This window comes from Pelodiscus sinensis, chromosome 22, assembly GCF_052426305.1.
Source record: "Pelodiscus sinensis isolate ZL-2025 chromosome 22, ASM5242630v1, whole genome shotgun sequence".
In the NCBI taxonomy this organism is placed as follows: Eukaryota; Metazoa; Chordata; order Testudines; family Trionychidae; genus Pelodiscus; species Pelodiscus sinensis.
In genome coordinates, this window is record NC_143073.1 from 9,195,433 (window position 1) to 9,761,312 (window position 565,880).

General features: G+C 51.0%; 18 protein-coding genes across 42 annotated transcripts; 9 read left to right on the top strand and 9 right to left on the bottom strand.

Annotated features, from left to right (window-relative positions):
* The first annotated feature begins 4,272 nt into the window (after positions 1-4,272).
* SLC25A44 (solute carrier family 25 member 44) lies at positions 4,273-25,340 on the top strand. Of its 2 annotated transcripts, XM_089772642.1 has the most exons (6): positions 4,273-4,431; positions 11,536-11,655; positions 13,794-13,980; positions 14,585-15,212; positions 18,044-18,171; positions 20,133-25,340. In XM_089772642.1, the coding sequence occupies exons 4-6, from the start codon at positions 14,591-14,593 to the stop codon at positions 20,322-20,324; spliced, it is 942 nt and encodes a 313-aa protein (XP_089628768.1). In that variant the 5' UTR covers positions 4,273-4,431; positions 11,536-11,655; positions 13,794-13,980; positions 14,585-14,590; the 3' UTR covers positions 20,325-25,340. The 2 variants fall into 2 exon arrangements, with proteins under 2 accessions (XP_089628768.1, XP_075764437.1); XM_075908322.2 differs by lacking the exon at positions 13,794-13,980.
* A 3,348-nt stretch (positions 25,341-28,688) lies between these two features.
* On the top strand, positions 28,689-38,125 carry PMF1 (polyamine modulated factor 1). The gene is made up of 5 exons (XM_006113909.5): positions 28,689-28,881; positions 31,345-31,450; positions 34,106-34,206; positions 35,357-35,552; positions 37,304-38,125. Exons 1-5 carry the CDS (start codon positions 28,724-28,726, stop codon positions 37,355-37,357), a joined length of 615 nt encoding a protein of 204 aa, XP_006113971.1. The 5' UTR covers positions 28,689-28,723; the 3' UTR covers positions 37,358-38,125.
* A 6,354-nt stretch (positions 38,126-44,479) lies between these two features.
* On the top strand, positions 44,480-48,566 carry BGLAP (bone gamma-carboxyglutamate protein). Its single transcript, XM_006113910.5, has 4 exons — positions 44,480-44,632; positions 46,066-46,110; positions 46,457-46,523; positions 48,119-48,566. The coding sequence occupies exons 1-4, from the start codon at positions 44,572-44,574 to the stop codon at positions 48,246-48,248; spliced, it is 303 nt and encodes a 100-aa protein (XP_006113972.1). The 5' UTR covers positions 44,480-44,571; the 3' UTR covers positions 48,249-48,566.
* A 6,995-nt stretch (positions 48,567-55,561) lies between these two features.
* PAQR6 (progestin and adipoQ receptor family member 6) lies at positions 55,562-84,388 on the bottom strand. Of its 2 annotated transcripts, XM_006113911.5 has the most exons (8): positions 84,068-84,385; positions 73,937-74,153; positions 71,525-71,652; positions 69,593-69,798; positions 68,400-68,526; positions 63,314-63,410; positions 57,069-57,213; positions 55,562-56,472 (listed from the first exon to the last, which is right to left on the bottom strand). In XM_006113911.5, the coding sequence occupies exons 2-8, from the start codon at positions 73,985-73,987 to the stop codon at positions 56,201-56,203; spliced, it is 1,026 nt and encodes a 341-aa protein (XP_006113973.2). In that variant the 5' UTR covers positions 73,988-74,153; positions 84,068-84,385; the 3' UTR covers positions 55,562-56,200. The 2 variants fall into 2 exon arrangements, with proteins under 2 accessions (XP_006113973.2, XP_014424438.2); XM_014568952.4 differs by lacking the exon at positions 73,937-74,153 and having other exon boundaries at positions 84,068-84,388.
* Positions 84,389-93,414: 9,026 nt separating this feature from the next.
* SMG5 (SMG5 nonsense mediated mRNA decay factor) lies at positions 93,415-149,512 on the bottom strand. 4 transcript variants are annotated; one of them, XM_089772772.1, is made up of 23 exons: positions 149,327-149,512; positions 141,201-141,299; positions 139,907-140,030; positions 136,682-136,838; positions 133,914-134,003; positions 132,530-132,619; positions 129,674-129,752; positions 128,657-128,782; positions 124,847-124,915; positions 122,360-122,568; positions 120,968-121,105; positions 116,945-117,655; positions 112,498-112,530; positions 110,154-110,323; positions 108,119-108,194; positions 107,513-107,688; positions 106,195-106,353; positions 105,145-105,204; positions 103,571-103,730; positions 102,142-102,232; positions 101,026-101,100; positions 99,473-99,611; positions 93,415-98,523 (listed from the first exon to the last, which is right to left on the bottom strand). In XM_089772772.1, the coding sequence occupies exons 1-23, from the start codon at positions 149,401-149,403 to the stop codon at positions 98,440-98,442; spliced, it is 3,192 nt and encodes a 1,063-aa protein (XP_089628898.1). In that variant the 5' UTR covers positions 149,404-149,512; the 3' UTR covers positions 93,415-98,439. The 4 variants fall into 4 exon arrangements, with proteins under 4 accessions (XP_089628898.1, XP_075763547.2, XP_075763544.2 ...); XM_075907432.2 differs by having other exon boundaries at positions 112,480-112,530; XM_075907429.2 differs by having other exon boundaries at positions 112,480-112,530; positions 149,353-149,484.
* A 7,938-nt stretch (positions 149,513-157,450) lies between these two features.
* Positions 157,451-172,018, top strand: TMEM79 (transmembrane protein 79). Its single transcript, XM_075907041.2, has 4 exons — positions 157,451-157,600; positions 161,729-162,691; positions 164,575-164,788; positions 167,456-172,018. Exons 2-4 carry the CDS (start codon positions 161,866-161,868, stop codon positions 167,670-167,672), a joined length of 1,257 nt encoding a protein of 418 aa, XP_075763156.2. The 5' UTR covers positions 157,451-157,600; positions 161,729-161,865; the 3' UTR covers positions 167,673-172,018.
* Positions 172,019-175,135: 3,117 nt separating this feature from the next.
* Positions 175,136-183,152, top strand: LOC142819541 (uncharacterized). 2 transcript variants are annotated; one of them, XM_075907435.2, is made up of 3 exons: positions 175,136-175,265; positions 177,298-177,702; positions 182,705-183,152. In XM_075907435.2, exons 1-3 carry the CDS (start codon positions 175,154-175,156, stop codon positions 182,893-182,895), a joined length of 708 nt encoding a protein of 235 aa, XP_075763550.2. In that variant the 5' UTR covers positions 175,136-175,153; the 3' UTR covers positions 182,896-183,152. The 2 variants fall into 2 exon arrangements, with proteins under 2 accessions (XP_075763550.2, XP_075763551.2); XM_075907436.2 differs by lacking the exon at positions 182,705-183,152 and adding an exon at positions 178,234-178,522.
* A 1,077-nt stretch (positions 183,153-184,229) lies between these two features.
* On the bottom strand, positions 184,230-197,617 carry GLMP (glycosylated lysosomal membrane protein). The gene is made up of 6 exons (XM_075907434.2): positions 197,462-197,617; positions 192,008-192,265; positions 191,145-191,336; positions 188,858-189,076; positions 187,446-187,723; positions 184,230-185,785 (listed from the first exon to the last, which is right to left on the bottom strand). The coding sequence occupies exons 1-6, from the start codon at positions 197,552-197,554 to the stop codon at positions 185,617-185,619; spliced, it is 1,209 nt and encodes a 402-aa protein (XP_075763549.2). The 5' UTR covers positions 197,555-197,617; the 3' UTR covers positions 184,230-185,616.
* A 5,020-nt stretch (positions 197,618-202,637) lies between these two features.
* On the bottom strand, positions 202,638-223,719 carry CCT3 (chaperonin containing TCP1 subunit 3). The gene is made up of 14 exons (XM_075907036.2): positions 223,502-223,719; positions 222,232-222,293; positions 218,410-218,460; positions 218,250-218,312; positions 215,290-215,386; positions 214,044-214,161; positions 213,257-213,443; positions 211,165-211,314; positions 210,705-210,837; positions 207,997-208,078; positions 207,519-207,699; positions 205,011-205,256; positions 204,107-204,238; positions 202,638-203,022 (listed from the first exon to the last, which is right to left on the bottom strand). Exons 1-14 carry the CDS (start codon positions 223,530-223,532, stop codon positions 202,918-202,920), a joined length of 1,638 nt encoding a protein of 545 aa, XP_075763151.1. The 5' UTR covers positions 223,533-223,719; the 3' UTR covers positions 202,638-202,917.
* A 34-nt stretch (positions 223,720-223,753) lies between these two features.
* On the top strand, positions 223,754-228,508 carry TSACC (TSSK6 activating cochaperone). 3 transcript variants are annotated; one of them, XM_075907038.2, is made up of 4 exons: positions 223,754-223,865; positions 226,467-226,535; positions 227,034-227,192; positions 228,124-228,508. In XM_075907038.2, the coding sequence occupies exons 1-4, from the start codon at positions 223,826-223,828 to the stop codon at positions 228,327-228,329; spliced, it is 474 nt and encodes a 157-aa protein (XP_075763153.1). In that variant the 5' UTR covers positions 223,754-223,825; the 3' UTR covers positions 228,330-228,508. The 3 variants fall into 3 exon arrangements, with proteins under 3 accessions (XP_075763153.1, XP_089628470.1, XP_089628469.1); XM_089772344.1 differs by having other exon boundaries at positions 223,789-225,450; XM_089772343.1 differs by having other exon boundaries at positions 223,789-225,435.
* Positions 228,509-231,770: 3,262 nt separating this feature from the next.
* Positions 231,771-248,081, bottom strand: LOC102446730 (butyrophilin subfamily 1 member A1-like). 2 transcript variants are annotated; one of them, XM_006113917.5, is made up of 5 exons: positions 247,926-248,081; positions 246,334-246,535; positions 243,227-243,318; positions 234,789-235,157; positions 231,772-234,283 (listed from the first exon to the last, which is right to left on the bottom strand). In XM_006113917.5, the coding sequence occupies exons 3-5, from the start codon at positions 243,279-243,281 to the stop codon at positions 234,186-234,188; spliced, it is 522 nt and encodes a 173-aa protein (XP_006113979.1). In that variant the 5' UTR covers positions 243,282-243,318; positions 246,334-246,535; positions 247,926-248,081; the 3' UTR covers positions 231,772-234,185. The 2 variants fall into 2 exon arrangements, with proteins under 2 accessions (XP_006113980.1, XP_006113979.1); XM_006113918.5 differs by lacking the exon at positions 246,334-246,535 and having other exon boundaries at positions 231,771-234,283.
* KLHDC9 (kelch domain containing 9) lies at positions 247,001-279,333 on the top strand. Of its 5 annotated transcripts, none has more exons than XM_075906994.2 (5): positions 247,001-247,132; positions 274,604-275,152; positions 276,025-276,175; positions 276,715-276,913; positions 279,032-279,333. In XM_075906994.2, the coding sequence occupies exons 2-5, from the start codon at positions 274,647-274,649 to the stop codon at positions 279,196-279,198; spliced, it is 1,023 nt and encodes a 340-aa protein (XP_075763109.2). In that variant the 5' UTR covers positions 247,001-247,132; positions 274,604-274,646; the 3' UTR covers positions 279,199-279,333. The 5 variants fall into 5 exon arrangements, with proteins under 5 accessions (XP_075763109.2, XP_089628736.1, XP_089628737.1 ...); XM_089772610.1 differs by lacking the exon at positions 247,001-247,132 and adding an exon at positions 272,656-272,778; XM_089772611.1 differs by lacking the exon at positions 247,001-247,132 and adding an exon at positions 272,807-272,826.
* Positions 252,829-269,093, bottom strand: LOC102447139 (V-type proton ATPase catalytic subunit A-like). Its single transcript, XM_075906990.2, has 14 exons — positions 268,969-269,093; positions 266,375-266,503; positions 265,297-265,511; positions 262,594-262,731; positions 261,747-261,898; positions 259,963-260,125; positions 258,804-258,912; positions 258,287-258,409; positions 257,410-257,524; positions 256,029-256,092; positions 255,725-255,928; positions 255,533-255,627; positions 254,299-254,470; positions 252,829-253,008 (listed from the first exon to the last, which is right to left on the bottom strand). Exons 1-14 carry the CDS (start codon positions 269,048-269,050, stop codon positions 252,916-252,918), a joined length of 1,854 nt encoding a protein of 617 aa, XP_075763105.2. The 5' UTR covers positions 269,051-269,093; the 3' UTR covers positions 252,829-252,915.
* A 5,171-nt stretch (positions 279,334-284,504) lies between the features above and the next one.
* On the bottom strand, positions 284,505-287,580 carry PFDN2 (prefoldin subunit 2). Its single transcript, XM_075907769.2, has 4 exons — positions 287,427-287,580; positions 286,917-287,005; positions 285,726-285,849; positions 284,505-284,840 (listed from the first exon to the last, which is right to left on the bottom strand). The coding sequence occupies exons 1-4, from the start codon at positions 287,517-287,519 to the stop codon at positions 284,661-284,663; spliced, it is 486 nt and encodes a 161-aa protein (XP_075763884.1). The 5' UTR covers positions 287,520-287,580; the 3' UTR covers positions 284,505-284,660.
* A 28-nt stretch (positions 287,581-287,608) lies between these two features.
* NIT1 (nitrilase 1) lies at positions 287,609-296,536 on the top strand. 2 transcript variants are annotated; one of them, XM_075907765.2, is made up of 7 exons: positions 287,609-287,764; positions 289,455-289,559; positions 289,806-290,081; positions 290,946-291,049; positions 292,817-292,950; positions 294,243-294,368; positions 295,838-296,536. In XM_075907765.2, coding segments are annotated over exons 1-7 (1,026 nt in total). In that variant the 5' UTR covers positions 287,609-287,762; the 3' UTR covers positions 296,117-296,536. The 2 variants fall into 2 exon arrangements, with proteins under 2 accessions (XP_075763880.2, XP_006113985.2); XM_006113923.5 differs by lacking the exon at positions 287,609-287,764 and adding an exon at positions 288,106-289,087.
* Positions 296,537-298,261: 1,725 nt separating this feature from the next.
* On the bottom strand, positions 298,262-340,075 carry DEDD (death effector domain containing). Of its 5 annotated transcripts, none has more exons than XM_075907768.2 (6): positions 339,967-340,075; positions 338,457-338,523; positions 319,450-319,848; positions 306,106-306,213; positions 303,156-303,302; positions 298,262-301,418 (listed from the first exon to the last, which is right to left on the bottom strand). In XM_075907768.2, exons 3-6 carry the CDS (start codon positions 319,772-319,774, stop codon positions 301,042-301,044), a joined length of 957 nt encoding a protein of 318 aa, XP_075763883.1. In that variant the 5' UTR covers positions 319,775-319,848; positions 338,457-338,523; positions 339,967-340,075; the 3' UTR covers positions 298,262-301,041. The 5 variants fall into 5 exon arrangements, with proteins under 5 accessions (XP_075763883.1, XP_075763881.1, XP_025035912.1 ...); XM_075907766.2 differs by having other exon boundaries at positions 338,208-338,523; positions 339,967-340,073; XM_025180127.3 differs by lacking the exon at positions 338,457-338,523 and having other exon boundaries at positions 339,967-340,065.
* A 7,342-nt stretch (positions 340,076-347,417) lies between these two features.
* On the top strand, positions 347,418-374,092 carry GABPB2 (GA binding protein transcription factor subunit beta 2). Of its 5 annotated transcripts, XM_075908425.2 has the most exons (10): positions 347,420-347,592; positions 348,578-348,655; positions 349,994-350,133; positions 351,672-351,839; positions 357,203-357,397; positions 358,387-358,537; positions 363,549-363,662; positions 365,074-365,259; positions 367,460-367,596; positions 369,036-374,092. In XM_075908425.2, exons 3-10 carry the CDS (start codon positions 350,026-350,028, stop codon positions 369,321-369,323), a joined length of 1,347 nt encoding a protein of 448 aa, XP_075764540.1. In that variant the 5' UTR covers positions 347,420-347,592; positions 348,578-348,655; positions 349,994-350,025; the 3' UTR covers positions 369,324-374,092. The 5 variants fall into 5 exon arrangements, with proteins under 5 accessions (XP_075764541.1, XP_075764540.1, XP_075764539.1 ...); XM_075908424.2 differs by lacking the exon at positions 348,578-348,655; XM_089772524.1 differs by lacking the exon at positions 348,578-348,655 and having other exon boundaries at positions 368,994-369,050.
* A 50,083-nt stretch (positions 374,093-424,175) lies between these two features.
* SEMA6C (semaphorin 6C) lies at positions 424,176-534,384 on the bottom strand. Of its 3 annotated transcripts, XM_075908166.2 has the most exons (20): positions 534,180-534,384; positions 499,500-499,577; positions 468,080-468,282; positions 467,496-467,610; positions 465,492-465,549; positions 462,880-462,936; positions 462,099-462,200; positions 461,368-461,458; positions 460,244-460,366; positions 459,648-459,736; positions 458,732-458,949; positions 455,866-455,997; positions 455,242-455,397; positions 454,225-454,398; positions 453,036-453,173; positions 447,582-447,659; positions 444,410-444,465; positions 443,451-443,501; positions 440,882-441,031; positions 424,176-428,504 (listed from the first exon to the last, which is right to left on the bottom strand). In XM_075908166.2, exons 3-20 carry the CDS (start codon positions 468,195-468,197, stop codon positions 427,243-427,245), a joined length of 3,168 nt encoding a protein of 1,055 aa, XP_075764281.2. In that variant the 5' UTR covers positions 468,198-468,282; positions 499,500-499,577; positions 534,180-534,384; the 3' UTR covers positions 424,176-427,242. The 3 variants fall into 3 exon arrangements, with proteins under 3 accessions (XP_075764281.2, XP_075764282.2, XP_075764283.2); XM_075908167.2 differs by lacking the exon at positions 499,500-499,577; XM_075908168.2 differs by lacking the exon at positions 440,882-441,031 and having other exon boundaries at positions 534,180-534,383.
* Between the last annotated feature and the right edge of the window lie 31,496 nt (positions 534,385-565,880).

The following is a 565,880-nucleotide window of genomic DNA, read 5'->3' on the forward strand; positions in this document are numbered from 1 at the left end:
CTGTGTACTCTTGCCTTAATCTTTGTATTCATGCCCGTCAGTGTGAAAGAAGCTATTTGCATGTATGTGCAACCACACTTAAGTTGCAGCCCTCGGCATTTGCTGTGAGTATTACTGTGGCCCCCAGGGCTTCCAAAGTTAAGAAGCCATACCGTAGCCCATCCCAGCAACACTCAGGGGTCTAGCGGGGGCCTGGCGCCAGCAGCAGGGGTCATCTTCCTGTGCTCAGCAGCAGCGGTGGGCCCTGGAGAAGCAAAGCAACACAACCGCAGTCCACTCCACTCCCCCAGCTGCTGGCTGCGCTGCTCTGCTTCCCACTGGTGGGGGGAAGGGCATCCTACCCTACCCCTGACAGATGTGGCCACGAGCCTTGGGGAATGGAGACACGTTCCTCCACTTCCCCCTGCCGCTGCCAGCGAGTGGCCCCTGCAGCAAACACCAAGCCACCCCATTAGTCCTCTGGACTCCCGGGCTGTGTCTAGACTGGCAAGTTTTTCTGCAAAATCATTTGATTTTGCGGAAAAACTTGCCAGCTGTCTACACTGGCCGCTTGACTTTCCGGAGAAGCACTGACCATCTCCTGTAAAACCATCAGTGCTTTTCCGGAAATACTATGCTGCTCCCGTTCCAGCAAAAGTCTTTTTCCGAAAGACTTTTGCGCAAAAGGGCCAGTGTAGACAGCACAGTACTGTTTTCCGCAAAAAAGCCCCGATCGCGAAAATGGCGATCGGGGCTTTTTTGCGGAAAGCCGCGTCTAGATTGGCCACAGACGCTTTTCCGCAAAAAGTGCTTTTGCGGAAAAGCATCCTGCCAATCTAGACGCGATTTTTCCGAAAATGCTTTTAATGGAAAACTTTTCTGTTAAAAGCATTTTCGGAAAATCATGCCAGTGTAGACGTAGCCCAAAGACTTTGGCCCCTCGCTCCACCTCCTCGGGGCCCCCTCACACATCGTCCCTGGCTGGTTCCAATAATCTGGATTAAGATCATGACTGTTACTGCCAAGCAACTTTATGAATTTAAGCTCCCATGTTTGCCCTTTGAAGGTGTTGTGCAGGTTTCCTTTGAGGCTGAGGGCTAGAAGGTCCAACATGTGGCGATCTTTCTGTGAAAAGCCTTCTCATATGGGTGATAAGGGCTGTGTCTACATTGATGCGATCTTGCGCAAAACTTGCTGCCTGTCTACACTCGCCACGTGTTCTTGCGCAAGAAAACGGACTTTCTAATGTATAAAATCAGGGCCGCTTGCGCCAGAACTCTGATGCTCCCACTCAGGAATAAGTCCTCTTGTGCAAGAGCTCTCCCACAAGAGGCCAGCGTAGACAGACAACATGAATTCCTTGTGCAAGAAAGCCCGATGGTTAAAATGGCCATCAGAGCCAGCGTCTACACTGGCATGGATGCTCTTGCGCAAAAGCACGTGCCAGTGTGGATGCTCTCTTCTGGAAGAGTTTTTGCACAAGAACTCTTCCGCAAAAGAGTTCTTGTGCAAAATCATGCCAGTGTAGACGTAGCCAAGGTGTTTTGGTCCGTTCTAACTTTTCTGAGTGAGTTCATATGAGAGCATAGCGGTTGTCTAGTTTCACCCACACTGTTGTTTTTGGGGCACTTAGTGCTCTGGGTGAGGCATACCACTTGTTGTGAGAGGCACGTAGGTGTAGACCCCTGAATAGTGAAAGGTATGGATGGGTAGGGTTGCCAGGTGTCTGGTATTTTCACCTCCTGTCCAGTAAAAAAATTCAGAAAATACCAGGCACCTAAAATGTCCGGTATTTTCTGATTTTTTTTCCTCCCTGCCAGGAGTCAAAAATACCGGACACCTGGCAACCCCACGACACACTCAGCAACTGTGCCCAGCCCCCGGACCTCCTGCTTACCTGGTTCCGCAGGGAAGCTCCCTTCTGGCTCCACCAAGAGGTGGATTTTTTTTTGTGGGGCTGGAGTGTGTTCGGTATTTTTGTTGAAACCATCTGGCAACCCTAGGTATGGGGTGGGTTTTATAGGTCTTTGTAGCTGTGGTAATATGTCTGCAGGCTTTGCCGGTAGTTACAACATGGTCTGGTACTGTTGGGAGGTGGTTGGTGCTACTCTGCGGGGAGCTTGCTTCTGATGCTGAGAGATTTGGGGTGATCTTAACAGATCCTGTGACCACCTCAAAGACCATACAAAAAATCTTATCTACTGCCAGGCCTCAGCTACCATAGAATAGGCTCTGAGGAAAAAGTCTAGCACTTACCACTAGGGATGTTAAAATGTGGGTAATTGGCTGGACATGTAACTGTTGAAAATGTCAGCAGTTATGCGGTTACATGCACCTGCAACACGGGGAAGCAGCCAGCTCCCCAGGAGCCAGTGTGTGCATCAGGAGCTGGTTTTTAAGCCTGCTCCCTGCCTATAGCAGCTCCCAATACCTTTAAAGCCAGCTCTCCGCATGTACTAGTTCCCGCCTGCTGCTCCATGCTGCTGCCTCTGTTTCAGAGGCAGCAACATAGGGTGGCAGTCGGTTCACTGGGAGTTGGTGTGTGCCAGGAACCAGCTTTTTAAGCCGACTCTTGGCAAGCACTGCTTCCTGCCTCCCTGCTCCTACGGAGCCAACTTGGGAGCTCTGTGTAACCATTTGGATAGCTGATAAGCTTGTGCTTATCGGTTACCTGTTTTAACGGCTATACTCTTCCCTACTAACCACTGCCTTCACAAAACAAGACCACTCCACCATATCTGTCAATTACCCCATGGAAATGGTTGACCATCCTGCTTTTCAACAGTTTGTTCTTCACCCAGTACTCAGGCAAAACCAGACGTGGTTTGATCTGATAGCGGTGGGGACAGGGCTTCTCCACCTTTCTCTTTCTGAAACCCTCCAAGAAGTGCTATAAAAACTCCACACCCCACATGTGGCACAACAACTAGTTTTCTGCATATAAAAGCCAAGGCTGGCATTAGGGGGTAACAAGCAGTGCACCAGCCTGGGGCCCCACACTATAGGCCCCCCCACAAAAATAAGTTGCTCAGACTTTGGCTTCACACTTGGGTAAAAGGGGTCAGGACCAGATGCTGGGCCTTCAGCTTTTTTCCCTGAACCCCAGTGATTAGTACAGGCCCTGCGCTTGATGGACCCTCCCAAAAAAATTGTTTCCAGGCCCCCCATAGGGCTCCAGACTTCTGGCAGAGAACCTCTAGGGGATGCCATTTTGAACAGCATTCCACTCTGCCCCTGCCAGCATGACCTTGCATGCAATGTGAGGCTGGTGTTGGCAAAGCAATACACTTAAAAATGGCTCACACAGCCCCTGGCACAGCATGATCTTGCATGCACCCTGTGTCCGTGGTTGCACCAGCAGAGATGAGGCAGTGTGCTCTTAAAAATGTCCTCTTCTCCTTCAGCAGGCTCTTTAAAAGGGCAGCATCCTCTATGCAGCGTGATCTTGCAGGCACTGGAGGTCCTGGGTCATGCCTGCAGGCCCAGGCCATTCTTGGAACCAGTATGCTGGCAATGCATGAGCAGCCCTCGGAATAGGGCTATTAGCCAGGATGGGTAGGAATGGTGTCCCTAGATGTCTCTGTTTCTCTGGAGGTGGGTGATGACAGGGATCACGTGAGGATTACCTGTTGTGTTCCCTCCCTCTCGGGCATCTGGTATTGGTGACTGTTGGCAGACAGGATACAGGGCTGGATGGACCATTGGTCTGACCTATGTTCTTAATCAATTAAACATTGTTTAACCAGTTAACCAATTAAATGGGGGGGGGGGGGAGACAGGAACTGCCCCCTGCTGTGGACAGAGGCTGCTCCAGCAGGGCTGGAGCCCCTGTTCAGGTGCACCATTAAGTGTGAGGCTTACCAGTCAGCCATTAACATCCCTAAGAGCAACACAGAAAAAAAACCCTAAAGATTCCCATCACTTCCACCCCTACTTCAAACATCAAACCCTGACACCCCATGGGGAGCTGCACCCTGGAAGAAATATTTTACACCCCCTTTTCTAGCCTTCAAACACCCACCCAACCTTGCCAAGTCACCCCCCTCCCCGCCCCTTCTCGCTTTCTCCCCTTCCAGCGCCTGCAGCAACTTGCAAGATGCATGCAGCGCTCAGAACTCAGACTGGGGAAGGGAACAGCAAGAAACGCGCATGCTCCTTGCACGGCTTAGCCTCGCGAGCGGCCATGTTGGATTGGGGCAAGGGAGAGCGGACGCCATCTTTGTTGAAGGCCAGGAATCACGCGCAGCGAACCGTGCCGGGCGCGGCTTCTGCCCGCACCCAAGATGGCGGGGGAGGGGGCGGGCCGCTGATTGGTCGAGCGGGGGGCTGCGCGCAGTCGCGCCTCCCTCCGCTGATTTCCGGAGGGGGGGTGAGGCGCGTGCCGGCTGCTGCTGGCCCGGGTCTCGGGGGCGCCATGGGGACGGAGCAGGGGCCGGGGGGCGCCCGCCCTAGGTGAGTGAGACGCGGCTGCGCGGGGCGGGGGATGGCTGAGGGCCTGGGGAGGCAGTTGGGGGGGGTCTGGGGGCAGTTGGGGGAGGGGCAGTGGAGGCTTTGGGACAGCCCCCCCGGGGGGGGCCAGCTGGGGGCGGGGCAGGGTGTGATAATGGGGGGGGGGGGAAGCAAAGGTTCCTGTCAGCTGAGGCTTGGGCGGCCCCCCAGGAGATTCAGGGGCCCGCCCATCTGATTAGCAACGCGCCCACAGCTGGCAGCAGGTGTTTCTGCGGGGGAGTGCACAGAACAAAATGTATTCCTCACATGTGAAAAAATTAGAGGGAACACAGCGGGGGAGAGGTCGTGGGAGGCTGTGGGGCAGTGCCCGATTGAGGGATGGGTAGTGGCAGGGGGGGATGTTGAGCTGGAGGAGGGTCCAGATAGATGGGTATTTGGGGAGATACGCGGAGGCATTTTGAAGGGAGGGTGGAGGATTTCAGGGGGGAAGTAGGGAGAACACTGGAGGAGGGCAGGGCCCGGGTTGGTGGAGGTCATGCATGGAGAGAGAGGCAGTTGGGATATCTTGGGGTGCCGCACTCAGTTTGAGGTGTTGGGGAGGGGCAATTGGGCATAAGGGTTGCAGGTGAGGCTGTGATGTGAAATGGTGGGAGAGTCAAAAATGAGTGGTGTTTGTTTGAGAAGCTGGGACAGATACTTCCCTAAACAGGACTAAGTGGGTAGTTGAGTCGACTTCTCGCATTCCACTCCTTTGCTGCCTCTGTATCAGAGGCAGCAAGGGGGTGGGAGAAGAAGGAGCAGATTCTGGGAAGAGCTGGCTTAAAAGCCAGTTCCCCCCAGCACCATCTCTGTGGTAGTGCCTGCCCCCCGCTCGCTGCTGTCTCTGTTAGAGGCAGCAGTGTGGAGGTGGGGGCTAGGAGAGGCTACTCCTGAAACAGCCATTGCCCGTGGCGGACCTGGGCTTGCAGCAGGCAGAGCCTACTCCGGCAGCAGCCCTGTCCACAGTGGCCTGGGCTGGCCACAGGCAGAGGTTGCTCTGGCTGGGCAGTTAGCCCAGTTCCGTCCCGGCTCTTGCTGGATTCCAGAATCAAACCGCACTGCGGCTCTGCAATTTAAAAGGCAGTAGGTGCCAGGCAGCCTGTCCCCCGGCTCCTGCTGCCTTTTAAATTGCAGAACTGCAGCGGGGTTTGGTCCTGGATCTGGTGCACAAGCTGGGACTGAGCTAGACTGCCTTCCCCTATCAACTAATTTAGTAGTCGATAAAAATTCTGTCAACTACTCGATTAATAAATTAACCTCATTTTAACATCCCTAGTCCTGTTCTCCACTCAAGTCACTTCTTCCAACACTTTAAAGTGTCCACTAACTCCTGGATGTGTCAGTTTTTGTGTGCCTATTTTTCAAAGGTGCTGGGAATGGGAATTATACAGTGCCTGCCCCGGCACTACCAGTGACCCCCTGAACTCATCTGCATATTCCACTAAAAAGGGAAAATTCACAATCTGTACCTAGATCAGAAGAGCACCTTCAGTGCTTTCAATAGTCAGCAGGTCACCTCAATCAGCTCTCCACTTCACCAGAGTTGTAGGCTGTTGCCTCTTCTGACAACAGCCAGAGAATACCCAAATTTGCATGCCCCAAATTGAGACAATTGAAAGCAATGCATGTGCTTGAAAGTATTGGGCATAACCTTCCTGTGACTTTCACTCTTATGTCAAAAGAGGATGATATGCAGAGGCACTGTTTGTAAAATGTATATTTATGAACCTTGGATAAAAATGGTATTAAGTTGTGAAGTATTTATTAAAAATTAGTAATGCCAACCCACCTAACCAGCCCAGGTTCCCTCTGCTTTTGTACAGAGATAAGAATTAAAATGAGGAGACTCTTAGTGGCTTTGCTTTCAGGACTGTTTGACTTCCTGCTTTCTAGCTTTAGATTGAGGGAGTCCAGAGGTAACATAGATCTTGAGAAGGCATTTGCTCAGCCTACTTCTGGATGACTCCCAGGATGTCAGGCTAAGGCATTAGTATGCTGACTGGAAGATCTTTCCTGGTTTGGAGCAATAGAGGGCCTGTCTTCATTGGCCAAAGAATCACATTTAAACACAGTTGCAGCAAAAAAATGTATAACATAGATTGGCATTAAAGAGGTACAAATTGTGCTGATCAGTTGTGTTTGAGACTAGGTTGAGCACTGGTTCCAGTCATTGCTTGGCCTCCTTTGACATGGGCTACCAAAGCCTTGTTAAGCACAAATTTTGCTGCAGCTGCATCCAGGCCTTCAGTTCAGAATGAATTTTCTGAAGGACTGGGACTATTAGAAGATGTCCTTTGGGGCTCTAAGGAAATTGTGGACTTGGTTTAGGTTTCCCTCTGAGTAATACTCTGCACTTCTTCATTTTTCAGCTGAAGATTTCATAGCACTTTAATTCTTCACACACTCTGTTGATAGATAGGTAATGCCCCCATTTTAGAGCTGTGGGATACTGAGGCATAGAAAGGGGAGTAAGAATAGCCCAATAATCACACACGCAGGCAGTGGCAGAGCCTGCAACTGGAATCTAGCAGTCCTCCTTCCTAATCATTTTCCTTAACCAACAGGCAAAATATCAAGAAATTAGTTTCCTTCTGTTCTCAGTGACAAGTCACTCAATTCTGCATATTAATATAGACTTATAGGTAGTTTTGGACTTCTGGCTTCCCACGTTTCATGGACTCTTGAGATAGCAGAGAGCAAGCTAACAGACTCCTTACCTCTGAGGTTGGGGAGCCATTAATTATGGTAGTGGCTAGGGGCCATCCGAGGAATGGGCCTCTTTGTACGAGGCACTGTAAAATATGTACAGTCGACAGTCCCTGCTCCCAAGAGCTTACAATCTAAATAGGCAAAACAAAGGGTAGAAGAAGGGTACAGAAGGTACAAGCATAATAGGGTGTGATCTAGAAATGTCATATTAGCTACATGCTGTTTGGAGGGGGAGAAGTGATTGAGAGTTGTTGGGTTTTTAACTTGTGGGTTTTAGGCATGAGTTGGCTGATTTGGAATTTAGCAGGTTTTTAAAATCTTTGTTTTCTTTTGCTGAGGGTGATGTTTAAAAAGTTGGAAAGGAATGCCTCATGGCCAAAACAAGTCCAATGAGATCATCGCTTTGACCAAGGCCTTAGGTTTAAATTCTGGAAGCATAAGAAGAGGAATCCTGGCCTCACTGAAGTCAAAGGCAAAACTGCCATTGATTTCACGGGGGCAAGGAATTTACCCAGTATATTTAATCAAAACATTCCACGCACTCCTCTCCCCTCTCAGCTTCCCTGGGATGTTCCCTCTAATCTTTTCCATCCATGTGCACCTAGGCATGTGTGAATGTGCACTACCAACAGACACACACAACCCAGCTATGGGCATTCTGCTAATCAGTTGGGTGGCATTTGAATTTCTCCTGAGTGGCCACACAAGAGCCCAGTTTATAGGGAACCCTGCTCCCCTCCCCTTTAGAGATTAATCCACTGCTTCCATCACTTGCAAACTATGGGATTAAAGCTACATTGTGTCTGTTAGATTTAGGTTTCAAAGGAAGGTGGTTATTAACAAGACGCACAGGAAAGTACAATCTCTCCCGCAAGGAGCTGATGGCCTCAATAATAAAATCAACACAATATAGAACCTAAAACCAATGCTAACATTTCCTTGAATTTGCAAAACTCCAGTGAGGACAGTTCCCTATGGGTGGAGGGAAGGCATTACAGGGTGTAGAGCCCTGCAAATCTGTGGATATCTGCTTTATAGCCATGGTTATTTGCATCCGTGGATGCAGATATCCTCTGCTCATTTTTATAGATATGGATGCGGATACAAATTTTGCATGTAGAACCCTGCAAATTTGTGGGTATCTGCTTTATATCCACAGGTATCCACATCCATGGATGTCAGTACAGATATCCGCAGCTCATTTTTGCAGGTGCGGATACAAATTTTGTATCAGCACAAAGCTCTACCAATCCAAACCTTGCGGTCCCTGCCGCAGCTTCAGAGCCAAACAAATGAAACTAATGAGATCCAAAAGTGAAAGTGATCAGTGTGTCTTTATCCACCATGAGCGTATTCTGAGATGTAAACTAGATCTCACCTAGCTGCATGGATTTAATAGTCAACGGTGCTACTAATAACACAAAGTCAACATGATTTTTTTTACCTGTTACTTCTAAATGCCTGTCTGAGCTGCCGAGCAGTCTGGGTTGAAGATTTGGACTACGTTTGAAAGTTCCAAAGTTATAAACTCTACTGTGTGGGCAGTTATTGTGGTAGGAAGGTGCCATATACTGATTTAGTTTATTCCCCTTCTCCACACTACAGAGGGTTGTACTGCTTTAGCTATACCAGTATAGTTGAAGTGGTGCAATTTTTATGTATGGATGAACTCTTGGCTTTCTTAACATTCCATTTGTCTCTTGGTTGGCAGTAGCAGTGAGCATTTTATTTTTGTACCAGGAAAAATAGGATACTTTTTTAAATTAGGATTGTTGGTTTGCCAATCCTGGGGGAATTTGTAATTTTACTGTGGCTCCATATGCAACAAATACTGAATTCCTCCAGAACTAGTTTGCAAAGACTATTTGATATTTTCAACCTCATTCTCCAGTCTGAGCCTCAGTAGAAGTTGTGACAAGCTATAATAATGCTGACATTCTGTAAACATTTTGTTTGGAGCAAATGTGTTTTCTAAAAAGTCATTTAAAGGACTTTTGAAGGAATATAATCACCTTAATATCCTCTATTTCCTTGCAAGGGAATTATCAATTAGAAATTCCCTTGATAAAGCAATTTATTTATCAGAGTCCTGATTACTCGACCTTTGTTGATGGAGCCTGACATTTGGGGCCTTATTTTTATTTATGTTAAAATCTCTTTTTATCACTCTGACAGTATAAAACGGCTTTAAAGTAAGTATGAATTACAGTTACATCCACTTTAAGACACCCTTTCACTGCTGGAGTTGTGTGAAGAAGCCTTAGTGAACATGAGAATCAGGCCCTTTGTCATAACTATTTACTGTCAATTACACCAACATTCCATCTGGCCTTCTTTGGGTTTCCCTGGTTGGTTGCAAACATCCGGTCCCTGGAATTATCACTTCTGTCTTGATGTGTGCTAGAGGCCCTGTCTACACAGGGAAATTGACCAGAATAGCTATTATTTTCAAAGACAAAACAAAACTGGGAAAAGGAACTCTACTATAATAAGTGTGTCCACATAAGGAGCTGTTGCTTTTTAAATTCAACCTAATTATATATGGAATAACTTTCAAGTGTAGACAAGCCCTTTGAAGCAAGTTGTATAAGTTGTTTCTAAAGCTGAATGGCTCTGCGCTTTATATTACATAATCAGGATGTCGTCCTCTGATAGGTAACTTTTCTTCACCAAACCCAGGAAGGAGTGTTAGATCTGAAATGAGGAATGTTCGGTTTAACAATAATCTGGCTCCAGTTGGATATTAAAACTTTTATTTTGGCTTTTTTTTGAAGAGTGGGGGGTAATGTTTAGTGACATGCACTGTCTGGTGGGAGTTTCCAGACTGAGATTTGCAAAGTCTATGGTAGGTTGGGGCAATCTTTGCTGGGGGAGGGATGCACAGTGTATATTTGACCAGTACAAGAAAGCTTTCTTGGTAACATTTGTTGGCTCAGCTTGAGTGGTTAAAGCAGAGGTGATAGTGGTAGAAGATGGGAGTTGTTCAGGGAACAGGGGATCTGCTCTGTTCCTCTCTTCACTGAGGGCTGCTGCCTGTTCTTCGGTGCTATATCTTTCTGCTTCTTCAATGCTGATTTTAAAGGGGGTTTTCAGTTTGCAGGAATTGCATGGACTGAAACTAAATAAGGGAACCAGCAGGAACCTCCGTTTCAAGTAAACAGTCTTCCTAGTGCAAAATCTGGGGGGCCTATTGGCTACTCTTCAAATCTCTTGTACAGATTGTGAGCTTTTCGAACACCCAGATCAGTTCAGGGTCACTGGTCTGTAGAGGTGGGACCCCACCCTCCTATCCTGAGGGGGTGGGACCCCACCCTCCTATCCTGAGCTCACTTCCACATTCTAAACTGCTTGGCCCAAGCCTAGAGCCCCCTCCTGCATCCTAACTCCTCATCCCCAGCTCAACCTAGTCAGAGCCTTCACCCCCTCCCACACCCATCCTCTTGCCTCAACCTGCTGCCCCCCTCCTGCTCACTGGACTCCTCGTTTTGGCCCCAGCCAAACGTAGGGGGCCCCACAAAATCTAATAGCCCAAGGCCCCCAGAAGAGTTAATCTGGCCCTGAGGGTTGGGTGAGGAGACTTAGGTTAAATAGGGTTGGCTGACTTGAAGGGGCAACATTGAATTGTGAGTAGCCTCTTACTGTGTCCTGCTGCTGGAGAGCATGGTAGTCTGTCATGAATGTCCATGTAGCCCCCCGGTGAGTCATTGTGTTGTACTGAAACTCAGTGCAGTCTCTTGTCTCCCAGATCCTGCAAGTACCTGGAGGCATCACAGGTGTTTCAGGATTATTGCACTAGAGAAGATTATCTAGTATCGAAAGTGAACTTTGCTCACCTTGAATAGTAAGAGAGAGGTAGCTGTGTTAGTCTGATCTTGCTAAAACAAAAGGAATAATGTGTTCACTTTTTTCATTGTATTCCTCTGGTATATATGGTCATGCCAATTCTCTTCCAGAATATGATCTGAGGAAGTGGTCTGGCCCACGAAAGCTCATCACCTATTAAACCATCTTGTTAGTCTTTAAAGTTTTTCCTTTTGTTTTTGCTCACCTTCGTCTGCAACTTCTTGACTGGGGGCTTCTTGAAGCATGATCTTTGCTAACTTTCTTTTCAGGTGCTCAGTATTCACCTTAGAGGCTCTGAATAATTCTGTGCTTGTTTACATCTGTCCTCTCTTCCTCCTCCTTTGAATCCTTTTTCTTACCTTTACCTCTTGACTTGCATTTCCAGTCAGCTGGGCACAACCATTGGTGAGGAGGAGGGGGACAAAGAGAGTGCATGGAAAAACACAGTTGTTGTTCATGCAGTGATTCTAGGATCTTGTTTAGAGATTTCAGAACATATCACCCTTTACTTTGTAGGCAGCCTAGGGCCTGAAGGGTTGGATCGTGAAAGCCAGTAACACCAGTGAACTCAGAATGACAGAAGAGAAGTTGCCCTGGTTGCCAAAGAATTTTCCTGCTCTGCATGTTCAATAAGAGGTAATATTTAATGTTTAGTCTTTTTCAGTGACAGATCTCAAAGCATCTCACAAAGGTCAGTAAGTGTTATTTTACAGGGGGAAACTTAGGCACATGAGGATGCTGTGACATACCTCAGATTTCAGAATATCATAACGGAGCTGGAATAGAATCTGGGGTTTTCCCAGCCAGTGCCCCATCAATTGGATCATACCCATGCCACTACATAGGAAAATAAAATCCAGATAGTGATGCGTTCTCCCTTATTCTGGAGAGCAGGATGGGGTTTAATCATGATTTAAATGAACAAGTAGGAAACCTTGATTTAAGTCAAGTTTTCCATTTGTGCATTTGACTTATTTTCCCAATTGTTGATTTTCATTGGTTGGTAATCATTTAAATATATTGACTGCAGCAAAACATAGCCTTTGCACGATAGCTGGCTCTTTTTGCTAATCAGCAGGATGCACCATACCCTATGTGCATTTATTTAAACAGTTATATGGCTTAACATACTCTTGTTGAGACTCTTAATTTTTTACATTTGTATTACTCTAGAAAATGGTGAGTGCTGCATTTTTTACTTGTGATATGAAATGAGCTCCATTTGGAAATTCAAATTCAACTAAAATGTACAAAAACACTTTACTTTTTTTATTAAATTAAACTACCCTAAATGCACTGGATACATAAGGGATAAAAGGTTATTAAAACATTTCTTGCCTTTTGAAATTAAGTGTGACATAGTGGGAGTGCTGTCTGCTCTGTAACCCCGAGTTCCCCTACGCTGTGATGTGTGATTCCCACTGACTCACACACACATGTATTGTCTCAGACACCTAGTCCCAGCCTGAGTAGATAACAAGGCTCTTCCCAGGGGGAGAGACAAAGGAAGAGAGGTGGAGACGGCCACCTGGCTGGGGGGCAGGGCCTGGGAGCTGGGCAGTCTTGGCTAGGAAAACAAGAAGAGAAGAGATTAAGCTGAGTACTGAGGGTTTAGGGGCTTGTGGACCCCTACCCCAAGGGTTCTAAGGCTGCCTGGCCCTGACTCCTGTAACCACATCACGTCTATGCTGTGCTGTATCCTGGAGAAGCAATAAGCCCTCTCTATTCTACTGGCTGGGAGTCTCATCTTGCTGTGGACGGGGGTGCAGGATTGGGGGGTACCTGACACGCTGCCACACTGAGGCCTGGTATACACTACAGGGTTAGGCTGACGTAAGGCAGCATATGTTGGTCTAGCTCTGTAAGGGCGCGTCTACACTACAATATTGCACCTACTGATATAACACCCACTACACAACCTAATAACTCCACCTCCACGAGAGGTGCAGCATTTAGGCTGACGTAATTAAGGTGATGTAGTGTCTGTGTAAACACTGCATTGCTTTCTCACATGGGGAGTGACAGTTTGAGCTGTCAAAGACAGCAACAGGTGTTAAGTGTGGGACTGGCAGGCCAGAGTCCCTTTGCCCCATGTGAGCCTGACAGGTGCAGTGGTGTGGCTAGTACGTTGCTCCATATTGTCAGTTAAATCAATGGAAGTGGTCCTAATGAGGACAAACCACTGCTAAGAGAGGGATATACTGTGTACACGAAAAACCACAGTAATTACTGAAGTGGTTGTATGTCGGCCTAAGTTAGTTTTGTAGTGTAGACTTGCCCTGAGTTATTAAAGAAAGGAACTATCAGCTGTAGTTGGTGCATTGAACTGATCATTTATGGTCAGTGTCCTACAAGGTTTTAGAACTAGTAGATCTTGTCCACTCGCACCTAGTTTTTATCTGTAGAATGGAAGAGAACAAATGCTGCTTGTTCAACTCCAGATTGGTTGAATAAATTGAAGTAAAGAAATTATCTTCTCTGCTTCTTCTAAATATGTTAAAAACTGGTTTGGCGCTTCATGCTCTGGTTCCAGGTATTTAGCCAGTGACTTGCAGCAATTTGATGGCTTAATTTTCTTTAAAACTTGTCAGCAAATATGCTCCACTTAGCTTTTTTTCTATTTCATGTATTATTTTAATAGATGGCAATGAATTTAGGCTTGACTCTAGGTTGTCATTATAGCACATTTAATTTGGAATAGATTTATTTTAAAAAATCTGTATTTAATTTAAATCAAAACATTTTAAAATACATTTTTATCCACTGTACTGAAGACCTAGCATGATGCGGGCAGCTGATTCACTTTCTGCTGGTGGTATGCTGGAGTAGTTAATCTCAGAAAATGGCAGCTGAAGGAAATACATTCCTATTAACTGGGGAAGGATAACTATGGGCAGACTCAGCAACACCTGTGGCAAATCCTGTTGAGCGACCATCTCTGCATAAGCTTGAATAAGCCAGGTGTGTCCTTATGCACAAAGTTCCCATAACCACCTTCTGATAATTTGTGTTCATCTGTAATAGCAAAATCTTGCCTTCACATTGACTGTTAAGATACCTCATAGGCTGTTAACAGTCAATGAGAAATCAAGATTTTGCTCCTTACAGATGAACCCAAATCAGGGCAAGATCTTCAAACTTACCCTGAGTGTCTGAGAGGCTAAGCCACCTGTTTCACTCATGTCCCACTGAGATCATTCTTTATAATAATGACTGGCTTATAAATGGGCTCAGTCCAGCCCTTGGCTTGCAGGAAGGTTACTGCAGGGCTGAGCCCAATGGAGAAGGAAGACTTACTCCAAAAAGTCTATATATTGGAATAAATTGCCAAGGGAGGTTGTGGAATCTCCCTCTCTGGAGATATTTAAGAACAGGTTAGATAGACATCTGTCAGGGATGGTGTAGACGGAGCTTGGTCCTGCCTTGAGGGCGGGCGGCTGGACTCGATGACCTCTCGAGGTCCCTTCCAGTCCTATTATTCTATGATTCTATAAGTCCCGTACTCCCCTTCACCTTCCAAAGAATCGCACTGATGATCACTCATTTTACTTCCCCTGCATTCCAGGGAATTATGGAGGACAAACGCAACATCCCGATCATTGAGTGGGAGCATCTGGACAAGAAGAAGTTCTATGTGTTTGGCGTCTGCATGACTATGATGATCCGGGTGAGCGTTTACCCCTTCACGCTCATCCGAACGCGTTTGCAAGTCCAGAAAGGCAAGAGTCTCTACAATGGGACCTTTGATGCCTTTGTGAAGATACTGCGGTCAGAAGGGGCAGCTGGACTATACCGGGGCTTCTTGGTCAACACCTTCACCCTGATTTCAGGCCAGTGCTACGTGACCACCTACGAGCTCACCCGCAAGTACGTGTCCAAGTACAACAACAGCAACGTCGTCAAGTCACTGGTGGCTGGCGGCTCGGCCTCCCTGGTGGCCCAGAGCATCACGGTGCCAATAGACGTCGTCTCCCAGCACCTCATGATGCAGCGTGACGGTGAGACCATGGGCAGGTTCAGAGTGCAGTACCAAGACTGCAAACGTAATGTGGTCTTTGGCCAGACCAAGGATATCATCACGCAGATTTTCAAGGCTGATGGACTAAGAGGCTTCTACAGGGGATATGTGGCCTCACTGCTCACCTATATTCCCAACAGTGCGGTATGGTGGCCTTTCTACCACTTCTATGCAGGTAGGTGAAACCTGGGGACAGCCACGATAACAGACAGAAGAGAGGGAATGCAACAGAGAAAAGAGCATCTGGGGGAAGCTGCCCAAGCTCCGAACAAGTCACGGTAATTAAGGGCCTTAGGAACGATGGAGTAGAAGTGCCGAGATGTCAGTGCTCCCCGATTTTCAATATTTTTTTAACATGTAAAGGTGAAATTACTAATTCAGGGTTGTCTATTGATTTTGCAAGCTCAAGTGCGCACACACTCATTAAACGAATGTCTGTCTCTGTCTGTCTCTCTCTCTCTCACTGCTACTGAGGTCCAACAAACATAGGCAGTAGTGTCACAGCCATTGGCAATACTTTTCTCCACCCTGTGATATTTGAGACTTGGGCAGGAGGCAAGCTGTAGCAGTTGTCCTTTGGAGTTGGGGTGCTGGATTCACCACCTGACTCACAGGCTGCGTTGCAGTCTAACTGCCTGAGTGGATCCTGCTGAACTTCATTAATGCTCGTAAGGTCTTTAGAGCGTGCCAGCAGGGACTGCCTGGGGTGGTAGAGCGTAACATGCAGCCTGTGGCTTAGGTGGGGAATCTAACACCCCAAGCCCCACAATGACAATCACTGCAGTTTGCTTCCTGTCAGACCCTCCCCATGCAGACTGTGGAGGAGGCAGAGGAGAGGGAATGCAACAGAGAAAGGAGAGGAGAAGGGAGCATCTGGGGGAAGCTGCCCAAGCCCAGAACAAGCCAAGGTAATTAATGGCCCTGGGCAGCATAGGAGGGCAGCTTCCCTTCAGCCAATCCACCCCTTCTCGCTGTCTGGGGATGATTTTTTTCATAAATACCCCTACGCATCTCGGAGCATGGCTGGCACCTCTGTAAATGAGATCACCGCCACACCAAAGAGATTCATACTGGTGCTCCTGAACTGCCATGGGGTGGGAACAGTGTTTCCCACAGGGCACGTTAGCAGAGAGTGGGTCAAGGAAGCATGACTGTCCACGAGAACATTGAGCAGCCATTATCTCTCGGGTCAGCTGGCTTATAGCCATTTGATCACTTTCCTCAGTTAGTGCAGTGTGAAGCATTGATAGACCTCCACACCGGAATGGGGTAGCATGGTCTAACCCAGTGGTTCTCAGCTAGGGGCCTGGGCCCCTGGGGGGCAGTGCACCAGTTTCAGGGGGCCTGCTAAAATCAGCTGGAGAGCGGGCTCTGTGTTAGACTTGCTAGGACCCAGGGCAAAAAGCTGTAACATGAGCTCCACCACCTGGACCTGAAGCCGAAGTCTGAGCAACTAACCTTCACAGGGCCCCCTGTGGCATGGGGCCCTGAGCAGTTGCCCTGCTTGCATCCCCCTTAATACTGATCCTGGCTTTTAATCTACTGGGTATGCAGAAAACCATTGTTGTGGCACAAGTGGGCTTTGGAGTTTTTATAACTTGTTGGGGGGGGCCTCGGAAAGAAAAAGGTTGAGGACCGCTGGTCTAAACACAGGATTGGGAGCCAGGAATGTGAGTATTAATCCCAGCTCATCTACACTGTGTGGGGCCTTGGGCAAGTCACTTGGCACATCTGCCAGGACTTGCCCCTCAGATAGTGGCGTGTGGAGGAGCTGATGGTCACACGATATTTTGAAAATTAAAGCTGCTGCATACATAAGACTCCTGCTTTCCCAAGTGTGAAATCCAGTTGTCTTTAGGCAGCAAAAAGGCTTCTAGAGTGTGAAATCCCTGGGCAGAACCAGGGTGGAGCTACAAGTAAGTTCAGCTGCAATTGTGCATCTAAACAAGATATGTTTGTGTTTGATTGGTTTTAAACCTAGTGCCAAGCCTAGTGTTACTTCAGTGGCTCTCATCCTTTCCAGACTACCATACTCATTTCAGGAGTCTGTCTTGTCTTGTGTGCCCCTAAGTTTCACCTCACTTAACTCACTTACAAAATCAGGCATGTTATAAAGAGGGTAGTGATTGATTATTGCCCATGTCTACTGATGGTAGGACAAGTAATGGGCTAAATCTTCAGCAAGAGAGATTTATATTGGATATTACAAAAACCTTTCTAACTATAGGTTGGAACCTCTCTAGTCCAGCACCCTCAGGACCTGATAGCTGCCAAACCAGATAATTTGCCAAACCATTGGAGGCCAATATTGTCTAGCAGCCTTACTAGCACTTCCACTGTTTATTGGGCTCTTAGAAGATAGGGGTAAATTAGAGCTAAATAACAGCACAGAACACTGCGAGCCAGGACTGGTGGCTGTAAACTTTATAGGACTGCGGAAGACTTGGCGAAGCCCATGATCAGTGGACATCTGGCTAACTAAAGTCATGCCAGACCATGGATGTTGCTGGACCAGAGAGTGCCAGACTCGAGAGGTTCAGCCTGTATCAGGGAAGTTATCTGGAACAGACTTCCAAGGGAGGTTGTGGAATCTCCATCATTAGTGGTTTCTAAGAAGTGGTTGGGCAAACACCTGTCAGAGATGGTTTATGTGGTCCTGTCTTAATGCAGGGGACTGGATTTGAGGACCTCTCAAGGTCCCTTCCAGCTCTACATTTCCATGATCCTATGATTGATTACCTCTTTCCTGCAGCAACATCCCTCACATTGCAGTGTGTGTATTTAAAAACTACCCAGGATGTTGTTTAACGTACTAAAAAGTAAAAGAATGAAGAAAGGTATGGCACCCACACCTGCTGCTTTAGAGAACGTGTCATTCTCTGCTTGGAGGGATGTTGCAAGAAGTAGTGTTATGAGTGAATACTGGGAGTTCTGGCTGGAAGGAAGTACAGGGTATGTACATGTATACACATGCATCTGTAACTTTACTCTCCCTCCTGTTCGCAGAACAGCTCTCTCGTCTGACACCTAGAGACTGTCCACACCTCCTTCTCCAAGCTATCTCTGGGCCTCTAGCAGCTGCAACGGCATCCACTCTCACCAACCCCATGGACGTTATCAGGGCTCGTGTGCAGGTAAGAACTCAGCCTAAAGGTAGTGATGGTGAAGTGTCTGGAGGACTGGACTTGGAATCACAAAGCAAAAGTTTTGTCCCAGCTTTGCCACTGATCTGTGCAGCTGTGACCAAAAATGCATTGACTATTCGATTAGTGAATTACACACTACTTAACATCCTTATTCTGCACCCAACCTCCATCCTAGACCTTGCATCTCCTCCATTAATATCAGGGAAGAGTGCAGCCCTCGACTACTTTCCAAAATCTGAGTGCCCCCCCCCCTCCCCCCCGTCAAAAATTATTGCCCACCCCTGCTATGGACTGTCTTCTCGGTGAATCTGTAGCACAGTTCTGAGGGGGAAGATCTGTCCCCAATGGTCATAGAGTCTTTGTTATAACTCTGCTACAGTTTAAATTCAGTTATACCAGCCTGCTTCTCCAGTGTATTTTATTTGGTTATTTCCTAACCTAATGGGCACAAAAATACCCACCCAATTTTAGTCCCATGCTGCTTCTGTGAAACTGTGTTCATGTTGGTCAAAGCTCATACTTTGTTTTTCCTCTTCACTTCTCCTGATCTCCCACCTCTGCTCTGCAGGCTGTAACAACATCAGTATGAGCTGATGCGAGGCAGGGAGCAGAGAGCCAGCCAGAATAACTTAACCCTACAGTGTACATTTTCATCCCCAAATTATATACATGTAGCAGTGCTGAAAGGCAGCTACTTCTGGGTTAGAGATGTAAGAGACTAGTTGACTATCCAATAAGCATATGCGGGCTCTCGTACATTTCAAAAGCCGGGTGTGAGGGCCTGCTTGAGTCCCCTGCTGGCATGGTCCTCCCCGTGCGTGTTTTGCTTTTGAAATGTGCAAGAGCCCCTTCTGGGGCTCTTATACATTTCAGAAGCGGGGCGCATGGGGCCAGCGGGGGACTGCTTGAGTCCCATGCTCACCCCCTGCGCCCCATGGTGTGTCCGCCTTCGAACTGTAGCAAGAACCAGCAGAGCTGTTGCTACACTTCAAAGGCGGAGGTGCCCTTATCGACTATTCAAACAGTCGATGCAAATTGCATCAACTATTCAATTAGCTTATTAATCTAAATTTAACATCCTTACTTTGGGGAGCACCCAGCAGGAAGTGAAATGGTGTTGCAAGACAAACTCGGGGCTTGTGGGGTCTGTTATGTAAATGCATAGGGGGATGGAACAAACATTAACGCAAGTGCTCAAACGCCACTACGGGCAGGTTGTTCCATCACTGCCTTGTCACCAGATGGGCTGGTCCTTTAAGGGAAGTGGATTTAGTTGCACATAAGACACATTAGCTGCGCCGCAGATTGTGATGTAAAATCCAAGGATCCCAGTTGGTTGGAAGAGCTGCAGAGAGGCTCCTGTAGGATTCCTTGGGCTAGGGAAAGGACCTAGAAGGTAGCTTGCTATATTAGCCAGGTGCAAGATGTGACTCAGGATCTCACTGTATAGGCAGCAGCAGCCCTTCTAGGCATGGGCCTTAGGAGGGTTCATGTGGCAATATCTGATTTAACTGTGCAATGAACTGTTTGAGTAAATGGATTATTTGGAAAGGGAATGAAATCCTGATGCCAGTGAAACTCCCACCAGTATGTGAGCGGGTTACGTGGGAGTGAGGAAACTGAGGCAGAGTGTGACTGTGGGTTTACCCAGTTAGAGCCTCCTTTTGGGTTTCTTGCATCTTTCTTTGAAGTAGCTGGTTCTGGCAACTGTCCAATCAAGGACACCAGACTGGAGGGACTTCAAGTCTGGTCATTGATGCTCTAGTTTCTGTGATTTCCCCTCAAATTAAAACCAGAAAGCAGTTCAGTGGTGGGCCTCTTGAAGGATCTCGGCAGAATAATCCCTTGTGCAACCCTCATGCAGTTGTTTTGTCTTCCACTGCCCAGGCTACCTGCTGGTGCTGCCTCTCTGAGCAATTGCCTCTCCTGTTTCATTCTTGACTTTGCAGGTAGAAGGCAAGAACTCCATCATTCTCACTTTCAAGCAACTAATGGCAGAGGAAGGTCCCTGGGGCCTCACTAAAGGCCTTTCCGCCCGCATCATATCGGCCACCCCTTCCACCATTGTCATAGTGGTGGGGTACGAAACTCTGAAGAAGTTGAGCCTCCGCCCGGAGCTTGTGGACTCTAGACATTGGTAGCAAACAGTGAATGAGAGAGTTTCTTATAAACCCTATGGACTCAAACGGTGCTTAAAAGCTCACCGAAAGAGGGGATCTCCCTCGATTACAGGATTGTGTGGTTTCCCAGCAAAGGAAAAAGTCAAGAGCAGCTGCTGTCACTTCCTCAGATCTGATTGCAACACAACTTTCTACTGCTGTCTGTCTGGGGGGGGAACCACGGCAAAGCTTTTGACTGACAAGTCATTCAAAGACAACCAAGTGTGTGAGTGAAACCTAACATTTTCCTGATCTCTTTCAAATTAAAGACTGTCAGTTTAAGCAAAAAGAGAAAAAAAAAGTTTCATTCTTGAAATGAATTTTAATCTTTTAATTTTGCCAAATTTCCATATGGGGAGAAATATACAAACTCGAGCAGGGCCTCCTGGTGGAAAGTCTGCTTATTGCAGGGGTATTGTGGGAGGTGAAAAATATATATATTATATATGTATATAGTAAAAACTTTTCTCAAACATCTTTTTATGTTTAAAACTTGAGGGAAGAGAATAACAAATACCTAGATCAGTTTTAAGACCTTGCCTACCACTTTCTGAATAACTCTGTGCATAATTTTTGTATATGCTTGCAAACTATTTCATTTCCTCACATAACTTCCAAATGTCCAAGCTGGTGTTTTGATGCACATGAGAGTTAAGTAGCATTTGAGGTGTTTGCTTCTTTTAGCTAATGGCAATTATGCTTCCTAATCCAGGTTTTAATCATCTTTCTTATTTATTTTTTTAAAATTTCATGGTGATGTGGGGATGAGAGGACAATTTATTGAGGGACTGACTAGTTACTCTGTGGCCTTGGCAAATGTGAGTGTAAATATTCTACAGCCAATGGAAATGTCTGCTGTTCCCCATCCTTAATTTCTCTAAGCACAAACAAATCCAGAGATTGATGGAAATGCCCAATTGCTCCGTTAGGGGCACATTGAACTGGATGTGACTGAGAAGCAGGAACTGAACTTGCTTTAGTGAGCATAGGCTGTGAGAAGGAAAATTGCTTCTTCCTTTCCGTCCAGCGCATGCATACCCGATAGGTGTGCACCTATTAACTACTGAGTAACAGTTCAGTACTACAAAATAGATCAAAATTCTGCCTCTGTGGGAGAGGAAAGGGATTTTCATCTATTTTGTTTTAGAGAAAAGCTTATTCCAAACTCTGGCTTGTCTCTTATCAGACTTAAGGTTCTGAATCAAGTTGTGAGCGAGAGCCTGTACTCAGGGAGTCCGATTCTTTTCTTAGTCACATTACCCTAGACATGCATCCTGTGATGGAGAGCAGAATCTGGTCCTCAAGCTTTTTCCTAGCTTGTCAGAGGTTGGGGGGTTGGTAAGATAAAGCAGATAACCCCCTGCTTTCAAATAACTGGTACTTATACCTCAGACTGGTATTTGGCTGCTGTTTTCCTCTCTCACTGCCTTAGTGCTGACCCTGTTCTAGCCCTCAGTAGAGCACAGGGCTCCCCAGATCCACAGACTTGAGGAGCTCTTGGTTTCCACTGTGGATGGAGTCAGGCCCTGAGGTTCATCATTAAGGCACAGACTTCCTGTGTGACACTGGGCAAATTGTTCAGTCACTGTACTTCAGTTTCCATTCTCTGACATGGAGAAAATAGTACCCTTCACATGGAGTGTTATGAGGATAACCCACAGGCATGAGATGCTAACACATCAAGGTGCTGGATATCACATCAGGAACTAGACAGAGGTGAGAAGGGCTGCAGGCCACCAGCTGGTACATCTGACCCTGACTCTGTTCTCCGTCAAGCTATATGCATGAACACAAGGTGTGTAGGACTCCCATCTTCAACACACTATGGTCCAAAGTCCGGTATCAAATCCCGTTCCCTTAAAAGGAAAGATTGTGGAAAAGGACAATATCAATCGAACCACACAGACTTGCAGGATGGAAAAAAGTGGATCCTAAAACTGTAAATATGGACAAAATTGTATTCAAATTATCTGGGATCATGAGTTATCTGTTCCTGGGAATGCAGCAAGAGGAGCACATTGGTTTCTGTATGTTACATAAACCATACAGATGAAACCTCATAAATGGTTATGGAGGTGAGGTGCCAAACATAGTACTGTGGGCTTTAACACTGTAAGAAAACTGAAATTGTATCCCATAATAAATTAGCCCTCTTTCATTTGAAAACAGGTGGCTTTCTTGACTAAGGCAGGTAATTTATGATCTCTAGTGGGTAACTGTTTCAAATACTCTGGAGTCATGATGCTCTTTTTAACTGGCATTTGTTTTATTAACTGAACCGAGTGACCTCTCTTACACAGCAGACATTGGGTTACAGTTGCCAGAAACGGATCCTAAACAAGTTGAAAAGCACTGACCAAATTGGTCAAAATCTCCTCTCCGAAGTCCAGACAGGCAGCTGTCACTGAAGTCTGTGGATTTGAGGGCAAAATGTGGCTATAATGGACTAAATGTTACACAATACAATGTTTTAAAAATAGTTGTCTTCAAACAGCACATAGAAGCTGGTAATGCCACTAAAAGTTGCTTCAGCAATTGAAAAAAGCTGGGCTCGTCAAATGAGCCATATCACACTTGAGCCAGTGTGACGAACCCACTCTTAAGCTGCGTATTTAACAAACAGCTCTCTGGGCTTGTTTTCTCTGTTTTTGATTAAAGGTATTTGTGTTTGAAATCTCATTCCATAATTGTATGTTTTGCAGTGAAGGTTGTTATGCTGTCTTTCAAGATCTGACATGGTTCGATTTAGGGATGTAAGGTTTAAATGGTTAACTGATAAGCTTATCGGTTTCCATAATGGTTGCACACCAATTTCTGACCTCATTCATAGGGAGCTGGCTGCTGCCCCCACACTGCTGGCTCTGTATCAGTACTTGCAGCGTGAGTCAGCAGCTGGCTCACCAGGAGTGGGGTTGGGAGCTGGTGTGCTAGTAAGCTAGTTCCTGGTGCACACTGGCTCCAACTGCCGGCCCTGTTCCTAGGAAGCCAGCTTTCACCCCATGCTGCGGGCTCTGCAATATGAAACTACAGCGCAGTCAGCTTCCCAGGAGCCAAGCCAGCACCCAGGAGCTGGCTCCTGATGCGCACTGGCTGCTAGCCTTGCTCCCAGGACGCCAGCTACACTGTGGGCTCTACAGTATAAGCTTTATACTGCAGAGCCTGCAGCGTGTAACTAACTGTGTAATCGTTAAGATTTTTAACGGTTACATGATTACATTATTAACCGTTTAACATCCCTAGTTTGATTTTGGGGTGTCTGTATAGTATCAGTTATCTTGATCTGCAGAAGGACCCTGTGAGGACCCTTTCTCTAAAAACATCAATATCTGACAATTTCTAACAGGTGAGAGGATAGCTTTTTGTGGGAGGAGAAGAGATTGTGCCTCTAAAGGGCATAGTCAAATTTAAAAAATTTTAGAGACTCCATCTTGAAATGTAGTCAACTTAAAAAGAATTGAAAGTAGGCTCAAGTTCTATACTTGCCTGAGAATCCCTCTGCCAATTTTGTGATTTCACAACCAGGGATGTTAAAAGGGTTAACCTGTTAAAAGATAGCACTTAACCGGTTAACTCTTAACCTAGGTCCTGCCGCCCAGTTGTACAGCAGCCAGAATCTCATTTGGCCCTGCGATGGTTATGGCTGCTCTGGCCTGGCATGGCTGGCCACTGCTAGAGTTAATTGGCCAAGGGCTGGTTAACTGGTAAGCATACCAGTAAGGCTCATACCAGTTAACATCCCTGTTCACAGCAATTTCTTATTTACAAATCTGCCTCCACACAGCAATAGGAGAAATTATCACTGATAAAGTGATTATAGTTGCACAGTGAAAATGATTCTGTGCAGAGTGTCAAATTTAAGCACCATGCAAGGTTAAACCTTGTAGAAAAACAGACAGAGGCACGTGTAATACTTGAAACTGACTAGATAGCAAGTAAAGCGTCCCTTTGTATTGATATATAGTTCAGCTAGTCTGGATTTAACTTTTACAAATGTGTGTTTTGGGTTTTTTTCCTGCACAAAAATGTAGGCAATCTGTTTTCCTTCTGTTTTTCTGCAGGAACCTGGCATCTCTAGCAATCTGTTTTGTCCTGTTTGGATGATTATTCTTCCCCACATAGCTCAGATTTAATTGATCACTCATTAAACCATCAAGCCTTAAATATATCCAATCAGTCCTTCAGATCTGAATCAGGCAGAGGTTTCCACTGGGGATGTCACAAGAGAATTATAGTATATTGTGCTAATCAGCCTGTACTGGCTATAACTCTTTATCTTTTCTGGCAGATGAAGCATTTCAATCCCTTTGTGGTTCTGTTCATTTGGGTTAGTTTTTTTCTGCTCAAGGGCATTTATCAACTGTGGAGTGACTATGCTAATCTCTACTGTGTCAACTTGTGGTAGTACAGTATTTCCAATGAATTTTGCTCACATTTTATGATCTTGTCAATTTATTCTTGATGCCCTTACTCCCAACCTTTCTGATGTGCTGCGGGTTTCTATGTACAGTAGTGGTCACCCTGTCTGTAAACTGATGAGTGGATAGAATTGTTTCCTGATGAAATCCATGCATGTCTTTATCCTAAGTGCAAGCCCCTCTAGATAATGGAGTATTTTGAAGTCTTGCCGCGCTCTCAGGCCCAATCTTATTTTTTATTAAATATGGTGATATCAGCTGAACTTTCCCATACCCGCATACCAGTCTGCAAGAAGAAATCTGGGAATGGAACATTGTAGGGCTTCCATTGTTTTGGAGGAACTGTTGGGCTGGAATAAAGAAGTGTCCCAACGCAATACAATCTTTGAATGAGTTTGGGAGTTTGAAAGCCATGATGCTGGAATTTGACTGCCTACGTCTGTTGCAATGGGAGTATAGAATGATACAACTCGATGCCTGTTCTAAAATCAGATACTGGGTGAATGTATTGTGTACATTTAACAGGTTTCACTGTTGCACTGTAATATGTCTTTGTGTAATTCATTAAAGCTTTTATTATTTATTTGATTCTCATTATGTATCTATCTTGGTTTAAGTAATTTCCATATTGCAGAGTTTGCAAGTTAACTTTTTTCTACCCTCTGAAGGTTCTGATAATTACCTATTTTGTTTAACATTTCATTGACTGAAGCCCTAGATTTTGTTACATTTCTCTCTAGAACATCTAAGGTGGGATAGTCAAAGTGAAACTTGAGATGCAGCCTGATTCTCCTCAATTTACACCAGTATAAACTAGGAATGTAAATGACTAGTCGACTGTCTGATAAGCAAATGCCCTAGGTTCCATGCAGCACTGCCACTTTGAAACACCACAGGGAGCATAGGGCCAGCGGGGGACTCTACTGGTCTTGTGCTTCCTCACAGCACTTTTGCTGTTGCTACACTTCGAAGGCAGAGCCGATTAATCTAAATTTAACATCCCTAATATAAACCTGTTAATTCCCTTTACTTCAATGGAGTTACACTTGACTTACATGTGTGCAAAAGAATGAAGGCTCAGGGAGTTTGTTAAACACTTAATTCAGTAGGTTGTGCCCACAAAAGCTGCTGATACTAGCTACATTTTTCTGTTAGTCTCTAAGGTGCTATTTGTTGTTTAAGGTTTTTTTTTCCAGTAGCACCTAAGACTCAATCAGATAGGGACCTGTCATAACATGGTTTGTACAGCATCTAGCACAATGAGGTCCTATCTCAAAGAGCTCCCACTGGATGTGGAGGCTGAAGGGGTAGTGTCAGACTAATAACACAGACAGGCTGCTCTTGCTGACAGGAAATGCAAAAGAGAAGGCTCTTGTACCCCCGGCTGAACTCTTGTGAGGTAAGAGGAAGCTAATGTTAGAGATGCTTCCATTCATACTTTCACCAGGGGCCAATATGTCAGCGGGGCCAAGTCCCAGGGATCTGCTATAGAAGAACTATATATAGTATGTGTTTGCATGGAGAGGGGGAAGGACTGGATGGTGGTGGTAGAAGATCAAAACTGAATTAAAAGGTTTCCCTTTTTTTATACTCCCAAGCGTTCATTGTTTTAACAGTTCCAATAACTACTCAATTTCAAGATCTTTGTGAGACCATCATCAAGTATATTCCCCAGCTCATCTGATGAATTGGATCTTACCCACAGAAGCTCATGATCCTATATATTTTTATGTCTCTAAAGTGCCACAGGACCACTTTTTTAACTATATTATTCTAACTAATGAGTGCATCTGGGCAAGAAGCTTGGCTGCTTTTGTAATTGTTTCCAGGTCTTGGTTTCCTTCTGTAAGTGTATTTGTAATGGTATTCTCCCCACCTCGTTTCTCTCCCAGAAGAGTGCAGAAAAAGGTAAGTTTATTGCACAGCATGTTACAAATGTGAATCAAGTCATGTAATGTGCCCTTGAGATGGCAGAGAAGGGAAACTGGCACACAGAAGAGACTTTCCTAATACCACTAAGCACATGTGCTCAAACCTCTTGTTAGGTCCCTATAACCTGAGATTACTTTTAAACCACAGTACAAATCAACAATGGAAAATTAGACACCACCCTCTACAGAAAACTCACTGACTCATACAGTTACCTACATGCTTCCAGCTCCCATCCAGCACACACCATAGGAGCCATCATCTATAGCCAAGCCCTTTGATACAACCGCATCTGCTCTAATCCCACTGACAGAGACCAGAAGCTTCAGGATCTCTACCAAGCATTTATAAACCTCAACTACCCACCCGGAGAAATAAAAAAGCAAATTGAAAGAGCCAGACGAATACCTAGAAACCATCTACTTCAAGACAGACCCAAGAAAACCAACAATAGAACACCACTTGTCATCACCTACAACCCCCAACTTAAACCTGTCCAACACATTATCAATAAACTACAGCCTATGCTGGAACAGGATACCATACTCCAAGAGGCTCTGGGAGACAGACCCATAGTCTCCTATAGACAACCACCTAACCTCAAGATGATTCTTACCAACAACCACAGGACATACCACACTAATACCAACCCTGGTATCTTCCCTTGCAACAAACCCCGTTGCCAGCTTTGTCCATATATTCATTCTGCTGATACCATTATTGGACCTAACCAAGTGAGTTATAAGATCAAGAACACATATTCCTGCGCATCCAGAAATATAATTTATGCTATCATGTGCCGAAAGTGTCCGTCTGCTATGTACATTGGACAAACATCTCAGACACTTCGCCAAAGGATTAATGCCCACAAAACAGATATCAGACAAGATCACAAAGAAAAAACAGTTTCTTGCCATTTTAACCAGAAAGGACACTCTCTCAATGACTTAACCATCTGCATTCTGCTACAAAGACCTTTTACATCTGCACTTGAAAGGGAATCCTCTGAACTGTCATTCATGTTAAAATTCGACACACTCCGAAAAGGAATGAACAAACTCAAACTAGCTTCCCCAATTATCACCTCTAATACCATTAGCTCACAAACATCCCACTCTCCCCATGTCTAATATCATCAATTCACAGACACTTACCTTCCTTCCTTCCCCCCACATCCCCCTCCTGTTCTGAAATGTGATTTGTCCTTTTCATATGTGTTCATTTTTTTAATTGTATCCTTTAGTATATATGGTTGTGACTATTTTCTTCCACTATTTGATCTGAGGAAGTGGGTCTGGCCCATGAAAGCTCATCATCTAATAAACCATCTTGTTAGTCTTTAAAGTGCTACATTGTCCTGCATTTTAAACCCTGGGCCACTTACACTATTAGATTTTTGGTTGTTTTTTTTTAAGAGTTATGGACACCTCTAGTCAGCTTGGAGTCTCTTGATAAGGGCTGTACAGACACAGAGCACAAAGCTGATTCCTGCCCCAAACAGCTTTCAGGCTGCTAGTGCTTTGTTTCCGAGTTTCCATAGCTGCAGAATGCACAGCTGTCCCCTTGGCCAGCTTTCCTCCACGTTCAGAAGAGGGGAAACTTTCCGTGACGATCACAAGCTGGTTTTGATCACCTGGCCTGAGGAAAAAACAAGGGAATAGCAACCTCGAACGAAAATTAGAAAATTGAAAGAGTTGGCACCAGTGCAGAGCCAGCTTGGACCTCCTGCCCCCTCTTCCCATCTTAGAATGGAGGATCGTGTGGCTTTACCGTGGGGCCCCAGCTGTACCGCTCTGCAGGGCGGGAAGCCAGCAAACCCGGGGCATTGCCCGCTGGAGCAGGAGCTGGCTGAGGACCTAGGCAGGGCTGCAGCTGGAAAAGGACAAAGGGAACCAGGCCACGTGTTGCCACGGGGCGGGGCTTTCTGCCATGATTGACACAAGACTTCACCACTAGGAGCAGAGCGGCCGCTTCAGCCAATAAGGAGACGCGAGGGCGGGGCTATCCGAGCGCTTGAAGACTTTTTGGCGGTTCAAGATGGCGGCGGCTGGTAGCGAAGGGTCGGCGCTGGCGGACGGTGAGGTGGCCGCCGGCGGTGCTGCTTCCCTGCCGGCCCAAGAGGAGGATCCGGGCCGCGGGCAGCTCTTCAACACCGTGGTGGACGCTTTCCTGGAGAAGCTGGTGGCCGCCGGCAGGTGAGGGAACGACATCTCGCGAGAACGTGAAGGGGGGGTGAAATCTCGCGAGAGGTGAGGAAGGGCTGGGGAGTGTCGCGAGACTTGGGAAGCAATCGCGCGAGACTTGTGGAGAGGGCTGCAGTTAGCCAGAGTCTGGCTCCTCTCCCATGTGCTGTGGCTGAGCCCTGGAGGCCCTAGTAATGGGCACTGCTAAAGCTGGCTGCCCAGCCTTGCGTGAGAAGGGCACATCTTGCCTGCAGGCTAGCTCAGTAGCCCCCTCCAGGCAGTCACCTCAATTCACCTGCTCTCCCCTTTATCTAGGATAGGGATGTAAAGGGTTAACCGGTAATGGAGATGCTGGCCAGTTCTAATTAACTAGTAGGGGCTGGCGCATGTCCCCACCCACCCTGGGCAGGAGGCTGCTCCAGCTCAATAGGGCCCACCGCAGGCAGGGTCTGCTCCAGTCGGCTAGAGAAACCCTTGTCCCTGGTGAATCTGGCCCGGGCCCTCTGCTGAAGGTTACACATTGGCTTCCCCGGAGCTGGCTGCTGCGAAGTCTCCCCAGGAGCAAGACCGGCAGCCCTTGCTGGCCAGTGGCCCCGCTCCCAGGGAGACTTCACTATAGTCTTTGCCAGCTTCGCTCCTGGTAGCCCACCTTTGCTGTGGGCTGTTCAGTATAAAGCTTCTATATAAGCGCAGAGCCCGCAACATGTGTAACCATGTATCCACTAGAATATTAGCAGTTACACAGTTACGTTTGTAAACAAGTTTTTACATCCTTATTCTAGGACCTGGTGATTCCCACTTTCCCCCTCTCCCTCCACCTGATCCAATAAGGAGCATAGGAACATCAGAGCAATTTTTTTTTAAAGTCCGATATCACACACTAATTGTTCTAAGGTCTGGGATATCGTGATGCTTGTGGGTAGACTGCTGCTGTGAATGTAATTATGTGGGGAAAGGCAAACAAGCAAACCCTGGTAATGTTCAGGCAGCTGACTTGTATAGAGGCCCCCCCCCCCCCTTCAGATCTTAAGGCATAGCCAAGTGAGTACTCGCTCAGTTGTTCCACTCTCTTCCTGTGCCTCTTGAACAATTCATGGGCCAGGTGCTTAGTAGGAATGTAAAAAATCATTTAAAAAGATAATCATGCAACCACTAAAAATCTTAGCAGTTACACACACTGTGGGCTCTGCAGTATACCTTTCATACTGCAGAGCCTGTAGTGCCGGGTGACAGCCAGCTCCCCAGGAGTTATAGTGCAGAGCCCACAGTGAAGCTGGCTCCCTGGGAGTGAGGTTGGCAGCTGGTGTGGAAGCCAGCATATAACCGTAAGGGAAACTAATAAGCTGATGTTTATCCGTTAACCATTTAAATGATTGCAATTTTACATTCCTAGCGCCCAGTTGGGGGAAAACTCATCACTTGTCTAGATTCACCCATCCCAAACACAGGGTTAGCAGTAAGTGCAGATCAACACATAGGCTGTGTCTAGACTGGCCAGTTTTTCCGGAAAATCAGCCACTTTTCTGGAAAAACTTGCCAGCTGGCTACACTAGCCGCTTGAATTTCTGCAAAAGCACTGACTTCCTACTGTAAGAAATCAGTGCTTCTTGCGGAAATACTATGCTGCTCCCGTTTGGGCAAAAGTCCTTTTGCGCAAAACTTTTGCGTAAAAGGGCCAGTGTAGACAGCTCAGATTTGTTTTCCACAAAAAAGCCCCGATCACGAAAATGGCGATCGGGGCTTTTTTGCGGAAAAGCGCATGTAGATTGTCACGGACGCTTTTCCGCAAAAAGTGCTTTTGTGGAAAAGTGTCCATGCCAATCTAGACGCTCCTTTCCGAAAATGCTTTTAATGGAAAACTTTTCTGTTAAAAGCATTTCCGGAAAATCATGCTAGTCTAGACGTAGCCCTATGGTTTCATCCTGTTTTCCCCTAATCTCCCACCAGATGCTGCATGGATTCAGCTGCTCTTGCAGCATTTCTGCTTGTAAAGGAGATAAAACTGACTCCTAGTCTAGATCTCTTTGTACATAAAAGGATTCTAAAGTGCTTTCCTGATTTCAGTTGCTATATACCATCAGCACAGCTTGACAAAAGGAAAGGAAGAAAAACCTCTCTGATTTAGCCAAATATTGCCTTTAGTTATACCACTGTGTTTCTGCTGATTTCAGAGGAGTTGTGTAGATATCACTAAATACAGAATTTGGCCATTTACAGGTGACTGTATGTAGAAATTTTGTTCTGTTCTTTTGAACTAAACCAATCCTTTGTGATTTGGTGCTCTTTTGTTAGACCAACTAGTATACATGTTAATTATGGCCATTTTTACAGGATATTTTTACTTCCATTTCATTCTCTTCTGATATAAACATGAGTCTTCAATGAGGCTTTTACAGTCTTGTAACTTTGTAATTTCCAGTGTATGATATTTTAAACCACTTGTCTGGCTTGCATTTCTTTTTCTTCTTTGCACAGTTATCAGAGGTTTGCAAACTGCTACCATCGCTTCTATAAACTCCAGCCTGAAATGACCAGAAGTATTTATGATCAGTTTATATCCCAATTGCAAACTTCTATTCGGGTAAGAACAAGCAAAACAGATCTTTGCTTTTATATCTATCTCCTTTCCTTTCTTTTGATGATTTAGTCTCCTTCAAACAAAAGATACAGTTCTACCCAATAGGAAATGAAAACAAGCTTATTTCTATTTAAAGTTGAACTGTAGATATTTAGCTGAGAATTAAAGACTTGTTTGTAACATCCCAAAAAGCGTATGAGGAATAATAACACTTTGGACATTGCAGCATCTTTCATCCAAAGACCTTGAAACATTTTCGAAATATTACTGCATTAAGCCTCATCTCAGCCCTATGAGACAAGTTACATTACGCATTTTACAGATAGGTAAACTTTTATAGACAAGGCACAGAGCAGCTGAGTGACAGATTTCAGCTCTGACTCCCAATCTCTTGTCCCAGTGCTAGATGGTGCTCCTGACTAATGTTCCCTCTAATTTTTTCCATCCACGTGCAGAATAAATTTGGTTATGTGTACTGAGGCATATGCACATAGGCACCACCAGTAGAAACACAGGCTGCCGACTGTGGACGCTCTGCTAATCAGGTGGACGGTACCTGAATCATTCCTGGGTGGCCATCTTACACGCAACACTGCTCCTGACACTGCAGTGCTCTGTGCTTCAACACAATGTGCTATGATTATTTATCCCCTGAGATGCTAAGCAAGTTTGCCCCAACAAACCCTTCCCTGTCCCCCATTTTTATATGTCTTCCCCCGTGAAAAACTCCAGTTCCTGTCTGTGCTGGCGAGTGAAATTGTCCTAATCCCTGTCAGTTTCATGACTGTCTGCAAAGTTCTGAATAGCTCCCCTGGAAACTGACAAGATTAGGACAGTTTTGATTCTGCTGCTTGGAAAAGCTGTGAGCAGCAGGAAATGCACTGGAGTGGACTACAGACTGGGGAGACACTGTATAGTTGCACTTGTTTCCTGTTTTGAAGGACATCTGAGCATCCACAAGGGCTAGAATGGGGGTCTCAAGCGCCCAGCTCGCGGATCATCCCTGCCACAGGGACTGTGGGAGAGCGCAACCGCGGGCCTGCTGCTCTGCTCCAGTCCCCTCTCCCCCAGTGATCTCTGAAGCCACGTCCACAGAGTCAGGATGCCATGGAGGGAAAGAGTGGGGCTTTGACAGGAAGGGGCGTGTCTTGGGCCCAGTAACAAAGGCAGGCCATGAACCCCTGCCTGCTAGGCTGTGGCATGCCAGGCCACTCCCCCAGCTGCTAATGAGCCCCACCCACTGTGGTTCCCCACACAGTGGCAAAGTGACCTGGCAAGCAACTGGGGCAGCTTCACCCTGACCCCGGTTCCAGTTCTGGCAGGGCCGCGTGATGGGCAGCTGCAGCGCTTGGCCGGGGCCAAGTGCTGCGTGGAGCCCGGCTGCCACATAACTACACATGGCGCTCGGCCCCAGTTGAGTGCCGCGGCAGCCAGGCCCCTGCCGTGGCTCCACACTGCGCGTGGCCCCAGACAGTCGCCGCTGCGCACAGCAGGGGCCGGGTTGCTGCAGTGCTCAGCAGGGGCCCGGCACACACCGGGCTCTGCACAGCCCTCCTGCCCTGCAGGAAAGCACTTTGCGCTCAGCTGGTGGCTGGGAGGCAACAGCAGAGCTAAATGAGGGGGGTGGGGCAGACATGGAGGCTCTAATGGCAGGGCTAGTGCTGGGGGGCTCTGGAGCTGGGGAGGCTTTTGGGGGAGCAGGGCTGACATTGAAAGGGCACCCTGACATCCAAAATAGGGAGCTGGTTCTGGGGGTGGAGCTAGTAGTGAAGGAGCTAGCGGGGGCAGGGCTGGCACCTGGGACAGAGCTAATATTGGGGACTGGGGCCGGCATGGAGGGACCTGGGGGGATTGGGTGCAGTGGGGTCCAGGGTCAGTGGCTGGTGGGGGTAATAGAGGGGTGAGGGGCTCTAGGGGTTGGGGCTGGCACTGGAGGCTCTGAGGTCTGCGGCTTTTTATACTGCGGACTGGCAAACCTATTCTCAAACTTTTGGCAGACCAATAACATTTTATTTGAATATTCATTATTTGCATAATAAATATGCAAATAAAATGTTACTGGCCTGCCAAAAGTTCGTGACTGGGTTTGCTGTTCCCCGGTATAGAAAAGGTTGGGAACCACTGTAGTAACGGACAGGTTCCCTCCCCCGGTCCACCCGGAGTTTCAGGCCAAATTGTGCGATCGCACCATCCAGGGATGGCCTGCAGGCCAGGAATTTGAGACCTCTGGGCTACAATTTAAAGAAGAATGAAAGTTTGGATTCTGCAGAAACTGATGCTATTGATCCTTCCACTGTCCTGGAAGAGCTCCCTGCTTTTCAGGGATGAATGGAATTAAATTCAAGCCCTAGATCTAATAATACTGAAAGAATTAAATAACACATTCACATGTAATACAGCTCCCTATAAAGTGGGAAGAACAGTTACAGAGCAGCAGAAGGGGGGATAGATAAAGGCAGGAGACTGGGGCGGAAAGAGGTTTCCAGGTGAGACCTGAAAGGAAAAGGAGTCAGTGAAGCAGATTGTTACAGGCCGGCTGTTCCAGACAACAGGAGCGCCTGCGAAAATGGTTCCACAGTGGGACAGGCAGAAAGATGCCTGTGCATTGTACTTCCCTTTTGTTATTGTTCTTCAATCCCTGCTGACTTTCCTCTACAGGAGGAGATTCATGAGATAAAGGAAGAAGGGAATCTTGAGGAACTCTTTACCTCCATGGATAAAATTGTGGAGGGAGCAAAGAAGCGAGAGGAGCCTGCATGGTAAGCAGCGCTTTACTCGGCATGTTGGATGGGGTTTATTGGTGACTTCTTAAAGAGGTAACATTGAGAATTGTGCAGCACTGAAACCCTGTAGAAGTTAAGGGGTGCGTAGTTCCAGCGATGACTCTAGACAGCACTGAATTTCACCCAAATGGAATCCTTTTAAATCATACAGCTGTATCCTGACAAGAACCTGATTCCCAAAAGGCCCCTTCCAGTTAATCAAATCTATAACTTGGTCATCTGGTTGGACCTCTGTTTGTGTCAGAATCACATGTTCTCGACCATGTTCCTAGAGTTGAAGGGGAAGTAAATTCTTGCGCTGAATGTTACTCTGAACTGTGGCTTCTTGGGGTGTCCTGATCTGTTGAAACACACACGGTGGCTGTGTCTAGACTGGCAAGTTTTTCCACAAAATCAAATGATTTTGCGGAAAAACTTGCCAGCTGTCTACACTGGCCGTTTGAATTTCCGCAAGAACACTGACGATCTCATGTAAGATCGTCAGTGTTCTTGTGGAAATACTGTGCTGCTCCCGTTCGGGCAAAAGCCCTCTTGTGCAAATGATTTGCGCAAGAGGGCCACTGTAAACAGCACAGTACTTTTTTCCACAAAAAAGCCCCGATCGGGAAAATGGCGATCGGGGCTTTTTTGCGGAAAACCGCGTCTAGATTGGCCATGGATGCTTTTCTGCAAAAAGTGCTTTTGCGGAAAAGCATCCTGCCAATCTAGACGTGCTTTTCTGAAAATGCTTTTAACGGAAAACTTTTCTGTTTTTGGAAAATCATGCCAGTGTAGACGTAGCCGGTATGTAATCCTTGGGACTCCTGGGCATTGGAAGTGCTAGGAGTCGCAGCGTGTTGTCTTTTTGCCAATGTTTGTAGCTTTTTGTATTGGTGGGGGTGTTAATCCAATCTCGTGCTTCAGGGCATCATCTGATTGCACGAGTGTCAGGAAGGATTCCTTCCCTCGCCCTCCCATCACGGCATAGTGACGCATGCCCATTTGAAACATGTAGCGTTGGCACTGCCAGAGATAGGAGGCTGGACTTGAGGGCCTGATCAGTGACATGTTCCAGTTCAAGCCCGTAAGCGTAGCACTATGGAATGTCGGCACCTCCCAGTTCACACAACACCCGTGTCCTTTCCAGGCGCCCCAGTGGGATCCCGGAGGAAGACATTCGTAGCGCCATGGTGCCGTACCTCCTGAAGCACCAGTCATACCTGCGTAAAGCCCTGAAAGAAAAGGAAGAGGAGAACAGGAAACTGGCAGAGTCTGTATTGGCCGGCCGGGAGAGAATCTCAGAGCTGCAGCAGCAGATACAAAGTCGCAAACAAGCATGGCTGGTAAAATCTTCATTCCAAAGCCAACACACTGAGTGAGAGTCCCTGTCCCACCAGTTTGAACAGTCACTGTGGGATGGAAAGTGCCAAGAATGCTAGCTGCAGCTGAACGGCACTTAACTTATGTGCACAAATCCGAGGGCCCCAGCTTAGTTCCATTGTGCTGCCTCTTTTGCTGCTTTGATTAATTGCATGTCCGCTAATTGCCTAATTCTGTAAATTGCCAACATCCCATGCTGAGGGCTCAATGGCTAATCACGCCTCTGCCATGAAGAGCCAGGAAACCCACGAGATTTTGCTTATTCGTGGAACTTCTTTCCTAATTTACCAATCGAGTAGTCGATAAATTTTTTATCTATTGCCAAAGGTGGGCAATCATTTTTGATGGGTGGCCATGGCAAGATTTTAGGTAAGTGGTCAAGAGCCACACCTTTCCATGGAGAAAGTGCGGGGCATGGGACAGAGGTTGGGTACAGAAGGAAGCTTGAGGTAGGGGACTGGGCTGCAGGAGAGAGTTGGGTCTGAGAGGGAGTATGGTTGAAAGGGGGGGTTGTGACCTGGGGCAGAGGATTGGGGTGCAGGGTCCAGGATAAAGATGTTAAATTTAGATTAATCAACTCATTGAATAGTTGATACAATTTGCATCGACTATTCAGTTAGTCGATAAGGGCACCTCCACCTTTGAAGTGAAGTAAGAGGCCTGCCAGCTCTTGCTACATTTCAAAGGTGGCAGCACCATGCGGCGCATGGGACCAGCGGGGGCAGGGAGAGGGCTCAAGCGGTCCCCCGCTGGCCCCGTACTCCCCATGCACTTTGCTTTTGAAATGTACAAGAGCCCCCGCTGAGCCCCTAAGTTCCCCCCTCTCCCGACGATGCTGGGGAGAACCAGCTTTTAAGCCAGCTCCCCACAGCATCGGCTCCTGCTCCCCACTTGCTGCCTCTCTCTGATAGAAGCAGCAAGGGGGACAGGAAAGCGACTAGTCAAGCTGACTGATAAGCATATGCTTATCGGATAGTTGACTAGTCACTTACAGGCCTCATCCAGGGGAGGCTATGAGTGTAGGAGTGGATTAGGGATGTTAAAATGAGGTTAAATTACTAAATGAGTAGTCAATAAAATTCGTATCAATTAGTCGATAGGGGAAGGCAACCCAGCTCAGTCACAGCTCGCACCAGGTCCAGGACCAAATCCTGCTGCAGCTCCACAATTTAAAAGGCAGTAGGAGCCAGGCAGCCTGACCCCTTCCCCCCCGTTTACTACTGTGTTTTAAATTGCAGAGCTGCAGTTGGGTGTGATCCTGGACCCAGCATGAGCCAGGACTGACCTGGGCTGCCTGCACATCCCACTCCTACTATGTTTTAATGCAGAGCTGCAGCGTGCCTAACTGGGAGCTAAATATTCCCTGGAAAATCATCCCTAAATGCTTAACTCTGCTTGTGTGCATTTACAGTGGGGTGTGGATTAGACCCACATCTGTGCTCATAAGTGGAGTGTTTTGCCTAGGACAGGCAGTTCCTTCCCGTTTGGGGCCTTGTTTTACTTGCTGCTCCTGGATCAATGCTTATGAACAATGAACGAGCTGTATTCTGCACATGCTGTTAACAGTGTTATGTTGTCCTGTCTCCAAGGGTGGAAACGATGCTCTCTTTTGCATGAGGGCTGCATTTGTTTCCTGAACAGTAGGATTCGTGGAGGAGAAAGACTTCATCGTCTTTTTTTTTTTTCTTTTTTCTTCCTCCTCTTCTCCTCTCAGGCAATTACTAAAGAACAGAGAGAACTAATCATGACATTCCAGGAGCCCGAATGAGGAGGCAGGGGAAGATTTTGCACGAGTTTCACAAAGGGGTTTTATGTTCATCGATGAAGCTCTGCCGATCTTTTGGGAAGCGGGATTCTCTGTGCATTGCATAACCCACTCATATCATGCTGAAATCTTGACTTGTGCCGAGCCTTTGCATTCATTTGTCAGAATGGAGTGAACTGTTTTCAACACTGTGAAGATCAGACATTCTGAAACAGTCACGGGAAATAATGGATCAAAATATGCTGAAATGAGCAAGTGCACCAGGATTTTAGCCCCCGTTTTCCCCATTAAACTCCACTGGAAGGGAGGATCTCAAACAGGTCTCGAAAGTGATAGCCGATCTGTGCATTTGCCCTGTGTTCTTGTAAGAGCTTTATGAAACGGAATTCTCGCTTTCCAAATGTTAATGAATGGAGGGTTTTTAATACTGAGCACTCTTGTGACTGCTCATGAGATTTCAGGTGTATAATAGAGTCCATTCTAGGTACCTTACCCAGCAAGTTAAACACAGCTACATTTGAAGGAAAGAGACAAATATCAAAACTTTGGTTCATGTGATTTGGTTCATGTGATTTCTATCAGGCTAGATGTTGAGGCGAGTGCTCAAAGCATTGATAGAGGTGTTCCCAGGAGATAGGTTTTGGATGACTTGTACATAGGTATTTAGAATGATATTTTGACATAGTAAAACTTTTTTGTAGCCTTAGCACTTTTATTTTTTTTACAAGCACTTTCCAATAAGCAGAATAAACTCCTATGTAGTAGTTGTCACCCTGTATCGTATGGTTAATTTCCATCTGTCGTCTCTGCAGAAATTTAACTGGAACGCTTTGCCACAAGGTGTATTGGGAGTCTTGTCTTCCAGGAGCCTAGATGGAAAGACCTGATTCTGTCGTGCTATAGTTACACCTGTGCAATTGGGGGTGAAATGCATTGTTCGGACTTAGTGCAGGGTGAGCGTAAAACACAAAGCTCATGCGCTTCCCTGTTCGACAGGGAAACAGAGGCACATAAAGAGAAGGCGACTTGCCCCGCAGTGCACAGGTCTCTGGACAATGGGAGTAGAAGCCAGTTGTGTTGGCACCCAGCACCTGCTTGGGATCACTGCACTGTGGTATTCGAGAGCAATGCGGATTAAAACACAGGACTGGATTCGGGGCATCTGAGCTCAGTTCTTGTCTCTGCTGCATCGCTCTGGCATGACCAGGGCCTCCTTACCCATATTCATGGGGCACCACTGGGTCTTAATGCCCCCCTCCCATCTCTTTAGACTGGGAGCTCCTCAAAGCAGGGCTTGTATTGTATTGTGTGCTAGCTTCCTTGGGCAGTGGGCTCTAGATGCTAGTTGGGATCCTTATGTGCAAATACTGTTGTTTCGAATGGACACACGACTGGCAAGTCCCAGCAGCCATCAGGCTGCCTCCTATCTGTGGGTTATGACCCTATCTAGTAAAGCTTTTTCCTGACTGATGTTTCTGGGGCCTTCCCAATTTGCACTCTTAACTCAAAGCCCAGCAAGTAAAACACAGCTACGTTGAAATGACGTCCGCAAAGGGCCGCTGAGCCCGCTCCAGTACCAAAATAATCCTGGAAACAGGCAATGGGTTTACTGTACCCAAATGTTAGTTCCTGCAGGAGTGAGGCCCAGTAGCAGTGACTGCCCAAATTAGGTTTGTTTTTCCGCAAACAAAGCTTGTCTTGCTGCATTATAATCTAAATAGACCAGGCCTTGGTTTGGACATGGTGCACTTGGCCCAAGCCCTCTGTGGTTTATGGCTTTGTATGACAGCCTCTGGCTGCCTTAAGCTGCCCGCAGCATCTCTCCCCCGCCCTAAAGTCCCAGGTCTTCCTCCAGCCAGAGCTGGGGTTGGAAGTGGTTAGGATGTGGAAGTGAACGCTGGCCTGAGAAACAGATGAATCCGAACAAGCCACTTTCCATGCCAAGCCAGCCATGAACTCCATGCCCTCTTGCTGCAGTTGTGCCTAGGCTGAGAACGGGGGCAGAGTGGGTTTAAACAGCCCTGCACATTAGCTCAAGAGGAGTAAATGGTGAAGATGAAGGATAAAGAGTTCCTGCTTTACTGCAGCACATCACCCTGGTTAAAACATGTCCAGCCAGCTCAGTACATCCCAGGCCCATCAACAAAGAGCTTAAAGTGAAACCCATCAGCCAAATATGGCCCTGGGAGGATTGGCCCAGCCTTGTTTTCCCACAATCCCTTGTGCCTTTTTCTACACACACCCTGCTTCACTTTCCTTGTCCACGTGCCCTGAGCCATTCCAGGCACTTTCCCTGATGTTCCCTGAGAGTCGGCAACGCTTACCTTTAGGTGGGATTTTTCAAAAGCCCTGACTGGGCTTTGGCCTGGTCTGTGCTTCAAAACTAGCTTGACCCAGTTTCGTGCGCAGGGCTGTGAAAAATGTTGCCCCCTGTGTGATGTGGTGATGTCAGCCTGACGCTGGGCACAGACAGGGTTCGGTTGCTGGAAGAATTCTCCTAGGCAACGTCCACACTGGCCAGTCTTGCACAAGAATGTATGCAAATGAGGCAGGGCGATGAATATGGCCGTGCCTCATTTGCAAACTTAATGAGCTGCCATTTTAGCGCAAGGGGCTTATTTTCAGGCAGAATGGCTCTTGTGAAAGGGGGGTTTTGCGCAAGAAGGAGCAGTGTAGACGGACCCTTCTTGCGCAAAAGCCCCTTGCACAGAAATGGCGGCATATTAAGTATGTAAATGAAGTGCGGCGATATTCAGCACCATGCCTCATTTGCATATGTTCTTACACAAGATTGGCCAGTGTAGACGTAGCTCTGGAGTCCTCACTGCTGCTTCTCCAAGAGGGGCATTGACTATGGGGGCAGCTAACCCCCTTCCATGGATGTACAGGTTGCACCTCTGCAAACCAGCACTCTCTGGTCCAGCAGCATCTCTGATCTGGCAGGACCATGGATGCTCCTGGACCAGAAAGCCCAGCAGAACCAAAGGCAGGAGGCCCAGCCAGGGCGCAGGGCAACAGGGTCAGCAGCCCAACTGGGGGCAGTGCAGGGCTGAGACCAGAATTCCTGGCAATGCGGGGCCAGGGAGTGAACAGCAACAGCTAGGCGAGCACCCCAGCCAAACTGGGGAGGGGGCAGGGGGAAGAGGCAGGTTGCCTGCTGGGACAAGAGCTTGCCAGTAGCAGGCAGTGGGCTTGGGGGCCAGTGACGGGGCCTCCCCTAGTCTGGCAAATTCAGGACTGGTCAGATTCCAACAGTGCCGGATCAGGGAGGTCCAACCTGTAGGAAACGTCTATGGCTCTGACGCTGAGCTATGCCCCTGAGCATCCATAGTGTAGATATACCTCCACGTCCCGTTGAAAGGCAGGGGCAACCTTGTGTCCATGCGCGGAGCCGTGCAGTGAATCCTCCAGTGAGCTGAGTGCAGAATGCCAGTGGGCCCCAGTGCCAAGTCAGCCGTAGGGGGCCAAGGCAGCTTGAGAGTATCATTCCCATTTTACAGCTTGGGAAACTGAGGCATGGAGCAGGGCAGTGATCCGCCCAGGCTAATGGCAGAACTCCAGCGAGATGCTAGGTCGCCTAGACCCAGTCCGGATGCTACGGGCTGGGTGCCTTTCTGAAGGAGGTGAAATGCACCCGAAACAGCAACAGCCTCCCCGCTCCCCCCCTCCCGCCAGAACACAGCCAAATGCAGGGGGTGACGTAAAAGGGAGCAGAGATGACGGAAGGCAAAAGATACAAGTGGAGAGGCAGAAGTGGACACTGCTTAGAGAACCCTGGATACCCCCACTCGAGGCAACATCAAGGCAGCTCGTGGGTGCTGGTGAATGGTGAGCGAGGATGACACAGGGCCCCTCCTGCCTTTTCCGGGTCTCACACGGGCTATGCTAGCCAGTAGCAGGTAGCAGCCGCTGGCCGAAAGGTGCGGGCAGGGGCTGTCTGCAAAGGAGCTGCAGCAAGGCAAGTGTTCATCCGACCCACGTGCGCCAACCCGGCATAAACAGGCCGTGCTGTCACCCTGGGTCACCCCCTCCTGGGCCTGGCTACTGAGGCTCAGCCGTGCTGCTCGGAGCACCCTGGCTCCTGCCTGGTGCACGTGGCAGAGAGCACCGTGCGTGTAGCAGCCTGGAACGGCCTCAGCTGGTTGGGCGAGCGAGGGTTGACCGGCACCGTGTTTCCTCTCCAGGGTTTGGAGGCCATCCCGGGGCTGGAGCGCAGGAAATCAGCCTAAATGACAGGATGCGCCGGGGGAAGGAATGTGCACAAATTGCAAAGCAAAAAAAATTACATCTTAAGAGGCCTCTCCATGGACACAGAGGAAACCCCCGATGGGCCGCGGCAGAAAACTTCCGCCGCTCCGCAGCAATTACAGGCCGCAAGCACGTCACCCCGTGCACCGCTGCTGCCCAGCCTGCCCCGGCAGCTTCAGGGCATTTGGGGGGGGGGGGTTGCTCCCAATTTGCACCAGTGCAGAAGGCAGCGGGGCCTCAGGTTTTCTAATGGTGGCACTGAACACCCCCCCCCCCCCAGCTGGTAATGGGGACATGGGTGCATCTGGGCCCAGCCCCTCTGGCTGCCTAAGTGGCTGACCCCACCTGCAACCCGTCTATTTAGAGACCGTGCTGCGTCTCACTGCTGACTCCCCTTGGAGCCCGGCCCTGTGCCCGGCACAGCGGGCGATACGGCGGCAGTGCAAATGCAGCACGGGGGGGACAGTGGCCCAGCACTGCAGTTGTTCCGGCGTGGCGGGGGGATCCGGAGGGACCGTGAAGGGGTGACATACACTTGCTCTGGCCCCACAGAGGGCAGGGGGCTTCGGCTGCTGGGCTAGCCCGTCCCTACACTGCCCCCCCTCTCGCTCCACTCCCCTGGCGCCATCCTCCCTCTTCCACGCCTGCGTTATAGGCCTGAGCAGCTGCAAGGCACCCAGGTGGTGCTGGCTGGCTGGCCTGGCACACGCCTCAGCCCTGTGCTGGCACCTGGGCTCCCCAGGCAGCAGGTGTCTAGGAAAGGCAGCCGCAGACGGGAAAGCAGCTGAGCAAGTCAGGAAGGAAATGCTAAAGGCAGCAGCTGCGTGGCTAGTGAGAGGCACCTAGAATTAGGCTCCTAAACCAGAGGAACTGCTTAGATCGCCCACAGCCCAGCACTCAGCCGCTCTCCTGCTCATACCCTCTTGCCCTGCATGTGCCTGTGGCCACCCTGCCGGCTTGTGTGCCCAGGCTGTGCTGCCCGCTGTAGGCTCTGCCAGAGCACAACTACAAGGTTGGGCTCCACTGGCTAGCTAGCTTTCCCCTGCTCGTTGCAGCCTGCCAGAGCACTGGCTTAGCCACTGCACCGATTTGTGACTGCAGATCAGCAGCAGCTCTTTGGGGGATGAGAACCATGGGCCCTTTAATCTTTTCCAGCCACGTATGGATTTTTTCCATACATGTGCAGAATAAATTTTATGTGCCACCCAGGCATGTGCGGATGTGCACCACCAGTAGCAACAACAAAAACCGCATTGTGGGCACTCAGCTAAAGTGCCCAGCTTACAGGGAACACTGGCTGTGGGGATCTAAATGCCTGTGGAGAACCGCACAACTACAACTAAACAAAACACTACACTCGCCCTACAGCTTAGTGGTAGCACTTAAAGTGCGTTACACAGTAGATCAGTATTAGCAACCCCATTTTACAGGTCAGAACACTGAGGCAGGGGCTCATCGCAGCCTTTTCCCCCACCCCCCAGTTTGCTGGCATCCCAGCGTGATGCTCTAGCCACTAGGTAACACTGCCCATACACTTGGGGCGGGAACATGGTGTACAGCCCAGGTGTTAAGTTCCTTGTGGGAATGCTACACACCCCACAGCAGTGTGACAAAAATCCTGAGCCTGGCTTAAAAGGGAATAACTTTGCGGTTCAGCCTTTTGATGGCAGACGTCTGGGGCCCAGCGAGCCTTCGTGTCACCGTGTCAAACTGTTCTTCAGAGCCCTATGGGTGAGAAACAGCTTGGGCTTGGTGTCTGGGTTAGGCAGCGCTGTATTCAGCGCTTAAACTGGTGACACCAGACACTGGCCCTTTAAGCTCAACACCAAATATTGTGTGTGTGGTGACTTAAAAAAAAGAAACAGCAGCAACTGGCAGCACTTGGTTAGCATTGTTCTATCACCCCCCCGCCCCTCGACCTGCGCTCTGCCCCCGGCGGAAGCATCTGTGAAAGGGTGAGATTTGCTCCCAGTAATGTGTGCCAGAGCTAGTTGCTGGGTGTTCCTGGCTGCTAGTCTTCTGCGCAGCCCACTGGCTGGGGGCTTGGTTAGCAGCAATGAAGCACTTGCAAGCCGTCACCTCTTCACAAAGAGCGCTTTTCTCCAAGCTGTTGGCTGGGCCTCTGAGTTAAGTAGCTGTTAGCAGACGACACAGGCCTCCCACTTCATCTGCAGTGAGCAGAGCATGTAGGGTGGGACAAGGGGTGACAAACCAGCTTCCTCCTCCGCTACGCTTGGGCTGGCCTGGAAATGAACACGCCCCACAGTATAGCTTAGAGCACCCTGGGGGCTGCGCCAAGTGATGGATGCTGGGGCGGGGGGGGGGGGAGTGGTCACAAACAGATCACAATTCATCATGGGGGCAAGGTGGAAATGGCTGAGAACCAATCACAGCAGCTGGGGCTGGCAGTGGTCTGTCCATCATGCCTGCCCCCCCCCCCCCTCGCCTCTGCTGCAGCCCCTATGCTGGGGTAATAGGCGGAGTCGGGGGGGAGCACATTCTCATCATCAGGCTCCTAATGCTCCCTCCCCTGGCACCAAACAGGGCCGGTTGGGCGCTAGCTCCGAGCAGCACAGCCCCAGCCCATCTGTGTGTTTGACACTGCGCCCGAGCCACTGCTGGGTCCTTCCCCTGCACCCTCCCCCTTCCGCCCATGGGCCCCTTGGCCCTGAGAATGCAGCGTTGTTTGTCACCCCAGGGGCCTAGGTTCGCCTGAAACCACAATTGCCATCTGGGTTTGGCAGCCTCCTGCCCAGCTGGATGGGCTGCAAATAGCTCTGGCAGCCGTGCCAGGCCCCTCCCTGCCTGTGGTGGAAGCTGGAGGGGTGGAATGAGGGTGGGGGGGGTGGCCCTTTATTCAGCCAGATGTGGGTGAGCAGCAGCATATAAATATTGGCCAGCGAGCCTGGGGCTACAACAGGCATCGGCTGAGCATCCTGCAAGAGAGACCAGAGCCATCGGCCGTCGCCATGAAGACCCTCACCCTGGTGACCTTGCTGGCACTGGCAACCCTGTGCCTTTGCCGTGGCGGTAAGACAGGGCAAGGGGTGGCTAGATGCGGGCACCAGTGGCCTTCCAGTGATTGATGCTACTGGCGCATTTGTCCCTCAAGCTGCTTTGAAAAACTTGGCCCTCCTGCTCCCTGACACAGGTGCAACTGCAGGCTGTTGGGTGGCAGGAGCAAGAGCTGCTCCCAGCGCGTTTGCCCCCAGGAAGCAGGCTCCATTCCCCAGGCTTTAGTGAGTAGGAGAAATAGGAAAAGTGGTTTGGAGACTGGAGCAGGGAGACAGAGCTCCTGGGGGCTCAGCAGGGTCGTCCTGGGGCTGCAGGGGGCGCTACACAGACCGATTACACTGGTGCCCCTGTGCCCGATGCAGCCGCGCAGATGAAGATTTTTTTGGAGATGTGATTTTATAATCCCCAGCAACGCACCCCTGAAATATCGGAACGCAAACGTTAAACGCAGGGCTGCCCATTCACACGTCAGTTCAGAAACTGTACCCAGGCCGGCAAATGCCCGAAATGGCTTCTTTGCCCCGTGAATGGCTCTTTCACAGGTTCTGCTTCGCAATAGCTCTGGCCGTTCTTTGTCACTTTGCAGTGAACTGGCTCCTCTCCGGGGGCTGCAGAGCCACAGTCCAGGGTGAGGACGAGGCGGGTGGGTGGACATAAAGACCTGGGGGGGTGCCCCAAATGTTTGGGTGCCCCACACAGCTGTGTATTCTGCGTATGGGTAAGGACAGGCTTGGTTCATTGGAAAGCAGGCTCCTGGGTTCTGTGTCCAGTCCGAGTGGGGAGAGGGAGGTGGGACTCGTGGGTTCTAGGCCTCGCTCTGTCACTGACTAGCGGTGGGACTGCAAGCAAGTCCTTCTCCCTCGCTCAGGTGGGGCCCAGCAGCTGGAAAAATGGCTCAGCAAAGCCGTTCAAGTTCACGGTCATGTTATACCCCCATGCTCCATGCTTCTAGGGCTTGCGGTATGGCTGAGAGCTAAGTGCCTCTTCCCAGTGCTATGGCAGAGGCAAGGAGTGTGGCCTAGTGGTTAGAATAGGGGGGAGGGCGGGTGCTGAGCCTTAGCCTGCTGGCAGCTCATTTGCAGTGTAACAATAGCACAAATCACCGCCCTGCCTTCTGCCTCAGTTTCCCCATTTGTGCTATGGGAATAACCAGGTGGCTGTGGCTCACATGGGGATGGGAGCGAGTGAGCAGCATTCATGTCTAGCAGGGGCTGAGTGTGCTTTGTGATAGATTTGCAAAGTGCCATGAACTGAAGGGGTGTGATCTTAAGGCGCTGGCGAGAGGCTCGCTCCAAACTCTGGCCTCCAGCCCTTTCCCCACCACCGCGATCTGTTCCCTTTAGATGAGCCATCGTGTGCTCCACGCCCAGCTGCACACAGTCCTGCTCCCGGCCTCCACGGAAGGGAGGGATATTGTTTATGACCCTTTCTCTCTCCACACCTTGCAGGTTCAGATCATTCCAACAGTGCGAACGACTCGCCCAGCTCTGAAGGTGAGACCCAAGCCAGGCATTTCAGGAACCTTCCAAAAGTGCTCACAGCCACCTGGCCCCCCAGCCAGCTCCCTGCTCTCAGCAGTGGGCCCAGGGCTCAGACACCTGGGTTCCTTTCCCCGCTCAGGGAAGGGGCGCAGGGTCCAGTGGTTAGAGCAAGTGGGACAAGGGCTCAAGACGCCTGGGTTCTATTTCTGGCCCTCACCTACGGAGGGTTTGCCCTGTTCTACACAGCCGCTCTGTGTTGAAGATTTCCGCCACAGCCCTGCAGGGCAGCCACAGAGCCAAGCCCCCTGACCTTCCCGAGCCATTCTCCTCACACCCCCTTTCTCTCCCGCCCGCGCAGCGTTCGTCTCCAAGCAGGACAGCGCCGAGGTGGTGAAGAGACACAAACGGAACTACGTCTACAGCAGGTAATGCCCTGCCCGCACCCCACAGCCAGCATTGGGGGCCCCTGCCAAAGTGTGGGACAGGCTCAGCCCAGCTGATGCTCTCACCAGGCCTCCGTTACCATAGGAACCTTATAATAGTTCCCTGATTCCGCCTCCCTGGGGCCCTGTTCTCAGGGTCAGCCCCCTACAGCGGAGATCCGCCACTCTAATCTGGTGGGCTGCCCTGTGAGATCTAGGGGGCCTAGCGGGGTGTCCTGCTCCCTTCCAGCACCAAACACCAACTCCCAGCAGCCCTGGATCCCCCAGCTGCAAGGGGCTCAAGGCATTTTGTTCCCTACTCCACGGCACTCAGCCCTAAATTCCTTTCAGGAGCTGGGATTGAGTGACTTGCCCAAGGTCACACAGAGAGTCCATAGCAGGGAACTGAACCCATCTTGCCCAGGGGCCAGGCTAGTGTGCTATCCACGGGGCCAGCCTTCCTATACTTGGGGCCTGTCTATTATCGGCCCAGGCCCCACAGGAGTATGCCCAACAGCCACTTTCCAGCAGGAGCTCCTGTCCTATAGCTAATACAATAAACCAGACTCCAGCCCTGGCTGTTTTGGGAATGTAAAAAGTTCCAGGGTGATTTTTGCCAGGGCCCAGGAGGTCCACCCACACCCTGGTAACACCAAGACATTGCTCGGCTTCCAAGCCATCTGAATTAGAACTGGCTAAATGAATTCTTTAGTTCCTGCCCTGCTCTGTGTCAAAACCTTGCTGCTGCATTCACCCCAGAGCTGGCTGCATGGCAGCCCTAGAGAACTCCAGCCTGTGTACCATTCCAGAGGGCTGCTTCAGGGTGGAACACGGCAGCTGTTGGCCAGCCCCAGGATTAATGTGCCCAGGACTGATATGCAGCCACTTCTGGGTTGAAGTGTTTCACAGGGCCCTCAATGAAATATTTGAAAGCAAATGTTAAACTCGGCTGTGTTCCACCCCAGAGGTGGGTGCATTCCAAAGGCAGGTGCACTGCTCCTTGCCTGTAAGTGGATGGTACATTGGTCCCTGTGATGTAGTGAGGATTTTGTCCACTCTTGTAGTTCTGTGTTCACTTTGTATTCATTGGTTGCTTTGTTGGGCTGTATGTGATACTGTCCTGTGCTGTTCTGTAATGACCGTGTGTGTGTGTGTGTGTGTGTGTGTGCGCGCGCCTCAGTTTCCCTGGGCACTGCAGCACTATCTGGAGGAGAGGGAGCTTGGTCATGACTCACTGGGAAAGATACCCCCCCCCCAAAAAAAGGGAGCAAAGCAGGAGGCAGGGCTGCTTGCGGGGGCTGAGAGCAGGAGCTGTGAGTCTAAGTTAGTTTTCAGCTGGCTGAGGCAGAAGGGAGCCTGGCTGGCTAGAGGGACACCCCTTTCCCCAAGATGGATTGGACTGATGGCTCCTGTAACAAGAAATCTGGGCTACGCTGTGTCCCAGCGACCCAATAAACCGTCTGTTCTACCTGCTGGCTGAGGGTCCCGCATGGCTGCGGATGGGGGTGCAGGGCCTGGTGACGCCCCCACACTCTGACAGCCCCTAAAGCACCGGCAGACCTTGCGACCGCCCTTTCACCCACCTCGCTCACCCGCAGGTTCTACGACATCATCCACGACCCTCTGGAGGGCAAGCGGGAGGTCTGTGAGCTCAACCCCGACTGCGACGAGCTGGCCGACCACATCGGCTTCCAAGAGGCTTACAGGCGATTCTATGGGCCCGTCTAGAGCTTTCTGGCCCCAAGACCCACCCGAGCCCCTCTCAGTGCACGGGGGAGAGAGAAAGGGCAACTGACGCCACAGCAGGCCGGGGAACGGAGCCACCTGCTGCCCCAGGCTGATTTTTGTAACTGCGTGTTTAACGCACAAGCTTCATGGTCCCAACCTTCCCAGCCAGCCCCGCTCCTCGTCCTGAGCCTGGAGCACTTGTGCTTGTATCTATAATGCCTCCCTGGCTGCTTCCTTTGCGGGCCCAGCCTGCGTGCTGGTTGTATGCTATGGACTGTTTTTTTAGTGACCCGTGAGAAAATAAACTTAAGGAAGGTGCTTCTGTCTCGTTGATTGGGCTGAACAAAGGGAGAAGGGACGGGCCAGAAGATTGGGGGGCTAGTGTGGGATTTAGGAGCCCAGTGTTCAACTGGCAGCTCTGTGGGACCCCAGGGAAAGTCTGCCTCACTGCCTCAGTTTCCCCTGTCTTTAAAACAAGCTCAGAACCATAATACCGCTCTACCTCGCAGGAGTAACACTGCTTCAGTGAAGCTCTTGTGCTATTACATTTATTTGGGCATCAGCTTGCATGGGCTAGAGCCCGGTTCCTGCGATGCATCTGACTGAGGCTATGTCTAGACTGCAGGCTTCTTTTGGAAGAAGCTTTTCCAGAAGAGATCTTCCGAAAAAAACGTCTTCTGAAAGAGCGCGTCCATACTGCGAAAACGCATCGAAAAAGCAATCTTTTTCAGAGTTCTTTCGGGAAAAAGGCTTCTTCCTCATAGAAAGAGGTTTACCAATGTCGGAAAAATCCCTCCATTCTTTCAATTTTTTTCGAAAGAACGTGATTGCTTACGTGGACTTAAGTGACTTAAGTGACATTTTTTTTTGGAAAAAACTCTGCAGTGTAGACATACCCAAAGAGGGCTCCAGCCCATGAAAACTGATGCCCAAGTAAATTGGTTAGTCTATAAGGTGCCACAGGACTCCTTGTTGTTTTTGCTGAAACAGACGAAGCTGGTGACTCCTCTGAGACTCAAGCTCTTGGAAGGGAGCCATTGAAAAGACCTTTGCGAGTTTCCCTTAACATACACGGGAGTCCCCCAGGATCCGGATCAGAGCCCCATTGGGTGAGGCCCTGTCTGAACGCACCATAAGGACCATCCCCACCCTGAAGCCTTTGGGAGCGAAGTGCCAAATCCAAAGGGAACATGTGGCAGCCACCTCTGGGCTCAGCTAGAGCCAGGGGAGGAACAAAGGGCAGCCCAGCTGATGGGGAACCAGCCCTTGCCAGACTGTGGCCACAGCAGACAATTCCACCGGCCCGGAGCGGACGTTTAACTCTGTGCAGCCTCCTGCTTTGCTCTTCGCACTCTTCTGAGATTGGCTGGCTCCCATCCCCTCCTACACTTTACTCTGCCCCCTCCCCTTTGGTTCTTTGCTTTGGGCACAGAGGTGGGTCTATTCCCCCCCCCCCCAGCTCCCTGGAAGCAGGGTTCTAGGCTCCAGCCCTCCCCTCCCCCCCCCCCCCGTGGAGTCAACCCCCGGGGTTCTTGGGGGAGTCGGCCATTTCATAAAACTGGGGGCGCAGTCCGGTTCCCAGCCCCTCCCAATCAGTAACCTGTGCTCCCTGCCAGAGTCCTGGCTTCCCGAATCCTCTGGCTTAGGGGAGAGGAGGGACAGACACGCCCTAGATGTCACCACTGATTTCAGGGCACTGCCGGCTGGAAAAGGTGAGATTCAGCCTTGCTCCCAGAGCTCACAGCTTCGAAGCCAGGGTTGGGGGCCACGGAGGAAATTGCCCCGTTCTTCCTCCTTGGAGGCAACCAACCCCCTGAGGCTCCTCTCCCGAGCGCTAGCCCGTCCGAGAAGAAAACACCACCACAACCGGCTTTGTTCCAGCGTTTATTCCAGTTTGGATTTAAAGCTGTTTATGCCACACGCACAGACATGGCGTTAAAAACCCAGCCCCCCCAAGCGGCCCCAGCGCAGTCGATTGCTTTCAATCCACAGGGCCATCGGACACCGAGACAGGCAGGTTTGGTGCCTGTCCAAGTGCAGTAACAGTCCATCCCCGACCCACGGCTGAGCAGCAGCAGCGCAAAGTGCTAATTGAGGAAAGCAGCCTCAACCGCCAGCTGCCAGTCTGGCCCCCCTACTCCAGTGCCACACCACCACCCAGTAAGTGCTTTCAAATTTCATTCAGAGCTAGATCCCTTCAGCCCCTAGGAGCAGGGCAGACAGCTCCCTACATTCCCTGCATGGAGGTGACGTCCAGGAACTGGGTTGGATCCCTTTAAATAGCACGTGAGCCTTCTAGTTCAGAAGTCACCGGCACCTAGCAGGTGCAGTGAGGCCTGGTTTGTTTGCACAGTGATCCTGGCGGCGTGTCCTAGGGTTTCAACATCAGAGAACACACAGAGAACACCCACAGCAGGCTGGCCTCCCAGGAAGGGCTGCGAGAGGGCTCACAAAATAGTCATCCCCTCCCTGGACGCTACCCCCAACAGGCACTGGCAAAGCTGGTCCTGATATTTACATCTCTGGATCCAATCACATCAGCTGGCTTCTGCCCTCTGAACGGGACCTATGACTTAGGATTAGCTGCACATGACATGCCCAGAAAGCACATGAAGTGTAAATCCAAATTAAGTCAATGGGAGCAGGTGTATGCTAGACACCGGCTCAAATATTTTCCTTCCAAAGATGGATCTTGATTCTAGCTTCCTTCCCCAGAGCACTAGACCAGGCCAAATGCCCCCCGTCGCTGCCTACAATAAATAGAAGGAGATAATTCAAAATGCCGTGGGATCGAGCGAGTTCTCACTTTCGGTGCATTAGAAACCAGCAAGGCAGTTGCTCTGGGAAACAGACTCAGAGGACGACTGCCCTGGGGTTGTCTATTCCCCAGCCCCTCTAGAATGCATGAATCACAAAGCCCTTTATAAAGTAGGCCAACAGTTATTGGAGCTATTGTATTGGTGGGGAAACTGAGGCACACAATAGCATGCCTTCTCTTGGGTCACATGCTGAGCCTCATAAAGAGCCCAGGCCTTCTGATTCCCTGTCCAGAGCTTTCTCCCCTAGGCCACGCTGCCAGGCTGTTCTCTAATCCTGAGTTTGGCAATGTCCCATTGAACCCAGATCAACCTTCGTGAGGCGCCATTGGTCCTACCCCAGAGAAAACCATCCCTCCAGCCACGCTCCTGGGTAGGGGTGAATATTCCTTAGCTATGGAGGCTTCAGAGGATCAGGGTCTCTCCTGAGGCCTAGCTAGAGTATGATCAGCACATATGAGTCCAGAAGGGCCTTTCACTCTGTAGGTACAAAGCAAGGTAACTTCATGCCCAAAGTCCCACAGCAAGTCAGCAGCAGCAGCAGCACCATCAAGGGACCAGAGAAGACCCCTCCCAAGGTTCCAGCTCTAACCACTAGATCTTATTCTCCCCCGGAGCTGAAACGATAATCACCTGGCTGAGAGACAGACACACCCCCACCCAGAGTTCTCCGGCTCCAATCCCCAGAGCCCACTTTGTGGGAGGGACAGCTGCCCTGTCGTGCCAACCCTGAAGGGCCCCTAAACGGAAGCCCCTTCCATGAGGAAGAACCGACAACGTGCAGAAGTCACGGTGAGGCTGTGTCTGCTGCTGGCTGGATTCTAGCTGGGGAGAAAATCAAATCTGACAAGTGAGTGCGTGTCTTGGGATTAGGGAAGTAAAATCCTGTTTCATCAGCTAAGCTGCGAAACATCAGGGCTAACCAGTTAACCGATCACGCAGGGCAATGCTTACCAGGCAACCGGTTCACTGATTAAGCAGGGGGGGCGCTTACCAGGTAACCAGTTAGCCAATTAAGCAAGCTGATGCTTACCAGGTAGCCTGTTAACCAGTTAAGCAGGGTGACACCTACCAGATAACTGGTTAACCTTTCACATCCCTGCTTGGGATCCATTCTACCCAGGGTGACACTAAACACCAGGAATATAGTAGAATCCCAGGCAGCCCCTTGCAACACACAGGACCTTTCATGCTGTAAATCTCCCCCTGCTCCATGCAGACAGCCAGGTTCTCGGGCAGAACACAGGAGGAGCAGAGGGGGACCTGGGTTCTTCAAGAGGCAGCCGTGAATTGCTCCCACCATCGATAATGCCCCGGCTCCAAACTGCAGACTTTACCCCATGCCTAGCTGGTGCGGATCAGCAGCCGTCCACTGATTTCAATGGCGCAACGACGCTCGTTTACTCCACCGAGGATTTAGTCCAGCCGCTCGGTAAGTGGAGGCTGGGCCAGCACGGACGGCACCAGCCTGGATTGGGAGGGGAGGGGCCGCATGTCGGCGAAACAGGCCATCGTTCCTGGCACGCTGGCCTGGAGGCACCACCCAAGGGCTGGCAGGGGGCTGGACGACAAGACCAGACAGAAGCCGGGTCTAGGGCAGCAGGAGGTGGGAGCCAGGTGCCAATGGATCAGTACCTGCAGGGGAGCCTTGCAAAAGTTAGGAAGAGGGGGGAAGCAGCCAAGCGCAAGCCAACCCAGGAGGGGAAGGAACAAGGCAGCACACACACAGGCCACTAGGTGGCGGCCTAAGACTCAGGGAGTCTGCAGGAGGCCTCTCGGCTAAGCCATTTGGGCTGGTCCTGAGAGATGCTACCTGGTCCGCCTTTTAGACAGACACATCTCCGCATGCACCCCCACCCCTGCCTCTGCCTGCTGGAGTCCTGGGCCAAACTCACCATGATTCCAGGGGTGCAGGATCGGACCCCCCGACAGAGGAAGGGGTGCCCGGCCCGGCCAATGCCGGCTCCGCTGAAGTTGGTGGGAGTTTGGGTCACCGATTTCCCAAGGGGCCAGGATCTCTCCTGCATGCGGCAGAGCCCGCAGCAGCCGCCGGGCTCTTGAGAGGCTGCACCAAGGATCGCCAGCGACTGCAGCGCAGTGGCTTGCACCAGCACCCGAATTTAGAGCAGAGACTGGGGGAGGGGCTGGAAGCACCCACCAATGCCCCCTCGGTTGGGGGAACAGAGTCCGGGAGAGTCCTCAACGAAGCCAAGCCCTCGAGGGTTTGTTCTCTTCGCCTGCCCGAGATCTTCCCGCCTGCCTGGTTAACTAGCCTTTGATATTAGCGCCTGGAAAAAGAACATAAGCACCGTGCAAGTGTGTTAATGCTGCTTAGGTCTGAGTCTACTGTGTGCCCTGCAGCCCCCTGGCCCGAGTGAAACACGCCTCCGATCCAGGAGCGCCCCTCACTCCCGCCAGGGCCTGAGAGCTGTGGAAAAGAATCAGGCTTCTTATATTTGGCTATTGCATTTGCTGCCTCATCTAGCTCCTTCTCAGCACCTACTGGGAACCACTGAAAACTACTCCCCTCACTACCCTGCCTTCGCCACCTCTCTAGCTGCCTAGAGCAGCCGCCGCTGAGGCAGACGCCTAGCGCCCTGTCGACTCCACAAAAACCGTCACCCCGCCTGAGCCAAGGCCGGGTCATTTGCTTTTCGCCAACTCAAACCGCTACCTCTTCTCCCCTTTACCTCTCCACGTGGTTTGGCCTTGTCACTAAGGCCCTCTACGCAAGCCATAAGCCCTCTAGAATATCTCAGCTACGTCCCTCCGGCCCGATGGCTGTTGAGGACTCTCCGGGACAGGTTCCTCCCAGTTGCCAGCCCTAGACACGTGGGGATCTGCAGGCAGACTGCTCTTGCTTCAGTGCTTGTTTATTCCCAGGACTCATGCTGCAAAGCGGACCTCGCGGAGAGCCCTGATTTCCCGGGGCCGGATTCTGGGGTCCTGCAGGGCCAGGTGGAGGTGCGATGCTCACGGCAGGGCAGACAGACCAGCACCAGCTCACTTCTGCCCAGCTGGGCTGAGCAATCGCACCGCCCGGCTCGCTGCGTGGTGTGGAGCAAGGGAACGGGCGGCAGATTCTGGCCGGTGCTGAACGCTCAGCGAAGCACAAACCCTCTACTGGCGTCACCTAGAATCATAGAGTCCCAGGGCTGGCAGAGACCTTAGGAGTCAGAGTCCAGCCTCCTGCCCAAAGCAGGACCAACCCCACTAAATCAACCCAGCCAGGGCTTGGTCAAGCTGGGACATAAAAACCTCTAGGGATGGAGATTCCACCCCCTCCCTAGGGAGCCCATCCCAGTGCTTCCCCACCGTGCATGGGGATTAAAACTGTCTCCTTGGACGGGCCACTGAAGAGCAGTGGAGGGAGATGGTATCGTCAGTGCTGGCAGGAAACTTTAAAATCCACCATAAACATTTAGCGGTGCAGGAAACATCCCTGCGGAGCAGTGTCTCTCTCCCCCACCGACACACACTCACTCAGAGGCAGGTTTCCCATAATCTCGATGGATGCCACCCTGCTGCTCCCAGAACTAACTATGCTGCAACAGACAAGTCTTCTGCCCCAGCCGGGTCCCCCCCCACGACCAGGACTGCCAACCCTTCAGGATCGCATGATGAATTGTGCCCTGGGATGAAACCCCCAGGAACACGTCCGACCAAAACGGGTGACCCTGCTCCTGAGGGTGCAGAAGAGCCCTGGTCCCCACAGGAGGCTCTCCGGGGGTGGGTGGCACCAGACAGGAACATATGAGCTGATGCCCTGGGGCACCGGTCCCATAGACCTCGGAGGGGAGGTCTGGCACATGACACAGGGCCCTCTCCACAAATACGGCCCCGAGCCACAGCACCGGCCTGTTTTACCTCATGTCTGTGGCCGGTGCCATCAGCTGGCACATTGGCACCAAGCGCTTCCCCTTGGGGATGCAGGACTGGGCAGGTACAACCTGGCAGAGCTACTGGGAGGTGGTGCTGGGTGGTTAGTGGCAGAGCAGTTAGTGACACGGAGCTAGTTAGATAAACTCAGCAGAGCCCAAAACGCAGGCCCAGGGGGAAAGCCCGGCTACGAAATTCACAACCCCACTCCCCAGGCAAAGGGAGGAGCCGAATCAGCTGGCTGTTGTGGTGGAGCTCAGCCCGGCCTGTCCCGGCCACTGGCAGGAGCCTGTGCCAACACTGGAGCCTTGGGCATGGACCTTTGGTTAAAGAACAGGTAGGGGGGTTCTAGCAGGTCAGGGAGGGCCCCTGCTTTGCCTCTCATCCAAGCATCTCCAGGGGCGTCGGGTGAGCGGCATTAGCCCTGTTGACAGCTGGAAAAACTGAGGCACGGAGCCGCTTGTCCTAAGTCACACACGGCGTCAGTGCAAGGGTTGGGGACTGAAGCCAGGCCTCTGGCTCTGTCCCCGGGGACCAGGCTCCCTTCCCAGAACTGGAACGAGAACCCAGGCATCCTGGCGCTAGCCACGAAACCACGTTCGCAAGAGAACCCAGGAGTCCGGCTCCAGCCACCTGCGCCTTTCCTCTTGTCCCTGGCCGGCAAGGAGTCAAGCTGCCCCATTCCGGTTCGGATTTCAAGCCAGCCCGGGGCTGGGAGGAGGCCGCCGCCTCAGCCTTGAGGTTTGATTCAGGGCTAACGGGATGGGATCACGACCAGTTCCTTAAGGCAAGTCCAGGCCCGGCCCTAGGGCAAGGCGAGCAAGACAGATGCCTTGGGACCTGCGCTTTCGGGGCCACGCGCTGCTGAGTAGTTACCAGCCATCGGCCGGGCCCAGGGCCCCGCTCCCGGCGTCCTGCCGTGGGCCCCGTAAACCCTTTGGCCGGACCTGGGCAAGTCCAGAGGCCACCTCTCACTGAGGTGTTGGGGCCACAAGCGGCAGCCATGTCGGGGCCCCTCCTAGGAAGACGGCTTGGGGCCACTCCACTCTGCACTTACAGGGCATCAGAGCAAGGGGTCAGGAGTCCAGACGCCTGGGTTCTTCTTCCAGTTCTCAGGGAGTACGGACTATCCTGAGGTATGAGAGGTGGAGCCTGCCTGGTGCTGAGAGAGCCAGACTAGGGGCTCTTCTCCCTTCATTCTCTGCTGAGCTCAGACCCCCGGCCGCCTGGCCCGCTGTCTCTGGGGGCGAGCGGGCGTCATTGCTCCTTGGCATGGCCTGCTTCGGGCACGGTGCTCTGCAGGATGGAGGAGCCGCCCGGCCAGCGCAGCAGAGCCACGGTGAAGCCCCCGATGATGAGTAGGTTCCCCAGCAGGGCCAAGCTCACAGTGCCGAAGGTGGTGGAGAAGGCGGGCGCCGGGGCCTGGCTGCTCAGCCAGGCCTGCCGCGAGCGCACGTCCGACAGGATGGCCTCCAGCTGGAAGTGGGTGCCCACCACCGCGCAGATGTGGAACAGCTGGTGGCTGTGCCCTGCCAAGAGATTGGGGGGGGGGCATCACTCGCTGTGGTGGGTACCACTGGGGTAGTGAGGGACAGGGAGGGTGGGGGAAGGGACCTGGTTGTGAGGAGACTGAGGTGAAAGCCTAGAACGGGGCTGGTGGGGAGGCTCGGACCCAGGTTGGCGGGATGGGAAGAGGGTGATGCTGAGAGAACACCCCTCTCCTTTCCCCAGCTGGCCCCAGGCTCTACAGAGCCTTCCTGCACCTCTCCTGGCCCCCTCCTCAATTCCTTGGGGTTCACCCTGGCAGTCACAAAGTGACAGGGAAGCTGGTGGATGGAGCCACGCTAGAGCTAGACAGTGGGGGAAAGGGGCCTGGATGTGCAGGGTCCAGGGTAGCCAGGGGATGGGGGGGCGCATGGTCAGGCACCTGGCCCTCCATGGGGGGCAGGTCACAGGCCTCCTGGGGTCCCCAAGGAGCAGTCCCCCCTGAATGGGGGAACTGAAGCCACAGAAGGGGTGAAGCCATCACTGCTGCTGGCCCTGGTCGCTTGGCCTTGCGACAGGGTGTCGAGACACATGGACCAGGCTCCCACAAAGCCGGTGGGGATACAGGGCCCTCCCTTACCAATATAGTCGAAGCGCCCAGGCGCCAGCCGTTCCGGCAGGTGGGAGGCAAAGAGGAAGCCGGTGAGCAAGGCGAAGAAGAGATGGTAGAAGTAACCCGCTATGGAGTCGTTCCAGGTACAGTCGTCCCCGAAGCAGAACAGGAGCTGCAGGGCAAACGGGGACGAGAGCGGGGAGGAGAAGTGGTTGCAGGGAAGAGAGGTGAGAGCGGAGGTGTCAAGACTCCTAGGTTCTATTCCAGGCTCTGGCCATGTGACCTAATGGTTAGAGCACAGACCGAGGAGACAGGATTCCTGAGCTATGTCTGCACTGCATGCTTATTTCGACATAACTCATGTTATAATTTCGAAATAACGGGCTTCTTACTCTGACTTCTGTAACCCTCATTTCACGAGGAGTAAAGGGAGTCGAAAGACTCCCTTCGACTTCCTCCTGTGTGGACAGCACCAAAAGCTACTTCAGCTACACAACTAACATAGCTGAAGTTGCGTATCTTAACTCGACTTTTGCCCACAGTGTAGACTATCCTCTGCTCTCGTACTGAGTCAGTTGAGCAAGTAACTTCCCCAGCTCTCGGCGCCTCAGTTTCCCCTTCTGACAAAGCAGGGCAGGAACCCTGGCATGCCTCAGTGAGAAGCCAGGAGGATGAATTAATGAGAGGCACTAAGCCCAGTGAGAGCTAAGTGTCTGATAAAAACAGCCTGACCCTGCAAAATGTTCCCCTTCCTCTATATCATGACACGTCATTTATAGAAGAACTAGAGGATTTACCCAGTGTGGCTCGGGTCCTTAACTAAAATATTGTTTGGTTTTCTTCATTTAAATCAGGGGTGAGGAACTTTTTTGGGGTTGGGGGCCACAGATCCACAGAAAAATTAGTTTGGGGCCACACACAAGTGAGACGCAAAAAGCCCCCCCCTTCCAAAACCCCAAAACCACAAACTCTCACTGATGTGGCCCTGAATGAGTAGGAGAAAGACACTCACCACATTCCCCTCCAATGCCAGAGCCTGGGGGGCCCAGGCCAGCAGCCAGCCCCATGGGGGAACAGTGGGGAGGCTGGAGTGGGCTCCCCAATGCAGGAGAGAGCCCTGAACCTCGGGGACCAGATCCAGGCAAGCCGAAGGCCACATCCAGCCCCAGGGCCTTAAGTTTCCCGTCCCTGATTTAAATCATTGCTCTGGGATGGGGCTAGGGATGAGGGGATCAGTAAGCAGGCTGCCCTGGGAAGAAAGGACTACCCCAGCCCTCTGTCACTGCAGCAGCGTGGGGCCAGGTGAGAAGTGCCTCTCCATGGCTGCTGTAGTGAGCACAGCCAGGGGAGGGGTGCATGTCCCCCGGCTGGGGCACAGACAGACACACAGACAGACACACAAACAGCTACACTTTCTAAAATATATAATAGATAGCTGTCCCATTCTCCACCCTTACCCCCAGTTGCCCCGATGGGGTTATAGCTGTCCAGGTCCCTGTCTTTGGCCCCTTGCTGCCCCCCTGTGGTCACTCTACAATATAACTGTTCCTCCTATCAGACCCCTCCCTTTCCAATTTATGAGACACAATCCCATTCCAGGCACATCCCATTGTCTTGGCACAGCCAAACCCTGAACCCTGTTTTAAGTTATAAGAGGAAGCTGCCTACCAAATTTGGAGGTCCTCCCTTTTACTGCTTAGGAGGTAACAGACTCTCAGACAGAGGGACAGAGACACCAATATGTAGTATATGCTGCCGAGAGGCCCCAGCAGTGATCGGGGCCAGCCACAGCATGTGTCTACAGAAAGAGTTTGCGGTGAACTAGACAAGAGAGGGAGGGGGAAACTGAGACACACAGAGAGGGATTGACTTGTCTAAGGTGAGCCAGCATGTTTAGTAGGAGGGCGGGGACAAGAACTGAGGTCTCCTGCCGCCAAATCTGAAGGCTCTATCCACTAGGCCACCCTGCCTACCTTACAACACAAACAATTTCCCAAAGCAGGGTCTAACTCTTTAGGCCCACTCCTGCAACGGCATCCCCTGACCCCAGCATGGGTCTGCCTAGGAAATGCAGCCCCCCTGCATGGGTCAGCCACCATTTGGACATACCCATCCCGACAAGGGCTTTAGACTCCTAATCCTACAATTCTAGGATCAGCTGCAAGGATCGAGCTGGGCATAAAGGAGCATGCACCAACAAGACCCAACTCTGCTTGCTGGTGCTGTAGCAGGCTCAGCCACTTTGGCATCCAACCCCAGCAAGGGGGCAAAGCACCACAGTAGCTACTTCTTCCCTACAAGCACTACCGTTGCACCCCTATAGCACAGACATTTGCCCCAGCCATGTGTAGAGCTGACAGATCCTGGTTGTGGGCAGGCAGGATTGAACCAGCAACCTTAGGGACTAAAGCCAGGTGCCTCTACCACATGAGCTAAATGCTAACAGGCACTCAGCTATGGCTGTAGAACAAACTTCACTCTGCCTTGTCAATGTCTCCATACCTCTGGAGGAAAGGGGGTTTTCCCCATCACTGTACAGGCAGTCCCCGAGTTACGCGGATCCGACTTATGTCGGATCCGCAGTTACGAACAGGGCCCTCCCTCTCCCTGGTCTACAGCAGACCAGGGAGAGGAAGCAAAGCAGCGGAACACGCGGGCAGCGGACAGGGCTGTCTGCTGCCTGCGTGCTCCGAGGCTTTGCTCTGCTTTGCTCCCCGTCCCCCTGGTCTGCAGACCAGGGGGACGAGGAGCAAAGCAGAGCAAAGCCGCGGAGCACGCGGTCAGCTGACAGCTCAGACGCGTCTGGGCTGTCCGCTGCCCGCGTGTTCCGCCGCTTTGCTCCCCGTCCCCCTGGTCTGCAGACCAGGGGGACGGGGAGCAAAGCAGAGCAAAGCCATGGAGCCCGAGATCAGCAGGACAGCCACGGCGCGTCTGGGCTGTCCCGCTGCCCCCGTGCTCCACGGCTTTGCTCCGGACGCCTGTGGTACAGCAGCTGGGGCGCTGCTGGGTTGGTCTAGTAGCGCCGAGGAGCGGCGGCGCTACGGGACCAACCCAGCAGCACCCCAGCTGCTCTGCCCCAGGCGTCCCCAAGTCAGCCGCTGCTGAAACTGACCAGTGGCTGACTACAGGAAGCCCCTGCCCCGGGCTTCCTGGAATCAGCTGCTGATCAGTTTCAGCAGCAGCTGACTTGGGGATGCCTGGGGTTCTTAAGTTGAATCTGTATGTAAGTCAGAACTGGCGTCCAGATTCAGCCGCTGTTGAAACTGATCAGTTTCAGCAGCGGCTGAATCTGGACGCCAGTTCCGACTTACATACAGATTCAACTTAAGAACAAACCTACAGTCCCTATCTTGTACGTAACCCGGGGACTGCCTGTACTTCACCCAGCCCCTTGAGTGGTGGTAGATGTGGAGGGCAGATTTGTTCCAGCAACCTAGCAGTGTAGGCAGGATGGTCTAGTGCAGGGCTACTCAACACACAGCCCGTAGTGCGGTCTGGGTTTACACGGGGCTCAGCACACAGCCCGCGGATGGGATCCTTTGAACATGGCCTCCCCTGGGAACACGCGAGGCATCTCCCATGTGGGATGAGCATTGAAAGACACAAGCGGACGGGCTGGCTGGAACCTCAGGGGAGGTTTAGATTGGACATTAGGAAAAAATTCCTAACTGTCAGGGTGGTCAAATATTGGAATAAATTGCCAACGGAGGTGGTGGAATCTCCCTCTCTGGAGATATTTAAGAACAGGTTAGATAGACATCTGTCAGGGATGGTGTAGACGGAGCTTGGTCCTGCCTTGAGGGCGGGGGGCTGGACTCGATGACCTCTCGAGGTCCCTTCCAGTCCTATTATTCTATGATTCTATGATTCTATGAGATGGGTACAGGGTGTCGGCTTTTCTAGCCCCCAGGGAGGAGGTGCCGGGAGCGCCAGGGCATTGTGGGAAGTGCTGGCTGCTTAGACTTGTGGGCAGAGCCTGAGAGGTGCTGATTGGCTCACACTGGCCACGTTTGGGTCCGGCACCGCTGCTTAAGGCTTAATCTTTGTATTCATGCCCATCAGTGTGAAAGAAGCTATTTGCATATATATTTGCATGTACATGCAACCACACTTAACTTGCAGTCCTCGGCTTCCAAAGTTGAGTAGCCCGGCTCTAGCGGACAGAGCTTTGAGGTTTGGAGTCTGGCAGGGGGAGGGCATTTCTGCACCCCTGAGCCACACAGCTCGGCTGACCGAAGTTGCAGGTATAGAGCAGGCCCAGGTGCAGTTACAGCTGCAGACAGTGGAGCAGGAGGGTCTCGATTCCCCACCCCAAATCCTGCAGCTTCAAGAGCCACCTCTCTGGTGGTTCTATTCCGCGCCCTCTGCAGCCCTGCTAGCGCCAGGAGCAAACGAAAAGCCAGAGCTTTTCTGGTAAGGCTGAGTCACATCCTGCCATGCGGCAGAAAACACGCCAGGGAAGCATTCCCATTACCCACACTGTTGCTGTTTGCACAGCAGGCCGTAACACAGCAAGGGGGATTAAAGAGACACCCGCTTTAAAAAAAAACACAAATGTGTTCTGTGAACATGCCCTCTCTGTGGTAGCTCACACCCGTAGCTGGTCAGACCCACTTTCCTAAGTCCCTGAGTCCCTGCCTGGCTCTTCTGCAGGCTCCCAGGGGCAAATTGTAGGGCCCCCAATGCAAGACACCTCAAAGGGACCGATTTACAGTCCTTCAGTCTTAGAAACTCAGCCAGTGTTCACTGTCAGCTGTGTGCTTGTGCAGCCACTCAGGAGAGACTCCAGTGTTACCCAGCTGATTAGCAGAGAGCCCACAGCTAGGTTTGTGTTTCGCCTGGTGGTGCACATCATCAACACATGCCTCGGTGCATGTAATAAAATTTATTCTGCACATGGATGGAAAAGATTAGAGGGATCCTTGCTCAAGACCTTTCTAGGTGTCTCATGGTGAACATTCATTTATGATTAGTATGGAGGTAGCATCTAGGGACCCCAGTCCTGTACCCGGACCCCATGGGACTAGGTGCTGTATAGATGTAGAACAAAAAGACACCTTTGCTCCAAAGAGCAAAGAAAGCAAATCAAACCCCTTTTGGAAAATTTGGCCTTCATCCCTCTCTCTCAGTTTTCCCATCTGTACAACGGGGAGAAGAGGGTTTCCTTTCTGCCACCCTGCATCTATTTAGCATCTGCTCTATGGGGTAGTGGCTTTGTCAGCTGAGGTCTCTTGTCACATTACTGGATTTTGAGGGGAGCAGCCAGATCACTGCTGCATCCATGGGGGGGTGTTGGCCCCAAAAGTGGCACAAAGGAGGGCCATGCAAGGTGTCAAAGAGAAGCCTGCTGTAGCCAAATAGAGAGCAGGAAGGAGGGATAAATAGGCCATGTGGCTGACTCCGTCTTGGTACTCAGCTCAGCACTTCATCCCAGAGGCAGCAGTGCAGGGATCGAAGAGCTGGAAAGAACTGTGGACCCATCCTGACCTAGGATGCGCAACAAGGACTTTTAAGCCAGCAGCTATAACATCTCTGCTAGAGCCTGCATTGAGAACTGGGAGATTCGATGCATGTAATGTATGATACTTTAGCAACGTCACTCTCCTGCTTTTCTTTCTTGTAGCAATAAACCTTTAGATGTTAGATGCTAAAGGATTGGCTCAGCATGATTTGTGGGTAAGGTACAGAGGGTAAATTGACCAGGGATCTGTGGCTGGTTTCTTGGAACCGGACAGAACTTGTTCGGGGTAGGTGAGATTGGGTTCTAAGACCCCTCACCTGTGTATGAGGCCCGGGACCATCTGGGGCACGGATATTACTGGGGTGTCGGAGGGGTTTTGCTCGTGAGGCTTCAGGCAGGCAGCTGAAGTGGCTCTGTGGGACTGGTTTGTGGCCTGTTTGGAAAGGTCACCAGTCTGGGGGCTGTCAGGAGCCCCAAATTTGAGCAATTTGCCCTGAGCGGATGCTCTCAGCTGTGCCCAGACCCGGCCCAGTCCGTCACAAGCCCCTTTTGGAAAAATTTGGCCTTCATCCCCCTCACTCAGTTTTCCCATCTGTACAATGGGGAGAAGAGTGCTTCCTTTCTGCTACCCCGCATCTATTTAGTGTCTGCTCTATGGGGTAGTGGTTTTGTCAGCTGAGGTCTCTAGACACCATGGGTATTCAGTAATGTATTGTGCTTCAGGACCTTGCATCAAGATATCTCAATAAATTTCCCTACAGAGCCTAGGACAGGAGAGCCCCACCCCAAATTGCTCCTGAAATGGACTTACCCTATAAAACAGCGGGATATTGTCATAGACAAAGGGATACACAAAGGCCGTTGTCCGTAGAATCTTGCTCAGCCGGGGACACTCCAATTCTGGGAAACTGGGAATCACACAGGGAGAGGTCAGGATTAAGAACTGCACAGTCACTAAGGGCTGCCTATGAGCCTCATTACATTTAGGTCTGGAAGAGATGTTGAAACCAAATCAAATCTCCCCTGTTTTACCAGTGCCGTGGTGTGTTAGCAGATTATTACAGCAACGCTCACAAGCCAGGTACTGCAAAGGAACCTTCACACATGGAAGCTGGAGATTGATTCTTCAAAGGAGACTAAGGTCTTGTCTACACAGAGTAATTAACAAGTGCAAAATACATTATTCTGCCATAGCTCCAATGCAAACACTCTAGTCTAACATAAAAGATTTTATTCTGGAATAATTACTCTCTTTTGAAAGCTCACTAATTATTCTGTAACAAATGTATTTTTTATTCCAGATTACTGCATGGACACTTAGAACTATTCTGAACTAGCTACTACCTACTATCTTATTCTGCGCTAGCTATTCTGATTAGGATCCCCTAAGGGTCTCAGACACAAAACTCTTTCAAGTGCCTAAATCTATTAGTCCCCTTTGAAAATCCAAGTCTGAATGATTAAGAGCAGAGAACAGGATGAAATTCATTGTTAGACTGAAATGTTAATTTACTGTTTGCAATTCGCTCAGCGTGGAAAATACACAACCTGGTCAGTTTCATCTTAGTATTCCTAGTGAATTTCACACCAGGGCGCATTTACAATCCAGGCAGGGGTGGATTTTTTGTTTTTAGTCAATTTCCCTTTCCTGATCTCACACACAAGAAGGCCACCAGGAGCTGACACTGCAGCTATATAGGTGGAAATTTATCATCACTTTTAAGGTTTTGTAAAAAGCGGATGAGTGTTTGTCCTGGGTTTTAAACCCTCCCCCCCCAAACACACACAACACCCTAAGGAAGGGAGTCAAAGACAACAGGAGCCCATCCTGTCCATTGTCATTAGTCTAATCCTTTCAGATAATCAAATCCAGAAGGTTGCTTGATTGCTTCTCTCTCCCCTTCCCAGAATTAAGGGGAGTGAACTCGGCTCAGAGAATGTTGTGAAAATAAGTCTCAATTGTTGCCCAGTCTGGCTGTATTCTTGCATAACACAGCGCTTGGACACTATTTCTATTTCAAGTTAGGGTGGAAACTATGCTGCTAAAAAAAAAAAAGAAGAAATTGCCATTCTATGCTGGAAAGCTACACTCAAAACCCCTTTCTCAGCAGATCTGTGTGCGTGCGGTGCTGGCTCGGCTGACTTTCAGTAGAAAAAATAAATTTACACTGTGTTGCACGCCTGCTGTAACCCTGAAGAGCGGCAGTGCCCCTGCAGAGCCCGCTGGATTGTGTGCCTTTTTGTGTAGTGGCAGAATTGCTTACTAGTTCCAGTCACCTACACAAACCCTCTAGAGGAAAGAGAGTTGGAGGAGGTGGTCCTGATGGCGCATTAGGTTGGTTGTTCATCCTCTTATATAGAGGACAGACCTGTTTGTTACTATTCTGCCCTCTGTCATCCATCGATACAGAACAGGACAACTTTATGCCCTCTATTTTTCTCGAGACCCAGCTGGTGCGGCGCTCCAGCAAGAAACCGGGCTGGGCTCCCGGGATTCTCCTGCAAGCTGCTTTGCGAAGCAGCAGGTAGCCAGGCAGGTTGTGCTGGCTGGGGGTGTGCATGCTCCCCTCCCCATCTGAGACTGCCCCAGCCACCCCCCTGGCAGGAGCCCTTTTGGCAAGATGGGAGAGGGCTGAGCTGTGCATACTGGGTCTTTTTCCTCTTCCCCTGACAGGGAGGGAAGGGAAAGTGCTCAGCTTAGGCCTTCCTTTTGCTCCTGGCTGTGGAGAGGAGGGCAGAGGAGGATGCAACAGGCTGTGAACTTTCCCCTTATTCCCTCAGAGTCAGAGAAAGAAGAGGAGCAGGGACCCCGGTATGTGCAGCTGCAGCCCTCCCCCAAAATGCCACCCTGGCCTCCCCACTCTCGCCCCTCTACCTCCAAGCCTGGGGCCCTCCACTCCCAGCCCTAACTCCTGAACCCCCCACATTCCTCTGCCCTGGGCCCCCTATGCACTAAGTGCAGCTGTCCTCTCTTTTTGAGCTACCTCCCTGGCCACCCGACGGCACATGGCTGTGCCAGGTCTTTGTGATCACTGACAATGCCCTTCCTCAGACCCAGGCCGAGTTTTGCCAGGCTGGAAGCTGAAACCACTTTTCTTTCACCGCTGAATAAAAACAGATTTGACCTGGAGGAAGTGAGAGGCAGGAAAGGCCAGCTGCACGCAGGCCCATCGGTGCAACCTCCCCATCTCAGACTAGAACCTCCCTTTGGTACTAAAAACGCTTCATTGTTCGGCTGCGGGACGGAAGCCCGGTGACTCCGCAGGAGCAGTGGCTGCTCTGCTCAGTTTCAAGAGCAGACCAGCGTCAAGGAAAGATTAAGAAGAGAGCTTGAGGTGGGTGGGAAAGCCAGTGAACTTCACCCTGCACGAATCCACAACACGTCCCTCCAGCTGCACGAAGCAGAAGGGATAGTGACCGCCAGGGGCGGCCCATGAGTATAGGCAGACTCGGCGGTCGCCTAGGGCGACCCAATGGTGATGTCACAGGGTGCCCAATGATGTCGTCACGGGGCGCCCGATGATGATGTCACGGGGCGCCCAATGATGACGTCACGGCCATTGATGGCCATGTAGGCAGGGGTGCCGATCACGCATTCCGCCTGGGGTGTCAGCTGCCGCAGCCGGCCTTGGACCGCTCCTGTTGACTGCACAACAAGCCTGCTGGTCAAACGGGAGCAGGTTTTACTCGGGAGGTCACATTCCTGGGCCTACTACTAAATGACAACCAAAACCTACAAATGGTCTGGTAGCACTTGACAGACTAACAAAACATGCAGAAGGTATCATGAGCTTCCATGGGCCCACTTCTCCAGATGACCGGAGTTATGAGTAGGGGATATGAAAACTCAAAATAAATAGGAGAGGGGAAGGAGAGGGGGGAGAAAAAGAAAAAAAGGAAAAGGGGGTGGGGTGAGACAAGGCATCATTAAGTATCTGGAGAATGGGTACTTAAACCTAAGCAGATCAAAGTAAATAGATAGATGCTAAGACCACAGCCCCGGGGCTCATGGCAGGTAGCGCTTCTGGGGCGGAGCGAAACAAGAGTATTGTACTGCGCCCCCTGCTGCTTCCCATGGGTGGCTCTCCCAGTTCGTTGCACATCCCTCCGGCCAACGTTTTCAGACCTTGCCCCCGATCTCTGGGTGCCCTTCTTGAGATGCCCGGCGAGGTCAGCTGGGTGCCCGAGGCATGGGCCTTCCCAAACTGCCTCTCCTGGCCCCACCCATACCCAGCCCTGTGCCTTGCTCTCCAGAGCTCCAGGGCCAGGGCAGGCTGGGGACACACCACTTGCTGGCTCTCCAGGGCCAGGGGAGGTTGGGGGGGGGTGATACCCTGTGGCCGGGAGGGGCAAGAGCCAACAGCCACATTGGGGACGTAGGGGGGAAGGCTGGCCAGAGGCCAGCAGGCTACGGGGGTGGGCGGGGCTGAAGGGGGCTTGCTTCCCCAAGCCCTGGGGTCACCCACCACCCATGTGCCCAGGGATTCTGGAAATTAAGCCAATTTGAATTTATGACACCAGTTTTTGAAAATCTTAGCCATTAAATGCGTAGCCCCAGCCCTCCGGGTATGTAGGGTTATGTATCCATCTGGGTGCTCCTACACCGCCTTACAGCGGGGAAAGTAACTTACAATTTCTTAAAGGTCCTGTCCTACTGCAACCGGGGTCCCTGCCGGCTCTTTTAACAGCTCAGCCAGCTCTTGCTGGAGCCGCACACTTTCACCTCTGGAAAGGGCAGTTGCCCCCGGGTGCCACGCTAAGGGGGGGCGCCTATTTAGTCCCCCTCCGCTCTCCCTGTCATCCTTTGGCTCGCCTGCTCCTCCTCCGCTCTTCACCACTGGCTGGAGTCTCCTCCCTGCCTCTCCGCCCCCAGCCCAACCCTCCTCCATCTCCACCGGCGGGTTAGTGCGTGGTGGGGCCCGGCCCCAAACTGGAGGTTGTGGGGGAAGATGTGGTACAAGCTCTCCCCACTCCTCCCAGGGTCAGGCTGAGCCGTGCACAGGTTTCAGGCCCTGCAGTGCAGCTGCGGGGACAGGGGAGGGGGGACGCAAATGTTTCCTTTGCCCCCAGACACATAACCCCCTCGCTACGCTGCTGCTTTCAGCTGCTATGGCTACTAGATGACAAGTCTCACGCTACCGGGGTACAGGTTCCCTTTCAAGACTGAATGGTTAGGATTCTACAAAGCGATTTGTCTGATCGCTAGTTGAAGTAAAGACCCTTGCTTCCAACACCACAGATGATATGATGGGTTATGGATTCTACCCGCCGCCTGAAGACTCTTGAGTCAAATCAGCCACGGCAGAAGTCCCAGGATCCAGTGACAAAGGGCCCTGTTTAAGGCTCAAAGAGCGTTCTTCTCACCAAGGCTGAGTAACAGATGTTACCTCACCAACCACATCTGGCAATGGACAGAGCCAAACATTTCAGACAGGTGCCAAGTGCCCAGTGGATATTTATGAACGAACACACCCACCGCAGAGGAAGTTTTTTCCCAGCCCCTTGTCAGCTAGAGGTTGGCTTATGCCTTGAAAGGTTGAAATGTTTGTCTGTTTGTATTATAAGTAACATAACCATGGATTGTTCTCTTGGCTTCAGTGGCATCTTGTGGCAAGGAGTTCCACAGGCTAACTCTGCACGGCATTCAAATCAACTTGTGAAATTATGCACGAGCCTGCTCGGTGCAGCCCCTGCTGAAATCAACCAAGGTTGCATGGATGTTGAGCACTGGAATAACTTGCCTCACGAACTAATAGGACAGATCTGCAGACTGGCTGGGGTGTTAGTGTATTATGTATAAAGAAACAGATGCAAGGGGGCTTTGCAAAGCAGAGAAATGGAGAACGCCCTGATATTTTGCATAATATGTTCTTGATACTGCATAGATCCTTACATACCGGGAGTAACAAGACAGACTGGTGCAGATAAATGAGTTAAAAGCAGCCATTGGTACAAAGTAATGGTGTAAAGTGCCGTTAACCCAGCGGTCTGGCATCGCATAGGCTCCATATGTGAAAGCACAGCCTATAACACAAACACACTACATTACGGGATGGCATTGATATAGACTCCAGGTCACATTTAGTTGCTTACTGGCAGGAAAACCGGCAAACTCATAAAACCACTTTTGGGAACTGAATAGAGGCTGGGTGGAGTTTTTCAACTAAACCATCATAATTTGGCAAAAAATCAATCAATCAATGTAGATTCTGTGACACCAAAAGGACCCAACCAATTTGTGCCAGTTTTGTCAAATTGTTAAGGTTGGGAAAGAGTCCAACAATCAAGGTTTAATTTCCACATTTTCTGAAACGAAACATTTCAATTTAGAATGGCTTCTTTCAAAGTTTTCCATTTTTAGGAAAGGGTTTTTTTTTTCCATTTAAAATTGCTCCAACACAGCCCAAAACGTTCCATGGAATGAAATGCTTCATTCAACCCCAAATGGAACCTTTGGGATTTTCTGGTTCACGGGGACCGTTCTGTTTTCCATTTAATTTTTTTTTTCAGAATTGCCAATGAACCCAAAACAATTTCGGTTTGTTATTTGTCATGCTTCAGACTTGAGGATTTGGGCAAAAACTAGTCCAGAAAGAACTCACGCTCCAAACTGAAATTGACCAGTGGCTCTGGAGGGAAACGGGCGAGCCTTTAGGGATGAACACGGACAAGATACACTGGAAATGACCCGAGGGAGCAGATTTCTAGCCCTCAGGGGGCTGTTTGAGACCAAAGGGGCCTGAAAGGGACTCTCTTTGGTGGAGAGCCTTATTTGGCATGGGGGTGACTTACTAACCAGGGGCAGGCCTCCTGTGGGCGGAGTTGGGGTCAACTGATATCTCTAGGGCTATGCCAATTTACAGCAGCCAATGGGGAGCTGCCTGGTTGACCCAGAAGGAGAATGGTGTTCCCAAAGGCCCAGCTGTTAACCAGAGCCGCACCTGCCCCAGGCACACAGATCCAGTTGGGGAAGGTGTCCAGATTCCAGCACTGAATTCTGTGACAAGCGCCTCCCTAGGTACATCCTCGGAGACCCTCTGCCTCATGTCTGACTCGCTGCCCTCTTGCCACATGGGCGCTCAGGACTTACCCAGGCTGTAGAGACTCAGGGCTCCGTAGTCAAAGAAGTAACAGATGTGGCGGGCGTGGGCAGACATGGTGCTGAAGGTGTGGGCACAGCTGGAGGTGAAGGGGTACACGCAGACCAGCAACAGGTAGACCAGGAAAGGCCAGTGGTAGGCGTCGCTGCAGAAATCCAGGGAGGAGGAGAGCACCAGGAACCGCCACACGAAATACCTGAGAGGGCACAACTGAGGAGCGCGCAGCCAAGGGACTAGAGCACCCCCAGCAGGGTCCTCGCAAAATCAGATCTCGCCGACTCCCCACATCCTCCGAGGTTCGGGAGTTCTAGACCCAGCGTTGCGTTTCAGTTCGCACCGAGGCAGAGAGGGGTGCGCAGAACTGAACTCAGGATTTCTGACTCCCCGTACCCCTGCCCTAGATACCCATCCCCAGTTCCCACCCCCATTCTTCTGAGAGCTGGGAACGGACCCCAGGAGTCAGGCCCGCTATCCTGCTCTACTCACCAGACTCCCTCATAGGACAGCTGTGCAGTACCCAGACACATAAGAACAGCCACACTGGGTCTGACCATCCAGCCCAGTATCCTGCCTTCTCACAGTGGCCGATGCCAGCTGACTTGGGCTCACAGGGCTCAGACTGCAGGATTGTTTCATTGCAATGTGCACTTCTAAGCTCAGGCTGAAGGACCGGCTTTAGGATGGGAAGGAGGGTCCCAGACTGTTCCCTGTGAGCTGTGCGCTTGGGCAGCCACCCGGGAGAGAGGCCAATGCTGCCCAGATGATTAGTAGAGCAGCCATAGCTGGCAGCAGGTGTCTCTACGGGTGGTGCACGTCCACACATGCCTTGGTGTGATCAGAACAAAATTTATTCCGCACATGGATGGGAAAAAATTAAAGGGAACATTGGTCCCACACCCCAGGCTTCAGCCCAAACCAGGAAGTCTACTTCACAGTGAAACAGCCCCAAAGTCCCACGAACTTGAGTCAGCTGGCCTGGGCTAGCCCTGGGCTTTGCTTTGCTTTGTCAAACGGAGCCCCAGAGAAATGACTCCTAGTTCCCTGGTCCGGCCACTAGCCCACCCTGCTCCCATTGATGGAACAAAGTTCCTTCAAGAGTTAACACCTACTTGGGGACCCTGTGGTAGTGGCTTCCTATTGTTTTTTGGGTAAAGGGCAGTAGGCACAGCAGGAAACGTTGGGGCCCACAGTCAACTGGTGTGAAGATGGTGATCAGTTCCCTAAGGGGATGACCTGCGTTGGTAGCCTGAACTAGACTCTGAACTAGACTCTGACCTAGGCGGTCCCTTCAGTCCCGTCTCCTAGGTAATGTTGCAAGAGGCGGGGCAAGCTTTGGGTTGGTATCTAGGCCATAGCTTGGCAACCCCCCCCCCCAAACCAAGGGTGATGCCGCAGCAGTGAAAGGTGGGTACTAGGTGGGTGGCAAAATAGTTTTTCTGCCCCCGTCAAAGTCCAAGGCATCAGTGGATTTTCCCATTCAGAAATGGTACAAAAAAATTTAAAAAAAATTTCAAAAAAACTTCAGGTCGATAGGAATGCCTTGTTTTGAAGATTTTGGGGGGGGTGGTTTTGATGAGGAGGGGGTTGATTATCATCACTGGCTTTATATTTCTTAACTGTAGGGGTAGGGTTGGGTCGCTCCAGATTTTGAGTTTGGAAGGTCCTGAAACAAAACTGTCTAACGTCCTCAAAAAAAAGTGTGTGGAGGGGAAGTGGATGTGCAAATAACGTCCATTGAAATGGACCAGGAAGAGTTGCGACCTCTGGGCCTTTTCCGACAGAGGTGTTTAGCTGAAAGATTCCCCATCAGCTCTCATAGGTTCCCTATCTCCACTGAACATGCCCATGCCCCCAACCAGGGTGGGCATTGCCCCACTACTGAACAGACGCTTTCACACAGCGCTGCCCGGTCAGTCACTTACCAGGTGGGAAGGAAGTGTGTCCAGATATTTACAGTCTCATTGGTCATCTGGAAGGAGCTCAGGATGCAGTCCAAGGCTGAGCTCTTGGGGTGGCGGTAGCCCGATATGATGCCATCCTCCCAGAAGATCTGCCAGGGGAGAAAAGCCACATGGGTCATTAGTTCATCCCGGGATGTGTGAAATCAGCATTGGAACAGCCCCCTGTAAGAGCTCCACATGCTTTTCACAGGGGGTCAGCACCATTTCTGTTCTTCCTCCATTGTACAGATTGAGGAAACTGAAGGACAGAATGGGGAAACTGAGGCACAGAAAGGGGGCAGGGATTTGGCCAATGTCACCCAGTGGATCAGTGGCAGAGCTGGGGGAGAACTCAGGTCTGCCACCCCCCACCCCCGGCAGAAATCTGCCTCCCCTGCCCCCCTTACTCTGCTCTTGGTGAAGTCCAGAGGCAACTCCCCCCCCAATCACACACACACACACACACACACACACACACACACACACACACACAAGCTCCTGTGCTGGGAGTGGCAGGGAGCCCCCCTTTGGAGGAGAGCAGCGGGGCGACCCGTGATGCAGCCTCCGGCGCTGGAATCGCTGCCTGGGAGGGGCAGGGCTGGGTTTCTGGGAACAGAGCCTGACTTATGCTCTCTGCTCAGAAAGTTCAGCCGGGGACAGGGAGCCTGGCCTGCCACCCACCCTGCCTCTTCCATTCACAGACATTTCACTCACTACATTTCATGCAGGGGTTGGGGGGAGGTGCTAACCCAAGTGCCTGCCAGAGACCATCCCAAAGCATAGTGGGCCAGATCCACCACCAGCATCAATCAGTCCAGTGGAGTGACACCCATTTACACCAGCCAGGCATCTGGCCCCAACAGCTCCATTTTCACCATTGGGGATAAGACTCTGAATACGGAAGACACAATGAATCCGAACAAACAGACTAATAGCAGAAAGATGGCAAACCCCATATGGTTCAAATCAGCAAGGTATGTCTACACTACAAAGTTAATTCGAACTAACAGACGTTAGTTCGAATTAACTTTCATAGGCGCTACACAGGCAAACCGCTAGTTCGAACTTAATTCGAACTAGTGGAGCACTTAATTCGAACTAGGTAAACCTCATTCTACGAGGACTAAGCCTAGTTCGAATTAAGTAGTTCGAATTAAGGGCTGTGTAGCCACTTAATTCGAACTAGTGGGAGGCTAGCCCTGCCCAGCTTTCCCTGGTGGCCACTCTGGGCACCACCAGGGAAACTCATATGCCCCCCTCCCGGCCCCGGAGCCCTTAAAGGGTCACGGGCTGGCTACGGTGCCCATGCCAGGTGCAAGCCTGCCAGCACCCAGCCAGCAGACCCTGCACCTGGCACAGCACGAGCCAGCCACCCGCTGCCACCCAGCCCTCCTCCTCTTCCCGGGACCAGGCTGGTGGCTCCCAGGAGCCTGCCCAGGGCTGCAAGAGGCGGGCGCCTGCCTGGTCTAGTGCGGACATCGTGGACCTCATCCACGACCTCTGCACTAGGCACAGGAAAGTGGACGTCTAGGGCAGGATAGCTGCCAGCCTGACCACCCAGGAGCAGGTGTGCATGAAAATCAAAGTGGTCCACTAAGACCCCCGACCCTGAGCCCTGAGCTTAGAACGGCCGTACTGGGTCAGACCAAAGGTCCATCTAGCCCAGTAGCCTGTCTGCCGACAGCAGCCAACACCAGCTACCCCGGAGGGGATGGAACGAAGACAATGACCAAGCCATTTGTCTCGTGCCATCCATCTCCAGCCTTCCCAAACAGAGGCCAGGGACACCATTTTTATCCCCTGGCTAATAGCACTCCATGGACCCAGCCTCCATGAATTTATCTAACTTCTCTTTAAACTGTGTTATAGTTCTAGCCTTTACAGCCTCCTGCAGCAAGGAGTTCCACAGGTTGACTATTTGCTTTCTGAAGAAGAACTTTCTGTTATTAGTTTGAAGCCTGCTACAACATTTGCGTGTCCTTGGTGGTATTTGCAACTCATCCCTACTTCCTGGAGCCTGGATTTCATTTAACCTGCCTTCCCCATATCACGTATAAAGATGCTAAATAAAACTAATCCGGGTCCCTGCACTTACACTCCCCCCAACTCGATAGTAGATATCGGTACATGCCGTACTGTATGCACCAATTACATGTAGCCTCCCAAAGTTCTGTCCGTGTTGTACTATTTAGCCACTAGATGGCTCCACATGCCATAGAGAGCTCCGAGGGTGGGGGAAAGAGGGGTAGGTGAAGTGCCTGGTCAACAAAGGAGACAACGCTGGGACTTGTTCTGTGTAGAAGGTTGCCTGTTTTGGATCTAGTTCCTGCTTAAAGACTGACTGAGACTGCACAGATCAGGACATGGGATTAGGGTGACGTAGGAAATACTCACACGAGGTACTTGGTGAACTCTGAATATCTGAGGCAACTTTATCGTCAGCATTTTCAATCCGAGCAGGAGAAAACAATAAATATTAAAGGTGCAGGTTGATGGATGTTCAGAAGAGCAAAAATGAAGCCCACAGAGCCTCAAATTCTCCTAGCTGTCTTCATTCCTCCTCTCTAGCCCCTTGCTAGAGATGTCTATGCAAGGGTCAAACATTTGTGTCCTGGAAAGACATTGCAAATAAAGGGGAGAGAAATCAAAATACGTATCATTGCACAGCGACACAGAAGGAACATACAGCCTGCCTGCACCTGGAATTGTAGACTAAGGCTCAGCATGTCCTAGGCCCTCTCCTAACACAAAGGAAGTGGTATCCCCCGCTCTGTAGAGTTTATGGTCTGAAAGACCTCATAGGCTGGAAAGAAATCGAGATGCCTGGACATTGTTATTGCTTGTATTTCGCAGAATTGCCAAAGCAAAAGGCATGAAATGGAACAAAGATTTGGGGTCTGTTTGATCGGTCAGCTGGTTTCCGAGCATTTAGCCCAGGGGTTTTCAAACTTTTTTCTCATGACCCTGTTGGGAAAAAAATCTCTGATGCCGCGACCCAACATAATTTGACTGGAGTGTGGGCTCCGGGATGGGACTTTGGGGCGTAGAAGGGGGCTCTGGCTTTGGAGTGGGTCAGGACTGGGGCAGGAGGAGCTTAACGTGAGCAGCTCCTGGGCAGTGGGGGTCTAAGGCAGCTTCCTGCCTGTCCTGGCACCGCAGACCATGCTGCCCCCAGCAGCAGCCAGTTCCCAGCCAATGGAAATGTGGAGCTAGTGCTCAGGGCAGGGGCAGTGCATGAAGCCCTGTGTGCTTCCCCCACCCCACCTAGGAGCTGGGCCTGCTGCCGGCCACTTCTGGGGCACAGCCCAGTCTGCGGTGCCAGGACAGGCAGGGAACTGCCTTAACACCCCCACTGCTCACCTGACCCCCCTGCAGCAACGAGACCCAGGGCCTGACAGTGACCTGTCATTTGAAAACCGCTGGTCTAGAGTTCTCTCGCTTCATGACTTTAAGCTCTTCTTTTAGGGCTCTGGCCATCCCAGGGGCTCTCATGGTGAATTTCTGGGTGGCTTGAGTGTGGCCACCAGCTCTTGCCAATGGCCGCTCTGACAAATCCATCCCTGCCTCCGGGAGCTCTGCAGCCAGAATGAGGATCCAGAGATCCCCAGCTGTCTGTGGAGTCCCAGGCTGAGCAGGACAGCTGCCCAGGGGAATGCGTCGGTGCCCCCACTGACACAAGCTGCCTCAGGTCTGGTGCCATGGGCGCCACGTGTTCTCCAGGGGCGCTCCTCAGAATCCTGAGGAGGCTGCTCAGTGCAGGATCCCTGCTGGCAGCACAAACACCAGATGACAACAGCTATTCAGATGCACCAGCTGAGCCTGCAGGGAGGGGCTGCTACCCACCCCCCACGCTTTGGAGACTGTCATTGGCTGCACCTGAGAAACGCTGCTCAGGCCATGTGCCCTCTGTTATAGGAACCAGAGCTCGCAGGGCTGGTACACATCTCTGCTCCTTTTGCCCAGCTACTCCGAGTGGTGGCTGGCAGCAGTCAGGCGTGCCCGATGGGTTCCTGACAGGTCACCTGCTCCATCAATGATGATAAACTTTCAGCTGTGGGCATGTGCGCACTTCCCCGTCTACTGTATTAGCCACGTGCAATTAGTCAGCACAACAGTCTCTGATTGAGCCCCCGGAGACCACAAATCAGACAAGGATCAAAAGCACCCAGCCAGGTTTATTGCCAAGCAAAGTACAGAAATAGTTGTCAGCGAACAGACTTACCACTATGCATATGTACTCCATGACAACGGACTAGCTACACTGCAGCGTTTTTCTGGAAAAGCAGCCGTTTTTCCAGAAAAACGATACTTGCGTCCACACAGTCTTTGAGTTCTTTCGACAGAAAGCCAAAAGAACGCAGGGGGTTTTCTGACAGCGGGAAACCTAATTCTATGAGGAAGAAGCTTTTTTCCAAAAAAGTTTTTTCGGAAAAAGGTGTGTGTGGACCCAGAAGAGGGAGTTCTTCCGAAAGAAGAGGCCTCCAAGAAACAACACAGGTTCCCTGGTGGCCACTCATCCAGACTAATCACAACTTAAATGCGAGATAGTGTCCAATCAATGTGGATGCTCCCTTTCAAAAAAAGCACATCGCTTTTTCCTCGCACTTTTGCTGTGTGGACGCTCTCTTTCGAAATAAGCTTTTCCGGAAGATCTCTTCCAGAAACGCTTCTTCTGAAAGAAGCTTGCCGTCTAGACATAGCCTCAGTCAATAATGATGGTTCCAGCATCACCCCCTTGGCTGGACAAAGGCCATTCTCTGGGGTTCAAGTTACACCTCGCTCCTGACATATCAGGTTGCCACCTTTTGACATTGCGTTGATCCACCCGTTACCTTGTACATGGGGGTTTGATCACTGTCTAGCATGCTGTCAGTTTAGACCCTGTCCTGGGGCCAGTCTGTTCCTGTTATCTGAGGGGTGCGTAGTGGTACCCAGATGTTTCTGAACCAGGTGTTCTGTGACCATCCCTCTGGAATGTGCTTCTGGCCTGTGCCAAGTATCTCTAAGGTCTGAGTGTTTCTGTAATATCAGCCCTGTTCTTTCCAACCCCTGTGGGCTGGACCTGCCTCTTGCTCGCAGCTTAACTCTGCTCTATAGCAAAGTCTTGACCTCTGTGTCTGGGCCTCATACCTGGCCTGTGATACGTGGGCTTATGTTTCAGGCCCTCATCTTACTACAGTGGCAGGTGTTTGACCAAAGAAGGGAGCTGGGGTTGAGACGAGAACCCAACCCCCCTGCTCTCAGCATTGGCAGCGTGGTCCAGTGGCTAGAGCACTGGCTCTGGGAAGCAGTGTTTCCTAGTGGTTAAAGCAGCAGAGTAGGAGTGAAGCGGGGGGGGAGAACCTCAGGCCCAGGGGCCAGATGCAGCCCCCGGTGGCTCAGGGCACCCCCAGCATTGGGGAACCTGTGCTGGCACTCCAGCCCTCCTGCCGCTCTCCCCCTGGGGCTGTCACACACAAAATCTACTAGACTGGGCAAGGGGCATGTAGAAAGTGTCTCTCTCCTCAGTCAGGGGCCACAATGAGGGTTTTTTCCCCCCATTTCTCACTTGTGCACGCGGCCTCCGACTGATTTTTCTGTGGGTCAGTGGCTCCCGCCCAAAAAAAAGGCTCCCCGCCCTTGGAGTAAAGGCTCCGGGGGCTCTTTTCCTAGTGCTCTCTGGTGGACTCGCCACCCAGCCTGGGACAGGTGCCTGGGGTGCAGACTTACATTTAGGCATCCCCCTGTTCACGCTGCAAGGTCTAAGGGAGCTAGGAATGGATGTCTCAGGAGCCTGTGTCCCATACACTTTCCATGAGGCTTCTGCTCCTCACCCAGTTAGGTGAGCAGAGCAATGCCTAAAAAAACATAGCTGGGCCGTAGCCTCTCTGTGCTTCATTCCCATCTGTAGAAGGACCCCCCACTATAGAAAGGATGTGGACGCATTGGAGAGGGGCCAGCGGAGGGCAACCAAAATGATTAGGGGGCTGGAGCACATGGCCTACGAGGAGAGACTGAGGGATTTGGGTTTGTTTAGTCTGCAGAAGGGAAGAGTGAGGGGGGATTTGATAGCAGCCTTCAGCTACCTGAAGGGAGGTTCCAAAGAGGCTGGAGAGAGGCTGTTCTCAGTGGTGGCAGATGGCAGAACAAGGAGCAATGGTCTCACGTTGCAGTGGGGGAGGTCTAGGTTGGATATTAGGAAAAACTATTTCACTAGGAGGGTGGGGAAGCACTGGGATGGGTTCCCTAGGGAGGGGGTGGAATCTCCAGCCCTAGAGGTTTTTAAGTCCCGGCTTGACAAAGCCCTGGCTGGGTTGATTGAGTTGGGCTTGGTCCTGGCTTGGGCAGGGGGCTGGACTTGCTGATCTCCTGAGGTCTCTTCCAGCTCTAGGATTCTATGAAAGGAGGAGGAGGATTCTTATTGGTATTCCAAGTGCATTTAGAGAGCCCTATTCATGGACCAGGAGGAGCTAGCTGGCTGTGTTCGGCCCAGATGCAGAACACAGCTAGCCTTAGAGGCTATAGGAAGTACCCAGCAAGGAACAGGTAGGGACACAGAGAGGGTTAGCAGGACCCTCTTATCTTTTGCCTGCCTTTCTATTGAGGCGGACAGATATGGGGGGCCAGGACTGTCTCGCTGCGTGCAGCTCCTGGCACGATGGGGCCCTGATCTCCGCTGGGGCCACTAGATGCTACTGGTCATCACAGATTACAAACAGCATGCAGAGTGGAAAGAGACAGCATCCTGTTGCCTCAGAGGTCACTGTCCACCGGACACGTCACGATGAAGGGAGCTCAAAGAGCCTCCAGAATCGATAGAGGCTAGAAACCAGCATGGGCGGGTTTAGCTCATGGTCCCCTGACTCTCCCAGGAGCAGCCTGGCCCTATCCACAACAGAAAAAAAAAACCCCACCCCACACACACACACACACACACCACACCATCTCTCTCTCGCTCACACACACACCCCCCGCTTTGCTGGAAATCAATCCCCCTTTGTCAGTTTCGCACAAGGCTTCCATTGAATCCCAGTCATCTGCTTGACGTGACTCTCAAAAGGGCAGGGGCCGGAGGGAGCAGAGGCAGACGCCCAAGGTGAACGTTCGCTGCATCAGGTTTGAACAGAGGGAGAAAATGAGGAAGATCGGATTTGCCAGAACCATGGCCTGGAACAGGATGGTTCACGTCATGTTTCCCTTCTCCTGCTCTTCCCCTGCACCGGGGACTTCAAATATAAGCACCCGCCTACTGGCACAGGGTCCAGGTCTAGCTCTAGCTCAGTATTCAGGGCTTTGGTGGTGCAAAGTTGCTAGGGTGAGGATCTGAAATGACAGGTGACATTTCCTTCCCCCCGACTAAGTGTGCCAGTCTGTATCAACTGTGGCTGCTGTGTCCTTTGAGACCCCTTCTGGGCAGTGCTGCATGTCGCTCTGAATAGCGTTACCCCCAGCTGAGAGTTTTTTTGGAGGGGGGTGGAAGCGGAGCCAGAGGTGAAAGATTTAACATCTTGAAGATTTTTTCTGAACATTATCGTTTGTATCGAGGCAGGGCCTAAAAGCGCTGTGCAAACACAGACCAAAAAAGGCAACCCCTACCCCAAAGAGCTTCCAATCGAAGTCAGAAAGACAAGGGCTGGAGAGGGACGAGTACCAGGAGCAAGGGATCGGCTCGCCACAGCCTAACCGTTGTCAAGTTTCCTGTAGGCATCCCCACCAAGGAGAGTTTTCACATTCCAAGTGTAGTTTAAATAAAACATCATGGACTTCCTCATTCCTGGGGCTGGCTTGGCCCTGCCCAGAGGCCCGGTCAGATGAGAGAGAAGGGTAAGGAATCTTTTAATCCAGTTCCTCTAGGCAGGGGCCTATGCAACTCCCTCTTCATCTTTGACTGGACCCCTCTCACCCCACATCAGTCTCCTGGCTCACTTCCTTCCCTACCTCAGGGTGGGCTGGGAAGCTAAGACCCCGCAGGTGCCTAGTATAAGATTCCTGCTTGGCAGCTGCATCGGCCTGAGTTTAAGACTCGTGGTGCCTAACAAATTAGTTCTCTACTAGTTATTTTGCAGGTTGGACAGACATCTAATAGGGATGATCCAGATCAGTGTTTTTCAACTTTATTAAAAAAAAAGTACCCCTTTAAAAAAAAAGTAAGTACCCCCAGTACCTACAGTTTTCAGAGACACACAATTTTTTTTCTTCTATTGCAACACATTTGTTTAAACAACTTCATCGTAGCCAGGCGGGCGATGACATTTTTGGGTGTAAAAAGTACAAAAACAATAAAACGCTGTAAAACTTAAAACACAAATTCAGTTTGCTCCAAGTTTCAGTTGTGTGGACGTACCCCCCAGACTCCTCTTGAATACCCCTAAGGGTACTTGCACCACTGGTTGAGAAACACTGCTCTAGATCAGGGCTATTCAACTTTGGAAGCCCAGGGGGCCACAATGATACTGCACATGCTGAGGGCCGCAACTTAAGTGTGGTTGCATATACATGCAAATATAAATGCAAATAGCTTTTCGCACTGATGGGCATGAATACCAAGATTAAGGCAAGACTACACAGCACGCAGGCCCCATTTAAGTCAGTTCTGCTGATATTAAGAAAATGCAATATTGACCCGATTTCCACCTCTAGGACAGCACTTTTAATGAGCAATGACAGTCCAGGAATTTAACTACTAAAATGCATTTCAACAGAAGACCATTCTATTGACTCGTTTTTGGTTTTGGCTTCCACCCGTGGGCTGCATGTTGAGCCCTGTGTAAACCCAAACTGCACTGCAGGCTGCAAACCAACGGGCCGTGGCAACATGAGGCCCACAGGCCGCGTGTTGAGTAGCCCTGATCTAGATGCTGCTTGGTCCTGCTCTGAGGACAAAAGATTGGATTTGATGACCTCTCAAGGTCCCCTCCAGTTCTAGTGTTCTAGGATTCTGTGACTCTTATTTAAGGGTGATGTGCACAGATGCTGTGGTGAGGAGGGCCAGAGAAGACCCCGGACAGACAGCAGTGTGTGTAGGGCACTGGGGCTGACAGGGAGGAAAGCTCCTGTACTGGACAGAGGATGCAGTGATGGCAAAGTCCTTTCCCTCAGATCACCCCTCTGTTAAACAGGACACGCCCCCAACTCCCAGAAGGCAGGGGAGCAAAATTCACTAGCCTTTAAAAAGCATGTGGGAATTCTCAGCCAGTAGGTTTCACAGGTGGAAATGCGATTTCTGACAAGCACCAGACAAACTCTACCATGCAGAGGACATGCACAAGCTGCTTGAGAGAGATGCAATATGCTGCCTATGCTGGTAATTGTGACTCCTGCCACTGTAGGAAGTAACTTGAGCACCTCACACATTTAATCAGTTTATCCTGACAAAAGGATGCATCAGCCCCATTTTACAGATGGGGAAAACCAAGGCAAAGAAAGATTAAAGGCTTGTCTTCATTTATCCGGAGATAAATTTCCCAGGGTTTGATTTAGTGGGTCTAGAAAGCACCCGCTAACTTGACCTTCTGTGGTGGGGATGCTGCAGAAATTCGACCTCAGGTATATCCACCCCAGCTACTCTATTCTCGTAGCTGGAATTGCGTATCTTAGACCTCAGTGGGGTCGTTGGGTTAATTTGTATCTGCAAAAACAACAGAGGCACCTTACAGAGGAATGAATCAGGATCTTAACTGATTGCAAAGGCAATTTCCACTCTCTGGATATCCATATTTCCACTTCAACTGCTGTGAATAAGCATCTTCTGCCCTGGCCTGATTAGACTCATTTCCACAAGTACTCTCTTTTGTTGTCATTATGTGTGTGTGTGTGTGTGTGTGTGTACACACACACACACACACACACACACACACACACACACACACACACACACACACACACACACACACACACACACACACACACGGTACGTCTAGACTACAGGCTTCTGTCGACAAACAGCGTCTAGACTACATCCAGTTCTGTCGACAAAGCAAGCCACTTTGCTGACATGAGAGCGTAGACACAAAGGACAGTGTAGATGCAATAACGCCTTCTGTCTACAGAACTCTGTCAAGAAAAGGCGTTATTCCTCGTAGAATGAGGTTTACAGCCGTTGACAAAACTGCTGAGTTCTGTCGACAGAACTCGGCCGTAGTGTAGACGCAGGTATAGTTTTGTCAACAAAACCCCACTTTTGTCGACAAAACCCTGTAGTCTAGACACACCCATATACACAGGGCTCGACAGATATGCTTATCCACTAGCCTGTGGCGAGTAGATTTCAGCCGGTCGCCCCATTCACTGGCGGTCCGCACATGCACAATGCGGGTTTCACACATGCGCGGTGCGGGGCTGGCGAGTGCTTTTTGCTGTGATCGTCGAGCCCTGCATATACACACATACACACGCACACACATATATACGTACATATATACATACACATACACCCTGGCCTCTGCAAACTCCACTCTAATCCATCTGATGAAGTGCACTGCACTGTAGATCAAAATAAGATATGCAATTTGAGCTATGTAAATTGCAGATCTTATTTCAATGTTATTTCAAAATTTGGCGCTATCTACACAGCACTTATTTCGAAAAAAATCGCTATTCTGAAACGTCCCTCGCTCCTTATGGAATGAGGTTTACAAGGACGTCGGAAGAGCATGCCAGTTATATTTCGAAATAGTGGGCATGCTCAAAAGACGCGGAATAGCTATTTTGGGATACCCAGCCCTGCCTGCCGTCCAAGGAGGAAAAAAGCCAGGGGGAAGATTTCCAAAAATGCATTGAGAAATGATGCCTTGTAAAACAGCCTCTCTGCAGCAGGTGCTGCTAAGCCCTCCACAACTTTCCATCTTCAAAGCACAACTCCTTTGCTTTTGCCCAGGATAGGAGCCCAGGGCGCCAGGAGCTGCACAAACACAAAACTAAGACAGTCCCTGCCCCCCAAACACTCATCCCCTGGTCCCCATTGTGCTGGGTGTATTAGAAGCGCGCACGCGCACACGCACACGCACGCGCACGCACGCGCACACACACGACCACCTGAGTAGCCAGGGCACAGGGTGGGAGAAGGGAAGTGCAGGTTTCCCTGTTTTAGAGATGGAGAGGACTGGCCCAGCATGACTTGTACAAGGTAACACAAGAACTGGGGCTTGCAGCAAGGGCTGGAGGGAGACTTGGATTTGGGTTCCCGACCCTCCCTCCTGAGGGCAGAAGTCCCTCTGCCGGTTTAACCCTTCGCCTCCCTGCTGGGAACGAGCTGGGCTGGACTGAGAGTGTGACCCAATGCCACCATCAGCTCCCTGACAAAGTTAGGTGCCTTCAGGATGGCTCTCAAGCTGCAGCCCTGTCATGAACCACCCTGGGGCAGGCCCGCTGCCAAAGCACGTGGGTGCCGTGAAGGACAGCCCCGGGATGAGGGTGTTAGCCTGGGACGAAGGCTGCCTGGGTTCAATTCCCTGCTGTGTCACACACTCCTTAGGTGGACTTGGGCAAGTCACTTAACCCCTGCACCTCAGCTCCTGTCAGTGCAATCTTGCCATGAGCCTGGATACCGCACTGCAGGGGACTTTGCTGCTAGCCCCATCCAGTGACCACTTCCTTGTCTCCTCCCCCTCCCTGGTGGCCCACGGCTCCCAGGATCTGGCCTTCCCGCCAGCTCACTTAAACATTCCTTCCCCAGCTGGGGTAACAAAAGGTCCCGTAAATCTCTAAGCTAGATGCTGCAGTCCCCCACCCTGGAACGGCCCAGAAGTTCTGCTTCTTCGCTCCTACTCTCAGGGCCTGCGGTGTTTCTCCTACACGGCTTCCTCCCTGCACGTTTCCCCACCACGGCCTCCTCTTCCTGGAGACACTAGTAGCTCTCCATGGAGATCTCCCAGCTTTCAGGGCCTTTGCACGCTCCTTTTCCAGCGCCTCCTTGACTGAGTGCACAGCTGTGTTTATGGAGTGCTCCTGATTCTGCTCCCCTCCGCAGACACCGGGGGGGGGGGGGGGGGGCAGGGGAAGGAGGCATTATAACTCAGCCTCCTTCGCCTCTCCCGAAGATCACTCGGGAAGGTGAGGGAGAGCAGCTAGCTCCCAGGCCAGGCTGAGCCCTGCTTGCCATAAAGGTCCAGCCAGCCCATTGCATGGGGTTTGTCACACTGCCCCGCTTACCCAGAGGGTAGTGAGGATAAATCAATTCAAGGCCTTGAGGCTCTCCGATGCTACAATAACGGGGGCCCAATAAGGACTGTAACTTGACTTCAGAGTAACTATGCCAATTTACACCAGCAAGGATCTGATCCGGTTCCCCAGATGGAGAAACTGAGGCACTTAGTTTGGGGGCCGGGGGGAGGGGGGGAGAGACCTACAGCAAATCAGAAACAGAACTCAGGAATCCTGCCTCCCTGTCCTCCAACGTCCCATTTGGAGACAATCCCCAAGCAACAGGCTGCTGTTCCCTCCGCGGTGCACAGCGTATTGACTCAGGAAGGGGGGGGGATCCAATAGCTGCTGACAGGTAACAGGGAGGGAGAAACCCAAAGCTGGAGAGCAGAAGAAAGGCCAAACCTGGTCTGGAGATGGTGGAACAGGGATCCTTCAGCAGTTGCTACCGCTTCATGGTGTCCGCTTAGCGCTCCGAGCTAGCTCCATTGTATGGGGCCCTCCTGGCTAGTCCACTGTTGTGTTTTTCCCGTTTCGTTTTTTTTTTTTTTTTTAAACCACATTCCTTGGCAGAAGCGATGGAAAGCAGCCAAGGGCTCCCTCCGCTGACAGCTCCTGCCTATTGGCGGAGAGGGAAGAAAGGGCCTCTTTGCAGACGCGGAGATCAGGAGACAGCGAAATCAATAAAAAGGAGCTTTTGTGCTGGAAATATCCCATTACCCCCCCACCCCACCCCTTTACGTTTGAGTCTTTAAAGACACACTGCAGAGACACCCCCCCGCAAAGCAATCCATGTGCTCTCTCTTCTTGAGATACTTCCCATAGCTAAGAGTTTTAGCCTCAAGCATATACACTCACAATCCCTAGGGGCTTTCTGGGCTCTCCCCTACGCTACTTCTCATGTGCTACCTCCCATCCCATCCCCGCAGGGCGTGGTCCATCCACAGGACATTCTTGTAAAGATTGTCACCCCAGCTGTGCACACCCTGCTCAGAACTATTGCGGGAGGCTGAGCGGAAGGCAAATGCGAAAAAGAGGAACCGTGTTTCGAGCTCTTTGGCAACATCACGGTGCCCAGATGGTCCATAATGCTTACTCAGAACGATTTCTAACATGCAGATAGGGCTGGGACATTAATCATGTTCTCTTGAGCACGCTTCCCCTCTACTTGTAAAGGATTATTGTACCATTAACCGACCTTCCCTGAACACTTCACAGGAGGAGTTTGGGCTGGATCCTCATTGAGAGGTCTGTGCCATAGCAGGCTAGAAATGTGTCAATCAAAGGTGAGCTACATGGCTATAAGCAACCTGTGGGACTCTAGCAGTGGCGTAAGGCTTTTATTAATCCTCCACAAACTATGCTGAAAGCTGCCTGTAGTAGAAAGGGGCACCATGAAGCCAAGCTGGCCTGGGCACAGGGCTGACAGCAGCGGAAGGAAGGTGGAGATGGAGTTCAAGTGGGGGAGAGGCGGCAGGGTCCAGGGGCATCTCTCATCCTTAGCTGGAAGAAAGTGACCTGCAAAGAGACTGATGTGCAGAGAGGATTGCAAATGGGGAGGAGTTGCCAGCCCCAGTGAGGACAGAGAAATAATAGAGACACGTGGGTGCAATTATTAGTGACCCACACTTAGACTAACCAGTTCGTCTACACAATGAGTTACTGCGTTGCACATCGAAGTGTGAATCTACCTACAGAGTACCAGATTGCTACCTAGTAACATCCAGGGCGGGTGGGGGTGTCACTGTTACCGTGCAGGTAAAGTCCCTGAGCGCAGCCCGGCAGATGGCTGCTTCTGATGCTGCACTCTGGGACTTTCACTTGGGGTCAGCAGTGTCCATGTGCGACAAAGCTGGTGCACCACAGATTCACACGCTGGCTTGCCGGGCGTTATCCTGCCCTGAAGAGAAGCCTCTAGGCCCGTGGTCCGGGCGCTAGCGGGGGGGGGGGGGGCGCTCGGTGGGGGGGAGCGCCGGCCCCGGGTGCGTGGCACGGGGGGGGCGCGCCGGCCCCGGGTGCACGGCGCTTGAGGGTGGGAGCCCCGCCCCCGGGCGCGTGGCTATGGGAGAGGCCCTGACCCCGGGCATGCGGCTGGGGGGGGCCGCCCCCGGGCGCGCACATGTCCCCGCCCCCTGGCGCCCGGCCGGCAAATGGCCACGCCCCCTGGCACCCGACAACCTGAAAAGGTTGGGGACCACTGCTCTAGGCTCTACAGTCGCTACTGAAAACAAGATATTTGTCACTTGTGAAAATGTCTCTCTCCCCAGTCCCTGTTTCAGCAAAGTAGTTGGACATTAAGTGTACCTGTAAGAACATAAGAACGGCCATACTGGGTCAGACCAAAGGTCCATCCAGCCCAATATCCTGTCTGCCGACCGTGGCCAATCCCAGGTGCCCCAGAGGGAGGGAACACAACAGGTAATCCTCACGTGATCCCACTTCCAGAGAAACAGAGGCTAGGGACAACATTCCTACCTATCCTGGCTAATAGTAATCTCCATGAATCTATCTAGCTCTTTTTTGAACCCTGTTAAAGTCCTAGCCTTCACCGCATCCTCTGGCAAGGAGTTCCACAGGTTGACCATGTGCTGAGTGAAGATCAACTTTGTTTTGCTTCTTTTAAACCTGCTGCCTATGAATTTCATTTGGTGATCCCTAGTTCCTATATTGTGGGAATAAATAACTTCTCCTTATTCACTTTTTCCATTCCAGTCATGATTTTATAGACCTCTATCCTATCCCCCCATAGTCTCCTCTTGTCTAATCTAAAAAGCCCAAGTCTTTTTAATCTCTCTTCATATGGGACCCATTCCAAACCCCTAATTATTTTTCTTGCCCTTTTCTGAACCTTTTTGAATGCCAATATAATGCCTGTAAGACCCTCCCTGTTCATCAGCCCATTTAGGCATATTTCTTGTGCCTCACTCACCGGCCTGCTTGATCCATAAGGGATCCTACATTCCGTTCTGATCAACATGGGGATTAGAATGACAGGACCGGAACCAGACCAGAACATCAGGGAAACAAGGAAGGAATACTCCCTGGATTAGCTGCAAACCAGGCTCGATAAGGAGCTGTCAAAAGAAAGGGAAGTGTTACAGTTTTTTGTTTAAAATACAGTGCCACTGTTTGCCAAAGGCACCCAGGGCTCAAAAGCAGATAGTCTAAGAAACTGTAGAGGATTCAGAAGAGAGCTGCAAAAATGATTAAACTTCTGGAAAACCTGCCTTACACTGAAAGACTTACAGGAGTTCAGTCTATTCATGTTCTTGACGAGACGGCTAAGAGGGGACTTGAACACAGTCTGTAAGTACCTCCACAAAGGCAGAAGATACCACATCACAGAGGGCTCTTTAGCAAACAAAGGTACCACAAGATCCAATGGCCAGCATCTAAAGCTAGAAACAAAGAGTGCAAGTGTTTAGTGCTGAGTGCAATTAACCCTTAGAAGTCTCCCAAGAGTTGTGCATGGATTCTCTGTCACTTGGAGGCTTTCTATAGCACTAGCTCTAGCTCACCCACAAGATATGGGCTGGGTGCAGGAATCATTATATGCCATACAGGAGCTCAGACTAGATGATTCACAATGGTCCTTCCTTGCCTTCAGCATCTATGCGCTTCAGCTGTGACCTGCAGAACTAGCTCCTTGTTCACATCCTACAACTCACAACATCTGAGCCAAATCCTGCCAGACTGGGTCAGACCAAAGGTCCATCTAGCCCGGTATCCTGTCTTCTGACAGTGGCCAATGACAGGTGCCTCAGAAGGAATGAACATGGAATCATCAAGTGATCTTCTTCACACAGCATGTAGTCAACCTGTAGAACTCCTTGCCAGAGGAGGCTGTGAAGGCTAGGACTATAATAGAGTTTAAAGAGAAGCTAGATAATTTCATGGCGGTTAGGTCCATAAAAGGCTATTAGCCAGGGGATAAAATGGTGTCCTTGGCCTCTGTTTGTCAGAGGCTGGAGAGGGATGGCAGGAGACAAATCGCTTGATCATTGTCTTCGGTCCACCCTCTCTGGGGCACCTGGTGCTGGCCACTGTCGGCAGACAGGATACTGGGCTAGATGGACCTTTGGTCTGACCCAATACAGCCGTTCTTATGTTCTCCCTCCCGTCGCCCATTCCCAGCTTCTGTCAGAGGCTAGGGACACCATTCCTACCCATTCTGGCTAATAAGCATTGACGGACCCAACCTCCATGAATTTATCTACTAGCTCTTTTTTGAACCCTGTAAAAGTCCAGGTCTTCATAACATCCTCTGGCAAGGAGTTCCACAGGTTGACTGTGCATTGCATGAAGCCACCCAATCAAGCAGAGGGCAGCCACGGGGCGCATTAGCATTCAGTTCTTGTGCATGACAAATTGAAACCAAAAGGCGGCGAGCTTTTTAAAACTAAACCCGCTCCACTCTGATCCTTTGAGCTCCCTAAGCCAACCGTGGGATGTTACACAAGACATTTCAAACAGGCCTCTTGTCACGTTAAACATACTGTTATCAGGAGCCTTCAGTTCCTTTGTTTAGGGACCCAAGAGGTACAGTGTGGGCAGAGCTAAGATTCATGTTAAATGTGTCCACAAAAAATCCTCAAATTCAATTATTTATATTCAAGCCACGCTTATTTTGATAGGTGCTATACCTTGCCTGGAAGAGCTTACAGTCTCAATAGATCCAAGACAAACGAAGGCTGGGAAGGAAAACTGAGGCACAGAGGGAAAGGGATTTGTCCAAGGACACCTAGCAGGTCAGTAGTAAAGCAGGATGAGGAACCCAGATCTCCTAACCAAGAGGATGCTCTTTCCACCAGACCACAGCACTATCCTCTGTTAAACTCTCTGCACCCTGGTGCCTACACTCGATAATAGTTTGGTTGCCGATGCATCAACACTACCGTTGATATACACTGTTGTCATGATCTTGGTAACTAATTGACCATTCATTATCAGTGGGAAATAGGTCAATGGAGGAATGATAGGAGTTACTATAGAGAACTTTCTGGGTGTCTGGCTGGTGAGTCTTGCCCACATGCGCAGGGTTTAGCTAATCGCCATATTTGGGGTCGGGAAGGAATTTTCCTCCAGGGTAGATTGGCAGAGGCCCTGGAGGTTTTTCGCCTTCCTCTGTAGCATGGGGCACAGATCACAGCTGAAGGACTCTCTGCATCTTGGAGCATTCAAAGTATTTGAAGGCTTCAATATCTGAGACATAGGTGAGAGGATTATTCTAAGAGGGGTGGGTGAGATTCTGTGGCCTGCACTGTGCAGGGGGTCAGACTAGATGATCATAATGGTCCCTTCTGACCTTAAAGTCTATGAGTCTCTTGACATGCAAGCTCTTTGGGACAGGGACTGGCTGTTACAAGCATACAGCACCTAGCATTGGGGCCCCTACCCCACAATTTGCGAGGCATAACCACTATACAAATAGCCACAGGGCTTTTGGAAGGCAGCCTACCACAAAGGAGGGGCAGAATCAAGGACTGAAAGCTAAGCAGCCCATCACCCCGGTGAGCCAACAATCAGACCAAGAAACTGTAGCTGCAAGGAGTATTCTGAGGGCAGTGAAATCCTAAATCCACTGCTCTCCATGGGCCAGGGCCAGGGCGGCCCATAAAACCATGGCTTCCCTTCCCCTGCCTTTCCATGCGCACAGCCCAAGAGGTGCTCAGATTCTCTGGCCGCGAGTGCCGTAGACGACTTGCTAGAATTCGATTCTGGGGAAGGAGAGGAGCATAATACGTCCATGGCCCAGAGGGGACTCCTGATCGATATCACCAGCCAAGTTACTCCAGGGAGACGGGTGGGAAGCTGTCCAGGGTACAGCAAACAAAACCCCTATTGCTGCTTTGCAGCAGGATCTGGGTCAGTCGAACAGGAGCTCGCTGTCTGTATGGAACTAAGACCTGGGTGGGGGTGGAGGGTGTTTCCCAGGAAGCTGGGTAGTTAGTGCATCTGGAGCACCAGCCTTTGGCCTGGGGAAGGCCAGGCATTGTCTCCATGTGATTGGTCCAAGCCGACACACGGACCTTTTAAAACGCTGAGGATGCCGGAGCCATCCCCGACTGCCCCCTTTTTGTGTAGCGCTTGGCACACGTCATTGAGACGCAGGGCACGTGTGTGTTCTCTTTAAAAAGAAGCTGGCCAGCCTATTGTTCTGGGAGGAAATGGAAGGCCTGGTTCTCCTTCACACGAACGCCCCTTTACACCAGTGGCAGCATAAAGGAGCCTTAAAGGAAGCAGCATTTACTTCTGTGGCCACTTCAGTGGGCCCTGCCAGAGCACTGTAAAGTGGGGGGGGGGGGGTGTCTTACTGTGAAGGCCTTAAGGCAGCTGTGGAAGACTAGGCTGAGATTTTTCTCCCCCGCCCCCACAGCATCTTGTGGTTTCGGGAACCCAGCCTGACACACACCTTACTTTCAGCTGACAATCAGGCCTCTTCCAGAGGTGTCAGGCTCTCTCAGCTGCACACTGAAGGTCTGTCGCTATTACTTCCTTGAGAACGAATGGCCTGGAGAAACAGGACTTTTGCTACTGTTACAACTGTGTAAAGACACCCCTCCTCCCCTGCCCAGGCGAACAGGACCCTATTGTGTCAGACACTGCTCAGGCATGGTGAGAGCGCGGCTCTGTGGTGATCTAACCAGACTAAACAAAGGCAGTACCATTATCCCCATTTCACAGATGGGAAAACAGAGGCAGCATGCTACGGATGGGCTTATCAAAGAAAAACAGATCCCACCCCATCTGTGGCAGACTTGGGAACAGAGCCCACTCTGCCAATGCCCAGCCGTGTGCTTTACCCACAAATGCAAGTTGTGCTCCTAAAAGAGACAATTCCACATCCGCTTTGAACCTCCCACTTTTTGACCTGGCTTGGTATCAAGGCAGCGAGCTCTGGTGGAAAGGCTACATTCCAGGTCAGCGGCGGGCAGCCTGCTGCATGGGGCCCGTTGGTTTGGTGTAGCCCACGAGACGTTTTGTTTACCGTTAACTCACACACAGGGTTGTCAGGTTCCACTGGTTTTGGGTCCTTGGCATTTTCCTACCGGCAAAGCGAGGGCACGTGAGGTGAGGTGTGACCTGACCTGATGGCACACGTCGACTGCTCCCTCTGCAGCCAATCACAGCGCGGTTACGGTTCCATCAGCCCATCCTGCACATTCTAGGTACGCAAGCGCAGTCAGCAAAAATACCCTATTCCAGGAGACTGCCGTGGTGACAACAATCCTGTGGCCCGCTGAGATGGAGGGCCACTCACATGGCTTACTCACTAGCCTAGGTAGCCCCGACAGGTCCAGCTGCACTGTAAAATATAGGCATGGTGCAAACCCCCCCCCCCCCCCGCCCCGAGGAAAGATCCAATCTTCTGGGGCAGAACTGATCCATTTACTGGTCTGGGTCAGCGGGCAGCCATGCTGACCTCTTACACAGGCTAGGCATACTAGGAATTTCTTGTTCCTGGGTCAGGACAGGTGACAAACAGTCAGGCAACCGGTTTCAACGCCAAGGCCCTGGGTCCGGGCGGGGCAGCAAACAAGCAAGAGTCTATAACAATTTAAGGCTCAGGCTTGTCTGCAGGCTGAGTCAGGGGGTCAGCTCTCCTAGCTTTCGCAGAGAGCCAACAAGCGCTGAGGTTTTCCCGGAACAGGGGAAACCTGCCACCCCCTAGTGAAGGGGTGGCCAGGGAGGGACACAGGCCCGCCCACTGCACTGCATTCCAGCCCAGCGCCCTAGCAGTGGCAACAGAGGCAGCCACTCGGTCGGCAGGGATCCAGGCCTCAATGCACTGACCAGGTCTGTGGGGCTCCAGGCCACAACCCGCTGCCCACCCAACCTCCATCTCATCAGGCAGTGCGGGGTAGGCTTTCCCTGGGCCGTTTCCTAATTCCCCCTGTGGGCCTATCTGGCGTGACTGCTACTTCTCAGGGTCCTCCAGGAATGCCGGCGTTAGCAGGGTGTCGGGGTGTGAGACCCTCCCTGGTCCTGGCAAGGCAGGTCTGGCATGGGCTCTGGTCCTCTCCTTCCCTCCTCGGTGCTTGGTGGGGTTCGGAGTGGCCTCAGTCCGTTATTTTCTAAAAAAAAGATGTCATGTAGATCGTGATGTAATGTCAACTGTGTCCAGTATTTTTGTTGAAACCATCTGGCAACCCTAAAAACCAACACTGAAAAATGGAGTCTAGCCACCTGCCTGCCTGCGGCAGCCAGAGCAAGCAGAAGCTGAGGAATGACATCCCACCTGAATGCAGAGAAACTGCCCCTGCCAACACACTACCCTGGAGAACCATACCAGATGACACCACCAGGACTTGGCTGAGGTTTCAGAGCAACAACCTATGATGATGGCAAGTGCTGATTTGAGGGAAACGTTTGTCACGACCCTTGGCCATTACTGTAAAAGTCCTAAGTGAAGTGACTCTTAGCCCAGGTGTGAGGAGATAGATGGGGACAGAAAACTTGATCTTGAAGGGTCAGACCATGCAGGGAGTGGAAGAGCAAGATATTCTTTGTTTTAGATAATAAAACTTTTAACATCTCGTGACCTTCCTTCCTGATGACGACGCCCTAGGTCGGGGTGGGGAACTTGAGGCCCAGGGGCTGGATGTAGCCCCCAGGTTGCATGGATTCAGCCCCCAGTTTGGAATCTCCCCACCCAGCCCACTCCCTCCTATTCAAACCCTACACCCCAAGCCTACTTCCCGGCAGTCCCCTCCCACACACTGAACACCCCTCAGTTTTGGTCCCACTCGAGAGCCAAAATCTACTAGCCTGGGCTCTCTTAGGCTCTGGTCTGTAAGGGGAATGTGGGGAGTGTCTTTCTGCTTCTGCCCTGGACCACTTTTCAAAATTTTGGAGTAGCTCCCCCATTAAAAATTATTACCCACCCCCACCTTAGATCCTTTGCTTTATTTCAGCCCTTTACTTGTCACTCAAGCTGGCTGAAATTTTTTTCCCTCTTCCCTGCAAGCAAACGAAAAATGTTAATTATACTGCTAAACTAAATGGTCACTTCAAACCAATTTGTTTCCTCAACATTTGAAAAATTTGAGAGTCTGAGTGGAGAGGTTTTTTCTCCTTTTGCCACTCTGGTACTTTTCTGAAGTTGGAGACGTTTTTGAAAAGTGAGAATAAAAAAAAGATCAAAGAAAAATTTGAGAATTCTTCAGTTTTCAAAAAATTGAGATGTGCAAATGAAAGCCATCAAGGGTGTTTTCCAATGCTCTGGCAACCTTAATCACTGGGTGATCAACTTAATGGCCTGTAAACAGTCTTGTTTTGTCTCTTAAGTTTGAGCAAGTGTTCCATGGCTTTCATTTGCGCACATTTAAAAGTATAAACCATTCCATAGCCCATATTTCTAACTTTACATACAAGAGTGACACATACATCAAAATAAGATACACAGATGCAACAGATAGTGATATTGCTAGGTTACGAGGTATTCTGTCCCAAGTATCTTTGAATTATGCATATTCGTATCCGTCAGACAACTTCATAAAACATGGGGAGAGGGGGCGCGTCACAACATGAAAGGAGCCATTTAATGAAAGGCAATTGCCTTCCTAGGCAGAACTTGTGCCCCGAACTTCCATCTGCATCTCTGAAGTCAGCATGAAAAAGACATTGAAGTGGTTAGAGAAATGTCCAATTTAGACTAGCAGGCACAGATACACGAGAAAAGTACAGCTCCCGCCAGATACAGACTCAACCAATCAGAGATAGGAGGAGGGAAATAATAAACGGAGCCAGCAGGAGGTACAAACATCTTGTACTTTATTAAGCCAGTCAATGTGTTCCAACCACGGTCAGACGCATGCCATGAAACCAGAGGTCAAAAGGCCCTGCAATGCCCTGTGCCCTGCACCCTCTTCAAGTTTATATTATCAAACAACTGACTAACGTGTGGCACTGTTCCCCTAAGACACACATCGCGTGGACTGTTAATCCAGAATGTGTGTCTATTCCTCTCTGGTTAATATGCACTGAACAGCGAATCCACAGGCTAGGAGTCATTTGTGCTACAAAATGACTGGAGGGGAAGCAACTCTGGCACCAACCCAACAACACTGCTCTCAACGTGGGTTTTAATGTTTGCAGAAGCAGAGGAAGGACTGGGTGCCACAAGTCATCCCTCTACTAATTCCCTGCTCATCCTTGCAGACCTCTTAATTTCATCCTCAGCTGGTATCACACTGTATTCCACCCCCCCCACCCTTTAAGCAGACACCTTGCTAGATGTCAAGAATGAAAAGCGGAGTCGTGTCAAAGGGCATTCAAACAATCACGTGACCAAAGTGGAGGAACAGACCAGAGTTGTTTGGCACAGCCTACCCATACAGTACACTGCCCAACACATACCGAACAGTTGTTTTTCACCCATAGCTACACGTATAGATGGCTGCTGGCAAAACAAACCTGCCACCTGCATGAGAAATTAGGGACGCCGCTAGCCCCCAGAAACCGACAGTCTCGGGGCATGAGGCTGTCATGCTGAAGCTTCTGGGAACCCAACTCAAGGGAGATAAAAAGAAAACCAAAGCCCAGAAATACACAAAATGATTCAATTTAAGCCAATGTTTTAACCCCATAAAGCATTTTTTCTTTTTACCAGCATAGTAGGCATTATGCTTCGAGCTAACATCTCTCCCCAGGGGCTAGCTTGGACCTGGTCTAAGAAGCTTTTCGTAGCTACCAAGATAGCACCATTTGTGTTAGCAGAAGATGAGCTGGCTTTGCAAGTCTCGAATGCTGCATTAGAGATAGCTTGGGAAGTCAGTTTACAGCTACCTTTCAGGGTGGCTCTATTAAACGCTGCGGCAGACTTCTGCAAGACCCAAACCACAATGTTAAGAGCTTCCAGGCACTAGCACTATGGGCCATCAACTCGCATTCTCCCACTGGAGAAATGCTTGGGTTTAATAACGGCCATTGCAGTTCATTAGAAGTGGCCACCTCTGATTAAGAGCTAGCCTGGGATTGAGCATTCCTGGACCAAGTCCCCTGCTGGACTAAGTCAGCACAGCTCCAATTATGCATTTAGTCATGGCTGCATATTTTTGACAGACCTGCGCCAGCTGATGCTAGTTGGGAATCTGGTCCATTGTAAGCTGCAGAATCGGGTCTTAAAAGCATCCTCCCTTGCACCTCTCCTGAAAATAATCAAGTAGTATCTCCAATCATAGGCCATGGCTAGAAAAATATTTTATAAGAAGAAACAATGTGCCATCTTCCTTGATGCTTTGCTCTATGGCTGTGCTTTTTCACAAACTCAAGATACTGTTCTCCGTCCCTTTTCCAGTTTAGATTAAATCCAGCAAGGGAACAGAACATGTGTTGCTTGCATTTAATCATGGTGGCACGGCCACATGTTTTGGAGGATAAAAGCATGCATGGGGAACTTCAAGGCGCATCTTTGAACAGTGACCCTCTCTGCTTGAAGCTTCCTATCGCAACAGAAAGAAGGTGTAAAACATGCACGGAGACAGCAGAAGGGTCTACATGTTCGTCTACACCACTAAGGGGGCAACCAGAACTCCTCATGACAGAGGACAGCCAAAGATCTTCCCCATCTCCCATAATGTACTTGCAATAAGACCAAAAATACCCTTGAGAAAGGCAGGGCATCAAGACAGGGATGTTGACAAAATACAGATACGCTCTCCCCCTTTAAAAAAAAAATCATGCTTGGATTTCTCTTTCCGGATACACGCAGAGGGATCTCTTTGTAGCTCAGCAACGTTTATTGTTACCAAATAAATGTGAGGTTAAAAAACACCTTCCAAAAAGGACATTTGAAAATGCCTTGCCTGCCCTAATGCAACTATCAAAACAACCCCCCTCAACTGACTGCGCAAGTGGTCGTTCCATTTCAAATGGCAGGCAGCAGCGGCATCCGCTTCGACGTCTCTTCTGTGTCGTGGCTCTTCCCTAGCCGCCTCCAAATTGCATGGTCACAATAGTGCAGTGCTGGGCAGCTGCTCCCCACCCCCGCTCTGTACATGATCCCTGAGTCACAAAGATCGGCTCCAGGGTTCTAGTCCCCATTTTAGGTTGCACCGATGACTTGGAAATTGTAACTGCCATGCCAGCGGAGTCTGTCGGCAAGGGACCGGGTTTCAGTTTCTGCTTCATTTGCACTGCTCCCTCCCCATCTTGTCCACGGCCATTGAAATACGCTCCATCTGCACAGCTTCCCTCCCACCAAGCTTTGGACTTTAATTGCAGAATGATTCCAGTATCTTTTCAAAACCAAAACAGCCTGTTGCAGACTACATACCGAGAAGGAAGAAAAAAAATAAGTATTTCCTAGGACTAAAGAGGTGACCCGCTGTGGCAACGCTTCTCGTAGTGCAAGATCTTGCTTCCACTACGATGTTCTCATTGCAGCAGGTTCCAGTTTGCGTCCTACCGAAAGGAGCTGAGCAGAACACCCAAATACTAGCGAGAAGTCTGATCCACGAGGCAGGGTTCAAGCTGCCCTAGACTCATGGGTCAGCGGGGAGTGTAATTTAGTGCACTGGCCAGCACCATGTCAAAAAAGGGACAAGCAGGCAGAGGGTGATTCTGTTCGCCTGTTCACTACACTGCTCTGGCTCGTACAACTCAGCCGGGAAGGTTTTTGTGAAAGCAGCATACCCAGGGTGGGTTTTTTTTTTACGTTCTGCATCTCCATTAAATAACAACACAAGCTAAACAGAAACTGATCCAATAAAAGAAAATAGTGGCATTCGTGTGGGAAAGAATAAAAGTCATGCACCAAACTCCACCTGGAGATATGCTACAGCTGAAATCTGTAAACATAGGAAGTCATCAGAATTGAATGGAAGTCCCCGCACAGCATTTTTGCATAAGCTGTCTTCTTGGCATGGCCTAGTAACGCACCAGAAGTTTCAGGTGAAGTCATAAAACTTGTTAGTAACGCTGACCCTGTACTCTCTCTGCTTTCCAAAGGAATTTTTAAAAAAATCACCGTAACTGAGCAACCAAGTTGCTGGCTGCAAATGATCTCAACTGCATGGCGGATGAATTCTGTAGGATTCATATTGTCCGAACCAAAAACAGGATATTTGGCAATCCTGGTATAATTTGTTATGCTGGGAAATCTTCAGGGTTTGGAAATGGTCATTTTTTTAAATGGTCCATTCAAAGTATGTAACCTGTTATAGCAGCTTTTTGGCAGGCCACATTAAAACAGCCTGACAGAGACCAGTGGGTTAAACTCATTATTTGCATAGTTGCTGCTGATTCAAGTAGATGGGGACATCTGGTCTTAAAAGACACAGATCAATTGCAAAGAGATGCTGTAACTGCTACCCAGTGCTTAGTGATCTTTATATAGAGATATGCTTTTCAGTCACAGGTATTAATGTCACCAGAAGTCAGATAGAAGATGTTAGAGATGGTGCAGGAGAGGTTTGTAAATCTGCCTCACAGGAAACAAACGGAGCAAATTCCAGCATCTGTCCAGCTATTTTCTTCCCGTCCTTTATGGATGTTGCCGTACACAGAACAGTCCACGGGCGAGTTCTGGCTGACTTTGGCTTGCACTGGTCACTGCATTTCCCCCTCCTGCTCCTAGGGACCACACAAGCTCTGCAAACTTCTCCTGATTTACACGGAAGAAGGTATTACTGAGAACAACTGCAGAGATAGTGAAAATCCTGTCCTCTCCAACGGCCCACTCAAAACACAAGAAGAGGAATTAGGGATCCTTTGGAGATGTTTTTAGGTCTGATTTGTCTCCTGAGTCTCAGTAGACTCAGGCCAAATCAAAAACCCTTGCCACTGTCTAAGCATCCAATGCAGCTCCATTCTGACTCCCAGCAACTAGCCTGGATCGCATTCACCTTTATCCTTCCCCTGCACAAATGACCCCTGCTGGCGACGGGGGTCATTTAGGAGAAGGAAAGAAACCTTTCCTCCTCTTCTCTCAATCAACCCAAGACAGATCTATCATGGCTCACAACACACGCAACAAGAACAAAAGCAAGGAATGCACACCAAACCCCTAGCAAAATACGGAAGGCTTCCAGCTGGTGCTTCTCTCTACAGAAAACAATCACTTTTGCATTCTCCCCAGTGTGGAAAGAGGAGGAGAGGAATAAATAAATTTGTTCCTAAAACTTCATGGAAAGGTTTTTTTTGGGGGGGAGGGTTGGTTTTTTGCTTTAAAAATATCATCATTGCCTTTTTTCTTTAATTTCTTTAACATTTGAAAAGGATCCAGACCCTCAAAGGCTTTTAAATATATATGCTAAAAATTAAAAGACAAAAGATGGAAAAATTAATTTAAAAAGGTGTTCGTGTTCCTATCACCAGATTCCCAACAAAGAGCACTCTTTGGATCTTTGTCCTCGGTCCTGGAGGCTAGCCTCTTCTGATACTCCACTTCCACTGCGGCAGTTTTGGCTTGTTTACATAAAGTACCTACGCGGAGCTGCCTGCCAATTGGGGGTGACCAAGCAGGCTTTGTGGGGATGAACGACTGCCCGTCTCTCGCCCATCCCTGCCGACCGGGAGAAGGGCAGATCTCTTCTTGGCCTCGCTGAGATGTCTCTCTTCTCAGAGCCGCTGGCGCTGCTGGGAATGTACAGTCGTCTGCTCAGGGTGTGGGTGGTGGGTGTTTTTGTGTGCCTGCCGGAACTGGATTTGTTTGTCATGGTTGCTGCTGCTGCTTCGCGTCTTAAATCTCGCCTGTGTTTTGTTTCCTTCGTTCAGACACTGCGCGTTCTGAGAGGGGGAGAGAAAGGTACACCAACCCGATGCCCTTCTAACTGTCAGCCCATCTCCTTCCACTGCTTGTAGAACTCCAGCACATGTTTTATTTCTACACTGGCACTGGCAGCTGCCTGGATAGCAGACTGGAGACAAAAAACAAGACAATCGCAGGCTCAGGTTATTTTTTTCTCCATTGCCAAGACTGGGTGATCCAATTTATCTAGGCACTTGTCTGACCACCCTTCACCCTGGTATGGGCCGAAAGCATCACCCCCTGAACTGGATCACAGTCCTTCCACTGACTGCAATGGCAACTGAACCAGATCTTAACAAGAGCACCATATGCTTCAATGTATTAGTTGCAACATCCTTGTGGGACAGAGAAATATTATCCTTTGGGACACCGAGTCCCAGAGCAATGGGGAAGAAGTCCCTCTAAGCTATACAATTTGAGTTATGTTCAGAGGCAACTGCTCAGGGGAGAGCTAGGGAGGCTGGGGGCACCAGCCATGGGACAACCCCATGTCAGGGAAGGGCCAGGACAACCCCCCTTGGCCCCAGGTCCTGCCTCTTCCCACCCTTGCTCCGAGGTGGCCCTGGGGACTAACAGGGCCAACACCAGGGGTTTCCCGCACAGGCAGTGCTGGGATAAGTGGAACAAGGAGGCCTCATCAGCTTTGCTCCCTGGAGCCACAATGCTCCGCTTCCCAATGGGGAGTGATGGGAGTTGAGCATCTAGGCAGCTTTGAGAATCTTAGCAAAAGTGCCTGGGTAGAACCAAAAGGCCTGATTCTTATTCACCCTAAGGCCACTTTACACTGCTTGGACATCATAAAGGGGCTTAGAATGGTATAAGTAACAGTTATGCCCATTCCAAAGACCCCTTTTGACCTATCGGCATAGCTCCAATACAAGTGAGAACAAGGGACAAGGTTTATAACACAGCCTTGTGAAATAAAGTGCACTTACTAGCCCAGGGAAACACACTTGTGGTAAAGATGCAGATGATGAAATAGATATTTTTCCTTACCTGGGGTCAGGAAAGGTTGTGCCAGGGGTTATAACACAGTTACCCTATTCTGGAGCACTCACCTGCATGGGTACAGAGAATTTGCTTGGATCCTCCGGCTGAAAGCCAGTTATAATGGTAACCATTCCCGTGGTGTCATCCTCTCCATTCCCTTGGGACACTGTCAATTGTTTGCAGCTGTCCAATATTTTATAGAGGTTCCTGTCACATTCATGTTAAAAAAAAAATCAAATCACTATTGTGTCTGTGCAAACAATGATTGATTTCGCTTACCCACAGCAGTATAAATATATACAGCTTTAGGGCATGCTTCAGCCTCACCACAGTGCAGTCTCTCAATCCCACTATCTGCATTTAAGTAGCACTGAAAGGCCCCAACTGACTTACCATCTACATCGAAAGGCAAAGTGCAGGAGGGAAAACTGAGGCAGGGATAAGGGAAGTGTCACAGACGGGAATAGATCCCAGAAGATCCCTGAGCAGTGTTCCCTCTAAATTTTCCCACCTATGTGTGAAATGAATTTTGTTATGTGCACCAATATGGTGGGTCACACATCACCTCCTTACTGATGCACGTAACAAAGTTCTTGTGGGGGGAGTAGGGCTGAGGGGCTCGGAGTGTGGGAGGGGGCTCAGGACAGAGGCAGAAGGCTGGGGTTCCAGGCTCTGAGGTGGGGCCACAGGGTGAAGGACTCAGGGCTGCAGCCGAGCATGAAGGGTTTGGGGTGCAGGCTATCCTGGAGAAAGAGGACATGCCCCAGCTCTCTCCCCATGCAGCAGCACCTGGGTGTGGCGGGTGCCTCTCTTCAAAGTGACAACTCTGGGGTTGAGGACATGGGAAAAGCGCCTCTCCCTTGGCCACAGCAGGTGCAGGCCAGGACTGGGTTGGGGTTGGGGAACCTCTCCTACTTCATGCCTGACCCAGGCTGGATTGGGGCCAGTGGAGCCACACCTCTCCCGTGACTGTAGCAGGTCCAACCCAGGCTGGGTTGAGGCCAGGGGAAGGGCGCTTTTCCCATTGCTGTGGCAGGTCTGGGCCGGGTCTGGAGGAGAGGAATCTCTCCCCGACGCAGACCCGAGTGCGTGCATAGCACTTACTAGGCTGCTGCAAGGCAATGTGGCCTTGCAATTTAGAGGGAATTAGGTACCGAGTGTCGCATGAGTATGGGTTGCTAGATTTGATCCTATTCTTCAGATTGCTATGAACCCTCCAGGAACATAAGAATATAAGAACAGCCATACTGGGTCAAACCAAAGGTCCATCCAGCCCAGTATCTGGTCTGCCAACAGTGGCCAATGCCAGGTGCCCCAGAGGAAGAGAACCAAACAGATAATGATCAAGCGATCTCTCTCCTGCCATCCATCTCCACCCTCTGACAAACAGTGGCTGGGGACACCATTCCTTACCCATCCTGGCTAACACTCTCCAGTGGATAAGATACTGACTCTCACAGCCCCTTTGTCTTGCACATCAGATAAAAATCCGAAGAGGAGGATCAAATCTAGCAACCCAAATTTATGCAACTAGTCCCAGAGATGGCATTGAATCCCCGAGCCCACATATGTAATGAGAAAATAAAACAACTCCACAAGTTGTGCTAAGCGGTCACCTTACCAGGCATCTAAATCCTGTCTTTTCAGTTTATGCCTCTCAAAGCTTTTCCCAACATCTTTCTGGCAACGAATGTACCTGAGGAAAGAGGAGATTTACTGAGTCCACATGGAGGTTACTAAAAGGGCAAATGTCAGTATTTTACGGCAAAGGAAGTTATATGGTTATCCCTATACTGATTGGCTCAGTATTGCTGGATGTCTGCCATGTGCTGCCCAGTCTCCTAACTTGCTTAGAAATTTCTCACAGCTTTCTTTAGTCTCAACTAACCTAAATAACATCATGACTCTTCACATGCAGATACTGCTTGCCCATGACCAGATCACTGGCATGGAAAGTCCTAACACATATTTCTGGGTCATGACACCAGTTAACCTTATGACATGTTACAAGGTGATCATTATTCCTAATCTTTGTTTTCTGTTGCTCAGCCAATTTCTAATCTCTAACAGTACTTTGTCAAAATTTATAAGAAGAGGCTACTAAAGAATCATCAGATGAGAGGCAAAGACTTTCCAAAGATCAACTAGATTATAACATGCAGTTTTCCTTTATCCACTGCCTTGATTCAATGGATACTAGTAGACTGGAGAAGAACAATTTCCAGCATCATCCCTAGTGCATTTTTTTAAAAAGACGGGATTGGACGGTGACATATACTGGACCTTTGATATAAAACCTTATTTTAATGAAAGTCTGCAGATTCTATTAATAGCTTAGTCACTTCATTCTCAAGGGAACATGATTACATTCTACATGCTTAACACAGTGTGAAATTCTGTTGGAAAAAATCATTCTCCAATTCCCATCTAAAAAAAGCTTCGTATCAATCATTAGCAACTGCTGGTATGCGATGTTGAAGTGGCTGCATTTCATTTTGAAGTAAAGTGGTCCCTACAGGTATACAGAGATTGTCAAAGAGGGTTTTAGAATCCAGCCATGAATCACGTTAAATTATTGTACTATTTGTTGCTCGGGCCTTCTGTGTATTGCCCTGGTGAACCTTTAACTGTGCCCGTTCTGCTTTTGTTCTGTGTCCATTCTGTATAAACATTTCTCTGAAGGACTTTTTCCTACATTAAAAAAAGTTTACTTTAAGCAATGGGTAAAGGGCATTACCTGTTTCCTTTTTTAAATTCTGCCTCTAAATATCGGATGCTGTCGCGTGCGCCTGCATTCTCCTTTTTCAGGAAGTCTAAACCATCAATCACTAGTAAAAAAAACAGAAGTGAGAAAGTTAGTTTTATGGGTTAAGCCCATGTGAGGCATGAATTCTAGGAGCTGTGGAATTGCCTCTGGCACATGGCTATAACTTATGCTGCTGCTAAACACAAACTCATCAGCTGTTGATCTGGACCATTCTCTAATTATTAGCTGATGATCTATATTAGAGTTCAGACTGAACTGCAGATGTCCAAATAAGGACACAGGCAAACCTATATGTAGCTGCTACTCCAACAAGAAGCCTTTTTTAGTAAAACAAATTGAATCAGTGCTGGAAATAAGCACTGAATTCATAGCCCTGCGAGTAGGATCCTTTATGCACAAAACAGGGCAGGGCAAACTCCTCTACAATGCCCCAACCTTCCTCCACCCTGACCTGATGCGGTCACCTTCTAAGAGTAAACAGGAAGATCAGTTTTGATGAAACATTCAGTTTTTGAGCTCTGTGAGATTACAAAGATGCCAATGGATGCCGGCTGTGGCCAATAGTTTGAGAAACTGACACATTTATAAAGTGCTGCAAACATAAATGGAGCTAAGCAAAACAGGGAGAGAGCATGCACGAACTAGCAAGAGTGCGCGTGTCCCTGCCCATATGAGCTTGCAATCTACAGGAAAACCAACATGGGATTGAAGTTCTGCCACAGGGGAAGAAACCAATAACAGGAGAACTGTTTAAGGAGAGGGTCTGAAGGAGGAGAGGAGGTATATGGCAGATAAGAAAAAGATTGCTCTAAGTGTACAAGGTATTACAAAGTGATGCACAAATCAGGGGAAGGGGGGAAATATGTAGAATTTATATAAATTTTCATCCTCAAAGCCCTTCACAAGGGTTAGGGGAATGGGAACTTGCCCACTAAAAAAAATGGACCAAGACCATCACCTCATTTCACACAAGTCACTAACACAGCCACCAGAATTCAAGCAAGGGACATAGTAATGTGGGCTGAGACCGAGATAACTTGTCGGTCATACGACTGAATCGAGTGTGTCAGCAAAGCCAACCATTCTCCAAAGCTTTGCGACTCGGGGACCCGCTTTGCTTACACTTTCCAAGAGTCACTAGCCTCCTTGTATATTTTATACAAGAACACCGGACAAGTTTTGCAGGAGAAATCCAGACACCACAGTTCCCTCTCACTCTGACCTCCTGGAGGCTGTCGAGTTGGGTCTGATTTCCAACAGAGCTCAGCAAGTGACCTCTCCCTGCTCTCAGCTGTGAGATAGGGAGGACTCTCCATTGTTCTCAAAGGGCTCACCGTGGCCTTGAAAGCCTCTTCAAAACCACACACAATCAAAGGCGCAAGCAAGAGTCGCGCTGTACCTGTGCGAGGGATGATGATGATGAACCTCCCGCTGGTAGCTAACTGCCGGATGATGTTGAGGTGCTGGCAGAGAGCTTGGGTGTCTGGGACAAGATAAGGAGACATGGCAGACTGAGCTTTGGGCTGTTGGAGACTCCCCTCCAGCTGAGAAACCTCCAACTGAAAGAGGAGAGCAGCAATACGACGTTAGGAATTCATGCAGAAATAGAAAGAGTGAAGTCATCCTGCTGTGCGCAGCCGAGCTCCTCCACCTTCCTACTCGCGTGGCACAAGATGTGTTCCCCAGGCCAGCAGGCAGTGAAAGCTCTCCCAAGGCTGGTGGTAAATCCTCCCACAACCTCAAATCAGACTGCACATTAACCTTCATGAATTTATCTAGTTCTCTTTTAAACCCTATTATAGTCCTAGCCTTCATAACCGCCTCAGGCAAGAAGTTCCACAGGTTGACTATGCGCTGTGTGAAGAAGAACTTCCTTTGTTTTAAACCTGCTGCCCATTACTTTCGTTCGGTGGCCCTTAGTTCTTATATTATAGGAACAAGTAAATAACTTTTCCTTATTCACTTTCTCCACACCACTCATGATTTTATATACCTCTATCATATCCTCCCTTAGTCTCTTTTCCAAACTGATAAGTCCTAGTCTCTTTAATCTCTCCTCATACGGGACCTGTTCCAAACCCCTAATCGTTTACTTGCCCTTCTCTGAACCTTTTCTAATGCCAGTATACCTTTTTTGAGATGAGGAGACCACATCTGTATGTAGTATTCAAGATGTGGGCGTACCTTATATAAGGGCAATAAGATATTCTCAGTCTTATTCTCTATCCCTTTTTTAATGATTCCTATCATCCTGTTTGCTTTTTTGACTGCCGCTGCACACTGCATGGACGTCTTCAGAGAACTATCCACGATGACTGCAAGATCTCTTTCCTGATTAGTTGTAGCTAAATTAGCCTCCATCATATTGTACGTATAGTTGGGGTTATTTTTTTCCAATGTGCATTACTTTACATTTATCCACATTAAATTTCATTTGCCATTTTGTTGCCCAATCACTTATCCTATACAGAAAGAATATACAACATGTACAGCATTCATCTGGTACATTTTTATGGCGTTCCCCAAATCTGTACTGTCAGGAGTACATAATGATAATACTTTGTGTTTATAGAGTGCCTTGCATCTAAATATCTTTTACAACTCACTGATATCTTAAGAAGGACCCTTGGAAGGTGACGGAATCTGAGAGCTTGGCCAACGGCACAGAGAAATCAGTAGCAGAGCCGGAAATAGGACCCAGGAGTCCTGACTAATAGTACCCCCATTCTAACCACAATGCCTCAATCAGACAGTATTGTTTTAAGAGGTAGAGCTTTACAGTTTTTATTACATTATGCCAAAATAGAGAGTCTGAACAGTTTTGTTTTTAAGAAGAGAAATGGATAACTATCACCCCAAAAATAATCTCTCTCTAAGTATACCAAACAGAAATGTGCAAACCCACATTCATTACTGTGTTGGACATTAAGCTAACAGGCCCTGGTTTTTTCGTTCAGAGCTGGGATCTCATACCTGCAGTCGGAGCTGAGCCATGTCTCTCATTAACCTGTTCCGACGAGCTTCTTCTGCAGCCTGGTAGTAAAAATAAGAATTAAAAATAAATTAGCAGGAAAAGTGAGGGCTAATGATTAGCATGTACTTCCAGAAAGGTACTGAGAAAGGGGAACTCAATTGCTCAAAGGGAGCAATTTACTAAATTGTTAAGGGAGGAAAACTACACCTCCAGCTTAAATCCAATTCAAGACAACAACAACAGTTGTTACTATCTGATGGTGGCTTGTGTGAAATGAGCGGGAGGGTCTCCATAGCACAGAAGTCACCCTCATGATTGGCTCACCTTGTTAGCTGTCTCAGCAGATAGGAGCTGAAGAATGGATTCCTAAAACTCTCCAGGAGAGAGCAGATGCAAATTTTGTTGGGGCACCATAGAAAATAGCTGGGTTCTGCCAATTCTTGGGCTGTGTCTATTCTGTACAGCAAACTTTTGATTCTCCAGGGCTGCAAACCTGGGATGCGGTTTTCCCCAGGCCCAAAGACGACATGATTTGCCATGAAGTGGGGTGGCTCCCTCAAGCCAATTCCCTGCATTAAGCTGTGTGATAATACTTGTGGCACTTTCATCTGCATGCGAGATTATTTTTGACTTTTCATTCAGAACTCGGTGGGGGCAGATTATCCTCTTACAAAACAGCAAGACTCAGCAGTAACAGACTTTTGTCCCTACGTGCACTTTACTCCTTGTAAGCAGCTTCCACAAGAGGAATGTAGCCAATCTCTCCTCTCACTGGGCACTGAAAGTGTGTCAATTACGAGCCATTACCAAGCTTGTTAAGAAATAAAATGCTAGGCAGAGGAGCCAATCGGCAACATTAGCCGAAGTGTTTTGCTGAAAGCACCACCACCAAGGAAATCAGGATCACAGAGCTCTAACCACTACACTGTGGTTTCAGGCTCTGTTGTGAATGACACTAGAAGAGTTGGTTCCTATGCCTGAAATTGCACCTGGAATGCCTGCATATCTTAAGTCAGAACATCAGCTCCTCCAATACACTTCCAACTCACCATGCGGAACTGGGCTTGGGCCTGATGCAACAAGTTGTCCTGCTCAGACTGAGCGATGCTAATGAAGATCCCAACCTCCGAATTAAACTGCAGGATGCTGCCTTGCAAGTGGGTGATGAAGTGGCCAAAGCTGCGGATGCAGCAAATACGAATCACGGACTGCAAGGAACGAGACGGTTTGACATGAGATGGACCACACCCCACGAGTGGCAGCCTGTGCTAGCTGAGAAGCTGGAATCTAAACTTTTAGAAAAAGGTGGAAATGACTTAAAAATATATATACAAAGTGCAAAAAAAAAATCTGTGAACGTTCCTGAAGATGCAGGACGTAATAATCCTTGGGGGAAAATAAACCGAGTGAGGGGTGCAGGAAAAGTCAGCCAGAGTGCTTTGAAATGTTTGCAGCCTGAGTTTTCAACCAACAGAATACAGCAGAGAAGAATGACACTTGGCTTTTCAGAGCACCTTGCGCTGACTAGTTCTCTCTGTTGGCTCCAGTTTTGGAATGTGAGGAGCAGTCTGACTGAAGAGGGGTACAGACTAATTTTAGGTGACATGCCAACAGGGCAGCTAAGTGGGCTTTGGTAAAATGAGGGGCAGTACTTGGCTTTTTTAAAAATCTTGTTTCAGAGTTTCCCCAGAGAGAACCAAAATCAAGAAGGGTGTCAATTACGAGCCATTACCAAGATATGTAGGAATTCCTCCCCAGGATTCCAGATCAAAGGCCATAACCTTTCCTTAAAAATTAGTTAGCAATTTGGACAAATGTTAATGTAGTCCAAGTCACTAGACAGGTCAGAGATTGCCACAAAAATTAGCTGGATCACTACTTTCCTGTTTCTCTCCCTAAATGTCTCATCCTCCCCTATGAAGTAACAATAACCTTTGCCTTTTTAACTCTGCAGCTGGGCTGACAGTTAAAACCCTTCTGTGCAGGAGTATGGCACAAAGCCAATTCTTGTGCAACTGCCAGTTGTCTCACTGACAAAGGGCTCTAGGAAGCAGCCTGCAGATTTTGCAAGATTCATCTCAGATGGGGCATCGATAACATTAATTTATCCACACAAAGAGGGCAAGGGGTTAAGCATAGCACAGAAGCCAACAGGTCACAGCTGTGTTTCTTTGAGGAGGAAGGGAAGTTTCCAAACTTTGCCTCAGGGTAGAGCTAAAAGCAACATGAATCATCCTGAGGTTCACAAATGTATTTCAGTTTGGGGCACACTCTCTCCCATTCATCCTGTGTTTCCCAAGGTATTGGAAAATTTCTATCAAGGCAAATTTAGCCAGTACCAAGAATGTAGGGTGCGCCTATCCTCACCTCCTCCACGGCTGAGAGCATGGGTCTGTCCTGTTCAAAGTTAAACCTCTTGTGTGCATTTTTCAGAGGGGGCAAGTTACGGAGAGCCACGTCTTCTGGAAGCAGCAAGTTGGTGCTCAGGTCTGGGAGCTCACAGCCAATCATTAAGTCCTTGATTTCGTTACCAAGAGCCAGCCCTAGATTGTTGGAGAGGAAGACAGTAAGATGTGACGGATCATCGCTGATGCTAGGACAGCGACAATCAGAAGTCTTACGCTGTGCTTTATGTTCTCCAGAGCTCAAGCATGTGGTCACATGAGAATGTCCACAGCATTCTATCGGTTTTAGTCAGTCAGTGTGTGTTATAGACAAGTACACTGCTTCAGGACCATTTGACTCCACACACACTAGCTAACCAAGCCATGAGATGGAACTAACTTGAGTCATGATTAAACACAACAGAGGCTAACTTACAGGCCTTACTTGCATACCACCATCCCTGTAAACCGAGTGGTGTTAGTGGCTGTCACCCTGCAGGATAATGCCTATAAGCCCCACTGAGCAGAGAACCTTATTGTTAATTTGCAGGGCTGGGAGAGGATGATAAGGAATGGGCTCCGGCAATACCTGGTTCCTGCAGTTCTCCAGCAGAAGGCAGAAGGTTCAGAAGCACAGACAGTCTGTTCCATAGACTCTGGGAGCTCTGAGAAAAACAAAAAACAAAAAAAGGTTGTAAAAGATATCATCACACAAATCTTCAACTCAAGAGAGGCGTAAATAATTAGAAGAATGCGATGCACTTTTATTGCACCTTTTGGACACTTCAAAGCACTGTGCAAATAATTAAGACTCAACATCCTGTGTGACAGAGCTTAGAGGGGGAAACCAAAGCAGAGAGGCGAGGATGACTTGTTCAAAGACACAAGACACTAGCCAAGTCGAGAAGAGAATCCCTGGGCTATGGACACCCAATCTCCTGTCCTAACTAGCATTTGCCTCTATATCCATCCTCTCATTTTTTTGGTGAGTTGCTGAAGCAGAAACTAGACTCTACAGCAATGGCAGATGCTCCTTATCTAGATGTGGGTTTGTTTTAGGCCAGGTCTATTTAATAATTTCCTGTTCCCTCATCACCAAAACTTATTTGTACAGCACAAGCTTCCAATACAGTAGTTATAACAATGGGTGGAAACCAATTTGTTTGTGAATACATTTCATCGCAAGAAATCCCAAAGAGTTTTGCAAACTTAATACACTGATTTACAAACCATGCTCAGGGCTCATTACTCCCATCACTGAGAGGCTGTTACATCTGAGGTGCAACTTGGGATCTGTTTAATAAGACATGTTAACATCACAACTAGGGATGTTAAATATCGATTAATTGATTAGTTGAGTAACCTGATGAATTCTTATCTGTTAGTTGACTACAGTAATTCCTCATTTAACACTACAGAAATGTTTCAGAAAATGATCGTGTTAAGTGAAAACGTGTTATGCGGGGTCAATTTTCCCATTGAAAATAATGGAAAAGGTGGGAGTTGTGTTTCAAGCACTGATGTCTGTTGGAACTGGGACATAAGGTTGGGGGAGAAAGGGGATTGGGTTACAGCTGGGAGGGGAGGTGTTTGGCTCTGGGGAAAGGAAGGGGAGGGGGATTGGGTTGGGAGTATGCCCCTGTGATGGATCTGCCAGGACCCGCACTGTGTCCAGTGAAGGGGGATCACCGGGGAACGGCATGGCAAGCAGTGAACCCTCCGTCGCTTTGCAGGGAGGCAGGGGAAGCCCCACGCAGCCGCTGGCGATGGGCTGGCTGGGGAAACCCAGCTGCCGGCCTGCAAGCGAGGGCAGAGGAGAGGGAGCAAGGCGTCCGACGAGGAGGAGTCAGCGGGGAATGGCGCGGCAAGCGGCAAACCCTCTGCCGCGTTGCAGGGAGGTGGGGGAAGCCCCATGCAGCCGCCAGCAATGGGCTGGCTGGGGAAATCGTGTTATTCCGGGGACGATCATGTAATTCAAAAAACGTTTCAAAAAAAATTGTGCTATCGCAAAAACGTGTTAAGCGGGCACATGTTAAATGAGGAATTGGTGTATTCTATGGTCCCTGGGGACGGGGTCAGTAGCAGCGTGGGGTGCCAGGCGGGGGCTAGTCCGCTAGGGGAGCCAGTTTAAAAACCAGCTCCTCTTGTGAAACAGCAGTTTGTCACCCTGTGCTGCTGCATCTGATAAAGAGGAGGCAGAACAAGGTGGCAGCAGCCCCTGTTTGGGGGTGGGGTCTGAGCTCCCGGACCCAGCGCAAACCAGAACTGAGCTGGGCTACCCCGCCTGGCTCCTAATACACTTTAAATGCAGAATCACAGCAGGGGTAGGACCGGGACCCTGCGTGAGCCAGAACTGAGCTGGGTGCTGACCAACCCTATTAAAAAATTTACTGGTTTGGGTGGGGGGAGAGAAATGCGTGTAGCCTATAGCATTAACCTATAAGCTTTTGCTTATCGGTTAATCGACTATACTATTACATCCCTAATCAGAACAATAATTTATGCCAGCAAGTGAAACAAAGTATCCACCTGAAACTAGAGAGGCTTGTCACAATATAACCACCCCAAGCAGCATTTCGGAAATGCTGACATTTACAGGGTACATTAAAACAAAACCCCCACACCTGGGCACACATGATGATGAGGTCAGTGTTGGTTCTCAACCAGTCCAGGAACACCTTGACCGTCGGAAGCAGGCCCTCATTGGTTATGATCTCTAGTTTCTCTTGCAGGGATCTCTCATTCTTACAGGATTTATTACTGGAGATGCTCTCTTCAGAGTCAGACAAGTCATCTGAAACAAGACAGAAAAGAGCAAGGATTCCATGTGCTAAATATCAAGTGGCTGCCTTCTGGTAAAAAAAAAAAAAAAAAAACTATCGGAGTCACTATTGGAGTGGGAAGGACAAGATGCTTCAAAACTCCCCACTTCCTCTGCACACCCCCACAACAGCAGTTTGCTGATTGGCATTATCATCTCTTGGAAGGCAGCAGGAATGTTAAATTTTGATTAACTAATCAAATAATCGATTGGATTTCCATCGACTAGTTGATTAGTCGATAAGGACTAGCGTGTTCTGCCTTTGAAATGTTCAAGAGCCCCAGCAGGGGCTCTTGTGCATTTCAAAGATTGAAACTCAGCGTGGAGCCCGGGGTCAGCGGGGAGTTCCCCACGGGTCCCAGGCTCCTTGCCCTGCTCCCTCTTTGAATGTACAAGAGCCCCAGCAGGGACTCTTGTACATTTCAAAGTTGGAATGCCACTGCTGTGCCCCTACCCCCTCTCATGGAGCTGAAGCTGGGGGGAACTAGCTTAAGCTGGCTCCCTCCTGCACTCCCTCCTCCTTGCTGCCTCTTTGTGACAGAGGCAGCAAGGCGGTAAGCAATTAGTCGCTTACATCCCTAGAAGGCAACATGTTCAAGACCCGCTAGGGTGATGCATCCCGGTTAACCAGCCACATCTCTAAATCGGATTCAATTCTCTCTCAATGAAAGTCCACCTGTTTTGGAACTGATACTCATTCATTTGAATACTTAAGTGAGCATCTCCATCCTTATCTGGAGCTATTTTCAGTACAATTATTTAACACTTCCTGCTTTATAAGCTCCATTTATGCTGCATGAATACTGGTCCTGGTTTAAAGAAAGCCGTGGAATGACTGGCTTGCTTTAACAGCAAATTTATAAACGGAGGCAATTTTCGAGACAAACCCACCACACTTAAGGATACATGGCAAAAGCCAGGAATGATCTGCATGTTGGGGTCGGAGGAGTTTTTGTATCCCACAGAAAGACAGTTGTACTGTCAACAGAAATAAACATCTTGTTAAAACTTGTCCAATAGAGGTAAAGAAAGGAAATAAAAACTTAAGCAGAGAACCAATGAGAGTTCAATAAACCCAAAGCCACACTGGTCTTGCTAAAGAGCTCCCTCAGCTGCAAATTTCATTCAGTTATGATTTGACCTAGCATATGAAATACATCTCCTCCTCTACAATAAGACCTTACATTCTTTATTTCCCTATCCATTATCAAGACTTATGAAATGTTACATGTCCTCCTTTGGTTGGCAGAAAAGTGCTGATATAGCTGCATGACTGCTAATCAGAATGAAAATTCTCTGCAGCTGCACCACCGAAACCAAGTAAAGCAGGAAGCAAGTCACCCCCGATACCTTTAACATGCAGTTTAAGTTTAAGAGATCCAGAATCAGCTCTTTGGAGCAGCACTAGCTGCACCTGGTACTTTAGATGCAGCAAGGGATGGATGGGCCAAGGCTATTTAAATGCTTGAGGCTCATCAGTAAAAATCCATCACATTCTGCAACTCCTTATATGTGAGCATCTCAAAGTTAAACAGAGGCTCTTACTCAAAGAAGCAGATACAGGTCCATGTTTAATTAGTGGCCCCAGATCGTAAAGCAAATCAGCTGATTAAAGAAAGAACAGAACCCATGTGTCTCAACTTCCAATCCCTCACTCTAACCACTAGACCAGAGGCTCTCAAACTGTGGTCTGCAAGCCCTATTCAGGTGGTCCAAGGAGAGCTCCCTGTAAGATGCATGCCTGGGCAGCCGCACATGAGACAACGGAGGGCAGCCCTACTAATTAACGGTTCACAGGCTTGGCTCCAGGCACCTAATCAGTGGAGAAGATGCACATATATGGAGAGGTGGCGGGAATAGGGGTAGGTGGGAAGGGGTACAAGGTGAGAAAAAGGAGTGGGGAGAATTTGGGAGGTGCAGGGCCGCAGCAGCCAGAGACAGAAGGCGATTTTCCTCAGCTCTAGTTCTGCAGCTGCCTGCGAGAGACAGCCCTCCTTCCCAGCCCCAGCTCTGGGACAGTGGAGCAACCCCTACTGATATTAAAATGAGTTGTGTGCTTATATGTCAAACAAATATAGTTAATGAAGGTTTTTTTTAACATAGTGCAACAGTTAGCTAAGGGTACAAACATTTCGAAAGATCATTACGTGGTCTGCTGAGATCCGCAATTTTCATGTGGTCTGTAGGGGGAAAAAAATTTGAGAACCACTGCATTAGACAAACAAGGTTCCTCATTAATACAGCAATAGTCTTTCCTCCACCCATCAGTACCCACAGCTAGTGACCAATTTCTCAGGCAGCCAATGCTGACATTGTCAGAAGCCATTTGGCATTCTTCAGCATTGTTTGAAAGGCACAATCAGTCAGGAGAGGTGTGACTTTATATATGTGCTCAATTGAGCCAGAGAAATTCAAAGGAAGATGCCACACAGGTTTATTCAACCTTGTCGACGAGAATTTAAATGTACAAAATGTCATGAATTCAAAACACACACTCCCACAGCAATATCACCTGTGGGTTCCCACTGCACAGCAAAAGCAAAACTTCAACAGAATAATTGTAAACAGCAAAGTGGCAAAATTTGCGGATGATACCAAACTGCTCAAGATAGTTAAGACCAAAGCAGACTGTGAAGAACTTCAAGAAGGTCTCACCGAACTCAGTGACTGGGCAACAAAATGGCAAATGAAATTTAATGCTGATAAATGTAAAGTAATGCACATTGGAAAAAATAATCCCAATTATACATACACTATGATGGGGACTAATTTAGCTACAACTACTCAAGAGAGGGATCTTGGAGTTACTGTGGCTAGCTCTCTGAAAACATCCACTCAGTGTGTAGCTGCAGTCCAAAAAGCAAATAGAATGTTAGGAATCATGAAAAACGGGATAGAGAATAAGGTACGCACACATCTTGAATACTGCATACAAATGTGGTCTCCTCATCTCAAAAAAGATATAGTGACATTGGAAAAGGTTCAGAAAAGGGCAACAAATATGATCAGGAGTTTGGAATGGGCCCCATATGAAGAGATATTAAAAAGACTGGGACTTTTCAGTTTGGAGAAGAGGAGACTAAGGAGGGATATGATAGAGGTCTATAAAATCATGGCCAGTAAATGAATAAGGAAAAGTTATTTACTTATTCCCACAATATAAGAACTAGGGGTCACCAAATGAAATTAATAGGCAGCAGGTTTAAAACAAACAGAAGGAAGTTTTTCTTCACTCAGCACACAGTCAACTTGTGAAACTCCTTGCCACAGGATGTGATGAAGGCTGGGACTTATAACAGGTTTCAAAAAAAGAGTTAGATAGATTCATGGAGGTTAGGTCCATTAATGGCTATTAGCCAGGATGGGTCAGAATGGTGTCCCTATTTGTTTGGAAATGGAAGTCAGGAGAGGGATCACAACATGATTACCTGTTGTGTTCCCTTCCTCTGGGGCATCTGGTATTGGCCACTGTCAGCAGACAGGATACTGGGAAAGATGGACCTTTGGTCTGACCCAGTATGGCCATTTCTATGTTCCAATTATTTGTCTCTTTTCCTAGATGCACTACACTTCACTTCCTTTCAAGCTGATGAAGTATTGTGGAGTGATGTTAAATGGTTATCTTGTTTCACACCAGCTGCAGTTGCCATATCTCTGTATGTAATGCCTGTGAAGTACTTTGGGATCTCTGATAAGAACTTTTAGAATGCAATACAAAACATTAAAGAAACACCTGGAGTGAGGGGAAAGGGTTGCTAGAACCAGATGTTTGGAATTTGCTGATGTATGGGATTTTTAAATTTTTAACAAGAACGTTACATCAAACCCATCCATCATCATTCTTTGCAGTGATTGTGAATAAAACTAGGGATAGATAATAATAGCGCTTTACAACAGGTTACAGATTATATATTCCATTCAACCAAAGTCTCTTTCATGAATCTTAAATCACTTTATAACAAAAGACTTTCGCTTGTGGGCTTTTTACTGGCCAGAAGAAATTTCTGATAAGGACCTGAAACTCTAGCCCCACTTCAGGGACACCCCTCCCCCAGTCCTTTTTCAATCAGGATCTAAAGGCAGCTCCTTCTGAGGTGGATTAATGCCAATCTGAGGATTTGTCTAGACCTGGATTTAATGCTATGGCATTAGACCATGTTAGCTCACTTGATCTATTGCCTTCCAAATCTCCAGATTTGGCATGCTAAAATACAACTTGCTTTGTCTTGACTAGAGTTTATGATTACCTCGTTAGCGCAAGCTAGCTACCAAAATCTAACATTATACCTTTATAGTCTAGCCTCAGCAAAGCCTGAGTCCTCGTCAGAGTTGCATGCCTATAGACACTGGGATTTGAGTAGGATGCAAAATGCTTCCTTCCTCCGTACTATGAGGGAAGCTGGAAGGAGTGATTAACAAACTAGACCAGATTGGCCCAAGTAGTTCATCCGAAATACAGAAAATCTACTTGTATTATCTCTTTTTACAGCTGTTCTTTCCCAAGTTACTTTGTTGACTAATACATGTGGCTGAATAGCTTTATGAAATCTGCAGTGCATCTGAAGTTAAAATCTGGCTCTACAAACCTAAAGAGTGATGTGATGCTATGGCTGTATGGAGAGCATAGAAATTGCCCCAACCAACTCCACATCTCTGCTCCTTGCATGTCACACAGTCAAATCTGCTGACTTTTACTGTTACAAACAAGTTGTCACTTCTGTGAACTCTGCAGAGCTCACCCAGCCAGTGTAGCTAGAAGAGAGTCACCTGGGTTCTATCTGCCTCATTCCTCATCAAATTCCCATCACAGAATTTTTATGATTTAATAAGCAGTAAAACAGCCAAAAATTTAAATTCAGCTAAACTCTGCAGCACTAGCAACTGAACAGACCTTTAGCTTTAAGAGTGGAATGAATTTAATCAGGAAGCATTGACAAGAAATACAGAACCCAAGACTAATTTTACAGACATACTGATGACTTGATATCTGCATTTAAACATTAATGGAAGTTTCCCCATTACCCTGCACCTTGTGCAGTCATTTACACTAGCGCAAATCAAGTACAAAACACCTGTAAATCACAATGGTAGGATACTGTACATATTTTGCACTGGTGAAAATGACTACACAGTGCATGGTAAAAGAATGTGACTTAGTCTGTTTCTCACAGTACCACAAAAGTAAGAAAGGACAGAGACTTAGTGAAGCAGAATTGTTCTTTTTTGAACAGGTTATAACATTTCCAAAATTTTGAAAGTTGAGCCCCCTTCTAAGAAAAGGGAATGGACCACAACTCTTTTGCTAAACCTGGCCCATGCTACAAAGTTATGCCAGCATACTTAGGTCATCTAGCAGTGTGAAAAAAACCAGTCCCTAGCCAACATAGCTGTGCCAGAAAAACTCCTATGTAGCACCAACTTTACCGACAAAAGAGTGCTTCTGCTGGCTTAGCTAACATCGTGTAGGGAAGTGGAAAAGTTATTCCTACCAGTTTATGCTGCGTCTACACAGAGGGACTATACCACATAAGCTCTGCAGCCTAGATATAGCCTTAATTTGTATATAATTCTCCACCCTGCAATTTAATACTCTGCACCAGGGAAATGCTGGTACAGATCTTCATAATGACCTTTCCTCTCCTTTCTCACATGTTTTGAAGAGCAGCAAGGTGTTTAAATGTCAGCTCTGTTAACTGAGTTCCACTGATACTCCTCAGGCAGTCCTTTGCATCCCACAGAGAATGGAGCCCCACATTTCAGAAGACTCATTGGCTTATAATGTCCCTCTATATTAATAGATAAAGCCTCTAAACATCCAGCTGGAAATATTATTGTGCCTATTGCATAGATGTTTACAAATAATATCAAATTAGTTCGGTAAAGTTCTCACTAAATTGTTCTATATTAACAGGTTAATCATCTTTTACTGTGTCACACAGAAATACTATGCAACACTGGCCCGATGCACTGCCCTCTCATAGTAAAATATGGAACTGGCCTTCCACACATTAAGGGTTGGCAAACAGCTAACCTTTCCACCACTTAAACCCCACTCTGCTTAAAACAGGGCTCAAGCGACACTTCAGTGTGTCATGCTGACCAGCAACGTCTCTGTGTTCTCTCCTTCTAGCCTTCTGTTGTCTCTACTTATCTTAAGGCCACATTTCTACTTGCCTCACTGGAGAGCCATCTTCTGGCATTCGACTTAGTAGATCTGGTTACCCACTATATTGAATGCTGAGGGTGGCATACTGCCTCCCACTGTGAAGATGGCACCAAGCGTGGCTTAGGGTAAACCGACTCCACCTACATTTTACATAGCTGGAGTTGAGTACCTTAAGCTGACCTACCAGGTCTAGTGTAGACCTGGCCTTAGATTGTAAGCCTCTTGGAGAAGGGATTGTCTTAGTCTGTAGCACCTAGCACAACGAGGTCACAATTGACAACCAGGGCTCCCGAGTGGCATGGTAGTACGCAATAAAAAGTGATGGATTTCACTTGAGAAGACTGCTATTGCTCAATCATTTTTTACCTGCATATGTGTAATCTCACATGCCAGTAAAGATACCATGTTTAACCAAGTATAATCCTTACCTTGTTCGGGGAAGCCAGGTTTCTCCACATCCCCATTGACACAAGGCTTGCTGTCCACTACCTCCTTCATGGGAGCTGGTTCATGAGTTGGTTTCAAAAGGACATTGCTGAAGGTGGGAGCCAAGCGAAAGCAGCGTTTGGTCTGGAACAGCTGTGTGGACATGGCCTGGAGGTTACTGGCTATGCTAGCTTCATTAGTGCCCATGGACCCTGGCCCATTAACTGCAGCGTCTGAATTCTCAGTCTTGGAGACACTTAGGTTTTTAGAGTCCACCAACCCGCTCCCCTCCATGCCATTTTTTAAGGCCTCTTTGGCCCCGTTTTTCATGCTTTTGGTTCGGCCACCTCCCTCTTCCCCTGGCTCGTCTTCCATATCCTCCAAGTCTGAACGGGATTCCTGGCTGTTCATGTCCGAGTCTGTCTCCACATCAAAGGCCGTCTCCACCTCCTCATCGCTCTTCTCCGAGCCGCTCTCCGAGCCGTCACTGCCCTTAGTGAAGTCCTGGCTGGAGTCAGAGTCGAAGCCCTCACTTAGGTCACTCTCATCCACTTTCTGGGGATGGCGCCGGCGGCGCAAGCAGGAGAGACGAGAGTATTTTTTGCCCTTCTGGCTGTCTTTCTTCCTCTGCTCATCGGTGGGCCGGTGGTTGGCTAAGTCAGCATCTGCTTCCTTGTCAATGGAGTTCACGGGTTCCCGAGTCTCTTGGTCATCTGCAAGAGACACCCAAACCAAATCCACTTAGAACTGTTTGACATCCAACCCAAGCAGATGGCCAGCCCCAAGCCCGAGGTTGCATCCCATGTCTCACTCATACAGCACCTTTTACCAGAGGATGTTTCATGGCAGCCTTGAGAAATCATCCCACTTTACAAATGGGTCAACATAAGCACCAGCAAGTGAGGCGAAGTGACCCCCACACCCTGACCAACCCTCAGTTACACAGAAACATACAAGCTCAAATACAGACAATTCCTTTACCTCCTAACTGCAACCCCAGTTCCATTCGCTAGCAAAAGTTTATTATAGCAAAAACAGGGTAGAACAGCTTATGACACTAGTTTAAATCCTGTCCAAGTCCCACCTACCAAATAAAAGCCATTTCTATTTGATGGTTGGTAGACAGGCAGCTAGTGTGAAATTAATGGAAAGATCGAGTTAGGGAACCCATATTATACAACCCACAATCAACACCCTTGTGTAAATAAACTCAGCAGAAAGAATAAGATCAGAATGGGCCTTTAACATTGAGTCTGTCAAGGCCAACGCTAGGGTACACAGGCTTAGGTCTAAAGAAGTTTAAATTCAAATTGTCCAAGCTGTACCTGATCGGTCATTTACATGGCTTCGATTGCCATCCCAGTACAAAATTCATTTAAATATAAAACTTTCTCCCCAGCCCAACCCTCCAATGAAAGCTCACATTGGTAACTAACTACACAGAAAAATTTACCTCTTAATAGTCCTCATCAAGAGAGGAATACACACATTTTAGTAGAAGCATGAAAAACATTCACTGACTGATCAAAAATGCCATCTTCTGCCAAGAATTCAGTCATCTGACTAATTTTTCTTAGATGCAACCCATTTAAAATAATCTTGATTTAAAAACAAGCCTGTATTTTACTTTTCAGTTAATCATGTTCCGTGCATTTATATTCAGATTGCTGACAAAGGGGCAAGATAACCACATGCATGCCAGAAGGTTTGAAATTAAAACCCAACTGCTACTCTCAGTAATCTTGGATTGAATGGTCTAATCCACCTTCCTCATTAGACTGATAGCACATAAGATACTTAACTCACCTTGTTTTGTTTAAAACAAGGACTGGGGAGGACCTGCATCAATTTTATAAACACAATAGTTTATTAAACAACACTGCAGGACAGTGATATGTGGGAATTTTCTTAGAGAGGTAGTTAAAGTACAGGTTGAAACATTCAATGGAGGAAGGAAAGAAAGCAGGCGGGCTGAAGTTAAATTCCTCTTCTGCAGAAATGAATGAGCTACATAAACTACATTCTAAAAATACATCTATTACTGTTCAGGTTAGTCTGTACATTATTCTGGATATGTTTGGTGTGTTTAGTGAAACTGTTTCAGGCAAGTGATTAAGACCCCAGCACAGTAATATTTAGCAAAATTAACCGAGAAATGATTCAACCATGCGCAGCCCTGCGGCCCCTTGCAGACTAATATATTCAACCATGAGCTTTCATGGATAAAACACACTTCATCGGATTGGTTTTACTCATGAAGGCTCATGATCTAATATATGTTAGTCTGTAAGGGTATGTCTACACTACCCCGCTAGTTCGAACTAGCGGGGGTAATGTAGTCATCCGCAGTTGCAAATGAAGCCCGGGATTTGAATTTCCCTGGCTTCATTTGCATGAAGCCGGCCGGCGCCATTTTTAAATGCCAGCTAGGTCGGACCCTGTGCCACGCAGTTACACGCGGCACGGACTAGCTAGTTCGGATTAGAAGCCTGTAGCCGCGCGGCACGGGGTCCGACCTAGCCGGCATTTAAAAATGCCGCCGGCCAGCTTCATGCAAATGAAGCCCGAGAAATTCAAATCCCGGGCTTCATTTGCAAGTGCGGATGACTACATTACCCCCCGCTAGTTCGTACTAGCGGGGTAGTGTAGACATACCCTTAGGTACCAGAGGGCTATTTGCTGTTTTTAAAGTTACAGACTAACATAGGTACCCCTCTGAGACTACAGATGATGAGTTAAGTTATCCTCATCGTTAATTAGTGGTCATTACAGCATCCTAATTATCCCTGGTCATATACTGAAGAATCAGCCCTGTGAATCTCCAAGTACATCACTTGGGTCAAAAAAAATCTTAATTTCCATTTTTCTAAAGATTGTGACAGGGCAGAATTTACAAATTCAGCTTGCACCAAAGCTGAATTGACTTGAAAGAAAATAAAAAGCCTGATCAATAGGCAATATTGCAGACCAAAGACCTCTGGTTTATCCTACAACAATAGAAATGCAGGGCTGAAAGGGACCTCAAGAGTCATCAAATTTAGCCCCATGCACCAAAGCAGGACTAAATAACCCTAGAATGTCCCTGACAGTTGTTTGTCCCACTTGTTCCTTAAAATTTCCAATGATGGGGATGCCATAAATTCTCTGGAAAGCCTATTCCAATGCTTTATTATCCCTGCATTCAGAAAGTTTTCCCTATCATCTAACCTAAATCCCCCTTGCTGAAGCCTATTATTTCTTGCCCTACTTTCTGTGGCCATGCAGGAGAACAAACTAGAGACACAGAATGTTTATTTCAGACAAGAGAGAAGGTGACTCTTGCATGAACTGTAAGATCATGAAATGAGAGAGTGTAAAGGTGTGCTAGATGAACAGAGGATGAAAGATTGGAAGGGGCCTCCTAGATTGTCGAATCCAGTCCTCTTCTATAGCAAGCAACCTCATCATATAAACCCACTCACACTTATCAAAAAAGGCAGCAAGAATTGCACAGATAAGCAAAGCCAATGAAGAGTTCTAAAAGCCATGCAGGACTCTTTTGAACTATACCCTGAACCTGAAATGAATGAGAAGCAGATGGAAACATTACAAGACAGGAAGGATGTGCACTTCGGTCACATCTGGGAAACTGAAAATGCGGTTCAATAATTCAGCAAATGTCTGAGTGTTCTCTCCCCACATACACACTTCCCCATAGGCCACCTCAGAATTCAAAGGGTCTTCCTTATTTTTCACTGCTGCAAGAATCTCTGTCAGCTTCTTATGGACATGTAGTCATTCCAGAACAGGGTACTCCACAACAAAAGAAGGAAGTTCCTTTCCCTCGAGCCTGAGCATACTACTTGTACCTGGTACTTCCAGCCTGGCACTGACGGATCAAAGTATTTTAAACTCAGCTCTGTAAATCCATAGCTGTGCACTGCACTACACAGTTCATGCTGAACACACTCTGGAAAGGGGCATGGTGGCCACATATGGGTAAGCAGGTGAGTGCTGTGTTTGAGCTAACATCTTCCTCCTCTTACCTGTGCCATCGTTCTGGAAGGCTGGAACTGGATTCTCCCCTTCTTCCAGTTCTGCTTGCAGGCGAATATTGACGTGGTTTATCAGATGAGAAAAGAGAGCCAGTGTGAAAGCAATGGCTGCACTGTACTGCTTTGAACCTGCAACGAGACCGCAGAGTAAGGTGAAGTGAATAGACCACCCAAGCTTTGCAGCAAAATGCATGTCAGTTCAGATACATTTACGATTTACTGTGTAACTGCATGGGGGATAGCCATCCTGACAAACGGTATAAATATCCAGGGGTTACCAATTCCTGAAAAAACTGCAATTCATAAGTCAGACCGAGGTGGTATCCTACTATTTCACTTCTGACTTTAAGAAGAAATAATAGGTTATATGTGCAGATCTTCCTCCAGTGGTGGCAAGCAGGAGAACCAGCTGGTATGTGAAGGCCGTAAACACTTAGAAGGGAGAGTAGTTACACACCATAAACAATTCCTCTTCCTTCTTGGTGCTGACATGCTTCCACTACCAGACTGTTATCCTTCATCTAAATTTTCCCAAAGGAAGTGGTGGAAGCATCATTAAAACATTTCACGTTGAAATGGACATTAGAGAATACACTGCAGGGAGCAATCCTGACCTGACCTGGAAGACAGGTTTAGATCCAATATCAGAAGTCTTTTCCATCACTGAGGGTGTGTCTAGACAACAGTGGACTTTTGTCGACAAAACTATACCTGTGTCTACACTACTGCCGAGTTCTGTCGACATGTCGACAGAACTCGGCGGTTTTGTCAACGGCGGTAAACCTCATTCTACGAGGAATAACGCCTTTTGTCAACAGAGTTCTGTAAACAGAAGGCGTTATTGCAGCTACACTGTCCTTTGCATCTACACTGTCATGTCGACAAAGTGGCTTGCTTCGTTGACAGAACTGGATGTAGTCTAGATGCTCTTTGTCGACAGAAGCTTTGTCAACAGTATCTGTCGACAAAGCCTCTGTCGACAAAAGCCTGTAGTCTAGACGTACCCTAACTCTAAAATTAACCTATGTACAGTGGGTCCCTTTATTTTTCTATGGTGGCCCCCTTTATCCATAATGAAATCTGTCCATGCTCTCCCACGGCTGGGAGCCAGCAGTCACGGGCCATCTTTGAGGGCTGGAACAGAACTGGGACTGGGATGGAGTGGAGCTCATGGCAGAGTGGGGCTAGATGGCTCCTCCTGGAGCCTTGTCCTGCAGAGTTTGGGGATTACTGACTTATTCTATGGCAAAGCATGATCAGAACAGTCATGATCATGATCAGAATCATCTCCTCCACCATTTACGTTATTCAAGACTGTCCTCTCACCTCTCAATTTAATGAGCTGCAGCACTACCAGTGTGTTTGGTTAAAGCACTGACTTACCTGCCCTTTTGAGGCTGTGAACACTCATTAGGCAGATGATCACCATGCGGAAGATGAGGAGGTCAGGAAGGAAGGAGTAGCCACTCTCGTATTCCTCTTCATCTTCACTAGCTGAGCTCAGGTTAGGAGGAGAAGGCAGGTAGAACAAGCAAAGGTTGAAATCCTCCAGCACCAACTGGCAAAGAGATGTTAGCTCAGAGTCCACAGAGCTTAACATGGGGGAAAACAAAGAGATTTACTCTTCAAATGCCCTGTAGCAAGTTAAGTCTCAAGCACTTAGCAACTGGAATGTTCATATGGATACTGAACTAAAACCGGTAGAAACTCAGTCATCACTTAAGTCTTTTAAAACAAGACTGAACAAGGTAGTGGAGAATACACTGAAGAAAAAAATCATGCAGTGGATGATGGGGAAAGACTAGATTATCTGAGCAATCTTTCCTGCTCTACAGATTGTATACTAAAGTAATATACTACACAGCTATCGGAGTGTCTCCTACTCTGCCAGGATGGATCAATTACTCACTCATGGGCTGATGGTAGCGCCTCCATAGCTGGGCAGTGAGAAACCAGCCACAAGTGAGCTTTCATCCCATGTAGTAATGGTCAGGATATTAAGCAGGAAGCTAGCTAATTCTTCATTGATTTAATATAGTGACCTAATCATCTATGGAAAATCAGCAGGTTTCTCCAAGTATTGAGATCAACCTGCAGCCGAAATGATTCTTTACACTCCTATAGCTCTTGGAATAAGCCACAAAAATTCCCCATGAGATGGATAAATAATCACTAGGTGACTTCCTTCACACAGGTATATACCCCAGGTCTGAAGACACTACATGGCACTCCACATCAACATACACAGTACAATTTGTTGTTAAGATGGGTAAACATTTCAGAATCAGCCATTTCTAGTGTGTGTAGTTAAAACATCACACTGCAACAACCTAAATCGAGGATCTTAACCATTTTCCTTCTGTGACACTCCCACACATACCTGTTCTCATCTACAACCTCACATGCACCCCAGAATCATCTACAGCTCTTTGCTGCTTCAGAGGAATCACCCTGGGAATCAGTACAGTGGATTACAAAATGTTCCCAGCTACTAGAGAGAAGCCAGCTGCAAAAAGTCCAGCAAACCCAATTCAACAGAATAGCAGACCCGGGCAATTAGAAGAGTTCTATTTTCACTCACACCCTGAAATGCAGAGACCACCAGATTGTGCCTTACATGGAGTAACACTGAAGAGTAAATCCAGGGTCAACCAACACAAATCAGTTCCTTAAAATGGGAAAGAGACTAAATTGGGGTGGGCAAAAGGGCCTCCACATGCTGATCCGGCCTGTGGAGGTCCTGCCACTTCCCCACTCCCCAGCCAATCAGGACACGCAGTATTTGAAGCGTTCATTCAGCGCTACCTGAAGTCTCCGGGTTGAGAGAGAAAATCCGAGAGCAGCCATGCAACGGTACAAAACTTTCCACTTATTCCAACAGGTTATGTTGTTCTTTCCTCTGAACAAGGTTAGATTACAGGTGTTTGAGTTTAATGAACTGTTCTGCATAAGTGCACTTTGCATCCATGTCATTCTGTCACTGCTTTGATCGGAGCACAGATCTGAAGACTGGGAAAAGCATTCAGACACAGAGGGGCATTGCAACACGAAGATGAGACTGAGGGACAGGGAAGTCAGAACTCCTGAGTTCGACATTTGCTCAGCCATTGACTGTGTGACCATCACTAAATTATTTAGTCCCTCTGTGTGGAGTTTCTCAGTAGCAATCATACAACCCCTCTGTGCAGGAAGAGAATAAAACTTTACTGACATTTGAGATTCTTCAATGAAAATCTCAGCACAGGCATCACTAATATATGCTGTTGGGCATTTGCGGTGAGGATACAGAGCAAGCCTAATTCCATTTCTAATATTTGCAGATGCAAGTCACCTACAGAGGATATAAGTTGTGTAATAACAGTCACAGAGCGTGGGGAGCCACCGGGCCCTGCATCCCCAACCGCAGCCAGACGTGACTCTCAGACAGCATATAGAACAGAAGGTTTATTCATTCATCGGGGTACAGCGTAGCGCGGTCTTGTTAGCCCAGAAACCAGGAGCAATCAGTACAATCCATGTCTAGCTCCCTGCATGAGCTAGACTTCCTGCATCCAAAGCCAGCCAAGACTCGCTCACATACCCAGCAACTGGTCCCAGCCCTGCAGGCAGCCCCACCTGCTCTCTCCAGCTTCCAGTCCAAAAGACGTCACCTGGTCATACATCTCACCTACGCTCAGTTTACAAGAGAGCCTGAGCTATTGTGTACGTGCTGAGCTGGAGCAGCCTGTGGCGAGGCAGTGCGCGCGCGCGCACACACACACACACACACACACACACACACACACAAAACAGAGCAGCACAAGACAGTAGGAATCATACAACAACGTGAACAGAGTGAGTATAATCCCCACTATGTCACAGTAACCTTACCTGCTTTTTGGCTGCAAAAGGCTCTGCAAGTACATAAAGCTCACCAGTAACCTTTTAATGTCTTTGCATCTACAGATTAAAGAGAAATATGGTGAAGTAAGTATCGAAATACAACTGCAAGAGGATAACAATGTTCTTATTCATGTATGTAAATCAGTTTCCTGAGGGGTAGATACTTTCTTCATTGTCTTCCACCTTCACTATAGCGGCATTTATGTGTGGTCAAGCTAGATTTTGCCATCAGAGACTCCTGCGCTGAGAAAGGAGCATGGATATTCTGTCCAGTTCAGAACTTGTGATCATGTTTAAACTTTGGAAAGAAGAAATATACACAGGAGTTTGGACTGAAAAGATGGGGGGTAAGCACTGGAGGGAATTAAGAGTTATGAGGTTGCTCAGTCAGAGAGAGAACAAGATCTTAAGCTGTAAAGGCAGAAGATGTCAGTATTCTCATTGATCAGCAATTTTGGCTGGCAAATATGCATATTCTCTACAGGCAGTCCCCGGGTTACGTACAAGATAGGGACTGTAGGTTTGTTCTTAAGTTGAATCTGTATGTAAGTCGGAACTGGCATCCAGATTCAGCCGCTGCTGAAACTGATCAGTTTCAATAGCGGCTAAATCTGGACGCCAGTTCTGACTTACATACAGATTCAACTTAAGAACCCCAGGCATCCCCAAGTCAGCTGCTGCTGAAACTGATCAGCGGCTGATTCCAGGAAGCCTGGGGCAGGGGCTTCCTGTAGTCAGCCACTGGTCAGTTTCAGCAGCGGCTGACTTTGGGGACGCCTGGGGCAGAGCAGCTAGGTTGCTGCTGGGTTGGTCCAGTAGCACCGCCGCTCCTCGGCGCTACTGGACCAACCCAGCAGCACCCAAGCTGCTCTGCCCCAGGCGTCCTGCTCTGCCCCAGGCGTGGCTGAAACGGACCAGCAGTGGCTGAATCAGGACGCCTGGGGCAGAGCAGCTGGGGTGCTGCTGGGTTGGTCCAGTAGCGCCCAGAGCGGCGCTACGGGACCAACCGGCAGCGCCCCAGCTGCTGTACCACAGGCGTCCGGAGCAAAGCTGCAGAGCACGGGGGCAGCGGGACAGCCCAGACGCGCCGTGGCTGTCCTGCTGCCCTCGGGCTCCGCGGCTTTGCTCTGCTTTGCTCCCCGTCTCCCTGCTCTGCTTTGCTCCCCTGCTCCCTGGACGGGGAGCAAAGCAGAGCAAAGCCGCGGAGCCCGAGGGCAGCAGGACAGCCCAGACGCGTCTGGGCTGTCCGCTGCCCGCGTGTTCCGCCGCTTTGCTCCCCCTCCCCCTGGTCTGCAGACCAGGGAGACGGCGAGCAAAGCAGAGCAAAGCCGCGGAGCACGCGGGCAGCGGACAGCCCAGACGTGTCTGGGCTGTCCGCATGCTCCGCCGCTTTGCTTCCTCTCCCTGGTCTGCTGGAGACCAGGGAGACGGGCCCCGTTCGTAACTGCGGATCCGACATAAGTCGGATCCGTGTAACTCGGGGACTGCCTGTAATTGTTATCCGCACGTTTACAAAATCTGTTCTCTCAATAAAAAGGGGGTCAGGAACCACTTCACATAACCAATTATCTGTCAGGTTTTGGAGATGTATAGTGGAACAAATACCACCTCTACTATCTGATATTTATTGGACTCGGGCACTAGCACATCTGCAAGCAGGTGATGGACATGAAGAAAGAAACAAGTATAGATAATATCTGAGGAGAGCATTAAGAATAGAACCAGACCTTTCACAGAAAATTTGAATGCATTAAAAACCAAAGCCAGATAAATGGAAACAAGAAAGTGTTACTCACACTACTAACGTCCCATTAAATGTAGGGATATCAACAAGTAATCAGTTAAGTGTGTATTTGACAAGCCAGGGCTTATCGGTTAATCTTATCAATTACAAGCACACACACCCTTGCTGACTCTGTATCAGAGGCAGTGAAGGTGGGGGGAAGGTGAGAGCCAATGAAACAGCAGCACAAAGGGTGAGGGGAACAGGCAAGAGCCAGTACATGTGGGAAGCCGGCTTTCAAGCCAGCTCCTCACTCACGTATTGGCTCACACAAGCTGCTCCCACTCGCCTACGCTGCTGCCTCTATCAGAGACAGCAGTGAGGGCAGGGTGGTAGGCAGGACCAATACACATGGGGAGCTGGCTTTTAAGCTGGCTCCGCCCTACCCCTCACTCCCTGCTACCTCCCAAGGAGGTAGTGGGGGGAGAGGGGTAAGGCAGGACCTAGTGCTCATGGGGGAGCTACCTGTCCCCTCCCCGTGCTGCTGCTGCCTCTATCAGAGGCAGCAATGCAGAGGGAAGAGGGACTTAGGGGAGGCTGCAGCAAAAAAGGCTGTCCACAGGGAGCTTGAATCCCCTGCAGAGAGGGGCTTCTGTAACCCCATGCTGCTGCCTCTGTATCACAGACAGCACCGCAGAACAGCAGGCAGGAGCCAGTCTGCGCAGAGAGCTGGCTTTTAAATTGGCTCCCCTCACAGACTGGTTCCCGTGTGCCATCCCACACTGCTGCCTCTGATAAATTTTGATGCAGTTGCATGACTATTCAATTAATCGCTAACTAACATCCCTAATTAAATGCACCAAGAATATTGGTCTATTACTGTGGCATCCAACCTGTTCTGAAGCAGTAGCCACTATGTGACTAGTAGCTAGTGTGTTGGACACCACAGGTCTACTAGATGAGTGATAACTATGTGGACTTCTGCCAATGCAGCAGTAAACACAACTAGCAAAGACATATTTAAAACAAAGTAAACTGCTGCATTGCTGACACAAGGCATTAATGAAAAACAGTGGATTATGGTAGGTTGCTGAATTAGATTCCAAGGGCTCTGCGACAAGGAATCTGCTCCACACTGGCCCTTTAAGGGTTAAAACCCAGCCCTGGGAAAGGGCTGGGGCAGCCGAGCTGTGGGGCCAACAGCTGTGGCAGTTATTAGCCAATTAGGGCCCAGCTGAGGGCACTATAAATAAAGGCTCCTGGATGGGTGGAGACAGCCACACTCTTGCTCTGACTGTGGAGCAGAAGGGACCTGGTTGCTGGGGAAGTGGGAGGCTTCTGAGACAGGGTAGTGCTGGGAAGAGGCAGACAGAGCTGGGGAGCTTTGGCCTGGCCTCACTCCCAGTCTGCAGGCCTGAGAGTACTTCCTTGTCTCAGAAGCCTCCCACTTCCCCAGCAGCCAGGTCCCTTCTGCTCCACAGTCAGAGCAAGTGTGTGGCTGTCTCCACCCATCCAGGATCCTTTATTTATAGTGCCCTCAGCTGGGCCCTAATTGGCTAATAATTGCCACAGCTGTTGGCCCCATAGCTTCCAAGGAGAGTTCCACACCCCCTTGCCAATGATGAGTGGCCATTTCAGACTGCAGTTTGCCCCTGAGGTACAGGGCTAGATGAAGACTGGGAGTGGGTCACTGAGGCAAGATGGGCATAAGGAGTTGGGGGGTCCCAGAGGGGGAGGACCCCAGAGCGCAGGGGCACTATGGCAGAGCAGTACCCAGAGGGAGGATCCCACAATCTGGGAGGAATGAGAGTCCTAACACAGAAGTAACACCAGCCAGAAGGGGGCACTCTAGCACCAAGAAGCTAATTCCCAGAGTGACCAGAAGGAGGCATCTGGTTGATGAGACACACCATGTTACAGGCTCTCCACTACTTCATGTCAGAGGTCCCATACTGCTTTTTATTTCATAAAGTGAAATTCAGTGCTTGTGTCAGAAGAACAATCCTGGAGACTGAAATCCATAAGCTGCATATAGAGTACTTTCCAATACTTCCCTCCTCTCTACCAGTTCTTACCGTTTTTTGCTTGGAGACAGCTTCCTGGTTTCACACTTCTTCAGCTGATGATACATTTTGGCTGCCTTGTCATATAGCCGCTTCAGGTTACCATAGGCACCTTCAAAGGATACTTCAGACTGGATACTAAGATGCCAACATTTTACAAACAATAGGTTACTTTTCTGCTGGGAGCATCACCACTTACTTTCTGTGGCTTTGACTGGGCTGTGCCACAAAACTTGGTGCTCGATTTTTAAAGATAATTTGGCACATAAACATGTAGATAGGTCCAGAGTGAGATTTTAAAGGATTTCAGTAGGCACAGTGAAGTAGTGTACTCCCCCTTAACGGGACACGGTTAGGGTTAGACACAGCCTGGATGTACTCAAGACCTGTCCCACACTAGGACAGAGCTATTTAAACAGGAAGCTGAGTAAGAGAGAAGAAACAGAGGCCATGCACACTGCAGTGAGTAGGTGGTTTTCTCTCAGACTCCAGGAAACTGGCCTCGCTAGCAGCTTTGTTCTGTGGACTTTAAATTCAAGAGCTGAGGCACAGCCCTGAGGTGAAAACCTTAGGAATTGTTTATTGTAATTACTCAGGCCCTGAAGCCTTACTAAAAAGGGAAGTGATATTTGATTAGTGTGTGTTGTGTCTCCTTGGCCTGGGGAAATTGAAGTGAGGCACACAGAGCTGCACCAGGCTGCAAGGACTTGCCCAGCCCTTTGCAAGTATCTGTGTGCTTCTGAAAAATCATACTAGGATCCTGTCTTCATCTTTAAGTGCCTAAATATCATTTAATATCTGGTCCTTCATGCTTTTATTTGATCTATGGCCCTGTGATCCAGTATATCTTGTCAGGGAGGCAGCCTTCACAACCTCTCTCCACCAGCATTCCCACTACTAACGGAAGTGCCAGAAAAAGGAGTAACACATGACGGAACAAGGAGAAAATAATTTGGCTCAATGACTGGAAGGGCAAAGGGGATGAATCAGCTCCCTCCATCCTCAGTGTGTTTTGTAGCAGTTACTCACCAGCGTAAGTAGCAGTAGGTAGCTTCCACGTTGTAATATTTACTCCCTGCCAGTGTCCCCAGCTGGTTAAAGGGCATCCCTGTCATGAAAATTAAAAGGAGAGTGAACTAGTCTGTGTTATTTCAAACAACCCCCATGTAAGAAGATCCTTTACACCTCACTACATTTCTGTTCATGGTAGAAGGTGCAGAGGCAGCAGGCACAAAGGACATTAACACAGTCATGAAGCGGTGGCTTTGGCTACTTGCTTCCTTCACCTTTTACCACTCTGCTTCCTGCTACCTTAACATCTTCCTGTCCCTTCTCTACTTGGCTCCCCTTTTTCCTTCAAGCAAGCCCTCCTCCTCATCCATAATTCTCATGTCCCCTTCTCTCCTAAACTACTGTGCTATCTGTTTGATTTGGATTGCTAGAACGTATTGTAACAGCTTCATGTAAACTTAGTGCGGTATATAAATTTTGATCAATAAATGCCAGTTATTCATACTTTGCGGGGGCGGGGGGGTCAGCCCTAGCAACAGCTCAAAGAGGAAAAAGCCTTGCACTGTGCTTTTGTAGCTGTATCCTTTGTGAAATTGCCTCTAAGGACCACTGAAAAGCTTTAGCATCTACCAAACACAGCCATCCACTTAACAATACCTCTGAGGCTCATTATACAATGTGCTCCATGATCTGTTACTGTTTCTGAGTGCAATTCAAGGGGTTACACCTCAGCATCTCTGTAGCTCAGGTCCATACAGAACATCTCTACTTCAGATGTAGGTATCGGTTAATTGAATAATTGACTTGCCTGCATAAATTCTAAGCTGTTAGTCAACTATTCTATTATCCCCAGGGGTGGGACTAGCAGCCAGTGCATTCTAGCCCCACTCCTGGGGAGCCCTGTGACACCCTGCACTGCTGCCTCTCTAACAGACGCAGTAGTGCAGGGTGCCAGGCACGAGCCAGTCTGCGAGGGGAGCCAGTTTAAAAGCCAGCCCCAGGGTGCTAGCAATCCATGTGTGCAGGGGGTCCAAGCTATCCGCGGACAGAGGCTGCTGGGACCTCTCCCCCAGACCCTTGGGGACAGAGGCTCCTGCTGCAGAGCAGCCCCTGTCTTCAGCCAGCACCAGCACTGCCACAATCAGAGGCTGTTTCAGAGAAACCTCCCTTGCCCTCCCTGCCATGCTGCTGCCTCTGATAGAGGCAGCGGCGTGGGGAAGGGGGTGGGGAGGAGGCAGGCAGCACTGTGGAGCCAGTGCTGGGGGAAGCCAGCTTTTAAGCCAGCTTCTGCTTTCCCCTTCCCCCTTGCTGCCTCTGATACAGAGGCAGAAAGGGAGGGCGGGGAAAATGTGAACCGTAAACTAGTCAACTAGATTAACCGATAAGCCTAGGCTTATCAGTTAAAAAACCAGTTGACTACTTGTTCACATCCCTAATATGAAGCCCACAACTGAGATCAGCTGAGGCTTTTAATTAAGACTCCCTGCATTTCCATATCTGTGCAGTGCTTGAAAGGCGTACTCAGGTCAACTCTCCACTGCCACTGGCTGTCAATCCTAGGACGCAACTTCAGCTTTATGAATTATGTAGCTAAGTCGACATATCTAGATCTACACTGAGGTATGTCAACAGCTGACACTCTCCCACTGACTCCCCTTACTCTTGTCATTCTGGTACAGTACTGGAGTTGACGGGAGAGCGCCTGGTGATCAATTTATTGCATCTAGTATCATATCTATCTAAATCAACCTCCATTGATCACTGCCCATCGATCTGTCAGGCAGTGAAGATATGCCCTTAGAGGCCCTCAACTTTTATTTTCAAACTCAGACTGTCAGACCTGCTACACCTTTCAGGATATTCTGCAAGACCACTCTCTTCAGGGTAGCTCCAGCAGTTGGTATGTTCAGGAGGGTTTGAATCACTGATCAACCTTGTATCAATATTTTCTGTATTAATGAATTTCTACTTTGTGCATATGCTTAGAGAGCATGACAGGAGTATTACATACATTTTAATTGCAACTATTTAAAAAGACATTAGAGAAGAAATCTATTCAATAAGTTCCTGTACTTCTAGTGTACCTATTGTTAGAGAAACTCAAGAATGCTTTATATGTATTAACAGGGCTCGACAAACAGAGGTGAAATCCACTCGCCAGCTCCGCACCGCGCATGTGCCAGATCGACACTGCACATGCGCGCACCACTGGTGAATGGGGTGACCGGCTGAAATCTACTCGCCACAGGCGAGTAGATAAACGGATTTGTCAAGCCCTGTGTATTAACCTTGTAAAGTTGCAAAACTTCCCCATTTTACAGGCCTGAAAACCGAGGCATAAAGTGTTAAGAGACTTGCCCATAAGACCATAGTGGTGCACCTGGAATAAAACCCAGGAGTCCAACTCTCAGTCTCCCACCACATTACAAGCAGTAACTCTGTACAAATGTAAATCCAAAAAGGAGGTTGGGGGCTATATCTGTGGTATTAGCAATAGTGCACTGCAAAAGCAGCAACACGCTGCTGGATCTTAGTTCAGTTGGGTATGACACCATCACTTCTGTATAAATTAGAACTTTTATACATGATGTGGCTAGAGAATGGAAGTTACTCAATAAATCAACATCATCCTGGGAGTTAAAGCAGAGGAGCTCTTCTCTCCTTGGTTTGCCAGCAAGAGAGAGTCTCACAAAGGAGGAATTATTGTAACTGGGTAACAAAACAAATCTCTCAAAAGCAAATACCATAAGGGTCACCAAAACATCGCAATTACTCTAACAGTGTTTTCTTCCAGTCATTTTCACAAGAGGTTTAAGGCTTTGCAAGCGATGTTATTGCTCTGAAAGGCTCCAAAATTCATGGCAATTCACTTACCAATTTGTGGCGCAACAGAAAGGGCTTGATAGTAAAACCTCTCAGCCAACAGTTCCGTGTCCACACCTGCCAGCTCATTCTGATAGCGAGCTAAAAAGAAACACACATCATGTGCAATAGAAAGCACAGGCTGAGGCCTGGTGTTGCCCAGTGCAAAAAGGGAACAATGTTGTGATGCCTGGAGTACCTTTCCCAGACATGAAAAGGAGCTCTGCGTTGCTCAAAAGCTTGTCAATCTTGACAACAGAAGTCGGTCCAATTACCTCATTCACCGTGTCTAAGTTATTCATGCACGTTCACATGCATATTCATTCTTTCACATGCACGCTTTGTTATTCAAGCAACAAGTTAAATCATGTCACATCCTCACTGCTTGTGGTTATGACTGTGAGGTATAGACACAAGCCCATTACAGAATGGACCAATATGTGATCATGTTTCGTACTAGCTACTGAAAAGCCACCGCTTTGTCATTATTACCCTGCCCTGGAATCAATTCAGAATTCTACATGCTGGGCCAAATTCTCATGTACACTCAGGCCTCTTTGAACTACCTGGGACTCTGAAAGGGACTTAAAGTGCACATGGTAAGTTATGCCCACTATGAAGACTTCGTTACAGTGCCAGAGCATTGCAAATGAAAGCCAGACCATGTTCTTATTCAGCAAAGAATTCAGACCCAGAACATCACTAGAACAGCACCTCTCCATTCTGTAACAGATTTGTTATCTGAGCAGGTTTCACTGTCAGTGATAAATGTGTGTAAGGCTTGTCTACTAGGGATGTAAAAGGTTAACCATTAAGGGATGGATCCACTCCCCATCTTCCCCAGATACATGGTGGCTCCCTGGGTGCAGAGCCTGAAGCGAAGGCTTCCTGGGAACGAGGTTGGCAGCAGCCCTTGTGCTCTCAGGGAGGTGGCTTCGCTGCAGGCTCGGCAGTATTTAGGCTTTATACTGCAGAGCCCGCAGCCATGTAACTGCTAGACTTTTTAGCTGTTATATTTTTAAATGCATTTTTACATCCCTCTAATGTTCATGGTGCCATAGCTATACCAGACAACCCCCTACTGCAGGAGCAGCCTATAATGGTGGAATGGGCTGTTCCATCGCTATAGAAATACCATCTCCCTGAGCGAAGGTAGATAGGCTGATGGAAGAATTCTTCCATCCACTGGGATTAGGTCAGCACAGATATAGGTTTCAAAATCATAGATTCTCCCCCTGCTCCAGAGCAACACTAAATTCTAAGTGTACAACAGGCCTGAGACAAACCAGTGTCTGCAAGAAGTTATCACTGGTGACGAACAATCATAGTATCAGTGCTATGCATGCAACAGTCTTTATACTTTAAAGGTCGCCCTGCAAGAAAACACTGCTCTTACCTAAATCTCCCAGATAAACCAGACATCTGTGACACGCCATCTGTGCCCACTCCATTTCTTTCCCCGATGCAGACACAGGTTTCTTGCATCCTACATGAGAAATATGAAATCATAACACACCCGTGGGTGAAGGCTGTTGGAAAGAGACAGCGGGAACCTACGCTTCTTCATGAGACATGTGACAGTTAAGCGCATGCAAATAAGAACGCACACACTGAGACTGGAATGCTGGCCTTTGTCTGTGGTACATTACAGATCAGTGCAGGTTTGTTCCAGGCTACCAGATTGTGCAAGACTCATGCAGACAACATTATTTTGTTTTAAGGCTACCTCACTACCCATAAGGTCATGTATGTTTCACGGGGATCCTTAATAGTGCTATCTCACTCATCTATACTGATGTGAGGTCCAAAACTTTTACCACCAAGCCACTAGAAACTGGATAAGTGTGGAGAGACTGTTAAAGAACAGGGAGAGAAGATGAGGTGATAGACGGGGATAGATGATGAGATGATAGACAACAGGAGGGAGGGGAGAGGAGAGAGAAATAAAATGGGTGAAAGGGATAAAGAACAAAATATTAGTGTGGTATGTCCTGTGGTTGTGGGTAAGAATCATCTTGAGGTTAGGTGGTTGTCTATAGGAGACTATGGGTCTGTCTCCCAGAGCCTCTTGGAGTATGGTATCCTGTTCCAGTATAGGCTGTAGTTTATTGATAATGTATTGGACAGGTTACCCTAACCTCAAGATGATTCTTACCAACAACCACAGGACATACCACACTAATACCAACCCTGATACCTTCCCTTGCAACAAACCCCGTTGCCAGCTTTGTCCACATATTCATTCTGCTGATACCATTATTGGACCTAACCAAGTGAGTTATAAGATCAAGAACACATATTTCTGCGCATCCAGAAATATAATCTATGCCATCATGTGCCGAAAGTGTCCGTCTGCTATGTACATTGGACAAACATCTCAGACACTTCGCCAAAGGATTAATGCCCACAAAACAGATATCAGACAAGATCACAAAGAAAAAACAGTTTCTTGCCATTTTAACCAGAAAGGATACTCTCTCAATGACTTAACCATCTGCATTCTGCTACAAAGACCTTTTACATCTGCACTTGAAAGGGAATCCTCTGAACTGTCATTCATGTTAAAATTCGACACTCTCCAAAAAGGAATGAACAAACACTTGAACTATCTTACCCATTATCTTACCAATTAGAGGTGATAATTGGGGAAGCTAATACCATTAACTCACAAACATCCCACTCTCCCCACCTCTAATATCATCAATTCACAGACACTTACCTTCCTTCCTTCCCCCCCCCTCCCTGCATCCCCCTCCTGTTCTGAAATGTGATTTGTCCTTTTCATATGTGTTCACTTTTTTTTAATTGTATCCTTTGGTATATATGGTTGTGACTATTTTCTTCCACTATTTGATCTGAGGCAGCATCTGAGTCTCTCCTAGGCAGCCACCCAAGCACAGCACTTACCAGGAACACCGGGAACATGTCTCATCAGTTCAGATTTTTTTTAAAACAATATATTAGTACCTTCTCACCAGTCAGTGACCAGTGAGGAATGTTTTCTGATTAGTTATGGGCATCACATAATTGATAGTTTACCAATGTGCACTGACTAAAGTTGTGCCTATAAACTGATGGTGAACCTACAAAATGTTTTTGCCATCTAAGTTTGTAATTCTCATTTGTGCCATTCAGCCTCCTCCCACTTCCCCCATTTTCAGTTGTCTGCCCTTCTGCACCACACTTCCCGCTCCACCATTTTTATGATGCTGCCATGTTTGCAATGTCCACATGCTATTGTATTTTAATTATAAGCATCTGCAGCACCCTGAGAAACTTAGACAGGACCCATGCAAATGCAATCATTTATCAAAGACTACACATCCAGCTAGAATTTAAAAGAAGATGCATTAGTTCTGCAGTACCATGACAAAGTTTCTCATAGCAACAGTTGCTAAGGACATCTGCCTTTTAAACTGATGTTTCAAAGCCAACTGCCATACAATCATCTTTCACCAGCTAAGAATTGGACACAAACAAGTAAAATATTTCATTGCTAGATATAGGCAGATATTTCTAATTCCAAACTCTCTTTTTTTGCCCCTTAACAAGTCCTTTTCTTAATATCTCATTATTCCCCATTCTCATATAATAATTGAAAAATCAACCTAAATTTCAGCTCCATGTCTGCAATTGTAACTACATGGATAGGCCTTTGAAGTCAGTGGAGTGCAGAGGTTTGCCAGATTCAGCTGGAGAATCAAGGATCTTAATACATACATGTGAAACAAAGCACACAAATGCAACACATACAGAAGGAAAAAAAAGAGGCAAAAATTATACCTCCAGTGAAAATTATACCTCTTTGAGAAAGCCTTTTATTTTCTATAGATTACTTTCCACAATTTCACTCATTCTTAATAGCCAGAGGTAAGTGCTTTTTTCAAAATCGTGCTGTAAGATCTGACATACTGAATATTAACACTTGCTAGAGGATTTTCGCAGAGCAGTTTGACAGTAAGAAAGAATATTTTCCACTCCTTGTTTCATTACCAAAAGTTTTTAACTTGAAAACAAAAGCTGAGCAGACACTCTGTTTTGGACAGATAAACTAATCAGAAAAGAATAATTGTTCTGTATTTTGAAACAGAAACAATTGCAAAGGGGAACCAGCTGCTTATGTCTCTTGCATCAACCAAGAGCCAATACACATCAGGTACTGACCTATGAGTGGGTCTGTTACATGAGTCCAGTCAATACAGCACTGCAGCTCCAGTTGATAGTGAGACTGAATGTAGAGAAGAAGGTGTTGGTAAAATCCTATGCCAGCAATTAGGTGAGTCCGGTATGCACACTCCAGGGTGCTGCGGCTGTGAATGTGCTGCCGAAAACAAAAATAGATAGCCAGTTGAGCGGCTGTTAATGCAGTACAGGTAAAACTCTGAATGGCAACCTAAGTTGCACTTGGTAAGAAGTAGTGGGTGACTCATCTTTTGACATCCTCTTTAAAGTTCAATTCACTCTCCTGCTCAACAATCTAACCTGTACTGTTAATATCAAGTATTTGACAAGTGTAAGTGTCAAGAAAGGTGACATTATTTAGGCACTGTACAGAGGCTGAGGGAACAGACCAGATCTAATTGATGTTTCACATCTCTAACCTCATTGCACTGATTACATTATCACCATGCCTTTAGGAAGCAACACCCTCATGTATATTTAACAACGACCAAAGATGGGTTTCTGGTTATGCAAAATAACCTTTTTTTCCAGCTGTACTAAATCAAAATTTCCCTGACCAGCCACACTCAACAGGATAAATTGAGTCTACCTCTAAGAACAGGTCTATACTGAAAAAAGGTGTGCTCTCATCTTGGATTAATATAGCAGCGAAGACAGCAAATCATCTTGTAATTCAGGTTAGCAGCCTGAGTTACGGCTCATGGAGTTGGCCTCAAGCTGCTAAAGCAGAGAGGCTGCATCTTCACTGCTATTTTAACCCGATTTATGAACACACACATTTTTCTGGCAGTGCAGACAATCTCATTGGCATCACACCTAATATCAGCAGCTTCAATTGTTCTTCTCTCCTTGGTTCACCTAACTTACTATTGTGGGTCAGCAGAACGGAAGTGCTGAAGGACTTATGCCTCCAGCACAGGAGTGGGCAATAATTTTTGATGGGGGGCCCATTCCAAGAATTTTGAAAGTGGTCAAGGGCCGCAATCTTCCATGATATTAATGGAGGAGGCACGGGGTCAGGGATGGAGGTTGGGTGCAGAAGGCAGCTGTCACCTGGGACACTGGCCTGTGATGCAGGGAGTTGGATTATGACCTAGGGGGCAGGGATTTGGGATATAGAAGGGGATGCAAAGGTTTGGGTTGTGACATAGGGCAAGAGGAGACTGATCTGGGGCAGGGCATAGAGGTGCCGGATCTGGGAGTGGATATGGGTATAGAAGGGGGCAGAGGATTTGGGTATGTGGAGTAGGGGGGCGGAGTGTTGGGAAACAGAGGGGCTGGGGTGCCAGAGGCAGGCTCTAGCCAGGAGACTTACCAGTCAGCAGCTCGTTCCAGAATCAGCGTCCCTGCCTGCCCCGCCCCCGCCCAGGCTGCAGCCATGTGCTTTGTGAATAACTGCAAGCTGCTTGTGCTTCATGGCTGCCTGTTACTGAAACAGGTAGCTCCCATTGGCCAATTTCTGGCCAAAAGCCAGCCAATGGGATTGTGCTGGGGGCGGGAGCAGCTCTAACAGCTTTCTCCCCTCCCCTCCAGGCTCTGTTTTTAAAGTGAAGCCACCCTGCAGCCACGTTTCTGAGCTGCGTGCGGGTGGGGATAGGCAAGCGGGGAGTCTGCCTGGGGCTTCCTGCAACATGCACGGGTGGGATCTGGTGGCTTGACGGGCTGGATCTGGCCTGCAGGCTATATTTTGCCCAGGCCTGCTCTAACAGACCACCGCATATGCATTTCATGCTCTCTAAATCTTGAGCAAACATATATTTATTTATGCACACAACTCAATATGAAATGATTTTTTCCACAATATTTTCACTAATAGTTCTCTGTACATAGTGAGGTGCCAAAACAAACCATGACTTTCATTCTGTGGCTCTACCAATGACATTTCACTAGACAGCAAAGATGATCACATAACAGTCAGCAAATCTGGATTTTATTCCCAGCACCAGAGCCATGCTGTCCATAGAATAATTCAGGGCAGTTGCCCAAGGCCCTGCATTTTGGGGGGCCCCCGTGGGGCACAGGGCAGTCTGTGGAGTTACCAGCACTGTGCTGCCAGTGCCAGAGTCCCTGGTAATCTCCCAGGTCACACTGCTCAGAGGAGGGGGCTTGAGGAAAGGAGTGCAATGGGGGCAGAGCAAGGGGATGTCCCAGGCCCCACACCACGCTAGGTATGGCCCTGCCCAGCAATGCCAAAGGCTCACTACACTAACCTGGGTAAGTCACAACACCTCTATGCTTTGCTTTCCAAACCGTTGTTTGGAGGGGGGGGGGGGGGGGGACCACAAGCATATCCCTTGTGATCTGAACTGTGATATCTGAGCATTTGTTTGCAATACTTCCCTCTAGTTCGGAGGTCCTACAGCCATATTCCTTAACACAGTATCAGTAAAGAACTTGGCGAACCCCATATGGTAAGCCCCAGGAGAACACTGCTCGCTAAAGCAGAACTGATTTAGATTAGGGATGTTAAAAAGCAGGTAATTAGGTAAATGTCAGCGGTTACATGGTTACACTCACCTGCAGCCAGCACCCCAGAAGCCAGTGCATGCTAGGAACCAGATTTTCAGCCCATTCACAGGATGGCAGCCTGTGCACACCAGGAGCCAGCTTTTAAGCCGGCTGCTGTCCTACTCCCAGTGAGCCAGCTACCATCCTGTGCAGTGGGCTTTGATACAGAGTCAGCAGCATGGGGTGGCAGCTGGCTCCACAGGAATGGGGTGAGAGCCTGTTTGTAACCGGTCACTGTAACCATTCACCATTAACTGTGTTAATGGTTCTCTTATTACATCCCTAATTTAGAGGAGACCAGTATAAAGTTCCTTTTACATTCCTTTGATAAGATCACCAGGATAACGTGCAAAGCACTATGGAAGTAATTTGACTTTCTAGATTCTCTCTAGCATAAAACTAATCAGCACTTCTCCACATTCTCCTGCAAATTAACTGTGACACCTGCTTCCCATGGAGATATTATTCCTGTTTTGGAGATAAGGAAATGGAAAACAACTTGATTTGGAGAAGCTCTCTGCACCTACACAGCCATATTGATTTGCTCAAGTTTAGAAAGCAAGTCTGTGACAGAGCTACAATTAAGATGTAGGAGCTTCTGTCTCCCAATATTGTGTTCAAGCCATATTTCCAAAGAATTGAAACCATTAACACATCACACAGCAGAAGTAGTTCTGGCTCTGAGGCACAGACACCTACCTTTTTATTTGTTTTAATGAGCTGGATAACTTCATAGTAAACCTTTCTCCACAGCAGTTCCTCTGCTTTTCTCCCATAATCCACTGGATGCAGGAACATCAGCTTCACACACAGCTCTCGCAACCTGAGACAGAGAGCACAAAGCAGACTATTCAATTTAGTGGCAGTAGCCACTTACATCACCACAACCACAGGAGCAGGGACAAAGGAAAGCTTGGATGTCATTACAGGGGCAGCATGGCCACCTAGTGGCCATGCACTCTGAGTGGCTTACTCCAGATTGACAGCAGCATGCCCAGACTCCAGGGAGAGCAGGGGGGTAGTCACTCCCTCTGCTGATGACCTGTCTAACTGAAGCATAGATCTGGGTTGTCAGTCATTTCAGGGAGCTAAGTGCACCACTCCTGTGTAAGCAGGGAGCCATTCTTCTGCACAAGTAATAAGGCTGCTTGTGGCCTGCCAATTCATTGGGAAGTCTAACTCTATTCCCAATGTACACACCACATCAAGACCAGAAAGGCAAGACTTTCCCAAGCTCTGCCCCTCCAGCCACCCCACAAGCCCAGCATGATGTGGCAGACACTCCTGCCTTCCAAGTCTTTTGAGAGTGGATGAGGGACATAAATATACTTTATTTATTAAGCAGTGATGCATTCTGAGATACTCATGAAGCTTACAAGCTAAAATTAGAGATAATTATGCGAAAGAGAGTGAATGAACACATACAATTAGTCTAAGATTTTTACCAGCTATTTATCAGCATCCAACCTGCAAGGCACTTTTACAGAGAAGTAAACACTAAAGCAAGCCACATAATAAATGTCCACAGCAGGGGAACTAAAAGTGCTGTCAGAATAGCATTTACATAGTATGAAAACTACATTAAGCACCAGCCCCAATAAGCAATCACTTTTAATTATCCCTATATGGCTTTCAGTACATTTTTTTTTCAACCATGAGATAAAAAATCCTCTCTACTAGTCAAGTTTGGGGATTTTCCGCCATATATGTATGAAATTCCTTCATACACAGGTATTTTAAGGTACTGTAATTATAAAAAAGATCATTAACCACAGTGGAGAAGACTTATCTGTTTTGTGGTAACATGTCATGAACCAAGACAACCATGTGTTAGGTGCTGTACAAATGGAACACACAAAGAGCAAGTGGGTACTTTGCTTGACAGATGCACTAATTCAGTATCATGTGAAACTGCTTGAAACAAAGCAGCGTGTAACTTGGCACATTAGATTTTTCCTACCACAAATTAAAATACAGCATCTCCCCAACTTACTTGTTCCTCAAGCTGATGTTCTCTGGCTTGAATACTTCTTGATAAGCTGCCTTGTTACCGAGTATGAGATCCAGTCTATGAACTGCCTCCACCACCGCTCTGCCAGACAATACAGAAAAATGAGCGTCAGGATAATAATTCACATGTGAGGGCCTTATATGAGATCTACCCAGGATGGCTTCAGGCAAGAAAGAACCATTAACAAACCGTACCATGCCACATCACACCAACTGACGTGCTATTTTTGAATAGTTCTATTATCCTTAACAGCTTATGGAAAAAAGAAAGGTCTTATGTAACCAATGAAGTATATGCTAGAATTCATCTGCTTAGCTACTGGGTACCACTGCCTGAGCAGGCAAATATAACATATTTTTGCACTGGCAGACTTCAATGAGACAGACTTCTATGGAGACACTACTGTGAACTTTTAGCTTCAGCAGTTAACAAAAAACCAATACTGTCAAAATGGATTGGTTTTCAGTGATTAAAGAAGGGGGTTGAGCATCAACAGTCCTGTATTTTTTGTTCTTTTATTGACTTGCTGTGTGACCTTGGACATGTCACTTCTTCACCTTCATTATGCCTCACTTTCCCCATCATTGTTGTAGCGATTCATTAATTAATATGTGCAAAGAACTTTGAGCTCCTTGAAAGAAACGTGCTTCCTAAGAACCAGGTATTATAAGAACACCTGAATTAAAAACAAAATGTTTTCTCAAAAGCCATTGCAACACTGAACAAGCAATATCAAGTGCACCATCAATGCAAAAACTGCATTCATGAGTCACCATTTGAAACTCCTGAGTCCCTGGGAGAATAATCCAAACCTGTGTAAAATACCAAGTGTGTGAGGATTCAAAGATATGAACCAAGCTGACCGGCCAATTTGATTCCATTCAGCTGCACCATACTCAAGACAGAGAATCTGGTAAGTATAAACAGCAACCACTATTACAGGTAGAAAACACATTGACTAATACCTAAAAGAGGAGTTCAAGAAAGCAAAATTTAGCAATGACCAATCAAATGCATTCTACTACTTGGGTCATCTTCATAACTCCTGCCTGTCAAACCGATAGCTTTGCTGCCACTGTATCAGCTCAACAGCCTACCCACCTCCAGGCATTTCAGTCATACCTCATGGCCTCTTTTTAAAATACAGCTTCCACCTCCCCTTTTCTCTATCCCACCAACAATCTCCAGGCAATCAACCATACAGGGTACTTATTCTTTGCCACCCATAAATCTCTTTGTCATTGCTTATCCATTCAGAACATACGTTAACATATCTGTTGCTATAACTGCCATGCATTGAGAGATACTTGTTTGCACAAGAAATTGAAGATAAACTACTGTAAAGAAGGGATAAGAAAGGTCAAATAAGGGCTACACAAATTCTTTCATATCTTTTGAACAAATTAGTCTTTATATGAGATGGAATTTCCATTGACTACTCGATTAGTTGATAAGGGGGGGAAACTGCAGAGCAGTAGTGGGGTTAGCTCCCAGCCCCGGGGACTAATCCCACTGCGGATCTGCCTTTTAAATGCATTAAGAGCCTAGCAGCTTTTAATACATTTAAAAAGCAGAGGTGCAGCATCTAGGACTGGACACGAACCGGGAATCAGATGATTTCTGGCTTGTACCCGGTCCCCCGTCTATGACTGTCTACCCTGCCCCCCAATGGAGATGCTGCTGAGGGGAACCAGCTTTTAAGCCAGATCCCCACTGCACCAGCTCCTGCTTCCCCTCCCCCTTATCCTCTCTGACAGAGGCAGCAAGGGGGGGAAGCGAATAGTAGAGTCACTACTTGACTAATCGTTTACATCCCTATACCATCCCCCACAAAAAATCCACTGCTAGCATAAAACAAATCTCCCCATTAAAACCCTTGACCTTCTCTTGAGAAATATGCACAGATGGACTCCAGACAATTTGTGTAGAGGACTTGCACATGCAAAAATAGATTCTGATGGGGAGGCTGAAACTAAAAACTGTTTCCTTTAAAACTACTGAAGTCAGTGCAGGCAAGTTTCACATATCACTCCTTCCTAGCAAATCAAGTCTCCTTTACAAATGCACAAGATGAAATGTAATCTGGCAAAAAAACTTTTCAGGATCCCAGAAAAACAAAAATCCCCATCTCACATGATACCCCATAAAGACTAATTTGTTCAATTGAGATTAAGGATCTTTAACTTAAATATCTCTACAGTGTTTTCAATTTGGGAGTAAGGGTGGAGGCAGAGACTGAGGCTATTCTGTCCTTATAAGGGATCATTGTTTGCAAAGCAATGGATTGGGAGATGAAAACCCAGCTCCTGTATGAAAAAAATAGTTCCATTAAGGTAACAATTTCTTCTTTATATTTTATCTTGTCTTATATTTCTTCATGAGAATCACATATAGAATAGTATGCTAGAAATACCATACCATCTTCCACATAAGAATCTCGCAGCACCATAAAAGCATCAATCCAACCTCTTAATAGCCCTGTGAGGTAAACAGGTTACATACACATTTATAGGGAGAGAAACAGAAGTGAAGAAGCTAAGCAATTTACCAAAAATCAAGCAAGTCAACAGCAGAGTCAGAAATAGAAGCTAGGAATTCTAGTTCTTGGTCCTGTGCTTTAACCACAAGCAGTAAGCTAGGGAATAAAAAATTAATAACTATAAACATTATCCTTTAACTGTCATCCTACAATTTCTGCCCTACCATTTACCTCACTCTAGACTTTACTACCAGAGCACTACAGGAGAATCCAGGACTAATTTGATCAAATCGGAGCACAGATAGGTTGAACCACTCTAGTCCAGCACTCTCTGGTCTGGCAACATCAGTGGTCTGACAGAATTTTAGTTAGTTAGATGTCCGCTTATCATGGATGTGGCCAAGTCCCATAAAGTTTGTTTACAGCCCTGACTCTCAATGTTCTGTGCTATTATTTAGCTCTAATTTATCCCAAATGTCTTTTAAGAGGCCAGTAAGTAGTGAAAGTGTTGATAATGCTGCTAGACAATATTGACCTGCTGTGGATCGGCAAATTCTCTGGTTCAGTACCAGTCTGGTCCCAATGGTGCCGGACCAGGGAGATTCAACCTGTACTAGTGTTAACAAAACTCAGAACTGCTGATTCATTTTCCCTCCACCTACAGTGAAGAGGGAAGCCTTTGAAAGACTTCTTTCCTTCCAACAGTGGGCCAAAATATGTAATTTTTACTTCTGTCTAAGCTATTGTTTAAAAAAACCACATCATTTCATGATGTACCAGTCAAATATGAAAAAAACTGCACTGCCTCCAGCCCAGCCTCGCTCAGTCATAACACCACTTCTCAAGAGGAAAATTTATGTCACTCAGACTGCATGGGTCAGAAACTAAGTGCAGTGAACACCTGTTTACAAGTAGCTGATCAAACCCTGAAAATGGGATAGTAACTTGTGTACGAAGCGATGCAGCATGTGCCTTGCTTTAAAAGACGTACAGATGAACTGTATTTGATGATCAAACACCAACTCATTTATTAAACTCAGATTGCTTTATGGGTCTTTCTTATTAACACAAAACTCTGAATCTTTCATTGTTGACAGCTCAGTGGAGCTCACAGGCCAGTACAGAATTGTATTCTTGGATATGTACCTGAAAGGGGATCACAAAGTCTTGTGTAAGCTTCTACTTAGCTAAGCAACACCATGAATACAACACCATGGATACTGCTCAACGATATATATACATGAAGTTAGAATAAATTCAATGAGGGAGCAATTTGCCAGAGCACTAGGCAATATTGCCCCTACTGAGTAAAGAAAACCAAGCAGACTGTTATTTAGAGCTCAATAATATGGCTGGGAAAATGGGATCAAATGGTCAAATCTTGCTTGCATGCACCAGGGTTAAACAGACGGCCAAATTTGAAATCAGGAAAGGTTTTCTTCCAGGGAGCACTTAGTTGGGGACTTCTGGGTATTTCCGCCTTCCTTTAGACAGGGTTGGGAATCATTCATTAGGGTGTAACCCACATGCTCAACTTCTGGAAATTGCAGTGGACAGGCACTAGTGGACACTGGCCCTTCCAGCTGTTTTCTGTGTCTATGGACAAACTAACACTATCTGCAACCTCAGAGCCAAAAAAGGTTAAAAGGGAGCAAGATTTCTTTTCTGTAAGATACACACACCACATTGATAAGAACATAACTCGTCCGCCCATGTCCTAATTAGGGATGTAAAATCCCAATTAATCAGTTAAACCAGGGGTGGGGAACCTAAGGCCCGGGGACCACCTGGATCTGGCCCCCAAGGCTCAGAGCTTCCTCCCCCCCCCAGCACTGGGGAGCCCATGATGGTGGGCTAGCTCTCCCTGCCCTCCCACCACAGAAAATCTACTAGCCTGCCCTCCCTCCCACCCCTCAGGCTTTGGTGGGGAGTGTCTCTCTCCTTAGTCAGGGGCCACATCAGTGAGGGTTTGTGGGGGTTTTGTTTATTGTTTTGCTTCTCACTTGTGTGAGACTCCTGATTTTTCTGTGGATCAGCAGCCCACAAACCCCAAACAGGTTCCCCACCCCAGAGTTAAACCTTAGGTTCAACAGGTTAACCGATTAAACAGGATCCCACATGGAGGGGCCAGCAGCAGGAACCAGCAGCCCCAAGCACACCCGGGGGGGCTTCTGGTAGGGGCTTCCCATGCTTGGTGATGCCAGCACTGGCCTCTTCGCATGACCTGCTCCCGGTCACCCCATGTGGGAGGTGATGTCAACTGGGGATGTGAACAAGTAACATCAGGGACTGAGTTACATTTTGGGGTTACCAAACTGATGCCATGCCTCACTGCATATTTTAACACCTGCTGAGCTTGATCCTTGCTTTCAGCTAACAGATCAGAACCAGACAGGAAGCAGACCAGATGACAGTCTGTTAAAGAACCAAATACAGCATCTCATGCCAAGCAGCATGGAAACAATCCAATGATGATTTCTCTTAAGTCTAGATGGGGAAACTGATCTAACACGGTCTTTCCTTGCCACTAACATTTTGGAATTGGGCAAGATGGCAGAGTGGGTTACTCACATCTTATTTATTTAAAACATTAGAGACTGGGATAACCCTGTGGAAGTCAGATGTGTCCACAAGGATAACTGCAGTTATTCAGTTTTATTCCAGTTTGTATTAGTGCTGAATTATATAATGTAACACAATCTAAAATTGTAGATTACACAAAGTTAATGCAGAGTTGAATGGCTAGTGCTTTCTTGGAACCTGATCAAATAAGTTTTGCTGTCTCAAATTAAATCACAGGTTGTAAACTAATTCATAATTTAATCCAATGGACAGCTATTTAGGAGGCTCAGAACTGGACTAGCTCAGGAATTACCTATACTGGAAGAGCCAAATGGGAAAGCTTGCCTGTCCCTTCCTACAGCATATTCCTCAATTTCACACAGAAGTCTTGCACTGAAGGAAGGACGGTCTTGTGGTTGAAGAACTAGCCTGGGACTAAAGAGATCTGAGTTCAGTGACCCACCCTGTCACAAATTTGTTGTGTGACATTGGGCATGACACCTCAACAACAATCACAGCCACAAAGGTATATTTTACAGTCATTATTAGGACCTCCGAGATGAGTCAAAGATACAAGTCATTACTAGAATCAAAAATTTCCAGAGATGCTTGTTATAGCCCATTTCTTCGGCTAGCACATGGAATATGATTAGCACAGTACATCTTCCTGGAAAGCAAGTTACAGATACTCTTCACACAAGCCTACATTTGAACAGAGAAGTGACACTAGGCTCTGTAGGAGCCATGTTAGTAAACTTACTAGCAATGTAAGAGATCCCATGCCCAGTACAGATATTAAAAATTCTTTAACAAAATTATGCTGCAGGTTTCTGCCTAATATAACTGGTCCTCTTTTGTAATAAGTAGATCTTTTTAAAGCCCAAGCACATAGTTATCTCAGCTGTAAAAATACAATGAGCACTTACATATGCATTCAAATTCTGCCCTGAGACTTTATATATAAAACTTATTTCCTATTGCTTTGAATACCAGAATGATGTGTTAGTATGGAATAGAGTATTTTACATTCTGCCTGCTAATACTAAAATCCTAATACATTTTAGCTTTGTAGGTATCTCCTGTGTGACACAGCAGCCAACAATATGGGCTACTAAAACTACTGTTTTTCACTACACTGTGTGTAACGAAATATGTGTAATTTAGCTTGAAGATAAAAGGCACGCAACTGTATAACAATCATCACAGCCACTGATTGGGCAAGGCATTCTAATAACCAACCACTCAAAACTTTGGACTTTTATACAAGGATCTCAACATGCTTTACAAAGGTAGGCGTTGTTATCTCAGTTTTACAGGGGAAAGAAAAAAAATTACCCCGATTGGAAAACTAACAGAGAGGGGCAATGACTTGGCTGTGCACATGCAGCAAGTAGAAACTAGGAATCCTGATTCTCAGGCCTAGTTTACACTTAAAATTTAGGTTGATGTAGGTATGGTCCTAGGATGTGTGAAAAAACCACACTCCTTAGTCACATAGCTATGCCAACCTAACCCCCCAGCATAGATGCAGCTAGGTTAACAGAATACTCCCCATAATCACTTGGGGAAAGCAGGGGGAGGTGGGGTATTCCTATAGCAATGGGAAAAACACCTGTTAGCATAGGCTGCATCTAAACTATGGAGTCATGCCAGCGTAGCTACAGCACTGCAGCTATGCCAATATGGTCCCCATATTGTAGACATACCCCCGTTCCCTAAATGAAATGTCTCTAGGCACCGAAACCAGAAGACTATGGCAGTCCTTCGCTTCAGATGATAGGAAGACTGTCATCCTTGCTGTACTACCTGGCAACTGTTGCTTGTTTCCATGCATAAAACAAAGCTTTAAATGATAATGGAATTTCAAGAACTATTTTTCTGTGAGGACTTGAGATCATCAAAGGCAGACTCATGATTTGTATTGCAATAACACCCAAAGGCCTCGACCCAGATTGGGGTGCTGCACAAACACCTAGAGGGCCAGGATCTCTTAAGAGTGAGCAATAAGGCCTAGCCCCTCCAAGCCTGCCAGTCCCACTGGAGCCTCTGAACCTGGAGGTTAACAATGCAACTATACCAGAGAGGGGCTGAGTGCCCAGCTCTTCACCACACCCTTCCCTTACCCCATATAAGCAATGGCACAAATGGGAAGGGGGAGAGGACAACCCCTCTGTCTCCTGCCTCAACTCCCATCCATGCTATCCTGTATCCACCTGCCACCCATTCCCAAGGCTTCCCTCCCCTCCTCTCCCTGTATCTCCTCCACCCCATCTCCTCCACCCCAACCGCCCCCCCACAGATTCCCTCCATCCTTCACCCTATCCCCAATTCTTCCCTCTCCCAGTATTTCACTTTCCACCCAGCCCCCAGCAACCCTCCACCCTGAGCTGTGTTCTCCCCCAGGCCTTCCTCTCCCCATGTGTCCCTTCCCATCCCCCCACCCTCAGCCCCACATCCCCCCAACCCTTCTTATCTCTCACTCCCCATTTCCCCCTCCATCTTCCCTTCATCCCCCGCCCCCACCTCCAGTACTCCCCAGCTCCTTTCCTCCCCACATTTTCCTAACCCATCTCCTCTGCTTTCTGGATCTCCCCCTCCCCATTTCCCCAGTCGCCTTCTCCCCACATCCCTCACCTGCACCCCCAGCTCCCCTCCACAACCTCCCCGCCCTGTAACTCTCCCTTCCCATCCCTCACCCCAACCCCCTCCTCCCCACATCCTCACCTCCCCTCCCCCCCCCCCTCCCCCCCACCAGCCCCCCTCCTCCCCACGCCCCCCCTCCCCTCCCACCGCCCCCCCCCCACCAGCCCCCCCTCCCCACATCCCACCTCACCTCACCTCCCCCTCCCCCCCACCACCCCCCCCTCCCCTCCCCACATCCCACCTCCCCCTCCCCTCCCCCCACCAGCCCCCTCCTCCCCACATCCCACCTCCCCTCCCCCCGCCAGCCCCCCTCCTCCCCACATCCCACCTCCCCTCCCCCCGCCCCCCCCAGCCCCCTCCTCCCCACATCCCACATCCCCTCCCCCCCCCGCCCCCCACCAGCCCCCTCGCGGCCCCGCCTCACCGGTACAGCCGCTTGGTGTGCAGCACCTTGGCTTCGGGCTCGCCGCTCTCGCCGGGGGTCCCGCTGCCCTGGCTCATGGCGGCTGGCTCCCTCCCGCCTCAGCGGCTCCCGCTCCCCGCCTCCTCCGCCGCCGCCCCCCCGCGCGGCCGCCGCAGCCACCTCCGGCCCCGCTCGGCCGCCATCGCTCCGCGGCTGCCCGCCCCCTCCGCCTGAAGTCACGCGAGATTTCGCCCGCCACTCTCAGTCTCTCTCGGGAGTGGGATTGCCGCCCCCGCCTCCAGGCCGGCGGGCAACATGGCGTCCGCTCCGGCTTCATCCCGCGAGATTTCGCGATCCATTCCTCCTCTCCTCCCGCGAGAGCGGTCGCCCTCCGCTGCCAGGACTTGGTGATGGCAACATGGCCGCCTCCTGGCTTCAACTGACATTCAAATAAACTTTATTGACAACATCTGGGGTCACCAAACCCAAGGAGAAAAGGGGGGGGGAAGGGCTCAGCTGCACAGTGGGGATGGGGCCTCAGACTGGGGGGGATTCCAGGGCAGATGCGGACTGGGTCTAGTTCTCCCACTTTAACCGGTTTATATGAACACCAATGGAGGGAGTCACTCCTAATTTGCACTGGTGGAAGCCAAAACTGGACTTAAGAAGCCAGCAGCTGGGCATTGATTAAACTCTCAGTCCAACTAATAATGCTAGTGGATCAGGCACTGGACTGGGAGCAGGGTTGCCAACCGTCAGTAAAATTACAGACAGTCCGAAAAAAATTAGCTGAAATTGGACATGTCCGTAAAGACCGTAAAAAAATTTAGGTGTCTGTAAATTTCGTAAAAGCGCAATACATGTTTTTTAAAAAAGCAATTAACTTTTTTCTGTGCTGCTTCAGCCATTTTACTGCGGAGCAGCGGAAATTGGACGTTTTAGTTGTTTAGTTATCAGTGTTCAGATGTATGATCACAAAATGGAAAACTTTGTGGACCATGACTAACTAAATGAAAGTGAGTTAAATAGCATATTGTTCTTGTGATGTATGAATGACAACGATTACTTTGCACTTTTGGCCGTTTATGTCATCTTAATATAGTATAAAAATTATGTCCATACAAAAATGTGTTTGTCTGTAAATTTTTCCCATTTTGTCCATAAATGAAATTTTTGTGGGTTGGCAATCCTGACTGGGAGTCTGGAAATCTTGGTTCTGTTTCAATGGGCCCCACTTTTACATTGAGGGTATAGTCTATAATTAGTTTGTAAAGGGTTAAGAAATGATTAATAGGTATATTAATAAAGTGTTTAGAGTCTACAAGGTTGATTGGTTGAAATCTGGTCCTCCCTAACGTTGCCAAAAAATACCGAACATACGTGCTAAAAATTTGTTGATCAAAAAAACCAACCATAAATACATAAATACCAAACATGTGCTAAAAATTTGTCAAGCAAAACAAACAAACAAAAAACCCCACCACAACTATGCTTAACTGAATGGGGACTTTATTATAAACAATGAAGTTTACATCAGATATTTTGATTACACGAACCTCCCAGCACGCAACCAGCTGAGGGCTCCCTCCTGGCAACCCTATTGCCAGGCTGAGCTAGCCTCTCAGAGCCTTTATTCAGCTGTGGAGGGGAATAAAGGAGAATTCAAGCCTGGCCCAAATTCTAGCCATGACAAGAAATGGATTATATGCCTGAAAATCTGTGAACAGAAAGTGGAAGGAGCTGTACTCTGCCCCCACTCCCAGGCCAGAATGTCTGGCTGGGCTCTGAGCAGAGGGCAGACTGTCTGATGAAAAGGGGTGAAGTATTTTACACTTCCCAAAGAGGATGGGGCAGCAGAGGAGGAAATTAATTACCTGCTCCCACTGGGAGCCCTCAGCTGGTTGCGTGCGGAAGCCTGGCAGGGGCGGAAGGAGTAGCTGGGGAGGGTATTTTCTGATTTTTTTTTTTACTGGACAGAGAGCGCAAAAAACAGACTGTCCGGTTCAATACCGGATCCCTGGCACCCCTAGTCCTCCCCTCCCCTCTCCTCTCCCCCCTCCAGCTGAAATCTGGTCTTTTGTGTACTTTTATCCTTTTCTAGACAGATTTTACAGGGAAGATCAGTGTTTCTCAAACTGGGGGTCCTGAGCCAAAAGGGAATCATGGGGCAGTCGCAATATTATTATAGGGGGTTCATGCTATTGCTGCCCTTAGTTCTGCACTTTCTTGAGAGCTGAGTGGTTGGAGAGACGAAGTGTGGAGGAGTCACAGGGCCCCACGCCTCCATCCACAGTCTGACGTAGTTCTTAGCCAGCAAGAAAAGAAGGCAAGCAACCCTAGCAACAGTAGTTGCAATACGGCAACATGCCTGCAATATCCTTATAACCCCTCCACAGCATCCTTTTGAGTCAGGACTGCTACAGTCCATAACAACATGAAATTTCAGAGTTAAATATCTGAAAACATTCAATTTATTATTTTTAAAATATTATAATATAATAGATCAAAATGGACCATGAATTTGGTAGGGCCCTACTTGTGAAGTATTTTGGTTGGCTTGGTATAGAAGACAAGGGGGCAGATTTGTAGAGGCATTTAAGAGCCAAAAGATGGAGCCTAAAGCACTTAGGATGCTAGATTTTGAATATTCTAGTAGATGCTTATCTCCATCTCTAAGGGTCTAGATTCCTTTATAAATCTGGCCTAGGGGCTTTCTGTTCCTACCTCTGGCACTGACTTGCTGCGTGACCTTGAACAAATCAATTCCATTCTCCAGGCCTGCTTTATCTCCCAGACTTTGTTGCTCTTGTCTGTTTAGACCGGTGGTTCTCTATCAGGGGTATGCAGTAGTCTTATAGGGGTACATCAACTCAGCTAGATCCAGGGTTTTCAAACTCTGGGTCGAGGCTTGTAAGGGCAAGCTGCTAGCTGGCTGTGGGATACTTTGTTTACCTGCACCTCTGCAGGTACAGGCGATTGCAGCTCCCATTGGTCTTGGATCACCGTTCCCAACCATTGGAAGCTGTAGGAAGCGGTACAGACTGGGACACCGCTTTCTGCAGCTCCCATTGGCCTGGAGTGCCAATCCATGGCCGGCCAATGGCAGCTGTGATTGCCTATAGCAGGTAAACAAATCGTCTCATAGCTAGTGGCTTGCCCTTACAAGCCACAACACAGAGTTTGAAATCCCCTAATCTAGATATTTGGCTATTTTTACAACACACTATGTAAAAAGCACTAATGAATGCTGTACAAATTATAATGTCACGCAGACAATGACTTGTTTATACTACTCTACATATTCTTCACTGAAATAGGGAGGGATAGCTCAGTGGTTTGAGTATTGGCCTCTGAAACCAAAGGTTGTAAATTCAATTCTTGAGGTGGCTATTTAGGAATCTGGGGCAACTCTGTCAGGGATGGTACTTGGCCCTGCCGTGTATGTAGGGGACTGGACTTGATGACCTCTCTAGGTCCCTTCTGGCTTTATAAGATAGGTATATCTCCATATAATTTACATTCCAACTGATGGATGATAAATATTATAATTAGATGGTAAAAAGGAAAAAATCAGATTTTTTTCAGTAACCATGCATGGTGACACTTAAATGTTCATGTCTAATTTTGTAAGCAAGTAGTTTTTAAGCAAGCTGAAACTTTGGGGTACATTGATGAATCACACTCCTGAAAGGGATATAGTAATCTGGGAAGGTTTAGAGCTACTGGTTTAGACTGTACTCCCTTTGGAGCAGGGACTATCCCTTACTACGTGTGTGCACGCAGCTTAGCACAACAGGGTCCTGATTTCAGTGGAGGTCCCCAGAGTAACTATAATCTACTATATATTTGAGAGAGATTGTACATCTGTCCATCCATCTGTCTGTGAGTCCATTTGAAGACCTCCTCCTAAACGGTAAGAGCTAGGACCAACAAATTTGGTAAGCACCTTCCTCTGAACAAAACTTAAAGCAAGATCAGGGTTTGATTTTGCCAGGACACTGGGATGTGCCTAGAATGCAATTGCTCATGAAATGGAAATCGCCATTTTCGCGATCGGGGCTTTTTTGCTCAAAACAAATCTGAGCTGTCTACACTGGCCCTTTTGCACAAAAGCTTTGCGCAAAAGGACTTTTGCCCGAACGGGAGCAGCCTAGTATTTCCACAAGAAGCACTGATTTCAAATAGTAGGAAGCCAGTGTTCTTGCGGAAATTCAAGCGGCCAGTGTAGACAGCTGGCAAGTTTTTCCTTCGGAGGAAAACCAAAAAGATTAGGGGGCTGGAGCACATGACCTATGAGGAGAGACTGAGGGATTTGGGTTTGTTTAGAGTGCAGAAGACTTACAATTTACAGTGGGGGAGCTCTTGGTTGGATATTAGGAAAAACTATTTCACTAGGAGGGTGGTGAAGTACTGGAATGAGTTACCTAGGGAGGGGGTGGAATCTCCATCCCTAGAGGTTTTTAAGTCTCGGCTTGGCAAAGCCCTGGCTGGGATGATTGAGTTGGGATTGGTCCTGGCTTGGGCAGAGGGCTGGACTTGATGACCTCCTGAGGTGTCTTTCAGCTCTAGGATTCTATGTGCTTCTCACCTGACCCCAAGCTGCTGTACTGAGAGAGGACTGGGATTATCCTCTCTCCTGAGTGAAGACTGCATGCTGAACCCCTCATCCCCCACCCCAGAGCTTTAAATGAAGAAAAGAGTTAAGGACTCGAGCAACGTCAGGTAGATCTTCTAGTTCATAATATAATCAGTCCCTAGGAAATCCACTTTGTATTGTAAGCCACACAAGCCTTCTAAAGTTCAGGGTAGATCAGTGCTAGGAGATGGGACCCAAGGGAGCAGAATTCAAACATATGTTTAAAATATGTTAACAGGCTGAATCAATGGGCATTCCACGTCCTAAGTAAAGTTCAGTTATCCACCCATTGGGCAGTGCTGTGATGGGATGGAGTGAAAGAAGCTAAATTTGGAATTTCTTTTCTGGAGTATTTAATTGCATACATTAATTTTGATCATTAGATCCTAAACATAATCTGATGATGGGTTTTGGGGGGTGGCTAGGATAAACAGTAGCCACGTTAGGTCTATTCCCCCATTTCATTTCACTAAATTGCTCCACATCAAAACAAACCTTGGTGTGCTTGCTTGGCGAAGTGGCTGTGGATGTGTATTATCTGTTTCTCTCTGCCGCCAAGATCCTTGTGAGTTGTTCCAACTGAACAGAAATATTGAGAGCCCCTGGCTGGCTTCCTACGCTACGCAGATTAAGCACCCAAACTACTGTCCAATCCAGGAGTTGGTACATAGCGCAAACTAAATATTGATCTAAGATTCTGACACCGGGGTCAGCATTTATCCTGATGTCACATGTGCCTACATGCACACAGAGTTTATATTACACAACACACACCACACTTCTATATGCATACAGGCAGATCCACACGCGACAGCTCTAATGCCTGTAGCTATCACATTCACACATTTTGCTTTCAGCCTATACGGATACACACAACATACGACACACTTTTATCCACATAGAAAACCCCACACACAGAAACCACATTTACACACCTATGCCTATTACATACACAACATATATACTTATATGTTCCCTATCCTTACACATATATGCACCAATACACACAGACACCACGTGGCACACACACACACGGCAAATGCACCAAACAGATAATACACACACAACGCATGTATATGCACACACACATCAAAGACACATGTTAAATAATAAATAAATAATAATAATATATACTTTTATAAAAGGAGAAGCATCCGTCATACTCTCTGTCACAGAGAACATTTGAGAAGACTTGACAAGTTTCTAGGGGAAGGCAGGACCCTAGCCAAAACTCCACCCCCTTTGCTGAGGCCCCGCCCCCACCATGGAGAGGGGAACATAAGAACATGAGAACGGCTGTACTCGGTCACACCAAAGGTCCATCTAGCCCAGTAGCCTGTCTGCCGACAGTGGCCAGCACCAGGTGCCCCAGAGAGGGTGGACCGAAGACAATGATCAAGCGATTTGTCTCCTGCCATCCCTCTCCAGCCTCTGACAAACAGAGGCCAAGGACACCATTTTATCCCCTGGCTAATAGCCTTTAATGGACCTAACCTCCATGAAATTATCTAGCTTCTCTTTAAATTCTATTATAGTCCTAGCCTTCACAGCCTCCTCTGGCAAGGAGTTCCACAGGTTGACTACACGCTGTGTGAAGAGGAACTTTCTTTTATTAGTTTTAAACCTGCTACCCATTAATTTCATTTGGTGTCCTTTAGTTCTTCTATTTAGGGAACTAATAAATAACTTTTCTTTATCGGCCCTCTCCACACCACTCATGATTTTATAGACCTCTATCATATCCCCTCTCAGTCTCCTCTTTTCTAAACTGAAAAGTCCCAGTCTCTTTAACCTCTCCTCATATGGGACCCGTTCCAAACCCCTAATCATTTTAGTTGCCCTTTTCTGAACCCTTTCCAAGGCCAAAATACCTTTTTTGAGGTGAGGAGACCACATCTGTACACAGTATTCAAGATGTGGGCGTACCATAGTTTTATACAGGGGCAGTAAGATATTCTGGGTCTTATTTTCTATCCCTTTCTTAATAATTCCTAGCATCCTACTTGCCTTTTTGATGGCCGCAGCACACTGTGTAGAAGTTTTCAGAGAACTGTCCACAATAACTCCAAGATCTCTTTCCTGATTTGTCGTAGCCAAATTAGTCCCCACATACTGTACGTATAGTTGGGGTTATTTTTCCCGATGTGCATTACTTTACACTTATCCACATTAAATTTCATTTGCCATTTTGTTGCCCAATCACTCAGTTTGGTGAGATCTTCTTGGAGTCCCTCACAGTCTGCTTCTGTCTTGACTATCCTAAACAGTTTGGTATCATCTGCAAACTTTACTACCTCACTGCTTACCCCTTTCTCCAGGTCATTTATGAATAAGTTGAAAAGGATTGGTCCCAGGACTGACCCTTGGGGGACACCACTAGTTACCCCTCTCCAATCTGAAAATTTACCATTTATTCCTACCCTTTGTTTCCTGTCTTTTAACCAGTTCTCAATCCAAGAAAGGACCTTCCCTCTTATCCCATGGCCATGTAATTTACACAAGAGCCTTTGGTGAGGGACCTTGTCAAAGGCTTTCTGAAAATCTAAGGATACTATATCTACTGGATCCCCCTTGTCCGCATGTTTGTCAACCCCTTCAAAGAACTGTAATAGATTAGTAAGTCAGGATTTCCCTTTACAGAAACCATGTTGACTTTTGTCCAACAAATTATGTTCTTCTACATGCTTCACAATTTTATTCTTTACTATTGTTTCGACTAATTTGCCCGGTACTGACGTTAGACTTACCGGTCTGTAATTGCCAGGATCACCTCTAGAGCCCTTTTTAAATATTGGTGTCACATTGGCTACCTTCCAGTCATTAGGTACGGAAACCGATGTAAGGGATAGGTTACAAACCACAGATAACAGCTCAGCAATTTCCCATTTGAGTTCTTTTAGAACCCTTGGATGAATGCCATCCGGTCCCGGAGATTTGTTAACATTAAGTGTTTCTATTAAGTTTTTCTCTTCCCGGGAGAAGGAGGAGCAGCGCACAGAGCGCACACAGGCCCCCCACCACCACGGGGAGGGGAAGAGTGCAAGCACGTGCCCTAGCATCCCAGGAGCAGTGGGGAGGGAAGAGGCTGCACAGCCCCATCTATCCCCGTCCCCGGGAGCAGCAGGAAGGGAGGAGGCAACGTGGCTCCAGCATCCCCGGCCCTGGAGCAGTGGGAAAGGAGGGGGCCGCATTGCCCAAGCCAGATCAAGCCTCCCCACCCCCATGAACAGCGGGGGAGGGGGAAGGCCACGTGTATGTCTACCGTCGCAACGGGACGGGTAATAAAATAATAATAATAATAATACACTACTACTGCATGACTCAGACACGTATTACACAAACAAGCCTGCACAAGACATGGCTGCAGCACAGAGACATGCATACACAACACACAGGCACCACACAAACATGCACCCACCCCACATGCACAACACATGCCCACAACCTGTGGGAACAGCCTTTTCTGCCGACGGATTCAGCAGGTTGGGTGAGGCAAATCTGCCTCTGCCCCTTTAATTGTAGCCACACCTTGGCTGGCTAAACAGGTTTGAAGTCCAGGAAAAGGAAAGAAGCCTCAAACAGCGATCAAACCCCAGGACAGCCATCCGCAAAACAGCTCCGTTTCCACATGGCCCGGCTCAGCCCAGCCTGCTCTCCAAGTAAGCAGCCAAGCAGGGAAACCAGCTCTCTGCTTTGCTTTGCTATGCTCATTTTCTCTTGCAGTCTGGTGGAGTGGAAGGGTTGTTCTGAAGAGGGGTACAGGGAGTTCTCTGGGGGTGGCGGGGTGTATGTGTGTGTGAGTGAGAGAGAGAGAAAGAGAGAGAGAGTGTCAGACTACTGCTCGGTGCCTCGGTTTCCCCATCTGCAATGTGGGGACAGTGCGCCTGCCCTCTTTCGTACGGAGATCTCTGAATGAAATGTGCTATGGAAGAAGCTAGGGACTATTCCTGGGTGTGCAAGATACAAGGCTGTCCCTACTGATAGGCAAAACACGCACCACAAAATTTGGGCCCCCAGTTTCATGGTGTCCTCTGCAGCCGCATGCTGTGTATGGGCTCCAGCCACCTCCAGCCCCAACCCCCAGCGGCAGCAAGCAAGGCTCAGCACCCAGGCCCCACTCACCAGGCGGCAGCAAGCAGCTCTCACGGGCTGGGGGACTCGGAGCAGGGGGCAGCCGCACAGTGGGCGGCTGGAGAGACGAGGCGCTTCCCCCGTGAACGTGCTGCTTCTCTTTGGCCAAATGCGCGTCCACCCGCTGCTCCTCTGGAGTCTCCTGGCCTGCGCCTCCCTCCCGGCCCTGCTCCCGCTTGTCAGCTCCACCATCACTACAGTAAATGGCGTCCGGTCCGGGAGAGGTGGCAACTCCTTTCCCCTCCCAGGAGGGGTACCAGTACTGGGATGTATCGAGCACCAGTACGGACAGCCCTGGCAAGAAACGTGTCAATACTTTACTTGTGGCTTCTTTGACACCCTCTCCTTCCACCGCTAACGCTGTGGCAGAAGGCATCGCAAGTGGCTCTTAATCTCCCCCGTATTGAGCCCCACATGGACACGCTCCTATGTCTCTTGAAAAGCAGCAGGGCTAGATCCTCCGCGGGGGTAGCTCCCAGACACTGGCTGGGAATCTGGCTCCCCAGGGATCCCTGACGGGTGCACAGAGTTCAACATTGGGGTGAATAAACTAGCTCTCCTCCTTGGCAGATCTCAGCCAATCCAGGAGGGGCTGCCAACATTTCCCGGCTTTGCCCCCATGCGTAACACGACAGGGGCCGTGTCGCCTCCCAGTGCCTATTCTCTGCCAGCCTGGGGGACATCATTTCAAGAAAGATGTGGAGAAATTGGAAAGGGTACAGAGAAGAGCGACAAGAATGATTAAAGGTCTAGAGAACATGACCTATGAAGCCAGGCTTCATGAACTGGGCTTGTTTAGTTTGGAAAAAAGAAGATTAAGGGGGGACATGATAGCGGTTTTCAAATATCTAAAAGGGTGTCACAAGGAGGAAGGAGAAAATTTGTTCCTCTTGGTTTCTGAGGACAGGACAAGGAGTAATGGGCTTAAAGTGCAGCAGGGGAGGTTTAGATTGGACATTAGGAAAAAATTCCTAACTGTCAGGGTGGTCAAATATTGGAATAAATTGCCAAGGGAGGTGGTGGAATCTCCCTCTCTGGAGATATTTAAGAACAGGTTAGATAGACATCTGTCAGGGATGGTGTAGACAGAGCTTGGTCCTGCCTTGAGGGCGGGGGGCTGGACTCGATGACCTCTCGAGGTCCCTTCCAGTCCTATGATTCTATGATTGTCTCCTCTCCTATGGGCTAGCCTACTTCAATCTCCTTTCAGTTGCTGGGATTGGTGTGCGGGTGGTATCGGTGGCCCGTGAGATACAGGTCAGACGAGAAGATCTGGTAGGGGTCCCTTCTGGCCTGCACCTCTCTGACTCAGTGGTATTTTAATTATTGGTCTGCTGCCTGCAGTTGAGAGGGGCCTGCCTCCCAGCTCTTGCAAATCAGCATTCAAGCCACTCCCTCTAAGGCTGGAGAGATTTGCACGGTGTGTGTGCAGCTCAGGGACGCACTAAACATTTTTGCTCCTCCTCAGTTTAATAAATGTCCCTCCAGGTAAGCTCATGGCTCTCGGCAAGTATTTACCTGCCTGATGAAGCAAAGGGCCCTGTTAAACTGGATGGGCTTTGCCAGAACTTCTGAAAATCAAGCCCTTCTCTTTTAACTACCATCCAGGTTCCAGAGCCCCAAAATTTGCATCTCTATTCCCAACATTCAGGGATCTTTATGTTCAACCAATAAGGGGCCAGAGCATAAATGCAGATTCCAATTCAGAAGTGTTTTGGATCCAAGATTTAGGTTCCAAGAAGGTATGTTAAAGATTAGTCGACTAATCGACTAGCCAATAAGCATTTGCTTATCGGATAGTCTTTTGACTAGTCGACTAATTGATTTCTCTGTCCCCCTTGCTGCTTCTATGAGATAGAGGCAGAAAAGCAGAGGGGAGGAAGGGGTACTTCAAAGTGGCAAGTGTTTCACCCCAAGGCAGTGTTTCAAAGGAGCAGCAGCTGCACAGATGATCTGTGGATCAGCTCTGCGGCGGCGGCCACTTTAAAATGCCATTTCTGGCATTTCAAAGGGGCAGCTGTTGTGGAGCCCAGGTCCAGCTGGGCACTCCCAGCTGACTCCAGGCTCCCCGCTGCATTTCCCCACAACCCAGGATTAGCTGGGGAGATCCCGGGTTCTGGAGAAATTCCGTGCAGAGCCCGGGATCAGCTGGACAGTCCCCAGTTGACCCTGGGTTCCACTGCCCCTTTGAAACGCAGGGAGGTGGCATTTCAAAGGGGCAGTGGAGCCCAGGGTTAACTGGGGATTCCCCAGCTGATCCCAGGCTCCGCGCAGCACTTCCGCAGAACCTTGCACTTCCCACGTCCCCCGCTGACCCCGGGATCCATGGCTTTGAAATACACAAGAGCCCTCGCAGGCCGCAGGGGACCCTTGTGCATTTCAAAGCAGGCACCTGCGTACAGCCCGAAGTCAGCAGTACTTCCTGCTGGCCCCAGGTTGTACGTAGAGTTCCACTTTCCTCCTTTGAAATGTACAAGAGCCCCAGTGGGGGCTCTTGTACATTTCAAAGGAGGAATGCAGAAGTGCCTTTCGACTAGTCAATGGAAATTCCATCGACTAGTCGACTAGTCAATTAACCACATTTTAACATCCTTAGTTCCAAGATCTACTGGAGGCAGGGGCACAGAGTTCTGATCCAAAATCTGTGACAAGTTTGGAGTGGGTGTTTTTGAAAATACATCTCATTATATCCCTAGAAATAGCCATTCAGGGTTTGTGCACACATGGCGTTGTTCTGGAATAGCTATTGAGCCTTACGTTCACACCTTACCTTAATCTGAATTAACTTTCAAGTTGTGTGTGCCATTCTAGATTGAGGCATGCCCAGAGTTTACAGAAGTGGTGGGTTGTGGGATATTGCTCAAGATATATCTATTATTTAGTCTTTTCCTAGAGTCCTATAAAAAGTGACCCTGGATTTTTTTTCAGCAGCTGTTTCATTCCCTGGGTTTAATCATCCTAATGAACACATTATAATAGCATTTAATTGATCCCAGTTATGCCAGTATAATTCCAGAGCAATTGCACAGATTTCAGTTGGAAGCTAGGGGAACACATGCCTGGGAGCCAGGACTCATGGGCTCTCTTTTAACTTTGGAGGAAATGTAACTTGGTTGGTTATGGACTGGGTTCTGTGCCCAGCTCTGCCTCCAGTTTGCTGTGTGACTTTATGTGTGTTGCCCCACTTACCTTGGGGTGCGTCCACACTACACCCGGAGCTCAAAATAAGATACGCAAGTTGCATAGCTCGTTGTGAGTTAATTTTGAAATAGAGCACTACTCCGAATCGTCCCTTACTCCTCGTGGAACGCGGTCTACAGGGACGTCAGAATAGCAAGCCAGTTATATTTTGAAATAACGGGCTTGCTCAAAAGACGTGGAATAGCTAGTTCGGGATACTTCTGGTGGAAATAACTTCGCAGTGTAGACGTAGCTTTGGTTTCCTTAGCTTATAAACAACGAGTAGTCCTGTGGCACCTTAGAGAGTAACAAAAAATATATATGGTATCATGAGCTTTTGTGGGCAAAACGTACTTCTTCAGATCTTGGAAGAGTTAATGATGGAGCTTGGGAGGAATGTTGGCTGCTTGGGAAGGACAGCCGACAGGCAGTCTTTTCTTGATATCTCATTGTGTATGTTCTTTGTCCCTCCTTAGGTAGAGAACAGCGGCTACAGCCATGACAAAGGGACAGGGGTAAATAGGGGATACGTTCTATTGCAGGTACCACTCTGCAAAATCAGCCTCCTTCAGGAAGGGTCTGCCCCCAACTGGAACATACTGGAAGACCCAAAATGGCTGCTGCAGGCCCCATGGCTTGCACAGAGAACATGGCTCTGGTGGAGCTGACAAAGGAGGCTCTGGAGTTCCCGGTGCAGCAGGTGACCTGTGGTGGCTTCCAAGACAAGAAGCCAGAAGACCCCGATGCTACGCTGCTATGGGACCAGTCCCGGCACTCGTCCATGAGCGAGGGGGCTACGGAGCTTACGGCCCCACTTCGCAAGGCAGATGAGAAGAGGCTGAGTCCTGAGGGGAGCTATGTGGGCTTGGAGTTGGGGCCTACTGGAGAAGAGGAGGTTTTCCCTGGCACTTTCCCTCTGGAGGAGGAGAAGGAGGAGGAGGAGGAGGAGGAAGAGGAAGGCAACAGTATGCCTGAAGTGGCTGCCCATGTTTTCATCCCTATCGATCTCCACTGTATTGAGAAGCCAGCCATATGCCAGGACTCAGCAGGGAGCAGCGACTGGAAGAAGCAGCAGCAGCTGCTGGAGGAGGAAGAGGCCATCATGCGCTGTGAGAAGCAAAATGGCCACCCCGAGAAGCTGGCCTGTCTCACTCGAGGCCCCCTGGGCTACTCCGCACACTATGACGAGCCAGCGGGCTATGACGGCGGCCAGGCCAAGCCAGTTCCCGAGAGGCTGCAGTGCCTCCGGTGCCAGGACTGCAGCTCCGCCAACCTCAAGGCTGTGGCCTCAATGATCGGGGCCATGATCATCTTCCCCTGCTTTGTGTACGGGGCCTATATCTTCCTGCCCTTCGATGCCCCCATGATGCCAACCATGAGTGCCCGGCTGGTCTATACCCTTCGCTGCGGAGTGTTCGCCACCTTCCCCATCATCCTAGGTGAGCAGAGACTGGCGAGGTGTTCCCCTCTCCTCCTGGCCTCACAGCGCCTCAGGCGGGTGGTTCTGGCTCTGAGAGGCAGAGCAGCTGGCTGGGGAGAGGGCAACTCACTGCCCTGACCTGTGGGGAGCTGCAAGGCCCTCTACACCCCGGAAGAGCTGGCTTGTGGTTCTCCCAGGTCAGGAGTGACTGACAGCCATTCCCATCCGATGGCTGCCTAGTGGCTGACATGAAACAAGTTGGGTGGGTCTCAGCTCAGGGTGTAGTGACCACATCCCAAAACATGACCATCACTAACTGATTCCCTGGTCGGCAGACTCAGCTGAGAGGCCAAGAACTGCCTAGGCCCGTGTTTCTCAACCAGTGGTACGAGTACCCTTCGGAGTATTCGAGAGAAGGGGTACATCAACAAAACTGAAATTTGGAGAAAACTGAATTTTTGTTTTAAGTTTTACAGTGCTTTATTATTTTTGTACTTTTTACACCCAAAAATTTCATTGTCCGCCCGGCAATTTTTTAAGTTGTTTAAAAAAATGTGTTGCAATGGTAGAAAAAAATGATGTGTGTCTGAAAACTGTAGGTACTGGGGGTACTTACAATTTTTTTAAAGGGGTTCTTTATAAAAAAAAGGTTGAGAAACACTGGCCTAGGCCATGGAGGATCAGAGCCCCAGCACCAATGTTCCCTCTATTTTTATCCATCCATGTGTGGAATAAATTTTGTTACATGCGCCGAGGCATTTGTGGTTATGCACTACCGGTAGAAACACATGCTTTCAGCTGTGGGCACTCTGCTAATCAGCTGGGCGGCATTTGAATCTCTACTGGGTGGCCACCCAAGCACACAGATTACAGGGAACATGCCCAGCACTCCTTCCATGTATGTCTGCTGGGAGAGGGAGGAAGGATGATGGGGAAAGATTATTTGCTGATTCCCTATTCTGTTCATTCCCTCTGGGGCACCTGATATTGGCCAGTGTCGGAAGACAGGATCCTGGGCTAGATGGACCTTTGGTCTAATCCAGTATGGCCGTTCTTATGAGCCAATGATTAAATTGCTAACTGGCAATCCAGGTTCCATTCCCTGTTGACTTGGACAAGTCACTGATTTCTGTTGTGCCTCAGTTTCCCAGCTACACAGTGGGGATACCAGCACTGCCCTCCCTCACGGTGGGAGGGTGGTGAAAATAAATACATCAAAGACAGCCAGGCACCCGTTGCTAGTCCAACACTAAGGCCAGGTCTAGATTTAAAATTTAGGTCTAGCGACATCACTTACATGGGGAGGTGGGGGTGGGGGGCAGGTTTCACATTCCTGAGTGATGTAGCTATGCTGATCTAATGCCCAGGCTAGATGCTGCTAAGTTGACAGAAGGATTCTTCCATAAACTTAGTTCCTGCCTCTCGGAAAGGTGAACTAACTTCCATCGACATCTACATTATGCAGCTACCATCACATGGCTGTAGCACTATTTCACCTAGAGATGGGATGGGAAACCTTTTTTGGGCCGCTGATTCACAGAAAAATCAGATGGGGGCTGCACACGTTCCCCACGTTCCCCTCGCACACCAGAGCCTAGTGGGGCCCAGGTTAGTAGGTTTTGTATCACCAGACCTGCTGGGAGATAGCTGGGTGAAAGGGACAGGAGTATCGGCACAGGCTCCCCAGCGCTGGAGGGAGTCCCGAGCTTAGGGGTCCAGATCCAGGCAAGCCAAGGGTTAAATCTGGCCCCCGAGCCTTAGGCTCTCCACCCCTGGCCTAGAGGGTACATGTAGCCTTGTGCTTTGTGTCATTATGCCCCCAGCCCTGGATTCCACCCATTGCACCTGGTGTTCCACCGCTCCCCCCCCTCACCCTCAGTTTTCTCTCTCCAATCCCGCCAGGTCTGATCGTGTACGGGATCTCTCGCCTCTGCTTCTCCTCGGTGCAGCCCTTCGGAGAGCTGCGCCGGGAGGTGGAAATCCACCGGCGCTACGTCTCCCAGTCCATCTACCTCTTCATCCTCTACTTCTTCAACATCGCCGTGCTGGCCACCTACCTGCCACAGGAAGCCCTGAAGCTCATCCCATTGCTCACGGGACTGTTCGCCATCTCCCGGTAAGCTCCCTGGGGGCGTAAGACCCTTCGCTCGGCGACGTTTAAATGAACCACGCACCAAGAGCTGAGAACAAGGGGTGTAAACCCAGAGCAGAGCTAGCATCATGACAAGGTGGCAGGTTCTTTGGTCCTATTAATTTAGTGCTGGTGGAACATATTGGCATGCCTGGAGCGGGGACAGGAGAGTCTGGGTCCAGTCAAAGTTTAGCTGGGACTCAGGGATTAATACCACTTGTCTGGCACCTTTAAAACCACCAGCTGTCCAGCACAGTGATTTTAATTCTCCTCCAAAGATGATGCTTCCAGCAGCACAGCGCCCCCTAGTGCTGGGGGATTGGAACCCATACTGACTCAGAGGGGAGTGCGCCCCCTGCTGGATCTCCCCCTTGCTCATTGAAGGTCACACCATGCTAAGAAATAGGGTCGGCACAGCGCCTCCGAGTGCTGGGGGGATTGGCACCCATGCTGACTCAGAGGGGAGTGCGCCCCCTGCTGGGTCGCCCCTGCTCCATGCAGGATAGCACCAAGCTAAAGAAAAGGAGTCAGTACGGCACCCCATAGCTTCATGCCTGGATACTGGAATCACTGTAGGGAGAGGGTGGGATCAATATCAGTGCTTAATTGGTGCCCTGGCACCTCTTCATTGCAAATTAAGCACTGACGCAAAAGAGAATTTCCCTGAGTGCAGGACAGCATCCCCTACTGCAGGGCCACTCAACTTTGGAAGCCCACAATGATACTCACAGCATATTCCAAGGGATGCAACTTCAGTGTGGTTGCATATACATGCAAATATATATGCAAATATATGCAAACAGCTTCTTTCACACTGACGGGCATGTATACAAAGATTAAGGCAAGACTACACAACACACAGGCCCCATTTAAGTCAGTTCTGCTGATATTAATAAAATGCAATATTGACCCGATTTCCACCCCTACGACAGCACCTTTAGGGTACGTCTAAACTACATGCCTCCGTCGACGGAGGCATGTAGATTAGACAGATCGGCAGAGGGAAATGAAGCCACGATTAAAATAATCGCAGCTTCATTTAAATTTAAATGGCTGCCCCGCTCTGCCGATCAGCTGTTTGTCGGCAGATCGGGGCAGTCTGGATGCGCCGCGTCGACAAAGAAGCCTTTCTTGATCGGCACAGGTATGCCTCGTGAAACCAGGTTTACCTGTGCCGATCAAGAAAGGCTTCTTTGTCGACGCGGCGCGTCCAGACTGCCCCGATCTGCCGACAAACAGCTGATTGGCAGAGCGGGGCAGCCATTTAAATTTAAATGAAGCCGCGATTATTTTAATCGCGGCTTCATTTCCCTCTGCCGATCTGTCTAATCTACATGCCTCCGTCGACAGAGGCATGTAGTTTAGACGTACCCTTAATGTGCAACGATAGTCCAGGAATTTAACTACTAAAACACATCTCAATAGAAGACCATTGTATTGACTCGCTGTGTGGCGCATGTTCCCAGTGGAGGCCATGTTCAAAGGATACCACCTGTGGGGTGCGTGTTGAGCCCCGCATTAACCCAAAATGCACCACAGGCCACAAACAAACAGGCCACATGTGGCCCATGGGCCACGTGTTGAGTAGCCCTGTCCTAGTGCCACGCTGGTGTATGGATGGATGCAAAGGGAAGAACACCCCTTAGCTCAGGGTGGGCAAAATTAGGTCCATGGGCTAGATTTGGTGCATCAAACGTTTTTCCCCAGCCTGCCATGACCGCCCAAGCCGGGGTCAGGGAAAAATGTCCCACTTCTCCCGGAAGTGCCACGGCTGGAGGCTGCTGGCAAGCGTGTCTCTGTGCACCCCTGAGGAGGAGGGGGCCAGTGTGTCTCTGCATGCTGCCCCCGAGTCCAGTCCCATCCTCACAGCTCCCATTGGCGCTGCGGGGGCAGTACTTGCAGGGGCAGGCAGTGTGCATAGACCCACTGCCCCCCTTCCTCTAAGGGGTGCACAGAGACATGCTTGCCAGCAGCAACCGGCAGCTTTGGGCAGCATGAGGCCACCAGGGCATGCAGGCAGCCTGCCTGCTTGAGTGCCCTGCTGTGCTGCCAGCCGAGAGACACCTAAGCATCTCCCAGCCAGAGTGTGCATTTGGGCACCCCCCCCCCAACACATCCTCTGCCCCAGGTCAGAACCCCTTCCTGCACCAAAGCTCCCTCCCAATCCTACACCTCCTCCAACACCCCTGCCTCAGGTCAGAACCCCCTCCTGTGCTCAAGTTCCCTCCCAGATCCTGTACCTCTCTACTCCACTCCCCCCCCCCGCACTCCAATCCCTACCCAGAGCTCCCGCCTGCTCCCAAATTCCATCCCCTCCATTAATATAATAGAAAAGTGCAGCCTGGGACCACTTGCGAAAATTCTTGGAATGACCCTCCTGCAAAACTAATTGCCTGCCCTTGCCCTAGTGAATAGGCCACAAAATTCCCTGCAGCACCCTGGGTTTCCATCCTGCCAGCTGGGAGTCTGGGCAGCTGAGGGGTGGCTGCCCATAAATTGCACAAAGCCGAGTCTCAGAGCGTTATACCAGCCACGTGACTGCAATGGGCACCCAATTCCTGCAGTATCCACCAGCCCTGCCATCATGCGGCTTGCTCCAGTCCTTGAGAAACTGACTCCCCCCCGCAACCCCATGCCTCTTCTCTTCCCCAGGCTACTGTACTGGCTGGCCTATGCCATGGGTCGCTCTTTCCGTGGTTTTGGCTTCGGCCTGACCTTCCTGCCCCTGCTGACCATGCTCCTGTGGAACCTCTACAGCATGTTCATTGTGGCGCCCGAGAACATGTTTGCCACAGCCAACGGCAGGCAGGACGCCCCGTCGGAGCAGCAGAACCAGGCTGCGGCGCCCAAGCCGAGATACTGGGGGTAAAGGACGGGACAAGGAGCTCTGGTGCTCGGAAGCAGGGAGGTGGGTGTGTTGGCGATGAACAGAGCCGGATGGGGAGCTTGGCTGGGGCACCCACATTTCAGTGCCCCCATGCCCATTGCTGCAGTGCCCAAGGGTCAGTTTCCAGAAGCGCTGGGCAACCCCAGCTCCCGCGCCACCTGGTGCAGACTCTGAATCCAGCTCTAAGCACTGAAGTGAGTGGCCAAATACAGGCATAAGCCCCCCATCCATGCCCAAAAAACACAGGCCCTAGAGTGCCCCCCGCTGGAATCAATCAGACAATTGAATTCCGTCAGCTAACCTGCTCAGCTGGCTTCAAAGGATTCGTTCCCTCTTCCCTTGAACTTGATCCAGACCTCAACTAGCTGTTTATATTCAAATTGTCCTTTCTTCTGACGGCAATGAGGCAGGTGCTCTTGGATAATTAGATCACGGAGCAACGGCCGTCGCAAAGGAGCCTGCAAATTTCAACGAGAAGAAAGTTCCTTGCTAATAAAAGATGACTTAACATTTTCATGGATAACCCTCCAGGTTGGAAGATCTGGCACGTAGTTCGGTCTGAGCCAGGCTAACAAACATGGGGTATGTATATGTATGTAGGTACAGTGCAGTTGTATCAATACAGCTGCCCTTGCACAACTGCAATACACCTGATGAAGATGCTCTGTGCTGATATGAGAGAGCGCTCGGTTAGGGTAACCCCCCCTCCCCTCATGAGTGGCAGAAGCTATGTGGGCAGGAGATACTCTATCGGCGGGGGGGAGGCCTAGGTCAGTGGCACCATGGGTGTGTCTGTACTACACAGCTTTTAGCAATACGGCCGTGTGCACAGACCACAGATGTTCCTGGACCAGAGACGCTCAACCTGTCCAGGCCTCCCAGCTAGCTTGTAAGTCTGCTATGAAAAGCAATATGAAAACCTTACACATATCACTTTGAAATAGCATTAAATATATACATATAAAAATAGGGTGTTTTTACTTTACTTTCGAAAAGGGTCACCAGTACAAAAAGTTTGAGAGCCGCTGCTATAGAGGTACATGGCTTGAGCCCCTAAGGTTCCCCGGTTCAGTCTCACCTGCCGATGCTTCTTTACGCTTGTAAACAGGAATGTGTGCAGAGCAGGGGCACCTAGGTCTCACTGACATGTGCTCTTTCAGATGGTGTATTTATTCTGGCAGGTGCAGCTGTCTCTGAGGCTAACAGCTGCAGTTGCAGGTGGGGGTGTATTTTCCTTTTGGTTGTGAAACGCTACTGGGGAAACAGTGGGTGGAGGACACAGGGGACATGAGGAATCTGGGCAAGTGGAAGAACAAGTTTTATGAGTGGGCAGGGCAGGATGGATTGGTATCGGCTCACTTTATTTTACTCAGCTCTTGGCTGCAATGGGCTTTATTTAATAAAGGCTTTGGCAACCATCATGCTGGGCCTATTCCCTCCTCCCAGACTGTACCCTGGGAATAGGGTGAGCTGTTTGTTGCCCCCGGCGGCGTCACAGAACTTCCCCAGGGGTGTGTGAAAATTGAATCTATCCATGTTTTGTTTGTATATTGGTTCTTTTAATCCGTACAGCAATAGGGCCAAATTAGCCATTGGAACAGCTAACCTGTGGAGGTGGTGAAGGCTCTATCACGTCAAGTCTCTAAATCAGGACTCGATAGCTAAAACCGAGATACTCTAGCTCAGGGGTAGGGAACCTAAGGCCCAGGGCGTGATGTGGCCCTCGGCTTGCCTGGATGCAGCCCCTGAAGCACTGGGCTTCCCCCCAACATTGGGGAGCCCGCACTGGCGCTCCAGCCTTCCCATCGCCCCTCTGTGGGGCTGAAGCACACAAAATCTACTAGCCTGGGCCTCCCCTAGGCTCTGGTGTGGGAGGGGAAAGTGGGGAGAGTCTTTCTGCTTCTCCGTCGGGGGCCATGTCAGTGAGGGTTTGTTTGTCTTTTTTTTCTCTCACTTGTGTATCTAGCTCAGGGGTGGGCAATAATTTTTGGCCGGGGGCCGCTTCGGAAATTTTGGAAGTGGCCCCGGGCTGCACAGGAAGGGGCGGGACATCAAGCGGAAGGGGCAGGGCCAAGATACTTCCGGGTTCTGCACCCCCCAGACAATGATTGGTCTGGGGGTGAGGGAGGGCCTTTGCTCCACCCACGTTCCCCGTAGGTGCCCATGCCCCTGGCGTGGGAGGAGACTTCCCGTGCTCCCCTGCCCCTAGGCCAAATAGAGCCTGGAGGGGCGGGGAATACGCAAAGCCACCTCTGCTGTCCACCCACCCTGCGAGCAGCACGTGGCATTTCAAAGCGCCACATGCTCCTGGCAGGGCAGGAGGAGGCTTCGCATGCTCCCTCGCCCCCAGGCTCAGCTCTGGCCCACGGAGGTCCTTTTGCCCACCCCTGGTCTAGCTCAACCAGAAGCCACGTACTCACTGTAGAAATCACCTAATGACATTTTCAGCCCTATGTTATACAGGAGGTCAGGGAGGCAGTATGGGCTAGTGGACTGCACTCAGACTTAGGAGAGCTGAGTCCTATTTCTGCCTCTGCCAACCGGCTTGTCAGGTGATGTTGGGCCAGTGACTTCCCCACTCCCTGACTCAGTTTCCCCATCTGTAAGATGATGGATGACAGGAGAGAGCTCACGTGATGATTACCTGTTGTGTTCCCTCCCTCTGGGGCACCTGGCACTAGCCACTGTCAGCCCTCCCTCTGGGGCTAAATTGACCTTTGGGCTGACCCAGTATGGCCATTCTTATGAGGCTCATGATCCCGACCTTGTTTGTAAAGCATCTGGTGGTGGCATGATGAACAGAGCCATAGAAGAGCTAGGGATTGTAATTAATGTAGTTCTGGCCTTAAAAGTCTATGACTCTGAAATTCTGGTACCTCCCAGGCAGTCAGGCCTTCATTTGCCATCCTCCTCCTTCCCAAAATTGTTTGCAGAGAGCAGCATAGAGGTGGGGCATAAAGCAAAGGAGGCACGGATTACAGAGTTTTGCAGCATGCGGCCCCTGACTAAGCACAGCACCTCTGGACACTCCCTTGTGCCAGCTACACTTGCTTCTGTCAGGAGTGATGGACCCAGCTGCTGCTGCCAGCTAGGAAACAGGAAGGTTGAAGGGTTGTTTTGTTTTCTACCTTCCAGTTTTACTCTTCCCATCATGTAACGTTTATTGTTTCTAAATAGTTTTTTTCTTTAATCTGATGGTTTTTGAATTGTTTTGGGGAGAGGGTGATGGAGGTTTGGGGTTTTTTTTTTTCCTTTAATTTTTGGTAACCACTTTTGCTAAATACAGTGCAAGGTGTATATCAGATCAACATTCTAGCACTCAGCGTTTGATCCTGATTTTATTATTTTTGAGTACAAAGCACATGAATAAAACCTTTTCCATGGGTTTCCCATCCCTCTCGGCTTTCCTGTTTAGGCTAGTTGTGGTGTAGCAAAGAACATTACCTAAGATTTTCAAGAACGCCTAGTGATTTTGGCTGTTCTAGGATGTTAAATTTTGATTAATTAACTAATCGAATAGTTGATGGAATTTCCATTGACTAGTCAATTGGTCGATAAGGACTAGCACGGCCTTCTGCCTTTGAAATGTACAAGAGCTCCTGCGGGGGCTCTTGTACATTTCAAAGCGAAAGCGCCCACATGGAACCTGGGGCCAGCGGGAGACTGTCCCCTGCTGGCCCCAGGTTCCATGTGGGCGCTTTCGCTTTGAAATGTACAAGAGCCCCAGCAGGGACTTTTGTACATTTCAAAGGTGGAATACTGCTGCTGCGCTCCTGTCCCCTCCCACGGAACTGGAGTGGGGGGGAACTGGCTTTTTAGCTGGTTCCCCTCAGTGCCCCTTCCTCTTCTCCCCCCCTTTCTGCCTCTTTCTAATAGAGGCAGCAAGGGGCGGGGATGCAACTAGTCGACTATTGTGTCGACTGTCTGATAAGCTTTTGCTCATCAGATAGTCGACTAGTTGATTAGTCGCTTGCATCCCTAGGCTGTTCCCCTTGAAACACCAGGTAGGAGTTATGCTCATAGTGCATATATACAGAAGATAGAAACATAAAGTAGTCTTGGTGGAAAGATTTAATGCAACACTATTTTATGGCATAGAATTCAGAACAATAACACACAAGACCCCCAAAGAGAGAGACACAAAGCAGGCTGCTCCTTAAGGCAGAGAGGAATAGCTCACCCATGCTTTAAGCTGGTTCTTCACTAGCTTCTCTTTTGCTGAAGAACCCCCTTGCCTGCAAGCAAACCTAGGAAAACCCTTTCACTTAAGCGACAGTTTGTCATTTCAGCAATACATCACAAAAGGGATTTAATTTTCTGAGGGTACATGCCCAGCACTGGTCTTAAAAAACCCAGTAGGCTTAGGTGGTATTTGGTAAGAGATGGGGTTGGATAAAAAATTATCATCTGAATGGCTATTGGAGGCCTGGATTAAATGCATGGGGAAGTATATTAGGTGGATGTTTCTTGGAAGAGTGAATAGCTTGGAGAAATTGGGTAGTAATCAGAGAAGCAGAGGGAGTGGCTGTTCTCATGGCCATAGAGCAGAGGGGTGAAGTGGCTCCACAGAGAGTTTTGAAAGCCAGAAAATCTCATTCCAAACTAGAACAGGAGATGGACAGGAAACCCAGGCACATCAATGGAGGAAGGTGATGGAACAGCCCAACTTCCTGCAGGGAGGGTGCATGCCCAGCACACCATGATGAAGGCTATTAGAGATGGGATTGCAATGGGTGAGACAAGAACTGATTGTGCCAGGAACGAGGCTTTGGGCAGAGGCTGGGTTCTGGTACACTCCAGACTCAACAGGCAGCAGAGGAGGGGGGGAGAGGCGTGGAAAGAGGCCAGAAGTGTAGTGTTGGAAATGAACTCCCAGTATATCTGGAGCTGGGAGGAGATAAGGAAGGTGACAGTGGAGTCAGAGATCTAGGACAAAGTGCAAGTAGGAATAAGAGATCCTCCGGAATAGGGCTTTATTCCGGAGGATCGCGCCAGTCTGGACGCTTTTCTCCGGCTTCTCTCCAAGCCGGAAAAAAGCGGCGGCCATGAAAATGAAAATGCCGCAGGGGATATTTAAATCCCCCGCGCATTTGCCTCTTCCAAAGTTCTACATTTGCTTGCCTATTCCGTAATAGGCGGCCAGTGTAGACACAGCCCAGAGAACTAGGACTCAGGTGACAGAGGTTCAATTCCGATCTCTACTACAGCCTTCCAGTGTGACCTGGGGTAAGTCAGTTCCCCCCGTAGGCCTCAGTTTCCCCAGCCTTTGTCTTTTTAGGCTGTGAGCTTCTCAAGGCCAGGGCTCCCTCTCACTACATGTCTGTACAGTTTCCAGTACAGTGCAGCCACGCTCTCACTTGTGAACCTTCGGCACGACTACGGCATACAAAAGACTGGACATAAAAGTAGCCATGCTTCTACAAAAGAACTTCAAAACCTGATTACAAAGGGAGACCGCTGAATTGCATTTCATTTGCAAATTTAATATGATCAAATTAGGACTGAATAAAGATCTTTCTGGTTAACGCACTGCAAAGGCAAGTTCTCCTCTTTTTATGTTCACATCTCTCCGTCAGCTACTGTGAATGAGCTACTTCCACTCTGACTTGATGAGCCTCATTAACACTGGTCCTACACTTGAAAAGTAACTTCTTCACTTCCTCTGGGGCACCAGCATTGGCCACTGTTGGCAGACAGGACTCTGGGCTGGATGGACCTTTGGTCTGACCCAGAATGTTCATTCTTATGTTCTTTCTTTTGCTGAACTTCTTTCATTTGCTCTCTCTTTCTCTCTCTCCTCTCTCTATAGATATATATTCCTGCCTCTATAATTTCCACTCCAATTCATCTGATGAAGTGGGTTTTACCCAGGAAATCTTATGCCCTAATAAATCTGTTAATCTCTAAAATGCCACAGGACTCCTCATTGCTTATACAAAATAATGACCCCCCCAGTTTATACCCTCTTGGATACCCCTAACCAAGCTGCATGCTCTGTGTTTGCCCATTCACCCTTGCCAGCTGTTCTCCCATCTCCCGGGGTTAAAAGCTTAGACAGTAATTCTGAGCGAGCCCAAACAATTGCAAAATTCCAGCTGAACTGGCCGAGGCCTGTTTTTGACACAGTGACTCTTGATCTGTGAAGCAGCTGTGCTATTGTTCCCATAACTGGTTAGCCCTAGGCAAACCAACCCTTAGCACAGCAACAAGGAAGAAACTGTGTGTGTGTGTGTGTGTGTGTGTGTGTGTGTGTGCATGCACATGCAAGGGCCCTGGAACTTGCTCTCTGCTGGTGGGGAAGCTAATTATGGAAAGTCCCATTTTTCCACCCTTGGTTGGGTGTGGGAGGACTGCACAGAAAACTCAGGCTTCCTTGTCCCTTTGTTTCTGGATCCAGTTTGGTCACAGCCCAAGATGGTGGGAATCACACAGCACAGGGCAATGCTATTGTCTTCATTGTACAGATGGGGAAACGGAAGCAGAGAGAGATTAAGTGACTCACCCAGGGTCACAGAACAGGAAGTCGGTAGCAGAACGAGCTCTCTCAACTCCTAGACCAGGATATTAATCACAAGCCCCTCCTTCCTCATCACAGCCTCTACTCCAAAGGGCTGGCTATTTCCCCATCATGTCTCTTATTGACTCATCTGGCTTAGCACCAGCATGGGCCAGAGCTAGGAAATAAGGAAGAAACTGGGAGAGCAAGAAGGGAAAGGCCCCTCATTTTAGCTTTGTATTAAAGGTACCATCTCCACCTAACACTGTGCAGTGGATTTTCAGGGGTGATCTATTATTTATGCAGCACCCTCCAGGTTGGTGGTGCTGTCCAAGCACTGGAGAAAGCCAGGGGCCAGATTCTGAGCCCAGGACTTGTGTACACTGGAAACTCTGCAGCGGTGCTGCTGCAGCACATCAGTGTAAATGCTACCAACTCTATGCCAAAAGCAGAGGACCCTTGTCCTGTTCTCCACAGATGCAGTAGCTGGTGGGTGGAAAATTTCTTCTTGCATCCAACTAGCACTGTCCACATGGGATATGCCAGCTTACCTACGCCATTCACAGTTGTGGATTTCTCACCCACCCCAGTTAAACTGACTTAATTTCTAGTGTAGACCAGACCTTTACAAGCCACTATAAAGCGAGACCTCAAGGGAATGACTTTAGATTTACACCAGGATCACAGATCAGAATTCGGCCATTGATTAAAGTGGAGTGACTCCCGCTTCACCCCGTCATAATTGAGATCAGTATGGCCCTGGCACCACTGAATGACTCTAGATTTACACCAGTGGCCCCGACTCTATTGGTTAAGTGGAGTCAATCCGGATCGACACCAGCCAGAGTCTGGCCTGCGGGTGTGAACGCACCTTCGCCCCGGCCCTTGCAAGCCCAGCTGAACCTCACCCCACCAGCCCGGCCCCAGCGCCGGCTCCGCCCGCCCGCAGTCCCCGCCCCACCGGGCCATGGCCGCGGAGCGAGGGCCCGGCCGCAAGAAGCCGTGTCCGCTCCGCAGGGTCCTGCCGCCCGGGCCCTGCAGGAAGGCGGCCAGGCCGGCCCCGAACCCCGGCCCCTGCGGTAAGGAGCCCCCGCGCCAGCCGCCAGCGGGGGGGGGCTCGCCCCCTCCAAGGACCCCGCCCCCGCTAGCCCCTCCCCCGCCAGCGCCAGGACCCCGGACCTCCCACTCCCCCGCCTGCTCCAATCACCCTGGATCTCCCACTCCCCCCCACCTTCTCCAGCCCCTCCCACTCCCCCTTGTCCAGTGACCCAGGTCCCTCCCACTCCCCCGCCAACCCCAGCCCCTCCTACTGCCCCCCCCCGCCTGCTCCAATCACCCTGGATCTCCCACTCCCCCCCCCCCACCTTCTCCAGCCCCTCCCACTCCCCCTTGTCCAGTGACCCAGGTCCCTCCCACTCCCCCTCCCCCGCCAACCCCAGCCCCTCCTACTGCCCCCCCCCCGCCTGCTCCAATCACCCTGGATCTCCCACTCCCCTCCACCCCCCACGGCTTCTCCAGCCCCTCCCACTCCCCCTTGCTCCAGTGACCCAGGTCCCTCCCCCACCAACCCCAGCCCCTCCTACTGCCCCCCCCCCCCGCCTGCTCCAATCACCCTGGATCTCCCACTCCCCTCCACCACCACCCCACGGCTTCTCCTGCCTCTCCCACTCCCCCCACCTGCTCCAATGATCCTAGTCTCTCCCACTCCCCTCCTCCCCCACCTCAGCTCCCCTGCCTACTCCAATGACCCTGGTTTCTACTTCCTCCCCCCCCCATGCTCCAATGACCATGGTCTCTCCCACTCCCCGCCCCCCACATGCTCCAATGACCCTGGCCCCTCCCCGTTAGCCCCAGCAACCCCACTCCCCCCACACCAGCCCCAATAACCCCAGTCCCTCCCACTCGCCTGCTGCCTGCCCACCAGCTCCAGAGACCCTGGTCCTTCCCCTGCCAGCTCCAGCGACCTCATCCCAGCAACCCTAGTTCTAGCCCTACCAGCCCAGTGGCCCCAGGCTCAGTTCCACCCCTGCTAGCCCAGGGAGCCTGTTCCTACCCCCAGAAGCACCAGGGACACTGGTCCCACCTCCACCAGCCCCAGAGACCCGAGTCCCACCCCAGCAACCTGAGTCTTACTTCCAGCACCAGGAGCCACGGTCCCACCCCTGCAACCTTAGTCTCAGCTGTGCCCTGGTGCCATTCTTAGAGACTGCTCCCCACCGCCCTGAGAGCAAGAGGGGACCTCTGTCCCATGCCTTCCCTCCCAGAAGACCAGCCCTAGGGAATCTTTGTCCCCTGCCTGCCCACCAGAGGGGACCCATCTACCAGTGCCTGGGACCCTTATGTTATCCCTTCCAGCTCTTTAATGAGTTCGTGTCCCTTTGACCCTAGTCTTGGGCCTGAAAAAAAACTTGCTGAAACCAGCTGGGTGTGGGCATCTCCCAATTAATGGCTCCCCCTCTGATTTGTTAAGGATCCTTGGTATTCTCTGTCTCCCTCCTTGTTCTGTTTCCTGCTTGTTTCCCCTTCCCCCAGCAGTTTCCTTTGGGTCTCTCTCTCCAACAGGGCTGTCCTTACCCATACACAGAATACGCAGTTGCATAGGGCACCTGAAAACATGGGGCACTACTGGGTCTTAAAGTCCACCCACCCGGATCTTCCTATCCCTTTTCTGTGGCTCTGCTTCCTCCCAGAGTGAGAGGGGACTTAACTTAAAAGTGACAAAGCTTGCCAGAGCTATTAGCAGACCATTGAACCTATGAAAGAGCCCTTAAGTGGAGGTGCCTGCCCCAGGTATATCCTCTCAGGTTCTGAATTGACTGTGTTAGTTGACAAGAGCAGAGTTTAAAATTTGCTTTAAAAATATTTCATTATTCTTTTACTGACGATTATAAAATCATACTCCTCCCAGGCTGCCCTCAGGCATAGGGGCACTATGTAATAGTACTGCATAAGGCTCCATAAACCCTAAGGACACCCTGCACACCACACTGGTATACAGAATAATAGTAAGCAGGTAAACTGAGGTATACACAATGCTTATAAAACCAATACAGCTCTCTGCCTCATTTTACGCGCATGACAAAGCTGGTCTTTCACTCTCCATCTCCTTAGATATCAGGCTAGACCCATCCCAGCAGCTGGTGGGGTGCTGGGCCTCCATTAACTTGGTCTCCAGTGCCACCACCTCCCAGCTGCCCCCCCAAGAAAGCATGGAGTCATCCCAAGAGGATATTGCAGAAGCCAGGCCAACTGTCACCAGCCTGGAGCAGATCCTGCCCCTGGGAGTGCCTTCAGCCGAGACCTTTAGCTGCGACTCAGCACCCTGCCCTCAGCCATCCCTCGAGCACCAGGCAAGCCAGCTGGGGTTGCTGTCTGGGGAGTACCTGCAGATGTGTTTCAGCAGCATGGAAGAGCCACCTTTGCACAGCAACCTGGCCCCCCCCGCCTTTCTACCTACCTCAGATGTTCCTTTGCCACCAGCCAGTGAGCCCCCATCTCCTGGAGCCTCCTGCATGGGTGAGTCATATCATGCCAGTTTGGATATCCTAGGCTCTGCTTCCCGTACAGTCAGCCCCACCTTGCAGTGCAAGAAGCCTAACTCTTGGTTAGGGTTAATCCTGAAGGCTGCTGTCTGGGGCTGCAGATAGCTTGAAGCACTAGCTGTAGGGAAGATGGAGCTGCTCCCATAATATGTCATTATTGACTCTGAAACCTACTGACCACTGCCTTACACATTGTCCTTGGTAGCTGTTCCACTGCTGATTGTTTCAGCAGGAAGAATCAGCTAGCAGGCCTAGTGGGAGGAACCTGACTACAGCACAACCACTCTTCCTCTCCCTCCTGACAGTGTTAGAGGGAGACAATGTGGCTGGAACTCAACAGAGCTATGTTCTGTTCCCCACTTTTCTACTGAGGGCCTAGGTGATTGTTAGTGCCCGTTTCACAGATGGGGTTAAAGAGCCTGACTCTCTTCCAGCTGCAGGGCTGGAAAATGCGTTATAGAAGCAGCGGATGGTTACTCACCACACCGGCTTGCATTTCTTTCAGAAACCAATACAGAAGTGGATCCCGAGACTGGAGAGTGGGCACTAGCCTAACCCCATTCAGCCCACCCCCTTTTCCGAGGACTGATCTCTTCCCGTGGCTGGCCACACCTCAAACCCACTTCTCTCCTCCCCGCTGCCACGTTCTTCCGAGCTGGAGTCTCCCAGTTATACGCCTTATCGTGATGGGGGACATCAACTGCTTTGCCATTAGCAGGCTCTAGGGGGCAGCATTTAGAATGGGGGAGAATAAACCCAACACCAAAAAAAAAAAAAAAAAAAAAAAAACACAAGGCCAAGGGGTACCTAGCTAGAGGCCCTTAGGCCCCAAATGTTTGGGGGGCGGGGAAGCCTGGCTGCAAATATTTGAAGCTCAGGACCATGTTGTGCTTTAAAAAAAGAATACAAGATCATCCTGCAACCCTCCGGCTTCATGCCTAAGCCCTTTTTGCCTTCCAAGCGGCTGGCTACTGGCCCATCCTCTATTCTAGCAAAATCAACAGCGCCTTACCACCTGCTTTCGATAGGACCTGGCTCTGGTGTCTTGTAGAGCACCAGTGAAATGCAGCCACCTCTGGGCCGGAACACAGCAGTGCCACAGAACCGGTTATAGTCCATGTGCCTTCCACAGGAGCGAGTTAGAGAAGACCGTTGGTTTGGCCAGAAGCAGGGGAGAATTCAGGTTAATTTTTTTTTAATTGTGATTTTGCGTGTTTGATGCTCCTCAGGGCCCTCCCCCGTGAGAAAAGTTCAAGTAGCCCCCTCTGAGAATGGAACCCCTTTCAAGGGGGCTCAGACTGGGTGCTATCCTTTAGGATCTTTGCTTCCACTGTGCCGATCTTCCCCTTTGCCTTTCCCTCCCTGCAGCAGCTTCTGCTGCTCATAGCCTTGTGGGCTTCACCCTCCCATACACCCCAGATCAAGCACTGTTCAGTTGCTCACTAAGACCTTAAGACTGTCTGGCTGTTCATTCTACATCCGTCAACAGTGATCACCACATGCCACCAAAGCTTCTGGCAGCCACATGATTGCTGCTCGACCACAGCCTCTTCTAAGCATTACCCTTAGCCAACCGCTCCACTGGTGCCAGGCTACAGCTGCGTCCACATCCCATGGAAATGGGAAACCAAGATGCTCAGTTGCCTTGCTCCTCATCACACCTGCTCACATGAGCACCCAGCAAACCCCACCCCGCGGCCCTGTTCACTCTTGCAAAGCCCATGCTTTGCAGTCTACCCTCAGGTAGATGCATCTGGCTACCAGCCAATGGTTGGGAGGTGCTAGAGAAAAGCCTACGGGGGATAGAAGGCACCTGCTGCAGCCTTAAAGCATGGAAAGAAAATTTTAGTACAATAATCATGCCAAGTTTTTTTTTTTTTTTAAAAGGCTGGTTTTAACTTGTGCTGGTCTTGTAAAAAGAGCTTCTGATTTTATTTTTTTTAATATACACTTGAAAAATATCATTGCTTGTCCTTTAAAACGCTGCTCTCAGCACCTACCTGGTAAAAGTTAGGGGCCAAAATACAGTTCCATGTAGTTCCTTGCTTGCAAGCATGTTCAGTATGCCCAAGGATGAGCGGGTAGCCCATGCTTACAGGCTGGCAAGCCAGTGTTGCATATAAAGAGTTACCCCTTTCCAAAAGCTATTTTACAGTTAGAAGAGACAATGGGCACCAACCATAGCAGTTGAGGGTGGAGTTTTTTGCCATTAGACCCTACCATGAGTTTTTTTTTCTTTCATGCATTGCTTGCAACAGCTGCCACATTCTTGTCAAGGGTGAATGGTTCTCCCCAAGGAGGTGGTAATGATGGAAGTGGGTCAATCCAACACCCAATGCCATCGACAGAAAAGTTCCTCTGGACTGCAGAGGGCTTTGGATGGAGGCCTGAGAGAAAGCAAGCCGGGGAGGGAGTGCTGTTGTATTTTGTCAGTGAGGAAAAAAAAACCCAATAAAGTGTCTTGTACTTTTGTAAGTGGCAGAGCTTTGTTCAGTCACTGTAGACCACCTGGATGTTCATGAATAAAAAGGAAGAGAGTGGATTTAAAGACATTAACCAGGCTTGCAAGGAAGTTTAGTTCCAGGCCAAATTGGGGGGAAAACTCAGTCTCAAAACTTGACATGACCATAAAAATGGCCAGTCTGGGTCAGACCCATGGATCCTGTCTGGAGAGTTCTAATTGTTCTGGGTTGATAGCAAGCTCTCTGCCAGCCTGAGAGATTGCACCAAGTGATGGGAGGTGTAGCTCTGGGGCTCCCATGGAGTTAGTTCACTGATCGACTACATTTCCCCATGAAGCACATGTAGTCTCATACTGCTCAGAGCATCATGAGAGATGTAAGTCCAGGCTTGGACTCCTTAGAACATGGAAGGGGCACCACATAGCTCAGATAGACATAACTAGTGTTTAAATTGTACTGCTAAGACTGGCGGTTTTGGAAACCCCCCTCCTCCCCCTTCTTGACAGGAAAATGTTTCTTCCCACCCATCTTCCAAACACCCTGAAAAAAAAATTCCAAACTGCATCATGCTCCTGGTCTGACTTGCAGAAAAACAGCCAGAAGAGGCAGATGAAACCATGACCAGCAGGGAGTTTCTACCCAACTCCTTCAAGCTTCCAGCCCTGAAGCAGGAGGCTGGGGTTGCTTTAGCCTAGTAGAGTCAGATACAGAAGTGTGACAAGTTCAGCTCCCAAGCCCTTTCCACTTAAGGAGGAACAATCAGTTTCACACACAAAATGGGAAGTGACTGGCTAGGAAGGAGTCCTGCAGAAAGGGACCTGAGGGTTATAGTGGACCTCAAGCTAAAATGAAACAATGTCACCCTTCTCCCGCCCCAACAGTTTGTTGTAAGGAAGACTGAGAAGTAATTCTTCTGCTCTACTCTGCACGGATTAGTAGAGCCCTGGGCGATACAAAAAATTGTATCCACATACATATCCATAAAAATGAGTTGCTAGGGTTGCCAGATACTTTCATTAAAAATATCAAACATGGCAGGAAAAAAATTGGTTGAACAAAAAAAGTCACTGTACCTTTAAATCCCCACACTCGCCCTCCCCTCCACCACCACACACAAGCCACACGGAAGGAGTCCCGAGCAGCCTTCCATCAGAGAAAAAAAAAAGTCCAGTATTTTCTATGCCTGGTATTTTTTTTTTTTTAAAGTGGACAGAGGCTACAAATACTGCACACATGGCAACCCTAAAAGTTGCCGATACAAAGTGGAGTTGCAGGGCTCTACTGATTAAGCCTCAATTGTAGTGGGGTCAGTGCTCAGTGTCACATTCAGGAAAGATGTGGACAAGTTGGAAAAGGTGCAGAAACCAGCAACAAAAAAAATTAAAGGTCTAGAAAAAAAAATTACCTGAAAGAGTTGGTTTAGGAAAAGAGAAGACAGACGGGACATGATAGCAGCTTTCAAATACCTAAAAGGGGGTTAAAGGTTGGTGAGAAATTTTCCTCCCTCCTCCTCAAGGACAGGACAAGAAGCAATGGGCTGAAATTGCAGCAAGGGAGGTTTAGGTTGGACATTAGGAAAAACTTCCTAACGGCCAAGGTGGTTAAGCACTGGCATAGAGTGCCTGGGGAGGTTGTGGAATCTCCCTCATTGGAGATATTTAAGAGCAGGTTAGACAGACACCTATCAGAGATGGTCTGGTGTGGTCCTGCTGCGAGGGCAGGGGACTGGACTTGCTGACCTCTGGAGGTTCCTTCCAGTTCTAGAATTCTATGATTAACCCTCTGTACAAGTGTGTGGAATTTGATTTGTAACACACACACACTGGAGCCGAGCACCACATGATCCTGTCTCTAAGAATCATCCTACTGGAGTTCTGGAGCAGAATGTCCCACAGGCTGGCCACTCCCTGTCTATAGGGTCGTGCAAGCCCAGCCAGGCTCCCTCTGTGAAAGCCTGGCTCCTGGGAGTAGCCAGAAGGAAGGATTTCATCAGTAGAGCACATCTGTACCTCATTGTCACAGCCATGCTCGAGGCCTGCTAGGTGACCATGAGCAAATCATTCCCCCCCCCCCCCCCCCGTGCCTCAGTTTCCCCTATCAGTACGGGGAGGATAATTATACTGACTTTTTGATGAAAAGTGATACATAGCACTAGAAGTTATTGCTGTTATTCAGAGACAGAACAGCCACTTGTCCCATTAAAGACCTTAATTAGCTTTTGAGGATGGGAGGAGAGATGCAAATTCTCTGACTAGAGTCATCTCTGCTCCCCTTTACGCTCCTAGACCTGTAATACATCCCAGGCAGTCACCTGCCAAAGACAGTTGGGGGCAGGGAGCCAAAACTAATCCCTTGTCATAAAGGCAAGAATAGTTGAGATTAGAAATTGGGCTGAAGCAGAAAATCCCCTTCAACCACCCAAGAGCAACAAAGAGTTTGAATTCAAACATGAGGGCTCTACTTCTACTGTAGGACTTTGCCTAAGCAGACAGCTAACTCACCTGTTTCTCCAAGGTAAACAACACTCCAGGACAGCTGGCAAACCCATGCCTTGTATGGGATCCAGAAGTCATCTGCATCATCAGGTGAAACTCCAGTTCCCACAGACTCAGAGCCAGCTTCTAGGTCAGGCTTTGGTTGAGTATCTGATCTTCAGCATCCTGCTGTCATTTGAGAGGAAGCAGGCTTGCATGTTGTGCTGTTAGCAACACCCATGTTGTCGGACCATGATGCATGCCAATTGAACCCAGGCAGAAAAAAAATCAGAATCCTAGAACTGGAAGGGACCTCGAGAGGTCCTCAAGTCCAATCCCAGGTCCTCACAGCAGGACCAAGCACCATCTAGATCATCTCTGATACGCGTCTATCTAACCTGCTCTTAAATATCTCCAGTGTTGATGATGCTACTCAACTACCTTGCACTTTAAGCTATTTGGCAGCCATTAAAAGTTGATCTCCAATACCTTGGCAGGTCTCATAGGAATTATGTCTTCAGCTGGGGAAATGCAGCCAGTTCAAGGCAAAGGGGTGGGATGGGGACACTGTAGCACAGAAACAGTAAAGCATCATCCAAAATGAAGAGCAACATGTGGTTCCAGGCTGGAGGGAGAAATCCAAGTTCCAGGAGATTTGGAATTTATATGGAACACTAACTTTAAACTGCCACCCTTGGATGTACCCTCCCAAAACCCTAACCCCCCCCAAAAAAACCCCCACACTCTACAAGACCATGAGCAATTCATTTCACCTCTGCTTCTCCAGCACCACCCTGGGACATCAAGTTGATCACAGCTGTTCTCTGTAGATCTGCCATGTAGGCATCCTGGCAGGTTTGCTTGGGAGATCATCTATGCTTAGCTTTTAACTGTGATCAAGAAGCCCTCACTGGTAGAACTAGTTGAAAAATTAGAACTAGCCACAGATTGGGTCAATACCAGACAGCCTGGTATGTTCACCTCCTGGCTGGTAAAAAATTCAGAAAGTACTGGACACCTAAAATGTCTGGTATTTTCTGATTCCCCCCCCCCCCCTTTACAGGAGGTAAAAATACCAGATGCTTACCTTTTTTTTTTTGCTCAACAACTTTGCCCTCCCCCCCCCCCCCACAACCTCAACAGAATGTTTTCCCTGGTGGGGGTTTTTTCTTGGTAGGGGAAGGAAGGGGGAAGAAGAGGGTGTCCGGTATTGGTTAAACCCTAGCCACAGAGTTGAGGCCTAATCCAGCAGTAGAGAAGAGAAACTAGGATTGTATTTCCCAGCCAACAGTCAAATTAGCAAAGACTTATTCCCTTTCACTATGCTCCCCATTATCCCAGGTGGAGATTCCTGCAATGAAGCTAGAACCCCTTTTGACCACCATGTCTTGCTGCCCAAAGTGGTCCGTTTTGACTAAGCAGGACACAAGAGCATTTATTTCCATCTGTGGAGCAGGGACAGTCTACTCCTGTGTTCACCCAGCAGCTAGCCCAGACCCACTCGAATGTTCAAGTTCACTCCCAGCCTGGCCCTATGTACATACAAAGCCACCCAGAGGCACTGAAGTCTTAAAAATAGACTTTAATTGGTCCAAAAAGGCAGATCAAAGATGAAAGCCTCAAGAAAAACATGTGATGGCCCCACAAACACTGAGTTGAATACAGCCCAGCAAAGGGGCTTGGGAGATTTCAAGTAACATATTGAGACCGGGCTCCTCAGAGCAAACTTGGCAGCGTGTGAGTATGGGTGCAGCAGCAATGGGACCTGGACCTTGCAAATGGAGGGGAGCCCCTGAGCAATCAGAATTAGACCTTTCAGGCCAAGATTTTCCCAAAAGGGACTGATCATTTTTGAGGTGCCCAACATAAGGCATCCTTTAAAAAAAAAGGGGGGGGGGCCCATTTTGCAGGCAGGGCCGAGCACTGACCAAAATAAAGATCTGAGTTGCCTTACAAGGGGTTACGTTGGACCCCTCACATTGAGCTGCTGACGTTGGCGGGGAGGGGAGGGGGATATCATTTTGGAAAAACGTGTGCGCTAGGAGGAAAGGGATTGTAAGCCATCTCAGGGAATTTGCAGGCAGCGGATCGCCTCCCCAGTGAGCATGCAGCTGCCCGTTAGAATCATGTGACACCATCTTCTCCCTTAAAGGAATTGGTGATTTTACCACCACTCAAGTGGACTGTGTGTGTGGAGTGGGTATGAAATCAGCTCATTGGCCTCGTGATTTATACCACAAAGGCACGTGACCCACCCTTTGTGGGGGAAGAGGACTCATGGTTTCTCCTTTTTAGAAGGCTGAAGATCATGGCTCCCCCTGGTGAACGCCTCCAGCCCCCTCTTCCGCCACCATCCCTCCCTAGCTGGTTTAAAAACCAAGCAAAGGGATTAAAGCCTGATGCTAGGGAGCACCTTGCAAAATGCTCTCTGGGAAGGCTTTGCATTTGTGAACACCAGGCCAGGCATGCTGATGTGGGGGAGCGAAGGGAGAGCCAGACCTAATGCCTTTGCCGCCCCCTCCCATTTAAGGGAGACCGTTCACTGGCTGGATTCCAGCCCTGGAATGTACTGGAGCGCCCCTGTGGAGAACCTCCATGCCAGAAACTGCTTCTAAAAGACTTCCAGTGGGATTTGGAACGGGGGGGGGGGTTGGGGGGAAGGGGGGGGAGAGTCCATCCGCAGGGCATCAGACGGCTGGACCATTACGAACACAGGACAGGTCTCTTCCCATGCCACCCAGCCAAGTTCCTAAGGGCCAGGATCAAGGGTACAGAGGTAGCCTTGCAGATCATTGCACGATTCCCCTGTGAGCCTGGGGCAATGCAGGGTCAGGGCCACTGAGAAAGAGAGGACACGTAACTGTAGCTCTTCATAAATAAGCTCCCAGGAGCCTCGGGTGAGTCCAGGATATGAACTGCGAGGGCGTCCCCTGTGAGTCCTGCCCACGTCGGTCAGTTGATGGGCTCGTACTCGGAATAACGCTTCCTCCGTGTGAAAAGCAGCACCAGGACCCCAGCCAGCAGCAGCACCACAGGGGTGCCCAGGGCCACAGCCATGATGGCGATCACCAGGGGAGAGAAGGTGTCTTCCGGGGGCGTGCCGAAGCCGAGCAAGGCAGACCTGGGGGATGCAAGTAGTAAACGAATCATAGGATCCTAGAACTAGAAGGGACCTCAAGAGGTCAAGTCCCATCCCTTGCACTCACAGCAGGACCAAGCACCATCTAGATCATCCCTGACTGGTTTCGGTCTAACCTGCTCTGAAATATCTCCAGTGATGGATGTTCCACAACCTCCCTAAGCAATTTATTCCAGTGTCTAACCAGCCTGACAGTTAGGAAATGCCCCATCCCCCCCCCCCAAATATCCAACCTCAACCATCATTTTGCTCCCTCTTCCTTGTAACACCCTTTTAGATACTTGAAAACTGCCATCATATCCCCTCTGTCTCCTTTTCTAAACTAAAGAAGCCCAATTTTGTGTCTTCCCTCATATCTCATGTTCTCTAGACCTTTCATCATTTTTGTTGCTTGTCCCTGAACGTTCTCCAATTTCTCCACATCTTTCTTGAAATTGGTGCCCAGAACTGGACACAATACTCCAACTGAGGCTTAATCAGTGCAGATGAGGAGGTGTTGTGTCTTGCCCACAACACTCCTGTTAATTCATCGCAGAATCATGCTTGCTTACTTTGCAACAGAGTCACACCGTTGACTCATGTTTAACTTGTGGTCAACTATGACCCCTAGATCCCTTTCTGTAGTACTCCTTTCTGGATAGTCACTTCCCATTCTATGTGGGTGAAACGGATTGTTCCTTCTTAAGTGGAGTACGGTTCCATTTGTCTTTATTCATCCTGTTTACCTCAGACCATTTCTCTAATCTGTCCAGATTTTTGAATTTTGACCCTATCCTCCAAAGCCATCGCAACCCTTCCCGGCTTGGCATCATCTGCAACTTAATAATCATTCTCTATGCCATCATCTCATCATTGATGAAGATATTAAACAGAACTGGTCCCAAAACAGATGCTGCAGAACCCCACTTGTTATGCCCTTCCAGCATGACTGAACAGTTAATTGTTCACTACTCTGGGAATGGTTATCCAGCCAGTTATGCACTCTCCTTATAGTAACCCCATCTAGGCTGCATTTCCCTAGTTTATTGATAAGAGGGTCATGCAAGACTGTGTCAAATGCCTTATTAAAGTCTAGGTATAGCATGTCCACCGCTTCTCCCTTATCCACAAGGTTTCAAGAGGCTAGCCACCAACATTCAAACAGCCAATCCCATGGCCTCCTTCCTCCCCGCAATGGGCACAGAGGGTAACTTCGGGGCTGGAACACTGAACTTGGGAGACACGAGTTCGAATCCTGACTCTGCCGTGCAGGCCAGTCACTTTCCCTCTGTGCAGAGATGGGCAGGGGGTAGGGTTTGAAGTAGGCCATGGCAGACTAGCAGGGCAAGGAGAGATGGGGCTCGGTGACTAGCACCTTGCACATTACGGGGTAGTGGGTAGAAGATGGCACTGATGGGCATGTTCCCTGTAAGTTGAGCACTTGGGTTGCCAACCAGGAGAGCTTCAAATACTGCCCAGCTGATTGGCAGTGCGCCCACAGTCGGCAGCATGAGTTTCTACTGGTGGTGCACATGCCTCAGTGCACATAAAATGTATTCCACACATGGATGGAAAACAGAGGGAATACCGCTGATGGTGGCAGGGAAGGGGGAGAAGATTCCATTCAGACAAGCAGGGGGAGTAGAAGGAAGATACCACTCACCAGCTCAGGTAGCCCTTCTCCATGTAGACCTCCCCGTCCTCACCCCCGAAGGAAATATTGATGGCGGCGATGCTGTGGCTGTGCTCCAGCGCCTCCCCGAAGTAGGCGTGTGCTATGCTGGGCCCAGCCAGCGTCCGGTTGGCCGTCTGCAGGGGCTGGTAGTGGCAGTGGATGGCGTTCTCCCGGCTTGCATCCCTGGAACCATACGCCGTCGTCTTCCACTGGAAGAAGCTGGAGCCGATGCTGTCGTTGTGGGGCTCAGACACCAGCTGGGCCATCTGCCCCCCATCAAGAGAGAAAGCAACTCGTTCAGAGGGCAGGCAAAGCCAGGGCATGACAACCAAGTGCTCTCCCATTGGAGCTTTCCAGGGCAGGGAGCTGGGAGCTTGGAGGTGATTAGGAGGAGGGGTTAAAAAAGTTACTCTTTATCCTATCAGGCGTTAAAGAGAACAATGGGTAGCAAGGGAGGTTTAGGTTGGACATTAGGAAAAAACTTCCTAACTGTCAGGGTGGTTAAACACTGGGATAAATTGCCCATGGAGGTTGTGGAATCTCCATCCTTGGAGGTATTTAAGGACAGGTTAGATAGACACTTGTCAGGGATGGTCTGGTGCTTGGTCCCGGAGGGGAGGACTACCGGGGTCTATCCTCAGCCCTGGGAGGGAGCTGTACCTAGTGGTTAGAGCAGGGGTGCAGAGAGCCAGGGTTCCTTCCAGTGCCACCGGAGAACTACAGAGAGCATGTTCAGCTAGCTCCGGGCCAGGACTCCTGGGTTCCTTTCCCAGCTCTGGCACAGACTTGCAAGCACTTTCTTTTGACTGGATTTACCCCACACAAGCAGGCGCTTAAGGGGAGTTTCAGGACAGCACAAACAGGAGCCATAAACCAACCCCATGGGAACGAATGCTAGGCAAAAGGCCCTTCGCCAACCCTCATCTTTGAAGCTTAAGATTTAGAGCCATCTGGAAAGTCTCCTTGGAAGACAAAATCCCAACACAAAACAAGCAGCATGCCTTGGCAATTTTTATTTTCCAGTCAACCTGGACTTAACATTTGCATGGCCTCCCCTGTCAATATAAACCTCTACCCATCGCTAGCAGCATGCAGTGCCAAGAGCTCGCGTCCCTACCACTGGAGCGCACGGAGGAACTCCACTCGCTGGCACTAGTAATAGACTTATCCTCAGTATATGCACCAGCCATTACAATGGGACAATCCCCCTCCTCCGGCAATATTCATTCCTGTTCCAGCGTTCTCCACCCCCCTTCTAATCTATATTGGCTTGCATGTGGTGCCTATCACCGTGGTAATATCGGCTCACACGTGGTGCCCATCACTGTGGTATCTGAGCACCTAATCAGTTCCGGCCTAGGCTGCTTGATGTCTCCCCTCCCCGTAACCATAGATCTCACCTCAAAGATGGTGGGCGTGTACTCATCATCGATGGACTGCACTGAATTCAGCCTCTTGTGCCGGCCTCTCTCCTCCACTGTGACCACCTCCAGCAGGAAGCGAGAGCTGTTGCCACGTGGGGCCACCCTGTCCATGATGAACTCCACCTTGGAGCTGTTGGCGGTGTGCAGGAGGCGAGGGAGGGGGCTGTCCCGGCTGCTCTGCTCATAGGCAGTCACCTGGAGGTGGACACATTGGAGAGGAATAGCACAGTCCAAGACTCAGGACTCCCATGGGCTAGTCCCAGTGCTGCCTCTGCTCTGCTGAGTGATCTTGGACAAGTCACCCCCTGTGCCTCAGTTTCCCCCTCACATCTTCCCTGGTCTGTTCAGGCTGGGACTGCATCATGTCAGTGCAGAGGGGTTCAATTTCAGTGCTATTGTAATACAAGTGGTACAGCAAGAATACGACAACAGGTTCCCTCCGCCCCATGACACACCTTGCAATTACATGCGCCCTACAGCAGTAGCTGAAGTGTAGTATTTTAAGAATACAAGTATGGGATCACTATAGAATACCCATCACTATAGAATGATTTGCTCATAAAGGTCTGTGCACTTCCATTTCACCCTGACTGCCAGCCCTCATATTTAGCAGGAACATCATGCCTTTATCTTTGGACAGTTTTATATTTGCCTATAAGGTCTTGCTTCTTATCAACACTACAAATTAAGTTGTGCCTCTTGTCTGCATCGCTAACTAAGCTGGGAGAGATTTTGTTATTTCTTTTGTGACGATACAGTCCTTTCTAAAAGGAAACCCTGTCTGAATGTGTCTGTAAAATTGTTTGGGGGTGAATGGAAGGTGTGTCCCTAGTGAAGGCTAACTGTGAAAACCATCGCAAATGCCCAGATGGTCAAGTAGTAAGAAACTTGAAGACAACCAAGCAGCAGCCATGGTGCCTAATGCTAGCAACAAGTTAGCAGAGGTGAGCAGCTTTGGAGACAGGCAGACACCCTCTCTCCCCCCGAAAGTGAGGAAACTAACAAGAGAATGCTGGAAAGCCTGAAAATAACCAAAGGATAACTGTGAAAGACTCCAAGGTTAACACTACTGAAGGATGAATAATTGCAGCCTGGCACTGCAAAAATCCATAGACTCAAATGGGAACTTCCAAGTATAAAAATGGGGTGCTTTTGCCTTGGCTTCCTGGGCTTAGTCCTGCAGAGTCATGACTGGCAGAGCCCAGCTCCTCGCTTCTGTTCAACCTAATTGACTTGAGCCATGACAGACAAGTAAACTACAAGACCCTCTCTGCAGGAGGCGAGTGAATGCACACAGTGCTTCTCGTGTTGTACTGCCAATAAACATGGCGGATTGCCCTCTCCCCGAAAGAGACCCCATGTGCCTCTTGTAAGTAACATTGACAGGGACGAACCCAATGAAATGAAACTGCCGTGCTGACATTGAACACCACCATACATACCTAAGGGCCTGAAGGATTCGTGGTCTCCTGCAGTCCTTAAGTCAAAGCAGGACATCCTTCCTTGGGAGACACCCTAGCTCCCCCCGGGAAATATGGGCTGGATGCAGGGACTGCTGGACAAGATTCTCCCGCCTGCATTATACAGGAGGATCATCTGGGGAATGGTCCCTTCTTTTCTCTCCTCCATCTAGGAGCTTCCTCCCAACAGTCTGGGGCTGAGAGAAGGTCAGAGACACTAGGCCCAGTGAAGAACGTTCCCCAAGGGATGGGCCTGTATCCCATTATAGCGCAGGAGGCTGGGAGTCAGGATTGCTGGTTCCTACTCCCAGAGGGATAGAATGGGAGATGGCTTCTGGCAGCCAGGAAGCAGGTCCCAAGGCAGCCTTGCCTAGCCATAGCCTCCTTCCTGAGTGCAGAGTCCTGAGTTCCCCCCGCCCCCTCCTCCCCAAGCCAGGAAGAGGGGAGGGTGCGTGTATGAATGTATGTATGGGGGTGGAGGGAATGCAAGCAGGGCTGGGGAGACGCTCAGAGACCCAGCACAGGGCAGGGAGATGGTCCTACAGCAACAGAGGAGAGGCAGCTGAGAGCAAGGCAATGGGTTGGGGAGGGCAGATGGAGGGTAAGAGAGTGGGGGCCATGTGACATGCCCAGTAGCACCAGGGTTAGACTCAAGAAAGCCCAGGAAGGGTGGGGGAGAATCTGTGTCTTCTGGGAATAGATGAGATACCAGTTTCAATGGACATTAGGTCACCCTCACCCCCAGGATGGCTAGCAGCAATGGACCCGTCCCCTAGGAAGGAAAGGAAGCAGGACAGCCTCACCTGGAAGGAGATGGTGCCATTGCGGAAGGCACCCCCAGGGTCAGAGGTCTTCACCCCCTGGAACTTGGCGGTGAGGGCTGTCTGGTTCAGGCTGCCATTCCAGGAGAAGTCGGCCAGGTCGTAGGGAGGATAGAAGGTCTCACCCTGCCCCGTGGACAGGGCTGAAGCGTTGGCCCCGTTGTACTCGAACACCTGGTGGAGAGGGGGAGCAGAGCTGTGATTCTCATGGAAAAAGACTTTCAACCCCCACATGCACAAGTCACCCCAATCCCTTGGCAATGCAGGACACCATGCTGGTCTCACCTATTTCACCTGGCCGCTGGGGAAGGCACCCACCATTGCAAACCCTTCCCCCACCTTTCAGCCCACCTGCATGCTCCCTGTAGCTTGACTTTCCCTACCACTCCCCAGAAGGAGCTGCCCGCACCAGAAATTTAAAGGGACAGCACGCAGGAAGAGAGGCAGCAGCTTCCCCAGCTTGCAAGCATCCACCAGAAGTGGTGGGCTCCAATGTTCCCTCTAATCTTTGCCATCCATGTGGTGATTTTTTCCCCTCCATGTGTGGAATAAATTTTGTTCTGTGCACTGGGACAGGTACAGATGTGCACCACCAAAACAGAGCTAGCCGTGGATGCTCTGGGAACACTGGTGGGTGCCCCCCAAGAAGCAGGTGGGGGAAGCACGCTGGAGAAGGTGGTACAGGGAAGCCCTGTATTGGGCACGAACAGGGGGAATCTGGCTGCCCCACACGTCAGAGCTGGATGTCACCTTCTAAGATCAGCTGAGCTGAGAGCTACCCAGGGGGCAGCTCCATCAGGCAGCACCTGCTGCTGCAACCCAGCTTCCCCACGAGTGCCCCTTACCTTGGTGAAGACGACAGCTGTCGAGTAGACGACGCTGCCAGGCGGCTCGACCCAGATGGCCCCAGCGGGGGAGGTAGAGTTGAGCTTGGTCCAGTTGACGTGCAGGGTGCTGCTCTCATTCTGGGTGTAGAGCAGCAGCACGGTGGGCGCCCCAATGCTGCTCCACACGTAGTGCAGGGTGTCGTTCCGGCCCACGGCCCGCACGTGCAGGAGGCTGAGGGAGGAGCCGTTCCTGCCGGGGTTGTACTCCAGGGTCACCTGGGCAGCGGGAGGCAGAAGAGGGGCAGGGCATGAGTAACACACCCAAACCATCGCCAGGCTCATTGGACTCCGCTCAGCACCTGCCCTTCTGGCAACAGCAGAACAAGGTTAGAGGGGGATTGTCCGCCTTGGACTCCATAGGGCCCAAGTGGATCAGGAACATATGGGCTGTCATAGGATGCGTTAGTAAAGACAGTCTAGCCCAGACAAACCTGCCTGGGTCCCCTCTAGGGATGTGAAGGTTTAACACGTTTACCCTTAATGGGTCAGACTTATTGGTTAACCTTAACTGGTGGGACTGAAGCTTCCCCACCTGTCAGAGACGGGCTGCTCCGGTGCAGCTTCTGCCTGCAGCAGCCCGGGCACCCCACAGGCAGAGGCTGCTCCGATAGGGATGCCAGAGCAGCCCCTGCCTGTGGAGCATCCTGGTTTGCTGCAGGCAGGGGCTGCTCCTGCATTTCAGCCAGTGCAGCCCCTGCCTGCAGTGGTGGGGGCCACAGGGGGCGGGATGTTCCAGCCCACCAGCAAGGAGGGGGCTTCTAGCCAGGCAGGAGCAGCATTGCCTCTAATCAGTTAACTAGTTAGCTAATTAAACAGGATTTTATATCCCTAGTCCCCACTATCACATCACCTGGGCACAAGAAAACCTTCACTGTCTTCAGTCTCACACACCTCCTGTAAGGCAAAGTAAAGTCTCTACCCTTATACAGGTGGGGGAAAACCAGGACCCAGGGAGACTAGCCCCCCTAACTACTAGACCAGAGAGGGCTTCACTCCCTCACCTACTACAGGAATGAGGTACAACTCCACAGTAACATGTACAACTGTATTTTGAACATTATGGACCAATGGTCTCATCTTTTCCATCCATGTGCAGAATAAATGTTACGTCCACCAAGGCATGTGTGAATGTGCACCACCAGGAGAAACAAACCTAGCTGTGGGCGCGCTGCTAATCCGCTGGGCCACATTTGAATCTGAGAGGCCGCACAAAACACACAGCTTCCAGGGAACACTGCCATGGACCCTAAAGGTAGGGAAGGAGGCTTCTCCTAACCCCTAGATGTTGTCAAACCTGATGGGATATCTGGCATGCAAGGCTCCAGAGGCTGAGACAGAGGAGAACCCACTGAATCATCCTGAGCATCTAGACAGAGCTCCCATAATTGGAGCAGCCCCCAGTTTTGTTGCATGTTTCACTCAAGCCAAAGTATCTGACCGCACATAGCAGAATTTCAATAGCCAACGGAAGGGAGACAAACATTTCCAGTTTCTTTCTGATGCAGGCCAAGTGGAAGAATCGAGGGGTTCTCTATTGGTCTTGCTTCAACACTCTCATTACTAGGGATCAAACAAAAAACAGGACTATGTAGCACTTTAAAGACTAACAAGATAGTTTATTAGGTGATGAGCTGTCGTGATCCGGACCCACTTCCTCAGATCAAGTTGTGGAAGAAAATTGGCATGACTATATATACCAAAGGGATACAATAAAAAAAAGTGAACACACACAAAAAGGACAAATCAAATTTCAGAATAGAGGGGGGGATAAGAGGAGGAGGTAAACGTCTGTGAGCTAATGATATTAGAGGTGATAATTGGGGAAGCTATCTTAGTAATGGGTAAGGTAATTAGCATCTTTGTTGAGACCCCAATGTAAACTGTCAAATTTAAGCATGAATGACAGTTCAGAGGTTTCTCTTTCAAGTCTGGTGTGAAAATGTCTTTGAAGCAGGATGCAGGTAGTCAAGTCATTGAGACAATGCCCTTTCTGGTTGAAATGGCAAGAAACTGTTTTTTCTTTGTGATACTGTCTGATATCTGTTTTGTGTGCATTGAATCTTTGGTGAAGCGTCTGAGACATTTGTCCAATGTACATAGCAGACGGACACTGTCAGCACATGATAGCATAAATTATATTTCTGGATGAGCAGGAACATGTGTTCTTGATCTTATAACCGAATTGGTTAAGTCCAATCATGGTGTCAGCAGAGTAAATATGTGGACAAAGCTGGCAACAGGGTTTGTTGCAAGGGAAGGTACCAGGGTTGGTATTAGCGTGGTATGTCCTGTGGTTCTTGGTAAGAATCATCTTGAGGTTAGGTGGTTGTCTAAGGAGACTATGGGTAGGGATGTGAAAGTGTAACTGATAAGCATCATCTTAATGGGCAGAGGGCTGTTCCAGCCCTGTGGGGCCTGCTGTGCACAGAGTTGCTCTGGGTGTCCAGAGCAGCCCCTGTCCACAGTGGGCCTGGGGGGGGGGGGGTTAGGGACACAGTCGGGGCCTGCAGGGGGCGGGAGTGGTTAAATGGTTAATCTTCATGTTTAAGCAGTTAACCAATTACACAGGATTTTACCTCCCTGCTGATTACACAGGGCAGAGAGGAAGAGGAGAAACCCATCATAAAACCTTGTTGAAACACACACAAATGGGGGGTGTGTGTGTGTCACTGTCCTTATCCCAGGATAGCTAAAGCCAAACAACCCCTCAAGTGTGAGGGCAGCATGCATGCCAGTACACGTGATTCCATACAGCTAGTCCCACATGGGAAGGGGGAATAAGTAGAGCCCTGCAAATTGCCAGATATCCGCATTATATCTGCAGATGTGGATGCAGATATCCAGGGATCATTTTTGCAGATGCACATGGTGGTGGGTGACCTCATGACTTGGACAGGCAAGACCCCACTCCCAGGCCTCCTCCTGCACTGACCTGCCGGCCCCTGTCCAGCCTCCCTGTCCCCTGTAATGTGGCTGCTGGCCCTTGCCCCTGGGCAGCACCCCCCCGCCCCCCCCAACTTCTCCTTGGAGCTCCAGCCAGCAGGCATGGCACAGGCCTGGGCGGGGCCAGATGAGGCAGCTTGGGAAGGTAGTGCAGATGCAGACACCAAGTTTGTATCCGCACAGGGCTCTCGAAATGTGTCACACTAATACCAGGCACTGGTATGGCAGTAACTGCAGCCATGCTGGGAGGGCTGAACTGGTATATTGGTTAAAAAAATGAAATAAGTTAAAATAAATCACACCCTTAACCAACAGAGTTATACCAGGACTAACACAATGATTCACAGACGCTTAGAAATGTAGAGGGAAGGGCTCTCAAGCCATGATCTAATTCATCCCTACCGCACCCCCACAGCAGGACTAAGTAGGACAAATCGAGGTTTCCCTTCTCACACTAAAAAAGGAAAGTCCCAAGGAGACCAGGACTTTTGCAGAAGCCCCTAGTTGCTAGCCTGGACTGCAGGCTGAGAAAGACACTAGCTCAGCATTTCCATTTCCTGCTTTGAAAGGGCAGACCGCTTTCTACAAGGAAGAGTCTTCCCCCCCCCCCCCACCCCCATGACTTGGCCAGCCTTGGAGAGCAGACGGCTGTTGACAACCGGCAGGAAAGGGCTGAGCGCCTCCTCCCTTGTGACGGCCAGCGGTGGTTATTCATGAACCACACAGGGGCACGAATATGCCCCAAGAACAGACAACTTCCAGGCCCCAACACAGACCAAACACCTGCAGGACAAGCTCCTCCCAGACTCCCACATATTGAGGTGCTGGGAGGCAGGGTTAAGAGACAAGGGAGGGCAATGACTTCCCAGATGGCCCGTCTGGCTCTGCCCACAATCCACCCCCCCCCCCCCCACACACACACTTTCAGTGGGTCTCCCCCACAGCTGTCTGGGATTCAGCCGCACTGAGGCTGGGGTTGTGCTGCTAGCTCTCTGAAAGATGAGGAGATCGGGGTTGAGCACCACCCACCCTCCCTCTCCCCTGTGTTCCAGGTAGGGCCAGGTAAGGCTGGGGCAGTGCATGGCCTGCTCCCAGACTGGGAGGTAGGGAAGGCTGGGGCAGTGTACTGCCCACTGGGGAAGAGCTGGCCTGCCCCTACAGTGGGAGTGGCCATGGCTGCCAGGGGTCCCTGGGAGGCAAGAGCAGAGCCTCAGGCAAAAGGGATCAGGCTGGGGGGGGGGGGGGGGGGGGGGGGGCGCTTGCCTTCCTCAGCCCTAGACTCACCCGCTTCCCATATGTGCCCGGGGCCATTCATCCCTTGCCCTCTCTCTGCAGGTCTCCCAGAAACAACAGTGGGGCCAGTTATGGGAAACGGCTCCTGTGAGACAGGCTAGAGCAAATCCCACCCGTCTGAAGCCAGGCTGCTCGCAGGACCATCCATTATTGCCATTAGCAGGATTCTGAGCCACCCAGTCCCTCCTGCCGGGCCCAAGGCTCCCTCTAATCTTTCCCAGCCTTGTGTGGAATAAATGCGTATGTACCCCCAGGCATGCGCAAACGTGCACCACCCAGAGAAACAAAACCTAATGGTGGGTGCTTTGCTAATCAGCTGGGCAGCACTGGGATGTCTCCTCAGCAGCCACAGGAGCACCCAGCTTCCAAGGAAGGCTGCCTGGCACCAGTTCCCAGAGAGGGCCCAGGGAACACTGGACCCCTCAGTGCCCAAGAGGGAGTATCTGAGCCCAGGCTGAGAGGAGATTCTGTTACACACACGCTTACTTCCAACCTGCTTTTTGGAGGCTACCACGTCAGGTCTCTGGCTTACTTCACAGAGGGGCTTGTCTCAGGCCCAGATGTAGGGAAGGTTCATTAGTAGCAGCAAAGCCAGGGTAAGAATCCTGCTCCCTTAGAGAGCCAGTACACACTCTCCACCCACCTTCGTCCCAAATCAGAGCAGCCAGTTCTTATGCAGACATGGGAAACCTTCGGAAAACCCTCATTTCTGGCCCCACCCCAGAGCCTAGAGGAGCCCACAAAAATCTACTAGCCCAGCCCTCCTCCTCTGTTTCTCAGACGGAATACTACGACAGTGACGGTCCCCCCCCCCCCCTTTTCACTTTTGAGCAGCCCCCGACTGATTTTTCTATGGGCCCGAGGCCCCCGACCCCAAAAAGGTTCCCCGCCCCTTTTAGGCTGCAGCTAATGTGAAAACCAAGATGCAACCGGAAGGGCTGAAGGGCGGAGCGAGGACACCCTGCAGAGAAACAGCTGAGCCAGGGAGCTGGGGAGAACCCCCCCCACACACACACAAAGAGCCCCAAACAAACCCAGATCCGCTTCGCCCCTCGCCAGCCCAGCCCCGGCACCGCCCGGTCTCTTTGCAGAGTCCCACTGGGCAGCCAGAACAGCTGATGCTGCAGCTCCAGGAGCAAAGCATCGGTCCCTGCTGCTCGGTCCCCACCTACCTACCTTCCTTCCATCGCCTCCAGCCGCCCCCCGCAGGCAAGCGACGCTGCCCAGCAGCCAGAGCCCCGGGAGCAGGAGGCTACTTGCCCCCAGCATAATTGTTACTCTGTTGCAACTCTCTGCTCACGTGCGCCTGCCCGGCTCGTCTCTCCTTAAAGGGGAAGGGGCGGTCGGCTGTTAAAGGAGAGGACGGCTCTTAAAGGAGCCGCTGCCTGAAAAGTGTGGCGGGAAGGGGGAGGGGAAAAAATGTGTGTGTGTGTGTGGGGGGGGGGGGGGGGGGGTAGTCCACTCATATATTGTTCATGGTTTGGTGTTTGTTCAACATCTGCCTTCCCAAAGCGCTAGGGCCCCGATCCTGCCCTCAGTCCATGCACTCGGTGCCACCCAAAACCTAGGCGTGCCTGCCAGCGGTTTCCCTACAGCCCCCATGGGGTGTATACCCCCCCTGAATTTCCCCAACCCCCCCCCCCCAGTTTTGTGAACTATGGTGCCATACAGCCCACCTTCACCCTCACGGTCTCACCCCTCATCAGCCCGGACACCCCCCCTCCGTAAATTCGCCCACCCAACTAGTAGGGTCCCAGAAGGATCCAGGCCCCGAGTGCTGGAGTCAGAATGATTTGTGTGCAGATGGCAGGGGGACTTTACACTCAAACCTGGGCTTAGTCAGGCCCACCAATGAGGGGGAAGGGAGGGGAGCAATCCCCGCCAGGGGCCTGGCAATTTTAAAGAGCCTGAAGCTCCATTTGCCGCTACCACTACTTCATATGTACTAAGGCCATGCCCCTTCCAGGATTGCAAAGCTGCCCCCCCCCCCGCCCCACTTTACCCAGGGGCCTGGCCCCGCTGTCGGCTCCCCTGTTAGTGGCATAGTGTAGACATACTCTCTATAACTGCAGGAATCACACCCCCCGCAGCTGAAATGCAGCCATCTCTGGCATGGAATAGCACCGCTGTACACGGTACAGCTGACAAAAGAAAAACACCCTGCCCTGCTGTGCTACCCTGCATATGTTCTGTTGAGATATCCATGGCAGAAATGCAGTAGTGCAGCACAAATAGAGCGAGCTGTGAAGCAGTTAATACCGCCTTTATTGGAGGGAAGGGAGATCTATTTTCTCTATTCATTTCCCACATTTCTCTTCCAATAATATTGCATTACTGTGACCTATTATGATCTATTATTGGCATTGCAATGGCACTAAGAGCTTCAGCCAGGGAGCGAATCTCCATGGTGCTAGGTGCTGTTGGAACCCAGAAGAAAAAGATGGTCCCTGCCCTAAAAAGTTTCCACTATGGCTACATCTACACTGGCATGATTTTGCGCAAAAACTCTTCCAGAAGAGAGCGTCTACACTGGCATGTGCTTTTGCGCAAGAGCATCCATGCCAGTGTAGACACTCTCTTGCGCAAGAAAGCTCTGATGGCGATTTTAACCATAGGGCTTTCTTGCGCAAGAAATTCATGTTGCCTGTCTACACTGGCCTCTTGCGCAAGAACAGTTGCAAAAGAGGGCTTCTTCCTGAGCGGGAGCATCATAGTTCTCACGCCAGAAGCCCTGATTTCATATATTAGAACGTCAGTGCTCTTGCACAAGAACTCGAGGACACTGTACACAGGCAGCAAGTTTTTGCACAAAAGCAGCCGCTTTTGCACAAGATTGCAGCAATGTAGACACAGCCTATAAGTAGGCTGAGGGAAGAGAACCCAGGTAAATACAGTGATACAGGGAAGCACAAGGGAACAAGGAGAGAAGATCACAATGGTCAGACCCTACCAGCCAACACCAAACATCTAGGCTATGTCTACACTCGCAGCTTCTTGCACAAGAAATATGCAAATGAGGCTTAGCGTGGAAAATCACCGAGCCTCTTTTACATACCTAATGAACCGACATTTTTTAAGAAGAGTCTCTTGTGCCAGAAGGAGCTGTCTACACTGCTGCTTCTTGCACAAGAAAAACCCTCTTGTGCAATGCTGCTACGCCGATTATTTTCAGGAATAACTGCATTGCACAAGAGGGTTTTTCTTGCACAAGAAGGGGCAGTGTAGACAGCTCCTTCTGGCGCAAGAGCCTCTTCTGCAAAAATGGCAGCTCATTAGGTATGCAAGCGAGGCTCGGCGATATTCCACGCTAAGCCTCATTTGTATATTTCTCGTGCAAGAAGCCGCGAGTGTAGACATAGCCCTATAGTATGGTTTCTCTATGGGTGGGCGAGGACTATTCTGTTCAGCTTCATGCACTGGCAATACCATTTTGTTTACACACAGAAGTGGACCCGTTGTAACCAAACCTGATGCAAACTAAACTGCTATTTGTGAGCTGTAAACTGACTCAAGTGTCCCCCCATGGGATTTGCATTGCTTTAGCCAAATAGTTTAAAATTATAGTCAAATGGGTGCAACATAATTATGTTTGCTCTGTTACATAGACGTTTTCATACCACATTCATCATCACCCTAGTATCTGAGTGTTTTCCCTTAGTGCACTAAGCACCATGTGTAGGTAAAACCTAAGTTCCAGTTGCAGGAACTTGGGCCCAGAGCCTCAAAGGTCACTGAAAAGATCTGGACGACCTTGAAAACCAGGCTAATAGAAGTGAAATGAAATTTAATAGTGCAAAGGGCAAAGAAACTAACTAACACTAACACGATTTTTTGCTACAAGCTGGGGACTTATCAGGTGGAAGTGACAAAGGCAGAGCACCACCTAGATGTTTTGGTTGATCATAGGATGACTATGAGCTGCCAATGAGAGGTGCCTGTGAAAAATGCAAATGCAGTCCTTGGCTGCATCAAGCGAGGAGGTAATTCCAGTAGGGACAGGGAAGTGTGTATGCCATTATTCAAGACACTAGTGAGAACTCAACTGGAATAGTGTGCACAATTCTGGTCTCCTATGTTGGAGAAAGATAAATTCAGTCTGGAACAGGTGCAGAGAAGGGTTATGTGGATGGTCAGAGGAACAGAAAAACTAGTTTAGGAGACTTAAAGAGCTTGGCTAGTTTAGCCTGATCAAATGAGGGCTGGGGGGGGAGGGAAAGAGACATTTGCTCTTTATACATCCTTCGGGAGGATAAACACCCTGGAGAGAAAGGAGTTATTGAATTTAAGACCCAAGTTGACACAAGAACAAATGGATATAAATTAGCCATCAACAAGTTGAGGCTTGAAATTAGACAACGGTTTTTAACCATCAGAGTTCTAAAGTTTTGGAACAACAGGAGTAAATAACCCTAACTGGCTTCAAGACCGAGCTTGGTAAGTTTACAGAGGGATGGGTGAGGCGGCAGCCTACAATGCCACATGGCCGATTTGTGACTAGTATCTCCAACCGCCATCAATGGGGCACTAGGTGGGGAGGGCTCTGGGTTAGTACAGAGAATTCTTTGTACCGGGATATGCAGCTGGTGGGTCTTGCTCATGTGCTCAGGGTAAGGAAGGAATTTAGCCATGGGTCAGATTGGCAGAGACGGTGGTGGGTTTTGTTTTGGGGTTTTTTGCCTTCTTCAGCATGGTGCACAAGTTACTTGCAGGTTTAAACTAGTGTAAATGGTGGATCCTATGAATCATGATCTGAGGTCTCAGCCAAAGCTTAGGGTGTCTGTTACAAGAGTAGATGGGTGAGGTTCTGTGGCCTGCACTGAACATGGATGGTCCCATCTGGCCTTAACAGTCAAGAAAGATAGATTGATCTAGCCCAGTGGTCACCAATCAGTAGACTGGGATCTACTGGTAGATTTTGGAGCCTCTGACAGGGGATCCTAACTGCTTTGGTCAAGAGATTATCAGGCCCAGCCCTTCAGCTGCCCTTCCCCCCAACTACTGCACATTTGCCCTTTGCCTTGGAGCAGTCCCTGCAGGAGCCTCTGCTCCAGGTACAGGGCAGGAGAGGGAGAGGAGGGGGCACAGTCATGGTGCCCTCTCTCCTACTCTATATCCTACCTCCACAGAGCACAGCAGGACTTGGGATGGAGTTTGCTGGCTGCTTTTGGGAGTGGTGCAGGGCCAGGACAGGGGTGAGCCTGCCTTAGCCCCACTGCATCACCAACCAGAAGCCACCTGAGGGACGCAGGGCCCAGCTGGTGCCCACATCCCAAAACCCTACCCCAGTCACGAACATCCTCCTGCACCCCAAGCCCCTGCCCTAGCCCCCCTGCATCCAAATGTCCTCCCAGAGCCTGCACCTTGAACTCCCTGCCCCACACGCCGAATCCTTTATCCAAGATCAGAGCCAGCATCCCCACCCTCTACCCCAAAGTGAGGGAGGGTGGGAGAGGAATGATGGAGTGAGCACAGGTGGGGCCTCGGAGAAGGGGCACAAAGGAGGCAGGGCCAAGGTATTTGGATTTGAGGTAGATCTTGGATTGCACTTAAATTCAAAAAGTGATCTTGTGCTTAAAAAATAACGCACTAAATATGATAATCTAAAGAACCACACACCTCAAAACAGATTGTATGCCCTTCAATTGACTAACACTGGCCACCCAAATCCTAAGATTTTACATTGTATTTAGTGCCAGTGAAAGATGCCAGCTTGATCAGATTAGTGGGTAGGGCCCAGCAAGTGACAAGCCTACCCTTCAGTGGAAAAATGGGACATAGGACTTAACCAAATATGGTGGAGCTGACAGCCTGGGAGATTTGCCCATTCTCAGGTGGTCCTGAGGACCTCAAGTTTCCTGCCCTCCTCCACTGAACTTCAGCCCTGGAGAACATATTCAATCCGCATGGTCTCTGATTTGCCCACAGGAGCCGTGGTCATTGGTGGTTTTGAAAGACACAATGCCCTAGGTGCTGCTTGTTAATACCATATGTAATAGTTTCTCTTTCAGGCACCTTTTGTGGTGTAGACAGCAAGAGACAATAGCTGTTAAAGCCCCTTAACTCTGAGCCACCAAAGTCTCTCTTCCTCCCTCCCATAAGGGATTTAGCTCTTCATCAGTGGCATGGTTTCAAGTCATGGATGTGAGTTAATGGACACATGAGAAACGAATAGCACAGTGAGATGCTGCAGTGGACCAGCAGATGAGGAAGGATTTCAAGATAAGGGATGAGATACTGGATTTCTGAAGGAGGGCTGCTGGGATCAGCTGTCCCCACTGTAGAAATGGCTAACAAAGTACCCCCTCTCCCAGCTCCAAGCTAGTGAGTCACAGCAGATACAGACACAAGGGACTGAACAGGAATGGCGTGTTTTATTGTTGAAGCAAATAGCAGAGAAGGTATAGTATATACTTAAATTAAGTGTCAGTGTCTCCAAACAAGAGGGAGCACAGACAAGAGGGGCCCATGCCCCACAGTCTTGTCCCTTCCCTCCTACCCACTGACTTCAGACAAACTAATTCTCAATACTTGGGCTGTGTCCAGGCCCAGTCTCAGGCAGAGGAGATGCAGCAGTCATCCTGTTAGGCTGTTGCCATACTGCAGTTGAAGGCTCACGGTTCCTCAAACTCCTCTTACTCCTGGGCTGCATCTGGAGCTCCAGTTGATCTGCTTTGATCATCACCCTTTTTCTTATGCCCTGAAACAATGTCATCAATACGGAGAAGGAGGACAGCAGTCTGGGGAGAAAAATCCAGGGCAGGGTCAGGAAGAGAGGTACTGCACTTTGGGCACCTTGCTGAACTAGCCAGCTTTTGCTCAGGACTTGCACACACCACTTTCCCACCAATGTAACTCATCTGATTTTTAAACCAATTTGAAGTGGTGCTTAGACCACGCCTCACTCCAGGAGGGGACCCCAGTGAGTGCTGCTCTGAATGACTAAAGCCAGCTTTTAAATCTCAGCAGCAGCTTTGCTTTCCACTCTTGGTGGCTTGTACATTTGTACCACAGAAGAACAAAAGCTAACCCAAGCACACTCACTTCATCCTGTGGAGTCCCAAAGTTCTTCACACCTTAATACAATGCAGCCACCTCTGCGGTGGAACATGGGAGCTGCTTTAACAGAGCATGGCAACATGGCATGGTGGGAAGTATTGAAAATACTGAATCTTGGCATAGAAACTAGGCGGTAGGGATGTAAAATACTGTTTTATTGACCTAACCAGATATGTTTAACCAGTTAACAGATTAAGGAGGGCGAGGGGGTGGGAGTTCCCACTTCAGCTGGTAGCCCCCGCACCAGGCTAGAATGCCCCCCCCCCACGTCCAGCAGGGGCTGCTCCAGCCAGGATGCTGGAGCAGCCTTGGTCCGCAGTGGGCCCCTGTGGAAATGGAGCAGGCCAAACAGTTAACCTCTCACATCTAGGAGGAAGGCATTTAGACACACTGGAACTTAGCAGGGAGACCAAGCTGACAGCAAAAATATTTAAAATTTTCTGGTGATGTGCAGGAATGGAGAGGGCATCTGGCTTAACCTACCACCAGCTGACCACGCTGCAGTACACAGTCCCCACAGTGCCACCAAATGGATTCCAGGTGTATCTACATCTCTAACTGGGATTTCTCCAACTCTTTCTATCGCCAGCAGTGGATACTCAGCCATAGATAGCAGGGAGTACAATACCTTAAAATATGGAGTACATACCTTAAAATATGGAGACACCCTGGCATTTTCTTCCCTTCCTGCACATGATTTCCTGCGCTAGACACCGAAGCACAGAGGATCAACTACACACACTCACTTTTCAGTTGCTTCCTTACCTCCACAGCTGTCTTGTAGGTCTGTAATTTGACAGCTAAAGGTTCCCAGATTCCCAAGTCTTTCATGTCCACTAAGGCTCCAGTCTCACCATTTACGCCCCAGGTCTGACTGCCTTCTTGAGTGTGTTTCGCCTATAATAAATTAGTAACAAGATTTCAAACCAACCCATCTTTCTGAAAAAAATATGAAAGATTGATCCAGTCAGTCTTCTATGCAAATAGCAAGGATTCATTAAAATTAAGTATAGACTTTGTAGGTATGAAAAGGACTTTAGACCCAAGTGCACAGACAGAAGTCATCAATTAAAACCAAAATTTACTCACCAATTTTATTAATAAGACCTGAGACCAAGTATAAAAAAAGATAAATTAGATCTAAATATTCTATGCTAATTTACTTGCAGGTTGTTATGTGACGGTACAAACATTGCACAGGAATGCAAAATAGCCTTCCATTGATTTTACAAAGGTATCTGGAGATAGTGTCTGTATGTATTAGGTTTGGTAAAAATCTATTGAAATCTAAATCTAGGTTCCCAATAATCTGACATGCAGGTCTGCCAATGGGGGAAAGGTGTGTGTGTGGGGGGGAGGGGCGGGGGGGGGCGGGCAGGCAAAGGGCACAGTTGCTGCCTTCCCTCACACCGTGCCATCTGACTGAGGCCCCACCTCTTCTGGGATCGCAGAACTATCCCCGCCACATTGACCAGGGCCCATGCAGGCCGTCAGCTCCCCTGCTTACACGCTACCACTATCAAATAATCTGTCATGCTATTTCTACTCACACAGCTAGCTAGGATTTCCCATCTGAAAATATATTTTATATCTGCAAAAAGGGAGTCGACAGGAAGCAGCTCTTTGGAGAAGTTTTTTCTGCTACTTGTCTCATGGATTATATCCTTACTCTTAGTGAGGTCAGCACACGGATAGTGCTGGCTCCGCAGTTTTGAATCAGTGTTCTGGGAATGACTTCCAGAGCCTGGGCAGCTGCACGGTAGGGCCACTGCTCCACTCCGGTCATGACTTTAGACTTTTCTGTCAAAGTGTGAGAAACAGCCATCTCTGTAGCGCCCCCTCCTGGCACCAGCTGAGGATCTACCAGGACATTACGACACACCTGCATGGCATCCTGGAGGTTGCGTTCCACCTCCTACAAAAAAGAAAAAAGGCAAAAAGTGATGATAGATGTGAAGGTTGTACTTTCAATAAGCCAACAAGCTCTACAAGCAAGAGCAACAGCACCACAGCAGAGGCTACAGAGCACAGCCAGGACCATAAAATAAAGCCACTAGTAAAATGTGCACCAATATGACATGATTACTGTTTACAGGAACACTTAATATTGCTGCAAGTTCTCATCCAAGACAGCAGGGTTTACCGGTTTAAAACTGGGATTAGGCACCAAAAGATCTGTGTTCTACTTCCAAATCTCGGGGTCACCAAGTTAGTTCACGGTGTCTTAGATAAATCAGGAGACAATTATGCACCCCTTTTTACTTATCTTTGCCAGATTTGGGGTCAGGAATTTTTACCCAGCTAAGACTGGCATGAACCTCAGGGGGCAGAGGTGGCTTCTTCCTTCACCGCATAGGGAGTGGTTGGGATTATCCAGGCATACTTCACCAATGCAAGTCACTGCTACTGCACTGGCATTGGTGGCAACTTGTTCTCTTCTTGAGCACCGAAATGCTTTAATCTTACAGTTTTGGGTTCAATATTGGGTGAAATTCAATGGCTTGTGATAAGCGAGACTAGAGAATGTAAATCAGTGAGGGGCAACCTAAACTAGTGAGTGGGCTGCATGAGTGGCCCTCCTCCATCTCAGTGGACCACAAGTATGTCATAACCAAGTCTCCCAGGCTAGGGTAGTTTGCTAACTGCGCTTGGGTACCTAGAATGGTGTGAGGGGGTGCCAAATGAACCATAGCAGCTCTTTGACACTGTGCATCCAATCAATGTTGTATGCAAATCACCATGCATCTCATTTCACATGCCCTGGCTTTACATGCATGTCATTTTAGTAATACTGGTAGAAAAAAAACTACACAGATGAAAACCAAAAGAATCCGACAACACTACGGCTTGGGCAATAGTAAACCAAATGTCTCGCAGGACACACAGAATCCCAATAGGCCAACCATTGATCTAAATGGTTCCTTCTGGCCTTAAAACCTATTCAATTATTTTTACGTAAGAGTAGATTTGAAAAGTATTATGTTGATAAAGCTAACATTAGTGATATTTAAAAAGCCACACAGATGTCCACTGGTCAATTATTTATTCGGTGGAATACAGACTTTTCTCTCTTTCTATGCAGTATTTAAGGCTGGATCCGTTGGACCATCAATTCTGTTTTTCCACACCATTTCACAATTCAGAGACATTTGCTAGCAGTAAAACTTGTCACACAAGATGGCTCTGCATGGCAGTGCAATGCTGCTGGCAATGAGAAAGATGCCACTATGATGGAATTAGCGAGCTTTTCTGATAGTGCTTATGCTGCCTCTTATTGCCCAGGGTACAATTTGTACATCAAACAAATCTCCTCCTGGCATCAAGGGAAGGTATATCTTGTAGCAGCAGCTGACTTGGGGATGCCTGGGGTTCTTAAGTTGAATCTGTATGTAAGTGGGAACTGGCATCCAGATTCAGCCTGTTGAAACTGATCAGCGGCTGATTCCAGGAAGCCCGGGGCAGAGCAACTCTGCCTCGGGCTTCCTGTAGTCAGCCGCTGGTCAGTTTCAGCAGCGGTTGAATCCGGACGCCAGTTCCCACTTACATACAGATTCAACTTAAGAACAAACCTACAGTCCCTATCTTGTACGTAACCCGGGGACTGCCTGTAATTGGTACTGGTCACAAGTTGAAAGCACATTCTAAAAGAATGGCACCACCAGCTCATAAAAAAAAAAAGACCTTAATATCCACACGCCTCACAGATACCAACCTAGGTTCAGGAAAGGGTTTAAACTGACAGCATGATGGATAGAAATGATTAAATCGAACCACAAGGTGCAGGTTTAACTACAGGGTGATGAGTGGTACCTAAGTAGCATCAGAGGGTGATAACCAGACACATCAGGAGTGATGTGTAACTTGTTTGTACCCGTATATAAAGTGGTGTCTTGGAGGGGCAGTAGGATCTCCCACTGAGTTGTGTCCATTGTTATGTGTACCTATGCTTAGTGGTTTGGTAGAGTCTACTGACAACTGTACTTCGCTTAATAAATGTGACCGAGCCCGCCTTTGATCCTTATCTCATTTATGGTCTTTGGGGGCTTTGAGTCTGCTGTGTTGACTAATTGATCAGACACGCACACAGCCAAGCAGTTATCATGACTGACTGAGCAGTAGACCTGTCAGGATGCCATGCCAATAAATCCTGACTACTACACATCCTATTGTAACTTACCGCTAGGATTTCCTTGCTGGCTCCACGCAGAATGATAGTGCAGGCCTTGGGGTCTTTGCAATCTGTGATGAAGGTGAAATACTCATCTCCTATTTTCTTAACTTCAAAAAGCCTTGCTCCAGTCCCCACATCCTCGTCACGCAGCTCGTCTGTGCGACTCACAATGCGAGCACCACAGGCCCTGCCACACAGGAACAAAACAGAAACCTTTGTTGTGGTTCAGCTGGCAGTCAAGCAGAGAGGTCCCATACGATCTACGGCCCACTCTGGTGAGTGCTATACAAATGAGTAGCACAGAGACTGTCCATGTACCTAATTGCCCAAACTAGCACGTAAGGTGAAGTGCAACAAGTGAGAGTGGTGGGGTGGGAGAGAGAACAAAGTAACAATAAAAGCAACTGTACCGTGCACGTGTGTAGATACTACTCAATATGTGTAAGGTCTGGGCAACCTGGCTTAACAATTAAGGTCTGTTCACCTTGCAATTCTGTTGTTGTCTGTCTTCCTCACCCTGCGAATAGCTGTAATGTTCGCTCTCATCAGGTAGTGCTGGGCCAAATCTGAAACCAAGTTTGCACAGAAGTTATTTTATTTCGAAGAGCCATCACAAAGACTGAGTTTCCACAGTTGCTGTTACACAGGTTTGTTTTAAGATTTATCACCACTCTGGAAACCTACACCAGGAAAGATTATGGAAAGAAAAGATGACAGTGCTCACCACACTGGCAAAGAAAATATTCTAGAGCTGTCTGGGTACAATTATATTAGACATTCCAGAACCAGCTCCTCTATATTCTGCTGGGCTTTTGTTCCCAATAATATTGAATACATTACAAACCACACCTCTGTGACATAGTAGACTCACATACAATATAACAAAGCAAACAGAGTGAATACAATCCCCACTGTCTTGTCGTAACTGTGTGTGCGCCTCAGGAGGGGGAAGTCTGGCCACGATTCACTGAGGAAGTACGTTCAGCTTGTCACATATCCAATAGCTCCGGCTGTCTTGTGACCTGAGCCTAGTGAGATTCAGGCAGGTTACAGCTTTGCCTCAGGAAGCTGGACAAAAGGAGGCGGCGGGGAGGCCTGCAGGAGAAGATCGGTTGCTGGGTGTGTGGGTAAGTGAACCTGGCTTAAAATGCAAGGAGGGGGCTTGGAACAGGGGCCAGGGACCCTTCTCCCCAAGATGGATAGTACTGACTTCCTGGTTCCTGTGTTAATAACAAGTCTGTGCTATGTTGTATCCATATCAACAAATAAACCTTCTGTTTTACTTGCTGGCTGAGAGTCACATCTGGCTGCGGATGGGGGTGCAAGGCCCAGTGACTTCCCCATACTTGATGACAGCCTCAAACCCTGGGAAAAAGCTGGACATCCATAGAAGTTCACTGGAATCATAGGGGTCAGCCACCAGCTTAAAATCAATCATACAGACTCTGCATTCTACCGGATAAGTATAGTAAACAATGGCAACTAGTGGAATCGCAAACTTCCTAGCAAGCATGTGTGCGGAGAGAGGGGATGGACAGCAGTTACCTTAAGCAAGCTATATATCCAGAAAAATTAACAAGTTGGAGATTTATCTTTTATCCTCTCACCCTGGCCCTCTACAGAATCTTTAGCTCTACATGTATCTAAGCACCTGTGTTAATATTTGCTTTCTGAAAGACAATATTCAGAACCTGTTACCACTCTCAACATGATCTTTTAGTGTTAACAAGTGAGAAACAACTACAGTTATATTAGTCTGCCATTACACTTAATTATTTATATCAGCATTTCCCAAATTGTGGGTTGAGACCCCCTGGGGGCTCGTGAGCAACTTACAAGGGGGTCGTAGCTGGATCAGTTTTTTTTCTTGTATTTATGTCTCCCCGGCATTTCCAGACAGTCCGGTCAATTTTCCCCTGCCGCATCTCGTGGGGGCGAGGGAGTGAGGAGCGCCACAGAGTTTAGTGAAGAGGGGGCAATTGCCGGGCACCACGCTAGGGGGGCACCAGGCTGGGTGGGAGCGGAACGCAGCTGCTCTGGCCCACATGACCAGCAGAGACCAGAGGCTGGCCACGTGATGCCTCCCCTACAAGCTGCGAGCTGAGGCAGCTGGGCTGAGCAGCAGAAGCTGCCACTTTAAAAGATTGCTCCTCCATGCCTGGCTCTGCGCATGCGGAGGGTGGGGGGGGGAGAGAGGGATGATTTGATTGGAGCAGGGCTCCCGACGCTGAGGATGCCTGCCTCAGGGGGAGGGGAGAGTGCATTGGGATGGGCGGTGCTAGGGGGCCTGGGTCTGAGGCGGGGGGGGGGGGGGGGGGAGAAATGAACTGGGATGGGGGGGTTAGCATATTTAAGTGACATATTCAACAAGCTGAACACTCTTAATACCTCACTGCAAGGTGCTAATAATATTATTGAAAGCATTTATTAGGAAAGTTGAACTGTGGCAGAGCAAAATGGAAAATTCAAATTTAGACGTTTCCTACTTTAAAACAATTTATTGAACGCAATAAAACATATTAGTGAAAACGTGAATTTTCTTTATTTTAAATCACCTTTCTTCTTTAAAATTTCACTTTAAGAACTATTTCTCAGATATGGATATTGAAAAATTTGATTGGATAAGGAACCCAATCGATGCTAAACGAATAGCTGGTACACTCGCTACTACTGAGGAGGAGCAAATAATTGCTCTCTCTTCTGACACTGCTTTAAAAATAAAATTCTCAATGTTTCTCTCTGAATTTTGGATCAGTGTACAAAATGAGTACAAAGAATTAAGCGAGAAGGCTATGAACATACTGATCCCGTTAACATCTTATTTGTGCGAGTCAGGGTTTTCTGCAGCTGCTGCTATAAAAACAAATATCGATCAAAAGTAAATGTGGAACGAGAACTGAGAGTGGCTATCCTGACAATGAAACCCAGATTTAAAAAATTATGCAACATTAAACAAGCTCATCCTTCACATTAAAACGATTCCAAATTTGATATTTTTCATCTATTTCCAATAACAATTTAGTTGTCTAAAGTTATTGGCATATTTATTTCTTGTCCAATCCTAATCCCAATAAAATGATTAGCTTTACTTGTAGAGCAGTGAGGGTGGGGAGGGGGGTCACACAAATTCATTTAGCATTTTAAGGGGGTCACGGTATCACAAAGTTTAAGAACCCCTGATATATACAGTACCTGAGATTCCTTTCTCTGTGATGATGAGATCTGGTTTGATCCTGATCAAGTCCTCACAGATCTGTTGAATATACTCTTCCTCCATTTGCAAGATGCGTGCAAAGTCTTCCTCACGGGTAATTTCAATATCAGTCTGCACAGAAAGAGGTTGTAAGAGAGAGATAACTGGTTCTAAGACAGACTGAACAGAAATGATGTGAATCAGCCATTGATCAGATGAATAAGCCTGGGTGTCCTTCCATTATTGTAGCACAACAGCATTTAACTATTTATTAGAAACACTTCCCTGTCTTATGTATAATTTATTCATACTTGGCTGTATAAACACTTCTAGCTGCAACAAATCCTTAAAAAGCAAAAGGAAACATTCAAAACCCCTTGCCCATTAGGGCACTGTTGGCTCTTTACACTAGCTTCACACAAAAGAACTGCAGACATCTTCACACAAGACCTGCCTTACCTGGCTCTCTCCTTTCTTGTACTCCAGCGAACAGTCCAGCAGCACAATGCGTGGATTCTTGATATAGCGACGCATCCTTGGGTGAGTTACGTCTTTGTTTACCATGATTCCACGCAAGACACAAGAGTCTTCGATTATACCACCTGGTATCTGACAGACACATGTGAAGCACAGGTGAGAGTTACTGACGGAAATGAAAAGACAAGTAATTCTCTGATGGACAGGAAAACTAATACATATTTGGCAGACTTTACTCTCTAACACGAAATCATTTTTAAAGTTTCAGCAAACAAACCAGTTTATACTTAAAAATGGGGTAGCTGCCTCAAGAAAACCAGCAAGGTTCTTAAGCTAGCTGGGATGAGACTCCCAAAACCATTTATTCACTCAACAGGTGACTACAATTTACAGAAGCACCTACAGAAGTTAGGCACCTGCTTCCCATTATTCTCTATGGAATAGAGATGTAAGCGACTAATCGCTTCCTTCCCTTCCCCCCGCCTTGCTGCTTCTATCACAAGGAGGCAGCGGGGTGGGGAAGGAGGAGAGGATTCTGGGAGGGAGCTGGCTTAAAAGCTGGTTCCCCTCACCTCCAGCTCTGTGGAACCTGGTTCCCCTCACCTCCAGCTCTGTGGAACCTGGGTCCAGTTGGGTTGGAACTCTGCATGGCACCCAGGGCCAGTGGGGAATCCCCTGCTCACCCCGGGCTCCACACGGTGTTTCAAAGCAGAAGCGCTTGCATGGAGCCCGGGGTCGGCGGGACTCCCCGCTGGCCCCGGGCTCCATGCAGTGTTTCAATTTTTGAAATGCATAAGAGCCCTTACTGGGGCTCATGTACATTTCAAAGGCGGAACGAGCTAATTCTTATTGACTAACTGAATAGCTGATGGAAATCCCATCGACTATTCAATTAGTTAACTGAAATTTAACATCACTACTAAGAAGTTAGGCAACACACTTGTTCAGATGCTTTCATAAATCCCACCAGGAGCTTAACTATTGGTGTAAATCTAGCTTCAGTTGTCCTCAAGTTTTAGCTCTTTCTTCACAATTTCTTTTGCACTCATTGACACAATGTTTTATTATCCCTTTTACAACTCCACAGCATTCTTGCAACATGTAACTTCTAGTTTTGATTGATGTCCTTTTTTCACTGTATGGTACAACAGGCTAAGTAGTTACACTTGAATACTAATTTTAGCCATCCTCTTTTTTAAGAACTGAATTCCAAAATAGGACTTCCCTTTCCAATAGCACCTTCCAAACACATTCACATCATTCAGATTTGAAAACGGAGGCACAAAGTAGGGATGTGACCTATGCCAGGCCACACAATTTAGTGGTACAGTCAGAAGTAGATTGGAGTCCCAACACTAACCACAAGAGATCAATTTTCTTCTCCACAAGACTCAATACTGGTTCCAATGCTTTACTTAAGAATTACTTTATAAGAGCATATGCCTATAAGCTTATTAGTAGAATGGAAAGCTCTCAGAAGCCTATTCCATTAAAATGGTTCTCTGTGCTTTAAAAAAAAATCAAATGAATGGGCTTAAAACTCTACCTAGTTTCTGTACTGAAAACCAAATGTACACTCTGTCTCAAATACTTATGACTTATCCAGGTTATGGTAACCATGGTAGGGTAACCACACTGCAAGATGGCCTAAACTATAAATGCCTGAGAAGACACTGAAGGGACTATTTACATTCTAGTGCTTGTTATACTTTCTTAGAAGTCTGAAAATCAGATATTCCCCTCTCGCATCAATATTACTCTTAATTTGCCAAACAGTTTCTAAGACCTTAAAATTAATTCCTTCCCAGACTAGCATCAAAGGTGATAGCACAAAGTATAATATTTTCAAGGATTGAGTTCCACTTGACTCAGAAAAAGCAGAATACAAAACCTTTTCCACAAGGTTCAATATTATTTAGTATTTAGAATGATCATAATGTCTATTAGCCTCAGTAATAAACAGGGCCGCATTATGCTGGGTGAGGTACAGACAGAACATACATTGTAGCTTCAGAAAGTTGCTCTGCCATTAACAGGAGCTACAGAAACAAGCGAGTGTCCAAAGCATACCAACCTTTTCTACTTTTGCATAATTCTTGATGTCAATTTCCTTTCTGCCATTTTCTTCAAACTCCACAGTCTTGACAGCATCAAGAGCAATGCCACAGGCCAAGTCAGACCAGTGGCTTATCGCCTTGGTGTTTATAGCACTCTTTATTATCTTCAGCAATATCTCTCTGTTGCTCACATCAACTGGAGTGCTAGAGCAAAGAAAACACAGCACATTATTCACAGTACGGAGAAAAAAATTATTCAATAATCCAGTCCAGCTCTCTGAAATTGCAGAACTATTCCCTATAGAAAGTGATTCTACCCATGCTGGAAGATATTCTTAAGCACGTCTGATCTTTAACTAAGAAGATTACTGTGGGTCTGTTCACAGACAATAGTCTGAAGGTACCTCAATTCAAATATCTGTTCAATGAACTATGATGACTAACAGACAGCTACATAGAAATACACTTCTTACAACATCCTTCCTCCTAAATACAGTCATGAGAACCAGGTTTACTTTATTGCCGTTGACGCTTGCTGAGCTCATGGTAACTTGTGTAGCTATACTTGTGTGCTTCTAGACCTCTCAATTACATTTTGCTGCGTTGAATAACCAGAATTTCATATTTAACCAGAGAACTAACTTCATAAGTCTCCTAGTCTTTTAAGGACTCCAAATCCAAAAAAAGACTAACAGATTTATTAGGGCATAAGCTTTTGAGAGTAAAACCCATTTTATCAGATGAACTGAAGTGGAAGTTAAAAGAAGCAGGGGTATATATCCAAATCCAAAGACCACTGCTCACCTGATTTTGTTCAGACTGCTGATCATATCATCCAGAGCTTTACGGTAAGCACCAATGATCACGGTTGGATGCATCTGCTGTTCTAGGAAGTGTTCAGCAACAGCCAACATCTCTCCAGCTAAACAAAAACACAAAGACAAGTTAGAACTGTTGGCACATCAAAAGTACACCTAAAGCACCTGCTACCTAGTCTAGGAGCCTTGTAATCACAAACACTTTTCTCGCTCCTATATTTAATCACGATCATTTGTTTAAACTAGAACGTAACCTCTTGAGAGTGGGGAATTGTTTGCCAGTACATGACCAGTGGTAGTGAGTCTCAAAGCCCAGGTCAACTGACTCAGGCTTGTGCTCTGGGATGAAAAAGAGCAATGCAGACATTTAGGTTCAGGAACCTGACCTCTGAAATCTGGTGGGAGGGAACGGTTTCAGAGCCTGGGACTCCAGCCCGAGCATCTACACTGCTATTTTTAGCACTGCAGTCTGATCCCAACTCAGTTAACCTGGTCTCAGACTCACTGTCACATTTCCCTTGCCCACCTCCTCTCTCCCCCACCACCCTGTGTAGACATACCTTTATTTGCATGTTAAAAGCCTAGCTCTTTTTTGCTGATAAAAACAAACCCAACATATTTACACTTTCCCTAGCATAAAACTATTAACAAGTGCTCTGAGCATGCTCCCTGCATCCCCATGAGCAGGGCTCGACAAATAACGTAATCTTCTCGCCCGTGGCAAGTAGATTACAACCCAGAAGAGCTGGCGCAGAGCGATCTGCGCATGCGCAGAACACAGAATCGCGCGAAACCGCGCAGCTGGCGAACAGGGCTCGCCGCCGCTTGGCAAGCCCTGCCCATGAGCAAATATGGGATGTGGACTATGTAATAGGAGTTTCTCAGAAACCCAACCTGCAAAAGAGTCAAGAAAATTTTAAATGGCTGAAATGCTTGGAGGCATATTGTGGGGAAGTAGGTGCCTCTAAGATAGCAACTCTACAGTGCCAAATGCTTAGCCATTAACCATTCACCCAGTCACAGGGCAAGATGCCCAAAGTTTCCACTTTGCTTGCCAAAGACAGAAATTACGAAGCCTAGAAAAAGGGGTCATAATCTGAGTCAGCCTTTGTTAATATCTTACAAATAGAAGAGCATCTTTGTGAATGTTAAAAAGAATATCACTGTGCAATGCTATTAACCAAAACACAATAGTAGTTGCAACCATTCCCTGATTGAAAGCATGCGCTCACCAAGGATAATTACAGATGTGGTCCCATCTCCAACCTCTTCATCCTGAGTACGGCTGATCTCGATCATGGATTTTGCAGCCGGGTGCTGGACTTGAATCTGCATGGAAGAAAACAAAATGGGAATCCTTGGTTTGGAATGCAAGGTACTTGTTGGCATTTAGAGGAAATGCAAAATTTAAAGTCAGTTGTGAGCATGGAAAAGGGTTTCACCCCATCTTGGCAAAGAATTTTCTCATTACAGAGGCAGTAGATGAAATGTTATTTACGTCACATCTCCAGCAGATTTCTAGGTATTAGGAATATTCATTGCTATTTTTCCACAAAGCACTTGTTAAATATCAAGATCAGTGTCTCTCTTGCTGAATGCCTCGGCTGGTGAAAGCTAGTGATGCATGCAATACACAATTATAACAATAATTAAAGTGGACATTACAATAACCTTGTAAAACCATTATGAAAATGTATTGCCCCAAGTGCAACATATCCTTATGTATAGCAAGGATAATTAAATCAATCAGGGATATTTTATTCATCCCAAGCAAGTAATTGACTTACCCTACAATACAAATTCTCCTTTTCAATTAAAACAGAGGTGTCATTTGTAAAACTTTCAGTTATCAGGATTTAATAGCAATTATACACACCAGGCCAGGGACCTTGCCTCTAACACAGGGGTGTCCAAACTTTTTTCAAAGAGGGCCAGATTTGATGAAGTGAACATGCGTGAGGGCCGACCATTTTGCTTGACATTCTCTGAACCATTAAAATTAAATGCAAATTAACTATTTTATGCAAAGTTTATTGCAAACGGCATACTTTTCATTTCGTCACATGGATGACAAATATAAACAGGTGTTAAATCACTCTGCCTTTCATATCTGAAGGCCAGATGAAAAAAAAAATCCCGGAAGCTGAAATATATGTCAGGAACATTGTAAAGTACATTACATATTATTGGTAATAAAGGTTGTCTGTCAACTTTTAAGTTAAAAAAATATGAACAGGAACATAACACCAAGTATACATGTTGTGTCCAAATATATTTATAACTGATTTAGACCAACTGACATTAACTGAGATTTTACAATGTATTCATCTCAATACATATGGATTCGTTGGGGGCCATAAAAGATAGATATTGCCAAATTACCTGTGGGGCCGTATTAAACCAGAACACGGGTCGCAATTGGCCCGCGGGCCGGACTTTGGACATGCCTGCTCTAACATGTCAGTAACACACCTCCCGCTGTCAGCACTACATAAGTTACTGTCATAATGGCACAAAGATAAAATTCAGAAGAAAAACCTACTCTCAGGGCATATGTGCATTTAAGAGAATTTAATCCCAACCAGGCAATTGTAATGTCTGTCACATGAGACTCTTCATCACGCCAAGAGAAGAAAGTGAATTCAGTATGAACCTTATTATTCTCAAATTCATTGGGCATAATTGATCTCAGAGCTCCATTTGCAATAATCTTCCATGTTTTGTGTTACTTCAAGCTTTTAGTTCCACAGCCTGAGGTGAAGGAAAGTCTTTGTACAGCTACAGCAGATTTCACTTTAGCAACTTTCTAGTGTATGGCTCCCCAGCAGTCACTCCCCAGCAGTCACTAAGAAAAATGAGCACTGAGACATGCCTTCATTGGCAGTAGCGCCAAAAACCTGCCTGTTGCCAGTGCTTAGCATATCCCTGCACTTCCTTCCAGGGCTGAAGCCCTGCAAAGCTGCTTTTTAGGGCTGCAGCCAGGGAAGGAAGCACTGGGGCTGCACGGTACCTAATGTTGGAACAGCAGGCAGCCTGGAGAGTGCACAGAGAGGTACCAGACAGCCTCAAAAGGTCCCAGTGTCCTCATTCCTTATAGAAAGCTCAGATTCTGGACAGCAGGCTCCCTTTCCACTGCTGACTGCACAGAGCCTATCATGGGGCCCAGGCTTTGCACATTCAAGGAATTCTATCCCTGGCTGCAGTTCAGCAAATATGGCAGCAGCTAGGCTTGCCATATGGAGGTGGGAATGCCAAGAGCCTGCATGGCAAAAAAAAGTTGCCAATAAATAGCAAGCCTGTTGCCAATATCTACACTAGTTAACCCTGTAGTCATTTAGACAGTGTTGGTTCTAGATTAAATACATCCATTACAGGAAAGTGGTCACGGAAGAGGTTACTAGCAGAATCTACTGTATTAGGATTGTACAGGGTTGGGGACTTGGTTTAGGATTTTTGTTTTGTATGCCACAAACATATTTTAGTATAAACATTTCTTAGCTCTACTGAAACAACCCTCCTTAGCCAACCACAATAAAAACAGAAACAGTGCAATGGGATCTGATTTTCAGATATTAACATTGATTGTCTTTGTAATTTAAAGCAACCAAATATTTCAATTGCAAAGCAACAAAAGCTCCAAAGATAAGTCTGTAAGTTATACATGTATATGCATTTTATCATGTGTATATCCCCTGAAATACTTTTATGTACCAAGAACAAGGCTATAAATAATTCTATTAAGAGAAAATTAGTAGCAACAAGAACTCAACGAATTAATTTGTCCATCTTTTGTCTGGAGTAAGGATGTTAAGAAACAGGTAACTGACTAATCGTGTAGTCGATACAATTTGCACAGGTAGCCCAACTCCTAATACATTTAAACTGCAAAGCCGCAGTGGGGGAAGGTCCGGGACCGACCATGAGCCAGGACTGCTCAGTCCCAGCTCTCGCTAAGTCCTGGACCACTCCGCCTTTGCCCTTCCCCGCCGCTTCCATCACCTGTGGAGACAGTGCTGGGGGAACTGGCTTTTAAGTAGTGACTCAACTACCTGGAGGGAGAGTGTGCTATTTAAGTATTATGTAAGGACTAGGTATTTTTTTCAGTGATTTAGACAACTCTAGAACATGTACATTGGCATTTTAATGTTAAATCATTGAATATCTACTGAAGAGGTATGAAAACTGGACTCACTTCTCTAAGAATTGCATTGCCATCATTGGTCATCACAATTCCACCCATTGGGTCCAGAAGCATCTACATGAGAGAAGAGAAGCAGTATTTATATTGATTTTTAAGATACACAGCATTTCTAAGCACAGTCCAGTGCACAGACTACAACAAAAGCTCTTACTTTCATCATAGCTCTTGGTCCCAAACATGTTCGAATAATGTCAGCAATGGTCTAAAATGAAAGAGAATGAGATAATACATTAGTTTTGAACAGCTTCTGTATGTTCTTCCCTCCCCATTTTTAAGCAAAGCTCATGGAGGGGGGAGGGGGGAATATATCATGTAATAAGCTACTAAGCTGAATTTCATAGTTTTTATGCCAAAAAGAGACCCATGTTAATATTTAGAGTGTGGAGTAGAGAAAAAAATAATCCTAGTCTGTACTATCTCAGTTCATTAACGATTTATTACTGGGCCTCTTTGCCACTATGTATGATCTTTGTGTGTTAGCTCAATGACAATATATTCCAACTAACAGCATCAAGAGTTAAACATAAGCAGGCAAGGTTTGAAACTCCAATTTCTAATATAGCTATAATAGTACTAGTTAGGCAACTGATGTATACTTAGTAAAGAAAGCATATATACAGATGGCAGACACTTTAGTTTCAAGCCAGCTAGTGTGTGGGATAAAACTGCTGCCCTGCTCATGTATGATTTAATATTGTGATATTAACTGCTGAAAAATATAAGCAATACTAAAGGTAGGAAGGCAATCCCTATAGGCAGTGCTCGCCAAGCGGCAGCAAGCCCCACTCACGAACCGCACAGAATCATGTGCTGCGCGGCCGTGCCAAGCAAAAATCTACTCGCCACAGGCAAGAAGACTGCTCTAACTGTCAAGCCCTGCCTATAGGTATGCGAATACATAAACTGTCCATTGTGAAAAGTATATATACACACCTTCCCGTGAAGCATCCAGATTAAGCCAGTGTCAGGGATAAGATATTGAATAAGATGGACCCATGGACCAGTCTAGTAATGCACTGGCTATGAAGGTTGCTTCTTTATGCATTGTCTCATGAAATGTTACAATATAAACATGCAATTAATCAGTACTGAGGTAGCTACATTCCAGTATTTAAGATTTTGTTTGTACTGAGCACCTTTTATACACCAGTTTCCAGCACTAAACATTTTACAAAGAAATAGACAGGACTTAGATAGCTGTGTATTGCCTAGCTCTGTGGTTACCAACCCATCGATTTTGATCAACTGGTCGACTGGGAGGTATTCAGGCTCCCGCCCCCCCCCCCACCTCCAATGACAATGGAGGTAGCACCAGCTTCCTTCGGAGTGAAAGGAAGTCCAGCTGCTGTGCGCCACTTCTGTGGTTTCAGGAAGGGCGCTGGCTGCTCCCCCTCTCCCAAACAGCAGGTGCGGTACCTGAAAGGCCAGGTCTGTGGCGTGCTGGGACACCCGGGGGGAGGGAGGGGGTTAGGAGTCCCTGGAGAGGTGCATGCCAGGAGTCCCCAGAGGTGGCACGTGCCGGGGACTTCCTGCACAGGGGGTGAGGGGTAGGAGCTCCTGATGGAGGTGCATGCCGGGGCTTCCCTCCTCTGCAGCGGGGAGGGGCTAGGAGTTCCTGAAGGAGGCGAGCGTTGGGGACTCCCTGTCCCCTGCTCCCACTGGCACCCTTCCCCAGTACCATGTCCCCTGCTCTCACCAGCACAATTGGGGCCAAATTAGTGAGGCTTGTGGGGGGTTTGGATGAGTTTTTTTTTGCGGGTCACTGACCCGCGACTCAAAACAGGTTCCCCACCCTTCTCATAAAGACAATGCTAAAACTTTTTGTGTTTGACATAATATTTTATTTAAAAATGAAGCCTGGCCAACAAACCTCATTTGGCTTCAGCATCGTAACAAACCTCATTTGGCTTCAGCATCGTAACACTCCTGTACCAACCCCACTGACCCCAAATCAGAGCCTATCATACACTGGGACCCCCCTGTCCTGAGCCTCTTACATCCCCAAACTCCTACACCCCCACATCCTCAGTCTTCTGCCACAAGACTTCTGCACCCTCCACACACCGCAGATCTGTGCCCTGAGTCCATAATACTCCTAACCTCCCTGCCCTGAGCTCCTCACACACTCCAACCCAAACTGCACCCTTATATCCACAACCCTGTGGCTTGCTCAGCACCCCAACACTCCCCAGCCTGGAGTCCCCTCCCCAAGCCAGCATCCTCTTCCCCACCTCCTCCAGCATCCAAATTCCCTCCCAGAGCTTGCACCTCTCACCCTTTCCCACACCCAAATCCCTCACTCCCACCCCAGAGCCCACACATCCTGTCTCAACCCAGTGAGGGTACGGCTAGACTACAAGAGTTTTTCCAGGATGCCAGAGGTATCCCGGAAAAACTCTTCTGCATCCAGGGTCGCGTTTGTTTTTCCACTTTATTTAGCAGAAGAGCAAACATGCACGAGAGAAAAGGGGTTTTTATGACATTTGGCCCAATGTAGACAGGCCAAATGTTTGAAAACCGTCTTCCTACAGAAGAATTGAAAAAAAAAAAAAGCAGCAGTGTAGCCATACCCTGAGAGTGTATAAGGGCTGGGGATAACAAGTGATGGACAGGAGGAGAACAGAGAGGGCGGGGCTTCAAGAAAGGGGTGGGGTTTGGGGGGGGAAGGATGGGGCAGTAGATCTTGGCTTGTTTGACATTTAAAAAATTATCTTGAGTGTAAAAAGGTTTGAGACCACTGGCCTAAATGTCATGTAACAGGTTACAAATTCCTATGCACACTGTGCCTGTTGAAAGAATTAGGTGTGTAGTTTCTGCTTTTAATCTTCATTTAAATAACACTGAAGAATTTAACTGATTCAGACCTAGTCTAATGTTTCAATTATTGCTTTACACTCTTAAATATGAGGCTACCCAGTCTGATTCTAAGCTGTCTCCTTTTAATATGCTGGGATCAGCACTGAGGGTTTCATTTACACATTAGTGCTTCAAAATTCCAAATGGACTTGAATAATCTCGTCTAACTACACAGAAAATGCAGACCTTGTAATTAACACAAATGACAATTATTTTAGAGTTCTTTGGATGCAGCAAGAGTATGATTTAACCAGGCATGACAATATAACATGAAGGCTAAGATAACAGTCACTTCTACTCGGACATCAGACACAACACAGTAAAACCTATGTTATCCGGTACATCCGGGGATTAGGTGGTGCGGGGGCCGGGATGTGGCCTGCTAGGGAGAGGAGGGCCACGAGCCACTGGCGGGGGGGGAGGGGGGGGGAAGGGGGAGGAAGGATGCAGCCTGATTGGAGGGGGGGGAGTGGAATTGGCGGGGGTGAGCTGCAGGTGATGCCGGGCTGCCAGGAGGAGAGGGTGGAGGGCAGGCAGCCACAAGCCGTGGGGCTGCCAGGATGCGGCCGGTATTAGGCGGTCAGAGCAGCCATTCGTTCCTCCTCCAGGTACAGGCTGCATGCACGTCTGGCAGGGGGAGTGTCTGAGGAGCGGCCCAGCTTAAAGCACCAGTTTCTTTTTTTTTTTTTTTTTTTGCTTTTAACAAGTTGTTCCCTGGCTCAGAAATGTGGAGGTTTCTAAAGTTTTCCGGCTAGTTAAGTGCTGGATAGCACAGGTTTTACTGTATTTGGACGTAATCATCTGCTCAAGACATTACTCCAAGCTACTTGCTAAACAAGATGTCAAGGTTCAGACATAAGTAAAGTTTTGGATTAACGTTTAATTTTTCTTTTCTTTTTTTGTAGTCACTAAAACAAAAAGTTATATTCAATTGCAGCTGTTGTTTAAGTACAGCAATAGAGTGATCAGCATTTCTTCATGTGAAATTTGTAAAAAAATACCAAGTGAATAATAGTGATGTCAAGGGAGCTGCTGAAAATGTTTCAAGTTCATGATTCTGTGTTTGTCACCTTTTGATTACTAGTTTGCTAACATACTTCATAACATAAAACAGTACCTTGGCAGCATTGACGTTTCCAAGCTGGACCTTCCTTCCAGACTCACGTTTTGTATTCTGACCTATGACATGCAGAAAACAAAAAATAGCAACAGCATGAATACAACTGAAATCTGATCTTGTGAACTCTTAATGGGAAATCTAGTGTTGAGGAAACAATACTGACAACATATCAAGGATGCAATTCTATTTATGTGTACGTGAATTACGGCCAATTCTAAATGAATCCAGCCATTTAAATAAGAGTATCCAAGAGGTACAGACACCAGAATAAAATTATACCAACTTGCTTTCTTAATTTTACCCACATAGAACCAATAAGATTGAAAGTTCAAATGAGTCAATATTCTGGATAATCTACTATAACATTGTTGCACAGTAACTTAATGTGTTTCTTTTGGTGGTGCACATAAGGACATGCTTTCGTACTCAAAATGTATTCCACACAGATGAAAAAAATTAGAAAAATAGAGGAATAGCACATAAGATGAGAAAGGCTGGAAAACAAGAAGGGGAACCTAAATGGGTGGAAGTTATAGAGGATGACCCCCAAGGCTGCAGCAGAAATGTGGGTGTTTACACAATATACTGGAGAAACGACAGACATGCAAATGGAAAGAACTCTAGCAGAACCCAAGAAGAGTGGATCTTAGCGGGCGGCACCAATATCAGGGAAGAACAGCGGAAACCTGAAAAAAAAGGCAGAAGGACCAGAGGACTCTCGGTACCAGGTGATGGGGGGGGGGGGGGAGGTAGAGAGCTATATGGAGAGGATGACTCAGGAAACAAGGGGGATGGTGGGGATTAGGGATGTTAATGGTTAATAGTTGGGTGCTGGAGCAACCCCACCCATCCCCCGTTTAACCAGTTAAACATTTAACAACCTTGCATCCTTAGTGGGGATGGATAAAATGGGGGAGGGGGAGCCGAGGGGAGACGAAGGGGGGGGGCTGTGGAGCCTACAGCAGGGGTACGAAAAAAATCTCACGGGGGGGGGGGGGACACTAATGAGGAAGAGAGTGGGGGAGGGGCGTGGAGCAGGGGAGGGGCGCAGGGACCTATAGCGCAGTGGGGGAGGGGTTACAGGAGACCCAGCCGACACGACCCATGGGTTAGGGGGTGGGGGGGAGGTGCAGAGAGCGGGGGAGGAGGTTTCCGGGGGGGGGGGTTGAGGGAAGGTTTTCTGCCCCCCCCCACGAATGGGGGAGGGGCGGGAGCTACACTAGGGGGCCCCCAGCAAGGTGCGCGCTGCCCCCCCCCCCTCACTCACTGAGCACGATCACGGGGCGTTGGCTCATCATCCTGGCGGCGGCGTCTGGGAGCTGAGAAGCCGGCGCGGAACCTTCTGGAGACAGACACGCTCCTACCAGCACTGCCGCTTCACCGCGCCTCGACACCCTACCCCGCCCGTCGCCGCGGCCCGCCAATCGCCGCCCGAGCCAAACGCCCGGCACCCAATAGCGAGGCGGAATTCCGCCAATAGGCCTCGCCCCCTGCTTCTGCACAAGCTCGGTTGAGACGTACCGCCTCAGCGCGTGCGGCTTCAACTGGGAACTACCACCGTTAGGAAGGGGGTGGACAGGGAACACTGCGCATGCGCTCCCAAACTGCGCCTGCGCAGCGCTTCGGCAGAGGTAAAGCCCACATATGCAGAGAGCCGGGCGGTCGTGGTGAGGAAAGTGAGGCGCATGCGCACAAGCGAACAGCAGTTGGCTGGACAAGGAAAGCGAACCTGCTCCGCGCTGTGTCCGTCACGTTCGGGTTTCGGCCACAGAGGCGAGCGGGGAGGAGAGCAGAGCCCTATCGAGAGCTGGCTTTCCCCAGAAGACCCGGGAGTCATAGTCCTTTCCGCCGAGGCATGCTGGGAATTGTAGTCTTCCCCGGGGGGGGGGGGAGGCTCACTCACACTGGGCATCATGGGAGTTGCGGTTTTACTCCTGGGCATGCTGGGAATTGTAGTTTTACGTTTTGTCACGCTCCTAGTTTTTTTTCTGAGGCACGATGGGAGTTGTAGGCCTAACCTGGGGCTTCCTTTCACTGGTGTTTCATGGGAGTTGTAGTTTCACAACGAGCCATATGCCCCAGCTGCGTGAGATAGCGCTAGGGCTATCCGGCTATGCACAACATTGAGCACAGATGTGTATTACCTTTGGGAGCTGTGCTGGGTGCCACTGACTCACTATCCTGCCCAACTTCTCTCCACACACAGTGGAGTCAGGATAGTAATAGAAATGTAGCCGTGTTAGTCTGGTGTAGCTGAAGCAAAATACAGGACTATGTAGCACTTTAAAGACGAACAAGATGGTTTATTAGATGATGAGCTTTCGTGGGCCAGACCCACTTCCTCAGATCAAATAGCCAGGACTTACAGTGCAAAAACACCCATTGCCTCTTGTGGCGTAGTGGGGGTGCTGTCTGCTCTGTAACCCGGTGTCCCCTTGCACTGTGATGTGAGATTCTCACTGACTCTCCCAAATGTGTATTAACCCAGACACTTGGGCTACGTCTACACTGGCATGATCTTGTGCAAGAACTCTTCCAGAACAGCGCGTCTACACTGGCATGTGCTTTTGCGCAAGAGCATCCATGCCAGTGTAGACGTTCTCTTGCGCAAGAAAGCTCTGATGGCCATTTTAACCATAGGGCTTTCTTGCACAAGTAATTCATGTTGCCTGTCTACACTGGCCTCTTGTGCAAGAACAGTTGCACAAGAGGGCTTATTCCTGAGCAGGAGCATCATAGTACTTGTGCAAAAAGCACTGATTTCATACATTAGAACGCCAGTGTTCTTGCGCAAGAACTCGCAGCCAGTGTAGACAGGCAGCAAGTTTTGGCGCAAAAGCAGCCACTTTTGCACAAGATCGCACCAATGTAGACACAGACCTAGGCTTGGCCTCCCAGGGAGAGAGACAAAGGGAGGAAGGCGGAGACCAACACTTGGCTGGGGGGGCAGGGCCTGGGAGGGAGGCAGTGGCTGTCTGGGAAGCATGGAGAGAAGAGGCTAAGCTGGGGCCTAGGGGCGATGGACCCCTAACCCTAGTGTCTGAGGCATCGTGGCCCTGGCCCCTGTAGCCACATCACATATGTGCTGTGCTGTATCCTGAAGGAACAATAAACCTCTCTCTATTCTTCCACTGGCGGAGTCTGTTCTTGCTGCTGCAGGATTTGGAGGAACCCTGACTGTGCCATCACACCTCTCTAAAAGCAAGTTCCTCACTTGTAAATGCCCTTTTCTTTGTCTTTCAGTATTATCTCTTCTGTTAACATTACAGAGAACTATGTGCATTGATACATGTTGTGATAGGCCACTGTGAATTGAAAAACAATAAGGAGTCCTGTACCACTTTAAAGACTAACAGATTATTTGGACATAATCTTTTGTGGGTAAAAACCACTTTGTCAGACGCATCTGACAAAGTGGTTTTTACCCATGAAAGCTTATGCCTTGTTAAATTTGTTAGTATTTAAAGAGCCACAGGTCACCTCATTGTTTTTGGAGATACAGACTCACACAGCTACTCCTCTGATACTTGTGCATAGAAAGAGAATGAATTGTGTGCCAGAGGCTGTGCATTGCTATAATCTAAAGAAGATTCTCCTTTTAGCCTCCTGAAATATGGATATGGTGTAAATCAACCATATAACTCAGGGCTAATCAACATGCAGCCCGTGGCTCGTTTGTGTGTGGCCGGCGGAGCAGTTTGGGCTCAACACATGGATGGGAGCCAAAACAAAAAAAGTATTCAATATAATGGTCTTCTCTAGATATGCATTTTAGTAGTTAAATTCCTGGACTATCATTGCTCATTAAAAGTGCTGTCATATGGGTGGAAATCCGGTAAATATTGCATTTTATTAATATCAGCAGAACTGACTTAAATGGGGCCTGCAGGTTGTATCGTCTTGCCTTACTCTTTGTATTCATGCCCATCAGTGTGACAAGCTATTTGCATATATTTGTATATACACGTGTATATGCAACCACACTTAAGTTGCGGCCCTCAGCATGTGCTATGAGTATCACTGTAAAGTTCCAAGTGGTCATAAACTTTATTGCAATATAAAATGACTTTATCTATTCTAATTGTTCATTCTTTTAGTCACCACTGTTTACAAAAAAAAAAAAGTGTCTGGCTATCGCACACAGCAAAGAAGAAAGTTGTATTCTAGTCTGTGTCTTTCCAACCTCCTTCCTTTATGTTCCCCTGGATAATAGCATTCTTTCCTTTCCATAGGTACAAGCTCTGTTCCTCCTCAGATGGAGCCAGAAACAGATGCTCAGGAAGAAAAACAACATTTGAAAAGTACATTGATTGCATTTCTACTTCACACACATACTTGGTTGATTTCTACAAAGCAGCATTAACAACTGAGGCCTGATTTTCCATTGCCCTGCCTTTTTTGTTGTCATTTTCACCAGTGTGAAGTTGCTGTAAAGTGCTAATGGAGCAGAATGGTGGAGTTCTGCACTTGTGTAAATGACTACACAAGGAATAAACCCATATCATGCTATGCCTATTAGCCTAGTGGATGGGCAGTGGATGAGTCCTCTAGTGGGACTCAGGGGAGCTGGCTTCCATGTCTGGTTCTGCCACCAACTTGCTGTGTGACCATGGGCAACTCATTTTGCATCTGTGTGCCTCAGCATTCCCATCTGTAAAATGGGGATAATGATACTGACCTTCTTTGTAAAATGCTTGGGTAGCTACTGATGAAAAATGCTCTAGAAGAGCTAAGGATTATTATTCAAACGTGAAAAACATCTTGGTAATGCAAAGCCTTTTTTTTTTTTTTTTTCATAGGAGAGGACAACTTTCAAGGCCCTTCCTCTTCTTTTAAGAAGCTATGTCCTGCCAAACCCTCCCCCAGCTTTCTTGAGCTTCCATTTTCCCAACGGAGGCCCAGCCCAGGTTTCCCCTATGCCCAGGCTGCAAAGCTATGGAAAGGACAGAAACAATTCTGTAAGTGTTGGAATCACCCCAGGTTTGGGAAAGGAGTGTTCTCTAGGGCTGCATCTAGACTGGCAAGATTTTGCGCAAAATCTTGCCGTCTGTCTACACTGGCCGCAAGTATTTGCACAAGAACGCTGACCTTGTACTGTACAAAATCAGTGCTTCTTGCGCAAATACTCTGATGCTCCCTCTTGCGCAAGTATCCTTGCACAAGAGGGCCAGTGCAGACAGCAAGTTAATTTCTTGCGCAAGAAAGCCCGATGGCTAAAATGGCCATCGAAGCTTTCTTGCGCAAGAGAGCGTCTACATTGGCATGGATGCTTTTGCACAAAAGATGTGCTTTGCGCAAAAGCATCCATGCCAGTGTAGACGCTCTCTTGTGCAAATACTTTTAACGGAAAAACTTTTCCGTTAAAAGTATTTGCGCAAAATCATGCCAGTCTAGACACAGCGTAGCAGTTAGAAGCAGGGGACTAGAATTAGGGTGGTTAAGCACTGGAATAAATTGCCTAGGGAGGTTATAGAATCTCCATAATTGGATATTTTTAAGAGCAGGTTAGACACACGTGTCAAGGATGATCAAAATGGTGTTGGTCCTGCCGTGTGTGCAGGGGACTGGACGTGGTTACCTCTTGAGGTTCCTTCCAGTTCTATGATTCTATGACTTTTGGAGTCTATCCTGGCTCTGGGCACAACCAAGACCCTTAGGATATATTCCCAAGTCTGTGTGAGCTTGGGCTGTGTGAATCATTTCCCTGCTTGGTGCCTCAGTTTCCCCATTTGTAAAATGGGGATAATACTCATGCACCGGACTATGGCAAACCACAGTGAGGTTTTGGGATGTCACACTCTGTAAAAAGACATTTTAACAGAATTAAAACTCACTTAGAATTTGAGGAAGGGAACAACAAACCTGGCACTCTGTCTCTTTCTTCTCCAGCCCCTGACCATCAGCCGCAGGAATGTTACGGCCTCCTGGAGTGCATGCACAACAATATCCAGATCCAAACCCAGATTGCTCAGGCACAGTTGCACATCCTTGAAGGCTTGCAGGAATCCATGAGCTTGCTTCTGGCTAGCGATGAGAAGGGGAAGGAACAAAGAGACCAGGAGCTCCTGCAGAGCTCGGCCTCCTCCCCCACCTAAGCCATCCATTGGTTGGTAGCTGGCTCTTTTTCCCATGATGTCATCTCTGCGGCCACGTCTCCTTTGTGTTCATTCTGACGCTGGCTTGCAAGCGTATAGCCGCGGGATTGGTGTTTGTCTTATCATGAGAATTGATAGGGCTATTGCTAGAGGTGCTGTGCTTGGAAGTAAAACTATTGTAAATACTTTCCGTGTGAGTTTTCCTTCGAAGGTGCACAGCCCTTGTGGGAGCAGTGTGGGAAGGGCTAGCAGTGTGCTTATGGAGAGACACAACCTCAGGTCTGTCTTGTGCTTTTTCTGCCCATGATGTAAGGTAGGGGTTAAGGTGACTTGAAGCCCCTTTATGCTCCCTATGCTCTGGGTTTTCACATCACCTCTGCTGTAAGTTAGAGCAGCCTCAGGGCTGCTCTAGCTGTTGCTCTGCTCACCACATCACTCGCAGTATGTTCCAGCCAGGCCTCAACACTGGAGATGGGGAGCAGAGTGGATACAGAACCCTTACATGAGCTCCGCACCAGCTGGGAGGCCCCTGCACAGGGACGATGCTAAGGGAGCTGGTTCTACTCATTTTAAGATCCCTCTCCACTGCCAGAGCAGCACAAAAGGACCTGAGCATGGCTCAGTCAGGCTCTGGTCTTTCCCCAACCGAGGCTTCCCCTTTAGAAGCCAGTTGTGATACTGTGCTCTGTTACAAGCAAAATCTGCTTTGGCCTTGATTATGTGTCTGCTGCATGGATGCAAGAGGGCTGGCTTTCCAGTGACCTGCTTCTTGGATAGTCATTCACACCTGTGCAGTGGAGGTGTAAAACCACCAAGACAGTGTTTCTCACCTGCTTGGCATGAGTGTGAATGAATACATGCCGTGCTGCAATACCAAGTGAGGCCCCAACTCTGTGCAAACATCTAGCCTCCACATTGCAGCTGGATAGCTCCTTTCATTTGGAGATCCCAATGTTAAAGGGAAGATGCCTCGTCACTTACCTTCCAGGGGACTTAAGTATCACAGACGGAGACCATGAGCCATGGCTGTGGTACCTGTTCTTCAGAGGTGTTGAGTGGGCCCCCTCAGCTCCTACCACTGGGGAAGTAAGCAGCCAGCTGCTCCAGTGAGCAGGCACAACCACTTCACCTTTTCAAGCTAGATCAACAGCTGTTAGCAATGCTGACAGGTCCCCACCATATCCTGTAAGATCAGGTGCAAATTAAAGACCCACACCCTGGACTTACTGCCTGGCCAATTCTATTTTGTTTCAGTATAAAAATATAAAGTAGCAGTTCCCTTCCCTTAAGGCAGCACCATTCCAAACAGGAGGAGCATTGGGTTTCTATGTTTCCCATGTAAAGCTTGAGTGTGAGCTAGGTTAGTTTTGTGAGAGAGTTCTCCAGGTGAAGGAGGAGTGATTATGGGACCTAGGGGTAAGTGGCTGTTTGCAGTGTGTGTGTGAGTGTTTGTGGGTTACTTGCCGGTTGCCTGAAAGATACTGTGTGCTGAGCTTGTGTTTGTCTGTTTGGAGATCCATGTGCTGAGGCAGTGTCTCTCAACCTTTTTTTTTTTTAATAAAGTACCCCTTTTTGAAAAAAAAATTATAGGTACCCCCAGTACCTACAGTTTTCAAACACAATTTTTTTCCTACTGTTGCAACACATTTGTTTAAACAACTTAATCGTAGCTGGGCGGGTGATACATTTTTGGGTGTAAAAAGTAAAAAAATAATAAAACACTGTAAAACTTAAAATAAATTCAGTTTTCTCTAAATTACGGTTGTGCTGATATACCCCCCAGACTTCTCTCGAGTACCCTGAAGGGTACTAGTACCACTGGTTGAGAAACACTGTGCTCAGGCCAGTGGTTGGAAGCTGTGAGCCTCTTAATAAGGATTTGAAATCTAGAACCCTCTGTTCATTGGGCAAGCCTTAACCAGGGGGTGGGACTATCAGGAAGGGGAGGCCAGGTCTCTATAAAACCTTCAGAGGGGGTAGCCGAGTTAGTCTGTAACTAGAAAAACTTAAAAAACAACAAATAGTCTAGTAGTACATTAAAGACTAACAAAACATGTCAATAGTATCATGAGCTTTCGTGGGCGTAACCCACTTCTTCAGACAGCTGACATGCTGCCACTCGAAAACTGGAGACATCATGGTGCCCAGTGGAGGTCCCAAGCCCTGGATGGGGCCCAACACTGCAATGGGGCAGAGCAGACGTGTCCAGGTATCAATGCTCTGGGGGCGACCCACGAAGGGACTTTAACATGGAACTGAGATATTTAAAAAATGCACGTTTAAAAACTGCGCCACGCCCTGACCTCAGCAACAGAAGAGCTTTATGGATTTCAGAACCTGAGAGAGGGTCTGGCTGGCAGGCCTGGCTTGAGCGGGAGTAGCTGGAGGCTCAGGGCTTTAGAAAATCAGGTCTCTTGTTTAGGTCTCTTTTGGGATCAAGATTTTCATACTGATTTGGGGGACCCAACTCAAAACACCTGAGGGCCCTCCCCCGGCCAGCCCCACTCCCCCGATCTCCCCAGGCCAGCCCCGCTGCCCCGACCCCCCCCCCCCCCCCCGACCAGCTCTGCTTCCCGCCGACTGCCCCTCCCCCGATCTCCTCTGGCCAGCCCTGCTCCTCCTGGCCCCACCCCTCGCCACCAGCTTTGCTTCCCGCCTGCGGTCCCTCCCCCAATCTCCCCTGGCCAGCCCCGCTACCCCTGCCCCCCCCACACCAGCTCTGCTTCCCGGCCCCCCCCTTCCTCTCGGCCAGCCCCGCACCCCTCCCGGCCGGTTCCTTCCCCCCCCCCCCCGATTGAAGTATGTCTGGGAGGGGTTTTTTTAGACTACCTGGTAACCGTAGCGTGGGGGACAGAGCAGGTGCCCGAGCCGTTGTGCGCGTGGGGCAAGTCCCAGACAGTGGTGGGGGCGACAGGCAGCATTCACTGGACCTAGGGTGGGCGGGGCTGCCCCTGCAGGGCAGCGGGTTATTTTTTTATTTTACAGGTTGAAATTGGGCCCGATTGAGTCCAAAAGTACCTTAAAACCTTCTCCTGGAGGACAGGTTATCCCATGGAAAGTTTGGTTGTGGTAGGTCTTTCGGGGTATGTCTAGACCACATGGCTCTGTTGATGGAGCCATGTAGATTTGTTTACTGGGCACAGGGAAATGAAGCGGCGATTTAAATAATCGCCGCTTCATTTAAATTTAAATGGCTGCCGCGCCGAGCCAATCACCTGTTTGTCAGCTCAGCACGCTAGTCTGGACGCTCCGCGGTCGACATCAAAGGCATTTGTTGACCTCCCCGGTATGCCTCGTGAGATGAGGTTTACCGGGGAGGTCGACAAATGCCTTTGATGTTGACCGCCAAACGTCCAGACTAGTGCACTGAGCTGACAAACAGCTGATCGGCTCAGCCATTTAAATTTAAATGAAGCTGCGATTATTTAAATCGCCGCTTCATTTCCCTATGCCGGGTAGCCTAATCTACATGGCTCCATTGACGGAGCCATGTAGTCTAGACATACCCATAGTGTCCAAGTTATTCGAGCACAAACATTCTCCTTTATATATTAGATCAGATACAGTGCTCCTGTCAGCTCCCTGCTAAGTGCTCTGCCAAAAAAGTAGCAACTTCCAGTTTTAGTAGCCCCTGAAGAGAGATGATGTGTGTGTCGGGGGGGAGGGGAGGATGGAAGGGGTTGCTCCCCCCCCCATTTGGTGCTTGGCTTGTCCTGAGCATGCTCAGTAACACTGCTGAAACCTTTCTCCTCAGTCTCTCACTCTCTTCTCTCCGCCCCCATCATGGCATGCAGAGGTCGTTCACCCTCCCCCCCCCAATCTGAAATGGCGCCCCAACCCACATCCTTGCTTTGGGCTGTTCTTTCATTTCGTTTCCTGCTCTGGCTGACTCTGTTTGTTTGTCCAGTGTGTCTCACTCCCTGGCTGTGATACAGGGTTGCCAGATGGTTTCAACAAAAATATTGGACACACGTGCCATTACATCACAATCTACGTTACAGCTCATTTAGAAAATATCAGACCTTTCTATTGTCTCATTTATATTTTCTTAATTTGTTTCCCGAACAGAAAGCTCAAATACTGGACTATCCAGTTCAATACGGGACACCTGGTAACCCAACTGTGACTTGGCTATGGAGCCAAGTCACTCATGTCTACCCTGCTGTCCATTCCCTGGAACAGGAGTGGGGAACCTAAGGCCCAGGGACTAGATGCAGCCCCCGCTTGCCTGGATCTAGCCCTCGGGGCTCCCCTGCAACACTGGGGAGCCCATGCTGGCGCTCCAACTCCCCATTGCCCCCATGGGGCTGGAGCACACAAAATCTACTAGCCTGGCTCCCCTAGGCTGTGGTGTGTGAGGGGAATGTGGGGAGCATCTTTCTCCTTCTCAGTAGGGAGCCACGTCAGTGAGGGTTTGGGGATCTGGTAAGTTTGTTTGTTTTTTGCTTCTTACTTGTGTGTGTTTCCCCCACTGATTTTCTGTGGGTCAGAAAGAGGTTCCCCACCTCTGCTCTGGAGGGACCAAGCAGAGAGACTGAGCTGGTCCCTTTAGATCCCAGGATTCAGAAGACTGACAGTGGAGTGAGCAGGTTCTCTAGCTCCCACGGGGGACAGAGCAGAAGGCAGGGAGGGTGAGTTTACTCAGCCCCCTTAGGATCAGAATGGGGGAAAGAGGAGAACTAGGGAATCGGTCTCGCCTCCTGGCACGGAGCAGAGAGGAAGCACCTGGTCCCCCTGCTTTACAGATGCACAATTCAGGGGGATGTGCAGCTCAGCTGCCCTGTGGCACAGACAGCAGCCCCCCAAAGCAGCGAAGTGACAACCTGTCCTGCTTCACCTCGTGGCATCTGGTGGTCCTGAGAATGTCTCTGAGGGCAGCAGGAGGAAAGGCCCAGGTTTTCCCTTCACCCATCACAATGCCAGGAAACTGCAGACAAGCCGCTGCCTTGGCACAAACCCCCATCCCTGGTGCACTTTCTTCCAAACTCCCTGCCCTGAGGGTAAGGAATTGGAAGCAGTCCACCCAGAGGTCGCTGCACAAAGCTGATAAAGCCAGCTGCACAAAGGCACCTAAGAGGATTAGCAAGTGGCATGGGGTCGGTAAATCTCAGGGTGGGCCCTTGAACGGCTTGGCTGTGGAGCCAAGGATTGTGGGAAGGCTGCAGGAGTCGAGTTTGCTGCGTGTTTACCAGGGAGAAACAGTTTTGTGGGACACATTCTCCATTTCAGGCTTGAGGAGAAGCTGCAGTGGAAACATCACTTTCCGAGCCCTTTGGTGCTTCGTGACCCCGGATGCTGCTTGTCCAGTTTTGCCTGGTAAACTCATTGAGAGATGGAGTCATTTGTGAAAAGCCCTTCAAGCCGGGACAGACGCCCTGTGTGCTGGTAAGGCAGCGGTAGCAGCATGTGCGGGCTGCCTTGCGAGGAGAAATGCAAGACCCCAAGGCCTGGTCTAAAATAGAAAATCAGGTCAGAATAATTACACCACCCAGGGATGTGAGTAACATGGGTGAGCCAATATAAGTCCCCGACCAGACATCGCAGGGGCAACTTCTTCCATCGATCTACCCACCGTCTCTTGGGGAGGTAGATTAACAACAGTGATGGGAAAAGCCCTGCCGTTGGCACAGGTTACGTCTAGACTAAAGCACAGCCATGCCAGAACCGTGTTTGAGTGTAGACAAGCTCTCAGTGTCCCAAATGTCTGTGTTTCACATGCCAGCCTGTCTTGGAGGACCCCGTGCCATCTGCAGGGCTGGGATGTGAGTGAGGCTGGCATGTCCGAGGAGGCGGCTGTCCCCTTTGATCACATGGAGGCTTCCTTTCCCAGTCGGGGTCTAGCCCCCGTCCCTGCGCTCACACACACAGGGTAACTGCTGTGGCAAGGGCAAGCACCAAGCCGGGGTAGCAGGTGGCTGCAAGCCCGCAGTCCAGGATCCTCTGCTGGTTATGTTCTGCAAAGAAGAAGGAAGGAAAAGGGGTGAGCCACTCAAGGCTTCCCAAACTGATCTGCTGGGAAGGCCCCAAACCCAGGCCCTAAGCAAGCAAAGCCCCTGCTTAGCAGATATCAAATGCCAACCCCCTTGCTCGTAGCCGCTGGGGCTTTCCTGCTAGAGACCCTGGCAGAGGTTCTGCTGGCATGTGCAGATGTCAGTGCCTGTAGAGCGGCGGCCTCTGGGGGGCTGCGCTACCTGCATTGCCGTGCCATGTTACGCTGGCATCGCACTTCGCCTGGCCACCCCTGGAGACTGGTCTGATGGGAGGGCACGCTACTGGCATGTCATCAGCCCAAAGACCCAGGCATCATGGTACCACAGCATAGCATAGCTCTACCACGAGCAGGAACGGGGAGGCATGGGAACCGAGGAGGAGAGGCTCTGAGATTCCCTTCCCCCCAAGGCTGAGAACCCAGAGGGCCCGGAGGCCTCTCCACCTAACATGCCCCTCCTTGGTACTTACCACTGACCAAGAGCTGCACCTCCACCGACACGCAGTCAAAGCCAAGGCTCACCCAGCACGAGAAGTTCCCTTGGTCAGACATTGTGACTCCGGCAAGGTGCAGGGTGGCGTCGCCGTGGGCCAGCCCCGTGGCGTTAACCCATGTCCTGCCCTGGAAGCGTGGCTGGTAGCTTGAGGAGCGCTCGACCCCATCTCTGGTCTGATAGAGGTTGACAGCCGTGCTCTCGGTCTCACCCCTATAGTTCCACTGGACCTTCGGGGCCTTTCTGGGGTCGTAGACTAGGAAGAGGCAGCTCATGGAGACATTCTCCCCCGCCTGGGCCAGCAGCTGGGTGTGGGAGGTGTTCGCACACGGCTCAGCCGGGCAGGCTAGGGAAGAGCAAAGCACAGTCATAGAATCATAGAATCATAGGACTGGAAGGGACCTCGAGAGGTCATCGAGTCCAACCCCCCACCCTCAAGGCAGGACTAAGCTCCGTCTACACCATCCCTGACAGATGTCTATCTAACCTGTTCTTAAATAGCTCCAGAGAGGGAGATTCCACCACCTCCCTTGGCAATTTATTCCAATATTTGACCACCCTGACAGTTAGGAATTTTTTCCTAATGTCCAATCTAAACCTCCCCTGCTGCTCTTTAAGCCCATTACTCCTTGTCCTGTCCTCAGTAACCAAGAGGAACAAATTTTCTCCTTCCTCCTTGTGACACCCTTTTAGTCACAGCCTTGGGGAGCAGGAGTCTGGCCTGACGTTATCAGAACCCAGCAGAATCTGGTCCTGAATGGAGCCTCTGACTACAACTGAGCCAGGCCTATGGCCTTGTCACCACCACAACTACACCATCCCAGCGAGCCAGGCCTTGTCACCATCACCACCACACACCACCAGAACTACACCATCCTAGAAAGCCAGGCCTTGTCACCATCACCACCACACACCACCAGAACTACACCATCCCAGCGAGCCAGGCCTTGTCACCATCACCACCACACACCACCAGAACTACACCATCCCAGCGAGCCAGGCCTTGTCACCATCACCACCACACACCACCAGAACTACTCCGTTCCAGAGAAACAGACCTTGTCACCACCACCGCCACACCGCCAGAACTACTCCGTCCCAGAAAGCCAGTCCTATCATCCACCCTACCTCCATATCAGAGAACTACACCATGCCTACAAGTCAATCCTATTGCCCAAACACAACTACACTGTCCCAGCAAACCAAGCCTAGAGCCTTCTCACCACTGCCATACATCAGAACTACATCCTACCAGCAAGCCAACCCCATGGCCTTGTCACCCCAGGCCCGTGCGCAGAGGGGTGCAAAGGGTACGAATGCACTCCTCCATGGTTCCCCCCTGGGGTCAATTCCAGCCGGGAGAAGGCAGGAGCGGTGTGCTCCCGCAGCCTCTCTCCCCTTGCTCCAGCCAGCTGAATTCCTCCCTTCCCCCTGATCTCCTCCAGGAGCAAGTTTCCTGCTAGGAGCCAACATTAGTGAGCGTATGAAATGTGCCTGGCCCAGTAGGCTGTGGATATTGTCAGCTGGATCAAGCCCAGAAGGTTTTATTTTCAAAAATGTTCTCTGGCCCTACCACGCGTGCTATCAAGAAGGCTTCCACCCTCAACTATGTTGTTTAGAAGAACACAGGCTTCCCAGGAAAACCATTTCTTATCCAATTTCTTAGGGGACGACTACACAGCAGCACTATTTTGGAATAACTGACACGTTTACACCGCAAGTCATTATTTGAAATAATGTTGAGCTGGAGAACTTCTTACTCCAACTCTTGTAACCCTCTTTGTACTAGAAGTAAGGGAAGTCAAAGGAAGAGTGTTTTTCCTTTGACTTCCTGCTGTGTAGACCACGCCAAAAGCTGAGTTAAGCTATTTCGACTTCAGCTACACAATTGACGTGAAGTTTGAAATGACATAAAGGTGAAGCTGCATAGCTTAATTTGTTTTTTGCCCTGCTGTGTAGACATATCCTTAGAGACTGGAGAGGAGAGAAGAGATTTCATTATAATCTCTCTGAGTATATATACACTGCGGCGCTATTTTTGGATACTTCCGGTATCCCAAAATAGCTATTTTGTGTCTTGACAGTGCGCCCATTATTTCGAAATATCTTTTGAAATAACAGGTATGCTATTCCTACGTCCCTGTAAACCTTGTTCAATGAAGATTAAGAGGCATTTCAGGATAGCGGTTTATTTCAAAATTTGGCGCTGTGCAGACAGCACCAAATTACGAAATAAGCTATTTCAAAATACACTCGAAATAAGCTACACAATTTGCATAGCTCAAATTGCGTAGCTTCTTTCAAGCTAAGGGTGCAGTGTAGACTCATCTCCCCATCCCCCATAGAACTTTAATTCTTTTCAATAGCTAAGCCAAACCCGTGTTTTCTATGCTGTAAAAGTTATTGGTGGTATTGTTTTAATTTCCAGCTTTAACCAGCGCTAAACTGCAGTAGCAGCAGCATGTGCATCAGGACGCCTGGTAGAAAGCCATGCTCTCGGTGAAACACACTTGATTCTCCTTTTTTCATTTGTTGTCTAGCTTACTCTTGTGTTATAAGGCTTTTATGCCCACTGACTAGGTCATGTGCCAGTTTCAAAACAGACCCAGATTTATGAGGCCGTTCCTCAAACTGTGGGTGGTCTCTTTAGTTCTTGTAAGAATCCAGCTGTTGAGATATTTAGCTGAAGGAGAGCAAAAAATGTGAGTCCACCAGGGGCTGATGACCCTCCACAGACCCTACTGCGTGTAAATATATAAATATGGTTGGCGTCAGGCGGTCCATTTATTGGTTTGAAGGGGATGTACGTGGATGCGAACAAGGTCAGAATATTTTGCCTGTATTCTGTATAGTGTACGGAGCTGTCTTGGGATGAAAAGTTTGGTACAAATAGAAGCTATTAAAGTATATCATTGTTGCTGTCTTACACTCTGTAATGAGGACCATCATACACAAAAGCCTGGAATTTGCTTCCAGCAACTCCCTTCAGGCCTATATACAGCGGGGTGTATATGTGTGTGAAGGGTGGGAATGCAACCTCCTATAGTCCCCCCAAGCATGCTCTGGCTGGCTGAGGGAAGGCAGGAATGACACACGGCTGAGCCTCCCTCCCCCATCCCTCTCCCCACCTCAGGAGCGAGGCCTGGGTCCACCTTTACATAAAAAGCACCCCCCCACACACAGAAATTCCTGTGTATGGGCCTGTGCCACCACCGCGAGCCAGCCAGCCTGGGGCATCTCCCCTGCCCCGCACCAGAAGAACCCATGAAGAAGACACAGATGAAGGGACCGCGGGACCAGCAATGATGCCAGCAGCACAGAGCCTAGTGAAGCACACCCGTGTCGCCCAAAGGAGCCCTCAATCACACATGCAGCCGAAGAGTCTCTCCAACCACCACAGACAGGCAGCCTCCCCGCCCCCTGCCCCGGTGGGATGTGGCAGCTGCTCATCAGTGCACAGCGACAGCGAGCACAATGAAGCAGAGAGACCCGGGTCCAAATGGACAGGGGGAGGCGGAGCTGGGAATCAGTCAGGGCGCTGGCGTGAAGAGCTCAGCCTGTCAGAAAGGTGTGAGGGCAGGGCCCGATTAACTGTTCTGGGGGCCCGAGGCTAGTAGGTTTCTTAGATTTTGTGGGGCCCCCGAGGCTTTGGGTGGGGCCAGAAATAAGGGGTTCAGTGTCCAGAAAGGGGCTACCTGGGAGCAGGGTGGGAATGTGGGGACCCCCGCAGCGGGGTCTAGGCAGGACGTGCAGTGTAGGAGCCGGCTGGGGGTAGGGGTGTAGGCTGTAGGCAGAAAATGGAGTGTGGAAGTGGACTGGGGATGGAGGTGGGGGGTCTAGGCAGGAAGTAGGGTACAGGAGTGGGTTGGGGTGGGGGTGGGGGTGCAGGGTTTGGGTAGGAGGTAGGAGCAGGGTGAGGGTTTAGGGTCTGGATGGGAGGTAGGCAGCAGGCTGGGAGTGGCCACAGTTCTTAGCCCCAGGACCCTGGCCTGCAGCCCCTAAAGCCCCTTTCAAAACCCGCCCTGTGTGAGAGGATCCTGGCCAGGGCCCACGTTCCTTGTCTCTTCCTTGGAAAACGAACATATGGAAAACAGCTGCTACAGGAAACCACTGACAAACACGGCCGCAGCTCGAATCTGGGGACGGAGTCTCGGGACAGGACAGAGTGTTTGTAAACTCCAAGCGCCTTCTCTCCCTGGCTTTGGGGTATACACTTAGGGTCAGTGGTGGGGCAGAAGCAGCTGGAGCAAGGAATTGGGAAGCTGTGGCTTAGGCCAAACACGGGGGAGAGGAGGGACAATGATCTAAGAATCCCGCAGCTGCTTGCCCCCAGGACACCACGGGGAAGCGACTTCTGGTCCCTGGGGAGCTGGCTGGGCCTGGATCCCATAGCTCTGTCCTGCAGCTGGAGCAGCAGAGAAAGGGCTTGCCCTGCACAGCCTCCCCACCCCACAGCTGCCTTCACCTCTCCCCTCCTAACTTCTCCCTCTTCCCAGTAGCAGCCCCTGGAGACACCTTGTCCCAATCCCATCCCCCACCCCCAGCATGGGTGCAGGAAGTAGAGGTGTGGGTGGTGCTGCAGCACCTCCAGGTTTTGTGTCCTGGCCACTAGGCCCACTGCCATCTGAAGGCTGTGCTGGCAGCCTTGGGTTCCACTTGGCCACTAGCCCCAGGGGCTCCACTGCTGGACCCACAGTCCCAGCCGCCAACTCTGCACGCAGGGTCCCTGCTGCCGGTCCCAGCTCTAGGGAACAGTGCGGGGCACTGAGAGGGCTAAGGGGAGGCGGCAAAAATTGTTTCAGAGCCACTGCTCCCCAGCTCTCCTAAGCCCTGGCTGCATCCACAGGGGATGGGGTGGGGGGGCAGTGCTTGTGCTGGGGTGGGCAGGACCAGAACAGGACAGGGGAGGGGCTGTGCCAGAGCAGCTGTGGGGTGGCCTGCAGTGGGGGGGAGGGGCTGTGCCAAAGTAGGTTGAGAGGGCACTGCCAGTCTGGGGGGCTGGACCACAACAGACTGAGGGTGTAGTGCCTGTCTGGGGGGGCTGGACCAGAGCAGGCTGGGGGGGCTTTGCCTGTTTGTGGGGGCTGGACCAGAGCAGGCTGTGGGGGGCAGTGCCTGTCCTGGCGGCGTCACCACTGCCATGCACCCTATCCTGATCCCTTTCCCCCACACTTTTAAATTGCATTATAATGCAGTGTTTCTCAACCAGAGGTATGAGAACCCTTAGGGGTACTTGAGAAAAGTCTGAGGAGTAAGGGAAGTCGAAGGAAGAGTGTTCGTCTTTCAACTTCCTGCTGTGTAGACAGCACCAAAAGCCAAATGAAGCTACTTCGACTTCAGCTACACAATTGCCGTAGCTGAAGCTGCGTAGCTTAATTCAACTTTTGCCCTGCCATGTAGATGTGCCCTTAGAGACTAACAAAAATATATAAATAGTATCATGAGCTTTCATGGTCACCACCCACTTCAAACAGCATCTGAAGAAGGATGCAAAGAAGGACAAATTCCAGCCTAAATGCACAAGATGAGGAAAAAGTCAGAGCTCCAGAGATACACATCGAGCCAGAGGCATGTGGTGTCGTAAATGCATGAAATATGCACATTGTACAACTGTTTGCCTCCCCAAAGCAGTCAGGGAGTTAACTCATATTACAGACCATGGAGAGCCAGTGTTTTGAGGATCAATAACTTGTGATTAGAACCTGCCTGGAGAGTGAAACTCAATATTCCTGGAAAGACTATTGTCTGTAAAATTGATGCAGGAGCTGACTTCACAATTATCTCAGAAGGATCCTACAGCTACCTTCAACCCAACACCTGACACAGCTCTGACTAGCCCTTCTAAGGTGCAAGGGCCAGTTCATTGTGAAAACCATCTATGAAGAAAACAGCTGCTCGCTCAGAGTGGATGTGATCAAAGGCCCACAGACCTACAGCCTTCTCAGCTGCAGCTTGGCAGTCATGATGGGCCCAGTGAGAAAGCTAGAACTTGATGGAGGACTGGATGATATTAGACTTTTGAAAAAAGATCCAGCACCAATCCAGAGACAATGCTGACCCACAGAGTGTACAAGCATCCCTGCCTGATTTATGCTAGTTCAGGGGACATTACTTGGTAGGGTCGACAGATGGTTTAACCAAAAATACTAAACACTCCGCCGCCACCCCCCCCCCCAAAAAAAAACCCCAGCGGGGAATAAATTCTGTTGAGAAAAAAAAAAGAGGGAGACCAAAGTTGTTGAGGAAAAAAAAACGGACCCCAAGAGTTATTAAGCAAAAAAAAACCACATGGCCCCTTTAAGAAATGCTTTTGAGGCTTTTTGGCCCTAACATTTTAGGTGTCCAGTATTTTCTGATTTATTTTACTGGACATGAGGCAAAAATACCAGACTGTCCGGGTGAATACCGGACACCTGGCAACCCTATTACCTGATAATGGTGGACTATTTTTCCAGGCATACAGAAATAAGGTGCTTGACAGACAGAACATATTGCAGTGTTATTGACAAACGGTGGTACACTTTTGCTCACGCTGGTATTCCAGAGCACCTAGCAACAGACAAACAGACCACAATTCACTGCAGCAGAATTGTCGTTTTTCCGAACAAAACATACTTTTGATCCTATTACTACACATTACCCATAAACGACTGGAATGGCTGAGAGAGCTGGACAGACGGCCAAGAAACACCCACAGCAGGAAGACCCAGTCCTTGCTTTTTGGAGTGATCAGCACCAATAGCATCTACTGGTTATAATCCAGCACCACTCCTTATGGGAAAACAATTCAAAACTACTGCCCCAACTTTAGAAAAAAAATCAAGTGGCCAGACATGAAAGGAAGAGCTGTATCAGATAACAAGGCTAAAAGAGCTGATGAACCCTTATATTGCAGATGTCACTCAGAGAACAGCCAGGCCTCAGACATGGTGACAGCACTCAGGTCAAATTGGATGGAGAAAAAAAATGGACGACTCCAGCTGCTATCAAGAAAAAGAATTCAGCACCCAGATCATCTGTGGCTGAGAGGATGGTGAAGGGTTCAATGGAAACCATCGACACCTACACTTTGTTCCTCTGGGGCAGTGGTTTTCATTTTAGGTCTGGTTGCTGCGGAGGGGGGAGAGGGGGGAGGGTCAGGTGATCAGTGGGGGAGCTAAGGCAGCTCCCTGCCTGTCCTGGCATTGGAAGCAGCCAAGAGCAGGCCCGGCTCCTAGGTGGGGTGGGGGAAGAGCGCACAGGGCTCCATGCACTGCCCCTGCCCTGAGCACTAGCTGCGCACTCCCATTGGCTGGGAACCTGCCGCTGGCTGCTTCTGGGGGTCTGTGGTACCAGGAGAGGCAGAAAGCTGCCTTAGCACCCCCACTAGCCACTGACCAGGAGCTGCTCAAGGTAAGCCCCTCCTGCCCCGGCTTGACTCCCCCCAAAGCTGGAGCCCCCTTCTATGCCCCAAAACTTCTCCTCAGCCCCACCTGGAGCCAGCACCCTAATCACAAATTATGCTTGGTCGCGGCACCAATGATTTTCTTCAACTGAGTCATGAGAAAAACATCTTGAAAAAACCACTAATCCGGAGAAACAATCAAAAGAGCAGCCTCTGCAGAGAGGAGATGCAGAGCAAGAAGATGACCCAAGGATTACAAACCAAGCACAGTCAGGCGTAACGAGCAGACAGCTGGACAACCATGCTGTTACACATTCACGTCGCGTAATTAGGAAACCCGGTGCCATTCGGAAACACTCAGCAGCCTGATTGACCTTCAGAGACTGCGTGGTGTAGAATTTAAAGGCGGAGCAAAAAAATTAAACTGTATTGTTCAGCCATTACGTGGGGCTGTGTGTAAAACACTTCATTTAAACTAGTCTCAGCTATACGTGGCAGACAGGGCCGGATTAAGAGGGGTGGGCTAGCCGGGCAGCTGCCCGGGGTGCCAACCTATGGGGGGTGCCTGATGAGGGGCACTGTGTGCCGGGGACACGCATGCGCCGTGCGCCTGGGGGTGGAGCGAAACGCGCCTGTTGCCCGGGGTGCAGGAATGGCTCGAGCCAGCCCTGGTGGCAGAGCATTAGAAGATCTTATGCTGAGCCCAAGCAGCGTGAATAAGGGAGCACTCTGACCAGCCCAGATGTGATATTGAAAAACGGGCCAGGGCTGGTTTGGGACAACAGCAAAAAAAAATGTTGTGTTTAAAAATGTAACCAACTCTAATATTAAGCTGCCTCCCAGGGAGGTTGCAAGTTGATCAGGTACCATAATGATGGGGACAGCTCACAGAATAGAATATCAAGGCTTGATTATTGACTGCCTGCAGCATGCTCTGAGATCCTTGGGTGCTGGGGAACCGGACTTATATGGAACCCCATCCCAACCCAACCCGGACAGAGCAGCCATGTGGTGACACCCCCAGTATTTACCTAGCTGCTGGAGAACTGTGATGAGGAATCCCAGGTGCAGCAGAACACGCCCCATCTCCACCAGCTCTTATAGTAGCCAGGCTGCCCCTGACCTGAGAGAGGGAGAAGAAAGGCAGAGGGGGTCACCACGCGCAAACAGGAGGGAAACCCAGCAAAACCCCGAGCAAACAGCACCTGGGAGTAGTCCTGTTCTGGAGCGGTGAGCACCTTTCTCCAACATCAAACTTTAGTTCTAGGGACTGGTCAAAGCTCAGACCCTGCCCAGTGAGGGAAATTCCCCCAATGTTCTGACCAATGTTCCCTTTAATTGTGTCCATTCGTGTGTGGAATCAATTTTGTTATGTGCACCAAAGTATGTGCAGATGTGCACCATCAATAGAAACACATGCGGCCGGCTGTGGGAGGTTGTGGGCACTCTGCTAATCACTTGAATCTCTCCTGGGTGCCTGCTCAAGCGCTCAGTTTACAGGGAGCACTGGTTCAAACATATCTGGATCCTTCGGAGAACCTGGAAATAGCAATGTGAGTTTTCCCCATGCAGCCCATCATCAGCCCCTTGGTGCCCCATCCCATCCCCAGGCACTCTCTTATAGGGCAATCATTAGTCCTCTCCAGCCCCACATTCCCTCCCCTCTCAACCCAGCAGAGGCCGACTGGTGCAAATTCTCCTTGCTTCTTTCCTAACTAATAAAACAAGATGGTTTATTCTGGTTACTGTGGTCCCAGTGTGGCTGTCCAGAGAAACTACATCCAGCTGCGTCTGTCTTGATCATTTATCAGCGTCTTTATCCTCCCAGAACAGGCTGCATAGCATTTGTGGACGCTTGAAAAGTTATTCTTGGTATCAGGAAATGTTGGTAAAAAGGCTGATTTCATCCACAAACCAATGTAAAACTATTCCCAGCAACAGTCACTGACATTGGCAGAGAAGCAAAGTAAGAAGGGTACTTGAGACCGTAGTGGATAGTTAGGATAAATCGTGACGTTTGCTGGCACTACTGGAGTTGGCCCCCAGGCCGTGGTCCATATAACATGGTAATTTTAGGAATAGGGAAATGCTGAGGTGTGGACACTAGGGGTGTGTCTAGACTACATGCCTTCGTCGACGGAGGCATGTAGATTAGCCAGATCGGCAGAGGGAAATGAAGCCGCGATTAAAATAATCGCGGCTTCATTTAAATTTGAATGGCTGCCCCGCTCTGCTGATCAGCTGTTTGTCGGCAGATCGGGGCAGTCTGGACGCGACGCGCCGACAAAGAAGCCTTTCTTGATCGGCACAGGTATGCCTCGTGAAACCAGGTTTACCTGTGCCGATCAAGAAAGGCTTCTTTGTCGGCGCGTCGCGTCCAGACTGCCCCGATCTGCCGACAAACAGCTGATCGGCAGAGCGGGGCAGCCATTTAAATTTAAATGAAGCCGCGATTATTTTAATTGCGGCTTCATTTCCCTCTGCCGATCTGGCTAATCTACATGCCTCCATTGACGGAGGCATGTAGTTTAGACGTACCCTAAGGGTGTGTCTAGACTACAGGGTTTTGTCGACAAAAGTGGCCTTTTGTCAACAAAACTATACCTGCGTCTACACTACTGCCGAGTTCTGTCGACATGACTTCGACAGAACGTGGCAGTTTTGTCGACGGCGGTACACCTCATTCTACGAGGAATAACGCCTTTTGTTGACAGAGTTCTGTCGACAGAAGGCGTTATTGCATCTACACTGTCCTTTGTGTCTACGCTCTCATGTCGACAAAGCGGCTTGCTTGGTCAACAGAACTGGATGTAGTCTAGATGCTCTTTGTCGACAGAAGCTTTGTCAGTATCTGTACAGACAAAAGCCTGTAGTCTAGACGTACCCTAAGATTTCAAATCGCTGCAGTTTCCTACAACTGTGACCGTCTACATCGATAAGCCTCTAAAAATGCTTACAAATAACCATCAAGGTTCTCCATCAAAATGATCAAAGAACAAAAATCGAATTCTGCCAAGCCCCTATCGCAATCTCTCTAATCCAGGACATGAGTTATCCTCAAGGATGACTACAAAGCACCTGGTTCAAATCCAGTCACAGGGAGACGATCTAAAGAAAGTTACCCCCTCCATTAAAAGGCAGCTACCTGCTTGGAGCTGCCCCTGTGCTTCAATCTGGGTCAACATTTTAAGAACGCAAAACTGATAGCACGAAACCACAGGCTTATTTGTTTGGAGTCTTCTGGGAACCCATATGACTACAACTGCACTGCATGTGTTCCCAGGGATCACTGCGGGGTGGGGGGCTTGAAAAATTAGTGAAGAAAGGCTTTGTATTTTTAAAATGAAAATTATGCCAGACTAAAGGATGTGTCACAGGAAATGCATTGAGAAATGGAATTGCTGCTCCTGGTGGGGACACACTGAGATATTGCAGAGATAGATAGATAGATAGATAGATAGATAGATAGATAGATAGATAGATAGATAGATAGATAGATAGATAGAAAGATAGATAGATAGATAGATAGATAGATAGATAGATAGAAAGAAAGAATTGGGCTAGCTAGCTAGAGTGTATAGGGATAGATAGATAGATAGATAGATAGATAGATAGATAGATAGATAGATAGATAGATAGATAGATAGATAGATAGATAGATAGATAGAAAGAATACGGATGATAGATAGATAGATAGATAGATAGATAGATAGATAGATAGATAGATAGATAGATAGATAGATAGAATTGGGTTAAATAGGCTACAAACCTCTTTTGAAAGAGAGCGTCTAGACTGCAACCACTTCTTTCGAAAAAGTGAGCCACTTTTTCGAAAGAGAGCACCCAGACAGTCTGGATGCTCTCTTTCAAAAAAGCCCTGTTTGCATTCAAGAACGCCTTTTTTCGAAAGAGCACTTTAGAAAAAAGGCATTCTTCCTCGTAAAATGAGGTTTACCGCGGTCGAGAAAACTGCCGCGTTCTTTCGACTAAATTTCGAAAGAACGCAGCAGCAGTCTAGACGCTGGTGAAGTTTTTTTGAAAAAAGGTTCCTTTTTTTTCGAAAACCCCCTGTAGTCTAGACACACCCATAGATAGACAGACAGACAGATACATACATACATGTACAGACTGATCTCACCTGCAGGATTTTGTCCTCTGTCTCTCACCGATGAGTGATCTCCACTGAGCAATGTAAGTTTCTTTCCTTTCACTCCAGCTCACATGGCCCACTTACCTCCCTGCCTCTCCTGGTGTGCAAGTCTAGGAGAGGCGATAGCTGGGGCAGGGTACGTGGAGCCACGGGAGAATGTGGATGGACTTTACCCAATGTAGGACCAGACCTAAGGGAGTCAGGAGAGCGAGTGGGGATTGTTGAGGGGAGGAAGCTCGGAGACCCACATTCCTGCATCCAGCACAATGACGCAGGGAGCCTGAAGCGGCTGGGAGGGCAGCCCCCGAGCATGTGACTCCCACGTGTTCGGCACCCAAGAATAATTCCATGGCTGACGGATCAAGCAGAGCTCAAGGCTCCCTGCCCGCCGGCCTCGTGTCACCTTGGTGCGAAGTTCGGCGCGCCGGAAGAAGGAATCCGAGCGGAATCTGCTTTGCTTTCATCTGGGTCTGCAGCAAGGCTATAACCAATTAGTCAGTTTCATGGTCCGCTGGCTCGGGTCGCCTCGCAGCCGGCCTCGGGGCAGAATGCTCTGGATTTGCTCTCCCACGGAGCAGCTGGAGTTTGCTAGTAACCCTGAGCAGGCGTGGGTGTCAGCCGGTGGAAGAGCGTCTTCTGCTCAACAGACGCCTCCAAGCCGCATGCTGAGACCGGGGCTAGAGTGAAGCTGATTGCAGGGGCCCAGAGAAAGAGGAGACACGAGTCCAGCTCTGATCTGAAAGGCAGCCTCCCTACACGGCATTGACTGTTCACAACCACCGGGCTGGTGAGAGCAATTCCAGGCATCTTTGGGGAAACTCACATGAGACTGCCAGCGGGGGCAGCCAGCGCCCTAGCGGTATGCCAGGAAGCCCCCACCAAAGCAGCTGTGCTAGCCAGGGCTGCACCTTGGGTGGGCTGGAATTTAGTAAAATCCCAGGGGCTGGGGGACGTTCGGGCACTTGGAATTCTCGGGCCCCCTTGAAAATGCCAGCCTGAAGAACTGGGGCACTGCAGGGTAAGAGCCGGTCCCGCCCCACTGGGGATCGGTGGGCCCAGGGGTGTGACGGAGTCAAGGGGCAGGAAGGAGGCATGTGGGTGCAAACATCTTTCCGCTTGGTGCCCGCGTCTCCCTGCTCCCTCCCATCTTCAGCATTGAGTCTGTGCTAGTCACACGGTGCAGTGGGTGCCCACCTGCACCCACACACGACCCGGTGCGTGCAAGTCTCCCCTGCACCGTACAGTGCAATGCAAGGGCCGTCTCCGCCTTACGGCGTGTGGTGTCATGCCCACTGCGCCCCGGCACCATGCAGCATGTGGTGCCGTTCACAAGAGCCAGCCAGGTTCCCAGCAGCTCTGATTGGCCCCTCCCATCTGGCCCTCCAGGTGCCACAAAGGCTGTATCTGAATGAGATGGACCCGTTTCAGGCTGCCAATGGCTAGGCAGCCTTGTGCCTGCGGGCACAGCCTTTCCCCCACCGTGTGGCTCTTCCCTGGACCCCTCCCCCCCGCCTGCGTGGCACAGCCCCCTTTCGCTCCCCCATTCTCTCTGCCATGCAGCGTTGCCCCCGGACACTCACGTGCCATGTGGCATGTCTCTCAACGCTCCCCTGGCACATGGCATGGCCCAGCACGTAGGCCAGAGGCAGAGGTGAGGGCTCTGAGCGCCGGCTCCACGCAGGGTCCCGTGTCTCTGCAAATCTCTGGCTTGGGCGAGAAAGCAATTGCTTAACCGCAGCTGTGTCTGGGCGTTTCCATGGCTCGCTGCCCCGCTCTGGAGGAAGGAAGCTGCTCCTGCGAAGGCAGCCAGGGCTCCTGCAGCCCAGAGGGACCTCCAGGGACGCAGCACAAACCGCGCGGCCCCGTCAGGGCCCTGGCCCGCTGCCTGGCGCAGGGGTGAGACAGGCGCAGGGCAGCCGCAGCTCCAAACGCTGATGTCTCTTGCGGGGACCAGTCACTGGGGCAAACCCAGACTCAGGGCTGGATTAAGGGGGGGGCTAGCCGGGCAGCTGCCCGGGGCACCTGATTGAAGAGGCAAGGGGTGCTGCGTGCCCGGGGACGGGGCCGTACATACGCCGCATGCCCAGGTGTACAGCGCCCCTTACCCCTTCAATCAGGCACCCCCCCATAGGTTGGCGCCCGGGGGCAGGGCCACACATGCACTGCGCACCCGGGGGCGCGGCGCCCCTTACCACGTGCCCGGGGGCGGGGCCGCGCATGCACCGTGCGCCCGCTGCCCGGGGCGCTGCCCAGCCTAGGCTGGTGCGGTGGGGCTGCTTGGCAGCTGTCAGTGTGATGAGTTTGGTGGGTCTCAGTCAATGGACAAGTGCCTCTCTCACAAGAAGTACGCCCTGCCCCCTCCCCAGTGGGCACTAGCTGGCAGAGAGACCAAGGCCTGAGCAGGATTGACGCCAGGCTGTCACCAGGGCACATCCAGGCTGGCCTGGCCTCTTTCCATACAGGTAGCTACTCCACCCTCCCCACACCTCTGCATAAGGTCTGCCTGGGGGAGGGTGGGCCAGAGCAGGCTTGGGGGCCAGTGCCTGTCCAGGGGTAGGGGCTGAGCGGGAGCAGGCTGTGGGGGTAGTGCCTGGCTTGAGGGGCTGGGCCGGAGCAGGCTGTGGGAGTAGTGCCTGGCTTGAGGGGCTGGGCGGGGCAGCACCTGCCTTGGGGTGGGGAAGGGGCTAGGCTGAAGCAGGCTGTGAGGGGCAGCACCTGCCTTGTGGGGGCTAGGCTGAAGCAGGCTGTGAGGGGCAGCACCTGTCCTGGGAGGGCTGGGCTGAAGCAGGCTGGGGAGCTGTGCCTGTTTTGGGGAGGGGGCTGGGTTAGAGTGGGATGGAGGGTAGTGCCTGGCATGGGGGGTTGGGCTGGAGAAGGCTGGGGGAACAATGCCTGTTGTGGGGAGCTGGACCAGAGCAGGCTGGGGGGCAGTGCCTGTCCAGGGGTAGGGGCTGAGCCGGAGCAGGCTGTGGGGGTAGTGCCTGGCTTGAGGGGCTGGGCCGGAGCAGGCTGTGGGAGTAGTGCCTGGCTTGAGGGGCTGGGCGAGGCAGCACCTGCCTTGGGGTGGGGAAGGGGCTAGGCTGAAGCAGGCTGTGAGGGGCAGCACCTGTCCTGGGAGGGCTGGGCTGAAGCAGGCTGGGGAGCTGTGCCTGTTTTGGGGAGGGGGCTGGGTTAGAGTGGGGTGGGGGGGAGTGCCTGGCATGGGGGGTTGGGCTGGAGAAGGCTGGGGGAACAATGCCTGTTGTGGGGAGCTGGACCAGAGCAGGCTGGGGGGCAGTGCCTGTCCTGGGGGGCCTGGTCCGGAGCAGGCTGGGAAGGAGCTGTGCCTGTCTTGGGGGGGGAAGGGAGAGGGGCTGGGCTAGTAGTCCCAGGTGTAGGGGGCTGGAGAAAACTGGGGGGGCAATACCTGTTGTGGGGGGCTGAGCTAGAGCAGGCTGAGGGGGAGCCATGCCTCTCTGGCGGGCCTGGGCCGGAGCAAGTGGGGTTGGGAGGGAATTCCTATCCTAGGGGGTGTGACATTAATAGCAGCGCAAGGGCATTCTGGGGTAGAGTCTAGATCAGCAGGCAGCTGTATCACCCCAGTCCTGCATCTTGGGGTGCCCCATAAAGCTGTGCTGCGGTAGCAGCTCTGGGGTGCTCACAGCCAGCCTGCCAGCAGGAAGGCTGTAGTAGAAAGAGCCGAGACATGAGGCTTGTATGGGAGGCTGGTCCTGCACCCCAACCGCCTGCCCCAATCTGGTAAAAGTGAGTGAGGGTGGGGAAGAGTAAGGGAGGGATAGAGGAAGGGGTGGAGCCTCAGAGAAGGGGCGGGGCATGGGTGTGGCTTCAGGGAAGGGGCAGGGCAGGAGTGTTTGGTTTCGTGGGATTAGAAAGTTGGCAACCCTGGGTCAAGCCTTCCCGACATAAAATAAAGTGAGCAAAAGTCAGACTGCGAGCAGACGTCACGTTGGCCCAACACAGTTAGGGTGCATCTAGACTGGCTGCTTGAATTTGCACAAGAGCACTGACTTTGTAATGCACAAAATCAGTGCTTCTTGCGCAAATACTTTCACGCTCCCGCTCGAGAAAAAGCCCTCTTGCGCAAGAATACTTGCCAGTGTAGACAGAGAAGAACTGTTTTGCGCAAAAAAGCCCCGATGGCTAAAATGGCGATCGGGGCTTTCTTGCGCAAAACCGCGTCTAGACTGGCCACGGATGCTTTTGCGCAAAAGCATCCATGCCAATCTAGACGCGCTTTTGCGGAAATACTTTTAACGGAAAAACTTTTCCGTTAAAAGTATTTCTACAAAATCATGCCAGTCTAGACGCAGCCTTAGATCAGGGCACGGGAATATATATCAGTCCGCAGGCTAGATTTGGTCCACTAGGGTTAGCTCCTGACAGGCCCCCACACTGTTTTATTTACCTGCAGTGCCTCTGCAGGTCCGGCCTTGGATCACTGTTCCCCTTCAACGGGAGCTGGATGGTGAACTGCCACCATTTCATTGTTAACCTCTGGTTTAGGAGATGATTTTGGCTCCTCCTCCTGGATTGGTTTGATCTCTCTTCCTCCTTCGAAGAACAGAGCTGGGTAGGCATCAGCAGGTGCCTCTTTCTTATGTTAACAATGTTGAAGTTGTGTTTCTTCTACCCCGTTTGCTGGGGGCTGAAATCGTTTGAGCCTGATGGGCAGAAGTCACAGCCAAGACGTGGGTGTCAGCGGCTGGTGACTGACAGCCAGCAGGGTTGCAGTGGACAGCTGTGATGAGCAGCCAGAAGGGTGGCATTGGAGAGACGCAATGAGAAACCGGTAGAGCAGTGGGGGCACAGCAAGTGGCCAGCAGGGATGGGAGGTGACGTTTTACATTTTACTTCACCTTAGGCCCCTCATAACCTTAGTCAGGCCCTATCTATGCTATGTACTTGTTGACTAATTAGCCTTCTGGTTTACTCACTGGCTGAGAGTAACAGCCAGCTATGGAGTTGGAGTGCAGGGGCCCTGCCTGAGTGGACTCTCCGTGGGCAGCCCACGGTGTGGAAGAGGAGGTTGAATGCTCCAAGCTCAGACCCAGAGAGGCCGGAGTGACAGTGTTTGCTCAGAGAGAGGCAGCCTGTGACCCCACAGTCCTGCCTGGCACCATTCTGAGCAGTTCCAGAGCATCAGCAAGGTGACTCCGCCACACCGCGGGCAGGTATATTTGTTGGGTGTGCGCCTGCGTTCACGTGTGTGCCGGTTGGCGTGCATGCCCGTGTGCGTGTGAGTGCGCACGTGCATGCGTGTTTCTCAGGCCGCACACCTTCTGCAGGGCCTGCACAAGAAGCTCAGACACAAAACTGCCGGCTCCTCCCACGACAGCCCGTTTTCTGTGACAAAAGAGCCATCGGTCCCCTCCCACACTGCTCCTGCACCCAGGATCCAGAGGAATCTGGGGGGGGAAAGTGGGAGCAGAAAGAGCCCAGCAGTTCAGCGCAGCTCTGCTCCCCCACCCCTCCCATGAGCAATGAGTCACTCCCCATCCCTGCCCCACAGTGTCTGGTGGAAGAGCAGGGGTAGAGGAGGGGGGAGGGGAAGGTGGGGAGCGCTGAGGGAATCAGTCAGACCATTGAGGTGCTCGGTGCCATCAGGGTCAGAATGCTCCACTTGGTGCATGGGGGGGAAGCTGGAGCAATGACCTGTCACTTATCGGGCAGGGGGAGCCAGTCAAAGCTCGGGCACAGGCCTGTCCATTTTTAAAGCCAATGTCTCTTGGCTTGGGACCGAGCTCATGGGGTTTGGGGCTGACTCACAATTTCTGACCATGCCAGGGGCCTGCCCGCATGGCTAACGAGCCAGCAGAGACTCTAGGCCACGATCGGTCTGCTTTTCTCCCAGCATCCTCCTCTTTCAGAGAGCTTGGGCCAGGACCAGATGCTCCCTTTTCCAGGTGGAGAAACTGAGGCACGGAACCGGGCGGGGACCTGCCCACAGTCGCACAGTGGCAGAAACAGCACAGAACCCAGGAGTCCTGGCTCCCAGCCCCCTGTGCTAATCAGTAGGGGTGCGTCTGCCCCAGAGCCCTACTTCGGCTGAACCAATTCCAGGTGACCCCATGACACTGCCTCCTGTCTGGGGTGGCCGGGCTGCTCACACGCCCCCTGCTGCTGCCCCACGGCGAGATGCAGCGAGTTACAGACTGCAGTGCAACGTGTCCAATTTCTAGGCGAACGCGCTGGGCTCTTGGCCGGTCCCGAAGATTCCCAGGGCACTAGGACAGAATCCTGCCCTGCTTCTGGGAACATCCTTCCTGGAACTCTCACACTCATCATTAGCAACAACCCTACTGTCTGCACAGCCCATATCTGCTGGGCCCGGCCCCTTCCCTCCCCCAACGGAGCACTAGCCTTCGCAAAGGAAACGGAGGCCCCACGGGTAGCGATCAGGGTGACCCACGCCAGGAAATGGGTTACAGGAGGGTGCCATCCATCACAGCCGACTCACGACAAGGGAATTTGGGAGCAAACGAGCCATTTTAACAGGGTTTTATAAAAACAGACGTTACTGATCAAGACCCAAATCGCCAGCCAACCAGCCAAGAGCCCAGCTCCCGCCCCTCAGTCCTCCAGGCCGCGGAAAGCGTTCTGCATTTCCTCATTCAGCTGCACGTAATCCGCCTTAATCTTCGCTTCCCCGTCCTTCCCCGGGTCCTTGGAAAGGAGAGACGAGTGAGCGAGCGTCAGTTGTTAGAAAGACCCCTTGCCTCAGACCAGAGGGGAAGGCCAGGGAAGGCGCAAAGGGTGCAGCACCTGAGTCTCCGTTTACTATCAGCCTTTCAGATTATGTGTGTTACCGTAGCAGTGCAGGGGCCTCTGAAGAGCAGGATCCTGTTGGGCTAGTACAAATTTAGGGACAACTTTTGCCAAACTGGTCTCTGATTTAGGGAGCCTAACATGCCGAGGTGGCAGGTTCGGGGAACTTTTGGTGGGGCCCAGAATGGGTCCAAGTCCTGCCCCCTCTTCTTTGTATGGGGTGGGGGGACAAAGGGTTTACGGTGGAGGAGGCATCTCGGGGCTGGGGCAGTGGATTGTGGTGTGGGCTCTGGGTGAGGATGAGGGATTGGGGTGTGGGAGTGGCTCCAGGCTAGGGTGGGGGTGAATGGTTGGGGGGTGGGGCTGGGGCCATAACAAAAGGGAGGGGCCAAAGGGAATCCCTTCCCATATGGGAGCATGGCTAAGGTCCCAGATGGCATCTCTGTCCTGCATGTGACAGTCTGGTCACAAGGCAGTGGGCTGAGTGATGCCAGCAAGTCTGCAGGGGAGCGAGAGGGCGGTTCCTCGAGATGCTTGGTAGGAAGTAATCTGGTGTCACAGAAGGGCCTCTCAATGCTCCAATGGCAAGGGGACAGCTAGCTAGAGAAACTGCAGGCGGAAGGAAGGAGTTGCATGGAAGTGTGGGTGGGTGGAAGAGTAGGATGGATGGATGGTCAGTGGCTGGATGGATGGTGGAAGGATGGATGGATAATCGGTGGAGAGATGGATGATAGTGGCTAGATGGACAATGGGTGGCTAGATGGATGGAGGGGGGGCAGATGGATGGATAGATGAAGTGTAGGTGGATTGATGGATAATCAGTGGAGGGATGGATGGATGATATAGTAGTTAGATGGATAATGGGTGGCTAGATGGATGGAGGGTGGGCAGGTGGGTAGATGAAGAGATGGTAGGCGGGTTGGTGGCTAGATGGATGGAGGGTTGGTGGGTGGATGGATGGGGTGGGTGGGTGGACAGAGGGATGGAGGGTAGGGCGGTGGGTAAGTGGCTAGATAGATAGAGAGTGGATGGATGGATGGAGGTGGACGGCTGGACAAATGGATTTGAAAGCCATGCCGCACCTGCCATTCTGGAGCAGTTTAATTAGCTAATACATGTCAGCCCCAGGGCCGACTGCCCCTGCCATAACATACACTAGCGCAGAGCTACAGCTGTGCGGCCTCTCACCTTGAACTTCATGGAGCTCAGCTTGTACATGATGTCCCCAAGGTTCTCGCGGATCACGGCCCAGGTGATCCTGTTCTCGGAGTGGGCTGTGGTCTCCACTGCGTGCTGGGCCAGGTCGTGGAAGGCGATCATGTTCTGCAGCATCCCCACCGTCTTGTAGAAGGGACAGAACCTGCCGCGACAGAGACAGAGACAGCCCTGGGGTGTCAGGGAGTCTCTGGGGCAGCCCCTATGGACACAACACTGGAGCTGCTCCCTGGAGTCCCCTACAGCAAGGCCCTCCTGGAGCAGCAGCAGCTCGGGGCAGGAACGGGAGGGGGCGGGGGTCCATCAACAACAGAGTGTGCTCGGAGTGGGGAGGGAGCTAGAGAGGAGCTAGATCCCCATGTGCCCTGAGCGTCCAAAATTCCCTCTGCCAGGCTGGGCTCCAAGGCTACCATCACTGGGCCATACTCAGCACCAGTTCTTCCTACCAGGCAGAGCCCTCCCTGATCAACGTCAGCCCACCACCGCCCCTTTCATCGCCCCAGTGGCCTTTGGCCCCAATCCCTGCTTTGCCCTCACTCCTGTTTCCCATGCCAGAGGAGATCCACCCAGTGGAAGCCAGCAGGGAATTGTCTCCCCTATGCTAAACCCGGCTGACTTTGGGGTGCGGCCCATCAACGCCCAGCAGTCATTTAGGACAGGAAGAGAAGAATGCCTTCTTCAGCCAGAACCGCTGAGCCACTGGGGTAGGGAGAAGAGAGCGAACTCTGGACATAACCAATGCCCAGGTGTGGCTGTGACTGCTGGAGGGAATGGCGGGACAGAGAGATGAGGTGGAGGGATGGAGAGCAATTTGGGTGTATGGGGATGGATAGAGCATGATAGGGATGTATGGGCATGGATGGAGAGCGGCCGGGGCTGGGGGGCTGGCTGGGGTCCATGGCTGTAGGGCAAACAGAGCTGGGATTGTGGGGCCCTCAGGGGGCCATGGCTGTGGGTCCAGGGCTGTGGGGCAGGCGGGGTCCAGGGCTGTGGGGCAGGCCGGGGCTGTGGCTATGGGGCAGGCCGGGGACCATGGCTGTGGGGCAGGCTGGGGGCCATGGGCTGTGGGTCCAAGGCTGTGGGGCAGGCCGGGGCTGTGGCTGTGGGGCAGGCCGGGGGCTGTGGGTCCAGGGCTGTGGGGCAGGCCGGGGGCCATGGGCTGTGGGTCCAGGGCTGTGGGGCAGGCCGGGGCTGGGGCAGCTGGCACCTGTCATAGGAGGAGTAGCCATTCTGCTGCAAGAAGTCGTCCTTGATGAGCTTGGCCACTTCCAGCGTGATCTTGTCAGACTCAGCCAGGGAGGCCTGTGGGAGAAGGGGGGGGGTCGGTTAGCCCTTCTCTCCACCTCCACCCCTCCCTCCTTCCTTCCCCTCCCCATCCCCCCCATCCCCACCTCCTCACCTTGCCCACGAGCTGCACGATCTCGGCCAGGTCCTCCTCCTCCTGCAGGATCTCCTTAGCCTTGGTGCGCAGGGCGGTGAACTCGGGGTGATGGCGCTCGTAGTGCTCGTCCAGCGCCCTCATGTACTTGCTGTAGCTGATGAGCCAGTTCACCGAGGGGAAGTGCTTCCGCTGGGCCAGCTTCTTGTCCAGCCCCCAGAAGACCTGGGCAGGGCGGGAGAGACACGCTGGTTAGTGAGAACAGGGTCAGGACTGGGGGAGGGGGTGATTCCCAAGGGCGGTCAAAGGCCCCAGGGAGACTCACCTGGACGATCCCCAGGGTCGCAGAGGTCACAGGGTCGGAGAAGTCCCCTCCCGGGGGAGACACACTGGGGTAACACAGAGAGGAACTTAGTCAGAGCAACCTGCCTCTCTGTCCGCTAGTCCACAGCTGGATCCTGCTGGGGCTTAGCTTCCTACCCCCCACCCAGTGGGGCTAAGGTACCACAGCAATGAACGTGGGGCAGACACTGTGTGGATGGAGGGATGGATGCTAGGGTGGATGGGTGCAGGGATAGGTAAATGGATAGCTGAACAGATGGATGGATAGGTGTATGTGTAGCCCTTACAGATGGACGGAGGTAAGGATGGGTGGATAGATGCTGGAGTGAGCAGATGCAGGATAGATGGCTGGATGGATGCGGGTGTGTGTGAATGGGGGGGATCACAGAATCCTGGGGTTGGAAGAGACCTCAGGAGTCATCGAGTCCAGCCCCCTGCCCAAAGCAGGACCAATCCCAACTAAATCATCCCAGCCAGGGCTTCATCAAGCCAGGACTTAAAAACCTCTAGGGATGGAGATTCCACCCCCTCCCTAGGGAAACCATCCCAGTGCTTCCCCACCCTCCTAGGGAAATGGTTTTCCCTAATATCCAACCTAGACCTCCCCCACTGTAACGTGAGACCATTGCTCCTTGTTCTGCCATCTGTCTCCACTGAGAACAGCCTCTCTCCAGACTCTCTGGAACCTCCCTTCAGGTAGTTGAAGGCTGCTCTCAAATCCCCCCTCACTCTTCTCTTCTGCAGACTAAATAATCCCAAACCCCTCAGCCTCTCCTCGTAGGAAATGTGCTCCAGCCCCCTAATTATTTTGGTTGCCCTCTGCTGGACCCTCTCCAATGTGTCCACATCCTTTCTATAGTGGGGGGCCCAGAACTGGACACAATACTCCAGATGTGGCCTCACCAGTGCCGAATAAAGGGGAATAATCACTTCTCTGGATCAGCTGGCAATGCTCCTCCTAATGCACCCTAATGTGTCATTAGGGCACACTGGATGGATGGATGGATGGATGGATGGATGGATGCAAGAAAGGGTAGGGAAATGGATGGACAGGTGAATGGATGGATGCAGAGATGGGTAGATAGATTCTGGTGGAGGTGGGTGCAGAGATAGATAAATGGATAGACAGGTGGATGGATGGATGGATGGATGGATGTAGAGATAGGTGGCAAAATACAGAAGTGGCTGGATAGAGCGTTGGGGGTCAGGGAGGGGATGTCGGGAACTTGGAGGTTGTGGAGGTATCAGGGTGCATCAGGGTGTCAGGGGCCTTTCCCCATGTTGACTTCGACTCCCCCACCTCATCAGTGTCACGACATCACAGCCGGGTGGCCAGACACTCAGGGAAGGGAGGAAGGACTCACGCGCCGACGATGCTGACGCTCCCCTCCCGCTCCGGGGTGCCCAGGCACTTCACTCGTCCCGCCCTCTCATAGAAGGAGGCCAGGCGGGCGCCGAGGTAGGCAGGGTACCCGCTGTCTGGAAAGCAAAGCCACAGGGTAACTGGGGATGCCTGAAGCAGGGCGGGTCTCAGCTGCAGCAGGGGGAACCTTCTGGACCAGGCTGGGTCAGAGGGGTAGGAGATTGGAGATCACAAGCTAATGGGGGGCTGGCAACGTGGCTGGAGTCCCTCTCATAGGGGAAGCAGAGGGGGCTCTGTCTCAGGACCGCCTAGCTCCTTGCAGTGCATTTAGTCCCCTACCTCGCTGATCCCCACATTGGGGCTGGGAACCCCTCTGCCCATCATGGCCTAAGCCCTCTCGGACAGGACCCCTGGGGGTGCCCTGGGGACAGGACAACACTAATCTGGAGATGCCCCTGGGGATGGTACCAACTGGGCCAGCAAGAGGGGGGTGACCATGGAAAAGGAAGAGAAACAATCAGGGGCTGCTTGGGATGTCCCTGGGGATGACACCAATCGGGGCAGCAAGAGGGGGGTGGCCATAGAAAAGGGACAGAACCAATCGGGGCTGGATAGGGGGATGGGACTGCACCAATCGAGGCAGAGGGGTGCAGAGGGAAGACATGTCAGAACACCCAGCAATGGAGCAGGCCCCATCCCCAGCGCTGGGAACCAGCTGCCGCAGGGAGCATGGCTGGATCTGGGGGGATGCACACTTGCTGGGCCCCATTTTGCTTTCCCAGAGGGGTTCAGAATTGAGGTTAATCATGCCCCGCCCCCAATGGACCCCCAGCGGCCCTCCATGCAGGGCCCTGGCCGCACAGCAGGCAGAGCATCACCTGCAGGCATCTCCGCCAGCCGGCCGGAGATCTCGCGCAGCGCCTCGGCCCAGCGGGAGGTGGAGTCGGCCATCATGCTGACGTGGTAGCCCATGTCGCGGAAATACTCAGAAAGCGTGATCCCTATGGGATGCCAGCATCAGCAACACAAATCCCACAGATCCCTGCCAGAGCCCCACAGCTCTGCCAGTGCCCCTCACTCCCGACCCACAGCCCCCTGCTGTCCAACCCTGCTCCCTCCCAGCTCTGCCAGTGCCCCTCAGTCCCGACCCACAGCCCCCTGCTGTCCAACCCTGCTCCCTCCCAGCTCTGCCAGTGCCCCTCATTCCCGACCCGTAGCCCCTGCTACCCCAGCCCTGGCAGACTGTGAGTCGGACTGAATTCTGTGATGCTTTGTCCCACAAAGCTGGGGCCTGGGAGGCTGAACCTTTCCCCCGCTTTCCATGCATCAGGGAGTCCCTCCTGCGGGCACCATGTTGGGGGATACATGACAGATAGCAAGGGCACAGGTGCTCACCTGTGTAGATGGAGGCCTCCCGAGCAGCCACGGGCATGTTGGATGTGTTGGCCACCAGGGCGGTGCGCTTCATGATGGTCTCTGTCTTCCCGTCCACCTCCATGGTGAGCTGGGGGCAAAGTGCAGCAGAGTCAGTGCTCGGGACAGGCCCCAAAGGTCTCCCAACCAGCACTAGCCCTGTACACGCCCACTGAACCAGCCAGGAGTCCCCCTTTGGGACTGGCCAGCCCACCACTTCTGGCCCAGCCAGGAGGGTCCCAGCATGGCTTGTGCCCACCCGGCCAGGGGGTATAGGAACATAGGCCTGCCTGCCATACATAATTAAACATGGACAGACCCATCTCTTAGGAGATAGGAGCAGGGAAGGAAAATGCTTAGCAGGCTGGAAACAGCATGTTTGTGCTAACAGTCAGGGTGCAGAGAAGACAAGACGTCTGAGCTAGTTAAGACAAGAGGGAGAACACCTGAGGAACCATTTATTACCGAAAAGATAACAATGGACAAGACAAGTGTCAGATGGAGAGGAGAGTGACGTGGAGGTCAAGCTTGGACAGAGGCTGCAGCACAGGGATTGGCTCCCACACAGTGAGCAAGCCAGGCCCCAAAAGTTCAGTAAAGGCTCCAGACTGGAGAGGTCTGGTGTGTCTGTGACTCTGGCTGTGTGGGGCGCCCTTCCCTGGGATTAGCCCGAGTGACGAGACTGCAGCCAGACTGAAGTCCTGGAGATCCAAGTGGAAGAGGTCTCAGGAGACCCCAAGAGAGGGTTCCAGCTGGGACCAGTCCAACACTACCCCTACCGGACTGGCTAGGAGTCCCAGTGAGGAGCAGCTCCGACATGCCCAAGGGGAGCTGCAGATGTTGGTGGCAGAAGGCACATGGCTCCTGAGCCCAGGTTTGACTGGAGAAACGCAGACAACACAGGATCCCAGCAAGCCCACAGCACCCCCAGCTCATGAGCTGCCCCCAGTACAAGGGAGTTTCCCCCTCACACCCTCCGCCATGGTCCAGGGCTCCCACCTCTCCATTGCCCAGGGCTCCCTCCTCCCCCCATCATCCATGGATCACACCCCCTCATCAATGAGATGCCTCCCATGGCCCGTGGCTCCCACCCCCAGCTGGGTGTACCCCCCCCCCCCCGCGGGCTCCCACTCTCGCTCACCTCGGGGAAATCCCGCAGCACCTCCGACATCTCGTTGCCGCGCTCGCCACACCCCACGTAGATGATGACGTCGCTGTTGGAGTACTTGGACAGCGACTGGGAAATCACCGTCTTGCCGCAGCCAAAGGCCCCCGGGATGGCTGTGGTCCCGCCCTGGACACACCTGTGGAGCAAGGGCGCCCTGAGCCAACAGCACGGGAAGCAGCCTGGGGCACTGTCCCCCTCCCCTTCCACGGCTCCCCTGTTCCCACCATTCCCTGGGTCACTCAGAGCAGCCACACGGTGGCAGGGTGTGTGACAGGGCGCCCCCTGCTGGCCGGTGACTTAACCTCTACCCCTCACTCCTGCAGCCCACACGGCCAGGGCTGGCCCTACCGTGAGGTGAACTGAGGCAGTCGCCTCAGGTGCCAGACTGGGGGAGGGGAGTGCCACTAGGACCCAGAGTGTAGAAAATTGTGTCTGCTGCTGGTGCAGAGGTATTCTCTCTGCTCTAGATGCAGAGATGGTGGAGTGCTGTGCTGGAGGAAGGAGGGCACAAGAGACCTTTCCAAGTTTTGGCCCAAGCGAGGGGGCATGGGGGCGTCCTTTGAGCTCCCCGCCTCAGGTGCCAAAATGTTGTGGGCCGGCCCTGCACACAGCACAGGCTTGTTGTGCTCTGGGTGCTTGTAGACTGGGGCTCAGTCCCTGCTGACAGCCACTTGTGGGTCCCAGCTGCTACACCAACAGGGGGGAGGGCAAGATGGGGCAGCAAATATACTAAGCACCAAAGGGAGCAGGGAGCTATAGATGCCAGAGTAAAGCTCCTAGCAACCAGCCTTCCATCACTACCCTGGAGAGAGTGACACTGGTTGGGGGGCCTGTCAGGGATAAAGCCGCCTGCTCGCCCCCAGGGGGTCTCCAGCTGCAGCAGTGTCACCAGCACTGGGGCAAAGCGTGTGTGAAATGCTCCGTGTTTTGCGCTGTGTAAAGGCCAAGAGCGGGGGCAGGAGGAATTGCGGGGGGGAGGGGGGGCACAGGGCTGAAAGCAGGAGCAATGAGGGGGAGAGAAGGAAGAGGCAGGCTTGCCACGCCAGCAGTGCCGGCAAGAGGAGACATTGGCATCCCTCCAAAAGACTCAACCGCGGCTGGAAAGTGATCAGTATTCCCTCGGACTTCCCATGGCACAGGGAGGGGGGAGCTGCCGGCCCAGGAGCCGGAGCTGAGGCATCAGAGAAAACCAAAGCTGCGTAAATACATCGCACACTTGGATCTATGACTGAGGGTCCAACGCCCCAGTTGACTGAGGCAGGGCTGGGAGTTCCCCTCATAGCCAGCCCTCCTACCCCACACCCCACAGCACCCCCTGCTGGGAGAGGCAGGGGCTGGGAGTAGCCAGGAGCTCCCCACCCCGGCCAGTCCTCCTGCCCCACTCCCCCACCACGCACCCTGCTGGGAGAGGGCAGGGGTTGGGAGTAGCCAGGAGCTCCCCCCACAGCCAGTCCTCCTGCCCCACTCTGCACAGCGCCTCCTGTTGGGAGAGGCAGGAGCTGGGAGTAGCTCCTTTCATGGCCAATGTTCTTGCCCCATTCCCCACAGCATCCCCTGCTGTTGGACACTGTAAGACACCCACTTCTCACTGCTCTCCCTTGTCTTTGCCTCTGGCGCCAGGGGACATGGAGGGAAAGCCACAGTCTCACCATCTCCCTGGGGTCTTCCCCTCCACCACCCTGAGCATCGTGTGAGCTCCCCAGCACTGTCCCTCCCGCCAGCAGCAGGCTGAGCGTGGGGCAAGGGGCGTCTCTTACGGAAACAGGGCATCCAGGACCCTCTGGCCGGTCAGCAGCGGGTAGTTGGCAGGGAGTTTCTCCATCACAGGCCGGATCTGCCGCACAGGCCACACCTGCACCATGGTGAGCTGCTCTGCCACACCCTCGAAGTCCAGCTCCAGCACCACATCCTGGGGGCAGGGCAGACATGGCTGAGCAGGGCCCGGAGCCAGCCACCCCGAGGAGGGGGAAAGCCAACCCTGGGCTGAGTCTCAGCTACATCATCCCTGCACTGGGCGGGAAGGGGCTTAGGGGCTTTAATTATCTTTGTGCTCCCCATATTCTGGGCCCTCCCCAGCCCCTGATGTCTCAGTGTGCCCACTCTGGGCCTCGGTTTCCCCATCTCTAAACCTGCAGAGGTGAGGGATATTAGACTCTCCAGTGTAAGAGAACTGCTTGTCCCAGGGCTACAACTGATTGCAGGGAGGAGCCAGTTCCTGGGAGAGGAATATGAAGGGCTCATTAAATAAAGGGGATTGTGGCTTATTAATAAGCAAACAGGAAGTGATCATCTGATGGCAACGTTTGAGACACAGGAAGAGCAACTCAGTTGCTGGACTAACCAAAAAACATTTTTTTCTAAAAATAAAATCAAAATGCAACAGGCTTAAGATGAGCCCGAGCCAGACTCCTAGGTCCAAATCCGCCCGACATGGACTCAGAGCCAAACTGCACTGCTCAGACCAACTGGATCAGACCTGCATGCCCAGCTTCGAATGCTTCTTGTGGTATAAACAGCAGGAAACAGGCATTGCTCTAGACCAATCACTGTCTTTGAGCCCAACTGAGTGCTTCCCACACAACCCACCCCCGGTAGTCACATTACCGAGACATCATAGTGCCCTGGAGGGGCAATATAGGTCACAGTGCCATGGCTCCGGGGCGGCACCATGATCTTGTGCTTGATGAGGGAGTTCTCGGTCACCAGGCCATAGATGTCCCCACCAGTCACATGGCTCCCGACCTGAAAAGGGGGAAGAGAAGCGTGAGATACAGGACCACATCTCATGGAAGGCTGCAGGGCTAAGGCAGCCCGGTCACCACAGAATTATAGAATAGAATCATAGGACTAGAAGGGACCTCCAGAGGTCATTAAGTCCAGTCCCCTGCCCTCTTGGCAGGACCAAGCACTGTCTGGATCATCCCTGACAGGTGTCTGTCTAACCTGCTCTTAAATATCTCCAATGATGGAGAGTCCACAACTTCCCTAGGCAATTTATTCCAGTGTTTAACCACCCCAACAGTTACGGAACTTTTTCCTAATATCCAGCCTAAACCTCCCCTGCTGCAATTTAAGCCCATTGCTTCTTGTCCTGTTATCAGAGACCAAGGAGAACAATTTTTCTCCCTCTTCCTTGTAACACCCTTTTAGATACTTGAAAGCTGCTCTCATGTCCCCGCTCAGTCCTCTCTTTTCCAAACTAAACAAACCCAGTTCTTTCTGTCTTCCCTCATAGGTCATGTTTTCTAGACCTTTCATCGTTTTTGTTGTTCTTTTCTGGACCCTCTCCAATTTCTCCACATTTTTTACTGAAACATGGCATCCACAACTAGACATAATATCCCATTTGGGGATAATCAATGCAGAGCAGAATTACATCTCGAATCTTGCTTACAACACTCCTGCTATAACACATCCCACAATGACGTTTGGGGGGGTTTTTCCCTGTAGGATTACACTGATGATTCATCCTTAGCTTGTGATCCACAGCTCCCTTTCTGCAGTTCTCCTTCCTTCTATTTTATGTGTGTGCAAATGATTGGAGTACAGATTGAACCTCTCTAGTCCAGCACCTTCAGGATTTGACCGGTGCCGAACCAGAGAATTTGACCAGGTGTTTAAGTCTCGTCTTGACAAAGCCCTGGCCGGGTTGATTTAGATGGGATTGGTCCTGCCTAGAGCAGGGGGCTGGACTTGATGACCTTCTGAGGTCTCTTCCAGTTCTATGATTAAAAGAAAAAAAAGACCATGGGAGGTCAATATCGTCTTACAGCATTATCAACACTTTCCCTGCTTACTGGGATGTTAGAAGACATTTGGGGTAAATTAGAGCTAAATAACAGCACAGAACATTGAGACTTAGGTCTGGTGTGTCTGTAAACAAATATTATGGGACTGGAGGAAACTTGGCCACACCCATGATAAGTGGACATCCGGCTAACTAAAATCATGCTGGGCCATGGATTTTCCCAAACCTGAGACTGTCAGACTACAGAGGGTCAACCTATATTTTGCATTTGCCCTTATTGAATTTCAACCTATTTACTTCATATCATTTCTCCAGTTTGTCCACATCATTTTTAATTTTAACCCTGTCCTCCAAAGCACTTGGAAGCATTCCTATCTTGGCATAATCCATACACTTTATAAGTGTACTCTCTATGCCAACATCTAAATCATTGATGAAGATATTGAACAGAACCAGCCCAGAACTGATCCCTTTGGAACCTCACTCAATATGCCCTTCCAGTTTGACTGTGAACCATTGCTACCTACTCTCTGGAAACAGTTATGCACCCTTTTTATAGTTAGTAACTCCATCTAGGAGTTTGTTTATGAGAAGATCTTGGGAGACAGAATCAAATGCCTTACTAAAGTCAAGATATACCACTTCTAACTCTTCCCCCTACCCACAAAGCTTGTCACCTCTAATCTTTTCCATTCATGTGTGGATTTTTTCCATCCATGTGCAGAATAAATTTTTATGTGCACAGAGGCATGTGCTATGGGCACTACTAGTAGAAACAAAACACCGCACTGTGGGCGCTCTGCTAATCAGCTGGACGGCATTTGAGTCTCTCCTGAGTGCACAACTTACAGGGAACACTGCTTATTACCCTGTAATTACCCAGGGAATGTTTGACATGCTTTGTTCATGTAGACATATGACTAGCAGGGGGTGCTCTGTGGCACTGACCCTCTCTGTTCTCCAAGGGCTGCCTGCCTCATATGGGGAACATTCCTCCCCAATCAGAAGTAGTTGGGGAGGAATGATCCACAGTTGTCTGGGCTCCTGGGTCCTGGCTTATCCTCAGGGATACACCTGCCCCGCATTCCCTTCCCCAGAGGAGGTCTCTGGTTGAGGTGTCCCCAATGTATCCCTGTTGTGATGACCTGAGAGATGGAAAGGAGCAGCAGGAACAGACAAATAGGTCCAGGAACAAAAGTTCTGGTTTCCTCATGTCCCTCGGGGCCAAGGAGTTTAGGAAATGCAGGGGCCAAATTTCAAGTTTTTCAGTTTGCACAAGGGGACGCTATCCGCAGCAGCACTAGGGGGTGCTGTGCACCTGGAGGTGCTAGCGTGAGGCTGCGACCCCAGGGCACATTCCTGGATAGCTGGTCCTCTTGCTCTACTGGGGCATTTCCGGGTATGCTGCATCTGCCGTCAGAGCTGGGCACAGCCCATGCCTGGTGATACAGTGACCCCTGCAGGTGGTGCCCTCCAGATGCCCAGGAACTGGCTCGGCGAAGGCAAAATTGCTGACAAAGTCTCCCCACGTCAGGTGCTGCCCCGTGCCGGGCCCCTACCCGGACGCTCTGGCTTGGAATGAAGTCCCACTTGATGTCCTTGGACAGCGCGGGGATGTTGATACCGCGGGGGATGTAGATGCTCTGGGTCAGCTCCGTGATGTCCTTCAGGGGGCGCTGGATACCGTCAAAGATGGAGCCCATGATGCCCGGGCCCAGCTCCACGGAGAGCGGCTTCCCCGTCCGCAGCACTGGGTCCCCCACGCAGACCCCCGCTGTCACCAGCGTTCAGGAACATGCACAGGGATGGGGGGGAGGGACTAGTTGGCTCGGTCCCTCCACAATGGATAAATAGAGGAGGCTGCAACTAGATGGGCATGGCCAGGTGATCAAAGGGCACAAGGTGCAGGCCTGGAAGGGGCACAGCCTGGGGGGTGTTTCAAGGGACATGGCCGCATAGGGGGGCAGGAGGCACACCCTGGCAGGGAGAATTTGGGGCGGGGGATGGCCTGGTTGGGTAGGGAAGAAGATGCAGCCTGGCCAGAGCAGTAGGAGGCACGGCCTGCCAGAGGGAGTTCAAGGGAAGTGGCCTGGCGAGGGTGTTTAGAGGACATGACCTAGGAGGGTTCAGGGGGTATAACCTGGTGGGGGGACAGGGAGAAAGGCTTTGTGGGAGGCTTCACAGGACATGACCCATAGGGGAATGGAGGGGCATGGCCTGGAGAGTGGTTCAGGGGAGCGTAGCCTGGCCAGGGATTTCAGGGGGTGTGACCTGGCAGGGGGTTCAGGGGACGTGGCCTGGTAGAAGTTCAGGGGTGTGGCCTGGCAGAAGTCATGGGGGCATGGTCAGGCAGGGGTCAGGGGCGTGGCTTTGTGGGGTTGGGGCGTGGCCTGGCAGAGGTCATGGGGGCATGGTCAGGCAGGGGTCAGGGGCATGGCTTTGTGGGGTTGGGGCGTGGCCTTGTGGGGTCAGGGGCGTGGCCTGGCAGAGGTCATGGGGGCATGGTCAGGCAGGAGTCAGGGGCGTGGCTTTGTGGGGTCAGGGTCGTGGCCTGGCAGAGGTCATGGGGGCATGGTCAGGCAGGGGTTGGGGCGTGGCCTTGCGGGATCAGGGGGTGTGGCCTGGCAGCAAGGATACAGGTCTCTTCATACACCTGGATGGTGGCCAGGTCTCCCTCGAGGCGGATGATCTCGCCCACTAGCTCTGTGTGCCCCACACGCACCAGCTCGTACATGGCGGCCCCGGCCATGCTGCTGGCAGTGACCACTGGCGGGAAGAGATGGGGGGTTAGACCCAGGGGATGGAACCCGGGCTGAGCTAGGGGAGGGGAGATGCCCTGAGCCAGGGGGCCCGCATGGCTCCTAGCACCCAGAGCTCACCTGCCCCCACACTTGTATCCCCTACCCTACCTCCTCTGCTCTCACCTGCTCCACCCCTTTCTCTCCCCCTGTATTCCCTTGCTCCCACCCTTGCCCCTGCTCTGTTCCTCTCCCTGATTCCTCCCTATCCACCTGCCACACCCCCTCCCCCAACTCTTCCATGTCCCTCCCGCCCACACTCCCTCCCCACGCCGCTGCATACGGTCTCTTCTGCTCCTACCCCATCTCAACTCCTTCTGTGACCTCTACCCCTTCCGCCCCACTCCTTCCCTGGCCCCCTGCTCATATCCCCTGCCCCTGCCCCAGGGGCAGGAAATCAAGGCCCTTTAAGTCATTGTTCTGATCACTCTTAAAAATCTCTTAGGATGTTTTCAATCATTTCTTTTGGGGGACTGGATGGGGGGGCGGGTCCATCTGGCCAGTGGGAAGGAACGTTGGGGCTGCTGCAGCTTCCGCCTGAAATGCAGGATGGACTGAGTTATCAATGCTGGGGGCTCAGGGCAGGGGAGGTGCTAATTGCCACAGCTGGAGGGGCATCTGACCTGAATGTTACCAACTACCACAGGCTAAAACCAAACTAGCAAGGCTCCTGATCCCTCCCAACCCTTAGAAGCCCTGGGTTCTATCCCCAGTTCTACCACTGGCCTGCCAGGTGACCTGTGTGGTCATGGCCTTGCCACATGTCTCAGTTTCCCCATGTGTACGTTGGGGCTACAGCTACTGACCTCCTCTGTAAAGCCCTTGAAGATCTACTGATGAAGAACAGGGTATTATTAGCACTTGTCCAATGACACTACAGCTACGTCTAGACTGGCATGATTTTCCGGAAACGCTTTTAACGGAAAAATTTTCCGTTAAAAGCATTTTTGGAAAAGAGCATCTAGATTGGCACGGACGCTTTTCCGCAAAAGCACTTTTTGCGGAAAAGCGTCCGTGCCAATCTAGACACGCTTTTCCGTAAAAAAGCCCCGATGGCCATTTTCGCGATCGGGGCTTTTTTGCGGAAAACAAATCTGAGCTGTCTACACTGGCCCTTTTGCGCAAAAGGGACTTTTGCCCGAATGGGAGCAGCCTAGTATTTCCGCAAAAAGCACTGATTTCTAACAGTAGGAAGTCAGTGCTTTTGCGGAAATTCAAGCAGCCAGTGTAGACAGCTGGCAAGTTTTTCCGGAAAAGCGGCTGATTTTCCAGAAAAACTGGCCAGTCTAGACACAGCCGGACTTGTGTACTTAAAATTAAGCCCAAGGATAAATGTCTATAGCAGCTGCAGCTGGATTTTTACTAACACTTTTCGGTGAGTGGCATCAAATCTCTATCGCTTCCAACCACAATTGCTTCTTCCAGGGCTGTGCATAGCGATGAGGACTCTCACCACAGAGCTACTGGGAGCCTTTTTAGATGCATAGGCTGTCGGCCGGAAGGCCGAGCTGGCTGTGACCGTAGCAGGGGCTGTGGGGCTATCCAGGGTGGGGGAATGTGTGCTGTTGTGGTCAAATTGTGACAAACTTCTTGGCCTGGAGGGGAAGTGGGGGGAGTGAATGATCCCTGTGAAACCTCACCAACTTCTGGGAAAGTATTTCAAGCAGGCCCGTATGCAGGAATTCTTTGGGGAGTGCTTTTTTGGTAAATGTGGACTGCAAGGGTGTGAACGCATCCCCCTATGGTCCAAGTAAGCATGCTCCGGCCAGCTGGGGGAAGGCTGGGGCTGATTTCCCACCCCTTTCCCTCAGGAGCGAGACCCAGCCCCACCTCCCAGTTTTGCTCCTGGGGGAGAGGGGGGAAATCAGCCCCAGCATTCCCTTGGCCGGCTGAAGTCTGGGGTGGGGGAGGCTCAAGCATTGCACGGCCCCAGTGCACTGCCCCAGCCTTCCCCCAGCTGGCCAGAGCATGGAGAAGGGAGGCTGGGGCAATGCACCAGAAGCAGCCCCATGGAGGACCATGGGGGAGGGGTGCTTTTGCCCTTTGCACGCACCCCTGCATACGGGCCTGTCAAGGAACAGGATGAAAATATCCCCCTTGGCAATGGACACTGGGGAGAAAGCCAAGCATCAGCCACTGGGAAGTAAATAGCTGGATGCAATTTTAAACCAGCCATTTAAATTCTGTGATATTAATAATAAATGCTTCCATTGTATCTTAAAAAGGGGAAAAAATCCAGATTTCTTTGCTCTGCCCTTGTTTTGTGGCCAGATGTGCTTCTTCCCCAGCGTGGCTAGGAAATGAGCTCTGGCCAGGCTTGGTGGCCGGCATCCCAGACCCTGGGGTAGATTGTCCTCAGATTGTCCCAGCAGGGCCCGGATTCCTAGCACCCAAAGTCTGCCTGCTCCTGGGAAGTGCACCACTCTCACCTACCTGGCCCGGAGACACCGTGGACAAACCCCAGCGTGCTCTCCTTCTCCTCATCCTCTAGCGTAGGCAGGCTGGAGAACTCCATGGCTCCCGGGTTCAGCGGCGGCTGAGTTTCCAAAGAGAGACACATTTAAATCAAACTAGGGGGTTGCTCTGCTGGTGCCCTGCAGACCCAGCTGGCTGCTCGCACTGTTCTACAGGGAATTGGTGCCTGTCAAGTTCTCTCTTGCTTGAGATTTAGGCCAGCCATGCCTCCCATCAAATGCCTCTTCCCCCCTCTACCCCCAAGACAGGGCTGCTGGTAGGCGCAGGAGTGTGTGACCTGGGCTTCCCCATGGAGCTCACAACTGAAACACGCCAAGTGCCAACACTCAGTGGGTCCCAGGGGTCTCTCTGGCATGGAGGAGGGGAGCCTGAAGTGCCCCTTGAGTCCGTGGCCTGAGAGAAGTTCAGAAGAAAGGGCCTAGCTTACTGCAGGCTCTGGATATGCCCGGGGCTGTCAGCAATGACCGTGGGCGTCAGCCAGCCAGGCTGGGAAACTCCATAGTAATCATGAAAATGTAGACTCTGTGCTGGGGAGGGGAGTGAGGCTTAGAGTGATGACAAATGGGGCCTGGAACTGTGCTCTGGGGAAACAAACTCCCTGAGCAGGGGTGGGGAATCTCTCCGAGAGAGGATTTCCTGTGTCCTACTGCCAGAGTCTGGGTCACAGCAAGACTGGCCTGGGCATGTTTGCTAGTCCTCTTTGTGCTAACTCACACTCCCCTCCTCCCAAAGCTGGCGGCAGAACCCAGGGGTCCTGAATCCCAGCCCACTGCTCCAACCACTAGACACCACTCCCCTCACAGATACAGAGATAGAAGCCTGGAGTCCTGATTCCCAGTCGACTACTCTTAAAGGGCTGGGTTGCAAGTGGTGTTGCAGATGAGAGAATTATTCCTACCTGCTCGTCTCAGGCGCTGTCTGTCCTCTGCCCCGTGGCTGGCAGGCTGTGAGCAGTCACCCGGGCTGTGCCCTGCCTTCACATAGGTTTACACAGCAGCAAGGCAGAGAGGACAGGGCCAGGGCTGGCTCCCTCCTGCTTTGAAACCAGTTCTCACCTGAGCAGGTTCCAGGGAGCTAGGAAGAGCTTGGAGGTCACTGGAAGGGGAGTCAGGAAACAGAGCGCTCAGAGCCAGCATCAAACAGCCAGCAGAGCTGTGTATAGTAAACAGTCTCTGTAGGTGGCTCCATGTCCCGCTGCCCTCCCTTTCTGTCCCCATCCAGCGGCTCCCCACAGCCATTGTCTAGCTGCCCCCATCCCCCTGCATCCATCGCCCTATCTCCCACCCACCGTCCGTCCCTAAGCTCACCCCAGGCTGCACAGCTGAGCAGCCATCCCGCAAGGTGCTCGCCCTGGGACTGTCCTACCCCTGTGTGGGTCATCCCCGCAGCCTCATTGCTTGTGCTATTGAGAGCTAGGCTGGGCCAACCCCTGGAGCCTGGACCAGGGGACTCAATCTTACATCAGACAAGGGGACAGGGTATAAGAACTCTAACCATTGCTCAGGCCCTTTGCAAAATCCTCCTCTACATGGGGATGCAGCTGCTTCTGGGATGGAGTGCAATGGGGGGCACGCAGGATGCTGCACTGTTGACGGGAAGGGGCAATGGCAGCAAGGAGACCATGGCGAGCTCTTCCTCCCCCAAAAAGAGTCTTTAATGTTCTGCCAGGGCACCTACTTCTGACATGGTTTCAGCTCTGTTCATGTACAAGCCAGGGTGGTGCAGACCAGCGAAATGGGACAGTCAGGCAGTAAAGCACTTCATACACCTCAGAGCATAGAGCCTCACGAGCTCCCCGAGACGTGGGTTTGTTACACCCATTTTACAGTTGGGGAAACCAAGGCACGGGGCAAGAAAAAAAAACCTGACGCAAAGTTAGGGAGCGAGAGGAAGCCAGAAGTCCTGATTCCTGCATCTTAACTACTGGACCTCAAAGTTGAGAGCAGAACCCAGGAGTCCTAGCTCCTGGCATCCTGCTCTAACCACTAGCCCCCACAGTAGCCAAGAATTCCAGCTTTAATCACCCAGCCCTCACACACTATCACATGGATGGGAACTGAACTTGGATTCCTGACTCCCCACCTACTTACTTTAACCACCAGATCCCCCCTCAGGGGCTACTGGTGCTTGCAGAGGAGGGGTTGCAGGGAGGGCCAGACAGCGGGATATATGGGGGCACCCCATTAAGCAATTAACATTTTGGTGGGGACTTCCAGGGGCAGTGCACCTCCCAAGTGCTACCATGAATCACCTATGGCAGGTACCAGGCTGCTGCAATCTGCTACTCTAGCAGTTTTTGACACTGAGGGGTTCTTTTTGGCTGATCTGTCCCGACCTCTAACTTGGGGGAGCAAATTCTATGCATGGGGACATTCCCACTCTAATGTGCTACCTCCCATGGTTCTGTGTCCTCTACCTTTCCCCCTCTCCCTGTCCAGGGGCAGCAAGCGGTGGTGGATGGGGCCCTTCCCATGACCATTGTGAAATTTCTGCACACAACCAAAGACAGGTGGTTTGGCCATGTTGAAAAGCATTCAACAGAGTTCCACCGCAGGGCTATTGCATGTAAAGCCCTGAAGGAAGACCTCACTTTTTCTTATTAGTCTCTTTCCATTGGACCGTAGGCCCCCGAGTTTCTACAGTAAACACCCAATTTATGCACACAAAACACTGGCGGTGTGGAAAGCGCTGTAAACAGTGTTACCTCACCCATCTTGTCTCGTCAACATCCTGGTACTAACGGAGTTGCAGGTACTCTACAGAGACAGCATTTGAAATATTTTTGAATTCCTGCCGCGAAACACTAGCCATTCCACAGACAGAGGTGGAAGTGAGTGGGTGCTCATGATCGCAGCTCCAGCAAGAGCTGGCTGAGCTGCGGCAAAAGCCAGCAAGGAGCTATTTTAAGAGCTGGCAGAGACCTGTAAGACAGTACCTGTAAGAAATGTTAAGTTACTTTCACCATTGCTCGCTTTGAACGGATGCTCTGGTTTCTCATACAGACTCCGGCTGCCCCGTCACTGGTAGGTGCATTGTTCAAGGTTTTCAACTCAACATTTGCACCCCTGTCCAAAACCATGTCCTCTGCGAGAACATCTGGGGAACTGTCTTCTGAGTCTCCTTCATGCCCCGGAGGAGGAAAAGAGGCCTTCTTTGGCCCCCACTTTGGAGCAGCTGCCCCATGTCCCCTAGTGCCCATCGCTCCTGCAGACAGACCCCACAGGGCGCATGAGGCTCTGCTGACAGCTTCTTGGGGAGCTCAGCTCCCCTGTCTCAGCTCCGCCTGCCCTTGGTGCTGTTCTAGTCACCCGTGGCTGTTTTTCGGGGCATTTCCTTTGCCACCAACGAGCGGGACAGGAGCCCTCCCTTGAGAATCACTTGACAATTATTTCACCCGCCCCTGAAGTGTAAACCTCAGTTCCACAGCTGGCTGGGGCTCCCTGAAGGGCCCAGGGTCCCCAGGCACCGGGGTGCACCCCCCTGCCCGCTGTCCCACGGGGGGGGGGGACTCCTGGGCCCTGCTGCCCCCCTCCCCGGGCCAGGGCTGGGGGGGGGGGGTTGTAAAAGGTGTTTAGGCGCCCAGGGGGGTTTCCAAAGCGCCTGGCCGCAGGGCTCTGCCCCGGGGCCCGGCGCGCCCCGCCCGGCTCCCCCGCAGCCTCAGAGCCCCGGCGAGGGCGGAGCCGCAGAGCGCGCCGGGCCGCGGCCGGTTGCTAGGGCCGGGCTGCGCGGGGGCGGCCTGGGAAAGCGGCGCCGGCTCCTTCACGCCTTGTATGGGGGAAGGGGGGGGGGTGCACGGGCGGGGGGTGGAGCGATGTCGTGAGTGCAGGGCAGTGGGGTGCGGGTGTGTTTGGGGGGTGCATGGGGCGGGCGGGGAGGTGTCTGTGCTGGGGGGGTGCATGGGGCGGGCGGGGAGGTGTCTGTGCTGGGGGGGTGCATGGGGCGGGCGGGGAGGTGTCTGTGCTGGGGGGTGCATGGGGCGGGCGGGGAGGTGTCTGTGCTGGGGGGGTGCATGGGGCGGGCGGGGAGGTGTCTGTGCTGGGGGGTGCATGGGGCGGGCGGGGAGGTGTCTGTGCTGGGGGGTGCATGGGGCGGGCGGGGAGGTGTCTGTGCTGGGGGGGTGCATGGGGCGGGCGGGGAGGTGTCTGTGTCTGGGGGGGGGTGCATGGGGCGGGCGGGGAGGTGTCTGTGCTGGGGGGGTGCATGGGGCGGGCGGGGAGGTGTCTGTGCTGGGGGGTGCATGGGGCGGGCGGGGAGGTGTCTGTGCTGGGGGGTGCATGGGGCGGGCGGGGAGGTGTCTGTGCTGGGGGGGTGCATGCAGGCAGTGTGAGGAGAGAGGAGGGGGGTGAGATGGGTTGAATGCGTGGGGGACGGGGTGGAGAGGTGGGGATGCATGGGGGTGGAGTGGGGAAGGTGTAGGGGGATGGGGAGGTGTGGGGGGGAGGGTGCATGCAGGTGCAGGGTGGGATGGGGAGGTGTGGGGGTGGGGAGGGTGTATGCAGGTGTAGGGGGGATGGGGAGGTGTGGGGGTGGGGAGAGTGCATGCAGGTGTAGGGTGGGATGGGGAGGTGTGGTGGTGGGGAGGGTGCATGCAGGTGTAGGGTGGGATGGGGAGGGTGGTGGGGGGGGGGTGCATGCAGGTGTAGGGGGGATGGGGAGGTGTGGGGGGGATGGGGAGGGTGCGTTCAGGTTTGTGGGGGGATGGGGAGGTGTGTGGGGTGGGGAGGGTGCATGTAGGTGTAGGGGGGGTGGGGAGGGTGCATGTAGATGTAGGGGTGGGATGGGGAGGTGTGGGGATGGGTGCATAGGGATGGGGAGGTTGTGTGCAGATGGTATGGGGAGGTGTGGGGGTAGGTGAGGGGTGCATGCAGGTGTAGGGGTGGGATGGGGGGTGTGAGGTTGGGTGTATGTGGGTGGGGAGAGTGCTTGCAAGTGGAGGGGTGGGGATGGGGGTGGATGCAGGTGTAGGGGTGGGATGGGGAGGTGTGGGTACATGGGGGTGAGAGGTGTGTGTCTGTGTGGGTAGTGGGTGGAATGGGGAGGTATGCGTTCGAATGTATGGGGGTGAGGAGAGGTGCATGGGATGGGGAGCGGAGGGGTGCATGTTAGTACATATGAGAGTGGGATGATGCATATGGGTGTCTGTCAGGGTGGAGCTGTGACTGTAGAGGTGGGTGTGATCTGTGTTAAAGTTCTCCAAAATTGTCCTTCCAAGAGACGAGCGCTATGTTAGGGATCTCATAGGTACTCACAGGGCAAAATCCATCCATGCCAGAGAGAGAGTTTAAAATCTGCCTCCCAGTTCCTACAGCGTGAGGGAGCCTTTATCTAAGATAGTGCCAAGATGGGTGAGAGAGAATCGCCATGAACTCTTAGCAAAGCAGTGCCTGTGACACACAGTTACACATTGTGATTCCATCCAGCAGAGGGCGATGTTGATCTCATTCAATAGACAACACAGGACAGTATTGACAGCTCTGCTGTAGAGATGGGAGGTGATTTGCTGGACATCACCCAGCAGGCAAGGGAAGAGTTGGGAACAGGACCAGTAGTCCAGACTCCCTGGCATACTAACTCCACCCTGCTTCCCTTACAGGTGAACGGCACATGCTTTGTCTTTGAGGGTGGGAGTCAGCAAGATGGCCACAGGCAGCAGCTGGTCTTGGAAGCCTGTTGTACGAGACGCTCTGTTCGCACGCGCCTACCACTCGTGCAGCGTGGTGCGAGGGAAGCTGCTGCTCTTTGGGGGATTGAAGTCTGGCCAGCCCAAGGAGGCCCCTCTGGGAGACGTGGTAGCCTTTGACCCCACACTATTGACAGCCGAGACGGTGGCGCCTGATGGCGGGTACCAGCGCAGCCACCACGACACAGTGGTGCTGGCCGACCGCTGGCTGTGCGTGGTGGGGGGTTGGGATGGTGCCCGCAGGGTTTCGGCTGTGTGCTGCTTGGACACTGAACGGGGACAGTGGGAGCGCTGGGCTGAGGGGCCCTCCAACGACCCCCCCGTGGGGCTCAGCAGCCACACCTGCACCAAGATCTCCGAGTACGAGCTGCGGGTGGTGGGCAGGGAGGGGGGGCTCCGTACACAGCGGCGCTTCGCCAGCATCTACACCCTGCGTGTCAACCCTGCCACCAAGACATACTGGTAGGTCTCTGCCTCCCTGAGAGGCTGTGGGGCCCACACTTCTCTGGGAGAAAGCAGCAGGGTCCTTGGGATTGGTTGGGGTTCATTCAAAAGCCAGAGGCCAACAGGGTCCCACCCACCAGTGAAGGTTCTTGAGGTTCAGAGTCCTCCAAGCATGGATGTTCTAGTCACTCTGCACAGGAGGCCAGGAAGTGGGGCATCCAGCTAGGCCTAGCCAGGCAGCTCCAAGCCATTGGGATCCCTCACTTGGGCCTGGCTTGTGGGTCCCCTCAGCCAGACTGCGCTGTCTTCCCCTGGCTGCCAGCTCTCCCTCCCACCCCCCCGGTTAATGTAGTGTGCACCCTGCCCGTGCTGTCCTGTCCTTTCCTTGCTCTCATTCCTCTCTGAGGAGCCCTGTGAACACCCTGTCTTCCTGCTTTTCCATCTCCTCCCCTGGATACTCTTCCTCTGGCTCAGGGGGCACGAGAGACATCCACGTTGACATTGGGCAGCTAGGCTGAGGTGCCCCCCCCTTGCAGGGTGGCAAGTGAATAAAACTGGGCAGTGGGCTCAGACCTGGATGCCCCCATTACAGGAATTCACCTAATGGCATGTGGTCCCTACAGCCCTGGGCTGTTCAGTTGAGATCCAGACTGTAGGGGAGGGAGCCATGGGTCTGTGCCCAGCACTGGAGAGGCCTGTGCCCATTGGGTGTGAGATCTGGATGATCATTTCCTGATGCCCAGGAGAGTTGGGATGCAGGGTTTTGGTTTAGCCCAGTGTGGGTTCCGCCCCTTTAGGGGTGCTCAGGTCCAAGGGCTCTGTATACTGGGGCATGGTGAATGGGCTGGGTGGCCCTTGCCAAGCACGCATAATGTCTCTCCGTGCTCTAGGTACAAGGAGGAGGAGTCACGCACAGCTTCACGGTCTGGACACTCGGCCATGCTGCTCTGCAACGCAGGTGGCTACCAGCTGGTGGTGTTTGGGGGCCGTGACTCCTCAGAGTGCGAAGTGGCCGGGCACTGGGGCAAGGGAAAAATCCACGTGAGTGTCTGAGGTGCTGGACTGTCCCGGAATGAGCCTTTCACTCCTGCCCAGCCTCCCACAGTGATCCCTGCTGGGAGAGGCTGGGACTGGAGTAGCTGGTTACTCCCCCACAGCCAGTGCTCCTGTCCCAGTCCCCATAGCACCCCCTGCTGGGAGAGGGTGGGACTGGAGTAGCTGGTTACTCCCCCACAGCCAGTGCTCCTGTCCCAGTCCCCATAGCACCCCCTGCTGGGAGAGGCTGGGACTAGAGTAGCTGGGAATTCCCCCACTGCAAATGCTCCTGCCCCTCTCCCCACAGTGCCCCCTGCTGGGAGAGGCTGGGACTGGAGTAGCTGGGAGCTCCCCCACAGCCAGTGCTCCTGTCCCATGTCCCAGAACGCCCCCTGCTGGAAAAGGCTGGGACTGGAGTAGCTGGGAATTCCCCCACTGCCAGTGCTCCTATCCCTCTCCCCACAGCGCCCCCTGCTGGGAGACACAGGGGGTTGGAGCAGATTAACACAAATCCACAAATTGACCTTCCTGTTCCTTTCTCCTAGGTAGAGTCCATTCATGCCCCAATGCTGACAGAACAGCTCTCCCGTCTGGTTAGCTCAGAGCATGGCTCGCAGCAGGCTCCAAAAGGCCTGAGGCACCAATCCTGCACGGTGGTGGGTCCCTTCGCGGTGGTCTTCGGTGGGGAGACTCTAACGAGGGGGCGAGACACTGTCTGTAATGATCTCTACATTTACGATACAAGTAAGAAAGGGGAATACGGGTGTGTGTGTGTACTGCCCTCTACAGGGTGGCATCAGAACTGCTGAGTCCATGTGTCATAGCCCCTGTACTCACAATGGAACAGCTCCTACAGGAGTGGTTGATGCCTCTCCCCTTAGGGTGTGTAGGGAGCCTGGGGGCTGAGCAGTGGCTTTATGATTCAGCAGGCTAGTTGTCAGGCACCTAGGATAGCCAATGGGAGTTCCTGGTAAGTGGGGTGCTTCTTAAGAGCCTGGACCCCTCTTTGGAAGTCGGCGCCTCTGGTTCCTTGTGGCAAAGGGATGCGGGAGACCCCTCCTTTACATCTATTAGCCCAAAAGTCAGACAATGTGGGAGGCGACAGTTCACATCCCCCCTCCAGCCAATACGGGGAAGGGATGGGAAGAGGAGCCTCGCACCTCTCAGGTGTGCACCCCAAGCCACTGAGCTATGGGCTGTACTGATGGGGGGCTTCCACCACCTCTCATGTCAGAGTTGTTTCCTTGTAAGCTGGACCACAGAAAAAGTACAGGCATGGGAATTACTGTAGCCTGCGGGCTTACGCTCACCCAGGATGTCAGGAATCCAGTCCCCTGCTGCATTGACCACGCTAGTTATCTGAAGTGCAACAGCTCCACCTCGGAACATCCTAGAGCCTGGTGGTTAGGGGACTCAGAATGCCCCAGTCAGCTCCCTTCCTCTTATTGGGGGAGAAGGGACTTGAACTAGGAGCTATTCATGCTCCAGGAGACCAGCCTAATCACTGGGCTAAGAGCTATAAGGGGCAGGGAGGGAGGTGTCTCGCTCTTTCAATGCCCCTCAGCTCCTGGGGTAGGCGGCCTCTGAGCATACCTCAGATCAGACCCTGCGTGTGAGGTGGGTGGGACAATACCTGTCTTCTCGGGTTTGTGACTCTCTGAGGAGCTCAGCTGGGAGATGGGCATCCAGACACCTATGGGCAGGGATAGGCGGGCAAGAATGCAAGTACCAAGAGAAATTTTGCCTGCAAACATTTTGGTACCAAGTATAGTTGCCTATGGGGCCAGCAGGGGCTTAGTGAATCACAGAGGGGCCTTAAACTGGGATTTAGACTCCTAAGCCTAGAGTCTTAGGCAGTGTTCCCTATAAGCTGAACACTTGGGCAGCTGCCCAGGAGAGATGCAGATGCCACCCAGTTGATTGGCAGAGCACCTTCCGCTGTCTACAGCTAGTAGCATGTGTTTCTATTGGTGGTGCACATCTGGTGGACATAATAAAATTTATTTGGTGCACATAATAACATTTATTTCACATATGGATGGAAAAAAATTAGAAGGAACATTGGTCTTGGGTGTTTACATACTTTTGTGAATCTCAAGGTCATCATCTTTCTATGCCATCTCTGTACAATGGGAATAAGTGCCCTGCCTGGCCTCCCGGCGGTGTTGTGAGGATAAATACATAAAAAATTAGGGGTCTTTCAGACATACAGCGACGGGGCCGGATAAGGATCTCCAAAAGCTAGAGTTGAGCCAGATGTGCCTTCAAAACACAGAGGTTACGTCTAGACTGGCAAGATTTTCTGCAAAAGCAGCTGCTTTTGCGGAAAAACTTGCCAGCTGTCTACACTGGCCACTTGAATTTCCGCAAGAACACTGACGATCTCATGTAAGAAATCAGTGCTTCTTGCAGAAATACTAGGCTGCTCCCGTTCGGGCAAAAGTCCTTTTGCGCAAAAGGGCCAGTGTAGACAGCACCTGCGCAGTACATTTACATTAGATTTCCTCATTTGAGGAGCAACTACTCACAGAGCAACAGCACAGGTGAGTAGCTGCGAGGAATGGTGGGAATTTTTTTTAAAGTAGCAGTATAAGGATTGGGGATAGCAAGTGATGGAGAGGAGGAGAAGAGAGAGGGCGGGGCTTCAAGGAAGGGGCGGGGCAGTAGAGTTTGGCTTGGTCTGTCTTTTAAAAAGTGACCTTGGGTGTAAAAAGGTTGGAGACCACTGCATTACACCATAGCTCTGACCTGGCGAGCAGCTTGGGAACTGACGCAGCCAGAGGGGTGGAAATAACCGGGCAGGCTGAGGCAGCATCAACTCTGGCCCAGCGGCCGCTATTCCCTTCCCCTTGTGTTTTCCAGGACGCTCACCTCCGAGCTGGTTCCGTTTCCCCTGCGCGGATCGGGGCCAGAAGAGAGTTGGGCACCGCACGTGCCTTTGGAACGACAAGCTCTATCTTGTGGGGGGCTTTGGCCCAGATGGGAAGACCCCCTGCCCTGAGATCTGTGTCTTAGAGACTCCCCAGTGAGGAAAAGGAGAGAGAGGAGGACGTCCCTCTCCTCTCTGGCGCCCTCCCCATCTGTCCCTGGCAATAGCCTGCCCCCTGCAATCGACTGAGAGCCAGCTCTGTATAGGTGAAATAAAAATGCCTCTTGTTAATCCAGCTGCGTGCTGGCCCCAGGGATTTACTCAAACACAGAGAGATATTGGGGAGAAAAGAACCTCCCCTCCCCTCCTGTGCCTGCTGGTCTCTAGGAACAAACACACCGTCAGCTCTCTGCAGCTGCCAGCGCAGGCCAGGTGGGACAGTGCTGATATGTCTCAGGGCAAAAGTACGTGGGGGAAGGGAAGAAACTTGGTCTTGGTGATCCAGTGAGATTGGGGGAAGGGCAGGAAGCTGTTCTCTCCCCACATGGATCACTGTTACCACCTTCCATACACTCGATAATTCATCAGCGCAAGCAACTGGCTGTCCTGTGTCCAGGACTCCAGAGGCATAACAAGGGGGTTATGTGCTGGGGGCAAAGGCAAAATTTGCATCCCTCCCACCACCACCGCGTGGCAAGGCCCCGAACCTGGCACACAACTGAGCCCAACCTTGGGAGGAGCTTGTACCACATCTTTCCCCGCCTCCTCCAGTTTGAGGCTGGGCCCTTACACGCACTAACCTGCGGATGGAGACAGAGGAGGGTCAGGCTGCAGGCAGACTCCAGCTGCTGGCAGCGGGTGGAGGAGGAGCAGGTGAGCTGAGGGATGACGGGGGAGTGGAGGGGGACTAAATTGGCACCCCCCTAGCGTGGCACCCACGGGCAACTGCCCCCCTGCTCTTCCTTGTTATGCCACTTCAGGACTCCCTGAAGTCAGGTGTGTGGAAAGAAAGCTGTTCCCAGCCCTCCCCTAGTCCCGGTGTGAAATGACTAGGGGGGAGAATAGGCGAGTGCCCAAACCACCAGTGCCTGGGAAGAAGGCTGTGCTCTCCAGCAAATGGCCTGGTTTTGCAGCAGGTTCAAGCCGTGCTGTCAGCAGATCACTTGGTATGGCCAGCCAAGGCCTCCACTCGTACCAGGAGAAAGATGCTTGGCCTCCCTACAGCTATCACAGCGTCACCAGCAGAAATGTTCTCACACTTGTCGGCTATGTGAGTGTTCGTAAATTACAATCCTCTGCTGGGACAGCCCCTGGCCAAAGGAACTTGCATTCATCAGCTCTTAAAAAGAACTTGAGCCTGTGTGTGCTTCCCAATTCAGAGTGACAAGGGGCATCATGCCCTCTTGGATGCTTCTGCCAGCCACATGGTCCTGCAGATGTACCCGCCCTACAGTCGGACCACAGCTGCCTACCACACTCTTCGTGGGGGAGAGGGCATGCTCAGCAAAGCACCAGGGACTGAGCCAATGGAGAGGACAAGTCTGCAAAGGGCAGCTTACATTTCTTCTGCTGAGATTGTGGAGAACAAGGTCTGTCTGGGCCCCTCTCACCCCCGAGGGTTCTGGAGTCAAGCCCCAAAACACTGGGCTAAATTGCAGCACCTACTGGGGTCTCATGGATGGACTCTCTAGGGTTACAGCTCCAAAGGCCTGGCCTGGAATTGAGAGGGATTAGTTCACATTGTGTCCCGGCTGCTTCCACCCAGGAGAACATGGAGAGCGTGTCCCACTCCTTGCTTTGCGCCAGCCTCCATTCCCCACCCCGTATTGCTGTTTCCACAGGTGGGCCTGGAGTGGTCAACCACGAATGCCACGCCCCCTGCTACTACAAACTGAGTTTTGCCCTGGAAAAGCAATGGCCCACTGACCACTAGTGCTTGACTAGGCTGGGAAGGTAGGAACAGAAAGATGGAGCCGTTGCTATAAAGGGCACAGTACCACACATCTGTCAGCTCAGGAGAATACATAGCAGCCGTGGCTCTATTGAACCAAAAACTTCACCATAGCTAACTTTGTTTTGATGCCTGGCAGGGCTGGATGGCTTGTGGAGAGGCTGCAGTGACTCAGCCTAGAGCATACCAGCTCCAAGTTCCCAAAGCTGGATGCGTCCCAGCTCCCCCCATTCTTGGGCTAATGCAGATGGATTTTCACCATGAAGTTGCCAGTCCCAGGAGCTCTGGAGCCTTCAGTGCAGCCAGAGGCAGCCAGGGTGCAGGGCGGGCACTGGCACATGCCTCCCTTCAACCTCCTCTCGGGGGCTACTGCCAAATTGTTCAAGTCCCCTCCAAAAGCCTGTTGAAGTCCACGTCCAAGTGTGTTTGATTCTTGGCAAGAACCTCTCAAAGTTGCTGAGGAGTCTAGGGAGAAGCAGAGGAACATCCTGCAGAAGTTTACTGACTCTGGCTCTAAAATCAGGCCAAGACTAAAATGCATGAGGTTGGGTGGCATCCCAACAAAGGAAAAACAAAAGTGGGTGCGAACCGCCAGTACACTTTGCCTTCAAGAGCCGAGTGCAGCATGCTTGAAACTTTGACCAGCTCCCAGCTTGTTTGTCCTACCGGCTGTCCTGTTTCTAGGTGCCTCCTGGGGTTCAGGATGTCAAACTCTTCAGTTGCCTTCCTTAGTCAGTGGCCACAGCAAGTCCAGGTTGACACAGTTAAATCATCCCCAGGAAGCACCAGGCCACAGCTAATTTTCCTGCTTAGTAACTGCACTTTTTGGCTACACATTTCATATGATCCACACGCTCAAGTTTTTGGCTGGGGAGATCTTCCTATCTTCCAATTGTGTTTTATGGAACTGAACAGGGATTATATTGAAGTGAGATGTTCCAAACCGCAATGTCCTCCGAGTCCAGAAGAGCTGTAAAAGCAATATCCTTTTACACAGTGATGCATGGGAAGCTGCTCTGTGCTAATTTACAAACCCCACATGTTGGCCTGTTAGCGTGGGAATCAATTGGTTTAGTTTAACAAGGGCTTAGCTGTAGGGAATAACCAGCAAAGTGGCGAGAACTGTTCCTGCTGAGCCATTTCTCGGCAAACACCTGAGAAGTCAAGAGAGCCGTGCCAGGCTGGGAAGAGGTCTGGGAACCCGGACAGCCAAACAGCCAGAGTTTGGAAGCCATCAGAGTCATAAGCTATGTCTACACTGCGGGCTTCTTGCACAAGAACTTTTTGCACAAGAGTTCTTGTGTAAAAAGTTCTTGCGCAAGAGCGCGTCCACACTGCCATGTGTTTGACACACTCTTGCACAAGAAAGCTCTACGGGCCATTTTAGTTCCCTGTCCACACATGCCTTCTTGTGAAAGAGCTCTTGCGCAAAAAGGCTTATTCCTTGTGGGGAGAGGAATAACTCTTGCACAAAAAGCCCTGTGTTCTTACGATGTACTGTACTTTTTCTTGTGCAAGAACGGGCTTGTAGTGTGGACGCTCCGCAAGTTTTTGCGCAAAAACTCTGGGCTACGTCTAGACTGGCATGATTTTCCGGAAATGCTTTTAACGGAAAAGTTTTCTGTTAAAAGCATTTGCAGAAAAGAGCATCTCGATTGGCATGGATGCTTTTCCGCAAAAGCACTTTTTGTAGAAAAGCGTCCGTGGCCAATCTAGACGCGCTTTTGCGCAAAAATGCCCCGATCGCCATTTTCGCCATCGGGGCTTTTTTGCAGAAAACAAATCTGAGCTGTCTACACTGGCCCTTTTGCGCAAAAGTTTTGCGCAAAAGGGACTTTTGCCCGAACGGGAGCAGCATAGTATTTCCGCAAAAAGCACTGATTTCTTACAGTAAGAAGTCAGTGCTTTTGCGGAAATTCAAGCAGCCAGTGTAGACGGCTGGCAAGTTTTTCCAGAAAAGTGGCTGATTTTCCGGAAAAACTGGCCAGTCTAGACACAGCCCTTCAGTGTAGACATAGCCATAGATTTTAAGGCCAGATCAGCCAGACTGAGCTCCCATCTAGCACAGGCCTTTAAGCACAACACCCCCACAACAAGCCAACACCCAGAATTAGGCTATTGCACGTGTGCATATAAGGGACAAGGTCATCATTGGGGGAATTATGCAGCCTCACACAGACCCCCATGGCATGTGTGAAGTCAAGCCTGGCTTGAGGAGGGTAAGACAGACCTGGATATGGACCAGGATATGGTTTGACAGACCTGGATATGGTTTGAAATCCATTCCCCCAGAACACTTTGTTCCAGCTGTTAAAATAAACAACCCTGAGGGTTAAGAAGTTGCTCAATCACTGTATTCATCACTAGGCCCCCACTGTCCAAAGGGAGAACCAAATCCAGGGGGGTGGGGGGAGAGCACAGTTGAGCCACAGAGTGCTGTAGCCAGGGATCCAAGCTAGGTGTCAGACAGTTAAGAGGATCCCACTGCAGGAGAGCTGAAGTCCTGACACCTGAGGGTGGGAGCACTCAGTGGGGGGTCAGAGGTCAGAGGTCAGAGCACAGCTCTGCCAATGCCAAGCAAGAACCTCCACTGATGTCAATGCCACAGCAAGAGCTACCTAGGAGAGGAAATCAGCTTCATCAGCGAGCATCAGATGCATCCAGCAGGGACCTTGCAGCCAGGGCTAGATTCAGACCTTGGGAAGATGCTGCCAAGCCAAGCCCATTGGGTCTCGTGGGGTTTTAAGAACAGAGGACGGCCAATGCCACGGCTCTCGGCCTTGATTCATTTTTCGTGCGGTCAGTTCCTGGCCAGGCTCCTGGGAGCAGGATGCAGACTTGCTTGCTCACACTAAGAATCAGCTGCAGGTAGCAGCAGAACAACAGGCTACAACAACCTGGGAGCCACAGCGCGTCCCAGGGTGGACAGCAGCCCCTGTGAATCAACACAACTTTTCACAACCCTCCCCCGATTTTCCATACAGCAGTGGATGGAGAATTCTCCAGCAGCCCTCAATGAAAGCCAGGGAGAGGATTCCCACGGAACAGAGCAAGGGAGGCAGCCACCTGACAACCCTTCCTCCCCATGGCCAGTGCTGTGGCCAGGCAGTGCAGCTGCCTCCACTAGTTTGCAGGGGACTGAGGAGACTCCTTTGTCACTTGCTGCCAGCTGGGGCTCTGAAAGCTGGAATGAGAGGGTCGGCTGGCTGGAGAGCCTAGCAGTGGGCTACAGACCCATGTTCTTTGTACGCAGCAGCTCAGATCCAACCACAGCATGGCTGCAAGGGAGGCCTGCTTTCTGGGGTATGACAGAGACACCCCAGGGCAGTTCTAGGGAGCAGGCATCCATGTGAAAACCCTCGCCTGGCATCTGGCTCCCTTCCCAGCACTATTGGGGGAAAACTCTACAGACTGGCCGCCCCTCCCTTACTGCCAGTGCCCTGCTCAGTGGGCAGAGGGCACTAACCTCTAGGGGGCCAGTCCAGCCCCTCCCCCAGCCCTACATTCACCCAAGCTCATGACAGAAAAATGTTTACTTAACAAAAAATATTACAAGAGCGACACCAAATGATAAAGTTAAGCCTCAGAGGTTTGGGGGGGGGAGGGGAGGGGAGGGGAGGGTGAGAGCACAAAGTCCTTTGGGAAAGGGCTCAGACACAACAGTGTCCTTACTAGGAAACCAGGACACCAGCGGAGCTGGTCTTGGCTCCTGCCCTGTCAGAGCTCTCCTTGGGCGGCTGTTTCTGATCATCCTCCCCCATCAGGCGGATGTTGTGCTTCTCCCGGAACTCGTTCAGCTCCTGGCCCTTCGTCTGCAGCTGCTGGGTCAGGTTCTCGATGATTTTGTTGATCTGCAAGTTTGGAAGTTGGGTGGAGGGTGGGAATAGTGCAATGTCAAGGCACAGTGCAGGGTGGGCACTAGCATGCACCTCCCTTCACCCTCCTGTGGGGATCTATTTGCAATTCCAGGCTGAGAAGTGCCATCCACTTCTCTTCATGCATGACAGCGTCATTCAACCCCAGGTCAATGTGCATGACCACAAAGCTGTACCCCCTTCCCCCCCACACACCCTCTGGGGACAGGAGTGGGACATCGCAGGGGAGCATATGGCAGTAGGTGGTCAATTAGTGATGGGACAGCAGCTGGGCTCACTGTGAGGCAGACTCAGCTGCTGTGAGGCCCTGCCCCAGCTCCCTGAAGGGTGAAGGGAAGCAAACATCACCCTGCCACACAGCAACGATTTAAATTAGGAAATGAGAAGAGCCCGGACTCCTGGGTTCTATTCCTCTCTTGGTTACAGATGCACTGCGACAACCCAGCCTGAGAAAAATATGCAACCCTCAATGTCCCCACTCACTGTGTTACACCCTGCGTGGGAAGGGACTAATTGCTCTTAGGGACAAGGTATGGTTTGGTAGGATCTTTCTGGGACCCAGAGTGAGGGTTTCCACAGGGACCCAACTCCCCTTGAAATCCAGCGAGGCAGATATCCTTCCAGCTCCCAAGCAGAGCCCCAGAGAGAGAGGTCCAGCACCTTCCCCATTCCTGGACACAATGCACCGCCCACCCCTGCACTAACCACATCATGGCCCCTCTAGCAAACTAGAGAAGAGACTCCCTCACCAAGAGAAAGGGCACATAGCCAGCATGCATGACATCCCCACCCCCATGCCAGTGAGGCACAGAGCAGTCTGTGCCCTCCCCAGACCCTGCCCATGCCTAGCACCCATGTTACCTGCTCTTTGTTGCTCTCCAGGGCAGGGAGGACCTCCTTGACAGTGCGCTCCACCAGCACCCCACCCACCATGCGGTAGCACCTGCGGGTGGGGTCCACCTCTTGCAACGTGTCAATGACCAGGCTGTAGAAAAGGCAGATGCTGCTGAGGGCCCTCCCAGCACCACAGAGACCGTACAGGCAGGGCTGCAGATCCACAGGGCCCAGCCAGTCGCTATAGCAGGGAAGGGGAACCTCCAGCCAGTGGGTTTGCTTTGACCCAGCCCACAAAGCTCAGAGCTCCCCCAGCAGATCAGCCTGCAGGCTCCGCCTGATAGGCAGGGAGGAAGCAGCTCTGGGAACAGCAACATAGGAAAGTTCTGCCTCTGTGCTCACTTAAAGATCTACTCCTGTGGCTCCCACTGGCCAGGAATAATGGCTAATGGGGGGGCTGGGGGACAGTGCCTACAAGCCCTGGGTCACCTGCGCCCCAGACCCTCAGAGCTGGGCCTACCCCTCCCATACCCAGCCTCCTGCCCTGACCCCACCACCTCATCCCACTCCCCAGCAGCCCCCTCCCCAACACAATGAACCCCTCATTGTTTAACTCACTCCAGAGCCTAAGCCCCCACAAAATCTACTAGCCCCAGGACCTCAGAGGAGTTAATCCAGCTCTGGGGGTAAGTCCTGAGCCTCGGTACTCCACTCCGCCATGACGCTGGAGTTTGTGGGGAATGCGTCTTTTCCCCCTCTCACTCGGAGAGCAGGCCAGTGAAGGCTGAGGCTGAGCTTTTTGGTTTGGTTGTTTGCTCCTTATTTGTGGGTGGCCCTGAATGATTTTTCTGTGGGCCAGTGGCCCCCCCCACTGGACCCTGCACTATAGTCTGAGGCCCAGCCTACCTGATACCCAGAGCCCTGTGTGCAGAGTCGCAATGGGATCAGGGCTCCAAGCAAGCCCTGAACACCAAGGGCAGAGCCCGACATCCCCCTGACGATGGCAGGTAAAGTCCAGGGGGCCAGTGACCATTTCCAGCACTGGGCGGGTTCCTCCCCCGCTGAGCAGCGCAGGGGGCACATGGGCTGGGCCCTGCGCTGCACTGGGGGGCGGGGCTGAGAGAAGGCGTCAGGTGACGCTGCAGCAGGCACGTGGCTGGCTGGTGAGGGAGCAGCTAAACGCGCACGGGGGAAGGGGGGGGCCGATCCTGCCCCCACCTGTGCTCGTTCAGCTCCAGCTCCAGCTCCGACGCCTTCGAGGCCAAGCTCCGCTGCTCCTGCCGCAGCCGGTTGAATCCAGCCACCACCTGGGGGGGGGGAGAAGGTCAGTCACGGGGGGGGGGGGGAGCGCTCAGTGAAACCCCCCCCCAAGAGATGGACTCGCCTGGCCCATACACCACCCCCATGGGGTGCGATGGGCCTGCCCGACATACACCCCCCCCTCCTCACCTGGTGCGATGGGCCCGCCCGACATACACCCCCCCCCCCCCTCACCTGGTGCGATGGGCCCGCCCGACATACACCCCCCCTCCTCACCTGGTGCGATGGGCCCGCCCGACATACACCCCCCCTCCTCACCTGGTGCGATGGGCCCGCCCGACATACACCCCCCCTCCTCACCTGGTGCGATGGGCCCGCCCGACATACACCCCCCCTCCTCACCTGGTGCGATGGGCCCGCCCCACACACACTTCCCCCCTCTTAGGGTGCGATGGACCCGCCCGGTACCTGCTCCGCCGCCAGGGCTTTGCCGGTGGATGGAGCCGTCGCTGCGGGCTTGCTCTTGCCGCTGTCCGCCATCTTCCCGCCCGTTCTGCGCATGCTCCGTACGCCCCAACTTCCGGCAGGGTCACGTCTTCTACCGGCCGGGAAAAGGCCCCCTCGGGCGCCATGTTTGTTTGGGGCACGCGCCCTGACGCTGTGCCTGAGGCGCCATCTTTGTGAAGGGCTCTGCCGGACTTCGCTCCGCCCGCTCCCTTCCCCGCCCCCTGCAGGATTCCGGCGGGACCGGCCCTGCAGCTGCGCCCCAGGAGCCGAGTCGCCCCCTTCCCCGCTGCCTGCTCCATGTAACAGCCCGGCTCGCTATGGGGCGGGGCTGGGGGCGCCGGCCGCCTCGGGGGGGCGGGGCCGGCCGCCTCAGGAGTTTGGGGGGGCGGGGCTGGCCGCTTTAGGAGTTTGGGGGGGGGCGGGGAGGGGCGGGGCTGGCTGGGGAGGGGGGGGGCGGGGGGGGCGGGTGGGGGAGGGGGGGGGGCGGGGAGGGGCGGGGCTGGGTGAGGGGCGGGGCTGGCTGTTTTGGGAGTTTGGGGGGGGCGGGTGAGGGGCGGGGCTGGCTGTTTTGGGAGGGGAGGAGCCGAGGGGGGCTGCCTGAGGAGGGTTGGGGGGCACATCTCTGAATCGGGGGTGGGGCCGCCCCCCCCTCCCAGGGACTGGCCAGTTTAGAGCAGGCTGGATATTGCCAGTGGGAGGGGCTGGGGACGAGGAGCAGAGGGGGCAAGGTTCTGGGGTGGACCCAAGATTTCTGGGAGCCCCTGGTAGGGGATGAGGCCTGGGCGCCTCCTTGTTTTGTGTGTGTGGCGCTGACCATTTCCACGCTTCATCCATTCCCTTAGCAGGCTGGAGTTGCTCCTCTGCTTTCCCCATTTTATTTCCATCCGTCCGGAGACTCTGAGACTTAGGGGCAACAAAACATAGCCAGGAATAGGTCCCAGGACTGGCAGCTGCCCGGATAACTGCAGCGCTAGTGTAAATCACTGGAGCCCAACGAGTGAGAGTTCAAAGAGGAACGGACTTTGAGTCAAACTATTTCAAACTCTTGATTTGTGTTGACACCTTTTAAACTTCAACAGCATATTAACATTTGGGCTGAAGGAAGCTTTAAAGATACAACACTCTTGTTCTTGGATCATGATGTCTTCTGTTCGCCCTAGATTCCCATGCTTTGCTCAAGCCAGACTTGACCTTCTTCCTGCTATTGTGGAGATAAACCATGAGCAGCAAGAAACTGTTTTTTTGTCTCTGGCTGCCTGAGTCCTCTTCTTAGTGTCATATTTCTGGGCTGTTCAGCCCAAGAATCCCATCTGATCAGATGAAGCAAAATGCAGGACAATGTAGCACTTTAAAGACTAACAAGATGGTTTATTAGATGATGAGCTTTCGTGGGCCAGACCCACTTCCTCAGATCAAAAAACCTGGTCAGATGTTTAGGGAAAGCAACTGTGAAAGGAACATGAATCTGGATGACGAAATATTGGTATTTTGGGAAGCTTTTCAAGGAGTGCACCAAGCAGTAAGCGCAGGGCCAGCCAGGCTGGTGTGTTGTTGTAGGGATGTTCACAACCACTGGGCTGACCAGGCTGCTGTGTTCATCAGCACAATGCTGGTGAGCTGAGGTAGGATTGTTCATGAGTACCTGACTGTCTGTGCTGATGTGTTGTGGCAGGGCTGTTTGTGAGCATTGCATTGGCGTTGCTCATTTGTTGTGGTGGGATTGTTTGTGAGCCCTGGGCTAGTTTGTTGTGGTAAGATTGTGAGCACTGGGCCCATCTGGCTGGGGTGTTGTGGTAGGGTTGTTCGTGAACGCTGAGCTATTCCTATTTCCCATTATTATTTTCTATTGTGAGGGAGACATTAATCTTCTTTTAAAGCCCCCTCCACATCCCACCCATCACTCCTAGGCTGCCACCTGCAGGCAACATCAGGGCCTCCTGCTGCAGTGGTTGAACAGTCATTAAACCCCCCTCCCTGTGCATCCTCCAGGCTGAGAGCAGTGATCCAGGCCCCCCTATGCCTGCTGCACCACACCTGTCGCCAGGTTCCCTGGAGGCAGCTGCCAAAGATCCCCGCCCGCGCAGCCAGCTGCAGGTATGATGAGCATGGTTGTGGGGAGGTAGATGTCTGGGGGGGGGGGGGGGGGTTGGAGGAAGCTGATGCCTGAATCTCTGAGGCCTTTACATGAGCATCCTGTCCAAGGCCATCTCCTGTCTAGTAACACAGCATCCCCACAGGGACCATATAAACTGGGCTGGGGCTCAGGAGCTGCAGCTACCTGCCTCTCTTGCTCCTTCCCTGATCAGTCTGTTCCACTCTCCTCTTGTTCCTGGTCCCCAGCCCAGCCCTGCTGTCCTGTGCCCCCTGGCAACCTGGCATCATGGCTGCTACTGCGCTTAAGCCCCTCATTGCGGTGTGCCAGCTCACCTCCACGCCTGACAAGGAGCAGAACTTCACCAGCTGCTCGCGGCTCGTCCGAGAGGCAGCGCAACGTGGGGCTTGCATTGTCTTCCTCCCTGAGGCCTTCGACTTCATTGGCAGCAGCAAGCAAGAGACCTTGAGCCTGGCTGAGAGCCTGGAGGGAGATCTGATTATGAGATACGCCGGCCTGGCCAGGTACGGCTCTGGATAAATGAAGAGCAGCCCAGTTGGTGCTGGGTGATCTTTCAGGGCCAGGGCAGGTTTGGACCAGCTTGTCTGTTTATCAGGACTTATCCTGGCCTTGTTCAAATGGCTGTGATGGGGGCTCCCGCCCCATCCCTGGGGAGCTGGCCCACAGTTGTATGCTGCTCTACAGCCAAACTGTGAGCCTACAATTCATGTCACCCTGTTCCCACCGCTCTCCCCGTGTGCCATTTTGTCTAGAGCTTGCTCCCCTGCCCATGTCACTTTTGACTCTTTCACACCTGATTGTCCTGAATTCTCTTTGCTCTTAGCAAGGGGCTTGGCGTGGGAGCTGGGTGGGGGCAGGAATGATCTACCTTACGGGGTTGCCAGATCTCTGAAAGGTTGGGCCTTTATGGGGGAGAGGTTGGATGTGAGGTTGGTGGGACTGATGGGCGTTGTGGTCCCTTCCCAGGCAGGGTGGGTGGGGGTTGAGGAGAGGCAGCAAAGCAATGTAAGGTTCACCGCAGGCCTCTCAGCATCTCTTGAAATGACTGTGCATAACAGCCCTTCTTGTTGGGACATGCTGTGGAGCCCATTAGCTCTGGGTTGCCAGTCCAGGCATTGTCCCCAGTGGGTCCCTGCTGGGCAGGTCTCAGTCCTGTTCCTACTGGACAGATTTGGCTGGCACTCCCGGCCACCCGTCGACATAAGGGCCAGGCGTCGAGTGGGCTGTGGAACCAGTGCTGTCCGCGCAAGCAGGGAAATGTGGGAGGGAAGCTTGCCCTGGGGTATGCGACTCTTGGTCTCCAGGGCCATTACAGGTTGGGGAGTGAGGGCCAAGCTCCTTTGTAATGTGGTGTCTCTCCCTGACAGGGAGTGTGGGGTGTGGCTGTCTCTGGGTGGTTTCCATGAGAGAGGTGAGGACTGGGCCAGCACCCAGAGGGTTTATAACTGCCACCTGCTCCTGGATGCCACAGGTGAGAGCGTCCGGTTCCATGCCAGCCCTCCCTGCTGAGCAATCTCCTGACACTGCCCCTGTGCTCCGAGCCCCTGCGATAAAGGGGCCACCACTCTCTACCCATCGTCAGTGTGACACGTCTGGGTCACAGCCACGGGGGCCAATCGCAGGTCAGACTCTCAGAAACTGGCCAGATGCTCCCACGCTGGCCATAGAGTCTATAATTTAACTAGAGCTGCCACTAATGTGTACTCCTGCCTCGCTGTCCTAGCTTAATGTGGAGCCAACAGACAGACTGGGCTTCTGTGAGGAAAGGTCGTTACTACTGAAAATCACAGGACATTAGGTTCTTCCAGCCTGAGGGGGCCAGTTGCTGACAGGTCAATGCTTGCTAAAGAATGCTGGAGCCAATCTTTAGTCAACGAATTAACAATGGATACATTAAGAAAACAGAATGGGAGTTACTGAGAGGCCAAAGCAAATAAAAGTTGGATCACAGTCTGTTGTCCAAAACAGTAACAGGATGTTAAATCTGCTAGTTGCATATAATAAACTTAAAAACAACTAACAGTCTGGTAGCACTTTTAAAGACAAACTTACAAATGCCCAGACTAACTTGGCTACCCCCTGAAGCAGTTGTATATCAGTCTCTCTGGGTTGGCCAAATAGCTGCGGGGACCTCAGGCCGCTTGTTTGGAATTTCCCTTGTTAAAATTCAGCTGTGCAGTGATGTGGTTAGCCAGGCCCTTTGGTCTCCCTCTTTATATCTTGACTCTTTTTGCTGGAAAAATCCTGCTTGTGTCATGGGTCGGGCAGTTCCGTGGCGTGCTCTGCCAATGGTCCTGACAAGCACATTTTGCTGGCACTTCCTGTGCACAGGCCCTTGTTTGCAGTTCTTGTGTTACTTCTGCAGATCCAACTTGCGGGAGTTTCTCAGACTCCCAGCATGTTGGAGTTACAAACAGACAGCAGAATATCAGAACGCCACGCATGGTGTTGATTCACACATTCTAACAAAATAATACTACTCAGCGGCTTGCAACCTTTCCAGTGCTACTTCACTAGACGCACTTTTAAAACAACGAGGAGTCCTGGGACACCTTAAAGACGCACAGATTTATCTGGGCATAAGCTTTCATGGGTAAAAACCACTTTGAAGTGGCTTTTACCCACGGAAGCTAGTGCCCAAATAAATCTGTTCGTCTTTAAGATGCGACAGGACTCCTGGTTGTTTTTGTAGCTACAGACTGACCCCGCTCCCCCTCTGAGACCAGATATACCTGGCACAAGATTGATCACACTTCTGTAAAAGAGTCCATATTAGTGTAGGCTGTAGATAGCATCACACCCATGTTGGCAGCTGGGGGCCAGAGCATGGACCAGACCCACCCAGTCATCCAAGCTGGCAAGGAGACAGCATGGGAGCCAGGACTCCTGGGTTCCCTCCCTGGGCCTAGGAGTGGTGTGGGATCCAGTGGGTGGAACGGAGGTGGGAGGGCTGGGAGTCAGGCTTCTTGGCTCTATCCCTGGCTCTGGGGGTGGGGTGGGAGGTCCAGTGGGTTAGTGCAATGGTGGGGCTGGGCGTGAGGACTCAAATTCTGTCCTCAACTGTGCTGGTTGTTTGTGGGGATGACCCTTCCCCATCTCCGAGGGGCATTGGGGGGAGTTAGTGGTGGGTTGCGAAGCACTCGCAGAGCACGGGGCATTGGCCCTTTCCCCTGCTAGTGATTCCCCAGGGGCAGCGGAGGCCTATGCTGCCTGCCACTTCCTCCACCCTCATCCCCAGGGCACGTCGTGGCCACGTACAGGAAGATCCACCTTTGCGACGTGGAGCTGCAGGGGCGAGTGTCTATGAAGGAGAGCAACTTCACCAACCCTGGGCCCGAGATTGTGCCACCTGTGAGCACCCCTGCTGGGAAGGTAGGGCCCCCAGCATGGCTGGGCTGGGCGAGTTCCGCTCTGAGGCTTTCTGGCCAGGCCCTGCGCTCTCGATCTGGAGTAGCTGAGGGCAAAGCTGGGCCCTTCCTTTGCTCCCACAGCCACAGAGCCTGAGCCCTGATGGCAGCAGCTACCTAGACAGGGCCAGGCCGCACCAGCAGTGGCCCCCAGCATGTCCCATTCATCGGGGCAGCTCTGGCTAGGCCTGGACTGGAGATGGGTTTCCTGTCTGGCACACATTTTCCATTGGGAACTGTGTTCAAAGCATCGGAGGGGAAGTGCGGTTGGACACTGCAGCTGAGAGCGCCTTGGGCTGAGCCAGGAGCCCCAGTAACCTGGGCTGGCTCCCATGAGTCCCTGGCACATCTGGAGCAGATTGGGGAAGGGGAGGCATCTCACTGGGCTGAATATTTGGTTGACGTCATCCTGTTTGATGCAGGAAGCCTCTTCCTTATCTCCAGGCAAGTTCCCTGATTTCACTAATGCATGGGGCAACATGCCCAACCCTTCCCCCAACAATCATCGCTCCCTTCTGGACGGATGTAGAACTTCCCATGATGCACCCTGGTGGTAGCATAGCTTTATGCCTGGCTCCCAATGGCCCCTGGAGCATGAGGACCGCTGACCACAGGATTCTGATTCCTGCTAGAATCAGTGCTGGAGCCATCCTGGCTCCCATTCCCTGACCAAAGTTTGCTGCAATAAAATCCTGCAGCAGTGAGTTCCGTTGGTCAGCTAGAGGGTACATTCTCACAGCTTTCCATATCTGACCTAGACAATGCACCTAATGCCCATAGGTCCTTGGATAAATGAGAGCTCAGCTGGCCTTCTCTCCAGTGAAGTAGCCCTAGTCACTTGGCTCTGTCCTTCCATTGCTCCCTGCCCTCCTTGTACCAGGCCTTTCTTGCAGGGAGGTGGCCAAGGCTGAACATGCTGAGTGATCAGGAGAGCACCTGGTGGCCTCTGGGTTTCCTTTAGTGCTGATGTATAATGATGTACACATTGAGCTGATGTATAATGCGGAGCTGCCCATGTGTCCTTGTCAGGAGGGTTCAGAACCTATGACCCAGGGGGTGGGGAGAGAGGATGTGGCCTGGGGAGCAACACGCACAATCACACCCTCAGACTGTACAACAGCTGCACTGAAGCGGGGACAGACAGGCCAGAGCTGCCCTGGGGGTGAATTCTGGTCCTTAAGGCAGATGCGGCCTTTGTCTGGTTTGGGTCCATCACAAGCAGCACCCAGGGGGATCTCTGCGTCGTTCCTCCCCCAGGTCGGCCTTGCCATCTGCTATGATCTGCGATTCCCGGAAATCTCTCTGGCGCTAACACAGAAGGGGGCAGAGATTCTTACCTACCCATCAGCCTTCACGGTGACCACAGGCTCTGCCCACTGGGAGGTGAGTTGAGCTGTGACTATCTGTTGTGTGGTCGCATGGGCCATGCAGAGCCCACAGCATGAGATCACAGCATGCTCAGTGAGTTAGAGCCGCTCCTGACCATTATAAGCAGGAGGTGACTCCTTTAGAGGCCTGCAGGTTTTGTACTGGCAACCTGGAGTTCAGTCCCCACCAATACCTGCTTCTTCCCCTACCCAGCCCTGACCTCTCCATTCTCCTCTCCTCCTGCTCCTTTCCCTCTTCTTGTTCTTAATCTATCTCCTGCCCTGTCCATCTCCCATCCTGCATCCCTTCCGCTCCCCTTGCCTCACCCCACCAAATTCCAATCTCTCTTCCTGCACACTGCCGGGTTGCCAGGCCCCTTCTCTCAGTTCTGATGCCAGACAGGCTCCCAGCACCGGGACACGCAGTTGCAGGGGAAGTCCTACTCGGCTCCTGCAGCCTTAGGCTGAGACATACTCAGTCAACTGGCCTGTGTCTACAGTGGCCACTTATTCTGGAAAAGCAGCCGCTTTTCCGGAATAACTTGCCAGCTGTCTACACTGGCCGCTTGCTTTTCCGGAAAAGCACTGACGATCTACTGTAAAATCATCAGTGCTTTTCCGGAAAAACTATGCTGCTCCCGTTCGGGCAAAAGTCCTTTTCTGGAAAACTGTTCCGGAAAAGGGCCAGTGTAGACAGCACAGATTTCTTTTCCGCAAAAAAGCCCCAATCGCGAAAATGACGATCGGGGCTTTTTTGCGGAAAAGCACATCTAGATTGGCCACGGACGCTTTTCTGGAAAAAGTGCTTTTCCGGAAAAGCGTCCTGCCAATGTAGACGCGCTTTTTCTGGAAATACTTATAACGGAAAACTGTTCCGTTTTAAGCATTTCCGGGAAAGGGTGCCAGTGTAGACATAGCCCTGGTGTGTAGGAGCTGGGGAAAGGGAGCTGGAGCATGCTCAGTGCAGAGAGAACTTTGCTGCCAACTCTGTCTGTATTGAGCACATGCAAACACATTTTTCTGAGATCACTTCATGGTGAGGGCTGGGCGACCCTCCCCCATTTACCAAGTCCCTGCTAAAGCTTCGAGCACTAGACTGTCTCCGCAAAAGCCTGGTGAGAATGGGTTTAACTTGGGCCAAGCCATGTATTTTTGCCCCTAATGCTGTCTCAGAACTGGCTGAACTGTTTTAGCTGCTACCTTCCAAAAGCCTTCACCCCGAGGCCGGCTCCCCGCCTGGGGAATCAGCCCTTCAGGTTTGACAAAGTGAAAACAGGGCCTCAGAATGGAAAGCGTCCGGCAACCTGAATTCTAGCCTGTGCTTCCAGCTGGGGCTGAGCTGAGCCCCACTAATGATACGGGAGAAATCTGGGCTTGCAGCCTTTGCCGTTTTCTCCAGCATGCAGCTCGCACAGGAGCTAGCCGGTGGGGTTGGCTCATTTGGAGCCCACTGGGGAATACCACTGCCCCATCTGCCCACTGCAGGTGCTGCTGCGCGCCCGTGCCATCGAGACTCAGTGCTACGTGGTGGCGGCGGCTCAGACCGGGAAGAACCACGAACGCCGCACCTCCTACGGCCACGCCATGGTGGTGGACCCCTGGGGCAGCGTGATCGCCCAGTGCCAGGAGGGACCAGGCCTGTGCTATGCGGAGATCGACCTGGCCTACCTGCACTGCATCCGCCAGGAGATGCCAGTCTGCACCCACCGCCGGACCGATCTGTATGGCAGGGTCACCGTGCTGAGGGAGCCCCCACTTCCTTGAGGCGCTGCCAGCCTAGCTGTGCTCCATACGCAGGGAGCAGAGACTCCTCCCAGCATCACTCCACCCTGGGCAGACCCAGTGACTCATTTAGTGACGAGATGGGTTGCTGAGGCTGCTGGAGGTCTCTCCCCACGTGTGCCCGCTGAGGGGCAGCGTGGAACTGCAGCACCATCTCCTCCTGCCCTAGGGAAGAAGAAAGGTTTCCCAAGAGTGAAAGGAGCAGCTGTGGGCCCCCAGGCAGCTGCCGCCTCACCGAAGCATTCGCAGGGGGGCTCCAGTAGCTGAGCAGCTTGGGGTGGGGGAACCCCTGCAGCTGCTGGTTAAACCCCAGCTCAGAGCAGCAACGCGGTTCTGGAGGAGGCTGGAGCTGAGCTGCTGTCACATCTGTTCCACCTCAGTAAATGCTAGAGCTGTAAACTACCTGCTGCCTTGTTACTACCTCCCTGCCCTATGGTCTCCTGCCAGAGTGAGGGGTGTGTGTGAATTTCCCAGGTATGGGGTGGGGGAAGGATGCAGGACAACTGATGCTCTCCACCCCGCACAGTCCCCCTCTGCTTTGTGTTTAGAAGTGTCTGGGTAGGAAGCTAAGAGGGGAAGGGGTCACACTCAAGGGGATGGGCCTGGTTTTCTCCATGCTTCTGCCTCCATGAGGCCTGGGCTGCTTCACCTTTTGAGTCCGCAGGGTCCAGGAGCAAGGAACCGCTCACTAGTTATAGCCCCACAAAGCTGCTCCAAGACCGTAGGCAGGTCCCTTTCCCCTCTCGCCCAGGCCCCTACCGCTCTGCAGAATCTTCAGGGGGAAAAGCTCCATGTCAGCATGAGACCAGCAGCCTGGTGAAGGGTTGAGAGCAACTCTCAGCAATGGAAGTAACAGCTGAGCCAAAGCCCTGGACACCAGTCCCACAGTGGGGCAAGGCAGGGGAACTGGGTCATCTTCCCGCTGTACCTCTCACTTGTAGGCTCAGTATCTCCCCACCTCCACAGGCAGGGAAAACTTGCCCTGCCCAAGCAGCATCTCCCATCCCTTCTTGGAAGCCCTGCCTTGCACCTGAACTACTGTCCCTCTTGTGTTACTTTCTCCTCCCATCCCACTGGCCTATGGAGAGCAAGGCCCAAAGACCACCCAGTTAGCAGGAAGCAGACTCCCAGCCCCAGGAAAGGGACGGTCTCTCCAGTAGTTAGAGCAGGGAGCCTGGCTTCTATTCCCAGCTGGTAGAGACTTCCCCCACCTCTTCTACACGAGCACAGGGTCTGCTGTCTGTTCCGGCCCCCGACATGAGACCTTAGGGAGGGCACTGCGCTCTGGCCCTCAGGTTTGTGTTGGTAGAACAGGGAATCCGTTGGTCTTCCTCCCAGGAGGAGCATAGGGGTTCAGTCAAATGCAGCAGGTCCAGCCCTAACTTACCTCAGGTGCATTAGCTGAGCCAGTGCAATAAATCAATCAGTGCCTGCCCCTCCCCCCATGGCAGCTACAGGCTGATAGAGCCTGCAGCAGCTCCGGCTTCACACAATTCCTATTTTTTAATTGAATGTAAAGACAGATAACTACAGTCAGCCCCGAGTTATTTACTCAGAGCAGAAGCATCTTGGAGCAGGGTTCTGGACCAGCATTCTGCTGTGAACATTGCTAATGAACAGATACTGGAGGTTCCTGAGGTAAGGAGGGCAGCTCTCACCTAGGGCAGTTTTTCCCAGCTGGAGCTGGCTGCAGACTCAGGCAGACATCCCTGCCTCGGGCTTTCTGGTTCTGGGGCGGAATTCGTCAGCAAAGAGGAGGATTCTTTAGCCATGCAACCCCCAGAAAGAACCCTGATGGCTCCTGGCACCTTTTCCCCAGCACAGTGTCTTTAACTGCAGTGCAGATGTGACAATATGGAGGATCACACCTTCACAAAACCCAAAAGCAGGCCCGAGCTGAGGCCAGCTGGATACAGTTAACAATGCTCTGAGCCTTGGCAGAGCCTGGCCAGTTAGGATTTTGAAAACAAGATGAAAAAATGCTACAGGTCCCCCCTGAAGGAAACGGGAGGAGGCCAGATAGCGCACACCAAAACAAAACATCCCAACCAGCTGGAAAGGAACAGAAGTGACCCCCCTCAGCAGGTGGGTCTGGACCTGCATACAAAGCAGTTAAGGAGGCAGACGCGATGCAGTAGATGTTTATTTCAAGAAAACTGAAAGCTACATGGGGATTATGACGTATATTGGAAATTTAAAAAATACAGAAGAGTCACAGAAATTACACAGTTTGTGCCAGAATTGTCTTAAACAATAGGGGAAGTGTGTGTGGGAAGAGTCTACGCACTCAACTGCAACAGCCTGTGGATAGAAAAATGCATCAAACACGCACACCAAACAGTCCCACCGAGGCATGAGGTTTGCAGCCCATGTGGCTGTCACATGCCGACATCACTGGATGGGGCTTGGCAAGCACAACGTGCCATGCCCGTGCAGGGAGGCACCGCTCTGTCACCAACATCCCTTTACCCACACACAGTGAGTGGGCTTCCAACGGTCTGTCAAGGCACAGACCCTCAAAAGTACAGGGGTGCCTCTCTCCCCTGGAGAGTCGGCAACAACCTACCTCTGAGCATCTGGGTCTGAGCCCCTCTGCTGGGGCCCTGGAGGCCTGCAGTTGGCTGAGGCAGGGCATACATGGGTGGTATCTTGCAGCTCAGCAGCAATGTGGCAGGGTGGGGGAAAAAATCAACTCCAGAAAATTAACCCTCAGACCCATTTGTTCCCTCCATAACTCAACAGAAAAGTAAATGGAGCTGCACTGGACGAGGCTCCTAAATCTTTGGGTGCTTAAGTAACAAGGAAAAAAAAACCCAGAGGAGGGAGGGAGTTTACCAATCACACTGTAAGCATTGCTCCTAGAAGATCGTTACTCAATGACCGGTGCCAAATCCACTCAACCGCCAGGTGCCAAGTCTGGCCCCAGGCCCACTGGATCCAAGAGGCCCGGGAGATGGTGTTACCAAGTGGGCATGTGACTGGCTAGGTCTGTCTGGCTCCAAGTTCTGGGCTCAGCAGGAGGGGAGGGAGTAACAAATGTAAGACATAACCAGTTATCCCCACCTTTACAATGTGCAGCTTAGCTAGTGACCACCCCCAGCCAGCTCAGTGGCCTCCGGTGTCCCGCATGTGATGGGGGGAGATGCTCTGAGACTAAGTGAGTGGAGCTGAGGCGCTAGGCGCTGTGCAGAGGAAGAACGATGGCTCTGGGGCCAGCAAGCTGTGGTTGTAACTAGACTGGGCCTAATGCCGCGCACGGCCTCCTGCCTGCACCTTCTGGCAGCAGATCCTTCCTCCTGGGACATCCCTTGCTGGCAAGACAGCCTAGGCCCGGTGCCAAGGAGCTGACCAGCCAGCACAGCCCTGATTGGATTTCATCCCCCACCTCTAGGTTCCCAGCTGGAGCCTGTCAAACCAAGCAGGGAACAAATTCAAATCATAAACCTTCCACTGTGGGGCCGGATCAAACAGGAGCCACCATCCTCCCACTTGGGAGCAGACCCTGTGCCAAAGCCTTACTCTACAGCCTGTGCTAATGCACCCCTCCCTGCGACAGCCCCAGGGCCCCACCAGCCCCACTGCTGCTGGGCCCAGTAGCAAGAGGGGGAGAGACTTTGGGACACCATCTGTGACATGGGCCAGTGCGGGGTTCTCACCATCCCCACCCATAGGCTGGGACAAGGCCCCTCAACACCCCAAAAGCCCAGTCCTGCCCCCACATGTTCCCCACCCTCCAGGCAAAGGGAGTGGGAATGCACATCCCTAGGTGGGCCCGCAAGCATCTCATGGGAGGGGGGAAGCAGCCATGGAGCAGCTCCATGTACCAGACAGCAGCAGGGTAGGCAGGCCCTTGCTCAGGTCTCCCTCTGGTGTCAGAGGCAGATGCTGGCTTGGCAGAGATGGGGTAACAGGCATGCAGGCTGGGCACTGAGCGAAGGGAACACTTAGCTCCCGCCTCTGGAGGCAGATTAACAGCACAGGCTACGCTGGTGCAAATGTTACTTCTGAAACAAGCCCCCTTCCTCCTCCCAGGCCTAGTGCAGATGATGCCACAGAGCCGCGCCAGGGGCTGGGACAGCGATCACCTTCGCTCAGCCTGTCAGTTCTGTCCCCACCCTCACAAACTCCTTCGGCAGCTGTTTAGATTACAACCAGCCTGAGTGAATCTCTCCATCACACATCTGACCTGGCAGCCAGCGCATGGGGGGCACGCAGTGCCCCATCCCTCCCAGCATCCCACGCTGGAGAGGGTTCCAAACTGGCTAAAGGGGACACCTGCAAGGTGCCCAGCTGAGAACCACCCAAGTGGACTGGTGGAAACAGGCTCCCACTAACGGAAGGCCAGTGCCACAGGGTGGGTTTGGGGTAAAAAAGGAGGCTGCCCCGCACCCCGTTTGCTGTTCATTCCACACACACCAGCTCCCACTGCACTCGATCATTTTTATTAAAGTGAATAATCAGGAGTCCCACCGCCCCATGTCCCTCCTGCACACGGGCAGGGCCCCAGTGCCCCAAGACAGTTTTGCACTTTTTTAGAAAATCAGACCGTATAAAAGAAAAACCAGCACAAGAGAAAATGGAGTGGAGGGGGACAGGACAGAACACGGAAGCACCCAGCACTCCTGTCGGCAGCTCTTCCTCCGGCCAAGCTCCCGGGCAAAGCGGGAGTCGCTCTCTGGACTGCTCTAGGTATTGTGGACTCTCAGCTGGGCTGGGGCCACCAGAGAGCTGGCTAAGTGGTAGCACAGCCCTCCTCCTGCTCAGACCAGCCCTACAGTTACACAGCACTTTGCAGGAGTCTGCTGAGGGAGGCGGAGGGTCAGTGGGTTTTTTAAATGATTTTTTTCCTTTAAAAAAAATGAAACAATTGGCTCTGAAAGAACAGCCAAGGCCGAGCCCAGGGAAGGTCAAGGGGCCGTGTGCAGCATCAAGTTCCGCAGGAGTTTCTGGCGCCCGACCTCGTAATCCTCCTCGTCCACATTGACCAGCAGCTTGATGGCCTCGTGGCCCACGGCTTGCTTGAGCGAGTCCGTGATGAAGACGCCCTTGAGGGCCTCCAGCAAAGAGCCGTTTATGTAGTCGCGCCAGAAGGCGTCGAGGTAGGTGAGCTCTGAGAATTTTATGTCACAGATGATAGAGCCCAGGTCCCGGGATTTTAAGATGGTGTTGGCCTGGTTGAAGCGCTCAAACTGCCGCTCCAGGGGGTCCTGCTTGTTGGAGAAGACGTTGCCCTGGAGTGCCGTCTCGTGCTGGCAGTACTCGGCTCGGACTCGCAGGCGGATATCTGGGGGCGGAAGGGTGGGACAGGACAGTTAGCACCTTTGCCGACAGAGCCCAGCGCTCGGTCCTAGGTACAGGAGGATCAGCGCCTCGGGGGAAGATGTAGCAGGTGGCTTAAGGTGGGGAGTTGGAATCACAGGTCCTGGCTGTCGGACCCTGTCTCACCTCTCCTGTGTGCCTAGATGTCACAGCAACAAGCGTGAAAACTAAGATCCCATTAACTGTTACAAATATCAGACAGCCGGTCTGTTTCCAGCCCACAGCAGCGCATCCTACCCGGCCAGTAGCAACATCCCCACGGACTAGGAGCTGCCGGATGAGCCCTTCTCTTGGAGTTCCTCAGGGGAGCTGAGCTGAGCTCTTCTGAAAACCCAGCCCCGAAGTCTCAGACTCCCAGCTACAGACACAGCAGAGCCAGTCTCCTGCAAGGCCCAAACCCCTCCGCCTATTCCTAGCAGCTGTGCAATCCAAACCTGTGCCCCTGCGCCACTGGCATACACCCGTGCATGCCAATCCCCACCGAGACTGCTCAGACATGCTCACTCCACACAAACCAGGCCAGCCTGCCAGAGCCAGCTCTGGGCTCAGGCTCTGTCCGACTGCGAGCACACGGAGCGGGCCAGGCCATGGTTGAGTACACGGATAGTAGACCCACCATTCGGTTCCCCTGGCTTGTGTCGCTAGCCCTGTCCTAGAAGGCGAAGCCAGGCCCCGGGCCCTGCCTTCCAGCCTCCCTGGTTTGGTGAGCCAGGCACATGGCTGGGAATGACCTGCCTCAGTCTGGCTAACGGTGCAGGAGGTGGCAGCAGGAGGGGGGGGGTGGAGTCTGTGCCTGCTGCGCATGCCGAAGAAGCAGTCACCCCTCGGCAGAAGCAAGGGCACCTGGGCTGCTCTTGGCTTTGCAGGGAGCACTGGTGGCACAAAAATGGGCTCAGGCTGTTTAAATCAGAGTGACGATAGTGTTGTTAATTTCTTCTGATGCAGCCGTTGCGAGAGGGGGGCCATGGCACAAGACCAGCTCACCCCGCTCTTCACACAAGGAGCAGAATTGCATTTAATCGGCTAGTCAAAAAATCCCCAACATCCCCCCAGCCCCCGACAACTCCCCTCTGCCCCGTCAACAAAACCAGAACAAAGTTTTTGACCTGTTCTAGATCCCATGTGGCTAAGCCAGAACCCCTGACCTGAAGCAAAGCACCATTTTGTCAGGCTGTTCTAATGCCTGCCTGCAGCTTTTGCATGCTGCTGGATATTCAAAATGCTCCAAAAATGTTTAAAGATCTCAGCAGTGTTCAGTGCTGCCACCAGCCCCCACCCCTCACAGAACTGAATGTAATCCAGTAGAGGTATGCAAAGTCAAAGAGAAAACTCTGGTTCCTGGCCCGGCCCACCAATGCATCTTGCCAGGTGCAGCTGGAATCCAGAGCTTTTTGCCCGACAGACAAGACGACCATATGAAATAAAATCAGTTCTTGGAAGGAAGAAGAATGAGCTTCTCAAAGCCCCCCCAGTGCATAACCCACAAGCCCACGATGGCCACAAAGAGGCGATGGCCAGAGAGGGTCAGACCAACGGTCCAGTTAGCCCAGCGTCCTGCCTCCGCCAGTGTCTGGTGCCAGAGATTCTTTGGCAGTTGGAGGTTTAGGGACACCCAGACGTGGGGCTGTGTCCCCGACCATCTCCGCCAACTGCCATCGATGGATCGATCCTCCATCAACTTAGGCTCTTCACAAGCGCTTACCACAAGTCTGTTTCTCTTTAGGATCCGGCGTCATTGACTTCCTCCTCTTATGCTGGCTGCTGAGCAGGGCTCTCCCACGGCCAGGCCTCTTGGAACATATCTGAGGGCCAGCAGAGGAGCGGCAGACCACAGGGTGATGCGGAGGCACTAACGCAGAGAAAAAGGAGCTGGGGGTTAGAAAGACAAGGGCAGACAGAGCCCAGGATCACAGCCCTACTCTGAGGGGGAACAATGTCATACAAAGTAAGGACAGATGAAGCCTCTTAGCTCCCACGTACTCCTCCCCCAGCCACTGCAGAGCACTTGCCTGTGGGACATTTAATAGATCTCCAGCGACTGCAGCCTCTCCTTTGGGAACCTGTGCAACATCCTAGCCGATCTGGAAGTTCCTCAGCTGCCTCTGCCCTTCGCAGCACCCTAAATTATTTCTCCTCCTCCTGGCTGTGCACATCCTCTAAAGATCAGTCGATGTATGTCCCAGCACCACCCACGGCTTTAAGTCCATCTCCCCTTCACCGCCCCCACCCAGCCAACCCCTCCGCCTCCCAGCTGATTTCTGCTGCTCTTCTTGGAACTCTCCCCAGCCTCTCGCCATCTTTCTTGAAACAAGTTGTACTTCCCTTTTCTGGTTCAATATTACAATGCAAACCCCGTCTAATTTACTGTCCACGATCACTTTTAACCGCAACTTAAATGCAGCCACCTCTTGGGTGGGGCATGGTAGCTCAGGACACTGCCCACCAGAGCATTCTTCCCTTCTGGTCTCACGTGATCTCCAGTTCAAACTGCAGGAGGAATTTAAGGAAGCAGAACACTGGCCAGATTATCTCCAGCTCTTACCAACCCCCACCACTGAATATTTAACATCACTGTCCCACTCCTGCAGTGTCCGCAAGCTCCAACAAGATCACAGCCCAGGCTGGGACTATTGCAGATGCAGATATTAGCGAGTGCAACAGGGCAGGGAAAATGTTTCCTGCTAATCAAGGGAAGTGGCACCTGCCACAGCAACCTGGTGTTCTGTAACAAAAAGACACAGGATTTCAAAAAGACAGGCCTGGGTGTCTGAAGCTAAGACTTCACTCACTGAATTCAATACATGGTGGTTGTTGCAGTTAAACCCCTTTGAGGTGTTTGGGCAGGGTATACTCAGAGATCTACATTTGAACATTTCAGCCTCACAGCTTCAAGTTAGACACCTGCTAAACAGGATGCTACACATTTTAGGCAACATTTGATCATTTTAACCTAACCTCCAGGAGGGAATGATGCTCCTTAAATTCAGCTTTATGTCCACTGGGATTTTATTCATCACTGAGCAGCCTTAGTCTGTGTTATAATCTCTGCACAGACCCTTTAAACTTTGCTGCGTTGCCATGGAACTGGCTTTGAAGTGTCACAAACACCCTCTAGTGACAGGCTCCAGTACAGCAGCAAGCAAGTGCATTTTGGATACAACCGATCTACAAGGAGTCGGTTTATCATTCTTATGATGGATTAAAGCGTATTTTGTTTTAAAATCTGTAGTAAGTGGAACATACCTCTGGAAGGCAGGGAGGACTTGTGTGTATGATCTTTTCAAAAGTGTTTTGCCCTTAATGTTCATTTAATCAAAACCCCAAGCATGGTTGCTGAGCAAGGCCAAAAGCAGAATCATAATTACTAGACAAGAGGTCAGAAGAAAAAGCTTGATTTTCAGAGTCCAAGTGGAGTTTGCAAGACTAGCAGTTAGAAATCCCTCCCCCTCCCACACACAACTTGTTAACTTAGCCCATTTGTTCGGGAATCAAAGGGTTGAAATAGAGCCTTTTCGGAGAGAATCAATATCTTTTGATTTTAGAAGTTGAGATTCACTTGTAATATTTTTCCACCCTGAACTGTGCTGGGATATGCAGGGCTAGGTCAGAGCAGACGTTTTTCCAGTGCCTCTAGCAGCCTGCTGAAGAAAACACTCCATTTTAGGGATGTTAATTATAGTTTAAATTGTAGCCGGTTAAACTCTAAGTTTAACCAGTTAACCTTGGAGCAGCCCGCCCTCCCCCGCTGGGCTGCTCCAGCCCTGCCAGGCTGCAGGTTAACCATAAGCATCACCCGGTAAAGGTGATGCTTAGTGGGTAACCAGCTACCCTTTCCATCCCTACTCCACTTGCCATGGAAAGGGGGCTTTATAACCTCACTTGAAAAGTTGGTGAATTTTTTAGCTGAGTGTGCTTTGCAAGCCAAAAAGGCTCAGGTAAGTTACTTCCCACCCTGAACAAACCAACTCACCGCTGTAATTTCAAGGATTTGTAACAGCAGGTGACATTTCTGAACTAGAAATTACTGGCTGGAACTTTTCCAGGAAACGAATGTTTGGGACAACCTGGGACCCCCGTTTGGGATCCCCAGACTCCAGCTTGCTGCAAGTACTGCGGCTAAATAGACCTTTCCCTTTCCAGGCCTGTCATTAGACAGTCTCAGTTGGCTTTACCAGCCTTTATAAATTCACAGAATTTAAAACCCAAAGGCCCTGCATCTTTGCTGCGCCTCAGGGCAGCTGCCTCAATTGTCCTATGGACAGGTCCAAGGGCAGCTTGGGGAATTACCTGGGAGAGGGGTCCTGGCATGGGGTGGCAGTGGGGGGGGGGGGGGGGTCAAGATTACAATCACCTAATCCAACCTCTGCATAACACAGATAAGAGAATGTCCTCCAGCAATTCCTGCCCCAAACTACTGGTTAAACTAGAGCATCTCTAAACAGGGTCTAATATGCATCAGCTCCAATATGGTAAGAATTTAGTGGCATGGAAGGAAAGGAATGCAGACAAGGAGGTCAAGGCAAAATAGGACTATTCTAATAATCCACACTTAACCTACAACACAGCGATGCATAAGCCTTAGGAGATCCCAACTGCTTGTGACCAAGGATTCCAGCAAAACCTGGTATTAGGCAGCAGTCCTGACGTCTTACCTGATTTGTGGGGGTGGGCGAGACCATGTTCTGTGTCGCTGTGAGCTCGGGGCATCACGTAACGAATGGATGTCTCTTCCAAGTACTTGTCTACAAGGTCTGGACACACTAGAAGAGAGGACATTTTTTTAAAGGAAGGCAGAGGAGACCAGCACTGCTATAGCAGATACTAACAGGAAGGATGTGAAAATCTTGATGTCTACCTGCCAAAGGCCAACATGAAAGGTTTTTAAGGGTGAAGGAGGGGTTCACACAAAGGTCTGGGGCAAGAGCTCCAGGGTAGGGAATGCCTTCCCAAGATGCTTCAGAGTGAATCTGTATCATTCTTGTCACTTTCACTGTTGCCCACTGAGCTCTGTGGAGCAGCACTGGAACTGTTAGTTTCACTTTGCTGCTTGAGAAATCTATAAGCAGCCATGGAGACAGTATCCCTGCTAGCAGTCTCCGCAAGATGTGGCTACTTCACATTAAAATGATTTTCTTTCCAATGGCAACAACTAGATTTTTTTTAAATTAGAGTCTAAATAATTTGATGGCTCGGATCCCAAGGGCAAGATTTTTCTAGCCCTGACTCTGATGATCTGACATTTATTCACAATCTTAATTTAGTGTCACTTTGCAAATACATGCAGGACATTACCTAACACAAAAAGCAGCACAACTCATTTTAAAATTTAACAGCACATCAAGAACTGTGTGTAAAATATTAAAGAAGAACGGAGATCAGATTTCTTTTGGCTGCACACATTTTAAAGCCCAGTACTCAAAATGAGAGCATACCAATGACTGTTACACAGAACTTATAGAAACACTTCTGTTTGGATTTGCCATTACTTGCATCGCCTCAACCCATTAGAAGCTAGAGGCCTAAGGATCGGTCAGACTGGACTGGTCACACACGTGGACGCACAATCCTTTGTTAGAAAGTTAACCACCGTGCAGTGTCTGAGTAAAATCATGACCATAAGATACATAGATGACCTAAACATGGTTCAAGGCTTCAACTAGTGACGCTCTCGTACTCCGACTTTATGGTCAGAAGAGACATCTGGATCACCTAGTTGGATCTTCTGCACATTGCAAGCCACAGACTCTTATCCCCTTCTGTAACAGACCCCTAACCGCTGGCTGAGTTACTGAAGTCCTCTAATCATGGTTTAAAGCAGGGGTCGGCGACCTTTTCAAACGGAAGAACCAAACTACATCAAAATTCAGAACAAGTGGTCAGCAAAGAGCCACATAAGAATGCATTGGCATGACTGAAAATAGACAACTTATTATTGAGAATTGACATAATCAGGGCTCGACAAAGTATTGAATCTACTCGCCTGTGGCGAGTAGATTTCAGCCGGGCGCCCCGTTCATTTGCGGTGTGCGTATGCGCAATGCAGGTCTCGTGCATGCACAGTGCGGGGCTGGCGAGCGACTTTCGCCGCTGTTCATCAAGCCCTGGACATAATGATTAAAAATAGCGTAAATGAAACATTATCCTCACAGACCTTATTTAATGGGACTTCTGCTGCTGCATCTTTTCACATGTTTCTTTGAAGTTTACAACAGAACTGGTCAAATCCCAGCTTCATGCTTGCATTCAGGCAGTCTTCTATCAATCTTATGGCAGGGGTTCAGGGCGTGGGGGTATGAGGGACTCAGGCCAGGGGGGAGGAATGTACAAGGGGCTCAGGGCACAGGTTTGGGATGTGTGGGTGGTGCAGGAGTGTTATGGCAGAGGGCTGGGGATGTGGGAGTATGAGGGGCTCAGGGCAAGGGCTTCAGGTGCATGATGAGCTCAGGACTGAGGTGTGTGGGGGCGTTATGAATTGGGGGCTTGTTGGCCAGGCTTCATTTTTAAATAAAGTAAAATACGTCCAACACAAAAAGTTTCAACACTGTCTTTATTTATAGCAGGGGTGGGGAACCTTTTTTGGGTTGGGGGCCACTGTCCCACAGAAAAATCAGTTGGGGACCACACAAGTGAGAACCAAAGAAACAACCCCTCCAAAACCCTCCAGCCCTCATGGATGTGGCCCGCAGTTGAGACACCTCGCTCCCCTGGTACTCCAGTGCCATGTGGGGGGGAAAGGCAGGGAGGACTGATTATCTTATGAGGCCTCAGGCCAGGTTAACTCTTCTGGGGTTCCAGGATTAGTGGATTTTGTGCCCCCCCCCCCCCCCCGCAGGCTCTGGGGTGGGGCCAAAAATGAGGGGTACAGTGTGCAGGACACAGCTGCCAGTGAGTGGGATAAGGATGGGGGTGCAGAAACTGGGTGGGAGGCAGAGTGCAGGAGCAAGCTGGGGGTAGGTTTCTAGCCGGAGGGAGGGAGCAGGAACAGCTCAGCCTGCTGGTCTGCAGGGTTGAGTATCTCTTGGGCAGGATCAGCTGGCAGCGCTGGAAGAAGTGCACATGCTGCCCCTTTAGGAAATCCAGCCACTCCTCATCCCCAATCCCAGATCCTCCATCAGCATTTCAGGCATCCCCCCCTCCCCCCACAGCGCCTGCACGCTCAGTGAACACCACCACAACATCCAGTGCAGCCAGGAGCACTCCTGGTGATCACCAGGCCGGAGCCACGCTGCTCCCATGTCCTACCTCCCCAGAGCACGGGGGAGGGCAGAGGGGATAAGGAAGCATTCACATTGCTGTAAGGAGGGGAGGAGCAGCACACATGCACAGAGCCTCGGGGCTCCCCTCATTCCCAGAAAGCCAGGACTGGCTCCAATCTTGCGGGGGGGCTTGATGCTGGATCACCAGCCCGAGTTCCACATTGTGGGGTGGGAGTGAGGGGGGGCTGAGCGTGAGCCGCGAGACCCATATATGGCTCGCAAGCCATAGGTTGCCGACCCCTGCTTTAAAGACTAAGTTATAAAGATTCCATTATTTACAGTGTTTAAACCTGCAAGTGACCAGTGCCCCGTGCTCAGAGGAACCGACACCCCTCTCTCCCCCCCGCAAGATCTCTGTCAATTTGACCCAGGGGAAAATTCCTTTCCAACTCCACATCGGGTCATCAGATAGACTCTGAGCATGTGGGCAAGGCCTGCCAGGCAGATACTTGGGGGAAAAAATCTCCATTGTAACTCTGGGCACCGGGGATTTCTGAAACTGATGAGCTGCCTGCCATCATAGGCAGTCCAGTCAGACCAGCCCCTTCAGACACTTAGCAAGCTGAGTCTTAAAGCCAGTTAGGTTTTGGCTCCTGCTGCTCCCTTGGAAAGCGGTTCCTGAACTTTACTCCTCGGCTCCCATTTTTTAGTCTAAACTTGTTGATGATCAGTTTATAGTGACTTGTTCATGTGTCCACATTGGTGCTTCACTCCCTCCCTGATATTTATCCCTCGGATGTATTTAAAGAGCAATCGCATCTCCTCTCAGCCTTCTTTTGGTTAAGCTAAAGGAGCGAAGGCATTTGAGTCACCTCTCATAAGGTAGGTTTTCCATTCCTCACAGCAATCTCAGAGCCCTTCTCTGCACCTGCTCCACTTTGAATTCATCTTTCTTCCATGCAGGAGACCAGAACTGCGCACAGTATTCCAGATGAAGTCTCACCAGTGCCTTGTAGAATGATATTAACACTTCCCTGTCGGTACCGGAAATCACTTGCTTGATGCCTCCTAGGACAGTGTTAATTTTTTTCATAGTTGCATCACAATGATCAAAGGAGGACCATGAACAGTCCATACACCCAGGCCTCTCTCCTCCTCTGTTGCTTCCCACTGATAAATCTCCAATGTATAGCAAAATTCTTGGTGTTAATCTCTTAAGTGCATGACCTCACTCTTGGCGAGGTTGCCGAGATCTTGTACGAAATTCAGACCTCCTCTATATTGGCAATATCTCACCACATTGTGTCACCCACAAATGTTATTAGCACACACTCGCTTTTTGTGCCAAGATTGGTAATAAAAATGGTAAACAAAATTGGTCCCAAGACCAAACTCTGAGGAACTCCACTAGTAACCTCCCACCAGCCTGACAGCTCACTTTTCAGAAAGACCCATTGTGGTCACACCCTAACACATTTCTTATTTGTTTTTCCAAGCTCCTATTAATCCCTACCTTCTTCAAATTAACTAACAATTTCCCCCATGGAACTGTATCAAATGCCTCACTGAAATCCAGACAAATCTGCTCTCCTGCATTTCCTTTGTCTAAATAAATCAGTTAATGTCTCAAAGAAGATCAGGTTGCTCTGGCACCATCTGCCTTTTATAAAACCTTGCTGTGTTTTACTCCAATTATCTTCATTACAACTGAGGTCAAACAAACAGACCTGTAGTTTCTTGGAACACTTCCCCGTTTTTAAAAATAGGGACTACGTTAGCAATTCTCCAGTCATAGGGTATGACTCCGGGATTTACAGATTAACAATCCTTGCTATTGGGCTTGCTATTTCATGTGTCAGTTCCTTTAATACCCAGGCCTCCCGATTTAGTCCCATTAAGCCAGGGATGGGCAATAATTTTTCATGGGGGGCCACTCCAAGAAATCGGAAAGTGGTTGAGGGCTGCACTCTTCCATGATATTAATGAAAGAGGTGCGGGGTCTGGGATGGAGGTTAGGTGCAGAAGGGAGCTTGGGATAAGGGAGGAAGTTTGGGTGAAGGAGGCAGTTATGACCTGGGGCACTGGACTGGGATACTGGGGGTTGGATTGTGAGCTAGGGCAGGAGTGAACTATGACCTAGGGCAGGGGTTCTGGATATGGGTATGTGGAGTAGGGGGTAGCGAGTTAGGGAAGGGTGGGGCTGGGATGCCAGAGGCAGGCTCTGGCCAGGAGACTTAACAGCCAGCAGCCCTTTCCTGAATCAGCCTCCCTCCTTGCCTGCCCTGCCCCTGCCCCAGCTGCAGCCATGTGCTCTGTGTATAACTACAAGCCCCTTGTGCTTTGTGGTGCCTCTTACTGAAACAGGCAGCTCCTGTTGGGGATTGTGCTGGGGGCGGGAAAAGCTCCTAAAGCTTTGTGAAACCACCCTGCAGCCACATTTCTGAGCAGCATGTAGGTGGGGTGAGAGAAGCGAGAAGCCTTTCTGGGGCTCCCTGCAGCATCTGCGGGCCGGATCTGATGACTTGGTGGGCCAGATCCAGCCCACAGGCCGTATTTTGCCCAGGCCTGCATTAAGCAGTTTGAGTTCAACTTCTACCGCAGATGTGGTAATTTTTACCTCCCTATCCTTGTTACCATTAGCCACCTGCCACTACCTCTAAGCTCTTCATTAGTCTCATTTAAAATTATGCAAAGTATTTGTTTAGATGGTGGGCCATGCCAAGATCACCTTTAATCTCCAGCTCATCCTGAGTGTTTAGTGATCCCACTTCTTTCCTTGTTTTCTCATTTGGCGATAGAACCTTTTGTTAATGGCTTTAATCCCCTTGGCAAGGTCCAGCTCTGCTTGGCTTTTGGCAGGTCCCACTGTATCCCTAACACTTTCTGACCTCCTAGAAGCAGCTTTCCTCCCTGATCTCTCCCATCTTCTATTTCTTGTAAATTTCCTTTTTGCTCTTAAAAGCCTGTCTGAGATTCTTGCTCATCCAGCTTGGTCTGCAACCCTTCCCTTTGAATTTTTACCCTCACACTTTGGATCCAGACTTCAGATAGAATTACTTTAACTCAAAGTTGCAGAAGCTAAGCCTGCTCCATATTCAGATTCCTGAATTCTTCAATGCATTTCCTAAATTCCCTTTTAAAAATAAATTAGCTCATTTAAAATCAAGGATCCTTGTTGCAGATCTATTTTTATTTATCCCTCCATTTAGTTTAAGCTGAATTAATTCGTGATCACTTGAATCAGGATTGTCCTTTACAACCAGTTCTTCTGAGTTCTTCACTGCTCACCAATACCAAAATGGCATCACTTCTAGTTTGTTCACCAACTATTTGATGAAGAAATCTGTCAACGATCACATCCAAGAAAATCTGGGCCCTAGTATTATTAGTAGTAGCGCCTGTCCTCTAACCTACAGCTGGGAAGTTAAAGTCTCCCATAATCACACAATTTCCAGGAGTATTAATTTCAGTAAAAACATCAGAGGTCTCTATCCAGATCCATATCAGAACCTGGTGGTCTGTAACGGTGTTTCTCAAACAGTGGAACGAGTACCCTTAAGAGTACGAGAGAGAAGTCTGGGGGGGGTATGTCAACAACTGAAATTTGGAGAAAACTGAATTTTTGTTTTAAGTTTTACAGTGTTTTATTGTTTTAGTACTTTTTACATCCAAAAATTTCATCACCCGCCCGGCTGCGATTAAATTGTTTAAACAAATGTGTTGCAATGGTAGAAAAAAACCTGTGTGTGTCTGAAAACTGTAGGTACTGGGGGGTACTTATAATTTTTTTTTTAAGGGGCTACTTTATGGAAAAAAAAGGTTGAGAAACACTGGTCTGTAACATGCCCCAACCACTAGATCAGGGGAACCTTTAGAACCTTTCTTCCCCAAATTGATCTTGAATCAAACATACTGTCTTCTCCACTCCATCACTTCTAATTTATTTATAGTTTACCTCAGCATTAACATACAGCGCTACTCCATCACCTTTGCCTTTATTTTGGTCTTTCCTGAACAGTGCACAACCTCTGATAGATGTACTCCAGTCACTACCACTATTCCATCATCTTTTGTTTATCCATGTACATCTGGTTTCACTTCCTGCACCAGTCGTTCTAGTTCCTCCATTTGATCACCAAGCTCCTTGCACTAGTTTACAAACATCTTAGCTGTTGCTGCTTGGCTTCACCCACCTTTCCTACTCAACTGGGTACAGTCATTTCACTACCAGCACTGTCCGCCTGACTGGTAACAGCATGGTCTTTCCTCTTCAGGTCCATTCTCTTACATCAGTGGAGAAAGGACCAGCAGTGGGTATCCCCACTTCCTTGATTTTCCTCCTCCCCAATGTTAAAGTCAAGCATGGAGATTACATGAGCATCTCTCAACGGTCCCCCACCCCTCAAGTTCCTGCTTTATAGCTCTTTTAATGAGTTATGACAACCTCCATCCCAGAAGTCAGTTGCCCTCCCTACTCAGGTGGAGTCCCTGAGAACTGTCCTCAGTTGATAAATGCCTCCCAGTGGTCAAACATCCCAAAGTCTTCCTTATGGCACCACTACATGAAGCATCTTTTGATCACCATAGCAGTCCTCTCACTGAAGTCTCACTCAGGTTCCATAGTCTCATACTCTCAAGGAATCACTGTTCAAAACTTTTCTTGCTTCATGGCAAGACACAGTTATCCTTCATTTGCAGGCATGCTTGACTGTATTGCTCAGAAGGCAGTATGTATAGAACAGTGTCTCTCAAACTGTGCTCCGCGGAGTCCCAGGGCTCTGCGAGACATCTCCAGGGGCTCCGTGAGGTTGACAAAATGGAAACATCGATAGGTACAACACATACAATCAGTGGACCGCTGGGGCTCCGCATAAATTTTTGCGCATGTAAAGGGCCCCAGAGCCCCAAAAAATTGAGAACTGCTAGTACAGAATACAGAAGTGTTCCCTGTAAGCTGTGTGCTTGTGCAGCTGCTCAGGGGGGATTCAAATGCTGCCTAGCTGATTAGCAGAGTGCCCACAGCTAGGCTTTTTGTTTCTAGTGGTAGGCACATTTGCACGTCTTGGTGCACATAAAAAAGGTTATTCTGCACATGGATGAAGATTAGAGGGAACACTGGAATACAGTAGTCCATATTCCTGGGTGTCCAGCTGAATGAACCTTTCATCCCTGTTTTATGCTCCCTACATTTGATGTCCACATTTTTTTATTAATTTCCAAGTTTACTTTAGCTTGGGCTGAAGGTGGAGCTGGGGGAGTACCACTGCCAGAAACAGATATCTGGGGGCAGAACCAGACTGGGGGCAGCACAGGACTGGAAATACAGCATTTCCTCCCTGCTTCCCATGGGGCACTGGCCTGGGCCCTCCTGAGAGCCCCCATGAACATTCCTCCATGCTCCACAGTTTGGGGATCACTGATCTAGGCATTAGATTCAAGCTAGTTCTAAAATTTCTGTTAAAGGAAACTGGCAGGAAATTGCCATTATGCAAGATCAAAGTACAATCATTGAGTATAGTGAAAACACTCTGAACACTAGATTAAAAATTGATGAAAAATATCTATCTTAAAATAGAAATGAAATGAACTCATTTAATTTTAAAAAGTTATGACAACCTTTGTCAAGGCCTAAACTTACTATAATATAATACAATAATTTAAATTAATTTAAAATGGTATTCAAACAGTACACATACTGCCAAAGTTTTAAAGAAAATCAACTCCATGAACTCGTGGAAATCACAGATTCAACAACTGGACTTCTGGCTAAGTCTCTGGAAACAGTTTGTTGAAGTGCTAAACCAGCTTGTGTCAGCAGCAGCAGCTTCTTCTCTCTTTCATTTCAGTTTATTCAACCAGTTCAGCTTAATAATTAGTTCTTTTGAAGTTGAGAAACTGATTGGAAGTTTTAATAAAAAGCTTGTCTTCTTCCAATCTATAAATAAAAATGGAGGTGTGACAGGATAAGATCTATTAATTCTAAAATACTGCAGGACATGGCACCCAAAAACAATCTGTTCAATTCACTAAGCATAACTATTTCCTTTGTTTAATAAATCAGTTTTAAATGATAAATGTTTTGATATACCTTTTCTTACGTATGAAGTACAAGATAATTTTATTGAAATGCTGTTTTTTTATAAATGCTGGTTTTGTGCATTTTTAATTCCATGCCAATTTTCATCCAAATGCAGCTTAACACAATCATCAGTTAAAAAAAAAAAATCTAGTAAATAAAAAAAATCATTTATGATTTTCTAATAAAAATTAAAAATCTGAATAAGTTAAACAAACTTATTTAATAATCACACAATCAGAGAATACTAGAACTGGAAGGGATCTCAAGAGGTCATCAAGTCCAGTCCATAGCACTAATGGTAGGATTAAGCACCATCTATCTCAGGGGTAGACAAGAGAGCCTCTGCAGGCCAGATCTGGCCCGCCAAGCAGGTCAATCCAGCCCACGGCCGCTTTGCTGTTCCCCTGCCCCCAGGCCAATCGAGACCTGGGAATGGGAGAGCATGTGAACAGCTCTAGGCACAGAGCGCCCCTTGCAGGGCAGGGGCTGAGAGACTTCACATGCTGCGGTGCTTAGAGTGAACCACTAGCTGTTCAGAACAGCTAGCAGTTCTTTCTAGATGCTGGGGGCAAAGACTTCACACCCTTCCCCCGCTCCCAGGCCAATCAGGGTTTGTGGATGGGGGAATATGAGAAGTGTCCTGGCTCCATCCCTTCTACCCATGGCTCTGTCCCTTCTGGGATGGCCCAGAACCACTTGGCCCCGTCCCTTCTGGGATGGCCCAGAGCCACTTCAAAAATTTGTGAAGTGGCCTCCCTTCTAAAATTATTGCCCACCCCGATCTAGATCATCTCTGACAGATGTTTGTGTAACCTGCTCTTAAAAATCTCCAATAATGGGGATTCTACCACCCCTCTTGGCAATTTATTTCTCTCACCCAATTCCTGCTGTCCTGGAGCATAAATGTATATAGATACTGTGTGTCACACTGGTTAACAAAAAAGTAATACATTATTATCCCAAGAGAGTTGAAGTACAAGTACAAATCTAGATTGATTTCAATAATTTTCAATCCACCATGCAATAGACACAGTGATTAAAACTGAAATATAAGAAATGCTGTTTGTACAAATGTAAAAGGTTGAGAACTTGTGTAAATTCAGAAGAGACAGACCATCAGTTTAGATTTTTTTTTTAAACAAAAATGATTCACTGGATTTTTACCTACTACTGTACCATGTAACACCAAAGACTCCAATACGCCTTAAAAAAACCAAAACAAACAAAAAAACAGGTGTGGCTGAGACTCCACAGGTTTGTTTGCTCAGATCTAGAAGGGAGAGTCACTGTACTTAGGTGGTTATTGAAATGTTTAGAGCCATGCGTGGATACAAAATTTGTATCTGCATCCATACCTGCAAAAATGAGCTGTGGATATCAGCATCTGCAGACAAAGCTGATATTCACAGATTTGCAGCGCTCTAGAAATGTTCATTACATGCCACAGTCAAATAAATCTCTCAGATCAGAGCTTTGCAGAGCACACAATGTATGAAAGCAGGTTAAGGCACAGGGCAAGGGAAAAAGCAGAAGGATCATTAAACCTGCCCAAATGGATTTTTTTTGTGGGATGAAGGAAAGAGGAAGGATTGAGAGAGTCCTAGCACCCCACTATCTCTGACACTGGAAAAAGCCAAATGTGTTTTTGAAGCCTCACTCCAAGAGAGAGAAAGCCCCCTGAACCCTATTCTATTTCAAAAGCTCACCCTGATTTACTTACAACGTGCACATTCCCTGGGGCTTAGCAAGGGGAGGGTATAACCAGGACATGTGTTAACATTTCACAATGTTTCCCCTCCCACAATGTAGTGAATATCAAGTCGTCCTCAAGGACAGCAGATACATAGTACACTGGAGGTTGTAACACCCTATTATGAATTGAGTGTAAGAGAAGTCAAAACAAATCAAGAAAGCTCCCAAGCATGTGCTTTCCCCTTCAATTCCTATCCTCACCTTGCACACAAGCATCAAAACCAAATGAACTGAACTTATTCTATTTTTCCCAGACGACTTTCACAAATGGCCCAGCATCAAGTGAGAGATTTCAATCTAAACAAGTATTTTCTCAGAAACCTCTGTAAATAAATGAATAAAGGTGGTTTCGTTTGGCTTTGTTTTAAAACAATGATCCTGGAACTGATGACTACATGGCAAATATGCAGCCCTAATTCTATCAAAGTACTAACATATTTAGTGTTTTGTAGGAACACGGAGACCAGGCTGCAGCTCTCTGCTAGTAGTGATAATGGGAAGACTCTGCTACATGTGGGAACTATAACAAGACTATCATACTTTTGGATTATTTTGCTTAAGAGTGACCATTTGTACAATCTCAGGGTGAAAAGGATCTATCACTGAAATCCTGCATGGTATTGATACTGGTAAGCAAAGAAATGGAGGAAAGAGGAGGCATCACTCAGTTCCCCCACATTCTTTGTCTGAGCATCTCGTACCTGAACTAGGGATGTAATAGTGTAGTCGATTAACCAATAAGCAAAAGCTTATCGGTTAATGCTATAGACTACATGCATTCGCCCCCACACCAGTACATTTCTTAGCAGGCTGGCCAGCAGGCCGGCTCAGTCCTGATAACTACCCCAGCTGCGGCTCTGCATTTAAAGCATATTAGGAGCCGGGCGGACAGGCAGCCCGGCTTGTGCCGGGTCTGGGAGCTCAGACCTCTCTAGACAGGGGCTGCTGCAACCCGCACTGCTGCCTCTTTATCAGAGGCAGCACTACAGGGCAACAGGCACAGCTGGTCCTAAAGGGGAGCTGCTGTTTAAATTGGCTCCCCTTGTGGACCAGCTCCCACCTAGCACCCTGCCTTGCTGCCTCTGATACAGAAGCAGCAGCGCGGAGTGGCAGGGGTCTCCTCAGAGGTGGGGGCCGGAGCATACTGGCTGCTGCCTCTGCCCCTGGGGACTATAGAATAGTCCAGGGCTACTCAACTTTGGAAGGCCACAATGACACTCACAGCACTCGTGACGAAGGCCGCAACTTAAGTGTGATTACATAGACATACATATATAAATGCAAATAGCTTCTTTCACACTGACGGGCATGAATACAAAGATTAAGGCAAGACTACACAACATGCAGGCCCCATTTAAATCAGTTCTGGTGATATTAATAAAATGCAATACATACCTGATTTCCACCCATATGACAGCACTTTTAATGAGCAATGACAGTCCAGGAATTTAACTACTAAAACTCATATCAACAGAAGACCATTATATTCAGGGCTTGACAAACCCCGGTGAGAGCTACTCGCCAGCCCTGCACTGCGCATGTGCCAGACCAGCACTGTGCACGCGCGAAGCGCAGTTGAATGGGGCGCATGGAGCAACCGGCTGAAATCTACTTGCCACAGGTGTTGAGCCCTGCATAAACCCAAACTGCACTGCAGGCCACAAACAAACAGGCCACAAGATGCATGCAGCCCACAGGCCACATGTTGAGTAGCCCTGGAATAGTCGACTAACCGACAAGAATTCATGAGGTTACTCAACTATTCAATTACCCGATATTTAACATCCCTAACCTGGAACCTAATCCCCTCCAAATCTCAAAAGTCCTGCATCATCCCCATTATGCTTCTAGGCTTGTGGGGGACCAGTGGGGATTCCTTTCAGGAAACTTTATTGCTGCTTCTCATTGATATACTCAACAGAATACAGCTGAATCTCAGCATTATGAGAAGCTCTGGAATGGAAGCGGTTTGTAACACTGAACAAAACATTATGGTAGCATTTTCAAAAGTTGATAACTGAACATTGACTTAATACAGCTTTGAAACTTGATTATGCAGAAGAAAAAAGCTGCTTTTAACCATCTTAATTTAAATGAAATAAGTATGTTTTCTTACCTTGTCAAATCATGTTTTTAAAAGTTTTCCTTTTTTAATAGCTCACATTTTACACAGTACTGTACTAGGGATGTTATATTTAGATTAACTGGCTAATCGAATAGTTGATGCAATTTGCATCGACTAGTCGATTAGGACACCTCAGCCCTTGAAGTGTAGCAACAGCCCCAGGGCTGCTGCTACACTTCAAAGGCAAAAGCGCTGCAGGGAGCAGAGGGCCAGCTCCACATGGAGCCTGAGGTAGTGGTGGAGTCCCCAGCTGACCCTGGGCTGCATGTGGAGTTTCAAAGTGGCAGCACCATGTGGAGACCAGGGTCTGGCCCCGGGCTCCATGCAGTATTTCAAAGCAGCAGCGCTGTGTGGAGACCAGGGTCTTTCTGATAGGGGCAGCAAGGGTGGGTAAGCAACTAGTCGACTAGTGTGTATTTGCTTATCCGATAGTTGACTAGTTGTTCGCATCCCTATACTGTACTCCATTTGCTTTTTTAGGGTGGGGGGGGGGGGGGGGGGGGGGGGAAGAGAGGTGTCTGCTGCTGCCTGATTGCATACTTCTGGTTCCAAATGAGGTATGTTGTTGACTGGTCAGTTCCTTACTCTGATGTTCATAACTGTATGTTCTATGGTATTGTATTTACCCCGCCTTCTGATGGGACATGCTTTCTTTACAGCCCTCAGAACTCAACCAAGTTGTTCCACACAGCAGCACAGACCCTTGCCCATGGGGTTACTAGACAGACAAGATTTTATCATCTCACTTCTCAGCAACACAAAGCAGGACCAGCTATCCTTAAACTGCCAACAGAGTTCTAAAGCTCTCAACAAAGCAGCCCAGGACACAGAGCAGATGACTTACCAGCCCTTCTCCTCTTCAGTGTGACATAGGGCAAGAGGTCATGGCGCGTGATAATCCTCAGTAGCTGCAGCACCTGGCGGAAGTTGGTCTCATCACAGCGGCCCTGCCTTTCTAGGGCCAACAGGAAGTCCCGGCCGCTGCGGATCATCCCCCTCTCATAGTCATCAATCACATCCACAAAGAGAAAGGACAACACACGTACGTCCCGGTGGGTCAGGTGAGTGCCCACAATGTCAAACATGCGGTGCAAACTATAGAGTCCGTGCTCCCTGTCCCCCGTCTCCTCCGGCCAGGCTTGTGCTCGACTCCGTTTCAAGGTGTCCATCCTGCACGGTGGCTGATCCCGCCACGTGCCACCCAATTCCACAGAACTGGAGAACTGTTCCTAGGACTGCAAACCTGAAAGATAAAGAGGGCCAACAGGCTTTAATCAAGAATTTGGCTGGTTTGTTCCCTACTCGGAAGATATTAAATACAAATTCTTGTCTGAATTCCTGCATCAACAGCAGTTTGTGCTCAGATCCTCCTTATGCAGGGTCATAATATTCATACTAATACTTCCCACCTCTCTCCATATAGAGCTTTTCACCTAAAAGTCCCTATGGTTGTCAGTCAGGATTACACTTCTCCCCGCCACCCCCAATCTGGAAAGTGGGCTTACTTAGGCTCAGAGTGTGTGCAAGAGCCAAAAAAAAAAAAAAAAAAAAAGTCTGTCAGAGCTGGAAACAAAAACCAGGAGTCCTGATCACCAGGCTTATATCTGATCTCCTCTGCCAATTCCTGCTACTATAAAGATGCTGGAAATCACTCCCTCTTGTGGTTCACTAGAGACCAGTCTACTGGCCTTTGGGACATAATGCAAAAGACCGTGTTTAACTGGCTTTTTACTGGGTACAGTATTATGAAAGAGGCAGGGGAGCAGCTTTCCATGACGTATCTAACAGGCACTGACACTGCTCCCATGGTATCTGAAAAATCATCATGAAAGTATGTATAGACCAATAAAAAGTGCTATATCAGTTTTCATCTAAGGATCTTTAAACATTAATTAAGCTTCACAAGTTCCCTCCTGAAAATAGTGCAGTCTCTCTTTTGCAAAAGAATTTGGCACACAGAGGGATTAAGTGATTTGCCCAAGGCCATCCAATGGTTAAGTGGCAAATCCAGGATCCCTAACACGCAGTTTCCCACTCTCAATGCAAGCATTTCATTTATGGAGCTTAAGGTGGTTTAACTTTTTCTCCTCCCACTCACACCATGGGGTTCAGTTCTGCTTGGTAATTTGTCTTCCTGTCACCTGCACACATGTCTACAGCTTAAATTAAGAGAAGAAACTTTGTGCAAAACACATGGCACAGACTCAATCCAACCCCAGAAGGGTGGATCATTTATTGTATGCAAGTCTTTCATCTGTCATCTGACTGCCCTGCCTGGAGTGCCCACCTGTGACAGGTTGTAGCATGACAGGCTCACCTGCCTCAGCTGCCTTCCTTCAGAGTCCCCAGAGACAATCCAAAGCCTCTTAGTGCCAATAGCCCATATGCATTTCATTTATTACAAGAGAAACACACACACCCCCATGCACATAAGTCACATCATCACACCTCAGACAAAGTATCAAGTTCAGCTTTAGCAGCCCTCAGCACACCCCGGCTCTGTGGCAGAAACCTCTCGCCACATCCTGGCTCTCTGTTTGTTCCCTCCTGCCCGAGTACCAAACTAGCTGCCCTAACCCTTCCAACTGGAGAGCACTTCTGTTCTTCCCAGTGGGAACCTCCACAACCTCTTTTCTGGGAAGCCCTCAAGCCAGGGAAGCTTCCTTCACTAGACCAGCCCTCTCACCGCTCCTCTGCTTCCAGCTCTCTGGCCCTTTGAGTAAGCCCTTCCATTACTATCTTGCCTTCAGGCCTCCCCGGACCCTCCACTCCTCCCAGCTTAGAGCCAGCAACTTTCTATAGTGCTTCCTCAGCTCTGAGTTGGAGATGCCAGTCAGCAAACCTCCTCTTGTGCCTTCAGCCTTACCCCTCCTGCTTCCTACTAGTACTCCTCCAGTCCCCTGTCAGTTCTCACCTAGCCTCCTAACCAAACCAGTCTGCTCTGACTCACTTGGACTCCCCTTCCTGATAAGCCCCCAGGTGCTGCCCAGCTCTCTTCATTAGCCAAAAGGGAACACGTGTCATGGCACAGAGGAGCTGGACCTACTTCACCTTTAGGAGCAGTCTTCTTTAACTAATAAGATCCCAAATACTTTCTGGCAAGCACACATACAAGCTATGGTGCCTGAAGTAGATAGTGCAGAACACAAAAAGGAATCCAAGCAAGTAATCGAGTGAACAGTTTGCTGGAATGGACAAAGCTATGACAGTAGTGCATCCAGCTCTTGAGCTAGAATCTGCCTAATGGCCCGGCCCCATCCAAGGCATATGAACAGGATTTTTATGATAAAGGCATCAAATATAAACACATTATTAAGAGTAATCATTGGTATCACAATGAAACAGCAAGCCCAGTGTATTAACTATTATGCAAGAACCAGTTCAGTTACTAAGCAGGCCCAAACCTGTTTCACTTTTAAAATCAGATGGGAACAGTCAAACTGGCTTGTGACCCCTCCTTGCTTCACTGATCTATAGACTAGCCTATGTTACCTGTCTACGTATTCAGTTACGTACACTCACCTGTCTACGTATTCAGTTACGTACACTCACCTGCCCCAAAAGGCTGGGAACTATTGGCCTAGCAGTCAAAACCTTGCCATGCCAAATGCCTACATCTGATGCCCAAACATTATTCCTATGGTGACGGGCTATCAACATAGAGCAGTCCATTTGGCGGGTATCCGCATCCCTAGTTCACATCTTAATAGTTCTCACACCCATGGCTGATTAAAAGTGGCACTGACTTTTTCCAACAAGGGTATCAAGCCCACTATAGGGATGTGAAAGTGTGTACACTTTTAACCGTCTATAGGAGCTGGGACGTGCGGGGAGCCGGGTTAAAGCCAGCTCTTGCGCACCGGCGCCTGTCTTCTCCCCTTCTCCCCACACTGCTGCCTATGTATCAGAGGCACCAGTGTAGTGGGGCAGGTGGCCCTGTACATGCTGGCATCTGCATGTCTCCCCGCGCTGCTGCCTCTTTTAGAGGAACAATGCAGGGGGGTAGGCAACTCTGTGGGAGCTGACTCCCCCCAGATTATAAACGTCTAACTGCTGAAAGTTTCAGTGGTTACATGTTTGCCTGAATAAATACATTTTAATATCCCTAGCTCCCATCCTGGGAGCAGGTCAGGAGAGGGAATTCTCAGTTTTGAGAGCAAGAAGCCTACACATGCTCTGAAAGTGAGTTATGCTTTCATTTATAATCAGCTTCACTTCCAGGTTTTCAGTACAATAAAAGGTAAGTTAAAAACACCTCTTTGTTTATTTGATTTGTTTTCAAACACAAAATTTGAAGTTTTAGGACAAATTTGAATTCAAAAGTTCTCTCAAGCCAAGACAGCTATAGCTGTGAATTTCTAAACTCAAGTTTTAAAAAATAAACTTAATATTCCCTTTATAAAACTTTTATACTGAATATGAAGTTTGCATATCATCAGCATGGATATTTATAGGCAAAGGGAGCCGCTTGGGAAAAGCTTTGTACGCCTTATTTTGGGTCATACACAGTGCAATCTCTATCCTCCGTTGAACTGGGATTTTGAGAGGCAGCTATATGATTTAGTTTTGCTTACACCCTTTTAGAGATCATCCTCCTCCTCTATAGTAGTTAAGTTACATGGGAAACCCCCTCCACATATCTGAATTTTTTTAATAGACAATACTAGATTGGAAGCAGGCACTGCACAGCACAAAGCACATTGTGGGAACACAAATATAATGTCATAAGAAACTGACAAGAGAATATTTTAAAGACGTGGAAGAAAGCGTGTATCTATGACTTCTGGTTTTTGACATTTATTCATGTAATTTTGAGGGGTTTTTTAAACCAATTTTTGAGTGCCATGTAGCTGTCCAAAAAGCAGGGGCTTTCAGAGAGAGAGGTGTGTGTGTGTGTGTGCGCGCGCGAAACAAACAGCATTATGTTACAAGTGCACACTAGTAGGGTCTAGGGAGATTAATTCAGGTTGAATGTCTTAGCACATTTTAGAAATCACAGCCCTGTGGTCCACATTACAGATCTATGTCGATAAGCCCTTAGAGATGAGCCAAGGAGCAGGAACATAATATATATAAACAAACTGCACTAGGAAAGAGGTGAAGTCAACATGAATTGAGTAACCATTAGGGATCTAAAAGAGTAGCTGAATGGTCGACCACCTACCCAATAAGCCTAGGCTTATCAGGTAGTCGAGTCGAGTCGACTACTCACATTTTCCCCTGCTTGCTGCCTCTATATCAGAGGCAGCAAGGGGTGGGGGGGGAGCAGGAGCCAGTGCTGGGGGGAGTGGGCTTAAAAGCTGATTCCCTTCAGCACTGTCTCCAGGGTGCAGGGAGGGAGGGGGAGGGGGAGCAAAGGAAGGCAGAGGCGCAGCGGCACTGCAGTTCTTCCTTTTAAGTGTAAAAAGAGCCGGGCAGGCAGAGGCACAGCACGGGACCCGATGCAAGCTTGCGCCAGGTCCCAGACCTACTTCTGCTGCAGCTCTGCAGTTTAAATGTAGTAGGAGCCTGCACACCCGACTCCTACTATGTATAAACTGCAGAGCTGCAGCAGCCCTGTTTCAATTAATTACATACTCGATACAATTTGACATTTAACTCCTGCCCCAAGCTCTGCCTCCACACACCCATTGGTTGATTTCTGGTTTGTCTCAGAAAAATGGATGGAGCTCATTTTGGTCTTGTTTTGAAATTGGGATTTGCTTCATTTTGGGGGGGGGGGGGGGGGGGGCTTGTTTTGCTTTTTTTGTGAGAGTTGGCTACTCGCCTCCACTTAGCAGCAGGTCTGGCTCCTGACCATTTCCAGGGCACAGTGAGGTCTGTAGTGCGAAGACAGGCAGGAAGCGGTAGCACCCCTGCTGGTCACCTTGTCTCCCTACAGCTAGGTGACCCAGTGCCTGATTTCCTGTGACCCTGTACTGGGTCGTGACCCATACTTTGAAAATGACTGGATTATTACAGCATGAAGAACCATAGGATGTGCCCTTAAGTCCTAGTGACACTCATGTGTGAGTTCTGCACCTACGAGGACTAGTTTGAGCAGGGTTTTGGTTGCTCACGCATGCCCTACGCCTGAGTGGACATTTAACTCAATACTTATCATTAGTAAACATTTCTGGTGTTAATTGGATAAATACTGCAACTGTTTGTATGTGGGGGGAAAGGGTGTTTTATTGGTAAAAATCTAAAATCAGAAGTCCTATTTGTTTATTTTTGAAATGCAGCTTCTCTTGAAGGAGATGTGCTTTTACAAGGTACACACTGGGCTTAGATGTATCAACGGTTAAAAGTAAAGATCAAAGAAAGGGAAAAAAATGTTGTTTCCAAGTTTTAACCAAGAGAGTGTAAATGTGTTTCCAATTAAAATCTTAGAAACAATACCTCCTCTCCATCCCCCCTCTCACTGCTCTCAGCTCCTGTCTCTCAGGACCCATCTACAGCAAGAAAGTGACCATGGTGAAGCACAGCTGCATAAAAGTTGGGGACCAGTGACTTTATATACTTTACCTGTCAAAAACATGTAACACAGAGGAGCCCCTCTGACTTTTCATGCTGTTTGGGAATTATTCTCTTCCAGGGCTGCTATGAAATCTTCAAACTCTAATTCAAAGTGCCTGTATGCACACACTTTCCAAATAAAGTTAACTCATTTCTACACCACAATTTTAGGGTTTTCCATTCTTCCGGCCAAAGTTACAGGCATCTCTAACGTCATCTCTAACGTCAGAAATTTCTACAGGGATGTCCTCATTGCAAAATTAACTCCAGTGATCAGCACTCAGGAGTAGGGCATGCGTGAGCAACCAAAACCCTGCTCAAACTAGTCCTCGTGGGTGCAGAACTCACACATGAGTGTCACTAGGACTTAAGGGCACATCCTATGGTTCTTCATGCTGTAATAATCCAGTCATTTTCAAAGTATGGGTCACGACCCAGTACAGGGTCACAGGAAATCAGGCACTGGGTCACCTAGCTGTAGGGAGACAAGGTGACCAGCAGGGGTGCTACCGCTTCCTGCCTGTCTTCGCACTGCAGACCTCACTGTGCCCTGGAAATGGTCAGGAGCCAGACCTGCTGCTAAGTGGAGGCGAGTAGCCAACTCTCACAAAAAAAGCAAAACAAGCCGCCCCCCCCCCCCCCAAAATGAAGCAAATCCCTATTTCAAAACAAGACCAAAATGAGCTCCATCCATTTTGCTGAGACAAACCAGAAATCAACCAATGGGTGTGTGGAGGCAGAGCTTGGGGCAGGAGCAGCATGTGGAGATGGACCTGCTGCTGGCCACTTCCAGGGTGTAGTGTGGTCCAATGTCCCAGGACAGATAGGAAGCCTGCCTTATCATTCCACTGTATCACTGACAGGGAGCCGCTGGACGTAAGCCCAACAATCTCCTGTCCCAGACCTGAGCCCTTCCACAAACCCCTCCTACACTCTACGTACCTCATCCCTGGCTCCCCTGTAACTCACCTTCATAACCCAGCCTAGAGTCCCCACCTACATACTGAACCCCTCTGTCCCACCCCCCAGCCTGTACCCCAAACTCCTCAACTCTGGCCCCACCCCAGAGCCCACCCCCACACAAAGCCTTCATCCCCACATTTTCAACCACTCATCCCTGAGGCCCCACCCTGGAGCCTGACTCTAGTCGAAAGATATAATTATGCTGGATCATGGGTATCAACAATTTTTTTCAGTGGGGTTGGGAGAAAAAAGTTTGAAAACTACTGCAATAAGCTGAGCTCCTCTGTGATTCTTTTCCAGTGAATCTGTCTGTCCCCATGGGCCCACAGGAGGAAACTGTGGCAAAGCATTGTAGGATTGTCAGCACTCAAATGATTTAGCCTGCATCCTCACTGCAAAGTGGGCAGGTTGCCAGTCCAATAGAAAGCAGCACACAGTTTGAGCCTAAACTTCCAGCCAGCCCAGCCTGTGAAAGCACCACTCTCAGACAAGAGGCTTTTGCATGTGGGCAGGAGAGAGGTTAGGGACAAAACCCAAGTAAGAGCCTGAATTAGCTCTGCAGAGAAGACATTCCCTAAGAGAGGTGTGTCTGAGGTTGGGACTGAATGTAAAAAAAAGCCGTAAATGAGCCAAAGGAAAGACATCCCCCTCAAATGAGTGGCAGGCAGAAGACAGAGAACCAAAAGTGGTGAAATACCAAGTGATGTTCAGTTTCTCAACTTTGGAAGATCCAGCAGCCAGGAGGAAGGAGTTTCATTTAATCAAACCACTTTTGTTTCCCTCTAAGAATGCAGGTTTTGTATTGTCTATGTCCAAGGTTTCCTCCTGTTTTTTCCTGTAACATTTCAAGCCAAGTTTCTGAGCAAGGCTGACCATAAAGATTCCCTCAGTCCTTTCACAAGAGTCAGGATGTTAGAGTCCCCCTTACTTGGCAGTGGGGGTAGAGAAAACCTGCAGAATCCTGGAAATTCTCCTCTCTCCACTGCAACCTGCTCCCCTGACTAAGTGGATGGCTCCCAGAAAACCACCTCTTCCCCCCATCACACATACACACACACACAGTAGCTGGTCATTGAAGCGGCTCACATAGGGTGTCTCTACACTGCACCGTAGTGCGAAATAAGATACACAATTTGAGCTATACAAATTGTATATCATATTTCGATTATATTTCAAAATAGCTTATGTCGTACTTTGGCATTGTCTACACAGTGCCAAATTTCAGAATAACCCGCTATTCCAAAACGTCCCTTATGCCTTGTGGAATAAAGTTTACAGGGACGTCGGAATAGCGAGCACGTTATATTTTAAAATAATGGGCTTGCTGTGAAGACATGGGATAGCTATTTCACAATACTCTGGTATTCCAAAATAGCTTTGAAGTGTAGATGCATCCATACAGGGCTGCAGGCAGCAGCTGATCAGATCATGCTTCCCTTTCCATTCCCCAATCTCTATTCCTGTGGTACCTGACTAATACGGTGCAAGAAAACAAGGTCCAGACACAGAGTCAGTGGACAATCACCCTGAGCAGCACTTAGACTGCGAGGGTGGGATGGGGGGTAGTGATGTTAAATTTTGATCAATCAACTAATCGAGCAGTCGATGGAATTTCCATTGACTACTTGATTAGTCAATAAAGAGGGGGGGTGCTATATCCCACTGCGCCTCTCCCTCTAAAATGTTCAGGAGCTGCCTGTGGCTCTTGTGTATTTCCAAGGGAGAGAGGCAGCAAACCAGCACAAGCAAGGAGCAAAGCAGTCCTGGCTGGTGCTGGTTCCCCTCTGTGCCTCTTCCTTTGAAATGTACAAGAGCCACGGGCAGCTCTTGTACATTCCAAAGGGAGAGGAGCAGCAGTGGGACCAGTGTGAGCGGGACCGTTTTGATCCCCGCTTGCATCGTTTCCCCACTACCTCGTGGAGAAGGTGCTCGGGGGAGGGGGGTGGTGACTGGCTTTTGAGCTGGCTGTTCCCAGTACCAGCTCATGCTCCCCATCTTGCTGCCTCTTTCTGATAAGAGTCAGCAAGGGACGGGGGGAGAGAGTGGGAATCGACTAGTCGCTTACATCCCGGGGGGTGGGAGAGGCTCCACCAAAATGAGGGTGGGCACTGCTGAGATACTCCATGTTACTTCGCAAAATAATGTAAGCATGGATGGCGAGGCAGGAATCTTTTGAGTTCTATTCTTATCTCTCAGTGACACAAGTCTGGCCTTGGGCAAGTGACTGAGGATAACAATACTGACCTACTTCACAGGCTGCTGTGAGGATTAAATGAATGTGCAGAGTTTTGAAGATATAAAAGCTGTAAGTGCAAAGTGTCATTCACTTCCTGCTCTGAAGTGCAGTCCCATTCCACCCCAGAAATGAGTGCATTTCAGCAGTAGGCAAAGCAATCTCTAAATCTCTCTTCCCTAGCTCACAGGACACCATGAAGTGTGAAATATTAATGAGACTACAACGGATAGTGATTTTTAAAAACAAGAGCAGGCAAAATGAGCAACCAATGTTATATTTAGAGGTCAACAACATATTCCAACCTTAAAGTGCTATATTGTCCTGCATTTTGCTTCAACTACCCCAGACTAACACGGCTACATTTCTATCACTTGTCTATATAAGTTTTGTACTAGTAAAACCATTTTGGTTAGGGGTTTGATTTTTTTAAAACCAAATCAATATAAAGATACTTTATACTAGGGATGTAAAAATATGGTTAAAAGTCAGCCTGCAGTTGAAGCCTCCCCGGGACCCAAACCCGCTCCTGAGGAGGAGGCTTTGCTTCCATAGTGAAGCTGCCTCCCCGGAAGTGGAAACAGTAGGGGCTGCTGCTGGCCCCACTCCTGTGGAGGTTTCGCTGTGGGCTCTGCAGCCAGCTCCCCAGGAACGGAGCTGGCAGCCCCTGCCAGCCCCACTCCCAGGAAGCCAGCATATAACCCATGGCAGGTGGGAGGGTGCCAGGCACGCCACAGACAGGAGTTGCTCTATTGGGCCCCATGGGGCAGGAGCAGCACCCTGCACACAGCGGGCAGAGAGCTACTCCAGCCCCTACCAGTTAACCAGAGCCATTAAGAGTGAAGCTTACTGGTTAACCTTTTACATCCCTACTTTATACTAGTATTACTTATTCCCCTGGCCACACAGGGATTGCTATGCTAGTAAAAGCATCTTTATACCAAGGTAACTGCAGTCACTGTAGAGGGTTGTATTGCTTTAACTAGAGCCATTTAAGAACCATGCTATTCACATATGTACCCTCTCCACATGCTGGATATGGATAAAGTTTTCTTTCTGCTGCATTCAGGCAAGCCAACCCTTTGCTTGTTTTGTAACAACTTCCCTTCATGACCAAGTGGCTTAACTATAGTAGTTCCCTCTCTGCTGTCTACAGCTAGTGCAGAAGTCAGAAGTATCCAGTTTGCAGGAGCTGCAATCAATCACCCCCCCATCCCAAATTCTTTAGCTTGGCTGTCTATTAAACAACTAGCCCGTCATAAGATTGTATTTTCAGGTCTCTCCTGAACCTCCGGTATCTCGCTCCATCTCTCTCTCTCTCCTCCTCCTCCCTCTCTCTCTCTCTCTCTCAACTCTCCTCTGCCTTCTGCCTTTCTCTCAGCTCTCCTCCGCCTTCTGTCTCTCTCTTTCTCTTCTCTCCCCTTCCCGCCTCTCACTCTGTGTTTCTCTTCTCCTCCTGCTGAGTCTCTCTCTCTCGTGTGCTGTCCTCTGCCTCCTCCGTTCTCCTCCGCGTCCTCTGTGTCTGCTCCGCTTTCCTCCTTTTGAATCCGGAGCTCTTTCCTGATGTCAGAGACACATGCTCGTCCAGGCCCCACCCCCTGGCTGTTCCCTCTGGGTGGTGCTGTTGCATCCCGCCATGGCGCTCGGCAACAGTGCTCCCCAGAGGCAACACGTAACGCTACAGCATTATAGAGTCACAGACATTGGGCTACTATATATATACATATATCATATCAGGCAGCCGGGATCCACACACACTCGCTTTACAACCTTGAAATGTCATTTAGGATTTGATCCCAACCCAACTGAAACCGCTGGAGTTTCTCCACCGACTTCAGTGGGTGTAGGCTCTGTGACTCAGCTTCCTCCATCTACAGAAAAAGGAGCATGATGCTTCCCTTCCTCGTAGTTGTGAGTGTTTGTGAGATGCTTTGAGATCTCTAGAGAGATAACACCAAAGTAGTGTCATTCAGCAAGACTGCCTGGATGCTTATATAGTAATGATTTCCTCCTTCTGCCCACGCTCCACTGCTAGCAGCAATAGCAGGAAAGACTAGAGTTGCAACACTATAATCATTTTACATATGGGAACAGCCCATGCTACCAAAGTTCTATCCCAACGCATCTGTTATACATAATTTGCACTCCTCGGCCTTTCAAACACATAGGTCAGTTAAAGGGACTCTGGCAAGAAAATACCTTACCTTCCATGCTTTAAAAACATTTTTCAAAAAACAAGTCTAATCTGCTTTTCCCCATTTATGCCGTTTATTATGGACACTTCCGTTTCACTTTGTTTCTACTCAAATTTCACTTCCTGGTTCCCATCCTCTAGGCCTCATGCTTAATCTGGGAATCCAATACTGCAGGGCATGGTTTGAATGCCAAATATATAAGTACATATGCATACACACAATTGATTTAAATACGTATTTTTGTTTTCAAGCAGTCATTTTTTTTTAACGTTAGGATTTATAAAACCTGCACTTCCGTATAAACCCTTAATCTGGAATTCTAAGTGTGGGACTTAGGTATGTCAGTATATAGTCAAGTAAATGATTAACCAATAAGCCTGGTCTTATCCATTAAGCCTATTGATTACACACACTCCCGCCTCCCCCCCCCCAACTTTGCTGCCTCTCTATCAGAGGCAGCAAGGAGGGTAGGGGGAGCCAGTGCCCATGAGGAGCTGGCTTTAAGCAGGCTCCCCATAAGCACTGGATCTGCTTGCCCTCCTCGCCCCTCCCCCAATAGAGAGGCAGCAGTACGGAGGGTGAGGGTGGCAGGCTGAAACCAAAACACGCAGGGAGCCGGCTTTCAAGCCAACTCCCTGCACGTATTGGCCCCCATGGACCCTCCTGCCTCCTACGACCTTTTAAGCCAGCTCTCCCCAACACCAGCTCCACGATGCCGCCTGCTCCTCTCCCCACACACACACACTGTTGCCTCTATGAGAAGCAGCAGCCCAGGGGAGTGTGGGGGGAGACAGGGAAGGCTGCCACGAAGCAGCCCCTGTCCTTGTGGGGTACGAGCTCCCCAGGACAGAGGCTTCTCCACATCTAACATCTAAAGAAACATCTAACAAAGTGCAACGTTAAAAAAATAAGCATAAGGAAAATTCTATGCCATACGTTCTGGAAAGAAACGAGAATTCAGCACAAAATTCCAGTTTTTTGAAGTTCCAGCAGGCAGCCTGTCATTGCTAGAATACCCCAGAACAACATTAAGTCCATTTTATTCAGGTTGAATTAACCAGGGGCTTTCACTGAGGAGATGATAGAAGACATTACACTTCCCTTACAACCTTGTTCTCCTCCAATTTCAAAGTTGTCCAACCAGGAGAACCCAGACTGTTTGGCTGTAAAGTTTCATTTAAAAAAAAAAAAAAGTATAATCCTTTGATCTTTTAGAGCAGCTCTTTAATTAGTGCATGTATGGGGAAGCAAATCTCTCACCATAGGGAGGGAAAGGAAACTTGTATATTCAACAGTTCTTAAACTGAGCTTACAATAAGCAAGTGGTATGATTGGCTCAAAAAATGGATCCAGTTCCTCAGCTGGTGTAACTGGAATAGATTTCTGCCAATATAAACCAGGTGAAGATACACTCCATTGTTTATGTCCACATCAAACATGGTTAAATGGATGCTGTCAACTGTAAAGGCAGCCAGTTTCAAAAGTTTAATTACAAAGTAGTTATGTGTGTTACACCTGTCACAACTCTTCCAGCAAATTTCAGGGATAAAAAAACCAAACCAAAAGAAAAAAAACCCATGTTTCTCTCTCTCCTATTGCGTGAAAGATCTACAAAAACAGGGGAAGCAGACTATAAAAACTGCTGTAAAACACAAAGCAAAACAGCAAAAATAAATTTCCTCTTCTCTTCGGCTCTGACAAAAGTGGGTAAAAATTCTATACCAAAGTGTGATTCTCAATTGATAGTAACCCTTTAATATACTGTTGACATGCTTGATTGTTTTCTAGTAAACAGTTCATAGCACTTATTTTGCAAGAACACTGGCAGGGAGCCTGTGCCACTGGCTTGGCTGTTCCCCCATCCTCTGAGCTCTTCATGCTGTAGGACCACATTGTTCACTGGTTGCTGGCTCTGTGCACGACATATCCTCTGGACACTCTATTTGTAAGCTCCTATCTGAGCCACATGCCTATTTTATGAAGAAAGCGGATGTACAGCTACAACTCAACTGTGTTCATTGTACATATGTAAGACAAGCCTGATATGGCTTGACTACAAAACACCTCTGCACCTGCATGCTGCGTATAAAGTAACTAACCACTCTAGCATCACAGCCTGGCTAGCTATTACTGAGTTCACAAACATTACATACACTCAAGTGAAGGTGTTTGAGGAGTTATTTGTTTTGTTTCACACTACTCTGAGATACAGGTATGATAAATTTAATCTCAACATAAAAAAAATCCACCGAAATCCCTTTTGTTCTACAACAGATCAGCTCAAATTATATTATACAAGGTTATTACCACACACACATTCTTGGAGTGTTTTCTTTTTAAAGTACTGGTACTTGCTTTTTAAAATTAAGACAACGGCCAAAAATTTATTCCATGAAGTAACAGATCTACACTATCCTTCATGCTTAAAATTGCACACATACAATATATTAAAAGCTATGCCGCTGTCATCCTTAAACTAAGATTTTGCATAAAATTCAGAAACTCCAAGGTTAGTATTACAAAAGCAACTTTAATTTTACCTCTTTCAGAGTAAATTGTATTTTAAGGTCTCAGTCCTTCAGACTTATGCACATGTTTACCTTTACTGTTCAGCTGCAGCAGTTCCATTTATCTCCAATGAAACAACTGCCAGCACACAAGGTTAAACACATGGTAAAGAATTTGCAGGATTGGGGCTCTAAACACTAGTTCTGCAAAAAGTTAAGCATGTGAACGGTCATGTTGAAATCATACATCCAGATAACCACATACTTAAGTTTTTGAAAACAGTTTTACACTTACATATTACTAGGGGGCTGTGCCCACTGCTCGCTACACTACCACTGTCTCTGGCCACTTTTGCAGCCAAGCGAGCCTGATGACATCATTCTGTTGCGTGGGAGAATTTTGTGTATATATATATATATATATATAAAAAAGAGAGAGAGAGAGAGAGAGACTTGAAACAAGAGTACATGAAAAAAGCTGGGCTGGTGGCGGGGGAGTGGGATGGACAGGAACCTAGCCCCAGGGCTGAAAGTAGCAGGGCCAGCAGCCAGGAGCACAGCCCCAGTCAGGGCTGGCAAGGTGGGTAGTGCAGCCATGGCTGGTGAGGTGCAGGGGGCGCAGCCCCGCTTGGGGCTGGAGGCAGCAGGGCTGGCAGCCAGGAGCGCAGTCCTGGCCGGGGCTTGCAGCAGGGAGCACAGCCCTGACTAGGGCTGGAGTCAACAGGGCCAGCACCTGGGCGAGCAGCCCAGCACAGCGATGTAGGAGGTGCCGCCTGGCTGGGACCGGAGGCAGTGGGGCGGCCCCTGTCCAGGGCTGCTGCATGTGGGGGAAAGGGAGCTAGGTGCAGCAGGGCAGGCAACACTGAGCACAGCCCAGCTGGGAGTAGAATCCTACACCCAGGTAGGGAGCCTTGACCTTCCCTTGTCTGGAAAATTCTGTGGTTTGGGACCACTCAGGTCCTGAGGGTGCTGGACAACGGAAGTTTAACCTGTACTTCCCCCCGCCATAAGCTCCATGATCAAAAATCCTCTTCCTCTTGATTCCATGTTTGAATCAGCATCTCTTTCCAGAGTTTCAATTGAAAATTGATTTATAGCATGGGAATATTTGTCTGGGTTTGTTGGGTGATTGGTCAACAGCTCACAATTTTTATGTCCCTGGTCCCATCCCATATCACTGAGAGCCAGTATAAGTAAAGACACAGTACAGCATTCCTGAATTTTCTAAAGCACAACTTTTTGGGGGGGGGGGTGCACTAACTTCAGGCCTTCTATAGTTATTATAAATCTGAAAAAAGTAGTATAGCTTGTTTTCTTTTTCATCATACCAGAGCCTTAGAATGTCTATTTACAACATATTTAGGGTTGACAAAATTCAGGTTTTTTTAATTCTGACAATATTTTTATTTGTAAGACTTTCATTTTTAACTATTTTAATTTTTGCAGTTGCAAGAAATTAAGAGGAGCTGGGTTAGTGCATCAAAGACAACTGGCCTGCAGGGAGCTTTCGGGGTGACAGTGAGGCCTGAGACACCAACCACAAGCTATAGTCCTGGCCCAATGGAGCGGAGACCCCTGGTCGGGGCCAGGAAGAGAAGGACAAGGACAAGCCCCCCTCCCACCCCACAAGAGACCACCCACTGCTGAACATCCAGCCATGAGTAAACAAGTGTGCAGACCCATGACAGGGAACTGCAGAGGGCTCCCTGTACTGCCCTAGGGCTAGGAACACAAGATCTCTACAGACTTAGGTACTGGGCAGACCATGCTTGCTAGCTCTTGTTGATGGATTTTTTTTTTCATAAATTTCTGTATCAGGTGAAATTGACATTTACCAACAATTAATTATTTAAACTGAATCCTGCCAAGCCTAAACAATATTTAACACATGGCTCCCAACTGGCCATGTGGCATAATGTTTCAGTCTTGCACATGAAACAAATAACATCATGATTGTCAGGCCTGCAGTCAAGTTCTTGGGTATTCTTTTCTGCTAAGTAGACTGGAATACATAAGTGTGTGTATAACAAGCTTAGCAAGTCTTCTGAGAACTGGATACCCCCAATGTGTCCTACATCATCTGAAAAGACACAAACAATTGTCTACCTGTGGTATTAGGTAAGGGAAGAGGAGATGACTGCCTGATTTTTGCCAGAGTGCAAACAGATGCAACTGTGAAACATGGTAGGTATAGACAGGCAAAAACAACGGACACAAAAATTCAATAAAGAACCAGACATGTATAGAGATAATGAGATCAGGCACATTAGATAGGATTATTTTTAAATATTGGGGGTATAAACACTCTTCAGGGCATAAGCCAATAACTAATGCAATTTTCAAAGATACATGTATTATTCTGTATTTGTCTACTATGGAGTTTCCTTCCTCTCGTCATTGCCAGAAATAGGATCCTGGACTGCAGGAGCCATGGATCAGATACAGAAAGCTCCATACTGTACACAACAGAAATGCCACAGAACAGTTGCAGTGAACTGGACAGAGCACAATCCACACTAGAAAAATGTATAACAGTTTTTAGTATGTGTGTTACACAGCTAACAGCTGAAATGATATGGGGTTCTAAAGCTGTATTGCAGACAGGACATGAGTATTTAACATCAGCTGATCCTACTCAGTGGCTAGTTATTTTAAAAGCCTGTTACATTTGTGCTATACACCTGCCAAATACAGTTACAAGTTTTCTAGCACAGCTGGGAACTGTTTACATGTCATGAGTAACTTGTTAAAATCATTGTGATTCAATCTGTCCTATAGACAGGGGTTAAGGCTCTTAGAGAAAGAACTGCTGTAGCCAAAGTTTTTAAACATGGTTTTCATTGTTTGACAAACTGATACCACTTTTGGAGTGAACCATGTTTTAAAGGAAGCCTATCAGTGTCTTCTTCAGTGGAGACACAGCTTTCAATATGACATGTAAATTCCATGGCTGACTTCAGGAGTGAACCATGTTTTAAAGGAAGCCTATCAGTGTCTTCTTCAGTGGAGACACAGCTTTCAATATGACATGTAAATTCCATGGCTGACTTCAGTGCCAAATAGCTTGGAATATTGTCCACACTGTTGATCAGGATACAAAACCATGGCTATCATGACACCCTTATCTATCCATATTATGAATGTGAATGGGTACCCAGTTACCATCACCCTTAACAAGTGATGTTTACCAAGTAACGGTAACCAGTGCCCAGGAGCTGCCCCTCCAGCCCGTGCAAGGCCGCTGGCTCCCAGTCTGCACATGGCCACCAGAAGCAGCTGGGCTGGAACAGCCCCTGTCCACAATGAAGGGGCTGCTCCAGCCTGGCCACAGTGGGCTCTCTCCCAGCCAGTTCCTCCTTTTAATCAGTTAACCAATTAAACGGGATTTTACATCTCTAACCCAAGTTACAACAAAAATGGTCATGGTCACACAACAGGGCTTTTTCCCCCTACAGCACAACCACATATCCACACTACCACACACTGCCTACCACTGTTTGTATCAGTGCATCCTGGGAAAACTAGGCCATTGTTTTTTCACATATTTATACTACTAATCAGCACAGTAACCAAGTGATCTCCCATAATGTCTTAGCAAGAGATGAGTGCCAGGACGACATACACGCAAAGCAGCAAGACATACAGAAATGCACTGAGATACCCTTCCCCAGCTTTCTGAGTGGTAGGAAGTAAAAACCAGCCAACTCAGATGCACAGGCACAGTTAGGGAACCCATCTACAAAGCAAATAAACTTTGCCAGAAAATTAGAGAAACACAGCCATGCAGTAGCCCAGGCTGCTGGCAAGGGTGTAACAGCTTCCAGTGTTATAAAGTGTAATATTATCCATGTTGGGCACAGGCACAAGCTAAGTTTACAGCCAAACAGATGTTAAGTTACAAACTCAGTTAAAAGTTAGAGTGTAGACAGGGCCTAAGGAGCCACAGACAGTAAAACTGACAAAATGCATTAGTTTAAATGAATGGAATTCAAAGCTGGATTTAGCCAAATGTCAGGCTCAAACCAGGTTTGGACTAAGGATGTAAACTGTTATTTAAAAAGTTAACTGGTTAAACCACTATATTTAACCAGTTAACTGTAGAACAAAGTCCTCCCACCCGCAGTGTGACATGATGGTCCCAGCCACGGGCCTGCTCCAGCCCGGCCGGGTCACTGATTAACTAGTTACCAGGAAGCATCACCCTGTACATCTCTAGTTTGGACCCCGATTTTAAGGCTAAATGAAAACTCAACTAAGAATCCAGAGTACAAGTGTTCTGAACAGAGCTTCGGCTATTTATACACTGCTGAGCTCTCACACAGCACTTTCCTAAACCACCCACCCTCAAAGGAGGTCAGTATTATTCTCTCCATTTTACAGATTGGGAACCTAAGGCACAAAAAGGTGAAGCAGCTTGCCCAGTCACACAGCATGTCAGTGACAGAGCCAGGAATTGGACCCATGTTTCCCAACTCCCAGCTCAGTACTTAAGTCTAGCCAACCTTATCCAAACACCTGTTTATATAAGCAAAGAGGTCAGAGATGTCTGATATATTAAGTCACTTCTCATCCACCCTTCCTTCCTATTCCCCTCCTGGACTGAATTTCCTGCCATGTATTTTTGTCTAAACTAGAGCAATGTTTCCCAAACTTTTGGAAGAACCCCACCATCAAAAAAATGAAACTAACAGAACCCTGCCACGTGTTGTTAAAGGTGTACACACCTTAAGGTACAAGTCTTCTTCCACACAGCTGTGCATACAGCTTCAGACAACCCCAAGGGGGCATATCACCACACTTAAGCAAATGCTTATTTAGAGCACTTTCCATGACTTGAAACATTTAAAACTAAACTGGGATGTCTAGCATTCTCCTTTATTCTATTATTCTAGAAGGCTGGCAAGAAAGAAGACAACTGGACTGAGCCCTAGGAATCTAGTATCAGGTCTTGTTTTGAGAACCATACTCATCCCCTCTCCCTTAAACCACACATTCAGTTTTAAATGATGGGGTTAATGCTTGTACAGTGGGAAAAACATTTACACATCAGATGGGCAATTGGAGGCTAAGTTAGTCACACATTAAAAGCCAGGACAAAGCACAATTTCGCCACTATAATAGACCCTTCCACGAAGATAAACTGAAGTGGATGAATCACTAGCATATTACAAAATAATATATAAATACAGACAATATAGAGACCAACCTTAATTTGAAGCTCTTCTTGTCTTGTTTATATCCGCTCTACTGCACTGATTCGCATACGGGGGCTGAACAAGAATTTTTTAAAGAGTCTTCTATTCCTCCCTTTTACTTTACTTTTTAAATAAACAAAATACCCAACACAAGAGCCTAAACTCTTTATGAATGGTTTTACAATATGGCTCTCAAGTCAGGGAAGCCTAACTACTAAAGTTAGATTACCAGAATGTGATATTAAATCGGGTAGACTTGCCTGAAGAATTTTCCTAGTAATTCTGATGCTGAAAGATCTCCCATCTATCTTGCTCCAGAAAAATTCACTAAGAAAATAGAAGGGAAAGAGGAGAAAATCCAAAATCTATTATGCACCCTCCAGTTCCTTTCTTTTAAAATAATCATTTTTCTGAAGATTTGATTCTACATTAGAAGTTTTGTTTCTATACTCTTTTAAATATAGAGATGATGTCTTTTTAAAAAGTTTTTCTACTTTCCTCTGCCCCCAATTTAATTTCTTGTAATTTTAACTAACTAAATTTCTGGGACATTTAAGTTAGAGACTCTACCACAACAACAAAAAAGTCATTAGAAACTGTGAAATGCTTTAAAATTCAGCCTGTACTTTCTTCTTTATTCTTAATTGTGATTGTTACTTTTAGTGCTTATCTTTCCCCACATCACACTCTTCCTGTAATACTACTTTACCCCAAAGAACAGATCCCTCTCCAAAAGCAGGAGATTTAGAAACTGAGGGTTAAATTTTCAGAAAGCTGGTTTGCCACACAGCTGTTCAACTTTAAGGCTCTTCCCCAGTTGTACAGCTGAATCTTCCTACATTATTTTTAAATATTAAAAAATTAAAAATCTGACTCCCCCCAAAATTAAGATTAAGCTCCCAAAATACAACTAACCCACCAAAACAGGGTTATTACACAGCTTGCTTTTTACTCGCAATAGCCTCTTTCCTTTTTTAAAAAAATTAATATTTGTTATAACTACTTAGCAGTTCCCACATTTCAATATGCAGCTCTAGTCCTGCTTTCCTGCTCCCAACCCCTTTTCCTCCCCCCTCCTAGGCCAAGAAAATTTGGTTTAATATTAAGATAGAAAAGGCATATTTTTTAAAGTGTCTTGTTTTAATTTCCTGCAACTCTCTCCCAGGGCCTATCCCCCTCCTCTCCCACACCTCGATATACACATTTAATCCTGAACAGCCACCAACCCCCCAAAATCAGGAAAAGTGGGTTTATTAGAAGCTGGGAAATGTGTATGTTTTAAACTGGTTTATTCCCCCTCCCGAAAAAGCCTCCCTGAGACTCTGCACCTGCCTGTCACGCTTCTCTCTCCACCTCTATTGCCCCTTTCCCATTCCTTCCCCCCCAAAATAAAGATCCCAGGGAAAGAGGGCTGATGGGAAGGCAGAAATGAATGGCTCGCTCCTCCCCAGCAGGGACCAACGCAGGGGCCCTCCTAGCTGCCTGTCTCTACTCTCACTCCCCCGGGCCCCAGGGAGGGGGCTCAGTGGGAGCTGGCACGGGAAGGGAGGGGGCTAAGGCAAGTGCTTCCCCCCAGGATCAGCTACAGGCTGCCCCTCCCCCCAGAGAACAGGACACCCAGGGACCGGGGGGTGGCAGGAGCTGGGGGGGGAGCGCGGACCTTTGCCGGGGCTGGTTTCCCCCCGCTCCTCCTTCCCCCTCCCCCCGTCCCCAGGGGCGGCTGCTGCCAGGCTGGGGGGGGCTGCCCCGGGCTCCCTAGGCCTCTCTCACTCTCTCCTCAGGATCAGGGCGGCCATATTGGATCCGTCAGCTTCTCTCGTCTGAGGGAGGCGGCCGCTGCTGCTAGAGCAGGAGCAACATCCGGGAAACCGCGGCAGCTCCTCCTGGGTGGGAGGGGGGAGGAAGAGGTAATGGTGTAACCTACATCCGGTGTCCCTCTCTCTTCCTTCACCGCCATAGGAAAGAATGGGGGAAGGGCCGCCATCTTTGTGGAGGGCAGGCTGGCGGCTCCATCCGGGATATTTCTTGGGTGGCTTCAAAACTATCGGGAAGTATGGGGAGGCGGCCGCCATGTTGGTAGAGGGCAGACGGGCAGGCACAGCCGGGTTCTGACTTCACAGCTACTGAAGAGAAGGGTCGAGTGCCACCATCTTTGTGAAGGGCATACGAGCACGTGGGAAATTCGAGTCCTCTGTTGAAGCAACTGCGTGTAGGACCGAGCTGATGAGTGTGGGGGAGGGTTGTGTGTTTATTAAACAGGCTGTAGTACAGAACACCAGTAAAAACTGGACACAAAAACCAGGTTCAAAAATATGCCAGTAATTATTTCAGTGCAGTGATTTCCCTGATGGAGGTTTATCCCCCTTGCTATTTAAAATGCCCATGTTACCATTAGGAATATTCTTATTAATTGCCTTTTGCAAAGAGGGTTGGGGGTGATCTGATAGGTGATCTGAGTTCTGCTCTTAGGTCAGCGACTGGTCTTGGTCATGTCACTTACTCTATACCTCAGTGTCCCCATCTGTAATATGGGGATAATTACTAGTACAATTATTTATTTGTATTGTGAGAGTGGCTGGAGTCCCCAAGCAGGGATAAGGGTCCTACTACACTGACCTCAGAGTTACATGAATACAGACAAGACAAGATGATCCCTGCTTTAAAGAACTGGCAATCTATTTCCCTGATCTTGTAAAGACATGATCTTAAGCTATATAATTTAATTAAGCTGTACAAACATTAGGCATTATTATCATTAGGTACTGAAAGCAGTCCTGCTAATCAGGCAAACATAAACCATCCCTTACAGGTTGGAAAAACCCCTGTTGAGGAAGATCTAATTTTCTAGGTCCTGGTTCAGTGCAGTGAGCTGGACTTGAGGGCTTGGTGAGGACTCTTCCCAGCAGTATAGGTCTATGTTCTACAGCTAAGCACATGGCTAAGTCTGTAGGCTCATGTCCCAGAGGTAAATGATAAATAATACTTACATTGATTTTCTTTTGAAAGCACTTTGAGATCTACATTTGAGAAGTGCTAGAGAAGAGCTAAGAATTACTATGTGGATTCACATGCATTTTTAAAATGCATATGTAAATATTGCTATGGTCAAACATTTGTTGCTTACTATGCTTCTTTGGTCATTGATCCTGCAACACAGACTCAGCTGCATATATATGGCTCCATCTGGGCCTAAATCTGTACTAGTCAGTTCGAGCAGGATCTAGGAGCCAAACTGTCATTCATCTGCTGTGAGAATGTGCCATCTCCTCAGAAGTAAGAAAGGGAAAAGTAGAAGAAAATGTAACCAGGGTTAGTACATACCAATTGGAAAGGGAGAAGAAGCAGCAGGCAGCAACCTGGTGGCAAATCACCATTTTAAGGCTGCTAATGCATAGCTTTGTCTAATTTAAAGGGCTATCCCCACCCCAAAAAGCATGCTGGGAAGGGGGAAGTTCCTCTGGTTTTTAGGGATGAGGAAGCTACAAAGAAAGGTGCTTAGGACCTATTTCTGTGGGTTATGTGTTATATTGTACTAGAAGATTCACCGGCATTGCTTGGTTCCTTAACACAGTTAATTTTGGGCAGTTTGGAAAATAAAATGAAAATGTACATGCTTCATTTAAATCATTGCTCTGGGGTGGGGCTGAAGATGAGGGCTTCAGTATGCAAGCTGCCCCAGGGAGAAAGAACCCCAACCCCCTCTCACCACAGTAGCTTGGGGCCAGGTGGAAAGTGCCGTTTCATGGCTGCCACAAGTCCAGTGAGCACAGCTGGGGTAGGGTGCATGGCCCCCAGCTGTGACAGATACAGGTTAGGTTGGGTGAGGGCCACAGAAGGACCACCTGTTCCCCGGCAGCGGCAGCTCTGATTTGAATGCCATGACTGAGAGGGAGGCAGCCCCAGCATGGAGCTACCATGGTCAGGAGAAAGTCACAGCCCCCCACCAGCCCAGAACAAATCTGCTGTGACAGCTCTAACTTGGGGCTGGCAGGCAGAGGTGGCCCTCTGTGCACCTGCCCTGACCTCTCTTTCAACATTCGCTCAGTTATGTCAGTTTTGAGGACTGTACTTGATTTGGTGATTTTTTTCCTTTTTGTTTGGTTTTATGAGAAGTTATCTGCTGCAGCTCCAGCGGGCACAGCTGGGGGACAGGTGCATGTCTCCCAACTGGAGCAGGTCCAGATTTGTCTGTTCCCTGTGCTCCCCAGCCAGAGTGAGAATGCAGCAAACTATGCACTTTCCCCTCGCTCCCTGATAAAGGGGAACAGCCAGCAATGTTCTCATATGAATGGCGGGGGAAAGCTTCTGCCCACCTCACCCTTCTCAATTTGGGAGTGGAAGGCTTGGGGTTGGAGCAATCCTGGAGGGAGGTGGGGTGCGATCCTAGCCAGCCCCTTTCAGCTGCCTGGTGATTCTGTCTCTTTTCTGTATAGTTTTATAAGAAGTAAACCCATTCCAGGCACATCCCAATTTCCTGGCACAACCAAACACTGACCTTGCTTTAAGTTAGAATAAAAAGAAGCTGCATACCGAATTTGTCCAAGAGCTGAAATTACAATGTTTCTGTCCAGCCTGAAAAATCTGAAAATTATTAAGAGCCTAATGTGCAGAAGATACAGCAAAGAGGTGGACAGCAGTGAATAGTGTCTGTGTTATCCTCTGCTTATCACCCACGTAGGCTAGGAGGTGAACTCTGCAAATGCACCTCTGAACTCTGGATCTGTATTGACCAAGGGCAGCAACTGTGAGTGAGGTGCAGAGATAGGTAGGGCATGTGAAGGGGACTTTTGGGTTGCTGGACTTGAGAACTTGAGGGGAAAGTACACTGCCCCCTACCTACTTGGGCTCTTTTACTCTGAGATGTATGAAGAGTGTCATATTTAAGACAGAGGCTGTGTCTAGACTGGCAAGCTGTTACACTGGCCGCTTGAATTTCCGCAAGAACACTGACTTCCTACTGTCTGAAATCAGTGCTTCTTGCGGAAAAACTATGCTGCTCCCGTTCGCGAAAATGGCGATCGGGGCTTTTTTGCGCAAAAGCGCGTCTAGATTGGCCATGGACACTTTTCCGCAAAAAGTGCTTTTGCGGAAAAGCGTCTGTGCCAATCTAGATGCTCTTTTCCGAAATGCTTTTAACGGAAAACTTTTCCGTTAAAAGCATTTCCGGAAAATCATGCCAGTCTAGACGTAGCCCAGATGTGGCTTTGCCAGTGCCGAATAAAGGGGAATAATCACTTCTCTAGATCTGCTGGCAATGCTCCTCCTAATGCACCTTAATATGCCATTAAAACACTGTTGATTCATATCCAGCTTCTCATCCACTGTAATCCCCAGGTCCTTTTCTGCTGAATTGCTACCTAACCAGAAAAAAAAAACAACAACAAATGGTCTGGTAGCACTTTATAGACTAACAAAATATGTAGATGGGATCATGAGCTTTCATGGGCACAGCCCACTTCTTCAGAAGACTGGAGTTTTGAGTTTAGCCAGTCGCTCTTTGCATTCGTGTACAACCACCTACATCTAGGCTCTATATAAGAACATCAGAATGGCTATTCTGAGTCAGAGCAATGGTTCATCTAGCCCAGTATCCTGTCTTTCAACAGTGGCCAATGCTAGATGCTACAGAACGAATGAACAGAAGAGATAATCATCAATTGATCCATTCCTTGTCACCCATTCCCAGTTTACGGCAAATGGAGGCTAGGGCAGTGGTCTCCAACCTTTTTAAGAACAAGATAACTTTTTGAATTTAAGTGCAATTCAAGATCTATCTCAAACCCAAATACCCTTGCCCCGCCTCCTTTGTGCCCTTTCTCTGAGGCCCCGCCTCTGCTCACTCCATAATCCCTCCCTCCCCCATCCTCCCTCACTTTCACCAGTCTGAGGCAGAGGGTTGGGCTGCAGGCTCTGGTCTTGGATTAAGGGATTTGGAGTGTGAGAGGGGCTCTGAGCTGAGCTCAGGGTAGGCAGTTGGGGTGCTGGAGGGGATTCTAAGTGCAGGCTCTGGGATGGCATTTGGATGCACGGGTGCTCATGGCTAGGGCAGAGGCTTGGGGTACAGGAGGGGGGGTTCATGCCTGGGGTAGGGTTTCAGGATGTGGACTCCAGCAGGGCACTGCTTACCTCAGGTGGCTCCTGGGTGATAGTGCTGTGGGGCTAAGGTAGGCTCACCCCAGTCCTGGCCCTGCACCACTCCCAAAAGCTCCATCCCAAGTCCTGTTGGTGGCCTGCAGGAAGGTTTGCATTGGGTGGGCCCCAGGTCAAAAAGTTTGAGAACCACTATGATAAGGGATGGGAGAGATCTGTGTTGCTGGGGAATTGGTGGGTGGGAATAGTGGCAGTGTGGCATGACCGAGGAAATGGTGACCTTCTCCCACAAGGAGCAGCCCGGCCCAGCCCTTCTGTCTGAAAGATCCACCCGCACTTACCTGGCGCTGGCCTCGTTGAGCAGGTACAGCAGCAGGAGGCAGGGGTGGCCGAGGGAGGAGCCTGCGTTGCCCACCGTGATCCCAGAAGGTAATTTCTATAAAACCTTTATTACGGTATAAATTTTTAGTATAACAAAATCATTTTACCAATCACTTTCCGCTCAAATTTTTCATTAATCTCTCTTATGCACACTCATTTCATGACTATAGAATCAAAGAATCACAGAATACTAGAACTAAAAGGGGCCTCGAGAGATCATCAAGTCCAGTACCTGCCCTCACGGCAGGACCAAGCAATGTCTTGATCATCTCTGATAGATGTCTGTCTAACCAGCACTTAAATATCTCCAGTCAGGGGCAGCCCGTCAATGTAGGCGGCCTAGGGGGTCGCCTAGGGCGCCAAGATAAAGGGCCGTTGAAGGCTTTGGAGGCAGGGGCGACGATCGTGCACCAATTGTGCATTTCGCTTAGGGCGCCAGTTGCCGGCAGCTCTGCTAGGGCCGCTCCTGTCTCCAGTGATTAGGGTTGTCAGGTATCCGGTTTTGAACTGGGCAGTCCAGTATTTGAGCTGTCTGTTTGGGAAACAAATTGAAAAAATATAAATGAGAAAATATAAACGTCTGGTATTTTCTAAATAAGATGTAATGTAGATTGCGATGTAATGTCAAGTGTGTCCGGTATTTTTGTTGAAACCATCTGGCAACCCTACCAGTGATGGCGATTCAACAATCTCCTTAGGCAATTTATTCCAGTGTTTAGCCACCCTGATAGGAAGTTTTTCCTAATGTCCAACCTAAATCTCCCTTGCTGCAGTTTAAGCCCATTGCTTCTTGTCTTATTTTGAACTCCTTTGTATTTTAAAAATTGTGGTCCACGTTTATAAAAAAAAAAACAGCACTCCTCCACCAGAGAAATTGTTGCATATGGGCCTGGCTCCAGCCTTGCCATGGAGTAGCGGGGGGGTGGAGGGCCAGTGTGGGCTCCCTAATGCTGAGCTGAGGCCATGATCCTCCAGAGGCCAGATCCTGGCAAGCAGAGGGCAGCATCCTGCCACCAGGCCCAAGGTTCCCCACCCCTGGTTTAACAAATCCTCATAAAATGTCTTGGATTTCAGGCTGCAGCATTTTTCTGCCTGCCGTACCCACAATGGGTCATGTACGACTTTTTAGGTTGGGATCAGGAGTCATCTCCACTTGGTGGCTATGTCTACACTCGCGTCTTCTTGTGCGAGTAATATGCAAATGAGGCTAAGCATTGAATATCGCCGAGCCTCATTTGCATAACTAATGAGCCACCATTTTTGCAGAAGAGGTTCTTGCGCAAGACGGAGCTGTCTACACTGCCCCTTCTTGCGCAAGAAAAACCCTCTTGTGCAAGGCCGTTACACCTATTACTTGAGAGGAAGAACGGCATTGCACAAGAGGGTTTTTCTTGCGCAAGAAGGGGCAGTGTAGACATCTCCGTCTTGTGCAAGAACCTCTTCCGCAAAATGGCGGCTAATTAGTTATGCAAATGAGGCTTGGCGATATTCAATGCTTAGCCTCATTTGCATATTACTCGCGCAAGAAGACGCAAGTGTAGACATAGCTGGTGTCAAGTATCAGAAGGGTAGCCGTGTTAGTCTGAATCTCCAAAGCTTTCGTGGGCAGGCATCTGATGAAGTGGGTCTTTGCCCACGGAAGCTTATGCTCCAATACTTCGGTTAGTCTATAAGGTGCCACAGGACCCCTCGCTGCATCTCCACTTGGGGAGCACCAGCCCTGATTATTGGGGGGGGGGGGACAGTGGTATGGGTACCACTCGTACCCCTTTACAACTAGATGTCACCAGGGCTGGTTTCAATGCATTTTCCCACCTGGGGACCAGGAAGGCATGAAGGGGGCAGGTGGTTTGTGCACTTGTGGGTCTCATGGGCTACGTCTAGACTGGCATGATTTTCCGGAAATGCTTTTAACGGAAAAGTTTTCCTTTAAAAGCATTTTTGGAACAGAGCGTCTAGATTGGCATGGACGCTTTTCCGCAAAAGCTTCTTTGCAGAAAACAAATCTGAGCTGTCTACACTGGCCCTCTTGCGCAAACGTTTTGCGCAAAAGGACTTTTGCCTGAACAGGAGCCGCATAGTATTTCCGCAAAAGCACTGACAATCTTACGTGCGTTTACCGAAATTCAAGCGGCCAGTGTAGACAGCTGGCAAGTTTTTCCAGAAAAGTGGCTGATTTTCCAGAAAAACTGGCCAGTCTAGACACAGCCATGAGGTGCATTCAAAGTGGGGGGGGACTCATAGCGTGGGGGGTCCACCCTAAACTTATAAAGGATCCCTCAGAAGGGCGGGGACCCATGGGTGCCGGGAGGGGGGGGGGGGGGGCGCCCCGCACCCGCACACTTTCATCCTTGGCGCTCGTTGCCGCCGAGCGCTCGGTCACAACTACAAGGGCAGCTGTTCGCGCGCTCTCTTTTGTATTAACCCCGTGATATCCCTCCGCCCGGAAAAAAAAATAATCCTGGCGCGGGGGCGGGGGAGTTTCCTCCTGCCCGAGACCGTGAATCGGTAACGAGCGCTCGAGATACCCCGGGCTGCCATTGCTGCCGCAGTGGGCGGCCCCGGAGAGGGCTTATTGAAGGGTCTAGTGGGCTGAGGGGAGCTGGGGGCCCGTAGTGGAGGGATACAGCGGTGACTCGACCGGGGAAATCCCCACTCCTACGTCTAGTAACTGCCCCGCCCCCTATAACGGTCCGTGTGACCAGCAAGGAGGCCGAGTCTTTGGGACGCCCCCCCCCCCCCCCATGGCGTATCCCTCCGCGTGGGGGGAGGGGGCTCCTTCCACTTCCGGGTCCGCCATTTTGTCTCCCTCCCTCCTGAGTAGTGGGGGGGCAGTTAAAGCCGCCAACGCCAGCGACCACCCCTCCCCCACTCGGGCCGGTGGGGCGTCCACGCTGGCGCCGTTGGGGGCCCCGCTTTGCTGGGGTAAGTGTGTAGGGGGTCAGTTTGGGGAGGAGGCCTGGGGGGGGGAATCCCTGGAGGATGTGGGGATACGTTGCCTGGCCGGGGGGGGGGGGGGGAATGACAAGGTCTCCCCTCCTCTTGAGAGGCTGGGGCAAAGGGCTGAAGCCTGAACTGGAGGGGGGGCTCCTCACTTGGGGGGGAGGGCAAAGTGGGGGGAATCCCTGTGGGGGGATCCCAATTCCGTGGGGCTGAGGGGAGGGCAGGGACAGGGTGTCTCGGAGCCTTAGTGGTGGGGGCAGAGCCCCCAGGGTTGCAGGACCCAGAATTAATGGGAAAAGGTCTGGGAGTTGACCCCTGCATCCTGCTCCCTTAAAGGCAAAAGGTTTCTTGCTTTAATTGAGACACGTGTTGCTGCTGGTGGGGAGGGAAGTGGACTTAGGTGCTGGAATCAGGGCTGGTGCAGCAGCATCTCCCCGCTTGAAGTGGTTTGCAATCTGCCAATGAGCAGGGTTTATAGTTCGGTTCCCTGGCTCTCCGCTTCCCTGGATATGGGCGGGTTGGGACCTGAGTGTCACAAACACATCCCTACATCAGTGACCACTAGAAATACATTTCAAAAGTTTCAGGCATCCGATCCTACAAATAGGGTGGGAGGCTCCCGAGGGATGATCGTGTCCGTGTTTAACAATGAATATAGGATAGTTAAAGTGCTATGAAAGAAATTGCAGGGTTAGTAGTTAAGAAAATTAAATCCCAACCCACAACATTAAGTCCCAATAGTGCAAATATTTACACCAAGATTAACTTTATGTACATTGAATTCAGTGGAGCTGTACATGTGCGTCAAGTGTAGATGTGTTTGCAGTATTTGTGCTTAAAATACTGTTGAAGGAGTAAAAACAATGAGAAGTCCTGTAGAGCATTAAAGACTGACAAAGTGGTGAAAGCGTATGCCCAAATAAATCTATTAGTCTTTAAGTTGCTACAGGACAACTTGTTTTTGCAGATACAGACTAACATGGTTACACTTCTGATACTTGTTAAAGGATCATTGAACATAAAAGCTGTACTCCTAAGAATCAGGGTAAGTAAAGCTAAGGTCATGATGATCCTGCAAACACTTGCCAATATTTACACATATACATAATCGCCTCAAAGTCAGTGTTTATGTACAGGGAGGTCCTGATCCTATAATGAGCTGGGCACATTATGCCAGTTTTGTGGTATATGGTGCTCATTGTAGGAGCTGGCTACAGTTAAAATGTATGCAAGCATCTGTGGGAATTGGGTCAGATCTAAAAGGTTCAGCAACAAATGTAGAATGCTTTAAGATGAAGCAAAGCTTGTTTAAAGTGGCCCTTTTAAGGTGTCATCATGCAAGCTGTCTGAACAATTAGAAATAGAGCGGGATTTTTTTCTTCTTTCAAGTTTGTTTCCATGAACCTTAAGTCTTTATGATAGAGCTGAAATTGTCACACTGCAGTCTTCTGTGTATAATAATTTGCATATAATAATTATTTAGTAAGCTTTAAAATACTGTCTTGTAAAAATCCTATTTTACATGGGGAAATGTTTGTTTATATTGGACATGTTACTTGAGGTGAATTAGTTTTTTAAAAGATTGTTTTACTGATATTTGCTTGGTCACTTACAGTATATTTGGACATGTTGAATTGTTCAGTGCAATGGAATAACTTTTTTCATAAAGCTTTTCTCCCTGTTAAAGACCTGATGCACTGATTAACTTTGCAGTTCAGTACTGATATACATAGACATTCACTTGTAGCCAATTGAAGAGCCTCACAGGTAAATTAATACTTAGGCTTCAAGTCAATTCTTCATAGGAATGAAATGCCACTATCAGTATCAGACAAGAATTTCAGATCTTCTTATTACCATTTTATATAGCTTTAAAGTGTAGAAGACTTAGCGCAGGACTAGAACCCAAGAGTTCCTATTTCCAGGTCTAAAATAGACTCCATTTATGAATTTGGACAAGTCACTTTAGTGACTGCCAGCTGTAAAATGAGGACAGGGATACCAGCCCCCTAACTCTTTGGGTTGGGGTATTTGTGAAGATGAAGTAATTTAACTTTGCAAAATACAATAAGTACGAAGTATGGCTGCTGTTTCTGTTGTAGACTTGGAATCAGGTCCATACTAAACTCCAAAATCAATGGGTTTCACTTGAGCCATTGATTTGTTTCAGCTGATCTAGTAGCAGGATTATGGTGGCAATTTGCTTGCATTCTCATCATGTTGTAAGTACTGAATGTTAAGATACTTATTTATTTTCATAAATACTTGAACTCATTGGCTGAATCAGGCATTGATTTCCAGGGTGCATCTATCTATGTTCTAGCTTGGGTGATAATATTTTAGTCATATTGAACATTTAATTTTTTTTCTGTTTTAAATGCAGCTTTCTGAAAATATTTGTTCCCATGTATAAAGATGTCGTTAGTGGACCTTGGGAAGAGGTTGCTAGAAGCAGCTCGCAAAGGGGAAGATGATGAAGTTAGAACATTAATGGCAAATGGTGCTCCTTTCACCACTGACTGGGTAATTTTTTTTTAATAGAAAAGGCTAATTTCTCTGTAAAGGTAATTGCTCCAACTACAATATAGAACAGATACTTTGAGGGTATCCTAAAGAGTAGGTTGATAGCCTTAGAGTCCTAACTTAGCTCATGGTTACCCTCCCTTTGTAACTACAGTAAAACTCCAGTGGTCCGGCACTCCTGATAGTCTGGCACCATCTGGAACCCGGAAGTGCTCCGGGCAGCCGGACAATTGGAGCTGCTCTGTCCCCGGCTTCCCCGATTCAGCTGCTGCTGAAACTGACCAGAGGCTGACTCCTGGAAGCTGGGGGTAAAGCAGCTCTTCCCCGGAGTCAGCCGCTGGTCAGTTTCAGCAGCGGCTGACTCCAGGAAGCCTGGGGCAGAGCAGCTGGGGTGCTGCCGGGTTGGTCCCGCAGCACCGAGGGGCGCATCCCCCGCACTCCACCCCAGACCCCGCATAGCCCCCCCTTCCGATAGTCCATCATATCTGATAATCCGGCACCCCCTGGGTCCTAAAGGTGCCAGATTATCGGACGTTTATGTGGCAAGGACCTGACTGATTAACTGTGACTTTTCATTGAAGCAGCAAGAATTCCAAATCATACCCATTTTTGTAAGAATTTATGCATGCTTAGGCCCTGATCCTGAAAGTTGTCAATACTGGCTGAGCCTGTTCTTGCGGTAGGTCTGTGAATAACTTTACTATCGTTAAGTAGCCTCACTGGGGTAAATGGGACTAGTTATGGGTAGCGAAGTTAATTGTGATTGTAAATAGTCACAAAATGGGGCTGAACAATGACATTCATGCTGCAGGTAAGTTGCCAGCATAGCCACTTTGAGTGCCACAGTTATAGAATGTTGAATTTTTACCTAGTGTGGGTTTAAAAAAAAATCCTTCTTTAAAATGATTAACTTGTAAAGTACATTTAAATCTTCATCTTAAAAATTGTAAGAGGGAATTAGAGCAGTAAGACACTAATATTGATTCTAAAGCCTTTTTTATTTTTGTGGATATATTTAAAATGTTTCATCTAAAGTAATTGTATATCAGATTTTGTTTGACAGAACTTTAGTTCAGCGTTCAATATATTTTAAGCCTTTGCCTTAGTGCAGATGATCAGAATTAATTTTGTTTGCTATCTATGCACAGAATATCATCCCAATTATTAATTTATACACTTGGTGCTTGTTGCAGGGTCAATTGCTGGTTGGCTTGATCCCTTGTGGCAGAGCATACCACAGCCATCTCTCTGGATTGGGTGACTCCTGCCAGGAGCTGCTCTCCAGGTCCCATGGTGATCTATCCTTTTACACTCAGCCCTTTACCACTTCTTGACACTCAGCCCCTATGGCCAGGTCACTTGGTTTTGCCCCTTGCTCCTGGGCACTTAGGGGTTTGTCCTTTCCCTTCTGTGAGAGATGTGGTAGGGATGTAATTTATAGTTCCTTAAAATTGCTGAACACGTTAATGGAAATAAATAGGTGCTTCCACATCTATGTTGAACAGAACTTTTTAAAAAAAACCATTTTTAATATACAGCTTGGGACATCACCTCTTCACCTCGCGGCCCAGTATGGCCATTATTCAACAGCAGAAGTGCTGCTTCGAGCAGGTGTTAGCAGAGATGCTCGAACCAAAGTGGACAGGACCCCTTTGCATATGGCTGCAGCCGATGGACATACACATATTGTAGAACTGCTAATTAGGGTAAGTGATATGTCACACATAAAACAGTCTTCAGAATATTAATCTGATCAGTAACGTTGTAATGTCACTGTTCAGGCATTATTCTGTCAGCGGTTCCTAACCTTTTTTTATACTTCAGAGAGGCAAACTCAATCAAAAACTGTTGGCGAGCTGGCACTGAAATATTTGCATAATCATTATGGTAATTAATTCATTTGCATATTCATGATGGTAATTTTAGCCCATGGTAAAGCAGGCAATTCAAAGGAGGGGAGACATGATGGTTAACAAGAATTTGAAAAAACTGCTGCAGACAAACATTTAAAAAAACAATAAAATAGTTGCTAATACTTGTTAAAGAGTATTCTCCAGTCCAAACCTTTTGCCTCAATTGCACTAGAATTAGAGGCAGAACTAACAAGTCTGACTGTGCTGACACATTCTGCATGTTCATATTTTCCTATGCACTTAATAATGCATAATTATAACGTGTGTACCTTCTGGCTGGGAGCAGCTGGAGGCCCGGGGAAAGTTCCTGCTTAGTAGGGAGGGAGAAGAACGGGGTCGCAAGAGCAGCTGCCCTGCACTCGGTGGTTGGCCCTGCCAGCCGTGACAGCTGCCATGCACATGGTGCTTGGCCCTGCCGGTGGGTTGCATAGTGGTCGCTGGAGCTGGAACTGGGGCCACGGTGAGGCTGCCCCAGTAGGGAGAGCCTCACCATGGTTCTAGCTCCAGCCGCAGCACACCCAGCTACCAGCTGCCCCACTTACCTTGCTGCTGCGTGTGGAAGTGCACAGGAAGGGAATTCCCTAGGAACCCCAGGGGTCAGAACTAAATAAAAGCTGGGGGCATTGCGTGGCAATGTGCTGCAGCCCATCAGATGGGTCCACGGCCTGCCACTGGTCCACAGACCGGGGGTTGGGAACCGCTGCTCTATGTGAAGAAGTTAGATTAATGCCAATTCAATATTTTTATTTGTACAGGTTGAACCTCTCTAGTCTAGCACTCCCTGGTCTGGCAACATTTGTGGTTGGCATAATTTTAGTTAGTTGGATGTCTGTTTATCATGCATGTGGCCAAATTTCCTATGGTCCTGTAAAGTTTGTTTGAAAGCCAGGACTGGTGGCTGTAATGGTCCGTACTGCTGTTTAGCTCTAATTTATCCCTAAATGTTTTCAAAGAGCCCAGTAAGCAGTGGAAGCGTTGGTAATGCTGCTAGACAATATTGATCTGTGGTTTGGCACTGGTCAGGTCCCAAGGGTGCTGGACTAGAAAGGTTCAACTGGTAGGATGAAATACAAAACTTCTTTCCCCTCTAACTATAATTTTAAAAACTTTTCTAAAGAAAACCTCAGAATTATTCAATGAAATCACTGCTTAATGTAATGATAAATACAGGGGATGTAAAACAAGTTCCCAAACTTTTTTTTTTCTTTTTTGCTGGGCCCCCTTTGAAAATATTTCAGGCTGTGACAACACCTTTCCCCTCCTTCCTGCATGCCACCCATAACACTCCACATCTCTGGTGCTATTGGCCGTGGCACCTTCAGAACTGGGTGAGCAGCCAGAAGCCACCACTCTTTGGCCACCCATCTCTGAAGGCAGTGCCACAGAATATACGGTAGCAGTTCTGCAATCTTATACAATAGTCTTGCAGCCCCCAGTTAGGTTGGAACCCCAGTTTGAGAAATGCTGATTGAAAACTTAGTGTAATGCCTGTGCAGTAGAGCAGGAAGCACGTACTTCAGGATAAGGTAAAGCAACACTTTGATTAAAGAATCATATTGTCTGAATTGATTTACCTATTGTAACAAATAAAAAAATATAAAAAAAGCTTTTTAAAAAGACAGTCTTTCTAAAAGTACACCAAAAGACTAAAAATAATAAAAAGGTGCATCAAAAAGTCAAAAAAAGTTTTAGCTAGCAATTTAGGAAAAAGATTGAATGGCTAAGTATGATTCAAGCTACAGTAAAACTCCAATTGTCCGGGATCCGGCACTCCCAATAGTCTGGCATCAACTGGAACCCAGAGGTGCTCCAGTCAGCCGCTCTCGCAGCTGGGCCGCTGCGTTCACAGCCCCACGCCATTCTGCTCATGGTCCCCAGCTCTCACAGCCTCCAGCCTGCACTTGCTAGCAGCCGGCTGCTGAGCACCAGCAGTTGTCTTGGGACCCGGACATAAGGTTGGGGGAGAAGGAGGACTGAGTTTCAGCAAGGAGGGGAGGTGTTTGGCTCTGGCGAAGGGGAGGGGAGGGAAAGAAAGGGGTATTGCGTTGGGAGTATGCCCTCTTATAGTACCTCCTGGTATTCCAGCATATCCGATAATACGGCACCACCTAGGTCCCAAAGGTGCCAGATTATCGGAAGTCTACTGTAGTTGCTAACTGTTAGCCATTCAATCTTCTTCCCAAATTGCTAGCTTAACTTTATTTTTGACTTTTTGGTGCACTTTTTTTTTTAAAGTCTTTGGTGTGCTTTTATAAAGATTGTCTTTTTAAAGTTTTTTTAATATTTGTTTTTATTTTTATATTTTTGGTCTTAAATCTAGTGTGTTTCAAGTAATAAAAACTGCCAGGTTCGTTTTGATATGCTTATATATTTTGAGCTAAACTTTTTTTCAAAAAATTTTTTGCTCTAGGTATTTACATTTGTAATGAAAAACAGTTGTGTGTAAGACAAGGATAAAGTACCATGAATTAGCAAATATAACGCGCAGGTTATACATGTGTTTACAACCCCTTCCCCCCGCAGGTTATACATGTCCGCATCTTATACAAGCTGATTTTTACTCAGATTAAAAGAAGACTAACATGATAAAATCAGCATCTTCTATTTAATAAGAATTTAATTTAATAAGAGCAGCGATGTTTCTCAATTTCCATTTCTTCTTTTTTCCACTCCCGAATAGACTTTTCGTTGACGAAAATTTTCTCCCCACTGCTCTATTGCCATTTTCTTTTGCATATGTCAGAACAGATCATTTAAAATCGGATGTATATGATTTGCGCATAGGCATCCTTACAAATATCTTGTTATAAACTGAAGGGGTTTTAAAACGGTGTGGTTTGTAGGCCTTATATACCGGTAATAGCGTAGTACTTATTGCTCAGCGGCCTCAGCTGCGGTTCATTACCTGCGGGTTATGTACCTCCACAGGTAATCTAAGATTTTTTTTTACACGTGAAAGAAAAACCACGGGTAATGCACAAGTGCGTGTTATGCATGGACTCGAGTTATATTCGCTAATTTAATTGAGGAGATTGATCAATTATTTCGTTGGTGAAAAGGAGGAAGGCTTTGAAGACGCTGTAATTCTTGTAAGGCATCTTTATGGCAAACATTGTTGCCCATTAATTTGTTTGGATCGATTTTTGTCAATCTCTATGCCTTCTAAAGAACGTACTCAACTGAGCACCACAAATGGTTGAGCTGACGCAAAGTATTGAGAGCCAAGGTTTACAACTGCTCTATCCACTGTGTTCCTTTGTAGTTTGTGGATGGTGACAGCATAAGTGTGGATGATTGGAAGCATTCACAGCTCCACCAAGCCGTATCCAAAATTTGTTTGAAATTGACATGTGATTGGCTCGTTGATGTGTTTTCTTACATTTGCATTTCAACTTTGGTGATAGCAGTTTTGTAAGTTTGGTTGTAGGGCCATATTATATTGGTGATGGTGCCAGTTTGTACCGAAGCATAACTTCAGCACCCAGATGTATTTCAATTCTCTTTGGAATGCCTGCCATTTGATTAATCTTTGTTGGATAGCTTGATAAAGGTTAGGCACTCATCTTCTCTGCTCAGTAAGGATATCTTGCGCTGTGATTGTGAACATTTGGAGGTTTGCATTGTCTAAACTGGACGAAACTTGATTATTGTGGTCATCTACCATTTTACAAGTTGGCATGATTCTCAAAGCTTTTCCGAGTGAAAAGTCCCCTTGTTTTCTTTCCTCACATTTATGTAGTAAAATATTTAGTTGTTCTCATGTGAGGTTTTTCCTCTTGAAGATTATTTAAAATTTCAATAAATGTCGTATCCCTTCCCTGTCACATGTTTTCAGTCAATTCATAAAAGATACAGAGGTGCCAGAGATGCACAGCAGGTCTCATTGAACCAGGTTGTTTATAAATGGGACTGCCTGATACTGGTGGAGGTTGAAGGAGATCACTGAAGAGCAAGATGTTCAAGCCTCCAGCTGCTCCCAAGGTTGCTGGATTTGAGCCCACCACCCTGTGTGCCCCAGGCAAATGCTCTGTCCCCTAAGGCACTCCAGAACCCACCCCACCTCCCTGCCTTCAGAGGATCCCTTATCCTGCCTTCCTAATGTGGGAGCCAGCTCCATCCTCTAGGATGTGGGGGGAGCAGAGCTTGATCTGCGGAGGGGGGGACAGGGCTCAAGCCCACCACACTGCACTCCCCAGGCAAATGCCCTAGCCCCTAAGCCACTCGGCAGAAGCCCTTCCAACCCTTGCAATACAAATACAATGCACACCCATATGTTTGTGTGTGTGTGTGTGTGTGTGTGTGTGTGTGTGTGTGTGTGTGTGAGTTGAAAATCCCATGATAGACAGACAAAATGGTGGCCATTTAATAGAAAGATTGTCTAATAATAACCTAGGATAAGTGTATTTATAAGAGATGAATATCAATGCAAATCTCTAAAGTGGTACGTGCCTGGATATGCACGTATTTGATATCATGCTAGGTGGAGTCCATGAAGGACTTAGATGTTACAATGCTGAGCATGATGGTGGCACTGAACTTTAGGTGCCTAGAAACCTCACAGGAACAACACTGTGATCCACAAAGTCAGGCTAGGCGTCTGTATTGCCTGTAACAAATGTGGGAGAGAGGTGTTAGAATTGAATCCACAAAAGCCAGCTCCATGCTAAAGTACCAATTGGAGATGCTGATGAGGGGCGTGTGCACTCTTCTCTGAGACAGGTGCCTAACTTTATGCTGCAGGGAGGGACCTCTCCAGCAATCTCTGAATGGGAACCTGTCATTTTTCTGCCTCTTAAGCACCGCTGAGCATACCTACTGAATCAAGCTGTGTGTGTGACTTAGGCAGCCAAACATCTGTCTTCCCCATTAGGCTGCTCTGCACATGCCTAGAGGCAGAAACATAGGTGCCCAGGGAACTTTTACTCTGACAAATGCAGGTGCTGAGTGAGTTTTGGCACCGGTAGGGTTTGGCAGGAGTTTTGTGGATTCCAGTGGAGCCAAAACTGGGACTTAGCTACCTAAGTACAGGATTTAGGTGACTTTGTGCATTTCATCCCTTTGTGTTTAACTAGTTTCCCTGTTTCTTTGGAATCAGGGAGAGACCATGCTCTGGAAAAAATACAGTTAGATTAAACTAATGCTTTTATTTCTCTCAGAATGGTGCTGATGTAAATGCCAAGGATATGTTGAAGATGACTGCCTTACACTGGGCAACAGAACACAACCATCGAGACGTTGTAGAATTGCTTATAAAGTATGGAGCTGATGTTCATGCTTTCAGCAAGTTTGATAAATCAGCCTTTGATATAGCCTTGGACAAGAACAATGCAGAGACTCTGGTAATGCTGCAGGTGGGTTAATTACAGAAAAAGTACATCATCTGCCTACAGCATTTCCCAATGCAATGAGAATGAACATTTTCTATTGAAACTTTCTTGTTGGCATGCCTGAATCAAAGAGTAACTTGTGTAAAATATTGCAGTGGCTATTAGTGTCTTCATCACTAAAGAAGTAAATTTGAAGAACATCGCAAATTTCTGAACTTCATTGGGTTTCTTTGCAGACAGACTCTCTGTAGAAACTTCAGATCTGAACTCATTGAATTAACTTTGTTGTTGGAATTTTTGTAGAAACATGCCTCTGGGAAAAGGGAGTTAAAGATGCAGATTATTTTAATTTTATTACAAGGTTGACTAATTATTGTTTGGAAAAAGCTATTTAGATAGTGGCCTTGATTCTCTGTTGTCCTGTAACTTGTGTATTGATTTACTCTAGGGACGTTAGCGAGTATTTGACTACCCGATAAGCATAAGCTTATCCAGTAGTCGAGTAGAGTATTGACTACTTGCTCTCCCCCCGCCCCTTGGTGCCTCTGTGAGAAGCAGCAAGGGGGAGGAGGGAACAGGAGCTGGTGATGTGGGGAGCTGGCTTAAAAAGCTGGTTCTCCTAGCACTGCCACATGTGCCTCTCTCGCTCCAGCAGCAGCCCCTGTTCCTGGCGGACTGCAAACAGAGGCTGCTAGACTCGGCATGAGCCCGGCAGCTCTTACTACATTTAAAATGCAGAGTTGCAGTGCAAGTGGCTCCTGGAGTTGGCACATGCTGGGACTTCTCAGTCCAGGCTTGAGGTGGCTCCTGGAGCTATCGTCTTGACTACATGATTAGCCAGATAACCACAGTTTAACGTCCTTAATTTACCCCAGTGTAAAATGTTACTTTTTGACCACAGAAGGTGCATAGCAGTAGAGAATCAGGCCCCAAAAATGCTGTATGGTAGCTAAGTATGATTTCTCTTATTGGAGATGAGAGAAAAATGTGTCTAATTGCATTTTCTTCTTAAGGAGGCAATGCAGAATCAGGTAAACACGAATCCAGAGAGATCAAATCCTGTCACAAATACAGTGACTGTTGCCTCACCATTTATCCTTGCATCAGGGGAAGTTCTCAATCTTGCTAGTTTTGTTTCTTCAGCAAACACCAAACCAACCTCAGGTAAGAGTCTGTGAACATGTAGGAGAAAAATGTTTCTTCAAAATATTTCTGGTTTAAGGTTTTTAGAGAGGTGCGTACCTCAGTTCAGTCTTCTGAATTGTAGAAGGCAGAAGTTCCAAGTTGGTAGAGAGAGATTTTTAAAACCTCATGCAATGCACCAGAATACCTGCCCTGTCAAATATATATGCTTTATCTGAAAAGATAATGAGCTAGAATTTCATGTGGCATAAAAAGGGTTGTTCCACTGAGTAAGTGGAGAGCTTTGCTATTTTCACTATTTCACTATTATTTATAAGCAATAAAATAAAACCTTCATAACTTGGGAAATGTAAAGGATTCAAGTTACAATGCACTGACCATTCCATTGGTAAAATAATTTGAGTAGGTACCTAATTTCTACGTACCCATTTGGTACCTATGTCCTAAATTTGTGAAGGACTCATTTAGTGTTCTGTTTTATTATTTATTAACTGGAAGAGCACAGTGAGTTATCTTGTGTATCTGAATGTCAAATCAGGAAGCAGATGGAAAATCACTGTAGTGAATGTATCTTGGGTGTGCAGGTTTCTCAAACTTATTTTTTCTTAGCAAATAGGATAGAGATGATAAAAACGAGAGAGCAAGTTATTACCATAAATTTTGTCTGGGGAAAAAAAAATCATTTAAGGCTGACCATAAATTCTTTCCTTATGTGAGACTTTATAACATATTGTGTTTGTTGTATTTGGGAAGTCCAAACTACTGTTTTTTTTCAGTCTTAAGGAGGCTTCTAAATACAAGGTTTATGAAGCAAGTTGAGGGCCTGACCCTGCAAACACTTCTGCATGTGAGTAATTTTTTAAATTAATGGGACTGTTCACATGCATGAGTGTTTGCTGTAGTTGACTGGAGCAGTGTTACAAATGTGGATGTTTCCTATTTTCAGTTCTAAGATCTCAGTGCTGCAATCGGATTGATAAAAGCAGCACCCTAAACCTGTGTGTGTCCCCACTGACTTCAGTGAGACTCTGAACTTACTTTGAGTAGGAACTTTCCATGTGATTTTTTTTTTTCTATAATAAACTGATAAATTCTGCAATTAACCCTCTCTCCAAACTTGAGGATCAACAGGAATATTTCTGTTCAGTACTTACATGGATAATGACACAACTTTCCTTAAAACTTCTTAAAACATGGCATTGCTGCAAATATCTGGTTAATGTTAAAAATATGAAAAGTCCTGCATGTTTTTTCCCATTTTGTTCTTTTTGGGTGCCAAACTGAAAAACTTTATTTCCATTAATAGTCCCTCCTGGTCTATTTTGGGGATAATGGTTTGCTGACCCCCGTGTTATTGGTTTTTCCCTTATTTGCCCACAAGAGGGCATTAGAGACTGTATTTCAGACATAGCAAGTAGTATAACTTTTTTTTATCAGTGAAGACACTTTTTGTACCACTTCTTGCTTGCAGATGATTAATGTTTATTTAAAATTAGAAACTCCTTAATGAGGACAAATGTCTGTACTTGACTGAAGAAATTTTGTTCAGAAGTAACAAAGTTGTATGTTTATGAAAATGGCATATTGAATATACCAATTTTGTCTCGGGGGGGGGGGGGGGAACCATGGTAAGTCTGCAACTAAATACAGTGAGCAGTCCTGTGGCTTGTTAGAGACTAACAAATATGTTAGGTCATGAACTTTCATGGATAAAACCACTTCATCAGATGAATTGGAGTGGAAATTACAGAATCCAGGGTATATACAGCTGCAAAAGCAGTTACCTGTCAACTGTAGGATCAGTGTTAATGAAGCTAATTAAGTTAGGCTGGATTTGTCCCCTGTGTAGCATTTGATATGCAAATGTAAATTTCAAAGGTAGGGGAAATTGCCTGTATAGTGCATTAATCAGTTAATATCTTTATTCAAATCCCAAGGTGGCAGTATCAAACTTGTAAATGAACTCCAATTCAGCTGTCTCCCTCTATACTTGAATAATAAAATTCCTTTGTAGAAGAATGGCTACTTTTAAATCCATTATTGCATGTCCAAGCAGGTTAAAATACTAATTTTGGTATCACTTAGGTTTCTTTTTTCTTGTTCTGTTAGTACTGTCTTCAAGTGAAATGGACTGCTGTGGTCAGTTGAGGAACGAAGCTTCTTGCACTGGAATTGGGATGATTTTTGTTCCTTGCACAGAGCAAAATCTGCAGTCCAAACATCTTGATATGCTGACTCTCTCATAGTCTACACCATTTTCTTTGTTGCATTTTAACTGACTGGTGTAATTTGTGAAGCTGGTTTTCAAACAATATGTTGAAATTGCTAAATAGTTATAATAGACTGATTTAGCTTTCAAGTAAAAGCTTTGATTGTTGATTTGTAACAAACAAAACATATATTTTCTAAAAAGCAGTGCTGAATGGAGTCCGTACTTAGGCAAAATTTAATACTAAAAGAATTTGGGTTGTATAGTTAGCTTATTCCGACTAGGGATGTGAAGGACTAGCTGACTAGTCGACTATTCAGTAAGCAAATGCTTATCGGATAGTTGACTAGTTGCTCTTCCCCCCCTTGTTCTGAGGCAGCAATGTGGGGGAAGAAGGAGGTGCCAGATGCCGGGCTCCACGCAGCACTGCCCCTTTGAAATGCCGCATGCAGCCCAGGGCCAGCTGGGGTGACCTACTTGAAAGGTGGAAGCGCTCTATCAACTAATTGAATAGTCAATGCAAAATGCATCAACTATTTGATTAGTCAGTCGATACTTAACATCCTTAATGCCTACAGACTTTTAAAAATATTATTTTGCCGTTTGCAATGCTGTAATTGAAATTAATGTAATACTGCAAAATCAGGTTTTGCACATACAGCTTTTGCATAATGGTAATTATATTCAGCCTGTGTAATCAGACTTCATCTCTTCTGTGCTGGTAAGGCCCTGTATTTTGATCATGTGTGGTTTTAAACATATTAGAACATAAGCATGGCCAGACCAAAGATTCATCTAGCCCATTCTCCTGTCTTCCAACAGTGGCCTATGCCAGATGCCCCAGCGGCAGGGAATCATCAAATAATCCATCTTCTGTCACCCATTCCCAGCCTCTGACAGAGGCGAGGGACACCATTCCTACCCATTCTGGCTAATAGCTATGGACCTAACCTCCATTAATTTTCTAGTTTTTTCTTGAACCCTGTTAATGTCCTGGTCTTCAAAACCTCTTCTGGTAAGGAATTCCACAGGCCAACCATGTGCGGTGTGAAGAAAAACTTCCTTTTATTTCTTTTAAACCTGCTACCTATTAATTTACTTTGGTAACCCCTAGTTCTTATGTTATGGGAACACGTAAGTAACTTTTCCTTATTCACTTTTTCCACACCAGTCATGATTTTATAGACCTCTATCATATCCCCCCTTAGTCTTCTCTTTTCTAGGCTGTAAAGTTCCAGTCTTTTTAAATTTCTCTTCATATGGCACCTGTTCCAAACCCCTAATAATTTTTGTTGACCTTTTCTGAAGCTTTTCCAATGCCAGTATATCTTTTTTTGAGATGAGGCGACCACATCTGTACGCAGTATTCAAAATCTGGGCATACCATGATTTTATATAGAGGCAATAAGATGTTTTATATCTTATTCACTATCCCTTTTTGAATGATTCCTAACATTGTTTGTGCTTTTGACTGCCATTGCACACTGAGTGGATGTTTTCAGAGAACTATCCACAATGACTCCAAGATCTCTCTTGATTAGTTATAGCTAAATAAGTCCTCATATTGTATGAATAATTCAGATTATTTTTTCCAATGTGCATTACTTTACATTTATCAGCATTAAATTTCATTTGCCATTTTGTTCCTCAATCACTTAGTTTGGTGAGATCTTTTTGAAGCTCTTCAGTCTGCTTTGATCTTAATTGTCTTGAGCGGTTTAGTATCACCTACAAATTTTGCCACCTCACTGTTTACCTCTTTCCCCAGATCATTTATAAATAGACTGAGTAGGATTGGTCCCAGTACTGACTCTTGGGGGACACCACTAGTTACCGCTCTCCATTTTGAAAACTTACCATTTATTCCTACCCTTTGTTTCCTGTCTTTAACCAGTTATCAATCCATGAAAGGATCTTCCCTCTTATCCCATGATAACTTACTTTACTTAAGAGCCTTTGGTGAGGGACCTTGTCAAAGGCTTTCTGAAAATCTAAGTACACTATATCTTCCGGATCCTTGTCCACATGTTTGTTGACCCCGTCAAAGAACTGTAAAAGATTAGTAAGGCATGGTTTCCCTTTACAGAAACCATGTTGACATTTTCCCATCAAATTATGTTCATCTGTGTGTCTGACAATTTTATTCTTTACTGTGGTTTCAACTAATTTGCCCGGTACTGACGTTAGACTTACCGGTCTGTAATTGTCAGGATCATTTCTAGAGCCCTTTTAAAATATTGGCATCACATTAGCTATCTTCCAGTCATTAGGTACAAAAGCTGATTTAAAGAATAGGTTACAAACTACAGTTAATAGTTCCTCAATTTCACATTTGAGTTCTTTCAGATCTCCTGGGTGAATGCCATCTGGTCCCTGTGACTGTCACATGGGACATTGTTCACATCTGTTGAGAATGAAAGCTATATGTGGCGCCAAAATCTGGTTTTGGTAGTCCAGTGGATTACCATCTGGCCTCTTTGTAGGTGGTCTTTGTGACAATGCCCGAGTAAGACCTCTTAGCTTGCATCAGTTTATTTAGTTCCTTTGCATTGCTTCTAATTACATTTATTTTTAAATTCAGTAAAATGAACATTAAATATAAGATACTTATTTCAGACAGCTTTTAAGAACAGTACATGGGACTGTTTTAGAGCTTAAAGTAGTCTGTTCAGTATAAATTATAGGCTGGAAAAATTGCTCCAGTAGGGCAATAGTTTTTTGGCAACCCTTCTTTGCTTGAACAGCTTTTAATAAAGTTATGATAATATGGTATCATACTTATACTTCATATCTCCTTCCCTTGCTTTCATTTCCCCAAAACAGGTGATTCCCATGTATCTACAGTGCAGTTTTCAAACTCAACAACCTCTGTGCTTGCCACACTTGCAGCCCTCGCTGAAGCATCTGCTCCCCTTTCCAATTCAAATAGAACTACAGGTAGGTAAAATGAATCTGGCATTGACATCAATGTATTTAATCCCTAGTGCATAATTTGCAAGGAATCGTAAGGAAATTAGGTTACTTAAATCCTTTTTACAAACTATACTTGAATTCATTCAGCATAACTCAAGAGAGTTGCTAAATTATATGATATTTGGCAGTAGTTAAAAGACTGATGGATTAATCTGTTATCCTAGTTCATACATATTTCTATAGACTATAGTTGCTGCTTTGAATGAAGTACCAAAGTGTGTGGTTTTTTATATACTATCCACTCTATCCTGTTTTGAGCTGGATACTGTTATAATTGTTCTGCCGAACTGTCTGTTATAAACAGAAAAGAACACAGCCTGTATCTCTGTCAGAAGCTCTTTATTAAACAAATGTGGTATTTTTTTATTCCAGTTTTATGGAACAGATTGTTTGAAATGTTTTTATTGCAGGCTTGATATTTGTTATGTTCCTCCTGATTTTACAAACATCATGTTTTTACAAATAAAGTATTTGGATGTCTTGAGACATTGATAACATTTGGGTTCTTTTATGCATACCATAGAAGTTTAATTTTCTGAACATCGGTATTACAAACAGCCAGTTACATGAGCCACTTTTTTCCTGACAGTGGGAGGTGGAGAAGAGTCACATAGTAAAAGTGGTGTTTATGTTCCAATGCTATCATTATATGGGAAATTGCTTTGCAGTGGTTTTGAAATACAAGAAGAAAATAATTCATGACACCAAACTGCAACATATGCACTATACCTGCTTTAATTGAGATGTTCATAAAATTTAACTTCCTTATTTTATGAACTCCACAATCCCCAATTGGTTTGTAAATGGGGTTCTGCAGTACTTTATTCTGAAATACTGAGTTTTATGGTTGTAATTCTCAGCCTGTTTACCATTGTCGTCCACATCTACAGCTCTGTATTATGTGGGCTATATCCACAAAATATATATACCACCTACATGGGCCACAGCTGTGTGCTGATTGAGTCTTTGGTTGAGCACCATTGCTTTATTGTATATTTACAATGTGCAGAGTAGAAACCAACAGTTGATGTTAAAATGATCAAGTCGTCCATCTTTTTAAATATAGCCTTACGTAATCTTTTTTAACCTTTAAACACTTTTCCCCAAGAGATGGAGTACTTTTTATTATATTAGTTTTATTTGTATTTGTGAATGCTGGTGCTTTAAATTCATCTAAGTATTTGAAGATAATTATTTTTTACCATTGAAAAGCTGCTGTGGTTGTATTGGTATTGTGTTCACTTTAGAATTCAACATTTTCAGATGCTTCAGTGTTTGGAGTTCTTGTGCAGTAAACATGGCCTTATTTACGCCAAGCCTAATAGCTTTTTCTTAAAAAAATATAACTTGGGAGTTTTTGCTCTGCTTTTTCCAGCTAACACAGAAGAAATAGTGGAAGCAAATTGTGTAGATTCTGCCATACAACAGGTGGTTGGCAGTGGAGGTCAACGAGTCATTACGATAGTAACAGATGGCGTTCCACTGGGCAGTCTCCAGACAACCATTCCTACTAGTGGTATCAGTCAGCCGTTTATAGTGACCATGCAAGATGGACAGCAAGGTAAGAAGCTGCTCAGCTTAGAACACAGTAAGCCAGTTTTAGACCTTCCTAAAGAAGAATTTAAAAAAGGTATGGCAGATGCATAAACATAGATTCAGGTCTGTGAATCTAGGAAACTAGGCATGGTGGAAAGTAAAGGAAAAATGAAGCCACTGCTTGTAGTGTGCTGTTATAAACGTCTACCTTCTGAGTAAGCTCTATAAACCTCAATTCTCCTCTTGATTCTTTTATGACTGAGGCTAGTTACAAAATCCTTCTGATTGTACACAGATACATACTAGGGATGTTAAATATCAGTTAATTGAATAGTCGATTAACCTCATGAATTTTTACCAGTTAGTCAACTACTCTATGGGGAGTCCCTGTCTGTGGGGAAGGGTCTGAGCTCCCAGACCCGGCACAAACCGGAACTGAGCCGGTCTGCCTGCCTGCCTGGATCCTAATACTCTTTAAATACAGAGCCGCAGTGTGGGTAGGTCCAGGACCCAGTGCAAGCCAGGACTGAGCTGGGCTGCTGGCCAGCCTGCTAAAAAATTTACTGGCAAGGGGTAGGGGGGAAATGTGTGTAGTCTACAGCATTAACCTATAAGCTTTTGCTTATTGGTTAATCGACTACACTATTACATTCCTAATACAGACAGTGCTACATTTTTATACTAATATTAATAGTTGAATTAAAATGAGTGAAACAAGTATAATGATAAATATTTGCCATTGTTAAATTCTGTTAGGCTGTCTGGTGCTTTCCTACCAGGTTTGTCTCCTACTGTTGTCTCCTACTATATAAATGTTTATATCCTCTCCATTCTGGACTTAAGTGACTCAACCAATTATGCTTCTATCAAGGTCCCTTGGGTGATTATTTCAGAGTCTAAATAGAATTAGGTGTTAAGACATTTTACTTGATTGTCAGGTTAAATATATCTTTTCAACCCATTACCTGAGACCATTCTATTTGGTTAGTTTCACAAACCAAATGTGCATGATATTTGGTAAAACAAGTCAAAAATCCCAAGCACTTGCATGCTGATTTTTTTTTTAACTTATCTGAGGAATGTAATATATAGGCTATGTATATTAGCTGTGATCCAGTTAACTTGCTATATTGGGTTGGGGAATATTTTTTGAGTCAGGGACTGCTGACACACAGAAAAATCAGTCAGGGGCTGCACACAAGTGAGAAGTGGGGGGGGAACAATAAACCCTCACTGTAGCTCCTGAATGAGAAGACGACACTCCCCACATTCCCCTTGAGCACCAGAGCCTACGGGTGCCCAGCCTAGTAGATTTTTGTGTGCTTCAGCCCCACGGGAGGCAGCAGGGGCCAGCACAGGTACCACAATGTTGGGAGGATGGTTCCTGAGCCTTGGGGGCCAGATCCAGTCAAGTTGAGGGCTGCATCTGGCCCCCGGGCCTGAGGTTCCCCATCCCAGTGCTATATGGATGCTTGGGTATTTGATACCTCATATTATCCTTTTTTGCTAATGAGTAATGCATAGCTTTATAGTTAGAGCCCTGCATGGATACAATATTTGTATCCAATTCAGCAAAAATGAGCTGCAGACATCCACACATTTGCAGGGTTCTAGATACAAAATCTGTATCCATATCTGCAAAAAAACACTGTAGATATAAGTGGATATCCATTAATTTACAGGGCTCTATTTATAATGGTCTCATGCAACACACATGCAAATGTATAGGTTGTTTAGAGATGGGCCTATTAATCATAATTAATTACTTATTTTAATTTCACTTCTGTTTGCAAACAGTCTATTAACGGAAAGCAGTTTTTCTCAGATTTACTATTCAGAATTATTTTCCAGATATTTTCACACAATTATTGATCTGTAGCTTCTTCTGTCAGTGTTCCTAATTAGAACTCTTTTTTGATAGAACACAATAGTCCATATATGTTTCTGATTGGATGAAATGTTACATATCCGGTTCCATGTACAAAAACTTGTTTTATAATGTATTTGTCCTCTGGAATATTCATGAAACATAATCCATGACTTGATAAGAAGCTGTGCATCCCATCAGTGGATTTTAGGAATTTCTGATTGTTTTCCACCACTTCTGTGCAGAATATTACTCTGAAATCAACGTGTGAGGAAAATATCTGTCTGTGTGGATTTCTGTAACAAAAGTAACTGTAATCCATATTCATTTCCTTCATTTAATATTCCTTGACTTGTAGTTCTAACTGTACCTGCTGGTCAGGTTGCAGAAGAGACAGTTATTGAAGAAGAAGATGGTGATATAGAAGAGGAAGAACCTCCACCAGCGAAGAAGCAAAAAGTTGACCAAAATTTAAATGATTTGGAGGAAAACAAGGTAAAAGTTCCTGTGTGTAATTTTCATAGAAAATGGGTGCAGTCTAAACTATCAGTGTCCACTGAACGGAGAGTGGTGAGTTTCAGGTATATTTAAATAACTCGCTATAGATGATGTGGCCTTAAATGATCATGTCTTTATAGTCAGACTTTTCAGAAATGCCAATGTTTCTCATTCTTTCTGCTCAATCTACATGATCAGTAACTAACACGCAATACCTTAATACCGCTTACCTCTTATGCAGTGTTCTTCAGTAGATCTCAGATGCTTTACAGAGAACATGAGTATCATTGTCACCATTTACAGAGGGAGAATCAAAGGCACAGAAGGGAGAAATGACTGCCTATTGTCACCCAGCAGGCCAATGGCAGAGCAGAGAATAAGAACTCAAGTCTTCTCATGCCGGTACTCTGCCCACTGAACCCAAGAGGCAGGAGAGTTAGCAGTTGAGTTTCTGGTGGTAGAAAGAAGATTCTCTTTCAAATGGCTCTGTGTAATTTTCTAAAACTACAGTAATAACAGACCCATTATGGGACTGACCTCTCCACATTCCAACTGCTGTTTTTAAACAAACTCAGATAACTTATCCAGCACGTTTCGTTTGGAAGGATATATGCTTTTGCATGCACCTTTTGATTTTTAGGGGCGACCAGGTGCTGTGAAGTTTTTTTTTTTAGTCTATTTCTCCAACCCTCTCTCCAGTTGCCAACACTGTTGCTTTTGCATCTGGACTATTAAAAAAATGGCAACACTCCAAATCTATTTTTATGGAGTCACTTATAGAGAACTGCCCCCATCTTACCTTGCTAAAAAGACCAGCAGTCAATTTCTGCATTAACATACATGCTGAGCAACTTCATTTTGCTTAAAACATAGATAAATCTCAAAGCCCTGGTCTATGGTACAAGTTCAAATTTACAAGCAGTGCACCACGGAATTCAAAATGTGTACTCCTGCTTTTCACGAGTAATGCTAATTCTAAAATAGTAATTTTGAAATAACATTCGTTTGGATGCTTTGGTGCCACTAATTCAAACTAGTTGGTCTCAAGGAGGCCTCCTGCAGCTCCCCAGAGTGCATCTTGGAGCTCTAAGTCCAAGGTAGCGTGTTCACATTAACAGAGACTGCCTCAGACTAATTTCAATGCTTCCCTGTAGTGAGGAGACACTCTCGTTCAAATTTGTTAAATTGTGAGTTCTTAAGTCTAATTTGGTAATTTCGATATAGTTTCCTAGTGTAGACATGGCCTAACAGAGCTGGGTTGTATCAATGAGTAGAGGCAAAAGGCTTCGTAGCCCTATGCCCTGAGGCATCTGTTATGTCTCGATGTGCTTGATCTGTCCTTTTTTTAACCTGCATCTAGTTATTGTCTATAACTGCTTGCATCCAAAATACAGGAACTCATTTGGGCATTAGTCAGAGACTATCTTGTCTTGTAGGACGATAACGAAAGGGAAATGTTACAGCAGCAGTTGCATGAAGCGAACCGAAAGGCGCAAGAATATCGCAGCCAGCTAATGCAGAAAGAACAAGAAGCAGAGCAATACCGGCTAAAGCTTGAAGCCATGGCAAGACAGCAGCCCAATGGTGCTGAGCTTACAGTGGTCGAAGAGGTTGCTGAGGTGGATGCAGTTGTGATATCGTCAGAGGAAACGGAAAGGTCTGCAGCCTCAGTAGTGGAAACAGCGCAGCCTACTGACATTGTTGTGGAAACTGTGACATTGTAACATGGGGATTATCAACTCCGTTTTTAAAAGAAAAAAAAACCCTTATTTTAAAGGAGGTGCTGTTGACAAGCAACATTGTGAGCTAAGGGGTTTATTGAAGACCCTCCATGCAACTGGAATATTGAAGAACTGAACTGCTTGTGTGGTCCCATTCAGAGAGATGAAATCTCTTCTGCAACTCATAACATTAATTTTCTTTGAACACAAACCCAAAGGTGCTTTTATAGTTTGGTGTTGAGAGAGAGAGAGAGAGAGAGAGGTATATTTTTTAAAGAATCTTAATACATTTAGCCAGCAAGTGGCCTACAAACCTATTTTATGACATAGGCCTATGATGTGGGAAGAAAAAGGGTGGGTGGGGAAAGAAGTACCTCATTGCCAAAGTAGCTGGTAGTAGCACTCAGCTGCCCTGAATTTACTGCACTGAAAACACATTTTATGCAATGACATATTTGCACCCTGTTTGTAGTCATCAGATTGGAAACCACAATTTGGAATCTCAAACAAATAATTTGTTTGGGGATACAAACTTTTCATTAAAGCTGGCTTTTATTGGAAAGCGAACGTTGCTGAGATGAAAACACTATCGACGGCATCTTCCAAAACCCTTTGAGAGAAGGCAGAAGAAAATGGCTTGGTCTTTGCAGATGAGACATTTCTTTCAAAATGAATCCAAAATACAATACTCCTTCAAGAACAAACCACAGACTAAGATTGCATAAGCTTTAAGATTCAAGCAATTTGAAGTATCAGGGAATATTAAAACTGCCTTTTAGGTCTCTCTTTTTCCAAAAGGAAGAAAAGAGCTATCTACATTTTGAACCCTTTAGTACCTAACATGATACCAGGTAAAAATTAGACCCTTCAGGTTTTTGAAACTTGGTCAGGTTTTTTAGCATTTTTGTGCTAATACAGTAGCATCAACTCTGCTTACATATGCAAAATAAAATATAAAGTTGTTTTATAGACAGTCGGGGAGGTTAATATGTTTGTCTCTGTTTGGGAAGTGGGTAGGCATCTCACATCATTACTAATCAAAATTGTCTATTTAAAATATGCTAAAATGGTTTGGTTTTTTTAAACAAGTGACTGAACTTACTATTAAACGTTTATGGGTATCTTTCTTTACTATTGCTTGCAGACCCATAGAGTAAAGAAGTTATATGTGTTGCCTGTTGCAGGCTGGGGGATTGTATTTTAAAATGAGTGAAATGTATCACATGCAGAACTGTCTTTTCAGTTACAGGACAGATGCAAAATTATTGGAAGTGCTGTGAGTAGCTGTGGGAAGTATTATTTGTCTTAATTAATGATGATGAGTAAAACAAATTTAAATTGAAAAACTTAATAGAATGTAGCCTGACCAGTTTCCTGTAGAGTTTTAAAAAGTTTAAATCACTTCTAGCTTAAACTGACATGCTGCAGAAACTCTTACTGCTTTCTTGACAAGTTTGAAAAATCTGCCTTCCTTTTCTAAGGCAAGTATCATTAAATTCATGGTTTCAGTTTGCATAATGTAGTGTCTCCTACATACTTCCATGCTTATGTTATGCTATTGTGAGGACTGGCAGTATTCATGGTAGTTATTTAATTTCATGGTTGCAAAGGTCTGCCTTATGGTGTTTCTCTTATTTCCTATGGTGTGTCCCGATAATATGGTTTTGTGTAGATACAGGTACCTCTTTCATGACATTTCTTTTAAAACAGACATACCCATGTTAGAACATCTGAGATGAGTGACATAGAGAGATGCTTTGATCCGCAAAGTTACTAACTTCTGGAGTCCTGAACTGTAATCCTGGGCATGGTCACAGATAAAGATGTGTAGGCTTCTGTGTAGAGAAGACTGATTCACATCAGGAAAACATGGCCTATGTTAGACTGCTCAAGAATTATTTCAAATTGGTAGCAGTGATGTTGCAGGTCATATCCTGGGAGGAGCCATGTTAAGCCTATTTGAATCAGGTTTTGCTTTGTGCAGTGCTGCTGTTCTTTCATACTCATGAGCATGAGATAAGTGTACGTTTCTTTAAAATGTAACCTCAGCCTATCTTAACAGCTCGAATTCTTAAGTCTAAAGTATTTACGTCCATGTGCACCCAAACATTTGATCTGTTTTTCTGCTAAAAATGAATTGCCTCTGCTCGTTCAACAAATGTGAGATGCTTCAGTCTCAAACATGAATTATGTTTGACTATGCATTATGGCCTAAAAGCTCTATCTGTACATATAGTGCTAGAGTCTTCCATTACACCCTCATTGGATTGAATGTTTGAAATAGAGCAGAATTTGGTAAACATCCACACTGCAGAATACATTAGCTGTTGTGATCCCTCCTTCTGGGGCATCTGGTATTGGCCACTGTCAGCAGACAGGACACTGGGCTAGATGGACCTTTGGTCTGACCCAGTATGGCTGTTCTTACATGTGTAAGTTGTATTTATTCTGTACATATGCTTACAGTGCAAAGCTTCTAGGTAGTGCAGATAGTATATTGTGCCTTTAGAAATGAAGGAAGAAAAAATATCCATTATAATGCTGGATTAATATAAAACTCAAATAGTCTAATTTGGTAGTTTTGATAGAAAAAGAATTATGACTTCTGAACAGAGATGTTGCCTGCATTAGTAGAAAAAGCATTGTTTAGTTTTCATTTGAAAGAAAGAATTGTAGAAATTAGATCTTTTCAGCTCTGTTTGGTTGAGTCCATATCCCTCTCAATATAAGACTACTATGTTTTCTGAGGTTTTGCTCAGTCTAATGCTAAATGGCACAAAATGGGGGTATCTACCTGTTGTGGAATAATTTCCTTGTTAATTTTCCATTGTCAGGGAGTGTTTCTTACTGTCTGGGCTTTTAGTTTATTTTGTGGAGTTCCCCATCCTCCCCCAAAGTGATTATTGGTTGCTGGATCATCTCTCTCTGATCAAATCTTGGCATCTGATTATGCACAGTTTCCATAGAAGCCAACGAGAGAGACTTTGGCTTTTTGTTTTGTAGATGATACGTGTCATGTAAATTTTCCTCTCTTTAGGACTTGTGGATAAAATGTGAAGGGACCCAGACATTTAGAATCAAGCGTACCGCTTTGGACAGCAACTTCAGAAAGCCAAAGAAGGGTAAAAATCTCTTTGATGAAGCCAATCACTGCTAAAATATCATTCTGTGACACTTGGCAATGCTCAGATTCCTTCATTGGGCACTGTACAAACACACAGAATGTAATCCCTACCCTAACTAGGGATCTAAGAAAGGACAAACCAAGTAAAGGTTGGTCAGCGATATTAAATCCAGTTAAAATATTTGTTAAAATTAATGTAAATGAAATTAGATCCTTTTTGGAATGTTGCATTTCATCATACTTCAAAGCTTCTCCCTGGGACGTGTGATAAATGCAACAAATAAGAATCAAAAAGCAAGACTGAGCAAAAGAGGTGAACCCTCTCATAGCTGGATTGGGGATAGGAAATAAACTAGTTTGTAAAATGGAGGGAGGGAAATTGGAGGATGTGAGCCAAAGTCAGGGTTTGTTGAAGGGTTACACGTGTAATCTGATGGACACTTGCTGTTTGCAGAACATACAAGTCAGTGTATTCTGCCACAGTACAGAAAGATATGACAGCATCAATGTCCATGTTAGAACACAGCACACAGTGAATTCAGTGCCATTTTGACTTGTAATTTATATCCATTTTTAGGCCATAACCCTTATAAGGAGGCTGGTTGTACCATTAGTGCAGCTACACCAAAAGTAGGAAGTGTCCCATAGTCATTTAATTTAATATAGTGGGCCAGAGTCGCCCATGCTATAACCCCCGTAAATGAGTGGAGTTACCTAGATGAAGTTGGCTGTATTTTCATCACTTACTTTAGTGCAATTAAAACTTAACAGTCCATAAATTTCAGAAACATTTCCTGTTTTTTTTCTTTGAAATATTGTGCAATGTAAAGATATGCCCTAGCAATCCAGTCCAAGCTGAAATTGTGTATGTGGTGTGGATTATTTTCTTATTTTAAAACAGCTGGCTACATTTTAACAGTATTTTATTGGTTGTTTTCACCAACAGCTTTAGGAAAGACTTATGAAACTACTTTTTGTATTGTAAAAACTGCCATGGGACTTACTGGTTTTATGTATCAAAATGCATTTATTTATAAGCAGTGTAAACTATTTATAAAAGACTTTATATCTTTTCAAAAAAATGTTTTGAGGAAGGCTTTAATAATGAAAATATGGAGAAACAGGACTCTTAATTATTTTACACTTTCACTATATGTCAATAAGAGAACTAGTGTTTTCTCTGAATTGGAAAATACATTCTTTCCTTTGCTTTGTTTTCTGTACATATTACAATAGTCTGTTCTGAGTTGAAATTCTTTTATACACTGTGAAATTGCATCAGAAGGGGTAATACAGAGATAAATTGATTTAGCAAAATGCTTATAGGTTTAAGGGGCACTACCAAGTTGAAAATTACATTTGCCTCAAAATTGTGCCTACTATTGTTTCTTGTAAGATCCAAGATTACAATCACTGAAAAGCTAGCAAAAAAGATCTGCATTTGACAGCACTTTGTGTATAGTAATTTTCAGTGTTTCTCATGTGTCTTACTTTTGCTTAAAAGACCCATCTGTTGGGAAATGGAATGCCTGCTCCCCAACATGCATGTGTACACACGTGCGTGCATGCTCTTGCTCTCAAAAAGGTTCCTAATGTACTGTTTAAAAGTTCTGGAATTTTAAGTGAGTCTTTTTTTTTTTTTTTTAAGCACACAGTATTCTGTTCATGTTTTGTGGTGTGAAAAATTCACCATCACTATGTGTTACAAGTTTTCACACCCCATGCTTGAACTAAGACTACAGCACATTATAGAAGCGCAGCATTCAAAAAGACAATTTCAAACTTGTGCATGCCTTTATCCATGGCATTTATATGATGATCACTGGCCTTTGAACAAAGAGGCACTGATATATTCTGGTTAGCACAAGGTGGGGTCAGGCTACATAGATTTTTTTTTTGTATGGGCTATTCCTAAATAAGTGGAAAAAATGTACAGATTTGTCTTGGGCCCAGATCCTGCCAACATGTATGCATATAAGTAACGTTATGCATCTGAATAGTCCCTTTGTAATTATGCCTGGGTGTTCACAGGATCAGGGCCTGTATTAGCTCATCTCCTCCAAATCCTACGGATTTTTAATTGAGCAATAAAGGATTACACAAAGTTTAAAAAGCTAAAATAAGACTTTCATCTTAGCTTGTGTGGGCAGAAAGGGAGCTGTCTGTATAAAGCACTTTAAAAAAAACCCATAATCCTCCTACACATCCTGCCTGAATTTCCAGTTTACAAGTTTGGTCTTATTTTTATTTTTAATTTTTGAGTGGGAGAGGCAGGAGAAATTTGGGTTCAAAAGAACATTATTCAAAAGTGTAATTTTAACTTACTTGGCTTCTCCCCTTACGTATTAAGACATTTTTAGGTGACTAAACAGTACCCTAATAGAGAAGTAGTCCAGAATGGAAACAAAACATTGAGCAATTTAATGGAGCTATACCCACAGTACTTACTCAGATAAAACTCATTGTAATCCATGAGATTTGCCCGAGTTCTGACTGAAGTGATCAGGTTTCCACCTGCAATTGATTCTAATTCATATCTATTTAACATGTTTCTCATATGAGATTAACATAATCTGGTTGTAAGCGGGATAGAAAATTGTATTGTGGCTTTGTGTCTATTTCTATACTTTTGTAATATCAAATAATGATCAGTTGTTCCATTATTAAACAGTGAATTAAACATTGCAAAACTTCACCAAAGTAGAGAAGAATGTTGTGCACCCAAAAATCTCTTAAGTACTCCAGCTACAGGTTTAGAGGAGTAATACATGCCGTTCTGGTTCTGTGTGTGAACACATTTTTTATCGTAGACCAGTGTTCTTGCAGAGAGTTCTACCAGAATAGTTATTCCCCTGTAGTTATGCTGGGAAATGTCTCCATCTAGACAAAAGCCTCTACATTACATTAACATTTCAGTAAAAGACCTGCAGTGTGACCATGGCTAGTCCCTTATCAGCTGACTTAGGCTCAAACTGTAGAGCTAAAAATCACTGAGCATGTGGTCTGGCTTCCACCTGACCCCCAAAATTGAATTTTTTTGGCTTGAAGCAGGTGCTACGAGCTCTTCAGTTGACTCAGGCTCTGAAACTTGGTGCTGTGGGATTTTTATTGCAGTATAGATGCACCCTCTGTCACTCAACAATGACCTCTTGGAGTTTTCCTTTGCTCTGCCACGGTTTAAAGAACCTGCACAAGCTGACCAATTTCCCTGCTTTATCTTGAGGCTTGCAGTTCTCTAGCAAGAACATCTCAGACTCTGCAGTCTTGCCACATCAGATCAGAATTTTAACATTCTAGGAGTTGTGTGTGTATATTTGCTATCAGGAATGGCAGAATCCTGTTTGCCACTTCATTACAAAAACTCCATTACAAATCTGATTAGCACTGTGATTAAGCATTTAAGTGCCCAGAATTGTAAAAGATTCTTAATAGCTTTATGTACAGGATGCCTTTAGAAAACTTAAGTATTCTTTTTACATTTAGGTTAATGTTTTCAAATGTTAAATTGTAATGTGTATATCTATACATTTTTGTACTGTTTCCTAATAAAATGTCAGTCATATATATATTTGCCTTTGTGTCTTATACTCAACATAGGTCACTAATATTGTATCCACATTTGACATTTTATTCAGTATTTTGTTACTGGTATTAAAAGTCCCTTAAAATTCTCTTCCCCCAAGAATTGTATTTGCTACTCAAAGTTTAGAAACTGTTTAGTGTTGCTGTGTGCTGTCAAATCATGTTCCAGCCCAGAGGTGGCTGCTTTACTAATTACTAAAATGCAATCACAGGTCTCCACATTGACTGAAGATCATCTTATCTGAAGAAGCAGGTTTTGACCACAAAGGTGCCACTGAACTACTCACTTTTAAAAAGTTGTGTTTACCTCTGGAATGTAATCTATCCTTTATAGCTTTGTCTGTACCAGATGACTGGAAGAGAGCTAATGTGACACCAGCTTTAAAAACAAAACAAAAAGGCTCCAGAGGTGATCCCAACAATTACAGGCCTGTAATCTTAATCAGTACCAGGCACACTGGTTGAAACTATAGTAAAGCACAGACTTATTGGGTACAAGGACAATCTGGTGGGGAAGAGTGAATAAAATTTCTGTAAAGAAAAATCAGGCATAAGCTATCTTAAAATTCTCTGAGGGCCCAAGAAATGTTGAACAAGGGTGATTTCCCCCACAGGTTTGTACTAGAACCAGCATTATTCAGCATTCATAAATGTAGAGAAAGGGGTAAACAGTGATGTAAAACTTGCAGTTGACACAAAACTGCTGAGGGTAGTAATCTCCAAAGCAGACTATGAAGTGTTACAGAGGGATCTCATAAAATTGGGTGACTTTTGAATAAGAAAATAGCTGATGAAATTCAATGTTGAGAAATGAAAAGTAATGTGCATTGGAAAACATAAACCCAACTCTACATATAAAATGATTGGGTCTAAATTAGCTGTTACCATTCAAGAAATAACTTAGTCACTGTGGAGAGTTCTAGGAAAGCATCCACTCAATTAATTGTCATCAAAAAAGCAAACAATGTTGGGAATCACTAGGAATGGGATAAATAAGATGACAGAAATAACATATTGCCCCTATATAAATCCATGGTCTCTCACTCACCTAAAATAAAAATTGGAATGGGAAAATGTACAGAAGAGGGAAACCTAAATTATTAGGGGGCATGGAACAGCTTCTGTATGAAGAAAGATTAATATGATTGAGGCTTTTCAGCTTAGAAAGGAGACAACTGAGGGATATGACATAAATCCATAAAATCATAATTAGCATGGAGAAAATAAAGAAGCATTATTTACTTTGTCTCAGAAAATAAGAACTAGAAGTTACCCAATCAAATTAATAGGTGGTAGGTTCAATACAAGCCAAAGGAAGTATATCTTCATATGATGCACATTCAACCTGTGGAATGCTTTGTCAGAGAATGTTGTGAAGGTCATACCTATAAAAAGGTTCAACAAAACTAGGTAAGTTCCTGGAGGATAGGTCCATCACTGGCTATTAACTGGGATTGGCCGGGATAGTCTGAAATGTCTGTAAGCTGGGAATGGGTGACCATGGATGGATTGCTTGATGATCACTAGGTCTGTTCATTCCTTCTGGACCACTTGGCATTGGCCACTGTCAGAGAATAGCGTATTGGTATAGGATGAACCATTGGTTTGACCCACTATGCCTATTCTTACTACCAACAAAGGAGAGCCCTAACCAGCAAGGTTTGTATTTGGTGTAGCGAAAGGACTGATTTACCCCAGCTGACAAATTAGCAGTGAAAGTGTGTGGGAGAAAACCAGTAAACAGAAGCATGTGAATGAAAAATGGGAGATGGTGTTTAAAAAGCTTGTTAGATGAGGGCACAGGGTCCTGTGGGGATGGTGCCCTCTTTGTGCCCCTCCTCACTAGCTGCCTATGATGGTGGGGATTCCTAAAAATGAGACTGTACATTTCCATTGTATCCTTGGGAGCATCCATTTGTGATACAAACTCAGTGGGTGCCCATTGGGCTCAGTCACTTCCTCCTTCCAACATCAGTTTTCATCACTATAAAAATCTACCTTGGGGAAGAACATAATCCCCAACAATCACTTTCCCCCAGAGCAGCGGGTTCCCAACCTTTTCCGGATGGGGACCCATTTTGACAATTTGGGAAGACTTGGTGACCTAAGGCAATTCAAAAAAATGTGTGAATGGATCCTTAAAAGCTACCCGGGGAGACACCTGGTGACCCATAGGTTGGGAAACCCTGCCCCAGGGGCATCTGGCCTTGACAGCCAAAACCAATTAGAACAATGGTTTTCAAACCACCGGTCATGACCCAGGACTGGACTGTGGAATATCAGGCACTGGGTCTCGTAGGGGCAGGGGGATCAAGTGGCTAGTGGGGGTGCTAAGGCAGCTACCTGACTGTCCTGGTACCGCAGACTGTGCTGTGTCCCAGAAGCTGTCAGCAGCAGGCCCAGCTCCTTAGGCTGGGCAGGGAAGGGGGAAGAGCACACGAGGCTCCATGCACTGCCCTTGCCCTAAGCACTAGCTGCACTCCCATTGGTTGGGAACCTGCTGCTGGCTGCTTTGGGGGCACAGCATGGTCTGCAGAAAGCCTGTCTAAGCCCCACTGCCACACAGCTGACTGGGAGCTGCTCAAGCTAAGCCCATCTTGCCCTGACCCCACAGCCAGATCCCCCTTCTACACCCCAAAGCTCCCATCCTCAGCCCCACCCCGGAGCCCACACTCTAGTCAGATTGTTGGGTCACAGCATCAACAATTTTCTTCAACTGGGTCATGAGAAAAGTTTGAAAACCAGTGAATTATACTGTCTGCCCCGTCACCTAAACTGCTCTGTCTTTTCCCTCCTAGGACCTTGTCCTATGTGCCAAACCGGCTTGTCCCTGACGCTTCTAGAATTAGCCAAGCCCCGGCCAGGCCTGCTCCCTTCGGGGGTCTCTTCAGGCTGAACAGAGGCTGCCCTTCTCTCTCCTAGCAGGCCTGATTTCTAGTCCCATGCTGCTTTTCAGCATGCAAGCCCTGCACTTCTTCCCTTCCTCCGGGGAATTGCATACCCCAAGCCAGGTGCAGTTGAGCTCCAACCCCTTAGGTGGCCATCTCCCCCCAGACAGGCTGAGACTGCAAACCTTGCTGCAGGGGTCTCCAGCATCCTCTTAGCAACACAGCCCTCCAGCTGTGCCATGCTCCCTATTGCCCCCTTCCAGGGGACCTGCAATCTCTGTCCCTCCAGTCTCTCAGTGGCAATTGTGGTCCATTATCTGTCCAGCCAATGGGAGCTGTGAGGACTGTTCTGGAGGCAGGGGCAGTACGTCAAGTCTCTCCCCCACACATGGCACAGAGCAGCCAGCTGCTTTGAGAGGCCTGGGAGGGGGGCAAAGTTCCCACTGGGCTGCTGGTCAGAAACTGCGGAGGTGTCTCCCAGCCAGAGCCTGCATCCCACTCTCTCCCCCACCTCAACTCTGCCCCAGATCACCATGCCGGGATGGGTATTTCATCACATGCTTGAGTATGACTAGGTTCTCCAATATTTCTAAAATATTAAGGACTTCCCCTGCCACAAACCAAGTCAGAGCCACTATTGGTAAGTGTCCCAAAAACAGTTTCAGCCACCCTGCATCAGCCACATCCTGCATCTTAGCTGTTTGTGTTTAAAGTAAACTCTGTTACTCCCTCACCTGCACAGGCAGAGCCAGTGGATGGTTCAGGTCCAATGTCCTGGGCCCTGTGTTTTGGGGTCCCTGCAGGGCCCAGAGAAATCCAGGGGATTAGCAGGGGTCAGGCCTGTCCCCACATTCACCCACAGCAGAGAGAAGCTGAGCAACCCAGCCTCATGGCTTGCGGAGGAGGCTTGGGGAAAAAGGGGAGGGAGGGACCCCACTCACCAGCAGCAGGAAGCAGAGCAAAACAGCTGGGATAGGGTTGCCAACTTCCTAATTCCAGAAAACCAAGCACTTGCTCCATTCATGGCTGAGGCCCTGTCCTTCCTCTCTCGCTCTTGGCCAAGCAGGTGCGGTAGACGTTTCACACGTTTCCAGAATTCAGGCTACGTCTAGAGTGCAGGCTTCTTGCGCAAGAAGCTTTTTGCAGAAGAGATCTTCCGCAAAAACTTCTTGCGCAAGAGCGCACCCACACTGCAAAAGCGCATCGGAAAAGGGTTGCTCTTTTGTGCAAGAGAGCATCCAGAGTGCATGGATGCTCTCATGCAAGAAAGCTGTGATTGCCATTAACAGAATGACCACTACGGCACCTGTTTTCCATCCACACACTCCTTTTTGTGCAAGAGCTCAATGCATCATGTTTGCTTTTTTCGCAACAGCATCACACTGCTGACTCATATTCAGCTTGTGGTCCACTATAACCCCTAGATCCCTTTCTGCCATGCTCCTTCTCAGACAGTCGCTTCCCATTCTGTATGTGTGAAACTGATTGTTCCTTCCTAAGTGGAGCACTTTGCATTTGTCTTTATTAAACTTCATCTTGTTTACCTCAGACCATTTCTCCAATTTATCCAGGTCATTTTGAATTATGACCCTATCCTCCAGATTAGTTGCAACCTCTCCCAGCTTGGTAGCATCTGCAAATTTAATAAGCGTACTTTCTATGCCAATATCTAAATTGTTGATGAAGATATTGAACAGAGCCGGTCCCAAAACAGATCCCTGCAGAACCCCACTTGTTATACCTTTCCAGCAGGATTGTGAACCATTAATAACTACTCTCGGAGTATGGTTATCCAGCCAGTTATACACCCACCTTTGATAGATTCTAGCAGCAAGATGAAATGAGCACATAAGCCAATAACCTATGAAAGATTACATAACATCTCTGCCCATCGACAATTAAACATCTCATCAATAATACAGGTAGTTATTCCTAACAAGCTAAATAAGCCAACATAAACAAACAGACATTTCAATGGCAACTTTGTCTGTTTGGAGTTATGATGCGTCTACTGCGGGATGATACTGCCTCGCGTTGGTGCGGTCCTTGGGTCAGAGGCCTATTATCTAGGATTAAAGCAAAACATGTTAGCAAGGTTGTTTGGTATCATTTGGTATAGCCCCCCTGGAATGTGGTTGCCTGGGCAACCAGGGTCATGTTAATGGCCTGTGCTGTGTGTTCCAAGGCCTGTCTCAAATTTTAGGATTGAATAGGGGTTCTTAACAAAATACCATGGACTGCCTCAGTTTACCCTACAGGGAGAGAAGCTGGTGCCTCACTGGCTTAGTGGCCATGATGAATTGGAGCACCTGTACCATCTGGGTCCCAGGGAACATGAAGAAACTGCCCATCAGCATCTCCTGCTTAACCCTGTAGAGGGGGACCAATGGAAGTATGTTGAAACTTCCCTGCCACCATTCAGGGGTCTGTGCCCTTACACTGAGCCCCCCTCCCCTTGCATCACAAGGTCCACACCCTCTTGGCCCTGGTCTCTGCCTGCCCCCAGCTGCTTCCCCACAACTCCCCATTCCCTGCCCCAAGGGGTCCCCATCAGATACCATAAAAACTCCCTGCACCCGCTAAAGGGTTCCCATCCCTTTGCCCATCGACCTCCCACCAGGACACACCCCAAGTCTCTGCTGACCTCCAGTCCCCAATTTCTCCCCCGGAACTCCATCCCAGGATCTGTGCATCCAAGGCCCCCTCCATCAGCCCACATTCCCAGCTGAGCCTCCCCACCCCATGCCCGGTCCCTACCCAGACACCCACGAGCTCCCACAGCCCAGATACCCACCCCACAAGTCTCTGCTGACCTCCAGATCTCCCCCCCCCCCATTTTTATCCCTCAGGCTCTACTCACTCTAGGTCTCCTCCACAGCCCTAATTCTTCAGCTGAGCCCCATCACCTCCCCCAGCGACCCTCCAGCTCCCCCTCATCCCATCACCCCTCTAGCCCCTCGTCCATCCTCTTCCCACTGCCGAGCACCCGGCTGCCCCAGGGGTCTCCCAGCCTTTGCCCCTCCCCATCTCCCCATGGCCCCTGCGTGCACTCACATCACTTTCTCCAGCCTCGCATGGCCGGTGGATTTAAATGCCAGGGGGCGGGGCAGGGGGAGGGGCAGACCGGGAGCTGCCGCCCATGCCCCCCTTGTGTGATGAAGCCCAGGGCACCTCTCCCCCACCAACGCCCTCCCTCCACGATGGGGGGCGGGGCACAACTGTGGGGCAGGGCGAGAGTGAGTAGCGCTGTGGAAGGGCTGGGGCAGGTGACTGGTAATGGGGGGATCCTATGGGGCAGGTGGCGTTGGGGCAGATGACTGGCAATGAGGGGATCCTATGGGGCAAGAGGGAGGTGGGGTTGAGGCAGGTGACTGGCAATGAGGGGTCCTGGGGGGAGGTGGGGCTGGGGCAGGTGACTGGCAATGGGAGGGATTCTATGGGGCAGGCAGGGCTGGGACTGGGGCCGGGGCAGGTGACTGACAATGGGAGGGATTCTATGGGGCAGGCAGGGCTGGGACTGGGGCCGGGGCAGGTGACTGACAATGGGAGGGATTCTATGGGGCAGGCAGGGCTGGGGCTGGGGCCGGGGCAGGTGACTGGCAATGGGAGGGATTCTATGGGGCAGGCAGGGCTGGGGCCGGGGCCGGGGCAGGTGACTGGCAATGGGAGGGATTCTATGGGGCAGGCAGGGCTGGGGCTGGGGCCGGGGCAGGTGACTGGCAATGGGTGCATCCCATGTCAGTACAACGGGGCTCATACGCTACTGCTCCCAAAGGGAGGCCGCAACCCTGGTTCACGGCAGGGCAGCTCTCTCCCCCCCATTCATCATTGCCCCATTTCAGAGCAGTTAATGAGACCCCTGTGGGGCTGGACCCAGAGCCTCAAAGGTATTTATTGAGCCTCAGAGATGTGGGCTGGGAGGGACCTCAGAGGGCAGCCACACTGAGGGAGTACCGAGTATCTCTAGCCCAGCCTGACAGGGGTAGTTAGGAGAACGTGAAGTAAATAGGACAGAGACTAATAAATTATAATAATCTTGCTTGTGACCTTGTGTTTAGCTTAAACAGTCTGAATAAGCGGGCAAGAGAATGTGAGTGAAAGCACCAAGCTGCAGCCCCCTTCTCTCCCAGCTGGTAGCCTTGAAGATCAGGGGTCACTATAATAACCGAGCAGCCAGAAGGGAGGGAAGGTGCAAGGAGGAGACATCAAGTCTGCAAAAAAGTCACCATGGCCAAGAAATAACCCTGCTCCTTCCCCCTCCCACCAAGTACATCCCCACATCCCATTGTCCCCAGACCTTCCACAACTGAACATGGCCAGAACCCAAAGGACCACGTCCCTTCCCCAGCTTAGGGAAAATAAACAACTGACTGAGGCTATGTCTACACTGCAGCATTTTTGCGCAAAAACTCGTGGCGTGTCCACACTACGAGCGCGTTTTTGCACAAGAAAATACACAGCACGTTGTAAGAAGAGAGGGCTTTTTGCACAAGAGTTATTCCTCTTTCTAAGAGGAATAAGCCTTTTTGCGCAAGAGCTCTTGCGCAAAAAGGTGTGTGTGGATGGCAAACGGGTTTCTTGGGCAAAAACAGCCTATTGGAAAAATCACCGGTGCTCTTGCGCAAAAGCGCATCGCTTTTACAATGCGCTTTTGTAGTGTGGATGTGCATCTGTGACGTAGTGGGGGTACCTGGCTGGTTTCTATGCTGCTGGCTCTGGGGTAACCCCCACTGGCTGCCGTGGGTACCGCGGCCCAGAAGGACAGGCCATGAGTCACTATGCAAAGAGGGGCTCTTAACCTGTCTGACCAGCCACCCCCCAGGGAGAGAGACAAAGGAAGGTGGATGCTGCCCTGGCTGGGGGGCAGGGCTGGAGGAGAGTGAGTTAGTTTCTGTCTGGGAGCATGGAGGAAGCAGCCTCAGCAAAGGCTGGGGGTTTAGAAGCCGAGACCCCTGCCCCATATCAAGGGGGGCTGAGGCATCCTAGGCCTGCCCTGTAACCTGATGACATCTGTGCTGTGCTGTATACTGGAGAAGCAATAAACCACCTCTATTCTACTGGCTGGCGGAGTCTGTTCGTGCCATTTCGGGGGTGCAGGAGACGGGGGACCCCCAACGCGCCGTCACAGCATCTCTTCCGCAAAAAGGTTCTTGTGCAAGAAGCCTGCAGTGCAGACGTAGCCTGAGGGTGGGGGAGAGTGAGTGATTGAGGGAGGGGGATGGGGGCAGACAGGCCCTCAAAGAAGGAGCAGGACACGGGTGTCTGGCTTTCTGCAGTCAGAATGCTGGTACCTCTGTCCTCAACAGCCTAGACAAAGAGCGGGGAACAGGAGCTTTGGCAGCAGGTTAACAAACCTGGACTGTGGGGGCTGGAAGCAGGGGAGTGAAATGAGTTACAAAATCGAGGCTGCCTTGTAGAGAACACCCCCTCGTTGATACCAAGGGTCTGTGCTGAGCTGAACCGTGGCAGCGTGCCATGTGGAAAGAGGCAGTCTCTTGAGACAGTTTCTGGAGCACCTTAAGGCTGCAAATCTAAATATATTAACAAGTTTGTAACATGATGTGGATTTCAGCGTGGGTCTGGGTGATTTGACTTGCGTGTTAGACCAAGGGCCAAAGTCTGTTCTGTGTCAAGCCACTCATTTTAGAGGAATTGCTCCAGATTTGCACCCGGGTAACGGAGCAGCTTTTCTGCGACTGATCAATAACTGCTGCATCCACACACCGTGCCAGGAAAAGGCTTCACAGACAGAGGCCGTCTGGCTGCTCGCGTGTTTTATGTTAAGCAATAGACTTCTGTGCATCTCGTTTTTCATGCACTATTGGCTAAATGTCTGCTGATTCCTAACGAACGGATCCATGTTGCAGGCAAATAAATCCTCTCGCTGGTGTTTTAAATGGCGGTTTTGATCCGACGGGGATGATTTGTTCAGTTCAGGAGAGGTGACACCCTGGGGAACTGCCTGTCATTGGAATGCCCAGAGTATTGGATTTGTCTGGTTTCAGAGAGGCTGTGCGCTCAATGAGAGAACAAGGAAGAGTCTTTAAAATTCCAGGTGTATCGCCTCTCTTGCAGTGAAGCATTGACTAACAACCAGCATTGTACTGGTCATTATGATGCATTTTGCTCCTGCTGCAGCCTTGATATATAGTAGCTTAGCAGTTGTTCGACTGAAAAATCATAATTTTTCTGGAGAAACCATTGAAGATTAACAGATGGCTGTCGGAAGAGAAAAAGGGCAGGGTGGCTTATGTAGGCCCTCCTTCTCCAGTACAAATAGTAAACAGGTTAGATTATAAGGAAACCAGTGTGTGCTCAGAACCCTAAAATATCCATGGTTGGATTCCAGTACAGACACTGTCAAGCAAAAAGGCTTTGGGCTTCCTGCTACAGTCTGTGGCTGCGTCTAGACTGGCAAGTTTTTCCGCAAAAGCAGCTGCTTTTGCAGAAAAACTTGCCAGCTGTCTACACTGGCCGCTTGAATTTGCGCAAGAACACTGACGATCTGATATAAGATTGTCAGTGTTCTTCCGCAAATACAATGACTCAGGTTCGGGAAAAAGCCCTCTTGCACAAATGTATCTGCACAAGAGGGCCAGTGTAGACAGCTCAGGACTGTTTTGCCCAAAAAAGCCCCGATGGTGAAAATGGCGATCGGGGCTTTCTTGTGCAAAACCGCGTCTAGATTGGCACGGACGCTTTCCCACAAAAAGTGCTTCTGCACAAAAGCGTCTGTGCCAATCTAGATGCTCTGTTCCGCAAATGCTTTTAACGGAAAAACTTTTCTGTTAAAAGCATGTGCAGAAAATCATGCCAGTCTAGACGTAGCCTGTCTGTCTATCTCTCCTGCCCGGCTGATTCATGCTGCGAGGGGAGGAGCACAGGTAGCCTGGAGCCTCACCACTGAAAATGGGAGAGAAAATTAAGAGAAGCACTATGGTAAAGCTGCGGTTTTCAAACTTTTTTTCCCCCGTGACCCAGTTGAAGAAAATTGTTGATGCCGCAAATTTGAGTGCAGGCTCTGGGATGGGGCTGAGGATGAGAGCATTGGGGTGTAGGAGGGGGGCTCTGGCTTTGGAAAGGGTCAGGGATGGGGCAGGAGTGGTTAAGCTTGAGCAGCTCCCGGTCAGCAGTGCAGTGTGGGGGGAGGAGGGCTAAGGCAGCTTCCTGCCTTTCCTGGCACCGCAGACCATGCTGCCCCCCAAAGCAGCCAACAGCAGGTTCCAAGCAAACGGGAGTGCAGAGCTAATGCTCAGGGCAGGGGCAGTGCACGGAGCCCTGTGTACTCTCCCCGCACCTAGGAGCCAGGCCTGCCGCTCTTGGTCACAGCCCAGTCTGCGGTGCCAGGACAGGCAGGGAGCTGCCTTAGCACCCCCACTGCTCACCTGATCCCCCTGCAGCAAGGAGACCCAGGGCCCGATATTCTACCCCTCCCCCTAGTCCTGGGTGGTGACCTGTGGTTTGAAACCCACTGGCATAAGTCATTTCCCACCTCTCCATTGGCGTCAGCGCAGCTCTAGGAGGAGAAAGCATTAAGGAGCCCCCTTGCCCGCCACCCACACTGGCACTGGGGTTTAACGGTCAGGGAGTGCCACTGCAACCGGATCCACTCATCCCTCAAAAGGGAGAGGCAAGTAGCACGCCTGTGCCATCAGTGTGAGTGTGTGTGTGCAGGAGCGGCCTGATGCCGGCTGCGGCAGATGGCACTCCAGGCAGAACACGCGATCGGTGCCCCCCCCGTCAATGGACTGACAACATCGGCGGGCGCCGCCCTAGGCGGAGGCTGAGTCTGCCTATAGCCATGGGCCGCCCCTCTGTGTGTGTGTGTGTGTGTGTGTGTGTGTGTGTGTGCGCGCATCGACCCACATCCCTCGCCCCCCATGCAAGCCCATAATCATGCACTACACAGCTATGAATCACGCTCTACTGCGGTCGCCCTTTGTCTTGCGGGGGTGGGCAGCAGAGAAACAATTATCCACTGTTCCAAAGATGACCAGGCTCCTCCGGACAGAGATAAATGTTGCCAGTTTTTAAATGCACTCGCCTGTGCTTTTCCAAGTAGGAAGGCCTTGGCTCGCTCAGGTGGCTGGTAATTTGAGAGGGGAGCCTTTCGCCTCGGAGGCGTGGGTTTGTATCGCCACACCGCAGCAGCGTCTCCAACCCATGAGTCGGGCCCTCCCAAATCATCTCCGTGGATCTAAAAGACGGAGATTTTAAATGAAGTGGGGTGGGTTCCTTGTCTTTGCCTTGAGGTTTTTCGAGCAGTTTGGACTCCCACTTTCTAGCATTGCCTGGGTCCCTCAGGGCAGGTGGCTGACAGTGTGGGGGGTGCAGGAGTCAGGGCAAGGCCTTGGGAATGGGAGCGGGGGTTCAGGGCAGGAGGCTGGGGGCATGGGAGGGTGCAGAAGTCATGGCAGGGGGTCAGGAGGAGCTCAGGGCAGGGGTTGAGGGTGTGGCCACTAGCTTCTCCCTGGGAGCAGCCCAAGGCAGTGGGAACTGCACTCCCCGCCTGCTGGCTTGTTCCCTGCGGGCCAGCGGGGGCTCTCTCCCTCTCCCCACATCCCAGCCTGGGCTAGAAGGGCTCTCTCTCCCCCTTGGCCTCTCCTAGGGTGGGGAATGTGGGTGGTAGGAGCTGTGTCCCGGGCAGAGGGGCTCCACTTAGTTGATCTGCTGGCAGGTAAGATGGAAGAGCCTCAGCTGTGCTGGCCACTCCATTGCTGATGAGGCTGCCTCTAGTGGACACTCTCATATTGTGTCTCTCCAAACAGCAGCCCCTCCCTTTGCATGTTATGGAAAACAGTCCTTTTCTCGGGGCTTCCAGTTGTCCTGGCACAACCAAACACTGGCCTTGCTTTAAATTAGATGAAGAGGAAGCTGCCGACCAAATTTGGCGGTTCTAGCTTTTACCATTTAGGAGGAGTTCTTGAACAAATGGACACACAGATAGACTCACTCTCTCTCTCTCTCTCTCTCTCTCTCTCGATATATATACACTAGCCAATTAGCCCATCATAAGACGGGATTTTCAGGTCTCTCCTCCACGTCGGTCTTCTCTCCTCAGCCTCCGGTCTCTTGCTCCGTCTCTCTCTCTCTCCTCCTCCTGCTGCCTCCCCCTCTCTCTCTCAGCTCTCCTCCTCCTCCTGCCTCTCACTCTCTCTCCGCTCTCCTCTGTCTCCATCTGGGATGCACGCTCATCCAGGCCCCACCTCTGGGCGTGTATGTTACTGCCCAGTCCCCCTTTGCTTCCCGCCATGGCGCTCGGCTGACTTCTGTGCCGCTCAGCCGGGCCACCACGCGGGAGCAAGCAGCACAAACAACCGCTTGCGCTGCTTGCTCCCACGCGGAGGCTTGGCTGAACAGCGCAGAAGTCAGCTAAGAGCCATGGCGGGAGAAAACAGTGCCGCCCAGAGGGAACAGCCAGCGTTTCAGCGTTACAGAGTCTCAGACATTGGGCTACTATATATATATGACTAGACAATTAGCCCGTCATAATTGTCCCGTCATTTTCAGGTCTCTCCTCCACGTCGGTCTTCTCTCCTGAGCCTCCGGTCTCTCGCTCTGTCGGTCTGTCTGTCTCTCTCCTTCTTCTACTGCCTCCCCGTCTCTCTCTCTCTCAGCTCTCCTCCCCTCCTGCCTCTCACTCGGGGGGACCACAGAGCCCAAATGGCCTGGCGCCGCTGTCACACCACACGTCACCACCCTGCTCCCCTTCGCCTCCCATCGTGGCGCTCTGCCATCTTCTGCGCCGCTCAGCCGGGCCGCGGTGGGAGAGCCCAAACTGCCGCTTGCTCCCCCGTGGCGGCCCGGCTGAGTGGCGCAGAAGTCAGCCAAGCGCCACGGCAAGAGGTGAAGGGGGTGCGAAGGTGACGTACATGGCTGGGCCCTGCCCCCCTGGCCGTGTATATCACCGTCCCGCCCCCCCTTCACTTCCCGCCGTGGCATCTGGCTGACTTCTGCACTCCTCAGCCGGGCTGCCGCGGGGGAGCAAGCAGTGCAAGCAGCCGTATGGGCCCCAAGTTCCCCATGCAGCAGCCGAGGGCTTGCGCCGCTTGCTCCCCCACGGCAGCCCGGCTGAGCGGTGCAGAAGTCAGCCGAGTGCCATGGTGGGAGATGAAGGACGTGACTCAGGCAACAGCGCTGCCCAGAGGGAACAGCCAGCATTTCAGCAACAGCGCCGCCCAGAGGGAACAGCCAGCATTTCAGCAACAGCGCTGCCCAGAGGGAACAGCCAGCATTTCGCGTAACAGTGCCGCCCAGAGGGAACAGCCAGCATTTCAGCAACAGCGCCGCCCAGAGGGAACAGCCAGCATTTCAGCAACAGCGCTGCCCAGAGGGAACAGCCAGCATTTCAGCAACAGCGCCGCCCAGAGGGAACAGCCAGCATTTCAGCAACAGCGCCGCCCAGAGGGAACAGCCAGCATTTCGCGTAACAGCGCCGCCCAGAGGGAACAGCCAGCATTTCGTGTAACAGCGCCGCCCAGAGGGAACAGCCAGGATTTCAGTGCCATTTCCTGTGTCTAAAGAGATGTTTATTTCCCAGGGCATACTAAGATTCACAATGTACGAGGACTGCAAATGTTGCTCCGTAATAGGCTGAAAAGCAGTTGGGGAAATGATTGATTCAAGGGGGAAAAGATCACACACAAGTATTCAGTGACTGCTTCTTAGAGCTGTGCGCCTTCTGGAAACGCAGTCTTGCTTGCATTGCATCATCCCCAACCAACATATGTATATATAGCTCTTCTATACAACTGAGCGTTCAAGTTATGAACGTCCCCTCTCCTTTTCTCCTACCCTCCTTGGGACATAGTGTAAACCCAGAATTGGGACCCAAGAGATTTAGGTTCAAAATCCAGCTCTCTCTCACTGCATGATATTGAGCTCATAGTTTTCAATCTGGCTCGCTGCTTCCCTATCCATGAAATAACACATCACCTTGGTAAAGGGCTTTGGAAATCCTCATCAGAAAGGACCTGAAATGTTTTATTTAGAAGCTAGAAAACTCAGGGCAGAATAACCAGAACGTGTTTGATAAATCATACTGTTTCAGGGGGTTTTAATCATCTAGATTTGACTTTTCATTTCAGATTTTTTTTTTAAAAGAAGAGTTAAACCATCAAGACAAAGAACGCTTTGTCAGATCGTTCTAGGTTTTTAATTGTAGTTGATAAACATGAAAAAAAAACAACCCTCACCTTAAACAATTTTTTACCATGAATAGTCGGAAGAGCAAAGGCAGAATGAAACGTGGGGCTGGGAAGAGGAAAACCAAGCCTTGTGCAGCATACACCCAGCCTGTGGACAACACAAAAGGTATTGCCTTTGAGAGTACTTTGTGGACCATTTGGGAGTTCATCAGAATGTTACAGTGTGAAGATGAGAGTGCTGGTCATTCATGAAGGGAGCTATGTTTAAATTCAGAGATGCCCAGAGACTTGTGACGAGATGTCGGTCTCTAGAGCTAGACCTTGAGAATCTCAGTAGGTTCTTGGGTAAGCACATTTGGAAACTGCTGTCTGGTTTGACTTGTTGATTCCTATCCCCTGTCATCATCCCCGTCCATGTGATTCCTGCCCAAAGACAGAGATAGGATAGAAAGTGCCTGTTGCATCATGCAAGCAAGGTACTAACAATCTTCAACAGGACTTTATTTACCAAAAGTGAAACCTCTTTACAAAACTGCTGCATCTCTCTGCAGCTCTCACTCAGCCCGCCCCCTGTTAATCTTCTCTCCCCTCTTTCCTGTTTCCTGTGCTTCCAGACTCCCAACAGCCAAAAGTCTCAGTTCTAATCATTACAAGCAGTATTACATCTAAAACACCACATTCCCTCCTCCCTTAAGAAGTGCTCTCAATTATAAAATGAACATTGTTGTTCTAACCACAGCAACAAATATGGGACAAGCTACTATACTGTTGGCAGAAATATGACACTGAAAACACTGTAAATACTACATAACATAGTCTCTAGTCCAGACAGGTGGTCATCTGGGTCTGACGGACCATCTCTCAAACCCCGTTTCTAATGCAATGTCTTGTTGTGTTGGTACTACGGGGAAGTCATCCAACAAGGACTGGGTGTTGGCATCATCTCTTGGTGCACAGGCAGGTGCAAGATAAAAAGCATTCCATACATGCCCATCAGAAAGTCAATAGGTACAAGGTCCCCTCTTCTCAATGATTTTAAGAGGAGATGTGAATTTATGGTCCCCTTTGCGTAGAATTCCAGGTTTTCTTACTCTAATGAAGGAACCACACTCAAACTTCGGTTTCTTAGCACCCCACCGTTTGTCTGTGAAAGCCTTATACTTTTCTTGGTTCTGTTCAACTGTTTTTCTCACATCATCCTCTTTCGGTGCATCAGGTCTTGACTTTAGCAATCCAGCAATGTTCAGTTTAGTATTCATCTGTTTTCCATGCAGTAACTCTGTGGGTGATCTTTGCGTTGTGGCATGTCGTGTAGCCCTGTAAGCTTGCAAAAAATCGTAGTGAAGGTTATCCACGATTGCCCTTCCTGTTTAGCAGTTTGCAAACTCTCTTTCAAGCTTCTGTTAAACCTTTCGAATTTCGCATTGGCTTGAGAGTAATACATGGATGATCTTCTATGTAAAATGTTCCTCTCTGCTAAAAAAGTTTCAAATTCCAGGGAAGTAAATTGACTACCATTATCCAAAACCAGTGCTTTGGGGTTACCTTCCCTGCTAAAAACTGTAGAGAGGAACTTAATTACCATAGCAGAAGAGATTTGTGATGTAAATGCTACTTCAGGCCATTTACTGAAATAGTCTATTAAAGGGATGGTATAATGACAGTCAATTGGAGCAGTATCAAAGGGTCCTTATGATGTCAATTGCAACTTTTTCCCATACAGAATCAGGAAGAGGAACAGGCTGTAATGGTGGAGTACATGTCACTGCTGTCTTATCATGCATTTGGCAAGTGCCACAGGATTTTATGATTGCTTCAGTTTGGGAGTCCATCCCTGGCCACCAATACAGATCCCATAGTCGTTGTTTGGTTTGGATAATTCCTTGATGAGTATCGTGTGCCAGGTGTATGAGTTTTGATTGTAATTCTTCTGGCATAAGTAGCAGGTGTGTACCTTGTAGCACACAACCATCAAGCAAAGAAAGTTCATCCTGGACTCTAAAATAAAGCAGCAAAACTGAGTCAAGGTTTTTAGGGTTACTGGGCCATCTCTTTGTCAGAAATGTCCATAGCTTTTGTTGAATTGGACATGCTAAATAAGCAGCTTGGAAGTGCTCTCTTATAACTGCAGTGAGAGTGCTTGTAATAAGCGCAACTGCTTCATCCTCATCCTCCAGTGAACCATCTGGGGAAGACAAAGGCAGGCGAGAAAGGCAATCAGCTATCACATTTTGGTTTCCAGGCTTATATTCCTGTTCATAATTGAAAGACAGTAGTCTTGCAGACTATCTAGAAATACAGCTTCCTGCTCTTCCTAGTCCTTTTGTGGTTAGCAATGTTGTCAAAGGGTTGTGGTCTGTGCGCAACTTGAATGTGTGGCCCCATAGGTAAGTTCTCAATTTTTCAGTAGCCCGGACACAGCGCTTCTTTTTCAACTGTAGAATAATTTCTCTCGGCCTCATTCAGTGTCCTTGAAGCAAATGCAACAATATTCTCTTTCGTGGGCAAAGACCCACTTCGTCAGATGCATGTAGTGGAAATTTCCAGAGGCACGTATAAATATGCAGGCCAGAATCAGGCTGGAGATAACGAGGTGGATCCAATCAAGGAGGATGAGGCCCACTTCTAGTAGCTGATCTGGAGGTGTGAATTCCAAAAGAGGAGAAGCTGCTTTTGTAGTTAGCAAGCCATTCACAGTCTTCGTTTAATCCAGAGTTGATTGTGTCAAACTTGAAGATGAACTGTAGCTCAGCAGTTTCTCTTTGAAGTCTGGTCCTGAAGTTTTTTTGCTGCAGGATGGCTACCTTTAGATCTGCAATTGTGTGTCCAGGAAGATTGAAATGTTCCCCTACAGGTTTTTGTACGTTGCCATTCCTAATATCTGATTTGTGTCCATTGATTCTTTCTCTAAGGTGCCACAGGACTCCTCGCCGCTTTTGCAGATTCAGACTAACACGGCTACCCCTCTGATATTCTTTGTTGTCCTCATGAAGTTGTGTGAGGACAGCCCCAAGTCCATAATCAGAAGCATCGGTAGTCACAATTGTGGGCAATGCAGGACTGAATAGTGCAGTACTGGACTATGTACAATCAAGTCTTTCACAGTTTCCAAACTAGCTTGTGTATCCGTTGTACACACCAAGGTTGAACTTCTCCATAGTAATTCTCATAATGGTTCAATGACAGAAGCATAATTGGGAATACATTTTGCATACCAGGAGGTAAGACCCAACAAGGTATGTAAGGTTTGAAAATCTTTTGGAGAAGGAGCCTTTGAAATTGCTAGGATATGATCTGGATCAGGTTTTAGTCTAGCCGGTGAAATTGTTTGCCCCAGACAGGAGAGTTCTGTTTGTCTAAATTTGCATTTAGACAAGTTGAGCTTGAGGCCTGCTGTGCTGATGCAGTTTAGTACAGACTGCAGGTTATTCTCATGCTCCTCAGAAGTATTTCCAAACACAGTAATATCATCCAGATAGCACTGAACTCCATGTTGATTCTTCAGAATCAATGACATCATTTTTGGAAGGCACTTGGGGCAGATGCAAGACCGTATGGAACACGTTTAAAACGAAATAGTCCCTCATGTGTAATAAACGCTGTGAGGTCTCTTCTGTCTTCATGCAACATAACTTGGTGGTATGTGCTCTGCAAATCAAGAGTAGAAAACATCTTTGCTCCACGGAGTTCTGCAAATACTTCTTCTATGTGAGGTGGCTGTCAATCAAAATAGCTTTATTTCGCTCCCTTAAGTCCACACAAAGGTGAGTGCCTCCATCTTCTTCTGTGTCACCACTATAGGTGAAACCCATTCCAAGGAGTCAATCTCTTCAATAATGTCCTTTTGTACAAGTTTTTTAAGTTCCTCTGAAACAGCTTCCCTGACTGAAAATGGTAAGCGCCGTAACTTCTGTCGTACAGGCATCACATTATCTCGCATTTTAACTTTGAGCACAAACCCAGAAGCACAGCCAAGTTTCTCCTCAACCTGGTCTTGGGTCTCAGCTGAAACTGGTGTGCGTACTGCAAGAGTGGTTTGCTGAGGAAGATCAATTCGTCCATTAAGTACCCTGAGGTTTAAAGCAGCCAATAAATACAAATACTGTAGATGGAATCAGGTAGTATAGATACTGCTGAGCCAATGTCCAACATTAGCTGAATAGGATGTGATTTGCCTGAAGATGTGGCAGAAACATTTACAGTGAACCTTGTCTGTTCTGGAATATGCGGCATACCTTAGCAAAATGCCCAATCTTTTTGCAGTGATTGCATTGAGCTATTTTTGCAGGACATTTTGTGCAGCTTGCAAGGTATTGTGGGGATCCACAGTGAAAGCATGCTTTTGCAGTGCTTTGAATTTGCTGATTCTGTGTTTTTTCCATTAGCTTTCTCCTTGTAAATGTTTGTCTGCAGTGACAGTGGACTTTTCTGCAAAGGAGTCACAGCCTGGACTGTATGCTCCTGTATCCATGCTCATTATTTTGGCTTCTGCTATAGCTGACTCAATCTGGGTAGCAATGGTTATTGCTTTTTCCAGTGTAAGTTGTGGTTCTAGAAGCAAGTGTTCTCTTACACGAAGCATGGTTGTTTTCTCAATGAGCTGGTCTCTAATCATCTCATCTGCCATAGTCCCAAAGTCACACGTTACAATCAGACTCCTCAAAGAAGCAATATACTACACTATAGTCTCCCCTGGTTTCTGCTCACGTTGGCGAAATCTGTAGTGATTAGCTACTACATTCACTTTTGGCACAAAAAAGTTCTTTAATGCAGTGAGTGCAGTCTCATATTTATCATGGGCAAGGGGAAAAGTGTAAAATATACGCTGCCCTTTTGCTCCAAGGCAGTGGATTAGCAGAGCACGCTTTCTTACTTCAGAAATCTCTGTAGCACCGATTGCAAGCAGATAAGTCTCAAACCAATGAATCCAGGCAGTAAAAGCAAGTGGAGGCTCACCTAGGCTTTGCAGAAAGGGTGCAGGTGGGTTCAGAGGCAAAAGATCCATCCTCATTGCCAAAATGTTGTATCATGCAAGCAAGGTACTAACTAACAACAGGACTTTATTTACCAAAAGTGAAACTTCTTTACAAAACTGCTGCATCCCCCTGTAGCTCTCACTCAGTCCCTCTCCCTGCTAATCTTCTCTCCCCTCCTTCCTGTTTCCTGTGCTTCCAGACTCCCAACAGCCAATGCTCTCAGTTCTATTACAAGCAGTATTACATCTAAAACACCACAGTGCCTTAATTGGATTAGGTGCGAAACCACCAGCAATCATCTCACAAGTACACGCATCAGCGTGATTTCTTACTCCCCCATGCAGATTTTCTCCCCTTTTAGGCCACAGGAGTGTGGGCCGTTCCCAGGTTCCTATCTAGCCTTGCGTGGGCCAGTGCATAGGGTTGCCAGATATCTTCACAAAAACTCCTGAACAGGCAGGGAAAAATTGGTTGAGCAAAAAAAAAAAAAAGAGGTCGCCGTGCCTTTAAATTACCGCACTCCTCACTCCCTCCGTCCAGTATTCTCTGTTGTTTTTTCACCAAACGGAAGGCCAAAATACTGAACTGTCCGGGTGAAAACCGGACACCTGGCAACCCTACCAGCGAGACGCTACAGGTGTGCCAACGGTGTCCGTCGCTCCGCCTCAGAGCTGCACGATCGATTGCAGCTGGCAATGGGAAGGAGAGACAAACGAGGACGCAATGTTCTGTATAACCCGGAGGGGGGCTAGAGCTCTCCGCTCGCTGGCCTGATGGACAGACAAAACTTCCCTTTCACTCTGCTGGGACGTGACTGGAGGCTGCAGGAACGGTCAGCGGGCGAATGGTCCAGGCCTGTGGTTGCATCCTTCCAGCAAAGGACACATGTCAAAGAACTTGCTTTGACCTCAGGCCAACCTTCACCAAGGCATGTTCTTGTCTTCTTGTCTTGGAAGGGAGAGTCTTGGCAAGCTATGCAGGCTGGTCCTTTGTTAACATAACCCCCGGCTACCCCAGGCCTGTACTCAGGTGAGGCGGTAAACAAAAGTCTCTTTCTCCACGTAGTCTGTCCAGGTGGAGGCGGGCATGCTCTGGTACGGGTCCAGCAGGATCCGGAAGCAGCGGATGATCAAGAGGCCCAGGAAGACAAAGAGGAAGAAGATGAAGACAAAGGCTGCCTTCTGCTCCAAGGTCAGGGACGGGATGGGTAGGGCAGCCCCCGGCACGGAGAGGGGGGTGCTGAGGACGTTCTCCGCCATGGTGAGGAGCGACGGGCCCGGCAAGTCGATGCTGGCTCCTTACTCGGCCTGCAATCAGAAAGCACCTTCTCCCGGTTAGATCCCCAAGGCAACACCGAAGCCACCCCATCCCCAGCCAGAGTCGTCTGGTCCCTCAGGGCTTTGCTCAGCCTGGTTTCGAGCATCCTAAGCAATAGGGCTCTCACCTTTTCCCCCCCTCCCTCCCTAGGGAGGGGATTGGCTCTGTACCCCTCAGGATCACTGCAGTGCAGGGAGCCTAAATCGGGCCTCATGGCTCTTCTGCTACCCCCAAGCCAGACAGCTGGGGCAGAGGAGTGGCTGGGGGAGGGAACGGGGCATGGGAGGGTTTCCATGCTTCCTCCACCCTCCTAGGGCAGAACCGTGTCCTCACCCATACTCACAATACGCAGTGGCACATAGGGCACCCAAAAATGTGGGCACCGCTGGGTCTTAATGTCCACCCACCTGCCTCTTCCTATCCCTGTTCTGTGGCGCTGCTTCCTCCAGAGAGGCGCTAGTTCACAGGGGGTATGTCTAGACTGCCTCTCTCTGTTGGCAGAGGGATGCAGATTAGGCAAGTCGACACTGCAAATGAGGCAGGGATTTAAATATCCCGCGCCTAATTTGCATTAAAATGGCCGTCACGTTTTGCCGACTCAGCACTTTGTCCGCAAAAAGCGGCAGTTTAGAGGGGGATCTGTCGAGAAAGAAAGACTTTTTCGACAGATCCCTTATGCCTCCTACAAGGAGGTTTACAGGATCTGTCGAAAAAGGCTTTCTTTCTCAACAGATCCCCCTCTAGATTGCCGCTATTTGCCGACAAAGTGCTGAGTTGGCAAAATCTGACGGCCATTTTTATGCAAATTAGGCACAGGATATTTAAATCCCTGCCTCATTTGCAATGTCGACCTGCCTAATCTGCATCCCTCTGCCGATAGCGGGATGCAGTCTAGATCAGTGGTCTGCAACCTTTTAAAGCATGAGATCACTTTTTGAATCCAAGTGCATTCCGAGATCTACCTCAAACCCAAATACCCTGGCCCCGCCTCCTTTGTGCCCCTTCTCTGAGGCTCCTCCCCCTGCTCATTCCATCTTCCTCCCCTCCCCTATACTCCCCAACTTTCATCAGGCAGGGCCAGCGGGTTGGGGTGCAGGCTCTGGTCTTAGGTTAAGGGATTTGGAGTGTGAGGGGCTCTGAGCTGAGCTTAGAGCAGGCAGTTGGGGTGCTGGAGGGGTTTCTAGGTGCAGGCGCTGGGATGGCATTTGGATGCAGGAGTGCTCAAGGCTAGGGTTGGGGCTTGGAGTGCAGGAGGGAGTTCATGACTGGGGTAGGGTTTCAGGATTTGGGCTCCGACTTGGCCCTGCAGACATCAGGTGGCTCTTGGGTGGTGGTGCCGTGGGGCTAAGGCAGGCTCACCCCTGCCCTGGCCCTGCACCACTCCCAAAGGCATCCAGCAAACTCCTGTTTGTGCCCCCACTCTGCTCTATGGAAATAGTATAGAGGGTGGGCGAGGGGGCACTTGACATCAGCACCCCTCCTCTCCCTCCCCTATCCTGCACAGCAAGCAGGAGGCTCCTGGGGGTGGCAGCGCCAAGGCAAAGAGCAGGAGCTGTGCAACAATGGGGGGGAGGGGCAGCTGATGTGCCAGCACTTTATAGCCTCTTGGCCAAACCTCTCAAGATCACCTGTCAGAGGCTCCAAGATCTACCAGTCGATCCCGATCGACAGGTTGGTGACCACTGGTCTAGACATACCCTTAGAAGGGAAAGTGGCTGCCTGAGCTATTTGCAGAATCTGTGAAAGAGCCATTCGAGCGGTACTGAAGCCATGTGACAAGCATTTGCCAATCCCAGGTGCGAGTTACAGCCCAGGAAAGCTTTTGCCATCATAAAATGGTTAGTCTTTTAAGGTGCCACCAGATTCTTTCTTGCTTTTGCTGAAACAAAGCAACCCGGCTACCTCTAAAACCTGAATTTACTGTTAGTCAGTCAACAGGACCTTAGTTTAATTTTTTTTTAAACTATTTCATTAGTGTGTTGCTGAAGGTTATAAAATCACATCTCTAAAACAGCGTCCCCTAGGGTTGCCATTGGGCATAGGGCATCAGTTTAATAGTCCTGCCTAGGACCCTATAAGGACGGCCTTGCAGTGGGGGTAACTTAGCGCTGCCTACATATTCCCTCAATTATAATCCCCAGCTCTTATCTGACACAAAGCCCTTTGTGTGAAAGGTCAGTATCATTATCCCTATGTTGCATGTAGGGAAACTGAGGCACGGAGCATTAAAGTGGCTTACAGCAGAGCCAGAAATAAACAGAGGTCTCCTGATTCCTTGCCAGTGTTCTCCACTAGGTTACACTGGTTTAAAACTAATAAAAGAAAGTTCTTCTTCACACAACGTGTAGTCAACCTGTGGGACTCCTTGCCAGAGGAGGCTGTGAAGGCTAGGACTATAATAGAGTTTAAAGAGAAGCTAGATAATTTCATGGAGGTTAGGTCCATAAAAGGCTATTAGCCAGGGGATAAAATGGTGTCCTTGGCCTCTGTTTGTCAGAGACTGGAGAGGGATGACAGGAGACAAATCACTTGATTATTGTCTTTGGTCCACCCTCTCTGGGGCATCTGGTGCTGGCCGCTGTCGGCAGACAGGATACTGGGCTAGATGGACCTTTGGTCCGACCCAGTATGGCCGTTCTTATGTTATGTTATGTTACTGCCTCCTTTGTGGCAGCCTGGGCTAGGGAGAGCACAAAGGTCTCAGAGGAGCTCTTTGGCCTGCTGCTGTTAATTTCTGAGGCCTTTTGGAACAGCAGGGAAGTTCTAAAAGTGCTACTGGGTAGGCCAGTTGGTTTGCTTGGCAAAACAATGAAAACGTTTATGTCAGGATTGAAGAGATACCATTAATACCATTCAGCCTGGCTTTATGGGAAACCAGTCATGCCAAACAACCCTGATTTCCCACTCTGAGGAGCAACCTGGCTGCTACAGGTAACTGCGTAGAGGTAACCGACTTTTGACTCAGCACAGCACCACGTCCCGGTTACGCAGTGAGCTCTATACAATAGCCCCAGAACAAAAGTTTGATGGATTAAGAACATGGTGACTAACGGATCTCGAAGGAGTTGTCAATGGGGATGCTGGGGGTGTCATTTCCAGCTGGAAGAAACATCCCTGCACTAGGTCTGCTGGGGTTAAAAATAGCAGCGGTGCAAGCAGTGTGTGGAGCTAATTGTTCTGAGGACCATCCCATGCGAGACACCAGTGGTTATGTACTCAGACGGAGCTGCTGTTGGCACCGCCTGGGCCTACCCTGCTGTTTTCAGCGAGCCAGCTTAGAAACAGCAGGCGTACGTACATCTATCCAGCTGCTGTGTGGCTGGACCTCATGTCTCATTGCCTCTCCATTTGCTCTATCTTGGTAACGTAAGAACAGCCACACTGGGTGAGACCAATGGTCCATCTGATCCAGTCCATCATCTCTCAGGGTGGCTGGTGCTAGAGGCTTGAATGGGAATGAACAGAACAAGGCAATTAGCAAGTGATTCATCTCCTGTTGTCCAGACCCGGCTTCGGGCACTCGGCGTTTTAGGGACAATCAGTGCACGGGGTTGTGTTGTGTCTCTGATCCTCTTGGCTCAGAGCCATTAATGCACCTATCGCCCATGGACTCATCTCAATCTTTGTAGAGCCCGGTGGTTCTTTTGGCTGTCACAGCATCCCCCGGCCAAAACTGGCCCAGGTGGACTTTGTGTTGTGTGAAGAAGGGTTTCCTTATGTTTGTTTTAATCCTGCTGCTTATTTATTTCATCGGGTGATTGCTGGTTCTTGCGTGACGGGAAAGGGTGAATTTGTTTATTTGCTTTCTCTGTGCCAGTCATGATTTTAAAGACCATACCCTAGCCCTTCCCCTTAGGCCAGGTGTACACTAACGGGGAAGGTCGAATTACGATATGCAACTCCAGCAATCTGAATTACGTAGCTGGAGTCGACCTCCCTTAATTTGAGTTTCCCCACAATGGGAGGCCGATGGGAGCATTTGCTGACCGGGGGTGCTCCCTGAGTTTGATTTAGAGGGTCTTTACTAGACCCACTAAATTGAACTCCAGAAGATCAATTGCAGTAGTGTCAATCTTCCCTCTAGTGAAGACATGGCCTTAATCTTCTATTTTCTAAGCCAAACAGGGCAATCCTTTACATCTCTCCTAATATAGAAGCTGTTCCAGTCCCATAACCCTTTTGGTTGCTCTTTTCTGTACTTTTTTCAATTCTCATCTATATTGTTCTGAGATGGGGATGACCAGAACCGTACGCAGTGTTCAATGTGTGGGTGTACCATGAATTTATCTAGCAGTGCTCAAGGTTAGAACTGGTGGGAAATGTTTTGTCTAACCTGTTTTAAGACAATAAGATCCCATTTGCATTGAAATCAAAACCTTTCCAAAAAGGCATTGATTTTGATTACATTTAGTTTACGTTGAAAAAAGAAGCATTTGCTAGCACTGAAACACCCTGTTTTGACACATGTAGATGGGGACATTTTGATTTTTTCAGTTTGAAATGACTTTTCACAACGAAATGCATTGTTCTCTATGTAATAAATCATTTAAAACAAATTCTGAAGGGTTGACAGCAGAAGAAAACATTTCCATCTCATTGGAATGACATATTCCAAAGGACCTAAAATGAAAGCATGTCCACATTTTGTTCCATTGACATTTTTTTAAATGGTTTCGATTTCGTTGCCTTTCGGAGCAGAGGTATTTTCAAAAATTGCAGAATTTCCTGTGAAATGGAAAATCTGGTTCCTGCTCTGAGGTCACGCTTGTGGGACCCTGCTGCAAAATGTAACGAGGGCAGGCAGTGGGGGAAGGGTGGCCCATGGGAAGGAGGCTCGTTAATGAAAGGTGGGATAATATGCTGGGCTTTATGTTCTAGAAGTCCACCTGTGAATATGGCTTAGGTGTGAGGGGTCGGGGACTCACGGCTGAGGGAACACGGGCTGCGGAAGTTCACACTCAAGATGCATTACGAGCATTGGACTGGGGTAGGAGACCTGGACGAGAGAAGCGCAAGACTAAGAGGCATTGGCAGAATTTGGGCAGTAACCCAGCTCTGGGATAACGTGACAGGTTGCATGTGGGGATTGATGGGTACCAGCAGAGCTGTGTGTGGGGAGAGCCCATGGCTGGGACAGCAGAGGGCTGTGGGTCAGGAGTGGGTCAGGGGAGAGGCTGCAAGGCCAAACTGAGGAGCAGGGATCCCCCACGCCCTTCACAGCTTATAACCCCTCCCTCAAATTTGAAAGTGCATTTAAACGTGTATCTCCCCTAGGGGCAGAAGCACCAGCCCTAATTCTAAACACCAGCCTTGTACAGGGGCTTGATCGAGTCCACCCCAGGGCTGCTGCAGCACCGTGTCTTTAACAGGGGAGGCACCCTCCGGTGGGAGTCAGCCATGGAGAGTGTTTGTGAACGTGCCTCTGCGTGGGTGTGTCTACGTGTGTCCTGAGCGCGTCTCCACCTGCATGTCATTGTGTGCCCACTGTGCGCGCTGCGGGTGTGGCTCTGCCTGCGTGGACGTCTGCATGGATGTGTGTGTCTGTGTCTAGAGGCACAGCAAACATGGGGCCGCCGGGATGAGCTGGGCTGGCTGGGCTGTGTGTGCAGAGCAACCTACAGGCAACTTGAACTCTTAGCCTGCAGCACTGTTGACAGCCCAGTGAGGATGCTGTGCCCAGACCCTAGCCTGTGCCCAGTTCCTCAAATGATGAACCCCCCACCCCAAGGAGCTGCCAATACCCCCCTTTCCACCATTTGGGGCCAGACAGCTCTCTGTTTGCTGGGGCACATCTGGGGCAACACCAGGGACTCCTTTATAGTCCCCGTGCATTTACCCTGAGTGTAACAGAGCAGAATCCGGCCCCCATGGACTAGTGAGGAACTGTCCTAGACTGAGCAGAATCCTGTGCTGCACAGGGACAGCCAGCACAAGCACCTTGCCGGTGGGGCAGGAAGGCAACAGGGTGCTCAGCACCAGCCCAGGGCAGCAGAACAGCCAGCACAGTCAATCCCCTGGCCAGCCCACCCCAGCATGTAAGACAACACAAGCTGATGACAAGGGCTCAGTGCGTGGCAAGGGGCCATGGGGCTTGTGGGAAAGCTCTGGAGAGGTTGCGTTCAGCTGTGAGCACAGAGCTAAGGACCCAGGGCTCCCTGCTTCTCCCCATCCAGCCTGCCCTGGCCGGCCCTAGGTGACTTGTGCATGTGTACACACACACACACACACACACACACACACACACACACACACACACACACACACACACACACCTCTTCCTGTCAGTTCAGAATATAGGCAAATATACACACGCAGAGAGAACTTGGCCTAGTCTGCTCCTAGGGACTTGTGCGCTTGTGTGCACTCACATACACCCCTCCCCATCTCCTACAGGATATAGACACACAAACAGCCTAATGCGTGCGTGCGCACGCGTGCACGCGTGTGCACACACACAGGCTTGGTCTGCCCTGGTGACCTGTATGCATGTGTGCGCATGCACACACACACACTTCTCTCCATCTATACAGGCTACAGACACATACACAGCCTGGCCCAATCTGCCCCTAGTGACTTGCGTGTGCGCACACATAAACACACACATACAGAGAACCTGGCATGACCTGCCCCTGGTGACTTGTGCACACATGTGCATGCGCACGCACACACACCCACACCCACAAACAGAAGCCTGCCCTGAATTGCCTCAGTAATTGCCACACACCCACACGCATCCCCATCTGTTCTGGATGCAGACACACATGTCACCTACACACACACCCCCAATCTGTGTGAGGGGATACCAAGCTGTCCTCTGCCCCTACAGCATGCCCTAGAACTTGGGAGGATCAATGACTGTGTCCCACCCCCGAGCATCTCTGGGCTTGAGTGTCGCCAAGATCAAGCATCTGTTCCCCTCTCCATCCCGCCCCCTGCGCAAGAACCGAGTGGGGCTGGGGTTCAGGGGAGAGCCACACGCCCCCCAGAAGAAACAGTCGTGAGCACTGCTGGGCTGGTACTTACGGCTGGTGCGCCAGGCTCTGGCCCAGGGCTCTGCAGTAGTAGTGACGCCTGCTGGGCTGCAGAGGGGCAGTGCTGGGCGGCTGGGCAGTTCCCGCTCCTACTAGCTGGTGCCCGAGCTGAGAGTGCTGTACGGAGACGCCTCTGGCGGCTCGGTGCGGGAGGGCTTTGCTTCATGGATTCACAGATTCCAAGGCCGGAAGGGACCACTGTGATAGTCTGACCTGAGCTCCTGGATCACACAGGGCCCCACAACTGAACCTTTCCCTTGGCAGAGCCCTGACCCCAAGTCCCCTGGATCTCCCCGCCCTGCCCCTCTGCCCATGCCTGAGAGACTGTGGCTTGGGCGCCTCTGATCGCACGCACCCGGCGATGCCTGGCATGCTTTGAAGAGAAGCCTGGGATGCTTTGACGCAGTTGCCCATGGCAACCAGTAGCCATAGCGACGCTGGAGAGAACTCGTTCACAACTAATTCAGTGATGCTCAAGACTGGGCGCTGCGTGGCATCCCCGCCCATGAGCTGTGCCCAGCAGCCGGGGTGGGAGGGGTGGGGCTGGTCCTGGTGGTGCCGTAGACTGCGCCCAGAGTTGCCAACCACCAGGAAGGTGGGTGCCAAGCGGCTGACCATGCAGGCGGCTCCAGCAGTCACTCTGCAAGGGCCCAGGGCACTCCCGGCTCTGCCAGCCACTGCGCAGGGCTTCACGGGACCTCCCAGCATTGTGTGGGCTGGGAACACGTGGCACAAGGCAGAGCGTCTGGGGAGGGGACATTTGCACAACAGGCACACGGAATCCCAGCCCCTTGGCTCACCGACTGGCCAGCACTGCCCCCCCGTCCCCCAGCACCCCATCACACACGCACCGACAGCCCCCCACGTCTCACATAGCTCCCCGCCTCACACACACATTGACAACCCCCCCACATCTCACATAGCTCCCCGCCTCACACACACATTGACAACCCCCCACATCTCACATAGCTCCCCACCTCACACACATTGACAACCTACACACACACACACAGCCCCCCCATCACACACATGCACCAACAGCTCCCCACTTCTCACATAGCTCTCCGCCTCACACACACACATGGTCACCCCACCTCACACATACACTGACACCCTACACACACAAACACACAGAGACCCCCTCCTCACACATGGTCTACACACACACAAACCCCCACACAGGCCCCCCCACCTCACACATACACTGACAGCCAACACACATACAGAGACCCCCCCACACATGTCCCCAACCTCACATGCACAGACCCTCTCCCATGCAGGTCCCCAAACTCACACATACACTGACAGCCTATACACACAAAGACCCACCTCACACACACACTGACAGCTCCCACAGACCACCTTTCTCACACCACACACCCTTACCTCACATATACACAATGACAACCCCCCCCCCCAAAGACTCTCTCTTCAGACATATACTGACAATCTACACACACGGAGACGCCCTACCTCACATGCACACACTGACCAACCCCTTCACACACATACACACTGACAACCTCACACAGAGACCCCCCCACTTCACACACACTGACAACCCCAATACACAGACACCCACCTCACACACACATTGACAACCCCAATACACAGACACCCACCTCACACACACACTTACAACCCCACAGACCATCTCACACACACACACACACATACACTGCTCAACCCGGGTATGTCTACACTACAAAGTTAATTCGAACTAACGGACGTTAGTTCGAATTAACTTTGATAGGCGCTACACTAGCGCTCTGCTAGTTCGAACTTAATTCGAACTAGCGGAGCGCTTAGTTCAAACTAGGTAAACCTCATTCCACGAGGCCTAAGCCTAGTTCGAACTTACTAGTTCGAATTAAGGGGTGTGTAGCCCCTTAATTTGAACTAGTGGGAGGCTAGCCCTCCCCAGCTTTCCCTGGTGGCCACTCTGGCCAACACTAGGGAAACTCTTATGCCCCCCTCCCGGCCCCGGAGCCCTTAAAGGGGCACGGGCTGGCTACGGTGCCCATGCCAGGTGCAAGCCTGCCAGCACCCAGCCAGCAGACCCTGCACCTGGCACGGCTCGAGCTGCTGTTTATCCATTTCAAATACTTCCCCTTCCTGCCCCCGTTTCTCAGCTCATCCGCTGGGCATTGGGGGCTGTTTAAATCCCAGCTCTGTTTGTCGTACCCTGGGTGCTCCAGGCTTTGCTCCCTTGGGTGCCTGAAGCCAAGGGGTCTCACCGGGAAGTGCAGCAGGTCTGCACCTGGAGACTTTTCATTCCTAGATCTCAAAGCTCTTGCTAAAAGATGGGGAAACTGAGTCACAACATGGGGCGGGAGACTTGCTAGAGGTCAGCCAGCAGCTCAGAGAAAGAAGAGGGGATTGGAGCTTTGTAAACCATGGTATTGCTCAGCCCCAATACAAGCAGCAAAGGGGCAGACCCCTTACTCCACAGAGGACCCCAATCCTTAGGGAGAGGCTGGGATGAGCAGGTCTATGGTGGACACATTAAATCGGGTGTTAGTTTGCAGCTGAGTGTGAGATGAGCTTCTGACCGCTCCAGAGATGCCTTTGCATGGCAGAGCCCTTGTGAGAGAGGGATGCAGAGCTCTCTGGTGAGCTGGGTAGCACAAAGGCAGGCTCTTTAGCGACTCTGAACGTTTTCTCTGTGGTGCTTCTGCCCTGCGAAGAACTATGCGTGCACGGGAAGGGCTGGGCTGCACCTGCCACCTGCAGCCATGACATTGTCACCACGGAAAGGCAAAGCAGCTTTGCGGAGACAGTCGGATTTGACTGGGGAACTCACATGGGACAGCCCAGGCAGGAGGGAGCGCGACACGTGTCTCCACCAATGTTCCTTTCATCCGTGTGCAGAATAAATGTTGTTGTGTGCGCCAACGCATGTGCGGATGTGCACCACCAGTAGAAACACAGGCTGCCGGCTATGGGCGCTCTGCTAATCAGCTGGGCGGCACCTGAATCTCTCCTGGGCGGCCGCCCAAGCGCTTAGCTGACAGAGATGGAACCTGGCCGGTGCCTGCCCTGGAAGAATTAGAAGACAGACTTGGTTGTCCTGAACTGTGACAATATACTGTGAGCTCGTCAGGTCAAGGGCCTGGTCGTGTCTTTCTGGGAAGCAGTTAGCATGCAGCTGCCATTAATCAGCATTAAGGCCTGAGGGGATTTTCCATTGCGCTCAGGGTTCGTCACCGCGTCCCATCCAAATTCCATTGGATCATCCATTCCATCTCCCACAGACCTTCCCCTCCCCCGCCGTGATCAGCTCCTTTTCACTTCCTGTCCCAAAGTGTTACTGCACGCTGTTACATACCGACCACATCCCACCACAGAGGTGGCTGCATTGCAGTGGAGATGCCCTCCAAACCCCCCATGATACATAGTTTGCCTGTCATCTCAGAAAGGCTGAATTTCCACGGGGCAATGGGAATTTCAACGGGACACAAATCACGAATAAATGCAAGGTTTATTAGATATTACAGGTGATATAAAAAGAAAACAAGAGAAGGCTTAAAACAGCCCTTTGGCTTGCTGAGGACTCCGACTCAGCAAAGGATGGACTTTGGGCAGGGCCGGCCCGAGCCATTTGTGTGCTCTGGGTCCCGGGAGCGTGGCGCCACCCCTGGGAGTGCGACACATGCTCGACCCTGCCCCTGGGTGCCCAGTGCATGTGCGGCCCCGCCCCCGGGCGCATGACACATGCGTGGTGCCGCCCCGAGTGCGCGGAGCATGTGCGGAGCCGCCCACGCCCGGCCTGGCAGCCCCGCGCGGTGCCCCTGGTCAGTCCATAGCTTAGAATCATAGAATCATAGAATCCTAGAACTGGAAGGGACCTCGAGAGGTCATCGAGTCCAGTCCCCTGCCCTCATGGCAGGACCAAATACTGTCTAGAAAGACCATCCCTGATAGACATTTATCTAACCTACTCTTAAATATCTTCAGAGATGGAGATTCCACAACCTCCCTGGGCAATTTATTCCAGTGTTTGACCACCCTGACAGTTAGGAACTTTTTCCTAATGTCCAACCTAAACCTCCCTTGCTGCAATTTAGCCCATTGCTTCTTGTTCTATCCCCAGAGGCCAAGATGAACAAGTTTTCTCCCTCCTCTTTATGACACCCTTTTAGATATCTGAAAATTGCTACCATGTCCCCCCTCAATCTTCTCTTTTCTAAATTAAACAAACCCAATTCCTTGAGCCTTCCCTCATAGGTCATGTTCTCTAGACCTTTAATCATTCTCGTTGCTCTTCTCTGGACCCTCTCCAATTTTCCACATCTTTCTTGAAATGTGGTGCCCAGAACTGGACACAATACTCCAACTGAGGCCTAACCAGCGCAGAGTAGAGCGGAAGAATGACTTCTCGTGTCTTACTCACAACACACCTGTTAATGCATCCCAGAATCATGTTTGCTTTCTTTGCAACAGCATCACACTGCTGACTCATATTCAACTTGTGGTCCACTATAACTCCAGGGACAGGTCCAAAAGGCACCTCTGTACAGTTCCAGGTCCTTTGGGAATTCCAAAGGGTGGTGGCAACATTAAACGACATGTAGCCTGTACACAAAATTCTAGAAGCAGCAACTAACTATGTACAGAGGGGGAAAAAAAGGTTCCCACAGAGAGGCTTGTTTACCGGACGCTTATCTAAGCTATGCGGTGAGCTCACCCACCCTGGCTGCGGCCTATCTCTCTAATGAGTGAGCTAGCTGGGAATTTCCCTTGCTAACAGGAAGCCAGGGCCCGTTTTCTAGTTTGCAGACATGAGAACTGGGAAGATTCACTAACTCCTTGAAATACAATGGTCTTTTGGCTTTCCAACCACCACCGGTGGGTACAGGAAAAAGAGATTCAAATAATTCTTCCTTTTCAGACAACCAAATTGACCATCTTTGGGGCAGCTGAGAAAAACGCTCTGATGGCCGGTCTATGCTAAGTGAGGGTTAGAGAGATGGGAAGGTAGGGGAGGGAAATTCACTAGAGCTGGCTGCAGAAATGATTTCTGAATAGCAGGGAGGCTCCCAGCCTTTGGGGCAGGGGGCTAAGCCTTTTAGTTCTGGGTTTATACAGCGCCTGGAACACTGGGGTCTTGAGCCAGGACGGGGGAAGGTGCTACACAAGCATTGCTGGTAAAAACAACACTCATGAAATGAAAAGCTAACAGCTGGTCTAGCACCAGGATTCAAACTCTTGGTCATCAGAGCTAAGGAAACAAAGCTCTATTGATTGAACCGGATCTACCCTGGGAGTCCTGTCATTTGAGAAGGTCAAGACTGGGCTGATCAGATCCCTTGGGTATGTTCTGGATGGAGCACTCCCATGCATCCTGGCTGAAGGCGACTGATGAAGTAGGACCTACAGAAACGGACCTTTTCCCAGCACTAATTTGGAGCAGCACCATGGTCCAGCAGAGAGTCCACAGGCTGGGAGTCTATTCCTGGCTCTGCCTGTGACTAACCTATTTCTCCTCGCACCCTCTATCTGTGTAACATGGGAGCCTGTCAGGCCAGGGTCCGTCTTTCTGTGTCTGTGCCATGCCTGGCATGATGAAGTCCTGAGGGCTTCAGAGGCTACCTGGTGAGAAGGATCAGACATCAGCAAGTCCAAGTGCCTCTGAGTGTGTGCTTAGCTCGTTTGGCCACGAGGGGGGCCTCTTGCCCCATGAGAGTCTCTCTCAAGCTAGAAACAGTAAATGCGGTGGATCATAGGCTGGGTTTGAAGCGTCCACCGGTGACATGGGAACGGTGAACTCCCCAGAGTCCCCCCAGGGCCATGGATAGCCCATGCCAAGCTAACAGGGCGGGACCAATCACCAGGGCGAGATTAATACTAATCAGAGCCCCAGAGGCCCATATAGTCCCACAATAAGGAGACAAAGGGCACAAGGGGAAACTGAGGCACAGAGTAGTGATTCACTAGAGATGCCCTGGCTCCCAGTCAGCTGCCCTTTGAGCTAATGCCTGCTCACTGCACCTGGCTGCTGAGCATTTCCATCTCTACTCTCAGCCCGTAGCGCCTAGGGGCGTGTAATAATAACTAATCAGATCCCATTGAGATGGGGCTCTCAGACCCCGAGCCAGCCTGGCAGGTCACAGAGATCGGCTGGTTGCCTGGGCTATTCCCAGAGGTCGCCGCAAGGGGATGGGATATCCAACCCCACTGTGAATACACACATCTGGTATGTCTGCCAGAGGGTCTCTTCTTCCCCCACGTTAGCAGCCTATGGAAGAGTTGGGAGCCACCGTCATGTTTCCTCATTACGTGTATTTCTTAACACCCAGCAGGGAGCATAATACACCCCATTGCTAGTATGAATTGTGTATTATGGGAGCACCCGGGTGGAGCAGGGGCCCGTTTCACTAGGCGCTGTGCAGACAGAGAGCAAAGCAACAGTCGCAGCCCTGGAGAGCTTGCAGTAATTGTTACCATATTTACATGCACGCATGCACACACAAATAGAAATGTGCACACACACACACAGGCACTCACAAATGCGCATGCACTCATACAGATGTGCATACACACATGTATGCGCCCATAAGCAAACAAATGAGCATAGGCAAATGAACCCATGCAGAAATGTGCGTGCACACACAAATATAAATGCATACACACAAATGTGTGTGCACATGTAACCCACACACCTACTGGGTGTGGTTCACTGTCCTGCGGAGTGTCACTTAGACCACTTACAGAGAGAAAGAATGAGTCTACGCTACAGCCATTGCTGAGAACCCGCTGGCTTTATTGCTCAAGCTGTAGAAACTCATGTCCTGAGGTCCTAGGTTCAGGTCTGTTATACACACACACACACACACAAATATAAATGCACACACACAAATATGCACATCTGTATGCACACACAACTATGAATGCATGCTTACATAAATGTACACATACATAAATACACACACACGCAAATGCAGGCATGCACATGCATACAAATGCTTTCACAAACACATGTGCACACACATATACCTCCTTCACCAAGCAACAGCTCCCCAGCTCTGCCCTCCCTCTAGGGGGGCTGGAATAAGGTACACGGTGGGGAGGTTGCTCAACGTCATCGAGCCAAATTGCAACCCCCTGTATATATCACCACTGTTGTAAGATGAGGGTCTGAAACATAAGCCCATGTAGCACAGGCCTGGCTTGAGGCCTAGCTAACAATGGACAAAACTTGGCTAATATAAAGCAAAGCTAAGATGGGAGCAAGAGGCAGGCCCTGCCCACAGAACTTGGCACGGACAGGCTGAGCGCGCAAAACACTAATTGGTAATAGGCCCCGGTGTAGGGCAGTAATTGGGACTGGCCATAAATTGAAAGCACATTCCAAAAGGACGGCACCATCAGCTCGTTAAAGAAAGACCTTGGTACCCACACACTTCCCAGATACGGGCCCAGGTGTAGGAAAGACTCTAAAATGACAGCATGATGGATAGAGATGAACCATGAGGTACAAGGTGATGGGTGGAATCTAAGCAGCATCAGAGGGTGGTGGCAACCAGACACGTCAGGAGTGCCATGTCCCTTGTATTGGTCTATAAAGTGGTGTCCTGGGGGAAGGGGGACAGTCTGTGTCTGACTGACTGGGGGGCAGTCGACCTCCCACAGATTGAGTCAGTCCATTGTTACGGGGTACATGCACATAGTGGTTCGGCAGAGTCTACCGACAACTATTTCTGTACTTTGCTTAACAATAAACCTGGCCGGGCGCCTTCGATCCTTATCTGATTTGTGGCCTTTGGGAGCTCTCTCGGGGTCTGCTGTATTAACAAATTGCGCGAGTCAACACAGCTCACACCACTGAGCACGCACGCAGCCTTCTGGTTCTCATCACTGACGGAGCAGAAAACCTGTCAGGACACGCCAGCAAACCCTGACCTTATCACATCAGTGACCTGACGACAACCACGCAGAGCCAGGGGCTTCCGCAGCATCCCCAGGTCCAGCACCTTCCCAGAGCCCCGGCACCTGCCGTCCTTGGCAGTGGAATGATGGAGGTGACAGGAAACAAGCAGCGAAATGTTCCCCACTGACGCAGAGAGAGTTACACAGTGCAGGATCGATGGATCAATCACTAAACCAGTGGTTGGTGACTGCGCCTGCAGGGGACGTGCCACATGCAGGGAAAAATCCATCCATCCTTGCAACTGGGCAATGACTCCAGGGAGTCAGACACGCCTGCCCGTGCTAAGCCAAGATCAGCCATTAGGGGAGGCTGTCGGCACAAGGACATTGCTCCTTTTAAAGCAGCTCTGATTCTAAGGGCCCTGGATCCCATTCGGAAACTCCAGCGGCACAGCCCCCAGCCTCTGGTTGCTGCTCCTGCATAACCCCATTGTGCCCCGACACACATGTGACTTTGCATGCGGGCCCTGCCCATGGCCACGTTGGGGTCTTGCTGTGTAGCATGGAAGGGAGGGCTACGTCGGCAGCGCGATGGAGGCAGCATCAGATCCAGGGAGCAGACTCCTGCCTTGGGCCCCTGTCTTTGTTCGGGGGCTGTGCAGGGCGCCTGCTGCCAGATCAGGGGAGTCAGAGTAGAGTCTGACATAAAGTCACTGGGGTGGGGGTGTGACTAACAGCTGGCCTTGAGCCAGCTGGAGTGTGTAATGCATGGGACTCGCCACCAGGGGGTGCTAGCAAGACACCAAAGTTTGGGTGCTTTGCCCCCAAACCATTAAACAACAAAAATGGGGACTTGGTCTAGGACCGTGGTCACCAACCAGTAGATCGCGAGCTACCAGTAGATCTCAGGGGCTCTAAGAGTAGCTCTTGAGCCCTCTTTGAACTGCGCACCTGCGCAGTACGTTTACATTAGATTTCCTCATGTAATGTAGGCGGGGCTTCAAGGAAGGGGCGGGGCAGTAGATCTTCGCCTGTTCTGAGACTTAAAAAGTGATCTTGGGTGTAAAAAGGTTGGAGACCACTGGTCTAGGAGGAGGATAAATAAGGCTTTCCAGCACCTTCCCCCACACCGCTCCATGACCATACCTCCTTCCCCCTGTGGCATTGGTTCCCTATCTTGTCATTCTGATAGGAAGATGCCAATGAGTCACAGTTATTGTGGGCTAGGGCTCCGTCTAAAACGCAACACTATTTTGGGATCCCGGAGTATCCCGAAATAGCCACCCCTCGTCTTGACAGCGCACCTATTATTTTGGGCTCGCTATTCCGACATCCCTGTAAACCTCACTTCACATTTCGGAATAGCGCTTTATTTTGAAATTTGGTGTGGTGCAGACCGTGCCAAATTTGACAAAATAAGCTATTTCGGAATAGGATTGAAATTAGACATGCAATTTGTGTACCTCAAATTGCATATCTTATTTCGAGCTACGGTGCAGCATAGACTCACCCGAGGATGGCTGGGCTCAAAAACCTGCCTCTGGCCTGTTGAGTGAGCTTGGGCAAGTCATGGCCTGGCTCTGTGCCTCAGTTTACCCAGTTGTAAAATGACAATACCCACCTGAGGGGTACAGGACTTTGAGAGCTATGGGGGAGCAGCACTACCTAAGGGGTAGAGAGGAAGATGATGATAGTGCCCACAGCCAAATCACACCGCTGCTACGGGGAACGATCAAAGCACAGAACACCGTGAGCACGGCTAGATAGCTCCCCTCCCAGGCTATTTAAAGGAACACTATCCTATTCCCCTGCAGTCTCAGCCAAGCACAGTATTTGCCACTGCCTGGTATTGCTGGGACAGCTACGGAACAGCTGCCACATTCTGCCCCAGAAGTGGCTGCATTTTGGTGGCAGGTGGGCAGGGGGAGTCACTTCATTGGGTCTATAGTGAGGGGGGGACCATGCACCAGTGTCTGAAACTGTCCAACACCCTGATGAGGGACACCAGCTGGGAGAGGCGGGCAGGTAGCACTTGTTCTCGGCCACCCAAGGAGTTGTCACCAATTAACCCTGAAAGTGCCTCTGAAGCTTACAGGGTGTGTGTGTGTGTGTGTGTGTGTGTGTGTGTGTGTGTGTGTGTGTGTGTGTGTGTGTGTGTGTGTGTGTGTGTGTGTGTGTGTGTGTGTGTGTGTGTGAGAATGATGACAGTAGCCCTGCCAGTTTGTAGCCCAGTGAAGTCGCTTAAAGCTCCTTGTCTTGGTGCAACTGGCCTGACAGCCGCCCCTGTAAAAACATGTCCAGCTCCACCCTCACCCCTGCCCTCTGCATCCCAGCTCTGCCCCCTGCTTCCCAGCGCCACCCTGCCCCCTGCATCCCAGCTCCCTTCTGCCTCCTACATCCTAGCTCTGCCTCCTGCATCCCACCCAGCTCTAAACCTGCCCCCTGTATCCCAGCTCCCAGCAACAGGGTGGCCCCCAGGTCTGAGCCAACCCGCAGGTGTATTCAGTGCATGGGGCACATGTGTCTGCTCACAGACTGCTGGGGGGCCCAGGGTTGTACCAGCTTCCCCCCACCCCCGCGCCCTGTTTCTCCCAGCTCAGCTCTGACAATAGCTCTCAGCCTGGCCACCAGTGCCTGGCTCCCGGTCATTGTTCCTCGCCTCGATGCATTGTTTGGAGCAGTTCCTTCCCCAGCTGGGCGATAAATGGGCCGTGTAGTCCTCAATAGCCTCATTCACAGCAGAGCTTCCTGCAGGCAGGTGTTGGCGTGGGGGGCGGGGAGGGGGAGATGTGGCATGTGCTAGACTACAGGATGTAGCATGGGGGTTGCACAATGGGGACTCCATGCCATCCCGTCCAGGTCAGGGAGTTCACCTGGCCAGGCCGTTTTCCCCTGCATCTGCATCTGCAGCCATAGCTCTTGCAGGCTGGATGTCTCTATCTGCAGGCAGTGTCTGGGCCAGCTGCCCCAGGACCCCCATAGCGAGGCCTCGGTGTCCCATTGAATCCTTGGCCTCTCTGCTGGGGCTGGTAGAGGGACCAGCTGGAATGATGGCTCGGTTCCATTGGCCTGTGTGCCCTGGGCTGAGACCCAGCAACAGGCTTGTGAAAAGTCCAGTTCTCCACTGCCCCGCACAGTGTGCAGCCCGCCACTGGCTCTGGTGGTCTTTCCCACGGGGCTCAAGTCAATGACCACACAAAGGGCAAGAGCTGGGCAGTTGGGCTCCGCAGCAGAGAGCTGGCCCCAATGACTTTGAACTGAATCCAGCCCGGATTGGAAAAGTGGCGGCATAAAGCGCCACGCCTCCTTCCAGGGATCCCAGGCCGTGGGAAACACCCGGGGTTTCTCCCGACAAGAATTTCACTGCCGTCAGTTCTTAAAAATGCAAAGGAAATGTATCACCGACCCAGCCCTCTGGAGAAAAATATTCGATGTGTTATGGTGGTGCCCACTAGGATCCGGCCTCCATTGTGCCATGCGCTGCTCAGACCCAGCGAGGCTACGTCTACACTACGACTGCAAGTTTTCTTGGCAAAAAATATGCTAATGGGGGACTCATTTGCATGAGTCACGCTCTCATTTGCATATTTTCTGCCGGTCCTTTTTTGCATTAGAGGTTTTTGTGTAAAAACAAGTAGTGTGGACATTTTCGTTTTGCGCAAAACCTCCTTTTCCCGCAAGATCCTTATGCCCCAAAAAGGAGATATTCCAATCTTGCAGAAAAAGGGGTTTTTGCGCAAAAAGAAAATGTCCACACTGCTTGTTTTTGCGCAAAAGTCCCTAGCGCAAAAACAGATTGGCAGAAAATATGCAAATGAGATTGAGAGTCATGCAAATGAGTCCCTCATTAGCATATTTTTTGCCGAGAAAACTTGTAGTTGTAGTGTAGACGTAGCCCGAGAGACAAAGCACCGAGGTGCAAAGCCTGAAAGGTGCCAACATATCTCTGATGCTCTGGGCCTCATGGTGTAAATAAACTAACGGGTGGGAGGGGGACCTGAGGTCAGAGAAGGTACGTGCTCAAAGTCACCTAACAGGCCATTGGCTGAGCCAGCTGGGACACAGGAAAAAAAATCGCCTTGCAAGATTTTCCCACTGGAAAACCCCAGTTTATTGTGGGACATCCAGAAAAGGCGCATTTCACAATGACAGTTGGATACAAAGGGACACATTCCTGGTTTTATTTTAGCTTTGAAATGGGAAATGGGAAAATGTGCGTTTCCATTTTGGTTTAGGGCCTTGCGGGTTTTACGCCCCTCTCGCTCATCGCCACTGGAGAAAGGTTGGGCCACGTTAGACGATGAAGTTGCACTCGTTTGGGGGGCAGGCCTCTCGAGAGGGATTCCTTCTGGCCTTGGAATCTTCTGGAGTTTTTCTTCTTCCTCAAACTTAATTTCAGTTTTAAAAAATGACAAAGCGTAAAGACGTGTGTCCTATCTGACTCCAACCTCCCTTGCCTCTTCCACTGGAGAAGGAAGCAAAAGCGGATGAAGAAACGCTCAAGCTCACCCAAGTGAAAAAACCTAACATTTGTCCACGTCCAAAGAGCAAAGAGAAATGCCATTTGCACATCAAACAAAACCGTGCTGGGTTTGGCAACGTTGGGTCAACATAACACCGCTCAGTTGACTTTCCTTTTCTCAGAAAATTGAAAATGTGAATTCAAATGGACATTTGGGTGGGGAAGATCTTGATTTTGACAGAATCACGTTTCCATTGAAATGTTGCTCAGCCAAGTTCAGGAGCCAGGTATCCTGTGACCTAGTCCCATTTTCCAAAGCACCTAAGACCCCTTTTCGAAAGAAACAAAGGCCAAGCTCGTCTAAGGTATTTAGGTGTTTATCTCCTGTATATTAAGGGCTTGTCTATACTTACCCCGAGATCGACTCTCTGGAGATCGATTTGCTGGGATTTGATTTAGCAGGTCTAATAAGGCATCCTGTCGACTCCAGTTTTCCATGGGGTTGTGAGGAGTAAGGGAAGTCAATGGGAAAAACTCTCCTGTTGACCTCCCGCTGTGGTAAGTCAAGCTAAGGCCAGGTCTACACTAGACCTGGAAGGTCGGCTGAAGGTACACATCTCCAGCTATGCAGAACACGTAGTTGGAGTCGGTTGACCTGAAGCTAAGCTTGGTGGTGTCCCCACAGTGGGAAATTGATGGGAGCAAATAATCCCATCAGCTTCTCTTATTCCTCGCGACTGCCAGGAGTCCCAATGCCAGCTGGAGCTGCCCTCAGTGTTTGATTTAGCGGGTCTTAATTAGACTCACTAAATCAAACACCAGAAGGTCGATCTCTGGCGTGGTGAGTGAAGATGTGCCCTAAGCTACGTCGACTCCAGCTATGCTATTCTCGTAGCTGGAGTTGCGTACCTTACTTCGACTTTCTTGTACAGCTTAGACCTTGCTTTAGATGCTCAACACCCAACGAAATTGTTGGGAATCAGGAATTGACAGACCTTTCGCCTTAGATACTTTTGAAAATGAATCTTGGGCCTATTGGGCATTTTTATCTTACTGAACAGGAGACTCTACAATAACAAACTGATGTTTATCTAGCGCTAGCTCTGCTGACGGGGAGTTTCTTGGTTTGAGGCTGTTCCCTTGCAGGTCCCTTTGAATCCCATGCCAGAATTTGAATCCATTTCGGTTATTTGAAGTGCCATTAACAGCAGCATTACGCAAGGAGCACTTAAACTGCCTTTGGAAAAAAACTCCGCTTCAAATATTTAAGAAGGAGCAGTGAGTCCCGGATTATTTATGAACTGGGGACGCTCCCAGGCCAACCCTCCGGAGCCCACTTGTTCCACTTGCCGTCCTCAGCTGTGACAGCTGGGCCTCCCGCTGCAGAATATTAATCAGTGGCGCTGGAAGAGGCGAAGGCCACGCACGGGGAGCCTCCGCGCTCCTTGGAAAGGGAACTCCAGCAAGGGAGCCGCACGCATGCTGCGGCTGGCCCTAGCCTGCGCCCTCCCATAATGCTCAGGACCCCTAACAAACCAGCACGTACAGCCCCTGCACCAACTGACCCTCCCGTTACAAGCCTCTGCCGCCGTTGCACCACTGAGCAACCCTACAATAACAAACCAGCCCCGTCGCTGATGCCCGGCCGCAGGAAAACAAGCCGGCATGTGCAGGCTGAGGGGTGAGCCTACAAAAACAGACAACCCCCTGCTGAGGCGCAACCCTACACTAGCAAGCCCGCCTGTGCTGCGTAGCTGTCTGCTTGCCCAACAGTTCCTCAGTTAGGACAGGCCAGCTTGAGAGCAGCTCGGCAAGAGGTGCTGGGCTAGATCGCAGTGGGTGTAAATCAGCTTGGCTCTGCAGCGGGGCTGTATTGATTTCCACCAGTTGAGGATCTAGTCCTCTGCTCTGGCCCCGGCCGCAGGAAAGGAGAGGGAAGTTGGCCAGCCTGGCTGAGTTCCTGGCCTTATTTGGCGGCAACCCGTCCAGCAGAGACACCTGCTTTCGATTGTCGCCGCCTGGCTCATCGCCAGCGAGTCGCACGGCTGGGTATATCCATTCCTCGTATTGTTTTAATCTAAGCCATTTCCAAATCCAAGCAGGGCTGGGGGGGGGGGGGGGGGGGAGGGTTATAAATAGCACTCATTGGCAGCGCTGGTGAGAAAACAAACCAGAGCAGATCTGAGGAGGGTTAAGGGGGGAACTGATTGGGGGGTGGGGAAGGAAAATACAACCACGTGCAGCCAGGTTTCACTCTCCACGCCCCACCCCGGGTGCTGCCCAGGCTACGCTCTGCCCTGGGTTACAGGGGGCAGGGTCAGCATTTAGAATCGGGCCACACTGCCAGTTTGCTGGCTCGGCCCCCAGCCGCTCGCCCTGAGGACAGCATGGAGAGGGGATGTCTGTCCCCTGAGCTCCCATGGGCCTAGTCTGGTCCCAGAGGCCACGCTGAGCTGCTGGAATACATGGTGATGCAGCAGAGACTGGGTGAGGCACAGTGGCGGTGTGGCTGCCTGGACACCTGGGTTCTATCCTGCTCAGCCAAGGGCCTGCTGCGTGACTCCGGGCTCAGTTTCCGGGTTCTTTGGGGCAGGGACTACATGTGGTGTCAGTTCAGAGCTCCAGGTGCTGCCTCTAAATACGACACACGTAGGAAAAAAACCTGGATGATCAGAGGAGAAGAATGTTTCACTTCCTTGCACTGTGGGGGCCCTGTGCATTTGTCTAGTCAGTTTCACCAGCATGATCAATTGTCTCCCCCTCCCCCCACCCCGTGCATCTTGGCACGGATAGTGTGTGAAAGGTGCAACTTTGTGTTGCACGATGTGCCCATGTGTGATGATGTGGGGAGTTGGGGGTGTGATGATGCATGTTTTGGAGGTGTGATTGTGGGTGACTGTGATTATGTGTTGGGAGGTGTGTGAGTGGGATGGGCTTGAGGGAGTGGCTGTAGATCTGTTCTGAATATGTGTCAGAGTGTGTGTGTGTGTGTGTGTGTGTGTGTGTGTGTGTGTGTGTGTAATTGTGTATCAGTGGTGAATATGTGTTGGGGTGTGTGGACTGTGAGTGTGATTATGTATTCAGGAAGATGAGTCACCTCTCACCTGTGGCCATGTGAGGGTGCCCAGTTATACCAGCTGCTGTGTTGTGTCATTCTATCTGAGGCCATAAGAGAGGTTGGGGGGGATGGCTATAGATCAAAGCAGGACTCCTGGGTTCTATTCCTGACTCTTACATGTCAGGTGAATCATTTACCCATGTTATGCCTCAGTTTCTCTTTTCCAAAAAAAGGGAGACTTCCCTCTCTCAGGTTTGTACTAGTGTATTATGCAGGGAGTCAGATTCCCAGCCTTAAAATCCATGAAATTATATCACAGAGAAGACTGGACTGATCAGTTGAGCTCCACACCCAGTGGGGAGTAGAAAACAGGTTCGGAACATTTCTTCCTGACCTCCTGCTGGCGATCAGCTTATGCTCTGAACTTTGAAGATGGATAATGAGAGGTTTGCTTGTAATGCATTATTGAGGTATTAAAGGACTCTGTCAGAGAGTGTGATCCCTGGTAAACAAACAAGACAGTGCTGGAAAGTGAGCTGCACAGAAGCTGCCTTGTGTCTGTAGTTTGTATAATAGAGACAGCCTGTTCTGAGAAGCTGCAAATTCACTAGCTATGGGGTTCTTAACCTTTTTCTTTTAGAGGCCTTCCTAAACATTTCTTACAGGTACTGTTCTATTGCAACTCAGGCTCCTGCCAGATCTTTAAATAGCTCCCTGCTGGTTTTTGTTACGGCACAGCCAGTTCTTGCGGGAGCTGTGCACCAGGGCGCATCCGCTTATTTTCACCTCTGTTTTCTGCCAGGGCCAGTATCAAGAGTAGCAAGCAAACAGTTGCTGAAGCTTTGGCTTCAGCCATGGGGCGACTCTCCTGAAGTCACTTGTGTCAAGGTTGTCAGGGCAGGGACGGCCTCTCCCCAGAACGCTAATGCCCTGATCACAGTAGGGTCCTGTAGCTTCTGCTTTCACACAAAGAGCAAAGTGACGGGAGCCATATGCAACGTGGCCCTGTTTGCGAGTGGGTGCTGGGCAGGGCCATCTTGGGAAGCCGGATCCCACAAACTTGAGAACCAGCCAGAGCTGGGATGGGAATTAAAACGTCAGTGCACGGAGTGACAAGACGGGAACAGAATCATGGCATTCTTGGATTTCCAAAATATTATGTTTCTAGCCCTCGTGGATGCAAAAAAACCCTGCTCCAAGTGTAACCAACATCTGCCTGAGTCTGCAGGCAGCCTGACCCCAGTGTTGAGAGGTGTGACCCTCCCTGTGTGCTCTCTCTGAAACCTGCTGCTGTACCGCCCCCTCCCTGGACAGTGGGGCCTTGGCCTGTGTGCAGACCCTTCCCCCCTTCTGGGCAGGCAGCAGAGACTAGAGACAGACCCTTTCTGTTGTGTGTGTTTGTAGGTATATGCTGGCCCAGTTGCTCCTTCTCTATAGAAACCATCAACAGCCTGCTGGAACATTAAATTGCTGGGGCAAATGAGGTTCGGTACGTCCGGCTGGCTGCATCTAATTCACTGCCTGAACAAATTGCTTCCACTAGGGCTTAGTAATTTTCAGCTAACTCGTATCGCCAAGCCCAGCCAATTATTTATGCGGTGCCTCGCTCACACACAAGCACACACGCTTCTGGTTTTTAAAACGTCTCTGTTCTTGGAATTAATTTCAGGTGAGATCTCTGGGGCACCATCCTTCTTGGGCAAAGTGCAGCGTATCGGCTCATACTGGGACCAGCAAATCACTCAGGCCCCCTGCTGGGGAAAACAAGGTTGGAAAGCCCAGCACGCTGCCTCTTCTGTAAACAGCGGCATCAAGACGGGGAAAGGATCCCAGCCTCAGCTTGGGTTGGGAAGTTGGAATCACCGCCCTGCACCCCATTCTGGCAGGCGGGGGTCACAATGGGGGCTTACACAATCACGGTCCCCACGCTCCAAAGAGGGAAACTGAGGCATGGCTAGCCTACGGTCACATGGCAATTTTTCAGCAAGGTCAAGCTTAGGACTCAGCTGGCCTGGCTCCTGGTCCTAGGCTTAGCCTGGCCTGATGGAGGAAAACTGCCCAGCAAGCTAACTGCCACTCCTCCCGTCTGTACAGTGGGGAATGTCTCCCTTCCCTGCCACAGCCCACTCAGCTGTCCAACCAAAGCTCCTCTGATCAGCTGTCCCCATGGCATTGACAGGCCAGCTGGTCTTGCCCAGCTAGCACCCGCCAGAGACCAGGCTGAGACCTGGCATCCTCGTTTCACGCATAGCTTTTAGACCGAACCTAGTGCGGCAGGCCTCAGAACAACCACCCACCACGGTGCCTTTGTGCTGCCAAGGCAGGGAGACGGGATGGAGGCTGACTTCCTGGTCAGCCTTGGAAAAGCATCAAGGCCTGTTCCGTTCTGCCCCTGACAAGCTGAGTGGCCTTGGCAGGCTGGGGTCACAATGGGGGCTTACACAATCATGGTCCCCACTCTCCAGAGAGGGAAACTGAGGTACGGCATGGCTGGCCTACGGTCACATGGTTATTTTTCATGTCTCTGCGCAGTGCCTCAGTTTCCCCTCCGGGCCCTATCTGTTGGGTCTAGTTAGCTTGTGGTTTCTTTGGAGCAGAGATGATCTGTCTGCACTACATCGGGCACAACCAGGCCCCAGGCTCAGCTGGGGCCAGTAGGAGCGCACCTCATGCAGCTATGAGTGAAGGGTGTGAACCCCCAAGGAGTGGGCTGGGTGCCATGGGGAGCTGAGGGTGACCCCAGGGTGGTGCTAGCAGGATGGGGTGACATTAATCACAGGGAAAATGTAGTTGAACAGCAGGGAAATCTTCCTGTCCTCGCTTACTGCAAGGTCGCCTCCTGCGATTGTAGGGGGAGCCCCATTAGCTGGGTTGCTGGTGAGGCTGGGAATAAAATCCAGATGATGAGGAACACACCTGCTCCGGTCAAAGGGGGATGGAACAGACGGTGCCTGATGAGGGCTCTTCTGCATCTTAATTCCTTTCGTTTATTCAGCTGGTCCTGCCCGGCACCTGCTCTGGGGCTGCATCTGGGAATGCAGAGATAGGGACAGATTGCCTTATGGCGGCCTGGCTGTGGGGTACACCAGCAGAAGGCATGGCCCTGGGTCTCCGATATCAGGGGCTTGGGGAGGGGTCGGTAGACAGGCCATGACCTTGAGCTGCCGTTAAGCCTTCAGAAAATGCCTATGAGCTGAGGCAGGAGAGAGCTGGAAGGGGGATGGGGTTTTTCCATTGGTGCTGCACCTTGCTCCTTATGCTTGCTCAGCCCAGATGCCTGACCATGCTCTGCTGTCTCCTCCCCAGCTGGTTGCCCCAGCCCAACCCTTCCCCTCCTCCCAGCCATGTGGCTCAGGGCCCGTGGAAAAAGGCTGAAAAGTTTTCCAGACGGAGGCGTTTGCAGCCGTCCCTCCTGGCTGGATGGGCAGAGCTGGAGGTGTCTGTCGCCCAAACACATCGCTTGTGTGTGGCTCGGACAGAAGCCAATCAGAATTTGGGGTGTGTGTGTGATGGGGTGACACCCTAGATGCCCTGTCTTCACACCCATGCTACTGCAAGGTTATTTGTCCCAAACAGACCTTGCGAGGTACCATGTGAAACCGCTAATGCACTGCTCAGTGCTGTGATTGTAAAATCTGCACCAGCGCTAGAGGGAAGGCTAGACATCCTCTCCTTGCCAGACTTTGTTTGAAACCAGACTGTCTAGCTCAGGTGTGGGCCAAAGACTATGGAGTTGCTTGTCTGGGACAATGGTGGGGCACTGTCATAAAAGGCAAACAAAGCCACCACGCTAATGAGGTAACGAATCAACTACCCCTAGCGGGGTGGAGAGCATGAAATCTTCACTGTGTCTTTCTGCCCAGAAGGAGAAAAGGAAATTCATTGGTGACCGCACGGCAGTGGTTAACTGGAGGGTAAAAGGCAGAGGGGTCAGGACCGTAAACGACACGCAGGTCAATGAAGGGACTGCAGATACTATTAGGCTATGTTTACACTGGCGTGATCTTGCGCCAGAGCTATGCAAATGAGGCTAAGCGTGGAATATCGCCGAGCCTCATTTGCATATCTAATGAGCCACCATTTTTGCAGAAGAGGCTCTTACGCAAGAAGGAGCTGTCTACACTGCCCCTTCTTGCACAAGAAAAACCCTCTTGCGCAATGCTGCTATTCCTGAAAATAATCAGCCGAACAGCATTGTGCAAGAGGGGTTTTCTTGCGCAAGGGGCAGTGTAGACAGTTCCTTCTTGCGAAAGAGCCTCTTCCGCAAAAATGGCGGCTCATCAGATATGCAAATGAGGCTTGGTGATATTCCACACTTAGCCTCATTTGCATAGCTCTGGCACAAGATTTGGAAAAGAGCTCAAGGAAGGAAGCCGTACTGGGCAAGGACCTGCAGCAGCTGGTTGATGGCTGCCTCACCATTAGCCCCAATCTAGCTCACCCTCCAACCATGTGCAGGGTGGCCCAGCCAGGCCCTGATCCCAACCCTGCCATATGTGGTAGCCCGGCCCTGTCCCAGCCCAGCTCCAGCCGTAGCCATGGCGACCGGGCCTTGATTCTACTGCAGCCATGGCTGCCTGGCCCTGATCCAGCCCTGATCGTGCTGCAGCTGTAGTGGCCTGACTCTGATCCTACCATTCCCCCAGCCCAGGTGCTGCTGCAAGGCCAGAGAGCTGGGTGTGTGTGTGTGTGTGTGTGTGAATTCTCTTGCCTCACAGTAGCCTCTTCCTTCACCTCCAATGTCTCCCAAACCCAGCCCCACCACATAGCCTGTACCCCCAGCTGGAGTCCTCATACCCTTTCACCCCAACCCTCTGCCCAAGCCCTGAGCCCTTCATCTCTGGACTCACCCCAAAGCCTGCACCCCGAGCTAAAGCCCTCACACCCTAAATCTCTGCTCCAGCTCTGAGCCCTCCCCCTTCTTGGTCTCACCCCGACCACGTGAATTTTGTTATTTGCACCCCTAAGAAGGTGGCTTGTCACCCATCCCCTACCTGTCGCACGCCACCTCCACACTGGTGCACATCACAAAGTTCATTCTACACAGGGGTGGGAAAAATTAGAGGGAACTTGCAAAGAGCTGAGTCATGCATGGACAGGTGACTTGCTCATGTGACTTCTAACTCCATTTTGGGATATACTTTTACACAACGGGATTCCCGCCACATGGCCGAGGATATATAAAGGGCCCTGGTAATTCCTCCATTTTGTCTTCAATCCTGTTTCTCCCATCTGGAGGATCTATGCTATAAACTGAAGCTTGAAACAAAGGACTGAATGACCTATCCAAACAGAGACTTGATTTATGGCAGCAAATTATTCCATCATTGCTACAAGCCTGCACCAAGAACTTGGCAGTTGGTGTATGTAATTTGATTCCTTTAACGATTTTAACGTTCACCTTTCTTTCTTTCTTTCTTTCTTTCTTTCTTTCTTGTAGATTTTAGATTCTAAAGGATTGGGTCATCAGTGTGCGTTTTGGGTAAGATTCTAAGTTAGAAATTGAATGTGGAAAACCCTTTTTATTTGGTGAGATCTGTTTTCATAACCTCTCATCTGAATGAGTGGTACTGGTGGTGCCGGAGGAAAACTGGAGGAGTGTCTAAGCTTATATGACTTCTTGCTGGCCAGTGTGGCAAACAGAAAGTGCTTCTGGGTACATCTACACAGCAGTGTAATTTAACATATTGCACATCTACACAGCAAGCCCATTATTTCGAAATAAATTCAAAATAATGGGTTTCTTACTCCGACTTTTGTAAACTTCACTGTATGAGGAGTAAGGGAAGTTGGGGGAAGAGAGCTCTATTTCGAAATAAGTGCTGGGTAGACGCGCCCAAATTTGAAATGAGCTATTTTGACTTAAGCTACGCAATTAGCGTAGCTCAAGTTGTGTAGCTTATTTCGAGTTTAGCCCTGCTGTGTAGACGTACCCTGAGTGACTGATTTGGTGACTTATAATAGAGAGCCCCCAGTCTTGGGCTGTAAGTAGCCCTGTCTCTGTCAGTTCAGGGCAAATGGCTTATTTTCAGCAGTGCCCCCCAGTATCCCCATACTACAGTGGCTCAGAACCGGCATTTAGCTCAGGTAGAAGGGCCAGCTGAGCTTGTCAGCCTTTGTACCTGGCTCCCCTGACTTAGCTGTGGTGTAGACGGGACCTCCCCCATCCCCTTAACAGGGACAGCCCAGACTTTAGTTCTCCAGCAGGTTCAGTTCTCTTTACACTTGGGTGAACTGGTGAACTGGGTTGGCTCTGGGTGCCCTGTCAGGAAGATGTAGCCTTTGCTTCACACCTAGCTCCACTCCCAGTGCCAAGGAAGACGGACCCTGCTCCCTTTGCCCCAACATGCTTTGATTTAAAATCCCTGGCTGGCTTCTGAGCTCCATGTGAATCAGGCGTGACTCCATTAGGCTGAGTCTCATTCACACCAGCATAACACTCCTTAGGCCCTGCAGGTTGGCTAAACACTGCAGAGGGGAGGGGGACTGGTTAAACGGGTTTCACTCTGATTCAGGGAAGAGGGCGGCTCCTTTCTGTTTAAATTAACCCGACTCTCTACAGACACCAGCCAAAATCAGAGCATGCACATGGCTTGGATTTCAGTTCCTATTCCCGATGAATGCTGGGCTGATCCGATCGCCCTCCAGCCTGGTACCTTGTGCAGGGCCCAGTTTCCAAGAGTCCTGTGCTCCCACTTTTCTCAGTGGAGGAAGGGGAGGATTCACCACTGTTCTCTAGGCGTTAGCTGTTGCTTCTCTATAGGCGGGGGAAGGGATGATCCATTGTTCTCAATAGTCGTTTGTGTGCGTGTGTGACTTTCCATTGTTCTCAGTGGGGGAGGGGAGGATTTGCCATTGTTCTCCAGCTGAGGGCCAGGAGTTGGCTTTTGTTCTCTATGGGCAATGGGGAAGGGACAATCCATTGTTCTGAATAGCAGTGTGTGTGTGAGTCTCCTTTGTTCTCAGTGGGGGAGGGGTGTCTCTGCTGCTCTTAGCTGGGGGAAGGGGTATCTGTTGTTCTTGGTCGGGGAGGGGTGGCTGATGCTCTTGGGGAGTGTAAGGGATGGCTGTTGTCTCAGTGGGGGAGCTAGGTGAGACCCTCATCCCAATGTGTGTGTGTGTGTGTGTGTGTGTGTGTGTGGTTCAGATGGATCAACCCACTGCCCAGTGGCGGGTGGGGGGAGTCAGATGGATCAGACCTGTACCCCAGTGGAGAATCCCCCCCCCCGCCATGCCTGTCCTGATGCACCGACTCCGACTGGTGCTCTCTGCTGGTGCCGCTCCTTGTTTCCTAACACTCCAGTGTAAAGCCCATGTGGTGGTAACTGACCCTGTCTCCCCACATCCCAAAAACGACCCAGGCTCTAGGCAATGATGAGATTATATAATTCAGGCATCAACGCAGGCTGTGTCTGTCCCGACACCGCATGTACATGGCTGCAGCACCATTGGCTTGTGCACAGTTCACTCTCCTACACGGTAGGATAAATTGGACTTCTCTTCTGCGAAGTTACGTTGAAATATATATATCTATTTATAGCTATGTACAGTATCTATACATATATTTCACAAGGCTCGAAGGGCCAGCTGTCCGAGGCTTCCCAGCCCTCTGAGATCCCACTGAGTCGTTGGCTTGGCCAGGATCCCTCTGATGTCGCCCCTTCCCCCCAAAATTGATTTTTTTTTTTGCACTGCGATGGGCGGTCCCAGGTTGGTGCTTTCACTTGCCTCGGAGGGTTCTGAAGTCGGCCTGACCGCAGAGACGGGACGCAGACAGCCTCGTTGCCACGTGAACCACGCTGGGGGTCAAACCCCTGGGAGCCGAGGCTACAACGCGGCCTTTTGTTTTAAATTAAAAAGCCGTTCAGTCTTAATAATAAATAAGACCAGAGAGAGGCAGGCTGGTGGGGGGAGGGAGGGGCGGGGTGTAAGGAGTGGGTGCTACAAGGAAGAAACTGAGGAGTGATCTCGTCCTCTTCCCCTTCCCGCCCGGCTGGTTATTGGAGTCGTTGGGAAGCAAAGTGCAGCTGGGGCATGGAGGGCTGGCGAGCTCGGTTTCCATGCCCCCTGGCACAGAGAAACCACACGCAGCAGGTGCCCTGCAACGGCACAGAAGCGTTCGTGTCTCGTGGGGCCCCACCGGCCCTGCCTCCCCGCCAGTCCCAGGAGGCTGAGCGGGAAAGGAGGCGGCCGGTTGACAGCGGGGATGTGGTGGCAGCCGGATACCTGGGGGGCACATTCTTCTCCTGGAACGGTGCCCGCCACATGTTCCTGAAGCCCCTTTGCTTGGGCGTTAGCAGGTGATGGGGGTGGGGGGTGTGTGTGTGCCAAATGCATTTTAAAAAATGCTCTTTTCAATGCAAAACTACAAATCCACTGGTCTCCGCTGCCCCACCCTGGTGCTGCAGGCGGGGGCTCCGGGGAAGCTGGCAAGGCTGGCAGCCACGCCCCCTCTAATGCTGGCAAGGTCAGTAGTTGAATTGGGTGGAGGGCTTGATGGGGGACGAGGGCATGAAGAGCGGCTTGGGGGGCACGTCGGGCTTCATGGAGGCCGATCGCTTGATGCCGCCGGTCCTGGGCAGCGAGCTCTGGTCGGCGTAGCTGGGCTGCCGCACGAGGAAGGCGCCGGGCCCTTCGAGGGGCACCTGGGTGCCCGTGGAGTGCATGCGGGTCAGGAGTGCGGGGGGCGGGGGCTGCCGGACCACCTGGCTCAAGCTATGCTGCCGGGAGATCAGCCCCCCGCCCATCGCGAGGTTCATGAGCTTCTGCGCTGAGGACAGCGAATGCCTCTGCGACGGGTGCCGGGACGGCTGCTGCTTCTCCAGGCAGGACTGCGGCGTGACGTCGGGGGGGACATCCAGCCTCCGAGGCAGGCTGTCCCTGGGGAGGGTGGAAGAGCTGTAGTAGGGGGCACTCTCCGTGTCCGGGATCTTGGGCTGCACCCTGTTGGCGAAGGATACGGCGGTGTGGGGGCTGATGGCTGGCTGGTGGCCGGGCACCCCGCTCAGCAACTTCTTCGGAGAGCCGCTAGCCTCGTGGAGGTGCTTCAGCAGCTCCTCCAAGGTGGTCACCTCCACCCCCTTGGGCAGATAGCACTGGGAATGGCGCACCAGCACCCGCTCTGCATTGGGGATCTTCTTCTCCTCCGGGTAGCCAGCCAGTGGTTGGTCATAGCCCTGCAGGCTGCTAGGCAGCACCATGGCACCGGGGAACTGGAAGACCTGGGCCCCAGAGATGGGGCCATGGAATACATGGCCTTTGCCTTGTGACTCCTTGGCGTTGTTGCAGTTCTGGTTTTTCTCCCATTGGTTCCTGATGGCCTTCATGTTTTTCATGGGGAGCTCCGGGGTGGACTCCGGCGTGGGCAGCCCAGACAGCTCGGGGTGCTCCTTCACTCCGGCCTTGGCCGTCCCGTTGTGTGGCTCCTTCTCACTGGGCAGCAGGGTGGTGTAAAGTTTTGGAGAGGATGCTTCCGTCAGCCCGTCCTTAGACTGGCTGTCCAGTAGCCCGTTCATCTTAGCCAAGCTCCGCAGGGAGAGGGGACGCTGGATTGTGTTCTCGGGGTCCTTGCTGACGTGCTTGGCCTTCTGGAACATGTGACTGCAGTAGCAGGAGACAAACAAGCCGGAAAAGAAGGCCCCCAGGACAAATGCCACAAAGACGCAGCCGATGAGGAAGGTGAAATGGACAGTCTTGGAGCTGTCTTTGCCTTCCGATTCCTGGCGCACGCCTAGAAACACACAACACAACACACACACGCACAAAAAGTGAGAATGAACAGGGAGGTTACTCTATCAATCCCTCGACATTCCTCTCAGGAATTGGCTGGGGCAGGAACATCCTTTTCATAGGCCATGTATAGACTACACTGATCTATTGGAAAAAGGTACGCAAATTGCGCTCTGCAATTTGCGTACCTTTTCCCAATTGTTTTTTTGGAAGAGGCTTTTCCGAAATTTGGCCCTTCTACACTGGGCCAAATTTCGGAAAAGCCTCCTCTTTCGGAAGAGCCCTTCTTCTTCTTGGAAGGAGGAAGACAGGGCTTCTGAAAGAGAGTGTCTGCACTTCCGCAAAAAAAAATGGAAAACCCCTGTAGTGTAGACATAGCCATAGACAGTAGCTGAGCAAAATACCCTTCTCTACCCGGCACCCATTTTGGAGGTGATGGAAACTTTAACTCCTGGCTTTTCTCTCTTGTTTTCTGTTTACAGTGAAATACGGAAAAGCCAAGGAAATCTCCAAAGCTTTGCTCCTGCTTAGCAGTTGCTGGGACTGCAGAAAGGAGAGCCCATGGCAATGACATGGAATGGAGAATGGTACTTGGGAAATGGAACTAGATGGCCAGTCAATGAAGGGGGCAATATGGAAGATTCCTACCTGAACTAACTCCTTTGGTTTTACCCGGGGTGAAATGTGGCCCAGTGGCTGCTGTCCCACATGAAAGCTAGGACGTGGGCACACTGGAGAGAGTCCAGCAGAGGGCAATGAAAATGTTTAGGGGGCTGGGGCACATGACTTATGAGAGGCTGAGGGATTTGGGCTTATTTAGTCTGCAGAAGAGTGAGGGGGGATTTGAGAGCAGCCTCCAACTACCTGAAGAGGGTTCCAAAGAGGATGGAGAGAGGCTGTTCTCAGTGGTGGCAGATGGCAGAACAAGGAGAAACGGTCTCAAGTTGCGGGGCGGGGGGGGGGGCTCTGGGTTGGAAATTAGGAAAAACTATTTCACTAGGAGGATGGTGATGCACTGGAATGAGTTGCCTAGGGTGGGGGTGGACTCTCCATCCTTGGAGGTTAGACTCATAGAACATTAGAACAGGAAGGAACCTCAAGAGGTCATAAATTCCAGTCCCCTCACAGCAGGACCAAGCACCATCTATGTCATCCCAGATAGATGTCTATATAATCTGCTCTTAAATATCTCCAGTGATGGAAATTCCACAACCGCCTCAGCTTGACCAAGCCTTGGCTGGGATGATTTAGTTGAAATTGGTCCTTCATGGAGCAGGGGGTTGGACTAGATGCCTTTTGAGGTCTCTTCCCACCCATATCTTCTATGATTCTATTAAAGCTGTGTCCACTCTTTGCAACCAGTGAGAACCTCCAAAGAAGCTCAGGGCGGGACAGGGAGAGGTTATTTCTAGCAATGGGCAAGCCAAGGCCAAGTGAAGGCCCCATTCAGGTGCAACTTCTTTAAAGTCAACAGTCTCAGAGATGTACAGAAGAAGAGATTCAGGCTGTGGGGTCACAGGAGCATCTGAAGGTGGTAGATTCAGAGGTGTTAAAAGCAGAAGGGATCATGAGGTTGCCAGATGGTTTCAGAAGAAATAAAAAAAAAAAAAAAAAAAAGGACCCCGAGAGTTGTTAAGTAAAAAAAAAAAATTGCGTGGCCCCTTTAAGAAATGTGTGGTGAGGCTTTTTGGCCCTAACAGTCTGCCACTGGCCACCCACCATCTTGCCTCCCTGTGCCAGGCCGGACAGCTCCCCTGCGGAACCCAGAAAGCACTATGGTTGCCAGCCTACCTCTGAATTGAGCCGGACAGCCCAGGATTTTCACCTCCTGGCCATTAAAAAAATCAGAAAATACTGGACATTTTAGGTGTCCGGTATTTTCTTAAATTTTTTTACCGGACAGGAGGTGAAAATACTGAACTGTCCGGGTAAATACCGGACACCTGGCAACCCTAAGGTCAAGCCACCTGGCCTCCTTTAGGACCACCGGCCAGATAATTTCACCCAGCTACCCCAGGATTAGCCAAAAACTTGCGCTTGACTAACGTTTTGGATGTTGAGCCACGTCTTGGGGGTTGCTCTGGGAATCTCTCTGGCTCACAGACAATTGCGATGGAAATCTTGGGAGAATGTGAGGGAGGTTGGACAACCCCGGCCTCTGGACAGGGCAGAAATGGTGCTGAGAGAAGCTGCAAAAGAGCAGCTGGGGGGAGCAGGAAGAGGTTCTGCTGGAGGTTGGAGTGGCAGGTCCTCACCGGTTGGACTCGTAGCTTTCCCTAACTGGAGCAACGGGGCAGTTTCCTTTGGGAAAATCCCTTGAAATTCAACCATCCCGTTAGAAGGCAGCTGCAGCTGTCTCCGCTCTTTATTCTTTTCCTCCCCTTTGCAAGCCGCAGAGGCATTACCCTAATGGCACCGTATGGAGGGAGCTGATTAATTTCAAAGCTGCGTGCTCCAAACGGAATGGAGCAGCGGAGCCCACGGCAGCCAGAAGGCAGGCGGCTGTGGAGAGCAATGAGCAGCCTAAAGCAGAGAGAGGCAGGTAAAGCAATCAGGCTGCCTGACGGCTAATTGTGAAAGCTCGCAGCAGAGAGCGCGAGGCGAAGAGAAAGGGAGAAAGACAAAGGCCAGACAGAGGAATGGAAACCAGAGAAATGAGAGAGCAGGAAATAAGGCCACGGAGAGTGGGAAAGACACTCCCCCACCCCGCTCACTCTATCAGACCATCAAGGGGGTCACCACTCGGCCTCAAGAGTACGAGGCCAAGAGAGTAAGGGACAGAAAAAGAGAAAAGAGATTTAGCTAGACAGTCGGAGGGATGTGTGGGGATGGATAGATAGATAGATTAGACAGACAGGTTGTAGTATAGGGATGGATGGATAGGATGCAGTTTAGGGAGGGATGGACAGAGTGTAGTAGGGTGTAGTACAGGGAGGGACAGATAGATAGCTAAGAACATTGCACGGGGAAGAATACACAGCTAATGCTCCCGTTTGGAAACACCCCAAGTTCTGCACCTGATCCATCACTTGCTGTAGTGAGTGGGAGTTTGGCTGCTGGCTTCCAAGGCTTTGGGTTGAGCCGCTCTGTGTAACTTGCCCGGAGCCCCGGCTCTTTGCTGATTGAGCTAACTGGGGTGGTGAAGGGAGATGGGCATGTGGGGCAGCAGGCCCCTGCAGGGTTTGACTGGGGGAGCAGCCACTGGGTCCTGGAGTCAGGAAGGAACGTTCCCTGGGGGCAGGTTTTCCCAGCGCTGCCGGATCCTTGTAGCATCCTCGGATGCAGCTGGTACCAGGCCCCGTGTGAGAGGAGACTGTAGCTAGACAGAGCTCTCTTCTGACCCATTCCGGAGGTTCCCATGGGACGGCCGTAGGGGACCGGGCTGGTGCTGAGGAGATGGCATGGGGTCGTGGGGGTCAGTGGCAGGGCGGTGCTGTTTTGCAGTGATCTCAGAGGCCACACGAGCAATACGGGTCTCTCTGAGACGGCGCAGGACACGACGAGAACCGCACAGGCCAGGCTGACGGCACAGAAGTCGCAAGCACCCTCCCCCCACTGGGGTTAGCCACCAGGGACTAATCAGACAGCGTGCAGTTAGTAATTAATTTGCGCCCTTGGGGGAACGGAAGCCACCAGGGATCTGCTCAGCCGGCCGTGGCAGTAAGCGTGTGGGTGACAGTGACAAGCAACGTGTTCCATGCAGCAGCAGTGGTGGTGCTGGGGGATCATGCCTACCTACGTGACACAGGATCGAGGGGTACCACCCCCAGTAGTCACACTCACCCAGCAGCTGCTCAGCCAACCAAGGACACAAAGAGCCCTGATCCATCTTTCTGTCTCCTAAAAAGTGCCTCCTTTGCTCCCTGGCTCTGCCTGCCAGACCACATCCCCTCTGGAGCCATCAGTGGAACCCAGGAGTCCGGACCCCCACACCAACTATGAAGCCTCCAAAAGCCAGGAAAGGAACCCAGGGGTCCTGGTTTTTATTCGCTTCCTTCCAGTGCCACGAAGAGAACGCCGAGGTCCCGACTGCCAATTCCCTACTCCTCGGAGCCCGAAATAGAACCCAGGTGTCCTGACTTTATGGCTTCTCCTCCCACGCTCTAGCAGAGTTCAGATGAACTGGGGGGGATTGCGATGCGGAGACATGTGGCCGTCTGCAATCTCCCACCGCCAGACAATTGGCATTTTATGTTATCCACAGGGGTCAGGAAAAAAGGCACCGACTTCCCATTCATGCCTTGAATTTTTCACACACGGCGCAAGCAATGAAAGAGACAGGAGGGGGCTGATTATTGTGACCGGGTACAAAACCCTCTTACTCTGTCAAAGAAAAAAAAAAAAAAAAACCCAATTTCTTTCCATAAAAAAAAGGGGGGGGGAGGGTAATATGGTATCCATGGAAACGGGCCATTTCTTTCTAGTTGGGCCGGGGGAGTTGGGCATCAGGGGGTTTTATCCAAGCAGCCAGGATGGAACGGAGACTAGAACTGGGTCAGTCCAGCATCTGCCAAAGGCAAATGTCACCCCAGAGTGAAGCCATAAAACGGCTGTCGCACCCGACCTTTGGGGAATTAAAACACCCAGCCCAGCCCCTGTTGAAATCAACCCTTCCACTGGACTGAGGCCGTAAATCTTAAAAATCCTAGAGGGGGGGGGGGGGGGGCTGGATTTCTTCTTCTTTTTAAGCTCCACCGAGCAGGAATTTGCTCCCCGGCTGGCAAAAAACACCAAAGCACAAATCACAGGTTGGAACTTACCCACATTCTGCCCCCTTGCCACAGACTTTTAACTCACTGCTACCTAGCTCTGATTCCAATGCTTTTTGTTCTGGAGGATTTTGTTTAGGTTGCTTGGTGGGCCCTCCCCCCCAGGCACTTAAAGCGGGGGAGACACAAGGGGTCGCAGTTGTTAACAGAGCCGGGCTGCTGTGGGGCACCCGCTAAGCGCTCCCACCACAGAGGCTGTCCCCAGACAATGACAGCTCGCCTCCACTCTTTCCTCCGCTCTCCCTCCCATTCCCGCTGCAGGCTGCTCACTTTACAAAAGCCGAGCCCTGCCAGGCCTTTAAAGAAAAGGCAGCATATGCCTTTAACCCGCTGCATTTCCTTGTGGGGAGCGAGGGGCAGGCCTGCGGACGCAGGGACCCTCTTCAGTTTTGTGTTTCAAATGGGAACTCGACCAGTGATCCCGGAAATCCACGTCTGTGCAGAACAAATCTGGTCTTCAGCCAAAGGTCAAGGGAATTCGTGCTTTCAAATCCCCTCCAAGGCTGATTCTCCCCTTTGGCTGTTTGGAACTCCAGCCCCGCAGCTGGGCGAGCACCATTTACGAGCAAAAGTTGCTTTTTTAGAAGTGTTGCCTCTCTGCAGCCCACTGGGACCGGTAAACCCCCTCGCCATAGAAGGAGCCAGATCTTCAGCTGATGTAAATGCTCCACTAGACCCGACAGCATGGACAGCCGGTAATGCAGGCAAGGGAAGACACGGCATTCCAAAACTGCCTACATGTCCCGGCTGGATAGGAGGACTAGAGCTGTGGTGTAGCAGCCCTGACTTCCCCAGCTGCCAAGGAGGGCTGGGGCCATGGTGCAGCAGTCCGGTTTCCTCGCATCAGCCTGGGGAGGGCTGGTGCTGGAGTCGGGCAGCAGCACTGCAGCCCGGGCCCTCCAGGCGGCCAGGAAGGATTGGGCTGGGGGTGGGCGGGGCTTGGCTCCAGGGGCGGGGCCTTAGCTGGAAGGGGCGGGGCTGGGGCTGGGGCTTGCCTTCCCCAGATGGGTCTTCACCTGGCACCCAGGGTCCACAGCACTACATAATCAGAGGCCCAGGCCCATCAATGCTAATGGAGTGACACCCATTCACACTAGGGATGTAAAAAAAGGAATACAAATATTCACCATGTAACACGGTTAACCGCTCCCGGGGCTCCCAGCTGCTGAGGCTCCCAGGCCCAGAGTTTAACCGTCAACGATAACCCAAAAGCTGATGCTCATCAGTTAACTGGTTAAACTCTTACCTCCCTAATTCACACCCTGACCCGCTGCCATGTCCAGCCTAGGGAGAGGGGTGGGGGAATTCTCTGATTACCTTAGACACGCCTGGCTTTCCATGACTGCGGTATGGGGTGCCCCGGCTTGGCCCTGGAACCTGCCATTTCCAGCTGATTTATTTCCCAGGCAGGTCCTTTTGCTTGCATGTGGGAGCGCTGCCGCGAACCCTGTCCCAGTGCAGCTAACGGGAGAGCAGGAACGGAGTCACTGGAGCCATGTGGCTGTGCAGGGATATGTGGAGAGCCAGTGGAGCTGGCATCTCAGAATAGGACATTACAATCCCCACATTGGCGCCAGGCTAATGTCTAAGCTCACGGTTCCTTGAACCCTCCAACAAACTCCACGTTGCAGTGAGGAGTAGGGGAGGGGGGCAGGTAAAGGCTCTGGGCACCGGCATTTATCAGAAGGGCGATGGCAGAACTCGGCTCCTGTCTCTTTCCTTGGAGCAGAGCAGTGAGTGATCCTGGGCAATGAAAGCAAAGGGGTGGAAAGTGCTGCAGATGGAAAGTCGCTGGCTTATCCGTGGGTAGGGGCTGGCACAGGCTGCAGGCAGCTGGGCCACTGAATGCTGGGGTCCCCTGCAGTGTCCCCTGTAAGCGGAGCGCTTGGGTGGCCACCTAGGAGAGATTCAGGTGCCACCCAGCAGATCAGCAGAGCGCCCACAGCTGGCGGCCTGTGTTTCTACTGGTGGTGCACTTCTGCACATGCCTTGGTGCACAGAACAAAACTGATTCCACCCATGGATAGAAAAAATTAGAGGGAACATTGGTCCCCTCCAGGGATTGTCGGCTCTGCAGGGCTGGGGAGGCTGGTGCCTGAAGGGGAGACATCCAAAGCAAAGAGTCTGGTGGATGCAAGGGAGGATGCTGATACGAGCATCCCAGGGAGCTGCAATATTGTAGCTGAGGATAAACCCTTGAGGTTGTGATGGCCCTTGAGGCACGTTCAGCTGGTGTCAGGGGGTTAATTTCCCTCTGCAGGCCGAACCCTAAGCTGCATAGTTACCTTCTACCCTCCCCCTGCATGTTCTCTTCTCCATCCCAGCTTGGTCTGCGTGGCTGTTAAACAACGGCTGTGTTCCACCGCAGAAGTGGCCGCCTGTTGGTAATGAGGGACTGAGCCTTGCATAAACAGCTGCTGTGTTCCACCCCAGAGGTGGCTGCATGTTCGTGGTGTGTGAATGAGCCCTCCATAAACAGCTACTGCGTTCCACCCCAGAGGTGGCTGCATGTTCGTGGTGTGTGAATGAGCCCTCCATAAACAGCTGCTGCGTTCCACCCCAGAGGTGGCTGCATGTTTGTGGTGCGTGAATGAGCCCTCCATAAACAGCTGCTGCGTTCCACCCCAGAGGTGGCTGCACGCTTGGGAGGGCTGAAGAGACGAGCTCTGTGGAAGTCACTCTCAAAGGCTTTGAGAGGTTTTGGTTATTAATAACACTGAGCTCTGCTCAGTCTCCCAGGAATGGCACCAAACACCCTACTCCTTTTGCTGCGGAAGGCCCTTGGGTGGGGGACATGCCCTGTGCTGGAGAAGGCTCACCAAGAGCTGCTCTTCACCAGGCTTTGGGAGCTGGGACAGCAATTGGTCCTGGACTGACTCCTCGTTAGATGGCCACATCAGCGACATTACACTGGAGCGCCCCCTTCAGAGACCCCTCCCAGCTGATTTAACGGGAGGGAGCCGACACCATGCCCCCACAGAACTCCCCCCACTGCTGTAGCCCTGCCAGGCCCTGCTCCCAGGAGTTCAGCGCCTGCAAGGGAGCGAGGTACCGGGGCGAAGGGTGTCACAGTCAGTTCTCCACTCGGCCAAGGGTATACCCCTAGCATGGATTTTCCTCCCTTGATGGCCGGGGAAGCTAAGGAGCAGAGGGAGGCAGAGCCCAAGCTACACAGAGTCAGGGCTCGTTCACATGGTAACGCTATCCCGGTGTCAGGCCCAGCGATGGTGCTGCACTGTAGTGTGGACACTTCCTACAGCAGCAGACGGGGTATCCCCGTTGCTATAGGAACACAGCCTCACAGAGTGGCAGCAGCTAGCCGACTGACACATCTTTCCATCAAACTAGCTGTGTCTAGGCCGGGCACAGCCAAGAAGCTGAGGGCTGTGAATTTTTCACACCCTTGAAGGATCAGGTCTATCGGCCTGCATTTTACGTGTAAACCAGGTATGAATTCAAACTGCACTAGCCATACTGGTATAACCCCGGTGAGATGCCTTATCCCAATATGAGGGGCATAAATGATATATGCAAAATCTAAAAGAGATACAGGATTCTCACAGTGGTAATATTGGTATTTCTCTAGTGGTTTAAATTTTTCTCTTCTACTAGTATAAGACAAGCCGTTCACAGCAAGTGGGAAGAGAATCCAGGTGTCCTGGCACTCTGCCCCCTGCTCTAATCATTAGACCACACTCCCTCCCCAGAACCAAGACTAGATGCCAGGAGTCCCAATTCCCGTGCCAATCACTAGAGACCACTGCCTCCCTGCAAGCTGGGAATAGACCTCAGAACTCCTGACTAGTGTTCCCTTTATTTTTTTCCATCCACATGCAGAACACATTTTGCTATGTGCACCAAGGCATATGCAGATGTGCACCACCAGGAGAAACTCCTGCTGCCAGCAGCTGTGGGCACTCTGCTAATCAGCAGGGTTGCATTTGAATCTCTCCTGGGTGGCTGCCCAAGCGCTCAGCTGATAAGAAACACTACTCCCAACTAGCATTTCTCTACTCCAACCACTAGGGCACACTCCCTTCCCAGAGCCAACATACCCTGCATCCCAGGCCTGTGCACTAACCATTAGACTACAACCCCACCACAGACTTTCATTATTGCTGAAGAAACCCAGCCCGTGCAAGAGAATGTGTTTGTCCCCAGGCAGCATATATGAGGTGTGTGTGATGAACTGGGGTTTTTTTTTGGGGGGGGGGGTCCCCTTGAAGTCACTCCCTCTGATCCTTCAGTCCCCTGCCGGGTTAGTGGCACCACTCAGGACTCAGAGCTGCCAGCAATCTCTGGCCCTTCTCCCTGCTCATCCCGGGGCCAGTGCTGGCTGGGTAAAGCCAGACAAATCTTTCATCTGCGGGAGGGATCATCTGGCTGCTTTTCGGGGCCCATTTGAGCATCGCTCGGTGTCTAGCCGCTCACTCCCGAGTGCTCGCTGCAATTTGAGGGCTATTTTCTCGCCTTCTCTCCTGCCAGGAGCTGCGCCGTCTCACTGCCTGGTTTTGTTTCAATAGCATGTGGGGCGGCGGGGGTGTGTGTTTTTTTTTAAAAGCACATGTTAGTTCCAATGCTCCAGCCGGCTTGGCTCTCACAAGCTGCTTCGGCTCTGGCCTTTCGTGCGTCTCCCAGGGGAAAGGCGCCCGTCTCTCCCCTCGCCAAAGAGCTGGGCATGAGTTCTGCGTGGGGCAGATGGGGTGGACTGGCAGCGCCGAAGCCTGTCACAGCACAAGCCGCAGGGTGTGGGGGGGAGAGGGAGTGGATCCACCTCCTTCAAGTCAGGACTCTTAGCGTCTGCGTTGGGTTAGTGGTTAGAGCAGTCGGGACGCCCAGGAGCTGAGGGACGGGGGAGACGCAGCCCAATGCCTAGAGGAGGGTGGGGGACTGGATTGGACTGGAGAGGGGCTGCCCGTTTTCACCAGCTGCGGATCTGTCTCCAGCAGGCAGGACACCAGGGTAGATGGGTGTGCAGCACGGGCACTGCACAGATTTCCTATTCTAACCACGCCCCCAATCCGGTGCCCAGAACAGAACTCAGGAGTCCTGACTCATGCTGGGCCTGGCTCCGCCATCGATTCCCTCTGGGACCCTGGGCCAGACATGGCTTCTCTTTGGAGTGTGGTTTTCCCATCTGTAAAACCAGGATAATGACACCGGCTATCAGGGCCGGCTCACAACATTTTGGCATCTGATGTGGGGAGCTCAAATGACACCCCCATTCCTCCTCGCTTGGGCCAAAACTTTGAAAGGTCTTGATTCTCTGGGTCCTCGTGGCGCCCCGCCCCTCCCAGTCTGGCACCTGAGGCAGCCGCCTCAGTTCACCTCATGGTAAGGCCAGCTCTGCCGGCTGTGCTGCGTCTGGCCCGTGGAGGAGATGAGTTAAGGACGAGCCTCGTTTCCTTTCCTCAAACTTTTGCACATACCCCCCCCCCCATGCCCTTCTGTGCATCTGCTTTGCAAACACAGCCCCCCTGTACACGTCTCTCGTAGCTAAGAACATAACATAAGAACGGCCGTACTGGGTCAGACCAAAGGTCCATCTAGCCCAGTATCCTGTCTGCCGACAATGGCCAATGCCAGGTGCCCCAGAGGGGGTGGACCGAAGACAATGATCAAGCGATTTGTCTCCTGCCATCCTTCTCCAGCCTCTGACAAACAGAGGCCAGGGGCACCACTCCTTACCCCTTGGCGAATAGCCTTTTATGGACCTAATCTCCATGAACTTATCTAGCTCTTTTTTAAACTCTGTTATAGTCCTAGTCTTCACAGCCTCCTCTGGCAAGGAGTTCCACAGGTGGACTGTGCGCAGTGTGAAGAAGAACTTTCATTTATTAGTTTTAAATCGGCTACCCATTAATTTCATTTGGTGGCCTCTAGTTCTTATTTTATGGGAACAAGTAAATAACTTTTTTTTATTCACCCTCTCCACACTACTCATGATTCTTCTATAGACCTCTCTCATATCTCCCCTCAGTCTCCTCTATTCTAAACTGTAAAGTCCCAGTCTCTTTAGCCTCTCCTCATATGGGACCCGCTACATGCACACAACCCCCTTTCATGTGCCTCACACATACAAAGACCCCTGTGCATGCCTCCCATAGGCACACATACAGAAGGTGCATCTATGCTGCACCCAGAGCTCAAAATAAGCTACGCAATTTGAGCTACACAAATTGCATAGCTTATTTTGAGTCAATTTTGAAATAGCTTATTTTGTCATTTGGCGTTGTCTGCACAGCACCAAATTTCGAAATAACCCGCTGTTCTGAAACTCTCCTTACTCCTCGTGGAATGAAGTTTACAGGGATGTCGGAATAGCGAGCCCGTTATATTTTGAAATAATGGGCTTGCTGTGAAGACGCAGGAGAGCTATGTCGGGATACTGCCGGTATTCTGAAATAGTGCTGCAGTGTAGTCGTAGCCAAAGCGCCCTGTGCACATACCTCACACAAAGCCCCCTCTGCACATACCCCACACACACATGCAGCCCCTGTGCACACACCTCACAATCACAGCACCCTGTACACCCTCCTTTTCCCCCCGTAGTCACATGAACAAAGACTGCTGTGCATGCACCTCACATACACAGAGCCCCCTGCGTGCACGCACACCTACGGTCTCCTGTGAACACAAGTTTCTCTCTCTCGCATGCAGAGCACTGCAGCCAAGTGAAATTTCTCTCCCATCCCACGACAACATTCAGGATTTCAGAACTACCCCTACTTGGCCTGGGGCCAAACCCGGGCCCTTTGCTATTCTCCACAAAAACCCAGCCAGCGAGAGCCAGGGGTGTCCCCTGGGATACAAGACACCTAAGTTCACAGCTGGGACTTGACTGTAGATCTCCGCAGGCCAAGTGACGGTGGTGTGGTGGGTAGTTCACTCTCTCTTTAGATCAGTGTTTCTTAAACTTTTTAAGACCAAGGAACACCAAACAATAATTAATTTTTTTATGAGGAACACCAAGGATTTTTTTTGTTGAACAGGGGGAAAAAAAAAAAAGGTTGGGGGAGAGGAGGGGGAGTTATTGAGAAAAAAAAAGTCACCTGCCCCTTTAAGGGCAGCCATTTTGAACTCTGTTGTTCTCCGCGGCACACCTCCAACTGCCTTGTATGCCTCCGAACACAGTTTAAGAAACACTGCTTTAGATATTTCTCTCTCCTGGCAAGTGAAATCCCTGCCTGGCCCAGAGAACACACTGTACAAACGTGCAAAAGGCTTCCGTTGCCAATGAAAAACCTGCTGCGTCACCTAATCTCTACCGCAGTCCAGCATCGCCCCCACTGTTCACCACCCCCTCTGCAGTAGTCAGTTCCAGGACACTGGCCTAGATGGGCCCTAGGTCTGGCCCCACATCTCTCTGATCTGCACACCCCTCTCCAATCCTGTCCCTCTCCTTGCTCAGCAGGGAAGCTGCCCTGGTGCTCGCCCCCAACCATATGCCACAGAAAAGAGAGAGAACTGGTTATTCTCCGCTAGAAAACCGGTGCCATGCTCCCGCGGGTTAACCCTCGCTCTGAGGAACGGCAGCACAGGCTCTGTTAATGGTGTCGGTGCCAGCCTGTCGTGCAGCTCCACGTAGTGCAGGCAGATGGCCTCTTACCCTGGGTGTTTACAGCCGCGCGTAAAGTGGAGCGCGGGTCCCCAGCGCCAGGGGCGGGGCGGGCGTCTTGGGCCATGCCCACTTGGGAACGGCCTGTGGGCACCAGGAAGGGCGCGGCACTTGTGGTGGGGCCAGCGGGTCGGACTTGCCCTGTGTTACCGGCGACAAAGAAAAACGTCAGGGGATGCAATGGGCTAATGACGGCAACACGAACCTCCTCCCCTGTGGGATCCGGGCAGAGTCCTCCCACAACCTGCTGGGGGCTGGATCACCTCCCTCCACCTACTCCATTTCCACCATTGACTCCCAGCTCCTGCACCAGGGGCCAAAGGCCCAGAGCACACGGGGCAGGCCAACACCCCCTGCAGAATGGTACAGTGCTCCCTCCCAGATCCAACCCAGTGGAGGCTGCATCAGGAGCCCTGCAGACCAATGCTGGCTCTACACAGAGCTTGCCCCACACCCTGCCCCCTGCCCATGGACCTGGGCCCCGCCTTTGGAAGAGCCCCTCGAGGGAGCGGGAAGGAGTTCACATGCTGGGCTTCATTTAGTCCTGGCCCCACCGATCACTGCAGGGTGGGTCTAGGTGCAGAAGAAGCCCTGCCTGTGATACAGCCCAGCAGGCTCCATCCAGCGCCCTCCGTGCCCGAACATTTCAAATCTTGGGCCCAGAGTCTCAACGGTGCCTAATTCCCTTTGGATTTGAACCTAGGGAAGTTCTTGACCCAGGCACATCCGCCCCCTTGGGGCTTTAGAAGAGGGGCTGCTGCAAAGGTGAAGGGGCATGACACCGCCCTAATGGCATCACAGGGATTGACCAGTCAGGAATGCCCAGAGGTGCCATTGCCTGGGCAAGCTCCTAAAACAAGGGAATGAATCCAGCTGCTATTTGTGCCCCCTACTGGCTGCTCGAGAACAGCGACTATGCACGTTTCTGCCGGCTCCGGCTTTCTCGCCGAGACCCAGCCCTGCTGAGGACAGGTCAGGTACTGGGTGCCTGGGGGCTACGAGGAACTCTGCTACCGCCCACAGAACCAAGTCCTAGGCTGCTGGATTAACAGCACGACCTTAGGGGTGAGGGCCGTCATCGTGGGGCCTGACTCGAGCCATGTGGCACGGATGGTGAGGGATCTGTGGGGCTCCCAACCTCTCTCCAGAGCCATGGTGATTGTTGGCTCTGTCACTACCCTGACAGGGAGGGACACGGGATGTTCTGAGTGATGACGGGCAGAGATGGCGGGAGGGGTGAGGAGAGGTGACTGGGTTAGCAACAGTAGCTATGGGACACGGTTAGTGCCAATGTGAATGGGGATGGGCGGGTGACGCAAGCGCCGGCACCTACGGAGGGCACCCTCTGCTCTCTCTCCAAGAGCTCAGCTCATGGGAGTGGAGACTTCCCTCCTTGGCACCCCGACTGCTCCCCATACCAACTCTCACTGACTGGTGAGATCTTTGTCTGGACGTGGTTGGGCCTTGTGGGAGCCATCTTCGGACACCAGGCTTCATCAGGCCCTGACTCCCAAAACAGTGGACACCAGGCCTTTTCTTGAGGGAGCCTATTGCTGTCCTAGCAGGATGGGGGCAATTCTTGGAAGGCTTTACCCTTACCTCACAGGAAGCAATGGTGATACTGTAGACAAGGGGATCCTGGACACTGGCACAATGCTAACACTCTGGGAGGGTCAAGGGATTGCCAACATGGCGCCCTCATGGAGCAATCCAACATGGCGTCACTAAGGGGCATCCCAACATGGCATCCCAACGAGGTGTCCCAACATGGCCTCACCATGAGGTGTCCCAACATGGTGTTCCAACATGGGCTCACCATGAGGTGTCCCAACATGGCGTCCCAACATGGCCTCCCCATGAGGTGTCCCAATATGGTGTCGCAACATGGCCTCCCCATGAGGTGTCCCAATATGGTGTCGCAACATGGCCTCCCCATGTGTCCCAACATGGCCTCCTCATGTGTCCCAACATGGCGTCCCAACATGGCCTCCCCATGAGGTGTCCCAATATGGTGTCGCAACATGGCCTCCTCATGTGTCCCAACATGGCGTCCCAACATGGCCTTCCCATGAGGTGTCCCAACATGGCGTTGCAACGGTGTTGCAACATGGCATCGCCATGAGGTCTCCCAACACCATGAGGACGTCCCAGTGAGGTGTCCTAATGTGACTTCCCAACATCTCCCCACGGTATCCCAGTGAGTCCTTGGTGCGGGGGCGGGGCATGTCAGTATGGCATCCTAACATGGCATCTGCATGGGCTGTCTCACTGTCCTGTCCCCACAGGCAGTCCCAATAGAGTGTCTCAGCTTGGTGAGCCCATGGTATGTCCCAGTGGAACTGGGACAAGCCCGCTGTGTTGCCAAGGGTGTAACCCACCCTCAAACTCTGCCCAGCTCCTGGGTGGGGGTGACAGCAGAACCGTGACAGGCCGTAAACCATGTAGAGCTCCTCCATCCCTGGGGCTTTGAGGGGAGACATCATAGAGGGTTGGGGGTGAGGGATTTTGGGAACAGCAGGATTGGAAGGGGTGAAAGCGAGAGGGGGAGCAGGCCACTGACCATACGATGAGTCGCTGGCACCGTTGCGATCCCCTGTGGAGGTCACGACATCTACGGAAAGGAGAAGAGAGAAGGAGCTAAGCTCTCAGCGATGAACAAAGCGGGGAGGGGGGCAGGAATGGGGAGATGACAGCGCAGCTGGGGGGGATATCAGGGTGCAAAACTACAGGGCAAAGAAGGAGGGTTCAGGGATTCACCCAGACAAGGCAGCCTCTGGTCTACTCACTCCCTGCGCTGACCTGGCACTAGGCTTGCAAGCCAAGGGGCTGGTGGGTTCAGCGGTTACAGATTTCACTGCCCCCATGGTCGCAATGCTGGGGCACCACCAGGTCAGACCCAGAGCCTGGGAGGCGACTCTAGATCCCTTGACCTTGGGCTGGACTGGAACCTGCAGCCTAGGAAGGCAAGTTCTGATAGCCCAGTCCTTGTGCCCCACAGCCAGACAGTGCCCCAGATCAGTGCCAGCATCCTAGGAAAGGCCCCATTCCCTGCCTCCTGGATCCCTCCAGGACCTCAGGATGGACACATGAGCATTTTCCCCTACAATCCAGCTCCTAATTTTGCATCTCTCCCCAACCGGCAGCCCCCAGCCCCCACCAGCCCCACACCTGAGCCCTCACAGGGGGGCAAACCGGATGGGAAATTTCCTTTCTGCAAGTGAGAGGCTCGGTGATGAAGAAACCACGACCGTGGCTGCCTTCCCCTCCTCCTCTTTCTTCTCATGATGTCTAGGCTCCCACGCAACAGCTATTCACCCGCTGCCAGGCTGTCAGAGCCAGGCCTCAAGGGGCATGGGGCCACGTTTCTTCTGCTGGGCCAGAAGTGCTTTATGGGCAGCCCGGGAGACTGAGTCATCCCGTTTCTCCTCCGCGGAGACCCCCAGCGCTTCCTGCCCGTGCAGCTGCCGGGGGGAGGGAAGCGGGGGGAAATCCGAGGGAGGTGGCCCTGACCCCACTTACCTTGACAATTTCCCAGCTGCTTGGCCGCGTTCTCAACATCTTGTTCGAATCCGGCCCTGGAAGGAAACCAAGGGAGAGTGCGGTGAAGGAGCCTGTCGCCTCCATTAAGCCCCTTGCTCTGTAACGGGGGCGCCAGAGAAACAATGCGGCGTTCACATGAGAGGCGGCAGCCTCCCTCACCGGGAGCCGCCTCCCCGCCGTGCGGCGACCCCGCTCTGTGCTGGACGCGCACGGGGCTACGTATGCCGGAATGTCTTCCCTGGGCTGGCTGGCTGATGGATGTCGGAGGGTGGGAACGGTGTGGGGGACGGACGAGCAGGGAAGGCCGCAGGGAGTGACGAGCCCAGGAGGTCTGGACCGCAGGAGGCCGATCATCTGGGCTCCGAGGCAAATGATGTAGCAGCATCGCGTGGCAGAGCCGAGCTGCTTCCGGGGCCACCTCTTCCCCCACCAGCCTGGCATTAAGCTTCCACTTCCCAAGCAACATCCAGCCAGAGGCTGTGATGGGCTAGGCAAGTCATGAGGCCCCCATAAAGCACCCTGTATGGAACACACAGCGTCTCCACGGAAGTGTGAAGTAGTGGTTAGAGCGGGGGGGGGACTTGGCATCAGGACACTTAGATTCTGTTCCTGGTTTAGGGAGGGGAGTGGCGCCTAGGTGTTAGAGGAAGGAGAACTTGGAGTCAAGACCCCTACATTCGATTCTCTTTCATTCCTGACTGTCTAGGCCTCAGTTTCCCCATCTGTGAGATGGGGATACTGCCCCAGACCTACCTCGTTAGGGGAAAGCGGTGGGGCTTACAGTACATGGGAGGTGGGTCTGAGAGCATGATCTGCAGCAGGCCAGCATGGCGCAGATAGTGATCCAAGGGAGAATTCGCCCTCCGACCTACCTACTGCCTTTCGGGGAGGGAAGTGAATGGCAGGGATGGAGCATTTCAAGTGTAGACAAACCCTGAGTCCGGCTCCACTGGCTCTAAAACCATCTAACCCCTTAGGCGCGCCATGACCTCAGGCACTGACCCGCAGCCTCGATCTCTGCCCTTCCCTCTCTACCAAATGGCTCAGATCTTTTCCAGAGCCGAGCGGACAATCCCCTTTCGAGACTCTGCAAGGTGCTGCTGTTCCGCCAGGGACGGACGCTCCGACTCTGACCGATGTTGCAAAAGAGAGGAGCCATCTGAGAACATGCAAGCAATGACCAGAGGAGGGGCAGTCCCTGCTCCATCTGGGGCACAGCTGAACTTTTTGCCGCGGAGCCTGCTGCTTCCGGCAGATTCTGGCTCTTCCCCCAGGCGAGGGAGCACGACTCGCCCCCTGCTCCAAAACCCACTTCGTGGCAGCCTGCCCCAGCACCCTTCAGCTTCTGTGCAATTCCAGTTCCTAGAAAATGTTCCAACCTGCTTTTCCCCTATCTCCTCTCCCACCGGTGTCGCCTGGGCTGGATTTGGGGGAGGAGGGGGTTCCTTTCTAACACCCCAATCTGCCAGGATGCCCAAGACAAGCTGAGGACCCTGCTGTCTGGGGGCCAGAGGAGTCGCCGGGGCTATTGGGTGGGTGAGGCCGGCTGTGTAGCCAGGGAGCAATCTCTGCTCTGTGCTTTCTCAAGGCTGGAGCCTTCCGTGCGCCCTCCACTAGGCCCCTCTGCTATGCACTTTCAAAGAGCAACATAATGGGGAGCCCTGGGGGGCGAGTGCCACTGTGTCTCCATCTCTGTGCCGCAGTTCCCGCTCCGTGTTCCCGGGCCTAATCAAACCCAGAACCCATCATCTCCCTGGCAGCTACTTCCCAGCACAAGATCCTAATTCGGTGCAGCTGGGAGGCCCGGCGGCAATGCTGGTAAGCACCATACACGCCGGGAGCTGGGTGTGTGTGTGTGTGTGTGTGTGTGTGGAGGGGGGGGTAAGTATTCGTGCTGCCGGCCTAACGAGGTTAATTACAGATTTCATGCCCCAAGGTTTTCTCATGGTCTTGGCGCACGGACCTTCTCCGGCAGGAGGTGCTTTTGGGGCTGGAGTGGGGGTGGAGCTGGGAATTGAAGGGAACAGCTGATGCAGGACAGGGACCGGGGGAACACGGACACACGTGCATTGCTTCCGGATGGCCCCATGGCTAGCTTGGTCATGGCACCGCAGAACGCCTATACGCCAGCATCCCGAACACGACTCTGTCGCCCTCTACTGGCCAGCCCGGCAACTGCTCCTTTGTGTGGAGAAAGGAGCCCGGTTCAGGCCCACTGACAAGGGGGGGGAAGGGAGGGAGGAAGCAACTGCCCCAGGACCCAGCAAGTCTACAGGGCCTGGGGCTCCCGGCTGCTGTGACTGCAGCAGCGGCAGTGCGCAGAGGCCCGGCTGGGACGCTCTGTGCGGCTCTGAGGGCTAGGACTGGTGTGGCACACTTCGTGCGGTTCTAAGGGCTGGGGAGTGTAGCGTGCTCCGTGTGGCTCTCAGGGTGGGGGGGGGGGCGTGTGGCGCGCTCCACGTGGTTCTAAGGGCTGGGGAGGGAGGGCGGTGTAGCGTGCTCCGTGTGGCTCAAAGGGTGGGGTGAAGGGTGATGTGGCATGCTGTGAAAGGCCACTGTATTGATTTGCAATGAAGGCACTCTGGGGATGCAATGTGTATCTGGTTTGGAGACATGGGTGGAGGATGAAGGTAGGGCTCAGAGAGGCAAACCCCCATCCCCATCCTGACCCTCTCTGCTGGGACCCTGCCCCCCATAGGAGCCAAGCCACCTCTTCGCCCCCCGACCACAAGGAGGTGGGGCAGCGCCCTGCATGCATGGCCCCCACCACTATAGGGAGAGGGGAGGAGGTGCGCGCTCTGGCCCCAGAGCACAGAGAGGGTGAGCGCTCGGGGGTGGCAACGCTCTACCCCCAGTACGCCTACAGTAAGTGTCCTGGGCCAGAGCGTGGGCGGGGCCAGGCGTCCCCTGCCTAGCATACCGGCTGCCCTTGCTCCAAGAGTGGTTGAGTTGGCTGAGGGGTGGTGCAGCTAGCCTGGGATATACGGTAACTTCTTCCATACCCCAGCTGAGTTAGATCAGGGCACGTTGGAAACCTGCATCCGCTCACTTCAACATTCAACATCCGTCACTTATGCTCTGCACAGACGCTGACTGGGGACAGCAGACCCCCGGGAAATCCCCCTCCCAATCTTTAACCAGATCTGCTTACCTGATCTCTTGTCCAAAAGCCACGCACGCTCCGGTCCAGAGCCAAACACAGTACGGATCACGGGAGGCCAAGCAGCTCCTGTAATGGATTGGGAAGTAGCTCAGGCATAGAATCGCAGAAACAGGCCACCTGATCCAGTCCCCTGCACTTAGGTGGGACTCAATATTATCTAGACCAAGGGTGGGCAATAAGGCAGAGGCAGTTCAGGCCACAGCTGCTTTATTTACCTGTGCGTCCACAAGTATGGCCACTTGCAGCTCCCATTGGCCGCAGATCACCATTCCCGGCCAATGGGAGTTGCAGGAAGTGGCGCAGACCAGGACACTGCTTCCCACAGTTCCCATTGACCTGGAACGGTAACCCACGGCCAAAGGGAGCTGCGATCGCTGGTACCTACGGAGGCACAGGTCAATACAGCAGCAGCGGCTCACCAGGGGCCTAACCTGGCAAACCACATCTGGCCCGAGGGCTGGTTATTGCCCACCCCGAACTAGACTAGGGGTCTGCAACCTATGGCTCTCGAGCCAAACATGACTCAGTATGGAACCAAATATGGCTCTTCTGCCATTCTTAAAATGCAGGCAACTTCTTACATGAACAAGAAAAATCAATTCAAAATTTTAAAAACGCGTCATTACTCCTGTAGCTTGAATGCGGCGCACGGACCGCGATTTGACCAGTGATGATGTAAATTCCAAGAAATGTGCGAAAAGATGCAGCAGCAGAAGTGCCATTCGATAAAGTCCATGGGTACAATGTTTCATTGACGCTATTATTAATCATCACGTCAATTCTCAATAATATTAAGCTGTCTATTTCCACTCGTGCCAATGGGCATTCCCATACGGCTCTTTGCTGACCACTTGTTCTGAATTTGGATGTAGTTTGGCTCTTTGGTTTGAAAAAGTTGCCAACCCCTCTAGTCCAACCCTGACAGGTGTTTGTCTAACTTGCTGTGAAAAATCTCCAGCATGCAGATCCCAAAACCTCCCTAGGTCATTTGTTGCAGTGCTTAACTAGCCTGACAGTCAGGGCATTTTTCCTAATGCCTGTTCTAAATCTCCCTTGCTGCAATTTAAAACCATTACTTCTTCTCCTACCCTCAGGAGTTAAGGAGAATAATGTATCACCCTCCTCTTTATCACAGCCTGTTAAGGACTTCCAGGCTGTTATCATGTCCCCTCCCTGCTCTCTTCTCCACACTAAACAAACGCCATGTTTTTAATCTTCTCTCTCAGATCAGGTTTTCTAAACCTTAAATATTTTTTTTGTTGCTCTCTCTGGACTTTCTCCAATTTGTCCACATCATTCCTGCAACGTGGCACCCAGAACTGGACACGATATCCCAGGCGAGACCTTATCAGCACCAAGTAGAGTGGAAGAATTATTTCTCATGTCTTGCTTACAACGGTCCTGCTAATACATCCCAGAATGATCTTCACTTTTTGTGCAAGGGTATGACACTGTTGACTCATATTGAGTTTGCAATCTACTACTGTATAACCCCAGATCTCCCTCCTGGGCAGTCCTTTCCCATTTTCTATGCGTGCCACTGATTGTTCCCCCCAAAGTGGAGTACTGCCTTTGCTTTTGTTCTTATTGAATTGCGTCCTATTTAATTCAAGCCTTCTCCAGCATGCCCAGATCATTTTGAATTTTTAATCCCGTCCCACAAAGCGCTTGCAACTCCCCCCAGCTCAGTGTCATCTGCAAACTTCGGAAGTGTGCTCACTGGGCCATTATTCAAATCAAATATGAAGATAGTGCCTGGAACCAGACCCCCAAGAGAGCCTGTCCGGACGTCACTCAAGATGTCATACCAGCTAGATTGTGACCATTACTCTCGGAGGACATTTTTCCAGAAAGCTGTGCACCCATCTAACTTCCGCTCTAGCCAGGGGTGCCAGATCACCCCTCGGCCCCAGGCTCCACCCTACTCAACCTCTTCCCTTAAGACCAGGGGTGGGCAAGATATGGATCCACCCTGCCAAGCCGTTTGATTGGGCCCACGGCCCTGAAGCTGTTCAAAATGGCCGATGGCTTTCTCCCCCTTCCCTCCCCCGCCAGGGGGGTGTGGTGCCTAGAGGAAGCTGCCAGCTGTTTTGAACAGCTGGGAGTGGAGCCTGGGGGCTTGGGAGTGTGCAAAGTTTCCCCTCCCCTGCCACCGGGGAAGCAGTGGTTCCCTCTAGGTGCTGCAAGACCCTGGCAGGGGGCGAGAGAGTTTGCGTGTCCCCCTTCCCCCAGGTCCTGCTCCCAGCTGCGATGATTGGCCTGAGGGTGGGGGGAGCACTCAAACTCTCTCGCCTCCTCTACGGGGCATACGGCCCTGAACGGCACATGGAGAAACCTGGGGCTGCTGCCGGAAGGAGCCTGCCTTGGAGAGCCTGTTGGGCTGCTGGCTGGGAGCCGCCTAAGGTAAGTGACTCCTGGCCAGAGCCTGCCTCCAGCACCCCACCCCATTGCCACTCCCCAAATCTGTGCCCCAGGTCACCGCACCCTCCTTCTCCAGGTCACCATCCGAATCTTCTGCACACACATCCCGCCCCAGGTCACAATTCCCTCCCAGACCCTGCTACACTCCTCCCCCAGGTCAAAATTCACTCCTGTACCCCTTCTCCTTCCTGGACTCTGCACCCCAATCCCTCGCTCCTGGTCACAACCCCCTCATTCACCCAAACTCCCTCGCAGACCCCACATCCTCTCCTGCACCCAGTCCCCAACCTTCGCTCCCTTCTGCACCCAGCCTCCGTCCCAGATCCCACAACCCCTCCATAGGAAAGTGCAGCCCTTGGCCATTTTCCAAAATCTTAGAGTGGCCCCCCCATCAAAAATTGTTGCCTAAGACCCTGTCCTTGCCCTGCTTTCCCCATCCCTGCCCTGCCCCCCCACCTCTTCCCCCAAGATCCCACCCACCTCTTCCCAAGGGAAGTTGGATGCACCCAATGGAAGTTAAATGCACATTTACCTGCCTCCAGCTATGTCTAGACTATAGGCTTCTTTCAGAAGCAGCTTTTCCGGAAGAGATCTTCTGAAAAAACTTCTTCCAAAAGAGAGCGTCCACCCAGAAAAAGCGCATTGAAAAAGCAATCTGCTTTTTCTAAAGACAGCGTCCGCACTGAACGGACCCTATCTTGCATTTCAGCTGTGATTACTATGGGCGGAGTGGCCACCAGGGCACCTGTGCTTTTCCTCTTTCCTCGTCTTGCGAAAGAACTCCCTTTTCCCCATCCACACACGCCTTTTTGCGAAAAAGTTCTTTCGGAAAAAGGCTTCCTCCTCGTAGAAAGAGATTTACCAATGTCGGAAAGCCCCTCTGTTCTTTCGATTTTTTTCTGAAAGAACGCAATTGCAGTGTGGACGTAAGTGAAATTTTTTCAGAAAAACGGCCGTTTTCCCAAAAAAACTCTGCAGAGTAGACATGCCCTCCAAAACAGCTGGCATGGGCCACTGTCAGGAAAGCAGACACGATGGCCCATTGATATATTCTGGGCTAGTGAATCCAATGGGCCTGATTCTGCTTTCACTTGCGGCCTGATCCAAGGCCAGCGAAGTCAGTGGGGGAATGTTCATTGGCTTTCCTGGGCATCAGCTCAGACCTGGCTTGATGCCCATGTCAATAATGATGGGCAGCCCTCCCGAGGACGGTCAGTTTGGGTTTGTCTAGACTTCATGCCTCTGCCTACAGAAGCATGTAAAATAGGTTACCCGACATAGTCAACGAAGCGGGGATTTAAATATCCCCGGCTTCATTAAAATAAAAATGGCCGCCGCGCTGTGCCGGATCAGCTGATTGTCGGCCCAGCGCGGCAATCAAGACGCGGATTGGTCGACAGGGGAAGCCTTTGTCGACTGATCCTGTAACCCTCGTTTCACGAGGCATAAGGGAGCAGTCGACAAAGGCTTCCCCTGTCGACCGATCCGCGTCTTGATTGCTGCACTGTGCCGACAATCAGCTGATCCGGCACAGCGCGGCAGCCATTTTTATTTTAATGACGCCGGGGATTTCTAAATCCCCGCTTCGCTGACTATGTCGGGTAGCCTATTTTACATGCCTCTGCCGACAGAGGCATGAAGTCTAGACATACCCTTTCAGAAAACGCGGCACAGAGAGAGGAACTGAACCATCCGAAATCCCACAAATAACTGGGGGAGCTGAGAATGGAATCCAGAAGTCCTGGCTCGCTGTCCTGCCCACTCTAACCACTAGACCCCACTCTCCTCTCAGAGCTGGGAGTAGAACCCAGGGGTCCTAACTCCCACCCCCATCCTGGTCCACCACGAGACAGGTCCCTGCGCGTCTAACGCCAGCACAGTTCTACTCCATGTGCTGTGTCCCCATGGAGGGGGGCTGCCCCGGGCTATGCCGGGGGCTTTTTATAGGTGGTTTCAATTGCCAGATAAAGGACACAGAAAGGTCAGCAAGGGATTGCAGGGGGCTCTGGGTTTCCTGGAACTGGCTGGGGTTGGACACCCACACCTGTCGGGGCTGGGACACGGGCCAGGCAGAGGCACTGGGGGAGCCAATGGCTATGTATGGTGCGCACACACCCTACGCATACACGCTCCCCTGACACTCATACACACGTGCTCTACACCCCCATGCCCTGCACACACACACATTCCCTACACACATACACACACTGCCCCTCGACACGCATACACACATGCTCTACACCCCTGACCCCCTGCATACACACACATACTTCCCTCAACACACACTCCCTACACACACTGCCCCTCAACACACACACACATGCTCTACACCTCCCTGCTCTGCACACACACACACACTTCCCTCAACATATATCCCCATCACACATACACACTGTCTCTCAACACACTTACTATCCACCCTTCTACCCTTCACATACACACACACTTCCCTCAACACACATAACGCATGCACACATACACACACTGCCCCTCCATACATACTTTACACCAACCATGTACACACACACACACACACACACACACACACACACACACACACACACACTTCCTCAACACATACACCCTGAACACACACTCCTGACACATCCACACATCCTGTACAATCTCCCAACCTGCACACACACACTTCTCTGAACATACACCCCTATACACATACACATGCTGCCACTTGACGCACATAGTGTGCACCCCCACCATGTACACATACACACACTTCTCAACACCTCCCCTCTACACATGCACACACACGCACACACACACACACACGCACTATGCCTCAATACACACCCTCGGGTGTGTACACCCTGCACACACTTCCCCCAACACCCCCCACACCTAACCCCCACACAGATCCCTTCCCTCTCATACCCGCACACCATGTGAATGGAACCGTGGCCCCTGCTGCAGCCTTGGGACTCTGCTGAGAAGGGTCCCTCCAAGCCAAGGGCAGTGGCACTGAGGGGTGTCAGGGCAGAAGACCCCCGCCACTTCCCCACTCACTTCTGACAGCTCCCATGGGCGTCGCAGCGGCTGAGTGGCACGCGCACCACGCAGCTGGAGAAGGCCACGTACAAGGCCTGGCGGGCCTTGTCCAGCTCCAGACCCACAATCCGCCTGTCCTCTCTCTTCACGCTGCACCTGAGGGACAGCACAGAGAACCAGGGTCAAAACTAAGCCTGGGGCCCCATTGCCGTGCTGCTCTGGGCCCCCCTCCTCCCACGAGAGCACTGGGGCAGCTGAATTGCTCCGTTTGAGAGGTAGGGAAACTGAGGCATGGAACGGGGATGGGGGGCAACCAGCCATGAATGGAAACTAGGAGTCTGGCCCAATGTTCCCTCTAAGATTTTCTATCCGCGAGCGGAGTGAGTTTTGTCATGTGCACAAGGTGCACCGCCTCACTGTGGCCCGGTTCCAGCTTCGGCACACCGGGCAGCCCCCCCACCATGAGGCCTGGGTCACTGGAGTGCTGGGTGCTGGATCTCTGGGTGCTGGAGCATCGCTACTGCCACGCTGACCCCCACTGCCACCAGGGACTCTCCCCAGCAGACCCGCTGCAGCCCAGGACTCCCACATTCTGCCTGGACCATGTGATGGCTACACTCAGATGGAGCTGTGGTGCTATTTTTAGCACTACTGCCCTGGCCCAGGAGCAGCAGTCCCGGAACACAGGATAGCTACCTGTCATGCGGCCCCGCCCACAGGAACAGCTGGGGCTGGAGCTGCATGGTGGCTGCTGGGGCCTGGACTGCAGCTGGGGCTGTGGTGCTATTTTTAGTACCACGGTCCAAGCTCCAGCTCCTAGCTACCATGTGGTGGCTACTCAGCTGTTCCTGAGGTGGAACAGCCATCCGCCACATGGCTCTGCCCCTGGGAGCAGCTGGGGCTGCGGCTCTGCTGAGGAGGTGGGCAGGACTGAAATTTTTGGTGTGCACCCATTGGAGGCGCACACCTTAGAGGGAACCCTGGTCTGGACTTCTGGGTCCCTTCTCTAATCTCCCAGCCACATTCAGGAACAAAGCCCTGGAGTCAGGATACCGCTCCCCCTAACTGCTAAACCCCATGTCCCCAAAATTGAGGCTAGGATCCAGGAGACCTGCTCTGACCACTGGTCCCACTCTGTCTAGGAACTGATTCACTCAGTGTCCATCTCTCCATCCAGCTGCCCCTGCAGAGCCCCACCTACACTTACTGGGCCGGGCTATAGACGCTGATCTCCTCCAAGAGCAGGGTCTCCACGCTGGAGTTCTCCTGAGTCCCAGTAAGAACCTTCAGCACCTTCCCGTCCTCCGAGCCGAGGAAGAGCACCGTGTAGTTCCCACGTGGGCCGGCGGCTGTATCAACGGCCAGCTGGGTCAGCTTGTACCTGATAGGGGTGGCAGGGAGCGAGGTCTGGGCACAAGCCTGGCATGGCAACCCAGGGCACTTGGAAGTCCTTGGATGCAAATGCCCATCAACATGCATGTGCAGCCACATGCTCACGTGTGCACACACGCACGCACGCATGCATAGGCATGCCCCTGCACCTGCACTACTGCTCCCGGGAAAACATGCACACACACACACACACACATACCTGTGCATGTCGGATCACACCTGGAAATGCATGTGCACAACAGACACACGCAGGACTAGATCTGAGCATGGCGCATGCATATGCAAACGCACACCAGGGCACGCACGTGTCACGCTTGTGAACACACCCAATACATCAGCACACGCACAGAGGCCGGTCTGTTCCCAGGTCCCAGGGCCTGATCACTGAACACTGGCCAAAAACCATTTGCTGGGAACAATTTACTGGCCCAAGGGATCCCAGCCCCAATGCCCAGGGTCAATAGCTGTCAGGGACAGAGGCAGTCCCTCCTCGCCATTCCCCCTCCCTGACCCAGGGCAGGACACGTGGGGCTGTTCAGGGTGAGCCAGCAGGGGCTAGGGACTGAGCCAGAGCACAGTTTAGCTGGGAAGACATCCGGGCTGCATCAGCTCCTGGAGGAAGGATCCTTTCGCCCTGGGACGAGATAGCACCTTGTGGCAGAGCACAGAGGTCGGTCTCCAGGGGGTGCAGCAAGTGGAGCCCGGGAGAACCCAGCCCTGGGCACTTGGCTAGGTGGGTCCTGGCTGGGCTGGACGGTTCCCCCCGTCCCAGCTGTCCAGGTGGCACTGGCCCTTCCTCGTCTGCCCTCCAGCCCCAGCGCCCACGTGGTACCTGCTGGTGGTCTTGGTGAACCAGGGCCTTCCCGTGGCGGAGGGCACGGCCTCGTCCAGCAGCGGGTAGGACTTGATGAAGGCCAGCGTCTCATCAGGGAACTCGTTGGAGGTTCTGTAGCTAGCCGCTTGGCCAACCCTGGCACAGCTGCCTGGCCTGGAGGGATGGAAAACCCAGATGTGGATGTGGGCGGCCCAGTTTGGCCCCTCAGCGGGCTGGGGCAGTGCTGCTGCTTCCTACCCCGCATGCTGTAGCTGCTCCACACCTCCGACTCCCAGTGGGGGGCTGGGCTGGGGAGCCCCCAAGGGATCTGAGGTTGCTTTAACAAAACCTTGTCTCCGTCTATTTACATATAACTAAGGCGTCAGGGTAGAACCCCTAGGCCCCACTTCCCCCTACAGCTTGGAAGAGGCGACCTTCTCTGCTCTAACTACTAGACCATACTCCCCTCCAAGAGCCAGGAGAAAAATCCAGGAGTCCTTGTTCCCCTCCCGCTGCTCTGATGCGCAGACTCCTGTTCCAGCCCTTAGTCCCAGCAACTAGAACCCAGGAGTCCTGGCTTCCGGCCCCTGGCATGACGGCCAGGCCAGGGGCTGTCTCGTTCTGTTGCAGGGGGCTGGTTACCTGGGTCTCGGCACCTTCTCCTCCGGGACGGGGGTCCAGGCGGAATCCGCGTTCTTCTGCTCCTTGAACTTCCCGCTGAACACTCGCTCGATGTCGTCCAGATAGAAGGCGCAGACGGCCGAGCCGGTGATGCTGGGGGGAGGAGGGGCAGAGGTGAGGGGAGACGTGTGGGGCTGGCCTCTGCTCAGCTGCTGCTGGGCCCAGCTCGGATTCAACTACCCCAGGCAACCAGCAGGCCCCTCCCCTCCGAGGGGGCTGCAGGAATCTGGGGGGGGGGGGGGCTGCTGAGGCCTTGAGGCATGGGGTGGGGTCACAGTTAGTGTTCGGCAGTAAGCAAGGAGGGGCCCCATTGCCCCTACCCCCAACAATCCCCCTTCCCTGGCATCTCAGCCTACACAACCCTCCACATGTTCCCACCCCCACACCACATTCCTATCCCACCCCCTCCCTGGGACTCTCCTCCAGCCCCTTCCACCCTGTCCTTCCTGCGCCCCCCACCACCACCCCATCACCAATCCAGGGTTCTCCTCCCTTCACTGCCTGCCCCACATTCCCCCTAGCACCCCTCAGCCCTGATCCCCTCCACCTTCCCATAAACACTAGTCTCTTTCCATCCCCCCTGCTCGATCCAGCCCCTCCCCCCATCCCTGGGACATGGCCCTGCCTTCTTAGGGGGGGGTCCTCTGCCAGGCGGATCTTAGCAGCTGATTTCTTGTAGCCTCTGGCCTGTTTGCGCCATGAAACCTCCAGGCCCCAGAGCCTGGGGTGCCCCAGTCCCGCCCACCCTGTCCTGGATTCATCACCTCATCTAGCTGCTGGCTCCAGAGATCTTATTTTCCTTTGACTCTCTGCTGCGTGTGGGCTGGATCCCCCCCCCCCTTCCTCCCCCCACTTACCCAGCCCGTCCCCCCCACATCCCCACGGCGTGGCGCTGGGGCCATTCGTGTCCCGTTACAGAAGCAGTGGGCTGAGCGGTCAGACCTGAGAGACGGCAGCGAGTGGGGGGGCTGGGTGTGTGGGGAGGGCTAAGTGGTGAAATACACCAGCCGGGCCACATTCCTCTCCACTGGCCACCCCATTGCACAATGACAGAGGCAGCCCCTGGCGTGTCGGTTGCCTGCTCCCGCCTAATAAGCTCTCTTCCAAGCGAGGCTCGCACGGGAAGTGCTCCGTGGGGTTGTGACATCTTCCTTCCCTTGTAGCACCTGGTTTTGTAACAGTGAACGGCTCCCCCCAGCCCAGGTAACTGGCGAGGAAAACAGCTCCTTTCTCAGGGCCCTGCCAGTGCCAGCATGTTCTTAAGAACACCAGAACAGCCATACTGGGTCAGACCAAAGTTCCATCTAGCCCAGTGTCCTGTCGGCTGACAGTGGCCAATGCCAGCTGTCCCAGAGGGAATGAACGGAACAGGGAATCATCAAGTGATCCCTCCCGTCACCCATTCCAAGTCCTGACAAACAGAGGGAAAGGACACCATCCCTAACCGACCTGAATTTAGCTAGCTCTTTTCTGAACCCCATTACAAAGTCTCAGTCTTCACAACATCCTCTGGCAAGGAGTTCCACAGGTTGACAGTGCGTTACATGAAGAAGTACTTCCTTTTGTTTGTTTTAAACCTGCCACCTACTAATTTCATTTGGTGGCCCCTAGTTCTTATGTCATGGGAAGGAGTAAATCACTTTTCCTTGTTTACTTTCTCCTCACCAGTCATAATTTTATAGACTCCTCTCATATCCCCCTTTAGTTGTCTCTTTTCTAAGCTGAAAAGTCCCAGGCGTATTAATCTCTCCTCATATGGCAGCCGTTCCAAACCCCTCCCCATTTTAATTCCCCTTTTCTTAACCTTTTCTAATTCCAATAGCTTTTTTGAGATGGGACAATCAGATCTGCACACAGCATTCAAGATACTGGCATGCCAGGGACTTAGCAAGGCAGTAAGATATATTCTGTCTTACATACCCCTTTCTTAACGTTTCCCAACATTCTGTTTGCATTTTTGGCAGCTGCTGCACATTGAAAATTTCTTGTCGGGTCTTCTGTGAGCTCTAAGGCTGTGCATGCTGGTTTGTTAGAACTCTCGGGTGCTAGACAGAGTACACTGGTTTGTTACTGTAGGGTCTCTCAGCACAGCTGGGACTGCACATCTGCCTTTGTTATTGTAGGGTCTTTCAGGGGTACACACAGATTTATTATTTTCATAGGGTTTCTCCTGCACCCTGGAGTTGTGCCAACTACTTTGTTATTGTACAGTCTCTGGGCGGCGCACACTGGCTTATTATTGTAGGGTCTCTGGGTTGTGTGCACTTGTTTGTTATTGTAGGGTCTCTGGGCTGTGCACCACACTTGTTATCACAGGGTCACTTATAAAGAATTCCACGGGCTTTGCAGGTTGGAAGTGACAGGGCGATGGGGGAGATACGGCAGGAGGCTTTATACATCCGGGTCCCCTCTCACAGCTCTGCGCCTGCCCCTTTCAGCCTTGTCTAGCAGGACACGGATTGAGCCTCTCACCCAACTGGGAGGCAGGGACGTTTTCTTATCCCCGTTGTCCTGATGGGGAAACTGAGGCACAGCCTGATTAAGTGACTTGTCCATCGTTGCATAGGAAGTCAGTGGCAGAACCCAGCTCCCCCCTCCCCAGACTGGAGCATGGATCTCAATGCCTCTCCTCCTGCCAGCACCCCCAGACCCTTCTCTCACTTTCCCTCTTGCCCCAGCACCCCCAAGAGGCCCCAGAAGGAGCAAGATGTCTCACAGGCACATGGCATCCCAGTCCCCCGTGTCAAGAGCCTGGCTCGGGTGCTGCTGGACCCAGGAGATCCCGCCCCACAGAGCGAGCCAGCAGGGCTGGCGGGGGAGGGGGTACCTGTTGGACTGGGTGGCAAACACCCCGAAGACGGCGGGCCGCCCGTTGACCTGGAAGACGTCGGTGACGGCCTGCAGCACGTCGAAGTAGAAGAAGGCGTCTCCGGGCACGGAGCAGTTGAGCCGGGCCTTGAGGAAGGAGGTCCAGTACTTCTCCAGCACCCGGGGCGAGCCCCCCATGTCGTTCTTGCACACCCGGCCCACGCGCGAGAAGATCACCTGCCAGGGCAGGGCGCTGGTTAGGGGGAGGGGCTGGGGGCACGAACACCCAGCTCCAGACAGGCTGGGGCGCCTGCGGCATTAGCCTTGGGGCTGAGCGCTTGCCCTGCCGTGGGTGAAGACTTGGGGGGTTATTCCCTTCCTGCTGTGGGGCTCAACTAAAGCGTGGCCTGGCCAGAGACCACTGCGATGGGCACACTGCGCTCCAAGCTCAAGGGGCAGACAGTTCAAAACAGCTCAGGATCCCACCCCGCCATGGAGAGCAATGGGGAACCCCTCCCGTCCCCTACTGGAACAGCTGGGAATCCCCCCCATGCCCCTCTCTGGAGCAACGGGGAACCCCCCCCCCCATCCCGCCACGGAGAGCAACAGGAAATCCTGCTCATTCTCCTGACAGCAACAGGGCAGAGATTCAGAAAGGGGCCTTGGGGATTCAGAGACCTCTTCACCTTGCCTGCCTATGGGATTTAGATGCCCAGGTTCCTTCAAGCCCACTGCAAAGCCCCAGGCTCGGAGGTGCTGGGCACAGGCCTCTTTGGCTGTCAGGGTGCTACTGGGCATGGCCGCGCTGGAGCGTGGGTGTCAGCAGGAGGCTGTCCTGGAGGGCACTGTGTCAACACCCTCCCTCCCCCCATGGCTGCACCCCATCCCTTGGGGCCTGGCCGCAGTGAGCCCCCCCATCACCACTCTGCACTCACCCTGCCCAGAGTGGTGTATTCCATGGAGATCTCCCGGAAGAAGAAGTAGACGTAGTTCCCATACTCCAGGGCATGAAGGAAGTGGGGCTCTGGGGAAGGGGCAGAGAAGGGGGATGAAGCGGGGAGGAACCACTAAGGTAGTCGTGTTTGCTCAGGCACCAGCCACGGAAAGAGCTCAAAGCATTGTGCAGATATTAATTCAGGAAGCCTCAGACCCCCCCTTCCCCCTTCTCCTGCAGGGCTGGGTCAATGTTATCCCCACTCCACATGGGGGAAACTGAGGCAGAGGGTGGGGCAGGGCCTTGCCCAAGCTAGTAGAAGAATCAGGGACAGATCCCAGAAGACCAGTCTCCCCTGCTTTTACCACCAGACCTCACTGCCCTCCCAGAGCAGGGAATAGAAGCCAGGAGTCCTGGCACCCAGTCCCCTGCTCTAACTATTAGTCTACACTTCCTGCTAGAGTTAAGGCTCCGGCTACTACCTTTGATGTCAGCCATTTGTTTCCCTGGGACAGCTCCAAGCAAATCATGCCCTGGGGGCAAGGCCCCCACCCCCACCATGAGCCAGGGCTTCCCCTCGACTTCTGGCCCCCTCACCTCGCAGCCACTTGGAGTCGTACTTGATGGTGCGGAGCACGGGGCTTCTCTCGCTCAGGCTGCGGTAAATCACTGCATCGCTGGCCTGGAAGTCTGCCACCGTGGCTGAGTACAGGTTCCCGTCTGTGCGGTGGGAGGGAGAATGAGGGGGAGAGAGAAAAAGGAATATTAGATGCATAAATAAATAGAGGGGGTGTTTGGAGATGATAGCCAGCCAGCCAGCCAGATAGATAGACAGACAGATGGGTGTATGGGGACAGACAGACAGACAGATATGTGTATGGGGACAGACAGACAGATAGATAGATGGGTGTATGGGGATAGATAGATAGATAGATAGATAGATAGATAGATAGATAGATAGATAGATAGATAAAGGGGTGTATGGGGACAGGCAGACAGACAGACAGAAAGATAGATAGATAGATAGATAGATAGATAGATAGATAGATAGATAGATGTATGGGGACAGACAGACAGACAGACAGACAGAGGGGTGTATGGGGATAGATAGATAGATAGATAGATAGATAGATAGATAGATAGATAGATAGATAGATAGATAGATGGGTGTATGGGGACAGACAGACAGACAGACAGATAGAGGGGTGTATGGGGACAGGCAGACAGATATAGATAGATGGGTGTATGGGGACAGACAGACAGATATGTGTATCGGGACAGACAGACCTGCCCCCCCCACGTCAGGGTGTCAGAAAGCAAACCCCCATGTGGGGCGGAACTGTGCCCAACCCCCCTGCAGCCCCAGAACGACCCCCAGACCCAGACACCCTCAGCAGAGCAGGGGGCTGAGCCCCAAGAATAAGCAATCGTCACGGCTGCTGGGGCGCAGTGTTCCAGCACCACAGTGTCCCTGACCATGCGCTTTGAAGTCTGGGACCATGCAAGGGGAGAAGCGGCTTTTCCCCCAGACAGGCCGGTGTGTCCGGACGGCTCAGCTTAGCAGCCGCGCACTGTGACCCCTCTGCCTGTGTGTATTCTGCGGGGAGCAGACCCCCTGTGCTGCCCATGTGGGGCCTGGACCCTGTCACACCCCTCCCCCCCACCCTATCCTGGCACGCTGCACCCTGCAGCCTGTGTCCCCTCCCCCGCCGTGGGCCTACCTGCGAAGAGGGCAACGTTGGTCTGCTTGGCATCGAAAGGGCAGCGGGCCTGGCCGTTCAGCTCCTCCCCTTCCTGCTCCAGGCTGCTGATCTGGGAACCAAAGGCCGAGGTGAACTCATGGGCCACGCCAGTAGCAGCCCAGGGCCCTGCCCAAGTCAGGACCCAGATCCCAGGTGATCTGAGCCAGGCCAGGGGGTGTATGGCCACCTCTGGCTTATGGGACCTCCAGCTCCCAGCATGCATTGCCCCACCCTGATCTGGGGGAAATCAGACAAGCTGCACCCACTTCTGATCCCTGTTCATGGGATCCACTTGCTCCTTGGCCTCTCTGCTGATGTTACCCGCCAGAGGGGGATTTCTGAGTCCTGGGCACCCAGGCTGAGACCTAGCCAACTCATTGCACCAGGGAGCCACCCAGCAGCTACCTGCTGGCCTGGCCTTTGCACCCAAGCCTGGATTGGAACCCGACAGCCCCGCAGAAGCTCCCTGGGGCCTAAGAGGTTCTGCCCAGCCATGTGGGCCACCAGGAGCAGCCCTGGGAGTGTGCAGGGTGCTAAGGGCGAACAGATCCGACCCGCAACCGCTGCCCATCCGCTCCCAAGCGCCACCGCTTCAGCCCCTGCAGCCCAGCAGGGGCAGCATGAGCTAAGCAGGGATCAGGCTTGGTCCTGCGGGGCTCTGGGATGCTGTAGACAGAGCCGTGCGGGGGACGGGTGGGTGATGCCCTCACCTTGTAGGTCCGACACATGGGATTGAAGGAATTCGTCCCGCAGGCAAAGAGGGTCCGGTCGTTCTTGGGCACCAGCACCTTGATGTAGTTGTAACATTCGTCCTGCCGGGGGATAGCCGGGATCCAAGTTAAAGGGAATTGGGGAGGAGGTGTGGGTCTCCTGGCATTGGGGGGCAGAGGTTGGCAGTGGGAAAGAGGGGTCTGTGAGGTGGGGGTGGGTCCCCTGATATGGGGGAGTGTGATCAGGTGGCATGGAGAAGCAAGAAGGAGGTGCGAGGGTGGGGAGTCGGCCACCTGGGGTGAAGCGGGTGTATAAATCACCTGGCACCAGCCCCTGGGTTCACAGATGAGCGAGGAAGAAAGGAGCTGGGAATAACGAGACCTCCCTCTTCCCTAGCCCCTTCCAGCCTGCAGGATCTCAATGCTTACGCCCAGAGCACTGCTGGAATGCAGCCACCTCTGGGGTGGAGGCCAACATCTGATGGGGACATGGGATGTGGCACAATGCTGGGGGCGGGGCCCTGAGCCGAACCCCACGGCAGCTGTAGAGTAGTGGGCTTTGCACTGGGCCCTTAGACCGCAGCTCTCAGGAAGGGGGGGGGGGGATGAATCTTCCAGATGCCCGGAGCTGCCCCTTGCTACAGGAACTCAGAGACCCATGAGGGAGAGCAGTTCCAGGACTTGTAAGGGGACATGTCCAGCCACCAGCTCCCCCTCCCCGGGGCGGCCTAGGAGTCAACACTTGTACAGGAACGCCTGGAGGCAGAGCCGCATTACTTACCTGCAGCTTCCCACGCATGGCGCAGTTTTTCATGTCTTGGGTCTTCCAGGTGAGGTGCTAGAGAAGGGGAAGGAAAGGCAAAGGAGGGGGATTAGGGGCGTGGGACCACACAGGCCTCTGCCTAAGGAAGGGAAGGACATGACAGGACCACAGAGGAGGTCACAGGATGCTCTGTGGACAGCTCCAGACACCAGCTTTTAACCCTGAAAATTGCAGCAAGGGAGGTTGAGGCTGGATGTTAGGAAAAAACGTCCTACCTGTCAGGATGGTTAAACACTGGAATAAATTGCCTAGGGGGGTCGTGGAATCCCCATCGCTGGAGATATTTCAGAGCAGGTTGGACAGACACCTATTGGAATGATCTAGACCAGTGTTTCTCAACCTGAGGTACGAGTACCCTCAGGGGTACGCGTGAGACGTCTGGGGGGTACGTCAACACCACTAAAATTTGGAGAAAAATGAATTTTTGTTTTAAGTTTTATGGCGCTTTATTATTGTTGTACTTTTTACACCCAAAAGTTCCATTGCCCGGCTATGATGAAGTTGTTTAAACAAATGTGTGTTGCGATGGTAGAAAAAAAATGTGTGTCCGAAAACTGTAGGTACTGGGGGCACTTATAATTTTTTTTTTTAAAAAAGGGGCACTTTATAAAAAAAAAAAGGTTGAGAGACATTGATCTAGACGGGGCTTGGTCCTGCCGTGAGGGCGGGGGACTGGACTTGATGACCTCTCGAGGTTCTTTCCAGTTCCAGGATTCTATAATTCTGAGCGTGGAGGGCCAAGATCAATAGCACTGGAAAGGGATCACAAGAGGACATCAAGTTCAGCCCCCTGCCCTCGCAGCAGGACCAAGCACCGTCTACTCTAGACCATCCCTGACAGGTCTCTGTCTAACCTGCTCTTAAATATCTCCAGGGATGGAGATTCCACAACCCCCCTAAGGAATTTATTCCAGTGTTTAACCACCCTGACAGGCAGTTTTTCCTAATGTCCAACCTAAACCTCCCTTGCTGCAGTTTAAGCCCATTGCTTCTTGTCCGATCCTCAGAGGCCAAGGAGAACAATTTTTCTCCCTCCTCCTTGTGACACCCTTTAATCTCCAGGCCAGTGTTCTAAACTCCGGATCCAGAGGTCCTGACTCCAGACTCCCTGCTCTAACCACTGGAGAACACTCCCTTTGCAGAGCCGGGAACAAAGCCCACAAGCTCTGTGTCCTGGCCCCCCTGCTCTAACCACTGGAGAACACTCCCTTTGCAGAGCTGGGAACAAAGCCCACAAGCTCTGTGTCCCGGCCCCCCTGCTCTAACCACTGGAGAACACTCCCTTTGCAGAGCTGGCAACCAAGCGGGGAGGTACATTCACCTTGTTATGTTACATGTGACTTCTACTGTCCTATAGTAACCTGACGTGCGTGCCTCAGTTTCCTGGGGCACTGCACCAACACCTAGTTGGCGATGCGAATTTTGGGTGTGATTCCCATTGAGGGAGGCTACCCCAACCTCCCTCAACTCCACCTTTCTAACCTGAGCAGGAAGGGGGTGCGACAAGGTGACACTTTTTGCCTGGGAAGCAGGACAAAGGCAAGAGGAAGAGCCTGCCGGGGGGGGGGGGGGGGGAAGAGTTAGGGCCAGGAAGTGGGAGAGGGTCAATCGTGGCTGGCTGGGGAGACATAAGAAGGACCAAGGCCCTAGCTCTGGGCTCCCCTCTCCCCAAGATGGACTGTCCCGGCTGCTTCTGGTTCCTGCGCTGACAAGTCTGTTCTATGCTGTTAACTAATGAACCTTCTGTTCTACCTGCCGCCTGAGAGTCACGTCTGACTGCGGAAGGGGGTGCAGGGCCCTCTGGCTCCCCCAAACCTTAGGGGACAGCCGGGGATAAATCCCCCAAGCCCTGTGCTCCAGCCCCCTGCTCTAACCACTGCCCCACACATAAGAATGGCCACACTGGGTCAAACCAAAGGTCCATCCAGCCCACTATCCTGTCTGCCAACAGTGGCCAATGCCAGATGTCCCACAAGGAGGGAAAACAACAGGTAATCCTCATGTGATGCCTCTCCTGTCATCCATTTCCAGACACACATAGGGACCCCATTCCTACCCATTCCGGTTAATAACCATTGATGGACCTAACCTCCATGAACTTATCTAGCTCTTTTTTGAACCCTGTTCAAGTCCAAGTCTTCCCCACATCCTCCGGCAAGGAGTTCCACAGGTGGATTGTGCGCTGAGTGAAGAAAAACTTCCTTTTGTTTGTTTTAAACCTGCTGCCTATTGATTTCAATTGGTGATCCCCAGTTCTTATGTTAGGGGAACAAAGTAAATCACTTTTCCTTATTCACTTTCTCCACACCGGTCCTGATTTTATAGACCTCTCTCCTAGCCCCACAGCCTCCTCTTTTCTAAGCTGAAAAGTCCCAGGCTTTTTAATCTCTCTTCCTATGGGACCCGTTCCAGACCCCTCATCATTTCTGTTGCCCTTTTCTGAACCTTTTCCAATGCTGATACATCTTTTCGGAGTGGAGGCGACCATATCTATACGCAGTATTGAAGACGAGGGAAGACAGCCAGACATCCTCCCACATCCCAGCACAAAGACTCCCTTTCCTCCTTACCCTGTGGGGATAGAAGTCCTTTGTGGCCTGGCTGAGATCAAAGGCATACACATGGTCCCTGCGGGGGGAGAGAGAGAGTGAGACGGGCATGTGATAATCTCCTGAGGACGTCAGCAGGCCGTGGCTGGGGGCAGGCTAGGCTGGGCTGGGCTGGGGGTCTGTGCATTGGTGTGCTATGGTCGTGGGCAAGGTGTATGAGCAGGCTCCGGCTGTGTGAGGGGTGTGCAAGCTGCGGGCCAGGCTCCTGCCTGGGCTGGGACAGGTGTGTGCTATGGCTGAGGAGGTAGGGGGGGCCACACAGGGGTTGTGAGAGGGCTGTGTGAGGTGTAGGAGGAGGTGCAAGTCCTATGGCTGGACGAGGGGGGTGTACACCTGGTGGTTGTGTGCGAGGCATGTGAGATGCGCTCTACGGCTGTGGGATGGGGTGTGTACATGGGGTTGTGCAAGGGGCACGGGAGGTGTGTGCTGTGAGTGTGTGGGAGGGCTGTTCTCATACTGCGGTTGTGAGAGTGCTAGAGAAGGTTTGTGCTGTAATGAGGGAGGGAGGTGTTCACCCTCCGGCTGGGCAAGAGGCATGGACACTGGTGTTTGGGTGAGGGGTGGAGGCACAGGTGGCTCAGGGAGGTGTGTGTGCACACAGGCGGTTGGTAAGGGGTGTGGGCACAGGCAGCTCAGGGAGGTGTGTGCACACAGGCAGTTGGCAAGGGGTGTGGGCACAGGCGGCTCAGGGAGGTGTGTGCACACAGGCGGTTGGCAAGGGGTGTGGGCACAGGCGGCTCAGGGAGGTGTGTGCACACAGGCGGTTGGCAAGGGGTGTGGGCACAGGCGGCTCAGGGAGGTGAGCACACAGGCGGTTGGTAAGGGGTGTGGGCACAGGCGGCTCAGGGAAGTGTGTGCACACAGGCGGTTGGTAAGGGGAGTGGGCACAGGCGGCTCAGGGAGGTGTGTGCACACAGGCGGTTGGTAAGGGGTGTGGGCACAGGCGGCTCAGGGAGGTGTGTGCACACAGGCGGTTGGTAAGGGGTGTGGGCACAGGCGGCTCAGGGAGGTGTGTGCACACAGGCGATTGGTAAGGGGTGTGGGCCCAGGCGGCTCAAGGAGATGTGTGCACACAGGCGGTTGGTAAGGGGTGTGGGCACAGGCGGCTCAAGGAGGTGTGTGCACACAGGCGATTGGTAAGGGGTGTGGGCACAGGTGGTACAGGGAGGTGTGTGCACACAGGCGGTTGGTAAGGGGTGTGGGCACAGGTGGCTCAGGGAGGTGTGTGCACACAGGCGGTTGGTATGGGGTGTGGGCACAGGCGGTTCAGGGAGGTGTGTGCACACAGGCGGTTGGTAAGGGGTGTGGGCACAGGCGGCTCAGGGAGGTGTGTGCACACAGGCGGTTGGTAAGGGGTGTGGGCACAGGCGGCTCAGGGAGGTGTGTGCACACAGGCGGTTGGTAAGGGGTGTGGGCACAGGCGGCTCAGGGAGGTGTGTGCACACAGGCGGTTGGTAAGGGGTGTGGGCACAGGCGGCTCAGGGAGGTGTGTGCACACAGGCGGTTGGTAAGGGGTGTGGGCACAGGTGGTTCAGGGAGGTGTGTGCACACAGGCGGTTGGTAAGGGGTGTGGGCACAGGCGGTTCAGGGAGGTGTGTGCACACAGGCGGTTGGTATGGGGTGTGGGCACAGGCGGTTCAGGGAGGTGTGTGCACACAGGCGGTTGGTAAGGGGTGTGGGCACAGGCGGCTCAGGGAGGTGTGTGCACACAGGCGGTTGGTAAGGGGTGTGGGCACAGGCGGCTCAGGGAGGTGTGTGCACACAGGCGGTTGGTAAGGGGTGTGGGCACAGGTGGTTCAGGGAGGTGTGTGCACACAGGCGGTTAGTAAGGGGTGTGGGCACAGGCAGCTCAGGGAGGTGTGTGAACAGGCGGTTGGTATGGGGTGTGGGCACAGGTGGTTCAGGGAGGTGTGTGCACACAGGCGGTTGGTAAGGGGTGTGGGCACAGTCTCTCTCCTCACTCACCGCGCAGCGATGAAGAGCGTCTGGTTGAGCCGCAGCATCCTCTGAAAGTCCAGGCCGAGCTGGGCCGTGTCATTGTCTCTGGCAAGGCCCCGGAAGCAGGGGTACAGGGAGGTGGCTGGCAGCAGAGGGGGGAAGGGCAGCCATTAGACACTTCCACCTCTGCCAGCACAGGGTCCCCCCTGACATGACGTCCCCAGGATCCCGACGCCAACGCGGTCCCCATGGCCACTAGTGACCTCCCAGCACAGCAGGGGTTAACTGGAGAGGGGACAGTGGCTGAAGGGAACCCCAATGTCCTCCATACGACACCCCTTGCACCTCACAGATAGCCCCTGTTCTGTTCCCAGGGGTCCCAGCCTTGGGGAGACTCCCCCACCCCAGGAGGGGGCCAACACTTGTACTCTCCTCTGGCGGGGGGAACACGTGGTCTAGCAGCCACAGCCAAGGCCACGAGGTGGCTCGCCCAGTGTCCTGTCTTGCAGGCAGCTGCCTGGGGTGACACAAACTTGGCAGGACTCATCCTAGCCCCGTGGCTCGACCGCAGCGGGTTCCCTGCTCTGGGGGGAACGGCCTGGGTGGCTTACGTGGCAGGTCCACGGTGCTGAGGGGCGCGAGGTCCTTGGGGAAGGAGAGGGCGGACGGCAGGAGGCATCGGCCCAGCAGGAGGAGCAGAGCGGCCGCCGCGGGGCAGGAGGGGGGCATCCTCGTGGCTGTCCCAGCCGGAGAGCAGAGCGGAACCGGCCGGGTCTTAGGTCTGGACCATCCTTCGCTCGCCCATCAGCAGGCCCTGCAGAGACGGGGGGAGGGACTGTCACTGTCACATCGACCTCGGAGCCCACGGCGCTGGCTCCATCCCAACCCCGCTGTGCCCTCGCTAAACCCCCGGGTCAGCGCGGGGTGCACGAAGCGCCCGTCCCTGCAAAACTGGGGCTGGGTGAGCTTCCCACAGGCTGCCCCCTAACTTTCAGGCATCCCCCTTTAGTTCAACCCGCCCCCCCGCACGCTGCTGCCGATTGATGGCACAGGAATGACGGGGTTAATCCCTCCAGGGAGAAGGCTCTGAAAGGAGGGGCTGTGCAGACAGAGAGGGACCCCATGCCTGGGGGGAGAATAGCTGGCATGGGGGAGGGAGGAAAGGGAGGGGGGGAACCGGATGTGCTGGGGAAGGAATGGGATGCGCACAGGTACTATCAGGCAGGGCAGGTTACTGAAGGGACAGTAATTTATGGCTGTTTTCTAAGGTGTGTGTACAAATGGGAACAGATGGTCCATTTGCACCTATAAACTCTCCCCCCCCCCTAAAAAAAATGTAAGGTTTTATTGGCAACAGCGGGGCCAAGAGGCTAATCAGAGGGAAAGGCAGACACGGACAAGTCACCAGCACTGTGAAGGCCTCATCTCCCCATTAGACAGAGGGGGGGAAACTGAGGCAGGAAAGGAGCCGTTACCCCAGGTCACACAGTTGGGAATCTTGGGAAAGAAGAGAACCCATCACCACGAGATCGCATTCCCCTCTCTACAGCCCACACGCCCAGACATCTAGGTCCTTCCTCTAACCATTGGATCACACTCCCCTTCCAGAGCTGGAGAGAAAACGCAGGAGTCCTGACTTCCAGGCCCTCCTGCGTTGCCCCTCCGGCCTGCTGCCCTCCTCAGGCTGCAAACAGAACCAAGGACTCCGGATGCTCGTGGCTGATTCTGTGTCCCTCTGGCAGCACAGACTCCGCAAAGAGCACTGGGTTAATTTACCCCAGCTTTTACCGCCTTTTCACCTTGCGCGGGCTTTCCCCGCCCGCCCACTCCCCTGCTCTAACCACTAGGCTCCATGCCCTAGGCCAAGGTGCCCTAAAAGCAGCCACATGGGATTTGGGGAAGTTGAGGGACCCTAAGAACCCAGGCCTGCTCCAGGCAGCCAGGCCAGAAAGCCCTGGCCAGGCTGCAGCCGTCCTTAGAATACCCAGGCGACGCGGGCGTTCTGGGATCGGCAGGGGCACAAACATACCCCCCCCCGCAACCCCACCATGTCCTGAGGGCTGGAGTTCGCCCCAGGCCAGGTTTTAAATAGCCCTCGGGTGAGTTTAATTAGCAAACAGGGCACCCGACACCCACCCTGCCTGGCTGGCGCATGGGGCTGGCCAGCATTAGGGAGCAGCAGCTGGCACAGGGGGTCGAGTTACATTGGGAGCGGCAATGGGGGTAGGAGGAAGCTCAGAGGGGGAAGAGCGGGGGCTGGAGGTCCAAAGGGTGGAGGATGTTCCTTCTCCTGTGGGGGGGGGGGTGTAAAAGAGGTGTGTGTACAAGCATGTGGGAAGAGTCTGGGGGTGCATAAGGGCTGTGTCTGGGAAGGCTTTGGGAATGTACAAGGGGAATGTACAGGCTGGGTGTGAGGGGAGGGGAGGCTGTAAGAGCTGTGTGTGTGAGGTGAGGGAGAATAAACGGGGGCATACAGGCTGTTGTGTGTGAATGTGGAAAGGGGGTGAACAAGCTGTGTGTGTGAGGGGAGTGGAAAAGGGGTGCATATGAGCTGGGTTTGCAAGGGGTGTAGGGTGTTCAAAGGGGTGTGTATAAGCTGTGTGCGAGAGAGAAAGGTGTGAGGGTACAAAAAGGGTGTATAAGGGCTCTGTGTGTGAGAGAGGCGTATAAGGGGGTTATGGGCTGTGTGTGTGTGTGTGTGTGTGAGAGATGTGGGAATGCAACAGGGGTGCATATAGGCTGTGTGTGTGAGGGTTGTGGCGATGTTCGAGGGAGGTGTACGAGCTGTGAGAGGTGTGTGAGAGGTGTAGGGGGATAGAGGGAAGTGTACAAGCAGTGTGTGGGGGAGGAATGGGGGTGTTAAGAGGGAGGCGTATGAGCAGTATGTGTCAGGGTGTAGCGATGTTAGAGGTAGGCATACAAGCAGTGTGTGGGGGAGGAATGGGGGTGTTAGAGGGAGGTGTATGAGCAGTATGTGTCAGGGTGTAGCGATGTTAGAGGTAGGCATACAAGTGGTGTGTGGGGGAGGAATGGGGGTGTTAGAGGGAGGCATATGAGCAGTATGTGTCAGGGTGTAGCGATGTTAGAGGTAGGCATACAAGTGGTGTGTGGGGGAGGAAGGGGGGTGTTAGAGGGAGGCGTATGAGCAGTATGTGTCAGGGTGTAGCGATGTTAGAGGTAGGCGTACAAGCGGTGTGTGTGGGAGGAATGGGGGTGTTAGAGGGAGGCATATGAGCAGTATGTGTCAGGGTGTAGCGATGTTAGAGGTAGGCATACAAGTGGTGTGTGGGGGAGGAATGGGGGTGTTAGAGGGAGGTGTATGAGCAGTATGTGTCAGGGTGTAGCGATCTTAGAGGTAGGCGTATAAGCGGTGTGTGTGGGAGGAATGGGGGTGTTAGAGGGAGGCATATGAGCAGTATGTGTCAGGGTGTAGCGATGTTAGAGGTAGGCGTACAAGCGGTGTGTGTGGGAGGAATGGAGGTGTTAGGGGGTGTGTACAAGCGGTGTGAACTGCTAGAGGGGTGTACGTGCAAGGGGCGTGTGTGACGGGTGCAGTGAAGATTCTCCTCCCAGACACACCCAGGACAGCCACCCCCGGGCTGCCAATTAGCAAGTCCTGCCCACAGGGCCTCCCCGGGAGACAGCCCACAGCCCGTGCCCTGGAGCACAGGCAGGCGGTGGCGTCAGCGCAATGCGTGCTGACGGGGGCTGACGCGGGTTGGCTCCCACGGGAGCCTGAGGAAATCTCCCTGGAAATTCCACTGGGGGGGAACTTCCCACGCAGGCTGGAGATGGGCTTGTCCCCCCAAGCGCTCCCCAGACTGCAGGCACGGTGGGGGGAGGGAGCATAACAAATACGGATGGCCAGACTGGGTCAGACCAAAGGTCCATCCAGTCTAGTGTCCTGTCTGCCGACAGCGGCCAATGCCAGACGCCCCAGAGGGAGTGAACCGAACAGGAAACCAGCCAGTGATCCATCCCCTGTCGCCTACTCCCAGCTTCTGACAGAGGCCAGAGACACCATCCCTGCCCATCCTGGCTAATCATCACAGATGGACCTACCCTCCATGAATGGATCTGGCTCTTTTTGGAACTTTCGGAGAGACCAGCCAACTGGGGGACAGGGAAGCGGGGTGCTACTGCAAAAGCCAGGTCAGCAGCATTTTTGGAGCCAAGCCCCGACAGACAGACTTGTTTGAAAAGGAAAATGGTGAAACCAAATTCCAGAAGCATGTTTCCAGCTCACCCCTCCTCTCCCATCACCCCTGCTCTGACCACTAGATCCAACTCCCCTCCTAGAGCTCCTTCCCATAGAACCCAGGAGTCCTGAGTTCCAGTCCCCGCCCCCTGCTCAAACCACGAGAAGCCACTCCCTTCCCCGGGCTGGCCGTACAGACCCCGGAGTCCTGACGGCCAGTCGCCTGCCCTAACCACTGCTCCGTGCCACCTGCTGCCTCAGTGCCACTCCCCTTTCCCCTTGGGCCGCGGCAGGGGTCGGAGAGCAGCCCCAGGATGGGGAAATCACGGCCGAAGCCCAAGTAATGCCCTACACGAGGGCAGAAAATGATAATTACATTGAGACTTGAGGGGACCCGGTTCCAGGGCGATTTTCTAGCTCAGAGCCAGGAGTCAAGTGCCAGGCTTTATAAATAACCTGGCGCGCTCAGGCGGGAGTGGTGAGCCGGGATGGGAATTTGTGCGGCTGGATTTCTGGGGAGGAGAGGGGCTGGGGTCCCGGCTGGGGGCAGCAGGGGTTAGCTGGGGGGGCAGTGCTGGGGAAGAAGGGAGGAGAGAAAAGAGGAGGGAATAAGGCGGGCGGGGACAGAGAGATGGAGGGAGGCTGGGCTGAGTGTGAAAGAGAGGAGGGGAGGGGGGAGCGACTGCGTGCCAGAGGGAGAGAAAGAGGGAGCGGAGCTGAGGGGAGAGGGAGAGATCGGCTGGGAGGGGTCTGAGTATGGAAATGACTAGCAACGAGTGTGTGTGCGCACAAGAGGGGGGGTGTCCGTCCCCAAGCAGGGGGATGCATGGCATAGGGAATGTGTGTGCCAATTCGGTAGGGCAAGACACAGCTGTGTTTGTGTGTTGATATGTGTGTACCCGGGGGGACGATGCATGGTGTGTGTGTGTGTCGCTGAGATGGGGCAATGCATGGTACGTGTGTGTGCAGGAGGTGTACATCGCTGGGAGGGTGATGAATGGTGTGTGTGGAAGGGAGGTGTATGATGCTGGATAGGGGGTGATGTATATTGTGTGTGTGTGTATCCAGGAGGAATGAGGCTGTGTGCGTGTAGCTGTGGGTGGAGTGGGGGGTGGTGCATGGTGTGTGTGTGCGCGCCCAGGAGGAAGGAGGCCGTGCTTGCGGTAAGCTGGAGGAAGGGTGGGGGTGCTGCATGGAACAACGTTTAAAGGACACAGTCCCATAGCCAGATGCGGGCCAGGCTCTGGCCCTGGCGCTCTGGGCCCTGTGCTCTCGGCAGTTGCTGGAGCAGCTGAGCTGTGATGGTGCCTGCAGGCTAGACACCAGACTCCACGTACTCCTCCATGGCCTTCATACCCCTCCACGTATCCCTCCATGGCCTACACACCCCTCCACGTATCCCTCCATGGCCTACACACCCCTCCACGTATCCCTCCATGGCCTACACACCCCTCCACGTATCCCTCCATGGCCTACACACCCCTCCACGTATCCCTCCATCACCTTCATACCCCTCCACGTATCCCTCCATGGCCTTCATACCCCTCCACGTATCCCTCCATGGCCTACACACCCCTCCACGTATCCCTCCATCACCTTCATACCCCTCCACGTATCCCTCCATGGCCTTCATACCCCTCCACGTATCCCTCCATGGCCTACGCACTCATCCACGTATCCCTCCATGGCCTTCGTACCCCTCCACGTATCCCTCCATGGCCTACGCACTCATCCACGTATCCCTCCATGGCCTACGCACCCCTTTACGTATCCCTCCATGGCCTTCATACCCCTCCACGTATCCCTCCATGGCCTACGCACTCATCCACGTATCCCTCCATGGCCTTCGTACCCCTCCACGTATCCCTCCATGGCCTACACACCCCTCCACGTATCCCTCCATGGCCTACACACCCCTCCACGTATCCCTCCATGGCCTTCGTATGCCTCCACGTATCCCTCCATCACCTTCGTACCCCTCCACGTATCCCTCCATGGCCTTCATACCCCTCCACGTATCCCTCCATGGCCTACGCACCCCTCTACGTATCCCTCCATGGCCTACGCACCCCTCTACGTATCCCTCCATGGCCTACGCACCCCTCTACGTATCCCTCCATGGCCTTCGTACCCCTCCACGTATCCCTCCATGGCCTTCGTACCCCTCCACGTATCCCTCCATGGCCTACACACCCCTCCACGTATCCCTCCATGGCCTTCGTATGCCTCCACGTATCCCTCCATCACCTTCGTACCCCTCCACGTATCCCTCCATGGCCTTCATACCCCTCCACGTATCCCTCCATGGCCTACGCACTCATCCACGTATCCCTCCATGGCCTACGCACCCCTCTACGTATCCCTCCATGGCCTTCGTACCCCTCCACGTATCCCTCCATGACCTTCATACCCCTCCACGTATCCCTCCATCGCCTATGCACCCCTCTACGTATCCCTCCATGGCGTTCGTACCCCTCCACGTATCACTCCATGGCCTACACACCCCTCCATGTACCCCTCCATGGCCTTCATACCCCTCCACGTACTCCTCCATGGCCTACGCACGCCTCCACGTATCCCTCCATCGCCTTCGTACCCCTCCACGTATCCCTCCATGGCCTTCATACCCCTCCACGTATCCCTCCTTTGCCTACACATCCTTCCACGTATCCCTCCATCACCTTTGTACCCCTCCACGTACCCCTCCATGGCCTACACACCCCTCCACGTACCCCTCCATGGCCTTCGTACCCTTCCACATAACCCTCCATGGCCTACGCACCCCTCCACGGCCTACGCACCCCTCTACGTATCCCTCCATGGCCTATGCACCCCTCCACGTATCCTTCCTTCACCTACATGCCCCTCCACGTATCCATCTATCCTTTCCATGGCTGGCACATCCCTCTATGTATCCATCCATTGTCTCCACTGCCATGTGTCCCTCCATGTACTCAGCCGCCCCCTCCATCCGTCCAATGCCATAATACCCCATATGTACATCCACTGTGACACAGCCTGTCACATTCTCCATTCAGTCCTGTGCCATACACTCCCTCCATCCTCCCCTCCCTCCCGCCTGCTCTGTAACACCCCTCCATGGATCCCCTTCCTCACCCACCATCCAGTGCCACACACCCTCCCCACCTGTACCCATTCAGACCCCTCCCCTCCCAGCTATTCCCACATGCACGTCTCGCGCACCACCAACAGAAACAAAACACCCGGCTGCGGGCGCTCGGCCAATGAGCTGGGAGGCATTTGTATCTCTCCTGATTGGCTGCACAAGTGCACAGATAACAGGGACCGCTGGTACCTACGAGGGATGTAATAGTGTAGCCGATGAACCGATTATCCGATAAGCCAAAAGCGTATCGGTTAATGCTATAGACTACACGCATTTCCTTCCCTCCCTCTGACCAGTCATTTTTTAACAGGCTGGCCAGCAGCTGGCTCAGTCCTGGCTCACGACAGGCCCAGGACCTACCCCTGCTGTGGCTCTGCATTTAAAGTGTATTAGGAGCCAGGCGGGCAGGCAGCCCCTCTTAGTTCCAGTTTGCGCTGGGTCCGGGACTCACACCCTCCCCTCCCTGGGACAGGGGCTGATGCCAGCCCATGCTGCAGCCTCTGTATCAGAGGCAGTAGCATGGGGTGACAGGCAGCCGGTCCGTGAGGGGAGCTAGTTTTTAAATTGGCTTCCTTCACGGACCAGCTCCCGCCTGGCACCCCATGCTGCTGCCTCTGATAGAGAGGCAGCAGCGCAGGATGGCAGAGGACTCCCCAGGAGTGAGGCTGGAGTGCACTGGCTGCCGGTCCCACCCCCGGGGACTACAGAACAGGCGACTAACCGCTAAGAATTCATGAGGTTAATCGACTATTCAATTAACCGATATTTAACATCGCTAGTACCTACCCATACGCACTCCTTTAGCCATCAGCCCATCTATTGTAGGGATGGCAACAGGTGCCATAGCACCCGTGGGCACCACATTGGGACCACTGGCCTAAATAGTTCTCTACCTAAGCAGTTTGCTGGAGCATTCCCCGGCTGCAGGATTGGACCCATTGCGAGCCAGAACTGAGCTGGGCTGCCTGCCCGGCTCTAATACGCTTTAAATGCAGAGCTGCAGCAGCGGTAGGTCCCAGCCCTGTTTCAAGCCAGGACTGAGCCGGGATGCTGGCCAGCCTGCTAAAAAATGTACTGGCAAGTGTGGGGGGAGAAATGCGTGTGGTCTATAGAATTAACCTGGAAGCTTTTGCTTATCGGTTAATCGACTGCACTATTACATCCCGAATCTATTGCCCTAAATCAGTGGTCCCCAAACTTTCGGGGCTGCTGGGCGCCCAGGGGTGGGGCTGCTCATGCACCCGGGGCCAACACTGCACATGTGCCGTGCGCCGGGGCGGGGCCGGCCCAGACGATTTGGCGGGCACACATAAATGCTCCGGCAGGCGCCATAGCATCCGCGGGCACCACGTTGGGGACCACTGGTCTAAATACTTCTCCACCTAAGCGGTTTGCTGGAGCATTCCCAGGCTGCAGGATTGGGCCCAGTGTCTTCACAGTACCCTGCCTCTCAGCTGAGGGTGTGTGTGTGTGTGTGTGTGTGTGTGTGTGAGCGCGTGGGGGCGGGGAAGGGGAAGGTGATTTGAGCTCGCCAGCCTGTTTGCTAGTCCCAGCTCTCCATCCCTCCCGTCAGCCCCGAGCTCCCTGCTGCACGGCTAATTATGACTAACTGCGCCATCCCAATCACCTGCTAATTGGAAGTTGGGACTGATTAGCTGGGAGCTGCAATTTGATGGTGATGAGGCACTGGGTTAGAACAAAGCCTGGCCAGCATCCCACGCTGCAGGTTGCTTTTTTGGACCGTGGCTGGGAGGGGCTGGGGGAAGAACCTGGCACCCTGAAGACACCCCCCCAAGTTGGGCATGGTTCTCAGCCACGTCCTGCTGCAACTTGTCCTTTGCTCCATGGAGCCGGCCTGCAGTGAAACTGATGCTTGCTCCCCCAAAGTGGGGCGGGGGGTGGAGTTGGTCTCCCCAGCTGAGGGAAGAACGGTCAGTGGGCTTGGATTCTTGATCATGAAGAAAGCTGAGCTGGCGTGGCCAGAAGCCCTTCATGCATAAAAAACCTGGGCAACACCCAGGCCTGATCAAAACACTCCATGCCCAGGAGTAGGCCTAGTGCCATGTCCTGTCACTCAGTCACAATATCACCCACCACCGCCATTAAGAGGATGCAGGGGACCAGGGTTCTCACCAAAGTTCCTTCTCACTTTTTCCATCCAGGCGTGGAATAAAGTTTATTATGTTCACCAAGGCCTGTGCGGATGTGCACCACTACTGACGGCTAATCAGCTGGGCGGCATTTGAATCTCTCCTGGGTGGCTGCCCAAGCCCTCAGCTTACAGGGAACACTGGTGTTCACCCCAGGTCAGCCACCTGCCGGACAACGTTAGGCTGGAGAACCCTTCCTTGCTGCGTGCCTCAGTTTCCCCTCCCCTCAATCTGTCTGATTTGTTTGGGGCAGGGATTGTCTCTCACTCCGTATCTGTGACATGCCTGGCCCGAGGGGACCCCTCTCTCAACTGCTACCACAATGTGACAAAGCTGTTGTAAAAGCCAAGAAATCCTGGTTTAAGTCACCCTTAAGCCACTAGCGGTACTTTCTCTGAATCCCTGTTAATTGCCCTGCCTCCATGCTAACCCCACTGAAACAGCAGCTGTGGCCTGAGAGCTGGAAATAAGCAGAAAGGAGACGGGCAAGGCCTTGAGCCCCCCGGCTCCTCTGTTTACATCTAAACTGCTCCCTAGTAATAGGGGGATGGAGGTAGAAAACCACAGGACCGGCTGGGGCGATAGCTTCTCAATTGACTGTTTATTGGCCTTTTCCAGGAAGTCTCAGCAGGGAGACTCGCTGCATTTTGCTTTTCATGGCTCCCAGCGCTTGTTCCTGGAGATTGAGTTACAACGAAAATACACCCAGCGCCCGGGCTGATCGTCTGTTTCACTCGCGAGCGACTGAGACGAGAATTTCTCTCCCCCACCCCCCGCTGCCTTCACTGCCTGTCAGCAACCAGGACCTAGGTTCAGAGTCAATCAATGTGCCAGCGAACGCTGGTTATGAACCTCCAGACAGCACTGAATGAGAGGAGAGTTAAATCACTCCATTGATGTGGCTCGCCAGCTTAGCAGTACGTCACTGCCTTATGCCAGCCTTGAGGGCCTAGGTTCACTTCCTGCAGCAGCTCTGGCATAGTTAGGAAGGCTTTACCATGAGCAGTGATGCCTAGTGGATAGATTGCTACCCAGGGACTAAAGAGACCTGAGTTTCACACCCACCTCTGCCACAAACCTGCTGGGTGACCTTGGACAAAGGCCTTCCCTGTGCCTCAGTTTTTCCATCTGTGAAATGGGCATAACCATACTGCCCCCCCCCCCCTTGTAAAGTGCTACAGGGTGTCCTGCCATTCTCCCAGCACAACAGCCACAGAATTCTCCCTGGTGTGGGGTGCTAGGATCCTGTCTGATTTCTCGACGGGGAGCATGGAACGGCCCCGGCTGAGAACAGAGCCTTGTCACACCAGCCACTGCCCAGACTCTCAGCCCACGCGTGGGAAAGGCAGGAATTTTATCCCCCATTTTACAAAAGAGAGCAGAGCCCTGGGCTGTCCGGGGTGTCCTTGCGGCTTGTACGGATGCCCCCCGAGCTGGCTTCAATCTAGCAAAGCTGCAGCAGCATGGGCTGCGGCACCAGCTAGTTGCCCAAATAATCACCCAGTGGGTGGGAGTAAGGGAGGGGGCTTGCACAGGGCTTCTTGGCTCCAGTAGCCGCGTGAGCCCCAGGAAACCTTGCCGTGGTAACGTCGACACACGCCGCGGCCCCGCCCCTGCAGCGTCGCCAGAGCCTCAGGATAAGAGGCAGCAGGTGGAGAGTGACAGGGGAGCACAAGGGAGCAAGGAGACAGCACCGGGCCAGCGTCTCCCCCTGCTCGCTCCCCTGGATCCCATTCTGACGAGCAGCCGATGCTGGCGGAAAGCTCCCAAGCAGCGGCAGCGACGCCAGCGCAACATACGGAGAGCGGTGAATTCTGGAGGGAGGGCTGGGGGAACAGACGGCAGAGACGCCTTTCCAATGCAGACCGAAAATTAATTTCTTCCACACGCTCCGTGCTTCGCCTGCCACAATTCCCACCAGCCCAGCGGGGCACACGCCGCGCGCTCCTCTGCCAGCACAACCGGGGAGGTGAGAAGGATGCCGGGGCGGATTTGTTTACACTTGATAAACTGACATTCCAGCCAACTTATAATTAGGCTGATGGGGAAGGGCCCTTTTTTTTGCTTTCAACACCATCTAAAAATAGTCCGGGAGTAACACGAAGAGACGGTTTCTTTTTACCCCAGGGCAGAGTAGCCAGGGCCCAGCTCTCTCTGCCCCGGCTGGCCCAGGCTGCAGTCTGCGGCGCGAAACACATCGGGGGATTGCAAAGGTGGGCGAGGATCGTTTTTCACACTTGACAGATGGAGAAAAATGAGGCAGAGAGAGATGGGAAATTACTGACCCAGCTCCACACAGCAAGGAGTCAGCTGTGTTGAGTACAGAGCTTCCGCACCTTCAGCCACCAGCTAACTACTAGCAGCGCTAACTACTAGACCACACTGCCTCCTATGTCTGGGAACAGAACCCAGGAGTGGCTTCCAAACCCCTCCTAGCTCTAGCCCACTCGACCTCACTCTCCTCCCAGGGCAGAGAACAGAACAGTCCTTCCTGTCCTTTGCCCTACAGCCTCATGGGTGGCCAAAGGGTGTTGGACTCATGCCAGTCCCACCAGCTCCACTCGGGGGGTGGGGTGAGCCCCACATACACCGGTGAGTCTAGAGCAAACCAGACTGGCTCATTACTGCTGCTGGGGGGGAGCCCCACGAGGCTCCTCCATCTCCAGTCCCTACAACTCACCACTGGGTTGGGGTGGGGACCCTCGGGCCCGTTTCCATGCCACCAAAAACTCCCACCAGATCCATCACTCAACCAGCCCCCTGGCTGGCCAGGCACGAGATGATCCACAGCAGCCAAATGGTCTGGTCAGCCCAAGGGGCGAGGCACCCAAGACAAGGGGGGGCTGACGATGGGCAGAAAATGCAAAACTTTCCCCTTCTGCGGCTGCCCTGCCTCCTCGCCTCCAGTCCCACCTCCAGGCCCTGCCTGTCCATTTAGCCAAACCCTTCCCCCACCCAAAGGATAAATAAGACTGAACCCAAAGATCCCTGGTGCTGCCGTGCCACCTTCCCACTGGCTCTGTGAAACCCCTGTCCCCTTGCACAGGGGGCTGTCTTGTTAGTCTAAGGTAGGGGTGGGCAAATTCCAGCCCGGGGGCTGGATCCCATCAGCCAGCGTTAGCCCCTGGCGTGCCTCCACCCCGCCGTATATACCTGCGCCTCCACAGATATGAACCACAGCTCCCATTGGCCGCGGATCACCATTCCTGGCAAATAGGAGCTGCCATCGTCCGCACCTGTGGAGAGGCAGGTCAGTATAGCAGCCGTAGCCCCCCAGTGGCTAACCCTGGGGAACCACTGCTGTTTTATTGCCCACCCCGGCTCTACGGCAGGGAGTGTCTCGTCTGTACAGCGCCTGGCCCCAATGGGGCCCTCTTCTCAGTTGGCACCCAGGCGCTCCTACAAAATAAACAAGCTCAATCAGTGCTGCCCCGTGGATGATCAGTGTTGTGAAGCTGCAATCTTTGGTAGCAGGCTGGCTCAGAAACTAAGCTAGCCAGTAGCCTGCATCTGTCAGTGGCTGGCAACAGCTGGAACAGGTTGCCCGCAAAAGTCCGGCCGCCTGCAAGAAGTTTAATCCGCTAAACACCTGCCTCTCTGCTTTGGCTCTGGAAGGGCGAGGACCCATCTCAGGCCAGCTCTGCGGGAGGGGAAGGTGTTGGGATTTTTCCCGGTTGCAGGAACCAGGTGAAAAGAAGGGCGGGGAAAAGCACAAATGTGGAGGAGGACCCCCCATTGGCTGAGACACTGTCAAAACATCGATGCCTTCACGCCATCTGTCTGGGATAAAGACACCTGCCAGGGTGGCCTATAAATACACCAGGCATGAGGGGGCTCAGCCACCAGCGAGCTGCTGTGATTATAGGGAGGCCTGCCAGACAGCAGTGGAGGGGGACGGGGCTAGATCTACACTGCAGGCTTCTTTCGGAAGGACCTTTTTCCGGAAGAGATCTTCCAAAAAATCTTCTTCCCAAAGAGAGTGTCCCCACACAAAGACGCATCAAAAAAGCGATCTGCTTTTTCAAAAGAGAGTGTCCACACTGAATGGACGCTCTCTCGCGTTTACTACGGGCGGAGTGGCTACCAGGGCACCTGTGCTTTTTCCTCTTTCTTCTTCTTGCGAAAGAACTCCCTCTTCCGTGTCACACACGCCCTTTTGCGAAAGAGCTCTTTTGGAAAAAGGCTTCGTCCTTGTAGAAAGAAGATTACCAACATCGGAAAAACCCCTCTGTTCTTTCGATTTACTTTTGGAAGAATGCGATGGCAGTGTGGACGTAACTCAGGTGTTGTCGGAAAAACGGCTGTTTTTCGACAAAACTGTAGCGTAGACATGTCCAGGGTGCCTTCAAGCATGGGGACAGCACACAGCCTTCACCTCCAAGGCACAGGGCAGGAAATTGCGCATCTGTGCCACTGAATCTTTGGGCTCCTCTGTTTGCATCTGCGTCTCTTGTCTTGTTCTGAGATTGTACAGAACCTGGTGCCGAGGGGCCTGGTCCATGACAAAGGAGTTACCGTAATACACCTAATAGAAAATGTACAGCTCCTAGCACCATGCGGGTCTGTGGTCCATGATTGGGGCTATGAGGTGCTACTGTAATATACCTACTCTCACTCTCTATATAAACATTTTTTCCTATGGGATGACAGAGTGACATCATCACGTCACTCTGCGTCCCTCCGCCCACCTCCCCCCTCAGCCGCGCAGCCTCCCCCCTCACCAATAGCCCCGCCCCAGGAGCCCTGACCATGTGACTGCTCCATGAAATGGGGGGACGGCGGCTCTGTCCCTGCACGCCCCCTGGAGCAGCATCTGCTGCCCCTGGGCCCCGTTCCAGCTTGCCCAGCCCACATGCCTGGGGCGCGGCTTTGCTCTGGGCACTCTGGGGCCCAGCCACAGCGCTTGGGGGCTGCACTGCAGGTCTCCTCCCGAGCAAGCAGACGGTGACTCGGGGCCAGGCCCCTGGCTCAGGCAGGCTCTCCCAGGCCCGGCGCAAGCTGGGCAGGTCTTGGCCACCCCACACACCCGGCTCTTTGGGGACGGCGCGGTTACGCTGCACCGTGGCCACTTCCCTGGCTCTCTGGAGTGGCCCCTCTGCATTCTCTGGACTCACCACGGAGCAAAGCTGCCCCAGAGGCCGTTGGCACAGTGTTGCACAAACCCCAACAGACCTGTTCGGAAAGGCTGGGCTGAGCCCGAGCACGCAGCTCGACGGTTTATTTCATGTCAAATGGAGAGGGCGGGGTATAATAGCAGGGACAGTTATACTCACACATGACCACAGGGGGGCAGCAGGCGCTTCAGCGAGCAGCCGGTGGCCAGCAATCCCCACCACCCTGGCCTGCCCTGGGAGCATCTGCCGGCCACTGTGCAGCTGCCCTGGGCCAGGCCTTGGAAAACGCCAGCTGCCCCTGGGCCAGCCTTGAGGAGAAGCTGGCAGCCACCCACACCCCCTCCCCGTCCCCAGGGCCCCCCCTCCTCCCTATCCCCTTCCCTGACTCCTACATCCCCACCTCCTGCCTTGAGCCCCCATCCTCCTCCTCACCACCCAACCGTGACTCCCGCACACCCTCAGCTCCCTGCCATGAGCCCCTCCTCAAACCCCGACTCTGACACCTGCACCCCCCACCTCCAGCCTCCTACCCTGAACCCCCCATATTCCCAAGGCCCTCCCCTGACTCCTGCACCTCCCACACCGCCACCCCCTATCCTGAAGGGCCCAAGCATCAATGACTACGTCTTCTAGTTGTTCCTAAGAGCTACCTGGCCAGCTCATCCCTCCTCTCCAGTCACACGACTGGGTCTTTTCACCAGCCCGGCTATATCACACTGTACCCGGCCCAGTCAGAAAAGCATCCCCCCGACTCCCAGCACGGAGCAGGAAAACAGCAAACCACCCTGCTCCAGAGCCAGCCAGGCCAGGTTACACATGGAGAGTGAATCTGAAGGGCAGCCCAGCAGATACCAGTGACAACACTTGGCTTTGTTATTAAGGATATCCACCCAGCACCACCCCACTCAGCACCGTCGCCCTGTGGACTAGGCCACTCCCGCGGCCATAGAGCTATTTACCCTCTTGGCCAAACGCACCAGGATTTGAACCAGCGACCACCACTGCTAAACGCACAGGCAGCTAATGCCTGAGGGAAGACCCCCCTGGCGGGGCACGAAGAGACCCACGGATGCACCAGATTAGCCACAAAGGGGGAGCAGCTACAGACCTACACCGCAGGGGTACGCACCATGGGAATGGGGGACGAGGGGGGAGCCCCTGGGATACAACAATCCCCCCACACATCTGAGGTCCGAGCTCCATCCCTGCCCGCTGGGCCAGCCTTCCCAAGGGGGGAAAGTTGGACTGGGCCCACCTAAGCTTGGCCACGCTCGTTCGGGTCGGACTAAGGACTGCGCCCAGGGGTCAGACGAGACGACGCCAATGGTCCCGCCTTGCCTTGGCATTCAGGGCACCGGTTCCCTTTGGAAACGGGGCGCGGGCACTGTGTGTGCCGGCTGCAGGAGTGTCGGGGCGTGTGCCACACGTGTCCTGAGCACCGCAGGGTCATAGATGGCTAGCCACGACCAACAGCGATGGGTCGCTCAACTCTGTAGGGATGGATTAACCCTTTATTCAGACACCTGCTCAATCCATTGGGAGCCCCCTTCCAAATGGAAACCCAATGTGAGCCGGTGGAGGGCACGAGGATGGAATGAGGCCTCTGAAGTGGCCCCCTCATCTCCGGCCATTAAGATACAGAGCGTGTCCTGCCCTGCCACCCCAGGCTCTCCACGGCTGTCGGCTCGCATGGCGCCAGGCTGTCATGCCATCTTACAGGTGGGACTGGCTGCAGGAGGGGGGTCGCCAGGGGCTTCAAGCAGGGATGGGGCAGGGAAGGCTTCAGAGCTGGGGAAGGGAGCATGAGAAGAGGTCAGGTGGTGCCAAAGTTTGGCTGACTCTGCTGCTATGCCTCCTTCCGCTGGGCAAGCGGGGAGCCACAATAAGAAGCCATGGATCGAAATCCACGGAACTAAAATAAGAAGCCACTGAACTGAAATAAGAAGCCACGGATCGAAATCCACGGAACTAAAATAAGAAGCCACTGAACTGAAATAAGAAGCCACGGATCGAAATCCACAGAACTAAAATAAGAAGCCACGGAACTAAAATAAGAAGCCACGGATCGAAATCCACGAGCTAAAATAAGAAGCCACAGATTTGGTCGCTCTGGCCTCGGTCCAGCTGCAGTTACCACTTGTTGCGGATGCTCAGCTGTAGCTCCAAGGGGTGGCTGTGAGCCTCAAGTCTGGGACATCCCATGGCCACGCTCCAACAGCATCCGAGCAGCGGAGAGAACCCAGAAGTCCTGTCTCACCCCTCCGAGCTAGTTTCGCCCTCCCCCGCCCCACACACACACTCCTCACTCTCTCCCTCCCTGAATCCATCCGTTCCCTTTCCGCTCTATTATTTTTTAAAGAAAGATCCCAGCGCTGCTGTCGCTGCCACACGCGTCATTAGAGTGGTTAATTACACGGCTGCTGACGAGCCAGGCTCAGGAGGTGCCTCCAGCCTGTTTGGCTTTGCACAGCTCTCTTGGCAAGAGGGTGAGTGTGGGGAGCGGGGCTTTGGCCCGCTACAGGTTATGGGATGGGGACTGGGGTCTATTCCCAGGGCTGGAAGGGGAGTGGAGACTAATGGTCAGAGTGGGGCGGAGGGAACCAGGACTCCTGGGCTATGTCTACACTCGCGGCTTGTTGCGCAAGTAATATGCAAATGAGGCTAAGCGTGGAATATCGCCGAGCCTCATTTGCATACCTAATGAGCCACCATTTTTTTCAGAAGAGGCTCTTGAGCAAGAAGGAGCGTCTACACTGCCCCTTCTTGCGCAAGAAAAACCCTCTTGCGCAATGCCGTTCTTCCTGAAAAGTAATAGGTGTAACGGCGTTCCTCGGTAATAAAGACAGCCCTCCCCCCCCCACCTGGGAGCTGCTGCCCCTCCTTGCCTTCCAGCAGCCTCAATCTCCCAGGGCAGCTGTTCCCATCCAAAGCGGCTCTCTCCCTGGGCATGGGATAGGGTGACCAATCAGCAAGTATGAAAAATCAGAATGGTGTGGGGGCGGGATAGGCGCATATATAAGAAAATTCCCTGACTCTAAGGACTGTCCCTGTACAATCAGGACATCTGGTCACCCTAGCATGGGAACACTGTGAGTCTGGCTTTGCAGAGGGAAGATTCGTCCCCCATCCAGAACCTGAATCCCCACGGAGCCCCTACCACTCCGAAGGAAGGAGAAGAGAGGCCAGACTCTCAGGGGGTCCCATTTCTGCCTGTGGGACACGGATACGGGGATGGGAAGCAGTTCTGAGCCCTCTTTGTCACCCCTGTATCCAGTCAACCCATCCGGGATGTAAGTTAGAGCAGTCTCAGGGTGGCTCTAAGTTACTCTCTGCTTCCCATGATCCCTTTGGGGGCAGAGAATTGCCAGCAAGCGGAGTGCTGGGATCACCCCCCCCCCCCCAAGTGCTAGGGGCGAGGAGCAGGGTTGGTGCACTGGGAGTCTGTTTCCATGCACTCCAAGGCCCTTTGATGCGGCCAGGGTGGGGCACCGGGGCCAGAAAACTGTCCCGCCAAGCCCCGCCACACACACCCTCCTTGCTCATTCAGCAACATTTAGCGGTTTAATGCAAATTTAATGGCAGACAATTAAGCTCTGCGTCAAAGAGGATCCAGCCAGTAACAACCGTTCCCGCAGGCCCGCTCAGCGGTAATTTGTGTCAGCCTCAAATTGGTGCTTTGCTGCAATTTAAATATCGTCTCTAAGTGCGGATGCGTTGCCTTGGGGTGGGGAACTTGTAGAAAAATCAATGTGCCACCAGGACAGGCAGAGAGGTGGGCTGCATGTCCGAGTGGGGTGCTGCCCGCTCCCCCACCCCCATGGCAATAAACAAGCAGAGAGTTCTGGGATTTATCTACTCAATCTGCTCTGTCCCCATTTAACTGGTGGGGAAACTGAGGCACGCCACTTTTTTTAATTATTTGGTGATGCGAAAGGAAGCAGGTCCCACTGAACACACCAACAAAACTACCCCTTTCCTACTTTTGATTACAGTGCAACAGAAATGCCCCCAACCACACTAGCTCATAGGGTAACCAGCTCCTTACACGCCTGTCTAAAATATGTAGCAAAAAAAGCAAAAACCAAAACTGCATGATCACGGGAGACATCAGTTTGAGTGACACAAGCTGAAGGTCTCATATTGCCAGCTCCTTGGAATTTCTAAATATTATAGATCACAATTTCCTAACTCAAAACAGGTTGCAGCCAACACCAGGGAATACTACATTAGATCTTCCCTTGACATATAAAGAGAGACTGATCACAGAACTAACAATTAATGGCAACTTATGTATAAGTGATCCAGACATGATCACATTTACAATTTGCACACAGAATAAAGTCCAAACAAGCAACAGATATACCTGAGGCTTTACAAGGACCAGTTCCACACAGCTGAAAACTATTATTAGCCAAATCAGCTGGGCAGAAAAATGTACTCAGAAACATGTGAAAGATTATTGGGAACTGTTTAAGAATGCTTTAGCAGATGTGAAAGAAAACACAATTTCACAATCAAGAAAGAAAACTGTATTGGTTAAAAAAACAAAAGTCTGGCTTAGCGGGGAAGCGAAGGCAGCTATAAAAATATGTAACAAATGGAAAAAAAGGGGGAAATTGATAGTTACAAAAATAAACCAGAAGCTAAGAACTGTAGAAAATTGAGAAGGGAAGCAAAGGATACAAGACTTCTATTTCCTGTAGAATTAAGGATAATAAAGAGTTTATCTTATTATCTATTTTAGAAATGTGCGTCTGTCTGTCTGTCCGTCTACATCTAAACTATGGGTTTTGCTGGAAGAGGCAATGCAAACGAAGCACAGATTAGCGTTTTCTTGCGCTTCGTTTACATAATCTCTTCTGATCCATTTTTGGGCAAGAGGTTTTTGTGCAAACAAAACAAGCAGTGTGGATGTTTCCAAAAAGAGGTATAAGGATCTTGTACAAAAGCGGGGATTTGCACAAAAAGGAAACGTCCACAGCGCATGTTTTTGCGCAAAAACCTCCTGTGCAAAAACGGATTGGAAGAGATTACACAAATGAAGCGCAAGACAATGCTAATCCATGCTTCGTTTGCATTGCCTCTTCCAGCACAACCCGCAGTGCAGACGTAGCCTCTGTCTGTGAGTCCGTTTGTTCAAGAACTCCTCCTAAATGGTAAAAGCTAGGGCCACCAAATTTGCAGCTTCCTCTTAGCATAATTGAAAGCCAAGTCAGGGTTTGGTTGTGCCAGGACAATGGGATCTGCCTGGAATTTGATTTTCTCATAAAATGGAAAGGGAGGGGTCTGGAAAGGCACTCAGAGGAGCAGCAAGGGGTCAAAGATGGGGGACCAAGTCAGCTATAACTCCATTGGGCCAGCAGGAGGCAGGTATGGGAAAAGGGAAGGCTATTGACTATTTCAGAGAGTTTGTCTGTTTGTGTTTCTATTTGTCTCTGTGTCTGTCCATCCCCCAGCTAGGGAACATGCATCTCTCTCCTGACGGTGCCCACTGGAGCTACTGCGGCCATGGACAGACACTTCTCACAAGGCCCCAAGCTGCTGCGGTTAGAGAGAGCTGGGGTTGCCCCCTATCGTGGGGCAGCCTGCATCCTGAACCCCACCTCCCTAGCCCCAACCCAGTGCAATGCTTTAAATGAAGAAAGCCTTTGAGTTAAGGACCCGAGGAGCGCTGGGTAAATCTAGTTTCATTACATTACAAACAAAAATAATCTTAATGATATTGGTCCATTAGTAGATGGAAACGGAACAATTACCAAGAACAGTATAGAAAAGGCAGAAGTCTTTAATTAATATTCCTATTCTGTACCTGGGAGAAAAGCAGATGATAAGACTCTTGCCCTTGAGGATACACAGCAGCTATTACAAACAGACTTTTTAAATCAGCCGGTCTGGGTAACTTGCATCCAAGAGTTTTAAAAGATCTGGCTGTGGAGCTCACTGGACCATTACAATGGTCTTGAACATGGGGGGAGCTCCAGAAGATGGGAAGGACGTTGATTTGTGCCAATATTTAAAGGGGCAAATGGGACGACCAGGTAATAACAGGTCTGTCGGCGTGACATTGAATCCAGCAAGACAACGCTGCAGCAGAGTCGGCGCTCAATTCATAAAGATAGCGAATGTCAATCAGCATGAATTTATGGATACTCAATCTTGCCTAACTTGGTATTTTTCAGATGAGATTACAAGATTGATAAAAGTAACAGTGTTGAGGCAAAAGACTTAAACTTCCATACGCAGAGGGGACAAGTCACAGGCGCTGAAGGGTGGCTGGGGGGGATCAGCGCAGTCTGGGTGGCGCGGAGGGCTGGCTGCCACAGTCTCGCCTCTTCGGCCTGAAGCCCCGCCCCTTCCAGGAGGCCCGGAGCTGAGCTCCCCCCACCCCTATTGCCCAGGGCCTGATAAAGTCTGTCGCCAGCCCTGCCCATAGAGCCTTTGATCTGGGACCGCACGGCCTTCTGACTAAAACACTAGACAATCCACACAGCGCTGATTAAATGGATAAAAACGTCCTTGTCAATGCCAAGGGGCCGTGTTCCCAGTGGGGTCCCCGAAGGGTTGGGTCTTGGCCCCTGAATACTGAACATTTTTCCCAGCGAACACGACATGAAGTCATTGCTGACGCAATGTACGGAGGATGCAAAAATGGGGGAAGGGGCAAATGAGGTCCCCGGGCCAGGGCGATCTGCATCGCCGGGCAAGCAAACACCACGTGTTGTAACCCAGCAACAGGTACGTGCGCACACCTAGGAACAAGGAACGCAGGCCACACAGACAGGACGGGGACTCTGCTAGGGAACAGGGAGAGTCCCTAGTCCTGCCGCCCTCCTCCTCCTTCCCAGCTGTTGCAGGGTCGCTGGGGCGGGGCCAAGTCCTCCAGAGGCGGCTCGCATTCCAGTGCCCTGGGCTTTCCTAGGGACATCTCGGCCCTGAATGAGCCCTCCGGCACCGTGGCCTCACCCTAACCCAGCCGGGCAGGGCACAGCGCCGGCCACACCAGGAGATGGGCAAGACGGGGATGCCTGACACTGCGAGCAGCACGCAGGGATGTGCCAAGCGGCCTTGGGCTGGTGCCAGGCGCTGGGAGAGCCGCGGATGCCACGGCCATGGTGCAGGCAGGGCTCAGCATAACCCAGGAGGGGGGTAGAGGAGAGACACTGATGGGCCCCCATCACTAGGGCATGAAAAGGGCTTTTCCACAGGAGACTTTGGAGCTGTTTCTCTGCAGCCTTTATCCTGGCTGGGAGGCAGGTCTAGTGACTATGGGGATGGAGGTGAGGGGGGAGCTAGCACTCCTGGTTTCCAGCCACGGACTTGGGAATCAGGACTAACGTGCCTTCTAAATTTTCCTATCTGTGTGCAGAATAAATTTTGTTGTATGCACCAAAGCACGAGGGGATGTGCACCACCAGGAAAAACACAGGCTGCCAGCTGTGAGCACTCTGCCAATCCACTCTGCAGCATTTGAATTTGCCCTGGGCAGCCGCCCAAGTGCCCAACTTACAGGGAACACTGGCAGGGGGCTCTGAACCAGAACTGGGGGGATTGGAGGGGTAATCAGCTGAACATGAGCTCCCAGTGCACCGGTGTGGCCAAATGGGCTAATGCAATCAAGTAGGAGCCAAGACGTTATTTTACCTCTCTATTTGGAACTGGTGCAACCCCGGCTGGAGTCCTGTGGCCAGTTCTGGTGCCCACAATTCACAAAGGAGATTAAAACATTGGAGCGGGGTCAGAGCAGGGCCATGGGAATGTGGAAAGGGTTAGAAACCTGACTGGCAGGGGCAGACGCCAGGAGCTCCAGCTATTTAGCTCCGCACAGAGAAGGGGTGACTTGGTCACAGCTCATAAGTAGCTAGACGGGGAGCAAATATCTAAAAAAGGGCTCTTGCCTCTAGAAGCAGAAAATGATCCAGCGGCTGGAAACTGAAGCGAGATCAGTTCAGACAGGAAATAAGGTGTCAGTGTTTAAAAGGGAGGGTCAGTGACCACTAGAACAATTTCCATGTTTATATCAAGACAGGCTGTTTCTCTAACAGATCCACTCTGGAAATTCCTTTGGGGCGTTTCTGGACTGGGTTATCCAGGAGGTCAGAGAATAGTATCATAAGTATCCCCTCTGGCCTGGGAATCGGTGATGATCCAGGGCGCCAGGTGCTGGACACGCACATTGTGAGAAGACAAGAATGCAGGCTCGTCAGGGCAGGAGGGGAAACTGAGGCACAGAGGTGGGAAAGTGACTTGCTCAAGATGGCAGAGCTGGTGGGTGGCAGAGCCAAAAAAAAGAACCCCGTGCCCTGCCTAGCAGCACCCTGCCCACTAGGCTGCACTGCCTCCTCACTGGGCTGGCCTTCCAGGACCCAGCATTGAGCAAGGCCTCTGACTCTGTCTACACGGCTGCTTTACCACTCTGCAACTTTCTGGCTCAGGGGTGTGAAAAAACTCCCAGCGCAGTTAGCTACTCCCCTTGTGGGAGGGGTTTACCCAGGGCGCTGGGAAAGCTCTCTCCCAGCACTCCTGCCTTGGCCACGCTCTCATGATGGTGCTTTAATCTTTTCAGTGGAGCTGCCTAGCTTGCCTGGGGCTAGACCCGCCTCTGGGCAGGGCACGGGCTGGGGCTGGGAGCCCTGCCATAAGGCCACGTCCGGCGGCGAGAGGATTTCCCGGCCCAAGGGAACAGTTCCCCGCTGCCAGGCCTGGTGTCTGAGCCGGGAGGGTCGGGCGCTAGGGAACATGGTCTGGGTCCCGGGCTGTGCTGCCCGGCCCATGGCTCCCTCCCATTCCCAGCTCTCTGGCCCTGCAGCCCGCCTCCTCCTTCCCAGCTTTTGCGCAGCAGCTGGGGCTGGGCCAAGTCCTCCAGAGGCCGCTCACATCCCAGTGCCCTGGACTTTCCCAGGAACAGCTCAGCCCTGGAATGAGCCCTCCGGCACCGTGGCCTCACCCTGACCCAGCCGGGCAGGGCACAGCGCCGGCCACACCAGGAGATGGGCAAGGCGGGGGCTGCCTGACACTGCGAGCAGCACGCAGGGATGTGCCAAGCGGTCTTGGGCCGGTGCCAGGCGCTGGGAGAGCCGCGGATGCCAAGGCCGTGGTGCAGGCAGGGCTCAGCATAACCCAGGAGGGGAGTAGAGGAGAGACATTGATGGGCCCCCATCACTAGGGCGTGAAAAGGGCTTTTCCACAGGAGACTTTGGAGCTGCTTCTCTGCAGCCTCTACCCTGGCTGGGAGGCAGGTCTAGTGAGTGGGGGGGAGAGCTAGGACTCCTGGGATCCAGCTGTGCAGCTGGGGGTCAGGACTCCTGGGTTCTAGCCCAGCTCACTTTAACAATGTGTGAGAAGAAGAAATAGCCCCTTTAAATGTTCTCTTTACAGATCAAGGCCGTGACGCGCCACAGCTCAGGGGTGGCCGCTGGAGGGAACTGGGGTGCGGGGCGGAGCCCCGGGCTGGAGACGAGTGCTGGGGAACTAGGGGGTCCATGTTTCTTGTGGACACCAGGCCGCTGTCCCCTAATCCCTGTTCACAAACAGCCCTTGTAATAAGCTTGTTCTAGCTGGCAACGGTGGCGCCCCCACCCCACCCTCCCAGGAGAAGCCAGGCCGCTGCCTTCAACAGCACTCTGGGCTGTGACACTGGGGAAGAAAATTGGCTCACACCCTGGGGCCAGAGGAGATGCAGTGGGCACGCCATCGCCCTCTGCTGGATGGAAACAGAACTGCTTGCCTGTGTGTCATATTCCCGTCATTGCTCGTGGGGATTCTCCTTCCGCTCCAGCAAGCAGGGACTGGGGCTTTTGAACCCTAACACTATCCTCACAGTTGCCATGAAACTCTCAGCCACCCATCCACAGAGCTCAAGGTGCTTAAAACACAGGTCTACATCCAACCTGGATCAGAGAGGGGGAAACTGAGTCACAGGAGGACGATAACGTGGCTCAAGGGTCACACAGAAAGTCAGTGGCAGAGCTGTGAATAGAACCCAGGAGTCCTCGCTTCCAGAAACCCCTGATCTAAGCATTAGCCCACTCTCCTTTCCCAAAGCTGGGAACAGAACCCTTGAGTCCCAACTTCTAATGCTAAGCACTAGCCCACAGTCACCTCCCTATGCTGAGAGAGGAACCCAGGAGTCCTAGGCTTCTTGCCTGCTCTACCCACTATGCCACATGCCCTTTGAGATTTTTCTCTGCTCCACGTTCAACCTGTTCCAATTTCCTTTGTTATTCAGCAGCAAGATTAGGACCCTGCTGTATTAGATGCCTAGTGAGATACAGCCCCTGCCTTGAACACTCGTCTTAACACACCAGTCACAAAAGGTGGGAGGGGAAACTGAGGCACAGAGTAATGTGACCTGCTCGCTTTCACCCAGCAAGCCAGTGACGGAGCAAAGAATCAAAGCCAGTTATCCTAGCCCCAGTGCTCCCTCCACTAAGTCAGAGTGTGAAGTCTAGCTCCAGCCCATCCCCGCAGATGGCTGCCAGGCCCGGACCCTCATGCCCAGCCCACCAAGCAGGCACCAAGCAGTTAAAGGCGCTAATGCTGAATTAATGGCACCGATCTCACGCCGCTCGATTGCCAAACGTCATTCCCTTTCCATTACTATGGACGGGTGTCGGAAATAGACAATGTAATTAAATGAAATATTATGCCAATTAAATTCCAGGCCCCCACATGCCAATATAATTCGTACCCGGGGCCATTCTAAATGTAAATTTAATGTATGACATCTCATCAGTCCCACAGTATATTCTGCTGCCTCAGAGAGGTGGCTAATTTTAGCCCACGCTCCAGCCGGCTCTTCCACTTCCACCAGGCCAGAGAAGCTGGGCTGAGGGACGAACCGGGCCGTGGTGTCTAAATAACCCAGTCCATACAATGCAGTAGAGGCTTGTTCTTTCAGCTTTACGTCTGCTTGCAAGCCCTATGACACGAGTCGGGAATTGGACCCAGGAGTCCTGGCCCCACCCCTGCCAGCCCTCACTCAGCCCTGTACATAGGAGTCAAATGCATCCCCCCCCCACACACACACACAAAGCATGAATGTATCACTGAGAGCATGGGGAGGGGACTTGGTTTAAAACTGCCCCTCCTGCACTGGGATTGGAGTCACCGTTCTCCTTCATGGGGAGCCGGAGGTGAACGGAGTTAAAAGGCAACTAATGTGCAGCAGGAGGAAAGGAAATGTTTTCTAATGCCATAGGAGAGTTACCTGTGGAACTCCCTGCCACATGATGTCATTGAGGCTAAGTGCTGAGCCAGGTACACAACGGATGGGACCAGCCACTGTTGCATTAGAGAGAAGAGGTTTATAAAGGACTAAGGATCCTCCAGCTTCAGGGCCTGAGCCCACCACCAACTGAACAGTCAGGAAGGGATTTTCTCTGAATCAAAGGCAGTGAGCAAGTCACTCCGCTTTTCTGTGCCTCAGTTTCCCTGCCCACCTCCTGCCTGTCTGGTCTATTCAGCCTGAGGGGGCTTCAGGGCAGGGGTTGTCTCTCATTCTGTAGTTGTGCGGTGACCAGTGCAATAAGACCCCAGACTTGGGCAGGAGGAAAATCTGGATCTTAATGGAGCCCAGAGCTGATGCACTGTCCCCCCTCAGAATCCCTGTGAGCCCCCACAGCTTCCGCAAGGCCTGACTCAGTTATCTACCCCTTGCCTGCTTTGCTCCTTCCTGCCTGGGATTGAACCCACAGCCTCGGGAAAGACGACCCACCGTCTGTGGGGCTCAGGACCCTCCGTTCAAATTGCTACACGAACTGGCCACCAGAGGGAGACAAAGAGCCACTCCAGGGGAGTGGGGCTGAGCTGCTCCAATCCCTCTCCTGAAGGAGGAGGCAGGAGATGGGGGTGTGATGGAGGGATGAGCAGATCAGGCCAAAGCAGCCCCCACCATGGGATTTCAGCTTCCCCGTTTCCATACTTACCTCCCCGGCTCCCAACCCCCTCCCTCCTGCTAAAGGAGAATCCCTGCCAGCTGATCGCAGTACAGGGGCTATGGTACACACCGCTGAGCAGGTAAGACCCAGACTCTCTGGCCTGAACCCCAGGCCTGGCTACCCCATGCACCCATCCATCCTTCCTCCAGGCCCTCGGCTGGCTGCATCGGAAATTAAAATATAAATAATTCAGTCCCTGTCGCCTTTATGAATAAGAGTATGAACCTGACAGAAAGTGCCTGGGAGTAATTTATGGGGGGGGGGGGATGTGACTCTGCTTTCGGATCCACTCGTGAGCAGGAGGGAGCTGGCAGCGGGAGGGCACTGAACTGGGGGGGGAGGTTGGAAGGGGAGTTGGGAGGGACTTGTTCGTTTCAATCCGGGCAGGGCTGTAATTGTTCCTGATTGGCGCACAGGCCGGGTCTTGGGCGAGCGTCAAAGCCCTGGACTCTGCTGCCAGGAGCGTGGGGAGGACACCAACCCCTCCCCCCACCCGCTGCTGCTCTGGGGCAGGGGGCAGCTCTGCTGGCGAGGACAGGGAGTGACAAAAGAACCCAGGGCCCAGATCCACAGTGGGTGCAAAGGGGCAAAGCTCCACGTGGAGCCAGTTTACATCAGCAGAGGATCAGGGCCCAGCTCCTGGGAAGAGGGGAGGGACCCCGGCCCGCAGGGGCAGTTCAGCCGGGACACCAGGGGGTAGTGAGATCGTCAGAGATGCCAGAGCTCAGAGCCTGCTCTGACATCACAGCACCCCCTATTAACACAGACTGGTGTGCGCAGCCCTGGCCCTGCTTGCCCAGTTGTGTCCTCACCGGCTCTCATGCTGTTTGTGCAAATCGCTGCCACACCAAAGCGAGCTGGGGCCAGTCACTCCACGCCTGGTGCACACCCGCACGCCTGGGGCCAGTCACCCCACACCTGGCGCACACCCGCATGCCTGGGGTCAGTCACCCCACGCCTGGCACACACCTGGGGCCAGTCACCTCGCGCCTGGCGCACACCCGCGTGCCTGGGGTCAGTCACCCCACGCCTGGCACACACCTGGGGCCAGTCACCCCTCGCCTGGTGCACACCCGCACGCCTGGGGCCAGTCACCCCACGCCTGGCGCACACCCGCACGCCTGGGGCCAGTCACCCCGCGCCTGGCGCACACCTGGGGCCAGTCACCCCACGCCTGGGGCACACCCGCACGCCTGGGGCCAGTCACCCCGCGCCTGGCGCACACCCGCACGCCTGGGGCCAGTCACCCCGCGCCTGGCGCACACCCGCATGCCTGGGGTCAGTCACCCCGCGCCTGGCACACACCTGGGGCCAGTCACCCCGCGCCTGGCGCACACCCGCGTGCCTGGGGTCAGTCACCCCACGCCTGGCACACACCTGGGGCCAGTCACCCCGCGCCTGGTGCACACCCGCACGCCTGGGGCCAGTCACCCCGCGCCTGGCGCACACCCGCGTGCCTGGGGTCAGTCACCCCACGCCTGGCACACACCTGGGGCCAGTCACCCCGCGCCTGGTGCACACCCGCACGCCTGGGGCCAGTCACCCCACGCCTGGCGCACACCCGCACACCTGGGGCCAGTCACCCCGCGCCTGGCGCACACCTGGGGCCAGTCACCCCACGCCTGGGGCACACCTGCACGCCTGGGGCCAGTCACCCCGCGCCTGGCACACACCCGCACGCCTGGGGCCAGTCACCCCGCGCCTGGCGCACACCCGCATGCCTGGGGTCAGTCACCCATGCCTGGCACACACCTGGGGCCAGTCATCCCACGCCTGGCGCACACCCGCATGCCTGGGGCCAGTCACCCCGCGCCTGGCGCACACCTGCACGCCTGGGGCCAGTCACCCCGTGCCTGGCGCACACCCGCATGCCTGGGGTCAGTCACCCCACGCCTGGCACACACCTGGGGCCAGTCACCCCACGCCTGGCGCACACCCGCATGCCTGAGGTCAGTCACCCCACGCCTGGCACACACCCGCACACCTGGGGCCAGTCACTCCGCACCTGGCGCACACCCGGACGCCTGGGGCCAGCCACCCCGTGCCTGGCGCACACCCGGAGCCAGTCCTCAGCCAGCACTATCCACCCCATTTCTGTTCCTGCAACTTTTATTTTTCAAGCAGGAACAGGTTACAGTGATGAGCCCACAGGTTAGGGCCTGCCATCCACAGAGCCGGGGTACCAGGGCTGGGGGTAGGAGGGATCACTTTCTTTTAGGGAAAAGGGACGGGGGAACCAGCCCATCTGACTTGTTGACCAAACCGCTGCCCGTTTCCGAAGAGTATCTCTGTGCTGTGTCTACTGGCGACGCCAAGGTACGGGTGCCGAGTCTCTGCCCCCGCACACTGGCCTTGGCTGAGTAAATACAGCGATAAACAGGCTGCCATCCTGCCAAGGCCAAGGTCACAGCAGAGGGAATAGCACTAGGAGGATGCTCCCCCTATGGGGTTGTCTGTTGTGCTGGAGCAGCTTAGGGGGTAAAAGGCTAGCTTGGAAAGTCATTGGTTTGAATCCCCCTGCCCCTGGAAGTAGTCCCATGACTAACTAACAAATGGGTGAGCACACAGTAATGGTACCATCTGGGTGCCTCTCCTAGAAGGGATTTCACGATTTTTTCTCCTCCATCCCAAATTCAGCTGAAGAATGAAAATCTCAAAAGTGTTCACAAACTGATTTTGTTTTTCAGTTTGGGCCAATCCACGTCTTTTGTGTGGCTCATATGGCAACATTTTAGTTTCAGGTTGACCTTTCCTTTCTTTGGAACCTTTTCTCAAAAGCTCCTACATTCAGTTCCCGTCAGAAACCAAAATGTGGTTTGAACCAAAAAAACATAATAGGAAACTTTTCTTTTTGAGCATGTATAAGGTTCGATTTCCACAGTTACAGTTTCGAACCTTTCGGGATTTTAAAAAAAAAAATCAAGAGAGGAAATTTGTCAGCTCCAACTCTCTTGCCGCACACAGTTTTGATTCTCACACATTGGCATTTTTCAGCAAAAACAGTTTCATAAAACAATTCCCAACTAAGCTTAGTTCAGACCCCACCACTAACTCCGATCTATCATAGAATCGTAGAACTGGAAGGGACCTCGAGAGGTCATCGAGTCCAGTCCCCTGCCCTCATGGCAGGACCAAGTACTGTCTAGACCATCCCTGATAGACATTTATCTAACCTACTCTTAAATATCTCCACAGATGGGGATTCCACAACCTCCCTGGGCAATTTATTCCAGTGTTTAAACACCCTGACAGGAAGTTTTTCCTAATGTCCAACCTAAACCTCCCTTGCTGCAGTTTAAGCCCATTGCTTCTTGTCCTATCCTCAGAGGCCAAGATGAACAAGTTTCTCCCTCCTCCTTATGACACCCTTTTAGATACCTGAAAACAGCTATCATGTCCCCCTCAATCTTTTCTTTTCTAAACTAAACAAACCCAATTCTTTCAGCCTTCCTTCATAGGTCATGTTCTCTAGACCTTCAATCATTCTTGTTGCTCTTCTCTGGACTTCCAATTTCTCCACATCTTTCTTGAAATGCAGTGCCCAGAACTGGACACAATACTCCAACTGAGGCCTAACCAGCGCAGAGCAGAGCGGAAGAATGACTTCTCGTGTCTTGCTCACAACACTCCTGTTAATGCATCCCATAGTTTGGCCTTTAAAAAGCTGAGGAGGCCAAAGCTTTCCAAAGTGACCACTAATGTTGATTGCCTGAGTGGAGAGATTTTCGGGGCCAGATTACCACAGGGCTCCACATGTGGGGTCTGAGTCTCCCAACACACTAGGGATCTGTGGGGTGTTCAGCGCCACTAACAATGCAGTCTTTCTTTAGGTGCCCAAATAGGAGTGACAGGTGAACTCTCTCACACTAGACACTGGCTAGCTCACATCCAGCCCTGAAATCAGTGGCCACATTTGAAAATGAATGGCCTGAGTGTCTCTGTGCCACAGTTTACCCACATTTAAAACAGGGATGACAATGCCTTTATAAAGTGCTTTGAGATCCCCGCCCTCCAGTGCGGCGCGGTGTCTGCGAGTGAGCAGTCAGTGCCCCGTGGATCGACAGCACCACCCAGAGGGGCCACTGGAACACAGGGGTCAGCGCTCTGGTTTGCTCGGGGCACAGTCAGGAGACGGGGGAAGGTGCTGTGCTATTTCTAGATCCCAGAGTCACTCCCTGAAGGTGCTGCACCAAGGCTGCATGGGGAAGGGTCAGTTTCCTGGCTGGCTGCTGAAGGGCACGGGGAGGGTAAGGCTTTTCCCTGGGCCTAACCGAGGCCTCCAATCTTACCCCACCCAGCATGTGCAAGTGACGGGTCACGTTACCGGCGCGGCGAGAGAGCTTCCATCCAGTCACCGTGATGGGATAAGGAGTAGCTCAGCCCAGGCCATCGGTGGGGGAGATTGGGGCCGAGCTATCCAGGAGCACGGAGCTGACCACAGGCCGAAGGGGCGTGACACCAACCTCCCCAGCTGCCCTGCCCCTAAACTCGAGAGCCATGGGCTGTGGGGGGATGACAATCCAAACCGGGGCCCCGAGATCACAGCTCTGCCCCCTGCCAATCCCACGGAACTGCCACGGCCCCTCTGCTTCGGCCGCACACCGGCCTCCCCACCCTGTCCCTGCACCGTGCTTGGCCACAAGATCCCAGGCAAACACCCCCCCTCCTGAGAGCCACCTGCCCAAGCTGCACTCCATCCTGCATACCCGGGAGCTGGGCTCCGCACTTGGCAGGGACCTGCCGCTGGCACAGGCCTAGGGATGTTAAATATCGGTTAATTGAATAGTCGATGAACCTCATGAATTCTTAGTGGTTAGTCAACTATTCTATGGTCCCTGGGGATGAGGCTGGCAGCCAGTACGCTCCGGCCCCCTCCCAAGGAACCCCGTCCCTCCGCACTGCTGCCTCTGTACCAGAGGCAGCAGTGCCGGGTGCCAGGCGGGAGCTGGTCCGCGAGAGGAGCCAGTTTAAAAACCAGCTCCCCTCGTGAACTGGCTGCCTGACGCCCCATGCTGCTGCCTCTGACACAGAGGCAGCAACATGGAGTGGCAGCAGCCCCTGTCCAGGGAGGGGTCTGAGCTCCCGGACCCGGTGTGAGCCGGTACAGAGCCGGGCTGCCTGCCTCTCTGGCTCCTAACACACTTTAGATGCAGAGCCGCAGCAGGGGTCGGTCCTGGCCAGCTTGCTAAAAAATGTACTGGGGTGTGTGAATGTGTGTAGTCTATAGCATTAACCCATTGGCTTTTGCTGATCGGTTAATCGACTACACTGTTACATCCCTACACGGGATCTCCTAACGACTGGCCCGTATACATGTCCAGAGCTCTCCTGGGACACCAGAGTGCACCAGCCCCATGTCCTTGGCAGCATGAATACCGCGGGGCACAAGACACCCCCTGCTGGTCAGGAGGTACTGCAGACCGCCAGGAGCGCGCGCACAACACACACACACACACACACACACATGCATGCACACCCCAACCCCCACTGCCGATCACAGCCTTACCTTAGCGTGCAGGGTCCGTGGGGCTGTGCACGGCCAGGGCTGGCCAGGCACTTAGGCAAGTCTGGGGGTCCAGCCAGGCTGGGAGGAAACACAATTAAAAGAGGGAGGGGGTTGAGAGAGAAGTTCAGACCCTGCGGGCAACACAGAGGGGGTATCGAGGACCGTGTTCCGTTAGCTCCAGAGGGGAGCTCCCTCCACCCCCAAAGCCCCACAGCTAAACGTAGGCACGGGCTGCGGGGTCAGAGCACAAGGCTGGGCGCCGCGAGGGGCACACACAGGGACTGGGCTCGGGTTCCCATCGCTCATGGGTGCCCAGGAAGCCGCCCCCTCTTTGCCACCCTCATCTGCTCCCCTTGCATTTCATGCCGGCTGCCACCTCTGCTACCCCTCCCCTGGTGTGTGCCCATGTCTCCGGTGGGGACACGGCCCTGCCCGACACTCCTGGGGCAGGAGAGGGAGGGGGGGAGGGCGGGTATTTTTAGCCAGACGGTGATCTGGGGGCAGCAGAGCGCGACAGGAATAGCCCAACCCGGCATCAATGGATACAGACACTCCACGGCGGGCGGACAGGGTGGCGGGGGTGTCTCCAGACAGCCGGCCTTGGCGGGGGAGAGGCAGGGACACATGCTGCGGGCCCTGCAATCCAGCTACACACATTCCCCTGACAAACACGGGTATAAATATCCCCCCCAGCCCAGCCCCTGCCGTCCCGCCAGCAGGGTTCTCCAGGTGTCATAGATTCGTAGAGCCGGAAGAGACCTCAGAAGGTCATCAAGTCCAGCCCCCTGCTCTAGGCAGGACCAACCCAACTCAATCTACCCAGCCAGGGCTTTGTCAAGCCGAGACTTAAACACCTCTAGGGATGGAGACTCCACTATTCCCCTAGGGAACCCATCCCAGTGCTTCACCACCCTCCTAGGGAAATAGTTTTTCCTAATATCCAACCTGGACCTCTCCCACCACAACTTGAGACCATTGCTCCTTGTTCTGCCATCTGTCACCACTGAGAACAGCCTCTCTCCATCCTCTTTGGAACCTCCCTTCAGGAAGTTGAAGGCTGCTACTAAATCCCCCCTTGTTCTTCTCTGCTGCAGACTAAACAAACCCAAATCCCTCAGCCTCTCCTCATAGGTCATGTGCTCCAGCCCCCTAATCATTTTGGTTGCCCTCCGCTGGACCCTCTCCAATGCGTCCACATCCTTTTTGTAGTGGGGGGCCCAGAGTCATGGGAATGGGGGGCAGATCTCCTAAAGGAAGGAGGGGCAATGGCAGGTCTGGGTAGGAGCAGTGCACTGGACACCGGCAGTGAAAGGGCTGAAAAGAACAGGCACAGGAGGGGGCTGGAAACAGGCTCGGGGAGCAGAAGGGGGCATCTGCAGACAGCCCTGACCGGGTAACCCCAACCTCGGAGGCCATCAGAGGGGGAAGGCAGGTGCCCCCCAACCCCGCAACACAAACTGCTTTGCCCTCGCAGTCAGGCCCAGCATCATGGCACAGACAGGGAGGCGTCTCTGCCTGGGGAAAGAGCAGAGAAGGGATGGACGGACGGACAGACCAACAGGCAGCGTGGATGGGGACAGACAGAACACCCACGGGGCTATCGGAGCAGTCACAGCCCTGGGAGGAGCGTCTGAGTCCAAATCTGTTTTTTTGGGACCCTCTCTGCCTCCAGGTGCCTTTGAGTTCTCAGCTGGCTCCTGCCCACGCCCGCCGCCCCCGGAACAGGACCCCAACGAGCAGCACCACGAGTCAGATGTGGAGTCCCCAGCTGCTTCCCTGACCGAGAGTTGATCCAGGGCTCCCCTTGGGCCGTGTCGGAGTGCTCCAGCCTTCCAGGCAGGCAAAGGTGTAACCCAAAACCCGATCTGCCCGGGCCTGCCCCCCCTTTGCTCCTCTGACCCAACTCGCCGGGCGTTACCAGGCCGGCTTCAGAGAGGCCCTGAGCAGCAAAGCGATTCGTTTCATCCCCTCCCTGCCCCCGTCCACGTGCCCGAAGGAGCTGGGGATCAGCCGGTCGGCATGGGACAGGCCCCCGGCAAGAGGCAATTTTGGGATGAATGGGCAGATTCAGCGCGGCATCAGAGGCTCTTTGTCTCCCTGATTGAAAGCTGCCCGGGTGTCACAGGAGCGGCCCTGCAGGCTTCTCACGGGGTGCGGCGCTGGGTGCCCGAGGCAGACGCACCAAGATCCAGCTTTTGGGTTACCCGGCCGCTGACTCCAGACTGTGCCTGTGAGGAGCAGCTTCCCGGCAGGTCAGAGATCACGCTGGCTCTGCAGCTGGTGCCTACGGCCCAGCGCTCGCTGCCCACGGGCAACGTAAGCCACCGGGCAGCGCCAGCCGTGAGACAGGCAGGGGCAGTTTCCTGCGGGCAGCCCTGCTGCCTCGCTTTGGTCTCACCCTCCAGCATGCGCCACAGTTCCAGGGCTGATGCCTGACAGAATTGACACTGCCCCCCGGCCCCGACCCACAACCCCTCTCCCCGCACCCCATGCTACCTCAGCCCAGCCAGGTCCCATTTCTCCCAGCCTACACCACAGGGCAGTGCCCGCGGGTGCTGGCGCTGGGTCCCACGGGGCCCTCAGCTGCTCCGTGGCAGCGCTAACTAAGTTATCCAGCCACGGAGGAGGAGCAATCGGAGTTTTTCCACCACAGCCTCTTTTCCGGTCAATTTCCCTCGTTCGGTCGCTCTGCTGTCTCAGGCCGGCTGCAGGATGACCCAGGATGCAGGGTTCTTACATGTGGTGCTGGAACGCCACATGAGATCAGGGCCCTGCTGGGCCTGGCCATGCGGCTGCTCCTGGCCTCGGGGACAAGTTCTTCCCCTGCCCACCCGGCTGTAAAAACAAGATTGCTGGGCCCGCTGGGGTGCCTTGGAGGGAAAGGGAAGTGGAGCGGAGCCGTGAAGGAAACGTGGCACTTTAGCTGGGCTCAATGGAGAGGAAATGAAACGCAGGGGAGGGGGGAGGCTCTAATAGAAAGAGCAGGAGGAAGGCATAAGGGGGTGTAATTGCGGCGCTTTCCACTCCAGCTCCTTCGGTCTGATCGGTCTTGATTGCTCACACGTGTTGGAAATCCTGAGGAGGAGCTGGCCTCTGGGCAGGGAGCAGGGAACTGGCGGCAGATCGGCCGCTGCCCTCTCCGTGCCCTGCCTGCTCAGCACAGCTTCGCTCCAGGGGAAGCAGCCGCTGCAAGATGATCCAGGCCAGCGGGTTTTTACATTTGGTATTGGAGCACCACATGAGATCGGGGCCCGTTGTGCCGGGCGCTGCACAGACCCCGTGCGAGATCAGGGTCCCGTTGTGCCGGGCGCTGCACAGACCCCGGGCGAGGTCAGGGCCCCGTCGTGCCGGGCGCTGCACAGACCCCGGGTGAGGTCAGGGCCCCGTTGTGGCAGGCACTGCACAGACCCCGTGCGAGGTCAGGGCCCCGTTGTGCCGGGAGCTGCACAGACCCCGTGCGAGGTCAGGGCCCCGTTGTGCCGGGAGCTGCACAGACCCCGTGCGAGGTCAGGGCCCCGTTGTGCCGGGAGCTGCACAGACCCCGTGCGAGGTCAGGGCCCCGTTGTGCCGGGAGCTGCACAGACCCCGTGCGAGGTCAGGGCCCCGTCGTGCCAGGCGCTGCACAGACCCCGTGCGAGGTCAGGGCCCCGTCGTGCCGGGCGCTGCACAGACCCCAAGCGAGGTCAGGGCCCCGTTGTGCCGGGCGCTGCACAGACCCCGTGCAAGGTCAGGGCCCCGTTGTGCCGGGCGCTGCACAGACCCCGTGCAAGGTCAGGGCCCCGTCGTGCCGGGCGCTGCACAGACCCCGTGCAAGGTCAGGGCCCCGTCGTGCCGGGCACTGCACAGACCCCGGACGAGGTCAGGGCCCTGTCGTGCCGGGCGCTGCACAGACCCCGGGCGAGGTCAGGGCCTGTCCTGGGCACTGAGCCGATCTGAACTAAGGGGGAGTTCCTGCCACAGAGAGCTTGTTTCTCTGCCCCCCACACTCGGTCTGCTCTGCTCAGACTGGGGGCTCTCTGGGGCCGGGGCTGTCTCTCACTCCGTGTCTGTGCAGCTCCCAGCACACGGGGGCTGCGCTCTCGGCCGGCGCTGTCACAACATCCCAAACCACAGCCAGAGGGTGCAAAGTCGGTCGGCGCGATAGGACGGTGCTGGAGGGAGACGTTGGACTCTGAAGTACGGCAGAGAAACGAACGGACCCCGAGCCAGGGGCCTGAGGGCAGAACCTCCAGGCGGACTCAGCCTGGGGTTTCTAAGAAACATGCCCTGGCTGGAGAACAGGTGCCTAGCTCCTGACCCTGGTCCTGCACCAAGCACCAGCGTTTAAACTCCCAACTGTGGCTTTCAGGAGAGTGAAGGATGCCCAGGGCTCAGCTCTGCAGCTGCCTGCCTCCCTCTTCGTGTTCCTCCCAGCTCCCTCGGCTGCTCTCCGTGGGTCGCAGAAGTTCATTGCCCCCCATCGAGTTTGCTGTGTGACGCGTGAATGCCATGACCAGCTCTCTGAAAGTCCCTGGGAGCTGGCCAGGGAGCGTGGGGCCGATCCCCACTCAGCCTGCGGGAGCAGCCGCTGCAGGGAACTAGCTGCCAATACATGTATTATTGTCATGCTGGCCAGAATTGGGGCCCCATTGGGCCGGGCGCTGCCCAGACCCCAAGAGTGGGGCCCATCATGATGCCAGGCTCCCTGACAACTGAGCCAGCAGCAATGAGCAGGTCTCCCTCACTATGAATGGAGGGACATACAGGAACTTTCAGCCTGGTTCCTCACCCTGCCTCCCAGTGGCCCAGTCACACAGCAGGGCAAAGCAGAGCCAGAAATAGAACCGAGGAGTCCTGATGTCCAGCCCAGTGCTGGGCACAAAGCTCTGGGAGGGGAGTGGGGGCTAGCGGTTAGAGCAGGGAGCCAGAACTCCTGGGTTCTGTTCCCAGCTCAGGGAGGGGACTGGGGTCAAGTGGTCACAGCGGAGGGACTGGGAGCCAGGAGCCCTGACTCCTGTCAAATACCCAGTGGTTGATTCCTGTGGTGTGAGAAGAGGAAACCACAGCAGCCCTGGTCCTGGCTCGGCTCCCCAGCCAAAGCCAGCAGGAGGCTGCTGCTCAGAAGGGGCTGCGTTAACTCTCTGGAGACTGCGTTGGGGGCACTGACCCACCGCCCCTGTGGGGTACAGAAGGGGGGCAAAGGGGGATAGTGCAGCTGCTGCCCCAGCAGAGGGGGCTTTCCGTGGAGCCAGCAGGGTGCCCCAGCAAGGGGTGCGGTGCTGCAGGTGTTGGGGTTCAGTAGGGGGCGCTCCATGCCTTTGAGTATTGCTGAGCCAGGATACCTGGGTCTCTTTCCAGCTAGAAGTGGGGGAGGGGGTTTAGTGGTTAAAGTAGGCTGGGAGCCTGGGTTGTGTTCCCAGACCTAGGAGGGGAGAAGGGTCTAGTGGTTAGAGCAGGGATGAGCTCAGGGAGTCAGGACTCCTGGGTTCGAAGGCAGTAAGTCCTAGGAATGTAAGCAACGAGTTGACTAGTCGCTTCCTCCTCCGACCCTGCCGCCCTGCTGCCTCTATCACAGAGGGGCAGCAAAGAGAGGGGGAACAGAAGCCGGTGCTGGGGGGAGCCAGCTTAAAAGCGGTTTCCCTCCAGCACCATCTCGGGAGCGGGGGAGGCAGAAGGGTAATGGGGACCAGGCACAAACTGGGAATCAGCTGTCCTAGCTCACGCTTGGTGCCCCCTGCTGCACGCCTTCCTTTTAAAAGTATTACGAGCCTGGCAGCTCTTAATACATTGAAAAGGCAGAGCCGCAGCAGGGTTAGCTCCAGGGGCTGGGTGCTAATCCTGCGGCAGCTCTGCAGTTTCCCTGCGTGATTGACTAATCAAGTAGTTGATGGGAATTCCATCGACTACTCAATGAGCTCATTAAACGCCATTTAATATCCCTAGTAAGTCCTGGGCTCCTCACAACTTTTTGTTAAATGCGGTGTCATTCCCGCCCCCAAAATCCCCCTCCCATCTACAGGTCAGAACCACTCCTGTCTCCCCCCACTGGCGAGCCCCCCAAAGCAGACCCCCCGTTCACCCTCCCCCCAGCTGGGTGCTCAGTGAGCCCAGAGTGGCCCAGGGGTGGGGTGGGGCTAAGATGCAGTTGTATCGACGGGATCATTAATGAGGTATGGGCTCCTAAAGGCACCTTTATTATTTGATGTGTAAACAATTAAATTCAGGACAATAAATCTCTATTAATGCCAAGAGTTGGGGCAGAGACTGGTGTGAGAGGAATAGGGGGAAGGGAGTGTATTGGATTTGCATCATTAGGGTCATGTCTACACTAGGAAACTCTCTCAAAATTAGTAAATTCGATTTAATGACTCCCAATTTAACAAATTTGAACTAGCACGTCCACACTGCGGGGAAGCCTCACAATTAGCACCAGGCAAGCTCCGTTAACGTGGATGCGCAACCTCGGACTCAAGAGCCTCAGGAAGCACTGGAGAGTAATTAGTTTGAATGACTCTGGGGAGCCATATTTTCAAAATGGCGGCAGCGGCGCGTCCACACTACTGTTATTTCGAGAGAACTGTTTCGGAGTGAGCGTTACTGCACTCCAGATGAAAAGCAGGAACGGGGTCTGAATTCCGCGGCCCGTTATTTCGAAATAACGGGCTTGGGAGTGTGGACGCTCCGCTTATAAATTCGACCTTGGAGGGGTTATTTCAAAATAAAGTCCTAGGGTAGACCAAGGCTAGGAGAACCTACAAGTACAAACCAGAGAGAGCTCCACAGTGTCTGTGAAGGACCCTACAACAGCATTCAGGACAGACCCTACAATAACAGAGCTTATATAAACAAGCACCGATGGGATGCTTTATAAACCACTCCAGATCCACAGTTCAGGCGGGGACACTGAGGCATGGTGGTGAGACATCACATGGCAGGGAACTGAACCCAGGAGACCTGGCTCTCAGCCCAGTGTTTTAATCACTAGTACACGCTGCCCAATAAACTCAACCCTCAATGGGAATGTTGTACCCCCACCCCACTGACACAGGATTCACAGAGATCAAAGCAACCACTGTGGAAGAAGAAGCCGTCGTGGCTTTCCACAATGTGATGGAAGAAGAAGGGGCTGCTCCAAAGGAGATGAGGGTTCGTGTGTCCATGCGCTGTACATGGGCTTGTGTGCATGTGTGTTTGCACGCACATATGCAGGTGCACATGTATGGCTGTGCATATACATCGGCGTGCATGCACAAGTGTGTGCTCAAGTGCATGCATGTGCATGACTGTGCATGGGCATGCTTGCGTGAGCATGCGTGAATATGCACGAGCGTGTAGAGGCATGCCTGCATGAGCATGTGTGAATATGCACGAGCGTGTATGGGCATGCCTGCGCGAGCGTGCGTGAATATGCACAAGAATGCATGAGCATTAGCATGCATATGGATGCCTGCGTGTGTGCATGTATGTGCATGAGTGTGCCTGTGCATGCATGTGCAGGAGCATGGATGTCTGCACACATGTGCACAAGTGTTCATGTGAATGCATGCATGTCTGTGCATGTCCATGTGTGAACACACGTGTGTATGGAGGTGTTTGTGCGGGCACGCATATGTGTTTGAGTCTTTGTGCATGTATGTGTGCGCATGAGGGTGTGGGTGGCAGCTGAAGAGAATGAAGTCATGTCTTCTAAGGCGGCGAGTAACAGCCCCAGTGTGAATCCCAGTGCAGGCACGGAGCCATTTTAAGGGCTGCCAACTTTCTTCTTAATTATTAAAGAGCCCACAATGTATCACAGCTAACTACCGTTGGCGCGGGGAGAGCAAACAACTGGGTACGTTACGGCTGGCCTCGAGCACGGGACCGGCGTGACGCTCGTTGAAGCCAGCCCAGAAGCGCTGAACTTACAGCCCCGTCGATTTAATGGACACGGCCAGAGCCAGATCGTTAGCTGTCACAAGCTAGCGCAGCTCCATTGACTTCATTGACTTCCACCGCGGGGGATCTGACCTCGGGACTCCAACGGAGTGACGCTGGTTCACACAGCAGGGGATCTGAGCCAGGCACTTGTGCAAAGAGCTTCCTACGTAGGTGGGTGGATCCTGCCTTGGGGGCTCGCAGGGGGTGGAGAGGCTGGGGCAGTCCCTTCCCTTGGGTGACTCACTGAGGGTCCATCCCTCCTGAGCCTCACCCCCTGAAACTGACCTGCTACTTTTGCTATGCTTTCGGAAGAATGCAAGCATCTCTGCAGCAGCCAAAAGCAGAGTCAACGGTGCTGGATCCTCGCCCGCCCCAGCCAAGGGACAGGCACATGAAGAGCAGAAGCCACAGGCAAGCCCGAGCCTTCCAACCGCCTCTTGGCTCTAATCAGCCGGGAGCACCAGGCACCGTGGGACAGAAAAGGGCCTGACTCCCATTAGTGCAGAACAATGGGCACGCACAAAGGGGCATGTGAATGTGCGCAGATGCATTTGGGCGTGCACGGGCGTGCGTGCATGGCTGTGTATGCAGAGTGACATGCAACACTCTTGTGAAAATTCTGGCCGCAGACCGAGTGTTTAGCAGGGGAGTGGGAAATTAAAGAGAGCAGAGCTGGAGGAGGCAGGATGGCCCAATGGGTGCTGCCTGGGGCTGGCAATGAGTACCCCTGGGTTTCATACTCAGCTCAAGAAAGGAAGTGGGGGCTGGTGGTTAGAGCAGGGGGCTAGGCATGGGGTATAATGATTAGAGCAAGAAATTTGAAGTTAGGACTAACACACACACACATCCAGTCATTCTCATATTTGGACCTGGCTTCTGTGGCTTTAACAGCACTTTTGGGGGGCAGAGACTGAAATTCTATGACACTCTCCACGGTAGGAACAGTCTGGATTGCAAGACTGGGCACCTCCTCTTCCTTTGGATGTAATGGGTGGGTGAACCCCAAAATAGAATCAAGTCAATTGTAATAGTACTAGATGCATTCAGCCATCATCTGCTACTATATATCGGGGAGAGGTTGTCTGCCTGCCTGCTTGATTCTTCAAGAACTCCTCTTAAACAGCGCTAGGATCACTGTGACGGCGCATTGGGATTCCCCCGTCTCCTGCACCCCCGTAATGGCACGAACAGACTCCAGTAGAATAGAGGGAGTTTATTGCCTCTCCAGGATACAGCACGGATGTAATCTGGTTACAGGGCAGGCCTAGGATGCCTCAGCCCCCCTTGATATGGGGGGGTCTGGGCTCCTAAATCCCAGCCTGTTGCCTAGGCTGCTTCCTCCATACCAGACAGAGACTAACCCACTCTCCTCCAGCCCTGCCCCCCAGCCAGGGGCCGCATTCCACCTTCCTTTATTTCTCTCCCTGGGGAGTAGCTGGTCAGACAGGTTGAGAGACCCTTTTTGCATAATGACTCATCCCCTGCCCTGCTGGGCCATGCTACAGCCAGCAGCCAGCAAGTTACCCCCCACTATGTCACAACCCCAAATCCGGTAGGCAACTTCCTCTTCTCATAATTTACAGCAAGGTCAGGGTTTGGCTGTGCCAGGACAGTGGGATGTGTCTGGAATGGGATCGCTTCTCATAAACCAAAGAGAAAAGATACAGACTCACCAGGCAGGTGAAAGGAACTGGCTAGAAGTGACCACCCCCCATGTCCACGGCTGCCCCAGCCCCCAGACTCCCACCCCACTGGTACACTTTATGGAGGATGGGGGGGGGGCGAAGCTTACCCTCTCTCCTCCCCAGATTCATGTGGGAACATTGCTGGCCATTTCCCTTCCTCAGGGAGCACTTTCCCCTCGCTCCACCAAAATGGCGGCAAATGAGTCTCGGCGATATTCCACGATTAGCCTCATTTGCATATTTCTGGCACAAGATCGCACCAGTGTAGACCTAGCCCTAGGGTGGAGTGCATGTGCCCCAGCTGGGGGCACGTCTGGATTTGCGGCGTTCCTCACTCTGGCTGGTAAGCGCAGGGGACAGACAAATCCAGACGTGCCCCCAGCTGGGGCACATGCACTCCACCCTAGGGCTAGGTCTACACTGGTGCGATCTTGTGCCAGAAATATGCAAATGAGGCTAATCGTGGAATATCGCCGAGACTCGTTTGCCGCCATTTTGGTGGAAGAGGCTCTTGCGCCAGAAAACCCATCTTGTGCAATGCCTTTATTCCTGAAAATAATCAGCATAGCAGCATTGCGCAAGAGGGTTTTTCTTGCGCAAGAAGGGGCAGTGTAGACAGCTCCTTCTGGCGCAAGAGCCTCTTCTGCAAAAATGGTGACTCATTAGATATGCAAATGAGGCTCGACGATATTCCACACTGACCCTCATTTGCATATTTCTGGTGCTAGATCCCGCGAGTGTAGACATAGCCTAGCTGTGCCTGCTGGAGCTGAAGAAGCCATGGAGAAGCACTTCTCACTTGGCCCCAAGCTGCTGCGGTGAGAAAGGGCTAGGATAATGCTTTCTCCCCGGGACAGCCTGAAACGAAGCCTGGACATTTTCAGTTTATTTTCTAAAAACCAAAAATTCGTTCAGGATCCGAGCGACGCCGGGTAAATCTGCTAGCAAATTAATAACACAAAACAAAACACCGCATAGGAAAGCGTTAAATGGAAAGTCGGCTTTTAGAGGCAAAAGCTAAAGTAGCTGGCAGTTCCTCCTAATTAAAATGAAAAAGGGGGAGGGAAATAAGTCAACGACTAAAACGAAGAAAAAATAAAAACCGTAAGTCTGGGCGCCTTCAATATTACAAAGCATTAAAACATTTAAAAGTAATTACTGTAGAGGGGGTATTATAACCTGTGTTTTATAAAAGTTCGTTATTAAAACTAGCACTTTAAGGCAGCCCTCTGAAGCCGTCTTGAGAAATGTTTTTCCCTGAAACCTTTTCTCCCCCGTGCATGAGCAACTGATGCCCCCGCTAATTACTCAATACCATTCCAGATTGTAGGTTAATCTGGAACGTGCTAAGCCTATTGCTTGTGCCTGCATGTGCTTAAATCTACTAAACTACAGTTGTAAAGCACGCTTATGCGCATTAATCTTTTATCGGATGCAATTGCTGTCTTCCTATTGATTGATTCCTGACACCGCCTGAAGTCAAACAGTTAAGTTGTGCCTGTTGTGGGTTCCGAAAGCCCTGGTAACATCCCCCTACCTGCAGCTATTCCTTTCGCCGCCCAGTCGTCCTTCCTCCTGGCCTCTGTCACCTCCAGGCTGGGTCCCCGTAACTCTACGTATCTGCAGCTAGACCAGGATACTCAACTTTGGAAGCCCCGGGGGTCACAATGATACTCCCAGCACATGCCGAGGGCTGCAACCTACGCGTGGTTGCATATACATGCAAATAGCTTCTTTCACACTGATGGGCATGAATACAAAGATTAAGGAAAGATTATACCACGTGCAGGCCCCATTTAAGTCGGTTCCGCTGATATTAATAAAACGCAATATTGACCCAATTTCCACCCATATGACAGCACTTTTTCTGAGCAATGACAGTCCAGGAATTGAACTACTAAAACGCATATGAGCAGAAGCCCATTATATTGACTTGCCGTTGTGGAGTTTTCCCAGTGGAGGCCATGTTCAAAGGATCCCAGTCGCAGGTCGTATGTTGAGCCCCGTGTAAACCCAAACTGCACCACGGGCCACAAACAGGCCGCGGGCCGTATGCTGCCCACGGGCCACGTGTTGAGTAACCCTGAGCTAGACGATGCCCAGCTGCCTGCCTCCCCTGTGATGCACGCCACCGTGCACGGCTTTTTACCAGTCTCTGCACCAGCTTCATGCCACTTCCCACATGGTCCAGCCACAGCCGGCTCAGAGAGTAAATGTCCATCTGCGCCCGCCCCGGGAGGGCTGAGCGGCTCTGGGACACGGTAAGCCCCAGAGCTCAGGACAGACCTGGGAACAATGCGCACGCCGTGGAGAGCAGCCAGATCTAAATCGAACTCCCCAAGGAAACCAGATGGCTCCAGAGTCTGACCAGAAACTCCACAAAGTCCATTGAGGGCCTTTGAGATTGCTCCTGATTTTATGTGGTAGGTGCCCAGACACTATGGGGATGGGCAGCAGGATAACACCCTAAGAGGCAGCTTGCTCACTAGATATGCCTCGCAGGGCTGCCAGCAGGGGAGTGCTGTTCTCATGGTCTCTTCAGTCCTCAGTTTTACAGTCTTCAAATAAGGGCCACACCCCCTGCCTTTAAGTGCCAACAATCTAAACCAGTGGTCCCCAAACTTTCAGGGCTGCCGGGCGCCTGGGGGCGGGGCCATGCATGCGCCAGGCACCCAGGGCCCAGGGTGCAAGAATGGCTCGGGCCGGCCCTGGTCACTAGGTGGACACACATAAATGCCCTGGCGGACGCCATGGCGCCTGCGGGCACCGTGCTGGGAACCACTGATTAAACAGACAAGACAGACTATGGGTGGGAGGGGAAACTGAGGCAGAAAGAGGGGTCTTGGCCTGCCCAAGATCGGCAAGGGCCAGCCCTAAAACCCAGGTACTTAGCTAGCAACACTTCCAGCTTTGGAACAACCACCACCTCCAATATGCCTCTTATCACAGGATCCCAGATCTACAGCACAACTCCCCTGGCACCCTCCAGCCACTAAGCAGCCACTCTGAGGCAGGGCCCGCCACACGTGGGGAGCTGCCCTGGCCGAACCCAGACCCGTTACCGCTGTGCCGCAGATGGACAATTGCATTTCCTCATGGGTTCTTCCTGCGGCAGCCAGCAGGGCCGTAAATGCCATATTGATTAATCCGTTATCCTGCTTACTGATAAATAGCTTCTAATTTGTTGCCTCTGGGCACGGCAGCCAATGCAGATGAACCACAGGTGACGGAGATTAATGGGTTGCTGGGTGGTAATTTGATTTGATTGGGGCTCTGAGTCACTCCGACATCCACGATTTAACCCTGTCGCCTGCGAGTCTGCTAGCACCTGAGATCTGCTTGTCCAAAGGGGGAGGGAGGGAGGCAGAGGAAATGAGATTCCTCACTGCTAACTTCCACAGGCTTTCAAGGGTTAAACTGTGCTAGGTTTGGCAGGGAGGCAACATTTTTGCACACTGAGAAGCAATGTTGCCTAGTGGCTAGGGAGGCAGCACACCTGGGTTTTATTCCTACTGACCTTGGATAAGCCACTTTCCTTGCTCCGTGCCTCAGTTTCCCGTCCTTTGTTTATTTAGCCTATAAAGCCCAGATTGTCAAAGGTATTTAGGTGCGTAACTCCCATAGGCATCTAAACCGATCCTCTTTGGGCCAGGGACCGCCTTCCACTCTGGGTCCATGCAGCACCCTGAACTCAGCTGCACCATCTTGGTGCTCCTGTAATACACCTAATATCATCACCCGCTGAGGATGCCAGGGGACCCGTCTATGCACAGAGCTATTTTAAGAGGAGCCCCATCGATTTGGCCCTGCGAATGCACATCTCGTGAGTCACCAGGATGAAGTGGGAATTGTTCCTAATATTCTGAAGCCCTTGCGTGCCTCAGTTTCCCCCCACACACTGCGTTTGTATCCTACGGGTACCCAGGAGTTAACGGTGCTCTTGGCGCAGAGCTGGAGGCAAGGAAGGGGACAGTGGCCTCTCTATAGGCGCAGACTGAAGGGGCCAACAGAGCATCCGAAAGGGGCTAATGCCTGGAACCTGCCCCCCCAATGGCAGCCCAAAGGAAGGCGAATTTCCCCAGGGAAGCCGAGCTGAGGGCCGTGCTCGAAACCAAGGGTGCCAGGTGGCAAAGGTAAATGGAATCCATGCCAGTTTGGCTCATGGAGCACCATCGCCTCTCTTTGTTGACCTAAGGACTTCCCAGTTCTGTAGCCAGGTGACTAATAAACCCGCCTCTGCTGGGAGGCTGCCGGTACCCCGGGAGCGTCATGTCCCCCAGGAGCCTGCCTGGGCTGAGAGCACTGCAGGGAGCCGGGGAGAGACAAGGATCACTGGTACCTCACACCAGTTTCAGCTTCCTGTCCCCATGGAACGTGAGTCCTGGGGCAGCCTGCTACAGGGCTCACTCCCAAGGGACCGGTCACCGGTCGGGCTGTAGGTGGATCCGTGCCAGGCGGGTTCTGTGTAACTTCCCTGGAAAGGGTTAACGGGTGTGGTGCCTGGCTCTCTCCCCAGGGAAGTGCGCGGGGCTGTTTGCATTCTGCTGTGCACGTCGATTGCATTTTACAGGCGATAGATTTCATTGAATGTCTTAATTATTAAATGTGGCACACCTGCTGTTCCGCTGCAGCGCCAGCCCCGCGGCCCCCCCCCCCATCCTTTCCCCCCCACTGGCACAGCCAACCGCCTGGAAACCCAGCCACGTGCGCCACTCCCTGGAGGGAAATCAAACCCCACTACACGGCCCCTGTCTCTCAAACAGACTGAGCCACCGGCACCAGCCTCACCCCAGGGCAGCCCCCCCCCCCACTTGTTAGAAAGGTCAGCTGGGGCAGCTGCTGGGATGTTCCTACTGCAGTTGCCCAGGGAGGGGAAATCAGAGCAGGCTCAGCTGGGGGGAGGCAGGATGGATCAATGGGAAGAGTTCGGGACTGAGAGTTGGAATTGTGGGATTCTGTTTCCTGGCCCTGGAAAAGAGCAGGGTCTAGTGGTTAGAGCCAGGGAGTCAGTCTCCTGGGCTCTCTTTCCAAGTGCTGGGTGCAGTGGTTAGAGGTGGGGGATGGCTGTGAGTCAGGACTCCTGGGGTTCTATCTCCAGCGGGATCTAGTGGTTAGGGCAGGGTGGCTGAGTTCCATCCCTGACTCTGGGGAGAGAGGGGAGTAGTGGTTAGAGCCAGAGTGCAGGCGGGGCTGACAGAATTGCCATGCCCCTGTGCAAGATGGGGGGGTGGCTCCATGCTCCCACAAGGATAAGGTCTGGGTTGTGGGGCTAGACTCCCCCAGCCAGCCCTTCAGTGCCACCCAGTGCTCTGGCAATGAGTAGCCCGAGATCCTTTTGAATCACCAGGCCCTGGGGAACTGCTCTTTCCCCCGTCCCGTCGGCAGGCCTGGGAGGAGACAGGCTGTGAGCCAGGACTTGTGGATGGTCTCAGACTGCTGCCCCGGGCAGTTGGGCTCTTGATCTCCCTAGGAGCAATAGGAGACTTGTGTGAAATGGGCCGGACGAGGAGGCAAGGGAGCTGGCCTTGCATGGTCATACAGAGCCAGCCTTTCATGGCGCTAGCTAGCAGAGTAGCTAAGTCAGACGTAATCCCCCCATGTGCTGCCATGTGGCCCTCTCTCTGCCCCAGCCAGCTGAGAGCTGCTCCTGGAGTGAGAGGCATTTTAGATTTAAGGCTCTACTTCCAGCTCAGTCTGGAATCAAGGGAAAGTCCTGTCCCCCTTTGCAAGTCTTCCCCAGAGACATTAAGTGAGGGCAGGTGGAAACCAAGCTGGGAGGCAGCTGCAGGAACAAATCCAGTAAGTTACAGCTGTCTGACCCATAGGGCTGGTTTTCAACTCTTCCTGTCACCTGAGCCAAAGGAGACTCACCCATAGGCTAGTAGCAGTCCGGGGCTTATGACACACGATTGAACAGTTTGGATTCCATTCACTAGGTGGCAGCGGCGAGGCACATGCTCAAACCAGATTACCACAGCATTCTAGAAGGTGATTCCAGTGGCCAAATGGGGAGCAGGTCTCTGTCAATGTTTATATACTGCTCTTTTCATCCTGACGGAGCCCGGACTGTTACCACCTCCCATGCTACAGAAATGCAGCCCCCTCTGGTGTGAAGCACAGCAGCTGGCTAACACCCGCATAGCAACGCTGAACAGGGACTGCTGATTCCAGCACCGAAATGTTGGAAACTCCGGCGTAGGGCACAACAGCACATGGAAACGGTGTAGTAGAGCTACATGGAGAGAGTGCAGAGGGACTCCTTGCCCAACGCTGAATTGCAGCCACTTCTGGGGCGGGATGCTGCCGCTCAGCAACGCTGCACATCTCTTTAGGACACACAGGGAAGATGAAAGCCAGCAGAAGTGAGATTGGGCTAAATTAGCCCTTTGTACCGGCTGTCGTGCCCAACAAGTGGGATGAGTCTCTGGGGATCTCAGCCCCGCTGTTGAGGGGGGGCATCGTGCAGCACGGGAGAGCCAGCTCAGTCCCCTGCTTCAGGCTGCAGAGCAGCGGTGTCTGATCGCTCTCCCGGGCCCGGCTCTAAATCATCCCAGCAGATGTCAGGTACTGGCAGCTCCTCTACTTAGCCTCTGGCCCGGCTCTGAGGAGGGAAGGGAGGGACGCGAGAACCCGGACTGTGTCTGTGACAATAGCAGGAAGCAAATAACAGTGCAAGACATCCTGATTCGGGCAGCGCCGTGGCTCTGAGATTGGCAGCTCCGACCCATTTTATCAGCCGCTCCCCAGCACCCTTCACCCCCAGAGAGAGGACCAGAGGGAAAGGGCAGGCATCCAATTCCAGCAGACGCCTGGCTCCCCCGCAGCTCTGGCCTTGGGCTCTGCAACTCCTGCAAGCTGGCTGCAGCTTGCTTGGATCCTGTGGTTTGTTATAAGGGCAAACGTCCCCCTCCCAGAGATACCCCTGCCCCTTCCACTGCCCTCTGCCCAGGGAGGCTGGGGTGGGGGGAGGGGATTTCCGGCAGCTCTTCTATTCGCACAGTCCCTGGATTGATGGCACGGGGGCTCCTGGCAACTGCTCCCCAGCCCTAATTAAAGTGAGCAGTTAGCATGAGGTAATCGCTGGCAGGAGACAGAGCCAAAACTAACGACACCATGGCCATAAACAATGGGCGCGGGCCAGGCAGCTCTTGGGACCAAAGCGCTGGGATCTTTAGGCCGTTGGCCCAGTGCCCACAAAGGAAAGGCCACAGATCGCTCTTGTTTCTTATTAGAGATTCTGACCGAGATCAGGGCCCGTCGTGCTGGGCGCTGCCAAAACACAGAGTAACCGAGGTCAGGGCCCGTCGTGCAAGGCGCTGGCCAGACACAGAGTAACCGAGATCAGGGCCCGTCGTGCAAGGCGCTGCCCAGACACAGAGTAACCGAGATCAGGGCCTGTCGTGCAAGGCACTGGCCAGACACAGAGTAACCGAGATCAGGGCCTGTCGTGCCGGGCGCTGCCAAAACACAGAGTAACCGAGATCAGGGCCCGTCGTGCCGGGCGCTGCCCAGACACAGAGTAACCGAGATCAGGGCCCGTCGTGCCGGGCGCTGCCAAAACACAGAGTAACCGAGATCAGGGCCTGTCATGCAAGGCGCTGCCCAGACACAGAGTAACCGAGATCAGGGCCCGTCGTGCAAGGCGCTGCCCAGACACAGAGTAACCGAGATCAGGGCCTGTCGTGCCGGGCGCTGCCAAAACACAGAGTAACTGAGATCACAGCCCGTCGTGCCGGGCACTGCCCAAACACAGGGTAACCGAGATCAGGGTCCATCGTGCCGGGCACTGCCAAAACACAGAGTAACCGAGATCATGGCCCGTCGTGCCGGGCACTGCCAAAACACAGAGTAACCGAGATCATGGCCCGTCGTGCCGGGCGCTGCCAAAACACAGTATAACTGAGATCAGGGCCCGTCGTGCAAGGCACTGGCCAGACACAGAGTAACTGAGATCAGGGCCCGTGCTGGGCACTACGCAGAAAGAGCGAGAGCCAGTCTCCGCTCTGAAGAGTCCCGGCTCTACAGACAGGAAGAGCTCTTGTCCCACAGGTGGGGTCCGGAGAGACTGAGCGACTCCTCCAAGGTCACAGTTAGAGTCGGCAGCAGCAGCCGGAACAGACCCCAGATGTGTGCACAAGCCCAGGGCTGGCCGTATGAAGGCCTCGGAGCAGAGGAGTCTGTCTTGGCACCATCCCCCATAAGTGGGACACCCCTTCCTGGTCTCCCTTCTCAGCAACAGATGGAGCCTGATTCCCCTGCTCCGGGCACTCATCGCAGTGGAAAGAAGGCATGAAACACTAGCAGGCCCAGGAGGACTTAAGTCCATCACGGATGTGGCTCAGCACGGGGGCTGGAGTCTCCGGGCTTCAAGGGATTGAGAAGGGCAGGAGCTCTGATCAGCCCCCTCACGGTGCCGCCTCCCAGATGCCTGCCTGGAGAGACACTCTACCTACATGGCCGGTTTCCTCCATGCAGGATAGGGGGTTCTTCCCCCATCCCCTGTCTGGCTCCTCGAGCCACTGTGGCTACGTCTACACTGGCATGATTTTCCGGAAATGCTTTTAATGGAAAAGTTTTCCGTTAAAAGCATTTTCGGAAAAGCGCGTCTAGATTGGCAGGATGCTTTTCCGGAAAAGCACTTTTTGCGGAAAAACGTCCATGGCCAATCTAGCCGCACTTTTCCGCAAAAAAGCCCCAATCGTCATTTTCGCGATCGGGGCTTTTTTGCGGAAAACACTACTGTGCTGTCTACACTGGCCCTTTTGCGCAAAAGTCTTTCGGAAAAAGACTTTTGCCCGAACAGAAGCAGCACAGTATTTCCGGAAAAGCACTGATGATCTTACATTAGGTTGTCAGTGCTTTTCCGGAAATTCAAGCGGCCAGTGTAGACAGCTGGCAAGTTTTTCCGGAAAAGCGGCTGATTTTCCGGAAAAATTTGCCAGTCTAGACACAGCCTGTCTCTCTGACCCAGCCCTCAGAAAACCAAGGGCCAAGTTTTCTACAGTCGCCCTTTCACTCTCTTGTGCTCTCTAGTGTTGCAGGCAGGCTTGCTGGCTTCTCCTGCAGGCTGTGGGCGAAAAGGGGGATCTAGTGTGTTAGGGCAGGGGGCTGGGAGTCAGGACTCCTGGGTTCTTCTAACGTTGTCCCCAGGAGCAGCATGGTGGCTAATGTGTCGAGCTGGGAGTCAGGATTCATGGGTTTCAGTTCACAGTTCTAGGACGAGAGCGCGCGTCTACTGATTAAAGCAGCTGAACGTGTCCACCAGGACTCCTGGGTTCTCGTCTCTGATCTCCTGCGTGCCCAAGACTAGGTCCTTTCCCCGCTGTAAATGCAGCCAACCCTGTCTGCCATGGGCATTTTGCTGCCCTGGCACACAAGGTGCCAGATCAGCAAAGCCCAGAAAATACCCGCAGGCCGGGGTGCGGCGCTCAGCGCCACGCCGACAACTCCACAGTGCTTGTTGGCCTGCTCACTCAGGGTACAACTGCCTTGTCCAAGGAACGTGGATTTTTTTTTTTTTTTGGAAGAACAGATGCAGTTTTTTGGCATCCCTGTAAACCTCATTTTACAAGGAAGAAGAGATGTTCCAAAAAGGGTTTTTTTTCCGACATTTGGCCCAGTGCAGATGAGCCAAATGTCGGAAAAGCCTCTTCCGAAAAAAGAAGTGGAAAAAGATTCACAAATTGTGGTTCGCAATTTGCATATCTTTTTCCAGAAGAACTGTGTAGTCTAGACACAGCCACAGTGCGAAGGGCAGCCAATGCCACCCGTGTGGCTTTCCCAGCAGGGCCAACTCTGGCAACAAGGACCTGACCCCACCACGTTCATCTAGAACATAAGAACGGCCATACTGGGTCAGACTAAAGGTCCTTCTAGCCCAGTGTCCTGTCTGCCGACAGTGGCCAATGACAGGTGCCACAGAGGGAATGAATAGACCAGGGAATCATCAATTGATCCCTCACATATCACCCATGCACAGCTTCTGACAAACAAAGGCTAGGGACAACATCCCTGCCCATCCTAGCTAATAGCCATTGATAAACCTATCCTCCCTGAATTTATCTAGCTCTTTTTTGAACCCAGTTAAAGTCCTGGTCTTCACAATATCCTCTGGCAAGGAGTTCCACAGGTTGACTGTGCGCTGTGTGAAGAAATACTCTGTTCTGTTTATTTTAAACCTGCCACCTATAAATTTCATTGGATGACCCCTAATTCTTACATTATGGGAACAGGTAAATCACTTTTCCTTATCCACTTTCTCCACACCAGTCATGTTTTGATACCACACTGCAATAAAGGCCCCGTGGTGCCTGCCTCAGAGCCCAGATCAATTGACTCAGGCTCGTGGGGCCAATAATAATAGTGTAGATGTTTGGAGCCTGGGCTATGAGACCCTCCCCCTTCGAGGGGGCTCAGGGACTTGTTTCTGATTGCAGTGTAGCCATAGCTACAGACACGGGGCCCGCAGGGAACCACCGCGGCCTGCCCAGGGCTGGACAACCGCCAGAATGTCCGACCACAGGGCAACGCCTGACAGCTTCAATCCAAATGGTTGCCCTTGGGTTCAATCCCCTTAGCTCCCCAGGGTTCTCCCTCCCCCAACAAACACCCAAGCTCCCCACATGCCTCAGATGTGGCCGAGGTGAGATGAGCCTCATTCACACACTATGGGAAACTGAGGCTGGGCGTGTGGGAAAGCTCAAGAGAAGCTGGAGACAAGGCCTAGGCCTGAGGGTCTGCCGGAGCCGTGTTTTGGTTATAACTGGCCTCAGCAGGGCTTTGGCCTCAGCAGGGTTTTGAATGAGAGCTTTTAAGAATGTACATGTTTGATTAAGCCACTATCTCTACTGATAGCACGGGAAGGAGGCCAGCGCAGATGAACGAGGAGGGGGAAGCAAATATCATTTAGTGAACCCATTTCAGTTGGGAAGAGATAGGCCATGACGTCACATCCAGACAGGGGTGGGTTACATCTCCACCACAGAAGTAGATCACCCCATGAAATGGACCACCCAAATACCCAGAGAGAACCTGCTTCTGTACAAAAATAAACCGCCCTCCAATCACACCCCCGCCCCGCTTGTCAATTACTACAACCCAGCCTCGATGGGGTCCCCAGCCTGAAAGCAACCTTCCCCGAACCCCCTCCTACAACGTCCCAACCTCCTCCTCAGAACCCAGCTCCCTGCAGACCCCGGACAGGTCAACTCTAAGCGGCACCAGACCCTGTCAGAACGACAGATCGAACTCTGCACCCATAGCTGCGCTGTTAGAGCAACCAGCTCCCCACCCAACACACCTGTCAAAATCCATGGGACCTACCCAGGCCTACCCCAACATGGCGGGCCCCAGACAATCCCTGCGCTCTCAAAGGAACTCCTGCAAGGAGGAGAAGCCACCCTGTGTCTGGTGGGTGAGTACTTCTCACAGAGCGATCACCCTGCCGTCTCGGACCTCTCAGCCCTCGGCCTCCAGGGAAACCTGCTGGTCCGCTGACAAAGGACCAGCCTGGAGTTTAAATCCAGAGCTCTGCTAGGCACAGAAAGGCGTGGACTGAGCAGAGACACTGGCGGCTTCTTACAGCCACCCTCCAACAACCCCACCTCCCTCCTTTCTGTTCCCCCGATGACTGGAGGGTGCTAATAGGCCCGGGGGCACTAGAGCAGGGGGGTTCTGGTGGGCCATGGCCCTCCTGCTTTTTACCAGTGGTAAGGGCAAGCAATGGGGGAGAGGGAGGAGAGGAGCAAGCAGGGGGCAGGGTCTTGAGGAGAAGAGGCAGGACTGGAAGCTGGTCCCTCTCCCGCCTTGTCCCGCTAATACCCTGGGGCCCACCCGGTTCCCACTACGCTGCATACAGCCCATACAGATGCTATTTCAAATAACATCTCAGGTAAAGCGCCAACACCATCAGGAGGTGGCAGAAACGGGAACAGGATACCGGGTCAGGGTAACGTTAATTAACGTGGCTTATCACAGGAGTTGTTTCGTGAAAATAGAGGAGAGCTCCAATTAACAGGCAAAGGGGCCATTGGGGTCCCAGGTGTCCACTCTGTTGTCAGGAGACTGAGCTCCCTCCCCCCCCCCCCGATACTCTATTTCCTTTGTGGGCGTAAGAATAATTGTTGGTCGGAGCGGGATGCAGGCCCAGTGACAGGACTGCGTGAGCGGTAACTGCTCGCCTGTTTGCTGACCTCATCTTTCTTCTCTGGAACAAAGTTTGGCTCCCTCATTCAAAGCCTTGCCCAGGCGTCCTCCACTGACTCCATCTTCTGTCACCCACCTACAGACTCCAACCTGGCAACTGTGCTGGCTTTTATGGCGCCTTTATCTTTAACAGCTTATTATTAATCGGGAACATTTCAATGTAAAGGCCTGATCCTGCAGTGGTCCTCAGAGCCTGACGGCCCCAGCGTCCAGTCCCCCTGGAACTCCCGGGCCTGATCTCTGCTGGTGCCCAATTGTTATGGGGGACTGGGCACATTACAGTGTTTGTGATAAGGTATCACATGTGCTCTGTTGTGCACAGAGTGGTCTGTTATCGTAGGGTCACACGCAGCCTGGGTGTTATGGTAGAGCTGCGTACGTGCCACCCTGCTATAGATTGCACCTCCCAAAATCAGGACTCTCTTGTCCGGCAACATCCATGGTCCGGCAGGACCACGGATGTTCCCGATGGAGAGAGCCCCGGGGCAGGAGGGCTAGCAGCTGAGAACCCCGTGCACGGCAAAGACGCTGGTAGCGGGGCCACAGCCTCTCAGCAGCCTGGTCACAGTAGCAGGACCGTGGTAGCACTCTGGCCTGGTTGTGGGGGCAGTGCTGCAGCAGCTGGGCTCGGCAGCCCAGCAGGGAAAACCCGACAGGGGCAGGGGCAACCCAGCTGGAGCTGCAGCAGGCCGGCAGCTCGATCAGGGCTGCGTGCTGGCCGGCAGCGGGGCGGGTGCTGCTGCAGCAACCCGGCTTGGACCAGGGCCGCTCAGTCAGGGCTACGTGCTGCCCAGCAACGGGATGGGTGCCACGACGGCAGGGCCAGGGCTGCATGCTGCTGTGCCGGCACTGTGGCTGGGGCAGCAGCTCTGTGGGGCTGGGGCAGCTGTGTCACCCAGCCGCGAGGAAGGGTGGCAGGCTGAGGGGGATGATGACAGGGGACCTTCCCTGGTCCAGCACATTCCCTCATTCGGGACCGCCTAGGTCCCAAGGGTGCCTGGACTAGGGAAGTCCAATCTGTATTTGCAGGACTATGCTCATGTAAGCTGGTTACAGAAGGGAAGCAGATGCTGGGTTGTTACAGTAAATGCAGCTGGCCCTTATTATCTGAAGGCCATGTGCATGCCAGTTTGTTATTGTAGGGTTGCACAATTGCCCAAGGCCCATCCTTCCCCTCCCTCCCTTCTGGGGCGGGGGATCCATGTCTGTTCTGCTTGGGCAGCATTTGCATTAGTGTAAATGATTCCCTAAGGGGCAAGAGGGAACAGGGGCCGGATTCCCTGGCTGCTATGAATCAACATTGCTCCACGGAAGCCATCCGGCCTTGGTTTCTGAAACGGGGCACCCTCTTGTCACACTCCCACCGTCCTGGAAAACGAATTTCTCAGGGGGGAGGGGACACAGCAGGGGCTGGGAAAGCTAAGATTGGGAAAGATTTTCCCCTTCTCCTGTAGTCAGCCCAGCTCTTCCCATGACTTTTAACACAAACATCCCGTCCCTGGCGTGATCCGAGTGTTACATTTCATCCCCCGCCCCCATCCCCAGCTTTGTATGGGGAAGCTGGGAACCAAACGCTCTTATTTCTGTCACGCACATTGGCTTGTTACAGCAGGCTTGCCCAACTACCCCATTGTTATGGTAGAGTTGTGCGCACACACAACAGTTTGTTATTGGAGGGTCGCCCATGTCCCCAGCTGTTAACGGCAGGTTTGTGCACATTGATTTGTTACAATCACGCATGTCCCCGCCCCTTGTTACGTCTGAGTTGCGTGCTCACAGGAGTTGGTTGTTGTTGGGTCCCCGCTCGTCCAATTGTTTTAGTAGGATTGTACACACAATGGTTTGTTCTTGTAGGGTTGCACACATGCACAGCTGTTCTGGAGGACTGTGCACACCGTACTGTGTTGTTATAAGGTCACACATGGGCTCTGCTGTGCATAGAGTGGTTTGTTACCGTAGAGTCCCACGCATCCTGGTTGTTATGGTGGAGCTGTGTACGTGCCAGGCTACTATTTGCAGGTTATGCCCACGTAAACTGATTACAGAAGCAAAGCAGATGTTGGGTTTTTACAGTAAATGCAGCCGGCCTTTATCATCTGAAGGCCGTGTGCATGCCAGTTTGTTATTGTAGGGTCGCATGCTTGTAATGGTCCCCTTCTCTAGTCAGCGAGCCACAACCCTTTCCATTAGGGTTGTAAAATCCCATTTAATTGGTTAACCAGTTAATTCATTAAAGGGAGGATGAGCGGGAGAGGGGAGTCCCCCTGCACAGGACTAGAGCGGCCCCCCCCAGCCGCTGCTAGTTAATCGGTTAAACATTCGCATCCCTACTTTCCATATATAGGAATAGGGCCTGGGAGTCTTGATCCCCTCCCCCACCCCACCAACTCTGACCCTTAGACCCCACTCCCTTCCCAGAGCTGGGAACAAAAGCCAGGCACACGGATGGAGCCACGACCTCCACTAACACAGCAAGCACAGCGGAGCGGGACAGCCAGCACCAGGGCTTGGCTGCCCACCTAGTCAGCTCCTAGCGCTGACTCACTTAGCCGGGGAGAAGGAAGCCAGCACTCCGGCTTTGGCAGGAGAGTGGGGTCTAGTGGGTAGAGCAAGGAGCCTGGAAGTCAGAATCTACCGTATGGATTTCTCTCCCTCCTCTCCACACTTTCTTGGTCTCTTTGTGCCGTTGTCCCTGGCAGGGTCGAGGGGGGCAGTCACTAGAAACCCATTCATCTGGGCAGCTCTCATTCCTGGATGTCCGCACTCGGGTCCCTCATGAGCCCCTGTCCCCTACCGCCACCCTGCCCGCTCCTCCGTTCCATTCCTCCCCTATAAACGTGCGTGGAGATTAGCCGGCCCCATTACAATGTGAAATATTTGTATTCATTCCTAGTGCAAACCCCAGGGGACAGGGGGAGGGAAAAAAAAATCAATGGGTGAAGTTGCCCTCCTCCGGAGCCCCCCTACGCATCTGCAGAAGCCGCTGCTCGAGAGCACATTTGTAATGCATCTAGCACCCTGCCATCTCCCCGAAAGGTCACCCTGATAAGGCTGGAAGGGGGAGCATAATTGTAACCCACGGAGCTGGTGGCTCCGGACTAGAGATCTTTATTTATACGCTGTTTGTAAAAGCCAAAGCGGCAGCATGAGCAGGAGCGATTCCAGCTGCTGCAGCAGGTAACCAGGGCTGGGGGAAGTAATCAATCCACTCATTTTAATTTTGGGTTGTTTTCAAAGGCTTGTAAATATCAGAGAAGGAGCAAAGCGAGCGGGGTGGGGGCTGAGCGGAGGCAACCTTGGTGCCTGTGGAAGCGTAAACGTGCCAAGACAATTCTGCTCCTTTATTTCTTGCCACCCAGAATGGTGCTGGTCAGAGCATCCCAGCCAGCAGGTGGCGCCGAGTGCAGTGGGGTTTATAGGCAGTGCCTCTCGCACGGCGTGCAACAGCGGACACTGTTGTGAAGGGAGTGGGGGGGGCGGGAGTAGCGACCCTTCTACGACAAAGCAGCGCGCACTGCCCCCTAGCTGGCCAGTGACCTCACAATCACAAACCCACCTCATAACACCCCCAGCCCATGAACAGCCCTACCATAACAAACCAGCTTCATAGCCCCAACGCCCACGAGTGACCCTACAATAACAAACTGGTCCCATAACCTCAGATCCATTTGAATTCTCTACCCTATCACGGCGGTGTGCACGGTGTTTGCCATTAACTTTGGGCCACAGCCCAAACGTTGCTCCATTTCCCCCTGCATTCCTAGGGGCCCTGCAGTCCTCTACCCCTTGCCCCAGCTCAGGGATGAAGTGGCAAAGAGCTTGTCACGGGACTTGAGATGCTAACGCAGAGCCAAGCCCCAAAGGCCATTCTTGAGGCAAACCTCCCAGTGCCAGGGTTTGCCCCGAGCTCACCAAAGACCCTACAATAGCAAACAGCTGGCTGCAGGACAAGACGCAGCAAAGTAATGCACGGAAGCCAGCCTTTCCCAGACACCATTAGTTCTCCCAGCTGCAGGGTCAATCAGTAACTCACTTGCCCCAGCCAGCATTCGAAAGAGGCCCCACAATAACAAAGCCAGCAGGTGCTGCAAAGCACTAGAGCAGGGGTGGGAAACCTCAGGCCCGGGGGCCCAATGCGGCCCCCAGCTTGCCTGGATCCGGCCCCCGAGGCTCAGGCCCCCCCCCACACACATATTAGGAAGCCTGTGCTGGCATTCCAGCCCCTCACTGCCCCACCGCAGGACAGAAGCACACAAAATTTACTCCACTGGCCCCCCCTAGACTCTGGAAGGGGAATGTGGGGAGTGTTTTTCTCCTTCTTAGTCGGGCGCCACGTCAGTGAGGATTTTGTGTGTGCAGCCCCTGACTGATTTTTCTGTGGGTCAGTGGCTCCCGACCCAAAAAAGGTTCCCCATCCCTGCGCTAGAGAGACCTTGCAACAACAAAGGAGCCAGCCAACATAATCAAACCGGTATGCAGAGCCCCAGTGACTCAACTGGGGGAGTTCTGGAGCAAGGGCCAACTCTTTGTTCTGTGTTTGTACAATGCCGAGCGCCACGGGATCTTGATCCGAGCCTGGAGCTCATGGGCGCTACCGTAATACTCCTAATAAAGTACAGTGCCTAGCACCACGGGATCCTGATCCGACACTGGAGCTCATGGGCGCTACTGTAATACTCCTAATAAAGTACAGAGTGCCTAGCACCACGGGATCCTGATCCGACACTGGAGCTCATGGGCGCTACCGTAATACTCCTAATAAAGTACAGAGTGCCTAGCACCACGGGATCCTGATCCGACACTGGAGCTCATGGGTGCTACCGTAATACTCCTAATAAAGTACAGTGCCTAGCACCACGGGATTTTGATCCGAGCCTGGAGCTCATGGGCACTACCATAATACTCCTAATAAAGTACAGTGCCTAGCACCACGGGATCCTGATCCGACACTGGAGCTCATGGGTGCTACCGTAATACTCCTAATAAAGTACAGCACCTAGCACCACAGGATCCTGATCTCAGACTGGAGCTCATGGGTGCTACCATAATACTCCTATAAACAATGTGCAGTGCCTAGTGCTATGGGATTAGCACTCATGGGTGCTACCGTAATGCTCCTAATAAATAAATGTACAGCGCCTAGCACCATAGGATCCTGGTCTGTGACCGGGGCTCATGGGCACTACCATAATACGCCTAATGAATAAGTAAATAAATTCATAAAATTAATAATAACCTATATCTATACTATTATAAAAGGAGAGGTGTCTGTCACGTCATCTGTCACAGAGAACATTTGAAGTTACGCTGGAAGACTTGAGAAGTCTGGGCCTGGGGTGGATCCGCCAGTGGCTTAATGGCTAAGGCGTCAGCATCCAGAATCTGGGGTCCAGTCCCACCCCAGGAGCAGCTGGGCAGCTACCTCCACCTTCCCCAGGGCTAGAGTGGGCACCCGCTGATAGGGAGGTGGGTTACCAGCCTCCCCAGGGCTGGAGCTGGCAGGGGAGAGCAGCTTGCGCTGGAGCTATGGGACAGTGCCCCCCAGCCAGGAGAGCTCCTTCCTGCCCCACCTCAGGGCAGCTGCCTGACCCTCCCAGCCAGGACAGCTCCCCTGAGCTCACTTGCCTCCCCCCCTCCCCAGGGCAGGGCAGCTCCCACAGTGGAGCTCCCAGCACACGCCCCACTCAGAGCAGGGCAGGTTTCAATTCCCCCCACAATGCAGGGTGGTCCCCAGCCACACTTTCCACTGCAGCTAGGGACAACACAGGCTCAGGTTTGCCCTGGCTGGGACAGAAGAGCAGCGCCCCCTCCTGGGGCTGATCCTACTGGGACAGACCTCTGCCTGCAGAGCGCCAGGGACCCCAGAACCCCAGCTTCAGTGTCTGTAACAGGGTTTCTTTATTGTACCAGACACGGCTCCAAACAGGGAATAAGTTAGCGACTGTGGAACGGAGTCCAGCTGGTGGGTCTGGGCAGGCTGGGTGACGGACTCCAGTGGGTGTGAGTGCACAGCACGCGAGGTGTGGGCAGAGCAGCGGGGACACGGTGACAGCAGCAGCGGATCCTTCATGGGCGGGATGGTGGCCAGGTGTGCTTTTGCCCCCATCTCCCCCCCGCGCCAGGCCAACCTGGGTGTACATCTACCGTCACAACAGGACGGGTAAGGACAGTAGTTAATAAAAGCTGGTGTGTCACAGACAACCACGTGGAAACAAACCAGCACAGAGAGACCAGCATTATCAATGTCACCCTATGCTAAAATTTGCAGGCATGCAGCACCACGGTCACATGCAACCCTACCATAACAAACCAGCGTGTAAACAAAAGCCACAGCGGAGCAATCATTTCAGCGTGATCAGTTCCTAGCCTGACACACGTTTGCTATAATTAACAGCCAACGGGAAATATATTATCTGTATATCAGAAATAAAAATAGATGCTAGACCTTGTGCCAGGGCTCCAGGAGGAAGAACTGACCCAGACTTTTCCAGAGGCAGAACAGAGAGCAGCATCTCCTGGGAATGGAAATCTCTGCTTGGCTCTTTCCATCCTTGAGCTCCAAGTGGCAGAGGATTTGACCCCGCAATGGACACCCTGGGGGAGTAAAGGCCAGGCCCGGTTCTGGACCAGAACGCGGAAGGACCAAACTGACTGCAAGTGAAAGGATCCGGATCGATTTCTCCCAGGCCTCCTTGGGCGAGAAGCTGCAGTTATCTCAGGGGGAGGGAGGGAGACAGACACCCTACCTCCACAGGGCAGCGAGGAACTGGGTTTGTGGCCTCCCAACACACCTGCCTTATCAGCATGCTGGTAATCAGCACTCATAAGAGACCCTACAATAACAAACAAGCATGCACGGCCCGATAGCCCACAAGCAACCCTGTCATAACAAACCAGCACACACAGGGAACTGCCGGGTACATTTGGACCCATCTGAGCCAGTATAGCCCGTGACCAGAACCAGCTGCATTAAAGCAAACTGCAAGAAACCCTGAAGCCTTGCCCCTCCCCCAGGAGAAAGACCCTTGTGATGCACCCAAAACCAAGCACCCCCTACATAAACAAACCAGCACCCATGGCCCCAGCGACAGGGCAGCATACGGCCCCACCTGTACAACAAGCCATGTTTCAGAAATTGCTCACGGTACGTACACAAGAGTCCATTCTTCTCTTGCTGATGTGCAGCCCTTTCTGGGGTGGAACACGGCTGCTGCTTAACCCTTGAGATACCCAGGATGTTAACAGCTGTCTGAGTGGGGGAGGATGGGCGGGGCATTTTTCACCCTTCCATTTCAAAATGCTTGCCACAGGCGGGTATGTTCCATGAACAGGTGGGGAAACTGAGGCATGATTTGCCCGAGGTTATAAAGCAGGCCATGACCAAGAACAGAACCCAGAAGCCCAGAGCCTCACTTGCTGCACCCCATTGTCTCCCCCTTCCCACTCCCAGATCTGCCCGACGGGATGTGAAGAAAAACACCATTTCTAATGGGAACCACATAAGGGTGGTGATTTGCACAGGAGAACTGAATTCCCTTTGCTGGAGCAGGAAGGGCTGAGTTGATGTCATAGGCGGGGGAGCGGTCGGGTGTACAAAGGGATCTGGGATGCAGCCTACAGCAGTGGCACAAGGTGCCCTGCGCTGCTTGGATGGGGCAGGAGGGGCCGCGTTGCTGTTTCTGATCCTGGAGAAGAGGCAGTCCCGGGATCAGAGCACTGGGGGAATCGGTAGTTGCCGCACACGTGCACCCCGTCAGGCATGCACACAGGACTGTGTCATCCCATCCTGCGGGGGCAGGGGCCCCAGACGCTGCAGAGAGACCCTGTCCAAGGTCTCTCCTGACTGGCCTGAGCATGGGCAATGCAGTCACCACCAAGAGAGGGCGCTGTTCTGCACCTCGCTGCATGAAACGAGTTTGCTGGGTCTCAGTCCCAGGGCCTAACGAGCAGCGCGGATGGCAACCAACGCCACCCTGTTTGGGGCTCACCGGTCGCCTTAGGGAAAGGTCGAGGGCAGAACGGGTCACAGAGCCTGACTCCCCTCTAGAAAGTGGGTCCCTTCAGGGCAGGGCAAAGGGGGTGGGAGACGGACACTTCCTGGGCTGTCCATAATTGGGGAGGGGGTTCCCAGGGCTGCCAATCCGGCATCCACCCCAACTTCAGAGAGGGGGGCAGGGCTGGTAAGACAGCTTGTTCTAATCTAATGACAGCTGATTTCCGTAGCTCTAATTGCCAATCAAGAGACTGAGCAGCCCCCCTGGCAGGGAGAGGAGGCTGGCAAGACAGAATGAGTCTAAGGGGGTCTCCCAGCCAACCCCCCTCATTGGGCATAACCCCTTACAGCCTTGGGGGTGGGGGGATATTTCAGGCTCCTCATCCCTGGCATTAACACATCAGGAGCTGCGATATTAGCGGGATGGAGGGGAAAGACTCCTTGCCCCCAGACTGGGTTGGGAGAGGCGTTGGAAAGGCAGCCTCAGTATCCCAGTGCCTCACCTGCTTCTCCAGAGCCTCTTCCCCGCTTTTATTGTTAATAATAATTAAAGGGAAGTTGGGGATGGGGGAGGAGCAGCCTCCGCGTCCTGAATTTCCAATGAGAGAGACAGAGATCCCTGCAGAGACAGAGACAATGAAAGCTGGAATCCAGGGCTGCGTCCCTACCACTCAGCCGCCCATCATCCTTCCAAGCCAAGGCCTCACCCGCACATGCTGCACCTCCCAGCGCTTCAGCAACAGGGCCGGACGGGGCGGCGAGGGGGAATGCCTACGGGACAGCAGGACGTCGTCATCTCACTGGTCAGGGATCCGTGGCCCCACGGCACAACCCCGCAGCAAGTCTGTGCTGGGATCCATCTGGGCAAAGGGTGGAATCTGTGGGCCGGAGGAAGCAGCTTTCTCCTCCACCCTCCCCCACCTGACACACACACACACACACACACACACACACACACACACACACACACACACACACACACACACACACACACACACACACACACACACACACACGATTTCCCAGACTCTTTTACCCCGCTGCCAACGGTAACTCCACAAACTTGCAGCAGCCTCAGCTTTGAGCATAAGAACAGCCACACTGGGACAAACCAAGGGCCCATCTAGCCCAGTATCCTGTCTTCTGACAGTGGCCAATGTCAGATGCCCAGAGGGAATGAACTGAGCAGGGAATCATCAAGTGATCCAACCCCTGTCTCCCATTCCCAGCTTCTGACAAACAGGCTCGGGACACCACAGAATGGGGAGATTTCCCCCTCCCTACTCCTCACTCTCTTAATTGTTCCTTGATCAAGATCTAGAGGGTCCTTACACTCAAGCTAAGCTCCCATTGATGCTCCATAGTAGCCCTGCTGTGAGCAGTACAGGGCCCATGACACGCAGATGAGCCATTCCCATTCCATCCATCAGAGGGCAGTCTCTGCACCAGTCTATAGCAAGGCATAATGCTCCTGTCTCCAGGGTCTGCTAGAATACATTTCACACCTCCACACACTAATGGGATTCAGGATGCGTGTAATACAATTCATAGGCACAGCATAACCCGCTTCCTGTTGGAATAGTATGAAACACTTCAGAGCTAGAGTCGCTCTAACTTACTGTGAAGAGTAATACGAGCTTCTACATGCAAGAGGGCTGGGCATATAAGCCTAGAATGAAAACATGGCCCCTGCGTGTCAGGTGCTGCACAAACAGTCTTTGCTCCCAAAGAGCTCAAAGTCTGAAGAAATAAAGAGAAAAAGGAGAAACAGAGAAGCTGCTTATCTAAGGTGATCCAGCAGATTGCTAGTAAAGCCAGAACTAGAACGCCAGCATCCTGAATCCCAGACCAGCAGCCTACCCACAAAGCTATGCTACCCCCTGGTTTGGTTATGAACAAAGCTGGTCAGTAAAGCAGGGCTATTTTCCATCAGAAGACGAGTTCCATCAAAATGGAAACACATCACAAAAATCAAGTCAATTTCACCGGAATTTTGCTTCACAACAAAACCAGGAGTGGCAGGAGGCCAAATTCTGACAATGCTGAAATGTCCGGTTTTAACACATTGAGACAAAATGTCTTTTCAGCTTTTTGTTTTGTCATGACATAGTGTTGCACATTTTTTAAAATTTTGTCCTCTCCTCTACCGTTCGGAATCCACCACAGTAAACATCAAAACTGAACATTTCTATTGGCCCAAACGGAATTTTGTTTTCAAAATTTTCCTTCGTGGAGAATTTTGATGTGTACGGTAGTTTTCATCCGTATGCAGAACAAACCCCCCTTTCAACCTTCGCAAAAGGGAATGCCCACCCCTGCACAGCTCTAGCCATGAATTTCTTCCCTCTTCGGGTTCGTGGGTTATTCTTTGTCAGCAAATGGCTTTGGACAAATTGTTTTTGGCCACCAGCCTTGCTCTCAGGCGGTTCCCTTTTGCCATGCAAGGGGTGCAGTTGGTCATCTCTGAATCACATGCTGATTGGAGGAGCTGTTAATTGGTGGTTCTAAAATCTACAAAACTTGGAATTCGTGAACTTTTTTTCACATCTTTCCCACTGCCGAGCAAATGTCTGTACGGTCCCTGGGATAGAACTTGTCTTTGTCTGGGCTGATCTGAACAGTACCATAATGCACCTAATAGCAATAAAAACATGCAGCGCCTTGCACAGTGGAATCCTGGTCCTTGTCTGGGGTGCCTAGGTTATACCATAATACACATAATAGCAATACAAATGTACTGGCACAACAGAGTCATGGTCCGTGCCTGCAGGTCCTTACATGCTACCACAATCCTAATAGCAAATAACAATAATTACAGCTTTCTACATCACAGTGAAACCTACGTGGTGCTTTTGTCTACACTTCATGGACCAAACCTGGGCCAAATCCAGGGTGTAGCATGATGCGTAGGACTAGAGAAGAGGGTGTGACACGCAGGACTCAGGAGCTCAAGGAGACTGACTCAGTTCAACCGCCCTATTGGAAGCAGCCCCACAATGGGAGTTTTCACTCTCCTTAGCACCAATCCCTCTTCTATAGGGGTAACTGAGGCAGGAAGCACACGGCGCTGTACAAACACAGTTCTAAGAAATCTCCCCTCGATGTGCCAGGCACGGCGTTATCCTGAGAGAACAGCTCCTGAATCTGACACTGCAGCCTGCCTCCGCCAAGTTATTAAGGAAACGAGGATCTATTCCAGCCCTCGCCTCTGACTTAACAAACAGGGCCCTTCATGCACACAGCCATCTCCTTTTCAGGCCCCACCGGCACGTTAGCAATGTCACAGGTATCATCCCCAACAACGCCCCACTGCGAACGCTAGCGTGGCAGCCGGCAGGAGGGAAAGGATGGTTGGAAAGGGTTAAAAAAACAGAAGAGACTGTGTTTGTTTTTCCAGGACGTATTTCCACACACACCATTCAGAGGATCTGAAATTAAATCTGAGCCTGTGGAGAGAATTTTATTGTGCCGTAGGGTTGTAATCTGGGAGCAAATCCATAATCCTGAAATCGGGGGAGGGGGAAGCAGTTCCACCTTTGATTTCAGGATCCCCAAAATACCATCTGGTCCCCCTCCCTCTCCGATCAAGACCAAGGAGACCAGGGCACTAAAGGAATTTCAGCCCAGGCTGCATTTTGCCTTCCAAGACCTTGAAAGGATTTCGCGGAGCCCCCTCCATTCCAAGAACAGCCACCCTGCAATCCCTGGGGTGTTGGATCCCTAGTTTTAGGGGGGAACCCAGACCGCTCCGTCCACAACAGCAGCCTCGCTAGCTAAGCATGCCAAGCTGCCCAAATGGGCGCTGGTCCAAGCCAGGGCACCAGATTAAAATAAACTTGTGCTTGCAACACAGGAGGGGGATTGAATTCTCCTCCCCCCCAGTCCTCCCCCACCCCACCCCTATGTAGGAGCAGAGGTGCCAGCCCCAGCGGCTATTTTCGCCCCCTGTGCCACAGTGTTGAACGGCGACGCCAGGGGAATAAAAATAATAAATAAATGGCAAACTTTCCAGCCAGCGTCCCTGCCTGCCAGCCAGACTTCTGCACACGCCGCTCGCCACCGCTCGTGACGGGTGGGGGGTGACGATGGCGGGGAAACGTGCAGTCACCCCAGTTCACGAGGGCTCCTTGTATTTCTATCGGCTCTGTCCTGCTGGGAAGAGATTTGGGGGGCCAGCCCCGTGTGAAGCGGGGTCCCCCTGACAGTCTGTGATGGGGGGGCAGTCTGTTCCCTATAAAACCCCCATTTCCTAAAATTTCCCCTACTGCACTGGGCACTTAGTCTTTGACGATGCAAAGTGCCATGCCCTTGTGCCCGGCTCGCAAACTCCAGTGGAACCCCAGGGTTCATGCCCCCCCCCACGCTCGGAGTTGCCTAGCATGGAAGGAAAAGGGGGTGCACCCCGAGCGCACACCCCCAGACCCAGTCCCTGCTCTCGCCCCCTCCCGGCTCAAGGCGAAAAGCCAGCTCCAGCAGGGGGCAGGCTGCAGATTTCTGGGCCATTGGCCGAAGCTTCAGTCTCCCCCTGGACCCCCCCAAGATCTGTGCTCAGAGCAGGCTCGGCGCCAGCCTCCCAGCTGTGTGAGCTTTGGCTGCGGCCGCGGGTTTCCAAACACGACTTCTTGGCCACAGGATGCGAGTCGCAACCATGCCCCCCCCCCATGCAATACCCTCCCCACACACACACCCCTCCCCATTACTCCCCCCAACACGCAGGGCTCCAGTTTGCAGTGCCAAGGCGGGCACCCCCCTTTGCAGAACAGACACCCCCCCCCCAGCGGCTCGGTCCCCCCCCCCGCCTTGGGGAGAAGTTTCACGCCACCCCGCAAGTCAGATGCATAACTCCGGACCCCCCCCAGCCGGGCAGCCTCCGTGCGCGAACCCGGCTCCCCACATTCTTACCTCCGCTCCCTGCAGCCCCGCCCCGGCAGGGGCCCGATCCCCGGCGGGTGGGGGCAGCCCGCGCCCCGCAGCCGAGTTATAATCCGTCCCTGCGCCCCGGCGGCCGAGGCTGGGGGAGCGGCGGGGGGGAGGGGGGATAACAAAGCCCTGCATGCCAAGGGCTCGCAGCTCTACGCCCAGCTAGCCCTCCCCCCGGCTGCCAGCGCCAATCTCCGCGCACAGCCCCTGCCTCTCCCCTCCCTCTGCCCAGCCCAGAGTCCGCCCCCTGCTCCCGGCCCTGCCAGCCGGCGGCCCGCAGCCTGCGCCGCTTCCCGGCAGCCGGGAGCGAGGGGAGAGAGGAGGCAGAGCGAGCCCGGGCTGCAGGCCCGTCGGGGGAGCCCTGTGCCTCGAGGGAGGGCGGACCAGAGGGAGGGACAGGCAGAAGAGGGGCGCAGGAGGGACAGAAAAGCAGCCGGGGGGGGGGGGGAGGGTGAATCCCTGGCCCCAGTTCTCCCTGGCCAAGGGGAAAGTGGCAGCTGCTCAGATTTCTGCGCCCCAGCAAGTTCCTCCATTTCCAGATTTCCTTGTGGCCCCAGGGCTGAGCCAAAGGGGGACACTTCCCAGGAAGTGGCAACGCCCCAGTGGGAGCCGGCCAGGCCCCCCTCCAGGCCTGGTGGCCCACGGGGAGCAAAACCTTGCCCTGGGTTCTAGGGCGAGATCTTGCCCGTCCTGGTGGCGGGTGGCCTGCCAGCTGTGCTGAGCCAGGAGCGGCTGAGCAATGGCCCAAGCTGGAACTTGGGGCCTGAGGATCAACCCCCCCACCCCAGCCCACTTCCATGCTTCTGCCCTTGTACATAGGCCATTGTCTCGGGTTTTTAAAAGCTCTTATCCTAGAGCCTTGTCCTCACTAGGAAGGGGCGTTTGGATCCATGTTAAAACCCCGAGTATAGACAAGCCAGCGTATATTCCAGGGGTGGGGAACCTCCGGCCCTTGGCTGGAGGTGGCCCCCGGCTTGCCTGGATCTGGCCCTCAAAGGATCAGGGCCCCCCCTGCATTGGGGAGCATTTTCTGGTACTCCAGTCACCCTGCTGCCCCACCATGGAGCTGGAGCATACAAAGTCTACTAGAGGGCCCCCCCCCCCCCAGCTTGGCAATATGGAGAGTGCCTATCTCCTCAGTTGGGAAGGTGAGGGTTGGTTTGTTTGTTTTTGCTTCTCACTTATGTGTGGCCTCCAACTGATTTTTCTGTGGGTCAGTAACGTCTGACCCAAAAAAGGTTCCCCACCCTGGTGTGTTTTAACATGTATTACACTGCTTGGAGCCAACCCTAGAAAGGAGCCTACATGTAGCTCTACCCCCAAACTTGTTCAAGCTACAGCTGCCTTCTCTACACTAGGGCTAAAATCCAGGATCTAACACGTATAGGTGAGGTTTGCCGTTGACTTCAGTGGGGTTAGGATTTTAACATGTTGGTTTATATATGTCAGCTACACTGTTAGTAAATACATGCCAGCTGACATGTGTTAGCCAATATGTGTTAGTTAAAACCTGGCAAATAATGTATTAGTTAACACACGACAGCTAACAAGTGTTAATGCATGTTGGGTAAAGTGTTTATGCACACCAGCTAATGTGTGTTAATACATGCCAGCAAACATGTATTCAGTAATACATGCCGGCTGATATACTAGTCAATACACACCAGCTAATACATGCTAATTAATATAGATTAGCTAACACATTAGTTAATTAAGAACATAAGAATGGCTATACTGGGTGGCTGCTTCTAGACTGGCAAGTTTTTCCGCAAAAGCAAATGCTTTTGCGCAAAAACTTACCAACTGTCTACACTGGCTGCTTGATTTTGCACAAAAGCACTGACGTTCTACTGTCTGAAATCAGTGCTTCTTGCGCAAATCCTTTGACGTTCCCATTCGGGAACCAGCCACCCGATGCCCCCCAGCCCTCCCCCTCTTCCCGGGACCAGGCTGGCGGCTCCCGGGAGCTTGCCCGGGACCGCAAGAGGCGGGCACCCGCCTGGTCTAGTGCGGACATCGTGGACCTTGTCCACGACCTCCACACTAGGCACAGGAAAGTGGCCGTCTAGGGCAGGAGAGCTGCCAGCCTGGCCACCCAGGAACAGGTGTGCATGAAAATCAAGGTGGTCCACTGAGACCCCCAACCCTGAGCCCTGAGCTTTCAATGGCTGTACTGGGTCAGACCAAAGGTCCATCTAGCCCAGTAGCCTGTCTGCCGACAGCGGCCAACCCTAGGGACCCTGGAGGGGATGGACCGAAGACAGTGACCAAGCCATTTGTCTCGTGCCATCCCTCTCCAGCCTTCCACAAACCTTGGGCAGGGACACCACTCCTACCCCCTGGCTAATAGCACTCCATGGACCCAACCTCCATGACTTGATCTCACTTCTCTTTAAACTCTGTTCTAGTTGTAGCCTTCACAGCCTCCTGCAGCAAGGAGTTCCACAGGTTGACTCTGTGCTTTGTGAAGAACAACTTTCTGTTACTAGTTTGAAGCTTGCTACCCATTCCTTTCCTTTGGTGTCCTCTAGTCCTTCTATTATGGGAACTAATGAAGAACTTTTCTGTATGCACCCTCTCCACCCCACTCATGCTTTTAGAGACCTCTATCCTATCCCATCTCAGTCTCCTCTTTTCTAAACTGAAAAGTCCCAGTCTCTTTAGCCTCTCTTCATATGGGACCTGTTTCAAACCTCTGATCATTTTAGTTGCCCTCCCCTCTCCCAGCCTCTCTCTTCCCCTCTCCCACCTCCTTTTCCCAGTCTCCCCGAGTTTTGTTCAATAAAGAGAGATTCTATTTTTGACCACACGTTTTCTTTATTTTGTACATCAGGAAGGGGGGCTAGGGAAGGGTAAGTGGAAGGAGGTGAGGGAGGAATGGGGTATGAGCCCCCGATGGGGAGGACTGGGCTGGCTCTGTGGACTTCTGGGGGTGGAAGCTCTCCTGCAGCCCCCCAATTGCCCCCTCTCCTCAGATGGCAGCCTGCGGCAAGTGCAGCCGGTCTGATGTCCGAGTGCTGTGATGTGCCCAGTGTGGGCACTCAGGGCAATCCAAGCCAGGACTGCTTTGCAAGCGGGGAACCCCTGAGAACTGTCTGTCCGGGGTGGGGGTCGGGACCCTTTAAGCACAGCCCTCGGCTAGCCTGAGGCAGCAGCTCCACGTTCTAAGTCCTCATCTGATGCCCTGCCGGCACTGCTTCCGGCCATCTTTAACCCCGGTTCAGGGTCCACTTCATGTGGACATGCTAGTTCGAATTAGCAAAACGCTAATTCGAACTAGTTTTTTAGTCTGGATCCGTTAGTTCGAATTAGCTTAGTTCGAATTAACTAATTCGAACTGAGTTAGTTCGAATTAGCGCTGTAGTGTAGACGTACCCCTGGTTAATAGCCATTGATGAACCTTTCCTCTGTGAATTTATCCAGTTCTTTCTTGAACCCTGTTCAAGTCTTGGCCTTCACAACCTCCTCTGGCCAGGAGTTCCATGGCTTGACTGTGTGTAGTGCAAAGCAATCCTTCCTTTGGTTTGTTTGAAGCCTGCTTCCTATTCATTCAATTTGATGACCCCTAGTTCTTGTGTAATGGGAAGGAGTAAATAACTTTTCTCCATGCCACTCATGATTTTATAGACCTATCCTATCCCTCCTTAGTCATCTCTTTTCCAAGCTAAAGAGTCCCAGTCTTATTAATCTCTCCTCATATGGCAGCCCTTACAAACCCCTAATCGTTTTTGTTGCCCTTTTCTGCACCTTTTCCTATTCCAATATATCTTTTTTGAGATAAGGCGCCCACACCTACACGCAGTATTCAAGATACGGGTATACCATGGATTTGTAAGAGGCAATAAGATATTTTCTTATTATGTATCCCAGGGGTCTCAAACTCCTGGCCTGCAGGCCTGCCCCTGTCCAGAGTGACTGCGCAATCCAGCCAAGGATTTTTGGTGGGTTGGGGGAAGAGCTCATCCATTATTGACCCCCAAGTCCCACCCCTTCCCATCATTGCCCTGCCCTCTTCTTCCACGGCACCCAGTCCCCCAACCGTGCAGCTTTGGGGATCACTGAGAGAGGGGGGGCTGGTGCCACACGGTGACAGCAGTCGCATCCCACCCCCCCCCACACACTCTTCACCATAGCAGGCGTCACGGGGAGGTGGAGTGAGCTGGGATAATGTTTTCCAATGTGCACTACGTTGCATTTACCAACACTGAATTTCATCTGCCATTTGGTTGCCCAGCCACCCACTTTTGTGAGAGCCCTTTGAAGCTTCTCCTGTCTGCTTAACTCTCTTGAGCAATTTTGTATCATGTGCAAATTTTGCCACCTCACTGATTCCCCCTTTCTCCAGATCATTTATGAATATGTTGAATAGGTTTGGTCCCAGGACAGAGCCTTAGGGGACACTACGGGTTACCTCTCTCCATTCTGAAAACTATTTATCCCTACCCTTGGTTTCCTGTCTTTTAACCAGTCCATAAGAGGACCTTCCCTCCTAGCCCAGGACTGCAAGGGTGATGCTTGAGGGGGGTCCAACAGCAGCCACCCTTGCTCTGCTCCTGCCTTGCCTCTTTCTCCAGCCGAAGTGGCCCAGAACTCCCCAGAAGCAGTGTGGGGTGGCTGGAGAGCAACGTGAGCTGGGGTCATCTTGCTGCGTTTTCCCCACCATTGCTGGTGAATGTGGGGAGGGGCGCCGCAGATCCATGAAAGGCCAACCAGTATGGGGGAGGGGGCACTATAGAAGTCAGAGGGCTGGCACCGATGACAGGAGTTCATATCCCCCACCCCCTCACTCACCGGCAGCACCGTGGCAGGCAAAGCGGAACTGGAAGAAGTGGGGTAGGAGTGGAGCAAGGGGAGGGGCTTGGGGCAGAGGAAGATTCTCGCTCTTCCCCCAGCTGGGGGGGGAGGGACATGTGGCTGGAATCCTTCTCACCTGTCGCCTCTGCTCCTAAAAACCTTTGGTGAAGGATCTTGTCAAAAGCTTTCTGGAAATCTAAGTACACTATATCCACCGGATTACCTTGTCCTCAGGCTTGTTGGCCCCCTCAAAGAAGTCTAGTAGATTGGTGAGGCATGATTTCCCTTTACAGAAGCCCTGTTGACTCTTCTCCCAACAAATTACATTCATCTGTGTGTCTGACAATTCTATTCTTTCCTAGAGTTTCAGCCATTTTGTCCAGTACTGAAGTTAGACTTGCTGGCCTGGAGTTACCAGGATCACCTTCGGTACAGAAGCTGATTGAAAGGATAGGTTACCGACCACAGTTAGTAGTTCTGCAGTTTCATTGAGGTTCTTCAGAACTCTTCGGTGATACCATCTGGTCCTGGTGACTTACTACTGGACATACATAATACAATGAGGGCTAATTTAGCTATAACTAGTCAGGAAAGAGATCTTGGAGTTATTGTGGATAGTTCTCTGAAGACGTCCACGCAGTGTGCAGCGGCAGTCAAAAAAGCAAACAGGATGTTAGGAATTATTAAAAAAGGGATAGAGAATAAGACGGAGAATATCTTATTGCCTTATATAAATCCATGGTACTCCCACATATTGAATACTGCGTACAGATGTGGTCTCCTCATCTCAAAAAAGATACACTGGCATTAGAAAAGGTTCAGAGAAGGGCAATTAAAATGATTAGGGGTTTGGAATGGGTCCCATATTAGGAGAGATTAAAGAAACTGGGACTTTTCAGCTTGGAAAAGAGGAGACTAAGGGGGGGGATAGGATATATATAAAATCATGAGTGGTGTGGAGAAAGTGAATAAGGAAAAGTTATTTCCTTGTTCCCATAATATAAGAACTAGGGGTCACCAAATGAAACTAATGGGCAGCAGGTTTAAAACAAATAAAAGGAAGTTCACACAGCACATAGTCAATCTGTGGAACTCCTTGCCTGAGGAGGTTGTGAAGGCTAGGACTATAACAGAGTTTAAAAGAGAACTAGATACATTCATGGAAGTTAAGTCCATAAATGGCTATTAGCCAGTATGGGTAAGGAACGGTGTCCCCAGCCTCTGTTTGTCAGAGCGTGGAGATGGATGGCAGGAGAGAGATCTCTTGATCATTACCTGTTCGATTCTCTCCCTCTGGGACACCTGGCATTGGCCACTGTCGGCAGACAGGATACTGGGCTGGATGGACCTTTGGTCTGACCCAGTATGGCCGTTATTATGTTCTTACTGCTTAGTTGATCAATTTGTTCCAAAAGCTCCTCTAATGATTCCTCAGTCTGGGATAATGCTGCAGGTTTATCACCTAATAAGAACGGCTCAGATGTGGGAATCTCCTTCACATCCCCAGCCGTGAAGACCAATGCAAACCGTTCATTTAGTTTCTCGGCAACAGACTGACGGTCCTTGAGTGCTCCTTTAGCAATTCATCCTTTGGCAATTCATGCTTGCCAGCATCCCTCCCCATCCCCTCTTTTTCTGCTATTTATTTGTTCCTCTGGAGCTGTTGCTCCATTCAGCTGAAGAAGTGGGTTGTGCCCATGTAAGCTCATGAGACCACCTAGATGTTTTGATAATCTCTAGGGGCCTGCCAGATCATTTGTTGTTTTTTAAGGTTTTTCCACATGCATTAGTTAGCACATGCCAGCTAACATATATTAAAACCACACCATTGTCTGTAGTGAAGACACACTGTCTCCCACAAGTGTGTGTGTGCCTGCACGAGCACACACATACGTTCTAGCCCAATAGTAATAGAGATGTAGCCGTGTTAGTCTAGTCTAGCTGAAACAAAACCCAGGACTATGTAAGGTCTGGCCCTCGAAAGCTCATCACCTAATAAACCATCGTGCTAGTCTTTAAAGTGCTACGTAGTCCTGTTTTTTGTTTCTAGCCCAAGTTAGATTGGAGGTCCTGCCAGCCAGAGAGCAACTCATTGAAGGGCTTAGCTTCATTTTCTAAGAAAAGGGCAAGCGGCACGGAGCACGTGGAAGCCTAGTTCCTTCCCCCCTTCAGCTTAAAAAGCACAAAACTGCCAAACTGGCCTGGGCTGATTTGGGAAGAGGTTGGCACTGCCCACGCCCATCTGCAGAGAGATGCCTGCCCAGGTAGCGAGGAAACACACGGCTTCTTGGTGCGCTGAAGAGTCCCGCCACGGGAGGCCACAAACAGTGCACTTGGGGGGAGAAATAAACATACAACAAATCTTGTGCTAAGTAAAACATCTGTCACTCCAAGAAGCATTTGGGTGCTAATTAGCCAATTATTCCTCGCTCTTTATCTTTTTTTTTTTTAGTGTAGCATCAGTAACGGGGGCGGGCAGTGGGGGCGGAAGGATTAAATAAAAATATGTGAATCCCCCACCCACAATAAACAGGGGCATGCACAAGAGGGCGGGGAAAACAGGGGCCAGTCCCCTCCCCCACCCCACCAAGAATCAGTGTAGACAACCAGACCCCAAAGACCCCCTTGTGAAAGCTGACAGCTCCTCTGACCCCCAGGACTTCGGCAGGGCACAGAACATGCCTCTCCAAAAGTGGTGAAATTTAAATTCCTTTGCACGCCCCTGCCAATAAATCTAGGAACAAACTATTTTCATTTAGAAGATCTTAAACCGTGCCACCCTTTTCTTGATATCTCTTACAAGCAGAAAGCACCAGGGTGATGAATATGTTTGGATTTTGTGTGCGTGAGTGTGGCTGGGCTTTTTTATTACTCCGTTTGCCTGGGTAGAAAGCGCCGGTGTAATTAGCAACACAGCAGCCTAGGATGATGGGGTTTTGAAATGAGAAGAAAGTTAAAAAAAGATCAGCCATTTTTTATGATCGCGTGGTTGTCACTGCAAGTTTAAAGGCCTCCTGCTGCTTTAAAATACATACTGCCCCGTCTATACATCTGCAAGGATAGATAGATCTGTGTCTATGCAGCAGCTCACGATGAGCCCTGATCTCAGTTACTCTGGCTAGGTCTAGACTGTGGCGATTTTGCAGAAAAAGCGACGCAAAATGCGCTCTGCATTTTGCGTCGCTTTTTCTCTTTTTTTTTTCCGGAAAAGCCTCCTGTTGCGCCAGAGTCCTTATGCCTTGTGAAACAAGGTATACAGGGCTCCCTGAAAGAGCATGTTTGCTCTTCTGCGGAAAAAAAGCAGGGTTTGGACACGGCAGGGTTTTTGCGGGATACCAGAGTCTAGACGTAGCCTCAGTGTCCAGACAGCACCTGGCACAAAAGGGGCCCTGATCTCCAGGAGTGGCCTGAGGCCGGCTGTGGCAGCTGGCGCCCCAGGTGGAAGGTGCGATCGGCGCCCCCGCCTGCATGGCCGTCAATGGCCGTGACGTAATCACAGGGCGCCCGGGCTGGCGGTGCCCTAGGCAACTGCCTAGTTGGCCTAGGCTCACGGGCCGCCCCTGCTGATCTCAGTTACTGTGTGTCTGGGCAGAACCTGGCACAATGGGACCCTGATCTCAGTTACTCGGTGTCCGTGCAGTGCCTGGCACAATGGAGCCTTGATCTCAATCACTTTATGTCTGGGCAGCGCCTGGTATGATGGGGCCCTAATCTAGGTGACTCTGTGTCTGGGCAGCACCTGACACAATGGGGCCCTGATCTCAATCGGGCTCTCTAGGCCAGGTGAGGGCAAACTTTTTGGCCTGAGGGCCACATCTGGATAGAGAAACTGTATTGTGGGCCATGAACGTAGGGCTGGGGCAGAGAGGTGGAGTGCAGGATGCGGGGGGAGGGAGGGGCAGAGCACGGAGTTGGAGGATGAGGGTGCAGAAGAAGGCTCAGGGCAGGGGCTTGGGGTGTGCAAAGGAGTGTGGGGTGCAGCAGGGGGCTCAGGGCAGGGGGCTGGGGTGTACGAGGAGACTCAGAGCAGGATGTGGTGCAGGGTGTGGGCTCTGGCCAGGTGCCACTTACCTCAGGTGGCTCCAGGGCAGCCGTGCAGTAGGACCAAGACAGGCTCCTCCCCTGTCCTGGCCCCTTGCCACTCCCAGGAGCATCTGGGGGGGGGCAGGAGGCTTTCTGTACTGCCCTCGCCTGCAGGCCCCGCCCCCACAGCTTCCATTGGGCCTCGGTTCCCCGTTCCCAGCCAATGGGAGCTGCAGGAACGGCGCCTGCTGGTGAGGGCAGCATGCGGAACCCTGGCTCTACCCTCCTCCCAGGGGCTTTCGGGACGTGCCGGCCCCTTCTGGGAGTGGCACAGGGCCAGGCAGGGGAGCCAAGAGCCATGCCAGGCCCCTGGGCAAGGCGGAGCAGGGGGCAGGCTCCACACTCCTGAGCCAAGGGAGGAAGGGTGGGGGCCAAGGGTGGTGGGGCCAAAGGCAGCCAGCCCTCAGCGCCACCTGGACCGCTCTCCCCATCCCAGTGCTGCCTAGAGTGTGCTGTACGGTGCCCCCTAAGAGCTGCACAAAGTGCCTCCGTGGCGCTCTGGTGGTGACTTACAGGGTTCCGGCGCTACAGCAGCATCCAGAGCCCCGGGCTCCTTTGAATCACAGGGGTAACTGCCCCTTCTCCCTCCCCTCCTCCATCAGCTGGCCTGAGGCCAGGGCAGGCAGGGACCCTACTTTAGCCCCACTGCGCCATTGCCCGGGTAACTCTAAGGGCTGGATTAAAAGCCCTGACAGGCCCGGTGCAGCCCACACGCTGTCGTTGGCCCACCCCTGCTCTAGGCACTCCTGTAACACACCTCAGAGCGCTAATAGTGTAAGAGAGAGAAAAGTGCCACGATACAAATGGTCTCTTCCATATTCCCCCAACCTATCGGCCGGGGGTGGTGCACGTGGACTCTGAACCAGCCAATTTCCTTCCCACCAGGTTGTGTGCTTGTGGGGGCCACGTTTTCGCACTTCCCTCAGCCGGCGCCCACTCACGTTCCGTTCCCAGTGAGTTTTGCTTTCTAGCTCTTGGGTCTGATCCAAACCCTTCTGAAGTCCAGGCCAGTATTTCCCCTTGACTGCGCTGGGCTTTGAATAAGGCCTCTAATGATTTATACTGAAACTAGGGCGGTTAGAGTAGCTTCACTTCAGAGTAGTGGGGCTTAGTGGGTAGCAGTACACGCGCTGGGCTGGGACTCAGGAGACTTGGCTTGCTGGTCTTGGATCTGCCACTGGGTGACCTTGGGCAAGTCGCTTCCCCACTCTGTGCCTTAGTTTCCCCATCTATGCAATGGCCAAATAAAATCACTCTGCTTTGGAAAGCACGGTGGGGGTGGGGGGGGGGGTCTATCGATGGGAGGCGATACAGATATCACCAGTGATGTGCATACTCTATAGATCTGTTGGGGAAGTTCAATGCACGCACAGGGGCTCCCTGCAACTCTCTATCCTCCCCTGTTGCCACCCTCTCTAGCAGGGGTGGGGAACCGTTTTGGGTCAGGGGACACTGACCCACAGAGAAATCAGCTGGGGGCCACACACAAGTGAGAAGCAAAAAAGCAAAACAAAACAGACCCCTCATGGACATGGCCCCTGAGTGAGAAAGAGAGACACGCCCCACATTCTCCTCACACAGCAGAGCCGTGGGGGGTGCCCAGGCTTGTAGATTTTGTGTGCACCAGCCCCATGGGGGGCTAGAACACCATCACAGGCTCCCCAGTCCTGGGGGGAGCCCCAAGTCTGCAGGGCTAGATCCAGGAAAGCCAGGGGCCACATGTGGCCCCCAGGCCTGAGGTTCCTCCCCCCTGCTCTATGCATGTTCTCTCTGCCCCCCCCCCGCTCTATGCATGTTCTCTCTGCCCCCCCATACCAGCATTTCCCCTTCCCTCTTCCCCCAGGTGTTGTGAGCCCTTCCCCTCCATTACCTCTATTTGTGTCTTTCTGTTGGGAGATTCATGATGTCAAGTGCTAATCTCTGCTGGAGGATGGGCAGAATTAAGCAGAGGTATTGTGCTGCTGGCAGGTGATAATAGGTGCTAGCAACCAGTCCTTTGATCTACAGATAATTGCAGAGGGGCTCCAAGCTGCAGCTGTGCTAATCAGATGGCAGGAGCTCCACCTGTCTCCCATTTTCTCCCTTTTGCTTTGCCGACTTCTCTTCAGATCAATAGGCTTCTGCCCAGCCATGTCTGGAGTCACCTGTCCCTGGTATTCTGGAATTGATCCAATCCAGGCTGGGCAAGTTCTGGCGTTCCAGATGGAGAGCGAGTCCCAGGCAGAGGCTATGTCTACATTGGCAAGATTTTGCGCAAATACTTTTAACGCAAGAGTTTTTGCGTTAAAGTATTTGCGCAAGAGAATGTCTACACTGGCATGTGCTTTTGCGCAAGAGATGTGCTTTTGCACAAAAGCATCCGTGCCAGTGTAGACGCTCTCTTGCGCAAGAAAGCTCCGATGGCCATTTTAGCCATCGAGCTTTCTTGTGCAAGAAATTCATGTTGCTTGTCTACACTGGCCTCTTGCGCAAGAACAGTTGCGCAAGAGGGCTACGTCAAGACTACATCCCTTTTTCGTGAAAGGGATGTAAATTAGACGTATCGCAATTGCTAATGAAGCGGGGATTTAAATCTTCCCCGCTTCATTAGCATAAAAACGGCTGCCGCTTTTTTTCTGCACGGAGCTTTGTCGGAAAAAAGCACCAGTCTAGATGCTGATCTTGCGGAAAATAAAGCCTTTTCCGAAAGATCCCTTATAAGGTCAAACTACTCTGGGCTCCCACCTCCATCCCTCCTGTCCCATCCCTGCCCCCCGTTGTTCCCCACCCATCCAAAGCCAGGGCCCACCCAAGTGCGCCCTTCTGGCTTTACCACTGGTGGGAGCTGCAGGGACTAAGGCCCATGGCTCCTAATAGGGGCACATCTGATATTGAACGCAGGTGAGAGTCAGGCCTGGAACATCCCACCGAGCACTCCAGGCACTTGGGGTGCCCAGCTGGGTGCCCCAAAATGGAGGTGCTAGCAATTAGAGGCTGCTTTTGACTGTAGGAAAGGCCAGCCTGGAGCCAGGACACCTGGATTATATTCCCCAGCTCTGGGGGGGAGAGTTATCTGGTAGCTTATGTCTAGGTTCAGTATCTAGGGGTTCCTTCCTTTTCAACAGTACAACACGTACCCGGCTTGAGTCCCTACCCAGTCACTTGGAAATATTACACAGGCACAGCTCGAGCACATCTGGGAGGCAATGCACAGAGACTGCGTGTAGTAGAGAAACATTTAATGATGGGAGGGAAATCACAGGCAGGATTCATAATCGTAAAACGGTGAGCAGTGCGTGGGGCAGGGTCTTCTGCCTCGGGCTCTGGAGTTCTACCACCGGACGTGCCTTTCCTGTGCGCCTCTCTGCTCCCTCACCCCACCCCACCCTACCCTACCCGGGGGTCCGTGGCCAGTGAGGAGCCAGGGTTCAGAGGGGCTTCTGTTTGAGTTCATCTTGCTTGCACTGCTCTCCAAGCGCTTGCTCTGGTGGCTGGCCTCCCCACCAGCCACCGTTCCTCATCGTGCGCCATCCCCCATTCCGCCTGCCACCTGCCTCGCTGCTGTGCCCCCCCCCCCCCGGCCAGTGTCTTGAGGTTCCGCTTAGCTCTTTGTGACCGCCAGGCAGACGTGCAGTCCTGCCACAAGTGATTGCAGCTCTAGTGAGCACTTAACAAGACAAAAGACGCCTAATGGAGCCTACTTAGCCCTGTCTTTGCTAGGGATGTAAAATCTAGTTTAACTGGTTAAACGCAGAGTATGGGGAGGCAGTTCCAGCCTGGCTGGGAGGTTGGCTCCCAGTGTGCATGAGCTGGGAGCTGACAGCCTCATGGAGGTGGAAGTAGTAAACAGGGCTGGCCCATGACATTTTGGCACTGAGACGGAGAGCTCCAATGACGCCCTCAAGGCCCCTCGCTTGGGCCAAAACTTTGAAAGGTCTCACTTCTGCCTTCTTCCTGGTCTACTCCTTTCATGGTACGGCTCTGCTACCTACATACACACCAGCAGCAGACACAATTTTCAACACTCTGGGTCCTAGTGGTGCCTCCCCCTACACACAGGCTGTGTCTACACTGGTAATTTATTCCGGAAAATCAGCCACTTTTCCGGAAAAACTTGCCAGCTGTCTACACTGGCCGCTTGAATTTCTGGAAAAGCACTGATGATCTATTGTAAAATCATCAGTGCTTTTCCGGAAAAACTATGCTGCTCCTGTTCGGGCAAAAGTCTTTTTCTGGAAAACTGTTCTGGAAAAGAGCCAGTGTAGACAGCACAGTAGTGTTTTCCGCAAAAAAGCCCCGATCGCGAAAATGACGATCGGGGCTTTTTTGTGGAAAAGCGCGTTTAGATTGGCCACGGACGCTTTTCCACAAAAAGTGCTTTTCCGGAAAAGCATCCTGCCAATCTAGATGCACTTTTCCGAAAATGCTTTTAACGGAACACTTTGCCGTTAAAAGCATTTCCGGAAAATCATGCCAGTGTAGACATAGCCACACTGTGTGGCACTGTCTGGCCGCCTCAGTTCTCCTCATGGTAAGGCCAACCCTGGCAGTAAGTGGGGGAAGGGCTGGGAACCAGCAACCCACCCCCCAATGCTGCCTCAATCCCCCCCCCCCAGACTCATGATGGCTATGTCTACACTGGCGGCTTCTTGCACAACGGTTCTTGTGCAAGAACTCTTGTGCAAGAAAACGTCCACATTGCCATGTGTGAGCCGTGATTTTGCGCAAAAGCACCCATGGCAGTGTGGACGCTCTCTTGCGCAAGAAAGCTCCGATGGCCATTTTAGCAATAGGGCTTTCTTGCGCAAGAAATCTCTGCCGAGCGTCCACACTGCCCTCTTGCGCAAGAACTCCTGCGTACGAGGGCTTACACCAGTTAGAAAAGAGCGTAGCTCTTGTGCAAGAAGCCCTCTCTTACCACGCCATGCTGGAAATTTCCTTGTGCAAGAGCAGGCGGGCAGCGTGGATGCTCTGGGGATTCTTGCACAAGAACGGCCATACTTGTGCAAGAAGCCGCGAGTGTAGACATAGCCATGCAGTGAGGCTGCTGACTCCTAGACTATATGGGCTGGGAGCCAGTAGCCCTGCTATCACAGGCCACTCCAAGGTAACAATTAACCATTACCTGGTAAGCCTCACCCAGTACCCAGTTGTCCATTCACATCTCTAATTGTTGCACAGTGGGGGGAAAGGCAGGCTAAGCAAAACTGGGAACCCACCAGCTGCAACAACCAGCCCTCCTGATGGGACACCAGTCCTACCCTTCTTGCTTTCACAGGGCTCGGGCCTTTGAGCCCCTGGCTTAGCCAAGTCCCTTCAGCTCAGGGTGAGCCCCTCAATCAGGACAGGTTCAGCACATTTCTGCTCCCTTTTATTCGTACAGTAAAGACAACAGCCCTGATACCAACGTTTCACTACCCCTGCATTCCGTACTAGTCTGATTTGTAACCCAACACCAGAGAACTTGGATCTCTATGGGGTAACACTGCTTTGCCTGCTGGATACCTAGGCCAAGTGGGTGTGTTCATAAAAAAAAAATACAACTTGCTCCTGAGGTCTCTCCCTCCCCGCAGCTACCTGTCAGGGGACAGCTTAAGTTCGACCGGGTGGGACCAGGACTCAGGACTCCTGGGTTCCATGCTGCGCCTGCCCTCTAATTAACAACAGCACCAGGGTCAGAACACTCCCCTCCTGAGCCTCAGTTTCCCCAGCCGTTAGCTGGCATCGGTAAGACACCTACCCCTCAGCCACGCTCTGGAAATCAACGCTCACTGTGCTTTGAGACCCCTGACTGCAGGGAGCTGTCGCTGGTTGTTCAGTAACTCGGTTCCCACCACAAGGCCACCTCTCTCACAAGCAGCCCTGCCAAGAGCCGGCAGGAGGAGCATGGCATTGTGGGTAGCCAGATGCAAATGAGCACCCCAGGCTCATCTGTTAAAGGACAGAGAGACCCGCTGGAAGGAGACATGCTTCTCCTAAATGAAGCCGCTGTTCTCTGCAAACCTCTCAGGCAAAGGGCTCTTCTCGTTCCGGCCTTTGTTCGTTAGCTTGGCAAAGTGCTGATTAGAGAACAGGGCTGCTGCAGGGACAGAGACCCTCTCATCCCCTTCTTTTACCTCCCTGGTGCCCCTGCTCCAGGATCTGACACACACACACACACACACACACACACACACACACACACACACACACACACACACACCCTGCCCAGAGGTGCTTCCTGCTGGCGGGGATAAAATCCAGCTGGTGGCATTGCGCCAGGGAGGTAAGGCTCAGCCTGCAGGCTTACACACGCTGATCAATGGTGCATCACTATCCCCAGGGGTCAGTGCTGTTATCCTTCTACCAAAGGAGAGCCGACAAGGGGGGGAAGATTTGCACAGTGGTTCAGAACCAGCCGTGGCCATAGAACCCAAGCGTTTGGGCTGCCTGCTCGGACAGCTAGACCACACTGCCCACCCAGATAGCCTTTTGAATCCTGGTACACTAACCACTAGACTGCACTGCCTGCCCAGAATCAGGAATAGAACCCTGGAGTCCTCTCCCGCTCTAACCACTAGAACCCATTCTCAAGGTCATTGGTGAATTTTCTCCAGCCCTGCCATGTAGCAGCGCCAGACCCATGCTCATGCGACGCCCAGACTCTATGGTGATGGGCCCATCCGAAAGAGATGAATCCTAATCAGCTGTGTGCCAGGCCAGCAGGGATGCAGATCACTGGTGGGAAGACAGCTTCAGGAGATGGGGTGTGGGTAGCCCACTATCTCCACAGCCCCCATCTCTGGGGGCAGCTCACCAGGATTACAGCTGGCTGAAGGGATCCATTTCCTTCCCAACCCTTGGGGACCCACATCCTGACTGAGCAACTCTCTCTGGGCCCTGGAATGAGCAAGGGAAGGGGATCTGCAGGGGGGTACCTGACCCTGCCCAAGGTGCCTAGTGAGAGAGGGGTAAGAGCTGACATAACACTGGACACACCTGACACTTCTTCCCACTGCTGCTCAGAACCCCCCCAATGCCCCACTGTGACCCCCCCGACTGCTCCCACCCCCTATCGCCCCACCATGTTCCCACTGCCTGACTCTCCACCCCATCCCCCTTCCTAGCATCTCAGACCCCATCCCCCACCCCGGGCCTGCCTGCCTCATAATCCGCCTCCCTTATTTATTTATTGACTCGGAAAAACTTTGTGTTGATTAGGACGTGGGGTCCCCGGTGGGATCCAGCGTCTCATTTGCAAGCGGCAGGGCGGGCGTCCTAGGGGAGCGCGGCGCGTGCGCCTGCCACACACGATTTCCCTGGCACGCTAATTACCAGCAGCGCTAATGGAAGCGCCAGCTGGAACTAATGAGCTCAGGATGGGCTGGGGTGGGCGCCGAGCCGGGCTTCAGGGACGACGCCTTGTGTGTTGATTTCCTTGATCTCCCTTCCTGCCCCCCTCCCCCTCAAAGAAAACAACAAAAAACCCCAACCTCTCCAGCTCCCTTGGAGGGCACATGGATTAGGAGCTCCCGGAAGCCAAAGTCCCGCCTCTGATCCGGGGGCCAGCCTAGGAATTAGGGCTCGGAATGTCTATGTGAATGGCTGATACTTCCATCGGCAGCAATGCGAGGGGCTATCTGGAGGGAAGGGGGCTGCCATAGCCCCCCCGTACTCCCGTAGAGCGGTGGATGGGCCAGCATGAGGAGAGGAGCGATGGTCTTGGAGTGCTGGCATTGGACCGGGACTCTGGCAAGCTGCACCCACATCCTGCTACAGCCCGTTACTGGGTCCACATCAGGGTGGGCTCTATACCTGCACAGAATAAATACAGCCCTCCCTCAAAGAGCTTCCAAAGGATCGACGTGATGTCAGGCAGGCACGGACAGACGACCCCGGGACCTGACACTCCCAGCTGTGCTAGCCCCTAAAAATCCCTGACCGGCCAGAGCCACGTTTCAGTCCAACAACCGGTAACCTGCTGTCTACCACTGCAGAGTGTCAATTGCCCACTACGTTGACGGGTCTCTCATGGCGCGTGTGAATGGTGCACGCTGAACACTCTGTTCCATCTTCTCTGTAGCCCCGAAGAGCCTGAGGAGCCCAAAACTTGTCTCTTGACAGCAGAAGTTGGTCCGAGAAAACCCATCATCTCCCCCACCTCATCTCTCTCGAACCGAGACCAACCTGGTCCCAACAATACTGCAGATAGACTGACTAGGGGGCACATGCCCACCCCCCCATGCCGCGGGCAGGAGGGGCTGGCCAGAAAACAGCTGGGGGACTAGTGGGACCAGAGGGTCAGCGCCAGCAGCAGGAGCCTGTGCCTGCCTCCCCCCTCCCACTGGCAGCGGATGTTCCTGAGTGTACATTAAAATTTATTCCACACATGGATGGAAAAAACTTGCAGATGGATTGTAAAGATTAGAGAGAACATTGATGATGACCCTCCCCAGAAGTGCATAGAGGATAGTTTGCCCAGAGCATGCTTTCATTCACGTGCGGGAGGAGCCGCCCAGATACCATGGTGATGGGGGGCATATAAGAACCGAAATAAGAAGTCTTTTACACACACACACACAGAAACAATACCACATGCCTCAGGTGACCAATCACAGGTCCCGTCGGCAGACCCTTTGTTCCCACAAATAGATGTGTTTAAATACCCCCTGGGCATAGGGCCTCCCCAGCCCTGACCCGCTGCATGGGGCACCCCGGCTTCTGCCCTGGATGAAAAGTCATCTCCTGATAGGACCCAATCTCTAGTTGCTCGAAGACTCCTAAACCTAAACCTCCCTTGCTGCAATTTGAGCCCATTGCTTCTTGTCCTGTCCCCAGAGGCCAAGGAGAATATTTTTTCTTCCTTTTCCTGGCAACAGCCTGTTAGGTACTTGAACGCTGCTATCATGTTCCCTCTCAGTCTTCTCTTCTCCAGACTAAACAACCCCATAGGCACTCACTTCATGGATGCTCCAGCACCTGCCCACAGGCTTGCAGATCAGCACATCCCCTGATCCGGTCTTGCGTGCTCGCCACTGCCCTCTTTCCCAGTGTCTCCCCCAACAGAGGGTGGGAGGAGGAGCGGGGGCAGGAAGAGGCAGGGCAAGGGTGGGGGCTTGGGAAAGGGGTGAGGGGGCATGGCCCAGGGTGGAGTTGAGATCCCGCACCCCTGGAGAAATCCTGAAGTTGGCACCTCTGGTATTACAGTCGTGCTTCAGAGTTCCAGATGTGGACTCCACTGTGCTAGGAGCTGTATATTAGTTACTAGGTGTATTACGGTAGCATCTGGGAGCCCCGGCCCGCAGCCCTGGAGCCCACTGTGTATTTAGTAGGTGTATTCCGGTAGTGCTTAGGCTGAGTTTACAATTTAATATGTGTCAGCCGCCAGCCACCCACCCCCTCTGCCGCAGAGAACCAGACGCCACGCAACGCATGACGGAGGGGCAGCGTGTCTGGGGGGAACAGGCGCCTATATAAGACAAAGGCCTGACTATTGGGATTGTCCCTATAAAATCAGGCCCCCTGACCTCCCCCGCCGGAGACACATGGTATACAACCTGCCCAGAACAGGGAGGAATGGCAAGCCAGCATCACCAGCACCTGAATGAGCAATCCGGCCTCATTTCCGCCCGGCTTCCAAGCCATCCCGCCCGGTTCTGCCAGGCTGTGTCTGGCTGGCTGCTCGGCTGCTTCCCAACCCCTGAGCAGTTGTGCTGATTGCACGTCTCTGTGCCAACACATTGAGCAAGCGGGGTGAGGAGGAGGGCAGGCAGGGGTGAGCGTGGGGTGCATGTGTCACTCCCAAGCCCGGGCTTGCTCAAGAGCCTCCCTGCCCAAGAAAACTCCGGGCTCTCCCAACCCACGGCAGGTAGCCAGGGCGGGCTGCTTTCCTGCCAGGGAGGTGGGACAGGATCTAGCACCGGGTGGGTAAAGGGCTCTGGATCTTAGCCAGGTCCCTCCGATCCCGCCCTGAGCCTCCCAGGCCTTGAGAACAGCAGGGACACATGAACATGGCTGCTGCCAGGAACTCCGTGGCCAGCCCCCCGCCCCCGATCAGCATTGCCAAATCTCGTGGTTTTCCACGTGTATCTTAAACTCCTGGCACCAGGGGGAACTGCTGGGGAGGGACACAGGAGAGGTCACATGACCGGCCACATGACCACCCCTCCATGTGTTTCCTTCCTGTGCCACTCCTGACTTGGGGGAGGGCTATGACACCCCCTATGTGACTCCTCCCTGTGCCACCCCTTAGCCAGGGAGGGACATCACAGCCCCCCCCGCCCCACCCCCTTCTGCTCCGCCCCTGCCCTCCTTCTTCCCCCAGCCCCTTCCCCTGAACAATGCAGCCCAGGGAACTAAAGCGGGTCTTGCGCCCACAGCAGGGGTCAGGCCGGTCCCCACACTAACCAGGAGCAGGAGAGGGAAGCAGAGGGACCCAGCCTGCTCTGCTCCCCCAGCTCCCGGCTGCGTTGCTCCGCTTCCTCCTGCCACTGCCAGTGAGTGCAAGGAGGAGGGGGGGGGGACTCTGACTGCAGGCACCAGGCTCCCCCCGCCCCTCCCCAACTAGTTTCCCAAGTCTCCCAGAGGCTCTGACTCTGCCGACTGCTGGCCCCTTGCTCCTCCTGCCCACGCTGTTTGGGGGCATGCGTCCCCCTAATGCCCACACACACACGACACGCCTGCCCCGTACCCAGCAGCAGGTGGAAACCCTCGCTTTCCTTTGCACTTGTGCTCTGGTGACACACACACACACACGGCCATCTACTTTGGGACTGACAGCTGCATTCAGTGCCAAAAGGCTAATCCATTCTGGGCTCTTGTTATTCTGAAAGGTGCTGAGGGCTGCCCCACCAGGGACTCTCGGATCCAAAAGCAATCCCCGACTCAAAGGAAAGAACAACAGTCCGCTGTGGGCACTGACATGCGTTTAAGCCCAACTCCCTCCTGGGCCTCTGACACTTTCCTGTGTGTCCTCAGAGCACACACGGCTGGCCCAATCAGGTGTACCAGTAGAGATTCATTCCCTGTTACACCATGGGTGCGTCTAGACTGGCAAGATTTTGTGCAAAAGCGGCCGCTTTTGTGCAAAAACTTGCCAGCTGTCTACACTGGCCGCTTGAATTTGCACAAGAGCACTCACTTTGTAATGTACAAAATCAGTGTTTCTTGTGCAAATACTTTCACGCTCCCGCTCGGGAAAAAGCCCTCTTGCGCAAGAATACTTGCGCAAGAGGGCCAGTGTTGACAGGGAAGAACTGTTTTGCGTAAAAAAGCCCCGATGGCTAAAATGGCGATTGGGGCTTTCTTGCGCAAAATCACGTCTAGACTGGCCACGGATGCTTTTGCGCAAAAGCACTTTTTGCACAAAAGCATCCGTGCCAATCTAGATGTGCTTTTGCAGAAATACTTGTAACGGAAAAACTTTTCCGTTAAAAGTATGTCCGCAAAATCGCGCCAGTCTAGATGCACCCCGTGTGTCTCCACCCACACACTTCGCAGGGAGGGCGCAGCTAAAGCCTGTGTAGCCAGGTTCACATTTGCCTAGGCTGAGGCAGCCCCCAAAGGGACATGCTAGTTCAGAGCTGAGCTGGGCAGATGGGTTTCCCTAGTTCCAAAGGCTGCGGGCAAGGAGCGATGTGTTTTGGTGGCCATAAATCAGGGCAAGCTGTTGTGTGACCCTGAGAGGAAGCCGAGAGGCAGGGCTTCTTGGGCACTGAGCTGCCGGGGGGCAGGCGTGGGGATTTCAGAAGGATGAGACTCCCAGCTGTTGTTCATTTCTCCTGAGGTCAGGGGAAGAGGATTCTATGGCTGTCCTCTGTACAGCACCAAAGGAGATCTCTGTTCACGGCCTCCATTTCTCATGCGACTGGAAACAGCCGGGCAAGAACATAAGAACGGCCATACTGGGTTAGACCAAAGGTCCATCCAACCCAGTATCCTGACTGCCGACAGCGGCCAATACCAGGTGCCCCAGAGGGAGTGAACCGAACAGGTAATGATCAAGTGATCTCTCCTGCCATCCATCTCCACGCTCTGACAAACAGAGGCCAGCAACACCATTCCTTATCCATCCTGGCTAATAGCCATTAATGGACTTAACCTCCATGAATGTATCTAGTTCTTTTAAACTCTGTTATAGTCCTACCCTTCACAACCTCCTCAGGCAAGGAGTTCCACAGATTGACTACGCGCTGTGTGAAGAAGAACTTCCTTTTATTTGTTTTAAACCTGCTGCCCATTAATTTCATGTGGTAGCCCCTAGTTCTTATATAATGGGAACAAGTAAATAACTTTTCCTTATTCACTTTTTCCACACCAGTCATGATTTTATAGACCTCTATCCTATCCCCCCTTAGTCTCCTCTTTTCCAAGCTGAAAAGTCCCAGTCTCTTTAATCTCTCCTGATATGGGACCCGTTCCAAACCCTTCATCGTTTTAGTTGCCCTTCTCTGAACCTTTTCTAATGCCAGTTTATCTTTTTTGAGACACCAGATACTGGCAAATGGCTGAGCTCCAAGGGGCACTCTCCAGTTCCGCCCCACCGATAGTGTCTGTGACTTGGGTAGGACCTGGGTGGAGAACCCACCAACTCCTCGCAGGGGGGTTGCCCAAAGAGCTGCTTTCAGGCCTGGCCCGAGTGCAGGGCTTGCCCCAGTTTGCAGCCGTCTGAGTGGCTCCACCTGTGCAGAGAGGGGAAGCTGCTGGCAGCACCGGATTCCCTTTCACCACTGCCTTTCCGGGCTGGTATCAGTCCGGTGACCTGATGCCCCTGCCATCAGCGATGTCTGGGCCACTCACAGGCAGCCTCGGGGTTTTGGCTTTGTGCCCGTGCTGGGGCTGGCTGTGATGGCAGCCGAAGGCGTACGCTGGGCGATTCCAAGGAGAGGCATGTTTCCCTTCAGACTTGATTTACAGCTGGGCTGGATGCCAGCGGTAAGGGCAGCCTGGCTCGGAGCACCCGGCGGCCGCGGCGAAAGGGTTTGCAGTTGGCATTTAAAAACGGCGAGGAGGAAACCCGTGCACCAGGCAGATGGCACTTACCTGCCTTTGCACATGCGGGTGGGGGTGCTGGCAGCTTGGAGTCGCTAATAAACCCAGCAGGGGAAAAGTTAATCTCCATCGGGCAAGACAATCCCCTCGCTGCAGAGCCGAGCCCTCAGTGCAGCGGGACAGGAAGGGATCTAAGGGCAGGGTAGCGGCACTGTCACCCCAAGGCTGTTTCCAGGACTCTGTGGCTCTCTTTACCACCATGCTGTACACTGGCAGAACACTTTGCCTCTGTGCCAGGCTGCTACAAAACTCACCAAACCTCACAGCTCCCTAGGGGAGGGGGCAGCAAGTGGCACTACACTCATTGCACTGGGGAAGGGAAACTGAGGCACAGAGACTTGCCCATGGTCACATGGTCAGTCACAGGCAGGGCAAGGAACTGAATTCATAGACTCATAGACTTTAAGGTCAGAAGGGACCATTATGATCATCTAGTCTGACCCCCTGCACAGTGCAGGCCACAGAATCTCACCCACCCCTCCTAGAATAATCCTCTCACCTATATCTCAGATATTGAAGCCTTCAAATACTTTGAAGACCCCAAGATGCAGAGAATCCTCCAGCTGTGATCTGTACCCCATGCTACAGAGGAAGGCGAAAAACCTCCAGGGCCTCAGATCTCCTGCATTCCAGCCCCCTCTGCTCTGACCACTAGATTCCACTCTCCTCCTATAGCCAAGGATAGAACCATGAGTCCTGACTCCCAGGCCCCCTTCAGGTCCACTTCATTCACCATTTTTCTCCTGAGGTGGGGAATAGACAACCGCACTCCTGACCTCCAGCACCCCTGCTCTAACCCCTAGGCTGTGTCTAGACTACATGCCTCTGTCGGCAGAGGCATGTAGATTAGACACATAGGCAAAGGCAAATGAAGCCGCGATTTAAATGATCGCGGCTTCATTTACATGTACATGGCTGCCGCGCTGAGCCGACAAACAGCTGATCAGCTGTTTGTTGGCTCGCGCGCTAGTCTGGACGCTCCCCTGCCGACATCAAAGCCCTTTGTTGGCAGCCCCGTTATTCCTCGTGGAATGAGGTTTACTGGGGCTGCCGACAAAGGGCTTTGATGTCGACAGGGGGAATGTCCAGACAAGCGTGCGAGCTGACAAACAGCTGATCAGCTGTTTGTTGGCTCAGCGCGGCAGCCATGTAAATGTAAATGAAGCCGCGATCATTTAAATCGCAGCTTCATTTGCCTTTGCCTATGTGTCTAATCTACATGCCTCTGCCGACAGAGGCATGTAGTCTAGACACAGCCCTAGATGCCACAGCTGGGAATAGAACCCAGGAGTCCTGGCTGCCAGGCCTTCGGTCCACCAGAGCCGGATGGGTCTCAGCATTCCCTACGGCTCCCTAGTGTCACCGGTCAACATCTGCTGGGTGAGGTGCTGCAGACGGGGGCGATGCTGTCCGTGTGTAACTGCCGGCACTCAGAGCGCCTGCCACAGGACCTGCTGAAATGCCCCATCTCCATTAGCAGAGACACTGGGCTGACGGGCATTGCTGGGGGGGCAGGGAGACATTCTACCTCACCCCTTTCCAGTCCATGAGCAGGGGCGTCATTGTTAGTGTGTTACAGCAGCCCCTGAGGGGCCTAGTCCCAGTGTGCCAGCTGCCACACGCCCTCACTCTAACCAGTAGTCAATGCTGCCTCCTGCAGCTTTACACTGAACCCAGGAGTCCTGGTTCCCCCCCCCCCAATATAACCACTGGAAAACGTTCACGCCCCCATCCCAGTGTGAGGGGCAGTAGCTGGCGCAGGTGACAGGCCATGATCCCCATGGGAAAGGGCGTGGGTCTCCCCGGGGGCCTGTGAATGGAGCCAGCCCCCTGCCTAACCACTGCCTCCTTCCCTCCACTCCCAGGAAGGGGCTGTGGACGGGACATGCCGGGAGCTCCAGCAATGCTGGCTCAGCACCAGCGGCCGTCACTGGCAGGCAAAATTTACATTTGCCCCCCCCCACTCCCTCCCTGGGGGGAGGTTTGAACCCAATTATCTCCATCCTAGCCTTGGAGAGGAGGCCTGATCTGTTTGGGAAACACGGCTGCTCTCCCGCAACCTTCCACTGAGGTGACCTCAAATGAATTAAACTGTCAGATCAATACCCATCCCACATCCATCTGCTGGCTCCACATTATTACCTCTCCATTCATTCGCTACTTCTCCGGCCCCCCGCCCCATTACCTATAGATCTAGCCGTTCTTCGCCTCCCCCACCACGGCACTCCCCTCCCCTCCCTCCTCCATTATCTCACTCCGGTTCCGTATCCATCTCTCTTGCCTTGTCTGTGCACTGTGGATCGCGGCAACGCTGGGAATACAAATTAAACTCCTCTCCGCGGATTATATAACCGCGTTTCTTAATGCACCGCCAGATTTTTGGCTTGGGGGGTTTTTCTTGCAGACTTGAAGCACCCAATACTTTCCCTTCCCCGCCCTGCGACATCGGCAGGGCCAGATCCTTTTTGACTTCAGTGCAGTATCACTGATGCACTGCAGCAGGGGGGCCTCTGGCCTGCGGTCCAACGAGGCCCACAGTCACCAGCTAGGAGTGGGAGCCGCGTGGCGCCAGGTCCATGGATGCTGGTGGAGGATCTGCTCCATATCCCCTCCCTGGGCTTGATTTGGGAGAACCAGGGGGCAAGGAAAACGAAGCCAGCTGCCCTGATCGGGGGCATGGGTCTTGGAAGCGAGCTGGGGGCAGTTAGCATAGCGGAGGAGGGTTTGTACGAGAGGTCGAAGGCTACTCTGCGGGGGCTGGTGTGGCACATGAATGGCACCCAGCTGGGTCCCTGGGTTGGCATCGCCTGGGGCTGCGCTGATTGGGATTGGCGGAGGAGCTAATTGATCTGGGCAGTGCACATCTGCTTACAGAGCAGAAGGATCGCCATGAGCTCACTTGCATGGGGGGGGGAGCCAGTGTGGAGGGGGCTCCACAGCCTTTGAGAGCAGCCTTCACTCAGCAGCTGTGAGCTGATGGATCACACAGGCTTCCCCCCCCCCCCCGTTCCGGATCAGCCCAATAAATGCAGATACCCCTTGGAATCCATGCTGGTGGCCAGCAGGGTAGAGTTGCCTAGTGGTTAAAGCAAAGAGCTGGGGTTTAGGAGGCAACAAGTTGAAATGCTCCGTGAGACTTGACAGAGGCAAATCACGTGCTTCGTGCCTCAGTTTCCCACCTGTAAAAGGCGGGTGATAGTTCTTCTCTGTTGTGTTCCACTGTCTCTGGGCCCAGACGCTGTTTGTCACCTGGGCTTTGTCTAGACAAGTACGACAGGAAAGTCGATCAAAAGGGACCATGGCTTTGCTAGGGGTAAGCCCTTACACATAGGTTCTCCCCAGGACATTAGCGTGACAAGTTTAATCATGGCAATAACTCCAGCTCTTTCCACCAGCAGATCTCAAAGAGGAGATCAGTGCTATTATTGCCAGTTTACAGACAGGGAAACTGAGGCACAGAGAGGGGAAAGGGACTTGTTCAAGGTAATGCAGCAGGCCAGGCCTCAGAGCCAGGAACAGAACCAGTATGCCCAAACTGTCTCTGCAGTGCTCCAGCCACTAGGTAAGGCTGCCTAGCCTGTATGAAAGCCTGCAACCTTTTATAGCCCCTCCTCTTGAGTGGGGCTTCCAGATGCTACCGTAAGACACTTAATAATAACCCCCTGAAAAGGCGGCTCTGGGGCCCTTCTTGGGAGCTCCAAGCCCAGACCACAGGCTGAGCATGCAAGAGCTGGATTGTTCTTCCCCCGCCCTCTAAGGGTCTGTCCACATGACGCGGCTTTTCGCAACAAGGCTGTCGACACAACCTTCTAAAAGGGCGTGAACGCTCTGTGTTGGCGCTTTCTCCAACAAACTACTTCCACCCCCAAGGAGCGGGTTTCGCTTTGTGGGCAGGCCCAGACACAGGGGGGTGCGAAGAATGTGACAGCACCCCCTCCTCCTCATGGTGCCCCAAGCAAATATGCTCCCACCAGCCAGCGGAAGGCAGGAGCAGTACACTGCCCGAACCTCCCTCCCGCATGCTCTGGCTGGCCGGGGGAAGGCTGGGGCTGATTTCCCCGCTTACATGGGGGACTATGGGGAGTGCATTCACACCCTTGTGGTCCACATTTACAAAAACAGCACCCCCCCCCCACAGAAGTTTCTGCAGAGGGGCCTGTGGGCCGGAGAGCGCTCCAGCCAATAAATCTACGTTCGCACTTTCAAGTGCCTTGTCATTCATGGAGGAGGAGGGTCAACACCCATGAACGACAAAAATATGGTGGCTCAAGTGTGAGTATAGACACACCCCATGTCTGGGCTCTACACAACTTCAGCTACGTCAATTGCGTAGCTTACGTCAAAATAGCTTCTTTCGGCTTTTGGCGCTATCGACACAGCGGGAAGACTGAGTTAGAGCCCTCTTCCTCCGACTTCCCGTTCTCCTCGTAAATAGAAGGTTACAAAATTAAGAGTAAGTAGAAGTCCTCCCGCTCGACATTATTTTGATATTATATCAAAATAACAGCTTGCTGTGTAGATGCAGACTGTGGTATTTTGGGATAACACTGCTGTGTAGGCATAGCCTAACAGAGAAGAGCCAGTCTGATCTCAGTTATGCTGGTGTAAATGGGGAGTCTGTGGAGTCACTCCAGATTACTCTGGATTTACACCAGGGAACAGAAGCTGATCACAGTGCGTGCAACCCACTGGTCATCCGAGTGACATGTTACATGTTCCCCACTGCTGAATCCCCAGCGATGTGAGCCTGTCTCTGGTGGCAGGTTGAGAGCAGCTGGCTTCTGAGCTGAAGCAGCCCTGAGTGTGCGGTTCCAGCTGTTACTGGCACAAGCCAGGCTGCTGGCTGGTTTAGTGGCTGCCCTGCCTGCAGGATGGACGTGTGCACACGGCTTTTCGTACCTGCTGGAAATGAGCGCTCTAGAATGGGGAGGGAAAAGATCGTTCCACCCAGGGAACGCTTTGCGTTGCTTTAACTGAGGGATCCCACTGTGCTTTGCAGCCCATGGCTCATTCACTTGGAAGACCCCGTTGCAAAGTAGATGGGGAAACTGAGGCATTGAGAGGGGAAAGCGACGTGCTTACGGTCAGCGGCTGACAGAAGGACCCAGGTGTCCCAGCCTGCTGATTTAACCACTAGGGCCTGCTGCCTGAGAACTGCAGCCTGCTAAGGGCTCGCCATGGAAGCACTGCCCATCCAAGAGTCTGGTTTCCCCAGAGGGGACATTTAACACCAGCAGACATTTAACACCAACCTACTTATAAGGAGCTGCACCCTGTACTGGGCAGCCACAGAAGTATTTCAGGGACCCATTCCGAGCTCAGTGCCCAATTGGCTGGGTGATCCTGGGCCAGGTGCTGTGCCGTGCCTCAGTTTCCCCCGTCGGCAAAAGACAGCTGAGGACCCTCACGCTCCTTGCCTACTTGATCAGCGAGAGTCAGGGAAGTGCTTCGAAGATGAAAAGAGGCTCTCACCTCCTTCCCACGGGGGCGGGGAGCACTAATTAGTTGATGTTTGTGTCGCGCTTTGAATGTGTAAAGCACCACAACTGCGGAGCATCTTTTTCACTGTTTCAAGGCACAGGGCCTTGATGTTGCAGGTGGGGGCTAAGAGGTGGGACCCTGCATTCTGCTCCCAGATTCTGGGGGCCTTTCTCAGTCCAGATTCTGGCTGGGTGGTGAGGGGTAGATCCTGAGCAAAAGTCCTCAAGGCCCTTGCGGACTGGGGCCCCTGGGCGGGAGGGGAGGCAGGGCTAAAACCCATCGGACTGCACTGGCATAGGTTCACCATTGGCAAGGAGGACTGATCTTCTCCCACCTGTCTGCACGGCACAGCGGCTCCAGTGCCCGTGGTGGGACGTTCTCCGTCCGGAGGCAGCGACGGAAGGGGCACGGGGAAGCTGGGTTGCGTCGGTGCAGATGACTGGCGGGAGGATCTGACTAGCAGGGACTGATGGCTCTTGAGGCCTCTCACTTCTAATCTGGAGCAGAAGGGAAACATGCATTTGCGGACGCGATTGCAAGCCGCCCTCATCCCTGCTGCCAAAGCCCATCCATCCAGCACCCGCATGCGGCGGGCTCCCCATCCAACGGCATCAGCACCTCGCGGGTGATGGACGGGCCTCGGAAACTTGGCAGGCTCGATGCACAGACGCGGTGGAGTCTTTGGGAGCCGACGGGACAGGCCCGACTCCTCATGGGTTTGCAAGATCCTTGGGCAAGAGCTGGGGGACTCCCCGTTGGGGTGGAGGAGCCGATTCGCCACTATCATACACTTTGCACGGGCAACGTTTCACGGCCGATTTGCACGGGGACAGTGAAGCACAAGAGGCAGGGCCCAAAATCCGGGGCAGCAGAGAACCGGGGCTGTGGGAGAACAGGGCCGCCGGGGTGGGAGTATTTCTAAGCTCAGCCAGTGGGCAGGAAGCGCCACATTTGGCTCTGATGGATTTGCGAGCCCCGTGTCTGCTCCCCCCCCCCCCACGCTCTCCCTGACTCTAATTAGTAATTAGTGTTTTCTGCAGGCTCCATTGTGCTGCTGGGAGAGGCGCTGAGAACAGGAAACAGCTCCCTGCCCGGAGGAGTTTACAGCTGGGATGGGAGAGACTGATGCGGACGGCGTGACTTGGGTGCTGCCTCACCTCCTGGATGAAATGATGCAATCTCTACGTCAGGTTGGTTCAGGTTATTTAAAAGCTCGGGGGAGCCTGGCAGGGGCATCGGAGCCGAGCATGGGAGGGGGAGCAGGTAACGGCGCTTGTATGTAGGTTGCCAAACTTGTCCCTTTACAAAAGCCTTTACAGAGCCTGTCCCGCCTCCGCTGCCCCTTCGAGAGGCGGCTTTTCTGTGCCCCTCAGCGTCTGCCGAAATCAAAAGGGTCAGAAATCAGCCCCACCCCTTCCACACTTGCCTTCCTCAGGAGAACCGTTGGCAGCCTGGCACTATACCCGCCCCTTCTCAGGCCAAAGCAGCCACTGCCAGCGGTGCTGGAACTATTTGGGAGGGGGTGCCGAGCTGCACCCCCCTTTCCCAGAGAGCTGTTGAGATCAAGTTGCCAACGTTCCCGGGCAAGACTCCATCACTGCAAGTGGCATCCAGTCTGGGGGAGTTGGCAACCCTCACTGCTCCCCAGGCTGGGGCCACAACTGGGGGCAGCTGCAGAGCCCTGGGCCAATGGTGGGACCGTGGGGCTAGCGGGGCCGGCGAGCTGCAGAACCCATGGTCGGGCCAGCAGGTGACGGGACCTCAAGGGCTGGCGGGTGACAGGGCCGGAGCCGGAGGCTGGAAAGCACATGAGGCCAACAGGACCCCATGGGGGCCACCCACATGCCAAGACCTGGGGCTGGAGAAGGCAGCCACAGGGCCGGCCCCCAGGTTTGGGGAACCTGGGTGCAAATCCTGCAGCACTCCCTGCACCCTACTTCCTCGGCTGCTTCATTGCAAACAGATAAGAGCAGCTGGAGCAGGTTGCAGGGGGGTGGTACTCTAAACAGAGCCAGATGTGGCCTCTGGCCCCAGCTGGGCTAACAGTCTGCTCCTGCAACATGCTGCCAGATGTGCTGGGACTCAGGTGGCAGCAACCTGTGGGTTCAAGCCCTGCAGATCAGTATTTCTCAGCCAGGGGTGTCTGGTCTTTGAGCTCTTCCTGCCATAGGTCCTTGGTGTCCGAAAGGCGGAGACCCCCAGGGGGTGGGGGCAGGGCGCTTGTCCTGGCACATGATACAATTGAGATCTCACAGCACTTTTGTATTTTCCCTTAATAAAAAAGCCTGGCTCGAAAAGGTCCATTGTGTAGGTGGCAGAGCCAAGTACTCAAAAAGCAGGGGAGGCAGATTCACCATCGCAGAAACACCTCCGGCACCGGGGCATTACCAGGCAGGTTTTCATCGCAGCTTCCACGCTGGATTGTTCGCACCCCACCCAGGCCCCATTTGAAGCACTGGGCGGCCCTGGAAGGGGGCTGAATCGGTGCCCAGACACCGCTAACTCTGACCGTTCCTACTCCGGCCACCTAACTAACCTTCTAAAGTCCTTTCTTTTTGAATTCAGCTTCACTGGTTGGCTGGCCGTTTCTCCTGCCTGGCTTTGTGGTGAAGGTGTTGGACTCAGGGGTTCCGGGTGAGTCTTGCCACAGACTGCAGGGGAGTCACGGCGTCTTTCCGTGCCTCAGTTTCCCTGCCTGCAACACAGCGCTAATCCTCCTTCCCTTGCCTGGTCCGGGCCATGAGCTCCTTGAAGCAGGAACACTCTCTCACCCTGTGTCTGCAGCATGGCACAAGAGGGCCCTGATCTGTGTCAGGGTCCGTACAGCGCCCTGCACAACAAGGCCCTGATCTCTGTTAGGAGCCCTGCTGCAGTAATGGAAGTAACAATCATACAGAGGGAGGAGGGAGACAAGCCAGGGCCAGATCCTGCTTGGCTGCTGGAAACCAGTTCAGTGCCAGTGATGTCAGTGGAGCTTTGGTGACAGACGCTGGCCCTGTAGGTTTTTCCAGCCTGCCTGGATCAAGACAGAACATGAAACTCGAGGGGGAGGAAATCAGGTGCTGCTCCCAGACACGCTGCAGCACTTTGCTCCAGTAACGTCAGAGGAGACTCCAGCTCTGGTTTGCGATTGCACCTGGCCGGTGCCTGCGGCTTCGTGGTTCCCCCCGGCTAAGGCAGAATGGGCAGCTCTCTCCCAGACAAGCACAGCCCAGCCTGTCTTGGTGCTGGTTGGCCTTGGGCTGGGCACACCCGCCAGAAGCATCCATCGGTGATGAGTGTTCCACTTCCTACTTGGCCGTGGCTCAGCACTTCCCAATAGACTTTGCCAGAGGCAAGCGCGTCCCAGTGGAGGGGGCACTTGTGAGTTGGGCAGAGTGAGCAACAGACAAGGGACGTGTGCCAGCAACTGCAGGGCTCTGAATGGAAGCCAGCACCGCCAGACTGGGGCATGTGCATCGCCACACCCCCTCCCCCTGCTGGATGGAACCTTAATTTCTTTTCTGTGTGTCATAGACCCCACTATTCCTGGAGATTAAGTAGCTCAAGTAGCTCAGAGCTGCCCCGCTGGCTGAGGGTGCCAGGCTGGAATCCAGGATCTTCCCTCTGGGAATTGTTCAGTCACAAGCTGCCCCCGTAGAGTTTTCTTCATCCTGAGATCTCATAGCACTTGGCGAGAGGGATTTTGCTCAAGGCCACAGAGTGAAACTGTGGCAGACCAGTAGAGAATCCACAAAAAGCTCCCTGCTCTAATTTCTGGACCTGGACCATGCCGAGATGAGGCTAGGAATCCAGGAGTCGTAGGTCCCAGTCCACCACTTCCACATCAACACCAGGGCTTGTTAAGCAGACACCTTCCAGAGATGGTTTAGTTGGGACTGGTCCTGCCTAGAGCAGGGGGCTGGACTTGATGCCCTTCTGAGGTCTTTTCCAGTTCTATGGTTCTGTGCTTAAACTACATACAGAAGGAGCCACCAAAGGGTTCAACATCAGCTGTAGACACTACAGCGTATGACGCAAACAACCCAGGGTCCCTTTAAGACCCGGCGGGATATTAACTTCTGAAGAAGCTGATGGGCAGATTTCTCCCCTTCCTCCTGTTATTTTTTGACTCAGACATTTCATGGCAAACGTGAAAATACTCTCATCCCAGCTGAAGGCAAGTGAGCCCAGCTGGCTAGTAAATAACAGGGCTGTTTGTTTACACGGGGATCTCTTTGATGTAGATAATTAAATGTTGGCCCCCTTCCCATAGGAATTAATTGTCCCCGACGAAGGTACTTGAGGGAGGAAATGAAAGCAACCGCAGGGGGTTCC

Bases quoted from the DNA above. Each gene is read 5' to 3' on its own strand.
- SLC25A44 (XM_089772642.1), top strand. From the start codon at position 14,591: ATGGAGGACAAACGCAACATCCCGATCATTGAGTGGGAGCATCTGGAC. The intron at 15,213-18,043 runs GTAGGTGAAACC...TCCTGTTCGCAG, and splicing joins TTTCTACCACTTCTATGCAG to AACAGCTCTCTCGTCTGACA. The intron at 18,172-20,132 runs GTAAGAACTCAG...TTGACTTTGCAG, and splicing joins TTATCAGGGCTCGTGTGCAG to GTAGAAGGCAAGAACTCCAT.
- PMF1 (XM_006113909.5), top strand. From the start codon at position 28,724: ATGGCGGCGGCTGGTAGCGAAGGGTCGGCGCTGGCGGACGGTGAGGTG. The intron at 28,882-31,344 runs GTGAGGGAACGA...TTCTTTGCACAG, and splicing joins AAGCTGGTGGCCGCCGGCAG to TTATCAGAGGTTTGCAAACT. The intron at 35,553-37,303 runs GTAAAATCTTCA...TTCTCCTCTCAG, and splicing joins GTCGCAAACAAGCATGGCTG to GCAATTACTAAAGAACAGAG.
- BGLAP (XM_006113910.5), top strand. From the start codon at position 44,572: ATGAAGACCCTCACCCTGGTGACCTTGCTGGCACTGGCAACCCTGTGC. The intron at 46,111-46,456 runs GTGAGACCCAAG...CCGCCCGCGCAG, and splicing joins CGACTCGCCCAGCTCTGAAG to CGTTCGTCTCCAAGCAGGAC. The intron at 46,524-48,118 runs GTAATGCCCTGC...GCTCACCCGCAG, and splicing joins CGGAACTACGTCTACAGCAG to GTTCTACGACATCATCCACG.
- PAQR6 (XM_006113911.5), bottom strand. From the start codon at position 73,987: ATGCTGACGATAAAGTTGCCTCAGATATTCAGAGTTCACCAAGTACCT. The intron at 57,214-63,313 runs GTAAGTCCATTT...TTTGCCCTGCAG, and splicing joins ATATCCCGCTGTTTTATAGG to CTCCTGTTCTGCTTCGGGGA. The intron at 56,473-57,068 runs GTAAGGGAGGGC...ATCTCTTGGCAG, and splicing joins TGGGCGCTTCGACTATATTG to GGCACAGCCACCAGCTGTTC.
- SMG5 (XM_075907432.2), bottom strand. From the start codon at position 149,403: ATGAGCCAGGGCAGCGGGACCCCCGGCGAGAGCGGCGAGCCCGAAGCC. The intron at 128,783-129,673 runs GTGAGTAACTGC...TTGGCATCTTAG, and splicing joins ACCTACTGCTACTTACGCTG to TATCCAGTCTGAAGTATCCT. The intron at 98,524-99,472 runs GTGAGTGCTCCA...TTTTGTCTCCAG, and splicing joins AATTCTCTGTACCCATGCAG to TCTGCTATCCAGGCAGCTGC.
- TMEM79 (XM_075907041.2), top strand. From the start codon at position 161,866: ATGGCTGCTGCAGGCCCCATGGCTTGCACAGAGAACATGGCTCTGGTG. The intron at 162,692-164,574 runs GTGAGCAGAGAC...CAATCCCGCCAG, and splicing joins CACCTTCCCCATCATCCTAG to GTCTGATCGTGTACGGGATC. The intron at 164,789-167,455 runs GTAAGCTCCCTG...TCTCTTCCCCAG, and splicing joins GGACTGTTCGCCATCTCCCG to GCTACTGTACTGGCTGGCCT.
- LOC142819541 (XM_075907435.2), top strand. From the start codon at position 175,154: ATGGCCGCGGAGCGAGGGCCCGGCCGCAAGAAGCCGTGTCCGCTCCGC. The intron at 175,266-177,297 runs GTAAGGAGCCCC...CCATCTCCTTAG, and splicing joins CCCGAACCCCGGCCCCTGCG to ATATCAGGCTAGACCCATCC. The intron at 177,703-182,704 runs GTGAGTCATATC...TGTTTCTCCAAG, and splicing joins TCCTGGAGCCTCCTGCATGG to GTAAACAACACTCCAGGACA.
- GLMP (XM_075907434.2), bottom strand. From the start codon at position 197,554: ATGCTGGGGGCAAGTAGCCTCCTGCTCCCGGGGCTCTGGCTGCTGGGC. The intron at 192,266-197,461 runs GTAGGTAGGTGG...CCCGCTGCCCAG, and splicing joins CTGGAGGCGATGGAAGGAAG to GTGACCCTGGAGTACAACCC. The intron at 185,786-187,445 runs GTGAGTGGTATC...TGCATCCCCCAG, and splicing joins GAGAAGGGCTACCTGAGCTG to GTCTGCCTTGCTCGGCTTCG.
- CCT3 (XM_075907036.2), bottom strand. From the start codon at position 223,532: ATGATGAGCCAACGCCCCGTGATCGTGCTCA. The intron at 222,294-223,501 runs GTGAGTGAGGGG...TGCATGTCATAG, and splicing joins ACGCCCCGTGATCGTGCTCA to GTCAGAATACAAAACGTGAG. The intron at 215,387-218,249 runs GTGAGTCCAGTT...TCTTCCATGCAG, and splicing joins GCAATGCAATTCTTAGAGAA to ATTCAAGTCCAGCACCCGGC.
- TSACC (XM_075907038.2), top strand. From the start codon at position 223,826: ATGCGCTCCCAAACTGCGCCTGCGCAGCGCTTCGGCAGAG. The intron at 223,866-226,466 runs GTAAAGCCCACA...TCCTTTCCATAG, and splicing joins TGCGCAGCGCTTCGGCAGAG to GTACAAGCTCTGTTCCTCCT. The intron at 226,536-227,033 runs GTACATTGATTG...TTTTTTTCATAG, and splicing joins AGAAAAACAACATTTGAAAA to GAGAGGACAACTTTCAAGGC.
- LOC102446730 (XM_006113918.5), bottom strand. From the start codon at position 243,281: ATGGGGCGTGTTCTGCTGCACCTGGGATTCCTCATCACAGTTCTCCAG. The intron at 235,158-243,226 runs GTAAATACTGGG...GCTCTTCCCTAG, and splicing joins CACAGTTCTCCAGCAGCTAG to CCTGCCCGGCTGAGCCGTGT. The intron at 234,284-234,788 runs GTAAGTACCAAG...TCTTCTTTGCAG, and splicing joins GGTGCAGCTCTTGGTCAGTG to AACATAACCAGCAGAGGATC.
- LOC102447139 (XM_075906990.2), bottom strand. From the start codon at position 269,050: ATGGAGTTCTCCAGCCTGCCTACGCTAGAGGATGAGGAGAAGGAGAGC. The intron at 258,913-259,962 runs GTGAGCGAGAGT...CTTTGCCCCCAG, and splicing joins TGCTGCGGGATTTCCCCGAG to CTCACCATGGAGGTGGACGG. The intron at 255,628-255,724 runs GTGAGGAGGTGG...CTTCTCCCACAG, and splicing joins TCGTGCAGCTCGTGGGCAAG to GCCTCCCTGGCTGAGTCTGA.
- KLHDC9 (XM_075906994.2), top strand. From the start codon at position 274,647: ATGGCCACAGGCAGCAGCTGGTCTTGGAAGCCTGTTGTACGAGACGCT. The intron at 276,176-276,714 runs GTGAGTGTCTGA...CCTTTCTCCTAG, and splicing joins GGGGCAAGGGAAAAATCCAC to GTAGAGTCCATTCATGCCCC. The intron at 276,914-279,031 runs GTAAGAAAGGGG...TGTGTTTTCCAG, and splicing joins TCTCTACATTTACGATACAA to GACGCTCACCTCCGAGCTGG.
- PFDN2 (XM_075907769.2), bottom strand. From the start codon at position 287,519: ATGCGCAGAACGGGCGGGAAGATGGCGGACAGCGGCAAGAGCAAGCCC. The intron at 287,006-287,426 runs GTACCGGGCGGG...CCCCCCCCCCAG, and splicing joins AAGCCCTGGCGGCGGAGCAG to GTGGTGGCTGGATTCAACCG. The intron at 285,850-286,916 runs GTGGGGGCAGGA...CCTTTTCTACAG, and splicing joins CTGGAGCTGAACGAGCACAG to CCTGGTCATTGACACGTTGC.
- NIT1 (XM_075907765.2), top strand. The intron at 290,082-290,945 runs GTACGGCTCTGG...TCTCCCTGACAG, and splicing joins AGATACGCCGGCCTGGCCAG to GGAGTGTGGGGTGTGGCTGT. The intron at 292,951-294,242 runs GTAGGGCCCCCA...TTCCTCCCCCAG, and splicing joins TGAGCACCCCTGCTGGGAAG to GTCGGCCTTGCCATCTGCTA.
- DEDD (XM_075907768.2), bottom strand. From the start codon at position 319,774: ATGGACACCTTGAAACGGAGTCGAGCACAAGCCTGGCCGGAGGAGACG. The intron at 306,214-319,449 runs GTAAGTCATCTG...CCTCTCTTCTAG, and splicing joins ACTGAAGAGGAGAAGGGCTG to TGTGTCCAGACCTTGTAGAC. The intron at 303,303-306,105 runs GTAAGACGTCAG...TCTCTGCGTTAG, and splicing joins CGCCCACCCCCACAAATCAG to TGCCTCCGCATCACCCTGTG.
- GABPB2 (XM_075908425.2), top strand. From the start codon at position 350,026: ATGTCGTTAGTGGACCTTGGGAAGAGGTTGCTAGAAGCAGCTCGCAAA. The intron at 351,840-357,202 runs GTAAGTGATATG...TATTTCTCTCAG, and splicing joins TTGTAGAACTGCTAATTAGG to AATGGTGCTGATGTAAATGC. The intron at 358,538-363,548 runs GTAAGAGTCTGT...TCCCCAAAACAG, and splicing joins AAACACCAAACCAACCTCAG to GTGATTCCCATGTATCTACA.
- SEMA6C (XM_075908167.2), bottom strand. From the start codon at position 468,197: ATGCCCCCCTCCTGCCCCGCGGCGGCCGCTCTGCTCCTCCTGCTGGGC. The intron at 460,367-461,367 runs GTAGGCCCACGG...CCCACCGCACAG, and splicing joins CAACGTTGCCCTCTTCGCAG to ACGGGAACCTGTACTCAGCC. The intron at 444,466-447,581 runs GTAAGCAGATCT...GTTTCCTTCCAG, and splicing joins GCTTTTGGACAAGAGATCAG to GGCCGGATTCGAACAAGATG.